Source organism: Heptranchias perlo, chromosome 14 (genome assembly GCF_035084215.1).
Source record: "Heptranchias perlo isolate sHepPer1 chromosome 14, sHepPer1.hap1, whole genome shotgun sequence".
NCBI lineage: Eukaryota > Metazoa > Chordata > Chondrichthyes > Hexanchiformes > Hexanchidae > Heptranchias > Heptranchias perlo.
Window position 1 is genome coordinate 35,699,130 of NC_090338.1, and position 567,778 is coordinate 36,266,907.

The window sequence follows — 567,778 nt, forward strand, 5'->3', positions numbered from 1 at the left end:
AAACTCAGGGCATGGATGGGTACATGGGACTGGGATGTTATAGCTATTACTGAAACATGGCTAAGGGAGGGGCAGGACTGGCAGCTCAATGTTCCAGGGTACAGATGCTATAGGAAAGATAGAGCAGGAGATAAGAGAGGAGGAGGAGTTGCGTTCTTGATTAGGGAGAACACCACGGCAGTAGTGAGAGGGGATATATCCGAGGGTTCGCCCACTGAGTCTATATGGGTAGAACTGAAAAATAAGAAGGGAGAGATCACATTGATAGGATTGTACTACAGACCCCCAAATAGTCAACGGGAAATTGAGGAGCAAATATGTAAGGAGATTACAGACAGCTGCAAGAAAAATAGGGTGGTAATAGTAGGGGACTTTAACTTTCCCAACATTGACTGGGACAGCCATAGCATTAGGGGCTTGGATGGAGAGAAATTTGTTGAGTGTATTCAGGAGGAATTTCTCATTCAGTATGTGAATGGCCCAACTAGAGAGGGGGCAAAACTTGACCTCCTCTTGGGAAATAAGGAAGGGCAGGTGACAGAAGTGTTAGTGAGGGATCACTTTGGGACCAGTGATCATAATTCCATTAGTTTTAAGATAGCTATGGAGAATGATAGGTCTGGCCCAAAAGTTAAAATTCTAAATTGGGGAAAGGCCAATTTTGATGGTATTAGACAGGAACTTTCAGAAGTTGATTGGGAGAGTCTGTTGGCAGGCAAAGGGACGTCTGGTAAGTGGGAGGCTTTCAAAAGTGTGTTAACCAGGGTTCAGGGTAAGCACATTCCTTATAAAGTGAAGGGCAAGGCTGGTAGAAGTAGGGAACCTTGGATGAATCGGGAGATTGAGGCCCTAGTCAGAAAGAAGAAGGAGGCATATGACATGCATAGGCAGCTGGGATCAAGTGGATCCCTTGAAGAGTATAGAGATTGCCGGAGTAGAGTTAAGAGAGAAATCAGGAAGGCAAAAAGGGGACATGAGATTGCTTTGGCAGATAAGGCAAAGGAGAATCCAAAGAGCTTCTACAAATACATAAAGGGCAAAAGAGTAACTAGGGAGAGAGTAGGGCCTCTTAAGGATCAACAAGGTCATCTATGTGCGGAACCACAAGAGATGGGTGAGATCCTGAATGAATATTTCACATCGGTATTTACGGTTGAGAAAGGCATGGATGTTAGGGAACTTGGGGAAATAAATAGTGATGTCTTGAGGAGTGTACATATTACAGAGAGGGAGGTGCTGGAAGTCTTAACGCGCATCAAGGTAGATAAATCTCCGGGACCTGATGAAATGTATCCCAGGACGTTATGGGAGGTTAGGGAGGAAATTGCGGGTCCCCTAGCAGAGATATTTGAATCATCAACAACTACAGGTGAGGTGCCTGAAGATTGGAGGGTAGCAAATGTTGTGCCTTTGTTTAAGAAGGGCGGCAGGGAAAAGCCTGGGAACTACAGACCGGTGAGCCTGACATTTGTAGAGGGTAAGTTGTTAGAGGGTATTCTGAGGGACAGGATCTACAGGCGTTTGGAGAGGCAGGGACTGATTAGGAACAGTCAGCATGGTTTAGTGAGAGGAAAATCATGTCTTACGAATTTGATTGAGTTTTTTGAAGGGGTAACCAAGAAGATAGATGAGGGCTGTGCAGTAGACGTGGTCTACATGGACTTCAGCAAAGCCTTTGACAAGGTACCGCATGGTAGGTTGTTACATAAGGTTAAATCTCACGGGATCCAGGGTGAGGTAGCCAATTGGATACAAAATTGGCTTGACGATAGAAGACAGAGGGTGGTTGTAGAGGGTTGTTTTTCAAACTGGAGGCCTGTGACCAGTGGTGTGCCTCAGGGATCGGTGCTGGGTCCGCTGTTATTTGTTATTTATATTAATGATTTGGATGAGAATTTAGGAGGCATGGTTAGTAAGTTTGCAGATGACACCAAGATTGGTGGCATTGTGGACAGTGAAGAAGGTTATCTAGGATTGCAACGGGATCTTGATAAATTGGGCCCGTGGGCCGATGAATGGCAGATGGAATTTAATTTAGATAAATGTGAGGTGATGCATTTTGGTAGATCGAATCAGGCCAGGACCTACTCCGTTAATGGTAGGGCGTTGGGGAGAGTTATAGAACAAAGAGATCTAGGAGTACAGGTTCATAGCTCCTTGAAAGTGGAGTCACAGGTGGATAGGGTGGTGAAGAAGGCATTCGGCATGCTTGGTTTCATTGGTCAGAACATTGAATACAGGAGTTGGGATGTCTTGTTGAAGTTGTACAAGACATTAGTAAGGCCACACTTGGAATACTGTGTACAGTTCTGGTCACCCTATTATAGAAAGGATATTATTAAACTAGAAAGAGTGCAGAAAAGATTTACTAGGATGCTACCGGGACTTGATGGTTTGACTTATAGGGAGAGGTTAGATAGACTGGGACTTTTTTCCCTGGAGAGTAGGAGGTTTCGGGGTGATCTTATAGAAGTCTATAAAATAATGAGGGGCATAGATAAGGTAGATAGTCAAAATCTTTTCCCAAAGGTAGGGGAGTCTATAACGAGGGGGCATAGATTTAAGGTAAGAGGGGAGAGATACAAAAGGGTCCAGAGGGGCAATTTTTTCACTCAAAGGGTGGTGAGTGTCTGGAACGAGCTGCCAGAGGCAGTAGTAGAGGCGGGTACAATTTTATCTTTTAAAAAGCATTTGGACAGTTACATGGGTAAGATGGGTATAGAGGAATATGGGCCAAGTGCAGGCAATTGGGACTAGCTTAGTGGTATAAACTGGGCGACATGGACATGTTGGGCCGAAGGGCCTGTTTCCATGTTGTAACTTCTATGATTCTATGATTCTATAAAATTTACCCCCAGTAGTCAAATGAAATATCCAATATATACACATTACCACAGGCACTTTTTCACGAACACTTACTTTGGTCAGATTGCAGGAGAATTGCATCTGATATTTACATTACTAAATCCACCTTCCTGATCACTGGCAGAAGCAGAGACCCAGCTCTGCTGCCAGGATAAAGGTGACAGATTTAGCAGTGTAAACACAGGGACCTGGCACATGGATGGCAAACAGTCTGACCTAAACAAACACCAGTATAAAAGCATGATAGGACGACTCACCCACCACAGATGGAACAACTACATCACTCCTTCAGTCTTTAGTTTTAGCTTATGACATTAGGGGCCCGATATTAGGAGGGAGGCGGGTTGGCAGCGGGGGGTTGACTGGATGCGTGGGTAACGCGCCCAGTGAAATCGGGGTGTTCCGCACGCGATTGCAGCTTGATTGAAGGTACTTACCTTGGCTTCCAGGTTTTGCGCTGGAAAGCTGCGTAGCGGGCGGACTGCGCATGCGCAGCATAGGCTGTCAGCTGGAGGAGCCCTATTTAAAGGGGCAGTCCCCCACTGACTGATGCTGCAGGAAATCGGCAAAATTACAGCATGGAGCAGCCCAGGGGGAAGGCTGCTCCCAGGTTTAATAATGCCTCACTCTAGGTATTATTGGATGGGGTGAAGAGGAGGGGGAGGACAGAGATCTTCTCCTCAGCGGGCAGGAGGAAGTGGCCTGCCTCTGTCACCAAGAAGGCCTAGCTCGAGGTAGCAGAGGAGCTCACCTGCACCACCAACATATCGCGCACCTGCATACAGTGCAGGAGGCGCTTCAATGACCTAAGTAGGTCAGCCGAAGTGAGTACACTTACTCATTCCCCTACACTCCGTCTGCCACATCACTGCCCCCACCCCACACCTCCTTCTGCACTGCCAACACTACTCTATCACATCACTCCTCACACCCACTCAAACCTCATCCTCATCTTACCTGCACTTACTCACCTCGCTAGTACTCATCCCACCACTACCACTCAACCCAATCCTCATACAATCTCATGGCTCTATCTCATACTCACCCTCTCATGCATCTCTTTCACGGTCAGCCTCACTCAACCTGCCACTACCTGTGCTGCAGCCACAGGGCATGCATCACATATGTGCAGTAGGAAGCGTAAGGCAAACGTGTCGTGAGCATGAAGGGGATGCACAAGGGTGTTTGAGGGTTTGTCATGGTTTTTACTTCTATTTGATTTCTGATCAACTCACATTACATATTAAATTGTCACCACTACTGCCACGTCTTTGCGAATCTTGTCTGGCTTGTGCAATAATGCCCTTTCCTGAGGATCACTATGAAGACCCACAACTGATGCCACCCATTGTGTCACTGCAGAGTGGGTGTAGGTGTATTTGCAGGGCTCTTTTGTGCAGATGACTGAGAGACGTCGGCGATGTCCCCGTTGGCACCTGGAAGGATGCGAAGGAGAAGTTGTTGAGGGCAGTGGTGACTTTGACAGCGACAGGTAAGAAGGTGGTGCTCGGGCCAGCTGGGAGCAGCTCGGCATGAAGGAGGCTGCAGATGTCCATGACTACATGTCGAGTGACTCTGAGCCTCCATGTACACTGCTGCTCAGAGAGGCCCAGGAAGCAGAACCTCGGTCTGTAGACCCTATGGCGAGAGTAGTGCCTTCTGCGACGCACCTCTCTCTGGATGTGTCACAGCACTGTGTTGTGGAGCTCCATGTGTCAGAGGTGGACGGCGTGGCCGGCGAGGCTAGTGATGCTGTTCGTCCTCCGAGGAGGTCATGACTGCAGCTATCCAGAAGATGTACATTTGAGGGGGTCCACAAGGTAGGTAAATGTGTCTGGACACCGGGGTAAGTGTGCAAGTTTGTGAATTTTATTGTTAGGAGGAAGGTGGTGGAGGCCATACTTTGTCCAAAGTGACAGAATGGCCTCCTGCAATGAGTGAGGGTCTCCCCACCGCCCCCCCGCCGACCTGTCAAATGGACCTTTGCAGATGCCACAAGCTGGTGGCTGCAACACGTCCATTTCAACTGGGAGTGTTTCCCCCAGTATGGGAAACAGTCCCAGTTGACTTGAAAATCCCACCCCTCCTAAAATATCAGGTCAATGAGGTCTGTAAACGACCTGAAGTACCTAGTTAATGACCTCAAGTGGCATCCGGCGGGAGTCCCACATGCGGGGGCTGCATGCGCATGTCAGCGCGTCACTGGGGAACCCGATTTTCGGAGCCCCCCCTCCGCCACGAACACACCCGCTCAGGGGGTGAAAATCGAGCCCTAGATGTCAGCTATGGCTCAGTAGTAGCACTCTTGCCTCTGAGTCAGAAGATCATGGGTTCAAGTCCCACTCAAGAAACTTGAGTGCAAAATCTAGGCTGACACTTCAGTGCAGTACTGAGTGAGTGCTGCACTCTTGGAGGTGCCATCTATTGGATGAGACGTTAAACCAAGGCCCCTGGTGGACCTTTAAATTAAAACTAGGCATCAATTCATTCAAATAACCAGAGCTTATAGACTTTCATCATTTTAAGAATTCATTGGACATAAAAGATCCCATAGCACAGGGAGGCTGTCACAGATTTGTCCTATCTACTGAAGTCTGACCTGCAGATTACACATCCAGCATAGGGTCACCCTATCTGTTGCTGTGAAGGCCACCACCATATTGAACTTTTATGCTGGGTCATTTCAAGCCACCACTGAAGACATTTGCCAGATCAGTCAGTCAACTGTACACCAATACGTCAAGTGATGGACGTGTGGTGAGAAATCCCATTTAGATGTATAAACAGGGTTTCCGCCACACTTCCAGCGAAGCTACAGCGGCTGATCGGGACCAACTTCAAGGACATTCCCAGCCGGAAATCTGTACTCAGGTCTCGGGTCACACAAAGTCTCCTAGTATATTTAAAAAAGAATGATCTACTGCTAATGTTTTATATTAAAACTTGGCATCAACTAATTCAAATAACCGGAGCTTATAGACTCATCTTTTTAAGAATTCATTGGAAAAACAGTTTTTTGATTCATTTCAGTTGGTTAATTTCCCTTTTCCTCTTCCCAATATTCAAATAGTATCTTATAACATCTCTGTAACAGAATAGTTGAGTGATATCTTGCTTCATGCCCTGGCTAAATACTTGCATAGTACCATTTTAGATGCCTAAATATGAGCAGAAGTCTTTGAACCACATTAAAAAGATTATGGAGCAGCAAATAGCTTTTTCTTCTTTGCCATCTTGAAATGGCCTTTTATTATAATGAAAATGTCAGATTTGAAATATTAAGGCAGCTAATAACAGTATTCAGAACTTCCAATGCTGACATTTTAAAAGTTCTGTAGCTTCACGGAAGCATTACATCTGATCCTTCGGTACTTCAGTTCAGAAAAAAAAACACTTCACTGATTTGTCAAAATTGATGGAGAAATCTCACTTCATTCAAAAGTTGAAACTATCCTGACTAAAGGTTATTCTTTTCAGTCTCAGTGCTGCACTTAAAAGCACTTAATTCAGTTGGTGGAATTTCACCAGTTCTTAGCCTGGACTTTAGATAACTTATAATAACAAATACAGCATATGTGGAGATGCCTGTCTTTGCCCTATTTTGAGACTGGAAGAATAATATGGCAGTGATAAACTGCCAAGGGGGGGAAAGGAAGGAAAGTGAAAATTAATCTATGAACAATTAACTTTCTCTATTAAAACAAATCTAATGTTTTAAACCTGATTGAATTTTTTGAAGAGGTGACTAAAGTAGTGGGCAGGGGAATGTCTATGGATGTTGTTTATATGGACTTCCAGAAGGCATTCAAAAAAGTCCCTAATAAGAGATTGTTAGCTAAAGTTGAAGCTCATGGAATTGAGGGCAAATTATTGACCTGGTTAGGAAATTGGCTGAGCGGCAGGAGACAGAGAGGAGGGATAATGGGTAGGTACTCAAATTGGCAGGATGTAACCAGTGGTTTCCTACAGGGATCTGTGTTGCGGCCTCAACTATTCACTGTATTTATTAACAACTTAGATGATGGGATAGAGAGCCACATATCCAAGTTTGCCGATGACACAAAGATAGGCAGCATTGTAAACAGTGTAGATGGAAGCATAAAATTACAGAGAGTTATTAATAGATTAAGTGAATGGGCAAAACTGTGACAAATGGATTTCAATGTAGGCAAGTGTGAGGTCATCCACATTGGACTGAAAAAGGATAGATCAAAGTACTTTCTAAATGGTGAAAATCTCGAAACAGTGGAGGTCCAAAGAGACTTAGGGGTCCATGTACATAGATCATTAAAATGTCAAGGACAGGTACAGAAAATAATCAAAAAGGCTAATGGAATGCTGGCCTTTATATCTCGAGGACTAGAATACAAGGGAATAGAAGTTATGCTACAGCTATACAAAGCCCTGGTTAGACCACACCTGGAGTACTGTGTTCAGTTCTGGGCATCGCACCTTAGGAAGGATAGATTGGCCTTGGTGGGAGTGCAAAGTAGATTTACTAGAATGATACCTGGACTCCAAGGGTTAAATTACAAGGAGAGATTGCACAAACTAGGGTTGTATTCCCTGGAATTAAGAAGGTTAAGGAGTGATTTGATCGAAGTTTTTAAGATATTAAGGGGAGCAGATAGGGTGTATAGAGAGAAATTATATCTGTTGGTTGGGGACTCTAGGACTAGGGGACATAGCCTAAAAATTACAGCCAGGACTTTCAAGAGAGAAGTCAAAACCACTTCTACACGCAAAGAGCGGTAGAAGTTTGGAACTCTCTTCCGCAAACAGCAGTTGATGATAGCTCAATTGTTAATCTTAAATCTGAGATTGATAGATTTTTGTTAACCAAGGGTATTAAGGGATATGGGGCTAAGGCGGGTGAATGGAGTTAGGTCACAGATCAGCCATGATCTCACTGAATGGCAGTACAGACTCGAGAGGCTAAATGGCCTACTCCTGTTTCTATGTTCCTAAACACCAATAGAAGTAAATTAAACAAAACTATTATTTGTATGACAATTATCTGCTTAAAATTATCAATTAAGTCACTAGAGGCTGACATTTTTCTGTTAATCTTACCAACAAAAGTAAGTGAGTAAAGAGTGGTGGAATGTTGGGAGAAAGTGCCAACGGTTGAATCGTTTGTTTTTATTGCCCAGAGAGGTTGTGTCAGAGATGTACAACCTTGCTAAAAGACATATACAAAGACAATCATCAACAATATATAAACTCGCATTTATATAGAGCCTTTAACATAGAAAAATGTTCCTAGGTGCTTTACCGAGATTTAAGGAAAAATTAGATACGGCGACAAAGAAGGTATTAGGAAGGGCGACCAAAAACTTGGTTAGAAAGATAGGTTTTAAGTAGGGTCTTAAAGGAGAAGCGGAAGGTGGCAAGACCGCGTGGTTTAGGGAGTGAATTCCAGAAGGTGGGGCCTAAGTGGCTGAAGGTATAGCCATCAATGGTGGGGTGGATGCACAGGAAGCTGGAGTCAAATAAATGGAGAGTCACTGGGGACTGTAGCACTGGAGGTGATTACAGAGAAAGGGAAAGGTGAAGCCATGTACGTATTTAAACACAAGATAAAAAATTTAATTATTATTTTTTGGACATAAATGATAGAGGATGTGTATTGTCAAGAGTGCATTGACTTACCTTAACTACCCTTGTGAGATCATTGAACCTTTCACGGCACTGTATGGCAGTTCCTGGGGTGCTGGAGATAGCATTGTTGATCTCTGCACCTCCCTCCAAACAACTGCACCATCCTCTTAAGAAGCTTTCTACCCTCAGTGCCCAAAAAGTTGTTCTTCTGGCCCTGAATTCTGCTATAAGAACCCCAGGGATGTGTCCACGGATCTGGGATCCCTTCCAGCTGCTGACACCCCCAAATAGCTGGCATAAAAGTGATGTTCCACTTTAACTGGCAGCAGCTACCTTATCAGTGATCTCTCCATTATAAGGCCAGGAGTGTGACTTACTGATGATTCCATGGTGTTCAGCTCCATTCCCAACTCCTCCAATAATGAAGCAGCCAATGCCATCCTACATCAGAACTTGGGTAACACAGGCTTGGACTGACATTGGCAAATAATATTTACAACACATAAGTGCCATGCAATAACCGTTTGGAACAACAGAAAACCCTGCCATCTCCTCTTGCCATCAACAGCACCAACATTATCGAGTATCCCACCATCAACATCTTGGGGATCACCATTGGCCAGAAGCTTAACTGGACCAGCAATATCAACACCATGCCTACAAGAGCAAGGTGAAGGATGGGTACTCTGCATTGAATGGCTCACCTCCTAACCTCTCAAATCATATCCATCATCTACAACACAACTCACCACTTGCCTGAATGGGTGCAGCTGCAACAACACTCAAAAAGCTCAACATCAACCAGGAGAGGACAGTGCCCATACCACTGAAATCAATATCAAACCCCTCCACCACCGGCACATTGTGCCTGCAGTATGTACTATCTACAGGAAGCACTGCAACAACTCACTAAGGTTACTTCGACAGCACCTCCTTCTCCTGTGACCAAGAAGGACAAGAGCAGAAATGTCATGGGAACTCCATCACCTCCATGATCCCCTCCAAATCACATACCATCCTGGCTTGGATATTCATGCCATTTCTTCATCGTTTCTGGATCAATATCCTGGAATTCCCTATGTAACACCATTGCGTCATTTCCACAAGGACTGCAATGGACAAAGGTGAAAGCCCACCACCATCGCATCGGGGCAAATAGGGATGGGCAATAAATGCAGCCTTGCCAGTGTCACCCACATTCTAAGAACAAATAAAAAAGATGCTAGACTTTTAATATATTATAGATAACTAAAGGGATACACAGTTAGTGTGAAGGCAAGAAAGAGATTAAAACACTCTTTCCAGTCCTAAACATGGACTTAAATGACAGGTTAGATGAGGAGATATTGTTATGATAATAGTCTAAACTGTCACTTAAACTACACATTGTATTAACAAGTTTTAAATACTTCATGTATATATTACCCATGTGTTCAAAAAATGTCCAATCTATAACTAGGTTTATAAACATGAGCCATTTCTATCTTTTCTTAACATTATTGGACCATTAACTAAAAGTTTCATTTTAGTTACCCTTCATTTCATATATACTGTGGGTTAGACAAACTAAAAACCAATGCATCATTGTACAGATGGCCCGGAGGCTCAGTTTTAATGCTTCTCTTATTTTTAGTATTTCTTGACTAAGTGAGTAAGGAGCAGCTGGTCCGTGGCCAAGAAACCTGAGATGAGCCTGAGATCACTTCCTAGTTTTATTCCTTAGAAACATACATGGCAAGCACTGGCTGGAGGATCAATCTGTAGAATTCTGAAGTTAACACTGTCCGTTGGACTATAATCTTTCTCTCCTCCCCGTCTAACTTCTGGTTTGAATTTTGCCAAATCTGAACATTGGCAGAAAAGAGGCGGCAATATTCTGCACCTTGATAAAGCAAGCTTACAAAGTACAGAAAACCAGAGCACAGAATTTGACAGGCGATTTCTACATACCCTTGTCTAATACTTACTGGTAAGAAAAAATTATGTCTAGCACTTTTATAAAATGGGATTTATGATAAGATATTTATGAATTGTGTGATTTAGGAACTAAGTGATTACTCTACTAACTAATTCAGCTGTGTGTTTCTTAATTTAGATGTGTTTACAGAATATATCAATAAAACATTATTTACACATATGAATTCAAATTCCATACTAAGCCATGTTTTCATGCAAAGAATATGAAAATGTCAATAGTTAGAAATTCTGAAGTGAAAAGCTGAGTATTTTCACAATAATAAAAAAAATATAATAAAGATATTTATTTTCAAAAATTAGAAGTCTGCAAGACCTCTAGTAAAATACATTTGTTCCACAAAAAGCTTGCATGGAGGTTCCGCTCCTCACTTATGTTTAGCATTCCAACAACAACTACTTTAGCGCCTTTTATGTACTAAAATGTCCCAAGGCACTTCACAGGAGCGTTAACAGACAAAATTTGACACCAAGCCACTTAAGAAGATATGAGGATAGGTGACCAAAAGCTTGGTCAAAGAGGTCGGTTTTAAGGAGCATCTTAAAGGAGGAGAGGTTTAGGGAGGGAATTCCAGAGCTTAGGGCCTAGACAGCTGAAGGCACGGCCACTGCAAGGGAAATCAGGGGTGCGCAAAAGGCCAGAATTGCAGGAACGCAGAGATCTCGAAGGGTAGTAGGGGTGGAGGAGGTGGAGTAAGTGGGATAGGGAAGGAGAAAACCATGGAAGGATTTGAACACAAGGATGAGAATTTTAAATTTGAGGCATTGTTGGACCGGGAGCCAATGTCGGTTGGCGAGCACAGGGGTGATGGATGAACAGGACTTGGTGCATGTTAGGATATGGGCAGCAGAGTTTTGGATGAGCTCAAGCTTACGGAGGGTGGAAGATGGGAGGCCATTCAGGGCAGCATTGGTCAGAGCATGTGGAGTCAGGGGACAAGTAACAGAATGCATAGCAAGTCGTCTACAAAACAGAAAAGAGAGTAGGGGTTAAGGGTAGCTACTCAGACTGGGAAAAGGTGGGAAGTGGTGTTCCACAAGGATCGGTGCTGGAATCACTGTTGTTCACAATTTACACATAAACGATTTGGACTCGGGAATCGGAAGTACAATTTCAAAATTTGTGGACAGCACCAAATTGGGGGGTATAGTAAATACAGAGGAAGATTGTGACAAAATACAAGAAGAGATCAATAAACTTGCAGAATAGGCGTGTAACTGGCAAATTAATTTCAATATAGATAAGTGTGAGGTGTTACATTTTGGTAGGAAGAATAAGGAGGCCACATGCTGCTTGGATAATAAGAGTCTAAAAGGGGTAGAGGAACAATAGGATCTAGGGGTACAGATACACAAACCACCAAAAGTAGCGACACATAAGGCCATAAAAAAGCAAACCAGGCTAGATTAATTTCCGGAGGGATAGAATTGCAAAAGCAGAGAAGTTATGTTAAACTTGTATTGAACCTTGGGTTGACCACACTTGGAGTACTGTGCACAGTTCTGGTCTTCATATTATAAAAAGGATATAGAGGCACTGGAGAAGGTGCAAAAAAGATTCACTAGGATGATACCAGAACTGAAAGGAAATACTTAACAGGAAAGGCTGAACAGGCTGGGTCTCTTTTCTCTAGAAAGGTGAAGGCTGAGGGGTAACCTGATAGAGGTCTTTAAGATTATGAAAGGATTTGATAGGGTAGACGTGGAGAAGATGTTTCCACTTGTGGGAGAGTCCAAAACTAGCCATAAATATAAGTTTGGCACCAATAAATCCAATAGGGAATTCAGGAGAAACTTCTTTACCTCAAGAGTGGTGAGAATGTGGAACTCGCTACCACAAGGAATAGTTGAGGCGAATAGCAAAGATGCATTTAAGGGGAAGCTAGATAAGCACATGAGGGAGAAAGGAATTGAAGGGTATGCTGATAAGCTTAGATGAAGAGGGATGGAAGGAGGTTCGTGTGGAGCATAAATGCCGACATAGACTAGTTAGGCCGAATGGCCTGTTTCTGTACTGTCGACTCTATGTAACTCTATTAATAGTCAAGTCTGGAGGTAAAAAAGCATGGATAAGGGTTTCAGCAGCTGATGGGATGAGGGGGGGCGGAGACGGGCTATATTACGGAGGTGGAAGTAGGCGGTCTTGGTGATGGAGAGGATAAGGGGTCGGAAGCTCAGCTCAGGGTTGAATAGCTCGCCGAAGTTGTTTAGCCTCAGGCAATGGCCAGGGAGAGGGATAGAATTGCTGGCTAAGGAACAGAGCTTGTGGCGGGGACCGAAGAAATGGCTTTAGTCTTCCAATATTTAATTGGAGGAAATTTCTGCTCATCCAGTACTAGATATCGGACAAGCAGCCTGACAAATCAGAGGCATTGATGGGATTGAGAGAGGTGGTGGTGTTAAGCTAGAACTGGGTGTCAGCGCCATACATGTGGAATCTGACTCCAGATTATGGATTCACAAGAAGTCTCCATTTTTATTCTAATTAGAATGGAAAGAGACAAGCATTGGTATTTTATGTGATTTAGTGGCACTACAATTCACAGACTAACAATAATATCTTCATACCAACCATTCATTAGCAAATGTCATAAGTTATTATTAGGTTATCATTCCATTTTGTTGAATAAATCAGCAGACCTAACTGCAGGCCACCAAGGAGAACTTGACGTTTGATTGTGAGCTTCTGAGGAAAAGGTGCTTAACTTTCTAACAAGGTCAAATAAAGTACAAAACAAGCACTGTGTTTCAACTATGTAATGCTTTAGTACTTCTGCAGTTGGATAGTAGGACTCGGCAATGCATCACATTAGATGTCAAGAAGTAATTCTTTTCCCAGAGACTTATTGCCCGCTGGAAGAGGTGACTGGTAGACATGGTAAACACAGGTATGCTACAGTTCTTTAAGAAGGGATTTGATAAATTGCTGAGTGGTGTTAGGGAAGTAGTTAAGTTCACCTCGTGACACTTTATGGCCAACCATGATTTTCTGAAGCCTGCTAAAGTTTTTGCTGATGTTGGCCACAGATGTTTTCTCTTTTTTTTGCATACCTCTGAAGTTAACATTATTAGTGGTTGGGGAGGTGGTGCATAAGTTTTCAGTCTAGTGGGTGAGACATGCATATCATTTGTCACCTTTTTCTATGTTCACAAGTAACCAACCCTTTCATGGACTAGCTAATATAAAATCCTCAACTTGCCAGCCTCTTATAATAGCCCACATGCTTAGGAATGTAGATGCTGCATTTTTATTATTGTCATATAATTAACATCAATTCCTACAGTGGTACTGAAATTCTATTCCCCAAGAACGATGAAACCTATAGTTTTTCACAACAAATGCAAAAGAATGCTTTGTCCTTGCCTGATAAGTTTTTCTTTGAAAATCATGATCTTAGCTCATATATTTATTACAATTTAGTGACAGTTACATGAGCAACAACTGAGCGATGACTCACAGGGCTGCTGCAGTAATGTTAAAATACTTTTGGCTTGCTAAGACATGTGATCAATAGGAAATTAAATATGCACTTAAAATTAATGGAAAATGCATCCATAATTTGCTTTAGTAGCAAATAACAATGACCTGTAGCTTGCAAATATCTGTTTTATTCACAAATGAATTGTTTATACCTTCAGCTTGCTGAAAGCCTAATAATATTAACCAGAATGTCAAAAATTCTCAGGGGAGAATTGGTCCCCATCACGCCTGATTTCTGGGCGAAAAATAAGAGTTGAGGGAACCAATATCTGGGTGCGATCTCCCATACTCAATCCCCCCCCGGAAATGCCTGCAGTGCCTGCCTGAAACAAGTGTAAGGACCCTTGAATCAGGTGCTTAATGCTTGGTTTAGAACCCCAATGCCAAATTCAGCAAAAATTGCCGCTGCACATGTTCCGCTCAGTTTTTCTGGGTCTATGGCGGCCTAACCAGTGGTCCTTAAAGGGACCACTGGAGGCCGCCAAATAATAGGTAAGTTTTTGCTTTTTTACTTACCTTAATGTGGACCCATGGAGGGCCGTTACCATCCCACGCTTGCCCCACTTCTGTTCGCCTCTCGCCCTCCCACAATCTACCTGTAGGCTGGCTGTGCTTCGGAACCAGACAAATTTACAGAGCTGTATCGCGTTGCGTCATCAGAGTCTGCAGCTCGCTGATATTATGTAGATGAGGCCCAATTTCCAGTGAACCTCGAGCCTTCACCTTCGAGCTCTGTTGCAGGCGTGCCACTCACTTCACGCTGGTTTTCAGCACAAGACCAATTACCCGGCCCTTACCTTTCAAATTTGCTTAAGAATAAACAACTAATGAGTACTTGTAACTTTCAGATATGGAACGTCTGGAATAATAATTAAGTGTGGCTAATTGGATATTTTCCACTGACTTATCTGTGATGAACTGGGCTATCTGCACATAAGTGTCTGCATATCAAAAACAGCATAGCTAGAAATTAGGAAAAGCCCAGCTCATGTTTCTTGGTGATTACATCCTTGACCTTGCACCACTCTCCAGAGGAAAGAGCCAAAACTAATAGTCAGCAAGTTTCAAGGCTAACAGGAGGGACAGGTTTGTCTGCAATTTTAGCAGCTAAAGGGATTCAAGCACAGAAAACCATCGGGACATTTACATTACTATTTCTGGACTCTTTAGAATTTCCAGATATCCAGTTTTGTTGAAGTTGCAAATTTCTAATGACACATAGGCCTAGAAGTTCGTGACAGCCTTGTGAGCTGTTTTGAGAATCAGCCTGTCATGGTGGAATAGTCCAGATGTCATTTGCAAGATGTGAGGTGTGGGAAAATGAGGGTTCCCCACCTCAACAGTGGTGAGAATTGGATAAGCAGCTGGAGAAAAATACGGTGCAGTGATTGTAGGAGAGTGAAGGGTGGCGAGAGAGGGAAGTGTAGTGTAGTGGGGCTGCAGGTGGTGCTAAGGAACATAGGAACAGGAGTAGGCCATACAGCCACTCTGCCTTTCAATTAGATCATGGCTGATTTGTTTATTAACTCCATCAATGCGCCTTGGTTCTGTGACCCTTAATACCCTTGCCTAACAAAAATCTATCCAACATTCCATTAGCTTTTAAAATTATTTTTTGTACCTGTCTACTAGCTTTTAGTGATTTCTGTTGTTGGACCCCTAAATGTCTCTGCTCCTTCTCAGTTCCTAGCTGTTCACCATTGTTTAGGTCCAAAGAAGATGAGCTCACATTTCCCCACTTTGAATTCCATCTGCCACAGTTTTGGTCACTCAATCTATCAATGTACCTTTGCAACTTTCTGACACAATTTACTGACAACTCTGCTGAAGTCATTAAACTTCTTTTGGCATTGCAGTCATGTCCTGGGAGCTAAGCTCCTCATGTTAATCTCCTCTGCAACCTCTTCCCACTGGAATTAGAGGTGTCACCTGGAGGACTTTCTGTCCCCCCAGGAGCAGGAACTCCCTCCTCCAGCCCACCACCTGGACCAGGGCCTCCAAAGCTGCACCTTAAAACCTTTGTGCCCTCTCTGGACCACTTGCAGCAATTTTGGACCTTTCAACATTTCCTGTTGTCTGCAGCCACAGTGCACCTTCCCTTTAAGAGGTGCTGGCTACCTTTAAGTGGCTTCAGGGATGCCCAATATCCCCCCCACAAACAGAGCGGGCAGCACTGGCTGCTTGCCTGAAACATGATAACAAGGTCCTAGCATGAATTTTGGGCGGTCCCAGCAGCCATGCGAACAGGGGTGTGTAGTGCACACCTGGCTATTTGCACACCCGTTTTGGTGCGATCGAGTTTCTAGGCCATGGAATTGCCTATATGTAGCACAATTATGTTGCTAATTGCTTCCAAATACTTGCATTCTTTTTCCAATATTGAGATAGTTGTTACTTTTCTAAATACATATTTCTGAACTTTTGTATTGAAAATAAACAAAATTGTTTTTATAAACAAAAAGACATTTGCTGTTATTCTTTAGTCATTTGTGAAAATGATTTAGGAGCAATAATATTAATTGTAAATGTTAAATATTTTCAAATGACACTTTTCCAGATTTGAACTACATTATACTCAAAGTATTTTTATTTATTTATAATGATGATCTAGATATCCTACGGTTTGTTTTATTCATTTCATGACAAGCAATACTTGAATGTTAATTAGTTTAAGTATTTAAAACATGTTTATTATTTTAATATATATATCATTAAAAATCTTACATCTGCACTCACTTCCTATCTACACAACTTGACTTCCTGTTGTCACGTTTTTGTGTCAACTTTTTCTCATTATAAATTCTTATGTCCACATTTATGTTGAGTTTTGCCTGTGTAAAGGTGTTATTCTGACTGTGCAATCTGGACACCAGGGGCCCGATTTTACCAGGGATGCAGGTTGGCAGCGGGTGATCAGTCGGGCTCGAGGAAAACGCGCCGTCCGAATTGAGTGCGTTGCGCGCGCGATCGCGGGATGATTGATGTAATTAGCCGGCAGTTACGGGTTCCGCGCTTCTCAGCTGCGTGCCGGCGGCCTGCGCATGCGCATTGACGTCTGAGCGATGTTGGAGCTCTATTTAAAGGGGCAGTCCACCAAAGCTCCTCCAGCCACAACCTACAGTCCATGAAGGATGGAGGAGCGCAGGGGTAAGGCTGCTCCCCGCTTCACGGACCACACCCTCCAGGTGCTGCTGGACGGGGTCCACATGAGGAGGGAGACGCTGTTCTCCACGGATGGAAGGAGGTGCCCTGGCAGCGCCACCAAGAGGGCATGGGAGGAGGTGGCCGCGGAGGTCACAAGCAGGGGCAACACCACCCGCACCTGGATGCAGTGCCGCAAGAGATTCAATGACCTCACCAGGTCCGGGAAAGTGAGTACACTAACGCACTCTGCCTCACTCCGTCTTCCACATCACCTCAAACACCTCACAACCCCATCTCCACTGACAGCACTGCGCTCCCGCACCAATCCTCACAGCCACCCAACTATCATCCTCACAGTGCCTGCACGTACCCACCGTCCCTGTCCCCACTCGACCACTACCACACACCCCAATGCCCATACAATGGGATGGCCATGTGGCACACGCATCCTCCCATCCATCTGCCACACGCTCAACCCACTCACACCAATGCTTGAAGCGTCTCACATTGTAATCATCACTCAATAACGTTTTTGTGTTTTGCCCTCACAGGAGAAGAGGTGCAGGAATGCACGCGATAGGGCACGCACCGGAGCGGGCCCGCCACACGAGGTGGCCCTGACAGACGCCGAGGTCAAGGCACTGGAGATCAGCCGCACGCTGCATGTCGGTGGCGGATGGCGAGTCTGGTTCTGTCGAAACGGCCGGTAAGGGAAAACTGGCACTCATCACTCATGAGCGCGAATGATCTTAGCATCACATGGCATATGCCGCACCGCCACATTTGGACACATGCCTGATATTGCCCTCTGTTCTCTTGCAGGGCCGTCTGCGATCGACGTTTCGGTTGAGGGGGATTCCTCAGAGGACATGCCCGTCTCTGAGGGTGCATCGTCACACATGAGCCTTGCATCCACCAGCGCAGATACACACACCTCGGTGGGTCCCCCCCTCAGTTAGTTGGGATTGCACATGGTGAGTCACCGCGCACACGTGAGCATGAGCAGACCCTGGTGGCAGGGTCAGCCTCGGTGGGAGCACTCTTCTCCAGGCTCTGCTCAGCCGGACCCAGATGCTGAACCCAGGGGGCCGCCAGTCAAAAGGAGAGTCGTCGAGGGGCACCAGCACATTGCTGAGGTACTGGGAGAGGTGCCACGTGCACTCTCCACAATCGCACGGAGGATGGAGGAGTCCAACTCCTGCATGAGGGGAATGGTGGCACAGGTGCAGGAGGGTATCACCAAGATAGTGTCGCAGGGACGTGAAGGCATCTCTGAGATAGTGGCACGGGTAGGTGTGGGAACGTCTGCGGTGGAGGACAGGCTAGCCTCCCTCGAGCGTCACGCACAGCTCACCAATGAGTCCATCCAGGCCTTCACAACGGCTGTTCGGATTCAGGGTGAGCAACATTCTGCTGCCATCAACAGGTTGACAGATACATTGGAGGTGGCCTTGCAAGGTCTCACCCACGTCATCCAAACTGCCGTCCAGCAGGGTGGAAGGGGTGATGTGGGCCTTGGCCATGAGAGGGAAGATGGTGAACGGGGAAATGGAAGTGTGGACGCTACTCAAGGCGCCCCCACGTCTCACCCGTTATCCCCTTCTCAACCAGTGCCCGCAATAGTCCATCCTCTCCAGGTGGCCGAGTCTGCCCCTGCACAGGTGCAGGAAGAGCAGTCTGTGGAGGTGCCCTCACGGGCACCGAAACCCAGGGGGCGTCGGCCCAAAGCATCTACCAGGTCAGGGCACGAACAGGAGCAACCTGCCACCACCTCTGCTGGAGCCACAGGGGTAGCACCACGTAGGGGTACCCGGAAACGAAAGCCTAAAGTTCCGTGAGCACACAGGGATTGCACCAGGGTGTTTGTCTATTTTTTTTTTATTTCCACTATTTGAATGTCAACACAAAATAAACTCACTTTTTCTCACCAATGCAGCCACCTCTTGTCCATAATTCTGCGGCTTGTGCAATATGTCCCTTCCGTGCGCCTCATCATGACGACGACCACCCCGTCCCACCCATTGGGCATAATACAGTGGGTGCAGGTGTACAGGCACCACTCTTCTGTGGAGGGAGCCTGTATGGACCCTCGTCTGTGCATGTTATGGCATGTGAACGCCTCACACAGTGTGATGTTAGGAGAACCGTTGGCATATGAGTGCCTTCCTGGCCTGACGAGCACGCAGGTGAGCCGGTGTTCGGCCCATGGGTCGTTCCTCCTCCTCCTCCTCTTCCTCCTCCTCCTCATTGTCGTCCTCAATGTGGGTGGCGGGTGTGCATGGGGCCTCCTCCAGCGGCACCCCTCTCTGTAGTGCCATGTTATGCAGGGCACAGCAGACAACTAGAATTCGTCCCACTCGGAGTGGCGTGTATTGGAGCGCTCCCCCGGAACGATCAAGGCACCTGAAGCGTATCTTGAGCAGCCCTATAGCCTGCTCAATTGTAGACCTGGTAGCAATATGGCTGTCATTATATCGACGCTGCGGCTTGGTAATGGGGTTCCTCAGAGGTGTCATAAGCCACGTGTACAGGGGATATCCCTTGTCGCCGAGAAGCCAGCCATTGCCGGTGTTGGGTGCGTGGAAGAGGGGCGGGACGGTGGACTCCCTGAGGACGAAGGCATCGTGGCAGCTGCCAGGGTATCTGGCGCACACGTGTAGGAATCTCTGGCATTGGTCACAAATGAGCTGGGCGTTCATGGAGTGATACCCCTTCCTGTTGATGAACAGCCCTGGCTCATGTGGAGGTGCCCGTATCGCTATGTGGGTGCAATCGATTACACCCTGCACCCGTGGGAAGCCAGCCACAGAATGGAATCCAACCGCCCTCTCCGTCTGGCTGCGCTCATCCATGGCGAAGTTGATGTAGTTCGAGGCCCTGCGGAACAACCCATCGGTGACCTGCCTTATGCACTTGTGTGCAGACGACTGACAGACCCCGGTGATGTCCCCTGTGGCACCCTGGAAGGATCCAGAGGCGAAGAAGTTGAGGGCAGTGGTGACTTTGACGGCGACGGGTAAGAAGATGCTGCTTGGTCCATCTGGGAGCAGCTCGTCATTAAGGAGGCTGCAGATGTCGGCAACTACCTGGCGAGTGACTCAGCCTACGTATGCACTGCTGCTCAGAGAGGTCTATGAAGTCTGTAGACCCTGTGCGGAGGGTAGTGCCTCCTGCGACGCATCTCTCTCTGCGGTTGCCCTCCATCCTGCTGTGCAGGTGGATGTGCCACAGCACCGTGTTGTGGGGTTGCACGTCTCTGAGGCGGACGGCGTGGACTGCGAGGCTGCTGAGGCTGGTCATGCTGTTCGTCCTCCGAGGATGTCAACGCAGCACCCATCTGGCAGGTATAGGTCTGCGGGGTTGTGCACGCTAGAAAAGTGTGTCCTCGCACTGGGGTTGCACTTCCATGCCGGTGAATCTTCTTGCTTGAAGGAGGGTGGTGGAGGGCAGGCGTTGCCCAATGTTACGGAATGTCCTCCTGCGTTGGTGAAGGCTCTCCCCCTCCCACCTGTGGAATGCACCTTGGCAGCTGCCACAGGCTGCTGGCTGCAACACGTCCGTTGGCAGTGTGAGTGTTTCCCCCAGTATGGGAAACAGTCTCATTTCACCGTAAAATCCCACACTTGTTAAATAAACAGCTCAATCAGGTCATTTAATGACCTGAAATACCTCGATAAATACACTCAAGTGGAACCCCGCTGGCTTTAATTGCCTGCGGGATTCCCACCAGCGGCGGCTACGCACGCACCCCCGCACGTCAGCGCGGAACCCGGAAGTGGGCGGGATCGAGGCGCGATCCGGTCCCGCTCCTCAATTTCGGGATTTTAGAGGCCCCCCTGCCGAGAACGCACCCGAGACCGGGTGCTAAAATCGGGCCCCAGGTTCCCACAAATTGATTAAAATACTTTCTGAATTTTGTTTTCATTTGCTATTTTTGTTCTTCAGTAACAGAAAATTTTAATGGCCAAAATAAGGGTTCAAATGCAATAAAACAAACAAAAATTACATATTTCATAATAACATGATTAAATGTAATATTTGATTGTCTTTTGAGCCTTTAGGTACCTTCATTAAAATTTTTGCTTGAATGCCTCAGCATTACCCAAAAGCCTGGGCCTGGACTTGATGGTTTTTGCCAAGAGCATTGACTCTGCGTTCTGAATTTGGATTGTGCAGCCTGAACAAATGTGATGTAGCTCATTACCCAGGGTGCATCAGTACCATTTAATTAGCTGATTGAATGCTTTTATTTTAGCTTCTAGCGCTTCCTGATAAGTAGCTTTTCTTTAAATAATTTTGAAAAACGAGGAGAAATTTCAAATGCTTTTTATTGAAGTAAAATTTACATTGAATTTTTTTTACATAATGAGGATGTCTCTGTGTGTGTGAGAGAGAGGGAGAGAAAATGGCAGTGCATTAATTACACACCTTTTTGTAGCTTTTGTTTTGGGTTCTATAAACTTCAGAAAATGTATTAAGCTGAAAGAAAGAGACAGAACAACAGAGGGAGGTGAGAGCTATAAAAAGAAAGGCAACCTAAGTGTGTTTTTTAATTTAATGCTAGTTCAATTTTCAAAAAAAAACAGTTGAATGCATAAGCGAACTAATTATCTCATCTATGTTTTGCTGACCATCAGATTTGGTCAATGCTAATTGCTTACACCTGTAAAACAAGATATTTTAATTTCTAGCACCTAGGAGAAAGAGAGAGGTGTTGAGAAAAAGGGGGGTTGACAGAGACAGAGAAAAACAAATAGAGAGAAAAGCAAACAGACAATTTCTTTAGTCATTTTAATTTGATCTTTTATTTTAAAATGTTGCATTTGGGGGACATGAGTGTGAGGGTGGGGGGAGAGATTGGAGGGTTAAGGGTGTGGTGAATGATAGGGGAGCAAGAGAGAGGGCAGGATATATGGGTAGAGCAGGTAATTAAAAAGGGAAAATGTAGGGATAGAGATCTGAATGAAGGGTGGTAGGAAGTGGAAGGGATAGTGGACACAAAGGGAGTGAGGGGATGGATGAAACACAAATTATTGAGGGAGATGGGAAGAGAGCTGCTGAAAGCCACATTTTACACAAATACCCCACCGAAATAGCTTGCAGCTGCTGGTGGCTCCTTTCCCTGTCATGCCACGTCATATCACTGACCACTTCCCACCCCAAAGGAAAGAAGAAATGAAGAAAAAGACAGAGAAGAACAGAAGAGGACAAAGAGAAGTAGCATGGAGAATTAATGAGACAGAAGCAGAAAACAAGAGAAAGAAGCAAAAGAAGAGATAAGGAGAGCAAAACAGTAGCACAAAGACAGCAGAAAGTGGTCATATTCTCCAACTTATCATGTGTAACACCACAGGAGATTAACAAATATCTGTCTTGTGCCTAGCATGCATTTATCATACTTCAGATATCACATTCTAAAGTGTTATAAGTAGAAAAAGGGAAAGAAAGCAATCACTTCATGCTGTTTTCTTCTGAGCTGGAAATTTAAAAGCATATGCCAGTAGCAAATTTCCCTCACCAACAATTAACCTCCAACTGACTTAAGGATATGCATATTTACAATTGCACATTCTAACCTTACAGGGGCAGACTGCAGTTCGTTGCACCTTAGCAACAGAATGTTACATTGTACACTAGGTGGTCTAATGTCCCTGTTGTTATGAAACTGAACATCATCTGACTTACCAAGGGATACTCACTAGGGAGATATTTGATAATTATAGATGTTCTGAAATTGAGAAGTAGTCCATAAAGAATTAAATATTTTACAAAAATGCAGATGCACATGACAAGACTGAGATGTTACGTTCGGAGTTGTTTATATTTATATACTGCCCTCTAAGCAAAGAGTCAACAACTTGCCTTCTACAGATATAAAAGAAAGAATGCTTCAGAAGCCTGGATCACAGAGTAATTAGCTTCTTGTAGTTCCTTCGGTCACACATAGATTGGAGTCAGTGGTTGGTAGGTATTCTCTCTGGCTCACATCCAAGAGCAGGACGCATAAGACCTTTGCAGCTGTTACAAATATCTGTTTCATCCTTGGCAAACTAAAAGACAAATTACAGCCAAACATCTAAAGAAAGTGTAGGGAGAAGCTGTTCTTTTATTTATCAAAAAGTATCTCAGGGTTATTTTCTATAATTTGCGCTATCCAGTTTAGGAATATAGCATAATTTATTTTGATTTCAAGAAACGCCGTAGAATTGTAATTCCAGGATACAGCTTTATTATCAGCAACTTTAACTATAGTAAAAATTTTCATAGAGTTGTTCTAAATTTAATATGATTAATTAAAGCATAAGAATAGTATAAGGGCCTACAGGGCAAGATCGTCACTTACTAAAGCTATCAAAACTGATTATGATAAATCAGGTATTTCAACTTCAGGAATGTTAGAGTTGGCATTCCAAATGTGAAACGCCTGTTCAAATTATTGACAAACATTTGATCATCTGAATTGTATATTGTAAACTTCAGTATTGTGCCATTATTTGTTGAAAGTGAAATAAATCGAAGGAAGGTGTGACAAAAATAAGTATTTTTGTTTATGAGGTATTGTATTATTGGTTTCATTTCTTTTATTATGGTACCTTCACAGTGACGCTAACCTCCAGGGGAATGTATTGCATAACAATCCAAATATGTAATGGGAAGCTTCTAACCTTCTGCAGGCTGATGATCAAATTATTACCACACATGATCAAGTATTCATTTGCCATAATCATAGTATGAGTAAATAGATCACAAGCCAAAATAAAGTCCATTGGATATTATTTCACAGATGCACAATTTTATATGTTACAACATACAAATGACATGCAGTACTCTGGAGTCTGACTAATCCCAGTTTAGCAAAGTGAGCACAAAACTCTAAGGCCCATGAAACATTAATAGAGGTTGATGTTAGCTTTGGCTCACACACAGATATTATTGATAATTACCCTGATGGATGCAATAATGTGTAATTAAAATACAAAATACCCAATTACCAGAGGTACAAGCCATTCAATTTAACATTAAAGTATTTTTGAGCTATAAAACAAAATGGCATGCAGTTGGTAAAATAATCTAAAATTGCACTTGTTTACTGGACTTTGGAATTTTTCAATACCATGATTTTTTTGTTAAAATTAACTAACATTTTTGTATTGATTTCTACTTTGTCATCTGTTTAACACGTCCAAAAATCCCATTGATTTAAACTGGTATCAAGTTACAAAGACTGTGCTCCCGGATACAGAGGGTCAAATTCTGACCCTTCCACAGGAGTTAATATTACATTTACAGAAGGTTGTCACTTGCGTACAACACATGTGACACAAGTAGAATAACTTAACTTCTGTGCTTGGTAGTATAATGGGATGCAAGCTAAAAAAAAACTGTTTAAAACATGCTACAAAAAAAAGAGAAAAATACTAGCTTTCTGCTACATGTAAAGAAGGCTTTTTTAAAAAAAGTAATTGTTAGAAGCAATAATTGTCTAAAGATTTCAATTTTACATTTTACTGGCTTTGTAGTGTTTTTAAAATGATTTACTAGGTAGCCTGATAAGAGCAGAACACGCTCTCAAATATAGGACTGGAAATTCAAATCCTAGCCTGGTGATATTTGAACTCCCCTGCTGTGACAGGGGGAGAGGGAGGAGATGGGGGGGGGGGGGGCGGTGAGGGGAGGGTTGGAGATGCATATCTTTGCCAGCCACTAAATGGACTGGAGGAGGAGGAACAGCGAAAGAGAAATCCTCTGCCTTGTATTAACTTAGTGTAGTGCATTGAACAGCACTGACAGTGGCAGTACCAACTGGAGAAGTTTGCAGTTTTAATTGTACAGTTAATGTTGGATTTACGATACTGAAAGGTTAGAATGGAAACCAAACAATTTATAAAAAGATCATTATTAAGTTTATTACCAGATGATGATCTGTTTTAAAAGTATGTTATATATTGTGGCTCAGTGAGGATGAACCTTGGAGTATCCAATGCATGTCACCATAGACTGAGGAGTTGCAGGTTAGATTCCTCCTTCCCCCATCCCATGCTGCTGAATTCCAATTTCAGCTGCATCAATGGAGAGGCACCTGGTCTCTGTTCAATAATCTCCATGAGGAAATGATAGAACTGGAGGTAATATTACCTCTTACAGGCAAATGCCTAGTCATTCATCCACTCTCTCAGGAGTTGCATGACCAGCGAAAGCTATAGACAGAGAAACACAGAAGCATTTTATGTCCTTGCAAAACAAAATTCACAGCTTAACCAGATAGAGCAGCCTTTTTAAATGTTAAAGAAAATAGATAGATGCAATGTTTTTTGATTAAGTTTGTATAGTCCATATCAAAATGTATAAAATATATATTAAATGAAAGTGAAAACTTCATTTCCAAAGCCAAACTACCTCTGGTAAAACAGATTAAATGTTTTGGTTTAAATCAGTTTGACAACCCATGTTTAAGCACCCGAGAGCAGAAAATAATTCTATAAAGTTCTAACATAATTTAATTCTATTCCATAGCAGTAGTTGATACAGATTCAGGAAAGGGAATCAACGTTTGAGATCTATGTACTACAGAAAGCATCATGCCACAGTAAGTATGGAAAAATTGGAAGATGTTACTGTATAATAAATAATGTTTTCTATTTACTTTTCAAACTTGGTGCACTAATCCAATGATGAAATTCCTCTTGTCAATTATTCTAAAAAAAAATCCAGTTAAAACCTTTGCTCTTGACCTACTGCTACAGTATAATTTGAAGTAATGTTCTGGTTTTACAATTTCTATATGTACCTCCATAAAGTCACCTTTAAAGGCTGAAAAGCCCAAGTTTATCCAGTCTTCTTTCATAACTGAGTCCTCTACTCTAGGGATAAATCTTATGACTCTTCTCCAAATTGCCTGCTTTGCTTGAATGTTTCCCTTGTGCCTTAGTGACCAGTACTTCACACACTACTTGAGATGTGGTCTAACCAGAGTACAGCATATGTTAAGCATAGCTTTGTCTGACTTGTACTCTACAGTTTTGGCTATATAGTTCAGCTTTCTATTTGCTTTGTTAATTGCTTCCCGGTCGTAATTGTTGAGTATCAAGTTTACTATAACTCCTAGATCTTTTTCAAATTCACCTTTTGGTATTTCAACACCATTCATGGATTACTTATGTCATTCATTTTTCTTCCAAGTGCAATATTTTATACCTCTTCATATTAAATTTCATCAGTCACCATTCTGACACTTACATATTTTGTCCAATTCATTTTGTAACTCCTGGACTGTCTCCTCAGATTTAACTGCCTCTCCTAGTTTAGTGGCAATTGTGATTTGGCCAGCTGCACTGGGCTTCTCAATCCAAGTTGTTAATGTAAACTAGAAACAGTGGTGGGTAAACTTTGAGACCTCCCACCCACTGGAAACGGGGCAGTAGCAACCCAAAAATGTTAGGGAATTACTTACTTCCCCGTTCCCGCTGTCATTGAGGCCACCACAACTTTCCCTGGGGTCAACCACTGGGTGGCCAGAGAACCTGCCTGCTTCAGGCAATAGACCCTTTTAATATGCAAATCAGGTTCCTATGATGTACATAGTAACCCAATTGCCAATTTAGGACAGTACTGGTGGACCGTGCGCTGCACACACTCCGCTAAGTATCAGCTGGCGGTTCAGTCGAAGAGGAGCGGACAGGTAGACAGGTAAGTCTGTCTTTATATTTGTAGGACCGGGAGAAGCAAGAATGCACCTCTGGGCTCCACAAAACCAGCCTGGGCCACTGCCGCTCTGGACCTCGTCCGCCCCCCCCACGCACCTACCTAATTCCAGCTTGGAGGCTAGACAGACCGTCTGATATTGTGGTGGCTCACTAATGAAAATAACTTATTTTTTCCAAAAACAAATGTGCTCATCAAGGTCAGGAATGTGAGATCTGAGCAATAGAAGAATTTACATTTCAGGCGCCCGATGTCTGCCTCAGGCACTCACTCCCAGGTCAGATATAACACAAATAAATGCAGCATAAACTTCCCTCCACTCTGCCCCAATACCTGTATATGATTCGATGATTCTATGATTTTAGGAGGGCTATTGCTTTATCTTCATGCAACGCATTAATACAATCTGGTAAAGGTGATATCACTGTGGACAACTTGTACTATAAAACTTTTTATATAATTTTGACTCATTTTAAAAACTAAACTGTTTCAGGTAAACCTGAGAAGTTTTATGGCAGTAAATGCTGACATTTCTATAAAACATCTTCTTTAATTTCCATTTCTGTAAAATGATTCTTCTCATCAGGGTACAGAGGAAAACAGCAACTGTGTCACTAACATTAGCCTCTTCGGGAATTGAAGGTTCTGCAAGCCCTAGGAATCCCCAAATGCGCTCCACACTTGTTCAGACTTTATCTGTCAACACCCAGCAGGTAGTGACCAGCAATGTATCTCAGTTAAATCAGAAATAGGTTTTATAATGCCTCATTAAATCTAGAAGTTTGGATCTCTTCCAAGATAATGATTTGAATGCGATGAAGTAACTTTTTTTTACAATAAATGTCAACTTTTAAGCCACACGAGACTGCACAGATACCAACAGCTGTCCAAAACCACAAACGTATAGCTAGAATATTTGCATGAATTACTTTTTATTGAATAATTAAAAGTAAAATCCTCATGTCAATTTTTCTGGATACAACTAACAAATTTAATTTAGCAAAACTGCCTTAACGAACCAGCATCTCCAGGAGAAGTATTTGCCAAATGTTCTTTTGCATATCTAGAAACAAATGATGCAACAATTTAAATTACTTTGGAACACATCACTGACACTTGCATGTTATGTCAATTGGAAGAAAATAATTCATGGCTCTTCTGGCTGTCACATCCTTCCAAATTATAAAAAAAAAGTTTGCTAAGCACCTTTTTGGGAAAGCATTCCCCCTTTAATAATGAACTGTTTAAACTTTGAATTTCCTTCTTTTTTACAGACTCAAAGTTCCCCATGTTCTACTCATTCAGGAGCTTCAACGGGAATCCCTCCAGTGTTTACAAAGGTAAATCAGAGAGGATTCATTCATCTAGACGTTAATGCTTTGCCATTCACACCATACTTTTCATGCCATTTCCCATTGCTGGGACATCTCATTAACTGATACAGAAATCTAATGCCTTACCAATATTCATCTGTCCCTTTTCATGTTTTGTCAGTATTTTGGATACACGTTATGACTATGTGGCCCTAAATTTCCTTGGTGATTGGGGTGAACTGGGGGCATTATCAGTGTGGATGGAGACTAGTGGGGTCGTAAATTGGGGCAGGATCTGGTTATCTGTGTCTCTGCCCCGTTTGTGCAGTGCTGGGGTTCCTGAGGGATTGGGTATAGATCTTACGGAAGGAGGCAGGACTGTCGAGCTAACATCACCTGTTGGAATTCTCGATAGTCCCTCCTCTGGTGTCCCCAACACACAGGAGAACTGCACGAAGCAGACATAAGGGGCCCACCAGATTCTGAAAGACTAACAGCAACCAATCGCAAAGTGGTCAGTTGCTGTAAGAAAAGTGGACTACTTTCATCCATCTTCAACCGGACCTGCCGGCACCGATTCCTGGCCAACTCCGGACCTGCCGGCACTGATTCCTGGCCAACTCCGGACCTGCCGGCACTGATTCCCGGCCAACTCCGGACCTGCCGGCACTGATTCCCGGCGAACACCGGACCTGCCGGCACTGATTCCCGGCCAACTCCGGACCTGCCGGCACTGATTCCCGGCCAACTCCGGACCTGCCGGCACCGATTCCTGGCCAACACCGGACCTGCCGGCACTGATTCCCGGCCAACTCCGGACCTGCCGGCACTGATTCCTGGCCAACACCGGACCTGCCGGCACCGATTCCCGGCCAACTCCGGACCTGCCGGCACTGATTCCCGGCCAACTCCGGACCTGCCGGCACTGATTCCCGGCCAACTCCGGACCTGCCGGCACTGATTCCCGGCCAACACCGGACCTGCCGGCACCGATTCCCGGCCAACTCCGGACCTGCCGGCACTGATTCCTGGCCAACTCCGGACCTGCCGGCACTGATTCCCGGCCAACTCCGGACCTGCCGGCACTGATTCCCGGCCAACACCGGACCTGCCGGCACCGATTCCCGGCCAACTCCGGACCTGCCGGCACTGATTCCCGGCCAACACCGGACCTGCCGGCACTGATTCCTGGCCAACACCGGACCTGCCGGCACTGATTCCTGGCCAACACCGGACCTGCCGGCACTGATTCCTGGCCAACTCCGGACCTGCCGGCACTGATTCCCGGCCAACACCGGACCTGCCGGCACTGATTCCCGGCCAACTCCGGACCTGCCGGCACTGATTCCCGGCCAACACCACTGTTTCCATTCCCCCACCGAGCAGACGCTACTGACCTAGGAATTCCAAAAGGGTCAGAAGTATAAATGTTTAGTACAGATAAAGTCCCGTTCTGCCATTGTTATGGGGCTGATCACGGATTTTATGCTCCCTTGGAGAGTTGGTGTAGGAGAGAGGGCTTTAGATTCCTGAGGCATTGGGACCAGTTCTGGGGGAGTTGGGACCTGTACAGGCCGGAAGGGTTGCACCCTCAACAGAGCTGGGCCCAGTGTCCTCACCGGGAGGTTCACTTGTGCTGTGGGGGTGGGGGGGAGTTTAAACTAATTTGGCAGAGGGTTGGGCACCAGGATGAGGCACTAGAAAGGCGAAACAAGGTACATAAAGGATTGGGAGAGAAAGATAGCACTAGAATAAGAAATAGTACGGTATTAGGTGTGATCAGACTAAAAGAGAGTACAAGAAAGTCTAAGATTGGTTCACAGTGCATGTGTGTAAACACACGAAGCGTGGTAAACAAGGTTGGTGAGCTGCAGGCGCAAATAGCCACATGGGAATACGATGTCGTGGCGATAACGGAGTCCTGGCTCAAAAAAGGGCAGGATTGGGTACTAAATATTCCTGGATACAAATTGTTCAGGAAAAATAGGGAAGGAAGGAAAGGAGAGGAGGGGTGGCAGTATTGATTCAGGATAATATTCCGTGCTGGAGAGAGAGGATGTCCTGGAGGGGTCAAGGACAGAATCTATTTGGTTAGAGTTAAGAAACAATAGAGGTGCCATTTCTCTACTGGGTGTATTCTATAGGCCACCAACTATTGGGAAGGGTAGGGAGGAGCAAATTTGCAGGGAAATTACAGAGAGGTGCAAAAGCCATAGAGTAGTGATAACAGGGGACTTCAACTATTCTAATATGGACTGGGATAGTAATAATATAAGGAGCAAAGAGGGGGAGGAATTTTTGAAGTGTGTTCAGGAGAACTTTCTTGACCAGTACGTTTCCAGCCCAATGAGGAAGAAGGTAGTGCTTGATTTGGTTCTGGGGAATGAGGCGGGCCAAGTGGAGCAAGTGTCAGTGGAGGAACATTTAGAGAACAGCGATCATAGTATCATAACGTTTAGAATAGCTATGGAAAAGGACTCTAAAGTAAAAATACTCAATTGGAGGAGGGCCAATTTCAGTGGGATGAGAACAGATCTGGCTCGGGTAAATTGGAATCAAAGATTGGCAGGCAAAACTGTAATTGAACAAGGAGGAGATGGTTTGGTACAGTCTAGATACATTCCCACGAGGGAGAAAGGTAGGGCAACTAAAGCCAGAGCTCCCTGGATGACAAAAGAGAAAGAGAGTAAGATGAAGAAGAAAAAAGGGGCATATGACAGATGTCAGGCTGATAACACAAGTGAGAACACAGGCTGAATATAGAAAATTCAGAGGGGAAGTGAAAAAGGAAATAAGAGGGGCAAAGAGAGAGTATGAGAATAGACTGGCAGCCAACATAAAAGGGAATCCAAAAGTCTTCTCTCGGCATGTAAACAGTAAACGAGTAGTAAGAGGAGGGGTTGGGCTGATTAGGGACCAAAAAGGAGATCTACTTATAGTGGCAGAGGACATGGCTGAGGTACTAAATGAGTACTTTGTATCTGTCTTTACCAAGGAATAAGATGCTGCCAGAGTCTCAGTAAAGGAAGATGTAGTTGAGACACTGGATGGGCTAAAAATTGATAAAAAGTAGGTACTAGAAAGGCTAGCTGTACTTAAAGTAGATAAGTCACCTGGTACGGAAGGGATGCATCCTAGGTTGCTGAGAGAAGTAAGGGTGGAAATTGCGGAGGTACTGGCCATAATCTTCCAAACATCCTTAGATATGGGGGTGGTGCCAGAGGACTAGAGAATTGCAAATTTTATACCATTGTTCAATAAAAGGGTGTAAGGACAAACCCAGCAACTATAGGCCAGTCAGTTTAACCTCGGTGGTGGGGAAACTTTTAGAAATGATAATCCGGGACAGAATTAGCAGTCACGTGGATAAGTATGGATTGATTAGGGAAAGCCAGCATGGATTTGTTAAAGCCAAATCATGTTTAACTAACTTGATAGAGTTTTTTGATGAGATAGCAGAGAGGGTAGATGAGAGCAATGCAGTTAATGTGTATATGAACTTTTACAAGGCATTTGATAAAGTGCTACATAATAGGCTTGTGATCAAGATTGAAACCCATGTAATAAAAGGGGCAGTAGCAGCATGGATACAGAACTGGCTAAGTAACAGGAAGCAGAGATTAGTGGTGAATGGTTGTTTTTCGGACTGGAAGGAGGTGTACAGTGGTGTTCCCCAGGGGTCGGTACTAGGACCACTGCTTTTCTTGATATGTATTAATGACTTGGACTTGGGTGTATAGGGCACAATTTCAAAATTTGCAGATGACACAAAACTTGGAAGTATAGTGAACAGTGAGGAGGATAGTGAGAGACTTCAAGAGGATATAGACAGGTTGGTAGCATGGGCGGACACGTTGCAGATGAAATTCAACGCAGAAAAATGCAAGGTGATATATTTCGGTAGGAAAAATGAGGAGAGGCAATATAAACAAAAGGGCACAATTCTAAAAGGGGTACAGGAACAGAGAGATCTGGGGGTATATGTACACAAATCGTTGAAGGTGGCAGGGCAGGTTGAGAAAGCAGTTAAAAAAGCATACAGGATCCTGGGCTTTATAAATAGAGGCATAGAGTACAAAAGCAAGGAAGTTATAAAGCACTGGTTTGGCCATGACTGGAGTATTGTGTCTAGTTCTGGGCACTGCAGTTTAGGAAAGATGTGAAGGTCTTAGAGTGAGTGCAGAAGAGATTTACTAGAATGATTCCAGGGATGAGGGACTTTAATTATGTGGATAGACTGGAGAAGCTGGGGTTGTTCTCCTTGGAACAGAGACGGTTGAGAGGAGATTTGATAGAGGTATTCAAAATCATGAAGGGTCTAGACAGAGTAGATAGAGAGAAACTGTTCCCACTGGCGGAAGGGTCAAGAACCAGAGGACATAGATTTAAGGTGATTGGCAAAAGAACCAAAGGTGACATGAGGAAAAACTTTTTTACACAGCGAGTGGTTAGAATTTGGAATGCATTGCCAAAGTGGGTGGTGGAGGCAGATTCAATTATGGCCTTCAAAAGGGAACTGGATAAGTACTTGAAAGGAAAAAAATTGCAGGGCTACGGGGATAGGGCGGGGGAGTGGGACTAGCTTGATTTCTCTTGCAAAGAGCCAACACGGACTCGATGGGCCGAATGGCCTCCTTCCATGCTGTAACCTTTCTATGATTCTTATCTTTGTTTCCATGGGGAGGAATTGATCTAGTCGCTATATGAGGCAAAATCACAAACAGATTCTTTTTAAATTAATTTATGATATCACTACGCATGGCAACCAGAATTATTCACCCATGTAAGTATTGCTGAATTCACACATTGCACCACGTAGTTTAAAGGGTAACTAACTCCAATGGTAGGGGCAAAGGTCAATATTTGCAGAATCTTATTAGCCCTAGGTTACCAAAATATAACTTGAGGGAGTAAAGTTTCCTATGTTACTATTTTAGTGGGCTTCTAATACTTTGCTGAATAGAGATTGTTATTCTTGTTACAACTGTTCTCATCAATGTCTACCTAAGAAAAATGTGCCGAAGAGGTCAAGTTTTACTATTAGATTAGATACGGAAAGCAAGAGGAATGATGGCTCTTGCAATCTTGTCTAAGGCTAAAAAAGAACGTTCGAATGACCACTGTCAAACACGGAGCAAAATCAGCAATATTGGCTATCTTATGCATATATGTGAATCACTTTAAAACAATACTTACAAATGAAAATCGAATAAATGTTTGTGAAGCCTACCGTTTAAAGGCATAAAAGACACACACATTCTCTCTCATTAGCTCCTCTATGTGAAAGTATTTCAGAAGTGGTTGGAAAATGACATGTGCAGCACAAGAGAGACCTTCAGGGGCTGAGGGCAATGGAAAGTAGCCATAGTTTCAAAGTTATTTTGTTACTTATGTTAATATCCAGTGCTGGCCGAATTATATCATCTATCAAACTGTCTTCAAAACAACTAATAGCTCAAACTGCAAATGCAGTCATACAATTCTAGAAACCATGGGCTTTGATTTATGAGCTTTAGTAAAAAAGTAGAGATTCATTTTGGTACTAAGAATGAGGAGAGACAATATAAGCTAAATGGTACAATTGTACAGGGGGTGTAAAACAGAGAGACCTGGGGGTGTACGTACACAAGTCTTTGAAGGTGACAGGACAAATTGAGAAGGCTGTTAAAAAGGCATATGGGATCCTTGGCTTTAAAATAAAAGGCAGAGTACAAAAGCAAGGAAGATATGCTAAACCTTTATAAAACATTGGTTAGGCCCCAGCTGGAGTATTGTGTCCAATTCTGGGCACCGCACTTTAGGAAAGATGTCAAGCCATGGAGAGAGTGCAGAGAAGCTTTACTAGAATGGTACCAGGGATGAAAGACTTCAGTTACGTGAGAGACTAGAGAAACTGGTGTTGTTCTCCTTACAGCAGAGAAGGTTAAGGGGAGATTTGATAGAGGTGTTCAAAATCATTAAGAATTTTGATAGAGTAAATAAGGAGAAACTGTTTCCAGTGGCAAAAGGGTTGTTAACCAAAGGACACAAATTTGAGGAAATTGGCAAAAGAACCAGAGGTGTCATGAGGAAAAAATGTTTTACGCAGCGAGTTGTTGTGATCAGGAATGCGCTGCCTGAAAGGGTGATAGATGCAGATTCAATAATAACTTTCAAAAGGGAATTGGATAAATACTTGAAATGGGAAAATTTGGACGGCTATGGGTAAAGTGCAGGGTAGAGGAACTAACTGGATAGTTCTTTCAAAGAGCTGTCACAGGCACAATGGGCCGAATGGCCTCTTTCTGTGCTGTATCATTCTATAATCCTATGATGTTTGGTAGAATGTCTGCATAAGGTGCCAACAAATTAGTTATCTGTCTTTAGCCCTGAACTGAGCACTCTTAACCCTCAAAAATGTTAGGAAGAGGGCCAATTTAACCGAAAAATCTTGTTAAAGAGCATTCATAAGCAATTCAGCAGCATTCCAGAACTACATAGGCACATCAAAAGGTGAGCATTGCATGCCACACTTGGCACAGGCACGACAGGCCAAATGGCTTCCTTCTGTGTAGTAAGATTCTATGATTCTAACGTCGTCATTAATAAAAATGGTGCATGGCTTTTCTGGATCTTTTGCTTCACCAAACAAAAAGATTTTCATGAAGTGTTTCTTTAAGGAACTGTTCTCTACATTTCATTGTTTTAGTTTATAATGTTAGTAAATAGAATAACGTGCTTTCTTCTTGTAGTGTGTGCAGGATGTTACGTCACCAAAGAGTCAGCTAGTTGTACTGGAGTGCAGAGTCCAGGGTTCCTCCCCTTTAAGCGTGCAGTGGTACAAGGAGGAAAGGCTAATCAAGGACTCTGCAGACTTTCGAATTTTAAGAAAGAGTAAGTGGAATCATATTGCACTTTCTAAGAAATCTATTTTTAAAATCAGTATAAAGTGATAACTGATTTTTTTTGAGGGTACGAATGTGTCCAGTGGAGCTCCATTTCCTCTTGGTAGCAAAGTGACTTGGACCACATACAGACTTCACCCTAAAGGGTCAACAGCTTTTCCCCCTCTCTTAAACCACCGTTACCTATTAATCCCCTACTTTAGGGGAAAACTAAATTCCTTCCCCAACTTCCCTGAAAAAAACTTAAGCTTTACCTTTATAATCCTCAATGCCATTTCTCAACAGATTTCACTCCAGCTCTATTTTAAAGATTACAATTGACCCAAATTAATTACTTTCTCTGCCAATCTATTCAGCATGTCCCTTATTCTACTTTGAAAATGCATTCAAAAAAAGTTTTTAAAAAAGAAACTCTACGTTACTTTTTGCAATGTAAGGACATTTCTTCCCCAGCACACAGACATAATTCTGGCTTGTTGATTCAAAAACTTGACTTAAGAACATTTAAATTAAAACATGAGTATTGTGAACTGTGTATCATGTTAACAAACAGAATCATGGAACAAAGGCCCATTTACCCACCCCACTGAGTTCCTAGTTTCAGTCTCATTGGTTTGGGTGGGCATCGAGCATGGGCCAAGGGAAGATGCTCTTATGAGATTCCCAACTGGAGTGAGAGCAATATTGGTGGACACTGGCCAACCACCCTCCTTTTCTGATGCTGAAGATGAGTGATTCAGAAAAACAGAAAGGGGAAGGAAGTGTATCCTTTCTTTAAAAAAAAAATTGACTTCAACAGAAAGGAAAATTGGATAGGAGGTATAATGGGCAACCAAACTGCAACCACCTGTTTACTGCCACGCCAAGAGTGAAGATTACCCCCACTGTCTTTTCAACTTGGAGCATGAAATCACAACAGTAAAATGTAGCCCATACAATTCTGCAATGAATTAATTGACTAAAGTCTATCGGTTATTATTCAGCTGTACTAACAATAGTTTACAGCTGCCTGACTTTCTGGGGACTTGCAGCATGGTAATGGCACATCTATGTCGTAGTGGCCCTTGAACGGTGCAAAATAAAGAGGAAATTATGGAAGACATCATTACTTATTTTCCTAGAACTTTTGTGCCGTTAACCTAATCAAATACAGTGAGAAGTTAATTATCATAGCTCCACCCCACCCCCGATAAAATCAATGCGATTTTTCTGGATCAAAGCCAGTTTTCACGCTGCTGCCACTCAGACTCAAAAATAATGTCGCTGATGGCCTGATAGCAACATGATTTATTGCTCCTAGGTTGGTTGCTTTAAACATATTTCCAATGCCCACAGAAAATTTACAACCAACTTTCGCAACAGCAGTTGGGCTGGAAGCATTGCATCCAGAAAACAGTGCCCAGTGAGAACAGGCTCTGTTTCCGATTTAGGATTGCCCTCGTATATCCAAGATATCTCTGTGTCGTGCTTGGAGCCCTCCAGCCACGTTCTCCCTCAGTTCCAGTTTGAATTGGGGTAGTGCTGAGTGCCAAGCCTTTAAATTGATAACGTTAGAACAAATGAACGGGACTCCAGGGAGGAGTAGAGGCGGAAGCTAAAACAAGTACAGAAAAGGCAGAAGAGGATTCAGAATTCCCACAAGCAAATGAAGGAACTGCATTTCAATAGGACTAATTATTTTAAAAAGACTTCGTAAATGGCCTGTTACAATCTCCCCGCATTTTATCAGACCCGTTCCGGTCCTTGGTGCTGATTTTTGGATGGCCGAGAAGGTGCGTTGGGGGCGGGGGGAGCTCCTAAAATGGCGGAATCCCGAACCGGGTTCAGAGCCCGGCTCCAACCCGCTGACTTCCAGGTTCCCCAGTGACACGGCAATTAAAGCCAGCGGGATGCTGCTTTAGATAGTTAGGTAGATAGTTGAGGTACTTGAGAGACCTCATTGAGTGGAGATTTTGGCAGAGGTGCAATTTGGAAGGATCCTCAGCATGTTTCCCGTGCTGTGGGAAACACTCCCTGTTGTCGCAGACATGTTTCAGCCGGCAGTCAGTGGGAGATGCAAGGATTATTTGACAGGCGGGAGGAAAACCTCATTTATTGCAGCAGGGCAATCTGTCACTTCAGACAAAGTTTTGGCTGCAACACCTTTGTCTTTCCACTCAAAATTCTTAACTTATACCGGAAACTCTGCTGTGCAAACACATTTACCTACTTTGCGGACCCCCTCAAATTCACGTCGTCAGGATGGAGGGCGCCATAGCTGCATGCATCACTTCATCCGAGGACGAGCAACATCACCAGCCTTGCCAGGCACTCCGTCCACCTCTGCCACGTGGAACTCCACAACATAGTGCTGCACCACACGCACCTGCACAGCAGCACGGAGGGCAACAACAGAGAGAGTGATGTCGCAGGAGGCACTACCCTCACCACAGGGTCTACAGACCAAGGCTCAGCTTCCTGGACCTCTCTGAGGAGCAGTGCATACTCAGAGTCAGTTCCCAGGTGGTCACGGACATCTGCAACCTCCTTCATGCCGAGCTGCTCCCGGCTGGGCCAAGCAGCATCTCCTTACCTGTCGCTGTCAAAGTCACTGTTGCCCTCAACATCTTCGCCTCTGAATCGTTCCAGGGTACCACCGGGGACATTGCCGGGGTCTCTCAGTCGTTTGCACACATGCATAAGGCAGGTCACCGACGGCTTGTTTCACAGGCCTCGCACTATGTCAACTTCCCCATGGATGACCTCAGCCAGACGGAGAGGGCAGTGGGATTCCACGCTGTGGCTGGCTTCTCACGGGTGCAGGGTGTAATCGATTGCACCCAAATAGCAATACGAGCACCTCCATACGAGCCAGGACTGTTCATCAACAGGAAGGGCTATCACTCCATCAACACTCAGCTCATCTGTGACCACCGCAAGAGATTCCTTCACGTGTGTGCCAGATACCCTGGCAGCTGCCACGATTCCTTCATCCTCCGGGAGTCCAACACGCCACCCCTCTTCCACGCACCAAATACCCGCAAGGGCTGGCTCCTCGGAGACAAGGGATACCCCCTGCACACGTGGCTCATGACACATCTGAGGAACCCCACCACCGAGCAACAGCGTTGATATAACGACAGCCACATCGCTACCAGGTCTATAATTGAGCATGCTATAGGGCTGCTCAAGATGCGCTTCAAGTGCCTTGATCATTCTGGGGAGCGCTTCAATATGCAGCACACAGAGTGGGACGCATTATAATCACCAACATGGCAGAACAGAGAGGGGTGCTGCTGGAGGAGGCCCCATCCACATCTACCACCCATATTGAGGAGGAGGAGGATGAGGAGGCAGAGGAGGAGGAGCAACCCATGGGCAGAACAGCAGCTCACCTGGCTGCTCATGAGGCCAGGGAGTCACTGATATGTGAACGGTTCTCCTAACGTCAGACGGTGTGAAGAGTCCAGTCCTCACCACCTGGACAGAGGAGTGGCCACACCAGCGGACCCCCCCCCACCCGCCCCCTGCACATAAGTCTTGCAACTACACATACACCCACTGTAGAGTGACCCAATGGGTGGCATCAAGTGTGGGCATTCATGGTGAACCTCATGAAAGGGCCTTATTACACAAGCCAGTCAAGAATGGCCAAGACGTGGCAATAGTGGTGACAATAATAATATTTAATGTGTGATTAACAAAAAGCAAATATAAATAAAAAACATGACAAACCGTCAAACACCCTTGTGCATCCCCTTTGTGCTCACAAAACCTTCGCCTTTCGCTTAACGAGTATTCCTACGTGGTGCATCCCCTGTGGCTGCAGCAGAGGTAGTGACAGGTTGCTCTTGTTCATGCCCTGACCGATTAGATGCTTTGGGCCTACGCCCTCTGGGTTTCGGCCCGTGAGAGCCCCTCCAAAGACTGCTCCACCTGCACCTGTGCAGTGGCAGACTCGACCACCTTGCGACACTATCTCAGAGATGCCCTCACGTCCCTGTGACAGTATCTTAGAGATTCCCTCCTGTACCACCATTCCACTCATGCAGGAGTTGGACTCCTCCATCCTCCGCGCGATTGTGGAGAGTGCGTGTGGCACCTGTTCCAGCACCTCGCAGATGTGCTGCTGCCCCTCGATCATTCTCCTTTTCATGGATGGCCCCCAGGGTTCAGCATCTGTGTCCAGCTGAGCAGAGCCTGGAGAAGAGTGCTCCCATCGACGCGGACTCTCCACAGCTGCCCCTGCCACCAGTGTCTGCTCATGCACACGTATGTGATGACTCACCATGTGTGACCCTAACTAATTGAGGACGGGGACCCACCGAGGTGTGTGTATCTGCGCTGGTGGATGGCTCGCTCAGATGTGACAGTGCCCCCTCAGAGGCCAGCAGGTCCTCTGAGGAATTGTCCTCAGCCATCACGGCGGTCGCTGAAGGCCCTGTAAGAGAACAGAAGGCAATATTAAGCATGATGACAGATGCTGAGGTGCTGAAGATGGCAAGGCATGTTAACATCAATTGCTATTGTGAATGCTGAATGTTAAGGTTCTTTCACCAGCCATTTGTTGGGTTGCAGTCTTGGCGTCCCCGACGGACAGGCGCTCGAGGGTGTGGCTCAGTTCCAGAGCCTCCTGCTCTGCGTCTGTGAGGACAACCAGATGTGGCGGCTCCCCTCCGGTCCTCACCCTCTCTCGTGCATTCTGGGCTCTCTTCTCCTATAAGGGGAGAAAGTAGAGAGGCGTGAGTGAGTGATAGTGACGTGGCCAACCGCTGAATGCATTGGTTTGGGTGAGGCTGAAGGTGAAAAAGATGCATCAGAGGGTTGCAGGAAAATCTGGGCCAATAAATTAATGCTAATACATTCCTGCTATCCTGTGGTGCATTAGAATTACAATCACGGACAAAGTAGATTCACATCGTAAGGGAAGTTTGAATGGATATTTATTCACTGGGCACAAAACAATGAAAATTGCTAACGCTACTCCAAATATACATCAGTGCTATCAGGGTCATGCATTTCGAAATTCTAACAACTACTGCCAAGATTGAAAACTTGATGCCAGTTTCAAAGTGGTTGGTATTAGTAGCACAAAGCCACAGTGCCACTAATTAAAAATAAACTATGACCCACCAGTAATGGGAAGAATCAAAATATGATGCATGGTTTACATAATTCAACACTTCATCAGTATGCAAATTGTCACAGTAATGCTGGTTAGGAGCAGAATATTAACAGAATTTACTGACACAAGTCAATACAATTTATAAATATTTTGTCACTTTTCTGTAGTTTTCTAGAATCTAACTTACAGACAATAACATTCTCTTGTTTTCCTTTCTCTGTTGCACGCTTGTGTCCAACCCGCAGAGGCATGTTTAACAGCAGTACCTGGTAAGTAGCATTTAACAGAAACAAGTAGAATGTACTTAAATTGAATATATTTGGGGATTTTTATTTCTAATACTAAACAGAATTATTAGCTAGTAAATTACTGTTGGCCTTACAATGACCACCTGGCTGATCATGGATTCGGCATCAGTAATTGAGAGTGCAGAGCAGCGCATAATTAATCCATTGTTACAACACGCTACCAAATTACTGTTGGGAGGAAGTGACTTGTGGAGCTATTGCAATGAAGTTGTGTGTTAATGTTGTTGAGCTCATTAGTAGTGGCATAATTGGTGTTTTAATGGAACTCCATCCAGTAGTGTTTAAAAATGGCAGTCGGCATCCCATGTTCATCATAGGACCCTGATTTGCATTTTAAAAGGGCTGTCTGGCGGAAGGCCCTTCCAAAGTTTACATCGTATGGATCGGGAGCGAAGCCCTGTTTCCACCCAGCAGCACCAGTGAAAATCTACCGCAGACTGTCTGTTTTCTCCACAGACACTGATTGAGCTGCTTAGTTTTTTCAGCTTTTTCTATTTTTGTTTCAGATTTACAGCATCTACAGTAATTAGCTATTTATGGGCACCATCCTGCTGGTTGACTTGTAGTTATTGAGTGAACGCCTTTTTGGAATGGTTGCTGGGCACACATTTGTACTTTGTAATTGTATCTTTCCCATATCAAAGTAATCCATTCATACTAAGCATTCCTTGCTCTGGTTCTTTTATGCTAGTGTTGTACCAGTTAACATCCTCTTACTGGTTTGCATGGGGAAGCAGGAAAAGGTGCAAAGTTTGGCAGAGCTGCCTTTCTTACATGTCCACTTATGGTCAGGCTTATTATTAGTGTGACTTACATAGGTTTCGTGAGATCTGCCATCTTTCTGACATCCTGGCAGGTTCTGCGAGTTCAAGAGACAGCACTGACCCACTCTGTGATTTCTTCCCATGTTTCCTACGCCAGCTGCTTCTAAAGGGGTGGCCATCTATTCCATACATTTGCTTCTTTCCTGCATCCTTGCAGCCTTGGTCATTGAAACAGCACTTGCTTTGCTTTCTATAGTCTATTGTGTTGAGAAATCATTGAGTAAAAGGTGGACTCAGTTCTCATGTACTACTTCAAGGGTTTAAAGGCTGTTTAGTGTAGTTAAAAAGGCAATGGCCATAATCAGTGAATCTCATGCTCCATCTGATAATCCGCTGTGCAGTCATTATGTTGCAAGCTGCATTGCAGGCAAGTAAAACACTAAAATTGTGGGTTCATAAGCACGCTTACTTTCACTGGAAAATCCTAGGCAATGCTCAGTTAATGGTTTAATACTGTACAACCATTTCTAACCTAGTAAGTATTTACTCAACTGCATAATATCTGTACTGACATAATGATAGACCATAAAAAAAGAGGAATGTAGATCCAACCATGATATTAGGATTTTGTGAAAATGGTAAATTGATGGATTGCACTAAATTGACCCTCATCAGAAGTCATTTTAACTTTCATCGCTGAGCGAAAAACGGACGATAGCGAATCCTTTATAATATTCATTCTTGAACCGTATTCTTGAAAATGTCACAAGATTGCAAACATGGACATCGTGGGAAAACTGTAAGGGATATTCAGTACTCAGCTGGTTAATGACAGAAGAGTTCAATGACATTAAAATGCCTGTAATTGAGACAGATGTACAATATGTGTTAAGTGGTTGACAGAGCAATTTTGTAGCTCCGTTTTCCATTTTACAACTGTAATTGTGTCCATTTAGATTCAAGTATTAAATATTCAGCAAAATCACTTTTTAAAAATTTATATTTATTATAGAAGAGGTTTGCACACTGGTAATTACAGAAGCTTTTCCAGAAGATTCGGGGTTGTACAATTGTGTTGCTACCAACCAGAATGGCGCAACTTCATGCTGTGGCCAGCTCACTGTCTATTCAGGTACAGTATGTACACTGCATTTAATGACTGTGGCCTGAACTCAAAACATTAAACAAAAATGCATGCCAGTTACACATGTATTGCCAAAGATTATGATTAAATCATTTTCTATAAAATTAACCCCACTTAAAGAGACTTACAAAAATATAATCTGTAATAAAAATATATCAATTTGTAACCAGTTTTAATTTATGATTAAGATACAAGATCACAAAATAAATAATAAACTTATTATATGGCAGAGTAACAAGAATGCAAATACTCTACGAAACCATATAAAGCTACTAATCCTAGGGAAGAACTGTGGTAATTGCTATGTGTAACAACATTGTAAATGCATTCAAAAGACTGTTTGCGATTCACAGCTCATTGTGACCAGAGCAACTCTTCCCAACAACCCCCCCCACCAACCCGCATTGTATTGTGTAGTTGCACTTTGTGAGACCAAGGTAATGTTTCACAGGACAGGATTAAAGCATATATATTATTTATTTTTTAAAAAACAGATGATTCATACAATATTTAGCATGTCCAATATTTTGTAACATTTAATGTACAGCAGCTGAAACATAAACAATTAAAGCATTATATTAGATGTAGAGTTGCCTACAAACCCTCTAGTTTTATAATAATTATGAAGGCAAAATTTTCCATCAAGATTTATTCACTGTGCTATCACTGATATTGTACATTTTCCTTATTTTTTCTCTTTTTACTTTATTTTTTTTCAAACACGGAACAAAATATTTATCAAGCTACAGTGGACATGTATCCTTCAATGCTAAAGCACAATTGAGGTCAAAGATGAATTCAATATGGCATTTTTAAAATCTCCAGTTGAATGCTGGGAAATTGAACATTTCTCCCCACCTTTCATATCCAGTGTTAGTATCAAGCACTTCCAGGTTTGGTTTAGCATAACCCAACAACGCAGTTTAAATCTACAAGTCTCTTTCCCACACCAGCACACTTCTGGCATCTAAGTGAGATTGTCAATGCAGTGCCAATTTATGGGAAGAGTTGATATACGGTCTCACACTCGCTTGGAACTAGATTGAGACTGTCTAAACTTAGGATCGTAAAACCAATCAAACAAACAAGACGTTCATGCATCAGTTTGGGGTGGACTCAAACCCAGGTCCCAGATGTGAAAGAAGAGTGGGGTAATGTAGTGTACCAGCCAATCCCCTGAAAATATTACCTGTTTAGCAGTATTAGATACTAAGAGAATAGTTTTCAAAATAAATATTTCCAATTTTAGTATATATTCTGCAATACAGGCACAAATATAAATCCTTAGATCTGTGCTCAGTTAGATGAGCATTTATTTCCACCTCAAATAAGAGATAGCTGGTGTTTTTCCAGACCTCTAAAAATGCAGCTTTATGGCTGGTCATTAGAAAGTGTGCAAAAGCCATTTAGATGCTGACTCTCCAGTTATCCCTTTCTTCTGGTGAGAGGAACCTAGCTTTCGCTTGGTGTTTGGCTCCCCATGATGGCATAACTCAGAACTGAAACCTGCTGCCTGTTGACTTGTGGAATCGAACCTATGTCTTACCATCACAACATTTACCGCCATTCCACTCCATCGGCTTAATTTTGGGGTTATTTTCTGAGTTCATGCAGCCAGCAGAGAGCCTTGCCACCTGTTACACATGACACTGACAGGCTGCAGCCCATGATTTTCTGCTCATTACTTTTAATGGACAGAAAATTGAAGGCATCACTCCCGTGATTGCCCGATATGAGCAGTCAATGGGTAATGCTGCCCAACAGTGCTGCAAACTTGGGAAATTGAACAAACAGCCCTGCTCATATAAGCCCTAGTTTTACTTTTTAAATTGTAAAATATAATTTAACAATTCATCAATTATTAATGACATATTACATTATTTACTATTTATTTTTGCAGAAAATCAGGAGACTCAGGAAGCTCAAGCTTTTCAGTCTAGCACAGGGATACGTCCAGATAGTTCCATGAGACATCCAACCTTTGTGAATGACAATGGGATAAAAACTACAATAAACCACAGTAAGCAGTGTGTATTGGAGAACACAAGGCAAACCACATATAAGCATGTCACACTTGGTCCGGATGCTCAGATCCTTGAAGCGTGCCCTAATGTAGACATCTTTCCATCAAAGAAGTTACAAGCGTTGAATCACAATCCTGAACTGTGAGTATACAGCTATAATGTGGAGATGCCGGTGATGGACTGGGGTTGACAATTGTAAACAATTTTACAACACCAAGTTATAGTCCAGCAATTTTATTTTAAATTCACAAGCTTTCGGAGGCTTCCTCCTTCCTCAGGTGAATGTTCCACAACATTTACCTGAGGAAGGAGGAAGCCTCCGAAAGCTTGTGAATTTAAAATAAAATTGCTGGACTATAACTTGGTGTTGTAAAATTGTTTACAATATACAGCTATAATCACAGCAAAGAGTTCTGTTTAGACATTGACTGGGACTTACAGTGGGACAATCTGTATGCACAAGGGAGTTTACTGAAGTACTTAAAGAATATTTTTCTTAAATAGGTGAGGGAACCCACAAGAAGGACAGCAAGATTGGATTTTGTTCTAACTAATGAAAAGAGAATAATAAGTCAAGTTGCACTAAGGAAGCAATTGTCCATTAACCATACAGTTGCTAATTTTAAGGTCAAAATTAGGCCAGAACAGATAATTAAAACTATTAAGAATCTGGACTTGGGGAGAGCAGACTGAAGGGATAAAATACTGCATGAAAGAAATAAAATGGGAAATACAATTTAAAGGGAATGATGTGGAGGGAAAACGAGAGTGCTTTAAGGAGATATTTTTTACATTATAGGGGCAGTTTGTTCCAGAAACAAGTCAAAGACAAAACAGAAGAATAAAACTGATATGGATGAAAAGGGAAGTCATGGTAGGCATTAGGGAGAAAGAAAGTGCATATAAATTCTGAAATGTACAGAGAAGGAGCAGGACAGGATGAACTATCAAATCAAGCAGGGAACTCCAAGAAACTGATAAAAGGAATCATGAGAGGAATAGTGGATTATATAAAAGGACAAATATTCTTTAAGTTTCTGAGAAGAAACAGAAGGGTGTAGAGGTACATGAGTCTGTTTATCAGTGGCAGTGATGGTGACTGAGGAAAGGAAATGGTAAAATTACTAAATCATTATTGTGTTACTGTTTTTAGCCATTAAAAGGTGGGGGGGAGGGGTGCCTGAGTTGAGAAACGTGTATAAAGGAAAGAGTGGGCTAAAAACCCTTAGTATCACAAAGGAAGGCACATTAGAAAGGTTTAGAAAGTGTAAGGTAAACAAGGCTCCAGGATCAGACAATTTCAATCCTAGTGTATTGGTGGAATTGGCTAAGGAGATTGCAAATGCCCTCCTCACAGCTCATTGGAATCAGAAAATAGAAAATGTTACCCCTTTCTTTAAAAAGGGATGACCCCATAAATTATAAATCTGTGAGCCTCACCTCAATTGGTGGGATCAGGTAGAAGAAGTGGGAATGTGGAGTACATGTTTTATGATATAATGCTTGAGGTAACTGACCTTGATCGATCAAGGATATATATCTGTTGCCAGTTCACCTACAGCATCAGAAGTTCCTGAGATTTCATCTATAGAGAAAAAGCTACCAAGGTGGGGGCATTGGCAGATAGGTTGTTAAAACCATTGTATTAAGTGCTCACAGGTGGTCAAGGAAGCAAATAAAATGTTGAGTTGAATATTAGGGATGTTATTTATAAGTCAAAGGTGATGTTGAAGTTGTATCTGGCCTTGGTGAGGCTGTATCTGGAGTACAGTGTTCAGCCTCAGGAAAGATGTAAGATTATTGGATGTAGGGCTACAGGGTTGATTCCAGGATTAAAAGGACTGAGTTATGAGAAAGGATTATTTATCCTGGGATTTTACTCTCTGGAAAGAAGGAAGATGAGGAGGGGACTTGTTAGAGGTCGTTAAGATTTTCACTGGTGTGGATAATTTGGATCCAGCAAGGTCCTTCTGTCAGTCACAGGATTCCAGGACTAGCGAACACAATTTCAAGTTAAGGGCATCAAAATTTATGCAACATTTTTTAAAATTCTGAGTTATAGGATTGTGGAACTGATTTATGGGACAGAAAATCATGCCAGGCTTTAAAATAGAGTGGATGAATTCCTGTTAGTAATTCCTGAAAAAGGGCTATTATTTCCAGAATCATGAGAAGGAACTGATGGATGGGTGGGCTAGGCTGGATGGACTAATGGTCTTCTCTAACCCATTGCATTATTAAGTTAACAATATAGCCTAAAACTGCTGTGCAAAATATTAGTGTCCAAATTCTTAATACCATTTATGTAACTTTGCTTTTTTAGTGGATGTGCTAATTTATTTTAAAATAATTAATGTCTCCATTAAAATATCTGACAAAATATCACACAAACATGTTTATTGCACACAGTAATTTCAAAGCTTATAAGCTCCGCTGTGCAAAGCCAATCCAGCAGAACATACAGAGATTCCCACAAGATGTCAAGAGATTTTAGAAATGAGATGCAAATGTTCACTGCAAAAAAAAACGTATTCATTAGAACGTGAAAGGAACTACTTTAACAACACATTTACAGATCACTGACAGACTAAAATGTTTTAGGTATGTTATTAGATAGATTAATATGAAGATACCTGATTGGCTAACAATGATGTTAATGAAAAGCAATACAATTCAAGTTCTTTAAATTAATAGATTTCAAGTTAATTTGTACTTCATGCTACAAAAACACCATGATGCACATTGTAACAGTTTTATTTGATTTTTAACTATTCCACATGACTGACTCGACAGTTTTAGAAAATGGTGCATGCCTCGTTCTTTGTATGCAAATGAAAAATGTTTGACGCTTTACATTGAACGTGTCCATGTAGCACTTCACAGATCCTTCCATTCAAAAAGGTAAGATTTATTGCAAAAATAGCCAGGTTTTCAAACATGGAGCACTAATGAATCTTGGCTAAAAGCAAAAGTTATCCATTAACCTCTTCTTACACCTAATGTGAAGAGTTTCCAGCAACGGTTTGAGTCAGGGACCCCACAGCTAGAAATACTTTCAAACATTTGTACACCGTCCCTCTTCACTATCCCTCCCCACAATGCTTACTAGCTAATTCTCTTCAAACCTTGTCCGTCCCTCACTCCTCCTTCTTTCATTTTCTTTTAATTTGCTGATTTTTGTTACTCTCTTTCTCTCAGTCTGCCTCCTTGTCACAGATCATATTTCCTCTATTGATTCTTTCACAAGGCCTCTCCTGCTCTCATGATTTCTATTCTCTGTCAATTTGGAGCACTTCACTGTATACACTGTCCAGCATTATACACTCTAAAAGCCTAAAGTGTTAGCCTTGGCTTAGTAGTAATGCTCTCACTTCTGAGTCATAAGGTTGTGGATTCAAACCCCACTCCAGAAACTTCAGCACATAATCTAGGCTGACACTTCAGTGCAGTACTGAGGGAGCCAGGTCTGCAATATTTGAAGAAGAGCAGGAAGTTCTCCTGATATCCTGGTCAACATTTATCCCTCAACCATCACCACCAAAACAGATTATCTGGTCATTTTTCTCATTGCTGTTTGTGGGTCCTTGTTGTGCACAAATGGGCTGTTGCGTTTCCCCACATCACAACAGTGACTACACTTCAAAAGTACTTCATTGGCTTTGAAGCGCTTTGGGACGTCCTGAGGTTGTGAAATGCGCTATATAAATGCAAGTTCTTTCTTTCTTCTTCTAATGTTCCATGAGCTGTGATGGACAACATCAGCAATATATTCAGCTACAAGCCATTCCACTTCTGTGAAATAACCAAATCAAAACTTTGAACTGTGGTACAAACTGATTACACATGTTGATGAGATACCTTATGCTAAACATATTCCATGTGGTTTATTTTACAAGTCCACGCATTGAGCATCATTGTTTTCTACTGTAGGTCACAAACTATTTGCATGTTTATAAAACAATATCCTTTCTAATTTTAGAATGCCTTTGGGTTGTTGGTAGGTGCACAAATGGCTACATGTAAACAGCCTGTACATTAGGGAAGCCAATTTGGAAACATTTGAGCTGGGTTTGTTGTTTCTGGTCACTGTTAAAATGTGGTGAATATATGATGATACTTAATGGAGTGCTGCATGGCAAATCACCTGGCATGTATTCTTGTGGATATCTGTAAGGACCCTGTGGCATAAAAATTGAGGACAATATTGACCTTCATTATCACTGATAGTGCAAGACGAAGGTAGGCTGTCTCTGCAGCTATTGTTCGGCCAGATGGGACTGCTCAGTCACAGCCTCCCTATTAAACCTGATGAAACTCATGCACTGCTGCTTTACTATGATGAGGATCCACTGCAGTTCGCCCACATGCATGAGTAGAACATAGTGTGAATCAAGCACTTTCTTTGTTCTTTGAATTTCCAACACATCCTCTCTTCATCATGCTGCACTATCAGATACCCAAAAATAGATGCTGCACCTATGCTCTGGGGCAGAAAAATCATTTGTATTATTCACTTCTGTTGTTATATTTCAAAACTTGGCATTACAAGGTTTCACAAAAGACAAGCGTGGTCTGGAGTAAAATGCTCATCTTTTGATTATCTCCTACAGTTGCATAATTCTGCATCAGTTTTTCATGATTGGCTGTGAACAAGACCTGAACAAGTGAATATTACCATTTTAATTTTTTTCTGTTTCCTTTTGGGCCAGTAGGAGCAGGAGTGGTCCTCCGGACCCCACAAGGAAACCTTGGGCCTCCCTTGCCTCAGGCTTCCTTCCCCCTATCAAGATCCCCCTCCCTGAGGCTTACCTGGCTGCCAGAGACCGATCCCGTGGGTACCCAGAGGTGGCCTCCTGCCACCTGAATTTCTGCTCCCCCCGCTGGCTAGGCAGTGATTCCTGTCGGGCTCAGGCGGGAGTCTGATTCTGAATATGGAAATGAAGCCCAGGAGTCAAAATCACCCCAACAGAGTCATTTTGCACCTTCTTTGTGGTCTAGAGCCTGTTACTAATCCTTGAATCCTGCAGAGAAGCACTTTTGCAGCTACAAAGGCAACTCTGTTTAATCTGATGATTTTAGCAGCCAAGCACCTCTGTCCTTTACATGTAGGTCTGGTTTTGTAATTACAACATTTCATACAATTAGCACAGTCCTGTTCTAATCCTTCTAATACTAAATTATATGTTACCTTCAGTCATAGTTCACAAAAAACTCTATATAACAATTCAAACAATCTCACTATCTTTTTCTGCTGCAATATTTATCCAGTTCTCCCTCAAATGATGGCTCAGTCAGCCCTAATACAACGTATTCCATGTTCCAACAATTATCTGTGTAAATAAATTTCTCCTAACCCCTCTCCTCACTCTCTTCATGACAATTTTAAATTGATGACCCATTCACCCCGACAAAACCCTAAGAAATTGAGGGGATTAAGCAGCTGCACATGGGGACTAGAAGATTGTGGTCACCTGACATCATTTGGAATCAGAGACCAGTTTAATGTGTTGGTACACCAAACACTGTCTACAATATAGTTCTAATAGGGAAAATTGTTTGGAGAAGAAAAACAAGGGGAAAATGACAGGAGAAATCACATAGCAGTAGTGGCACTGACCATTACCAACAGCTCACTTGAACGGATGGTTAGTTTGTGCACAACATGACAGGGCACTATAATTTTACAGATTGCAGGATTCCTGAATGTCCGTGTCATTGATTGAACCCATGTGGCCATGTGTGTTCTCTTGATAATGCCACCATCTTTTATCAAATAGAAGAGATTCCATTCTCTCATTGCGGCCAGCAGTACAGCATCATGCAAGACAGTGAAATCCTTCATCATCGCTGGGTCAAAATTATGGAGTTCCCTACCTAACACCATTGTGTACACACCAATGCTACAGGACAATAGCAGTTCAAGAAGATGACCCAAAACCATTTTCTCAGGACAACTATGGATGGGCACCTGATCAGTGCTTCTTACCACTGTACTTCCATTTTGCAGCAGTATCCATTAAATATTAACTTGACTCGACCAGTCATGGACTATGTCGTCAACCCTCGGCTTTCCTGTGACGTAGAAATACACAGGTTAGCTAGAAAATGCTTTAAGATATCAAGGTTTTACAATAACATATCAAAGTTAGATACAATACAATTTGAATTCTAGGGCCTGAGACCCACCAGATAAAACAATGGGCCGGATTTTGCTGTGAGCGAACAAATGGCACCAGCTGCTCATTAGACTTGCCCTTGCCCAGAGACTTTCCTCTAAAGAAGAGATCCAAAAAGCACGGCTCCCTCAAGAGGGCATCTGGGACCTGTGTGAACAGGGCAAGCAGCTATGTATCTCTTTAACCAATCAGATTAAAGCATTGTTAATGAGCAGCACAGAGTCTGAACCAGGAAGTGTAAGTTAGAATAGTGAATTCAAGGTCAAATCAGGTACAGAAAGCGAAATAAAAAGAGGCAAATAAATATTGGATTAAGAGACAAAGTTAAAGGAGGCAGAAAGAAAAAGTAAGAAAAAAAATTATTTCAATTTTTTAAATAATGTCCAACAATAATTAAAATCTGATGGAATGAGACTCCACACTTTTATAAAAGTTAATTTTCAGTGCCAGAGAGGTTGTTGGGCAGTAAATTAAGTCTTACCACGCCGTTAAAATGGTACTTCGACTTGAAATGACTTGACTTAACTTTTGTTGACGACTTTAGTCTGTATCTCGACGTCAATACAGGAATTTCACGCCATTCAGTACGTTTGAATGGGGAGCTAGACAGCGAGGTGCCATTTTTGCACAGCTACTGGAGGAGCAGGGCATCTGGCACAGCAACATCCGGATTTCTGCGTTTAACTGAATTCATTGAATATTTTTAAGGCTGAGTTAGATAGATTCCTGATTAACAAGGGAGTCAAAGATTATAGTAGATAGACGGGAAAGTAGGGTTGAGGTCACAATCAGATCAGCTATGATCTTATCAAATGGCAGAGCAGGCTTGTGGGGCCGAATGGCCTACTCCTGCTCTTAATTCATATGTTCGTATGTAACTGCACATGTGCGGTCACTGGAAATCACTGTCCGATTTGCACATAAACAATGGTGAGCACTGTTAGCCTCACTGGTATTTTTACAGCAAAATCCAGCCCAAAGTAATAAGATTTTCAATTAAAGTTCAATGTATGGTGACACCCCAAAGAATTGCAGCTGAATCACATTATATCTTGTTCTTTGCATATAAGATTAAAGAGCTGCCTTGAAATGTGCAATCAATCAAAAATGATTTAGTTTTTGCTGCCCTGGGGCCTGTCGGCCACACTGCCTTGTAGCAGGCACCACAGCCCTTTCTCTCTCCTCCCCTGCCCCCCTCCCCCAATCCAAGGCAGGCAAGCCAACAGCAGCAGAAATACTGCTGGGAGCTGTCTAAGAAATTTAAATCAGTCTGACTGGAGATCCATCAGTGTTGGTGCTCATGGAGAAGAATAGGCACAAAGTCTGCTTCACCACTGATCCAGCAGCAATCTTGTTAGATCAGAAAATCTAGGCAGGATTCGTCTCGGGTTCTCAAGCTGCACTACAATGTTACATTACTAGGCAGACAGAAGTTTTGTAGAAAAGTTGCCAGTGGTGTAAAACAGGGATGAACTATTTTTGAATTTCCACTCTACTGCCCTCCTTATTTGGGCAGTGAATTACCATTCTGACTTTGCATCTCCATTACTGTAGTAACCTTTCGCACATCAACTATGGTGCAGTTGGTCTTAATTCACAAGGTGCAGAAACAATGTTCATCCAGTGTTATTTCTGCTTGCATTGTAAAAAAGACAAGAGAGCTTTTATTCTAAATTGACCCATTTATAGATGCTGTGTGAAATATGATTCAACATGAATATTTTCTAATTAGCAGTAATATGACAGTAATTTGTTATAAAAATAATTTCCTTCAAGATACTCACAACAAATTCCAAGGATAATCATGCAATTAGATACAGATCATGTGCAGTTTGTTATTGTAATTGTATGGCCTTTAGTTGGGTTTCAGAATGCCAGCTTTTCAATGCCGCAGGAAATGGCCAGGATGTATTGTATGGAAAAAAGATTACTGAGAATGTTCCAACCTTCAGTGTGTCACCATGCCATTTATAACCGTGATCTTCTCTTGTCATCCCATTTATATCCATGTAGTTTACTGTCACATATGAGATCACTGCTAACATAATAGCAATGCTGTGATCACCCAGCACAGCACTGTAAAACCCTCATTCAACATTGTGCTCTCCGTGCATCTCTTGTTTCCATTGCTTCGGCAACCAACTGAAACCAAGTTTGCTTATTTATTGTGAGTTCAAGCCCCAGTCCAGGACTTGAGCGCATAATCTGGGATGACATTTCACGCAGTAATTAGCTATGAGCAGCAATGTCAGAGGTGCCATCCTTCAAATGTGATGTTAAAATGAGGACCCAATTGCTTGTTCAGGTAGAGGTTAAAGATTCTCTAGCACTGTTCAAAGAAGAGCAAGGAGTTTTCCTGTTACCTTGGCTAACATTCCTACCTCAAGCAACACCAAAAGTAAACATAATGGCCCAGAAATTTCTTGGAGAGGCGAATCAACAGTGCTCGCCGCTCCATAGATTTATACTAACCCACTAACTTACTGGGTGCAATTCCTCGAACAGGAAGCGGAGAAGAGCCCAGCGTTAGTTCTAGCGGTGCTAGGACCCATGGGAGAAGCGAGAGGATCACACCCTCACCTCGACCAATCCGATTGCAGCATTTTTGACCAGCTGCAAACAGTTTCTGCAAGCTTGGATCGTTAAATCCAGGAAGTGAAAGATACAACATTAAAATCATTGTAAAAATAGTTATAGACAGCAAAAAAAAAGAGGGTAAGAAATAAAAGAGACAGAAGGGAAAATAAAAAAAATTAATTTTTAATTTTTAAAAAACTTTTTTAAATGACCAAAAACTATTAAAATAAGGAGTAATGAGGCTCCACTTTTTAAAAGTTAATTTTTAGTTGTTTGGCAGTCATTAAGACTTACCGCGTTATTAAAACTTAGTTTAGACCTGGTATTTTTAAGCAAAACTATTTTGTAGCAATATTACTTACTTTCCAGCTGGGCAGATGAGCAAGTTGGCGCTTTTTCAATGATTTCACTGATTGCAGCCAACGATATCCCCAGTAGGAGCAAGTTCTGGATTTCTGCCTTTCGCTGCGCATGTGCGAATGGTGGAACTTGCTCCTCGATTTTGCCACTAACAATGGTGAGCGTAATCGAGCTCACCGTTCTTTTCCAAGCACAAATAAATAATGTAATGGGGATATTTTCCAAGGGGTGCTCACATCAAATTCCTTTAGTATTTTTCAAAGGAAGGCAACTGAATCCATGCCATGTTAAAATAAGACTGGCAGGAATTTGGTGTGAGGGGTGACCAAGCCTTTAGATTTATGGGCCACATATAAAGTTTAAATCCATGTTCCTATTTATATGCACATATTTCAAGTGGTGTTAGTAACAGACCTTGAATAAGAAATACAAGTGTAAATAGGACTGAGTTGCCTGAGCTATGATAGCTAGGTTTCACGGACTCTGGAGCAAGAAATAATCAAATTAAATAAAAGAGACAGAAATAAAAACATGGAGTCTCATACTCCTTATTTTAATTGTTTTTGGTCATTAAAAAAATGCTTTTATAAAAATTAAAAAATTAAGGACACAAATTGGACAGCCCTGCCATAAGGACATCAAATGGTTGCCCATCAGAAAATTTCCTCTAAACTATTTTAAAACAAATCAATTCACAACTTGTGTGACATCATCATGATGAAAATGATGGCTAGCTCTCCTTCCTCCATAAGCAAAAAAAGGCTTGTTATGATAGTGCTGCCTTCAAAACAACATTTTCTGTTGTAAAGCAGAAAATAGTGAAGAAGTGGCAATGATGAACTCCAAAGCATAGACAACAAGGTTTTATCATGCCAAATCAATCATTGGCATGGCTAAACCCTGTGTATACTTTGGAGTTCATTATTACTTAAGATTACAGTCATGCAGTATTTCACCCTTAAGCATGGTGAGAAAATTAAGAATCATACAGCAATTCTCCCTTTCTGTCAATGGTGAGAATTCAGCTTTCTTTAGGTCCAATGTTCAAATTCTAAGATCCAGTCTTCGGGTATTTGTGAATTGATCTAACTGAATTTGATCTAATACATACTAATATTCTGAACCATTTGCCACACATCTAAATACAGCTCGAGAATAAGCCTAAATCACTGCTACACGCCATCTAAACCATCAGGAACTGATACATGTGCCATTATCACAAACCCACCTGCTCTGTTAGACCACCAGGTGCTTTGCCTTGCTGTTTCTTTTATATCACCAGAGGTCATAGATCATAGAACGATATAGCAAAGAAGGAGGCCATTCGGCTCCTCATGCCTGTGCCAGCTCTTTGAAAGAGCTATCCAATTAGTCCCTCTCCCCTGCTCTTTCTCCATAATCCTGAAAATGTTTCCCCTTCACGTATTTATCCAATTCCCTTTTGAAAGTTATTACTGAACCTGCTTCCTCCACCCTTTCAGGCAGTGCATTCAAGATCATAACAACTTGCTGCATAAAAAAAATTCCCCTTTTCTCGCTTCTGGTTATTTTGCCAATTATCTTAAATCTGTGTCCTCTAGTTACCGAATCTTCTGCCACTGGAAACAGTTTTTCCTAAGTTTACTCTATCAATAATACCCTTCATGATTTTGAACACTTCCAATAAATCTCCCCTTAACCTTTTCTGCTCTAACAACAACCCCAGCTTCTCTGGTCTCTCCATGTAACTGAAGTCCCTCATACTGGTACCATTTTAGTAAATCTTCTCTGCACCATCTCTAAGGCCTTGACATCCTTCCTAAAGTGTGATGCCCAGAATTGGACACAATACTCCAGCTGAGACCTAAATAGTGATTTATAAAGGTTTAGTATAACATCCTTGTTTTTGTATTCTATGGCTCTGTTTATAAAAGCAAGGATCCTGTATGCTTTCTCAACAATCTTCTCAACTTGTCCTGCCACCTTCAAAGATTTATGTACATACACCCCCAGGTCTCTCTGTTCCTGCACCCCCTTTAAAATTGTACCATTTAGTTTACATTGCCTCTCCTCATTCTTTCTACCAAAATGCATCACAAGTCAGAGGCTGTATTTCTGAACAAGAACAATTTACTTTATTTAGAAGAACTTTTGTTGCTTTAGGCACTGCATGCAGCTCTCACAATGACTGATACTAAATCAACAGACTTCCAAAACATTGCTTATGGGAGTCTGGGGTCTGAAGCAAAATTGCTTAGCTGCAAAGTTAATTTATTCCTTTAATATCACTGCTCTAAATAGACAAATCCAGGTAATTGAAGCCCGATCCACTTCCAGGGCCAGGCACCATTAACATTTATGCGGTGAGCTGCACGGCCCAACTGGGCATCCCGTTGCAGCTCACTGGCTCTTGACTGGCACAATATCGGGTGGCCTGGAGGTTAACCCGGCCGGGCGAAAGATAGGTCTGTGGCGGGGAGGGAGAGCAGGACTGTGATCGCGGTGGGGGGGGCTTGCGATCATGGAAGGGGGAGCCCAGAGCAGCAGCGGCCCACACTATTCTTGTGGAGTCCCAAGGAGCACTCCTGCTCCTCCCGGCCCAACAAAAATAATTTTAGCATTTACCTTTTCCGGCCTCTTCTGCTGTACCACCAGGTTTGACCGAGCATCAGATGTTCCACCCGGTAGGCAGTTAGAATAGCATCAGAGTCATATGTATGTCAGAGGACTCCAATCAGCATAGATTAATGACGCTCCCACCTGATTCAGGTGGGTGCCTGGGCTGCGCAGTGGACGGCACTGGGGAAAAAAGCAGCAGAGCAAAAACAGGGCAGTAAGTCCACCACCTTCATTTTAGCTCCGCTGCTGCCTCGTTTCGATCGGGCGTAGAGAGTTAAAATCTCCCCCCAAAAGTTCAACACAACTAGGTCAAATTCCTTTGTCTTGCATGAATTACTATTCTCTTCTGAGATCTCTTAGCTTATGAATCAAAAAATAAGCTTTCAAATAATCAATTAACACCTAAGTAACAAAATATTTTAGGTGAACTGATCTCTATACAGTCCTTCCAGATCTTGTCACAACTATTTGTAATCTTGATTTATCATCAGTTTTACAGCAGATATCCTGTTCTCCCAATACTGGCACTTCACACTCAACTTGCTATGTTTGTGCTTATTGAGATGGAGGACATCTGTGTTCAATCTCATCATACCAATGAGGATAGTGAGGTAGGGATATTTTATCTTCCTCACATGGTGGTGAGCTCGTCAAACCCTTTCCACCTTTTGTAAGAACTTCATAGTATCTGATACAAACTTGCCTTCAGATCTCTGTTTTTTTCTGTTTTTCCTCATGGCCCATCAGCACCACATCTCCCACTCTCCAAGCTGAAAGATCTTTGGCACCTCTAATATAAAATTAAACTGTCAATGTTTACTCTCTCAGAACTTTCATTGCACATTTCAACCACCTTTGTTTGAGTAAACTGTGTGTTGTCAATAGCAGATTCTCAGTTCTAACGGTCATCAATGTCTGCACTGGACCACTTTTTATTCTTTGTGTAGATATATCCATGTAGTATAATATTGCTGAATAGGAGTCTGTGCTAGCTATTGCAATTTTCTTTTCAGAGATTTTGCTGCCTGGGGTGCTTGTTTCTGTTGCTCTGTGGATATCCTTTTTTTTATTATAGTCTTTTCCATGATGTTATCTTGGTGATCAATTTTTCATTAATTCAAATACTAATCAACAGTAATTAGATAGTGATTATGAAGTACAAACAAATCAGGTCCAAATTTTGACCATGGGCAATCAGGTACCTCAGGTAACACCTGCTGTCTAGTTTCTATTGTTCTAACAGTGTCATGTTTTTCAATGTAACCTATCAGTCCACAGTCATCCTGGGTTAATGGATTGATTTCCATGCTCTCCGGAAATAACCTACTTCAGTGTGGAATGAATAGAGTTAAATTACGAGGACAGATTACATAAACTTGGCTAGTATTCCCTTGCATTCAGAAGGCTCAAAGGGTTGAATGGCCTGCTCCTGTTCCTATGACATTGTTGGTCTTTTTTCGACTAGCAATTCCTATGTTCCTGTAATCCCTGCAAGCTGCTGATTGCCATGTAATTTTGTTTTCATGCTTGTTTCCACTGTTGTACTGGTTCTGGCAACTGGTGACACTGTATTAACATCTTAAAACAGTCTCATTTTGTCAGGCCAAAGCCTTGCATTCTGCTCAGTGCTATATGCGCCTAATGTGTTCTGCTGCTCTGTATATTTGCAGACATTTTGCCAAATCTCACTCTGTTTTTCTAAAGTGACTCCCTCTCAGGTGGGAGTCTCTAATCCATACATGATTGATTTAAATTTATACAATTGCAGGTAGCTGCTCAAATTTTCAGCTGCTCTCCTCCTTCTTTGGTGCAGGTAAAAAAAATTAAAGTGTCATTTTTCTTATGATTGTCAAATGCTTGAATTATCCTTGTGAGTCAGTGTTCTTCCAGAATTCTAGCAAACTTGTTAGAACTACATAACAAGGGCAACACCAAAATAAAATTGGTGAATTCAGTAATGGCGGTGGCCAGTAAGATCTGTTTTTACTGGGCCTTCTCAGCTGCCAGCCTTAGTCAATCTGGCAAATTTAGTTGGATGTTGCCTCTGTTTGCATGAAACCCATGCATCAGGGAATGATGGCACCACTCTAGTACACAATGTAAAAGCTGTCTGCCCTGACTGCTTATTAGGTACTACAGCATTTTAATTTGCATTTTCTCATTTCTATAAGTCATTGTAAGTTCCATACTTAACTGTAGTTCTTTCCAGTGCTTCCAAACCTGTAGTAAATTCTTTGCCTTGACATCTAATTATTCTGGAGGTATTAACTGCTCCATAGTTTCACTCTTCTTAATAACAGACCAATTTTTAAGTGTATCCAATTTCTACAGCATTGATGTTTAAGAGTCCTAAGCAATTTCTCACTACTTTATGCAGCTGAACTGAGGGGTAACAGGGATCATAGGAGTCTGTATTCCACATTATTGCGCCCATTTCTTAGGCATGAAACAGGCGCAACAATGATGAATTTAGCAATGTGATGGACCACGCCCAATTTTCACATGCGCCCAGAACACTGCTAAATTTGTCCTGAGATTTGTTCAGATGGCCTAGTGGCTGCCTGTAAAGAGCGCATTGATTTATGTCCCTCTAGTGGAAATAAATTTTATTGCAACTGGGACACAGGTTTATAAGGTTAAAGGAGTTGTCAATATTAAAATCAAAAACAATCTGAATAATTTGTTTTAACATTTATTTCTACTTACAATAGTGCTTTTGAGTTTGTGTAAGATACTTCTCCCTGAAATGTTAATAGCGTTGCCCCTTTGAGGTACGTTCGTGGATCAGTTGGTTGCACTCTCACCTCCTGAGTCAGAAGGTCGTGGATTGAAGCCCCCTCCAGAGACTGGAACACAAAATCTCGATTGACACTACTGAGGGAGTGCTGCACTGTCAGAGGTGCCATCTTTCAGATGAGACGTTAAACCGAGGCCCTGTCTGCCCTCACAGATGGACTTAAAAGAACCCACGGCACTATTTCAAAGAAGAGCAAATGTAAGGACTTGCACAACACCAGGTTATAGTCCAACAGTTTTATTTTAAATCACAAGCTTTCGGAGCTTACCTCCTTCGTCGCCTGACGAAGGAGGTAAGCTCCGAAAGCTTGTGATTTAAAATAAAGCTGTTGGACTATAACCTGGTGTTGTGCAAGTCCTTACATTTATCCACCCCAGTCCATCACCGGCATCTCCACATCAAAGAGCAGGGGAGTTCTCCCACTGTTTTGGCCAATATCTATCTCTCAACCAACATCACTAGAAGTGATTATCTGGTCATTATTATCTCACTGTTGTTTGTGGGACCTTACTGCGCGCAAATTGGCTTTCGTGTTTTCCTACATTGCAACAGTGACTACACTTCAAAAGTACTATGGAGAAATCACAGGGCAGTGGAATTAGTTTTGGATTTTGCCAGCAAAGAACCAGCACAGACATAATGGAAAAATTGCCTCCTTCTGTACTGTAAACTTCTATGATAATATTAGAGTAGCAAAGATAGTTTATTATCCATCTGTCCATCCGTTGTGTTCTGCCCCAGGGCAGGTCCTAACTTCAATCTCACATGAGATTCTTTAGCCAAGTACCCTGCTGGATGTCAACCCAGTATTTAGAGACCATATTCTAGTCTCCACTCACTAGGGCTGTCTGGAGTGGGACTTGAACCTTTCACCTGCTGACTCCAAGGCTAACACTAAGCCAAAGGCTCACTCTCATTATAATAATAGTGTTTATTTCAGCATCACAATGTGTGAACTGAAAAGGTAATAAATGTCCAGTCCAAGATGGCTGGAATTTCCCAGGGTCTACCAGCATATAAAATGTATAGTGATACTGATGCTACCTCACAAGAGAACTCTGGCTGGGTTCTCTGGTGAGGCAGGTGCACCTGTAGTTTGACCCCATGACAGGAAGTACGTGATACAATGATAAACATGACAGTCTCATTATTGTGTACGTTATAATCACCTGACTCAGAGATGAGGTATAGAGAGGCAGTGGTAGGGTGTCTGAGGAAGGTGTATTATAATCCTTTAAAAAATAAATTGAAGACATTGAATAAAAAATGTGATTTCAAGAGCAGTACATTTAAGGGGATAAGGAGGCATTAATGTATTTAAATTCTATTCAAGAAAATTAGTTGAAGTTCCCTTATGTTGAGTAATGTAATTAACTTGGGGAAGATTCTAAAATTATTTAAAATTCGTGCACTAAAATATTGAAAGCAGATGAAATTGAACTTGCCCCATACAAAAGATGTTGGGGCTGATTTTCAACTGTCACATGCCTGTTTCTTGCTGAAATAATGGGCGGCCGGCAGTGGTAATCGGGGGGAGGGACATCCAAGGCGCGGATGATGCAATTTTCAGGCAGACATATAAATAGATATATAGCACTCCTCCCAAAACAAGTGGGAGGCTGCTTCCATATGCAAATCAGGGTTCTACGTTGATTGCAGGACCCTGTTTGCAATTTTCAGCTACAAATGAATGGAGTGTGCACTACGCGTGTGGTGGTGAGTGGCCTAACCAGCGGTCCTGAAAGGGATTGCTTGAGGCTGCCTTAAAACGGCCCGGAATATTTGTTAAATCATTAATTAAAATGTTGAAAAAAATCAGACGATGGATGTTCCTGGAATGTTATAAGAAGGTGGTAATACCAGCCCGCATTCCCAAATCTTAATAACATCTCTGTTACAATACAGACTTTTTTTCCAACACTCTCAACTCGTGCTCACAGCAAACAGACGGTTTCCATAAATAAACTCTCATGTCTCCTATGAATTGAAACGTGCGACCTTATGCACAATGTGAATAGAATAGCATGACGCAGGACTAACAATGCCGATTTTTACCATAGTATTTTGCACCAGAGACTACATGGGATTCTTGCCACAGTCTCCAGTCCACCTATAAAGGAAGTAAATGTCACACCATATCTATCAGGTTAAACATATAATCAAAGTTACTTACAAATGAGATAGCTATACAGTACCAAAAAACACACTGCAAGTAACTGGTAGTAGAATACTTGACTTAACACAATATTTAAAAAATAATAGAGTCCAAAATCTTTGCATTTCCTTCTACAATATTTTAAATGAGCCTCTGATAAACTGTTAAATAGCAAAGACCCTTATGGAGTCCTATATCCCACTTCCACTGGAAAGAAGCAGTCAAAGCAAGGAACTGAAGTACATAGTGAAAACCTTCCACTCATACAACTTCTCACTGTTGCCATGTTATTCTATTCACATTGTACATAAGGTTGCTAGTTTCAATTCATAGGAGACATGTGAGTCTGTCCTACAGTCACATTAAAACCGGAGAGTGCAGAAATATTTCTGTTTGAGGCATGATGGAGTTCTCCTTGCATAAAAATTGCTGTCCTTTTTCAAAAAGAATGATCATTCTCTGAAGCACCACCAAATCTATCTGGTCTTGCCACCATCTGTTCACACATTTATCTACCTTGTTTTCAGTTCTATAATACCATCCTTTGAGCTAGTCGTACACCAGACTAGTAAAGCACTTTAAATACGATATGGCTTAAACTGGAGACAGACTTCTGAGGTTGAGCACAGGGGACTCTGGGAGAAAATCAACATTACAAATTAAGATGATCTGTTTGGTAACCTCTGCCCAAAAGTACAAGACATTAACCAGGTTCTTTCCTATCATCACCTGAATATGGAATGCTATTGTTGAGCTTTCATACAATGGCATAAGGGAGAGTACAACACCAGTTCACATTTTCATATTGTCGTATTAATTCTATAAGATATCTAGTGGACCACCTTTGCTGTAGAAAAATAAATGGGGAGGAAAAGTCTGATGGGGAAAATAGTCAGACATAGAGGGAGTCCAAAACTAGGGGCCATAAATATAAGATAGTCACTAATAAATCCAATAAGGAATTCAGAAGAAACTTCTTTACTCAGAGAGTGGTTAGAAAGTGGAACTCGCTATCACATGGAGTAGTTGAGGCAAATAGCATGGATGCATTTTAAGGGAAGCTAGATAAGTACATGAGGGAGAAAGGACTAGAAGTATATGTAATGACTCATTTTTTATATACATGAAATGTACCTTCACGCACACCGTGATTGCAATGACTCTGTGAGGAGCTCACATGACAACGCTAAGCTAATCAGTGTTAATACTAGCCCTTGCAACAAAGTTGGGCAACCCCAAACAGCATTTTTTTTTACTGGTAGCTGGACTTTCTTAGCGGACGGCCATGTTTTCAGCTACTCGTCATTTTGGATAACACCACGCGGTTTTTGTACTTCAGTATTTTATTGCGGGGACTTTTGAACAAGGTTCACAAATCTTGAGGCTTGGGCTCGCCGAGAGCCTAATTCAGCTTTTGGACATTCATCCATACGGCAGTCGTGCATTGCACACTTTGCGGACTTAATTCCAACGTGTACTACCAGCAAAGCGAAGCCACATTGGACTTTATCAAAGTAGTATCTGTAAACACGCGCAGTCGGTACTTTCTCCAGCGCCATCTTCTTTGTTTATGACACTGAGGAGTTAATAAGAACTAAAACTAATGTAAATAATCACTCACTCAAATATAAAGGTCCTTAGAAGAGATTTAAATGAAGATGGCATCGTAAACAATAAAATGTTGAAGTACATAAAAAAAAACGTGCGGTGTATACAAAAATGGCGAGTAGCTAAAAATGCGCCTTCTGCTCAAAATCCAGCTACCAGAGAGCCAAAAAAAGTCCGGGGTTTTCCCTACCTCGCCAATTGGCCCTGTATTGTCACGTGACCAACTACGGTATGTGTGAAGGTACACTCCATACAAAAAAAAGTCAAAATGAGCCACTACATGTAGCTCCATCCTAGATCGATGATCGTAGAGTGAAGATCGACAATGAAAGATTAATTAGTGTAGCTCAAAAATGCTATCGCAACAGTTAAATATTGCAAGGTATATAAAAAGTCACAAAAGTATACCAAAGTAACGCTTTAACCTTTGTCCAATACCTGTAGAAACTTCTTGGGCCAATGTACATGCTTGCTTGAACACGTCTTCCTCACTTCTAGTACTGATGTCAGTGGCAGAGATGGTGATGGAGAAGTGGACTGATTTGAAGGTTGCTGGCTAAGAGTAGTAGAGGTTGTCGTTGGCTGCCTCTGCGCTGCAGTAGCATGAGCAGATTGTGATGCCTCTGCTTCACTGTCCGTATAGGCAACCTTCAGTCTATCTAAGCTGACGGTGCCGGGCTTCCCGTTGATATCTAGGACAAAATACTTGTTCTTCCTGCTAATCACTCGAAAAGGACCACGGTAAGGAGATTGAAGTGGAGTTCTCACAGCGTTGTCCCATACGAAAACATGAGTGCACGACGAGAGGTCCTTGTGGACTTGTGTGGAGCGATGCTGAACTCTGATAGGAGTCGGGTGTAACTCACTCATCTTCGTCCTTAGCCTATCTACGTAATTTATTTTTTTTATTCGATCATGGGATGTGAGCGTCGCTGGCGAGGCCAGCATTTATTGCCCATCCCTAATTGCCCTTGAGAAGGTGGTGGTGAGCCGCTTTCTTGAACCGCTGCAGTCCATGTGGTGAAGGTTCTCCCACAGTGCTGTTAGGAAGGGAGTTCCAGGATTTTGACCCAGCGACGATGAAGGCACGGCGATATATTTCCAAGTCGGAATGGAGTGTGACTTGGAGGGGAACTTGCAGGTGGTGTTGTTTCCATGTGCATGCTGCTTTTGCCCTTCAAGGTGGTAGAGGTCGCAGGTTTGGGAGGTGCTGTCGAAGAAGCCTTGGCGAGTTGCTGCAGTGCATCCTGTGGATGGTACACACTGCAGCCACAGTGTGCCGGTGATGAAGGGAATGAATGTTTAGGGTGGTGGATGGGGTGCCTATCAAGTGGGCTGCTTTGTCCTGGATGGTGTCGAGCTTCTTGAGTGTTGTTGGAGCTGCACTCATCCAGGCAAGTGGAGAGTATTCCATCACACTCCTGACTTGTGCCTTGTAGATGGTGTAAAGGCTTTGGGGAGTCAGGAGGTGAGTCATTCGCCGCAGAATACCCAGCCTCTGACCTGCTCTTGTAGCCACAGTATTTATATGGCTGGTCCAGTTAAGTTTCTGGTCAATGGTGACTCCCAAGATGTTCATGGTGGGGGATTTGGCGATGGTAATGCCGTTGAATGTCAAGGGGAGGTGGTTAGACTCTCTTGTTAGAGATGGTCATTGCCTGGCACTTGTCTGGCGCGAATGTTACTTGCCACTTATCAGCCCAAGCCTGGATGTTGTCCAGGTCTTGCTGCATGCGGGCACAGACTGCTTCATTATCTGAGGGGTTGCAAATGGAGCTGAACACTGTGCAATCATCAGCGAACATCCCCATTTCTGACCTTATGATGGAGGGAAGGTCATTGATGAAGCAGCTGAAGATGTTTGGGCCTAGGACACTGCCCTGAGGAACTCCTGCAGCAATGTCCTGGGGCTGAGATGATTGGCCTCCAACAACCACTACCATCTTCCTTTGTGCTAGGTATGACTTCAGCCACTGGAGAATTTTCCCCCTGATTCCCATTGACTTTTACTAGGGCTCCTTGATGCCACACTCGGTCAAATGCTGCCTTGAAGTCAAGGGCAGTCACTCTCACCTCACCTCTGGAATTCAGCTCTTTTGTCCATGTTTGGACCAAGGCTGTAATGAGGTGTGGAGCCGAGTGGTCCTGGCGGAGCCCAAACTGAGCATCGGTGAGCAGGTTATTGGTGAGTAAGTGCCGCTTGATAGCACTGTCAACGACACCTTCCATTACTTTGCAGATGATTGAGAGTAGACTGATGGGGTGGTAATTGGCCGAATTGGATTTGTCCTGCTTTTTGTGGACAGGACATACCTGGGCAATTTTCTACATTGTCAGGTAGATGCCAGTGTTGTAGCTGTACTGGAACAGCTTGGCTGGAGGCGCAGCTTGTTCTGGAGCACAAGTCTTCAGCACGACAGTCGGGATGTTGTCGGGGCCCATAGCCTTTGCTGTATCCAATGCACTCAGCTGTTTCTTGATATCACGTGGAGTGAATCGAATTGGCTGAAGACTGGCTTCTGTAATGGTGAGGATATCAGGAGGAGGCCGAGATGGATCATCTACTCAGCACTTCTGGCTGAAGATGGTTGCAAACGCTTCAGCCTTGTCTTTTGCACTCACGTGCTGGACTCCACCATCATTGAGGATGGGGATATTTACAGAGCCGCCTCCTCCTCCCGTTAATTGTCTAATTGTCCACCACCATTCACGAATGGATGTGGCAGGACTGTAGTGCTTTGATCTGATCCGTTGGTTGTGGAATCGCTTAGCTCTGTCTATAGCATGTTGCTTCCACTGTTTAGTATACATGTAGTCCTGAGTTGTAGCTTCACCAGGTTGGCACCTCATTTTTAGGTACGCCTGGTGCTGCTCCTGGCATGCCACATCGTCAGGTAGATGCCAGTTCTACACTCGTAAACAATTTTACAACACCAAGTTATAGTCCAGCAATTTTATTTTAAATTCACAAGCTTTCGGAGATTTTCTCCTTCCTCAGGCAAATGTTTCAAGAGCTCCTTGAAGCCTACGCATTTATACATATTGAACAATACATGGTGTTTACAGACTGCCCCTGCAACTGCCCGTTGCCAAGGCAATCACCGTGTTCAGACAGAGAGGTGTCACCTGCAGAACCCCCGAATACACATTCAACAAAAAAACAAACAGGGAAAAAAAACAGAGAAAAAAAAACACAGAGAGAGGCAGAAACATCCGGAAGGCAGAGAGAGCCAGCAAATGACCCATTATATTAAAAACAGATAACATTTGTTCGCTGGTGGGGTAACGTGTAGCGTGACATGAACCCAAGATCCAGTTCTACACTCCTCATTGAACCAGGGTTGATCCCCTGGCTTGTTGGTAATGGTAGAGTGAGGAATATGCTGGGCCATGAGTTTACAGATTGTGCTGGAATACAATTCTGCTGCTGATGATGGCCCACAGCGCCTCATGGATGCCCAGTTTTGAGCTGCTAGATCTGTTCCGAATCTATCCCATTTAGCACAGTGTTAGTGTCACTCAACACGTTGGATGGTGTCCTCAGTGCGAAGACGGGACTTTGTCTCCACGAGGACTGTGCGGTGGTCACTCCTACCAATACGGTCATGGACAGATGCATTTGCGACAGGTAGATTGGTGAGGTTTTTCCCTCGTGTTGGTTCGCTCACCACCTGCTGCAGGCCCAGTCTGCCAGCTATGTCCTTTAGGACTCGGCCAGCTCGGTCAGTGGAGATGCTACCGAGCCACTCTTGGTGATGGACATTGAAGTCCCCCACCCAGAGTACATTCTGTGCCCTTGCTACCCTCAGTTCTTCCTCCAAGTGGTGTTCAACATGGAGGAGAACTGCTTCATCAGCTGAGGTAGGGTGGTAGGTGGTAATCAGCAGGAGGTTTCCTTGCCCATGTTTGACCTGATGCCAAGAGATTTCATGGGGTCCAGAGTCAATGTTGAGGACTCCCAGGGCCACGCCCTCCTGACTGTATATCACTTTACCGCCACTTCTGGTTGGTCTGTCCTGCTGGTGGGACATACCCCGGGATGGTGATGGAAGAGTCTGGGACGTTGGTTGAAAGGTATGATTCTGTGAGTATGGCTATATCAGGCTATTGCTTGACTAGTCTGTGGGACAGCTCTCCCAATTTTGGCACAAGTCTTCAGATGTTAGTGAGGAGGACTTTGCAGGGTTGACTGGGCTTGGTTTGCCTTTGTCGTGTCCAGTGCCTAGTGGTCCGTCCGGTTTTATTCTTATTATGACTTTTTTTAGCGAAATTGTACAAGTGAGTGGCTTGCTAGGCCATTTCAGAGGGCAATTAAGAATCAACCACATTGTTGTGGGTCTGGAGTCACATATAGGCCAGACCGGGTAAGGATGGCAGGTTTCCTTCCCTAAAGAACATTAGTGAACCAGATGGGTTTTTATGACAATCCAGTAGTTTCATGGCCACCATTACTGATACTAGTCTTTTAATTCCAGATTTTATTTAATTAATTGTATTTTAATTCCCCAGCTGCCGTGGTGGGATTTGAACTCATGATTATTAGTCCAGGCTTCTGGATTACTAGTCCAGTAATATAACCACTGTGCTACCGTACCCATACCTGCTGCGATCTAAACTGGTCTGGTTCTCTGCTGGTATGACAAACTGCCCTGGCAGGCGAAGCGTCGTTCCAAACACTAGCTCAGCTACGCTGCAACCCAGATCAGCTTTAATGGTGGAACAGATACCCAGAAGTATGAGTGGTAGTGTTTCCATCCAGCGCTGTGGATCTGCTTGCGCCTTCAACGAAGACTTGAGTTGTCGATGGAAACGTTCGACGAGCCTGTTTGCAGCTGGGTGATAGGCAGTCGTTCGGGTGCATTTACTCCCCATTAATTCTGAGTGCTTTGAAAAGTGCAGACTCAAACTGGCGGCCCCTGTCGGTGGTGATAGTGGATGGGGCACCAAACACAGCAACCCATCTGGAAACAAAAGCTCTGTCCACCGTCTCTGCCATGATGTCGGATATAGGTATAGCTTCAGGCCATCTAGTATAACGGTCAACACGTGAGGAGATATGTGTTACTGCCGGATGGAGGAAAAGGACCAACTAAGTCTATGTGCACATGGTTGAAACGGGCGTCAGGCGAAGCAAATGTACCCAAGAGTGTGCACCTTGGCTCGTTGACATTGTAGGCAGGCTCTGGACCAGTTCCTCACCTGAACCATGCTGGGACCAGTGTTCTGGCAAACCGAATAACTAGGGCGGTAGAGAAGGCCTTTAACTAGATGGGGGAAGGGCTCAGGTGGGGCGAAGTTTAGATTGATAAAGAGAAAAGACAAGGAAGTAATACAGGAAAGTGATGGGGTAATGATAAACAGGGTGTGTCAGGAAAGTACAGAGCATACGAACATAAGAGAGAGGTAAGAAATAGCAAGGGAAAAATTTCACTGGTGGGAGTAGTATATAGGCCCCCTAACAGTAGCTACACTGTGGGGCAAAATATTAATCAGGAAATAAGAGGGGCTTATAAAAAAGGTAATGCAATAAACATGGGCGATTTTAACTTTCACATAGATTGGACAAATCAAATTGGCAAAAATAGCCCTGAGGAGGACTTCATAGAGTGTATTAGGGACTGTTTCTTCGACCAATACATCGGGGAACCAACCAGGGAACAGGCCATTTTGGATCTGGTAATGGGTAACAAAACAGAATTAATTAATGATCTCAAAGTAAAGGATCCCTTGGGAAGCAGTGATCATAACATGATAGAATTTCACATCCAGTTTGAGAGCGAGGATCTTGGGTCTGAAACTACTGTATTAAACTTAAATAGGGGCAATTATAAAGGAATGAGGGCGGAATTGGCTAAAGTGGACTGGGTAAACAAATTAGATGGTATGATGGTGGATAAGCAGTGGCAAACATTTAAAAAGATATTTTATGACTCACAACAAAAAATATATCACTCTTAGGAGGAAAGACTCCACAAAAAGGGTGAACCAACCATGGCTAACTAAGGAAGTAAAGGATGGTATCAGGTTAAAAGAAAAAGCATACAACATGGCAAAGATTACTGGTAAGCCCGAAGATTGAGAAAGCTTTAAAAACCAGCTAAGGATGACTAAAAGAATAATAAAGAGGGAGAAAATAAATTATGAGAGTAAACTAGCAAGAAATATAAAAACTGACAGTAAAAACTTCTACATGAATATAAAAAGGAAGAGGGTAGCTAAAGTAAACATTGGTCCCTTAGAGGATGACACTGGGGAAATAATAATGGAAAACAAGGAAATGGCAGAGGAATTGAACAGATATTTTGTATCTGTCTTCACAGTAGAAGACACTGATAATATACCAATAATAGTAGAAAATCAAGGGGCAAAGGGGAGGGAGGAACTAAAAACAATCACTATCACTAGAGAAAAAGTACGAGGTAAACGAATGGGTCTAAAGGCTGACAAGTCCCCTGGACCTGCTAGCTTGCATCCGAGGGTCTTAAAGGAAGTGGCTACAGAGATAGTGGATGCATTGGTTGTAATCTTCCAGAATTCACTAGATTCTGGAAAGGTCCCAGCGGATTGGAAAACCGCAAACGTAACACCCCTATTCAAGAAGGGAGTGAGACAGAAAGCAGGTAACTATAGACCAGTTGGCCTAGCATCTGTCATTGGGAAAATGCTAGAATCCATTAAGGAAGTAGTGGCAGGACATTTGGAGACTCATAATAAAACCATGTTGACTCTCCTTGATTGTATGAAGGGGAAATCGTGTCTAACAAATTTATTAGAGTTCTTTGAGGAAGTAACGGGCAGGGTGGATAAAGGGGAACCAATGGATGCAGTATATCTGGATTTCCAAAAGGCATTCGATAAGGTGCCACATAAAAGATTACTGCACAAGATAAGAGCTCACGGTGTTGGGGGTAATATACTGGCATGGATAGAGGATTGGCTAACTAACAGAAAACAAAGAGTCGGGATAAAAGGGTCATTTTCAAAGTGGCAATCTGTAACTAGTGGGGTGCCGCAGGGATCAGTGCTGGGGCCTCAACTATTTACAATATATATCAACAACTTGGATGAAGGAACAGAGTGTCTTGTGGCCAAATTTGCTGATGATACAAAGATAGGTGGAAAAGCAAGTTGCGATGAGGACACAAAGTGTCTGCAAAGGGATATTGACAGGTTAAGTGAATGGGCAAAAATTTGGCAGATGGAATATAATGTGGGAAACTGTGAAGTCATCCACTTTGGGAGGAAAAATAAAAAAGCAAAATATTATTTGAATGGAGAAATACTACAAAATGCTGCGGTACAGAGGGATCTGGGTGTCCTCCTACATGAAACACAAAAAGTCAACATACAGGTGCAGCAGGTAATCCAGAAGGCAAACGGAATATTAGCCTTTATTTCTAGGGGGATGGAGTACAAAAGCATGGAAGTCATGCTACAACTGTACAGGGTGCTGGTGAGACCACACCTGGAGTACTGCATACAGAACTGGTGCCCTAATTTAAGGAAGGACATACTTGCATTGGAGGCAGTTCAGAGAAGGTTCACTAGGTTGATTCCGGGTATGGAAGGGTTGTCTTATGAGGAAAGATTGAACAGGTTGGGTCTATACTCATTGGAGTTTAGAAGAATGAGAGGAGACCTTATTGAAACAAACAAGTTTCTGAGGGGACTCAATAGGGTAGATGCTGAGAGGATGTTACCCCTCATGGGGGAATCTAAAACTTGGGGGCATAGTCTCAGAATAAGGGGTCGCCCATTTAAGACGGAAATGAGGAGGAATTTCTTCTCCCAGAGGGTCGTGAATCTTTGGAATTCTTTACCCCAAAAAGCTGTGGCGGCTGAGTCGTTGAATACATTCAAGGCTGAATTAGACAAATTTTTGATCAGCAAGGGAGTCAAAGGATATGGGGAAAAGGCAGGAAAGCGAGTTGAGGTAAAAATCAGATCAGCCATGATCTCATTGAATGGCGGAGCAGGCTCGAGGGGCCGAATGGCCTACTCCTGCTCCGATCTCTTATGGTCTTATGGTCTATGGGTCTACGTCACGGTTAACTCCATGCCAAACAAAACATTGAGTCACGAGATGCTGTGTAGCTCTGATACCAGGGTAGGATAAATTGTGTAAGGCATCAAACACAGCACGTCTGAACTCCACTGGAACGTAAGGGCAAGGCTTGCCTGTGGAAAGGTCACAAACAATCTTTCCGTCTGAAGCAGGGAGAGGCACCTCGCTGAACTGGAGTGATGTGGAGCTAGCTCCCAGCTGCTAAAATTCCTGGTTTTCCTGTTGTGCTTTGGCTAACTTGTCAAAGTCGATGGAGGGTGGTGTGTTCAAAGCATTGACAACCATACGTGAAACAGCATCAGCCACCATGTTCTTTTTACCACTAATATGGCGTATGTCAGTATACTAGGACACATAGTCAAGGTGATGGACTTCTCATGGTGAGTAACAATCAGGCTCACACTGGAAAGAGTGAGTCAGGGGCTTGTGATTGGTGTACACGCAGAACTGCCTACCCTCCATTGAGTGACGGAAGTTGCAGATTTCCAGGTAGATGGCCAACAGTTCGCAACCAAAGGTGCTATACCTCGTCTCTGCTGGTTGCAGCATCTTAAAGAAAAAGGAAATGAGCTCCCACCTTCCTTCTACACATTGTTGCAGTACACCACCCATGGCTACATCAGACCCATCTACCATGATGCAGAGTGGAGCATCTGGTTTGGGGTGTACCAGCATGGTAGCTTCTGCAAGGGCAGACTTTGCAGTGTTGAAAACTGTAGCACACTCGTCTGTCCAGGGTAAGGACTTGTTCAACTTCCTTCCTTGTCGTGTGAGGAAATCAGTGAGTGGACATAGGATGCCTGTGCAGCTCGGTATGAACCACCAGTAGAAGTTCACCATGCCAAGGAACGCACGCAGCTGATGTACTGAGGTAGGTGCCAGATAGTCTTGGATCGCCGTGTCTCCAGGTGCCGTATTCGGAACCATGTGCAGAGGTGAGGACCAGTTACTGCATGAATGTCGTATTATACCAAGCTCACGCATGTGGTCGAACTCTGCTTTCACAACATTGTAACGATCCGGTGCAAGACGTCGTGGCCGAGCTGCGACTGGTGATCCACAAGTGTCAATGTGGTGTGTAGTGGAGTGCTTGATTGACATTTCACTGTATATAGGTCGAGTAATCTCTGGATATTGTTGAAGGAGGGTGTCAAAACTTGCATGTTATCAAGCTTAAACAATGGGCTGACAGATGGAACACGTGAAGCGATACCTTGGACAGTCGGACTGGTCGTGGAATCAATGAGCTTTCGATGTTTGATATCCACTAACAGACTGAAATGCCTCAGGAAATCAGCTCCAATGATGGGTGTCTGGACGTCTGCAACAATAAAAACCCAATGGTAAACTCAGCGTAAACCAATATTCAGAGTTACTGACCTCTCTCCAAATATAGTGATAGACGACTTGTTAGCCGCCTGTAGTGAAAAAATGGTCGAAGTAAGGTGACGGCGTTCTTCTGGAGTTAGAGGAAGAACACTAACCTCCACACACGTGTCTATCAAAAAATGATTGCCAGAGTACTTGTCTGTGACATAAAAGAGGTGGCTACATTTGCTGCCTTCAGTTGCTGGCCTGGTCGTTTCTCTGACTCTGTCTCATCTGGTCTACATATGTGCAAGGAGGGGTGCACTTGCGGGCGTTTTTTTTATTCGTTCATGGGGTGTGGGCGTCGCTGGCGAGGCCAGCATTTATTGCCCATCCCTAATTGCCCTTGAGAAGGTGGTGGTGAGCTGCCTTCTTGAACCGCTGCAGTCCATGTGGTGAAGGTTCTCCCACAGTGCTGTTAGGAAGGGAGTTCCAGGATTTTGACCCAGCGACGATGAAGGAACGGCGATATATTTCCAAGTCGGGATGGTGTGTGACTTGGAGGGGAACGTGTAGGTGGAGTTGTTCCCATGTACCTGCGCCTCTTGTCCTTCTAGGTGGTAGAGGTCGCGGGTTTGGGAGGTGCTGTCGATGAAGCCTTGGTGAGTTGCTGCAGTGCATCCTGTGGATGGTACACACTGAAGCCACTGTGCGCCGGTGGTGAAGGGAGTGAATGTTTAGGGTGGTGGATGGGGTGCCAATCAAGCGGGCTGCTTTGTCCTGGATGGTGTCGAGCTTCTTGAGTGTTGGTGGAGCTGCACTCATCCAGGCAAGTGGAGAGTATTCCATCACACTCCTGACTTGTGCCTTGTAGATGGTGGAAAGGCTTTGGGGAGTTAGGAGGTGAGTCACTCACCGCAGAATACCCAGCCTCTACCTGCTCTTGTAGCCACAGTATTTATATGGCTGGTCCAGTTAAGTTTCTGGTCAATGGTGACCCCTGAGGATGTTGATGGTGGGGGATTCGGCAATAGCAATGCCGTTGAATGTCAAGGGGAGGTGGTTAGACTCTCTCTTGTTGGAGATGGTCATTGCCTGGCACTTGTCTGGCGCGAATGTTACTTGCCACTTATCAGCCCAAGCCTGGATGTTGTCCAGGTTTTGCTGCATGCGGGATCGGACTGCTTCATTATTTGAGGGGTTGCGAATGGAACTGAACACTGTGCAATCATCAGCGAACATCTCCATTTCTGACCTATGATGGAGGGAAGGTCATTGATGAAGCAGCTGAAGATGGTTGGGCCTAGGACACTGCCCTGAGGAACTCCTGCAGCAATGCCCTAGGGCTGAGATGATTGGCCTCCAACAACCACTACCATCTTCCTTTGTGCTAGGTATGACTCCAGCCACTGGAGAGCTCCCCCCTGATTCCCATTGACTTCAATTTTACTAGGGCTCCTTGGTGCCACACCCGGTCAAATGCTGCCTTGATGTCAAGGGCAGTCACTCTCACCTCACCTCTGGAATTCAGCTCTTTTGTCCATGTTTGGACCAAGGCTGTAATGAGGTCTGGAGCCGAGTGGTCCTGGCGGAACCCAAACTGAGCATCGGTGAGCAGGTTATTGGTGAGTAAGTGCCGCTTGATAGCACTGTCGACGACACCTTCCATCACTTTGCTGATGATTGAGAGTAGACTGATGGGGCGGTAATTGGCCGGATTGGATTTGTCCTGCTTTTTGTGGACAGGACATACCTGGGCAATTTTCCAAATTTCCAAACTGGTAGATATCAGTGTTGTAGCTGTACTGGAACAGCTTGGCTAGAGGCGCAGCTAGTTCTGGAGCACAAGTCTTCAGCACTACAGCTGGGATATTGTCGGGGTCCATAGCCTTTGCTGTATCCAGTGCCCTCAGCCGTTTCTTGATATCACATGGAGTGAATCGAATTGGCTGAAGACTGGCTTCTGTGATGGTGGCGATTTCGGGAGGAGGCCGAGATGGATCATCCACTCGGCACTTCTGGCTGAAGATGGTTGCAAACGCTTCAGCCTTGTCTTTTGCACTCAGGTGCTGGACTCTGCCATCATTGAGGATGGGGATGTTTACAGAGCCTCCTCCTCCCGTTAGTTGTTTAATTGTCCACCACCATTCATGACTGGATGTGGCAGGACTGCAGAGCTTTGATCTGATCCATTGGTTGTGGAATTGCTTAGCTCTGTCTATAGCATTTTGCTTCCGCTGTTTAGCATGCATGTAGTCCTGCGTCTCGCTCAAAACGCCAGTGGTACCAGCATGCTCCACTGGCATGCTGTTGAGCACTCGGGCTATGTGAAGACCAACCTTTATGTTCTTTCGAACTGTCTCGGTCGCGACCACGGCTCCAACGGTCTTCTTGCAGCTGGCAGGTTGAGGCTTGCATTTGAGCTGTGAGTCTGTCGACTTATGAGCTAAGTTGGTGCACCTCACTTCCAGCTGAAGTTGCTCCCACTACCGCTGCTGGAGTGGTCACTGTAGCGTTGGAGGATGGCGGCACAGGGACTTCCAAAATTTTATCAACGATACTGGCATGTTGTTCAATCTTGCCACTGTCATTGGTTGGCGCCAGGATGAGCTGGACGTGGTTGGGCAACCTCTGTAAGAAGAGCTGCTTTAAAATACTGTCCTCCAGGGTGTTCTGACCTAACAACTGCTTCACGCACCATAGGAGCTGTGAAGGCGTTCGATCCCCAAGATCCTCTGAGGTCAATAGTTGGTGAAAACGTTTCTGCTCCGAAACCAAAGTACATTTCACCATTGTTCCTTCAGTACTTCATAAGGACGCTCCGCCGGTGGGGGGGTCGATTAGTAGATCTCTAATCTCCTGGGCAATCTCAGGTTGTAGCGAGGCGATGACAGGTATATTTGGTTGCCTGAGCTGTTATACCTCGGGTCATGAACTGCGCCTCCACCTGGGCAAACCAGATTGTTGGATTGTTAGACCAAAAGGGCGGCAGTTTAAGGCTGACTGCTGCCACTGGACCTGTTGAGTGCTGGCAGTCTCTGCATCTATCGACATGATGAAAAAGTCAAAATGACTCAAGCTAGACCAAAAAGGTAGTCTAAGCAAAAATTTGTAAATAGCAAAAGCAAAAAAAAAGAGTCAAAATGAGCCACTACAACGCCATCTCCCTTCAAATCTCGTCTTTGGACCTTGGATTTGAGTGAGTGAATATTAACATTAGCTTAAGTTCATTATTCACCACAGATATGATAATAGGGTCAGATGAGGTAAGGGGGGGAGGAGGGCTGTGTGGAGCATAAACACCTGCAAAGACCTGTTAGGCCGAGTATGTGTGCACGTGCGTGTTTTCTCCACCCCAGCTTAGCAGAGGATGCCACACAGTTGAAGGTATTTATACTTTATTCATAAAATTTGCAACAATACATACAATACAGTTGTCATATCACAATCCAAACGTACACAATACAGATTATACAATTTACAAGATATATAAAGTACAGTTCAAATATGATTCCAACAATACAGTTACATATCGTACATAATTACAGTCATGACACACTAGGGTGCCTCATCACATCACAATCAATACAGATTATTGATTACAGATTCATTACATTTTATTACATAAATTTGCTGTATTTTACTTTAAAAAAAATCTTGATCCAATATAATTGCTAATTTAAAATATAAACAAACACAAACCATTTATAACTAAAGGTTGTTAACCTACTTCATTGTCAATTTGATTATAACAACTTTAAGAACATAAGAACATAAGAAATAGGAGCAGGAGTACGCCAATCGGCCCCTCGAGCCTGCTCCGCCATTCAATAAGATCATGGCTGTCTTTCAATTGAGTTTGACAGTGTGGATTAAGTCAAACTATTTTAGTTTAGCCTTACATCACTAAATTGATATCTATCCATAGGTAGCATACTGTTCATATTATAGGTCAGTAAATGACATACGCTACCCAGTCAGTTCATTGGCTGATCTGCTGAAATCTTCATTATTGCTAAAAAATAATGTGTGTAGAAAAGGCTGGAGATGTGGTTGAATATTTCTTTGGAACAGTAAAGATCCAGTGGGAACTTTCTGATAATAAACGGCAACATAACAATGATTGAAGCAACTGAAGTGAGAAAAGGTGGGAGGTGCTGTCACAAAGGAGCCAGGCGAATAGATTGATTGAATTACATTTGCTGCAAGAATTCAGCAGGCAGCCTAAAAAAAGGAAACATTTCAAAATACGAGTGTTTCTAGTCGCTGTAATATAGGTACTAGATATCACTGCAAACTTTAAAAATCTGCACATATTTTCTTTCCTATAATAGCTGCAGACATTTTCTAAACATTATGAAATAGAATCAGTGAAATGTGCAGCAACATAATATTACCTAATTCATAATATTACCTAATTCATAATATTCTGGTAATAAAACTAAAATTGTAATTCTGTTAATTCTAAGTGTGGTGTGAAAATTCTAGCTCATATTTATACTGTACTATCGATTCACAGAGTTATAGGGGGTGATTTTAGGAGACAAATGCGAGTGCGTTCGGGGCCGGAGGGGTCCGAAAATCGCACAAATCCCGTTCGGGTTCGGAAGCCGGCTCCAACCCGCCGGCTTCCGAGTTTCCCAGGGACCCACCTGTGTGCGCATGGGCAATCCAAAACCGGAAGTCAATGACAGTTAAAGAGCCAAGTGTACTTAAGGCACTTTATCTGTGACAGATGAAGTGATTAGAAAGATTTTTAACTTACCTGGGCGGCTTGCCCACTGCTTCTGATTCACGCCTGGTAAAACCAGGAATGAAGGGCCGGATCAGGGAGAAAGAAACTAAATAAATGAAATAAAAAAACATGCAATGAAGTGAAAACACTAAATGCACCTACCTTTGAAACCTGCTCCGATGTCCAATGTCTCTCACTCCGATGACCCCCTCTTCACCCTCCCGATGTCTTCCCGATCTCCCCCAGATGCCCCCCCGATCTCACCCTCCCGATCTTCCCCCGACGTCCCCCTGATCTTCCCCTCTCCCCCCAACCCTGGTCTTCCCCTCTCCCCCCCAACCCTGGTCTTCCCCTCTCCCCCCCAACCCTGGTCTTCCCCTCTCCCCCCCAACCCTGGTCTTCCCCCACCCTGGTCTTCCCCTCTCCCCCCCAACCCTGGTCTTCCCCCACCCTGGTCTTCCCCTCTCCCCCCCCCCAACCCTGGTCTTCCCCCACCCTGGTCTTCCCCTCTCCCCCCCCAACCCTGGTCTTCCCCTCTCCCCCCCCCGACCCTGGTCTTCCCCTCTCCCCCCCCGACCCTGGTCTTCCCCTCTCCCCCCCCCCCCCCAGCCCTGGTCTTCCCCTCTCCCCCCCCCCCCCCAGCCCTGGTCTTCCCCTCTCCCCCCCCCCCCCAGCCCTGGTCTTCCCCAACCCTGGTCTTCCCCTCTCCCCCCAAACCCTGGTCTTCCCCAACCCTGGTCTTCCCCTCTTCCCCCCCCCCAAACCCTGGTCTTCCCCTCTCCCCCCCCCAACCCTGGTCTTCCCCTCTCCCCCCCCCCCAACCCTGGTCTTCCCCTCTCCCCCCCCCCAACCCTGGTCTTCCCCTCTCCCCCCCCCCCAACCCTGGTCTTCCCCTCTCCCCCTCCAACCCTGGTCTTCCCCTCTCCCCCCACAAGCCTGGTCTTCCCCTCTCCCCCCCCCCCCCCAACCCTGGTCTTCCCCTCTCCCCAACCCTGGTCTTCCCCTCTCCCCCCCCAACCCTGGTCTTCCCCTCTCCCCCCCCCCAACCCTGGTCTTCCCCTCTCCCCCCCCCAACCCTGGTCTTCCCCTCTCTCCCCCCCCAACCCTGGTCTTCCCCTCTCTCCCCCCCAACCCTGGTCTTCCCCTCTCTCCCCCCCAACCCTGGTCTTCCCCTCTCTCCCCCCCAACCCTGGTCTTCCCCTCTCCCCCCCCAAACCTGGTCTTCCAGTCCAGCACTAGATGACGTCTAGCTCTCTCTCTCTCCCCCCCCCACCCCCCGCCCCCCGCATTGCAGCTCCTGATGGCAGCCAGCCTGTCAATTAGGCTAGCTGCCGGGCACAAAACCAGGAGGGGACGTTAACCACCATCAATCAACGTGCGATCGAGTCGGAAATGTAAGTTTGGTTCATGCGGGTTTGCCACGCACCCAATCGCCCCCCCCCCACCCCCCCCCCCCGCTGCCAACCCGCCTCCCGCCTCCCTGCTAATATCGGGGCCATACTGCGGGCTGCCCTGATTGTGAGTCTACATTTCCACTGCCTTGAGATCTCTGCACATGGTTACATGTATGTACCGAGCTTCACTCCTGGACAGTAAATTTTAAATGTTTTGAGATTGCAGGTGGGAGTGTCCATACTCTCAAAACAAAACCTTTTTTTAAAAACTCTGCCCAGGACCACTGAGAACTTTTAAAATCTGCCTTAACACCACACTCCATTTTCAATGGAGTGCCAAGCTCAAGCGGGATGAGATTAGATCATGACCTGTCCTTGAATTGCTGCAAAAAAGAAACCAGTTTGCTTTGATGCACAAGTGGCAGTATAACTACATGCCAAGAAAAAAATGACATTATAACTGCATGCACAGTAATATTCTTAAAGGTACAGCAATGGAATGTGTGCATTCAGGAAACTGTATGATCCACTGTTCATGTAAGATTTGTAAATAGCTTTCAGTCAGATCAGAATGCTATAACCATCAGTTTGTTTTAAAGAGGGTATCAGTTATGCAAATCTGCAAACCATAAATCCAGAACACGGGATGAAATGTGCCATCTAGCTTTACACAAATTGGTAATATTTTAAACCTATGCCACTATGGAGCATGTGGTTTTGGGAAAATTAATGGACCATGGTAAGTGCTGTCAACAAAAATATGTTTCTTTAGGAGTGCTTAAAAATGTACGCACAAATATACATTTTATATCCAGTCGCACAGTGCACTGAGATATTAGGAGAAAACTACAACATAGATTTCCACCAGCAGGTCCCCATGTAGTGAATTGTTAATCTCAACTGGTTTGCCTGAGTGGGGCTGATGTGCTTTCCAAAAAGGAGAGAGGAAAAGTCAGAAAGACTAGGACATTCTTCAACACCTTCACACCAGTCAGTGACAAAGAAGTATTAGCAGAAGCCTGGCAATGCAACAGACAAAGGGGAACCAGCGGAGTGGGAGAAAATAATGTACAAAACTGGGAGTAAATGCCAAAAAAAAAAATCAACATTATGAACTTTTGTAGCTATTAGGACTAGAGATCAAGATCTAGATGCCTATAAACTATATATATATTATAATGGAGATGCTAATATACCAAAAACCTTATAGTGAGGAGATCCTGTAAACTTAAAGAAAACACATTGAACACTTCACTGTACTACATAATGCTATTGGAGGTTATACAGTATATGCCGTTATTTGTAGAATGATTAGGGACTCTTACTTTGGTGAGGGAGTAAGTGATACAGTGCTGTACTGACAGATCAGTCATCACCAAACGTCATCCCCTCGCTGCCTGTACTATATACAAGGACACTAACTTCTAAGGTTTAACTTCTCAGTTAATAGCAGTACTAAAAGGGCTCTCATAGTGCAATTACCAGAGTACCTTGAATCCAACAGGAAACATTGATCAAGGTAAGCTTAATCAACTTATTTTTATTTGGTGGGAGGATGAGTATAAAGTAAAATGTTTATAAGGTAAAATTGGAATTATATTTTAATACACCCTATTTTTATCTTTAGGCATCAAAATATTAGAGCTTTATATAATGATTTAAAAATAAATTTAGAAATGTCATCATTTTTGATCTATCTCTTTATCTAGATATAATGTAGTAGCTTCCTATTAGATGACTTTGTAATTACATTTTTAAAATGATACCATTGCTGGGTTCAAGAGAATTAAAGCATATTTATATTTTCCATATGTACAGGTTTTTAGTGTTTGGTTTGTGACGGGCTGCTATTTAATCTTTTCTACAAAACCTTTAACATTCTGATTGGAACTAAAAACATAAAAAATATTAAAGACTTAAAGTTTAAAGTTAGTAAAATTCTTACAGACTTAGCAGGAAGCCTGTTTGCAGATTGATGTCGCAGTAAAAATATACTTGAATAAATTGTGGTAATGTACTGTGAGTTTAGAAAACCAATTCAGATATTATTACTGATTTACGTTGGATTAACCTATGTAATTGACATCTGGGAGCAAGACCCAAAAAGTTTTAATTAATTGAAAATACAGAATATATTTTAATAATATACCAGAAATCACGTGCTTGTTCATTGCTGTGCCTTTGTCCTAAAAGCTTCCTGGCCTCCTGCAGGTTTGGTGCTGCAGACTGAATGATGTTAAAATACTAGTCGTCACTCATTACTGGATGACTCCAGAGAATATTTACACTAGTAGTAGTAAAAATAAAAACTACAGTTTCCTATCCCAGAAATACAAAAAAGAATGGAATTGTCTTGTTCTGGATATTACTGGAACTAATGTGCACTGAGGTCATTAGTCATTAGTTCTGGCTTACTTCCAGCAAATTGTGGTACTTTGGAACAAATGATGTAATGGAAATGACAGGAACTTCCATTAAAATTCTTCCAAGCTTCTTTTCTCGGAAAAGAATTGTTTCCAGGAGAATATGACTTCAGGTGCTTCACTAACCCTAGAACAGAAAGTTTACATCATAGAACAAATAAAAACAGAAATAGGCGGGGGTCAAAATGGCCACCAGACAAAAGCCGCTGCATTCCTGCCCCCCACCATATTAATACGTGGATTTTTGGGTTCATGGTGGGGGCCTCAAAGATTGAAATGTTGGGGTTCGACAAAGTCATTTGGACCCCAACGTAATTTTAACTCAGAGATGTACGAATAACGCACTGCCTCCAAGCCATCAGTAAAAGCTATTAAATCATTTAATTTTTGAAATGTTCCTTGTGGCCAGGAGGAGCAGGAGTGCTCAAGAAAACCCTGGGCCTCTTCTGCCCCATGCTTCCTTCGCCCCCTTCTTCCGACCGCAGTCGGCCCAGAACCCCCTCTCCCCACCTGCATCACTTTTCTTTCGTGCCCGGCCGTGGCCTGCAGCTGTGCAATTTCCCACTCCTGCCCGCCAGCCTCCATATCATCCCTGCCAGCTTCAGGCACAAGTCAGCACAGGAAATTTAAATGAGGCCAGGGAGTTAAAATCTCCTGGGCCTCACACCCTGGGGGGGCTGGACAGATCGCTGTCCATTTCGAGTTAAAATTGGGGCCAGAAAGTAACTAACGAGAAATTATTTTTCATTGTCTCTTCAGACAAATAGTGGTTTAATTTCTTCTTTGTGCTATTTTAAAATTCTGGTCTATACTATTTTAATGCAGTTGTAAACCTATTAAAATAGCTCAGGCAGGAATTCATATTTGAACATGTTAGGCAAACCCCTAAAAATACCATACATAGGAAATTAAATCCCTTAGTTTTTAATTTTATTATAAATGCTGTCACCGACTAGGGTGAGAAGCCACCATCTTTTCTGATAACTGATGGGCTAATATCTGTACAAACTGTTGTTGCAGTTTCTTGCTCGCTGATTCACACAAACATTACCCAGCCATTGAGGAAAGTCTAGCAGACAGAAAGCAAAGCTATGAATTGTGATGTTCAAAGTTTGCTTGTTTGTCTGTTGCTTCAGCACTGTGGAATCTGCCCCTTATTGCAAATTTGTCTCATCGTGGGTAAAACTCCTTTATGATATTTTGCAATCAAGAAATGGTAAATCACTGCAAATTCTCCATCGTTGTGTTGATGTGTTTGGTCAGAACAGATTCAATTTCTTTAGGATAAATGTAGCTCTGAGTACCACTTTATATTGTATTCAAAGGCAAAAGTGAGGCCTGCTAACACCATTAAAGAAATGTCTGAACTGTGTTACCATAAACCTTTAGCTTGTTGAAGCAGGAACAGAGACAGCTCTGTGATGCCACTGGTAATCCCCCAGCAATCCACAAGAATCTCCATTGGCTCAGATTAAATACTGGAAAAATATGAGTTTCCTGAAATTTTTTTTTCCTTGTGCTGATTTCCCAAATTCCATTAGATCTGATCCATTAGGAGCAAAGTACAGTAGAATCTCCCTCCCTAGTCTTTAGGGGTCATACAAAATTGCATTACAAAAAACAATATATCATCATTTCGTACAAGTTCTTTATTACTGAAGGGACCCTGAAAGTATTTGCTACATCAAAGATCTGGTCGTATCAAAATGCACAATAACTGGAGTCTGTGCTAATATGAAAGTATATTATTCGAAGAACATGATCAGACCATCTCCTCTGTACATATAGTGAGCTTAATTTGCAGCCATTAGCATTCCACAATTTTTGTGACGGGGGTGGGTGGACTGGAGGTATGATGCAGCTAAATTTAAATGTATATACCTTTTCTATATTACACTGCCGTAGGTCATCTTAATTTTGGTCATTGTGTAGGAGCGGGGAAGAGACTCATTCTCAGTGAAGGGACTGGAGTAACAATTATTTAAATGTTACTCCTGTATTTTAAAACAGAACTATTTAGTCCCCTCTGCTCCCACTCCATAGTCCAGTGTTTTCGTATGATTTAAACAGAAGCAAAAAGATCTAATTTGACATATAACAGAAGACCTATGAAGGAACTTTCTCAGGAGAAAAAAAGTTCAAATCCAATGAGTAAAAAAACAAAAATCACACCAAAACTCCACCGAAATGCAAAAGTATTCTCCCTGTTGCTTACTAAAATGGTATCTTCTACATGAAAGAATACCACTGCATTTAAAATTAGCACTGCTTGTACTTACCATACCAATGAACATCTGAACTACACTCAAAATAGCAGCACCGCAGTAGCATAATTCTATTGAACTGTCAATAAAAATGCTACATTCAAAGGTGACGAATCAAGGTCATTAAATGAAAAACGTAATTATTTTATTTTCATAAAAATATGCTGGTATTAATTCTTTGTGGCAAATTATTTAAGCTTCAGTACCACGTGAATCATGAGGCATCTGAGCAAACACAGTTACCTCTGAAACGCAAATGTATTTGGCAAAAAGCGAAACCCTCTCTGATATGGTGAATACTTCAGGAGTATCCTGTGAAAAGCCGAGGTATTTTAATGAACATGGTACAAAGCGCTTCCAAAACCTTGATTTATGGATACATTCTTTTTGCAAAAGGCACTGGGCTGATGATGTAGCTGTAGTCACAGTCTAGTGTTCACAAGAATCAGGAGCTGAATAATAATATCTGCTATCCAACAAGAATTAATAGTTATGATTTTAACAGCAGCCTGTTCCACTACTTTTTAAATGCTATAACTCATTAGTTAATATCACATAATCAAAAAGGCATAGTGTAATCTTAAAATCTGTCTTTAAATGTCCACTAAAGATTGTAGCCCTTTGTGGCCTATTAGAAACACAATATATTTCTGTTCTGTAAAAGCAGAATTTTATTTGAATTGAAATGAAAACTCTGTTAAATAATATGGATATTTTTCAGAGGTGTAGTTCAGATATGATTTGCACACTAGCAAGTTCTTGGAAAAGGGTGGGTGGCTGGACAGCATAGATGATTAGTCAGCCTGACAAACGCCTCCTCTTGCGGTTCCCCTGCTGTCAGCACTCCCTGGGCATTTTCAGCCTTCTGCATGAGGGCAGACCGCAGGGATGCAGTGAAGTCACAGAAGCCCTGCATCATGATCCTGTCCAGATGATTACCCAGCATGGAGAATCCCATAAAAATGGAATCATAGAGATAGGAGCCCGAGGTCTCTGTTAGAGTGTTCCAGGGAGAGCCCACAGCTGTGCTTGGGCCCTCTGGTAGGGGAGAGGGTGCCCTGCAGATCCTCCTGGAGGTGATACAGTCTCCTGGATGGACTGTAGTTCTGTAATGCGGCTATAAATCATTGCTGATGCGGGTAGTGCACTCCTCCATACGGTGCTGTGCTCTTTGCACACTCTCATAGGACTCAATGTGCTCAGAAAGCACCTTCATTATGTGCAGGTCTTGGATGCACCAGTCCTGAAAAACAGTATCTGGGGCAGCATGGAGCTGGCCCTCCAGCCTACTTCAGACTGCCTCTTACACTTGTTCCTCCTGACTCGTGCTGTGTGCTTCATCCAGTGCTCTCTGTTGTAACTAACTCTAAAAATATATCTTCCCCTGAAGTGGATATTTCTGGGCTGATGCTTGCCGCAGGTGGGAGTGTGAAGTGGATGGTCCCTCTGACCCTGGCACTGTGAGCTGCTGCTTCTCAGGTGGCCCTAAAGAAATACAACGGAGAAAGCAAATATTGGAACCTGCAAGCCTTTTGTTGGAACACAGTTTCAGCAACCCGCAATGTGAGGTAGTGGTGCTGGGTAGGTTGCCCATTGACTTAAGTGAACAAACATTCCTTGTAGAAAAAGAAAAAGGGAAGAATGGGTATTAGCCTGAAGATTCAGGTTGGCCACCTGCATGAAACTCTCCAATGTGTCCCAGGGAGTGGCGGCCCACATTTCTGCCTCTCCCTTCTTTTGTATGTTTCCTTGACCTGCAATCATAAGACACGAATGAAATGCTGACTGTTTCCTAAGGCCTGCCAGTGATAGGCAAGTGGACACTGTGCTTCACTGAACAGGAGTGGAAGAACAGGCAGCATGCAAGTGGGTATTTGAGGAGTCCTTAAAGGCCTTATCCACCAACAAATAAAGGGTTTCAGGAAGAGTGAGGTGTGTCAGGCATGAATATAAGTTGCCTTGTGCTAGTGGTAGAGAGAGCAAAGGGGTATGTAAAGATAAGAAACCATCTCAATAAGTATCCAACTGTATAAAGGGAGTCTGTGTATGTGTTGCAGGCATGCAATTGCAAACCACTGTAGAGAGATAAGTACAAGATTCACTTATCTTGGCAAACTTCTTGAAGGTGTTAAATTTCCTGGGAGATGATCACTTCACTGCAGAAACTTCATGTGCCTGCTCAGACACCTCTTCCCAGGTGCCCTCTGTACAACTTGCTGAGGAAGGTGCCCCTTATGTCCAAAAATAGCGCAGTCCTTACCAGGACTGCCCTTAACAACACTTCCAGGGCTTTCTTGCTAAAGGGAGCTGTCCTCTTTCCTCTTGGGAATTGTTAGACTTTTGACTGATTTCATAAAGACTTTCAGCAAAAGCACAAAAATGGAAGTTGGTAGTGCAGACACAGCCTCAAGGTGCTACACCTGCACTTTTAAGATTCTGCAGATATTCCTGCACTGTGTTCTCAATGTGGGATGCAAATCGTGCTGGGCGTGCACCTGCCATATGTTAATGAGGGCACCTTGGAAAACCCATGAGGTTCCTTGTATGTCCTGACAGCATGGAACATGCCATACAAAATGTCCCTGCACTGGAAATTCTGCCCCTAAGTTGGCTGCAGTACAATTATGAAAATTGGCTTATTTATTGAAAACCTGATCAAGCATAACATTTCTTTAGCAAAGTAGTTCTGCATTTATCTGTATTAGCATTAATACTTTTAAATCTTCTTTAAAAATTCTTTTCCTTCTTCCGCCTAGTCAGCCAGTACAGCAGAATATCAAGCATCATTCTCCATCCAATCCGCAAGACTTTCACCCTCACCAAAAAGGCAACAGACAAAAGCAGAATACCCTATTTCTTGAGGCATTCCTACCAGTTTCTGTCCAACCAATATCTCCTCATCAAACCGTTCAGTATAAGAGTGAGACAAGGCAACAAATAACTGCTATGAGTGTGGCCAACCTTCCTTCACGACCAACGCATCGATCAAGTTTCAACTATGAGAGGCCAAGTGATTTCATTCAATCACAGACTAAGTGCCAACCAAAGTTCCAGTCTCCGACATCTGGGGTCTCTACAGCTCCATTTCCTCAGCATTCCCCTGCATTTCAAACAAAACCCTATAGAGTTCAGCAGTTGCCTATCTCCTTCCAGCAATCACAGAGCCAAAACGGCCAGCAAATACCTGCAGTATCATCAATATTGAGCTCTCCAGTTTCTACTACATTTTCATCATTTGGCTCTAATAGAGAGTCAACTCCAGCATCTCCACAATCACCTCTTAAACTTGAATCTTCCTTTTGTCCTCAACCTTCTCCTTACACTTCCTCAAAGCATATATTCTCCCCTTCTCTTACCCAGTCACCTACAGCCTTTCTCTGTTCTGTACTCCCAGCTCAATTTGTTTCAGTTCCAAAAAATGAAATGCAGCTGCCTACCAAAGAAATTAAGTAAGTATAAAATTCCCGAAAAATGATCAGTCTGGTAAGATGTAAATTTTCACCGTTCAAAATTTTCATTCCAATCTAATGTTTCACAATTCTTGATATTCAAATACTCAGTTATTGATAACAGAAATAAGAATTGATTTATCCCATAGTCATTGCTACTGAAATTTTCATTAGTTATAGATATCCCAACAATTTTGGAAAGAATATTGTCAAGTCACCAATGCCAACCAGTGATGAGCAGATACAAGGCTCAAAAGATGCTGTCATTCAAGACTTGGAAAGAAAACTGCGCTGCAAAAATGGGCTTCTGCACAATGGACAGCAGGTACAGGATTCTGCTGATAAATATTATTTTAAGATTGTTATAATTGAGTGCACATTTTGCTAATTTGTCACTATCACTATTTCTAAAACTATTTCTTATGTTCTTAAGACACTTTCACTGGAAGTGTAGGGCACACATATATTGGCAACTTAATAGGCCATTCCTCCGCTTCTGAGGGATTGAGATTAACATTTTGAGAGCAATTATGTATCATCAGCTTCTAACCTATGATTAACAGAGCCAGGCCACCTCATTGTATTACCTCAGAATTAGAGACCCATGCCACAATAACATCAGCTCTTGTAAGTCTTAATTTCACAGCTCAAATCCCAGTTCTGGCAGTAGTGCAGACACAAGTAACCACCTCTTAAGTTACAAGAGACAACATTATTTCACCAGGACACGTTATATTCAAGTTTGTTTTTTTTTGCTTAGTGTGAAAGAGCCATATTAACATGACAAGTTAATTGAAGTATGTTAATGATTGCATCTCTAATGACATTAGTTCACTTCACTTGCACTGGAGGGCTCAATAACTCTTTGCTTTGATTATATTATGAATATTAAACAACATCTTTCCCTGCAAATGAGCCAAAAGAACTTGTGTGACAGTGTTATCCGTAGCAGCCACACAGACAATTATGGACTGACTGTAACAAACGTGGAAAAATGTTGTTTTCAAAGTTTAGAGATCCCTGCAGCCTTATGCCTCTCTCATATGACAGCCTTTTGGCATTTTTTCATGTCCTATTGGCACATGCAGTTTATATGGAACACTAAGTTCAGCATTTCATATATTTCAAATGCCTCTCATCACTGCTTTATTGATTTTGTTAATTTTTCAGGACTTGGTAAAATGCATATTGTATACACTCACAATTAAAATAATTCCACACAGATGTGAAAATTCATCTTTCTCCGAGAATGCTGAAAATATCATCAACGTGGACTGAATGACTAGCATAATAGTTACACATTTTCGTGAATGGCCGCCTTTGTTACAATGCAAAATGTTTATCCCTGAGGATGAATTTCCTTGCCATTTTCAGTGAATAGCGTTGGAACAATTTTTAGTGAGGAAACTTGCGTTTAAGACATTTGCGCTGCTTGCACACCTTTAAATTGCTTCCTCTGAGTTCCTCGATCTTTTCGGCCCTTCCCACAATACGCCCAGTGAGTTCCCACTGGGCTCATTTGCATATATGTGCATGTCAGCCAGTGGCACTGTAGACATGAGTTTCTTGGATTTACCCCCTTAGTGCTGCTGACTGCACTATCACAGCAACAAACAAGTGAGTTGTCCATGTGTTGCATGGACTTGTCCTCAAAGGGGTGAGCAGTTGAAGGATGGGGTTGCCCCTCCAGTGGCCTGCCTATGGCATGCACTGTGTGTCAATTTTTCCTGCAGATAAGTAAATGAGGGTAAGACTAGTAGGTGAGTAGTGTGTCACAAGTGGCATGGGAGAGGTGAAGTAAGAGATGTGGGGGTTAAAGTGGAGGGAGGAATTTTAAGGTTGAGCAAGGCAGTTCTCATGTGATAAGGGAGCTATGTAGCGATAGTACAGAATAGAGTGTTAGAACCGCCCTTAACCAGAGTACAGTGTGAAAGATTAGTTGTATAAGTACTGCTTTTAGAGGATGAAGAGAGCATTGGTGTCCAGGTTGGGCAAGGAAAAAAGGGAGAGCATAGTCAATGTGTTACCCTGCCAGCCCTGGTCAGATCACTGTTCTGCGGTCCTGGGGGTGAGGGAGTTGGCACTCAGTGCCAGTGCCACCTTCCTCCATGCAGCATGAGTGCCAGTCCTGGCAAGTTTGGTGAAATGCACGCACAGGAGCCTGTGTCTTCAATCTCGTTGAGTAGGACTTGGTTCTGAGTTCTTCTCCTGGATGGAGCCCTGCCCTGCTGTCCTCTGAAGTGCTCCTAATTCTGTCCAAGTATAATGAACATTTGGTAACAATTTTACAACACCAAGTTATAGTCCAACAAATTTATTTTAAATTCCACAAGCTTTCGGAGGCTTCCTCCTTCCTCAGGTGAACGGTGTGGAAATGAAATTTTCGAATCCTTCGCATTTGAAAATCACAGAACAATGCCTGGTGATTACTGCCCATTGCCAAGGCAATCACAGTGAGCAGACAGAAAGGGGTCACCTAAAAGGCCACCGAATATACAAACCCCCAAAAAAAGAGAGAGAAGGAAGACAGTCAATGACCCGTTATATCAAAAACAGATAACATTTGTTCGCTGGTGGGGTTACGTGTAGTGTGACATGAACCCAAGATCCCGGTTGAGGCCGTCCTCATGGGTGCGGAACTTGGCTATCAATTTCTGCTCGACGATTTTGCGTTGTCGTGTGTCTCGAAGGCCGCCTTGGAGTACGCTTAACCGAAGGTCGGTGGCTGAATGTCCATGACTGCTGAAGTGTTCCCCGACAGGGAGAGAACCCTCCTGTTTGGCGATTGTTGCGCGGTGTCCGTTCATCCGTTGTCGCAGCGTCTGCATGGTCTCGCCAATGTACCATGCTCTGGGGCATCCTTTCCTGCAACGTATGAGGTAGACAACGTTGGCCGAGTCACAGGAGTATGAACCGTGCACCTGGTGGGTGGTGTCCTCTCGTGTGATGGTGGTATCTGTGTCGATGATCTGGCATGTCTTGCAGAGGTTACCGTGGCAGGGTTGTGTGGTGTCGTGGACGCTGTTCTCCTGAAAGCTGGGTAATTTGCTGCGAACGATGGTTTGTTTGAGGTTGGGTGGCTGTTTAAAGGCGAGTAGTGGAGGTGTGGGGATGGCCATAGCGAGGTGTTCGTCATCATTGATGACATGTTGAAGGCTGCGGAGAACATGGCGTAGTTTCTCCGCTCCGGGGAAGTACTCGACGACGAAGGGTACTCTGTTGGTTGCGTCCCGTGTTAGTCTTCTGAGGAGATCTACGTGATTTTTCGCTGTGGCCCGTCGGAACTGTCGATCGATGAGTCGAGCATCATATCCCGTTCTTACTAGGGCGTCTTTCAGCGTCTGTAGATGTCCATCGCGTTCCTCCTCGTCTGAGCAGACCCTGTGTATTCGCAGGGCCTGTCCATAGGGGATGGCCTCTTTGACGTGGTTAGGGTGGAAGCTGGAAAAGTGGAGCATCGTGAGGTTGTCCGTGGGCTTGCAGTAGAGTGAGGTGCTGAGGTGCCCGTCTTTGATGGAGATTCGTGTGTCCAAGAAAGAAACTGATTCTGAGGAGTAGTCCATGGTGAGCTTGATGATGGGATGGAACTTGTTGATGTTATCGTGTAGTCTCTTTAGTGATTCCTCACCGTGGGTCCATAGAAAGAAAATGTCGTCGATGTATCTGGTGTATAGTGTTGGTTGGAGGTCCTGTGCAGTGAAGAAGTCCTGCTCGAACTTGTGCATGAAAATGTTGGCGTATTGGGGTGCGAAGGGAAGTCTATCGTCAATTTGTCCGACCACACCCTTCAACCAGACGAAATCGAAGTTCTCAGCCGAGGGCTCAATTTCTGCCCCACTACCAAAATGGACCCCACTAGTCTCGCGGCAGACACAGAGGAATTCATCAGGAGAATGAGGCTCCGGGAATTCTACCACAAACCCCAAGATTTCAGCAGCGAACCCAATGAGACAATCAACGATCCGGAACAGCAGACAGAGGGATCCGCGGTACAGCAACCGAAGAGGAAAGAGTCTCACTGGACTCCTCCAGAGGGTTGCTGCCCTCAGCTTGACATGTATGCTCAAGCTGTCAGGAAATGCGTCTACGCCAGATTCATCAGCCGCACTCGGAAGACAGTCCAGAATGTCACCCGAGCACAACGCAACGCCATCAAAGCTCTCAAGACCAACCGCAACATCGTCATCAAACCAGCGGACAAAGGAGGAGCCATCGTCATACAGAACAGAATGGACTATTGCAAAGAAGCATACCGACAACTGGACAACCAGGAACACTACAGACGGTTACCCACAGACCCGACCAAAGAACACACCCATCAGCTCAACAAACTGATCAAGACCTTCGATCCAGACCTTCAAAGCATCCTACGCACTCTCATCCCACGTACTCCCCGCGTGGGAGACTTCTACTGCCTCCCAAAGATACACAAAGCCAACACACCCGGACGTCCTATCGTATCAGGCAACAGAACCCTGTGTGAGGACCTCTCTGGATACATCGAGGGCATCCTGAAACCCATCGTGCAGGGAACCCCCAGCTTCTGCCGCGTCACTACAGACTTTCTACAAAAACTCAGTACCCACGGACCTGTTGAACCAGGAACACGTCTCCCCACGATGGACGTCTCGGCACTCTACACCAGTATCCCCACGATGACGGCATCGCTGCAACAGCATCAATACTCAACACCAACAACAGCTAATCTCCAGACGCCATCCTACAACTCATCCGCTTCATCCTGGATCACAATGTCTTCACTAACCAGTTCTTTACCCAAACACACGGAACAGCCATGGGGACCAAATTCGCACCCCAATACGCCAACATTTTCATGCACAAGTTCGAGCAGGACTTCTTCACTGCACAGGACCTCCAACCAACACTATACACTAGATACATAGACGACATTTTCTTTCTATGGACCCACGGTGAGGAATCACTAAAGAGACTACACGATAACATCAACAAGTTCCATCCCATCATCAAGCTCACCATGGACTACTCCTCAGAATCAGTTTCTTTCTTGGACACTCGAATCTCCATCAAAGACGGGCACCTCAGCACCTCACTCTACCGCAAGCCCACGGACAACCTCACGATGCTCCACTTTTCCAGCTTCCACCCTAACCACGTCAAAGAGGCCATCCCCTATGGACAGGCCCTGCGAATACACAGGGTCTGCTCAGACGAGGAGGAACGCGATGGACATCTACAGACGCTGAAAGACGCCCTAGTAAGAACGGGATATGATGCTCGACTCATCGATCGACAGTTCCGACGGGCCAAAGCGAAAAATCACGTAGATCTCCTCAGAAGACTAACACGGGACGCAACCAACAGAGTACCCTTCGTCGTCGAGTACTTCCCCGGAGCGGAGAAACTACGCCATGTTCTCCGCAGCCTTCAACATGTCATCAATGATGACGAACACCTCGCTATGGCCATCCCCACACCTCCACTACTCGCCTTTAAACAGCCACCCAACCTCAAACAAACCATCGTTCGCAGCAAATTACCCAGCTTTCAGGAGAACAGCGTCCACGACACCACACAACCCTGCCACGGTAACCTCTGCAAGACATGCCAGATCATCGACACAGATACCACCATCACACGAGAGGACACCACCCACCAGGTGCACGGTTCATACTCCTGTGACTCGGCCAACGTTGTCTACCTCATACGTTGCAGGAAAGGATGCCCCAGAGCATGGTACATTGGCGAGACCATGCAGACGCTGCGACAACGGATGAACGGACACCGCGCAACAATCGCCAAACAGGAGGGTTCTCTCCCTGTCGGGGAACACTTCAGCAGTCATGGACATTCAGCCACCGACCTTCGGGTAAGCATAGTCCAAGGCGGCCTTCGAGACACACGACAACGCAAAATCGTCGAGCAGAAATTGACAGCCAAGTTCCACACCCATGAGGACGGCCTCAACCGGGATCTTGGGTTCATGTCACACTACACGTAACCCCACCAGCGAACAAATGTTATCTGTTTTTAATATAACGGGTCATTGACTGTCTTCCTTCTCTCTCTTTTTTTTTGGGATTTGTATATTCGGTGGCCTTTTAGGTGACACCTTTCTTTCTGCTCACTGTGATTGCCTTGGCAATGGGCAGTAATCACCAGGCATTGTTCTGTGATTTTCAAATGCAAAGGATTTGAAAATTTCATTTCCACACCGTTCACCTGAGGAAGGAGGAAGCCTCCGAAAGCTTGTGGAATTTAAAATAAATTTGTTGGACTATAACTTGGTGTTGTAAAATTGTTTACAATTGTCAACCAAATGTCCATCACCGGCATCTCCACAACATTTGGTAAGACATGCAGTAAACAGAGAGAAATGAAAGAATAAAGCACTGTTGTTATCTAACCTGCTTGTCCTGCAGAGTGCTGCTGAAGAGCTGAATAGTGCTTTTAAAAGGCTGCAGAGAGGTTTCCTGGTGATTCAGCAGCTTACACCCATTTTACTGGGGTTTTACAACCAATTCTTGCACCAATGAATATAGAAATGAACTTATCCCAGAAACATGCATGTAACTGCTGGAGACTGCTGGGCGCAGCGACTTTGTTAAAGAAGCAACAGCAGTGTAAATCACATTGAGAAAATTCCAGGCCCCCATATTTTACAGACAAGTTCAAAATGTTTTCAGAGAAAATACATTTTTCTTTTAACTGGTCAACTCGATTCTGAAAATTAAAGATAAGCCTCAATTTAGGAAGTTGTATTTCATTTCAGAATTTAGGAAAAGCAAGAATTCCTCTTAATGCTGAAATATAATGCAAACGTCTCTTCATTTCTAGCGATTAACATACGAGGAAAAGATGGCTCGTAGGTTACTGGGAGCAGAGAATGCTGCTTCTGTGCTTGATCTTCAAAAGATGGAAAATGAGCAGATTATCCAGGTAATGTAATTATTCTTTCTCCTTTCACGTGGGGTTTGATTTTGGTTAGAATGTAGAAAGATTTCTGGCTGATGGGATTATCAGAGGAATCTCTCCCAGTTTGTTGAGCTAAGAAGGCTGATTTGTACCAGTGCTGCATGCAGCATGCATGCTGCATGAGGGGCCTAGATAGAGTAGACAAGAAGTACCTGTTTCCCCTAGCGGAGAGTTCAAGAACTAGAGGACATAGATTTAAGCTGATTGGTGGAAGGATTAGAGGGGACATGAGGAAAAACTTTTTTACCCAGAGGGTGGTGGGTGTATGGAATTTGCTGCCCGAATTGGTGGTAGAGGTAAGGACCCTCAACTCTTTTTAAAAGTACCTGGACCTGCACCTGAAGCGCTGTAAGCTGCAGGGCTACGGACCGGGTGCTGGAAGGTGGGATTAGAGTGGGCACCCGGTTGTTCTTCTAGCTGGCGCGGACACGATGGGCCGAATGGCCCCCTTCTGTGCTGTATCTTTTCTTTGGTTCTATGGTTCTATGGTTTGTTTGTATTTTGGATGTTTAGTTAATACATTTACATTTTCTTAACTTTATACCAAAGTTGTAAATATTTTTAACATATTTTGGCTAATATATTGTCAAGCGTACTTGAAAATTATCAAACAACTATAAAGATCCTACAATAAAATATGCTTTAACTTTAAAATATATTTTCTTGTAGGATTGAGTGTGTGGTGTACGAGTGCATGCATGTAGTGTGTCATGTGCGAGTGCGTGTGTGTGTGTGTGTGTGTGTGTGTGTGTGCATACACGGTGTGAACAGTACGGTAGTGGCACGAAAATTGAAACAAAAAGCTTGCTCTGAAATCACACCAGAGGACCACCAGATATGATTTTTGAACAGGTCTCAAAATATGCAGCCAAAATTGGAGCAGCCCAATAAAAATATGCAAATCGGGTTCCTGCAATGGTTTAAGGACCCAAACCCCGTTTTGGTCACCATCTGCACGCTATCGACAGTTCTACAACCCGCCCACAATGGTTGGTACAAGTCGAGAGGTGCCATTTTCAGCAATATTTAAAGACCATTTGGTCTCCTAGCCTGTCCAAGCCGCCCTATATACGCCTAACATGAAAAATACTGTGTGTGTTTGGTGGGGGGGGGGGGGGGGGGGGGAAATTGGCTGTCCAGTTAATGAAATTAGAGGATTATGACTTGATCCCAAACTCAACTGAGATCCATATTCACCTCACTTCAGCTTCCATTACTTGATTTCTTGCTCATGTTGTTTGTTGGAGCACAGTGCAGCACAAAGTCTAACTCACTGGAGAAGGAAAAACTAGCAGGACAAGCCCCAGCCCACCCAAGTACACCACCCACCAGTCAATCATGCAGCAACATTGCCAGAGAAATGCAGAGATCAGGTCATACGATCTGAAGTAGGAAACGTGTTGTGAGGTTGCAAGGGTCGTACAAGAGTAGAAATTGATAACTAATAAAGCTCAATTTTCACTTTTTTTAAATCAATATCTTGTTGCAGCTTTAATAGATCTCAACTGAATCAGCAGAAAAAGGTACTTGTATTTTTGCACAGGTCAAACAAAATGATAGATATTTTTTAAAGATCTAAACTAACTCATGTTGTAGTTCAAAGAAGACGTAGGCCCCGATATTAGAGGGAAGGCTGGATGGCAGCAGTGGGGTGGGGGGGGCGATTGGGCACGTGGGTAACTCGCCCAATAAAATCTGTCCGTTTCCCTTGCGATCGTGGGTCAATTGGAGCCACTTTACGTGGCTTCTGGGTTTGCCGTCCGAAAGCTGCGCAGCGGGCGTACTGCGCACCCACATCACAGGCTGTCAGCTGGAGGAGCTCTATTTAAAGGGGCAGTCCTCCAATGACTTCTCCTGGAGCAAACACCCACACAACACAATGGAGCAGCACAGGGGAAAGGCTGCTCCTAGAATTAGCGATGCCTCACTCCAGGGTGCTATTGGATGGGGTGAGGAAGAGGAGAGATGTCTTCTACCCAGCGGAAGGGAGGAAGTGCCCTGCCTCTGCCACCAAGAAGGCCTGGCTCAAGGTGGCAGAGGAGGTCACCAGCAGCAGCAAAATCTCCCGCACCTGGATCCAGTGCAGGAAGCACTTCAATGACCCAACTAGGTCAGCCAAAATGAGTACACTTACTCATTCTCCTACATTCTGTCTTCCACATCACCGCCCCCACCCCCCAACTCATTCTGCATTGCCAAGACTACTCTATCACATCACTCCTCACACCCACTTAAGGCTCATGCTCAACTTACCTGCACCTCCTCAGCATTTCCTCACCTCCCCATTAGTCACCCCACCACTAGCACTCAACCCAAACCTCATCCAATGTCATGGCTCTGTCTCATACTCACCCTCTGAGGCATCTCTTTCACGGTCAGCCGCACCCAAACCAAAGCATTCAACGGTTGACGAGATCACCATCACTCACTCACACATCTATACTTTCTCTTCTGAAAGGAGAAGAGAGCCCAGAATGCACGGCAGAGGGCGAGGACCGGAGGGGGGCCGCAACAGACTGTCGTCCTCATAGGCGCAGAGCAGGAGGCACTGGAGCTGAGCTGCACCCTCGAGTGCCTGTCCGTCGGGGTCGCCGAGACTGGCACCCGACAAACGTCTGGTGACAGAACTTTAACATTCAGCACACACAATATGAATTGATGGTAACATGCCTCGCCATCTTCAGCACCTCAGTATGCTCATCGCAACATGACACATCTGTGATTATGCTTAATATTGCCTTCTGTTCTCTTACAGGACCTTCAGTGACCGCTGTGACGGCAGAGGGCGATTCCTCAGAGGACCTGCCGGCCTCTGAGGGTGCACCGTCACATCTGAGCGAGCCATCCAACAGCGCAGATACACACACCTCGGTGGGTCCCAATCTGTAGTTAGTTGGAGTCGCACATGGTGAGTTACTACACACGTGAGCACGAGCAGACACTGGTGGCAGGGGCAGCTGTGAAGAGTCCGCGTCGGTGGGAGCACTCTTCTCCAGGCTCTGCTCAGCTGGACACAGATGCTGAACCCTGGGGGCCATCCTTTAAAAGGAGAATGATCAAGGGGCAGCAGCACATTTGCGAGGTGCTGGAACAGGTGCCACGAACACTCTCCACAATAGCCCAGAGGATGGAGGAGTCCAACTCCTGCATGAGTGGAATGGTGGCACAGGTACGGGAGGGCATCGCTGACATACTGTTGCGGGTAAGTGCGGGAATGTCTGCGATGGAGGGATGGCTAGCCTCCATGGAGCTACAAGCACAGCTTACAAATGAGTCTATTCACGCCCTGACAATAGCCACTCGGACTCAGGGTGAATAACATTCTGCCGCCTTAAACAGGTAGGCAGAAACAATGGCACTGGCCTTACAAGTGTCCTCCAAACTGTCATCCAGCAGAGTGGTAGGAGTGATGTGGACCTAGCCCAGGGGAGGGATGATGGCGAAAGGGGACACGGTGTCAGCAAAGTGATGGAAGGTGTCATCGACAGTGCTATCAAGCGGCACTTACTCACCAATAACCTGCTCACCAATGTACAGTTTGGGTTCCGCCAGGACCACTCGGCTCCAGACCTCATTACAACCTTGGTCCAAATGTGGACAAAAGAGCTGAATTCCAGAGGTGAGGTGAGAGTGACTGCCCTTGACATCAAGGCACCAAGGAGCCCTAGTAAAATTGAAGTCAATGGGAATCAGGGGGATAACTCTCCAGTGGCTGGAGTCATACCTAGCACAAAGGAAGATGGTAGTGGTTGTTGGAGGCCAATCATCTCAGCCCCAGGACATTGCTGCAGGAGTTCCTCAGGGCAGAGTCCTAGGCCCAACTATCTTCAGCTTCTTTATCAATGACCTTCCCTCCATCATAAGGTCAGAAATGGGGATGTTTGCTGATGATTGCACAGTGTTCAGTTCCATTTGCAATCCCTCAGATAATGAAGCAGTCCGAGCCCACATGCAATAAGACCTGGACAACATCCAGGCTTGGGCTCATAAGTGGCAAGTAACATTCACGCCAGACAAGTGCCAGGCAATGACCATCTCCAAAAAGAGAGAGTCTAACCACCTCCCCATGACATTCAACTGTATTACCATCGCCGAATCCCCCATCATGAACATCCTGGGGGTCACCATTGACCAGAAACTTAACTGGACCAGCCATATAAATACTGTGGCTACAAAAGCAGGTCAGAGGCTGGGTATTATGTGGCGAGTGACTCACCTCCTGACTCCCCAAAGCATTTCCACCATCTACAAAGCACAGGTCAGGAGTGTGATGGAAAACTCTCCACTTGCCTGGATGAGTGCAGCTCCAACAACACTCAAGAAGCTAGACACCATCCAGGACAAAGCAGCCCACTTGATTGGCACCCCATCCACCACCCTAAACATTCACTCCCTTCACCACCAGTGCACCGTGGCTGCAGTGTGTACCATCCACAGGATGCACTGCAGCAACTCGCCAAGGCTTCTTCGACAGCACCTCCCAAACCCGCGACCTCTACCACTTAGAAAGTCAAGAGCAGCAGGCACATGGGAACACTACCTTCTGCACATTCCCCTCCAAGTCACACACCATCCCAACTTGGAAATATATCGCTGTTCCTTCATAGTCACTGGGTCGAAATCCTGGAACTCCCTTCCTAACAGCACTGTGGGAGAACCTTCACCACACGGACTGGAGCGGTTCAAGAAGGCGGCTCACCACCACCTTCTCAAGGGCAATTAGGGATGGGCAATAAATGCTGGCCTTGCCAGCAACGCCCACATTCCATGAACGAATAAAAAAAAAAGTGGGGACGCCACTAAAAGCACCCCCATGACTCACCCGTTGCCCCCCTCTCAACCAGTACCCACAATGCTGCCTCCTCTCCAGGTGACTGAGTCTGCCCCTGCACAGGTGCAGGTGGAGCAGTCTTTGGAGGGGCCCTCACGGGCACCAAAACCCAGAGGGCGTGGGCCCAAAGTATCTAATTGGTCAGGGCATGAACAAGCGCAACCTGCCACGACCTCTGCTGCAGTCACAGGGGATGCACCACGTAGAAGTAGTCGGAAGCGAAAGGTGAAGGTTTTGTAAGTACGAAGGGGATGCACAAGGGTGTTTGACAGTTGGTCATGTTTTTTGTTTATATTTGCTTTTTGTTAAACTCACATTAAATATTATTATTGTCATCACTACTGCCACGTCTTGGCCATGCTTGACTGGCTTCTGAAATAAGGCCCTTTCATGAGGTTCACCATGAACGCCGACACTTAATGCGACCCATTGGGTCACTCTACAGTGGGTGTATGTGTAGTTGCAGGACTGTTTTGTGCAGGGGGCGGTGCTGGTGTGGGTGCTACTCTATCCAAGTGAGGACTGGACTCTTCACACTATCTGATGTTAGGACAACCGTTCACATATCAGTGACTCCCTGGCTTCACGAGCAGCCAGGTGAACCGCTGTTCTGCTCGTGGGTTGCTCCTGCTCCTCCTCCTCCACCTCCACCTCCTCCTCCTCATCAATGTGGGTGGCAGATGTGGATGGGTCCTCCTCAAGCAGCACCCCTCTCTGTTGTACCATGGCACAACACACGACTATAATGCGTCCCACTTTGTCTGGTGCATATTGAAGCACTCCCCCAGAACGATCAAGGCGCCTTAAGTGCATCTTGAGCAGCCCTTTAGCATGCTCAATTGTAGACCTGGTAGCAATGTGGCTGTCGTTATATCGATGCTGTTGCTCGGTGGTGGGGTTCCTCAGAGGTGTCATGAGCCACCTGTGCAGAGGGTATCCCTTGTCCCCGAGGAACCAGCCCTTATGGGTGTTCGGTGCGTGGAAGAGGGGCAGGATGTTGGATTCCCAGAGGATGAAGGAATCATGGCAGCTGCCAGGGTATCTGGCGCACACGTGAAGGAATCTCTTGCGGTGGTCACAAACGAGCTGAGTGTTCATGAAGCGATAGCCCTTCCTGTTGATGAACAGTCCTGGCTCGTGCGGAGGTGCTCGTATTGCTATATGGGTGCAATCGATTATACCCTGCACCTGTGGGAAGCCAGCCACAGCGTGGAATCCCACTGCCCTCTCCGTTTGGCTGAGGTCGTCCATGGGGAGGTTGACATAGTGCGAAGCCCTGCGAAACAAGCCGTTGATGACCTGCCTTATGCACTTTTGTGCAGACGACTGAGACTCCGCGACATCCCCGGTGGCACCCTGGAATGATCCGGAGGCGAAGAAGTTGAGGGCAGTGGTGACTTTGACAGTGACAGGTAAGGAGATGCTGCTCGGCCCAGCCGGGAGCAGCTCGCCACGAAGGAGGCTGCAGATGTCTGCGACATCTAAGCCTCCTGACTCTAAGCCTCCTGATGCACTGCTCCTCAGAGAGGTCCAGGAAGCTGAGCCTCAGTCTGTAGACCCTGTTGCAAGGGTAGTGCCTCCTGCAATGTCGCTCTCTGTTGTTGCCCACCATGCTTTTGTGCAGGTGCCTGTGGCGCAGCACTGTGTTGTGGAGCTCCACGTGGCGGAGGTGGACGCCGTGCCTGGCGAGGCTGGTGATGTTGCTTGTCCTCGGATGTAGTGGTGAATGCAGCCACGGTGTCCCCCATCCTGACGGTGAGAGCTTGAGGGGGTCCGCAAAGTAGTTAAATATGTTTGAACAGCAGAGTTTTGGGTGGAAAGTAAGAATTTTGAGTGAAAACACAAAGGTCTTCCAGCCAAAACTTTGTCTGAAGTGACAGAGTGCCCTGCTGCAATAAATGATGTTTTCTCTCCACCTGTCAAATAAGCATTTGCATCTCCCAATGGCTGCTGGCTGAAACACGTCTGTTGCAATAGGGAGTGTTTTCAACAGCACGGCAAACACGCTGAGGATGCTTCAAAATCGCAACTCTGCCAAAACGTCGAGTCAATGAAGTACTTCAAGTACTTCAACTAGCTGACAAACTATGCAAAATATCATCCCGCCGGCTTTAATTGCCAGTGGGACTTCCGCATTCGGGAGGCGCGTGCGCACCCGGACGCGTCACTGAGGAACCCGGAAGTTGGCAGGTTGGAGCCAGGCTCCGAACCCGCTCAGCATTTCAGTGATTTTCGGAGCCCCCGCCCCCGATGCACCCGCTCCTTCACCCGAAAATCGGCCCCATTATGTGACAAGCTTGCAATCTAAAACAGTTCTTAAAGGGTTAGTTGCACCATTTGATGTGCTAAGCATATGGCGGTATATCTCTTGGGTTGACAACAAGCTTCTTCAACTTCTCCAGCACTCTTCCCACCAGCTTTCTCAGCTCCAACCTACACAAACTCCAAATCATTCAGATCTCCACCATCCACGTCCTATCCTGTGCTAAACCCTGCTCACACATCTCTCCTATTCTCACCAACATCTGCTGGCTCCCTGTTTCCCCGCATATTGATTTCAAAATTCTCATCTTCATTTAAAAATCCCTCCTTGGCTTTGCACTACCACACTTCTGTAACCTGCTGGAGCTCAATGCCCATCACATCTGCTTTTCTGACTGTGCGCACACCATCAGGAGCAGAGCGTTCACCCACCGTTCCCCTGCTCATGATTCTCTTCTTAAACCCTCGTGCTTTGCTGTATCTTTCCTCACTTTCAAGAGGCTCCTCAAAGTTCATCTGTTCAACAACACTTTCAGTCACCTCCTCTAACTTTTCTCCTTACTCCTGCTGAATGTCCAATTCTCCCTTCCCATTGGAGCAGCTTGGGGTGCTTTGACATATTAAAGGTGCTTTATAAATTCAAATTGTTGTTGAATTTACCATCTCATTAATCCTCGGTAGCAACAGTTCTCACATTTCTCATAGGGTTTAATGTTCCTCTAGTCATTTTGTGTAAAGTAGAGCTATCCTCTCTCAATTACCTGCACAATTAAAAAGTTAAGCCCAATTCAAAGCAGATTTTAATAATGCTTCAAGCAGGAGGAATTGACTAGAGTCTTGTCCCCTTGGGGAGGGTATCGAATTATTTACTAACTCTTCAATTGCGGAGAAATTTTCCTTACAAAAAATTAGACTCAAATTTTCTGTCTTCGGCCAAATATTTCTATTTACCTTCACTGTCAGTAGGAACCTTGCCAGGTGCAAATGCCTGATTTCCATCGTATTTAATTTAAACATGAGTCACATACTCTGAGAAATAGCCTTGGCGGAGATTCAGACTTATTTTTCTGTGTGATAAAGCTCAATGTCTAATTGGTGTTAAATAGGCTGCTTGGGGGCTCATTTTCATCTGTGCAAATGACAACCAGGGTAAATAAACCAGATCATCACTTACTTGATCTTCAGGTTAACTAATGTTCATAACTAATTCAAATAATTGCCATATGCATGGGAACATATTTAGCAGTCAGTCTTAACAATGCAAATGGAAGGAATGGATGTGCTGAGTCCTTCTCTGATAAGTCAGATTTTCCTCTCAATGGACTCAACAGGGAGGATACTACAGAGCTAAATCTGACCACTTTAAACTGAGAACCCTGTAAATGCAAGTTCTATCTAATTTACAGACGTTGCGTACATCTGAGGTTAAAACTGATTACAGGCATGAAAGGGGCCAATGCACCTCGACATCAGCCACATGGACAAATCAAAGTAACAGAAATATAGTATAGTGCATTGACAATATGCCTATGTGAACAGAACCAAAATCTGTATTGCGCATACAGACTTTAGAGTAGATTTTATCCAATGGGTGGCGGGAGGCCTGGTCCATTTTCAGGGCAAGGTCTCATCACCACGGGTGGCTCTGCTGCACAGGAGGGGAGGAAGAAGAGTGGCAGGGCTATAGTGATAGGGGATTCAATTGTAAGGGGAACAGATAGATGTTTCTGTGGCCACAAACGTCACTCCAGGATGTATGTAAAGGTATGTTGCCTCCCTGGTGCTGGGGTCAAGGATGTCGCGGAGCAGCTGCAGGACATTCTGGAGGGAGAGGGTGAACAGCCAGTAGTCGTGGTCCATATCGGTACCAACAACATAGGTAAAAAAAGGGATGAGGTCCTGCAAGGTGAATTTAAGGAGTTAGGAGATATATTAAAAAGCAGGACATCAAAGGTAGTGATCTCAGGATTACTGACAGAGCAATGTGCTAGTGAGTATAGGAACAGGAGAATAGACCGGATGAATGCGTGGCTGCAGGGATGGTGTAGGAGGGAGGGATTTAGATTCCTGGGACATTGGGACCGGTTCTGGGGAAGGTGGGACCTGTACAAGCGGGACGGATTATACCCGAGCAGGACTGGGACCAATGTCCTCGCGGGGGTGTTTGCTAGTGCTGTTGGGGAAGGTTTAAACTAGAGTGGCAGGGGGATGGGAACCTGAGCGAGGAGTCAGAAGGGAGTAAAGTTGAGGGCAGCAAGAGAGGGGAAGACCCAGGGGAAATTTACAATACAAATAGTACAAACAGTTGTTCAAGAACAAGTAAAAGGGAAAAGCGTAGAGCAGCAGAAAGAAAGTGTACTTAGGCACTAGATAAAGTGAAAACTAGAAGGCGCAAGGCGATTAACCAAGCATCAAAGCTGAAGGTCAGGCTAGAGTGTGTGGCCCAACTAAGAGTTCTATATACAAATGCACGGAGTATAAGGAATAAATTAAATAAACTACAGGCTCAAATTCAAATTGGAGGTTATGATATGATAGCTATCACTGAGACATGGCTGCAGGATGGTCAGGATTGGGAACTAAATATACCGGGTTATAAGGTCTACAGGAGAGATAGGGAAAATGGAAGAGGGGGAGAGTAGCCTTAGTGATTAGAGATGAAATCACTTCAATGATAAAGGAGGATATAACGAGAGGTAAGCAGCCAACAGAGACCTTATGGGTTGAATTGAGAAATAGGAAAGGATCTAAGACTACAGTGGGAGTTGTATATAGGACCCCTGGCAGCAGCTCTGAAGTGCTAGATTGTATAAATGCAGAGATTAGACAAGCGTGTAAGAAAGGCATAGTGGTCTTAATGGGGGACTTTAGCCTTCACATGGATTGGGAAAAGCAGACTAGCAACTGTCAGAAAGGTAGTGAATTTCTTGAGTGTGTCCAAGATAGTTTTCTACAGCAGTATGTCCTAGAGGCAACAAGGGGGCAAGCCATACTAGATTTAGCAATGAGTAATGAGCCAGATTTAGTTAACAGCTTAACTGTGCGTGAACATCTATCCAATAGCGATCATAACATGATCGAGTCAATGTAGTGTTTGAAAGGGAAAAAAGTGAATCAGCTGCTAAGATTCTAGATTTGGGTAAGGACGACTTCAATGGGATGAGACAGAGACTGTCCACAGTAAACTGGGCAAATCTGTTAATGGGTAAAACAACTGATGATCAGTGGGAAATGTTTAAAGAAACATTTAACATGATACAGAATCAGTTTATACCCCTGAGGGGCAAGAATTCTACTTGCCAAAAAAAACAGGCATGGACAACTAAAGAAGTAAGGGACAGTATAAGACATAAGGAAAGGGCATACAAAAAGGCAAAAAATGGCACAGATCCTGGCGAATGGGAAAGATACAAAGATCAACAAAGGGTCACAAAACAGATAGTAAGAGCTACAAAAAGAGAGTATGAAAAGAAACTTGCAAGGGGATATCAAAACCAATACGAAGAACTTTTATAGTTACATTAAGAAAAAGAGGGTGGTCAGGAGCAGTGTTGGCCCCTTAAAAACTGAAAGTGGGGATATGGTCATTGACAATGGGGAAATGGCAGGTATATGGAGTTAGATCACAGATCAGCCATGATCTTATCAAATGGCGGAGCAGGCACGAGGGACTGAATGGCCTACTCCTGTTCCTATGTTCCTACCATATCGCTGGCAAGCTGTGGGTGTCCCGCTGCAGCTCACGGCTCCGGGCCGCAGTAATATCACAAGGCCCAGAGGCCCACCCAGCCAGCAGGAAGGCAAGTCTAGGGGGAGGGGGCAATCACAGAGGAGGAACAGCCCAGAAAGCCAGTGGCCCACATTTTTCTTGTGGAGCCTGCAGGAGCATTCCTGCTGCTCCCCAAAAAATAATTCTAAATTTACCTTGCTGCTGCCTCGTCTGCTGTACTGCGCAGTAAAACTAAGCCGAGTGTCCACAGTGCATGCTCCACCCAATTGTCTGTCAAGATTGCAGTCAAGGTCCTACATACATGATAGGATCCCTATTTGCATGTTAAAAGGACCCCCACCTGAAACAGGCAGGCACTCTGGCCACCCAGCGGAAGGTTCTTGTGAGGATGATGGTGGTCAGGATGATGGCATATACGGAGCGGTAAGCCATTTTTGGGCTGCTACATTCCATTTATTCTTGGAGGCTTGAGTTAAAATCAATTCCATTGTGTTATAGACACGCTTGTACAAAACCAATTCTCTCCTAAGGCTATAAAAAAGAGCTGAAATTTTACTTTGCACGTTTCCTGATAATGCAACTAAATGGGGAACAATGATCAGTGAAGATAAAAAAAAAACAGGGCAACTGGCACCACCAACCAGATACGCTCAAGGACCTTGCTCTATTATTTTAGAGCAGCGTAGACTTAGATGCATTATTTCCCAGTAAAATTTTGCTTGGCAGTTTAATTGCAGGAGGGGCACACTAGAGCTGCATTGTGTTGTCAAAAAGTTGTAGGACACGTATTTGTGGCTGCAGTTTCCTGGTGTAGATAGTAAACTTCGGGTGTCAATCTCTCCATTGTTAGAAAGTGCCAAAAAAAGCAGCCAATGTCACATCAGGCTGCTCTTGTTCATCACCTAGCAACCGGTTTTACAGTAGTATTGACAAAGGCCTGGGCGCAGGCTGACTGCATGCCCCCTTTGCAATGGTACAATGCACGGCCCTTAGACACCTCGACTTTCATCACATAAAATTGCCAAAACTCTGTCCTTTGCATGCAAAAGTTCAGATGTAAATTTAACCATCACTTGCTGAACAGGACTTTAAGTTTATAGCATTTGTCACATGAAATTTACTATTAGCACCATGGTACAATTTCTCTAGATCTTTCTATGCTCTCAAAAATCATTATGGTCAATTTTGTGATAAATTGACCTTGTAACAATTGCCTCCAGCTGCTATACACTAAAGCAACAGCAAGAAATCTCCTAAACATGGTACGAACATATGAAAAGGAAAAGAGCACCTGGTCCATTAAGCCTGCACCACACCATGATGGCCAGACCATCATGGTAAACACTTCTGCACCCCACCCCCTCACCTTCCCACCCAACCCCGCAGCATGTAATCTCCTGGGAGATGCAAAAAAAGAGAAAAAACCCAAGGCCAATAAGGGAAAAATTTACTCTAAAATTCCTCTCCGACCCCCTCAGGTGATCAAAAACGGTCCAGGGAATCACATGGACCAAGTGTTATCTATAAAGACATTTAGCTTCTATATGATGCAATCTCTGCCTCAATCAGGAACCAGTCTAGTTCCCTCTTGAAGGCAGGCAGAGAGTCAGCACCCACCGTCACCAGTCGGCAACGTATTCCAGAGGCTCACAATTCTCTAGCAAAAGAAGAACCTCCTAACATCCAGTCTATTCCTACTCTTCCATAGTTTAAACTTGTGTTCCCTGGTCCTCTCCAATCTGTTAAACTGGAATAATCTATCAATAGGGACACTATCCATCCCGTTCATTATTTTATAGACCTCTATCAGGTCACTCTAAGTCTACGCTGCTCTAAAATAATAGACCAAGGTCCTTGAGCATATCTGAGTAACTGAGGTTCTTTAAGTTAGAAATCATTCTTGTAGCTTTCCTCAGGACCTTTTACAAGGCCACTATATCACCCACCATGTGGGGGGACCAAAACTGGGCACAGTACTCTAGATGCGGTCTGACTAGTGTCAAAATGGTGTCATTTGATTTATACTGAAGAGTTCTAATAATACAACCCAATACCTTGTTAGCTTTAGCTACAGTTTCTCTACGTTGGTCATAATGCTAACAACAGAACAATATTAAAAAGTGTACATTATTATATAAATTAAACATGATTAGGACAGAATTGTGGGCTGTAACAGATTTACTCATAAATCAGCTAAAGTTAGAAAAGTATACTTGACTGTAGGGATGCAATATGGAGAGCAGCATACTGTGAACTGCAAATTATTGGGATCTTCCACACAAACTTACAGGTTGTAATGAAATTTGACTTCACATGAATAATACAATTCTTGAACATAAAACAAAACACACTATCTTGTCCTTGTACAAGACCTTGGTTAGGCCTTATTTGGAATACTGCATCCTGTTTTGGTCCCCTCATATCATGGTTGATATAGAGTCTTTGCAAAAGGTTCAGAGAAGGGCCACAAGAATAATTCCCAGCTTAAAAAACCTTAGTTACCCAGAGTGGCTTAAAAAGCTGGGCCTATTCACTTTAGAGATGCATAGAATTAAGGTGATTTGATAGAGGTATCAATTATTTCAATTTAATAGATTGGGGAAGACCGGGGTCATGTGTATAAGTTACGCAAGAGTAGGGCTAGGTTAGATGTTAGGCAGTTCTTCTTTTCTCATAGGATAGAAGACCTTTGGAACAAGTTGCCAGCTTGTGCAATGAGTGCTGACTCTGCAAACCTTCAAAAGAGAGCTGGACCAGTTTCTGGCTGGGGCAGAGATTGCGTCATATAAAAGGTAGATGAAGTAGGAGTAATATAAGCATGGTCAATGTGGTCTCCTGGACTAGCTTTGATTGCCTAAGGGGGTTGGAGAGGAATTTTCCAGATTTTTCTCCCTAATTGGCCCTGGACTTTTGCCTGTTTTTTTGCTTCTTCCAGGAGATTACATGGCTGCTGGTGGGTAGGGGATTTTCTGATCATGATGCTTCACGCATCACGACTGTGGAGGCAGGCTCGATGAATCAGGCGGTCTTTTCCTGCAGTGTAATTTTCGTATGTTTGATAGTAACATTGGCCTGTGTCTATATGGTGTAATTCTTTGAACATTTATCTCCTATATTAAACATCAATAATGTGTCATTTTCCATAAATTCTTATTTCGAATGTAAAAGTTCTTACACTGTTAATATGCAGTTTATTAAAATTAATGTAAGAATGATAGGCAAGAATTAGGATCACAGTAAGTGTGATCTTGTGAGCTAACAGGCAGGGAAAGAGAGCAATCTTGGCTAATTTCCATTCTATCCCGTGGCCACCAGCTGACAAGACCCATCAGTGACACCAGTAAAGCACAAATGTTCTTGCAATGTGATTGATCTGCAGCCCTGAGGAGACAATGGGATAGATTTTCAACACATCATCTGGGTGACCATTTTTATACCCAGGAGGCAAGTTGAAAATCTACCCCAGTACTTTTCTGCAAAAAGAAAAATTCTTCCATTTTTCTCCCTTTTGCTGGGGTATGGATACCCAGCTCTGCTGCCCTCGAGTTTCTCACCCTGGTGTCTAGTCTTCGCAGTCTCTCCTCTCCTGACTTCCTCACATTTCACTTACCAGCAGATGTTACTGGATGTCAATTAGGAATGAATTATCTGGCTGATTTTTCCTTTCTGTAGAGATTAGTTAACTAAGCATAGCCTGGGTACCGATCCCCTAACTCAGTACAACATCAGCCAGTGCATTTATCCCCTGAACCATTGATGCTTGCTGCAAGATTTATCCTCGCAGATACAGCATCATTTGTTTTTCTTGCAGCACAGCTGAGAAGGACAAAGGATTTGCACGTTGGTGCACTCAGTATGCTGAATTCATGTTGCTGTGGTCAAACAAAAATCCATTCCTAGTTGACTATAGTATTCCAGTTAGCAAAAACAAGTGCTTGGAAAAACTATTCAAAGCCTAGATAAACATCAAATAAAAGATATGGTAATTCTTAAAGAACTGTCATATCATTTGTTGTGCTAACTACATGAGTTTAGCAGTGAAGAGATAATTACAGCTAGTTACGTGTAAATAGGATAGGACCTTGGGGTTTCTTTGGAAATAATCTAGACGAGCTCCAACCTGTTTTTTAATATTGCAAAATGGATTCTGAGAAGGTGTGTATACAAATTATTTTTTCATAATATAAATCAATGTAACCACACATAGTTAAGTCTGCTATAATAGCACAGAGTATGACTTCACAGACTATAATAGTCTCCATTCCAATGAGAAGCAAAATACTTGGCTATAATTTGTAATGTCAGTGCTGCATTAGGGAAATCTAACTATAGCCACAACATTTGTCAGTGACTGCTCTTACTATCAGTGATATGCTGTGGGGTTCCAGTTCAAAAGTGATAATTGCTGTTGTTGTAGTACAGTGGGAACACTATGTACACAATTTATTCCTGTTAAACAAAAACAGCATGAATATTAGGCTACTGTGGGAGGACTGCCATAGAATTCAGTTCTGCTCCTGGTTATCAAGCAAAGTGAACTTCCCTGTCAGTTTTCCATTATAGCAGATAGAATGCAGAAATGACAAGGATAATTCTATTTTTCTGCAAAATTTGGCCCATTTAATGTGATAGAGCCTGTTCAGGGTAATTATGTTTCCTTTGATGAATTAACTCTGTATTTTAAAATCCAGTTAGCTTGAGTCACCTAATACGCACCAAGCACCAAATTTAATTACTTTTGCAGTGATACAATAAGCAAACACCTTCCCAGAATGGAAGCATAGTATACTCAATATTTTTTAGCCATCAAGCAAAATATCTCTATTCCATTTCTTCTTTAATTGGTGCTGCATATAACACTCGGCTGGCCATAGAGGGTCAGGTACAATATGATCCATATGTTTGTGGTAATTCGAGCATCAGCAACACTATCTCACTCAAAATTCAGCAACAGATGAGTTTCAATCAGAGGCTGCTGAATAGGCCAACTTAGTGATGGCACTGTGGCTATATTTCATATTTAAAACTCACAACAGGATAAGAGTCCAGTTGGAACTTGTGTCTTTTATAAAGTCAAATTTTATTTATTAGGTAACTGTTACAAACTGAGTCTGCCTTGGATTATGGGTGGGAATTTCCTGGAAACTTGCGCCATTGGAATGCTGTTTCTATGTCATTGGGTCTGTTTTCCACCGCAAAAGTTCGAGGAAATGATGGCGTAAGTGAGTTATGCCACTATTCACGCTACGGCACAGTTTTGTGGGACTTTTGCCGAAATCTTTGCTGAAACTGTGAAAAGTTGATTATCGTAGCTCCGTCCCCATTCAAGACAATGGTGATCGCAGATTTCCTGGATTTATGCTATTATTCTCGCTGCATCCACTTAGACTGAGAAATCATAGCACAGGTGGGCCCTTGGTTACTTGATAACGATGTGATTTATGACTCTTACATGATTCTTAGCCGGGGAGGACCCTTAAAGCTGTGGAACTTCATCTCTACAATCTGGAATTGATCTCTCAGATTTTATTCTCTGCTTCTCTGTTACTGAGATCTTCGATTTTGCCAGTTCTGCCATCCAGAGTCCTGAAAGTGTCTGAAGGCAATATTTTAAGTACTGCTACCCCTCTCAACGTGTTCAGGAGGTCAAAGGATTGCAACGGCCTTTCATTATCATGGACGATGATGGAAGAGGAACAAAGGCAGGTGGTAGGAGAAACAGCACGTGAGGCACCATGGCTGGAGGCTGCCTCGAACTTGCTACTACCCCACTCCACAGAGTGTATAGGGAGCAAATGTCATACCAGAAAGTGTTGGAGGAGCTGTGTGCGCACAGACTGTGCCTCACCAGAGAAGTAATTGGCCACCTCTGTGAAATGCTGCAGGAAGATCTGAAGCTGCAGTCTATGGCTTGCAGGGCCTTATCTGTCGAAACAAAGGTGAACATGGCCCTCAATTTCTATGGCTCTGGTTCCTTACAGTCACCCATTGGAGATCTCTGTAACATTGGCTAGGGAGCTACGAGGACCTGCATTTGACAGGTGATAGTTGCAAGGTCAATGGGGCATCTGGGACCTTGGCAAACGACAGGAACAACAGTCTATCTCCTTAACCAATGAGATTTAAGGACTGAGAAAGAAACAGGGGAATGACGGAGAAGGCAATTGGGTGAATTAGAGTCAAATCAGCTACTGAAAGAGAAATAAAGAGAGGGAAAGAAAGATTGGATTGAGAGAGAGAAAAAAGAAACAAAGGAAAAGTAGGAAAAAATATTTAAATTTTAAAAACCTCTAAGAACAATTTACTACCTGCAGGAGTGAGACTCCACAGTTTCATTTGTTCCCTTTCAGGGCCGGAGTGGTTCAGTGGCATTGCAGGAACATAAATCTAATCATTAAAAGGGTCCTTCCCCTGTTAAGTACCAGCCCTAACTTCCTGCGGCGAGTTTAATTTGTATTTACTGCGCAAATGCAACAATTTATTAAAACTCACGGGGAGGTTGAGGGAGAGTTGCCATTTTTGCGAGGCTAACGGCGGAGTGACGCAAATCAACCATCAAGTTCTGGCAATTCGCAACCCACAGGGTATCTCTTCCTCACCGCAAATTGCTGTTCATTTACACACTAATAACGGCGTGCGCATTAAACTCAATGTTATTTTCCCAGCAACTTCAGTGCCATTAAGTTCACAAGATCATCTGCTACTTTTTTTGACAGTGAATCACGTAACTGGCACAAATAGTCAAGGGCACAATTCAAATTGAAGCAAACAAAAAAAATCTATCATGCTTTGAAAATAAAATTGCTCCAACAACCTCAAATCCATGCAGTGGGCTTTAAATATAGCGTCAATGCTATACGGCACCCAAAATTGCAGTCTACAGCTCACAGGGCCTTATCCGGCGAAACAAAGGTGACCATGGCCCTCAATTTCTGTGGCTCTGGTTCCTTACAGTCACCCATTGGAGATCTCTGTAACATTGGTTAGGGAGCTGTGAGGGCCAGCACCCATTTTTTAAATCACATTTGTCTATGGGAACATAAATTAAGATAGTAAGTGCATCAGATTAACATATATTAAAGCACATTTCATATGTAATCAAACTTTTACACTGTCCCAATTTCTTTGAATTCAGTCAGTTTTGTTGTATCCCATCTCAGCTATGTACAACTTGTTACCCATCAAACTATTTAATAGAAAAGGATTTCATAGTATTTTGATACTTAACGGAAGCATCTCAAATTTCTGGTACTATTCAAACTTTGTAAGAGCCTAATTCACAATATTTCATATGATGAATATCAATGATTTAAAGTTTACCATCTATTTCAGAACTATTTTCTAAATTCTGCTCAGGCAGTCAAGAAAAGATGCATATTAAATCTCAAAAAAATGATTTAATTTTTTTTTATTTCAGCAACAAAACTCTTCAGATAGCCAAAGAAGGCAGGTGTACCGATCACCAGCAGAAAGGTAAAGACCCAATCTGCTCTTATTGGGAATTTCTTTTTCCACTGTTATTGATTAAACACAAACTTGGTACATGACCATCAACTATTTGCGTCCATATTTTTTATAAAGTCAAAGGGAAATTGAGCGGGAGGGGGAGAATCCTATCGAACAGTTAATAATCCTAAATGTTACAAACAGAATTACCTGAACACTTATTAGCTTCTCTTAGTTACCCTGGTTACCTTATATTATCATAGAATCATAGAATGATTCAGCACAGAAGGAGGCCATTCGGCCCATTGTGCCTGTGCCGTCTCTTTGGTAGAGCTATCCAATTAGTCCCACTTTCCTGCTCTTTCCCCACAGCCCTGCAAATTTTTTCCCTTCAGGTATTTATCCAATTCCCTTTTGAAAGTTACTATTAAATTTGCTTCCACAACCCTTTTAGGCAGTGCATTCCAGATCACAACAACAACTCACTGCATAAAAATGTTTTTCCTCATGTCGCCTCTGGTTCTTTTGCCAAACACCTTAAATCTGTGTCCTCTAGTTACCAAACCTTTTGCCACTGTAAACAGTTTCTCCTTATTTACTCTATCAAAACCATTCATGATTTTGAACACCTTTATCAAATCTCCTCTTAACCTTCTCTGTTCTAAGGAGAATAACCCCAGCTTCTCCAGTCTCTCCACATAACTGAAGTCCCTCATTCCTGGCACCATTCTAATAAATCTCCTCTGCACCCTCTCTAAGGCCTGGACATTTTTCCTAAAGTATGGCACCCAGAATTGGACACAATACTCCAGCTGAGGCCTAACCAGTGTTTTATAAAGGTTTAGCATGACTTCCTTGCTTTTGTACTCAATGCCTCTATTTATAAAGCCAAGGATCCCATAGGCTTTTTTAACGGTTTTCTCAACTTGTCCTGCCATCTTCAAAGATTTGTGTACATACACCCCCAGGTCTCTCTGTTTCTGCACCCCCTTTAAAATTGTACTATTTAGTTTATATTGCTTCTCCTAATTTTTCCTACCAAAATGTATCACTTCTCTGCGTTAAATTTCACCAGCCTGTCTATGTCCTCCTGATGTCTGTTACTATTCTCCTTATTATGCTTTAGAACTGCTGGTTAGACACAGTCTGGAAGTATTGCAAACTTTTTTTTTTGTGTAGAACTCATGTAGCAGACAACCCGTGTGGGTAAAAGTTTAATCGTAAGAATATAAGAAACTGAACATGATGTTTGGCAAAAATTGAACCAGAACTAGATACTCAAATATGGCCACATAGGTACAATCTGCAGAGCAAAGTGGTATGAAGTATTTCCATATCAGTAGATGCAATCCTCCTGAAAAGTATTTCCTTATAAAAGGATTGTTCTGAAATGCACAATGCCATTTAAATGAAGGGGATAATCTATATATGCAGCAAAGCTTACGCAACAGCTTGCGGAACTATTTTTTGCATAGTAGCCATAATACAAAGATTCTAATCTTTCCATAGGCAAAAGTTCAGCTCCAGAGAGTTTGAAAATGAGAACGAATCAATCCAAGAAAAGCTCTTCCCTCCACGCTTTTTACAGAAACCAGATGAGAATATGCTTGTTCAACAGTATGGGCTCTGCAGAATCGACTGCAAGGTATATAATCCCAATTTAAAAACCTTCCGTTCCAACGTGTAAAAATAACTGCACAATGATCTTTGTTTCTGGCAAACCAATAGAGAAAACAGGTGCTTCAACATGTGCGTCTGTTGCACATTTATTGTGTAGTCAGCATGTAAATCTAGAACTGATAACTGCAAAATTGTTTGTCAGTGGTCAAAAAAAAATGTTGAAGATTCCTGTTTTAAATCTTACTCCCTAATCTTTTATTCCAGCCCCAGGATAAGAAACAGTATGCAATTTTTAAAAATTATATTTTTCTCTTGCAACATAATTTGGAGTTTAAATGAAAAACAAAAAAATAAATTGTAGATGCTGGAAATCTGAAACAAAAACGGAATACACTGGTAACACTCAGCAGGTCAGGTAGAATCTGTAGAGAGTACAGGCAAGTTGACGTTTTAGATGTAGATCCTTCATCAGAATGGTAGGATATTACAGATCAACATGCAACTTGTTTGTTCTCTCCACAGATGCTGCATAACATGCTGAGTGTTTCCAGTATTATCTGTTTTAATTTAAAAGTTTATCTGCAGTCTGTTTCTTATTGTTAATACAAAATAAAAAGTACACCTCAGCTTCTGTGAGATTAGTCGTCCTGGCTTCATGTTATTGTCGGTCAGAAACTGAAAAATCCACATTCATAATTCTAAGTTATGATGTGGAGATGCCGGTGGTGGACAAATGTAAGGAGTCTTACAACACCAGGTTATAGTCCAGCAGCTTTATTTGAGTACCTGACGAAGGAGGAAAGCTCCGAAAGCTTGTGATTCCAAATAAAGCTGTTGGACTATAACCTGGTGTTGTAAGACTCCTTATAATTCTAAGTGTTAGACATTCTATTAAGGCCTGCAACAGTAAAAAAAACACTTTTGTACAAACACAGTCCACTGTTTACACTTGGTGCCCTGCTGATTATTGTATTATAGTACTAAAATCTTTGTAAAGCATGTTTGAATATTTCAGAACCCTAATTAGCACATTTATTGTTGCACAAGCAGAGAGGGACTGGGTGACCGCCAGACAAACAAGATAGACCAGGCAGTTAGTGCAGGAGGCCCCTGAGGGCATCTTGCTCTCTAACCAGTATTCGGTTCTGAATACTGGTGGGGGAGAGGGTTCTGGGGAATGCAGCCAAAGCACCATGGGTGCTCAGCTGTACGGGGGGGGGGGGGGGGGAAGAGGAGAAAGGTCAGGAGAGTGATAGTGATAGGGGATTCTATAGTTAGGGGAAGAGATAGGCATTTCTGCGGCCGCAGACGAGATTCCAGGATGGTATGTTGCCTCCCTGGTGCCAGGGTCAAGGACGTTACTGAGTGGCTGCAGAACATTCTGGAGGGGGAGGGTGAACAGCCAGAGGTCGTGGTCCATATCGGTACCAATGAGATAGGTAGAAAGAGGGATGAGGTCCTGCAGGCAGATTTTAAGGAGTGAGGAAAGAGATTAATAAGCAGGATCTCAAAAGGTAGTAATCTCCGGATTACTCCCGGTGCCACACGCTAGCAAGTATAGAAATAGAAGGATAGAGAAGATGAATGTGTGGCTGGAGAGATGGTGCAGGAGGGAGGTCTTTAGATTCCTGGGGCATTGGGACCGGCTCTGGGGGAGATGGGACCTGTGCAAGCCAGACGGGTTGCACCTCAACAGGGCCGGGACCAATATCCTTGCAGGGAGGGTTTAAACTAGCTTGCCAGGGGGATGGGAGCCTGAGCGTAGATTCAGGAGGGAGAGAAGCAGAGCTTGAAATGAAAGGCAGAAAATTAGTAAGTGAGTTTGGAAGGCAGAGGAAACAAAGGTCAGAAACTAGACAACAAAAGAGTCTGGCGGTGCTTAATGGTACATGCCTCAATGCAAGGAGTAAAGTGAATAAGGCAGATGAGCTAAGGGCACAGATAGATACATGGAAGTACAATATCTTAGCTATTACAGAAACATGGCTTAAACAGGGGCAGGAATGGCAGCTCAACGTTCCTGGTTACAGGATTTTCAGACGAGATAGAGAAGGGGATATAAAAGGGGGAGGGGGTTAAAGAAACAATTACAGTTGTGAGGAGGGGTGATATGTTAGAAGGATCATCAAATGAGGCCATACGGGTTGAGCTAAGGAATGAAAAAGGGGCAGACACATTGCTGGGAGTGTACTATATACCCCCAAACAGTCAGAGGGAGATAGAAGAACAAATATGTAGGCAAATTTCTGAGAAAACAAAAGGGCAGTAATAGTAGGGGATTTCAACTACCCTAATATTAACTGGGATACAATCAGTGCAAAAGGTATAGAGGTCGCAGAATTCTTAAATTGCATTCAGGAGAACTTTTTTAGCCAGTACGTAGCAAGCCCAACAGGAGGGGAGGCAGTTCTGGATTTAGTTTTAGGGAACGAAGCTGGGCAGGTGGAAGGAGTATCAGTGAGAGAGCATTTTGGTGGTGATGATCATAATTCAGTTAGATTTAGTATAGTTATGGAAAAGGACAGAGATAGAACAGGAGTAAAAGTTCTAAACTGGGGAAATGCCAATTTTACTAAGCTGAGAAGTGATTTAGCAAAAGTGGACTGGAAACAGCTACTTGAAGGTAAATTGGTGTCAGAGCAGTGGGAGGTATTCAAGGGGGAGATTCAGGGGGTTCAGAGTAAACATGTTCCCACAACAAAAAAAGGACGGGACTGCCAAATCTAGAGCCCCCTGGATGACAAGGAGCATATAGGGTAAGATAAGGCAAAAAAGGGAAGATTATGTCAGACACCAAGAGCTCAATACTGCAGAAAGCCTAGAGGAATATAAAAAGTGCAGGGGTGAAATTAAAAAGGAAATTAGGAAAGCAAAGAGAGGGCATGAAAAATTACTGAAAAGTAAAATTAAGGAGAATCCAATAATGTTTTATTAATACATAAAGAGCAAGAGGATAACTAAGGAAAGATTAGGGCCTATTAGAAAACAAAGAGGTAACCTATGTGTGGAGGCAGAAGATGTGGGTATGGTTCTTAATGAATACTTTGCGTCTGTCTTCACAAAAGAGGGGGACGATGCAGAGATTGCAGCTAAGGAGGAGGAGTGTGAAATATTGGATGGGATAAACATAGTGAGAGAGGAAGTATTAAGGGGTTTAGCAACTTTGAAAGTAGATAAATCACCAGGCCCGGATGAAATGTATCCCAGGCTGCTAAGAGAAGCAAGGAAGGAAATAGTGGAGGCTCTGACCATCATTTTCCAATCCTCCCTGGCTACAGGTGTGGTGCCGAAGGATTGGAGGACTGCGAACGTTATACTGTTGTTTAAAAAGGGAGAAAGAGATAGACCGAGTAATTATAGGCCAGTCAGTCTAACCTCGGTGGTGGACAAATTATTGGAATCGATTCTGAGGGACAGCATAAATAGTCATTTAGAAAGGCACGAGTTAATCAAGGACAGTCAGCATGGATTTGTTAAGGGAAGGTCGTGTCTGACTAACTTGATTGAATTTTTTGAGCAGGTAACAAGGAGTGTCGATGAGGGTAATGCGTTTGATGTAGTGTACATGGATTTTAGCAAGGCTTTTGACAAGGTTCCACATGGCAGACTGGTCAAAAAAGTAAAAGCCCATGGGATCCAAGGGAAAGTGGCTAGTTGGATCCAAAATTAACTCAGTGGCAGGAAGCAAACGGTAATGGTTGACGGGTGTTTTTGTGACTAGGAGGCTGTTTCCAGTGGGATCCCGCAAGGCTCAGTACTTGGTCCCTTACTTTTTGTGGTATATATTAATGATTTGGACTTGAATGTGGGGGGCTTGGTCAAGAAATTTGCAGATGATACAAAAATTGGCCATATGGTTGATAGTGAGGAGGAAAGCTGTAGACTGCAGGAAGATATTAATGGACTGGTCAGGTGGACAGAAAAGTGGCAAATGGAATTCAATCCAGAGAAGTGTGAGGTAATGCATTTGGGGAGGGCAAACAAGGCAAGAGAGTACACAATAAATGGGAGGATACTGAGAGGTGTAGAGGAACAGGGGGACCTTGGAGTGCATGTCCACAGATCCCTGAAGATAGCAGGACAGGTAGATACGGTGGTTAAAAAGGCATACGGGATACTTACCTTTATTAGCTGAGGCACAGAATATAAGAGCAGAGAGGTTATGCTAGAACTGTATAAAACATTGGTTCGGCCACAGCTTGAGTACTGCGTACAGTTCTGGTCACCACATTACAGGAAAGATGTGATTGCACTAGAGAGGGTACAGAGGAGATTTACGAGGATGTTGCCAGGGCAGGAGAATTTTAGCTATGAGAAAAGATTGGTTAGGCTGGGTTGTTTTCTTTCGAACAAAGGAAGCTGAAGGGAGATTAAATTGAGGTGTATAAAATTAGGACGGGACTAGATAGAGTGGATAGGGAGGACCTATTTCCCTTCGCAGAGGGGTCAGTGACTAGGGGGCATAGATTTAAAGTAACTGGTAGAAGGATTAGACAGGAGCTGAGGAGAAAATTTTTCACCCAGAAGTTGGTGGGGGTCCGGAACTCGCTGCCTGAAAGAGTGGTAGAGGCAGAAACCCTCAACTCATTTGAAAAGTGTTTTGATGTGCACTTGAAGTACAGTAACCTACAGAGCTACAGACCAAGTGCTGGAACGTGGAATTAAGCTGGCTTGCTCTTTTTCAGCTGGCATGGACATGATGGGCTGAATGGCCTCCTTCTGTGCCGTAACTTTCTATGATTCTATGATTTATAGGTCAGTGGACTGCCACCTCCAGAACTTATGTGGTATTTAAACGGCCAACCTGTTCAACAAGATATTGGTCATAAGATGCTTGTGTCAGGAAATGGTGTACATTCACTCATCATTGATGCAATTACAGCAAGTGATGGTGGGCAGTATGAATGTGTAGCCGTCAATCGTGCTGGTCAGAGCAGGCTTACAGTATACCTTGAAGTCGAAGGTGAGAGTATTCTTTAATTACTTGAATTACACAAAAATCATTGTGTACAATCAGACTTGCATATAAGAAGAACAATAATCTTTATATTAAAGGAAGCATTCTCATGTTTGGGAAGTATGGCAGTATCCCAAAGTGTAATTTCAGGGCTTTTGTAAATGGACATTTGTTCAGGCATTCTCTCCAATAGAAAAAAAAATTCTTATGTATGTGGATGGCATTAAGAATCATTTAACATCCAGACCCTGAAATTACACTTTGGGATACTAACATAAGAATCTTAAAGCACCAGTGTGAAAGTCCTCACTTCATTATTTTAACAAAATGGGTTAACACCTCCACTGAACAAGAGAAAAGAGGAATTTCAAACAAATAGATTAAGTATTTGTACGCTAGTGTCCCATGGTGAAATTTCCCTTGTATTCAAAGACCCTTAATCGCAGCAACATTGACTGCGTGATGGTATTTATACCAACTTGTAGAAATTCATACCAGTTTCCTTGTCGCATGCTCGCATCCAGAGTACTGCGTTCAGTTCTGGGCACCACATCTAAGGAAGGCCTTGGAGGGGTGCAACACTGTTTCACCAGAATGATACCTGGTTAAAAGGGTTAAAGAGTCACACCATGCCTGATTTTACACACTACTGAAGTCAATGGAGAATAAAATGAGGCGGGGTTTAAAACGAACATTCGACATGATCCCACCAGTTTCCCGCCCAGTGAGTTAGGTTAAAATTACCCCCTTTAAATTAGTTCTGTTGGTGAATTAGTATCAGGTGTTACAATTCATTTACCAAATGCTGCCTAGGTCTCAGGAAGAAAATAAGTATTAGATCTCTGTTAGATACAACATTTATTCAACAAGGAGACTGTCCTGAGCAATGAAATTGGGAATGTGCTGTGATATCAGGTGCATTTATTTGTAAATTGATGCTGGAGGTAAAATTTCATAAAGACCAATCCAGTGGCTAAGTAATACATGTTGCAATTTTTCTTCTTAAAGCACAAGAGGCTAAAAGAGCGCCAGAATTTATTTACAAGCTCCAGAATTCCAGAGCTGTCGAAGGAGAAAAAGTCAAGTTGGAATGCCAGGTGACTGGAGAACCACAGCCAGTAATCTTCTGGAAAAAAGACCATGAAATGATAGAGCACAACACAAACAGAATCAGGTAATTACAAATTCCTGTAACGCCGGTGGGAGACCAGCAAAACCCACTCAGAAATAGCAGAGACTTATCCTGCATCTCCATCATTTCCCTGCCAAAAGGGGCAGTGCCTTCGTCCATCCCTCACAAAACAAATGTTGTAAAGGGGGTGCAATTGGAACAGGGACTCCTTACAGCGGGAGTTCCCACTTTCCTGGGTCATTCAGAACCTGAGGCATAGGGGGCCCCATGGGGATTGCAGCCCCTAACAACAACAGCCCCAATTTTTCAAGTCTTTCTTTGTATTTGTATTTCCTCATACCAGGCAGCATCCTAGTGAATCTGCGCTGTACCCCCTCTTATGCCTCAACTTTCTTCCCAAAGCATGGAGCTCAAAACTGCTCATAGTACTCTAACCGTGGTCTTATGAAGGTTTTATATACATTCACCATAACATCTTGACTTTCATATGTTATGCATCCTGCCATAAAACCCAGTATTCCATTAGCTTTTATTATGGCCTTATCCACTTGCCGTGCTGCTTTTAATGTCTTATGAACCTGAACCTCTGCTTTCCCTTATTCAATGTATAATTATTACTTCTTTTCTTTAACCTTACATTTACAGACATTGAATTCCATCTGTCATTGTTTTGCCCTTCCCACCCCCCCTTCTAAGCAGTTTTTAATCCAATTTGCTACCCTCTCCCTAATTCTATACCCTTTAATCTTAAATTAATTAAAAGTTCATGCCATTTCTCTTCGGTTTCTGCCGATTTGCTAAAATTATGGCAGGAGACTGGGAGAACCACCGCAGAAATTCCACATCAAGTTCTCTGGCAATAAATTTGCAACTGCATAGAGGCCACAAGGATGGTTGGTGTGGGAAATAAAAGTTTCACCTGTTAGGAAGCACTCTTCTGAGATTGAAGTTGAAGCATATCATTGGGCAAGCAGATGACACGAAGATGGCAGAGCCTCCCTATGCTTGGAGTTCCCACTCTAGCCATTCAGTGAGGAACTGACGTATCTGTGGAGGATGGTACGTCCAGTGAGATGAGGCACACTGGCTTCCACATGGGTGTATGTGGGGCCCCACTGGTGGGGTTCAGGCCAGGGAAGCAGATAGACTACGAAGAAATGTGACTTGTCTTAATTAATTTTTCAAGATTGGCACCTTTGCTCAGAAACATGGCTGGGATTGTGAGGTGGGGGTGGTGCTTGAGCAAATCCCCCCCTCCAAATGGTGCACAGAAACCAGGGTTTCCATCCACAGCGAGCAGGCAGGAGATGAGACATAGTGGTGTTTGCCTCCTCCAACTAATGAGGTGCCCTCCCACTGACTCCGCAAACTCTGGGGTCAGCATTGGAGGGCACCAATACCATTAATGCCAGGATCGTGTCTCGAGGAACTTTGGCCCCTTGGTGCCTAAAATGGAAGTGTGTTCCATTTCCCAGCACTAATATCCTTCGCTTTAATAAGCATCAAAAAAACTTTTTAAAATCAGGTCTTTCAACTTTTTGCTATTGGATTTTAATGTCTGAGAATTCAGTTAAACATTTTTCAAATGCTTTTGGTGGCAGTTTATATAAAGGTTTATTTTTTGTATTGGTAGTCTATACCACAGCAATGACGGTAAAGTGGGCCTTGAAATTTTCCCAGTCGATAAACATGATGCTGGATGGTATACTGTATCTGGCCAAAATGAAGCTGGGTCAACAATCTGCACAGCAAGACTGGATATTGCTGGTGAGTTGCCTTCAAAAATCACCACGCAAAGTGCTAGGAATTTAGACAAATCTGCACAACTGCTTTGCTCAAATATGGTTTGCTGAAAATTGCTTGAAAGTAATAATTTGTCAAATGCCAACTAGGCTTGTTGCCGGTCACGTTCAGGGCAAACCAATTTGGTAAAGGGGGCATCAAACTGGTGTTAGGCTCCTTATTTGCATATGCATATGCATACGAACAAGTCCATGAGCTCCTGGCACTTGTTATTAGAGGTGAGGGTTGAGGGAGCAGGGGAGAGGCAGCAAAGAAGACGGTGGCTATATTTGCTCTCCAGGATGATCTTAGGAATAGTGGATGGTTCTGGAAGAGGAGCATGAGGCCAGTTAATGCTTGAGGTGGTCCAGCCAGATCTGCTGATAGATGGCTAAACCAGTTCTGCCCAGGTCTTCACCCCTTAGACTTGATGGAGTGAAGGTGAGGGCCATCCTAGGGGATTGACTAGGATGAGAGAGATGGGGACAAGGGCTCAAAGATGCAGGAGAGAGAGTGGTTGAGCAAATCAACAGCTGCAGAAGTATTGTTGTGAATAGAATGCTAAAGTCTAGACAGTTGGGAGTTTGACAGTGCAGTTGTAAGTGACTTGGGAGACAGCTTTTCCAAAGATGAATGCAGAAGGAAGTGGGGTAGGAAGAGGGTAGAGGGATGTGGGTGGTGAAGGATACAAGAATGTGGTTGGAGATGGCCTTGTCACTGATCGAGTCCATGGGAGTAGAGAGGCCATGGGAGATCAAATTCTAACAAATATGTTTTCTATTTGCTCCCAACAGCTTGGCCAGTGAAACAAGTTCCAAACACCAGGCCACTGAAGGTACGGCCAACATTTACCCAATATACAGCACTTAATGGTCAAGGGCTCCTGCTGGAACCAGGCTCCCAATATACAGCATCGTACCCTGGTCTGTTTGAAAGCGATGAACTGTGAGGTCACTGTACTTCAACTCAATAGGCAGTGTTAGCTTTTCAGCTTATGGAATGTAGTATGTTTTACCTGCACCTTACTGTATACAAAACAATTGGTTTTGTATATAAATTTACATTTAGTTGTAAAAATGCAAGACTGCTGCAGTATAAATACCAAAGTGTTGCAAGTTAAGGCTTATAAATTCATGTACATACACTTATGACATACGTCATAGCACAGAACAATAGCTTTGCTACATGGCACATAATCAGTTGAGATAGATGAGAAAATAATTATATGAAAACAAATAAGCAGAATAAATGTGTTAAACTGATTTGATGGTGTTCTGCCTTGTGTAAGTGTGGCTGTGGGACTGGATTTGAGTAAAAAGTAAAACTCTGTTGTTTGTAAGTTATTTTAAACAGCAATGTGGAAATAACTTTAGTATAAGACTATCGTCTTACACTTTAATTTGCTGGTCTTCCATCCTAGCATAGAACCTGTGAGTTCCTAGATAGTGCAAAATTTGTTGATGAGCCTCATCCTATCTGCCCTAGAAAATAGCATTTCTATCAGCTAGAAGGGGAAAATGATCCATTCAACAGCCTTTTCAGTTCCACCCTTTAGATAATACAGTGACTGCTGGTAATAACTGTAAACATTTTTTTTAAAACTGGTTAAATTACAAAATACTAAAGTAGTGTACAGTTCTACAAAGATTTAGTCCTAGTGTTTTTGTTGATGCTTTGTTTGAAGAAGCTACAAATCATCCACTGTCTACAGCTGCAGTAACAGTAATTGCTCTTAACTCATTCACCACCCTGGTTTCTGGCTTTCCATGATGCAAGGCAGCATCACAATCGCAGCTTTGTAGATTAAGGGCACACAAAAGCAAGTTTCTTCACAATTTTATGTAAATTAAAAGAGATGGAATGTTTGATTTTTTTTGCAATTTTTAAACTTTATTGATCAATAAAATGACCTGATATTCAAAACTGCTTCTGAAACTGCTTCATATTAATGAAAGCAACCACATGTAAAAGCACACTACATACATACACACATATATATATATTTTACAGAAGTTCCTTTTTCAATAGATTTTCATCTATCAACAGATCCGTTTTTTGGCCTGATATTTAAAGGGATCCTTAGCTGCTCTCGGTAAAATGCTGAAAAGTTTTAGGAGACTATTGGCTTGTATTCGATAGTCACTTTTGGCTACTTAGACCATTTACAACTGATGGTTGTGTCTGTACAACATTCTCAACTGTTGTGAAGGGCTTTCTGGCAATGCACTTTTGCCATAATTGGGATCTGGAAATTCCATTATGGCTAGGGGAGGAGGAGGATCAGCTGAAAGGAATACACTGAGCTGCATCCGTACCCTGCCAGAGTTTATAAGCTCATGATAACATACCTGCACTTTTCAGAGAAGTGCCTTAGGAGGCTGCCCTTCTCCAGGCTGTGAGGCTGTGACAGAGTTGTGTTACCTCCTGCAAGACCTGCCGCAAGACCTGCAGCCAACTGCTTGAGCTAGCATGGCATTGCCTGTTGCAGTGAAAGTCACTTCTTTGCCTCCAACTGCAACAGAGGATATCAGCAACATCAGTCAGTCTGCATTACATCCTTGAATTAAGTGATGACTGATGCCATTTTTGTTAAAGCAAACTATTTCATTGTTTTACCCATGGAAAACAGGAAACAGCAGGATATGGCTCTGAGGTTTGTGCACGTTGCAAGCTTTCTCAAAGTCCAGGACATCATTGACTGCACACACACGTCCCAGAAGATCCCGCTGCCTTCATGAATAGCAAGGGTTTTCACTCTATTAATATCCAACCGATGTGTGATAACCAGCAGCGGGTCTCTGCAGCTATTCTGGCAGCTGTCATGCTGCCTTCATACTGTGCCAGACCTCCATCCCCCCTTTCTTTGACCCTTCACAGCAAGTCAGAGGCAGGCTGCTTGGGGATAAGGCGTATCCCCTGCAAACGTGGCTCACGACTGCTCTCAGTAACTCACGCTCACTGACCAACTGCTCTACAACTAGATCCATGCATCCACTACTCCCCTCATCAAGCAGACCATTGGACTGCTGAAGCAAAGATTCCACTGCCTGGGCGGATCTAGTGGCTTGCTGCAATATAACCCACAAAGAGTGTATCATAGCGGTGTGCTGTTACCTGCATAACTTAACATTGCCACTTGGATCCACCAGAGGAGAAGAACCTTCAGCATGACAAGGAAGATCACCCTGATGACATTGAGGATGGTGAGGAAGCAGAAAAACTCTAAAAAACTTACCTGCAGACAGGTCTCTTTGACAGCTGCTCATTGAATGTTGCTTCAGCTGAATAATCCCTGCTCCTCTGCATTAACAGTCATGTCCAGCATCTCTCTCAGTGCTTCCATCCTCCAACGAACTGCATCTGCCTAAGGAACAACATTGGTATTAATATCAACTAACATTGCAGGGTCTCCAGCTAGTTCAAGAACATCTGTGCACATAAAGATTTCATAGAGTAGAATGGTAGAAAGGTTACAGCATGGAAGAAGGCCAATCGGCCCATCGAGTCCACGCTGGCTCTATGCAAGAGCAATCCAGCTAGTCCCACTCACCCGCCCCATCCCCGTAGCCCTACAGTTTTTTTCCTTTCAAGTACTTATCCAGTTCCCTTTTGAAGGCCATAATTGAATCTGCCTCCACCACCCCCTCAGGCAGTGTATTCCAGATCCTAACCACTCGCTGTGTAAAAAAGTTTTTCCTCATGTCACCTTTGGTTCTTTTGCCAATCACCTTAAATCTATGTTCTCTGGTTCTTGACCCTTCCGCCAATGGGAACAGTTTCTCTCTAGACCCTTCATGATTTTGAATCCTTCTATCAAATCTCCTCGCAACCGTCTCTGTTCCAAGGACAACAACCCCAGCTTCTCCAGCCTATCCACGTAACTAAAGTCTCTCATCCCTGGAATCATCCTAGTAAATCTCTTCTGCACCCTCTCTAAGGCCTTTACATCTTTCCCAAACTGTGGTGCCCCGAACTGGACAATACTCCAGTTGTGGCCGATCCAGTGTTTTATAAAGGTTCATCATGACTTCCATACTTTTGTACTCTATGCCTCTATTTATGAAGCCCAGGATCCCGTATGCTTTTTTACACCGCTTTCTCAACCTTCAATGATTTGTGCACATATACCACCAGATCTCTCTGTTCCTGTACCCCTTTTAGAGTTGTGCCCTCTAGTTTATATTGTCTTTCCTCATTCTTCCTACCGAAATGTATCACTTCGCATATTTCTGCATTAAATTTTATCTGCCACGTGTCCGCCAATGCCACCAGCCTGTCTATATCCTCTTGAAGTCTATCACTATCCTCCTCACTGTTTATTACCCTTCCAAGTTTTGTGTCATCTGCAAATTTTGAAATTGTCCCCTGTACACACAAGCCCAAGCCATTAATACATATCAATAAAAGCAGTGGTCCCAGCACCGACTCCTGGGGAACACCACTGTACACCTCCCTCCAGTCCGAAAAACAACCGTTCATCAATACTCTCTGTTTCCTGTCCCTTAGCCAATTCTGTATCCATGTTGCTACTGCCCCCTTTATTCCATGGGCCCCAATCTTGATGATAAGCCTACCATGCGGCACTTTATCAAATGCCTTTTGAAAGTCCATATACACCACATCAACTGCATTGCCCTCATCTACCCTTTCTGTTACCTCATCAAAAAACTCTACCTGGTTAGTTGAACACAATTTGCCTTTAACAAGTCCATGCAGGTTTGCCCTAATCAATCCACACTCGTCCAAATGACTGTTAATTCTGTCCCAGATTATCGTTTCTAAAAGCTTCCCCACCACTGAATTTAAACTGACTGGCCTATAGTTGTTGGGTTTATCCTTACACCCTTTTTTGAACAAGGGTGTAACATTTGCAATTCTCCAGTCCCCTGACACCACCCCCATATCTACGGGTGATTGGAAGATTATGGCCAGTACCTCCGCAATTTCCATCCTTACTTCCCTCAGCAACCTAGGATGCATCCCATCCAGACTGGGTGACTTATCTACTTTTGGTACAGCTAGCCTTTCAAGTACCTCTTCTTTATCAATTTTTAGCCCATCCAGTATCTCAACTATATCTTCCTTTACTGAGACTCTGGCAGCATCTTCTTCCTTGGTAAAGACAGATGCAAAGTACTCATTTAGTACCTCAGCCATTTCAGAAAACATTATAATTATTCAAATTCTCCTAACCAGTCGTAATACTAATGATCAACCTGGTGAAAGCCCCGTAGCTATTCTAGTGTGCCTACAAGGTGCTAAACCAGTGACTGCAGCATGGGAGATTAAATACTGCTGTGTCTCAGATGAAGACTCTTCCCCTTCCACTTCTGTTCCTTTTCAAATGCAGTTCCTTTGTAATATCTTACAGTTCTGATGAAAGATCCACACCTGAAAGGTTAACTTGTTTGTGCTCTGACCTGCTGTGTGTTTCCAGCATTTGTGTTTCAGAATTTCAGCATCTGCATTATTTTTGTTGTTTTTTGTTCAAAATCAGTTAGTGCAGTGTCAGGATAATGGACTTGATCCCACTGCATGAAATTGTTCATAACTATCTGTCCCAATAGCTCTGTGGGTAAATGCATTGTTGATGTGGTATTGAGCTCAACAAACCACGAAAATCTCTGGTTCAATCCTTGGTCTGTTTTGAGTTAGCTGAAGTCAGTTCAAATAATGTAACAAGTGTAGTACTACAACCGGCATCAGTTTCCTGGAAATTTGAAATCTGCAAGAGTACAATTCCTTACCACAGGGCCACTAATAGATGGCAAGGATTTTCTCTCATTTCTTGCAGAGAAATTTTGGGTTACAGTGGATGAGTATCAGTATACTCTGCTGCTAAATGTGATTGCTAATTTATTTTAAAATTGTTTATTAAGTACCCCCTTCCCAGTTCACACAGCCACCACCTCCCCCACCTCAACAATGCCAGCACTCTTTATTCCCTTCCTCACCTTGTTTATTCCATGTATTTATGAAGCTGGTCTTCCCTAATCCACCACTCACCACTTTTCTCAACTACCACCTGATTATGCTGCTGCTGCTGCAGGGATAAAGCACTATAGTACACTGTTAGTAGTAATTCCTGATCTTGCAAAATCAGCTGCATCCAAACCACTGCAACTCCCCCTGCTGGCCAATATCCTCCCTCACAATCATAGTTACATCCTCTCTTACAAATAAAAAGTTACATCCACAGGTTTGTACCCAACCTGTCTTTATGGAATCTTGTGTAATCTTTAAACTCTACTTCTGATTCATCACTGTTTGTAACCAGTTTTCAGAGATACCACTTACATCTAAATTCCTTATTGAAGCACATGTCTGTAATTCCAGCAGAGTACTGTTGATGATTGACCTGCCGACTAGTCTAACTAATGGAACTTTAAGGGGTGGACCTGTCACAGGGGGCTGGGTTTTCTTCCTATTGGGCTTCAGATAACCCTGCAAGACAGTCCTCAGGCTGGATAAGCAGCAGGAAGTTCACCAATATCTGGTATACTGGTAAATGGCACAGTTTTGCTAGATAAACTGTAGCAGTACCCTGAGCACACTTGAGAATTGACAAGCCTTGACTCCATCAACCTGAGCCTTAGCTCGCTGGACTTAAATAACAGGGCTATGTCCCTTTGGGGAGAAAAATGTCCACTCTATCCAATCCAAAATTCTATACATGGCAAGGGGGGGGGGGGTTAAATTCGATAACCCCCAAATCTGGGCGGGGAGGGGGGGCGAACCCGCGCCTGGTCATTGAGATGCAGGCAGCACATGAGATTCGTGCTGCCTGGCCATTTACCTGATATCTGCGAGTAGCCAGGCCTAGCTGTGCTGTTGAGTGGCTGCTCACCAGCAGGGCACCACGATATCGCGCGAGTGGCTAGCACCGCGTAAAGACAGCCTGCACCTCTTATTTGCAAAATATAAGATACGGATCCTTAGCCCCATACCCCGAATACCTTTGGTTAACAAAAATCTATCACTCTCAATTTAAAATTAACTATTGAGTTACCATCAACTGCCATTTGCAGAACGGCGTTCCAAACATCTACCACTCTGTGTGTAGAAGCGTTTCCTAACTTCACTCCTGCAAGTCCTGGCTCTAATTTTTAGGCTATATCCCCTAGTCCCAGTATTCAAGTATAGGAGACCTCTGAAAACAGGTACAAATGCATCAGCAGCCAGAAGCAATAATGCAGCAACTAACCTGTAAATCTTGCACGATCCCTTTAAATAGCACTGGGGGGGGGGGGGGGGGGGTCCTCCATGCTGTTTATGACCTGTTCAGCTGTGCAAGGTTGGCTGGAGCATTGAGTTCCAAAATCGTATCTGTCCCTTTAAATCAGCATTGCACACTGATCTAACACATATTTTCGTTACTTTACATGCTGCCGGCGTTCGTTATCTGTGCACTGCCAAACACCTTTATCAAGATGGCGTCCGGCGAACGTCATGCTAAAAATGTGCATGTGCATTCCGGATGCCATTTTGGATCCTTAGGAGGCCACGTAGCGCCTACATAATGGGCACTATGCGGCCCAATTTATAACCCGTAGACTTCTTAGTAGCTTGGTTTGGAAACTCCTGAGGAGTCTCCACGTGTCAGACACTCAATTGACAAAAAAAAGTGAACATTTTGACAATGCGAGTGGAAGATGGAAACAGAATGAGACACAAGGTGCAATTTTTGCTCATTCTTGAGCAACTGACAGTGCAGCACAGCATCTTCCAGTTAACTCACAACATTTCTCTCGGGAGTCAGGTCGGGCTCTGACTCTAGATTTATATTGAAGCTTTACTGCTCGCTGTCTAGTGAAAATCACTATACAGTGATGCAAAAGTTACAGTGTAAACACACCCTTATTTTGTTTGATAACTGTGAAGCACCTTGAGATGTTTTACTACGTTAAAGATGTTATATAAATGCAAGTTGCTGTTGTTAAGGTGCATTTACACTGTAAATTTAGCATTGGTACAAAACAATTTTAGCTTCACACTGTGACATAGAAACATAAAAAAATAGGAGCCATTCGGCCCTTTGAGCCTGCTCCGCCATTCAATGTGATCATGGTTGATCCTCTATCTCAATACCATAGTCTCGCTGACATTAACCTTGTGAAGTATAAATCGGGTGTCAAAGTCCAAGGGAGACTCACTTCTCCAGGGAGTTTCGTTGTGTTTCGCTCCAGGAATTAAAAGGTTAAAGATTAATCTCCAGGGCACTGCTGCAAAAAAAACCCAGGAGAAAAATCATAGAGGCATTAAAAAAAGTGTTCTTTTTCATTTTCTTTGAACTCTTGTTTATTAGTCATAAAAATATTGGAGCTGGGATAAAGGCGGTTTGACTAACAGTCAAGTATCATCCAATCGGGTTACAAAGAGTCTGTTCCCTTTCTAATTGGTGTGGGAAGGCAGTGTGCCCTCAGGGTGGACGTGTCCAGCGACCAATGGTGGGAGTGTGGGGTCGGGGTGGTTGGATGAAGATCGTCATGTGATGAACCCACCTGAATAGTCCAACCAGAATTGGAAACCCTCTTCTACAGTTAGTTTGTATTTATGCCATAACTGAATATTGGTGCCAAACTAAGCTGCTTCATGTCCATGCTAAAGTTCTGGTGTGAATACATGGTTAGCGTATATTATTATACAATATAGGACACCAGTCTCCAAGGTCTCAATCTAGTTACAGTACTATCCGTATAATTTCATACTGCAGTATTTTTGATATGACTCCAGAAGCTAATACTTTTATATTAGAAGGATTTCATTGAAATGCAATTGTTACTACAATGAAAACATAATCATTACCTGTCGTTAGTTATATGTTACTATCGATCTGATGGATGATTCTGATCGACATGGAATTAATATCCCCCTTCTCGCCTGCAAATATTAATGCTGTAGTTAAGACTTTTGCAGGACACAGGCCTCGACATTCAACGATTTGCAGCACTATGCTGTGGTGTTTGCAACTGTTCAGCCTGTTCCCCAGCCACGTGCTGGAACAGTTCCAGATGGAACCCAGAGTCCGAACCTTGGTTTAAACCAGCAACAGCTGGATAAACGTTAACCGCATCTGCACGTGTACCGAGCGCGAGAGCTGGGCTGCTTGATGACCTCGGAGTGATCAATGTCTCCATAGATCAATAATATTGAAGACGATTATAATAAGCACAGACTCGAAACTCCGAGCTGGGACTTAATGGCGAAACATGCATTCAGGTTTCTGGCCAGTAAACCGCCCAAAAAGACCACGGCCATGAAAGGTCATGGTAAGGTTTCTAAATAGGAGTAGCAATTAGTCTTTCAATACACCTTTTTAACTATGCATAGAGTGGAAATTTAAACTACCAAATTGGTTGTTCTTATCCTCTTTTATCCCGCCCCGCCCCCCAAAAAAGTTCTCCTTCCTTGGCTTAGTTTTCTTAATGCCTTGAGATTTTTTTCTATGTTAAAGGTATATAAATGGAAGTTGTTATCTGTAGGGGCACTGTCTCCAGGAAAAATGATCCTTTTTCTGATGGTTTAAAAAATGTGATGGATTGACCTAAATCATATCAACACAACACACATCATCAGGTCATTTGCACGTGATGTCGTTATGGTAAAAATGATTTCTTCTGTCTTATTTGTTAACCAAAAAAATGTCAAAACAATTTTTCATGAACACAGTGCCCCTTTTTTGAGTGATTTTGGGTGAATTTCTTTTATACAGAAAGGTTAAAAATGTTAGTGTTGGGGAATGGACACTATTCTATTTCAAATGCCAAGTATCAGCATCAAGTGCATTTAGTTTAGATGTATAGCAGCAAAAACTTATATTTATATAGTGCCTTTAATGTAGAAAAACACTCCATGGCATTTAACAGAAATAAATGGATGCTGAGCCAAAGAAGGAGGTGTTAGGAGTGACCAAAACCTTGGTCAAAGAAGTGGGTTTTAAGGAGGGTATTAAAGGAGAGAGGTGGAGGGGCTGCAGCAGGAAATTCCAGAGTGCGGGGCATAGGCGGCTGAAGGCACGCTCACCAAAGGTGGGATGAAGCAAAAAAGGCTAGAATCAGAGGAATAGAGTGGGGGTGTTGTAAGGCTAGAAGAGTTTAGGGAGGGGCGAGATCATGAAGGGATTTAAACACGAGGATGAGAATTTCAAATTGGAGGCGTTGGGAGACTGGGAGTTAACATGGACATGGGTGATAGGTGAACGGGATTTAGTGCCGGATAGGATAGAGGCAGCAGAGTTTTGGATGAGCGTAAGTTTTCAGAGGATGGAGGATAGAGTACGGGAGGCTAGCCAGGAGAGCATTGGAATAATCGAGTCTGGAGGTGAAAAAGGCTTGGATGAGGGTTTCAGCGGTAGATGGGCTGAGATGGGGGCAGAGACGGGTGATGTTACAGAAGTGGAAGTAGGCGGCCTTTGTGATGGAGTGCATATAGGGTTGGAAGTTTAGCTCGGGGTCGAATAGGATCTTGAGGTTGCAAGTCTGGTTCAATGTGGGACAGTGGCTGGTGAGGGGATGGAATAGGTGGCAAGGGCACGGAGTTTGTGGCAGGGACTGAAGACGATGGCTTGAGTCTAAACTCATTTCATATAGGACCCTTAGGAACGAGCAGACAAAAGAGATTTTTGTCACATCAGTCTGGACTGGATTCAAACCCAGGTCACAAAAGTGAAAGGCCATGTATAGCCATTGCACCATCCATTAAGTGTCCCTCTGACATGGCACAAAGTGCTGAACCAGAGGCTGAGGGTTCATTGCAGTTCAATTGCTTTCACAATATGCACAACATTCCAATTCAATAAAATGTTAACAAAATGGAATACTTTTTCTTTCATCTTCCATCAGGTGTAGTTGGAAATAAGTACATTCATAACAAGGATATAAACATGAAATCAACACTGCAAGAGTTTATAGTCTATTTATTTTTTCTGTTGGATCTATCCATATGTAAGTATCTAAACACATTATATATTCTCATATTGTTATTCTGCTTAGGGCTTGATTTTATTTGAGATTTCTAACAGTTTGATGGTTATATGATTAGGTAAGATATATAGAAGTCAATAATATGATGCTTGATGCCCATAATGTAACTGTACATTGGACACCAGTGCCCTGCATCATTGGGCACTGAGGCCTGCTCAGCATCTGGAACACATGGTATGCCATAATATGATCATTGACAGCCTGTGCACTGTGCACTAGGTCAATTGATTTGTTTTCCTATGGAAAACAGGCAGCAATAAGAGAGAGCCTTTTGCTTTTACTAGGCTGCAGCTCCTGCCGTCTTCTAAGCTTTTCAGCCCCTTTAAATCAATTCCCACCCCTTGAGATGCTGAGTGGAATTTCCCTCGGGGCCAATGGCAGGCTCCCTCTTGACTGCGCGAATCCCAACAGGAGTCCAACATGCATTGGAAATGACTGTTGACACAGGAAAACAGATCGGGGTTGGGTCAGATTTGGATATCATGGGCAAAAGTCTCCGCCCTGCTGGAACTCTGCCCCAAAGTGGGTTAGGGGTGCTCCATCGCTGAAGGCTATAGAGACCAGGTAAGCACATTTTTATTAGTGTTACTTAAAGTAGATTTGAATCATTTTAAGTTTTATGATATTTGTAATTTTTTTTTAAGTATTCTTAAGATCTTCAAAACGTTATTTAACTTTCTTTTGAAGTATTTAAATGAATCTTGACAAGGAAAATAGGTCTGAAAAGTACAAAAATGTAATTATTGAAGGTAAGAATTGATCAGATCACTTCCACTAACCATGGATTTGAAATTCTCTTGCTGTTAATAAGTAAAACAGCAAAAAGATGCAATTTTAAATTCGATGAAATAATATTTACAAAAAAATGCACATGATGAGGAAATACACTCTCTTAATTACCATTCTAACATTTAATGTGGAAATTATCTGAAGTTTGAATTTCAAAGTATTGCAGAGAGCCTTAGGACAAAGGTATTATCAATATTATCATGTAGATTTTTAGGTATGAGTCACATGACAGGATCTATAATATTACTGTTTTTTGCTCCATATATTAGTGTGCTGGAATCCACTATCTGGTATGTATAGAGTCATCGATAATGTCTGATACACCTTCATAAATTCCTTTCTTTTGCAGTGACCTTTGGAATGGTAAATTCCAACATGTATTTCTTCACCAAGATTATGTCTAACCTCTTCCTAGAAACCACCTCCAATACCAATGGCATAAACTTCAAATCGATAAACAGCATAGTGGATTTCTGGGAGGTATCAAGATGTTTCTTAAACAAAATACATGCTTTGACTATGGTCTTCTAATTAGTGCATCAATAGCTGGAACAAACCAACTTTTGGTTGTTTTAGTTGAGAAAAACCGACTTGCTTAAAGGAAAGCTGAGTTTTAGGGGAGTACTTGTTGATCAAAGTACTCACCAATTTATATAGGGGAAAAAAAAATCCTCAAGAGTTTTCTTTTATATTTTTGTAATACTTTAGGTGCATGGAAATGCTTGAAATAGGTCTACCTCCTACCCTCCGTGAGGCCGTTCCAATATCAGCATCAGCAGGCTGTGTCCATATGCCTGAGCTGCTCCATGTGAAACAGCAGGAGTCCTTACTTCAGACCAGCCGGAGAGATTCTCAAGAGCTGCAGGTCCCTGGGAAACCACGTAATAGCCTTTGGGATGCAAAGTACCCTGTCTATAATGTAATTTCCTTGAATTAGTGGCTCCAGCAGCATTCAATCTGATTTCGTCCTGCCCCTGCAGTTTCCGATGAAACTACACTGGGATAGATGGAGACACCCCTTGGCTGTAACAGCACCAGAGTGGTATAGCAGGATGGGAGATCCAAGTTGAGGGTGTTTGTGCATGCAATAAAATGTTTTTACAAAACTTCAAAGAAAATTCTGGTATACTGTACATTTTTGTCTATAAAATGGGTAGCTTGAACATAAAGTACTCCCCCTAAACTTGGCTACTCTAAATAATCATCCAGGTCAGAATTTCTTTTGCAAAAAATAACAGAAGCAGCATGCAACTAAAAAATTTTGTTTCATTTTTAAGTTAGAAAGTTTTGCAAAATTCAAATTCAATAATTTTTAATGAAATAAACCCAAATACACCCACCGTATTATAATTTTAAATTATGCTGGCACCAAATGTCACATAAAATTTATTGGTGTTCAAATGTAGCAATTGTGCAGCTACAAGGCATAAAAGCATAAATGGACTTAGAAGCCCCATTTTTGTTTTTGTTTTTGTTTGACTATTTTCCTAATTTTTTCTCCCCTGCAAATAGACTCATGGAAAAATTTAGTGATATGAGCAGTTATTTTTGTCTTGTATGCAACTCATATAGATATAAATAACAATTTAGAGCCAATGCCTGTGCGTTTTATAGTTTTAGTGTTAAGATAAAGGGGGGAAAAAGAAGCTTGCATTTATATAATATCTTATCACATCTCTCAAAATGCTTCATTTAGGAATTACTTTGGAGTGCAGCGGCTATTGTCAGGGAAGATATAGCTAAGTGTCTAAATTGGTTGAGAAACCCATGTAAACTAATGGTCATAAAGAACATTAATTTCATGCCCTACTAAAGGAGATGTTCAAAATAGCAGAAAGTGGTGAGGGGGAACCATGACATAGGCAGCATTATAGAGCCCCCCTATTCTCACAGTAATCCCTATTAAAATTAAGGCTGTGCCTAATGAGCTTTTCTCGTTCCTGCTTTTTTGTGTAAATGAAAGTATAAACATATATAATTAAAAATGATAAATATACATCTGTCATTTAAATCATCCAGTAAGCCTCTCATTTCTGTTCGTTGAGGTCTAGGACAAAATAAGTATAAGGATATCACATAGTTTCAGGTGTGATATATTTATACAAGTAGGTTCAACCACTTATCATGCAAGCAACAAACCTACAAGTCTGATGTTTAGTTAGACCCATAATTTTTATAAATATTCATTATATTAAAACAGGAGATACATAGTTTGTCATATCTGTGCTGTGAAAATGTTAAGAAATGGCAGCATACTTACTGTATAAGAGCATTTTTGTGACTTTTTTTCATAAAGTTACATATTAGTGTGGGTACATGCTTCTGCAGACGTATAACGGTACTTAATGGATTCCAATGAAGGAATTGGTTGTGCGCTGTTGCTGTGGTCACTGCAGCTCTCAACTTCTTTGCCTCTGGCTTCTTCCATGCCATCACAGGGGATACCAGCACATCAGTCAGTTTGCAGATTATCCTTGCATTAAGCAGATGATTGATGCCATGTTTGCTAGAGTAAAAACTTCCATCACTTTCCCCATGATCGTGAGGAAACAGCAGGATAGAGCTTGCAGTTCTTATAGATTGTAAGCTTCTCCCAAGCCCTGGGCATTACGTAGCCCTTTGGGCTACTTTATACAACCCGACTGCCTTCATGAATTGCAAAGGCTTCCATTCCAGAGCTATCCAATTAGTCCCACTCCCCTGCCCTTTCCCCATAACCCAGCAAATTTTTCTCCTTCAGGTATTTATCCAATTCCCTTTTGAAAGTTATTATTGAATCTGCTTCTACCACCCTTTCAGGCAGTGCATTCCAGATCATAACAACTTGCTGTGTGTAAAAAAAAAAATTCTCCTCATCTTGCCTCTGGTATTTTTGCCAATTACCTTAAATCTGTGTCCTCTGGTTACTGACTCTTCTGCCACTGGAAACAGTTTCTCCCTATTTACTCTATCAAAACCCTTCATGATTTTGAACCCCTCTATTAAATCTCCCCTTAACCTTCTCTGCTCTAAGGAGAACAACCCCATCTAGTCTAGTTTCTCCATGTAACTGAAGTCCCACACCCTTGGTATCATTCTAGTAAATCTCCTCTGTGCCCTTTCCAGGGTCTTGACATCCTTCCTAAAGTGTGGTGCCCAGAATTGCCCATTCCCCCACTCTGCCTCTGCAGAGCAAATGAGAGGCTAGCTGTTTTGGGTGTAGGGAGCCTGATGTGGTTCAGTCAAGGGCTCTAGAGATTCTCATGGACAGCGACCTCCAGAAGCTTTGGCCTGAGAGGGCCCAGCTGCAGAGTGCAGCATCTCAGCAGCTGCTGGGGCAGTCTAGCCAAATTTGCTTTCTGGCACCAGCACTGTGGGAGAACCGTCACCACACGGACTGCAGCGGTTCAAGAAGGCAGCTCACCATCACCTTCTCAAGGGCAATTAGGGATGGGCAATAAATGCTGGCCTCGCCAGCGACGCCCACATCCCATGAACGAATAAAAAAAAAGTGGTCGAGGGTGTTGAGAGGGTCCAGACATATGTCATCCTAAGAGATAGCAACATATTCCATTCCCATTGCCCAACTGACCCTGCTATCAGGCTGCGGTTCAGCACTCTCACTAATCTGCAGGAGATCCGTGATCCATTAGCAGTTCCTATCCATTTGGTCTCCAAGCCTGTCCAAGGCAGAAGTAATTGAGAACAGAGACTGTATGGCCCCAATATGAACATCTCTAAGAGATGCTATTACTAGTGCTACAGACTCCTGCGGAGAGGGCCCAGCTGCAGCATCCATTGAGGTGACCACATGCTCCATGGTTGACTGCAGAGTGTCAACCCCATGCACCAGAACCCCATACAAGTTTGTAGTGGACTCCTCCGTGTACACTGACATGTTGCGAAGGCTCCCTGGCAAGCAGTCCAATGAATTTAGCAATTGCTGGTGTACAGAAACTATCTTTCTTTTAAAGACCAGGCCTTTAAAAGTAAGCAAGTTGCCACGAGCACGTTCCTGTATAATCCTTTACACATACAGCTGCTCCTGCTCACTTGTAATCAGTGAGTCACCCAGTGCAGTCCCCTATAACTCACTTAACCACAGAGAGTGTCGTTTTTGTGAGAGAGAGAGTGACAGTGCATCTTTGGGAGGGTTCTTCCCATCTGTCTGTGTGACTGCAAAGCCTGAGACATCTGATGGACATAGAAAATGGGGAGCAGGATAAGAGTTAGCACGTAGTGGCAAGGGTAAGCAGTAGCACATGAGTGTCAGCGCAATGCACCACCAGATTGTCATGCTGAGTGTGTGAGTGACCCAGTTAAGTAGAGAAAAGGAAGGAAAGATGCCCAAACATCCTGTGATGCCTGCCCTCTACCCTGGCCATCTCCGGTGCCATGAGCCATGAACCTGGCTGCATTCTCGTTGGTGTCAGCATGTTTGTAGAGGCAGAATGGCCTCCTGTTCTTTTATACTCCATTCTGTTGTGTGCCAACATCTGCAAGAGTAGAAGTGGGTTAGTTTGTAACCTGTTGAAGGGTTTTCAAGATATCTGAGGCAGCTTAATATACTGTGGATGATGAGAGGAAGAAGCAGCAAGTTTTCCAGGTTTGGGGGGGGTGGGGGCGCGCGCGAAGAGTAATTGTGAGTGTAGCAGTAGGATTTTAAGATATGAGTGAATGCAGAAGGAGAAGCATTTAAGTGTTTGGTTATGGTTGGAGGAGAGGCTTGGGAAGCAGAGGAGGGAAGGATTTATAGTGGTGGAGCTGAAGTAGGATGGTGCAGATCTGTAAGAGAGTAAGAGCAATGTGAAGTGAAGTCTTACCTTCGTAGTCCTGGTGAGATCATTACATTTTTTCCCGCACTGCAGTCAGGTCCTGGGAACAATGCTTATGGCATTTACCTGCTCTGCCACCTCTCTCCATTGCTGCTAAGAAATTTGTCTGAGCACCCCTCTATCGGAGGGGAAGACGACTTCCTGCTGCTGACTTTGAGTACCTGCACCACCGTATCACAGTGGTCCTGGTTGAAGCTATGCTGCCTGTGCTCCAGAAAATCACTTTCCACACTCCATCATGGAAAAGTGCTCCTTCCTTTAATGGCTGCAGTTTGCCTTTAAGTAGTAGCCGCCCTTCCAGATTCCTCTCCTTGACAATTGGCGAACTGCCTATAGGGAGCACGATTAGCACTGACAGCTCACCAATTGCATTTAAATTAGACCTGGCCACAAAAATGGCACGGGTCCCCTACTGCTTGTATCGGGCAGGTGGATGGAACAGATGCCCCATGCACCGTCCACTCGATCTACTCCAGAGAGGAAAATCAACCCCAAAGGTTCATCAGAATAGTACATTAGTTTTACTGCACCATCATGGTAACTATTGATCCTTACTTCAGGAGTAATTAAACCCTTGAAGACCAGTGGTGATCAGAATGTCTAACTAATTATGAGTCTACAGTATTTAAAGTGTTTTTTAAACTGGAACCAACTATACATAAAAATCTATGTAGCAAAGTAAGAGAAAAAATAAAATTGTATTTAAAGTGAAAATTATTTTTATACATTTCAGATTAACTATAAATTCCATAAAATTACTATTTACAGTTTGCAGAGGGGCCATTCCTGGATAGTCTTTACTGGAAAGAATGGTACAATGGCCAGCCTTTGTATCCAGGCCAGAACTACATATACTACGAGAATATCCTTCTAGGACGCCCTCAAATTCGTCAATTGAGGGTGCGCAACAATACTTGTTCTATTCATGAATATTTTAAGGAGATAATTAAAGACTGTTATGATGTGTATTCTTTTGGTACAGAGGATCAGTCACCATTTGGTCCTAAAACTGGAACAGAGTAAGTTTTTTTATATATACAGTTCTTTAATCTTTCAGACAAATTTCATTTTTGTAAGTAGAAAGCAAGAACCTGCATTTATATAGTGCCTTTAATGTAGAACAATGTTGCAATGTGCTTCACAGAGGCGTGATCAATAAAAAGAATACCGAGCCAAAGAAGGAACATAGGAATACCAGTGGGTCATTCAGCCCCTCGAGCCTTTTCCGCTGTTCAGTTGGATCATTGCTGACCTGTATCTCAACTCCAGTAACCTGCCTTTGATCCATATCACTTGATACCCTTACCTAACAAAATTCTACCAATCTCAGTCTTGAAAATTTTAATTGATCTAGCATCCATAACCTTTTGGGGGAATGAGTTCCAGATTTCCACTACCCTTTGTGTGAAAAAGTGCTTCCTGATTCCACTCCTAAATGGCCTTGCTCTAATTTTAAGATTGTACTCCTTTGTTTTGGATTTCCCCACCAGAGGAAATAGTTTCTCTGTATCTATCGAATCCCTTTAACATTTTAAAAACCTTGTTTAGATCATCCATCAGCCTTCTAAACTCAAGGGAATACAAGCAAAGTTTATGTAATCTGTCCTCACAATTTAACCTTTCAAGCCTCAATATCATTCTGGTGAAGCTGCGCTGTACCCCTTCCAAGGCCAATAAATCCTTTGAGGTGCCCAAAACAATGCACTTCTCCAGATGGGGTCTGACCAAGGGTTTGTACAATTGAAGCATCACTCCCTCACATATGAATTCAAACCCCTTCGAGATAAAGGCCAACTTTCCATTAGCCTTCTTGATTACTTTTTGTACACGCACATTAGCTTTTCTTGATTTACATACATGGGCACCTAATTCCCTTTACTCCCCGACAGCTCCTAGTCTCTCACCATTAAGAAAATATTCCGATTTGCCATTCTTTGATCCAAAGTAGATGACCTCACACTTCCCTACACTAAACTCTATCAGCCATAGTTTTGCCCACTCTGTCTATGTTCCTTTAGAACCTTCTGCTCCCACCTACACAACTTACTGTGCCTCTTAACTTAGTGCCATCTGCGAACTTGGATATGCAACTCTCTGTTCCTTCATCCAAGTCATTAATATATATGATGAAAAGCTGAGGCCCCCATACAGATCCTTGGATATGTTACATTCCACTAATCAGAGTACATTCCCTTTATCCCTATTGTCTCTCTCCTACCTCCCAATCAATTACCAATCCAAGTCACAATGTTACCTTTAATTCCATGTGCTTTCATTTTTGCTAATAATTTCTTGTGCAGAACCTAAACAAATGCTTTGTGGAAGTCCATATGGACACCATCCATAGATACGTCTCTATCCACCTTGCTAGTGACCGCCTCAAAAAATTCAACTAGGTTAGTCATACATGACCTATCCTTCACAAATCCATGCTGACTCTCCTTGATTAGCTCATAATTGTCCAAGTGCTCAGTTGCTTTCTCCCTGATGATAAATTGCAGTAACTTCCCCACAACTGATGTTAAACTGACAGGTCTGTAGTTTCCTGGTTTCTTCCATCTTTCTTTTTTTAAATAATGGAGTAACATTTTCAATTTTCCAAACCAAAGGCACCATTCCCAAGTCTAGAGTGCTTTGGAAAGTTAAGACTAATGCATCTGTAATTTCCTCACCTATTTCTTTTAATACCCTGAGTTGGAAACCATCACCTCCTGGAAATGTGCCTACCTTATGTCCCAATATATTCTCCATTATCATGTTTTAACTTATATTAAACCGACGAAGTTTCTCCCATTGACTTATTTTTAGATTCCATTATACTGCTGGTATTTTGTCCTCTTCCTTACTGTGACAATGGATACAAAGTATTCATTTGAAGTCTGCCATTTCCTTATTGTCCATTATAGTCTCGTCTTTAATGGGACCACTTACCCATTTACCACTCTCTTTCTCAATATATTTATACAAACTTCTACTTTCAGCTTTGATATTTCTTGCAAGTTTTTTTCATTTTTTTTGCACCTCTTAGTAATTTCTTTCGATACCTTTGTTGTTATTTATAGCTCTCTCAGTCCACTGGATTTCCACTTTTGTCTTTTCTTTTAGCTTGGTACTGTCTCTTATCTCTAAAACTAAAGTTTACTGTGGTTATATTATTTCTTATCCCTTCAAAGTTTGCCTTACTTAAAATTAAATTTGTGACTCTCCCTTCTCCCTCTCAAACCTAATATCAAATTCAATCATATTATGTTCACTATTCACAAGATGGTCCCTTACTGTGAGGTTGTTAACTAATTCTGGTTCATTACTCATCACTAAATCTATTAAGTCCTGTTCCCTGTTGGTTCCAAAACATGTTGTTCCAGAATACCGACAAAATAGGCCTACTTGTACACCAACTATTTAAAATTATCGTAGCTCAACACATTAAAAGCAATAAAGAAAGCAACAACTTGCATTCATATAAGGCCTTTCCCGATCTCAGAATGTCCCAAAGAGCTTCACAGCTGATGAAGTATGTTGAAGTCTAGTTGCTGTTGTAATGTAGGAAACATGGCAGCCAATTTGCACACAAAGCAAGGTCCCACAAACAGCAACGTGATAATGACGAGATAATCTATTTTTCATTGTGTTGGTTGAGGGCAGATGGGCTCTCAGTTTAACGTTTCATCCGAAAAATCGTATCTCCAAAAGTGCAACCTTCCTTCAGTACTGTACTGAAGTGTCAGCCTAGATTATATGCTTAAGTTTCTGGAGCAGGTCTTGAATCCATGCGACTACTGAGCCATGGCTGACACCTAAGAAAAGAGATCTTTCGATTTTCAGTATATTATATGAGATGCTTTACTATATTTGTTGTAGTATTCTGGCATTTATGCCAGAATCAAAGGCCTTTAGGCTTTTGGTCTCCACTTCTTCAATATCTGTTCTGTGCTGAATAAATATCATTGTCAACTAGTTAGGAGTCATATATGCTTCATATACAATTTTAGGCGTTTTGGTGCTCCTTACCTTTCTTCATCAGTACCAGTGTGATAGTTTCTCTCAGTGATCTAGCTAATCTGTCAGTGTGTAAACTTCTTATAAAATTCCACTGTAATGCGATGCAGACTTTCCCACCCTGCATGGAGGCAACAACCCTGTCAAATTTTATGTTCTCAAAATAGAATTGCAGCATCTATTTGTGGCTTTCATACTAAGTTCATCAAAAAGGTGGTCAAAATCTATTTTTGATTTTGCACAGTACTGTGTTTTTGTAAAAGGCCTGAATCTGTTTATTATTCCTGGCCTGAATTGCAAGAAAGAACGTACATGTATATAGTGTCGAATTACATCCTCAAGACATCCCAAAGTGCTTTTCGACCAATTAATCACTTTTTTCTGAAGTGCAGATACTGTTGTCGTACAGGCAAACATGGCAGCCAGCTTTGCACTCAGCAAGGTCCCACAAACAGCAAATGATATGAATGACTAGTTGGTTTGTTCTTGGTTGAGGAGGGAAGGTTCGGCATTGAACTTCCTGCTCTTTGATTAGTTTCATGGAATTTTTTTTTGTCCAGCAGAACAGGCACCCAGGACCTTGGTTTACCATCTTATCTGAAAGCTGGCACCTGCGGCAATGCAACATTGCACTGAAGTGCCAGTCCATAATATGCGCTCAAATCCTGCATGCAGCTTGAATCCACATACTATGAGTCAAAGTAAAACTGGTGCTGTACCTGATGCAGCTCTTATTGTAGGTTTTGAGGCAGCCTCCTCCAGCTTCTAGAGCTACCTGTTCAGGAAACTGACCATGCTATATCTCTTTAAAAATCTCAGATATATGTGGAACATAAATTCTGCTTGATCTGTGTGTCAAGCAATAAGCACATATTTCAATGTAATTAAATCTTACAAATGACTTCAGAGATGGATGCACACTGAACAGACTAGTCCTCTGAGACCCTGTCCTGGAAGATTGCCAACTTCAGAATATCTCTCTTTGTTAAGATGCAAGCTATAATTTGGCCCCTCTTAAATGCCTCAAAGGCTTGTTACTATTCTTAGTAAGGAGTAACAGTTTAAATGTTATCGGATACTAGAGACAGTTCACGTGAGACAATGAGGATAACAAGTACAGCGGTATCTCTAAGATATTTCCAAGATCATAAGAACAATATCAATTGTTTCTCATCTGACTGGTATGTTCACAGAAAGTCTTCCTAAAACAGATAGGAAATTTATAGAAATGAAGCAAATAAGAACTGATGGCATCAGTAAATCTGATATTATGTTGCAACCCATGTTCTTTTCTTTCACAGGTTCTGACATCCTAATCACACAAGTATTATAGCCTTGTGATATACTGCAAATTATCCTCTAGTTTGTCAGTACAATTATATAGATATTTCTGTTGCTTCATTGGATTTGATTCATGTCTTTTTTCTTCCCTTTTTAAAATACCAACAGATGGGAATACAGTATTTCTAATAGTGAGTTCGAGCTGTGGCACTGGGGTAGAATTGGTACATACAGCAATGGTGGTTATATTGTCGAGTTACAGAGAAATAAAGATGCCGGTGCTAAGAAGATTAAACGCCTTAAATCAAAACTTTGGCTTGATAGTGGGAGTAGAGCTGTCTTCATAGACTTTACAGTCTACAATGCAAATATTAACTTGTTTTGTGCCATCAGGTTTGTGAAAACATTTTGAATATTTTTATGAATGTGGTCCAAATTATATTTCCACAGTTCAATGTACAGTTATGTCACATTGAAATCAAATAGTATATATGTGTATTATTAAACTCACATCATGTGCAATTCATCTATAGTCACATTTTACAGTAGTTCATTGTTTTTGCATTTGTTCTGGCTCTTTTTCCCATTGATGACTTTGTGGATCTAGCACCATAACAAAGACAATTGTTTGTAAATCATATTTAATTAACTGTCGTCCCAGATCTCAAACTCAGCACACGAAAGCCTGGGTAAATTAGGTATATAAAAAAGTAAACCTCATTACTTAAGGAGTGCACAAGGCTTAGTTAAAATGATGTGGATTGTATTTGTACTCTAAAAATGTTATAAATTTAATTTTCAATTTAGTAAAAATTGTTTTCAGTTCTTCCAGAATGATTAAATCTTATAACCTGCTTGTATACCAGGCTACTGGTGGAATTTCCTGCAACTGGTGGAGCCATCCCTTCCTCTAAGTTTTTCACAGTCAAACTCCTACGATATGTTTCTAACTTCGACTACTTTCTGGCTGCCTGTGAAGTTATCTTTTGCGTCTTCATCTTCAACTATATGATCCAAGAAGCCATAGAGCTGTACACTTATAGGATACAATACTTCAAGAATTTTTGGAATTGTTTAGATTTTTTAATTGTTCTGGTCAGTACTATGTTTTAATATGAAAAAAATGTAGAATGTGTCTACTTTCATAATGTGCTTTATTAGTTTATCAGACCCAACAAAGTTAGTTCCTTTTACATAAGAATATCACTTGAAACAGAAATGCCTTTTGTTCCCACTATCTATCCTTTATACTTGCTCTCGAGACAGTACACAGAAGGTTCACTCGGCTAATCCCGGGGATGAGTGGGTGGACATATGAGGAGAGGTTGAGTAGATTGGGACTCTACTTATTGGAGTTCAGAAGAATGAGAGGCGATCTTATTGAAACATATAAGATTGTGAAGGGGCTTGATCGGGTGGATGCGGTAAGGATGTTCCCAAGGATGGGTGAAACTAGAACGAGGGGGCATAATCTTAGAATAAGGGGCTGCTCTTTCAAAACTGAGATGAGGAGAAACTTCTTCACTCAGAGGGTAGTAGGTCTGTGGAATTTGCTGCCCCAGGAAGCTGTGGAAGCTACATCATTAAATAAATTTAAAACAGAAATAGACAGTTTCCTAGAAGTAAAGGGAATTAGGGGTTACGGGGAGCGGGCAGGAAATTGGACATGAAGCTGAGTTCGGATTGGTCAAGGCCCTGTGGGTGGCGGAGCGGGCCCAGGGGCTGAGTGGCCGGGTCCTGCTCCTACTTCTTGTGTTCTTTAGATTTGAGGTTAGGATCAGATTAGCCATGATCTTATTGAATGGTCTACTTCTGCTCCTATTTCTTATGATAACTCTTAATATATTACAGGAATAATCAGTTTGGATTTTAAATGCATGAAACTAAGCAGAAAGAAAAAATGAGAAAGGGCCTAGCCATGTACAGCCCCAACTTGCACAGTCTGTTTCTACCTCCTTCTCCTCACGATACACAAACAGGACTTATTTCAGCTTGCTCCTGCCTTACCAAACTAATTTCCTCTTTCCTTGGCTCTATTATTTCCCCCTTGTCCAATATCTACTTTAGCACATCCATGACTCTTCTACTGCCTTCTGCTGCTTTGATTTTTTTTGATTCTGCAGCCCCATTTGTCTCCCACAACAACAATAACTTGCATTTATATAGCACCTTTAACCTGCTAAAATGTCCCAAGGCGCTTCACAGGAGTGATTATCAAACAAAATTTGACACCAAGTCTCCTGAGGAGTTTTTAGGACAGGTGACCAAAAGCTTGGTCAAAGAGGTAGGTTTTAAGGAGCGTCTTAAAGGAGAAGAGAGAGGCGGAGAGGTTTAGGTAGGGAATTCCAGAGCTTAGGGCCTAGACAGCTGAAGGCACGGCCACCAATGGTGGAGCTATGAAATTGGGGATGCACAAGAGGCAAGAATTGGAGGAGCGCAAAGATCTCGGAGGGTTGTAAGGCTGGAGGAGGTTACAGAGATAGAGAGGAGCAAGGCCATGGAGGGATTTGAAAACGAGGATGAGAATTTTAAAATCGTGGCATTGCTGGACCGGGAGCCAATGTAGGTCAGTGAGCACAGGGGTGATGGGTGAACAGAACTTGGTGCGAGTGAGGATATGGTCAGCAGTGTTTTGGATGAGCGCAAGTTTATGGAGGGTAGAAGATGGGAGGCTGGCCAGAAGAGCATTGAAATAGGCAAGTCTAGAGGTAACAAAGGCATGGATCAGGAGTTCAGCAGCAGATGAGCTGAAGCAGGGGCAGAGATCGGTGATGTTATGGAGGTGGAAGTAGATGGTCTTGGTGATGGAGGGGATATGTTGTCGGAAGCTCATCTCAGGGTCAAATAGGACGCCAAGGTTGCAAATGGTCTGGTTCAACCTCAGACAGTAGCCAGGGAGAGGGTTGGAGTTGGTGGCTAGAGAAGCAGTGGTGGGCACCGAAGACAATGGCTTTGGTCTTCCCAATATTTAGTTAGAGGAAATTTTTGCTCATCTCAGACAAGCAGCGTGACAAATCAGATACAGTGGAGGGGTTGAGGGAGATGGTGGTGAGGTAGAGTTGGGTGTCATCAGCATACATATGGAACCTGATGTTGTGTTCTCTGAAGATGTCGCTGAGGGACAGCATGTAGACGAGAAATAGAAGGAGACCAAGGATAGATCATTGGGGGACTCCAGAGGTAACAGTGCGGGAATGGGAAGAGAAGCCATTGAAGGTGATTCTCTGGCTACGACTGGATAGATAAGAATGGAACCAGGCGAGTGCAGTCCCACCCAGCTGAACAATGGAGGAGAGGCATTGGAGGAGGATGGAGTGGTTAACCGTGTGAAAGGCTGCAGACAGGTCGAGAAGGATGAGGAGGGATAGTTTGCCACGGTCACAGTCACGTACGATGTCATTTGTCACTTTGAAAAGGGCTGTTTCGTACTGTGGCAGGGGCGGAAATCTGATTGGAGGGATTCAAACATGGAGTTGCGGGAAAGATGGGCACGGATTTTGGAGACAACAACACGTTCAAGGACTTTGAAGAGGAGAGGGAGGTTGGAGATGGGCTGGTAGTTTGCAAGGACAGGGGTCGAGGGTGGGTTTTTTGAGGAGGGGGGTGATGATGGCAGATTTGAAGGGGAGGGGGACAGTAACTGAGGAGAGGGAACTGTTAACGGTATCAGCTAACATGGGGGCCAGGAAGGGAAGTTGGGCGGTCAGCAGTTTGGTGGGAATAGGGTCGAGGGAGCCGGAGGTGGGTCTTACGGTCAAGATGAGTTCAGAGAGGACATGAGGTGAGATAGGAGAGAAACTAGAGAAAGATGCAAGTTCAGGGCTAGGGCATGGGGGAACGGTAGGGGAAGTTTAGCTTGGTGGGCTAGGGGAAGGGAGGGAAGTGGCAGAAGCAGCTGAACAGATGGTTTCAATCTTAGTAACAAAGTAGTCCATGAGCTCCTCACATTTCTTGTTGGAGATGAGGGTGGAGGAGGCAGGGGAAAGGGGTTTATGAAGTCAATTTGTAATGAAGAGAAGCTGGGGGTTTTCTTTGCATTCCAGGATGATCCTGAAATAGTGAGCAGTTTTGGCAGAGGAGAGCAGGTCCCGATAGTGCTTTATGTGGTCCAGCCAGATCTGGCAATGAATGGCTAAACCAGTTGTCTGCTATAAATGTTCAAGTATGCATCCCTTGGACATAAGGGAGCGGAGATGAGGGCCATACCAGGGTGAGAGGGAGTAATGGTTTTAATGGGGACAAGGGTATCAAAGGTGGAGGCAAGAGTGTGATTGAGCAGATCGATAGCTGCAGAAGTGTTGTGGTGAAGGGAGGGCCAAAGGCTAGACAGTTGGGAATTTGAAAGTGCTGTTGTAAGTGACTTGGGGGAGAGTTTTTTCCAGTGGCGATCACAGAAGGAAGTGGGATTGGGAGGGGGAGGGGAATGTGGGTGGAGAGGGATACAAGGAAGTGATCAATGGGAGTAGAGAGGCCACGTGAGATGGTAAGGTCGAGGGGGTGGCCATGAATATGGGTAGGGGAGTTTATATGGAGGGAGAGATTAAAGGACGATAAGAGGGCAGTGAACTCAGAGGAGAGAGAGCATAATGAGTTGAGATGAAGGTTGAAGTCTCCTTTCCACCTCTATACCACCATCTGTCACTGGGGGAGGTTTCTTCCCAATCTGAAGCTGACACAAACAGCCCCCCCATACTCACCTGGCTGAACTCGTTCTCACTTTAAACAACTTCCTTTTTAACTCCATGCACTTCCTCCAGGTAAAAGATACCACTAAGGGAATATGCATGGGTTCTAGGTATGATTGTCCTTTTGAAAGATATGTGACCCTTCTTTGTTCCAATCCAACTAAAGTCTCTCCCTGACCTCATGCTCTGTTACATTGATGACTATTGGTGCTGCTTTCTGATCTTTAGAATTTCATTAGCTTTGCTTCCAAGCTCCACTTATCCCTCACCTTTCTGTAGTTCATTTCTGACCCTTTTAGTGTCAGCTTGGCTCACTCGCCTGTAAGTCAGAAGATTGTGGGTTTAAGTTCCACAGTGGACTTAAGCATATAATCTAGGCTGACATTTCAGTGCAAAACTGAGGGAGTGCAGGTATGCCAGAGGTGCCATCTTTCAGATGAGACTTTAAATCGAGGCCCATCTACCAGCACAGGTAAATGTAAAAGATCCCTTAGCACTTTTTGAAAAATAGCAAGGAGTTCTCTCACTGTCCTTGCCAACACTCCTCCCTCAACCAACATCACCAAAAACAGATTATCTGGTGATTCATTCATTTGATGTTTGTGCATAACATAACAGTAACTATATGTAAAAATGGCTGTAAAACACTTTGATATGTCCTGACGACATGATAAGATACAATATAAATACAAGTTCTTTCTCTTTCTTTCCTGAACTTCTGACTCTAATTCAAGCATTGGGCTTTCCACAGACATCTACTCCAAGCCCACTGATTCCCATAACTACCTAGAATATATTTCTTCCCACCCTTGTTCCTGTAAAGACTCCATCTCTTTTTCTCAGTTTATCCATTTCCATCACATCACCTCTGATGACTCCCGCTTCTGCACCAGAGCTTCTGAAATGTATTATCTAACAATGTATTACTTTTTTTAAAGCAGGTTGCAGTTCTTTCCACTACCTTTTGTGTGAAAAAGAGCTTCCTGACTTTATTCCTAAATGACCTAGCTCTAATTTTAAGATTATGACCTCTTGTTCCGAATTCCCCCACCAGAGGAAATAGTTTCTCTGTATCTATTGTATTGAATCCCTTTATCAGTTTAAAGACCTTGATTAGATCACCCCTCAACCCCTTATCCAATTCACTGTACTTATTTTCTGCCTACTGGTCCAGAATATTTTGAAACGCTACCGAAAGAATGAATTATAATTTTATATTTTTAAAAGCAACAAATGTGAAACCAGTTTCAATTTTGATTTCATTACATTTTTCTCTCCCTCAGTTTTCTTTACTTGCCATCTTTTACAACATCTATCGTACAATTAAAGTAACTTTATTACTTGGGAAACTTCTGGAAAATTCAGACTCATACCCAAACCTCTACTTCTTGGCTTACTGGCAGAACCGGTATAACATCATAATTGCATTTACTGTTTTCATCGCATGGATAAAGGTATTTTATCAGTACATTACTTTGCAAAAAAGATTTAAAAGTTACTAATTTATTTTCCGTGATGCTGTTTATGGATCGTCTAGAATCTAGAGCACAACTTTGATATTTAACTGCTATCCTGGCCTGTTCCTTTAAGACCACTGCTGGAGTACTCTCTGTGGGAATTCAGATAATTGTGCATGCTTAGAAGTTCCTTAATTCATTAAGAGGTCAAGTAACTTGCTTAGAAATTTCAGGCTCTGAAATGAATGACTTGCTTTATTTTAAGAGTATTGTGTATTAGTATTATTAGAAAGGAAGAACTTGCATTTATCTGGTGCATTTCATGACCTCAGGACGTCCTGAAGCATTTTACAGCCAATGAAGTACTTTTGAAGTGTAGTCATTGTTGTGATGTAGGGAAACATAGCAGCCACATTGCACACAGCAAGATCCCGTAAACCGAAATGATATTATGACCAGATAATTTGTTTTAGTAGTGTTATTTGAGGGATAAATATTGTCCAGGATACAAGGAAAACTCTTCTGCTGTTCTTCAAATAATGCTGTGGGATCTTTTATATCCACCTGAGAGAGCAGACAGGACCCCGGTTTAACGTCTCATTCGAAAGACAGCACTTCTGACAGTGCAGCATGCCCTCAGTACTGCACTGATTCGTCAGCCTAGATTATGGTGCGTAACCCTCTGGAGTGGAACTTAAACCCATGTCTTTTTGATGAGGTAACAGAGAGGGTCGAAGAGGCAGTGCAGTTGATGTGGTGTATCTGGACTTCCAAAAGGCGTTTGATAAAGTGCCGCAGAATAGGCTTGTCAACAAAGTTGAAGCCCATGGAATAAAGGGGGCAGTGGCAGCATGGATACGAAATTGTTTAAGTAATAGGAAACAGAGAGTAGTGGTGAACGGTTGTTTTTCAGACTGGAGGGAAGTATACAGTGGTGTTCCCCAGGGGTCAGTGCTGGGACCATTGCTTTTTTTGATATATATTAATAACTTGAACTTGGGTGTACAGGGCACAATTTAAAAATTTGCAGATGACACAAAACTTGGAAGTGTAGTGAACAGTGAGGAGGATAGTGATAGACTTCAAGAGGACATAGACAGGCTGATGGAATGGGCGGACACAAGACAGATGAAATTCAACACAGAAAAGTGTGAAGTGATACATTTCGGTAGGAAGAACGAGAAGAGGCAATATAAACTAAAGGGTACAATTCTAAAGGAACAGAGAAATCTGGCGGTATATGTGCACAAATCTTTGAAGGTGGTAGGGCTGGTTGAGAAAGCGGTTAAGAAAGCATGCGGGATCTTGGGCTTTATAAATAGAGGCGTAGAGTACAAAAGCAAGGAGGTTATGATGAATCTTTATAAAACACTGGTTTGACCACAACTGGAGTATTGTGTCCAGTTCTGGGCACCACACTTTAGGAAAGATGTAAAGGCCTTCGAGAAGGTGCAGAAGAGATTTACTAGAATGATTCCAGGGATGAGGGACTTTAGTTACGTGGATAGACTGGAGAAGCTGGGGTTGTTCTCCTTAGAGCAGAGAAGGTTGAGAGGAGATTTGATAGAGGTATTCAAAATCATGACTGGTCTGGAGAGAGTAGATAGAGAGAAACTGTTCCCATTGGCGGAGGGGTCAAGAACCAGAGGACATAGATTTAAGGTGTTTGGCAAAAGAACCAAAGGCAACATGAGAGAACATTTTTTACGCAGCGTGTGGTTGTGATCTGAAATGCACTGCCTGAGGGGGTGGTGGAGGCAGATTCAATCGTGGCTTTCAAAAGGGAATTGGATAAATACTTGAAGGGAAAAAAAATGCAGGGCTACATGGATAGGGTGGGGAAGCGGAACTAGCTGGATAGCTCTTGCAGAGAGCCGGCATGGACTCGACGGGATGAATGGCCTCCTTCCGTGCTGTAACCATTCTACGATTCTTTCTGACTCAGAGGCAAGAGTGCTACTACTGAGCCAAGGCTGACATGGCTATCAGTCAGGTGCCAGGGCAGAAAATCGCCCGGTAGAGTTTTCACTCCGGTGAACTTAGAATTCGCTAGTGCAAATTCCTACTTTTTAATAGGAATCACTTTATTACAAGTTACGTAGAAATAAAACAATTTTCTATTAATATAAACTCAATCGTTAAGATTTGGTTTGTGGTATTAATAAACTATTTAAATCCATAAGCTGTTAAAGATAATTGAATTTGGTTTATAAAAACCCCTTTGGTGTTATATAATGGTAATAAAGAGTATTTTAAGGATATGTTTTTGTAAATCCATTTCTCAGAAGATAAACAATAAAATCAACTTGAACATGGCAAATTCTGGATTGGAATTCTAAATATCTATTTTGTTTATTTTGTTTTAGATATTCAAATACATTAGTTTCAATATGACTATGACTCAGCTGTCTACAACCCTCTCTCGCTGCGCCAAAGGGATTGTTGGATTTGCCATAATGTTTTTTATAGTATTTTTTGGATATGCTCAGTTAGGCTACCTTATCTTTGGCACTCAGGTGGACAGTTTTCACACTTTTGGCAGCTGCATGTATGTATTAAAATTGCAATATCTGAATACTGAGTAGAATAGTTACAGAACCAAGCTTATAACATTCTGTTCCTGCATTCCTATGATTGAGTATTCAGAAGAATGCATACAGCTTAAATAGCTTATTTATTGATTAGTAGAAATATAAAGCAGTTAAGTTGTTTGCTTCACAGCATTCTAGCCGTTGATTTTGTTATACATGGAAACAGAAAAACAGATAATGTAGAAGTACACAGCAGGTTCTCTTAGCATCCTTGTTCAGTTCTGACGAAGGGTCCTCGCTCATTCGGCAACTTTTCACATGCTGATAGGCCTACTGTGTATTCGCTGTATTTTTTATTTTTATTTCAGATTCACAATTTTTCCTTTTATCTCATGGATTTTATTAATTTTATCAGCTAGTAATCTAGCTGAGATAAAGGGGGTAACGGGGCTATTCCATCAGAACAAAAAAATGACTGCAGTAATCCAAATTCTCCTGCCACAATAATTCTTGTAAAGAATCTTACAACACCAGGTTATAGTCCAACAATTTTATTTGAAAATAAAATTGTTGGACTATAACCTGGTGTTGTAAGATTCTTCACAATTGTCAACCCCAGTCCATCACCGGCATCTCCACAATAATTCTTGTTATCCAAAAGAGGATCCGGATGGAAAAAGTAACCTCACTCCATCGCTGTCAGCAGGGGCTGATAATCTGACAGCAGTTGTCCAAAGCACTAATGCAAATCAGACACCAGCTCCCTATATTATGGCATGCAGAACCTGAGGCCTATTATGCACCAAATGCTCATTGCATGACAAAATGCTGAAGAGCTTTGAGAATTTGAACTCTGCAAAGCAAATTACAGCCTACAATTTTATAAGATAAAGCAGTGCCTAATAGGCTGAACACCTTTATAAAACAGGTGCTGCAAAGGAGGCCTGTTGCTTTGTTTTTGAAAGCGCATTGCTGTATCTCTTAGTTTCTGTATTGTTATGATCTTGTTGGATGAAGAAAGCTATTGAAACTCGATGGATCCTTTATTCATGCTGCTCTAGTTGTACTCTTTATTACTGAAGGTTTGTTCCCCCCCCCCCAGCTTTTATCCCTAACCTTGTTCGGCAAGAAAAAAAAGTACATGTTTATGGACAGCCAGCAATTCTTTTAAGAGCTGCTGGTACAGGAAATTCCACCCCCTGACTTTGGCAAGCACAGTACTCTGGGGGTAGTGAGCTGACCTTGCCTCTTCAGGTGGAGGTGTCCACAGAACCGGGACTGCATTGTTGACCCCACAATATGTATGCAGGCTGCTCAGCAGCTCCCCCTCTTATGAAAAATCAGCAGAAGCATATGGTAAAACAATTGAAATAACAAATACACCAAGAATGAAATCAAATAGCAGGAAAGTTTTGTCGCATCATTTGTATCATAATACTTACAACCCCAGGAAATGTTTTCTTCTGAGCAGCAATGAAGTCCACTGAATCATCCACACACACACACACAATCTTGTAGCCTCGTGGAAAAGGGAATAGTGACAGGAACAAAATACTTGAGAGTTTCTGCATTAATAAATATATGGTTTACGAACACACAAAGTTGCCGGGCAGGAAAAGACCAGCTGGTCCATCAAGCCTGCCCCACACCGATGATGGCCAGACCATCATGGCTAAACACTTCTTCCCTCCCCGCCCCCCCCCCCCCCATCCCCACACGCACACACACATCCACAGCCATGTAATCTCCTGGGAGAGGCAAAAATACCAGAAAAACTCAGGGCCAATAATGGAAAATTCCTCTCCGACCCCCTCAGGCGATCAAAACCAGTCCAGGATATCACATGGATCAAGTGTTATCTGTAAAGACACTTACCTTATATGATGCAATCTCTGCCTCAGACAGGAATCAGTCCAGCTCCCTCTTGAAGGCAGGCAGAGAGTAAGCACCCACCACACCAGCTGGCAATATATTCCAGAGGCTCACAATTCTCTGGAAAAAGAACCTCCTAACATCCAGTCTATTCCTACTCTTCCATCGCTTAAACGGGTGTCCCCTGGTCCTCCCCAATCTGTTAAACTGGAATAATCTATCAATAGGGACACTATCCATCTCTTCCAGTATTTTATAGACCTCTATCTGGTCACCTCCAAGTCTACACTACTCTAAAGTAAATAATTGTAAACAATTTTACAACACCAAGTTATAGTCCAGCAATTTTATTTTAAATTCACAAGCTTTCGGAGGCTTCCTCCTTCCTCGTTCACCTGAGGAAGGAGGAAGCCTCCGAAAGCTTGTGAATTTCAAATAAAATTGCTGGACTATAACTTGGTGTTGTAAAATTGTTTACAATTGTCAACCCCAGTCCATCACCGGCATCTCCACATCATGGCTAAAGTAAATAGACCAAGGTCCTTGAGTGTATCTGAGTAGCTGAGGTTCTTTAAGCTAGGAATAATTCTTGTAGCTCTCCTCTGGACCTTTTCCAAGATCACTCTATCACCCATCAAGTGGGGGGACCAAAGCTGGGCACAGTACTCTAGATGCGGTCTGACCAGCGACCTGTATAGTGTCAAAATGGTGTCCTTTGATTTATACTGAATGGTTCCATTACTACTACCTAATTGGTCATAAACCTTTAGTGATCTGTGCGCAATAACACCAAGATTTTTTTCTCTCACCCTCTTTCAGTATTGCAAATGATACGTGTATTTTGTGTTGGCCCTACCAACAAGCATGACACTACATTTATCTAAATTAAATGCCATTTGCCAATGTGTGGCCCACTCTCCTAGCACATCTAAATCTTTTTGGATTTGATTGCATTCCTCTACCGTCTTAACCCTTGCACAGATTTTGGTATAATTTGCAAACTTATTTACCATACTCGCAACACCATTGTCCAGGTCATTAATAGAGACCGTGAAGAGTTGTGGGCCTAGGACCGATCCCTAGGGGACATCACTGGTAACAAAAGCTGAACCACATCCTTTAACTACAACTTTTTGGCTGTGGGATTGGAGCCAATTGATAATCCAGCTTTTCAAATTGCTACTGATACAACATTCTATCTTGTGAAGTAACCTAGTGTGAGGTACCTTATCAAAGGCTTTCTGAAAGTCCAGGTAGATAATGTCTACCGGATTACCTTCTTCCACTACCCTAGTGACTTCCTCTAAAAACTCTATCAAATTTGTTAGGCACCACCTATTTTTTTGGAAGCTGTTTTGTGCATTTCTAATAGCCTTTTCCCTTTCCCAGTGATCATAAAGGGTATCTCTTACAATCCCTTCCAGCATCGTCCCAATAACAGATGTCATGCTGATAGGCCTGATGTTCCCCAGCTCTGATTTGTCCCCATTTTTGAAAATAGGAACGACATGAGCTAGCTGCCAGTCTACGGGAACTATCCCTGACTCTATCGAACTAGTGAAGATACGGACAAAGGGCTCACAGAAGTACCTGTCCCATCTCTTTAATCGCCCTTGGATGGATATTATCCAGACCTGGGCCCTATCAATTTTGAGCTTTCCTAACCTATCCAAGATGACATTACTATTTATTTTAATTTTAATAATGCTATTCAATACTAAGCACCCTGCATCTAGAACATAAACATCATCTACAGGAGTGTAGACTGATGCAAAATAGTCATTTAACAGCTCTGCCATAACCTGAGAATCAATTTGAATCTGCCCTACAATATCCTTTACTGGCCTTATGCAGTCCTTTATGGTCTTCTGACTACTTACATAGCTAAAAAAGCTTTTGCTATTACTGCCACAATTATGCACCATCTTCTTTTGCAGAGATCTCTTGGCTAATCTTATGGCTGTTTTGTCTTCCTTAATTGCATGCAGTACTTTTTCCTATGAGTTAAATGTCTTAAGTGTGTAGAATAAGTGTGTTTGGAACCTGTATTTTTTCCTCTGTACTACATCCAATGCTCCTTTAATAGAACTGTATTTTAAACATTTTAAGATTCTGTCAACTTGTATTATGTTCACCAGGCGAAGTTTTTTTTAAAAAAAAATCTATAAACCTTTCTTTTCAGTTTTGCACAGTTTAGGATTATTCTGGGAGATTTTGATTTTGCTGAACTTGAAGAGGCAAACCAAATCCTTGGACCCATTTACTTCATCACATTTGTATTCTGTTTATTCTTTGTACTGCTGGTGAGTGATATAGTGTTAGTGATAAATATTAGTGACGTGTATCTTTAAAACAGAGTTTTAATGTGGAATTATGGTTTACATACTGATTTTACATTGAATACAGTTAATTGCTGCAATGGGCACACATTCATGAGCAACAATACAACACTGAATGTTCAGTATTGTCTGTTTATAGTAGCTTCAAAGTATATGTAACTGAAATATAATTATGCATTCTATAAATGTGGATTATCTATGTTGAATAATTAATTACTGAGCGATTTACATGCTGTAATCTAATCAAAGGGGTTCAGGTTATCAGACTCCTAAGATTGGAGTCACAGGGTAATCTTCAACATATGCCTGAAATGGGCACAATGTGGGCCGGGCGTCTGATTTGCCCACCCGAAGCATTTTGAGCTACGTGCCTCATTTCACAGGAAGGGCAAGCTGTCAGCGTGAGTCAGGCTTGTAATTGACAATACTGACTCTTTTTCAGAGTTCTGCACCAATTTCCCCGCCTGCACATCATCTCTGTCCACAATACCTCTCCCTCTTCCTCATTCTTCATTCTTCATAATGGTTACAACACAGATTCCCTAGGACTCTGCCTGGTATAAGGAAATACAAATACGCAGAAACACTTGAATTTTTTTTTTGGATCAATGAGGATTATGGGGTGATATGATAGAAGATATTTTTAAATAATAAAAGGTTGGGACAGGGTAGATAGAAGCAGACTGTTTCCAGTAGTTGAGAAGTCAAGAATACAGATATAAGGTTAAATGTAAGCGATTTAGAACAAAGGGTAGGACAAACTTCTTTACGCAGAGAGATGTAAAGCGGTGGAATTCATTTCCAGGGTTACTGGTTGAGGCAGAAACTATGTCAACATTAGATTGGATAGGTGAATGAAGGAAAAGGGGTTGAAGGAATATCACAAGGTGCGGAAATTTGAATGGAAGTATTTGCTCACATGGAGGGTAAACGCCGATACGACACGGATTGGACCAATGGCCCATTTCTGTGTTGTAACTTCTTTGTATCCTCCTTCTGTGGGCCTTGCTTTCTTTGGGCCTGCTCCTCATGCTACTGCATCTCTCTCCTCTTTGGATGGCAAAGTTATGCAGCATGCAACAGATAGTGTTGAATTTAGAGGACCCAGGCAGTACTCCAAACAACATGACGAGGAGAAATCTTTTTATGCAGCAAGTTGTTATGATCTGGAATGCACTGCCTGAAAGGGTGTTAGAAGCAGATTCAATAGTAACTTTCATAAGGGAATTGGATAAATACTTGAAAAGGAAAAATTTGCAGGGCTATGGGGAAAGAGCAAAGGAGCGGAATCGATTGGACAGCTTTCAAACAGCCGGCACAACCATGATGGGCTGAATGGCCTCCTTCAGTGCTGTATGATTCTATGAGCGGAATTGTTGCTTCAACGTCCTCATAATGTGCTCAAGAGAAAGTTGAATGGTGGCACTGTATCTGTGCTCTACTGCTGTTTGGAGGTTTCTAATTGGGGACATGAACCATGGCTGCAAAGGGCTCCCAACAGCCATTTGTTCATTCTCTGAAAACCATCAATAATGCTACAAAATGAAAACAGCAGGGTTGCTTCCCAGATAATGGGCATTAACATAAAGGTGTTTCCCCTGGCAAACATGGTGTCAGTCACTTGCTTTATGCAGGAATGAACAACAGACTGGTTATCTGGAAAATGTCACCTGCAGTGGTCTGGAAGGATCCTGCTGCATGCAAGCTTAATGTTGTAGTGACCTTCACAGAGTAAGGAAGAGCCATGACAATCCTTGAAATTGAATGTAAATCAGACTGCAGCACGTGGCACAACTCAGTTACTACTTCTGCGGTGAAGCAGAGGTGTCAAAGACAGGTCTTCTGTGACATATCCAGGTAGGAGTTGCTTGGTCTGTAAACATGAGTCTTTGGATATTGATGGCAGTGACCATGTTCTCTGAGGTGATGTTGGGTTTGAAGATGCTGTCCCTCATTAATTGGCCCTGCTCATCTAATTCATGTAACACAATGGGAACAGTGAAGGGATATCCAGCCTTCGAACTGTTAGCTGCAACTTGTACCGCAGCAGGAATTACCCAGAAACTTATCTTAGCCAAGTATACGGTTTTTGCAAAAAGGCAACAATACAGGTGTCAAATAAAGTGTACAATGCACAAACAGAGCAATGCTGACTGGCAAAAAAAACCTAGATTTCAAAACACTCAATATAACAGCAGCAAACTTGCTTTAAGAGACAATCCAAAGCACATCTCTTACTGTCATGCACCCATTTTATACGGAGAGGCAAGCTGCACATTCAGGGCTGGCCACACCCAACATCGTGAAGTTCGGTGTAAGACTTCATATGCCTGAATATACAATTTAAATGAGGTTCATGCCTGCCTGTAGTGCAGCCTCTGCTTTCCTTAAAAATGAAAGCAGAGGCTGCAGGGTTCCGTTGCCTATCGTATCAGGCAACAGAACCCTGTGTGAGAACCTCTCTGGATACATCGAGGGCATCCTGAAACCCATCGTACAGGGAACCCCCAGCTTCTGTCGCGACACTACAGACTTCCTACAAAAACTCAGTACCCACGGACCAGTTGAACCAGGAACACTTCTCACCACGATGGACGTCTCGGCACTATACACCAGTATCCCCCACGATGACGGCATCGCTGCGACAGCATCAATACTCAACACCAACAACAGCCAATCTCCGGAAGCCATCCTACAACTCATCCGCTTCATCCTGGATCACAATGCCTTCACCTTCGATAACCAGTTCTTTACCCAAACACACGGAACAGCCATGGGGACCAAATTCGCACCCCAATACGCCAACATTTTCATGCACAAGTTCAAGCAGAACTTCTTCACTGCACAAGACCTCCAACCAACACTATACACCAGATACATCGACGACATTTTCTTTCTATGCACCCACGGCAAGGAATCACTAAAGAGACTACACGATAACATCAACAAGTTCCATCCCACCATCAAGCTCACCATGGACTACTCCTCAGAATCAGTTTCTTTCTTGGACACACGAATCTCCATCAAAGACGGGCACCTCAGCACCTCACTCTACCGCAAGCCCACGGACAACCTCACGATGCTCCACTTTTCCAGCTTTCACCCTAACCACGTCAAAGAGGCCATCCTCTATGGACAGGCCCTGCGAATACACAGGGTCTGCTCAGATGAGGAGGAACGCGATGGACACCTACAGACGCTGAAAGACGCCCTAGTAAGAACGGGATATGACGCTCGACTCATCAATCGACAGTTCCGACGGGCCACAGCAAAAAATCGCATAGACCTCCTCAGGAGACTAACACGGGACGCAACCAACAGAGTACCCTTTGTCGTCCAGTACTTCCCCGGAGCGGAGAAACTACGCCATGTTCTCCGCAGCCTTCAACATGTCATCAATGAGGACAAACACCTCGCTATGGCCATCCCCACACCTCCACTACTCGCCTTTAAACAGCCACCCAACCTCAAACAGACCATCGTTCACAGCAAATTACCTAGCTTTCAAGAGAACAGCGTCCACGACACCACACAACCCTGCCACGGTAACCTCTGCAAGACATGCCAGATCATCGACACAGATACCACCATCACACGAGAGGACACCACCCACCAGGTGCATGGTTCATACTCCTGTGACTCGGCCAACGGTGTCTACCTCATACGTTGCAGGAAAGGATGCCCCAGAGCATGGTACATTGGCGAGACCATGCAGACGCTGCGACAACGGATGAATGGACACCGCGCAACAATCGCCAAACAGGAGGGTTCCCTCCCAGTCGGGGAACACTTCAGCAGTCATGGACATTCATCCACCGACCTTCGGGTAAGCGTACTCCAAGGCGGCCTTCGAGACACACGACAACGCAAAATCGTCGAGCAGAAATTGATAGCCAAGTTCCGCACCCATGAGGACGGCCTCAACCGGGATCTTGGGTTCATGTCACGCTACACGTTACCCCACCAGCGAACAAATGTTATCTGTTTTTAATATAACGGGTCAGTTGCTGTCTTTTCTATGTTTCTACCTCTCTATCTCTTTTTTTTTTGTTTGTTGTTTTTTTTTGGTGATTTGTATATTCTGTGAGACCTGGCAGGTAACACCTGTCTGTCTGCACACTGATTGCCTTGGCAACGGGCAGTTGAAAAAACTGTCTGTACTCACCAAGCATTGTTCTGTGAATTATAAATGCGATTTCATTTCGAGGATTTCATTTTCACATCGTTCACCTGACGAAGGAGGAAGCCTCCGAAAGCTTGTGAATTTAAAATAAAATTGCTGGACTATAACTTGGTGTTGTAAAATTGTTTACAATTCCTTAAAAATGCTCTTTCAAACATTAGGTGCACTGCAAATTGGATGCACTAGATGGGGGCCTAATCTTCCGATTCATGTTTGCCACAATGAGGTTTCATGCTACCAGCAAAGTCTCGAAAAATTGGGACTTAAACACTGATCTCCACTTAGGGTTGCCAGAATATGCAGGTTCAAGTTAGTTACTCAATGCTGCTTTATAAGAATTTCTTTATGTTGTGAACACAATTATATTTATACACATTCTCACTCCTGCTCGATTGTTTGATTAGTGCACAGTGCATTACACAATTGATGTTTCTTTACAGAATGTGTTTTTGGCTATCATTAATGACACCTATTCAGAAGTCAAGGATGACAAAACATTACAAGAAATAGAATTTGACATTTATGATGTGCTTAGAAAGGTAGGAAATTAATCATACCCTCAATTATTCCAAATAAAGGAAGATATTTATAATTTTGTTATTTATATTGTACTTTCTAGTATGAGTTTGTTTTGAGGGTTGTCATTGTTGAGAATAAAAAAATACTCTTTTTACATCTAGTTTCCGTATTGAACACTTTCCCATTAGATAAAGCCAACGTTAGATGCAGGATAAAGCTCCTCCTGATTATTCCAACAACTTGCCTCAAATTCTTCCTATATATTTTATAGGGAGGTGAGGTGCAACTTCCTTAAATGCTATTTGATGCTCCTTTGCTCCATCCTGTGCTGCTGCTGCTCTTCCTCCTCCATGATAATGGCATACAAAGGTATCCAATAGGGAATGCCACACCTGCTCCTGAGGAGCACTCACTGTGAGTAGACAGTGGGCTGTTGGGTGGGAATTAAAATCTCCTGGTGGTCTAATCCTATCAGAAGTCTTAAGGTCCAGGTCTGTCGGCAGAATGACATTACATTCACTGTAAAAAGTGTTTCTCAACTGCAGAAATTCCTAGTGAAACTCCACTCTTCAGACTCAAACTCTTCCACCTGTCTCAGTAGATCCTGGCAGCAGCATCATGATTCTCAGTCTTAGTTACCCCTAGTGCTTTGTGAGTGTAAAAGTAGAAAATGCAGAGCTGTAGTGCCACTGCCCCTCTTTATAATATATTTAAAAGAGGGCACTTGGAACTCAGTGGGTGGATTGTATGAAGGGCCAAAAAGTGAGAGAAAATTTGGAGGGTGGGGGGACGGACAGTGGGGGAAACAGATTCTGCTCCATTTTCCTGCCACAAAAATTTACTTGCCCTGATTTTACACTGGACTTATGCCAAAAACAGCAAGGAAATTCATCGCCATGGTGACTAACTGATTTCCTTGGTACATTCATTGTTCTAAGCCATTTGAAAGAAAAACTTTTAGAACCCATGGAGCAAATATAAACAATTTTAAACCATGACATAATAAATAGAAAGTTTTTTTCCCCTAGATATTATTTGGTATATCTTTCATTTATATGAGTGAACTTGTTAAAGCAAATAGGTTATATTCGTAGTGGAAATATATGCTAAAGCAGGAAACATTTGTCTTCTGGGATCACAATGTAAAGTTAATATAAATTTTAGGTTATTCTAAATGTGATGGATGCTTTCTAATGTAAAAAAAAAATAGAAATACAGTTTGGAAATTCACTTTAATAGATCAAGTGCTGAGGTTTAATTTATTATTTATGAAATGTGTATTACAGGGTTACAACAATATGCTTTTGAAATTCAATCTAAAAAAATCACCAACTGATGTCTATGAATCGGCTCAATACAGGGATGGCAAAGGAAGCCACACAGCTCTACAGGATGATTTTGAGAAGTATGATTCAAATTATGCATTTTGTCATTGGTACATTTCTATCCACCTGCACTATCACTTCTGATAGACTTAAGCAGACGGAAACATCAAAGGCACATATGGTCGGGAATTTCTTCGGAGTTGCTACCACTTCACCACTGTAACTTCGCCGGGTTTTTGCTGTACTTCTAGTGAAGTGGCAGTGGAGTGGGAGCAGCTCAGAGGAAAGGTCTAGACCATAATTTTAAATTGATTTCATAAATGAAACATAAATATTAAGGGGCAATATTAACCTGCTCGCTTGGTGGGAATGGGGTGGGAAGGTGGTTATAATCACTGTAGAGGAGTTACTGGTCCGTTCTCACAACCGCTATTTTAACCGTGCAGCTTTTTAGACAGTCGAAGCGGTCCTTTGATGCAATTAGGACCCTGATGCCATTTTAATGCAAAATCGTGGCAATCCCACCCAACCCCCAACCCGCCAGTAAAAATTAGCGGGTTTGATCTCTCTGAGCATGTTTAAAGGGGCACTCAGCTGCAGGTAACTGGATCAGAGGATTTGTGTGCCATTGTGCTGTTTGAATTGCCAGGAGAGGTTACAGCTTCCAGATCACTTCTTTCTGATATTTTTTGCATTACTTACCCTCAGTAAAGTCTATCTTTTTATTATGGGTGCTATAATATCCAGTTGCATTTAGATGGAGGAACAGCAGGAGGAAGAACAACAGCAGAAGCAACCTCAGCAACCAGCATGAGCAGCAGCTGAGCCAATTAGAAGAGCAGTGCATCAGGCACTGTGCTCCTCTAAGCAGGCTGTTGCAGACCTCTGATACCTTCTGCAACAGGATCATAAAGCCATGCTTTGCTAGTGGCTCTCAAAGTCACCAAGCCCTGGTTCCTTCCAGTCTGCTACAGGGGTCATCCCCCACATCTCCCAGTCTGCAGTGCACAGCTTTATTAAGCAGGTCACCAATGCACTGTTCGCCAGGGCTAACTGATACATAACATTCCCCATTGACCTCAACAGTCAATAGAAGAGAGCTCAGGGATTTGCAGCAGTGGCTGGCTTCCCTCACATCCAGGTCGTTGACATTGACTTCTTCTATGAGGCCCCGCTGCAGCATCCCTCGAGGTGGTCACACTCTCTAAGGTAGACTGCAGAGTGCTGATGCCATGCGAGATGACACTACACAGGCTGGAAGCGGGCTCCTCCACTTATAGCCATAGTGTTGAAACTCCTTGGCAGGTCTTCCAATACCTGGTATAACTGTGAGAGGCAAGAAGTTTTCTTTTTATGGCTGGGCCTCTGAAGTCCTCATCTCTGTCCTACACAGCAGAGCTGGGAGAGGACCTTGCCCTCTCTGGACTGTCCCTGCTACCAGTACCTCGTGCTGAGTGTTTCACCACATGCACTCCTGTAGCTCACTGTCTAACGCCAATGTCTGTACTGGTGCATGGGAGAAATGGAACATCTGACTGTGCATCCCCATTATTGTCCTCCTCTGAGGTATCTTCTTCAGGAAGCTCTTGCTGCTGAGAAGGACCTAAAGGAAAGAGAAAAGGTTCAAGAATCAGGATGGCAGAGAAGCTGGACATTAGCAGATGACAGTCTTCAGAATGCAGCATGAAGTTGTTACGCTTGCTGAATATTTGCTGAGGTGAATGAAGAATTACAAGTCATATGCAGTCACCCTGCTGAGCTAAGCTGCCAACCTCGCCTTCCCCAATGATCATGGCTTTTCCTGGGCCACTAATGTCCAGGGCTTCCTGCTCTGGGTGAGAGATATGATGTTAAGTACTCCTCTCCCAGAGTTGCTCCTCTCCCTGGCATTATGTGCTGTCTTGTCTTGCAGAAAGAGAGGGCGAGAGTTAGTGAGTGGCAGCTGAAAAGAGAAGTGGAGGTATGTACCACTTGTGCACATAGTGCAAGTGCTGAGAGCTGGAGAAGAAGCAAGATAAAATGAGGATGGGGAAGTGATGACTAGAAAGCAAAGTGTGCAGAATGCAACGTGAGAAAAGAATCCTGGAAGGAGTTGCTGGTTGTGCAAGTACTAGGATGTGAGAAGATTATGCTGTTAGTGTGTGATGTGAAGAGAGCAATGGAAGAGATGAGTTTGTTTGGAATTGTTGCAGTATGTCCTTCTGATTGTATGCATTAAGGATGTGATGGAGGGGATGTAAGGAATGTTGGCAGGTGAGAGAGATGGAGAGTGGAAGAGCTCTACTCATCCATTGTTGCTTTTGTGAGTTAATTGAACCTGTTCCTACACTGAACACAGGTCCTGGGGGTGATGCTACTGGCACCAACCCTCTCAGCTACCTCTGCCCAGGCCTCTTGGATAGTCACCCTGGCTATGCTCCCTTGCCCTAACCTCCTCCACGAGGTGCTCCAAAGAGGCATCTGAAAAGCTGGGGCAGCCCTGTGACTCATTCTCCTAATAGTCCTTCTTCCAGCAGTATTGCAGCGAAATCTGGCACCTGGGGGTGCCACCTTGCTTTAAGAGGTACATTTCCTCTAAATAGGCCTCAGGCGGCCGGCCATAAATTGCACCATGGGAATGGGATCGAGTAGGCAGCCCATCAGTCATATTAAAATGAGAGAAACAGAGTTAACATTTCAGGTCGATGACCACATCAACCTGAAATATTAACTCTGTTTCTCCTTCCACATCTGCTGCCTGACCTGCTAAGTGTTTCCAGCATTTTCAGTTTTTATTTCAGATTTCCAGCGTCCACAGTATTTTGCTTTTATATTAAAATGAGGCCTGGGCAATAAAATCGTCCGGCCTCATGCTGGTGACATCATGGGGGCTTGCCCCCTGCCTGCCTCATTCCCGCCTCAAGTTAAAATCAGGGCTTTAGAGTCAGTTGTAACAGAATATATTTAGGGCCCGCGTGGGTAACACGCCCAGTGAAATCGGGGTGCTTAATCGCATGCTAATTGCAGCCACTTACCTGTGCTTCCAGGTTTTGCGCTGGAAAGCTGCGCAGTGGGCGGGCTGTCAGCTGGAGGAGCCCTATTTAAAGGGGCAGTCCTCCACTGACTGATGCTGCTGAAAATAGGAAAACTTACAGCATGGAGCAGCCCAGGGGAAAGGCTGCTCCCAGGTTCAATGATGCCTCACTCCAGGTATTATTGGATGGGGTGAGGAAGAGGGGGAGGACAGAGATCTTCTCCCCGGTGGGTGGGAGGAAGCGGCCTGCCTCTGCCACCAAGAAGGCCTGGCTCGAGGTGGCAGAGGAGGTCACCTGCACCACCAACATATCACGCACCTGCATACAGTGCAGGAGGCGCTTCAATGACCTAAGTAGGTCAACCGAAGTGAGTACACTTACTTATTCCCCTACACTCCGTCTGCCACGTCACCGCTCCCACCCCACACCTCCTTCTGCACTGCCAACACTACTCTATCACATCACTCCTCACACCCACTCAAAGCTCATCCTCATCTTACCTTGCCAGTACTCATCCCGCCACTACCACTCAACCCAATCCTCATACAATGTTATGGCTCGATCTCATACTCACCCTCTCATGCATCTCTTTCATGGTCAGCCTCACTCAACCTGCCACTACCTGTGCTGCAGCCACAGGGCATGCATCACATATGTGCAGTAGGAAGAGTAAGGCAAACGTGTCATGAGCATGAAGGGGATGCACAAGGGTGTTTGAGGATTTGTCATGGTTTTTAAACTTATATTTAATTTCTGATCAACTCACATAACATATTATATTGTCACCACTACTGCCACGTCTTTGCGAATCTTGTCTGGTTTGTGCAATAATGCCCTTTCCTGAGGATCACTATGAAGACCCACAACTGATGCCACCCATTGTGTCACTGCAGAGCGGGTGTAGGTGTATTTGCAGGGCTCTTTTGTGCAGACGACTGAGAGACGTCGGCGATGTCCCCGGTGGCTCCCTGGAAGGATGCGGAGGAGAAGTTGTTGAGGGCAGTGGTGACTTTGACAGCGACAGGGAAGAAGATGGTGCTCGGGCCAGCCAGGAGAAGCTCGGCATGAAGGAGGCTGCAGATGTCCACGACTACATGTCGAGTGACTCTGAGCCTCCGTGTGCACTGCTGCTCCGAGAAGTCCAGGAAGCTGAGCCTCAGTCTGTAGACCCTGTGGCGAGGGTAGTGCCTTCTGCGATGTATCTCTCTCTGCCATTGCCCTCCCTCCTGCTGACTGTGTTGTGGAGCTCCACGTGTCAGAGGTGGACGGCGTGGCCGGCGAGGCTGGTGATGCTATTCGTCCTCAGAGGAGGTCATGACTGCAGCTACGGCGCCCCCCCATCCGGAAGATGTACTTTTGAGGGGGTCCACAAGGTAGGTAAATGTGTCTGGATACTGAGGTAAGTGTGCAAGTTTGTGAATTTTATTGTTAGGAGGAGGGTGGTGGAGGCCAAACTTTGTCCAAAGTGACAGAGTGGCCTCCTGCAATGAGTGAGGGTCTCTACTCCCCCGACCTGTCAAATGGACCGTTGCATCTGCCACAGGCTGATGGCTGCAACACGTCCATTTGAACTGGGAGCGTTTCCCCTAGTAGGGGAACAGTCCCAGTTGTTTGCAAAATCCCACCCCTCCTAAAATATCATGTTAATCAGGTCTGTAAACAACCTGAAATACCTAAATAATTACTTTAAGTGGCACCCCGCTGGCTTTAATTGCCGGCGGGAGTCCCACATGCGGGGGCTGCGCGGCATGTCAGTGCGTCACTGGGGAACCCGGAAGTGGGCGGGTTGGAGCCAGGCTCCGGACCCGCCCCGGGAATCCCCGATTTTCGCAGCCCTCCCGCCACGAACGCACCCGCTCAGGGGTGCAAAAATCGAGCCCTTAGTGTCTGAGAACCATGACTGTGCACTTCCTGGTCGTCAACTTAGAGTGATATTGGTGGAGGCCTGGAAGCAGTTCAATGCCTACTAAATTGTGATTGATTTATAGTCCATGGAGAGAAAAAAAAACTTACTAAAAAGGCTATTTTACGAGGTAAACTAGCATTTGGTTTTCAATATGTTAATGGACTTAATTAGTAGAAATATTTTAATTAATTGCATGACAAAATATTAGTCATAATCATAAGCTATTTACTTAATAAACTTTAAAATATAAAAATTACAATGAAGAAAACACTGATGTAGAAGCTGAATCATTCTTCTATAATGATTTTAGGGATGAAGATGATGAGCAGGATCTTACAGAGGCTAAAAAGGTGAGATATAACATTAATAAACATGAGGCAACATGAATTATTTAAACAATAAATCTTGAAGGTTAGTAATAGCTAAAAGATAATAATTAATCAGCAATAGGCACATGTATGAACGTAATGTTTGGGATATGTTGAGTGATGAAAGAATGAGAACTGTTCATAAATTTTTAGTCTTTTACCTATCTTTACCTTGTCAAGGTAATGCAAGATTAATGTTGTGTAACTTAACTCCTTTAAAAAGGGAGCTAAATAAATATGTGTTAGGAACAGAATTGAAGGTTATAAAGGATAAAGATGATCAAATGCTTTTCAAGAACAATGGAAATGTCATGTTATGGATGACTCGGGGATAAATTTTTGTAGAGATTAAATAATTTGGGTAGAATTCATATAGAGTAGATTGTACCTGGTTTATGAAAGGAACAGAGTTGATAGGTGAAGTGGAACATGGGCAGACCATTTCATCTACGGTCTTGCAAAATCAAAATCAGTATACCTACTCAGCAGACAAGGAATTTATAAATGAGAAAAGCTATTCAGGACTTTCATCTAGTCGAACATATTCTGCTTTCTCATTCAATTTAATACTTTTCATTGTTGCTGTCAAGATCTTAACCAAGACCTGGTTACAAATTTGATTTAGAGCTAAATTTATTTGCCTCAGTTTCCTCCCAATTAAGAAACCAATCCACACCTTTGTTTGAATGAGTTCACTTATTCTACTCTCACTGTTTATCTTCACCTTTTCCCTTGTCCCAGCAAAACTTTCACACTCTCTCATCCTGGTCATTCGCCCCGGTATCTCTGCGATTTTCACTGCCTAAAGGCCAAAGGGTGCAGGCTTGACTGACCACAACTTCCACTGATAATTTATCTGTCTATAGATTAAAAACCCATGTAAGAAAAAGTTTCTTCTGACTCTCATTTACTAACGTTTCCAAATTCTGACATCATACTTCTTGTATCTGTTATTCAAAATAATCCTGTTTCTCCCTTAATCATTTCCAAAAGGTACATCTAGGTTTATTACATTACACAAAATATCAGTGAATTTATAAATTGTGCTTATACTCTCTTCGTCAAGATCATTCCTAAGCATATCTGATTTATCACCGGCCTCCCTGCGATGTCTCGTTTTAAGTCCCTGCAAATAAACTCTCCCCAAATCACTTACAACTGTACTTTCAAACTCCCAACTACCTAACCTTTTGCCATCCATTCATCTCGGTACCTCTGCAACTGTTAATTTGCTCAACCATTCCTCATCTCCATCTTTTCCCTTGTCCCCGCAAAACCTTCATGGTCTCTCATCCTGCTTATTCGCCCCCGTATGACCACCATTTTCACTACTTCAAGGCCAAGGGGTGCAGGCTTGTCTGACATTCAGTCTTGGATAGGCCACAACTCCCACTGGCTAAACATTGGGAAGAATAAATCCATCGTCCACAAAATCCATGTCTTCACCATCGCCTCCATCCCCCTTCTGAGCCATTGTCTCAGATCAAAGGAGACAGTACGCAATCTCATAAAAACATAGAAAATAGGAGCAGGAGTAGGAGTAGGCCATTCAGCCCTTCGAGCCTGCTCCGCCATTCAATATGATCATGGCTGATCCTCCATATTCAATACCATATTCCCACTCTCTCCCCATATCCCTTGATGCCTTTTGTGTCTAGAAATCTATCTGGCGCCTTCTTAAATATATTCAGTAACTTGGCCTCCACAGCCTTCTGTGGTAGAGAATTCCACAGGTTCACCACCCTCTAAGTGAAGAAATTTCTCCTCATCTCAGTCCTAAATGTTCTACCCCGTATCCTGAGACTGTGACCCCTTCGTTCTGGACCCCCCAGCCAGTCTGTCTAGCCCTGTCAGAATTTTATATGTTTCAATGAGATAATCTCATTGTATTATTCAACACTGAGTTGAACTTCTGACCCCATATCCTCTCCATCACAAAAAACACCTATTTCCACCATTTTTTGATTCATTCTCGGGATATGGGCATCGCTAGCAAGGTTAGCATTTATTGCCCATCCCTAGTTGCCCTTGAGCAGGTGCTGGTGAACCGTCTTCTTGAACTGCTGCAGTCCATGTGGTGAAGGTACTACCACATTGCTGTTAGGTAGGGAGTTCCAGGATTTTGACACAGAGACATCGCCTTCCTCCAACTCTACCTCAGCCCATTTGCCACTGAAACTCTCATCTATGGCTTTGTCACCCCACGACTTGACTATTCCAATGCTCTCCTGGCTGGCCTCCCATCTCCCACCCTCTAAACTTCAGTTCTTCCAAAACTATGTTGCTCATATTATAGGAATAGGAGTAGGCCATTCAATCCCTTGAGTCTGTTCCACCATTCAATTAGATCATGGCTGATCTGACCCTCAACTCCATTTACCCGCCTTGATCCATATCCCTTCATATCTTACCTAATAAAAATCTGTCGATCTCAGTCTTGAAAATTGCAATTAACCCAGCATCCAAAGCCCTTTGGGGAAAGAGAATTCCAGATTTCCACAACCCTTTGTGAAAAAGTGCTTCCTGATTTCACTCCTAAATAGCCAGCTCTAGTTTTAAGATTGTGCCCCCTTGTTCTCCATACCCCCACTCACTCACCTGACGAAGGAGGTAAGCTCCGAAAGCTTGTGATTTTCAAATAAAACTGTTGGACTATACCTGGTGTTGTAAGATTCCTTACATTTACCTCCACTAGAGTTGATAGTTTCTCTCTATCTACCCTATTCAATTCCTTTATCATTTTATAAACCTTGATTAGATCACCCATCAACCTTCTAAACTCAAGTTTATGCAAACTGCCCTCATAATTTAACCCTTTAAGCCCTGGTATCATTATGGTGAATCTGCACTGTACCTCCTCCAAGGAACTTTCCTGAGGTTCGGTGTCCAAAGCTGGACACAATATTCCTGATGGGGTCTGACCAAGGCTCTGTACAACTGAAGCATCACTTCCTCACTTTTGAATATCAACCTTGAGATAAAGGCTAACATTTCATTAACCTTTTTGATTACTTTTTGTACCCATTCACTAGCTTTTACTGATGAGTACATGGACACCTAATCCTTTTGCTCCTCAACAGCTCCTAGTCTCTCACCGTTAAGAAAATATTCCAATTTATCTTTCTTCGATCCAAAGTAGATGACCTCACACTTCCCTACGTTGAACTCCATCTGACATAGTTTTGCCCACTCAGCCTGTCTATGACCCTGTGGAACGTTCTGCTCCTATCTACATAACTTACTGTGCCTCCTAACTTAAATATCATCTACAACTCTCTATTCCTTCATCCAAATCATTACTATATATGGTGAAAAGCAGAGGCCTCAGTACAGATCCCCTGGGAACACCAGTTGTCACATCCCTATCTCTTTATCTCTCCTCTGCTGCTTCTGTCTCTCTCTCTTCTACTGCATCTGCAGCTCTGTTTGCTCCTCCTCTTGTTGCTGCTGTTCTTCTGGCCACAGTAGAATTGCCAGAAGGATCCCCAAGACAAAAAAAGTGCATTGCTAGAAACCTCTTAAGAATTCAGAACGTTGTAAAGCCACAACAGCGCTTTTAAAAGGCCTACGTAGCAAAAAAAAACCATAATATAATAGAAGGAAAACGTCTCCCAAATCCAGCGTTTTAGCCGAGAGCAGGCGTGGATGGCTGCTTCCCAGCTTGTATTGCCCATGGTTTATGGGCAGGTTGTGGAACTGGTGGTAGCAATGGTGGTCTTAACTTCATCATTTACATATATTAATGAGGCACCTGCCTGTTTTCGTCGGGAGCTCTGGCCGCCTGAAATGAAGTCTGCCCGAAAATCAGAACGAGTGGACAACCATTGAGAAGTCGGCAATTCAGTCCTCCATGAGATTTTGCTCCCACTACTGCCCCGTTCTTAGCTGTAAATGGGTGGTAATAAGACGAAAATCATCTGCCGTGTCTCTTTTGAGTACTTGTCTGAGAAAAATTTAAATGGAAATAATAAAAAGTCAAAATGCTCACCCAGTTTAGAGAAATTTTTGACATGAAGTTTCTTCCTAGACATAGTATCATAGTAAGTACAAATAGGAGCAGGAGTAGGCCATTCGGCCCCTCAAACCTACTCCGCTATTCGCTAAGATTTTTGGCCTCAACTCCACTTTCCTGCCTGATCCTTATATCCTATTATTCCCTTAGAGTCCAAAAATCTATCTATCTCAGTCTTGAATATACTCAATGACTCAGCATCCACAGCCCTCTGGAGCAGAGAATTCCAAAGATTCACAACCCTCTGAGTGAAGAAATTCCTCATCTCATCTCAGTTTTAAATGGCCGATCCCTTATCCTGCGACGATTCCCTCTAGTTCTAGACTCACCAGCCAGGGGAAACAACCCCTCAGAATCTTATATGCTTCAATGAGATCACCTCTCATTCTTCTAAATTCCAGAAAGTATAGGCCCATTCTATTTAATCTCTCCTCATAGGACATAAGACCATCAGAGATAGGAGCAGGAGTAGGCCATTCGGCCCCTTGAGCCTGCTCCGCCATTCAATGAGATCATGGCTGATCTGATTTTTACCTCAACTCCACTTTCCTGCCTTTTCCCCATATCCTTTGACTCCCTTGCTGATCAAAAATTTGTCTAACTCAGCCTTGAATGTATTCAATGACTCAGCCTCCACAGCTTTTTGGGGTAAAGAATTCCAAAGATTCATGACCCTCTGGGAGAAGAAATTCCTCCTCATTTCCGTCTTAAACGGGCAACCCCTTATTCTGAGACTATGTCCCCTAGTTTTAGATTCCCCCATGAGGGGTAACATCCTCTCAGCATCTGTCTCCTCATCGAGGAGGACAACCCCCTCATCCCAGGAATCAATCTAGTGAACCTTTGTTGCACCGTCTCCAAGGCAAGTATATCCTTCCTTAGATAATGAGACCAAAACTGTACACAGTACTCCAGGTGTGGTCTCACCAAAGCCCTGTACAATTGGTGCAAGATCTCCTTACACTTGTACTCTAATTCCCTTACAATAAAGGCCAACATGTCATTTGCCTTCCTAATTGCTTGCTGTACCTGCATGCTAACTTTGTGTTTCTTGTACAAGGACACCCAAATCTCTCTGAACACCAACATATAATAGTTTTTCACCAATTAAAAAATATTCTGTTTTTCTATTCTTCCTACCAAAATGAATAACCTCACATTTCCCCACATTATACTCCATCTGCCACCTTGCCCTCTCACTTAATCTGTCTATATCCCTTTGCAGTCTTTTTGTGTCCTTCTCACAGCTTACTTTCCCACCTAGCTTTGTATAGTTTGCAAACTTGGACACATTACACTCAGTCCCTTCATTGAAGTCATTAATCTAAATTGTAAATAGCTGAGGCCCAAGCACTGATCCTAGCGGCACACCACTAGTTACAGCCTGCCAACCTGAGAATGACCCGTTTATCCATACTCTCTGTTTTCTATCTGTTAACCAATCTGCTATCCATGCTAATATATTACCCCCAACCCCATGAGCCCTTATCTTGTGTGGCACCTTATCGAATGCCTTTTGAAAATCTAAATATACTACATTCACTGGTCCTCCTTTATCTAATCTGCCAGTTACATCCTCAAAAAACTGTAATAAATTTGTCAAACGCAATTTCCCTTTCATAACATGATTAGGTAGAGTCAACATGGTTTTATGATGTTCTAAGTGCCCTGCTACCACTTCCTTAATAATGGATTCCAGCATTTTCCTGACGACTGATGTTAGGCTGACTGGCCTGTAGTTCCCTGTTTTCTCTCTCCCTCCTTTCTTGAACAGCAGTGTTACATTTGCTACCTTCCAATCTGCCGAGACAGTTCTAGAATCTGGGGAATTTTGGAAGATCACAACCAATGCATCCACTATCTCTGCAACCACCTCTTTTAGAACCCTGGGATGTAGGTCATCAGGTCCAGGGGATTTGTGGGCTTTTAGTCCCATTAGTTTCTCTAGTACTTTTTCTTTACTGAAATTAATTACTTTAAGTTGCTCACTTTCATGAGCCCCTTGGTTCCCCACTATTTCTGGTATGCTTTCTGCATCTTCTACTGTGAAGACAGATACAAAATATTTGTTTAATGTCTGCCATTTCTTTATTCCCCATTATAATTTCTCCTGTCTCAGCCTCTGAGGGACCCATGTTTATTTTCGCTACTCTCTTCCTTTTTACATACTTGTAGAAGCTCTTACAATCTGTTTTTATATTTCTTGCTAGTAGGAACATAGGAACAGGAGTAGGCCATTCAGCCCCTCGTGCCTGCTCCGCCATTTGATAAGATCATGGCTGATCTGTGATCTAGCTCCATATACCTGCCTTTGGCCCATATCCCTGCCTTTGGCCCATATCCCTTAATACCTTTGGTTGCCAAAAAGCTATCTATCTCACATTTAAATTTAGCAATTGAGCTAGTATCAATTGCCGTTTGCGGAAGAGAGTTCCAAACTTCAACCACCCTTTGTGTGTAGAAATGTTTTCTAATCTCACTCCTGAAAAGTCTGGCTCTAATTTTTAGACTGTGCCCCCTACTCCTAGAATCCCCAACCAGTGGAAATAGTTTCTCTCTATCCACCCTATCCGTTCCCCTTAATATCTTATAAACTTCGATCAGATCACCCCTTAACCTTCTAAACTCTAGAGAATACAACCCCAATTTGTGTAATCTCGCCTTGTAACTTAACCCTTGAAGTCCGGGTATCATTCTAGTAAACCTACGCTGCACTCCCTCCAAGGCCAATATATCCTTCCGAAGGTGCGGTGCCCAGAACTGCTCACAGTACTCCAGGTGCGGTCTAACCAGGGTTTTGTATAGCTGCAGCATAACTTCTGCCCCCTTGTACTCCAGTCCTCCAGATATAAAGGCCAGCATTCCATTAGCCTTCTTGATTATTTTCTGCACCTGTTCATGACACTTCAATGATCTATGTACCTGAACCCCTAAGTCCCTTTGGACATCCACTGTTTTTATCTTTTTACCATTTAGAAAGTACCCTGTTCTATCCTTTTTTGATCCAAAGTGGATGACCTCACATTTGTCTTCATTGAATTCTATTTGCTACAGTTTTGCCCATTCACCTAATCTATCAATATCCCTTTGTAATTTTATGTTTTCATCTGCACTGCTTACAATGCCACCAATCTTTGTAACATCGGCAAACTTAGTTTACTCTCATATTCTATTTTCTCCCCTTTTATCAATTTTTTGGTCATCCTTTATTAGTTTCTAAAACCCTCCCAAACCTTAGGCTTACTACTCTTCTTCACACCATTATAAGCCTCTTTTAAACTAATACTAACTATCCTTAATTTCTTTAGTTAGCCACGGATGGATCACTTTTTCCGTGGAGTTTTTATTTCTCAATGGAATGTATATTCATTGAGAATTTTGAAATATTTCTTTAAATGTTTGCTATTGCTTGACTACCGTCATACCTTTTAGTCTAATTCCCCAATCTCCCGGAGCAAACTTGCCCCTCATACCTATGTAATTGGCTTTATTTAAGATTAAGTCTCTAGTTTCAGACTTAAGTACTTCACTCTCAAACTCAAACGGCACATCGTGCCTGTGCCGGCTCTTTGAAGGAACTACCCAATTAGTCCTATTCCCCTGCTCTTTCCCCATAACCCTGTAAATTTTTTCCTTTCAAATATTTATCCAATTCCCTTTCGAAAATTACCATTGAATCTGCTTCCACCACCCTTTCAGGCAATGCATTCCAGATCATTACAACTTGCTGTATAAAAAAAAGTTTCCTCATGTCACCTCTGGCTCTTTTGCTGATCACCTTAAGCCCATGTCTTCCGGTTACCAACCCTTCTGCCACTGGAAACAGTTTCTCCTTATTTACTTCATCAAAACCGTTCATGATTTTGAACACCTCCATCAAATCTCCTCTCAATCTTCTGTGCTCTAAGGAGAACAACCCCAGCTTCTCCAGTCTCTCCACGTAACTGAAGTCCCTCATCCCTGGTACCATTCTAGAAAATCTCTTCTGCACCCTCTCGAAGGCCTTGACATCTTTCCTAAAGTGCGGTGCCGAGAATTGAACACAATACTCCAGCTGCAGCCTAGCCAGTGTTTTATATCGTTTTAGCATAACTTCCTTGCTTTTGTACTCCATGCCTCTATTAATAAAGCTCAGGATCCAATATGGTTTTTTTTTAATAGCCTTCTTACCTTGTCCTGCCAGCTATAAAGATTTGTGTACATATACCCCCAAGTCTCTCTGTTCCTGTCCTTTTAAAATTGTACCATTTTGTTTATATTGCCTTTCCTCATTCTTTCTACCAAAATGTATCACTTCACATTCCTCTGTGTTAAATTTCATCTGCCATGTGTCTGCCCATTTCACCAGTTTGTCTATGTCCTCCTGAAGTCTGTTACTATCCTCCACATTGTTTACTACATTTCTGAGTTTCCTGTAATCTGCAAACTTTGAAATGATACCCTCTATACCCAAGTCCAGGTCATTAATATATATCAAAAAGAGCAGTGGTCCCAATACTGACCCCTGGGGAGTACCACTGTGTACTTCCCTCCAGTCTGAAAAACATCCATTCACCACTACTCTCTGGTTTCTGTACCTTAGCCATTTTTGTATCCACGCTGCCACTATCCCTTTAATTCCATGGGTTTTAATTTTGCTAACAAGTCTATTATGTGATTATTTATCAAATGCCTTTTGAAAGTTCATATACACATCAACCACACTACCCTCATCAACCCTCTCCGTTACTTAATCAAAGAACTGAATCCTTTAACAAATCTGCGCAGACTTCCATTTATTAGTCCATACTTTTCTAAGTGCCAGTTAATTTTGTCCTGGATTATTGTCTCCAAAAGTTTCCCCACCACTGATGGCCTGTAATTGCCGGGTTTATCCTTCTCCCCTTTTTTTAAACAGGGTTGTAACATTTGCAATCCTCCAGTTCTCTGGTACTGACCCATATCTAAGGAGGATTGGAAGATTGTGGCCAAAGCCTCCACAATTTCCACCCTTCCCTCAGTAACCTGGGATGCGTCCCATCTGGACCGGGTGACTTTTCTACTTTTGAGTACTGCCAATCTTTTAAGTACCTTCTCTTTAATTATTTAATTCTGTTCTAATTTACCCTTTATACCACCTTTATGATATAGGAACTGTGCATTTTCAATTTGTAAGATGTTATTTTTAAAAAATTGTTGATACAGAAGCTATAGAGTATAGCAGCTACATCAAGGCAACTAACTATACTAATGAATTGGAAATGGTTTAGACAGCCTCATTCATCAAATCTTAATGGCTACACATAGCCCCAATTCATGATCTTGCCACTTAGTGTAGCTAACAAACAATTGAAGTTTCTACTTTAAATGGGCTTATTCTGTAATCCTGAATACTCAGTTTTTCATGTTTTTGAACAGAGAATACTACATCGACAAAAGCTTGCAAATAAATATTATTACATTGATCCTGTGGAAGAATCCAATGTCCATCACAATCCTGTGAAGAATTCAAATAGACAAATTACTGCTAAAGATCATCACCTGTGAGTCCTTTAATCATTTTCTGCACAAGTGCTGGATTAAGACTTCATTGGATACTGTGATCAAGTTTAGGAAATGGGTATTTCACAGTACAGCTAGAAATCAAAGGAACTGGGAAGAATGTCTCTAGGACATTGGAACATATTCTGGGGCAGTGGGAAGACTTCAAATCGGAAGGGCTTTGCCTAAATTCGACTGCTACCAATGCCCTTGCAGAGAGAGTAAATAAGCAGTGGGAAAGAATTTAAACTAATAAGGCAGGGTGAAGTAGGGCAAACAGTGCAGGCCTGGAAAGAGTGAAAATAAAGAATGATGAAGTTAAAAAAGATACAGGAGCTGGATATTATGGTACATGGTAAATGACAGTTCAAATGCAAACAATGATACAGCAAGTAAGTGCGCAGAGTATAAGGATATGACCACACAGGAAAATAATGACAAAATAAATAAACACATCAGTCCAAACAGCACAGGAAATTAATTCCTCAAAAGTTCTATATATGAATGATAAAAGTCTTAGGAATAAAATAGGAGATCCAGAGGTCATTGCTAGAGAGGGAGACTATGATATCATAGGCATTACAAGGAACTGTTTGATAATGACACAGGTTGGGTTAATGTACAGGGATATACATTACTTCACAGAGGTAGAAAAGATAAACTAGGAGGGGGTGTCGCCTTTCATGTGAAAGAGCTCGAGTGCAATTAAGATGAACCTATCGGGACCTGATGTGAATAGGTGGAAACACTGCAATTAGGGGTGAGACACATGAGAAGGAAACTAACTATGAGCATCTGCTATAGAGGGATTAGATCAAGAACGTTGTAGTCAAATAAGGTAAGTACATACAGGAACAAATGCAGCGGTTATGGGTGACTTCAAAGTACCAGAAATAAATTGTAAAATTTATGAAGAGTGCAATACGAGTGAAAACATGATCCTAGAAACAATATTGGATTGTTACATGGAACAATTCATCAAAAAATCCATAGGAGCAGAGATGCTTTTGGACCTGATATTAAGCAACAGCCAGGAGATGGCAGAGCAGGTCAGAGGCAGAGAGCAGCTTGGCAACAGTGACCACTGTTGGACTAGTCAGTAAATAGGAATCAAACTGAAAAAAACATCAGACTCAATCTACCACTATCTTTACTTTCACTGTAAATACATTGTTATTAGCAAAATCCTAATGTACAATAATCATATCTCAGACCATATGGACTGGTTTGAAATCTTGCTGGTTTACATCAAGTATATCGGTATGATTGTAAGCATTGCAATTAGAAAGTATCATGTCTTAAATACGCTTGTCATACTTTAAATATGACTGTTGCATGAAAAATCATCCGTCACATTTTTCTGATTGATGCAAGTAAGTGAAACATGCTGATTTACTCAAATATAGAGGGGCAGGAGAATCTACCAATCAGGAACCAACCAATAAAACCAGCCAATCAAATGGTTAGAATTTTTTTTTTAAGAAGTACCAATTCAGAATCAACTACTGCTGTAAAATGAACCCGTTAAACTGCTCAATTCTTTTCCTGTTCCTTTGAGCAGCCACGTTGTTTCCTCAGTCAACTGACCATATACAACTAAAGATAACGGGGGAGATTTTGAGACCTCTTGCCCGGTGGAAAAAGGGCGGTAGCACCCCGAAAATGGTGGGGAATAACTTACCGTCCCATTAACGCATTGTGGCTGTTCCTATCTTCCCCAGGACAGCCGCAGCACCTGAGTCAGGTGGTAGGCCCTATTACTATGAAAATCATGGCCCCTATTACTAGAAAATCATGGCTCTATTTTTTTTATTCGTTCATGGGATGTGGGCATTGCTGGCAGGGCCAGCATTTATTGCCCATCCCTAATTGCCCTTGAGAAGGTGGTGGTGAGTCGCTGCCTTGAACAACTAAGTGGCTTGTTCATTTGTGGCTTGCTAGGCCATTTCAGAGGGTGATTAAGAATCAACCACATTGCCGTGGATCTGGAGTCACATATAGGCAAGACCGGGTAAGGATGGCAGGTTTCCTTCCCTAAAGGACATTAGTGAACCAGATGGGTTTTTACGACAATTCGGTAGTTTCATGGCCACCATTACTGATACTAGTTTTTTTTATTCCAGATTTTTTATTTAATTAATTGAATTTAAATTCCCCTGCTGCTGTCGATTTGAACTCATGACTCTTGGAATATTAGTCCAGGTCTCTAGATTACTAGTCCAGTAACATAACCACTATGCTACCGTACCTGATGACATACATGGGTCCCTCGTTGCCATTTTAGGACAGAACTGGGTGGAGTGCATGCCATGCATGTTGCACACAGTTTCAGCTGATGGGCCAGCCAAAAATTTAATTTATTTTTGTGGGATTGGAAAGAGCTGGAGTGCTCCACCAGGGTCCACAGAAGTAACCTGGGCCACTGCCACACATGGTCCCCCATACCAAATCCAACATTGAGGCAGCCTGGAGCAATGAGGCCGCACTTTTCCCCCCACTCCCCGCGCAGCTCACCGACCCTATGCTATCAAATCCCGGCCCTCAAAATGTCTCAGGCCTTTCTTCGGAACTATCAGGCAGCTAGCAGGCTGCCTGAACACCATTTGGGCAGAGAGAAATCTACCCCATCATTTCTAAAATCATGTAAATTTAAATAATTCACAAAAAAGTCTTTAAATTTACCCATAAAATTGCCCATGTCATATTGAAAATCCATTCAATAAGTTTTGCCCTATTAGAGACCCATGGGCCTTTGCTCTTTTCCTGAAGCTTGCTTTGTTCCCCTGGAAGTTCCCTCCCAATCCTGTTCAGGTGCAGGACCAAAACTGAAGGAATTCCGATGTTGCTTTTACAGGTGACTTCCAGTGCACTTTTTGTCCAATTTCAAACTGTGAGATTGAAAATCTGAGTATTCCAAAATTACCAATTTTAACTTGATATGCATATTACAGCATGCAGTGAAGAGTTTGACAACACTTTGAGGGAATGTAAAAGTATGAGAGGCATATAGGGAGAGAGACAGTAAAAGTGTAAGAGAGAAAAAATTGGAGAATGAGAAATGAGGAAAAATGGAGTCACAACTGCAAAAAGAGGGAGAATTGTTCTGTGAGGAATGCCGTGGAAAGTCCATCATAATATAACATAATAGATTATATAATTCTCTGTCATTCTAAAACAGCATATCATCGACTCACCATGAGCAATTCCACAAAAGGTCTGCTATATTACACTATAGTATAACATTCTTGAAATATAAAACATTATATTCCAACTCACATGGGCAACATCATAGGAGATCCAATTTTATATAACTATTTTCTTAGTCTGATCATGCGGACAGGTCAACTGGAGGAGCGAATGAATGACATGTCATCTAAAATAGATTGGATTATGGAACAGCTTGATGAGAAGCAAAGATCTGCGCAAAGTGGAAAACAGACAACATCAGATATCACAGAGGTGAGTAGACATTGTTACAGTTTGGTGGTGTTTTTTTCTCTCAATGGTTTCACAGCAGCTCTTGTAAGCAGACCTGATCTCCTACAATCTGGAGCTGTATTTTTAAAATCAATAACCTGTCTTGCACAATCAGGGTGATCCTGAGGATTAACAATTACCCATATTTGTAGTAATACTTGAATAAGCAGAGTCCCATTACAATACCACTTTTTGAAATTGGCAGAATATTAAACTCATACCAGTTTTTACAGGTTTAAACTATACTTCTTTACAAATACATGAAAAAATTAAACAAACAAATTTGGCAATACTAAAATAGTACCATAATCACATATAGATATAATATGCAATAGGTTATTTTGTTTTTTTTCCAAAGAGTTCACCTCAAACTTTGAAAATTGCCTCTTCATTTCACTAAAATACTTGATAAAACAGTAAAAATATAGCTCCAGATTTTTCTGTTTCCACTATCCTCACCCACTGCATTACATCATCTGGATCTGATATGCAAATGTAAAGAAGGACCCCACTGGCTTTGGGTTGGTAACCCTGCCGCCTGCTCAGGAGAGGTTAAAATCGCGGATGGCAGGATGCTGAAGATTTCAGGGCAGGTAAGTAACTGGAGGCATTTTAACTGCCTACCTGCCCAGTGCCCAACTTACCAGATATCTGCTAGTAAACTGTATAAACTTTACCTTGAATTTACCTTGTTAACTGAAAAATAAATAAGCATTACAAGTAAATAACACAGTGAGGTGTTTCAATCAAGAACAAAACTGAAACAATCAATATCTGAACCTTGAGATAAATTACTTCTCTGAATTGAATTTTTACTCTACAGTGCATTTTTTTAAAGTTCCAGAAGAAATTTGGAAATGTATTAAGTAAAAATTGAGCAATAATGAAACACTAGAATATTCTATGACTTTAGTTGAACTGATATACCATGTGACTCAAATGGACACCACGTAAGGTTTTATTTTACTGTTTGAAATGAAGGCATAGAGTAATGATACAGCTTGATCCAATGGCAAAAGTTGAAAATAGTCTTATCAGGTCCTGTATATGGACCTAAATTATTATGGCAAGTTAGATGGACTGCATGGCCTTTTCATACCCTTACCTTTTGTTGCATTCCAGGAAATATCACACCTTGCATATGCATTAGAATATTATGAGAATAAAAATATAATTCACTTCTTTGAGGTTCTTAGAAAATAAATGTTACAGTAACAGGTGTAGTATAGAAATAGCATTTTTTATAACTTTGTTAGTAGGTGAACCATGTGTGTTCCATCTAGTGTATTGTAGGGAGGAATTATTTACTGTGTGTGTGTACAGAGGTTATACAATGCAAACAGCAGAATGCCCGGTTTCTCAGTGAGAAAGATCTGATGCCTAACATTCCAACAGTCCTCCACTTGTTTTTATAGAATCTATGAGAGAGAAAAAATGTAAGTGTCTAAATACAAAGAGCCTTTTAACACTTCTAATTGTATCACGTGAGCTGCCTCTCAGGTCTCCCTAGTTGTCACTGGACTGGCCTTAAGAACTGAAGAATGAAGTCTGTGCCGAGATTTACTCCTTTCACTAATGAGTCAGGGACCTATGTTGAATTCCTTGAATGGAATTAAGAAGATTTACTATTCCTTTCATAAGTCAGGGACCTAGGCGGAATATTTAGTGGATCAATAATGCAAATGAATTATACATGTTTTTATCATTTTTCATTTAATGTCAAGAGGCAGGTTATGTTATTTAAAGACTGTATAATCAAAGCCATTAATAGTAAAAATATTTTGCCTGATTCTCTAGTTATCAGAAGAGGTTTAGTCTCATAATTCAAAGCTTGATTCCAGAAGAGGAATGAAAGGACACAGTTTTGATGAGAGAAATAACAGCAACAGCCCTACTTTTGGAAGCAACGATTGCCCAGCTGGGCACAGAAAGATCAGAAACAGGAACCTGTTTAATAAGCTTCTTACTGTGTATATAATTTAAAAGTGTATTAGCAAGAATGAAATAAAAAACATTGCTGTAGATACCAGTTTTATTTACAAAGCAGAAACCAATGTCTACAATAATTTACAGACGAATAGCTTATAAGAGGGAACAGCATGAGGGAAAGAGGGTGGGGAGGAAGAAAATGATCACATACGCAAGGAAAAGAATGATCGGTAAAGTGATTAGGTGGAGAACTGAAACACATTAGCATATACTTGGTTTAAAAAAAAAATGACGCTAGTAGACTAGGAGCACACCATCACTTTTAACTTAAGCAAAATAGTAATAACAAATACTTTCCAGACGAAAGTCTAGAAATTTGGCTGCACACCGCCCGTTTTTCAGATGCTAGATGGCCTCCTTAGCCTAACGTGGCGGGCAGGAAGCATATGCTCATTACGAACTGAAAATGATAAAGGCCAAAAAAATCGGCATGCAGTGCCTCACGCCTAAAACAGGCATGAATCATAGAATGATTACAGCACAGGAAGCCGCCATTCGGCCTATCGAACCCGTGTCGGCTCTTTGTAAGAGCAATGCAGGTTAGTCCCATTCCCCCGTTCTTTCCCCACAGCCCTGCAAATTTTTTCCCTTCAAGTATTTACCCAATTCGTTTTTGAAAGCCATTTTTGAATCTGCTTCAAACACCCCTTCAGGCAACGCATTCCCGATCATAACTACTCACTGCGTAAAAAGGTTCTTCCTCACGTCGCCTTTGGTTCTTTTGCCAATCACCTTAATTCTGTGTCTTCTGGTTCCTGACCCACCCGCCAATGAGAACAGTTTCTCTTTATTTACTTGATCTAAACCCTTCATGATTTTGAACACTTCTATCAAATCTCCTTAACCTTCCCTGCTCTAAGCAGAACAAACCCAGCTTTTCCAGGCTATCCACGTAACTGAAGTCCTTCATCCCTCGAACCATTCGAGTATATATTTTCTGCACCCTCTCTAAGGCCTTCACATCCTTCCTAAAGTGTGGTTCCCAGAATCGGACACAATACTCCAGCTATGGCTGAACCAGTGTTTTATAAAGGTTCAAAATAAATTCCTTGCTTTTGTATTCTATGCCACTATTTATAAATGTGGAGATGCCGGTGATGGACTGGGGTTGACAATTGTAAACAATTTTACAACACCAAGTTATAGTCCAACGATTTTATTTGAAATCTGCAAGCTTTCGGAGGCTTCCTCCTTCCTCAGGTAAATTTACCTGAGGAAGGAGGAAGCCTCCGAAAGCTTGTAGATTTCAAATAAAATCGTTGGACTATAACTTGGTGTTGTAAAATTGTTTACAGCTATTTATAAAGCCCAGGATCCCCTATGCTTTTTGAACTGCTTTCTCAACCTGCCCTGCCACCTTCAAAAATTTGTGCACACATATCCCCAGGTCTCTCTGTTCCTGCACTCCCTTTAGAATTGTACCATGTAGTTTATATTGACTCTCCTCAGTCTTTCTGCCAAAATGTATCACTTCGCACTTCTCTGCGTTAAATTTCATCTGCCATGTGTCTGCTCATTCCACCAGCCTGTCTATGTCCTTTTGCAGTCTGTTACTATCCTCCTCACTGTTTACTACACTTCCAAGTTTTGTGTCATCTGCAAATTTTGAAGTTGTGCCCTGTACACCCATGTCCAAGTTATTAAGATATACCAAAAAAAGCAGTGGTCCTAGTACCTACCCCTGGGAACACCACTGCATACCTTCCTCCAAGTCCGAAACACAACCGTTCACCACTACTCTCTGTTTCCTGTCACTTAGCTAATTTCGTATCCATGATGTCACTGCCCCTATTATGGTACTTTATCAAATGCCTTTTGAAAGTCCACATACAGATCATCAACTGTATTGCCCTCATCAACCCTCTCTGTTACCTCATCAAAAAACTCAATCAAGTTAGTTAAACACAATTTGCCTGTAACAAATCTGTGCTGGCTTTCCTTTATTAATCCACACTTGTCCAAGTGACTACTATTTTTTTCTGGATTATCCTTTCTAAAAGCTTCCCCACCACAGAGGTTAAACTGACTGGCCTGTAGTTGCCAGGTTTCTCTGTACACCTTTTTTTAAACAAGGGTGTCACATTTGCAATTCTCCAGTCCTCTAGCACCACCCCATATCTAAGGAGGATTGGAAGATTATAGCCAGCACCTCTGCAATTTCCACCCTTACTTCCCTCAGCAACCTAGGATGCATCCCATCCGGACTGGGTGACTTACCTACTTTAAGTATAGTCAGCCTTTCTAGTACCTCCTCTATCAATTTTTAGCCCATCCAGTATCTCAACTACCTCCTCTTTTACTGTGACTTTGGCAGCATCTTTTTCCTTGGTAAAGACAGATTCAAAGTACGCATTCAGTACCTCAGCCATGCCTTCTGCCTCCATGCGTAGATCTCCATTTTAGTCCTAATCGCCCCTCCCCTCCTCTTAGTACCCGTTTACTATTTATATACCTTTGGAAAACTTTTGGATGCCCTTTTATGTTAGCCGCCAGTCTATACTCATACTCTCTGCCCCTCTTATTTCCTTTTTCACTTCTCCACTTCTATATTCAGCCTGGTTCTCACTTGTATTATCAACTTGATGTATCATATTGCCCCTTTTTGTGTTTCATCTCACTCTCTATTCTCTTTTGTCATCCAGAGAGCTCTGGCTTTGGTTGGCCAACTGCTCCCCCTCGTGGGAATGTACCTAGACTTTACCCGAACCATCACCTCTTTAAAGGCCGCCCATTGATCGATTACAATCTTGCCTGCCAATATTTGATTCTAAATTACCCGGGCCAAATCCGTTCTCCACCTACTGAAATTGACCCTCCTCCAATTAAATATTTTTACTCTAGATTGCTCCTTGTCCTTTTGCATATGCAAATAAGGGGTCCAATACCTGTTTGAAACCCCCACTGGCTTTGCTAGCGCTGGCTGCACTCGGGAAAACCAGGTTTACATCCGACTTAACAGGCGACCCGCAAGCAACAGGTAAGTTTTTTTAAAAATACCTGAATGTAGAGCCGGGAGGAGCAGTAGTGCACTTCTAGGCAATCGACATTTCGCCACAGATGCTGCCTGAATTGCTGAGTGTTTCCAGCATCTGCAGTATTTTACTTTTTGTTCTACAATAATTTGTCAGGTTTTAACAGACTGAATGAGCCCCAAAATAGACACTATCAAAAAAAGCAAGTATCAACCATGTTTTGTCAAGTTACATTTTGTGATGTGTATTATTCACAAGATTAATATAGATGAGGGGGGGACCATTTGGCCCATCCTAACTCAATTATTCAAAAAAACCTAATTCACACATTTAGTTATCCAGTGGTTTCTTAAATGTTTATGCTTCCATTACTCCATCCAAAAGTTCATTACACATGTTGTGCAAACTTTCTGACATCAGTCCTAGATTTGACTTTCACTAGTTTAAGCTTGTGCCCTATTGTCCTGCACTGTTTAATTTCAAGTAGTGTTCCACATTTACCTTTTTTTAATAGCATTAGTTAGTTTATGAAGACCTCCATGAGGTTCCATCTCAGACGCTTCCTTTCAAGATGAATAGCCCAGGTTCCTCCAGTCTTCGCTCATTAGATCAGTCTTCTGAAGCTAGGATTACACTTTCATCTTTTCTCTTCATTGAGCCCAGGGCTGGATTGGTCACTAGAACTGCACACAATACTTAAAATGTGATCCAGAGCACAGTATAGGTAAGCAGCACTTCCTACAAATTTTAATCTGTTTTCACTCTACAGTTCACCATTTTATTTGCCTTTATTGCTGCTCCACCGTGAATGGTCATTAAGTGCAGAGTCTACTAATACCTCGAGATCTCTTTCGATTTCACCCGTAGCTATTGACACCATTTATTTTCAAAACCAGATCACAAGGTCCAATGTAAAAAAAAGCAAAATTCTATTTGCCTTGATTGCCAGTGCCTAGTCGTATATGTTAGGTTATTTCATGCTTTCTCTGCACGTAGCAAGACCCAGACAGCATCTAGGTTTGCACTGATAAGTGGCAAGTAACATTCGCACCATATGTCAGGCAATGACCATCTCCAACAAGAGAGAACCCAACAACCTCCCCATGACATTTAATAGCATTACCATCGCCGAGACCCCACCATCAACATCCTGGGGGTTACCATTGACCAGAAACTCAACTGGACGAGCCACATATTATGGCTACTAAAGCGGGGAGAGGCTGGGTATTCTGTGGCAAATGGCTCACCTCCCGATGCCCCAAAGCCTCTCCACCATCTACAAGGCACAAGTCAGGATTGTGATGGAATACTCTATACCTGCCTGGATGGGTGCAACTGCAACATTCAAGAAGCTCAACATCACCCAGGACAAAGCAGCCTGCTTGTTCGGCACTTCATGCACTAGCCTAAACATTCACCCTCTCCATCACCAGCGTACCAGGTGCACTATTTACAGGATGCAGTGCAGTACTTCCCAAACCCATTCTCCACTCCCTAGAAGAACAATGGCAGCAAGTACATGGAAACACCATCACCACCAAGTCACACACCATCCTGACTTGGGTATATATCGCCATTCATAAGAACATAAGAAATAGGAGCAGGAGTAGGCCAATCGGCCCTTCGAGCCTGCTCCGCCATTTAATAAGATCATGGCTGATCTGATCCTAACCTCAAATCTAAATTCATGTCCAATTTCCTGCCCGCTCCCCGTAACCCCTAATTCCCTTTACTTCCAGGAAACTGTCTATTTCTGCTTTGAATTTATTCAATGATGTAGCTTCCACAGCTTCCTGGGGCAGCAAATTCCACAGACATACCACCCTCTGAGTGAAGAAGTTTCCCCTCATCTCAGTTTTGAAAGAGCAGCCCCTTATTCTAAGATTATGCCCCCTAGTTCTAGTTTCACCCGTCCTTGGGAACATCCTCACCGCATCCACCCGATCAAGCCCCCTCACAATCTTATATGTTTCAATAAGATCGCCTCTCATTCTTCTGAACTCCAATGAGTAGAGTCCCAATCTACTCAACCTCTCCTCATATGTCCACCCCCTCATCCCCGGGATTAACCGAGTGAACCTTCTTTGTACTGCCTCGAGAGCAAGTATGTCTTTTCTTAAGTATGGAGACCAAAACTGTACGCAGTATTCCAGGTGCGGTCTCACCAATACCTTATATAACTGCAGCAATACCTCCCTGTTTTTATATTCTATCCCCCTAGCAATAAAAGCCAACATTCCGTTGGCCTTCTTGATCACCTGCTGCACCTGCATACTAACTTTTTGATTTTCTTGCATTAGGACCCCCAGATCCCTTTGTACTGGAGCACTTTCCAGTCTCTTGCCATCAAGATAATAACTTGCTCTCTGATTTTTCCTGCCAAAGTGCATAACCTCACATTTTCCAACATTGTACTGCATCTGCCAAATCGCTGCCCACTCACCCAGCCTGTCTATATCCCCCTGCAGGTTTTTCATGTCCTCCTCACTCTCTACTTTCCCTCCCATCTTTGTATCATCTGCAAACTTTGATATGTTACACTCAGTCCCCTCCTCCAAATCGTTAATATAGATTGTATAGAGTTGGGGACCCAGCACCGACCCATGCGGAACACCACTGGCCACTGGTTGCCAGTCCGAGAATGAACCATTTATCCCAACTCTCTGCTTCCTGTTAGATAACCAATCCTCCACCCATGCCAGAATATTACCCCCAATCCAGTGATTCTTTATCTTGAGCAATAATCTTTTATGTGGCACCTTGTCGAATGCCTTCTGGAAGTCCAAATACACCACGTCCACTGGTTCCCCTTTATCTGCCCTGTACGTTATGTCCTCAAAGAACTCAAGCAAATTTGTCAGACATGACTTCCCCTTCGTAATGCCTTGCTGACTTTGTCCTATTAAATTATGTTTATCCAAATGTTCTGCTACTGTCTCCTTAATAATAGACTCCAAAATTTTACCCACCACAGATGTTAGGCTAACTGGTCTATAATTTCCAGCCTTCTGCCTACTACCCTTTTTAAATAAGGGAGTTACATTAGCAGTTTTCCAATCTGCCGGGACCTTTGCCGAGTCCAGAGAATTTTGGAAAATTATTACCAAAGCATCCACAATCCCCACTGCCACTTCCCTCAAGACCCTAGGATGTAAGCCATCAGATATAGGGGATTTATCCGCCTTGAGTCCCATTAATTTACTAAGTACCAATTCCTTAGTAATTTTAATCGTATTTAGCTCCTCCCCCCCTAGAGCCCCCTGTTTGTCCAGTGTTGGGATATTCTTAGTGTCCTCTATCGTAAAGACTGAAACAAAATATTTGTTCAGCATTTTTGCCATCTCCATGTTTCCCACCATTAATTTCCCGGTCTCATCCTCTAAGGGACCTACGTTTGCCTTAGCCACCCTTTTTCTTTTTATAGAACGATAGAAACTCTTGCTATCCGTTTTTATATTTTTTGCTAATTTATTTTCATAATCTTCCCTTTCTTAATCAATCCTTTCGTTACTTTTTGCTGTCTTTTGAAGACTTCCCAATCTTCTATCCTCCCACTAAGTTTGGCTACCATATATGTCCTTGTTTTTAGTCGGATACTATCCTTAATTTCATTACTTAGCCACGGATGGCTGTCATTTCTTTTACACCCTTTTTTCCCCTCAGTGGAATATATTTGTTTTGAAAGTTGTAAAATAACTCCTTAAATGAACACCACTGATCATGTACCGTCTTACCCTTTAATCTATTTTCCCAGTCCACTTTAATTAATTCCACCCTCATACCATCATAGTCTCCTTTATTCAAGCTCAGTACGCTTGTTTGAGAACCAACCTTCTCACCCTCTAATTGGATATGGAATGTGACCATGTTATGGTCACTCATTCCAAGGGGATCCTTAACTAGGACATTAATTAATTAATCCTGGCTCATTACACAGGACCGGTTCAAGGTTGCTTGCCCCCTTGTAGGATCAGTTACATACTGCTCAAGAAATCCATCCCTAATACACTCAATAAACTCTTCCTCAAGGCTGCCCTGCCCAATTTGATTTGTCCAGTTAATATGATAGTTAAAATCCCCCATAATTATAGCTGTTCCCTTATTACATGCCCCGACTATTTCCTGATTAATACTTCTTCCAGCAGAGTTGCAACTATTAGGAGGCCTATATACTACGCCCACTAGTGTTTTTTCCCCTTATTATTCCTTATCTCTATCCAAACTGTTTCATTATCCTGATCCTTTGTCCCAATATCATTTCTCTGTATTACAGTGATTCCTTCCTTTATTAACATAGCCAGCCCACCTCCCCTTCCTTCCTGCCTGTCTTTCCTGATTGTTAAATACCCTGGCATATTTAATTCCCAGTCGTTGTCACCCTGCAGCCATGTTTCTGTAATGGCCACAAGATCATACTCATACGTAGTTATTTGTGCCGTTAACTCGTCCATTTTGTTACGAATGCTACGTGCATTCAGATAAAGAACTTTCAAATATGTTTTGTGACACTTAGTTCCTGCTTTTTCCTTCTTGTCCCGATGTTTGTCCTGGATCTCCTTCATCTCCTCGGCGTACTTGCTGAAGGCGCTGCCGAACTTGGACCAGGCTTTATAGGGGATGTTGATGGAGTTCCTGTAAGGGGGCTTCACCTCACTCACTCGCATGAACACGCCGTACTTGTTGGAGCCCACGTCGAAGAAGAAGCGCTTGCTGTCCACGGTGATGGACGTGCCCTCAGGCAACTCAGACTGGCTGCACGGCTCGTCGTCCACGCTGTAGTCGTCGATCAGCTTCGCCAGCGCGTCCCTGAACTCGATGAGCCCTTGGGCCTTGCGTCCCCCCCAAGCCGGGGCCTCGATTTAAGGCCTGGCGGATGCGCAGGAAGCGACCTCGCTGGTTCTCCTTCAGGTCCATGTAGTACTTGCGGTTCTCCCGCACCAGGAACTCGCTCTTCAGCGCACGGCGGGGCTCGTCGGAGCTCAGGCCGGCGTCAGAGTCCGAGAAGCCCAGCTGCGCGTAGTGCTCGATGAAATCCCCGAGGCAGTCGCGGAACTCGGCCGCCACCGCCATGGAGAGGGTCAGCCGGCTCTTGTTGCCGCCCGCGCCCACCTCGGCGATCTTGATGAAGCAGCCCTTGGCGTTCTGCTTCACGTCCAGGTAGAAGCGCTTGTTCTGGATGTCCACCCGCTTGGAGGCCAGCTCCTGGGTCTGCTGCTGCTGGAGGTCGGCCATCGTCACTGGGTCTAAATCCTGGAACTCCTAACCTAACAGCACTGTGGGTGCACCTTCGCCACAAGGACTGCAGCAGTTCAAGAAGACCCACCACCACCTTCTCAAGGTCAAGTAGGGATGGACAATAAATACCAGCCTTGCTAGTGATGCCTACATCCTCAGAATGAATATGAATTAAAAAAGAAATTAAAAACTGTAAAAAATGTATTCCTTTAAAAAAAAACATAATACTATAGTTACCTTTTTCCCAGTATCTTCACAGACCTTCCCAATCTAGAAATCACATTAGTTTTAAATGGTTGTAAACTGGCAACAAAGGCCAGTTTTTCAGTTAATAAAACACAGGACTGGTTTGTCACATTTAGATGACCAGGTCAATCTGGTAAGTTTTCTCGGTGACATGAGGCACTCTGCAGCATCAATTAAATAACTCGTCAATGGTCCAGTGAAATATACACCACCAAAATAAGTTTTTTTTGGCACCCTAGGGATTAAAATGATTAAATTGATGAATTAGATTTATTGGAAAAAGTCAGCACAACACCTACACCAGCTATCTCAATCCCATAACTATACATTCACAATAGCTCACCAAGAACTTGCTAAATTCATACATAGAAGATTCTAATTTATCTGGTCCTTCAGAGTCCTTGGCACATTGGTTTAGTGTTACTAGGATATCAGTACACATTTCCCAAATATTACATCAGTCACATCTCTGCTACATAACCAGTTTCTCTTACTGCCTTCAGTGATCACTCATCTGGATATTCTGGTTTCCCATAGTACAGTGCAGAACAGAAAATGCATTAATGCTGTGAGTTACACTGGGAAAATGTTATTCTGAGTAGCTGGGCAAGAATGGCTAAGTGTAGCTAAGAATGCAGGCCTGAAGATCGATTCCAGTTCAGTCAATAAACTTAGCACCAGAATCTAAAACCAACAGATTTCAAAACAGACTAAGACAGTTCACCTGTGACGAACAAAATTTCAGCCAGGAATAAGTTAAAGCAACCAAGTGGCTTATTTTTTAAACTTATGAAAGTTACTGACAACCTTATGTGTATGTTGCTTATTTATTGCTGGGAAATTGAACTGTACAAATACGGAGAACATTTCCAGTAAAAATAAGTCCATGTAATTTTATATTTTAATTTAAATATGCAGCTGAACATAACCAATTGAGCTCCACATATTATTGTAAAAGATTCCTATTTTGCTTTGAGAAAGGAAGAGCCAACTTGTATCTATATAACTTAAGTGCTCAGGACATCTCAAATAATTTCACATCCAATAATTTACTTTTGAACTGTTGTCACTTATGTAAGCAAACTCAACAGCTAATTTGCACATGGCAAAATCTCACAAATAGTAAGTCAGATGAATAACCAGTTAATCTGTTTTTGGTGGTGGTTGGGGAGCAATGATAGCCAGGGCACCATGAAAACTCCCTGCTCTTCTTCAAATAGTACCAATGAATCTTTGCCATCCACCTGAATAGACAGATGAAGCTTTGGTTTAACGTCTCATCCGAAAGACTGCCCTCCCTCGGTACTGTATTGAACTGTCAGATTATGTGCTAAAAGTTTTGGAGTGGTGCTTGAATCAAGAACATTCTGACTTAAGAGGCAAGAGTACTACTGAGCCAAGCTGACACATATGAGGATATTTAAAGCTATAACCATTTCAAAGTTATAACATCATTCCAGTTAGTAAAACAGACACCATTGGACATTAAAAGCTATTGACAGGGTCTTCACATTTATTTCAAAAAAGCACTAGCGCCATTTTTTGCTGCTCAGGGTTTCTTCATTTAATACCATACAAAAGAAGAATCATTTATATCACACCATAACCCAGCTGCCTGATTGGATATTGTAATATCCAATCTGTGATATATATCATACAACACACTAGCCCAAATATACCAATTTTAGTGTTACACTATTAGGGCAAAGTTTGCTAATATGAGCTGTGGCTGAATGTTGTATGTACTGCTATGGTGAAAGTCAGTTATGAAATAAAATATTAATTCATTCAAGTAAATGCCAGACTAATATGGGAAATATTTTATTAAAGTAAATGACACAGCAAATATATTAGGAAAACTAATTGATATATTAAACTTCCAAAATAAATAATCTACATGTAACATGCACTGTGGTAAATCCTACAGTTCACCATAACATGAAACCACTTTCTTTAAAGTCCCAGGTTGGCAAAAATGATGGCACGTTAAGAAGTTCTTGCCATGCATAGTTATGTTACATGAAATTTGTTTATCCCAAGCAAAAAACTGCTTCAAACATCTAGCACTTATCAGAATGTTATTCCACAGTTCAAATTTTTAATTTTATTGCTCTTATGATTTTTTTTCTACATATTCCATTAAAATCTAATTTATCTTTAAATTTTCAAGCAATTTCAATATGTGGATCAAGCAAGTTATCACTATGCAAGAGTGAATAAGACTGGTTAAACATTTCAACACACCGAAATATACAGATAAATACAGGTTTTTAAAAAAACATTAAAACAGAAGTGTAGAAATTATACATTACTATAAAAGTACCACCATACAGCTATATATGCACACAAGACAACGCCTGAAAGTGCTGAGACCATGCATTTATTAAAGTCTTCATATTGTAATGCAGTAATATTGTAATTTTCAACAATGAAATGTCAACATACATTTTTGCTGCAATTTGCTGCATTGTTTTGTTACACAAAAACAAACCCAATCATGTACAAAAATGTACACATTCTATCTCTTTCAATGCATATTTCTAATTAAGATGCAACATTGTATTCAATCTTAACAAATCTCTGCTTTCAATACAGGGTCCTTGTGCTGTTTACATTCAGAAGTTTTGCAAGTACTATTTATTAAAATCATGCAAAAAATAAAAGGTAGCTGCTTAAATTACACATATACAGTAGGTGCATGCAATGATCTCACAGTTACAAACAGTATTATAAAGCATCACCCATCTTATTTCTTTGAATGACAAGAAGACTCAAAAACAGTTTTCATATTGTTTCCAAAAGTGTTTCTTTTTAAAAAAACACAAGATCGCTGCACAATAAATCTAACACCTCATACTGCAATTGAGCAGTCTTCAGCAGTAGAAAGTGGCACAAGATAAGAAGTTATACTGAAAGCAGGTATTTTGCATTAAAAACACATTCATAAATCAAACTCTGCCAAATATTTCACTCAGCAGAAAAAAATCTCAAAATGTTAATACACTTAGTAAAAGTAACAGCAATTTAGTAAACATTTACTGTATGTTAGTGCTTTCTGTACCACTGTGGACAGCAAACTACAGTAACAGCAACTTCAATCTATTATATACAGCAAGTGTAACAGGTGTAATACCTCCACTTTCTGGCTCAGACTCTGCCCACTTCACAAAATGGGTGACTGGTGGTTTAAGAGGAATTCTACTGAAAATCACTGCTCCACCTTTCCGCTCTGAACAGAGTAGCAATTGTATGACAAATGCTTTGGAAAACTGAAGTTCGAACTAAAAAATTTGATGCTGGATGCTGAAATGAACAAATCAGCTATGTGATGCAGCAAACACAGATGGAAACAAAATAAACACATTATCGTCCCACTTTTTGTAATCAGTCTTGAAATCTAGAAGATGGATTATGGACAAGTGTATGATTCTTCGCATTCTACACTGTATTTCATCAACAGATAACTCAAAAAACATTAAGTACCCACAGTAAATATATTACTACCATCCATTTCAGAACAAGATGCATCAACCTTGCAAAACATTAGTCAGTTCTGATTTAGTCTGTCATCCTCGTTACTCTGGAGCCATCTACCATTCATAGCATCCTTGGGGTACAACCTTACCCTTTGCTCATTACAGTGTAAGAAGCACCAGAGTAAAGTGCACAAATTGGCTTTAGGCAAGGGTATGTTACAAAAGAGGTAAGCACCAGTTCCATAAGATAAAGTGTTCAACACATTGCTCATGATAAAGATAGTACTGATTAACATCAAACTAACTTAAATTGATTTTGCAGAATCTTGCTTGCTAATAAGAGCTTCCAAAAGCCTGACTCTGGCTTTTATGCGTTTATATTCTCTGTACTCTTCAATCATTGGAGCACGATCTTCTTTCTGTACATTCCTACAACATTCAACCAAATGAGATTCAACTGTAATTTGGGAAAAACTATAGATTTTCCTATGCCAATTTTAATTTCCAGTACTAATCAATTAAGCTAATACACAATCATTTGTGTCCAGAAAGTGAAATAGGTTACAATTAACTTAGTATAAAAATGTATAAAATCTGGATAATGGAAAACAATGTATAAAAGCTAAAAGGTATATCTATGTGACTAGTCTAAATTTATACTGCAGTCAAGAGAGTTAAGCAGGTTGCAAATTAATGTGCTGGAAAGTCACTTAATATTGTAACCAGTGTATGTCAGTGACCAATTGGACACTGATGTTGGTGCTAAAAAAGCACACAGTCCGTCCATCTTATCCAAAATCACAATGATACTACAATCCTCGCTGGAATGCTAATCACGTAGCTGACAACAGCAAGTTCCTGTAGTAAGCGGCGAGAGCGCGGGCGGGCCAGGCGGCGAGAGTGAGAAATAGGCGCGGCGAGATAGAAACAGAAACGGCGAGCGGGACAGAGACACACAGCAAACGAGAGAGAGACGCGGTGAGCAAGAGACACATCCTGGATAGAGCCTGTGCAGCACTGGATAATGACAGTTATCAGAAAATGTCCATCATTATGCTCTATCAAAATCCTGGCAACTTCTCGTGCACAAGCCAATCACTGCTAGCAATCATAAGCCTGGACTAAATGTTAGTTTAAGGTTACATACAAAAACGTTAAAGTTGCAGAATGCTAATCATTTAGTTGGCAACTACCGGATCACATTATAAAATTTACTGACACCAACCTATGTGGTCAGCTGAGAAACATAAAGGAGATAAACATCATTCACTAAGATCTACATCAATAGATTTTAACATAAATATAAAATGTAGGTAAGGTGGGAGGAGGCTCGTGTGGAGCATAAATCTGTTGTACTGAATGGCCTGTTTCTGCGCTGTAAAATTCCATGTAAGGTAATTCACACTGAAACAGAAACTGGCAACGTCTACAATGAACGGGTCGATTTTGAAAGAAAAAAAATCTGTATGTGACTATTGATGATTCACTAACAATTTCCAATGTGAATCTGGTATCAACAAAATTAATCAGAAAACTTATTCCATCCAGTGTGGTGAGGAATGTTGTATGCAATTTTGGGGACTGTACCTACAAAAGTGCATTGTGGTTGAGAGGTTTCAAAGAGTGACAAAAAAATTTCCGGAACTTGCTTCCATTAAAGATGATTGATGGGAGACATTATCCAGGTTTTTAAAATATGGAAAGGCATGGAATTATAAGCAGATTATTTGTTTTAGACTAAGCACAGAACTAGAGGGCAAGGATTTTAAATTAACAAATCTCAAGAGATTAGAGATTAATAGAACACAATCTCCTAGCCCCAAGTAGCTGTTATCCGGAACAAATTCCCAGCAAAAACAATTGAAGAAAAGTTAATTAATTCCTTCAAAAAGGAACCCGATAAATATTTAATTGGTAATGGCATAGGACGTTACAGACATAGGTATATATTGTGATAACTAAATAATTCTTGAGCAGGGGAAGGAATTGGAGACTATGTTGTCTGTGGAGGGCAGATCAGAACTTTCCTTCAAGAAATGAAATGAATAGCAAAGGGTATATGATGGGGTGTGCTGTATGTGGAAGCAGTTATTGGTGAGCAAAATTACCTTTTCTAGATCCATGTTCTTATGATTAAATAAAGAAAGGCTAACAAACAAACCTTCCATTTTTTTGATAGAACTCCTCTTCAAACTCACGCAGTGTCTTGCGTAATTTCTTCCTGTCATCTCTTGCTTTCCAGAGTTGTTCAAGCAGTTCTGGCCTAAAAATTATAAAAATGATAAAGTTAAGAAGCTGCAATTTAATTCTGGAAGCCAGCAGAAAAGGCAGGTTCAAGTATAACTTTACCAACGCTGAATGTGTCAGCTATCCTCCTTAATAACTGATTCATCTTTTTGAAAAGAATACATACCTGTTTCATAAAAATAAAATAATTTTGTGATAGAGATATGAAATAATCTATAGATACTGTCTTCACTATTTCAATGTAGTCCATTCTTCCTTTACAACATCCAATATGCCATCTTCATGGAGGAAATTAACAAGGAAAACTATCCTGTTAAGAATTTCATGCAATGTTCATCTGGTGACTTCCTCTTATTCAGCAGTAGACGTCTCATCTTTATTTCTTTCAACTGAAGGCAGGAGCAACAACAGCCTCCAATGTTCCACATGAGCAATAAAACAAGTTTGATTAGTTTCAGCACCAAGTTCAACAGAAACTGGGTGGGAGCAGTATACATTGTAAAGAATGCACAATGAGGAAGATTAGACTCTCAGCAGGTAGTCCAGCATATTAAGCCATTTTCAATGTACAAACAGGTGCATTTCAAGTACTGCTAAAAATAGAGGCAGTACTCTAATGATTTGAATCCACTGGCTAGACAAGGGCAATACCTCAACGAAAGAATATTGTTTCACTAAGTTGCCCTATGTATAATATACAAAGATTGCACATTAATCCCACAGGAAGGCTACAGCACGTATAAAATGGACAAAATTTAACATATGCAGCTAAGTAACTGCTTTGCACTGGAAGTACCTCCGTACCCTTCCCCCTTACACACAATTCTTTTAGATTATTTAAGAGATAATGATTTAAAACATTAGTTTCCAAAATTGAGGTCCGTAAGGACACCAGATTCGTTTCCATTTGGGATGCAGTGTTTTGACAATTTTGTGTATTTCTCTGGGAGGGGGAAGGGAGACAAGATGGAAGAATAGAGGGCGCAGCCGGAGCGAGCGTTAGGAGGGCGCAGCCGGAGCGAGCGTTAGGAGGGCGCAGCCGGAGCGAGCGTTAGGAGGGCGCAGCCGGAGCGAGCGTTAGGAGGGCGCAGCCGGAGCGAGCGTTAGGAGGGCGCAGCCGGAGCGAGCGTTAGGAGGGCATAGTTGCAGCAAGAGTAAGGAGGGGGCCATATTGAAGATATTACATCTACGTACACTTCTCATCTAAAAAACCTTACTTCCTGTTACCACGTTTAGTCACACTTGTGTGTCAACTTTGTCATTATAAATTACCAGCATTTGAAGAAACGTGAGTTAATCAGGAACTTTTAAGCACAGATTTCTAAAAGGTAGGCTATACTTGACCAATGTTATAGAACTCTTTGAACAAACAACAGAATAGATAAAGGAAATGCACTGAATGTAGATTTTATAGATTATTCCATTCTTTCCAGTTTGCAGCTTAGTTTCTGCTAATGCTAGTAAATCTAGATCTTCCTGTAAAATAATTGCTTCCAGTTCTCCCAGCTTATTTATGTGCACTGCAATACATTCAAACACTACTCTTTTTCCCATTTGTTTTTTGTCTAAGCTACTCCAAAAAGATAGCATATGCAGTTCAATGTAGAAAAATGTGGGTAATAAATTCTGGAAGAATGGAAAAAGAAAATACACCTTAAATTATAAGGTTTTGGAACACAGGAACAGGAGTAGGCCATTCAGCCCCTCAAGACTTGACAGAGGGTGGTTGTAGAGGGTTGTTTTTCAAACTGGAGGCCTGTGACCAGCGGTGTGCCTCAGGGATTGGTGCTGGGTCCACTGTTATTTGTTATTTATATTAATGATTTGGATGAGAATTTAGGAGGCATGGTTAGTAAGTTTGCAGATGACACCAAAATTGGTGGCATTGTGGACAGCGAAGAAGGTTATCTAGGATTGCAACGGGATCTTGATAAATTGGGCCAGTGGGCCGATGAATGGCAGATGGAGTTTAATTTAGATAAATGCGAGGTGATGCATTTTGGTATCGAATCGGGCCAGGACCTACTCCGTTAATGGTAGGGCGTTGGGGAGAGTTATGGAACAAAGAGATCTAGGAGTACAGGTTCATAGCTCCTTGAAAGTGGAATCACAGGTGGATAGGGTGGTGAAGAAGGCATTCGGCATGCTTGGTTTCATTGGTCAGAACATTGAATACAGGAGTTGGGATGTCTTGTTGAAGTTGTACAAGACATTAGTTAGGCCACACTTGGAATACTGTGTAAAGTTCTGGTCACCCTATTATAGAAAGGATATTATTAAACTAGAAAGAGTGCAGAAAAGATTTACTCGGATGCTACCGGGACTTGATGATTTGACTTATAGGGAGAGGTTGGATAGACTGAGACTATTTTCCCCTGGAGAGTAGGAGGTTTAGGGGTGATCTTATAGAAGTCTATAAAATAATGAGGGGCATAGATAAGGTAGATAGTCAAAATCTTTTCCCAAAGGTAGGGGAGTCTATAACGAGGGGGCATAGATTTAAGGTGAGAGGGGAGAGATACAAAAGGGTCCAGAGGAGCAATTTTTTCACTCAAAGGGTGGTGAGTGTCTGGAACGAGCTGCCAGAGGCAGTAGTAGAGGCGGGTACAATTTTGTCTTTTAAAAAGCATTTGGACAGTTACATGGGTAAGATGGGTATAGAGGGATATGGGCCAAGTGCAGGCAATTGGGACTAGATTAGTGGTATAAACTGGGCGACATGGACAAGTTGGGCTGAAGGGCCTGTTTCCCTGTTGTAAACTTCTATGATTCTAAGGCTGTTTTGCCATACAATTAGATCATGGCTAATTTGTACCTCAACCCCATTTACCCGCCTTTGGTCCACATCCCTTTACCTAACAAAAATCTATCAACCTCAGTCCTGAAAGTTTCAACTGACCCAGCATCCACAGTCTTTTGAGGGGAGAGAATTGCAGATTTCTACTACCTTGTGTGTGAAGAAGTGCTTCCTTACATGGTGGTGCTAGAGGACTGCAGAATTGCAAATGTTACACCCTTGTTCAAAAAAGGGTGTAAGGATAAACCCAGCAACTATAGGCCAGTCAGTTTATCGGTGGGGGTGGGGGGGACTTTTTGAAACGATAATCCGGGACAGAATTAACAGTCACTTGGACGAGGGTGGATTGATTAGGGAAAGCCAGCACAGATTTGTTAAAGGCAAATCGTGTTTAACTAACCTGATAGAGTTTTTTATGATGAGCTAACAGAGAGGGGCGATGAGGGCAATGCAGTTGATGTGGTGTATATGGACTTTCAAAAGATGTTTGATAAAGTGCCGTATGGTAGGCTTATCATCAAGATTGCAGCCCATGGAATAAAGGGGGCGGTAGCAACATGGATACAGAATTGGCTAAGGGACAGGAAACAGAGAGTGATGGTGAACAGTTCTTTTTCGGACTGGCGTCGGTGCTGGGACTACTGCTTTTCTTGATATATATTAATGACTTGGACTTGGGTGTACAGGGTACAATTTCAAAATCTGCAGATGACACAAATCTTGGAAGGGTAGTAACCAGTGAGGAGGATAGTGATAGACTTCAAGAGGATATCGACAGACTGGTGGCATGGATGGACACATGGAAGATGAAATTTAACGCAGAAAAATGCAAAGTGATACATTTCAGTAGGAAGAATGAGGAGAGGCAATATAAACTAAAGGGCATAACTCTAAAAGGAGTACAGGAACAGAGAGATCTGGCGGTATATGTGCACAAATCGTTGAAGGTGGCAGGGCAGGTTGAGAAAGTGGTTAAAAAAGCTTACAGCATCCTGGGCTTTATAAATAGAGGCACAGGGTACAAAAATATGGAAGTCATGATGAACCTTTAGAAAACACTGGTTCGGCCACAACTGGAGTATTGTGTCCAGTTCTGGGCACCGCACTTTACGAAAGATGTGAAGGCCTTAGAGAGGGTGCAGAAGAGATTTACTAGAATGATTCCAGCGATGAGGGACTTTAGTTACGTGGATAGACTGGAGAAGCTGGGGTTGTTTTCCTCGGAACAGAGACGGTTGAGAGGAGATTTGATAGAGGTATTCAAAATCATGAAGGGTCTAGACGGAGTAGATAGAAAGAAACTGTTCCCATTGGCAGAAGGGTCAAGAACCAGAGGACATAGATTTAAGGTGATTGTCAAAAGAACCAAAGGTGACATGAGGAAAAACTTGTGGTTAGGATCTGGAATGCACTGCCCGATGGGATGGTGGAGGCAGATTCAATCATGGCCTTCAAAAGGGAACTGGATAAGTACTTGAAAGGAAACAAATTGCAAGGCTATGGGGATAGAGCAGGGGAGTGGGACTAGCTGGACTGCTCTTGCATAAAGCCGGCATGGACTGGATGGGCCGAATGGCCTCTCTTCCATGCTGTAACCTTTCTATGATTCCTGGTTTCATACCTGAATGGTCTGGCTCTAATTTTAAGATTATGTCCCTCCTGTTCTGGATCCACTCACCAGTGGAAATAGTTTCTTTTTACCTACCCTATAGAATCCTTTTATCATTTTAAACACCATGATTAGATCACTCCTCACTCTTCCACACTCAAGGGAATACAACCCAAGTTTATGCAACCTGACCTCGTAATTTAACTCTTTAACCTCTGGTATCATTCCGGTGAATCTGTGCTGCGCCCGCTCCAAGGCCAATATAGCCTTCCTGTGGTACAGTGCCCAGAACTGAACGCAATACTCCAAATGGGGTCTGACCAAAGCTCTATACAACTGAAGCATCACTTCCTCCCCTCTGTATTACAGCCCCCTTGACAGAAAGGCCAACATTCCATTAGCAATTTTTGATTGCTTTTTTGTACCTCACTAGCTTTTAGTAATGTGTACATGGACACCTAACTCTCTTTGCTTCTCCACAGTTCCTGGTTTCTCACCATTTAGAAAATGCTCCAATTTTTCTTTCTTGGATCCAAAGTCGATGACCCCACATTGAACTTAATTTGCCACAGTTTTGCCCACTAACTTAATCTGTCTATGTCCCTTTGTAACTTCCTGCTCCCATCTGCACTACTTACTGTGCCTCCCAACTTATTGGAGAAGAACCACCTCTGTGCAGCTACACAGGTCTTTAAATGTAGTAACTCAAGGAGTTAAAAGCCATAAAAAGGCAATTTTTGGTTCTGAATACAACACACAAAGGTGATATGGCACTAGTACAAGGCCTTAGTTAAGTCACAGTTGGTGCAGTGTGCAGTTTTGGGATCCCATAAGAAGGAAAAGGTGCAATGCAGATTCACTAACACGTTACCAGGGATAGCAGGTTAGAGGTCTGAAGAGAGACTTGAGAAGTTAGGACTTTTTTTCATTAGAGGTGAAAGAGTAAGTCAATGGAGGTCTTCTGGATTGTGAAGATAAATATGGATTGATTGTTTCCATTGGTCAGCATGATGGTAACAAAAGTGCATAAATTTAAGTTAATCATAAAAAGACCTAAAGCAGAGATTAGAAAAAACAATCTTCATACAGACGGTGGTTAGAATGTGGAATTTTCTGTCACAACCTGTTGCTGATGTGTGCCCATAAATTCTTTTAAAAGGGAATTATAGTTGCTTTAAAAATAACAAGGAATGGGAATAACACCAGGACAGACTTGATGGGTCAAATGGTCTATTTCTGTGTTGTAACATCCCATTATTCTATCATTGATCACACCCTGAAAGCATCTGGTTAGTGTGAAGCAGTTATGGATAAGTCAAATCCGATGGAATGGGAGGTACTGGATAAGTTGTCTGACATTCTATAGATCAATGGTGAGGAAGCAGTGCTGGATCTAGTTCTAGGTAATGAAGTAGGGCAAGAGGAGTGTGTTTCAGTGGGAGAACATCTGGGGTAACAGTGATCATAATATAATTAGGTTTAAAGTAGTTACGGAAAGAAAAATCGAAGGTGAAAATATCCAACTGGAAGAGAGCCAATTTCAATGATTTGAGATCTAGCACAAATGGATTGGAAACAAAGATTGGTCAAGAAAACAGTAAATGAGCAATGGCAGGCCTTCAAGGTGGAGATAGTTTGGGTACAAACCAAGCATATTCCCAGAAGGAAAGATGGGACCTCCATACCCAGAGTTCCCTGGGTGACAAAGGAAATGGAAGTTAAAATAAAACAGAAAAAGGTTTACGACAAATGTCAGGCATAGAATGCAGTAGAAAACCAGGTAGAATAGAGAGAATGCAGGGGGAAATCGAAATACAATATAGGAAGGCCAAAGAGAGAATGAGAAAAGATTAGTGGGTAACATAAAAGGGAACCCAAAAATCTTTTATAAACATATAAAAGGATAGTTAAAGGAATGGTGGGGTCGATTAAAGACAAAAAAAGAAATCTGAGGTACACCTGTCTTTACAAAAGAAGGGGATGAAGTTAATGTTGCAGTAGAGGAGGAGGGAGTAGAGATATTGAATAGGACAAAAATAGATGGAAAGGAGCTGCTAAATAGTTTGCACCATTCAAAGTTAACAAGTCACCCAGATGGGATGCATTCTAGGTTGCTGAGGGAAGCAAGCGTGGAGATAGCAGAAGTTCTGACCACAATCTTTCAATCCTTCTTGTATATGGGAGTGGTTCCAGAGGAATGGAGGATTGCAAATGTTACACCCCTATTCAAAAAAGGGGAAGTGATAGACTGACTGGCCTTTATTTAGTTATCAGGTTTAACGTCAGTGGCGGGAAAACTACTAGAGACCATTGTCAAGGACAAATTAATTCTCACTTGGAGATGTATGGTTAATTAGGGACAGCCAGCATGAATTTGAATGGGCAAATCGTGTCTGACTCACCTGATTGAGGTCTTTGATGAAGTAACAGAGAGGGTTGATGGAGGTAGTGCAGTAGATGTTGTACATATGGACTTCCAAAAGGCATTTGATAAAGTACCACACAACAGACTTATTTGGAAAATAGAAGCACAAGGGATTAAAGGGAGGGTGGCAATTTAGGTATGTAATTGGCTAAGGGATAGGAGGCAGAGAATAATGGTGAACAGATGTTTTTCTGACTGGAGGGAAGATGTAACTAGTAGAATAGATAAAGGGGGAACCAGTGGATGTGGTGTACTTGGATTTTCAAAAGGCTTTCGATAAGGTCCCAACACAGGAGGTTGGTGAACAAAGTTAGAGCACATGGAATTGGGGGTAATATACTGGCATGGATTGAGAATTGGTTAACAGACAGACAACAGAGTGTAGGAATAAACGGATCTTTTTCAAGTTGACAGACTGTTACTAATGGGGTACCGCAGAGATCGGTGCTCGGGCCCCAGCTAGTCACAATTTATATCAATGATTTAGATGAGGGGACCAAATGCAATATTTCCAAGTTTGCTGATGACACAAAACTAGGTGGGAATGTGAGGTGTGAGGAGGATGCAAAGAGACTTCAAGGGGATATAGACAAGCTAAATGAGTGGGGCAAGAATATGGTGGATGGAATATAATGTGGAAAAATGTGAAGTTATCCACTTTAGTAGGAAAAACAGAAATGCCGTGTATTTTTTAAATGGTAAGAGATTGGGAAATGTTGATGTTCAAAGGAACCTGGACGTCCCTGTACATGAGTCACTGAAAGCTAACATGCAAGTGCAGCAAGCAATTAGGAAGGCAAATGGTATGTTGGCCTTTATTACAAGAGGATTTGAGTACAGGAGTAAAGATGTCTTACTGCAATTATATAGGGCCTTGGTGAGATCGCACCTGGAGTAGTGTGTACAATTTTGGTCTCCTTACCTAAGGAAGGATATACTTGCCATAAAGGGAGTGCAACGAAGGTTCACCAGACTGATTCCTGGGATGGCGGGATTGTCGTATGAGGAGAGATTGAGTAGACTAGGCCTGTATTCTCTAGAGTTTAGAAGAATGAGAGGTGATCTCATTGAAACTGACAAAATTCTTACAGGGCTCGACGGTAGATGCAAGGGGGATGTTTCCCCGGCTGGGAATCCAGAACCAAGGGTCACAGTCTCAGAATAAGAGGTAGGCCATTTAGGACTGAGATGAGGAGAAATTTCTTCACTCAGAGGATGGTGAATCTTTGGAATTCTCTACCCCAGAGGGCTGTGGAGGCTCTGTCATTGAGTACATTCAAAACAGAGATCAATAGATTTCTAGATATTAAAGGCATCAAAGGATATGGGGATGGTGCAGGAAAATGGCGTTGAGGTAGAAGATCAGCCATGATCTTGTTGAATGGTGGAACAGACTCGAGGGGCCGGATGGCCTACTCCTGCTCCTATTTCTTATGTTCTTAAGTATGCAGTGGGGTTCCCCGGGGGTTGGTATTAAGACCATTGCTTTTCTTGTTGTATATAAATGACCTGGACTTAGCTATAGGGAGTACAATTTCGAAGTTTGGAGCCTATACAAAACTTGGCAATGTAGTAAACAGCGAGGAGGATAGTAGCAGACTACAGGAAGACATAGACAGACTGGTGAAATGGGCAGACTCATGGCAGATGCAATTTAATGTGGATAAGTGTGAAGTGATGCACTTTGGGAGGAACAACATGGAGAGGCAGTATAATCTAAATGGTACTATTTTGAGGGGGGTGCAAGAACAGAGGGACCTGGGGGTGCATATTCACAAATCTTTGAAGGTGGCAGGGCAAGTTGAAAAGGCAGTTAAGAAAGCATATGGGATACTTGGCTTTGTAAATAGTGGCAGTGAGTATAAAAACAAGGAAGTCATACTGAACCTTTATAAATCACTGGTTAGACCTCAGCTGGAGTATTGTGTACAATTCTGGGCACCACACTTTAGGAAGAATGTCAAGGCCTTCGAGAGGGTGCAGAGGAGGTTTACTAGGATGTTACCAGGGATGAGAAACTTCAGTTATGTGGAGAGATTGGAGAAGCTGGGATTGTTCTCATTGGAGCAGAAAAGGTGAGGGGGAGACCTGATAAGAGGTATTCAAAATAATATGGGGTTTTGATGGAACAAGTAGGGAGAAACTGTTTCCTCTGGCAAGTGGGTCGATAGCCAGAGGTCATAGACTTAAAATAATTGGCAAAAGAACTAGAGGGGAAATGAGGAGAATTTTTTCCACAGAGTGTTGTTAAGATCTGGAACACACTACCTGCAAGGATGGTGGAATCAGATTCCATAGGAACTTTCAAAAGGCAACTGGACATGTACTTGAAGAGGACTAATTTGCAGGGTTATAGGAAAAAGGTAGGGTATGGGAGTAGATTGGACAGCTCTTTCAAAGAACCAGCACAGGCATGTTTGGCCGAATGTCCTCCTTCTGTGCTCCAAGATTCTATGAATTTCTGGAATATAACATGCAGTTTGGGTCAACCTACACCAAAAAGGATAGTGCTCATTAGAAGAGTTCAAAAAAGATTAAAGGACTTTAAAATAATGAAATGTATAAATAAGGTTGAAGCAACTAGGACAATGAGCGTAGGAGTAGAAAACACAAGTACAAAATTCAAAAGCCTGAGCAAGGTTTGAGATTAGAAAAATACATCCCACTGAGGATAATCAACATGTAGACCAGGTTCTCAGAGAAACTAAAGGAGTCAATTGAAACCACTGAGACAGACCTGGACTGATACCCTTAATCACCTGTCTCAACAGGTATGAAAGATATTAATAGCACTGCTTGATTCCCAAGGGAAAGAACTTTATATTCCTTAAACTAAGGATAAGCAGATGGTGATGGTGAGTTGGTGAGATCATAATCAGACATGGTTTCTGGATACAATAAGCTGAATGGCCTTTTCTCACATCAGACTTAATGTTCATATTTTATTTCCACTACTAGCACTCAAAAGTCTCTAATCCTCAGGCGATGGGTGATGGTGAAACTCAAGTTTGGACATCTGCGTAATCACATAGGGCTCGATTTTACCGGCGGGTTTCCTGTGCGTTTCCAGCGGGGGGGGGGGGGCCCGAAAATCCCGATATCCAGGCACGTGACCGGATCGCGCCACGATCCCGCCCACTTCCGGGTTCCCCGATGACGTGCGGGGGTGCGTGCGTAGCCCCCGCTGGTGGGAATCCCGCAGGCAATTAAAGCCAGTGGGATGCCACTTGAATGTATTTATTTTGCTTGTTCAGGTCATTAACTGACCTGATTAAGGGACTGTGTGTGATTTTGGAGAAACATGGGACTGTTTCACACGCTGGGGGAAACAGTCCTAGTTGAACTGGACGTGTTGCAGCCGTCAGCCTGTGGCAGCTGCAAAGGTCCATTTGACAGGTGTCGGGGCGGGGTGGGGGGGAGGGAGACCCTCACCCATTGCAGGAGGCCGCTCTGTCACTTGGGACAAAGTGTGGCCTCCACCACCCCCCTCCTGACGGTCAAAGTCACCAACCTGCACACTTACCCCGGGGTCCGGAGACATGTGCCTACCTTGCGGACCCCCTCAGATGTACATATTACGGATGGGGGCCACCGTAGCTGCAGTCATGACCTCCTCGGAGGGCGCACAACATCGCCAGCCTCGCCATCCACGCCGTCCACCTCTGACACGTGGAGCTCCACAACAGAGTGCTGTGACACATCCACCTGCACAGCAGGAGGGAGGGCTACCACAGAGAGAAGCGTTGCAGAGGGCACTACCCTCGCCACAGGGTCCACAGACCGAGGCGCAGCTCCCCGGACCTCTCCGAGCAGCAGTGCACACGGAGGCGCAGATTCACTCGACATGTAGTCGTGGACATCTGCAGCCTCTTTCATGCCGAGCCAGCACCATCTGCTTACCTGTCGCTGCCAGTCACCACTGCCCTCCACAACTTCTCCACCGCATCCTTCCAGGATGCAGCCGGGTACACCGCCGATGTCTCTTCAGTCGTCTGCGCGGAAGAGCCCTGCAAATACACCTGCACCTACTCTGCAGTAACACAATGGGTGGCATCAGTGGTGGGTCCTCATAGTGATACCCAGGAGCGGGCATTATTGCACAAAACAGACAGGATTCGCGGAGACATGGCAGTGGTGGTGCCAATATAATGTATGATGTGAGTTGTTCTGAAATTCAATATAGGTAACACCCATGACAAACCCTCAAACACCCTTGTGCATCCCCTTCATGCTCACGACACGTTTGCCTTACGCTGCCTACTGCACATATGTGATGCATGCCCTGTGGCTGCAGCACAGGTGGTGGCAGGTTGAGTGAGGCTGGCCGTGAGAGAGATGCACGAGAGGGTGAGTATGGGATAGAGCCATGAGATTAGATGAGGATTGGGTTGCGTGTTAGTGGCGGGGTGAGTACTCGCGAGGTGAGTAGGTGCAGGTAAGATAAGGACGGGGTTTGAGTGGGTATGAGGGGTGATGTGACAGAGTAGTGTTGGTGGTGCCGAAGGAGATGTGGGGTGGGGGCAGTGTTGTGGCAGACGGAGTGTAGGGGAAAGACTACGTGTTCTCACTGTGGCTGACCTACTGCGGTCATTGGAGCGCCTCCTGCACTGTATGCAGGTGGGCGATATGTTGGTGGTGCAGGTGACCTCCTCTGCCACCTCGAGCCAGGCCTTCTTGGTGGCAGAGGCAGGCCGCTTCTTCCCGCCCGCCGGGTGGAAGAGCTCTGTCCTCCCCCTCCTCCTCACCCCATCTGATGATACCTGGGGTGAGGCATCATTAAACTGGGAGCAGCCTTCCCCCTGGGCTGCTCCATGCTGTAATTTGTTCTATTGGTTGCAGCATCTGTCAGTGGAGGACTGCCCCTTTAACTAGAGAGCCTCCAGCTGACAGATCGTACTGCGCATGCGCAGCCCGCCTGACGCGCAGACCAGCAACGCGGAGCCCAGAAGAGCAGGTAAGTGGCTCCAATTAGTGGTTTGCCTGCTACGATCGCGCGGGCAACCCACTAATTTCACCGAGCATGTTGACCACGCTCCCGAAACCCAACCCGCCGGAAACCCGCAGGCCTGGTAAAATCGAGCCCATAATCTTCCATGAAAAAGATGGAATTACTTTTCTTCACATCTCAAAATGGAAATCAAGAGGATAAGCAGGTATAATCATTCACAAAAAGGATCCATGACATTCAGCATAAATGATAGAACTGGGAGATGACATTGACTAGAACAACCAGGTCTCAGTGGGCCAAAGACTGCAAAAGGAGCAAGATAGCAGTGGAACTCTCATTCCACTTCACATATTCTTTGCCCTTACATTTGTAGCCCTGATCTTTTGGAGAATATGAATTTAGAGTACTAGGCCAGATCACCGATCCATTCTACTCCAGTATTTCATGGTCTTGGGGACTTGTGCATTTGCGTTCTGGGGGTGGGGAAAAAGTTCACTTGCATCATCATTTTTGTTCTTTTCTCAACTTGCAGGTGGTTTTGTTGCTTGATGCAATTTTTAACAATTCTGTCTTTTGTAATGTGTTTGCTGTCAAATTATTACACCTAGTGTGGAGCTTTTCTCATTTTACTGCTGAAATATTTGTTAATACTGTATAACGGAGCTGCATTTAAAACATTTGAAATATTATGTTTAAAATGTCTGGAGCTTGTGATGGGATGTCTTTAAAAACTTAAATACATCATATACTGCAATTGAGATGTTGACAAATAAGTTTTTGAAACTTGAACTTTCCACTGTGTGACCAACAACCAAGCAAGTAGCTGGCAGAGAGAAAGAGAACAAAATCATGTCATAAAAAGGCCAGGTGCACAAAATGCTTTAAAGCTCTTTTATCTCAAAGGCCAAATCATGCAAACACAATGCACTCAGGTAAAAGAGAGTGAAGGTGACCCAAGTCATGAAAAATTGAGGGCAGTAGTTGAGCCAAAAAAATAGCACATCATGCCATTAGCACAAAATTCTAGTTGCTGATGTTACTGCTGCAAATTACACTGCTATCAGAACAGTGTGATTACTAGGGCTAGAAAGACTAGTGGCAGCAAGAAAAACTATGGGTCCTTCAGGCCATCTGTCTCAACTGCCACTGCTAGAGATTTGCACATCAGGGGTCAATGGCACAAGAGTAATATAAAAGCAGCTAAATTTTTACTGGACTGTTTCCCTAGATGACTTTCCCCTTGACAATAAAAAGCATTAAAATTATACATAACCAAAAATGTTTTCGTAGATTAAAAGAATATAATTCAAAGGAAAATAAAGACAAGTACTATGCACAATTAAAAGAAACAAAAGTTGCCCTTAGAGCAGGGGGGGGGGGGGGGGGGGGGAAGAGAGGAGCAGTGGGTGCAGAGAAAACTGAGGGGTGACTTGATAGAGGTCTTTAAGGTTACGAAAGGGTTTGATAGGGTAGACATAGAGAAGATGTTTCCACTTGCGGGGGAGACCAGAACTATAAGATAGTCACTAATAAATCCAATCGGGAATTCAGGAGAAACTTCTTTACCCAAAGAGTGGTTAGAATGTGGAACTTGCTACCACAAACTAGCATAGATGCATTTAAGAGGAAGCAAGATAAACATGAGGGAGAAAGGAATAAGGATATGCTGATAGGGTTAGATAAAACACGGAGGGAGGAGGCTCGTGTGGAGCATAAACACCCGCATGTACCTGTTGGGCCGAATGGCCTGTTTCTGTGCTGTACATTCTATATCAGCGTGATGACGCACTTTGGTAGGAAGAATGAAGAGTCAATATAAACTAAATGGTACAATTTTAAAGAGAGTGCAGGAACGGAGAGGCCTGGGGGTGTATGTACACATCTTTAAGGTGGCAGGACAAGTTGATAAGGCTATTTAGAAGGGCTCCTTGCTTTATAAACAAAGGCAGAGTACAAAAGCAAGGAAGTTATGCTAAACCTCTTTAAAACACTGGTTAGGCCCCAGCTGGAGTATTGTGTCCAATTCTGGGCACCGCACTTTAGGAAGGACGTCAAGGCCTTGGAGAGGGTGCAGAGGAGATTGACTGGAATGGTACCGCGGATGTGGGACTTCAGTTACGTGGAAAGACTATAGAAGCTGGGATTGTTCTCCTTAGAACAGAGAAGGTTAGGGGAGATTTAATAGAGGTGTTCAAAATCATGTGGGGTATTGATAGAGTAAATAAGGAGAAACTGTTTCCACTGGCAGGAGGGTTGGTAACCAAGGACACAGATTTGAAATAATTGGCAAAAGAACCAGAGGCGAGATGAGGAGAATTTTTTTTATGCAGCGAGTTGTTATGATCAGGAATGCACTGCGTGAAAGGGTGGTGGAACCAGATATAATAGCCGCTTTCAAAAGGGAATTCATAAATACTTCAAGAGGAGAAAAATTGCAGAGCTATGGGGAAAGAGCAGGGGAGTGGGACTAATTGGATAGCTCTTTCAAAGAACTGGCATGGGCACGATGGGCCGTATGGCCTCCTTCTGTGCTGTAAAATTCTATGAATGGAGAAGAGAATAGTGGGTAATTGCAGTATAAATGGTAAAAGCTTTTTTAGATACATTTGGAGTCAGAGAACCATTAAAGACTGTATAGGGCCACTGAAAGATTCCCTGGGACAGACACAAGTGGACTCATGTATGGCAGAGGTACTAAATGATTACTTCACATTAGTCTTCACTCATGAAGATGACGCTCAACAATCAGCACTAAGTTGCGTTGCACTGTTAACATTAAGATTGTGAATATTAAAATAGTTGAGGATACCATCTTAGATAAAATGAAGAACCTCAAAATAGATCAGGCTTAAAAGAGATGGGACATGTGGTTTGTGATCCCCTTCCCTAGATCTTTAGCAGCTTGCTAGAGTCTGGGGACTGTTGCCTCGGATTGGAAACATGCTGATGTAGTTCCAATTTTATAAAAGGGTGACAAAGCAGAACCATGGAGCTATAGACCCATTAGTTTGATTTCAGTAATAGGTAAGATGCTTGAAGGGATCATAAGAGTTGCTGATCACCTAGATAGAGAAGGGGTCACAGGAAGACTCAATACCGCTTCTGGGAAAGAAGTTTATGTCTTACTAGTTTGAGCAAATTTTTTGAAGTCGTCACTAGGTTAGTGGATGAGGGTAACCCAGTAGATGTTGTCTACTTGGATTTTCAGAAAGCCTGTGATAAGGTACCTCACAATAGGTTACTCTACAAGATAGAATTTTGTGGAATTAGTAGAAAGCTATTACAATAGATTAAGAATTGGCTTTTGATCTGCTTGGAGACAGGTCATCAGTGGTGTTCCACAGGGATCTGTGTTAGGGCCTTTGCTGTTTGTTATCTTTATTAAAATGACTATGATGTAGGTATTAGGGAAACGATCCGCAAGTTTGAGGATGATACCAAGATATGTGCGAGTGATAGGACTGGAGGAGACCAAACTACTGCAAGCAAAGCTAGATATGGTGGGAGTACGGGCCCACGTATGGCAAATGATATTCAACTTAGGTAAGTGTATTGTGATACATGTGGACAGGACTAGCACTAAACATACATACACACTACAGAGAACAGAAATGAAGCAAGTGGTAAAAGAAAAAGACCTAGGTGTCATAGTTCAGAACCCTTTAAAGATTCACGACCAATGCTGTAAAGCTATATCTAAATCAAATAGGGCACTAGGCTGCATCCACAGGACTATTCAATATATTCCACAGGACTATTCAGTATAAGACATACCATGTTCTCCTTTTGTAAAACCTTGGTGGAGCCTCATTCAGAATACTGTGTCTAGTTTTGGTCCCTTCACATGATGGGTAATATTGAGGGGCCACAAGATTGATTACCAGCTTAAAACCCCTTAGTTATGCAGATTGGCTTAAAAAGCTGGATCTATATACTTTAGAGAAACGCAAACTCGGGCAATTTGATTGAAGTCCATAAAATAATGAAGGGCTAGATTATGTCCATCCTTATTTCAATTATTTAAGTGTCCCAGTACAATAAAATACACTAGCATACAGCTATACATTAATATTTGAAGAGTGGTAAAAGTAAATTCAGCTTTCCTCAAAGAAATCACTGATGCTTTTGAAATTTAACTGGAACCTAACAAGTGATTATGGAAGTGTTCCTCAGCTGGATGTGTACATTTGAAGCATCTCTGCACACTGAGCATGTATTAGGAAATGGTCCTTCGAACTAATCACAGCACTGATGATTTATATCAGTCATAATATTTAGTAAATCAAAATCAATTGAAGAAGACTGTCCAGATAACCACACCAAAATGATATTGAAATTTAGAATAAAATACAACAAACAGAGGTACGATGATCTTGTCATCAAGACTTTTGACGCAAGACTAATTCTGTTTCTCTCCTCTCCCCACCACTGAAACTTTTTACAAATAGATAGATTTGGGTGGATCAGGGGTCACACTTGTAAGTTACACAAGATCTAGGTTAGATGTTAGACGATTCATCTTTTCCCAGGGAATGGTGGACCCACAGAACAGGTTGCTGACTTGTGTGGTGAATGCTGATTTGCTCTATACCTTCAAGAGAGCTGAATCGGTTCCTAGCCGGGGCAGAAATCATGTCACACAAGAGGTGGGTCCCAAGGAAATTTTTAAAAATTCATTCATGGTATGTGGGTGTTACTGGCAAGGCCAGCATTTATTGACCATCCCTAATTGCCCTTGAGAAGATGGTGGTGAGCCACCTTCTTGAACCGCTCCAGTCCGTGTGGTGAAGGTACTCCCACAGTGCTGTTAGGTAGGGAGTTCCAGGATTTTGACCCAGCGACGATGAAGGAACGGCAATATATTTCCAAGTCGGGATGGTGTATGACTTGGAGGGGAACGTACAGGCGGTGGTGTTCCCATGCGCCTGCTGCCCTTGTCCTTCTAGGTGGTAGAGGTCGCAGGTTTGGGAGATGCTGTTGAAGAAGCCATGGCGAGTTGCTGCAGTGCATCTTGTAAATGGTACACACTGCAGCCACGGTGCGCCGGTGACGGAGGGAGTAAATGTTTGAGGTGGTGGATAGGGTGCCATTCAAGCAGGCTGCTTTGTCCTGGATGGTGTCAAGCTTCTTGAGTGTTGTTGGAGCTGCACTCATCCAGGCAAGTGCAGAGTATTCCATCACACTCCTGACTTGTGCCTTGTAGATGGTGGAAAGGCTTTGGGAAGTCAGCAGGTGAGTCACTCGCCGCAGAATACCCAGCCTCTGACCTGCTCTTGTAGCCACAGTATTTATGTGGCTGGTCCAGTTAAGTTTCTGGTCAATGGTGACACCCCCAGGATGTTGTTGATGGGGGATTCAGCAATGGTAATGCCATTGAATGTCATGGGGAGGTGGTTAGACTCTCTCTTGTTGGAGATGGTCATTGCCTGGCACTTATCTGGCACGAATGTTACTTGCCACTTATCAACCCAAGCCTGAAAATGTTGTCCAGGTCTTGCTGCATGCGGGCACGGACTGCTTCATTATCTGAGGGGGGTTGCGAATGGAGTTGAACACTGTGCAATCATCAGCAAACATCCCCACTTGTGATCTTATGATGGAGGGAAGATCATTGATAAAGCAGCTGAGGAACTCCCACAACCACTACCATCTTCCTTTGTGCTAGGTATGACTCTTGCCAATGGAGAGTTATCCCCTGATTCCCATTGACTTCAATTTCACTAGGGCTCCTGATGCTACACTTGGTCAAACGCTGCCTTGATGTCAAAGACAGTCATTCTCACCACACCTCTGGAATTCAGCTCTTTTGTCCATGTTTTGTCCAATGTAAGTCATGGTCAATGCAGTCTCCTTGACTAGTTTTGATTGTCTTGGGGATCAGATTTTATTCCCCCTAATTGGCCTTGGGTTTTTGGCCTCTCCCAGGAGATTGTATGGACCCGGTGAGTAGAAAATGTCTTAATCATGAAGCACAAGGCATCACGAGCTAGATGGACCAGCTGGTCTCTCCCTGTGCAGCATTTTCATATATTCATATCCCGTTCATATGCAGAGACTAATAAATGAAGAATATGTGTACTCAGAAAAAAGGCGCCTATAGCTAATTACGTACAGTTTTCTTATGAAAGATCTGACAACAAACCATGGATCATTTAACAAAGTTTGGAGTGAAGGCAGCTTTATGATCAAACTTTTTCACAGCAAGACATCATCTATCATCACTTCCATTCGTTTCTCTCAATGGTTCAATAAACAGGACACTAGTGTTCATACTGAAAATACCTTTTCTATTCTTTCCCACAACCTAAAAGAGGTTAGAAAAGGTTTTTTGTGCTTATGTAGTTAAGATGAGAGATGTCATCAACTGCAGGTTAGGCACAGTTCAAATATAGATTGACACTTTCTCTATTCAATGCCAATGTTGTGCCTTAGTCCCCAATCTTAATTGCTTACCCTGCTACACCAATGTAATTTTTCTACTATTCATTTCAGCCATCCTTGTGGCCTCTTAGACTAAAAATTGTGCAGAATCGTGGTCAGCGAAGGCTACCCAAACTTACTTCACTTGGGCCCCTTGAACTACAGACAGAAAACTTTTATTCCATCAGTCCAGGCTGATTTCAGCCCAAATACCAGAAGAAAAATAACCATCCAGTCTGTCCCCCAACTAAGCAATTCTAAAACACAGGAGGATGCATATCCTCAACATGGAAATTAAGTGCCCTAGCACAATAAAATATACTAACATACTGCTGTACATTAATATTTGAAGAGTGGAAAACGCAAATTCAGTTATCAAAGTGATCGTTGATGCTTTTGAAATTTAACTAGAACCTAACAAGTGATTATAGAAGCATTGCTCAGCTGGATTTGTACATTTGAAGCATCTCTCTACACACTGAGCATGTATTAGGAAATGATGCTTCTACCTGATCACAACTCTGATGATGTATATCAGTCATAATATTTAGTAAATCAAAATCAATTGAATAAGACTGTCCAGATGACCACACCAAAATGATATTGAAATTTGGAATAATACAACAGACAATATGATCTTGTCATCAAGACTTTTGAAGCAAGACTAATTCTCTTTCCTCACCCCACCACTAAAACCAAAAAAATTGTAATACTACATATCAAAGTGTGATACTTCAATATTTTATCATATACTCACATTGATGCAGCATGCATGCTTGATACCCCTAGGTCAAGGCTCAGCTTCATTGAAGTCTCTTCTACTGTCGATGCAATTATGTTGTGGTCATTATCCAACTGATCTAAAAAATTTCTTGCGTGTAAGCCTGGCCTTAGGGTAACAGTGAAGTCTGCTGTCATATTACAATCATCCTCCTCCTCCTCCTCTTCCTAAAAAACAAACACAAAAGAAAGCTGTAAACTTCTACTCGATGACCAGCATACAGGGATAAATACCACAAGTGCTATTAAATTCTCAGCTAAAATCCATACCATGAGTGAGATAACTGGTCACAAAGACCATCCTTTTCTATGTACTGTAAGACCACTTATTCAAGTATCCAGCTGGTTCTATTAACTAGCTTGGCACAGGCTGAAGGGGACGAAAGTCATCAAAAGAAATTTGCACAGGAAGTTCCAATGTATGAATAGCAGAAGACAGCAGACTCCTAAAGGAATATCTTCTGAGAAAAATTAAAGACCATCAAGTAAATAGGTTTATTAGGACCAGAACACAAGAATAACCAACATGAAGAAATGTATCTGACTGGTTTAAGCAGCTGTGCGGAAACTTCCTTGCAACAGCTCCTTCCATAACAATGGGGATGCATGTGTTTTTTTTTGGGGGGGGGGAGGGAAGAGAGAGTAATCTTCACTCGAAGATTTCCAAGAACAAATTCCAACTCTTCACTTTGGGAGCTGCACCTGAAAAGTGAACTGGAGATGGTGGATTCAAGACCACCGTCAACCTCTAAGAATGCTGCAAGCCCAGCTCTGCCAGAAAACAGGTGTTTGCGTTTGGAGCCATGAGCATCACTTGGAGGAACAGCTACTCCCAGGTTGTAGGTCCTTTTATTACCAAACACGTCTTAACCAAGATTCTGAATACAGCCCAAGATAACACCTGCGCCATTTCCCACAGAACTATACAGCAGATGCTTAGGCATGGAAGGGCAAATTTCTGCCAATAGATACACAAATATTTTATGTGCCTCCCAATCATCATAATGCTACCTTATATACCAGACATATTTTCAGAAAATCAAAAGCAGAGTTGTGAACAGCCTATTCCTTATTTGTTACTATACTCTACTACAATTGTAGTTCGTTATTAACAGACTTGAACATTTATAGCAGACAACTGGTTTAGCAATTCATCGCCAGATCTGGCTGGACCACGTAAAGCACTATTGGGTCCTGTTCGCCTCTGCCAAAACTGTTCATTATTCTAGGATTATCCTGGAATGCAAAGATAACTCCCGGCTTTTCTTCTCCACTACAAACTGTCTTCTTAAACCCCTCTTCCCTGCCTCCTCCACCCTCACCTCCAACAAGTGCAAGGAGCTCAAGAACTATTTTGTCACTAAGATTGAGACCATCTGTTCAGCTGTCTCTGCTGCTTCTCTCCCTTTCCCTAGCCCAACAAGCCAAACTTCCCCTAAGGTTCTCAACTGCCCTAACCCTGGACTCGCATCTTTCTATCGTTTCTCTCCCATCTCCCCTCATGTCCTCTCCAAGCTCATCTCGACTATGAGACCCACCTCCTGCTCCCTTGACCCTATTCTCACCAAACTGCTGACCACCCAACTTCCCTGCCTGGCCCCCAAATTAGCTGATATTGTTAACAGACGCCTCTCCTCAGGTACTGTCCCCTTCCCCTTCAAATCTGCCTTCATCACACCCCTCCTCAAAAAAAACCATCCTTGACCCCTCTGTCCTTGTAAACTACTGCCAAATCTCCAACCTCCCTCTCCTCTCCAAAGTCCCTGAACATGTTGTCACCTCCCAAATCTGTGCCCATCTTTCCAGCAACTCCATGTTTGAATCCCTCCAATCAGGTTTCTGTCCCTGCCACAGTACTGAAATGGCCCTTATCAAAGTCACAAATGACATCCTATGTGACTGTGACCGTGGTAAACTATCCTTCCTCATCCTTCTCGACCTGTTTGCAGCCTTTGACACGGTTAACCACACCATCCTCCTCCAACCCCTCCCCTCTGACGTCCAACTGGGTGGTTCTGCGCTCGCATGGTTCCATTTTTGTTTATCCAGTCGTAGCCAGAGAATCACCTGCAATGGCTTCTCTTCCCGCTCATGCACCGTTTACTCTGGAGTCCCCCAAGGATCTATCCTTGGCCACCTCCCATTTCTCATCTACATGCTGCCCCTCGGCGACATCATCCGAAAACACAAAGGCAGGTTCCACATGTACGCTGATGATACCCAGCTCTACCGCACCACCACCGCCCTCGACCCCTCCACTGTCTCTCATTTGTCACACAAAAATTTCCTCCAACTAAATATTGGGAAGACCGATGCCATTGTCTTTGGTTCCCACTACAAACTCCACTCCCTAGCCACCGACTCCAACCCTCTTCCTGGCCACTGTTTGAGGCTGAACCCGACTGACCGCAACCTTGGCATCCTATATGACCCATAATGAACTTCCGACCACATAGCCATTCAATCAACAAGACGGCCTACTTCCACCTCAGTGACATCGCCTGTCTCTGCCCCGCAGCTCGTCTGCTGCTGAAACCCTCATCTATGCCTCTTACCTCTTGAGTTGACTATTCCAATGCTCTCCAGGCCGGCCACCCATTTTCCACCCTCCATGAACTTGAGCTCATCCAAAACTCTGCTGCCCATATTCTTACTCACACCAAGTCCCGGTCACCCATCACCCCTGTGCACGCCTGGCTCCCAGTCTGGGAACGCATCAATTTTAAAATTCTCATGCTTGTTTTCAAATCCCTCCATGGCCTCACCCCACCCTATCTCTGTAACCTTGTCCAGCCCTACAACCCTCAAAGATCTCTGTGCTCCTCCAATTCTGGTCTCTTGCGCATCCCCGATTTTAATTGCTCCACCACTGGCGGCCGTGCCTTCAGCTGCCTAGGCCCTAAGCTCTGGAATTCTCTCCCTAAACCTCTCCGCCTCTCTCTCCTCCTTTGAGATGCTCCTTAAAACCTATTTCTTTGACCAAGCTTTTAGTCACCTATCCTAAGATCTCCTTATGTGGCTCAGTGTCAAATTTTGGTTGAAAATCACTCCTGGGAAGCGCCCTAGGACGTTTTACTACATTAAAGGTGTTATATAAATGCAAGTTGTTGTTGTAACAATCTTCCCATACAACTACTGGTTGTGCCAACTAGCAATGCTACTAACACGGAAATTAAGTTACAATTCTCTCAGTATTCATTTTCATTATTTATGTACCCTCTTCAAACAATTCTAAACTGAACTACAATAGGTATTATTGCACTGTCAACAGAATGTTCAATGGGATTTCATAAACTGCCGACAATCAAAACAATTTGAAAGGCTGTGTAACTAAACAAGCTACAAGTAATGTTTCCATGTGATTAATGCGATATATTATGAATACAAATGAAACCTAACCTTTATTTCCTCAAAGAAGTGAGCAGTTTCACCTTCAATGATTGGCTGCAATGTCTGGCCACGACGTTTGGTTGATGGAGAACCCTGGAAGAAATTGATGAAAGATAAATGTTATCCTGCCTTTTTGAAGATTTGACAGTAATACAAGGCCAATGTGGCAGTTTGGTCTCCTTCCCATATTGACATTACCAACGTAAAAACTGATCTCATTCTTAAAACACTTAGCTTTGATAATTCAGTAAATTATGCAGTGTGGCATTATGTGTTAATATATCATATAGCTGTAATCAATAACATGTGACAAGAAATCAATTTGAGCACCAACTGGCTTTTTTTCTGCAATCCTCTTATATGAAAAACAAAATGTTGGATTACTAACTGCAGGGAGGGGGAACTCATCCAGGGATAATGCCTGAGAAATTCACACAACTGCACTGTTGTTTAATCAAAACAGAAAATGCTGGCGAAGCTCAGCAAGTCAAAACACAAATTAACTTGCTGAGCTTCTCCAGCATTTTCTGTTTTTATTTCAGATTTCCACCATCCACGGTATTTTGCTTTTGATTTGTTGTTTAATCAGGTGATCTTTCCTCACTTCACACAAGGCATTTCTCCGAATTCATAGAACCATAGAATGATACAGCACAGAAGGAGGCCATTTGGCCCATCGTGCCTGTGATCACATCTCATCCTTTCACCTTAAGATCAAGAGCAACACATCACAAACCAAAGCAGCTGCAAACAGCATCCCCTCAAAGACAGAACCAAAGGTTAAGGTTGGAAAGGAGCTTGTACATAGGGACTGAACTCCTTTCAAAACAATGAGAAGGACTAGACTGACGGTAAGTAATCTAATAACTTTCCTCATCCATTCAACCGCAATGTACAAATAAATGAATAATATTACATGGAACCTTCGGTGGCACTACGGTTGGCTTGGAGTGCTTCTCCGTATAGATTTTCCAAATTTGTCCCATTTCACAGGTATAAAGTCAGGAAAATCCAATAGGAAAATTGAGTGAAGATCAATTTTCACGCTGCAAAATTTCACACTGAATGGTGGTAGATGTTTGTTAAGCAAATACACGTTAAGTACATTTACTCGTATCCCGTAAGGTTGTTGTCTACAAAAATTAGTGCATGTGGCTAGAACGGTGTCACCGTAGCCATGCCTGTGGCTAGACAGTGATTTCTACTGGACAACACTGTTCTATGCCCACCCATTAGTATCCACACGAACAAGACTTCGATAGAGGGTTTAGTGCATGCAGATGTTCCTATTCCCAAAGAAAGCTAGGACAGCAGACAAAATGGCATGAAAATGATGTGAATGCCTGACTAAGCATAATGTTCAATTCTTTCTCAAAAGCATTCCAATCACAGTATGTCAGACATATATTAGGCAGCCAATCTAATCCTCTGAACTCTTTAAAAAAAAAATTGCTGCGAAAGACAGACAGGTGGACTGGGGGTGTAGGGATAGGGTCTTTTCCATCGACTGCTGGAAAGGTGCCATGGAAAAGGGTAAGGTAAATATTGTGCTCCTGCTTGTCTACTCGTTAAAAGTCATGGCAGTAGCTGGGAAGGTGACCTGGCCAACTACTCTGTTATGCAATTTGTTTAATTTACTGTCTAGCTCCGGTGAACTGTTCTGTTCTGAGGCTCATGGGTGTGCAATGGGCTCTGCAATCTTGTGTTGTTCGGTCTTCTGGGGATTTATGTAGGGAACCTCTGGACTAGCTGCCTATGGGTTGAAGGTGGGCTCTGCTGCATCCTGTTTACAGCTTTCCTGGCTCCACATGCTGCTGTCTGCCTGTGGCTCATTTAAGAGCCAGGCCTACCTTCTTTCTTCATCCAATGCCCTAGACTCCTTAACAATCATGGTATTATTGCTTTTTGTACTCCCAGTCTCTGTTGTCTTGCTCAAGTTGTTCTTTTCTTTCTTCTGCCCAACTGATTGTCAGTTTAGTTAAGGAGCAGCCAGATGGTTAACAGGCCTCTTGAGATAGTGCTTTATCCTGGATTTTCCAGGTTTTTTTGGGGGCGGGCGAGGAAAAAGAGAGGGGGCATCTATCTTCTGACATGTGGCATCTATGGTGCAATCCTTTAAGAAGTCAGAGAAAGAAGCAGCCGAGACAAAGAAATCTGATCCATCAAGCCTAAAGGCCATATGTTCAGTCTGACTCGGGCTCTCCTGAACAATTTTTGTGGCTGTTTGCAAGAGAAGGGGACTGAAACAGTGGAAACATCTGGCTTGCAGGTACACCCATCCACGCCTGGATTCCCAAGATGCAAACGGGCAACTCAACACATATGAGTGAAGTCAGAAGTACAGGAACACTGCAGTCTAATTTCCTGCATCATTAGTGCCCACTAGAAGAGTTTACACTTTTGGTTTCCTTTCTTCTTCCTCTTCTTCATAATCTAAAAGAATTGGATACTCCATGTGTTGCAGTGCAGTGTCTGCCAGTCTTAAGACAGGTCAATTGGGCAATGTCACAGTCAAGAGACAATTCTGAAGCCAGCCATATGCTGAAATATGTTCTGTGCCAGAAGAACTAGATATGAAGGAATTCTTCAGATGATCTCAGAGCAGTTGCCCTCAGAGCAGTTGCCTGAATCTAACTATTTATTTCGTAAGAGGTTTTGTGGCACTTCCTCTTTTACACCAATGCCAGCAATAAAACTGCTTTGAACAGTGCAAAAGGTTGTGATAAAACTACCTTTGCTTCCTCAAAGATTGATGCATATCAAACTCTGAAGTTAATCAGGTTTGCAATTCTGCACTATCTCGTGCAGCCAGGAAGAAAGCACATTTGCTGGACAACTCCCTGCTTAAAACTAGCTTTCCTTTCTAACCCAAGGGTGGAGATTTGTTTCTTGGCAGAACAACCCAAGGTCTCTATACGACTTAGTGGAAGCAAGCTTGAATAATCTTGTGTCCAGGATATCCTTCTAACAAACAAGATAGTTATTGAGGTTCCTTTTGCTAAGTTTGGAGTAAGTTTAGAAATGAGGCAACATTAGAAGACAGTGAAGTGAAGTTGTTATTATCAATCACTGTGAAGGGTCTAGGACATTTAACACAAATCCTATAATTGGTTGTGCTGCTGAGTAGAGGCTGAGAATGAGTTGATGGGACTAGAAAGGACTGATACTTACAAGTCAAGTATCAGCTGGAAAAAATGGCATTGGCAATTAAGCAAAAGTGAAACCCTAGAGTTTCTTTTAAAAAAAAGGGACCATCAACTGACGACCCTTTTAGAAATTCATGACTCAAGGCTGCCAGTTTTGTTTGGTGACAGCAACCAGAGTTCTTTGAGAAGCCAGCAGCCTTGGCTGTTGTGTTAGAAAATGTTTTTCACACTTTTCATTCTAAATTAGTGTTGTATGGTAGGATACAATATAAGCAAAGAACCAAATAATACAGATAATCTGGGACAAAATTAACAGTCACTTGGAGAAGTGTGGATTAATTAAGGAAAGCCAGCACGAATTTGTTAAAGGCAAATCGTGTTTAACTAACTTGATTGAGTTTTTTGATGAGGTAACAGATGGGGTCAATGAAGGCAATGCAGTTGATGTAGTGTATATGGACTTTTTTTTTATTCGTTCACGGGATGTGGGCGTCGCTGGCGAGGCCAGCATTTATTGCCCATCCCTAATTGCCCTCGAGAAGGTGGTGGTGAGCCGCCTTCTTGAACCGCTGCAGTCCGTGTGGTGACGGTTCTCCCACAGTGCTGTTAGGAAGGGAGTTCCAGGATTTTGACCCAGCGACGATGAAGGAATGGCGATATATTTCCAAGTCGGGATGGTGTGTGACTTAGAGGGGAACGTGCAGGTGGTGTTGTTCCCATGTGCCTGCTGCTCTTGTCCTTCTAGGTGGTAGAGGTCGCGGGTTTGGGAGGTGCTGTCGAAGAAGCCTTGGCGAGTTGCTGCAGTGCATCCTGTGGATCGTACACACTGCAGCCACAGTGCGCCGGTGGTGAAGGGAGTGAATGTTTAGGGTGATGGATGGGGTGCCAATCAAGCGGGCTGCTTTATCTTGGATGGTGTCGAGCTTCTTGAGTGTTGTTGGAGCTGCACTCATCCAGGCAAGTGGAGAGTATTCCATCACACTCCTGACTTGTGCCTTGTAGATGGTGGAAAGGCTTTGGGGAGTCAGGAGGTGAGTCACTCGCCGCAGAACACCCAGCCTCTGACCTGCTCTCGTAGCCACAGTATTTATATGGCTGGTCCAGTTCAGTTTCTGGTCAATGGTGACCCCCAGGATGTTGATGGTGGGGGATTCGGCGATGGTAATGCCGTTGAATGTCAAGGGGAGGTGGTTAGACTTTCTCTTGTTGGAGATGGTCATTGCCTGGCACTTATCTGGTGCGAATGTTACTTGCCACTTATGAGCCCAAGCCTGGATGTTGTCCAAAAGGCGTTTGATAAAGTGCCACATAATAGGCTTGTCACCAAAGTTGAAGCCCATGGAATAAAAGGGGCAGTGGCAGCATGTATACAATATTGGCTAAGTAACAGGAACGGTTGTTTTTCGGACTGGAGGGAGGTGTACAGTGGTGTTCCCCAGGGGTCAGTGCTAGGACCACTGCTTTTCTTCATATATATTAATGACTTGGACTTGGGTGTACAAGGCACAATTTCAAAATTTGCAGATGACACAAAACTTGGAAGTGTAGTGAATAGTGAGGAGGATAGTGACAGACTTCAAGAGGACATAGATAGGCTGGAGAAATGGGCGGACACGTGGCAGATGAAATTTAACGCAGAGAAGTGCAAAGTGATACGTTTTGGTAGGAAGAACGAGGAGAGGCAATATAAACTAAAGGGTACAATTCTAAAAGGGGTGCAGGAACAGAGAGATCTGGGGGTATATGTGCACAAATCGTTGCAGGTGGCAGGGCAGAGATTTACTAGAATGGTTCCAAGGATTAAGGACTTCAGTTATGTGGATAGACTGGAGAAGCTGGGGTTGTTCTCAGAGCAGAGAAGGTTGACAGAAGATTTGATAGAGATATTCAATATCACAAAGGGTCTAGACAGAGTAGATAGAGAGAAACTGTTCCCATTGGCGGAAGGGTCAAGAACTAGAGGACATGGATTCAAGGGGTGATTGGCAGAAGAACCAAAAGCGACACGAGGAAAAACTTTTTTTTACACAGCGAGTGGTTATGATCTGGAATTCGCTGCCTGAGGGGGTGGTGGAGGCAGGTTCAATCATGGCTTTCAAAAGGGAATTAGATAAGTACTTGAAGGGAAAAAATTTGCAGGGCTATGGGGAAAGGGCGGGGGAGTGGGACTAGCTAGACTGCTCTTGCAGAGAGCCGGCACAAACTCGATGGGCCAAATGGCCTCCTTCCATGCTGTAACCATTCTATGATTCTATGAAAAGTGAAAACAATCTGCGTGTCAGCTATTACAGCACTATTGGTAATTCTGTTTCCTACCAAACAACACTGTCTCAGGCTGAACCAGACTGTTCCCAAACTCAGTGTCCTATTTGACAATGAACTGAGCTTCTGAACCCATAATCTCTCCATCACCAAGACCGCCTAATTCCACCTCCACAATATCACCCGTCTCTGCCCTGCCTCAGCCCATCTGCTGTTGAAACCCTCATCTATGCTTTTGTTACCTTCAGACTCGACTATTCTGATGTCCTCTTGGCTGGCCTCCCATCATTGCGCCCTCCATAACCTTGAGCTCACCCTAAACTCTGCTGTCCATATCCTAACTGGCGCCAAGTCCTGTTCACCCATCACCCTTGTGCTCGCTGATCTACATTGGCTCTCGGTCCCCAACACCCCCATTTTAAAATTCTCATCCTCTTGTTCAAATCCTTCCATGGCCTTGCCCCTCCCTATCTCCATAACCTCCTCCAGCCCTACATTCCTCCAACTCTGGTCTCTTTTCCATGCCCTACTTCCTTCAACCCAACAGTGGCGGCCGTGCCTTTAGCTTGTGGGGCCCTTCGCTCTGGAATTCCCTCTTTAAACTCTCCACCTCTCTCTCCTCCTTTAAGGCCTTCCTTAAAGCCTGCCTCTTTGGCCAACCTTTGGTCACCTGCCCTAATGTCTCCTTCTTTGGCTCGGTTTCAAGTTTTATTTGATTACGCTGCTGTGAAGCGCCGTAGGACTTTTTACTACGTTGAAGGCACCATATTGTTAATTTTGTTATTTTTAGGGAAGCTTCACACTTACAATAACTGGTGTTGCGTTTGCCTTGGCCAGCATCTGTTTCACAAGTCGGTATCTATCATATAAAGGCTTCACTAGCTGTCTTTCTTCCCTAGTAACCTAGAAAATTAGATAGGTCTCATTAAATATTGAACACTAAGCAGGACTGCAAACTAGTAAGTACATTAATATATACTTTTACAGGATAATTGATGAAGTGGATATAGTGACATGACTTTTCATAAATGGTACTTTTATCTCACAATGTCTATATTAAACAGTCAATACACTGATCATTCAATTATTATACTAATTTTACTCTTAAAAATAATTTGGAATGTTATTTTATTTATGACTTTTTTCATTCATTCACATAACTTAATTGATACCAAGCAGTATGATCAAGACTGCGGTCTAATCCCAGGTTTCAGTTTCAGATACCATTTACAAACCATTCTAGTTTCACTCAGGCAGTTTGTGATGTCATCTGAACCCCTGGTTCTCAAAGGGATTGACTTTCAAGTATTCAATTTTTATTTGTCAATATTAAGTTGCTTTCACCCCAAAGACGATAACTGTATACCACGATAAAATTATTTCACATGAACACAGTTCGTATTTATAGAATTAGCAGCTTAAAAATATAAATTCTTAGTGTACTTGACCTAACAATAACACTCGTTTCCTCCAGATATGTACTCCATTTTGTATACCTCTCTAGTAAGCTCTCAAATATTTTACTTTTTAACTGCACCAATTTTTTTCTTTGCTTTTATTGATAAAGATTTATATTTTATATTGAAGTACATAACACACTTAAATGAATGCAATGCCTGACATTTAAGTTTAGATTTAAAAAGTGCCAATAATCAGCAAGTCCTAAAAACAGGCAAAAGTAAAAATACCGGACGTCCATGAATGCTCTCAAAATATAATAGACTCTTCTGTAGGGCTATCTTCTCTGCTGTTAAATGGTTTTGTCTCATTTCCTGTTAGAGAGGGTAATTAAATACATTTTAAATTAAACCAAATGAAATTGCAACGGTAACACTCAATATACCAAATGTTGTAAAGCAATTTGTCAGCTACAAGCTTGTGCAGCAGTTCTATTTGCATTTTAAGTGGTCAATCTGGTTCAATTCTGATTTTTCCTTTCTGGCAAACTAAATTAATGATATTTTTCATAATACACCAGTGTGTTGTGCAGCATTGTTTTGTCCTCAGTCCTCCACATGAGGCAGGAAGAAACTATCGACCTGTCCAGGAAACATTTAAAGTACTATATTCAACAAAGCCTTAAATCGCAACAATTGTTTCAAGAGCATGCTCAGTCCAAAGTGCTCAGTCACAACTGTGCAGCTTGTCCTCAACATTTAATCTATCTAATGTTATCAAAACAGTACAATTGTCAAATTAGATAAATAAAGCAGGTAAAATGATTACATATGAAATGGGAACAAGTGAGATTAAATACTTGTTGTTCTACTGGCTCAACCAAATTCAGCAGTCAAAAGGCTACTGTCCAAGCAATACCTTAATATCCTCTGGCCAGTCTTCCTCAGCTCGTTTTTCTTTAAGTCTTTTTAGGATTGTTTCTAATGTTGCTTCCATAGATGGCTTTTTCTCCTTCTCGGATGTTTCTTTATATACATCTCTTTGCTCATGTTCCAGACAAGAACCAAAGCTCTTTGGAAGAGTATTGCTGCGTGGGCGTATTACAGGCAAAATTTCTACATCGTTTTCTGAAGTTTTATATCTTGCCTCTGTTATGAAAGTACAAACAAAAACATATTGGTGCATATCTGCTCATTTATTTACACTGTTTACATATATGCATTCGGTCATTCAAATCACATTAAGTTCCAGTTTATAGTGACTGCTATATTATCTTGAACAAGGTGCACGAAGAATTTTGTACTTTTAGAGTATTAACAATCACAGCAATTAGTGAATTATTTTTCCTGGGTTTAATCATGCAACTTATGCTGTGGATGAGATAGCTCAACAAGTTGTCGTAATCCAAGATGGACTATTTAGCTGCATTGTCGATGTGGCCATGTTGATCTTATAAAACTTCAGGCTTTGTTCAATAAATGCAACTTTGTCCAATGGTTCTCACCTCATGAAGGGGGACCCAAGATTCAGAGAAAGATGGATAATACATTAAACTAGCAAAGACTAAAATAGGGTGGTATTAGTTAGAAATAACAGTTATTTCAATGAAAGTGGAACCGAATAGGAAAAGCAGCAGGGAAAACAGGAAGTTAAGTGCTATAATTATATCCATCGATATAATTATATATTCTCAAGCCTGGTAATCAGGTGGATGGGAGGGATGGGCATTCAGGGTGGAAGCTGCAAAATGTGGTAGAAAAGTACAGGATGGGTGCTTGGCTGGTGGGAAGGGGGAGGGGGGAGCAGTAGATGGGACTTGTGGGATGGTTTGGATGTTTAAGGTAAGCGGGGAAAGGCATATGCACTCAAGACAGTTGAGGAGTAAGAGATGAAGGGGAATGGAGTGCTTAAGTCTACAATATATAACAATATATTATAGTATTAAAAAGTCTTGCGTATTTGCATACTTCCTTTAAGTGCAACATTTCCTGTGCCCATCTTTTGCATAGAGTCAGCCTTCCCTCTCAGCCCCACCCGACCTGGCCCAACCACACAGAACCGGAGGTGGTCTTTTCCTCCCACCCAATACATGCTCTTCAAAAACCTGGGATTATGGTTCTAACTGGGTACTGGCTTTTCTTGACTCTGGAGAACTCTGTTATTTAAATTCCAAACATTTTAAGCAAAGCTTACGCATTTCATTCCCCTTCGCCTCTTTTACCCCTCTACAGTCCAGAGTACCCATGCCTTTCCCACTCACCTTAAACATCCATGCCTCCCCACCAGTCCCCGTTAATTCCCTACACAAGCACCCATCCTGTGCTCTCATACCACATTCTGCAGCTTCCACCATGAATACCTATCCCTCCCCTCCACATTATTACCAGACTCCAAAACCCCTCCCGGTCCCACCACATACAACACCCATCCCCCGAGCAATACCTAAACCAAGGACTTTCCCATAAATGCTAAACCCCTTGAATTGTCTCCCCAACTCTTCACTATTGCTGTACACCTGTTACTGACCTGGATTTGTGAACATCCTCCCACTATCTTCCCATGTATCCTGAGCTTTAAGGAAGGTAGGAGCTGAAAATTTAATATATAAGTAAAGGACATATAATTATGGATTTTACAGGAACAGAGCTTTTGAATTTGATTTCCAAAGCACCGCTATAAATCCCAGAATATCTCACAATAAAAATTGGATATTTGATCTCCATGAATCAATGACCCTGATGATATATTGTGCATTACACGGCATAATGATACTGTAATAAAATATCCTCTGATGCACCATGAGCAATGCCATGGGAGAAATTAGTTGTATAAAAATGCTCATCTCTTGACACACATCACACACTAAATGTCACACCACATTAGATGCAGAGCAGGAGACAATCATTAACAAAATTTACAAAGCACCTTCCGATCTGCAAAATTCCCTCACCCACAATTGAAGTCTGATCATTTCCTTGTATCCCTCACCACCCATATTTGCCTACCCGCTTCTAACCCAACTTCATTCTATATTCATCCCTGGAAAAAATCTCCCCCAAATTACTTACAACTGCACTTTCTAAATACAAACTCCCTAGCCTTTGGCCCTCCCTTCTCCACATCACTTCTGCAGCTGTCGATTTGTTTAACCATTCACTCATGTCCACCTTTGGTGCTCTTGTCCCCAGCAAAACTTTGTTCTCTCATCCCAGCAATTCTAATCTTTGGCCCTCCATTGAACACACTACATCTGTAGCAATCGATTGGCTCAACCACTCCCTCACCGTGGTCATTTCCCCTGATGCGGCCGCCATCTTCGCTTCCTCAAAACCGTCGGGGGGCGGGGGGGGGAAATTGAGGGTAGCTGGCAAACAACTGGTTTAGCCGTCAATCACCAGCTCTGGCTGGACCATCACGTCGCACTCTCCTCTCCTCTGCCAAAACCGTACACGACTCCAGAATCATCCTGGAATAACATCCGGTTTCATTTCTCCATTACTGTCTCATTAAATCACTCGACTCCGCCCCTTCCATTTTCACCTCCAATGTGTGAGCAGCACATAGACTTCTTTGTTACTAAGATTCAGACCATCCATTCAGCTGCCTCTTCCTCATCTACATGCTGCTCCTTGGCGACATTATCCGCAGACATGGGTCAGCTTCCATATGTACACCGATGACACCCAGCTCTAACTCTCCACCACCTAGCTCAAGCTCTCCACTGCTTCTATTTTGTCAGACAGCTTGCCTAATATCCAGTCTTGGGTGAACCACAATATCCTCCAGTTAAACACTGGGAAGACTGAGGTAATCGTCTTCAGCCGACACCACAAACTCCATACCCACACCACCAATTCCATCCCCGTCCCTGGCCAATATTTCAGGCCGAACCAGTCCTCATAATCTCAAAGTCCTATTCGACCCTGAGTTAAACTTCCGATCCTATACTCTATCACAAAGTCCGTCTGCTTCTATCTCCATAACATTGTACGCCTCCGCCTCTCCCTCAGCCTGTCTGCTGTTGAGACTGTCATCCAGGCTTCTTTCACCTCCAGGTGCAACTATACCAATTGCTCTCCTGGCCAGCCTCCCATTCAACATACTCTGTAAACTTCAGTTCATCAAAAACTCTGCTGCCTGTATCCTATCCTGCACCAAGTCCCACTCACTCATCACCTCTACACTTGCTGACCTAGCAGTCCCCCAACGCCTCAAATTTTAAATTCTCATCCCGTGTTTCAATCCGTTCATAGCCTTTCCACTCCCTAGCTCTATATAACCTCCTCCAGCCCGACAGCACCTCCCAAACTCTCCAATCTTCTGACTCTAGCCTTTTGTGCACCCTCCTCTCCCTTTGCCCCACTATTGCTAGTTGTACCTTCAGCCATCTAGACCGCCATGCTCTGGAATTCCCTTCACAATCGTTCTGCCTCTCCACCTCCCTCTCTTCCTTTGAGGTCCTCCTTTAAACCCACTTCTTTGACCAAGCTTTCGGTCACCCTCTTAATATCTCCTTCTTTGACTCAGTGATGATTTTTGCCTGATTACATCGCTGTGAAGGCCTCGAGATATTTCCTACGTCAAAGGTGCTATATCACAGTAGGTACAGCACAGGAGGCGGCCATTCAGCCCATCGTGCGTGTGCTAGCTCTTTGAAGGAGCCTTCCATTTAGTCCCATTACCCTCTTTCCCCATTGCCCTGTAAATTTTTTCCCTTCAAGTATTTATCCAATTCCCTTTTGAAAGTTACTATTGAATCAGCCTTTCAGGCAGTGCATTCCAGATCATTACAACTCGCTGCGTAAAAAAATGTTTCTTCATGTCGTCTCTGGCTCTTTTGCCAATCACCTCAAATCTGTGTCCTCTGGTAACCGACCCTTCTGCCACTGGAAACAGTTTCTCCTTATTTACTGTTCATGATTTTGAACATCTCTATCAAATCTCCCTTTATCCTTCTCTCTCCTAAGGAGAACAACCCCAGCTTCTCCAGTCTCTCCACATAACTGAAGTCCCTCATCCCTGGCACCATTCTAATGAATCTCTTCTGCACCCTCTCTAAGGCTTTGACATCCTTCCTAAAGTGTGATGCCCAGAATTGAACACAACATTTCAGCTAAGGCCTAACCTGTGTTTTATAAAGGTTTAACATAACTTCCTTGCTTTTGAACTCTATGCCTCTATTAATAAAGCTCAGGATCCCATATGCTTTTTTTAAAAAAAAACAGATGTCTCAATTTGTCCTGCCACCTTCAAAGATTTGTGTATGTGCATCCCCAGGTCTCTCTGTTCCTGCACCCCCTCTAAAATTGTACCATTTAGTTTATATTGCCTCTCCTCATTCTTTCTACCAAAATGCATCACCTCACACTTCTCTGCATTAAATTTCATCTGCCATGAGTCTGCCCATTTCACCAGTCTATGTCCTCCTGAAGTCTGTTACTATCCTCCACATATAAATGCAAACGGTTGTGGTTGTTGATTTACCAGGGCTGCATTTAATTAACAATTAGATTTTGTGGACTTAAAGACACAGTCTAGCAGCAGAATTCTATGGCATGCGTTACAATGCATTACACTGCTTTCCTTACAAAAGTTTATCACCTGACTTACCTTGAGCAACACCAAAAGAGGTCCACTATTAATAGAAAAAGAAAGCTGCTCCTGACAGCAGAGTATCTTAAAACTATTAGGGTTTGCTTTACTATCATATGAACTAAAGGCAAAACTAGCTAGCTGAGAGAGTTGAAGTACTCAGATCTAAGGGTTATGTTACATCTTTCAGAAACTTAAAAAAGGTATTTTCTTCATAGCAATGTATTTGAAAAACTTTTATGGAAAGGAATGAGCCAAAAGAGTCTTGTGTCATTTTGTCATAGTGACATCACAAGTGACCTGATAATGAACTTTGACAATTTATGTGTCCCATTATGTGCTTATAATTAAAAAAAGATTTGTCAAACACGTTTTCGTGAAGATGGTCTGCCTTTCAATTATCCTGCTAATAGTTTTCAACATCTCTCTAATGGAGATATTAACTTGCAAAATTACAAACACGTACAAGGCAAGATTCACTGCATTATGTGCAACCATGAAAAAAATAAATAGGGTATTTACCTTTTAACTGCTTGCGTAACTTGACCAGTTCATTCATCCATTTCAAAACCTTTGGATTTGCTACTTTGTCACTCTGGGATGGCTAAACAAAACAATGCCACATTTTGACATTTATTGCAACATTACGACATAAATTGTAATATGTCATTTCAAAAATTATGACAAACAAAACTGTTGAAAGTCTTCAAATAGTTAACTGGTTATTTTGCCTTTTATGACTTAGTTATTACAACAGCAAAAACTTGCATTTATATAGCGTCTTTAACGTAGTAAACTGTCCCAGGGCGCTTCACCTGAGCAACACAAACAAAATTTGATACCGAGCCACATAAGGAGATATTAGGACAGGTCACCAAAAGCTTGGTTGAAGAGATAGGTTTTAAGGAGCTTCTTAAAGGAGGAGAGGGAGGTAGAGAGGCAGAGAGGTTTAAGGAGGCTATTCCAGAGCTTGGAGCCTAGGCAGCTGAAGGCACGGCTGCCAATGGTGGAGTGATTAAAATCGGGGATGCGCAAGAGACAAGAATTGGAGGAGCGCAGAGATCTTGGAGGGTTGTAGGGCTGGAGGAGGTTACAGAGATAGGGTGGGCGAGGCCAAGAAGGGATTTGAAGACAGGGATGAGAATTTTAAAACAGTGGCATTGCCAGGACAGGAGCCAACGTAGGCAAGCACAGGGGTGATGGGTGAACGGGACTTGCTGCGAGTGAGGATACGGGCCGCAGAGTTTTGGATAAGCTCAAGTTTATGGAGGGTGGAAGATGGGAGGTCAGCCAGGAGAGCATTGGAATAGTCAAGTCTAGAGGTATCAAGGCATGGATAAGGGTTTCAGCAGCAGATAAGCTGAGGCAGGGGCAGAGACGGGCGATGCTATGGAGGTGGAAGTACACAGTCTTCGCAATGGAGCGCATATGTGGTCGGAAGTTCATCTCAAGGTCAAATAGGATGCCAAGGTTGCAAACGGTCTGGTTCAGCCTCAGACACTGGCCAAGGAGAGGGATGGAGTCAGTGGCTAGGGAACGGAGTTTGCAGCGGGGACTAAAGGCAATGGCTTCGGTCTTCCCAATATTTAGTTGGAGGAAATTTTTGCTTATCCAGTACTGGATGTCGGACAAGCAGTGTGACAAATGAGAGACAGTGGAGGGGTTGAGAGAGGTGATGGTGAGGTAGAGCTGGGTGTCGTCAGCCTACACGTAGAATCTGATATTGTGCTTTCAGATGTCGTTGTCGAGGGGCAGCACGGAGATGAAAAATAGGAGGGGGCCAAGGATAGTTCCTTGGGGGACTCCAGAGGTAATGGTGCAGGAGCAGGAAGAGAAGCCATTGCAGGTGATTCTCTGGCTATGACTGGATAGATAAGAATGGAACCAGGCAAACGCAGTCCCAAGCTGGACAACAGAAGCTTTGGAGGAGGATGGTGTGGTCAACTGTGTCAAAGGCTGCAGACAGGTCGAGAAGGATGAGGAGGGATAGTTTACCATGGTCATAGTTACATAGGATGTTGTTTGTGACTTTGATAAGGGCTGCTTCAGTACTGTGGCAGGGGCAAAAATCTGATTGGAGGGATTCAAACGTGGAGTTCCAGGAAAGATGGGCACAGATTTGGGAGGTGACAACCCGTTCAAGGACTTTGGAGAGGAAAGGGAGGTTACAGATGGGGATGGGGCAGTAGTTTGCAAGGACAGAGGGGTCAGGGGAGGGTTTTTTGAGGAGGGGGGTGATGAAGGCAGATTTGAAGGGGAAGGGGACAGTACCTGAGGAGAGGAAACCGTTAACAATATCGGCTAACATGGGGACCAGGAAGGGAGGTTAGGTGGTCAGCAGTTTGATGGGAATAGGATCAAGGGAGCAGGAGGTGGGTCTCTTGGTCAAGATGAGCTCGAAGAGGGCATGAGTGGAGATAGGACAGAAACTAGAGAAAGATGCAAGTTCAGGGCTAGGGCAGTGGGAACTTTGGGGGAAGTTTGGCTTGGTGGGCTAGGGGAAGAGAGGGAAGCAGCAGAGGCAGCTGAACAGATGGTCTCAATCAGTGACAAAGAAGTCCATGAGTTTCTTGCACTTTTCGTTGGAGGGGGAAGGGGAGAGAGGTTTAAGACAGTTTGTAGTCGAGAGGCAAAGCCGGGGGTTATCTTTGCATTCAGAGATGATCCTGGAACAGTGAGCAGTTTTGGCAGATGACAGCAGGACCCAACAGTGCTTTATGTGATCCAGCCAGATCTGGCGACGAATGGCTAAACCAGTTGTCCGCCACAAATGTTCAAGTCTGTGTCCTTCGGACTTAAGGGAGCGGAGATAAGGGCCGTACTAGGGGGAGCAACCAGGGTGAGAAAGGGTAATGGTTTTAATGGGGACAAGGGCATCAAATATGGAGCTGAGGGTGTGAGTGAGCAGATCAGTAGCTGTAAAAATGTTGTGGTGAATGAAGGGCCATTGGCGAGACAGTTGGAAATTTGAAACTGCAGTTGTATGTGACTTGGGGGGGGGAGAGCTTTTCCAGGGGCCAACATAGAAGGAAGTGGGTTTGGGAGGAGGAAGTGGGATGTGGTTGGAGAGGGATACAAGGAAGTGATCAGAGATGGTCTTATCTGTGATTGACACGATGGGAGTAGAGACCACGTGAGATGGCAAGGTCAAGAGGGTGACCGTGAATATGGGTAGGGGAGTTTATATGAAGGTTGAGATTAAGGGAGGATAGGAGGGCAGTGAACTCAGAGAAGAGAGTGCAATATCACTAAGTGTAAGGTGATGCATTTTGGTAAAAAAAAAATTAACAGCAGTAATTATATTCTGAATGGAAGTACGCTCGGTGCTGTGGAAGAGCAGAGAGATTTGGGGGTACAGGTTCACAGAACATTAAAAGCAGCACCTCAGGGTGATGAGGTTTTGGGAAAAAGTTAATCGTATTCTAGGTTTTATCTCAAGAGGTAATGATGAGCCTATATAAAACTTCCATAAGAACTCAATTCGAGTGCTGTGTGCAGTATAGGGCTCCATGCTATAGGAAGGATATTGAGGCTTTGCCGAGGGTACAGCGCAGATTCACTAGGAAGTTGCCTGATATGAGGAAATACAAATACAAAGGAAGATTTAAAAATTGGGTCTTTTTTCATTAGAAAATTGCAGATTTCAGGGCAATTTTAATAGAAGTGTTTAAAATTATGGAAGGATGGACAGGGTAGATAAAGCAGACTATTTCCAGTAGTGGATTTTTCAAGAATGAGGGGCCATAGGTACAAGATTAATGTAAGAGATCTACAAGAAAGGGCAGAAGAAACTTATTTAAACAAAGAGTTGTGAGGCTGTGGAATTCACTTCCAGAGTTAGTGGTTGAGGCAGAAACCACGTCAACACTCAAGATTAGATTAGATTAGATTAGATAGGTGGATGAAGGCAAAGGAGTTGAAGGGATATGGGAACTCTTATGGAGGGTAAACACCGACAAACTGATTTGACAAAATGGCCTGTTTGTGTTGGAACCTCTATGTAGTCCAAGGGGGCAGAGATGATGAGCAGGACAGGAAGGAGGATAACATAAGAATATAAGAAATAGGAGCAGGAGCAGGCCATACGGCCCTTCGATCCTGGTCTGCATTCAGTAAGATCATGGCTTATCTTTTACCTCAACTCCACTTTCCTGTCCCATCCCCATATCTCCTGATTCCCTTAGTGTCCAAATATACATCGATTTCAGTCTTGAATATACTCAACAACTGAGCATCCATAGCCCTCTGGGGTAGAGAATTCCAAAGATTCACAACCCTCAATGAAGAATTTTTTCCTCATCTCGGTCCTAAATGGCCTACCTCTTATCTTGAGACTGTGACCTCTAGTTCTGGACTCTCCAGCCAGGAAAAACAGCCTCTCAGCATCTACCCTGTCAAGCTCTCTAAGAACTTTATATGTTCCAATGAGATCACCTCATTCTTTTAAACTCCAGAGAATATAGGCCCGTTCTACTCAATCTCTTCTCAGAAATTGAACTAGTGAAACTTCGTTGTACCGTCTCCAAGGCAAGTATATCCTTCCTTAGTCCAAAACTGTACACAGTACTCCAGGTGTGGTCTCACCAGAGCCCTGTATAATTGCAGCAAGACCTCTTTACTCTTATACTCCAATCTCCTTGCAATAAAGGCTAACATACCATTTGCCTTCCTAATTGCTTGCTGTACCTGCATGTTAACTTTCTGTGATTTATGTACAAGGACACCCAAATCCCTCTAAATACCAACATTTCTTAGTCTCTCATCTTTTTAAAAGATATTCTGCTTTTCTATTCTTCCTACCAAAGTAGATAATTTCACATTTACCCACGTTATACCCCATCTGCCACCTTCTCACTTAACTTGTCTATATCCCTTTGCAGTCTCTTTGCGTCCTCCTCACAGCTTACTTTCTACTAGTAACACCCTCAAAATTTTTTTATAGATTTGTCAAACACGATTTCTCTTTCATAAAACCTTGTTGACTCTGCCTAATCATATTATGATTTAAGTGCCCTGTTACTACGTCCTTAATAAAAGATTCTAGCATTTTCTGATGTCAGGCCTATAGTTCCCTGTTTTCTCTCTCCCTCCTTTCTTGAATAGCGGGGTTACATTTGCTACCTTCCAATCCATGGGGACTGTTCTAGAATCTAGGAAATTCTGGAAGATCAAAACCAATGCATCCATTATCCCTGAAGCCACATCTTTTAATACCCTAGGATGTAGGCCATCAGGTCCAGGGGATTTATTAGCTTTTAGTCCCATTAATTTCTCCAGTACTTTTTCTTTATTAATCTTAATTGCTTCAAATTCTTCACTCTCATTAGACCCTTGGTTCCTCACTAGTTCCAGTATGTTTTTTGTGTCTTCTACTGTGAAGACAAATACAAAATATTTGTTTAACTTCTCTGCCATTTCCTTATTCCCCATTATAATTTCTCCTGTCTCAGCCTCTAAGGGACCCACGTTTACTTTCGCTAATCTCTTCCTTTTTACATTCTTGTAGAAGCTCTTACAATTTGTTTTTATATTTCCTGCTAGTTTACTCGCATATTCAATTTTCTCCCTTTTCATCTATTTCTTGGTCATCCTTTGTTGATTTCTAAAACCCTCCTAATCCTCAGGCTTACTACTCTTTTTGGCAACATTGTAAGCCTCTTCTTATAATCCAATACTATCCTTAACTTCTCTAGTTAGCCACGGTTGGATTATTTTTCCCATGGAGTTTTTATTCCTCAAGGGAATGTATATTCGTTGAGTTATGAATTTGTCCTAGAATCTAGACAATTCTGGAAGATCAAAACCAATGCATCCACTATCTCTGCAGCCATCTCTTTTAAAACCCTGGGATGTAGGTCATCAGGTCCAGGGGATTTGTCAGCTTTTAGTCCCATTAATTTCTCCAGTACTTTTTCTTTACTTATCTTAATTACTTTAAGTTCCTCATTCCTATTAGACCCTTGGTTCCCCACTATTTCCAGTATGGTTCACCATTGCTTATCTACCATCATATCTTTTAATCTAATTTTCCAACCTATCGTAGCCAACTTGCCCCTCATACCTACATAATTAGCTTTGTTTAAATTTAAGACCCTAGTTTCGGACTGGACTACATCACTCTAAGACGCCATATGAAATTCTATCATATTTTGATCACTCTGCCCTAGTGAATCCTTAACTATAAGATTATTAACCCTTTCTCATTACACAATACTAGATCTAAAATAGCCTGTTCCCTAGTAGGTTCCTCGACAAATTGTTCTAGAAAACTGTCTTGAATGCATTCCATGACCTCATCCTCCAAACCAACTGAGGTAGTCCTCCGCAGGAGGGTTGCAAGAGGAGGATGGGGCAGTTGCTTATTAGGAGGCAGCGATGGGTGCCTTGATGCAACCTTCAGAGAATGTCAAGAGAGCCTAGCTATGTGTTCATTCATGAGAGATTCAACCTGGGACAGCTGCAGGAGATTAGGAACGCAGAGGAGTAGTGAAGGGTGAAGAAAAGGATCGGGGGGGCAAAGAACCTGAGAGGGGTGAAATGAGAGATGCCGTGACTGGATGACAGTTGGGAGAGTGCAGTTTCCCGTGTCCACTTGCTATAGTGTAATCATAACTTGAGCCTAAGGAAACCATCACCTGAAGCAGAAAACATGGGAGCTTCTGAGGAACACCTATATCAGAAATGCAAAGTGGCCTGAAAAATATCAGGTCCCAAAGCCCAGGTGAAGGATCGAAACTCTGGGAATGGAGTAGAAAGGAAGCCCGAGACTAACAAAAGAGGGGAGGCTTATATGGGAAAATATTGTTTGAGGAATTTGTAAGATAGGATAAGTAAATTGGTGGGAAAGATTAGTGGTTCTTTCAACCTTAATTTATAGCCCCAATTTTAACTCGGGGCAAGAATGCAGCATGGGTGTTGGGGGGGGGGGGGAAAGGAGGTGCAGTTGCCACAAGCTCGCACAGCTGTGGTGGCATGAGGCCCAGGCCATTTTAACCCGAGCCTCATAGCCATTCATGTGACGGGCTGCTCCCCTGATCGCGTCAGAAATCAGGCAACCCATCCACCCGCCGCATGCAATTTCTAGTGTGGCTATCTAGGCGTATTTAAAAAGGGGATGCACCTCTTAAAGCAAAGTTGCATATCCTGCTTGGATTTCTGATTGTTCAGTTCTGAAGGATTTGATTGTTGCTGATATGGGTAGAAGGTCTGCCCCCAACTTTTCTGATGCTTCTGAGAAAGTGTGGGCAAGGACAAGCCGCAAGAACATCCCCAAGGCCACAGTTGTGCGAGACTAGACAGAGATGGCTGACAGGATCAGTGCCACCAGCATCATCACCAAGACATGGCTTCAGTGTAGAAAGAAGTTCAATGACCTCAAGAGCAGCATGGCTAAGTACAGTTCTTCATCTCTCCATTTCTCTCTGCTGCACCTCAATTTCACTCCCTCCCCCACCACTCTTAACAATCATCTCACCTTCATCACATCCTTCAACACAATTACAAAGGCACAATGCGCTCATTCCAAACAAACTCATCTCATCACACTACACACCAACAGCATTCTCTTCTCACATCCTACCACTTGCACAACCCTCAAATCCTCCCACCACTCCTTCCTCATTTTATATTAGACAGTTCCCTTTATGTTCATCACCTCCCCATCCAAATTCCACCTGGATTCTTCAGCATTCAACACATTCACTATATGCACAAGCCCCGCTTACCTTTTCAACAGTTATTCACTAACCCTCATTCTCTCTTTCTGCAGGGCAAAACGACAATTATGTGAAGCAGAGGAACAAGACAGGGATGGGGGGTTGGGGGAAGCAACGAGTAACAAATATCACAACCATCAGCCACACATAGCAGATAGTCCTTGATATCACATGTCCAGTTTCTCCATGCCATCATAACTTTTGACCCTTTTCTCTTTCCCTTTGGTCCTTCTCAGTGTCAAGAGCCTCATGAAAGAAAGACCTCAGAGGAGCAGAATCCTCCTGAAGATGCACCACCACGTGCTCCATTCCTCCCAAGCACCAGCTCAGACATTGGCACAATGTGCCTGTTGGAGAATGAGGTAGAGGGGTCTGCACGTGGTGAAACACCGAGCACGAGTGGGCAGCAGCAGATGCTGGTGGCACGCACAGCTCGGGAGAGGTCGCTGAAGGACGATCTCCCAGCTCTGCTGATGAGGATAGAAATGAGGACTTCTAGGGCCCAGCCATTAAAAGAAAACTGCTTGCCTCACATGAACGGCTGAACTAAGTATTGGAAGGCCTGCCAATCAGTTTCAGCACTATGGCTGAGTCCGGTGTGTGGAGGAGTCTGCTTCCAGCCTGCATGTCATCTTGCATGGCATCAGCTCTCTGCAGTCGACGCTGGAGAGTCTACCTAATGCAAAATAATGTTGTGCTTTTTAGCCTTGTATTTATGCGTGTGAAATTTATACTCCTTGCCATGCCTTACTCGCTTGACTTGTAACTTCCACACACTTCAACTTGTCCAAAGTTGCCACCCATGTCCTGCCCCACAGTAAATCTTGCTTGGCCCATACCTTTATCCTCATTGATCTGCACTGGCTTCCTGTCTCTCCCTCCCCCCCCCTCCGATGTGTAAGATTTAAAATCCTTGTCCACATCTACAAAACTCTGCACTCCACATCTACAGAGTTCTCCAACCTTCTATATGCTTCAGTTTCATCTAATTTATTCCTTCCGTGCATCTGCCCCTCCACTCCACCAGTTTTGCCCCTGCACTCTGGAAATTCCTCTATAATTGTTAACTGCCTCTCTAGCTTTCTACCCTCTGCATTTAAAAGCTTCCTTAAAAAGTCATCTTTTCAACCAAGCCTTCGGTCATCTTTCACAACTTCCCATGAGGGCTTTCCCTTTCTTCCTCTGTGAAACACTGAGACACTTAGCAATGTTAAAAATACCATGTAATGCAAATTGTTCTTGGGGATGTGTCTGTGATGATGAAGGCCTGTCTTGAGCATGAGCAACTCCTTAGGATGCTGTTTGGGTCATAATGCAGGAGCTTACAGTTCTCTTTCCTTCTGTCTCAAGTAGCCAATTTCACTTCTTTGGGTCACACTGATTTTTCACATCAGCATAATATTTTTCTATTTAGTCTATATAATATTAAAAATAGTGAGAGCACTACGGCACCACCTTTGGCAGGCGGGTATAATTACCGCATGCCAAGTTTATATAGGCAGTTTCCATTATAAATGTGAACTTAGTAATTTATAATGAAAATATTAAACTAAGGACAGCATGTACATTTTAAAATGGGGACTGAATTAAATCTGCGTGGCCTGGTCAAATTTTCCTTTGTTCTCTAACTTCACTTCATCTGAGGACTGCACTTAGTCTTGACTTTTCGTGTACATTAAAAGTCTCGAGTCTAGTGCGTATATCCCATTTTTCACATTTGTGCCATCAAACTTTGTGGTTTGGCTCAAAGTAAAAGAGCAGCAAATCAGAACTAAAGAGGAAGGGAACATACAAATCATAAGCAAGAAAAGCAGTTGGAAAATATACAAGTAAAAAGCTACTAAGGACTTATGAAAACAGCAAATCCTGAATGACCAGTTAGGGGAATCTACAATTTTTTTTTAAAAATGGAAGGTGAATCAGTTAGAGCTTTTTGATCATTTGAGACCACCATTTTTCCTGAGTAACATGATATGTAATATTCATAATGTTTTAAACAAAATAAAATATAAAATTACATAATTCACAATAACATGATTACACTTTATCCTTTGAATTGTTTTCTGTGTCTTTTAATACTCTATTAAAGTTTTTATTTTAAGGCCTTAGCCTGTCTCTAAAGTCAATGTTTCAACTGGATATATTTTCCCTAGGACAGTTGAAGGGAGTTAGTTACCAACCACATCTGTGGATTCCGAACATATTTCGTTTGAAGAATTTCCTAACATGCATGATTAGGTTTCTCTGGTTTGAAGCCCAGAGGTATATTCACTCATTCTGTGATGGTTGTGAGCTTTGCTTTTTACAAAAGACTTCAAAGCAAACTGAAGAATTAATTCTTAAAGCGTTATTTCCAGCAATTTTCACATTTACAATATTAACAGCTCTTTTTCCATTATGAACTGCTCACAGACAGATTAACAGCACCTGTGGATTCTTTAACATTTAGGAAGCAAAACAAAGATTAAACACAATGAATGGATTTATTTTCCTTTGTGAAAGTTGAATAGTATTTTATTTATTTTCCAAGTGATTCAAAATTAACCAGAAGCCTCGAATTACAGTGTTTATCTTCAGCTTCAACCTAAAATGCCAACTAATACAAAAAGTTTTCATCTGATACCTAGTTTCAAATAGCTCACCTTATACTTCCTCTCCTTTTCAAACTGTTCTTCAAATAACTTTATTTTCTTTTTGATGTTCTGAATTTTTTTAGTCAGCTGCAGTTGAGTCTGCTCTTCCTTTTCATCGTCTTTGGAATCAAATGATGACCTTCGAGGTCTTGAAATATAATTACAACAGTTACTAAGGAAAGAAAATAAAACTAGAGAAAGGTATAATTTTTAAAAATCTCTTATTGATGACTTATAAGGAGTTTACCATCAAATAATAATCACGCTTTTAAAGAATTAGAGCAAAAAATGTAGATTGCTGCTAAAAAAGTTAATTTATGGTTTACAAAACATATCTTCTAATGCATCACATTTACCAAAGATCGCTGTCAAAAAATGGACAAAGAATTAAAAATAAAGATAGGGCTAGTGAGTTTGTCCAGTCAACAGCTGAGCCAATCAGACCAGGTAATTCCCAAGTGAGCTAATTTCGCTCTGGGTGCCAATAGGGATATTACAATTGGCCTCAGTGCACCTGGAGGTGGAACTGGCCAGGATACCCACCCCTGATTTCTATTCAGTTGAAGTGCACGTCTAGACATCCATGTATAGATAAGGACCCCCACAATTAAACAGCCAATCAAAACTTACTGCCTTGGTTCTCACATAAATAACAGTCACTTCAGAAAAATACAGAAGGAGTGACTACCATCCATGGAACTGTAGCCCATGTCTCTGTTCTATTCCTGGTCAGTGCTCAATTATCTGATCTCAGGTGAATCAGCAGTGGGCCCACTACAAATGGACTCAATGGGGGCAATTTTAACCCTCAAGAATGGGTGGGTGGGAGGTTAAAATAACAACTTTTTGAAGCGGGACCGCATCCCGGCTCCAACGTGCCCACTTCTGGGTTTAACCCAGGCAGGTTTGTGTGCATGTGGACAACAGACACCAGGAAGTCCCGTCCCTACTTAAAGCCAGTGGGCCGATACTTAAACGGGCAACGTACCTCATTGAAATAATTGAGATATTTAATATTTTGTGTTTTGGAAAACTTAAATGAATTCAATCTTACCTGTTCGGGTTTCCCATCGTTTCTGATTCATGTCAGGTGAAACCAGGCGGAAAGGGCCGGATCCATGAGGTGCGTGCCTTTATTGCACTGCTTGTGGGCTTGGAGGCGCAAGGGTGCTTCATCAAGGCCCAATAAGATCACCTGGCCGACAGGGCCCCTGCGATCGGCCAACCCCCCACCCTGGTGGTGAACCCTCCCCAGATGCTGGACCCTCCCCCACCCCAGATCCCGGCTGATCGACCCCACCCAATCCACGATGCTGGCTGACCACCACCCCACCCCACCCCCACTCTCTCTCCCGCCCCCCTCTCTGATTTGTAGCTCTTTTCACTGCCGGCAGGCAGCTGGTTTGTTAATTTGGCTGCTTGGTGCATGGAAAACCCAGAAGCTCTAAAGTCACCTTCAATTGAGTTGCAACTGCAGATTGCAATGCACTCAATTCACTTCCAGGTTCCCCACGCAAATATCTAAAGACGGTCTGGGTTCCCCGCTCCAAGTGAAAATCATGCCCAATGTCTCTGAGCTTGAATGAGGGAGTAGGGGAAGGGGGAAAAAAAAAGGCAAATGGAATTGTCTAATTCAGATGGTGATCCAGTGATTTGTACTGGAAAATGTGCAAATCAAGAACAGAATCACTCAGTTGTGATTAACACACTTGAATGAGACACTGAAAAATGCAAGGTACCAAAAAACTGGAACCATACTACAGCAGAGTTGGCACCATGAAAGAGGGGAGAAATGGGGAAATTAGAAAAAACAAGGAAGCCTCACTAGCACACTACAACTTATCATACCTAAAAGCGGAAAGCCCTTTCAATGAGTTTAATGAATCAGACTCGTGTAGAAAGCGTTGACTGTGACCAAAATTAAGGTAACGACGGCATAACAAAGGTTGTGGGTCCTCTTCAAGGGGATGGCTAATCAGTCTGGCTGCCTGTGGTGAGAGCTGCGCCTCTCCCAATTCATGTTCATATTCATCCTGCCATGATTTAAATGCAGGAACGGGATCTACAGGAAACAAAAGAAAGTAAGTTGTCAGATAATGATTAAACAAATTCAAATTTAATTAAACACAACTGTAGCACTATAGTAGAAACCGAATCAACAGCTGTCATGTCACAAAAATTAGATGTTGCAACGAAGACATCACTTCTCTATTTTCATTAGAGGACAACTAAACAGTAATCACACTAGTTGATTTTTTTTCTAAATATCAGCATTTTTAAAAAATGGTTATTCTATCTGATCTATAACAGCCTATGGGAAGGGTGGGGGGGGTGGTCAGGGTAAGGCACATACCCTTCAAAATAAAATGCAATTCTTATTAAAGCCGGTTGCCAATCTACAATGCTTGCTCTTAAAAAAAACCCCAAAAGCATTCATAAAAAGGTTGCCATGATTATTTTGTTCCTCCCACAGATTTCTCAGAAGAAATCTAGAAGGAGATCAGGGAGAAAGCAGAAGGAACCATACCATCACAATAAAATGTTTGCTTCAATTTCAACCATGGAAACGTTTTACACATCACCTCAAAAACTAAATGAATTTTTTTTTTATATATAAAACCAGTAGTCATCAACACATGCTATTTTTTATTTAATAACCATTGTAACCACATCTGCAATGTCTGCAACTCGAGGAACTTCAGCTCAGAGTCGTTGAGCTGTTGTCCAAGGTGCAGACGCGGCGATACATCAGGGAGCGGGAGTTATCTGGACACTTTGAGCCAGGAGGCAGTCAAATCCCTTGGGTTAGTTGGTGGTTTAGATTTGGTTAGTGGTCAGGGACAGGAGGATGTGACTGCGAGTCAAGCAGGTAAGGAGAACCCAGATGCAATGGTGGAGCAGCCTCAGTATTTGCCCTTGTCTAAAGGTACGAGGTATTTGCTACCTGTATGGATGTGAACAAAGACGGCAGGGAGGATGGGCAAATTGACCACGGCGCCGTGGTACAGGAGCCATTCAAGTGGGGGGAGTGAGAAGGAATGTGGTAGCGTTAGGGGATAGTATAGTCGGGGGGTTATACTGTTCGCTGCAGCCGCGACCGGGAGTCCCGAAGGCAATGTTGCCTGCCCGGTGCCAGGGCTAAGGATATCCCCTCGCAGCTAGACAAGAACTTTAAGCAGGAGAGGGAGGATCCAGTTGTCGTGGTCCACATAGGAACCAATGACATAGGTAGAGAATGAGGTTCTGCTGAGGGGGTTTAAGGAGCTGGGTCCAAATGAAAAAGCAGAACCTCAAAAAGGTAATAATTTTTGGATTACTACCTGAACCACTGCAAATTGGCATAGGGACAAAGAGATTAGATGGTTAAATGCGTGGCTGAAAGAGTGGTGTGGGAAGCAGGAGTTTCAATACATGGGGCACTGGCACCAGTACTGGGGAAGGAGGGAGCTGTTCTGTTGGGACGGGCTCCACTGAAACTGGGCTGGGACCAGTATCCTGGTGAATCAAGTAACTAGGGCGGTAGATAGGACTTTAAACTAAAAAGGTGGGGGGAGGGGGAGGGTTCAGGTAAGGGTGAATTTATAAGTCTAAAGAGAAAAGTCAAGGCTATAGAGCAGAGTAGCGATTTGGGTAAAAACAAGCAGAGTGTGTCAGGAAGGGACAGAGAGTTTAATAAAGATAATAGGGCATTAGTGACTCCAGTCACATCAGGGAAAAATAGTAAAAAGTTAAAATTAAAAGGTGCTGTATCTGAATGCACGAAGCATTTGTAACAAGATGGATGGATTAATGGCACAAATAGAGATAAATGGGTTTAATCTAGTAGCCATTGCTGACACGTGATTGCAGGGTGACCAAGGTTAAGAACTAAATATTCCAGGGTACTTGACTTTTAGAAAAGATAGGCAAAATGGAAAAGACAGGGGGGGCGGGGGTGCCTGGTAATAAAGAATGAGATAAAAGCAGTCGTGAGAAAATCAGGATGTAGAGTTAGTATGGGTGGAGCTAAGAAATAACAAGGGGTTAAAAAAACACAGGGGGCCTGCAAGCTACTCCCACCAAATAGAAGTTATAGTGCTGGATAGAGTATAGATCAGGAAATTAGAGCATGTAGCAAGGGTAATGCAATAATCGTAGGAGACTTTAATCTTCATATAGGCTGGCATACAAAATTGGCAAAAGTAGTTTGGAGGACGAGTTCATGGAATATATTCGAGACAGTTTTCAAGATCAATCTGTCAAGGAACCAACTAGGGAACAGGCTATTTTAGATCTAGTATTGTGTAATGAGAAAGGGTTAATTAGTAATCTTATAGTTAAGGATCCTCTGCGGCAGAGTGATCATAATATGATAGAATTTCATATGAAGTCAAAGTGATGGAGTCAAGTCCAAAACTAGGGTCTTAAATTTAAACAAAGCCAATTATGTAGTTTTGAGGGGCGAGTTGGCTAAGGTTGATTGGGAAATTAGATTAAAAGATATGATGGTAGATAAGCAATGACGAACCTTACCGGAAAGGGTCTAATGAGAATGAGGAACTTAAAGTAATTAAGATTAGTAAAGAAAAAGTACTGGAGAAATTAATGGGACCAAAAGCTGACAAATCCCTTGGACCTGATGGCCTACATCCTAGGGTTTTAGAAGAGGTGGCTACAGAGATAGTGGATGCATTGGTTTTGATCTTCCAGAATTGTCTAGATTCTAGAACGGTCCCCGTGGATTGGCAGGTAGCAAAAGTAACCCCACTATTCAAGATAGGAGGGAGAGAGAAAACAGGGAACTATATAGGCCAGTTAGCCTGACATCAGTAGTACGGAAAATGCAAGAATCTATTAAGGACTTAGTAACAGGGCACTTAGAAAATCATAATATGATTAGGCAGAGTCTACACAGATTTAGGAAAGGGAAATCGTGTTTGACAAATCTATTAGAACTTTTTGAGGGTGTAACTAGCAGGGTAGATAAGGGGGAACCAGTAAATGTAGTATGTATGGATTTTCAAAAGGCATTCGATAAGGTGTCACACAAAAGGTTGTTACACAAGATTAGGGCTCATGAGATTGGGGACAATATATTAGCATGGATTGAGGATTGGTTAACTGACAGTGAACAGAGAGTAGGAATAAACGGGTCATTTTTGCATTGGCAGGTTGTAACTAGTGGGATGCTGCAAGGATCAGTGCTTGGGCCTCAGCTGTTTGCAATCTATATTGATGACACCACCATCATGGTGGCGGCTCACCACCGCCTTCTCAAGGGCGATTATGAATGGGCAATAAATGCCGGCCTTACCAGCGACGCCCACATTCCATGAACGAATAAAAAAAAGATGAGGGGACCGAGTGTAATGTACCCAAGTTTGCTGACGATACAAAGCTAGGTGGGAAAGTAAATTATGAGGACGCAAAGGGATACAGACAGGTTAAGTGAGTGGGCGAGATGGCGGCAGATGGAGTGTAATGTGGGGAAGGGCAGAATATTTTTATTAAAAGGTGAGAGACTAAGAAATGTTAGTGCAACGAAGGTTCACTAGATTGATTCCTAGGATGAGAGGGTTGTCCTACGAGAAGAGATTGAGTAGAATGGGCCTATGTTCTCTGGAGTTTCGAAGAATGAGAGGAGATCTCATTGAAACGTATAAAATTCTTAGAGGGCTTGACAGCGCAGATGCTGAGAGGTTGTCTCCCTTGGCTGGAGTGTCTAGAACTAGGGGTCATAGTCTCAGGATAGAGGGATCGGCCATTTAGGACAAAAGTGAGGAAAAATTTCTTCAGAGGGTTGTGAATCTTTGGAATTCTCTACCCTAGAGGGCTGTGGATACTCAATCATTGAGTATATTCAAGACTGAGATCGATGGATATTTGGACACGAAGGGAATAAGGGATATGGGGAAAGTGGAGTTGAGGTAGAAGATCAGCCATGATCTTACTAAATGGCGGAGCAGGCTCGAGGTTCCGCGCGGTCTACTCCTTCTCCTGCTCCTATTTCTTATGTTCTTATGCAATGTTTGTGAGTACCTAAAAAAAAAACTATTTTGATCTTATAATATTTTAAGCAGTGAATTCCTTTATATTTTATATAATGCATTAACTTTCTATGAATTTTTTTTTGTATTAAAATTACAGAAATATAAACTTTTCTGAATAATTTTATTACTGGGCACTTGACAAAAAATTTACATCCCTATGAGTGGGGGGGAATCTCTTCCCTCCAGTTTCCCTCCTGGTGAGTAGTTGAATCAAAGACAGTGAAAACAGCACTGCATTTAAGGGGAAGAAAGCACAAGGGAGAAAGGAATAGAAGCGTATGCTGATAGGGTTAGATGAAGAAGGGTGGGAGGAGGCTCATAAGGAACATAAACACCGACATTGACAAGTTGGGCCAAATGGCCTGTTTCTGTGCTGTAGACTCTATGTAATATTGTAAGAACACATTCCTATCAGTTTTTTTTCCCACTCCAATCCTCCAGTGTTGGTATTTAAATGGAAAGTCTCCCTCCTGACTTCAGTCCTGGCTGCCACTACAGATTTTGAATCTCCTCTCTCTATATTAATCATGCCTGGCTATTTGGAATTTCAAACCAGCAGCATGAACCAGGATTCTGGAGTTGGGAAGAAACCCCTGGCATTTGAAGAGAGTTGGAGGAGTGGGCCAAAAGTTGACAGCATCAATGAATAGGAATGAGCTCTGCTCCTCCAGTGATGTGATATTTAATAACTTAAAAATATCTTTATTAGCAGTGGGAAAGCTAAAACTTACAATAGAAAATATTAAAAGGATTATGTAAACAGCAGTGCAGAAACAGAATAAAGGGACAGTACTGGAGGAGTGGAGCAATAACTGACTGGAATGCACTACACTCCTCCAGGACTGTAATATTTAAATGGAAACTCTCCTTCAGATTCCAGTCCAGACTTCTCCAAGAGTCTTGAACACAAAATCCAGACTGACACTTCAACACAGTACTGAGGGAGTGCTACATTGTCAGCGGTGCCATCTTTCGGATGAGACATTAGACAAATGTCCCGTGTGCCCTCTCAGGTGCACGTAAAAGATGCCATGCCACTTTTCAAAGAAGAGCAATGGGAGCTTTCCCGTTGCCCTGCCCAACATTTATCCCTCCATCAACATCACTCAAATTGATGATCTGGTCATTTATCTCACTGCTGTTTACAGGACCTTGCTGTGTACAAATTAGCTGCCGCGTTTCCCTAGATTACAACAGTGACTACATTTCAAAAAGTACTTCATTGGCTGTATAGTATCTTGGGATATCCTGAAATCATGAAAGGCACAATATAAATGCAAATTCTTTCTTTCTTTCTGCTCCTGACTTAAAAATCGGAGACCACTGAGCAAGGTAAATACAAGGAGAGGTTTAAATTCAGCAACGGGAGTACCCCAGGACTGAAGTCGGCAGGAAGTTTCTATTTAAATACATATAAAATATCTCTCAGCATTTTACAGATGGAGGGGTGAACCAAAAGCACAGTCAAAGGTTTTGAACAAATAAAATGTGACGAATTGGAAATGGGTCATGCTTCAAGTCACAGGGGACTCTATTTTAATATTTCTTTGAGTCTTCTCTCTGCAATTTGTTCTCTATACATCTTCAGTGCACTGAATGTGTAGGAACTTAGCATTTCAAACTGTAAGTGAAATATAGCATGAGTATGTTCACAACTAATTTTGGTAAAAATCCAATAAATCCAATTTTCATGTTACTGAAGTAAAAAACATTAACAGTGCAAACAATATTCCCAATTTTTGTCTTCCGATACACAAGTGATACCCTCTTTTGGAACTAGTCTGATTAAAAACTTAATTTAACCTAATGAAAATTCAAAAATAAATATTAAATAGGTGTTCAGACAGGTGACAAAGACAGAAAGTCAAAACAATGATATTCCCTATTGGTACTAACCCTTCGACTGTTGATTGGTTCAGAGAAATGACATCTCCCTGAGCTGGCCAGTTTTGCAAGTTCAGTTTATGTACTGCAATCAAGTTACTCCAATGTCAAGAGTATTACTGACCATAAAGAACTAAAAATAATTTAATATTAAACCTTTCAATTCTGTGTGCCATTATTATCCCTCTTTTTGCTTTTTATCCCCCATTCTCCTTTTTAGCAACATTAATTTTTGAAGCTTTTTCTGCCCATTGAAAGCTACTTGATTTGACACTTGAAAATAAAAAGATTTTGTCAACAAGCAAAATTGTCCATGGAGCACCAACAAAGGTAATAAAAGCTACAAAAAAGTTAGCTTTGGTTTTGATGGCAGACTATTTTTTTTGGTATCTTTCACTTCTAGCAATATTTTCCTCAGAGCAGGCATTAGCAATTTTGACTCAATCATGTGTATGATACATACACTCTGCAAACTGAACATCCATTTATCTGTGTGCACCATACTAAAAGCCAAAATCCTGATCTTAAAACTTCAGAGAATTGATGGTTAAATCAAAGGCAATATTTTTATTAAACTTAATCTGAAAATTCATGTGAATAAACCAATTGTTAAGTATACACCAAGAAACATTTTCTCCATTTGCGAGATATAGTATAATTTATACTAATTCAAAATGCTAACATTAACTGAGTATTGAATATTTTGCAGTTTTCAATTCAAAAATTAAGTCTAACATTAATATTAAAACCTGAAAATCCCAGGTGCCAAAAAGCAGAGTAATTAAAAACTGACATCAGTTTGCTCCTTGTGGTCTTTAGCTCTTCAACGTCTACCATCCAGGCCTTTTTCACTTCCTCTGCTCAAGGCATTAATTCCTTAGTAGAGTACTTCCATGGGTGCTGGTCACCCTTCAGTACCTCATCCACATGGCCATTCTTCATAAATAAGGCTAGATAATGAGCACCAGACTATTTAACTGTGGGGTCAGCATAGTCAGTCAGATCCTGTCCTCACATAATGTCACTTTCAGTAGGTGTCAATGGATAGTAATCAGAAGTGGGAACCTTTCTATAATCTAAAGATACTGAGGCCAACTTCAGCATCTTATTGCCAGGGTGGCCTGGATCAACAAACTCAGCATTGACCAGGATCAGACCTGGCATATTCCTGATTTGTGTGGCTCAATTATTTATTACCTTTATAAGATGAGCCACCATGAAAGCAGAACCACTGATTTATATGTGCACAATCCACTGGTACAGGTTACAACTAATATATTAAAAGATGTTAGGCTTGCATAAATCAAAAAATAATTTGATGCATAAAAAGAAAATCAAAATAATCAAACCTATACTTAAATTATAAACAATTTTTAATCTAACTATGTGACAATATAACTGGCTACTCCAAGAAGCGTATAATTTTAGAAATGTTAAAATGTTAATTCAGTGCTAGTAAAGATCACTGAACACCTTTAATTGTGGTACTTCCAGAATGAATTATTCAGCTCACTGGTTTTCAAAGGGTTAAAATTTAGTTTTCACTTAGCTTCCATTTCCCATGATTAAGTTTAAAAAAAAAAGCCAAATCAATAACATTTCCTTTCACACGTAACCTGAAACTTTTATTCTTGTTATTTCTAAATGCTGGTTGGCTGAATACAGATCGATGGCAAAGCATACTTACCATCCCCATCTCCTTGAAGATGCATTGTTTTGAAATCAATGAAGGGAAAAGTGATTGTACATGGCGCTAATAGAATGAAAAAATGGCAAAAATACCAGTGTGAGCAGCAAGCACAGTCACAAACACCCCATAAACACAAAGTAAATCAGAAAACACAATTAAAACTATTTCACTACTAATGTCAAAAACAGCATTTGCTTTTATGGTAAACATGTTGCACAAATTAAAATATTCAAAAGAGCTATAGCAGTTTTATTGGAGATATGAAACTACATTAATATGATGCACTCCAGATTGATTCCAAACAATTTGCATTTGTTTAACTTTACTTTGTTCAGACAACATCTGTTTTCTGGCACAATGGACCACATGAATGTAAAATGGTGCATAATTGGTAATTAATTTTTTCCTTTTTGAAAGGCATAAGGCCCTCCAAAAAAGTTTCCCACTTTCACCCCTGGAATTGCCCTTCTGTCAAGAAAGCAGATGTCCCACTCACACGCCTCTGCCAATGTTGCTTGAACTGGTTGCTAGCTGTCTCATATCATTTCAGCAATGACCAGCTCCAAATCTCTACAGGAGGACATTAGGACCTCCTCAGAATAGTATCAAAAACTCAGAAGTGGGGTATAATTAACCTCCGTCCTACCACTTCACTGTGTTTCTCACTGAAGCACAAATGCATGGCATCACTGTGCTGCATCAAGCAATTCTTTAAAAAGAATTAAATGTAGAAGAGTAAACTGGTATTATCGAATTCTGAATAAATTTGCAACTTGTAAAATTTTCGTTTCATTTTTTTTCAAGAATATTTTAATTTGCTCGTGGTTAGTTTGTTCATTGCTTATTTACAAACAAAGTAAGTTTCTACATTATTTAATGCCTTATGAGGACTGTTTAAAAAAAAATTAGCCGTCATTTGTCTCACTTGCAAGTTTTCTCCTGGCTAGGTTTCTCCTCTTTTGATCATAGATCAAGAGACAGTGTAAAGCTTAAATTAAATTAATCATAAATGAAGGCATAACAGACAAACATTCAGTTAAAACAAAAATCAGGGGGAAAAAAGGCTCTAGTATAGGGACGGGCTCATTCATAGAATGACACAGCAAAGGAGGGGGCCATTCGGCCCATCGTGCCTGTGCCGGCTCTTTGCAAGAGCTATTCAATTAGTCGCACTCCCCTGCTCTTTCCCCATAGCCCTGCAAATTTTTCCCTTCAAGTATTTAACCAATTCCCTTTAGAAAGTTATTATTGAATCTGCCTCCACCACCCTTTCAGGCATTGCATTCCAGATCACCACAACACGATGCATAAAAATATTTCTCCTCGCCTCTGGTTATTTTGCCAATTACTTTAAATCTGTGTTCTTTGGTTACCGACCCTTCTGCCACTAGAAACAGTTTCTCTTTATTTACTCTATCAAAACCCTTCATGATTTTGAACACCTCTATCAAATCTCCCCTCAATCTTCTCTGTTCTAAGGAGAACAACCCCAGCTTCTCTAGTCTCTCTACATAACTTGAAGTCCTGCATCCCTAGTACCATTCTAGTAAATCTCCTCTGCATGCTCTCGAAGGCCTCAACATCCATCCTCAAGTGTGATGCCCAGAATTGGACACAATATTACAGCTGAGGCCTAACCAAGGATTTATATAGGTTTAGCATAACTCCTTGCTTTTGTACTTTATGCCTTTGTTTATGAAGCCAAGGATCCTGTATGATTTTTTAAAACAGCATTCTCAACTTGTCTTGCCACCCACAAAGATTCATTTATGTATGCCCCCAGTTCACTCTATTCCTGCACCCCCTTTAAAATTGTACCATTTAGATTATATTGTCTCTCCTTATTCTTCCTACCAAAATGCATCACTTAACACTTCTCTGTGTTAAATTGCATCTGCCACGTTTCTGCCCATTTCACCATTCTGTCTATGTCCTCCTGAAGTCTGTTACTCTCCTCCTCACGGTTTACTATATTTCAGTTTCTTGTCATCTGCAAATTTTGAAATTATGCCCTGTATACCTGGTCCAGATCATTAATATATATCAAAAAGAGCAGGGGTCCTAATACCAACCTCTGGGAGACACCGCTGTACACTTCCCTCCAGTCTAAAAAATAACTGTTCACCACTACTCTCTGCTTTCTGTCTCAGCCAATTTCATATCCATGCTGCCACTGCCCCTTTAATCCTATGGATTTCAACTTTGCTTATATGGTACTTTATCAAACGCCTTTTGATAGTCCATATACACAACATCAACCGTACTACCATCATCAACCCTCTCCGTTACTTCATCAGAGAACTTAACACAAAGTGCTTCAAATCGATTGGTCTGACCTAGCACAGATGGGCTGGGAACACTTATTTGTGTGAATGAATGCAAGGCATTAAAACATTAGCAAACTACATTGAGACATAATGGTTAAAAACAAATGGGCCAGAAACAAATCTCAGTTGTGAAGTCAAAAAAAACTTAATCAGAACGTACAGGCGTGACTAAGTGGGGGGGGTAATTTAAAATTACTTCAGCTCATAGGAAATGTGCATCTTGGATAGAGAAAGTTTTAACCATCACAATATTGACATCACTGCAGCAGAAAAAAAGTTTGTTCAATACTGCAATCTTTTTCATTTTCTATCAACAATATAGCACAATTCAAGTTAGGAGCATTTTTAAAATATAAATGCAAGTCTTTTTTAAAAAACCCTCCCACCTGATAAGAGATTGTAACTTTAATTTTTCCAATTCCATGTAGATCAGTCATATCAGGTTTCCACAGTCTGCAAGGAGCTGCTCAGCTCATACAAGCTATGGGGACTTGTTGATGAGTGGCTACATAGTAAGTCACACCGATTAGCCTCCTTTCCTACTCTGGATCATTTTCTATGGATCCATTTGTTGGTGTTTCTCATTTCTTACATCTGCGGAATAACTCCCTGCTGAGTGTGGAGACCCAATAAGACAAATATCAACAAGAAAATAAAAACTAAAAATTAAAACATAAAAGTTGCCTAGATTTTTTGAAAGCGGAGGAATAACAGCAGTAAACTAAAATCAAGGACTTATCTTCAATGCTGTATATGTAAATTGAGTTTTAATCACATTTTCAAAAAACAATTTTGACAAGTGAACTTACTGGTTCAAAATTAATTTATTTTCAATTTATACTGCTTCAATGATGAATTTCCAAGATTGACCCTTCAGCCCATTTGATCTCATCCAACCACCATTTTCCCATTACAGCATCTAGCTGTTTCGTAAATGAATCCAGTGTCCGGACTTCAGTTACCCTTTCCCTGCCACCAGCTCCAGCTGTTGACTAACATTCTGTGTAAATAAATATTTGCTGGTATCTGTACTAAAATTGCCTTTTACAACCCTAAACCTTTGTTCTATTGTTCTACTGCCTTGACACATCCGATAGTAATGATGGAGGATTATTTTCTTTCTCCCATCAAGTATCTAATAAATCTCAGCATGGTCTTCACTGGGGCATCTCTTTTCGGAGGTGAAGAGCAATGGCTTATCTAGGCAGTCCTCAAAACTTCTAGGGATTAGCTTTATTCTGCTTCTCTGCACTGCCTCTAGAACCTTATGTCACAATGACCAGAACTGTATATAGTACTCCAGCGTAGCCTGATAAAAGAACTCTAAATCTTCAGAATAACTTCTAGGGTTTTAAATGAAACTGACATCACATTATACTTCAATATCTGTTTGCTTTATTGTTGCCTGCAGCAAGTCAACTGATAACTTTGGTCCTCTTTCAACTTCCCCCTTGGCAAGTTTTATACCATGCATGGATTACATGCAACTTCTATTTCCACCTCCAACATTCAATATTTTGCTCTTAATCAGTTCAGGTACATACTCTGTTGAGCACTCTTGGCTGCGCCTCTGAGTTGGTCAACCACTCAACTCTGCGACTCAAGTTTTGGATTTGTTCATTTAACGTTTCAATTTTAGAGGTAAAATAAAAAGGTAGAAATATAGGATTACTTCTATAATCTGATTCGAATCTTAAAAATACTCAAAAATATTCTTGTAAGCATGGAACTAAGAGTCATATTTGCATATTTATTACACCAGTCAGCACTTTCCATAACTAAAACATAGTTGCATAGTGCCTTCTGTCCAAACATCTCAAAACAATTCACACAATGAATTACTTTTTTGGAGTGAGTGATTTTCATGTGGGGAAATGTCATCCATCTTGTACTGGTAATGTCACACAAACAGCAGTGAAATGAATGAACGGTTAATTGGATTTTTGGTGACATTGATTGTGGGAGGAATGTTCGTTAGGACATCTGAAGAACTTCTTGCTCTTCTTCGAATAGTACCGTGGGATGTTTAAGGTCCATCTGAACTACCAGAACAAGCAGCTAATACCTCAGCAACCCAGAATATAGACAACTGCTATTCTAATGATTCAGCAGTAATAGCACACTTATAGCATGCTCAATGGAATTAAATGGTATAAGCACTTTTTCTTTTCATCAGATGACAAATATGAAACATTTTTTTGCCATAAACTACAAATTCATAAAGCTCGTTGACTCAAGAAAAACGAGCAGCATTTCGAATTGAAAGAGTTTTGTGATTTTATCACTTAACCTGAGTTGTGTCATTTGTGCAAAAATGATTATTTGTGTTACTTGAAAGCGCTGAGACCCATTTCCCTCTCCTCTGGCTTATAATACTTAAAACAAAATTTTATATTTTTAAGACCACAGGAATGTTAAATAGAACACAATATGAAGAGTTTCTCTTATATAAAAAAAACCTATGAGAAAGACTGAAACTAACTTTAGATTTGTAAATCATGACTAACCTTGTTTAGCAAACCTTAGAAAATCATTTCAATGCTTTTAAGTAGTTAGTTTTTGTGCTCAAAACAATAAGAAATTTTAACATTTGGAAACAGGAATATTTTCCTATTGCAGTGTCAACATTGAGCACACACAAGTCAGGTACAGCATGGGTTAGATGCAAGCACAGCTTCTCTATTCTGCCTTCGTGTGCCTTAATTCCGACAGCAGAAGAGCACCCCTAGCTGACTCAGTACCACATTTCAACATCAACCATCCTTATGCCCTGAATGAAATTGCCAATTTAGTGGCAATTGGTGCCAGACATGCAACAGTTTTGTGCAATGGGCCCCATGTTCACTAGGAACTGGTTTGAAATTACCCAAGTTTATTTCATACAGCCCATTACAGCCAGTAGACGTTCATCTCATTAGTAAGTTAGTATCATAGTAGGAACAGCACAGGAGCCCATTCCTCTGCACTTTTTCCAGAGCCCTGTAAATTTTTCCCTTCAAATATTTATCTAATTCCCTTTTGAAAGTTACTATTGAATCTGCTTCCACCACCCTTTCAGGCAGTGCATTCCAGATCATTACAACTGGCGGCGTAAAAAATGTTTCCTCATGTCGCCTTTGGCTTTTTTGCCAATCACCTTAACTCTGTGTCCTCTGGTTACCGACCCACAATAAAGTTAAATTTTGGCCTTTCACCTCTGGCATAATCCAGCCCATATTGATTGGATGAAAGTCTCCTCCGACTGCTGGCTGAAAGTATGCTATGTGAAATTAGATTAGGCAATCTTAATCCAGTTTCTCATTGTATGGACCATAGCAAGAAATTGCACTCCCCAGTACTGAAGTAGCTCAGAGAGACTTTTGTGGGAAATGGAGGAAAAATTATCACATTAGGAGATTTTTCAAGGTTGGAGTAGTGCCAAATTTGGGGCACTTAACTCTGGATCTATCACTGCGTCTGAACTGAGAATGCTTCATATGGACACCAAATGCCTGAAATGCAGTGTGTTCAATTCGGGAGCTGTAACATACCTCATAAGCACAATAAAGTTAATACTGACTATACTGTGAGGGCTATAACTTCTAAACTACTCTCCCTTCATTTATAGAAGTAATTTCAGCATATAATTATGTCTATAATTTTCATTTTCTGCATCACAATACATTCTTGAATTCTGCAAATCCTCATGAATTCATCAGGATATTGGTGTCAATAATTATTTTAATATTTATTACTCTTCAGTAATCCATTATATATATATATATAGCAAAATTTAAACCCCACTTACAGATCAAATTTCATATTTTGGGACCAGACGACCAAAAATTAGTTACAATTTTTAAAATTTGGAAGCAATAATTTTTGTGCAAGGATCTTCATCACTGGCACTTGTTATGTCTAAAGATTGTAGCTGAACCTCTATTATGAAACACAAGTAGATCAGTTGGCTTCCATCTCATTTCAGTTAGTTTCAGTTCGTATACCGCACAACACAGGAAAGTTAGGTCATATGGCATATTAGACCTCAAAGAAAATCTCAAAGAACAAGATGATCTGCATAATCAAGCACCTGCCAGCTTTTTGAAAAAAAAGATTACTTTAATGCATTGTGCACTTAATGTTAATTATTCTTAAATTTTCCGAATGCTGCAATTACCTTCCCAGTCACCTGTCTCAGTCACCCTCTTCAGATCAAGGTGAGCAATTTCTGGTCGTACTCTGACATCCTGACTAGAAACTTCTTGACTTTTTGGCACATCAGACTCTTTATTAGCATTTAAATCATAAATTCCAATAGACGAATTCTAAAAGATAGAAAGATTCATTTTGTCATCAATCTGTTACCAATCTATTAGATCCATATGTTTGCCAGCCCAAGTGAAAGAATTTTCCTAGGAAAAACATATTAAGAGGAAGACTCCAGGACCGTAACAGATTTGTACGTAAAACATCAAATGTACCTCCAATATCTAGTTTTGAGTACTGATTGAAGCTTTTACTTAATTTGAAGATTGTTAAAATTGTTACTATGACAAAACTGATTTTCCAACCAAATTTATATTTACTTTGCAAGCTGATCAATTGGCCTAAACAAACAGCTGAAAGGCTTCAATGTTAAATTAATATATTTAGATTGCTTTGTTTCCTTACTTAATTTCATCATTTACTCACCTTCAGGTGCAGGACTCTTCATTCATTGAAAGAACATCATTGTCAACATTAGTTTTTTTCAAAAAAAAGGGAAATCACAAGTAACATCTGTCTTTTTAAGGCATTTTGTTTTGCTTCATCTGTTTCTCCTTTCTCACACCCTTTAAACAAGATTCTCAGTTCTGACTAAACATATGGCTTTCAACTCTTTTCAACCACTAATAGTTGGAAATGTATACCATATTCAGAATGTCTAGTGATATAATTGGCACCAATACTTCATTTCTCTTATCTGTAGTCTGAAATCACATACCTGACCATTGCCATTAACTGGTTGCTGTTGTGAAGAGATCAGTTTCCAAAGGAAATAAATGCATTAACAAAAATAAATTATTTGCCTCTACTTTCACTGCAATAGAGTTAAGAACTCACACAGTATATCCTTTGCTGAGCCCACCACCTATAGGTCTGACCTCAACTTCAAGTTTCTGAACAGCTAAAACAGATGTCCTGTTTTATGAAAAAAAAGCATTGATTTTCATATTATTTAGGACTAAATTAATTAAACTGAAAAGATGGGAAAGAGACTTAAAATAATAAACAATGAGTGTTGATTTGACATTCATCTTAATGGTAGCACAGAAGACAATGAAGAGGAATGGTTCTTTGCCAAGATTTTGACGAGTTTGAGAAGACTACTGAGTCAAAAAGGCCAGCTTTCTCTAACAGAACTAGCAAATTAATTATTCAAATGCAAGAGTGGTCAAAAGGAGGATTCACAAAAGTTTTACAAAAGATAGCTTTGGCAAAGTACCAGAAAGAACAGCTGCTAGGAGAAGCATCAAGGATCACTTTATTCAGCAGCTCAAACAGTGGAATTTTTTTTATTATTCGTTCATGGGATGTGGGCGTCGCTGGCAAGGCCAGCATTTATTGCCCATCCCTAATTGCCCTGGAGAAGGTGGTGGTGAGCCGCCTTCTTGAACCGCTGCAGTCCGTGGATTCACCTAAATCACAACCAAAAATAAAGTTGGCTGTGGAAGTTTTAATCTGATCAAAATCGTAGGTATGATGGGCTGTTCTTCTTTTATAAAAAATTGCCCAAGTCTGGCAGGCAATCACATATCTGATAGAAGGGAGAGAGTGAGGGTTGCAACCACCCATGCCAGCTAGAATATCAGTTATTTCACTGTCACAAGCATTAAGAACCAGGAGAATAAAAACAGCAGTCAGACTAGGGAAAAACAGCAACACCATCTTCAAGATTATCCCTGATGGTCAATGCACTGGCCCAGTCATTCAGCTTGTTAGCTCAATCAGAGATTCATAGGCTGATTGAACTCAAGCAGTTAATTTGGAGTGACCACCGCACAGTCCTCATGGAGACAAAGTCCCGTCTTCGCACTGAGGACACCATCCATCGGGTTGTGTGGCACTACCACCGTGCTAAATGGGATAGATTCAGAACAGATCTAGCAGCTCAAAACTGGGCATCCATGAGGCGCTGTGTGCCATCAGCAGCAGCAGAATTGTATTCCAGCATAATCTGTAACCTCATGGCCCGGCATGTTCCTCATTCTATCATTACCAACAAGCCAGGGGATCAACCCTAGTTCAATAAGGAGTGTAGAAGAGCATGCCAGGAGCAGCACCAGGCATACCTAAAAATGAGGTGCCAATCTGGTGAAGCTACAACTCAGGACTACATGCATGCTAAACAGCGGAAGCAACATGCTATAAGACAGAGCTAAGCAATTCCACAACCAACAGATCAGATCCAAGCTCTGCAGTCCTGCCACATCCAGTCGTGAATGGTGGTGGACAATTAAACAACTAACGGAAGGAGAAGGCTCTGTAAACATCCCCATCCTCAATGATGGCGGAGTCCATTACGTGAGTGCAAAAGACAAGGCTGAAGCGTTTGCAACCATCTTCAGCCAGAAGTGCCGAGTAGATGATCCATCTCGGCCTCCTCCCGATATCCTCACCATCACAGAAGCCAGTCTTCAGCCAATTCGATTCACTCCACGTGATATCAAGAAACGGCTGAGTGCACTGGATACAGCAAAGGCCAAGGGCCCCGACAACATCCCAGCTGTACTGCTGAAGACTTGTGCTCCAGAACCAGCTGCGCCTCCAGCCAAGCTGTTCCAGTACAGCTACAACACTGGCATCTACCCAACAATGTGGAAAATTGCCCAGGTATGTCCTGTCCACAAAAAGCAGGATAAATCGAATCCGGCCAATTAGCGCCCCATCAGTCTACTCTCAATCATCAGCAAAGTCATGGAGGGTGTCATCGACAATGCTATCAAGCAGCACTTACTCACCAATGCTCAGTTTGGGTTCTGCCAGGACCACTCTGTTCCAGACCTCATTACAGCCTTGGACCAAACATGGACAAAAGAGCTGAATTCCAGAGGTGAGGTGAGAGTGACTGCCCTTGACATCAAGGCAACATTTGACCGAGTGTGGCACCAAGGAGCCCTAGTAAAATTGAAGTCAATGGGAATCAGGGGGAAAACTCTCCAGTGGCTGGAGTCATACCTAGCACAAAGGAAGATGGTAGTGGATGTTGGAGTCCAATCATCTCAGCCCCAGGGCATTGCTGCAGGAGTTCCTCAGGGCAGTGTCCTAGGCCCAACCATCTTCACCTGCTTCATCAATGACCTTCCCTCCATCATAAGGTCAGAAATGGGGATGTTCGCTGATGATTGCACAGTGTTCAGTTCCATTTGCAACCCCTCAAATAATGAAGCAGTCCGAGCCCACATGCAGCAAGACCTGGACAACATCCAGGCTTGGGCTCGTAAGTGGCAAGTAACATTCACACTAAACAAGTGCCAGGCAAAGACCATCTCCAACAAGAGAGTCTAATCACCTCCCCTTGACATTCAATGGCATTACCATCACCAAATCCCCCACCATCAACATCCTGGGGGTCACCATTGACCAGAAACTGAACTGGACCAGCCATATAAATACTGTGGCTACAACAGCAGGTCAGAGGCTGGGTATTCTGCGGCGAGTGACTCACCTCCTGACTCCCCAAAGCCTTTCCACCATCTACAAGGCACAAGACAGGAGTGTGATGGAATGCTCTCCACTTGGAACACTCAAGAAGCTCGACACCATCCAGGACTAAGCAGCCCGCTTGATTGGCACCCCATCCACCACCCGCGCACAGTGGCTGCAGTGTGTACCATCCACAGGTTGCACTGCAGCAACTTGCCAAGGCTTCTTTGATAGCACCTCCCAAACCCGTGACTTCTACCACCTAGAAGGACAAGAGCAGCAGGTACATGGGAACAACACCACCTGCACGTTCCCCTCCAAGTCACACACCATCCCAACTTGGAAATATATCGCCGTTCCTTCATCATTGCTGAGTCAAAATCCTGGAACTCCCTTCCTAACAGCACTGTGGGAGAACCTTCACCACACAGACTGCAGCGGTTCAAGGCGGCGGCTCACCACCACCTCCTCAAGAGCAATTAGGGATGGGCAATAAATGCTGGCCTCGCCAGCGACGCCCACATCCCATGAACGAATAAAAAAAAAAGCAATTTATTTTTCAAGATAGAAAAGGACTCAGCATTAAAGGCTGGCCACATCAGTAAAAGATGAGTAGAACTACTGCTGATGGTGAATCGTGAAGTTGCCAAGAATCGCATCAGTATGTCCAAGTGGTAGCACACTCACCCATGTAAGAAGTTGTGGGTTCAAGACCCATTCCAGGACTTAAGTCAATAGTCTAGGCTATGTGCAATACTGAGTGAGTGCTGCATTGACAGAGATGCCATCTTTCAGATGAGACATTGAACTGACTCTAATCTGCCTATTCAAGTGGATGTAAAAGATCCTATGCCACTATTTGAAAGGGGAATTCTCCTGATGTCCAAACTAATATTCCTCCCTCAAACACCACCAAAAATAAATAAACTGGTCATTCACCTTATTTGCTGCTTGTGGGACCATGTTCTGTGCAAAACTGGCTGCTTCATTTTGCCTACATTAATAGTGACTGAATTTCTAAAAGTAATTCATTGGACGTCAAGAGCTTTAGGGCCTTTTGAAGATGCAAGAAGGCACCATATAAATGTAAATTCTTAATGGTGGCTTTAGCAGTGGAGAAGACAATATATCATTGTGTGACAACAACTTTAAAAGTTCCATACAGTTGTAGATTAGAAGAACTGTGGATACAGAAAATAAATTTAATGAGGTAGGCAAGATATTTTTAGGTATTTAAAGTTAGGCGATTCAAGGGACTCCACTGAGAAGCAATGTGCGAGAACAAATAAGAACACATACCTCCTCTGGGTCAGAAGTCAGAATATAAAGTGAGACAGAAAGAGGGTCAGAAAGAGGTTGAACTTAAAACAGCAAATAAGAGCAAGATGACCGAAGTTGGAGATATGAAGAATATTACAGGAGGCACAAGATAACGTAAGTAGCAGTAAAGAGTGTAGTCTCAGACAATGCTGTTCATTACAATCTTTAGGTTATACTTGCATATTGTTTGTGATATCTTTGGGGGGGGGATAAAAAGGAAGAAGAATGGGTCATTCCTAATATAAGGCAAGTGAAGACTGACAGATTCCACACTGCATGTTGTGTGGACCTCAGGCTCTCACCATAACTATCTCACTTCCCTGCATTCTTCTCTCCTGGACATGGACTTTCTGCTTTCTCAGCAACAGTTGCCTGGGCTCATGTTGGTAGCTTCAGTTCAACAGCAGTTATTTGAAGCTAGATGTATGCAATGATATACATATTGCAATGTGGTTCCTTTGTACATTTTTGTGTACAGAAATTAGCTATATGATATTAACATCAGCCATTTCACAAAGAAATGAAGGCTATTGACAGATAATGGCAGTGTCCCAGATAAGTGATATCTAACCTTGGAGATGCCTATTTACCTTTAGAAATGTAACAGTAACCTACTAGCTATACATTTTCTTACAGAATACTTTTATTTATTTTATTTGAGCAAATCAAAGCAGGGTTACGAGAAACACCTATTAAAATAACCCAGCTCCACCACAATAAATACACGGACAGACCACCTGACAGTCTGTGTACAGCACAAGCCCACCAAATATGGGCTCCCAACCCTGCAGCCCCATATGTATTAGATTAATAGAAGAGGTTTATAATGTTGCCAAGAAGAGTAGTAAGCCTGAGAGTCGGGAGAGTTTTAGAAACTAGCAAAGGATGACTAAAAAATTGATAAAGGCAGCAAAAATGGAATGAGAGTAAGATAGCAAGAAATATATAAGTAGATTGTAGGAGCTTCTACAAGTATGTAAAAAGGAAGAAAGTAGCGAAAGTAAACGTGGTCCCTTAGAGGCTGAGACAGGAGAAATTATAATGGGCAATAAGGAAATGTCAGAGATCTTAAACAAATATTTTGTATCCATCTTCACAGTAGAAGACACAAAAAACATACCGGAAATAGTGGGGAACCAAGAGTCTAATGAGAGTGAGGAATTTAAAGTAATTAATATCAGTAACAATAAAATACTGGAGAAATTAGAGGGACTAAAAAGCCCACAAATCCCCTGGACCTGATGGCCTATATCCTAGGGTTCTAAAAGGGGTGGCTGCAGAGACAGTGGATACATTGGCTGTGATCTTCTAGAATCTAGGGAATTTTGGAACGGTCCCAATGGTTTGGAAGGTAGCAAATGTAACATCACTATTCAAGGAGGGAGAAAGAAAACAGGGAACTACAGGCCAATTAGCCTGATATCAGTCGTCGGGAAAATGCTGGCATCTATTAAGAACGTGGTAACGGCAATTAGAAAATCATAATATGATTAGGCAGTGGTTTTATGAAAGGGAAATCATGTTTGACAAATTTATTAAGAGTTTTTTTTAAAGGATGTAACTAGCAGGGTAAATAAAGGGGAACCAATGGATGTAGTATGTTTGGATTTTCAAAAGGCATTCGATAAGGAGCCACACAAAAGTTGTTACACAGGGGCTCATGAGGTTGGGGGTAATATATTATCATGGATACAGCATTGGTTAATGGACAGAAAATAGAGAGTAGGGATAAATGGATCATTTTCAGGTTGGCAGGCTGTTACTAGTGGGGTGCCAAGGATCAGTGCTGGGGCCTCATATTTACAATCTACATTAATATCTTAGATGAAGGGACCGAGTGTAATGTATCCAAGTTTGCTGACGATACAAAGATAGGTGGAAAAGTAAGCTGTGAGGAGGACACGAAGAGTCTGCAAAGGGATACAGGCAGGTTAAGTGAGTGGGCAAGAAGGTGGCAGATGGAGTATAATGTGGGAAATGTGAGGTTATTCACTTTGGTAGGAAGAATAGACAAACTGAGTATTTTTTAAATGGTGAGAAACTATCAAATGTTAGTGTTCAGAGGGATTTAGGTGTCCTTGTACACGAAACACAAAGTTAACACGCAGGTACAGCAAGCAATTAGGAAGGCAAATGGTATGTAGGCCTTTATTGCAAAGGGATTGGAGTACAAGAGTAAGGAAGTCTTGCATGTACAATTGTAATTGTACAGGGCTTTGGTGAGACCACACCTGGAGTACTGTGTACAGTTTTGGTTTCCTTATCTAAGGAATGATATACTTGCCTCGGAGACGGTGCAACGAAGATTCACTACATTGATTTCTGGGACGAGCGGGTTGTCCTATGTGGAGAGATTGTAGAATGGGCCTATACACTCCGAATTTCAGATGAGAGGTGATCTCATTGAAACATATAAGATTCTGAGAGGGCTTGTCGGGGTAGATGCTGAGAGATTGTTTCCCCTAGCTGGAGAGTCTCGAACTAGGGGGCAAAGTCTCAGGATAAAGGGATCTACCATTTAGGACTGAGATGAGGAGAAATTTCTTCACTCAGAGGGTTGAGAATCTTTGGAATTCTCCACCCCAGAGGGCTGTGGAAGCTCAGTTGTTGAGTATATTCAAGGCTGAGATCGATAGATTTTTGGATTCTAGGGGAATCAAGCGATTTGGGGATCGGGCAGGAAAGTGGAGTTGAGGTCGAAGATCAGCCATGATTTTATTGAATGCTGGGGCAGGCTCTAAGGGCCGTACAGCCAAATCTTGCTCCTATTTCTTAAGTTCTTATATCTCCACTATATATTTAAAAATAACTGCTGCTCTATTTACAAAGAAGCATCCATTCCCTGTCTATGTACAGTCTATATTCCTCTTTGTTTGTATATGTAGACGACATGCAACTCCTCACCTGCCACATGCACTCAGTAAACAAAACACCCTTCCCTCTTCTGTAACAACGTATACTTCTTTATTTATTTGTGAGTGTCATGTGAGGTTAGGTGTATCATGACATGTAAAGTTCCTACAAGGGGTATTTTGAAAATACGTTCATAATTACACAAACAATACTAATCTATACATGAACCAGTTTGTGTCATAACCTTTTCTATGGTAAAATCAGCAGTCAATTTGAATGGCTGCAAGCATGAAATGGATAATGTAAAACTAACATTTTCTACAGTGTAGTTCTACACTGTATGATGTATGACAAATTCACAAATATTTTAATTGAAACTTTTTAATAGAAGAAACCATTAATAGTTTAATGTCTCATCAGAAAGACAGCAGCACTCCCCCAGGACTGCACTAGAGTGTCAGCCTGGATTATGTGCTCCGTTCTCTTACTCAGAAGCACCACAGTTAAAAGAGAAAGCGGCATTTCATAGAACATGTTAAGCACTCAAATATAGTATTCCACAAAGTAATTTCAAGGCCAAAATGAAAATTTCTAAAACATACTAAATGAAAATGTATTGCTTTTGGTCACAAAATGATAAAGCAATCATGAAAACTCACTTCCTGTTTTTAAAATACTCAATTCCTACTTAATTCAGAAGCGATTAACACCTGAACCAACTGTGCACTCCCAGTTTCCCATGTCTCCTATTACATATTTTACTGAGTACGTTAGGAACATAGGAACAGGAGTAGGCCATTCAGCCCCTCGAGCCTGCTCCGCCATTTGATATGATCATGGCTTATCTGTGATCTAACTCCATATACCCGCCTTTGGCCCATATCCCTTAATACCTTTGATTGCCAAAAAGCTATCTATCTCAGATTTAAATTTAGCAATTGAGCTAGTATCAATTGCCGTTTGCGGAAGAGAGTTCCAAACTTCTACCACCCTTTGTGTGTAGAAATGTTTTCTAATCTCGCTCCTGAAAGGTCTGGCTCTAATTTTTAGACTGTGCCCCCTACTCCTAGAAACCCCAACCAGCAGAAATAGTTTCTCTCTAACCACCCTATCCGTTCCCCTTAATATCTTATAAACTTCGATCAGATCACCCCTTAACCTTCGAAACTCCAGAGAATACAACCCCAATTAAGTTCTACATTTGAGATTACTGGAGAAGATAGAGAGGCTAGATGGCAGGGGGTGGGGGGGGCTGGAGGAGAGTGCATCACCTCACACTTACTCAATGTCAGTAAGTGTGAGGTGATGCATTTTGGTAAAAAAAACATAACAACAGTAATTATACTCTTGAATGGAAGTAGGCTAGGTGCTGTGGACGAGCAGAAGTTCAGGGATACAGGTTCACAGAACGTTAAACTTCAGGTTGATGAGGCCATAAGAAAAACTAACAGAATTCTAGATTTTATCTCAAGAGGTACAGAGTATAAAAGCCAAAAAGTGATAGGCTCATTATATAAAACCTTCATAAGACCTCAGTTAGTGTACTGTGTGCAATAATGGGCTCCACACTAGAGGAAGGATATTGAGGCTTTGGAGGGGGCACAATGCAGATATACTAGGATGCTTGGCATGAGGAAATACAAATATGAAGAAAGATTTTTAAAAATGGGTCTTTTTTTCATTAGAGCAACACAATTTGCGGGGCAATACAATAGAAGTGTTAAAAATTATGAAATGATAGTCTGCTTCTATCTATGCTGTCCTATTTTCAACATCTGAGGGGTCAAAAACAAGGAGCCATAGATACAAGATTAAATGCAAGAGATTTAGAAGAGGGCAGGAGAAACCTCTTCAGAGGGAGTTGTGAAGCTGTGGAATTCACTTACTGGGTCAGTGGTTGAGGCAGAAGTTATGTCAACATTCAAGATCAAGGGTAGGGAATTGGTTAGGAGGTAGGAGACAGAGTCGGGATAACGGGTACGTACTCAAATTGGCAGGATGTAACTAATGGTGTCCCCCAGGGATCTGTCTTGGAGCCTCAGTTTTCACTATATTTATAAATGACTTAGATGAAGGAATAGAGTGCTGCATATCCAAGTTTGCTGATGACACCAAGTTAGCTGGCACAGTAAATAGTGTAGATGGGAGCAGAACGTTGCAATGGCACATTGATAGATGAAGTGAGTGGGCAAAACTGTGGCAGACGGAGTTCAATGTGGGAAAGTGTGAGGTCAGCCACTTTGGACCCAAGGAAGGAAGATCAGAGTATTTTCTAAATGGTGAGAAGCTAGGAACTGTGGAGGAGCAAAGAGATTTAGGGGTCCAAGTACTGAAAACACAAAGCTAGTGGACAGGTAGAAAATAATAATTAAAAAGGCTAATGGAATGTTGGCCTTTATCTCAAGGGGTTTGGAATACAAAGGAGTAATAGTTATTTAACAATTATATAAAGCTCTGATTACACCCCATCTGAAGTGCTGGGTTCAGTTCTGGGCACCAGACCTCAGGAAGGATATATTGGCCGTGGAGGGGATGCAGCGCAGATTCACCAGAATGATACTTGGGCTAAAAGGGTTAAATTATGAGGACAGGTTGCATAGACTGGGCTTGTATTCCCTTGCGTATAGAAGATTATGGGGTGATTATTAGGTCATTGACATGTTTAAGATGGTTAAAGGATTTGATAGGGTGGAGAGAGAAACTACTTTCTCTGATGGGGGTGGCTAGAACAAGCGGACATAACCTTAAAATTAGAGGGAGGCAGTTCAGGTGTGATGTCCAGAAGCACTTCTTCAGACAAAGAGTAGTGGAAATCTGGAACTCTTTCCCCCAAAAAGCTGTTGAGGCTAGGTCAATTGAAAATTTCAAAACTGAGATTGATAGATTTTTGCTAGGCAAGGGTATTAGGGGTTATGGAGCCAAGGCGGGAAGGTGAAGTTAAGATACAGATCAGCCATGAGCTAACTGAATGACGGAACAGGCTCGAGGAGCTGAATGGCCTTCTCCTGTTCCTATGTTCCAGACTGAATAGGTGGGTGAAGGAATATAGGAACTGGGTGGGTAAATGTGATTAGAACTATTTGCTCACATGGAGGGTAAATGCAAACACGGACTGGGTGGATCGAATAGCCTGTTTCTATTTGTAACTTCTATGTATTTCTATAAGTTCAAAAACTTTCCGAGCAATTCATTCGAAGAGTAGAGTTCACAGCTTTACCTGATCTTGTTTCCATATCAATGAGAAAAATTCCAGTTTCTTGCTATTCCCCGCGTTGATCACATATTCCAATTTTGTTTAACCAGTCATGATTTTATTCTGCAGCTTGATACAATCAGTATTAGCCTTGTCATGTGATACCTGATAGCAGCCCTATTATATTTTATGTCCTACAATTTCTTGCAATGTGATTTACTGACCACCTCATAGGTTTCTCACTACCAACTTCATGCTATCACTCTAATCCTACAATTATCTTATTAAACAATAACTCACTAATGGTCTCAAATCAGATGATGAGAGAAATCATCATCATGGTGCTAGCAGAAAAACGGTCAGATGAGAACAATTAGCACCTAATTGGCAGCAAGAAACTGTACTGGGGAGAAAATAAAACGTATAAATCAAAAAACAGAAATGGCTTTAAAAAGGGGATGAAAATATGAGTTTCAGTTCAGGTAAAGTACTGATTAGAGAAACATAGGAGGCACAAGCAGCACTCAGTTGGTCTGGCACGAATTGTTGGATTTTAATCCTCCTTATTTTACTAACTTTTATGTTAAAAAAATGAATTATTTGAAATCTTACAATGTTGAGTTCTTTATGCCTCTTTCAATTGCATATAGCAATGGCATGAGATCTATGTGGTTTTTCCAATGGTCCATTGCATCCCATCAACCTCTATGATTAGCTCATCAAAGGTAGTGCTCTTCAGAGTCCCAAGTTCAAATCATTCATCACTACTATTCGGAATTTTTCTTAAAGAAAACAACCATTTGTTCACTCCCTTTACGTTAGAGCTTATTTTCTTTAATTTGGAGCTATTTAAAATAATTAGTACTTTAAAAAGATCTATAAACCAAGAGAATAGCTTATTTTGCAAAAAGACTTTTGAGTTTTTTTTATATATATATGACTATCACAGAACAAATATTTCACATGCAGTTACATAAACCTTCTAAAATGTTCTTACTCACCGAAGTTAATTTTAAAGAATTATCTATGTCAATTTCAGAAACAGAGGTACTTTCTTGCCTGCAAAAAACACAGTACAGGACACTTAACATTTTGCTTTTGACTTGTTTTCAAACACAAGTTCCTAAATAATGAGGAGCTTTTTTGTAACTTCAAAAAGGCAAGCAATATAGGTCACCACAGGTACTGTTATTTGAAATTCAATACATTTCAATATATTAGTTTGAAAACTAATTATAGACTCCTTCATTTTCATAGCCCTTAAAATGTACCATTATAGATCACTAACTTGACTATAGCTTTTACAAACAGCAGCACTACTAAGTTGCTAGCAATGGTATTTTAGCTGAATTACTCAAAGTCCTAGTTCTCATCAGCAGGAAATGTGTACCATAAAGCCCATTAACATTTTGAATGCTGCAATTTTGACAACTTTGCTAAACAGATCTTCCAAACATCTGTAACTAGTAAGGCAACAGTTAGCAATGCCCAAGAAACAATTTTTTCTTTTCCAATTTTCTCCCCTGCTCTCCTGAAAACCTTGACTCCTGCTTCAGTATGCTTCCACAGGAATCAGCAGCACTCCAGCTGATCTGGACATTTTTCATGTTTGAGCCTAGACATTGGCTATCAACCAGCTTTGTGACTGTGCGGTGGCATTAAGGCCAAACCAGATAGTGAACATGTGCACTTTCTACCAAGAGATCCTGAATAGTAATCAGAAGCAGGAATCCTGGTGGAATTCCATTCTGTAGCCCAGGTTAAGGAGACAAATTGTACAACATTTTTCCCATTCTTTGCCCAGAGTGGTAAGAATGTGGAACATGCTACCACAAGGAGTAGTTGAGGCAAATAGCATTGATGCATTTAAGGGGAAGTTAGATAAGCACAAGAGGGAGAAAGGAATAGAAGGGTATCCTGACAGGGTTAGAGGAAGTAGGCAGGGAGGAGGCTTGCGTGGAACATACACCACTGGCACAGACCTGTGGAGGCGAATGGCCTGTTTCTGTGCTGTAGTTTCGATGTAATTCGATGTAGCATTATTGCCACTCCAGCTTAAGATAATTCAGCATAGACCAGGGATCAAATCTAGTATCTTTCATGTCTTTATGGGTCAGAATCATTAGGCAATGCATTTGCTCATAGAACTAATCAAGCAGAAAATATATTACGGGAATTTGTTTATTCATTAGCTCAATGCACAATTAGTAACACGTCACTCAAAAAACTAACATAACATTCCCAGTCTTTGCTTTAATTCTGGTCAGATTCAAGATTTTTACTAATATGGTACCACAATGGATTACTCATTTTCCATTCTACACCAGAATTATTAAGTCACTGGGTGAATAACTACTTGACTGAAACTTAAGAGTTTTTTAAAAAAAATTGGTGACTGTATTAAAGGCAACAAATAGCTTATTGAACAGTTTCCACACCAGCATTAGCATCCTAGGTATTGTACAGATTATACAGAAAATAAAGCTCCTTCTATTCTCCCACTTAAAATGAAACAAAAAAATGTGCATGTCTCTTTCTACTGCACCAGTGTTACATTTCATTTACCACACCTGCCACCCTTTTCGCCTAAATAACTTGGAGTATGGGCAATTTTGTGCAGTGGCACTGTACCCACAAGGAACTGGGATGAGACTCCAAATGCATTTTAAACAAGACCTTTACTGCTAACAGAAAGAAGAAATGTTCATCCCATTAGTCTGAGCAAGGTTCAAATTCAAGCCCAGAGTTGAAAAAATGTAAGGAGTCTTACAACACCAGGTTATAGTCCAACAGCTTTATTTGAAATCACAAGCTTTCGGAGCTTGTGATTTCAAATAAAGCTGTTGGACTATAACCTGGTGTTGTAAGACTCCTTACATTTGTCCACCCCCAGTCCATCACCGGCATCTCCACATCAGAGTTGAAAAGACAGGGCTCTAACCAAATGCACTCTCCAAACCACTCAAACCTTTCCTTGTACTTTTAAGTGGAAATTTTCATCCTGTTACTTTGGTCAAACTTTTCTCTCAATGCATCATCTTAGGAACAAAAAACAAAATTGAGACAGAGAACACTAAGCTTTCAGTTTATTGTTCTCTGCCGCAATATTTTTCTTGCCAATTTTCTCCCTTCCTCTATTAAAAGCTAGAGTACAGTTCAACAGGTGCCAGTAAACCTCAGGTACCTCAGCAAAGTGGCCATTATTCACGTGTGAGCTCTAAAAATGAATTTTGGTAGGCTACTCAGGAACAGGCTGCCAGCTTGTGCGGTGGATGCCGATTCGCTGAATTCCTTCAAGCGAGAGCTGGATCTGTTTCTGGTTGGAGTGTTTTCTGCCCCTTGTTATTTCTAATTTCCACCCATATTGATTCTACTTCCTGATCTTCTGAGCCAAGATCCTTTCTCACCATTGTCCTTATATCATCCTTTATTATTAGGGCTACACCCCCTCCTGCCTGTCTTTTCTAAATGTCATGTACCCTGGAATATTTAGTTCCCAAATCTCACCAATGGTTTGATATTTGTACTGTGTGGGTAATATTCCAACTTTGCACTATGGGAAGGGAGTCTCTGCCATCAGGACACATACTTTGTATGATTTTTAAAACATCAATTTAAATAGCCGGAAAATCATGCGCAGCAAGTGGCAGATTTCTGATATGTGCTGGTGGACAAGGCTCCCCACCCAGCAACACAAAGTTGGAAAATTATCCCTGTAAACTGGTCACAACTAACAATTCTAACTGAATTACTCACTTAGGTTCACTGGTTACATAAATATAAAATTACTGGTGAAATCTGTGCTCATTTACTCTATTTGAATAAATATTTAGTTAATCCATGCTACACAATAGTAGCTGATCTCTTGACAAATGTCTAATAACATTACAATGGTGCACCCTATTTGTCAGTCCGATGACCACTTAATCGCTGAAAGTTGCCATGATCTCCACATAGATGCCATCTGAAAGCTTTGTGATTCTCTGCAAATAAGTTGGCAAAATTGATAAGCAAAGATACATTTCACAGAACACCTTTTGCACAGGTAGCACATTTGAAAGGAGCTCATATGTTTTTATTCCACTCGTGAACTGGATTGAGATAATTCACTCGCAATTTCAATTATGCAGGCCTCCCACTGAGCATTCTCTATTTTACTACTGTAGAATGATTGTATATTAAAATCCAACACACTGGATATACATAGAAGGCTAAGAGTATAGATTTATTTGTATTTCCAATGTACTTTGGACAAAGAATATTATTTCTATACTTTGCTTACCTGAATTTAAATGAAAATATTTTAAAATGTCAAGCAGTTCCACCACTACTTACCTTTCTGCTTTAATATTGTTTTCTTCATCTATAATTGGTTCATTGTCCAAGTTTTCTTCAGGCATATCCAGGAGCGGATCTTTGGGAAGAGACAAGTTTTCCACAACCTACAAATTTCCAAAAAACAGAAGTTATCCAAGTCTAATCAGAAAATGACTGATGAGGATATAGTTTGTATCCCAAGAGTCATGTATATCATTTTAAAGTTGTGGAAAGCTTATAAAAAAGGGGTTCCTTGGAAAAGTAGAATGACTGCTGTGAGATTGTCTGTTTTAGAGCTCCTGTAGGTTTTGATCCATAATGAATCAATTTATATTCTTTGAAGGAGAAGGGATATATCTTATATGCCAGATCATGAGAAGAGATAAAAGTATTATTTGCAACTATGTTTGTGTTCCAGAATTGCTAAACCATCATGAAACCCATTATAAAGATTGACTTAGGATTGGTGAGCAGAGTCACAGATAAGATACAACTGTTGCTTTGATGCTAGTTCAAACAAAATGGAGTATTCTAAACAGTTGTACTTATACCTCCAAGAAGGAACACACATGTAACATGAATTACCTATTGGCTTTGCCAGTAATATTTGCCATTACAGGCTTAATGAGGAATCATCCTGTGCCATTTACTATCCCATGCCATTTACCATGAGTCTGGGTTCGACTGCATGGATTTTTGACTGCTTTTGAATTTTAATCGCGAAGACCAGTTTATACATGAAATAAGTTTGGTTATTTACACATTATTAGTATCTTGCTAGGCGTTTTTGTTTCATTATAACATTTTACCTGTAAATAAATCAGAAAATGTATCATAGTGGTAGTATGATATAGCACAGGAGGCCATTCGGCCCATCATGCCTGTGCTGGCTCTTTGGTAGAGCTATCCAATTAGAATGGTCTATCCCGGTAGCCCTGTAATTTTTTTACCTTCAAGTATCTATCCAATTCCCTTTTGAAAGTTATTATTGAAGCTGTTTCCACCACCCTTTCAGGCAGTGCATTCCAGATCATTACAACTCGCTGTGTAAAAAAAATGTTTCCTCATGTCGCCTCTGGTACTTTTGCCAATCACCTTAAATCTGTGTCCTCTGGTTATGACTCTTCTGCCACTGGAAACAGATTCTCCTTATTTACTGTGTCAAAACCATTCATGATTTTGAACACCTCTATCAAATCATCCCTTAACCTTCTCTGTTCTAAGGAGGACAATCCGAATTTCTCCAGTCTCTCCACGTAACTGAAGTCCCTCATCCCTGGTACGATTCTAGTAATCTCTTCTGCACCCTCGCTAAGGCCTTGACATCCTTCCTAAAGTGTGGTGCCTAGAATTGAACACAATACTCCAGCTGAGGCCCAACCAGTGTTTTATAAAGGTTTGCATAACTTCCTTGCTTTTGTACTCTATGCCCTATTAATAAAGCCCAGCAACCTGTTTGCTTTTTTTGTTAAAACAGCCTTCTCAACTTGTCCTGCCACCTTCAAAGATTTGTGTACAAACATCCTCGAGGTGTCTCTGTTCCTGTATCCCTTTTAAAATTGTACCATTTAGTTTATATTGCCTCTCCTCATTCTTCCTACCAAAATAAATCATTAACACTTCTCTACGTTAAATTTCATCTACCATGTTTCTGCCCATTTCACCAATCTATCTACGTCCTCCTGAAGTTTGTTACTATCCTCCTCACTGTTTACTACATTTCCTAGTTTCGTGTCATCTGCAAACTTGAAAATTATACCCTGTATACCCAAGTCCAGGTCATTAATCTATATAATTGCATTTATATAGCACTTTTAACGTAGTCAAATGTCCCAAGGCACTTCACAGGTGTGTAATCAGACAAAAATTGACAGACCCAATGGAGGAGACATTAGCACAGGTGACCAAATGTTTGGTCAGAAGTAGGTTTTAAGCAGCATCTTAAAGGAGGAGAGGAGAAGCAAAGAAGTTTGGGGAGGAAATTCCAGAGTTTAGGGTCCAGACAGCTGATGGTAAGGTCAAATAAAGAGGCTGAATGAGAGGCGAATGAAGTGGGAGATGCACAAGAGGCCAGAGTTGGAGGATCACAGATTTCTCGGATGGTTGTAGGGCTGGAGGAGCTTACAGATAGAGAGGGATGATGCCATGAAGGGATTTGAACATGAGGACGAGAATTTTAAAATCGAGGCCAGGCGCACCGGGAGCCAATGTAAGTCAGCGAGCATAGGGGTGATGGGTGAACGGGAGTTGGTGCGAGTTAGGATACTGGCAGCATAGTTTTGGATGAGTTCAAGTTTATGAAGAGTGGAAGATGGGAGGCCGGCCAGGGGAGCATTGGAATAGTCGAGTCTGGAGGTACAAAACGCACGTATGATGGTTTCAGCAGCAGATAAGCTGAGGTGGGATGGAGACGAGCAATCTTAGAGGTGGAAGTCTTTGCGATGGAGAGGATATGGGGTCGAAAGCTCAGCTCAGGGTCAAGCAGGACACTGAGGTTGCAAACAGTCTGGTTCAGCCAGAGACAGTGGCCAGGAAGAGGGGATGGAATCAGTGGCGAGGGAATTAAGTTTGTGGCAGGGCTGAAGACAATTGCTTTGGTCTTCCCAATGGTTAATTGTATGAAATTGCAGCTCATCCAGGATTGAACGTTAGATTGGCAGTCGGACAACAGAGATAGTGATGGGTCGAGAGAGGTGGTGATGAGGTAGACAAGTGGTGTTGTCAGCATATGTGCAAAACCTGATGTCATGTCTTCGGATGATATCACCGATGGGCAGCAGGTAGATGACAAATTGGACAGGACGAAGGATAGATCTTTGAGGGACTACCTGCTGCCCATCGACATCATCCGAAAACATGACATCAGGTTCTACACATATGCCAACGACATCGCTTGTCTATTTCGCCACCACCTCTCTCAACCCATCCACTGCCTCTGTTGTCCGGCTGCCTGTCCAACATTCAATCCTGGATGAGCTGCAATTTCATACAATTAAACAATGGGCAGGACGGCAGTTTTGAAAGGCAGTGGGATAGTATCTGAGGAGAAGGAACCGTTCACAATAACAGCTAGCGTGGATGCCAGGAAGGGAAGTTGGATGATCAGCAGTTTAGTGGGAATAGGGTTGAGAGAGCAGGAGATGGGTCTCTCATGTACAAGATGAGCTCGGAGAGGACATGGGGGGAGATAGGAGAGAAACTAGAGAAATATGTGACTGCAGGGCTACGGCAAGGGGGAAACCTTGGATCTTGAGCAAAGAGAAAGGCAGCTGAACAGATGGTCTCAATCTAATGACAAAGAAGTCCATGTGCTCCTCACACGTCGTGTTGAAGATGAGGGTGGAAGAGGCAAGGAAGAGGGGTTTAAGGAGATGGTTGGTTGTGGAACAAAGTAGCCAGGGGTTATATTTGCATTCCAGGATGATCAGGGAATAGTGAGCAGGGCTCGACAGTGCTTGTTATGGTCCAACTCAATCTGGCGATAAATGGCTAACCAAGTTGTGCGCCATATACGTTCAACTCTGCAGCCCATGGACTCAATGGAGTGAAGATGGGGGCCATACCAGGTTGGGAGAGAGTAAAAGTTTTGCTGCGAACAAAGGCATCAATGGTGGATGTGAGGGTGTGATTCAGCAGAACAGCAGCAGCAGAAGTATTGTGGCGAACTACACGTGAATACCTACCTCATGAGTCATCTCCACTCACCAAATGGGCACATTTTCAATATGAAATAATGATGAAGCTCAGCACAACGGCAGGGTTAGTTATAATTCCCCCACAAGACATTTTCATCAATGATGCGAGGGCACCATTTCAATTCCCTCTTTTCTTGCATTATAAAGTGAATCCTTAATCAGCATTATAGTTTTTTCTTTCCACAAGGGAAGCAAAGGCCATTTGAAATACAACCGCAGTAGTTACAATGGTAATGATCCAAAATGTTTTACAAATCATAATCTTTTGCTTCCTTGTATCAAAGATGTAGATGGAGAGGATGTACATAGCTAAAAAAAATCTTACCGGTAAACAAGCAAAACAGCTGGCAAGGCAACATAAACAGCACCAGTATTTTTAATGGTCCTATCAGAATAGCACATTATATTTGGATTTTACTGGGAATCGCAATCGCGACTATACCTTTGCAGCTCAACAAGTGAAATCAGATGTTTGAAATGGTGTCCAATGTCTGCACAAGCTAAAACTGAAATCACCCTGATTAAACATTCAAAGTTACGCAATATGCAAGTTACGCTCCAGAACCAGCCGTGCCTCTAGCCAAACTGTTCCAGCACAGCTACAACACTGGCATCTACCCGACAATGTGCAAAATTGCCCAGGTATGTCCTGTTCACAAAAGCAGGACAAATCCAATCCAGCCAATTATCGTTCCTTCATCGTCGCTGGGTCAAAATCCTGGAACTCCCTACCTAACAGCACAGACTGCAACAGTTCACCACCACCTTCTCAAGGGCAACAAATGCTGGCTTTGCCAGCAACGCCCACATCCCATGAACGAATAAAAAAAATTCAGAAATTACAAGTCTACTCTCAATCATCAGCAAAGTGATGGAAGATGACATCAACAGTGTTATCAAGCGGCACTTACTCACCAATCACCTGCTCACCGATTCTCAGTTTGGGTTCCGCCAGGACCACTCGGCTCCAGACCTCATTACAGCCTCGGTCCAAATATGGACAAAAGAGCTGAATTCCAGAGGTGAGGTGAGAGTGACTGCCCTTGACATCATAGCAGCATTTGACTGAGTGTGGCACCAAGGAACCCGAGTAAAATTGAAGTCAATGGGAATCAGGGGGAAAACTCTCCAGTGGCTGGAGTCATACCTAGCACAAAGGAAGATGGTTGTGGTTGTTGGAGGCCAATCATCTCAGCCCCAGGACATTGCTGCAGGAGTTCCTCAGGGCAATGTCCTAGGCCCAACCATCTTCAGCTGCTTCATCAATGACCTTCCCTCCATCATAAGGTCAGAAATGGGGATGTTCACTGATGATTGCACAGTGTTAAGTTCCATGCGCAACCCCTCAGATAATGAAGCAGTCCGTGCTCGCTTGCAACAAGACCTGGACAACATCCAGGCTTGGGCCGATAAGTGGCAAGTAACATTTGCGCCAGACAAGTGCCAGGCAATGACCATTTCCAACAAGAGAGTCTAACCACCTCCCATTGACATTCAGCGGCATTACCATAGTTGAATCCCCCACCATCAATATCCTGGGGGTCACCATTGACCAGAAACTTAACTGGACCAGCTACATAAATACTGTGGCTACAAAAGCAGGTCAGAGGCTGGGTATTCTGCAGCGAGTGACTCACTTCCTGGCTCCCCAAAGCCTTTCCACCATCTACAAGTCAGGAGTATGATGGAATACTCTCCACTTGCCTGGATGAGCGCAGCTCCAACAACACTCAAGAAGCTCGACACCATCCAGGACAAAGCAGCCCACTTGATTGGCACCCCATCCACCACCCTAAACATTCACTCCCTTCACCACCCGCGCATCGTGGCTGCAGTGTGTATCATCCACAGGATGCACTGCAGCAACTCGCCAAGGCTTCTTCGACAGCACCTCCTAAACCCACAACTTCTACCACCTAGAAGGACAAGGGCAGGAGGCACATGGGAACACCACCACCTGCACGTTCCCCTCCAAGTCATACACCATCCTGACTTGGAAATATAGCGCCGTTCCTTCATCGTCGCTGGGTCAAAATCCTGGAACTCTCTACCTAACAGCACAGACTGCAACAGTTCACCACCACCTTCTCAAGGGCAACAAATGCTGGCTTTGCCAGCAACGCCCACATCCCATGAACGAATAAAAAAAATTCAGAAATTACAAGTGTGTACAAAAACAAAGGAGTTATGCTAAACCTTTATAAAGCATTCATTAGCCCTCAGCTAGAGTATAGTGTTCAATTCTGGGCACCACATTTCAGGAAGGATGTCAAGGCCTTAGAGAGGGTGCAGCAGAGATTTACTGGAATGGTACCTGGGATGAGGGACTTCACTTATGTTGAGAGACCGGAGAAGCTGGGTTGTTTTCCTTAGAGCAGAGATGGTTAAGAGGAGATTTAATGGAAGTGTTCAAAATCATGAACAGTTTTGATAAGAGTAAATAAGGAGAAACTGTTTCCAGCGGCAGAAGAGTCAGTAACCAGAGGACAAAGATTTAAGGTGAGTGGCAAAAGTACCAGAGACAACATGAGGAAACTTTTTTTTTAAAAATGCAGAGCGTTGTTATGATCTGGAATAGGTGGTGGAAGTAGATTCAATAATAATTTTCAAAAGGGAATTGGATAGCTACACTTGAAGGGAAAAAATTTACAAGGCTGTGGGGAAAGAGCAGGGAAGTGGGATGAATTGGGTAGCTCTTTCAAAGAATCGGCCACAGGCACGATGGGCTGAATGGCCTCTTCTGTGCTGTAACATACAATGATACTACGATATTGTAAAGCCTTAATTTTCTATCCTAAAACAGCAGTTTTTAAAATCACATTAAGAGGTCATTAAGTCTTATGCTACAATAAAAGTTAATTCCTCTACCAGACTGAAGAATTTTGCTTCATTTTCTGTGTCTTTCTAAATCACGTATAAAATACAATTATATTTCATTGATATTACATATTACGGAGCTACTCCCAATTGAAGGAAATCCATAATATAACCCAATCCCTGGTGTGAGTGACGTTATCCAGTTTATACTGCCAGTGGATACAAGCACACATGTACAACTACTGTGTATATCTAAGACTACAAAAATCAGGTTTGCATTCTGGTGTGAACCTTCCCACATGTTAGAATAAAGTTTGCACAAGTCAGTAATGTGGAAATATTAATGCTGGGCCTGAGCTCTCAGCCTGTCCATAGCCAGAATAAAATAGCAGCCATTTACCTTTGGTGCTAGCACACTTTGCCTCCAAAGGCAGTAAATCAGCTCCTAAGGTTGATCTCTGCCTTTGGAAGCATTTACAAGATCTTTGTTATATTGAGTTGCTGTTTCTAAAGGCTGGGTGTTGACAATATAAACAGGGTATTTAATGTGATCTCAAACCTCAGATCCTTTCTACTCATTTCATCAGAGACATATGTTGTTTTACTTACATTTTCAACATCCTGGTGCGAATGAGTTTTCCGTACTTCCAAGGTACAATCGTGTAGTGAAAGCTGCTGATCTTTGTCTTCCAAACTATCTGCATGCAGCAAAGTTTCTGAAAGGGCTGTTTTACTAACTTCAGTGTTGTGACTATTCTCTTCAGTGAGATCTTCTCTAGAATTTGGAGAAAGAAAATCAGATACTGCAAACCAGTTCAGAGAAAATAGTTACGAGAACTTTTTCTTTAAATTAGGTGCTCAATTTCTTTTCATAAGAACTGCAGCGTACCACTACAACGTTGGAGATCTAAAGATATATTGCACCAGTATAACAAGTTTAAGATTGAAGTCATTCTTTTCTAGACTCTTCTCAATTTTATGTTTAATCCACAGTTCCTTGCAAACAGTAAGGGGTGAGATCAAAGACAGGGAGAATTGCATTATTAGGGTGAGAAATGGAAGGTAGAACAGAGTTGTGTCATATTCCTAGTCTGACCAATACAAACCTCAGGTTTTGTTGATGAATACATCACTAAACATTTACTATTTTCTATTATTGTACATAAATGATGCACTGCAAAAATCCAATTGTTTCATTTAAAAGCTGAAGTAGAAAAGAACAGGCATCATTTACGATTATACAAATCAAAAAGAGTGCAACTGTGAATTTAAATTAAACTGCACAATCTTCAAACGTGCACAAATTAAAAAGTAAACTACAAGACTTGATGGAATTTCTACATATAAATTATATAAAATCGTATTTTTTATGTTTGTAAGTGCTAGACTTTTAGAACTATTTCACACAATTTACTGGACCTGTTATCTCATCTCCTACTGCATGTGTCAATCATTTTTGATGTTTTGAATGCTAACTGCTTAAAGTTCTGATCTATATTATCATACAAAGGAATTGCCCCCACAGCTACAATAACTGTCCTTTCCAAAATCTTGATTCATTTACAGTCTGTTAGCAGCCAGAAGCCCTCTGGTATATCATAGGAACACGAGTAGGCCATTCAGCCACTCAAGCCTGATCTGACATTCAATGAGATCGTGGCTGCTCTGCACCCGAACTCCATCCACCCGCCTTGGTTCTGCATCCCTTAATATCCACGGCTAACAAAAATCTGTTGATTTCAGATTTTAAATTATTAATTGACCTAGCATCTACTGCTTTTTGTGGAAGAGTGTTCCAGTCTTCTACCACCCTTTGCGTGAAGAAGTGTTTCCGGGCGAAACAGAGAGACGGGGGGGGGGGGGGGGGGGGGGAAACAGGGAGACGGGGGGGGGGGGGGAAACAGAGAGACGGGGGGGGGGGGAAACAGAGAGACGGGGGGGGGGAAACAGAGAGACGGGGGGGGGGAAACAGAGAGACGGGGGGGGGGAAACAGAGAGACGGGGGGGGGGAAACAGAGAGACGGGGGGGGGGGGAAACAGAGAGACGGGGGGGGGGAAACAGAGAGACGGGGGGGGGGAAACAGAGAGACGGGGGGGGGGAAACAGAGAGACGGGGGGGGGGAAACAGAGAGACGGGGGGGGGGAAACAGAGAGACGGGGGGGGGGAAACAGAGAGACGGGGGGGGGGGGGGAAACACAGGAGAGAAGGGGCAGAGGGAGCGAGAGAAAGAAAAGGAGACGAGAGGAAAGGGTGAAGCAAGAGGGGACGAACTGTTGGGCCAGCGGGAGTGAAAGAGGTCAAGGGAGAAATAGAAAAAGTGTGCAAAAGCAGTGGAATACTACAGAGACATTACAGAGACACAGTTAGAGGAAATGAAAATATAAAATTGTTATTTTTATTTCTCAACAATACCACATTCTATCAACAGGCATTGAAAACAGCTTTGGTAGTCAGGTTTCAAAACTCTTTTAAAGGCATACAGCTTGCAAGTTGTTCATGTACATCTGTGTAACTTTTGTTTAGTGAGCGGATATAGATATTAATCTGCCAGGCTAGGCATTCATTTTGCCTTTTGCCTCTGTAGTACCTTGTGATATTTTTCTATGTTAAAGGCAGTATATAAATACAAGTTGCTGTTGTTGCTGCCTGCTATGAAAACAGGGAATTATTTTAGATTTTAGCAACATTTTAGGCATTTTTCAAATGGAGTAAAGTGGCCTATTGATCTGAATTGTAATACAATCTACTCCTAATAATTCAGTCACTTTTCATGCTAAGAAAATTCAAATTTTGCAATAATTCAAATTAAGCAACATGAACACAAACAGTAATTTAGTGCTGAAAAATATTCAAATCATCAAATATTTTCATCACAGAAATCTAATTTAGTGACTTCAAATCAAGTGTAAACTGCAACTTCCTCAGTTATCTTCATCCTCTCCATTATCCTCATCCCCAAGGTGCCCATGACAGGCATATTTCAGGGAAATGGGGGTTGGAACCAAAGGCAAGCAAAAGTCTTCGGCGCAAGCACAGAATTCACCAAGAGGAAAATAAAAGGGAAACTAACATTAAAAATCTAGAATAAATAAGTTTTGAGAACTGTACTGCCAATATATTTTATACAGACAAAAGAAACTAGCAAGTCACCTCTACTAAACAACTATACGTAGATTGCAAAAAGTTTAAAGATACCCAAATGCAGGCATGATTTTTGGTTCATAGGCGAACCAAACCAATTTAAGAATAGCAATTTGTAACCAAGGTTATTTAATCATGGCAATTGTGTCAGATTTTTGAGTTTTTCACTAAATCGTCTTTCGAGCTCATACATCCTAGTACAATATAAATCTGTAAACAATTTTACAACACCAAGTTATAGTCCAGCAATTTTATTTTAAATTCACAAGCTTTCGGAGATTTTCTCCTTCCTCAGGCAAATGTTTCCACATCAATATAAATCTGGTTAAGCACACTATTTATTAAAAATACCTTCTGTTCCTTGACTGAAATGCAATTGCAGAACTACCAGGTTATAAAACAATTATTTTTCTTGGAAGTTATTTCATATTCAAGATGAACAAATGATAGTCACATAATATTCTTCTTGGCTCCCACAATGGCTCAGCAAGTTTAACCTGTAAGCAGCTAAATGATACCAATCAGAAATATCACAGGTTCAGTCACTGCACATGCACAGTTAGGTGATTTCAGTTAGGGTGACAAGAGGAACAGTAAAATTGGCTCCAACATTTCTGGGTTAGAGAGGGGGAAATCAGCCGTTTCTGCTCCTGATCATTCTTCAGAAGAGAGAAAAAAAACTGTCAAGAAAGGGTGATGTCAAAAAGCACTTCTTCGCACAAAGGGTAGTGGGAATCTGGAATTCTCTCCCCCAAAAGGTTGTTGAGGCTAGGTCAATTGAAAATTTCAAAACTGAGATTGATAGATTTTTGTTGGTCAAGGGTATTAAGGATTACGGAACCAAGGTAGGTGGATGGAGATAAGATACAGATCAGCCATGATCTAATTGAATGACAAACAGGTTTGATGGGCTGAATGGCCTACTCTTGTTCCTATGTAAAAATAATTCCTATGTAAAAATAATTCTTGATACAATTGTGGATGCTTAATTTACATACAACTAGCTACATAAATCCAAATAGTTAAATTGTGATGAAAACGATCAGTACTTACTCTGCAGATACAGGCACTCGGTTGAAAGGGGAGCCATGAGTACTGCAACAGAAAAATACATAATGTACATTTAGTCTGAATTTCACTTTTACAAAGGGCAGTTTGGAAACAGTGCAAGAGTGCTAACAACACTCAAGTTGCAGTTTATGAAGACGCGATGCCTCTTATTCTAGCAGAACACAAAGATTTAATCCTTTAACTTGAGACCAGAAACAGCCCTAAAATTAGATACCAATAGCTGGATTGGCATCAGAAGGGTGACTAAGCAATATGTAATAACAAGGTTATTTTGGAAAAAACAAATGAACAAACTTGCATTTATATAGTGGCTTTCACAGCCTCAGGACCTCCCAAATTGCTTTACAGCCAATGAAGTACCTATTTCTTTTTTGAAGTGTCGCTGTTGTAATGTAGGAAATGCAGCAGCAAGATTCCACTAACAGCAATGAAATAAGTGACGAGGTTATCTGTTTTTAGGTGTCGGTTGAGGGATAAACGTTGACTAAGACACCAGGAGAATTCCCCTGTTCAGTTTCGAATAGTGTCATGGGATCTTTTACATCTACCTGTGTGGGCCTTGCTTTAATGTCTCATCCAACAGTACCGCACTCGCTCAATACTGCACTGGGGTGCGAGCCTAGATTATGTGCTCAAGTCTCTGGAGTGGGACTTGAATCCACAATCTGCTTTTCATTTTTATCACGCTGATATCATTACAATTTGTAAATATTGCCATTTAAAAAAAACACAAAATGATGTCAAAACACATTGACTGCTTTAAGAACAATCTGTGCCTGCAAACACTAACATTAATTTGGTAGAATTTCAGAACTAAACAATGAATTCAAAAGTTCTGGTAGTGGCCAAGTCTCAACTAGCCATGAACTTTGGATTTACACCCTGTGTAACAAGGTCACCTGGGAGCAGGAAAAATCCAGGTGACCACTCATCTGAGTGACTACTGATCAGACACTGACCTGGGTAGGTCATTCCATATGGGTCTTTTCCACCTGGAAGACCCAGGATGGCAAGTGTTGACAAGCAAAGAGAGGGCATGAAAAATTATTGCCAAGTAAAATCAAGGAAAACCCAAAGATGTTCTGTAAATACATAAAGAGCAAGTGGATAACTAAGAAAAGGGTAGAGTCTATTAGAGACCAAAAACGTAACCTGTATGTGGAGGCGGAAGACGTGGTGGGTATGGTTCTTAATGAATACTTTGCAACTGTCTTCACAATAAGGGGGAACGATGCAGAGATTGTAGTTAAGGAGTGTGAAATATTGGATGGGATAAACAGAGAGAGAAAATATTAAGGGGTTTAGCATCTTTCAAAGTAGATAAATCGCCAGGCCCGGATGAAATGTATCCCAGGCTGCTAAAAGAAGCAAACTTAGAAATAGCAGAGGCTCTGACCATCATTTTCCAATCCACTCTGGCTACAGGCATGGTGTCGGAGGGCTGGAGGACTGCTAACGTTGTGCCGTTGTTTAAAAAGGGAGAAAGGGATAGATCGAGTAATTACAGGCCAGTTGGCCCAACCTCGGTGGTGGGCAAGTTAGTGGAAGAAATCCTGAGGGACAGTATTAATCGTCATTTAGAAAGGCACGGATTAATCAAGGACAGTCAACATGGATTTCACACTCCTCCTCCTTAACTACAATCTCTGCATCGTTCCCCCTTATTGTGAAGACAGATGCAAAGTATTCATTAAGAACCATACCCACGTCTTCCGCCTCCACACACAGGTTACCTTTTTGGACTCTAATCAACCCTACCCTTTCCTTAGTTATCCACTTGCTCTTTATGTGTCTGACGAAAGGCCTTCGACCTGAATCGTTAACTCTGTTTCTTTCTCCACAGATGCTGCTTCACTTGCTGAGCTTTTCCAGCATTTTCTGTTTTTATTTCGTTTCTGACTAACTTGATTGAATTTTTTGAGGAGGCAACAAGGAGGGCTAATGAGGGTAGCACATTTTAATCACATTCTACATGGATTTTAGCAAGGCTTTTGACAAGATTGCACATGGCAGACTGGTCAGAAAAGTAAAAGCCCATGGGATCCAAGGAAAAGTGGCAAGTTGGATCCAAAATTGGCTCAGTGGAAGGAAGCAAAGGGTAATGGTCGACGAGTGTTTTTGTGACCGGAAGGCTGTTTCCAGTGGGCTTCCGCAGGGCTCATTACTAAGTACCTTGCTTTTCGTGGTATATATCAATGATTTAGACTTAAATCTACGGGGCATGATTAAGAAGTTTGCAGATGTTACACAAATTGGCTGCGTGGTTGATAGTGAGGAAGAAAGCTGTAGACTGCAGGAAGATATCAATGGACTCGTCAGATGGGCAGAAAAGTGGCAAATGGAATTCAATCCGGATAAGTGCGAGGTAGTGCATTTGGGGAGGGCAAACAAGGCAAGGCAAGGGAATACATAATAAATGGTAGGATACTGAGAAGCATAGAGGAACAGAGAGACCTTGGAGTACATGTCCACAGATCCCTGAAAGGTAGCAGGACAGGTAGATAAGATGGTTAGGAAAGCATTCAGGATACTTTCCTTTATTAGCTGAGGCTTAGAATATAAGAGCAGGCAGGTTATGCTAGAACTGTATAAAACACTAGTTAGGCTACAGCTTGAGTACTGCGTACAATTCTGGTCGCCACATTACAGGAAAGATGTGATTGCATTAGAGAAGGTACAGAGGAGATTTACGAGGATTTTGCCAAGACTGGAGAATTTTAGCTATAAGGAAAGATTCGATGGGCTGGGGTTTTTTCTTTGGAACAGAGGAGGCTGAGGGGAGATTTAAATGAGATGTATAAAATTATGAGGAGCTTAGGTAGAGTGGATAAGAAGGACCTATTTCCCTTAGCAGAAAGGTCAATAACCAGGGGGCATAGATTTAAAGTAATTGGCAGAAATAGAGGGGAGTTGGGAATTTTTTTTCACACAGAGGGTGGTGGGGGTCTGGAACTCACTGCCTGAAAGGGCAGTAGAGGCAGAAACCCTCATCGCATTTAAAAAGTACTTGGATATGCACTTGAAGTGCCATAACCTACAAAGCTACAGACCAAGAGCTAGAAAGTGGGATTAGGCTGGATAGCTCTTATTCGGCCAGCACAGGCACAGTGGGCCGAATGGCCTCCTCCTGCGCCATAAATTTCAATGATTCTAAGTCTGCTTTTTAGTGAGAGCATATCCTCTTAGAGAACAAACACATTGAATCATGTCTCTCATACCTAACCACCCTACCCAAGTCTTTATTGGTGACTTCCTTGCATTTAAAATACTTTCGCTCCTCTGAGCAGCTGCTCCTTTAACAATGATCAGAGACAAAAAAAACTCAAGTATTTTTGACTGGATGAAAAAAATTCTGTAATAGCAGAATGGCGCAAATCTAATACAAGCATCTCATGATCGATCAACAGATATCTGAACTTAGGTTCCATTTAAGGACACAGCATCCAAAAACCAAACTCACAGCTACTGAAAACACAACTGACTGAAGCTTCAGGTGTATTATCATCACTTACGTAAGAGCTTTTGACACAACTCAATGTGGTAGATTCCCTTCTGACCAAGGAGTTAATTGAAGATCCCTTGGGGAGACATCTGCAGCATTAACTCAAAGTTTTGAGCGAGATGCTGCAGTACTAAAGGTTCTAAAGCAACTTAAAAAGTTGCATAAAAATTAAATTAAAAATACAAAGATTCTGATAAAGGATCCAAACTTTAATATATACTTCAGTTTCACATAGGATAGTAAAATTTCAAGAATGATCCCTGTGAAAGGAAAATTACACATTTTTGAATCATATTAAATGGACAGAAAATTTGAAGAATGTGACATTGGCAAGTCAAGAGGACTATTTATTCTCAAATGTTTCAGTTTCACAAAACTGTCTGCTTAAAAGATGTCAATTTTTATAAAAAATACTTAAGATAGTTGTTCTAATGCGAGCTTTTGCTCCATTTTAATCTATCAGTCCATTGCAGAGAAACAACGGGCAATGGTCAGAGAAAAATTACTATAGTTCTGCCTAAAGATTGTCATGCAAGGACAAAAACCGTGAGTGGGGAAGTATCATAGTAGGTACAACACAGGAGGAGGCCAATCGGCCCATCATATCTGTGCTGACTCTTTGAAAGAGCTATCCAATTAGTCCCACTGCCCTGCTCTTTCCTCAGACCCCTGTAGATTTTTTCCCTTCAAGTATTTATCCAATTCCCTTTTGAAATTTACTATTGAATCTACTTCCACCACCCTTTCAGGCAGTGCATTCCAGATCATTACAACTCGCTGCATAAAAAATGTTTCCTCATGTTGCCTTTGGCTCTTTTGCTGATCACCTTAAATCTGTGCCATCTGCTTACTGACCCTTCTGCCACTGGAAACTGTTTCTTCTTATTTATTCTATCAAAACCATTCATGATTTTGAACTCCCCTACCAAATCTTCCCTTAACCTTCTCTGTTCTAAGGAGAACAACCCCAGCTTCTCCAGTCTCTCCACCAAACAGAAGTCCCTCATTCCTGGTACCATTCTAGTACATCTTTTCTGCACCCTCTCTAAGGCCTTGGCATCCTTCCGAAAGTGTGGTGCCCAGAATTGAACACAATACTCCAGCTGAGGCCTAACCAGTATTTTATAAAGGTTTAGCATAACTTCCTCACTTTTGTACTCTATGCCTCTATTAAAGCTCAGGATCCGATATGCTTTTTTTTTTAAAAACAGCCTTCTCAACTTGTCCTGCCACCTTCAAAGATTTATGTATGTGCACCCCCAGGTCTCTCTGTTCCTGTACCGTCTTTAAAATTGTACCATTTAATTTATATTGCCTCGCCTCAATTTTCCTATCAAAATGTATCACTTCACAGTTCTCTGCTTTAAATTTCATCTGTCACGTGCCTGCCCATTTCACCAGTCAATCTATGTCCTCCTGAAGTCTGTTACTGTCCTCCACATTGTTTACTACATTTCCGAGTTTCGTGTCATCTGCAAACTTTGAAATTATATTCTCTATACCCAAGTCCAGGTCATTAATATATATCAAAAAGAGCAGTGGTCCTAATACTTCCCTCCAGTCTGAAAAACAACCGTTCACCACTACTCTCTGCTTTCTGTCCCCTAGTCAATTTTGTATCAATGCTGCCACTGTCCCTGAATGGAAGAAATACTTCTTATATAAAACTATCTCCATTTTCCATTCAATCAATAGCGAACGGGAACACGAGTACCCACACTCTAGCATTGCAGCACAGTTCAAAAAATCTTGCTCCTAAATGTTCCAGCCCGATAATCATTACCTGATAATTATTATTAAAGAATCTAGATTTAATTTTGGTGTCATTTTTATGCCGCATTAATCTGTTTGAAATAAATAGTTTAACATCTGTGTTGAATAATGCCAATCATAAAATCTAAAGAGAGGGAAGAAACTTGCATTTACATAGCGCCTTTCATGTTCTCAGGATATTCCAAAGCGCTTCACAACCAATTAATTACTTTTTGTAGCGGAGTCACTGTTGTAATCAGGAAATGCAGCAGCCAATTAGCGTACAGCAAGATCCCACAAACAGGAATGAGACAACTGACAAGCTAATCCATTTTTGATAGTGTTGGTTGAGGGATAAATGTTGGCAAGGACAGCGAGAGAACTCCTCTGCTCTTCTTTGAATAGTGCCATGGGATCCCTTATGTCCACCTGAACAGACAGATGGGACTTCGCTTTAATGTTTCATCTAAAAGACAGCACCTCCAAAATGCACCACTCCCTCAGTACTGTATTGAAGTGCCAGCCTAGATCATATCCATTCAAGCCATCTTGTTTAAAAAAAAATGCCCCGTAACCCGCTTTACTTATAGGCCAATAAAAGTTAATGGTTTATAATAAATAGGCAGATTCAACGTTTTCAATTCAACTGATGTTCTAGATGCCAAAAAATAAATTTCAAAAATAAAAGGAATCTGTTGTGAACAATGTGTAAGAAACAATATATTGTATACTATTCCCAAACCAGGTAACTATTCAAAACTTCTAATACTTAATTAGGAAAAGCTCTTTAACAAAGGGAGGCAAGATTATTTAACGACTTCAAATTTCATCCAGAAGCTGGTCTGCTACCCCCATCCTAAATCAACAAGCAGCTCCAGAAGGAACCAATGCTGATCGGCATCCATATGCTGAAAACTGACTGGAAAGTGTCGAAGCTTCAAACTTCACTACTAACCAGATGTTGCTGGGTACATTCTTCTTCTCACCCCATTACACAACCACATTTACCACCTTTAAATGTTTCCAGCGGTATTCCATTCTGTGAAATGCTTGGGTCATCAATAAACATTAGTTACTTAAAGGTTTTACAACTGAATGAATAATCTGTACATAATGATGATAAACATGGTCATGCTCATTATGGAAACTGATGCAACTTTGCATCTAAGTAACCCACCCCTGCCTTTAGCGGAGAATGGAGACTGTGCTATATTTAGGAATCATATAGTTTCACCTTAAATTGGTATCAAAAATGTTTCAAGTTTAGTAACCTTCTAAACCTATAGCCATTTTTTTTGAAATCCTTGCAAAGCACTTGTAAAAATACCTGAAAGAAATATTTACTGAGTTCAGATCGCGCTTATTTGAGCTGCATTAAACCATTTTCTTCACTCTATATTGCAGTCTTTACAGAAGTAAACATTGAGAGTGAACCAAATATTTTATAAAATGTCCTAGCCTCATTACCAAATACAGAAATAGTATCTTATTATACATTTTCAAAATGTAGCTAATATATAAACCACATTGGTAGATTGAGGATTATATTACACCACTGTATCTTGAGCAGCAGTATAAAAATTCTGAGAATTTGAAAATGTCACTATTTTGGCTTATTATGCCATTTCAGAGGCACATACTGTACATAAAACCCTCCACGTTGTTGAGATATGAGTATACCAATTCCAAAACTGAGGTGGTGAAAAGAGCAAAAGCACAAAACATGGTGTCAATGTGCATATTTATCAAAATTTTCAATTTATAAGCAGTTAATATTTTACCTTGCTGACAAAACAATATTGTCAGGTTCAGTTATATTCTTAGTTATCATCAAGTGCTCACTATTCATCATCAACAACATCCTCTCAGATTCTTCAGGAAGTAAATCAGTTTGTTCTATTTTATCACCTTCTTCACATGATTCAGTAACCTGAAATCAGAAGCATTTCAACATTAGTGCCATGGGCAAAACAAAGCCTACATAAAACATACAATAGTGACATCCAGAACATGTTCTTTTGCTGAAACAAAAAAATGATAAGGTTACCAAAAATATCCTGCCTGTCCCGAAATCTCCCACAACCTTCAAAGGAAGAAAACAGACACACAAAACTATTCTACAACTAGTTTGATAATTGAAAACAATAAAACGTTAATGAACAGTAGGCTTGATGTTTGAGACCCCAGGCAGGTCATGGAAGGACCTTACATTAAAGTCTCATACATGTCAACTTAGAAAACAAACCGCTTCAGAAAAGCTACACATGCCAAAAAGCTGACAACTCAACAATGATGCCAATTATAAGCCCATGAGATGTGAAATCAAGTAATTACACATGGTTTGTAACAAACTACATGAATAGCCACAATTCTTTCAACTGTATTGGAGTAAAAACATAAGTACATGACAGCCTGATACAAATATTGAAGGAACAAGAGAGGTGGTGAATTTCTCATGGGGTCCAGCATAGGCTCTTTGCCCCCAGTAAATTTTGAATTTTTACTGTAACAACTAACATTGTATAATGGTGTTAATGTTAAAAAAAATGCCCCATGGTGCTATACAAATAGGCACAAGGAAAACAGACACAGAGTCAAGATGACAAAGATTAGGAGGGAAAACAGTTGGGTTTTAAGGAGGTTTTTAAAAAAGAGAGGTGGAGAAGTTTGGGGAATAAGGTCCAAAGAAAAGGACTAGGATTGGTGAAAGTTCTGCCAATGATGGGGCAAAGTGATGAAAGGGGTAAAATGCATTTTGCATCCTTAGGAATCCCTACTCCTCCACATCTTTCAGCATTTTTACATTGAATGTATACTCCAACTCCTTGTTTTTCTTCCAAATACTTATCACCTCACACTTCTCCACATGAAATTGTATTGGCCGCCTGTCTACCCATTCCGGTAACCTGCCAATAACTTTCTGAAGTCTTATACATTCCTCCTCCCTGTATGCCAAACCCCTCACTTCTGTGTCATCTGCTAACTTTGATATTATGCTCCCTACGGTCATCAGCACATTGTCAATCGGGCATCCAGAGTAAGCTCGTCAATTTGATGAGGATGAAGGTAGACTGCCTGCCTCGCTGGCCGTGGCCGTCCGGTAGGTTCTGAAAGGCCAGGGTGGGGGAAGAGAATTGGAGAGCACCTCTGCTCCACCCAACTCCACATAAAGGGAAGAGGCTGCATTAGAAACAAAAAGACTGAACAGGGCAGGCCCAATGTCTGTTCTGGTCAGCGCCAACCAATTTCACTGATAGGTCCCTTGAAAACGTTAATGGGGGGCCTAACACCTGAAGATCAATTTCTACCGCTAAAAGTTTGCCCACAACCAACATCAGACCAACCTCATTTATCCACCTCTCCCTTCTTGAAACTGCACCTCCTGGGGAGGATGAAACAACATGACAAGTTTATATAGACAGGTTTCATTGTAAATGCAGTCATAGGAATTTACAATAGAAAAAGTTGACAGGAAATGCATGTAATCGCAATTTGTTTTTACTTATTTATATATATATATAAAAATAATCTACAGATAATATATCTCCACCATATCTTCATCCTTCACAACTAGTTTTTCCATCCCCCGCCCCATCCCCAACTGGACTTTACTATTTTCCTTTAAAATGCTTATAAAAGCATTTACTATATCCTTTTATATAGTGTTAGCTTTTTTCAAATTCCCTTTTAGCCATTCTAGGAACAGGAGTAGGCCATTCAGTCCCTCGTGCCTGCTCCGCCATTTGATAAGATCATGGCTGATCTGTGATCTAACTCCATATACCTGCCTTTGGCCCATATCCCTTAATACCTTTGGTTGCCAAAAAGCTATCTATCTCACATTTAAATTTAGCAATTGATCTAGTATCAATTGCCGCTTACGGAAGAGAGTTCCAAAACTTCTGCCACCCTTTGTGTGTAGAAATGTTTTCTAATCTCACTCCTGAAAGGTCTGGCTCTAATTTTTAGACTGTGCCCCCTACTCCTAGAATCTCCAACCAGCAGAAATAGTTTCTCTCTATCCACCCTATCTGTTCCCCATAATATTTTATAAACTTCGATCAGATCACCCCTAACCTTCGAAACTCTGGAGAATACAACCCCAATTTCTGTAATCTCTCCTCGTAACTTAACCCTTGAAGTCCGGGTATCATTCTAGTAAACCTATGCTGCACTCCCTCCAAGGTCAATATGTCCTTCCGAAGGTGCGGTGCCCACAACTGCTCACAGTACTCCAGGTGCGGTCTAACCAGGGTTTTGTATAGCTGCAGCATAACTTCTGCCCCCTTGTACTCTAGTCCTCTAGATATAAAGGCCAGCATTCCATTAGCCTTCTTGATTATTTTCTGCACCTGTTCATGACACTTCAATGATCTATGTACCTGAACCCCTAAGTCCCTTTGGACATCCACTGTTTTTAACTTTTTACCATTTAGAAAGTACCCTGTTCTATCCTTTTTTGATCCAAAGTGGATGACCTCACATTTGTCTACGTTGAATTCCATTTGCCACAGTTTTGCCCATTCACCTAATCTAGCAACATTGCTTTGTAATTTTATGTTTTCATCTACACTGCTTACAATGCCACCAATCTTTGTGTCATCGGCATCTAAGTCGTTAATAAATATTGTGAATAATTGAGGCCCCAAGACAGATCCCTGCGGGACTCCACGAGTCACATCCTACCAATGTGAGTACCTACCCATTATCCCTACTCTCTGTCGCCTTTCGCTCAGCCAACTTCCTAACCCAGTCCATACTTTTCACTCGATTCCATGGGCTGCTATCTTAGCTAACAGTCTCTTATGTGGGACCTTTTCAAATGCCTTCTGGAAGTCCATATAAATAACATCCATTGACATTCCCCGATCCACTACTTTAGTCACCTCTTCAAAAAATTCAATCAGGTTTGTCAGGCACGACCTACCTTTCACAAATCCATGCTGGCTCTCTCTGATTAACTGAAAATTCTCGAGGTGTTCAGTCACCCGATCCTTAATTATAGACTCCAGCATTTTCCCCACAACAGATGTTAGGCTAACTGGTCTATAATTCCCTGGTTTCCCTCTCTCTCCTTTCTTAAAAAGCAGAGTGACATGTGCAATTTTCCAATCCAGAGGGACAGTTCCTGAATCTAGAGAACTTTGAAAGATTATAGTTAGGGCATCTGCAACCTGCTCACCTACTTCCTTTAAAACTCTGGGATGGAAACCATCTGGTCCTGGGGATTTGTCACTCTTTAGTGCTATTATTTTCTTCATTACTGTTGCTTTACTTATGTTAATTTTATCGAGTCCCTGTCCCTGATTCAATATTAGTTTTCTTGGGATTTCCGGCATGCTATCCTCTTTTTCTACTTAAATACTGACGCAAAGTAATTGTTCAACATGTCCGCCATTTCCCCATTATCAATGACAATATCCCCACTTTCAGTTTTTAAGGGGCCAACACTGCTCCTGACCACTCTCTTTTTCCTAACGTAACTAGAAAAGTTCTTCGTATTGGTTTTGATATCCCTTGCAAGTTTCTTTTCATACTCCCTTTTTGTAGCTCTTACTATCTGTTTTGTGACCCTTTGTTGATCTTTGTATCTTTCCCATTCGCCAGGATCTGTGCCATTTTTTGCCTTTTTGTATGCCCTTTCCTTACGTCTTATACTGTCCCTTACCTCTTTAGTTGTCCATGCCTGTTTTTTTTGGCAAGTAGAGTTCTTGCCCCTTGGGTATAAACCGATTCTGTATCACATTAAATGTTTCTTGAAACATTTCCCACTGATCATCAGTCGTTTTACCCATTAACAGATATGCTAATCTCCCTTTTCAGCTCACTTGTTCTGTATTCATGGAATTCCTGTTCATTTCAGGTTAAAATGTTACATTATGCCTTCTGTAATATTTTTCAGTTTTTTTTAAATTGAGAGACCACAGTGAACAGCCATGGTAGATAGTGCAGCGCACCACAGGTGGGAAAAAAAGCAAAAAATGAGGTAAAACACCAAACTTTCAAACAGTACTTGCAACATTACTGCTGCATAAGCTTCCCTTTCATTTATAAAAAGCTCCTTGGTTGACAATTTATTTTTAAATGCAACTATTCTAAAGAAAAAAATTGCACTTTATATAGTGACTTTTATAACCTCAGGATGTCCCAAAATACCTCACAGCCAATTAAATACTTTTTTTTTAAAGTGTAGTCACTGTTGTAATGTAGGCAAATCAGGCAACCAAGTTGCGCACAGCAAGGTCCAACAAACAGATTTTTATCGAGGGATAAACGTTGGCCATGACACTTAAAGAACTCCCCTGCTCTTTTTCAAATAACACTATTGGATATTTTACCTCCACCTGAGAGGAGATGCAGCCTCAGTTTAAGGTCTTCATCCAAAAGACAGCACCTCCAAAAGTGCACCACTCCCTCAGTACTGCAATGATGTGTCAGCCTAGATCAATGTTGTTCAACAAAAATTGTTGACTAGCCACAGATGTGACTATGGCAACACCGTTTTAGCCACATGCACTAATTTTAGTAGAAAATACCGTACATACATTCACAATACAGATAAATGTACTTCATGTAGATTTACTTACAAACATCTACAACCATTGAATACCCAAACACTTACAATGGTCAAAAAACACTCACACACTGCTTTTCGTCTCACCAGAGACATAGAAACTTACTGCACAGAAGTAGGCCTGGGCTGGCTCTTTGAAAGAGCTGTCCAATTTAGTCCCACATCCCAGCTTTTACCCCATAACAATGCAAATGAATCCTCTTCAAATACATGTCCAATTGTCTTTTGAAAGTTCCTATGGAATCTGCTTCCATCACTCTTTCAGGTAGTGCATTCCAGATCTTAACAATCCTCTGAAAAAAATTCTCATTTCCTCTCTAGTTCTTTTGCCAATTATTTTAAATCTGTGACCTCTGGTTACCGACCCACTTGCCAGAGGAAACAGTTTCTCCCTACTTTCTCTATCAAAACCCCTTATAATTTTGAATGGCTTCCTTGTTTTTGTATTCAATGTCCCTATTTACAAAGCCAAGTATCCCAAAAGCTTTCTTAATGACTTATCAACTTGCCCTGCCACCTTCAAAGATTTATGAATATGCACCCCAGGTCCCTCTGTTCTTGCACTCCCCTCAAAATAGTACCACTTAGATTATACTGCCTCTCAATGTTGTTCCTCCCAAAGTTCATCACTTCACACCTATCCACATTAAATTGCATCTGCCATCTGTCTGCCCATTTCACCAGTCCGTCTATGCCCTCCTGAAGTCTGCTGCTATCCTGCTCCTGCTCACTACGTTGCCAAGTTTTGTATCATCTGCAAACTTCAAAACTGTACTCCCTATACACAAGTGCAGGTCATTTATATACAAGAAAAACAACGGTCCTAATACCGATCCCTGGGGAACGCCACTGCATACTTCTCTCCAGTCAGAAAAACATCCATTCACCACTACTCTCTGCCTCCTATCCCTTGGCCAATTACGTACCCAAGTTACCACCATCCCTTTAGTCCCATGTGTTTCTATTTTTCGACTAGGTCTTGTGGTATTTTATTGAATGCCTTTTGAAAGTGCATATATACATCTACTGCACTACCTTCATCAACATTCTCTGTTACTTCGAAGAACTCAATCAGATTAGTCATTCATTTTACCACCAAACAGACAAAAAGGTTAACACACATGCATAAGTTGTGCGAATAAGAGTAATGAGATCACATACCCAACGAGTCCATATTTATTTTTTTTAATCTACGAATCAGAAATGCAATTAGCCACAGCTAGATCCCCAATTAGCCACGTGTAAGCCAAGGCTGACACCCAAGGACAAAGCAAATAAGGTTCTACAACATCCTTAAGTTAAAGCCAAGTTGTGCTTTTAGAGCAGCAAGCTGGCAGCATGGAGTTGTACGATTATGCTCCAATTGAAAAGCAAATCAAGTAAATGCAAATACATGACAATCTAAGACCTGCTTTTCTTAAAAGCATTCACAGGGCTCAGTTCACTGGTGCCAAAGTTATTGGTGATATTTTGAATAATGGGAAGATGTTGACTTTGTCAGCTTTTTACAAACATTAAAACTATAAAAGTGGTCCAGTGCTCATCAACTTCATCATGTAGTTTTTAAAAGCTCTACTGATTTCAGTAAAATCGTAACCAGCAAGTAGACAAAACTGTATTAAAACAATCTTCTCACACTCACACATAAAGCCAAAACCAATATTATAGAAGGCAATACATGTTTTATTACATTTTAGGTCAAATCATTGCTGTTCTTAAGAAGTGAATTTTAGAACTCTGATACTGTGTCCACATTTAGTTTTTCCTTTTCACTTTCCTTTCGCTACCTTATTTTTTCCTCTTCCATTTCTTATTCCTATTTGTCCAACAGTATTGCTTTATAGGCTTTTGTTACTCTATTTTACCTTCCTAACATTCACAAATCTAGCTTTTTTGATATCTTGGCTATTTAATCAATCTTCTGCTCTAGTTCTTCTCCATGTTCCAATATTCACTAATCAGAAATCTTGGGTCATTTTATCCTGCAAATGCATGCGTGACATCACAACAGCGTCTATAACTTGCCACTAGAAACAGGAGAGCTTACAATCTATCCCAGAAATGACAGAGAATTAGAAAAAACAATAATGAACATTTTGTTTTATGTTATCTATACGAAAGCAAGATTTCAAGGCAACTGTGATAAGAATTACATTATCAATTCCAAGTTTGGGATTACTCTTATACATACTAAAATACTAAGTTTCTGAATAAAATTCAGTATTATCTGATCAAAATATCAGACATGTATTCTGCAGACACAGAACATTCAAATTTCAAAGTATTGTATACTTCCTCCGAATCTCTAGACTTACAGACCCCATAATTTTACACAGCCACATTAAATATTTTTAATATTTAAATATTTTAATTAAACATTTTTATAGATCTGGTATTAGACAAAACCACACTGGGGGTCAGAATAGCAGAGGAGGCTGGGTCTCTGTTAGAAAGGAGGTCAGAAGTTGAGATCGGGTAGTGGGGCAGGAGCAGTCATCCGTGGTGCGCTCCAACAGTTATTCTCCTCTAGAGAGAGAAGATGTGGAGACTCAAGAGATGCTGGGACAGGCAAGAATGTACCATGCACGGAGGCAATCCAGCAGCCTGTTAGGGAAGGAGAGATAAAAAGAGAGTAGCAGATGAGTTGTGTAATTGGGGGATTCAATTACTCGGTTTATAGATAGAATTTTGAGCAAACCAGACCCAAAAAAATGAATGATATGTTGCCTCCCAGGTGCACGGGTCGAGATTCTGACATCCCGGGTTGACAGAATGCTGCAGAGCAGATGAGGAATCAAATGTTGTTGTCTATATGGGGAATGAATAATAGATTGAAGTGACCATGCAAAATTTAGGGAATTAGGAAGGAAGCCTAAAGAAAGGACCTCAAGTGCAGTATTTTCTGAAATACTACCTGTGTCACATGCTAGTGAAGAGAGACGGAAGGTAATTGGGCAGACAAATATGTGGCTGAAGCTTTGGTGTAGGTAAACAGGATTTTGGAATAGGTGGAGACTACACAGACCTAGATGGGCTCCAACTAAACAAAAAGGCGACGGGCGGGGGTAGAGGTGTTGGCAGGCAGGATAGATAGAATGGTGGTGGTATTGTGGTAGGCAGAGGAGAGCATCTGTACCGATTGGAGCAAACCTTAAGGTGTATCAGTGAAATACAAATCAAAGTTTAAGAAGTCCAATTCCAATGGTGGGAGAAAAAAAGTAAAAATGTTAAGGTGGGTGAGGCTTTAAGTGCCAGTGATCATATTCGACATTACAAAGATTGATGAGGTTATAAATACCCAAATAAAATTGCCAAATTTTGAGGACCAACTTTATTCATTTGAGAAGTCTTGTCAGAGTGGGCCTGGCAGGTTTGAATATGGCTAGGAGAGTGAAAGAACTACAGAGTTTCTTAAAGGTGGTGATTTGGAATGCAATGGACCAATGTGTACCCATGCAAAGCAAATGCACCAAGCTTAAAGGCACTCCTGCCTGGTTGAACAGAACTACTAAGCAACTCGAAGGAAAAAAGGCATTTACGGCCATGAAGGAAAATGGCACAGAATTAAGGCAGATTCAATGCCAAAACGCATGCCAGGATTGTAAAAAAAGGCATCAGAATAGCAAGGAAAAATTTTGAATTGTATATGGCAAGAGAAGTGAAGGATAATAAAAAGATTTTTATTTTATATTAAGAAAAACAAGGAATGGAGAGGGATTGCTGAAAGTGGGATCGGGTGAGGACATGACAACTGTGTTAATTAAGTTTTTTAATTCCATTTTTACCAAGGAAATTTGGGTAACTTATTTGATCTGGAAAGAGAACTGGAGGATGTTGCAGAGATTAAAATGCGACATTATTCATATTACTGCCAGCATGATTGCTGAACAGCTGTGCAAATAGGTGAATATATCTCAGGGGCCAGATAAAACGCATCCAAGGATCCTTAAGGAACTAATGGAGGAAATTGCAGGAACTCTGGCACCAATCTTCTGGAAATCACCAAATACTGGCGAGATGCCTGGAAACTGGAGAAAGGCAGATGCTACTCCTACTTTTAAAAAAGGTAGCAATTGACCCAGGAAACTACAGACCAGTGAGTTTGATGTCCACTGTGGGTAAAGTTATGGAAACTCTTATTAAAAAGACCATAGAGCTTCTGGATAGAAATAAATTCATAAAAGATAGCCAATACAGGCTCGTGAAGGGGAGGTCTTGCCAATCTAATTTGCTGGTTTTCTTTGATGGTGTGACAAAAGGAGCATGATAAGGGTATAGCAGTGGATGTGGTATACTTGGATTTCACTAAGGTCTTTGATACAGTTAATCTGGAAAGGCTGGTATTGAAAATAAAGAAAGCGGGAATCAACGGGTGATGATACAGGGATTGTCATCAGCCTGGGAGAAATGCTACCAGTCCCACAGGGGTCTGTTTTGGGACTTTCGTTTAATATCTTCATAAATGATCTGGAGCTAGGGATCACAAGCGCAGTGGCTAAATTTGCAGATGATACAAAGCTAATAAAGGTAGTAAACTGCAAAGTTAAACAGGATAAGCTACAGGAGCATTTAAATATACTTGGGAATTGGGCAGACAGGTGTCAGATAAAATTCAATGTAAAGAAATGTGAAGTGCTTGACATCAGGACAGAAAATCCTGCAAGGGACTATTAATTAAATGGAAAGAAAATAATATGCATGAAAAAAGAGAGAAATCTGGAAGTCCTGATTGACAATAAATTGAAGCTATCGCAACAATGCTCGGTGGCAACGAGTAAAGCAAGTTAGATGGTGGGATGCACAAAACAATCAATTTTGAGCCAAAATAGTGGAGTAATAACCCTGCCATTTTATAAACCATTGGTGCGACTGCACTTAGAATACTGTGTACAGTTCTGGTTGCCACAGTACAAAAGGCATATTGAAGCGATTGAAAGGATACAGAAGAGGGTAACCAGAATGATTATGGGGATTGAGGGACTGAATTATGAGAAGCAATTACATAAATTAGGCACATTCTCACTGGAAAAGAAATGGTTGTGAGGTGATAAGATTGCTATTTTTTAGGATTCTAAAGGGACTAGATCATGACAAGCTGTTTACCCTTGTCCAGAACCAGAATTAGAGGACATAGTCTGAGCTTGAAGGAAGGTAAATCCATGGAACGGGCTCTCTAGGGAGATGGTGAAAGCAAAAAGTGTTGATTCATTCAAATGTAAATTCTTTCAGAAAATAATATTTTGGAATACAGTGTATGAGTAATGTGAGACATGACATATGGTAAGTGTGGCATGCTTGGGAGGAACAGGTGACTTTGGACCTGTTTTCCACCAAAGCTTTCCACCAATGGCAGGTTTTCCTCACCTCATGTCTGGGTCTGTTGTAGGCTAACTGATAGTGATTGATTGCCATGATTAGTGAACAACTCCATCATTGTTGTATTATGTGACTACCAGGATGGTAGAAGGCAGACTAGATGGTCTTTTATTGTCTAGCAATTCCTATGTTCCTATATCCAAATTTAGCTGAAAATTTCATTTAACTTTTCTGTCCCCAGGAAACATAAAGTTTCATTTCAAGTAAATAAATTTAACAAATCAAGTTACCTCAACACAAAATGAATTTGAAATATCTGTGGGCAGAAACTCTTCAGTACCAAAGAAATCACTGTAATTTTCCAGAAGTTCAGACATTATATTGCTAGCTGCTTCTTGTTCTTTCATATCTTCCACATCTGTGTAAATACTGTAAAATAAATATTTAACAAAGTTTACTAAATCTTAAACCTGCTTTAACATTGTTGGGCACCTGGAGTACCAAAAGTTTCAGTTATATGTTCAGCTAAAACAATGCTGAAAATTGAGACATTTTCTTTTCCAGTAAATAGTTTCTAATGCTTTCTCTTCTATTTAGAAAAAAAATTAAATGTTAGTGAATGTTATATATACTACTAGGTGTTACTGAATTTTGAAAGCTCCGTAGTTATTGTGAGAATTCTGTATTGGACTTCCCAGTCAATATATAGTATAATAGCATTCAAAAAATTAAACCTCAAAAAAAATTAAGTTTTGCAAAATCATATGCCATAATGGCAGCACAGAGTTGTAGGTTCTCAATGCTATTCCCCACAGCATTTACAGCAAGTAGCATTTACTTGCATACAGCAAGTAACAAGAAACTGAGAACAGGTCTTTGCCTCGTTCTCAGCCAGAGAACCACCACGGTAGAGAGCAATACTAAGGGAAATAGATGAGAATGGTTAAAAAGCACAAATTGTCAAAACAAATTAGTAATATGAAAAATGTCCACAAAAATGTCCTGCATAAAGTTACTTCAGAAGATTGTAGAATTTATTCTAAATGCAGTTAAAATAGTGACACACACAAATGTCATTAAAAACAATCTTTTTTTAAGAAAGGTATTTGACTAATGCAAAATATGTTTTTGTGTAAAATAACTTCAGCACCTTACCACCATGTAGAATATTTAAATGCTCAAAAGTTTAGCCATTCTGTTATCTTTCATAATGAAAAATACTTTATTACCTTGTAATTTCTTTCCTCTGTCCAATTCTCTTCCCTCTCTTCCTGAAAGTCTTAATCCCTTATAGGGGTCCCACACACAACAGTCAAAGTAGCTTGCCTAAGTGACCATTATCCATGCATGAGCAAGACAGTGAGTACTTGCAGGCTGTTCAACTGTGGAAAATATCGCAGCCAAGACCAACCCTGTTCTCATCTGACCGTTACCCATTGAAATCCATCAGAGGTTCCAGGATAGCAAATCTAGCAGGAAATCCATGGATAATAGTCAAGAGCAAGAACTCTTGTCAATTTTTGCTTCTATAATCAAACAGTAGCATTCCAAGATGCTGCCTCAGCTGAGATTAGCTTATTCAGCAAAGGCAAAGAATCAAACCTGGGACCTTCCTGGTCTGTATGGCTCAGGGATTGTCTTTATATCTGAGGAATGTTTTTCTTCATTTATAATAAGTTATTTTAAAAAACTGTTCAGGGCAAACATTCCCAGAATAATTCATGTTCCCAAGCCTTTATTTAAAGAAACTAAGTGTCAGCGGATGTTGGAGAGGAAGTAGTTTGAATCAAAACAAATTCTTCTTTTAAACCAATTATAACACTGCTTTTCAGCACAGCAAGGATTTCAATTAAACATGTTTATTTTGCAAAAACAAAAATCTATCATACATTGAGCAATTCAGATTCTAGGCAGATGTGACATTTTTGGTACAGCACAAGTTCAGTATAAAGTGAGTGAAACTATTAAAGGGATTCAATTCTTCAACTGCGCTGACCTGAAACGATTATTTGCAAAAAAAAATTGCCCAGTCATTTGGATAAAGTATGTCAATACTCCTACTTTGGACACTGTTTGCCTATGTAACAGAGACTTTTTAAAAATTCGTTCATGGGATGTGGGCGTCACCAGCAAGACCAGCATTTATTGCCCATCCCTAATTGCCCTCGAGGTGGTGGTGGTGAGCTGCCTTCTTGAACCGCTGCAGTCCATGTGGTGAAGGTTCTCCCACAGTGCTGTTAGGTAGGGAGTTCCAGGATTTTGACCCAGCGACGATGGAGGAACGGCGATATATTTCCAAGTCGGGATGGTGTGTGACTTGGAGGGGAACGTGCAGGTGGTGTTGTTCCCATGTGCCTGCCGCCCTTGTCCTTCTAGGTGGTAGAGGTCGTAGGTTTGGGAGGTGCTGTCAAAGAAGCCTTGGCAAGTTGCTGCAGTGCACCTTGTGGATGGTACACATTGCACGGTGGTGGAGGGAGTGAATGTTTAGGGTGGTGGATGGGGTGCCAATCAAGCTGGCTGCTTTGTCCTGGATGGTGTCGAGCTTCTTGAGTGTTGTTGGAGCTGCACACATCCAGGCAAGTGGACAGTATTCCATCACACTCCTGACTTGTGCCTTGTAGATGGTGGAAAGGCTTTGGGGAGTTAGGAAGTGACTTACTCACCGCAGAATACCCAGCCTCTGACCTGCTTTTGCAGCATTTCAAAAAGCAATTCTTTGTACTTGAAACATCCGACAGATGTGATAAGGCACTTTATAAATGCAAGTTCTTATTTCTTTCTTTGATACCCAGGATCAGTAGGTCCCAGGTAAAGTTTATTCACATGAACCACATCCAGAATCAAGTCCCCTTTTCTTCACTCTAGCCTATCATAACTTTGCCTCAATTCCAATCTAAAAAGAAAACCTTCTACTTTTTTTTTTCCTTCATTCAACCTTTTCACATCAACTTGATCAAGACTGCTGTTTGGTGTTGTGGATTTGTGCCATTAAGAACTGGATCATGAGACACAAGGACCCCGAAGGTGACGCAGTGAAGAGCCATGATGAGAACTGAGTTACAAGGAAAGAATGAAGAAACTTGAATTCATCGGCCATGAAAGGAAGCAAGTGATAGGTGATCTCATTGTGGAAACAAGATAGTAAACTGTGTAGAAAATAAATAAAAAAGCTACCTGCCCCTTTAACTCGTGACTAAATGACCTCTCTCCTCTGTATTGATCTTGTAATTTCTATAAGGAGCTTTAAAACCAGCACCAAGAATTTCATTATGTTGTTGTGAGCTAGATGTCACCGCCAACATGCAACAAGCATTTATATAGTGCCTTTAATGTGGAAAAGCAGCCCAAATCCCAAAAGTGAAACAACCATGTTCTAATCCAATGCAACTTTCGATGGATTTAACATTTAACCCAACATTGAGTTACTAATAAAAGTTACCACAAAGCATTGGGTTTAGTGGCACAATTTATTATAACATTGGTCAGGGTTCCGGTTTTATTAACTTCCATTGTTAAATATCATTCAAATATGATTAAATGCAGACATAAAGAACTCAGTCTTACAATATATCAACAGTGATGCCAAAATTCCAGATTTTTATATTAAAATCTAAACAGTCCACATTTAAATCACAAAATTTCTTTACATCAAGTTCTCACAATGTTAATTTTTGTTCAGCAAATGCAGTTAAAAAAAATCTAACTTAATGAGACTGCACCAGTGTATGAATGCACAAATATATTCACACAGTTTTCTGTTCATCTAATATCAACAGAAATCAAGTCAGATGTGAAATTCCTTCCTTTTTGGTTCTAACAGATATATTCTGATATGAAAACTGATTTCGCTGTGACAAAGAAACCCAAACATTCTTGCAAAAACATTCAAAAATGTGAAGAATTGAATAAAATCCTGTACATAGGATACATATTCAAAAAACCAATATTAAAAACCAAGTATAGAGTCTACAAATAAAAGTGTTACACTTACTGGAAAACATCCAGGCCAAATACAGCAGCAAGATTCCTTGAAGTCCACTTTTCTTCCTTTTGGAATGCGACCTTGACCAGGAATCTACAGAGGAACTTCAGGAGATTGTAGTTAACAGCTGGAAGCTCATCTAAGAAGCATTTCAACTTCCCTCCAAGTTCATCCTCAATATTGTCTGAAAAATATATATACAGCTAAAAATTAAAAAGTTTTAATAAATATACTGCATACATAAAACACTGCCATCTTGAGTTTGTATAAAAAGCTACGTTTTCTGAAAAGGAACATTTCTGATCTTTTTCTTTTTAAAAAGTATAATTTCTATGAAGCTGATTTTTGGTGCTTTCAAACCAAATTCCAATTCTTTGTGCACACACAAAACAATCTATTATACTTGGCTCCTCAGTATTCTCAATTACGGAAATTTCCTGCTAACCAGACTAATTTTAAGAAACTAACTATAGCTATAAGCTGGCTTGCATGTAAAAATTTACAACAGATTTAGAACAAAGTCCAAGTAATTTTCACCCCTGCACCCACCAATAAAAATGTTTGCCACAATAATTCTAGCATTGCCATCAAAGGACTGAGCAAATGTTGTCCTTATTCAACAAACAATAATTAGAACAAGAGTAAGACTAGTTTTAGTGGAGTCATTGTAATTTAAAATTATAACCTGTAGGAATTTTGCCATCCACTTGGGGGTGGGGGTGGGGGGGGGGGGGGGGGGAACTAAAGGCGTCTCCTTCATTCATTCACATTGTTGTTCAGAGACCTACATGTTCATTGAAAACTCGTGGGAAGTACTTACCCTCAGCTGTCAATAATGTTTTAGTAATATATAACTATAATCTTTCACAGTTCTCTAGATTCACGAACTGTCCCTCTAGATTGGAAAATTGCACATGTCACTCTGCTTTTTAAGAAAGGAGAGAGAGGAAAACCAGGGAATTATAGACCAGTTAGCTTAACATCTGTTGTGGGGAAAATGCTGGAGTCTATAAATAAGGATCGGGTGACTGAACACCTCGAGAATTTTCAGTTAATCAGAGAGAACCAGCATGGATTTGTGAAAGGTAGGTCGTGCCTGACAAACCTGATTGAATTTTTTGAAGAGGTGACTAAAGTAGTGAACAGGGGAATGTCAATGGGTGTTATTTATATGGACTTCCAGAAGGCATTTGATAAGGTCCCACATAAGAGACGGTTAGCTCAGATAGAAGCCCATGGAATCGAGGGAAAAGTATGGACTGGGTTAGGAAGTTGGCTGAGCGAAAGGCGACAGAGTAGGGATAATGGGTAGGTACTCACATTGGTAGGATGTGACTCGTGGAGTCCCGCAGGGATGTGTCTTGGGGCCTCAATTATTCACAATATTTATTAACGACTTAGATGAAGGCATAGAAAGTCTCATATCTAAGTTTGCCGATGACACAAAGATTGGTGGCATTGTAAGCAGTGTAGATGAACACATAAAATTACAAAGCGATATTGATAGATTAGGTGAATGGGCAAAACTGTGGCAAATGGAATTCAATGTAGACAAATGTGAGGACATCCACTTTGGATCAAAAAAGCATAGAACAGGGTACTTTCTAAGTGGTAAAAAGTTAAAAACAGTGGATGTCCAAAGGGACTTAGGGGTACAGGTACATAGATCATTACTGGTCATGAACAGGTGCAGAAAATAATCAATAAGGCTAATGAAACGCTGGCCTTTATATCGAGAGGACTAGAGTACAAGGGGGCAGAGGTTATGCTGCAGCTATACAAAACCCTGGTTAGACCGCACCTGGAGTACTGTGAGCAGTTGTGGGCACCGCACCTTCGGAAGGACATATTGACCTTGGAGGGAGTGCTGCGTAGGTTTACTAGAATGATACCCGGACTTCAAGGGTTAAGTTACGAGGAGAGATTACACAAATTGGGGTTGGATTCTCTAGGGTTTCGAAGGCTAAGGGGTGATCTGATCGAAGTTTATAAGATATTAAGGGGAACGGATAGGGTGGATAGAGAGAAACTATTTCCGCTGGTTGGGGATTTTAGGAGTAGGGGGCACAGTCTAAAAATTAGAGCCAGTCCTTTCAGGAGCGAGATTAGAAAACATTTCTACACACAAAGGGTGGTAGAAGTTTGGAACTCTCTTCTGCAAACGGCAACTGATACTAGCTCAATTGCTAAATTTAAATCTGATAGAGATAGCTTTTTGGCAACCAAAGGTATTAAGGGATATGGGCCAAAGGCAGGTATATGGAGTTAGATCACAGATCAGCCATGATCTTATCAAATGGCGGAGCAGGCACGAGAGGCTGAATGGCCTACTCCTGTTCCTATGTTCCTAAGCATAAGAATTGCTTCAGTAAAATGTCTAGTATTTAGGGTCAATTGGAACCCTTCACATGCTGCTCCAAGAAGTGGTTGTTGAACAAGATTAACATATCATAAGGTTTAGAATAGCTGTGGAAAAGGACACGGACCACTCTAAAGCAAAAATACTCAATTGGAGGAAGGTCAATTTCAATGGGATAAGAACAGATCTGGCCCGGGTAAATTGAAATTAAAAATAGGCAGGCGAAACTGTAATTGAACAGTGAGTGGCCTTTAAAAAGAGATCGCTCAGGTACAGTCTAGGCACATTCCCACGAGGCAGAAAGATAGGGCAACTAAAGCCAGAACTCACTGGATGACATAAGAGATAGTGAGTAAGATGAAGTGGAAAAAGGAAATAAGAGGGACAAAGAGAGAGTACGAGAATAGACTGGTGGCCAACATAAAAAGGGAATCCAAAAGTCTTCTACAGACATGTAAACAGTAAATGGGTAGTAAGAAGGGGTGGGGCCGATTAGGGACCATAAAGGAGATCTACTCATGGAGGCAGAGGGGATGGCTGAGGTACTAAATGAGTACTTTGCATCTGTCTTTACCAAGGAAGATGCTGCCAGAGTCTCAGTAACGGAAGATATAGTTGAGATACTGGATGGGCTAAATATTCATAAAGAGGTACTTGAAAGGCTAGCTGTACTTAAAGTATTGTAAACAATTTTACAACACCAAGTTATAGTCCAACAATTTTATTTTAAATTCACAAGCTTTCGGAGGCTTCCCCCTTCGTCAGGGTTGACAATTGTAAAATTGTTTACAATTGTCAACCCCAGTCCATCACCGGCATCTCCACATCGTACTTAAAGTAGATAAGTCACCCAATCTAGATGGGATGTATCCTAGGTCGCTGAAGGAAGTAAGGGTGGAAATTGCGGAGGTACTGGCCATAATCTTCCAAACATCCGTAGATACAGGGGTGGTGCCGGAGAAGTAGAGAATTGCAAATTTTACACCCTTGTCCAAAAAAGGCTGCAAGGATAAACACCGCAACCAAAGGCCAGTCAGTTTGACCTCAGTGGTGGGGAAACTTTTAGAAACAATAATCCGGGACAAAATTAACAGTCACTTGGACAGGTGTGGATGGATTAGGGAAAGCCAGCACGGATTTGTTAAAGGCAAATCGTATTTAACTAACCTGATAAGAGTTTTTTGATAAGGTAACAGAGAGGGTAGATGAAGGCAATGCAGTTAATGTAGTATCTCTGGACTTTCAAAAGGTGTTTGATAAAGTGCCGCATGGTAGGCTTTATCATCAAGATTGCGGCACATGGAATAAAGGGGGGCAGTAGCAACGTGGATACAGAATTGACTATTTGACAGGAAACAAAGAGTAGTGATGAATGGTTGTTTTTCAGACTGGAGGGAGGTGTACAATGGTGTTCCCCAGGGGTCGGTGCTGGGACCGCTGCTTTTCTTGGTATGTATTAAGGACTTGGACTTGGGTGTACAGGGCACAATTTCAAAATTTGCAAATGACACAGAACTTGGAAGGGTAGTAAACAGTGAGGAGGATAGTGACAGACTTCAAGAGGATATAGACAGGCTGGTGGCATAGGCAGATACGTGGAAGATGAAATTTAATGCAGAAAAATGCGAAGTGACACATTTCGATAGGAAGAACGAGGAGAGGCAATATAAACTAGAGGACACAACTCTAAAAGGGGTTCAGGAACAGAGAGATCTGGCGGTATATGTGCACAAATCGTTGATGGTGGCAGGGCAGGTTGAGAAAGCGGTTAAAAAAGCATACGGGATCCTGGGCTTTATAAATAGAGGCACAGAGTACAAAAATATGGAAGTCATGATGAACCTTTATAAAACACTGGTTCGGCCACAACTAAAGCATTGTGTCCAGTTCTGGGCACTGCACTTTAGGAAAGATGTGAAGGCCTTGGAAAGGGTGCAGAAGAGATTTACCAGAATGACTCCAGGGATGAGCGGCTTTAGTTACGTGGATAGACTGGAGAAGCTGGGTTTGTTTTCCTTGGACCAGAGACGGTTGCGAGGAGATTTTGATAGAGGTATTCAAAATCATGAAGTGTCTGGACAGAGTAGAGATAAACTATTCCCATTGACAGAAAGGTCAAGAACCAGAGGACATAGATTTAAGGTGATTGGCAAAAGAACCAAAGGTGACAGGAGAAAAAACTTTTTGTTTTTACACAGCGAGTAGTTAGGATCTGGAATGCACTGCCTGAGGGGGTGGTGAAGACAGATTCAATCATGGCCTTCAAAAGGGAACTGGATAAGTACTTGAAAGGAAAAAATTTGCAGGTCTATGGGAAAAGGGCAGGGGAGTGGGACTAGCTGGATTGCTCTTGCATAGAGCCGGTGCAGACTCTATGGGCCGAATGGCCTCCTTCTATGCTGTAACCATTCTATGGTTCTAAGATAAGCTCAGACTTTGCCTTCTGGGCCTTAACCTGCCAAACATTTAACACGAGGAATTGTTCCCATAAGCCAGTTTCCCAACCTTTGGCATGAACTGCAGGCCCCTACAAATGGTGGATCTTGTGCTGCATGCAACTGGAATTTCTCCTAATGACAAGCTCCAGCAAGGCTCCAATTAGCTAGAATGTGCTGCCCATTAAAAGGTGCTGTACCAACCAGTCTAGGTATTGGTAAACATGTCAACCCTAAAAAGCTTACAAGTTGTATCACACTACTACAAACAAGAATAAGAATAAAACCAGATGGACCACTCAGCTGCAACCTAGACATCGAATGCAGACACGATGAAGGCACACCCAGCCCAGCCGACTCGGCAAAGTCCTCTTCACTAACATCTGGGAAGTGGTACCAAAGTTGGGACAGCTGTCCCACAGGCTAGTCAAGCAACAGCCTGAAAGGTATGATTCTGTAAGTATGCCTATCACTCAACGTCCCAGACTCCTTCACCACCACTGCTGGGTATGTCCTGTCCCACTGGCAGGGCAGACCCACCAGAGATGGGGACACAGTGGTAGACAGTCAGGTGGGAGTGGCCCTGGGAGTCCTCAACATTGACACCAGACCCCTTGAAGTTTCATGAGTTCAGGTCAAACATGGGCAAGGAAACCTCCTGCTGATTACCACCTACTGCCCTCCCTCAGCAGATGAATCAGTACTTCTCCATTTTGAGCACCATTTGGAGGAAGCACTGAAGGTAGCAAGGGCACAGAATATACTCTGGGTGATGGACTTCAAGGTCCATCACAAAGAGTGGCTCGGTAGTACCACCACTATCCAAGCTAGCAGGACAAATCCAACCCGGCCAATTACCGTCATATCAACCTATTCTCAAACATCAGCATAGTGACAGAAGGAGTCATCAACAATGCTATCAAGCGGCATTTGCTCACCAACAACCTGTTCACCGATGCTCAGTTTGGGTTCTGCCAGGATCACTCGGCTCCAGACCTCATTACAGCCTTGATCAAAATATGGACAAAAGAGCTGAATTCCAGAGGTGAGGTGAAAGTGGCTGCCCTTGTCATCAAGGCAGCATTTGACGGAGTGTGGCATCAAGGAGCCCTCGTAACACTGAAGTCAATGGGGATCGGGGGGAAACTCTCCAGTGGTTGGAGTCATACCCGGCTCAAAGGAAGATGGTTGTGCTTGTTGGAGGTCAATCATCTCAGCCCCAGGACATTGCTGCAGGAGTTCCTCAGGGCAGCATCCTAGGTCCAACTATCTTCAGCTGCTTCATCAATGACGTTCCCTCCATCATAAGGTCAGAAGTGGGGTTGTTCTCTAATGATTGCACTGTGTTCAGCTCCATTAGCAATTCCTCAGATGATGAAGCAGTCCATGCCGCATGCAGCAAAGCCTGGACAACATCCAATCTTGGGCTGATAAATGGCAAGTAACATTCGCGTAACACAAGTGCCAGGCAATGGTAATTTCCAACAAGAGAAGGACAAGGGCAGCGGGTGCATAGGAACACCATCACCTTCAAATTACATACCATCCTGACCATGACATACATTGCTGTTCCTTTATCATCGCTGGGTCAAAATCTACTAACAGCGGGGAGTACCTTCACCACATGGACTGCAATGGTTCAAGAAGGCAGCACACCACCATCTTCTCAAGGGCGTCTAGGGATGGAAAAGAAACGGTGGCCTTGCCAGATAAGCCCATATCCAGAGAATGAATTTTAAAAAACTAGTCAGGCAGTGTAAATAAGTTGTGGAGAGTGGGTTTCTATGTATGGATGTGTGGGGAAGGGATATTTTAGAGAAAAGTACAGAAATAGTTTCTGTATTTTTGTACCAATGTGAACTCTAGCAATTTTTATTAAACATCAGACCTCATATTTCTTGATCTTCAATAAGCATGCACCTTGAGACAAAGCCAGTCCCCTTTCTGTAATGCTTGAATTATGAAATGTCTTTCAGAGTGGAGCTGTTTAAATTAGATGAACTCCTGGATCAAACAGATCTGTTCTCCCATCCTCACTATTCTGTAGAGTACAAAATAATGGAACCAAAACCCTTAAGTTCCTATCCTGATTAAACATTTTCTACAGGATTTCTGAAGTACAAAAATACAGAAGCTATTTCTGTACTTTTCTCTAAAAGATCCCTTCCCCACACATCCGTACATAGAAACCCACTCTCCACAACTTATTAGGAGGGTGGGAAAAGCTGGCTGATCCAGCTCAGGATTTTAAGCGATTCTATTCTAATAAAAGTTTAATGATAACTTCATGCAATAATCCCCAGAACTATCCCACTCCATGCTCCCCCTTACTCATCCGACAGATTTTACATAGAAAGTGATGAATATATGGAATGCTCATGGAGGCAGACAGTCAGTAAATTAAGAGAAATGCATTTGAGAGATAGTGTAATATTTTGCAAAATCAAGGATCAGGGTGGTGCACCATTATGGTTTTTTTATGCACCTGTAAATTCTTATGCATTATTACATGCTGTTCCACCATGGAGTCCCCTGCTAATATTGTTGAGGGAGATGCTGAAATCACAGAAGGGTTACAGAAGCAGCAAGGTAGGGGCTTTTATTTTCAGCTTCCTGTTCCCCACCCTTTCTGGGATGCTCGGTATCTCAAGTGGATCCTCCTTTGGTTTTAGAAGAGGACTGCTTCTTTGTTGAGGAGGCTTTCATCAGATGTTATGCCTAACCAGGTTAAGGATCATACTTAGACTTCCTTGTAAGCTCTGCAGATGCTTTGTGGAGCACTATCTACCTGGTCATGAAAAAAACCCTTGCTCAAGAGCAACACGATGATCGCAGACACGATGGGCCGAATGGCCTCCTTCTGTGCCATAAATTTTCTGATTCTAACAGATTTAAAATCAGTTGCTGGCCTCAACTGTGACCAAACTAATTGGCCTCAGTAGCCCATACAAGTCACGATAAATTAAACCTGAAGGCACAATAGGAGAAAAAAAGGACTGACTGAAAAAAATGACCTTAGATACTGCAAGAGTGTAAAAGGGCACCTGACCCATGCAGGTGTGAAGTTCTTAAATGATGATATTCTTGGGTGGTTCTGCTCCATCACCCCTACTTAAAAATTAGATGAAGTTCCAATTTGTATACAATAGTTGAATAAATGAACAAGAATTCTGTTTGTTCTTCTGTAGAAAGCTAAAATAATGCATGAGGTAATAGTTCAGGAAATGGTGTCAAACTATGTTAACCCAAGGTACAATTTATAGCAAAAAAGTGGGTGTGATTTCGTAGTTAACCTATTGATATCTGAAACAAGATGCAATCGGTCACCAAAGTCACCATTAACACTTTCTGCCAAAATAAAAATATTACTTCACTTAGTCTATGGTGCATAAAAACAACAAACGCTGAGTTCAAGAACTTTTTACGCCAATTTGCCTAAAACCAGATTAGAATCTCAAGGAGTTAACTAGTGAATGAAGTCCAGAAGATATTTTCATGAACTGGACATCCATATTGATACACCAAACACAGAAGATAAACCAGCTGCAACAAGAACCCTAAGCGAGCGAGAGAAAACCCCCCGATGCAGCAATATCTGCAGATAAAATGCAATGGTTGCAATATCACATCTTTGCAAAGTATAGCTCTGGTCCCACCACCAGTACAAGTAAATCTTTCCCATTTAATGCTGTAAGCTTTCAGAATTTCATAGATGCCAGGAGTGTTTCAACAACTAAAGGAGAGAAGCCTTGTTTGGTCAGACTAGTCTTCTCAAAGAGGAGCTTCTGTGGGTTAATGTATAGTATCTGGCCCTCCATCCACAATAATGTCTGTGCAGAATGAGTTTGAGAATCAGGTTTTCTTTAGCCAATAGAGATCACCAAAATGATGACAATTTCTTATTTGAATATTGTGATTGATCCTACCCTGGTTATGGGAGTAAATAAAGAATAAATACAATAAAACTTTCCATTTCATGCATTCCATGAGCTGTGGAGAGCTACTGCTTAGCTCCCAAAATTGAACTCCAGCAATCTTGTGTTTTAGAAGGTCACCTCAAATTTAGTCTCTGGAAAGTGCCATCTGTTAAAAATGATCTGAGCTGATTTATGGTGGAAAGAAACCCTCACGAAGCTAGACCTTGTCCCTTCAAAGGCATCTGCTATGATGTTCTGTAAGGTGTTGAGCAAAAAGGTTTCAACATCAATGCCATAATGTACAGGTAGAGAAGCTTCTTTGTTTGTTTGTTTCTATGCATCATATAACGTTATCCTTCCAGACCTCTAAAGTGTTATTGCACAGATGTTCCCTGAAGAGTTGGGCTAATCAAACTGCTCACAGCTCATGCCTATTTGCACATCAGAACTTTGTAATTGGGTTCACATTCCTTTGTCCCATTGTACCAGTCACCAGAGTGGGAAATACGTGCAAACTGCAGCTGGAATTTGCAGAACATATGTCTTTTGCGAGAAATATTTCAGAACCTCAGCCAAATCCCTGGATCATCTTAACCTCAATCTCTCAGGCCATAGGAACATAGGAACAGGAGTAGGCCATTCAGCCCCTCGTGCCTGCTCCGTCATTTGATAAGATCATGGCTGATCTGTGATCTAGCTCCATATACCTGCCTTTGGCCCATATCCCTTAATACCTTTGGTTGCCAAAAAGCTATCTATCTCACAATTAAATTTAACAATTGAGCTAGTATCAATTGCCGTTTGCGGAAGAGAGTTCCAAACTTCTACAACCCTTTGTGTGTAGAAATGTTTTCTAATCTCACTCCTGAAAGGTCTAGCTCCAATTTTTAGACACTGCCCCCTACTCCTAGAATCCCCAACCAGCGGAAATAGTTTCTCTCTATCCACCCTATCCGTTCCCCTTAATATCTTATAAACTTCGATCAGATCACCCCTTAACCTACGAAACTCTAGAGAATACAAACCCAATTTGTGTAATCTCTCCTCGTAACTTAACCCTTGAAGTCCGGGTATCATTCTAGTAAACCTACGCTGCACTCCCTCCAAGGCCAATATGTCCTTCCGAAGGTGCGGTGCCCACAACTGCTCACAGTACTCCAGGTGCGGTCTAACCAGGGTTTTGTATAGCTGCAGCATAACTTCTGCCCCCTTGTACTCCAGTCCTCTAGATATAAAGGCCAGCATTTCATTAGCCTTATTGATTATTTTCTGCACCTGTTCATGACACTTCAATGATCTATGTACCTGAACCCCTAAGTCCCTTTGGACATCCACTGTTTTTAACTTTTTACCATTTAGAAAGTACCCTGTTCTATGCTTTTTTGATCCAAAGTGGATGACCTCACATTTGTCTACATTGAATTCCATTTGCCACAGTTTTGCCCATTCACCTAATCTATCAACATCACTTTGTAATTTTATGTTTTCATCTACACTGCTTACAATGCCACCAATCTTTGTGTCATCGGCAAACTTAGATATGAGACTTTCTATGCCTTCATCTAAGTCGTTAATAAATATTGTGAATAATTTGAGGCCCCAAGACAGATCCCTGCGGGACTCCAATAGTCACATCCTACCAATGTGAATACTTACCCATTATCCCTATTCTCTGTCGCCTTTCGCTCGGCCAATTTCCTAACCAAGTCGGTACTTTTCCCTCGATTCCATGGGCTGCTATCTTAGCTAACAGTCTCTTATGTGGGACCTTTTCAAATGCCTTCTGGAAGTCCATATAAATAACATCCATTGACATTCCCCTGTCCACTACTTTAGTCACCTCTTCAAAAAATTCAATCAGGTTTGTCAGGCACGACCTACCTTTCACAAATCCATGCTGGCTCTCTCTGATTAACTGAAAATTCTCGAGGTGTTCAGTCACCCGATCCTTAATTATAGACTCCAGCATTTTCCCCACAACAGATGTTAAGCTAACTGGTCTATAATTCCCTGGTTTCCCTCTCTCTCCTTTCTTAAAAAGCAGAGTGACATGTGCAATTTTCCAATCTAGAGGGACAGTTCGTGAATCTAGAGAACTTTGAAAGATTAGAGTTAGGGCATCTGCAATCTGCTCACCTACTTCCTTTAAAACCCTGGGATGGAAACCATCTGGTCCTGGGGATTGGTCACTCTTTAGTGCTATTATTTTCATTACTGTTGCTTTACTTATGTTAATTTTATCGAGTCCTTGTCCCCGATTCAATATTAGTTTTCTTGGGATTTCCGGCATGCTATCCTCTTTTTCTACTGTAAATACTGACACAAAGTAATTATTCAACATGTCCGCCATTTCCCCATTGTCAATGACAATATCCCCACTTTCAGTTTTTAAGGGGCCAACGCTGCTCCTGACCACCCTCTTTTTCCTAATATAACTATAAAAGTTCTTTGTATTGGTTTTGATATCCCTTGCAAGTTTCTTTTCATACTCTCTTTTTGTAGCTCTTACTATCTGTTTTGTGACCCTTTGTATCTTTCCCATTCGCCAGGATCTGTGCCATTTTTTGCCTTTTTGTATGCCCTTTCCTTACGTCTTATACTGTCCCTTACTTCTTTAGTTGTCCATGCCTGTTTTTTTTTGGCAAGTAGAGTTCTTGCCCCTCAGGGGTATAAACCGGTTCTGTATCACGTTAAATGTTTCTTTAAACATTTCCCACTGATCATCAGTCGTTTTACCCATTAACAGATTTGCCCAGTTTACTGTGGACAGTCTCTGTCTCATCCCAATGAAGTCGGCCTTACCCAAGTCTAGAATCTTAGCAGCTGACTCACTTTTTTCCCTTTCAAACACTACATTGAACTCGATCATGTTATGATGGCTATTGGATAGATGTTCACGCACAGTTAAGCTGTTAATTAAATCTGGTTCATTACTCATTGCTTAATCAAGTATGGCTTGCCCCCTTGTTGCCTCTAGGACATACTGCTGTAGAAAACTATCCCGGACACACTCAAGAAATTCACTACCTTTCTGACAGTTGCTAGTCTGCTTTCCCCAATCTATGTGAAGGTTAAAGTCCCCCATTAAGACCACTATGCCTTTCTTACACGCTTGTCTAATCTCTGCATTTATACAATCTAGCACTTCAGAGCTGCTGCCAGGGGTTCTATATACAACTCCCACTACCGTCTTAGATCCTTTCCTATTTCTCAATTCAACCCATAAGGTCTCTGTTGGCTGCTTACTTCTCGTTATATCCTCCTTTATCATTGAAGTGATTTCATCTCTAATCACTAAGGCTACTCCTCCCCCTCTTCCATTTTCCCTATCTCTCCTGTAGACTTTATAACCCGGTATATTTAGTTCCCAATCCTGACCATCCTGCAGCCATGTCTCAGGAATAGCTATCATGTCATACCCTCCAATTTGAATTTGAACCTGTAGTTCATTTAATTTATTCCTTATACTCCGTGCATTTGTATATAGAACTCTTAGTTGGGCCACACACCCTAGCCTGACCTTCAGCTCTGATGCTGGGTTAATCGCCTTACGCCTTCTAGTTTTCACTTTATCTGTAGTGTCCAAAGTACACTTTCTCTCTGCTGCTCTACGCTTTTCCCTTTTACTTGTTCTTGAACAACTGTTTGTACTATTTGTATTGTAAATTTCCCCTGGGTCTTCCCCTCTCTTGCGGCTCTCAACTTTACTCCCTTCTGACTCCCCGCTAAGGTCCCCCTGCCACTCTAGTTTAAACCTTCCCCAACAGCACTAGCAAACACCCCAGCGAGGACATTAGTCCCGGTCCTGCTCGGGTGTAACCCGTCTCCCTTGTACAGGTCCCACCTTCCCCAGAACTGGTCCCAATGTCCCAGGAATCTAAATCCCTCCCTCCTACACCATCCCTGCAGCCATGCATTTATCCTGTCTATTCTCCTGTTCCTATAGTCACTAGCACGTGGCACTGGTAGTAATCCTGAGATCACTACCTTTGAGGTCCTGCTTTTTAATTTATCTCCTAACTCCTTGAATTCACCTTGCAGGACATGCGACAATTGTACAAGTTAGTTGAGTGGTGATGGAATTAAGGAGAGCGCTGCATTAAATACTACAAACATGTTTGCTGCCATAGTACCAAGATTTACCAAAAAATAAAGCTGAAATTTTGCTTTCCATTTTGAAGGACGGAATATTCTCGTTCTGAACACTCTTTTGAAAATATACATCCATACCTTAAACAGTTCCCCAAAAAGTAACTCGTATACAAGACGGCTCCACCTCATGTCATCACTTTGCACCAACACAATCAGGGAGTAGGAGAACAGTAGCCAGAGAAAATCGAGCAGGAAACCGTTGCAGCATGGTCCAGGACAGGAGAATGTGCTCCTCCAGAGTGAGTTACAATAATATCTACCACAGTGATTTTCAACCCTCAAACAGTAACTGGAAATATTCATGTTACACATGAGTATATACAGTAGTTTAAAACTAAACTCCTACAATAATGGGACTCGTCTCAATTTACAATAAAATTTAGATTCCCAGAAGACTTTAGGATGGATACTAGTTTGAAGTCTTGGGAAATAAGTTCTCATTGTCAAGATACAAGCATGTTTGCACATGCTGCTGTTGTCTCAAAAATGGCACAGCTACTTGAAAGGTATTTATTGAACACTAAAGCCATAGTGCAAGTCAAATAGCAGTTTTTTGAACCAACAATGAATCCCTTCTCAATTATTTCCTGTGGGAATCTTAAATTGTTTGTGGAAATGCGCATCCTAGCGGTCCATCTGGACTCCAACTGCAGTTACATTACCATTTTTAACTTCTCCCTTAATACAAGGAGGATCAGAAATCTTTGGTCTTGCACAAACTGGAATCCTCCACAGAACCTCAAGTTTTCTCAACTTAATGGTTCTTCAGAAAGTAGCAACATTGCTCTTCTCATCAGTACAGTACCTTGAAAATAAAATTGCTTTTTTCCTGCCTCCTCCAGGTTATCCAGCGTTTTAACTGAGGAAACTGCACTTCCCTCCGCACTAAACATTTTCAACATTTATCTTGTACCTGTAAAGCCAACTGACGAGTCTTGCTTACATTGGAAATTTTACATAGCCTGTCTAGAAGTGATCACAAACTGTCCAAGAATCTCCATCGTCATTTGGCTAGTCAACCACATTAGAGTGGGTACTGGAATGTTGAACAGTAAATAATTCAGTCAATTCAAAATTACAATCCCTGTGATGTCAGGCTTCTCTGGGATTTGAAATACCACTTTTTTTTTTGGGGGGGGGGGGGGGGGGGGGAAGGGGGGAATAGCAGCTATGCAGGAGTTCTGCTCACCTAAAAGTAACTAAACTTTAGAATGAAGGAATGCTGAGGAAGGGTACATTTTCTTCATATTACTCATTAAAGGCATACTTCTACCCCCTTGCCATCTTCTCATTATCCTCTATGGATATTTTGAGTCATTCGCAATTGTCTAGACCACACTATTTTCAGCCAAGTTGGTCCCAATTGTGTTATCACCTAGGCAGGAGGCATGCTATTGTGCCCATCTGCACAAAGCCCAAATATTGCAAGTGGTTTACAACAACACACTACTGAAGGAATCTTTCAGAAAGATTGTCCGGTTGAGGGGAGAGGGCAGATGAGGGGAGCAGAGAGGAGATCCCTCAGTCAATCAATGATTTGCTCTTGCACCAAGAGTTGTTTTTGTGGAACGTTTTACAAGCTAAAATACCATGTCACGGTTCAGTCAATATTAACTGAGATGGGAATTTCACATCTGTTCTGAGCTGAAGGCAGTTTCATTAGGTAGTGCCAATGACCATCAAAGCAGTGATAATATTGTCCATCCACATAGAGCTTCTAACCAGTCAGTCACTGTCAAGAAGGACCAAAGCAAGTGCTGAATCCTGAGGTTTAGCAACACTGTGACAAGCACCGGAAGAGGCATGCAAGCCCCGAAGGACTTTTGACATCTAATCCACAGCTATGAGCCAGATTTATACTTTGTTAGGCAGGTACTCCTTTCCTGAAACCCCGAGGACATTCTCTATAAAGCCCCAGATTCTTTTTGTGACCTCCAGTTTCATCTGTCTAAAGTGATCATGAAATGGTGTCAATTTAACTTTCCCCATGGATGACAGCAATTCCTATTTCTACATGATTAAACAAATGAAAAACATTTATAATTTGTAGTTCTACAAAGCAATGTGGTACCAAATTTTAATTTAAAAGCAACCTTTATTCACTCCCTTGAATGGCCTCAAACATGTTACAAGTGTACGGTGTATTTCATCTTGAGTTTGAGCATGATTCTCCTCTAAATTGGAGTATTACTCACATAAACAATAAAGATCCTTGCGTGGAAATCCAAGTGAAACTGATGCAACAGGGGTTGCTCTTCTAAAGTTGGGACTAATGGACATTGTTGGGGCAGAACTGATGTTTTTATTTTGCATGTGGCCGTGCTATACCTAACATGAGTGCTCGATACAAACACTGGATATCCACGGCAGAAATCAGTTCATTTCCTAGACATGCTTCACCTTGACAAGCAAAAAGATTCAGTAAAAATAAAAATGATGCTATAATTTAAGCATTTCCCTGATGCTCTCATTTCTTATAAATTACTCTTCCTGAATTAGAGAAAGGTACAGGACCACTAAATGTTTTTAATACCAGAGGCTTTCAAAAGTTTATACAACAGTAAGGAGTAAGCAATAAAATTACCCTGATAGAGCTGCATTAAGTGAGAGTGCAGGCTAGCAGGGATGACAGCTTCTGGAAGTTCCTGTAGGAACAGTCGAAGGAGGCTCACAGCTGAAGATACATCTGCTTCTTTAACCAAGTCCACCTCTTCGCCACTGTCATACTTCTGTCGAAGCCATTCCACCATCTCTGCGCTTCCATTTACTTTGAAAAGTCCTTCCTGTTCCAGACCTCCCAATTTATTATTTTAAAAAAAAGTTTTGTGAAATTGCAGACACAACGGAGCTAAAGAAATCAATTTTGCCAAACAAAAAGTTGATTTCAAAGCGGATTTGATCTAATTTTGATATGGATTATTATGGGGTTCAGATAAAAAAAAATTTTAATTGCTCTTTTTAGCACACCAGCTTAATACTATAATAATTACATACTACTTTTATGAAGTGACAACTAAAGGTCTTGTTGCCAAATGTTCAATTTCATAAATGTCATTTATACTTAGATAGTTGATGAATCATATTAATTTCAATATTATTGCTATAAATGATTGAAATCAAATATGAATCTTAAAGGCAGATTCTCTAAGGAATTTCATAACTGTTGTTTCTTTTTGCAAACAATTAATTGCACAACACATTCAGTTTTTATTTTGGGATCACTCATCATGATTGACGAGATGGTGTTTGAAGTGAGATCCCCCAACACAAACTGTACTGATCGATCACCTCAAGTTCCAATTTAAAGATGGGATGATTTTGTATTAGGACAACATACAAATCCGTAACAGTGTTTTTTGCCCCAAATATTCAAAACTATATTTTGTTTTGCCATTTTTCCATTCCCCACCCAGTTAATGACAATCCTCAAATTTAAAGCTGCATCTCCATAATTTTTAGTAAGTACCTCTTAAAAAAAAATTGGAATTACAAATGAAGTGAATATACTGTACAATACTATAAATGAGAAATGCATCACTACAGAATCATAACTCTTACATTTACTGGTGTCTCAGTTTTTCTGTGATTTAGGTTTCAAAAGTGTTAGAGGCATCCTGACTTATAGCAATTGCACACAATTCCCCCAGACTGAAATCCTCAAGTTTTACTTCAAGGCATCCCCAGAATGTACCATCTCCATTTCATTGTAGATGAGGGAGTTCTACACAAAATGTCTTTTCCAAACTTTTCAGTTGGTTCAGGGAGCATGATACTGGACCACCCAGAACAGGCAGTCCTAGGTTTGATCTCAGGTGTGCTCAGAGTTTATCTCAGGGCAGTCAAGGAGAACTAAAGTTGGTCTCAGGGCTCCCAATATAAAGAAGACAAAGAGCCAGGATTCCTACTTCCAACTGTTATTCGGTCATGCCTTGCCAGAAAGTGTGAATATTCAAATGCAGCTTGTTTGCAAAGTCACCTGTGTGAAAAGCCTGCCAACATTTACTATCGAGAACTTCAAGAAAACATGGCCACTTGGGTAAGATACTGGAGATTTGCTAGAATCAAGTGAACCAAGCTCCAGCATCAGTCACCATTTTGGAGTGAGAAGCATAAAAAAAAAGAAAAAAGTCTGTCTCTATCCAGTAATTTTGAAGTGTGGAAGATATGAACCAGGGTCAACTGAGAGACACTAGTAACTGTAAATACATTCCTCCTTAATGTCTATGATTAAGTGGCCTGAGAAATATTGTTTCCCTTCAATTTGCCTGATTAGATTTGATTATGTTTTGGTTTCAACTTCATGGATTTCCTCTCCCACAAGAAGTCAGCTTAATTAAAAAATATCCCACCAACGTTGATAGATGGTTTAACATAATTTGTTCCCAACATCACATGGGTACCATGTTATGCAATTTGTACAAGTGTCACAGTCACAAATGGGTTTGACATGGGGTTCATGAACTAAATACTGATACCTAATGGGTGGCAATATCTTTATAACTCATGAACCTGTTGTCATTACACAATACACCATTTATAACCTAGTAGGGAAAGTGTCAGTGGTTCATTGCATTTCCAATTTTAAAACCACCTAGAACAAAGGCTTTTGCAGTGATGCAGCAGCCAGCAGTCTAACAATGCAATCTGATGTACATGTTTGCTATAGCACATTGCTATCAATTCTTTGTAACCCTGAGATCTCCAATGGGAACACACTAAACATAGGGTCGCTCATATTCATTTTGCACTATACCTTTGGTTGCTATTAAACCAAAAGTTAATACAATAGTCACCTTAGGCAGGTATCAGTTTAATATTAAAAGTTGTATTTTTATAGTATTTAGCAACTTGATTGCTCATGGAGAAATTGGCAACCAGTTATTTAATATATATATATATATATATATATATATATATACACCATACCTTTCAAAATTTGCATATTTTACATGTGTCGAAGTTACAAAGCAAGTTTAATGTGCAAAATGCCATATTATAAACTAATTCACAGTATTTCACAAAATCAAATCACTGCAATTTTGTCTTTTTTTTTAAAAAAAGAGAAAACATTATTCTAATAGCAGTAACACGAAAAGTTGTCGGATCCTTTTCCCAAAGTATAGGCCTAGATTTACCCTTTTATTTAAAAAAAATCTCAATGTCATCAAGTTAAACTAAATGCTTCAGTGTATTGCTGATAATACTATATATATTGCATTTGTTTTGCACTTCATTCACCAAATGCCACATATGTTTATAATTCCAAACAGAATTGCAGATTTAAATAGTGTAGTGGTGTAGGTCAGTGAAGTGTGTAAAAAAAAGCAAATTAACATTAATAAACTTACAATTTCTTTAATGATTTTAAGAGCTTTTCTTTTAGGTACTACTGCTTTAAGCAAATTAGACTGGCTTGAATTTGCCTTAAGTAGGCACCTTCATTTTAACATACAAATTGGAATGTAAATTGTTGAAAAGGACAATATTCCAACTTTAAATTGCTGCCACCTTCAATGCGCTGTATGTAATGAAAAATAAATGACAGCCAAAGAAAATAGATAAATCAATTTTCCCAATATGCTGTGAATTTACCTTTTCTGTTTCAAATATTGTACAAAAGACTAGTTAAAAATTAGAACACTGAAAAATTGTCAAATTTCTCAAACTAAGGATATTTCCAAAAACTATCTGTCCATTTCACTGCACTGAAACCATTTAAAGTTACTATGCCAAAAATGGAAAAACAAGTTTCCTTGTATAGTTTTAAATACATTTATATTGATAAAACTTTACCTACCATATTCCTCCAGATACTCCACAATGTGCTTTACTATAAATGGAACTCCATTCCCTGGATGATGTCCTTGTTGCTGTAGCTCATTAAGAGGAACTCCAAAAATTTTGTTAGTAGTTAATGAGTTGCTGTTACTCGGTGAAGGAGAGAAGCTCTTCCTCATATCTTCCCTCAGCCAAAAAGCAAAGCCGTTTTGTCTATACAAAAAATTTAAAGTATGTCAACACACAGATCTTCCTTTATTCTAATTTCACTTTACAACAGTTTAAACATTTAAGACAAGTGACCTTTGCCTTCACTGTATCTTTCAGAAATAGAAAAATTCCCATTTTATGAACAACCTCTTTTATAATAAAGCAGAACTGCAAATATGAAACACTTGTGCATGAAAATTCAAAAGGAAAATAAGTACAATTAGACAAGCCCAACAATATTGTAAACTTTGTTAGATCTGAATGATTTCCATAACGTATCCAAAGATGGAAAATAGAAATATAAACAGATCACATTTTTTCTAAAATTGTGAAGTTCTTTGTTCCTGATAAAGACTTCAACTAAAATCAAAATTATTCCAAATCAGATATCTTAGACATATGGGGCTTCCCCAATAATTCAGCTGTTTAGTACCTCAGATTTATTGACAAGGGAGGTCCCAGGTCCCATATGCCAAATTTGCTGTTGTCAGCCAGAACAATTGTAGGGGCACTAAAAATGGTGGTATTCCCGTGGATTAGGAAGAGGGATTTTTTTTATTAAAGTCTATTAGGGTTTCATCTACTGATCGCTATCCGCCAATGAAGTGCTCATGTGTATGTCGGGTGAGAACAAAATCAGGCTAGATAGCGATTTTACCCATGAATTAATAGCTAGGTTCACATGTGAAGAACGGCCACTTGATAATAGGCTGGCTAAATCCTTATGTGCGTGGAGTCTATGCCTTCAGGAAAGGAAGGAAAATTTTTAAAATACAGGTGTTGTACAGAGTGGTAGCAGTTTCAAATGTGGAAAACCCTCACAAAGCAAGCTCTCAATCTGTTGAACAAAAACATGAAGCAGAGTATTTTCCCTTGGAGATTTTGAGGACCAAAACATGTAAGAACTAGGAGCAAAAAGAAATAGGAGGCCTGCACTGCCATTCATTCAGATCATGGCTGATCTTCGACCTCAACTCCACTTTCCCGCCCTATCCCCATACCCCTTGATTCCCTTAGTGTCCAAAAATCTATCAATCTCAGTCTTGAATATACTCAATGACTGAGCATCCACAGCGCTCTGATGTAAAGAATTCCAAACATACACAACCCTCTGAGCGAAGAAATTTTTCTTGGGGAAAAATTTGACTGGAGAAAACTTTGCACGAAACGTGACCGTGGCCAATAAAAGTTACTTAAGACCAGATCTTCAGTTGAGTTGCTCATGGGCAGTCTGGAGTTTGAAACATAGCTGTGATATTGAACTGTTAACTTGGTCTGTCCCTTTAAAAAGATCACAAGGGAGTTCTGTTACAACCCCTGAATTAGGCGATTGTATAATTAGATATCAGGTAGTATGGGCCCTTTGCAGCACACAAAATGTTCAGACTACTTACAGGAATAACCAGAACCCCTGTATCCGAGAGAATATCTAAACAGGACTGAAATTTGTAACACTTGTCAATGACTGTCTCTCTTTTCTAAGAGATAGCTTTGAATGTATGGCAAAGCATGACATGGGTCTCCAATGCCATTACTCACAGAAAGCTGGATCATATGCTTTTCAGGACAGGCGCACTATGTCATGTAATGCACGATGTATTATTCTGCTGCCAAGGTAAAACTGGATTTGTTTAAGTTCACCAAATCTGATTGTGTTTAACACATAAGGTTGAGTTCATTGAGTTTAATTGCTCTTCAGACTGCAGGTCAGGACCCTGAGTTACTTTGTTTTTCTTTTTAAGTGCGATTGATTAAATCATTTGAGAGGCTACAGGCATTCTGTTCCTGCAGTTTCTCCCTTTGTTTCTTTAACATTCTTAGGTGTGACACAAACTTGAGTGCAACACTTGAAGTATGACCAACAGGAAAGCACAATGGACACCACACTTTTTTTATAATGGCAAATCTACAATGATGCTACTCATGGCAAGTCAAAGGATGTGCTGTTTTACAAGGTCAGGAATGTTATGCCATTAAAGTGTAGGTGTATACTCTAAGATGACACAATCCAATTGCCGTTAAACACTTGCATTATATGCAGGTCAATTAAAAGTCTGCTATTAACTAAACATAAGGCAAGCTCACACAGGTATCAATTACGACACTAGACATTTTTTAAAAATGTATTTTCAGGATATGGAAAACATCCACATTTATTGGCCACCCCCTTGTTGCCCCGTGAAGGTTGTGGTGTGCTTTCCCCTTGAACCATTGCAGTTCTTGTGATGACTTTCTCCAAATGGTGTTAGATGAAGACTTCCAGGATTTTGACTCGAATGAATTAGTAGTAGTAGTATATGTACAAGTCAAGATGGTGTATGACTTGGAGGGGAACTTCGATGTGATGGCATTGTCATGATATTGTTGCTTATGCTCCTCAGTGGTAAAGGTTACAGGCTAGAAGGTGCTGTCGAAGTAAGCTTCGCAAGTTTTATTTTTTTAAAACTCGTTCGTGGGCGTCGCTGGTGAGGCCAGCATTTATTGACCATCCCTAATTGCCCTTGAGAATGTGGTGGTGAGCCGCTTTCTTGAACCGCTGCAGTCCGTGTGGTGAAGGTTCTCCCACAGTGCTGTTAGGAAGGGAGTTCCAGGATTTTGACCCAGCAACGATGAAGGAACTGCGATATATTTCCAAGTGGGGATGGTGTGAGACTTGGAGGGGAACGTGCAGGTGGTGTTGTTCCAACGGTAGATAATGCATATTGCAGCTGCAGTGTACGAAGGGTGGATACAGAGCTCAATAGCAGGGGCACCAATTAAGCGGATTGCTTTGTCCTGAATGTCATTGAGCTTCTTAAGTGTTGTTGCAGCTGCACCGAGCCAGGCAAGCAGTCAGTAAATATTTCATCACACTCCTGACTTGAGCCTTGTAGGTGTGGAGATAGTTTCCAGGGTCAGAAGATAAGCCACTCATAATAGGAGTGGGCTATTCAGCCATTCAATTAGATCATGGCTGATCTGTATCTTAACTCCATACACCCACCTTGGTTTTGTAACCCTTGATACCCTTGCCTAACAAAAATCTATCAATCTCAGTTTTGAAATTTTCAATTGACCCAGTCTCAATAGCATTTTGGGGGAAGAATGTTCCAGATTTCCACTACACTTTGTGTGAAGTGCTTTCTGACATTATCCCTGAACAGCCTAGCTCTAATTTTATTATGTCCCCTTGTTCTGGACACTCCCACCAGAGGAAATAGTTTTTCTCTCTGCCCTATCAATTCCTTTGATCATCTTAAAACACCTCAATTAGATCACCCCTTAATTTTCTATATTCAAGGGAGTACAACATTCATCTATGCAACCATTTTTGCCCCAGTATCATTCTGGTGAAATTGCATTGCACCCCCTCCAAGGCCAATATATCCTTCCTGAGGTCCAGTGCCCAGAAATGAATGCAGTACTCCAGATGGGGTCTAACCAGAGCTCTGTACAGCTGTAACAAAACTTCCACCACTCTGTATTCCAGCCCTCGTGTGAGAAAGGCCAACACTCCATTAGCCTTTTTAATTATTTGTTGTACCTGTCCACATCAGAGTACCCTGCCTCTGCCCTGTACTTGTAACCACAGTGTTGATGTAGCTGGGTCTGTTAAGCTTCTCGTCAATTGTGATCCCCAGGACATTGGTAGAGGAGTCAGTGATGGTGGTGCCATAGAAAATTATGGGGAAGCAGTTGTGCCTGGTCCTGTTAAAGATAGTCAATGTCTGACATTTAGGTGGCACAAATGGGGTCTTGTTGTGGGTTAGTATACCAGCTTTAGTAACTTGTGTTCCTGGGAGTTACTTTGTTTATGCTTTTCTTTGAAGTGTGATACAAAGTTAAGTGCAACATTTGTGAGGCAGAATATGCACTCTAGAAGTACCATTTTTATATTTCTCATTGATCTCATGGCATTGCTCACAGGAAATGAGGATCTGCAGGTTGGGGGAGGGGTGCTGGATTTGTATATATTCAGGAGGGGATGTGGAAACAGTTAAGGCAGCTGGAGTAATTCAAAAAGTTGCAAGTAGTTATGGGGAGAAGAGTATTTGGGGAGTTAGTGATCACTTTGGATTGAGTAGTGCTTGGGGTTAGCCATATGGTGATAAGAATTCAGGTTGGCAACCAATTAGTTGGGAATTTAACAATGCGGGGGGGGGGGGTGGGGGGGAAAGAGGAAGAAGAGAGAAACAGTGTACCTTGGGCAAGTAGGCAATGGAGAATGGGGATGGCAGAATTTTTTGCTCAAAAAATCCTTATGCTTCATATCGATACATAACTAGCATAGATGTGATTAGTTACAATGCTTATATTTCCCACAATATAACAAAGGCTTTGATTACCCATCACCTGTATGTATACAAGAAAAGCTTTTAAAATTCAATTGGTTTGGTTTTTATTTAAGAAAAAGCTATTTGACAGTGCATGTGGGAGTATGTGTGGATGTGCGAGTTTGGGTGTATATGTGCGTGTGGTGTGTGCACACATCCGTGAGTGTGTGTATATAGCTGTCTGACTTATGCTGTCTCTCTAAACTTACAAGTTAGAACAGCTGATAATAGGAAACTTTTGCTAAAAAATTTATTCTGCAGTTTGTCTACAAATTACGTGGAAAAACTTGAAGAAAAATGAAAATCTTTTCCACCATGAAAAGTGACATCCATTAAGTTTCAAAACAACCCAACAATCTCAGAATCTTACTGGTGCATAATAAGAAATTGTGCAACATCTCCCTGAATCTAACAGTGATAGCCCTGGGTCAGAATATCAACTGTAAGCTATGCTTTTGGAGAGAGGCTGAGGCCTTTACATAAAGGTATTAACAAAGCTACTCAAACACAGACAACTTTATAGGCAATCTTTAATCATGTTACTATGAAATATGCTATGTTACAAGTCTTATTTTTAAGCCCATACTCTGCAAATTCAGGGTAAAAATGGTGCACAAACTTTTCTTTCCTAAAAAGTGATTTGACTGGTTTACCTTTTCTTCTAAATACTACAAAGATTTATGTTGTTCTTCCCAGCTTTGGTGATTGTCAATGTTTTGAATGTGACCAAAATGCACAATAAATCATGAAACTAAAACATCACAGCAATGCAGGGCCCTTCCAGACCCTGGTTTTACTCAATCAATTGCAATGTCAAAAATGCAACCATTCAACACTGCCCTATTGATGAGAACGGGATTCAAACTCCAAGCCTGCCCAGCACAATCGATTACATCGCCTTAACCACTTGAGGAAAAAAACATAACTGAACTGATTTTACTCAAATAGACGCAATGTCTCAATGCAAGCATTCAATACTTGCCTTCCAGGACACAGGTTTTCCTGACTGGCTATTCTGGATTTTTTTTTTAAATGTCATTAGCAGTTTCGCATTGGTATTTTTTCAACCACTTTCCTCACTTTAGATTCATACGTACAAAGCCACAAGAGGTCAGCTTATATGAGTGAACATGAGAGAGAAACAAACTAGTAGTTTTACTGCTGAATCTCCTCTGGCATTACTCAGAGTCCGATGACATACTTTTGCAACAATAGAGATGTCATGGCATGTAATAGGGCCATTGATTTACAGCAGCCAAGTCAGACTGCATTTTTATTATATAATATTCTGGAAATTTCTTTAATTGAATCCCCAAATCCTGTCCATTTTTCTATTAGAAATGTAAATTAATGGCTATTATTACATATTCCTTTACCCAAATACCAAATCTTAACTTGCTTGGTATCCTGGATTTTAAAAAGAGCAAGACTGTAGGCAAGATGTACAGATTGGAGGTAGGTACCCTGTGCTTTAGCAGCATTCGGGGGGGGGGGGGGGGGGGGGGGGGGGAAGGAAGATAGGGGAGGGTCCTATACTTCCATAGCACTAGTGGAGGTGGGTCTACAGATTGCACAATGCTGGGGAAGGGTCTGGCAGCATTCAAGGAGGGAGAAATTTCACATTTAAAGAGCGTACGAACATCATGATTTGGTTCATTTGAAGAGGCCTTGATTTTTTGAAACATTTACCAGCTCCTATTTTTCACTTTTCTGTAGTGCTCTGAATTTTTCAACATTTTACTGCTCATTTTTTTCCAGGTTTTGCTGCTCCCAGCTTCTCAACTGCTACTGGCCCATTCTCCTCAGAGATATGGAATTAGGCTAATCACGCAACATCAGCTCATAAGCAAAACATGACAGCACCACCTACAGGCACAATTTGTGTCAGGCAGATGAGAGATATTATATATGTTAAATGTTGTGACCTAACTACCAATATATGTATATACTAGCTGATTTCCATGATTCTGCATATGGGGAGTCACGAACAAGAGAAGTCTTTGGGTGAAGCAGAGTTATAGGACAGCAGGCAATTGGACCAGGGCACAAATGTAATTCGTTCCACATTTTAAAGTCATACATTTTTATATTTCCATTATAAATTGCCATGTCCACATTTTTAATGAAAACGCCTATATAAACTACGCCCTCCTGCCAGTGTTAATTCTGCAGTGCGTCCGCTGGCAGGAGGGTGGAAATACAGAACATGTTTACACAGGCAGTTTCCATTTTAAATGTATGGAGAAAGTTGACTGGAAGTCTGCAGATAGGTTTTTATTAGTCAATCTCCTGTGGCTTTGCATGTGATAAGCCAATGTCCTCTTGTACCTGTCTCCAATGTGTTAAGTGTTGCTGTGTGTCTCGTCTCTTCTAATTTTATCTCTCTCTTCTCTGCTGCTTCTCTCCCCTCAACTCTTTTTGCTTCGCTCTGTCCTCATCTGCTTCTCGCTTTTTATTCTTCCTTTTTGGGTTAGAGGTGGTGGATGGAATGGCATGGTGGGGCAGAGAAAGAAGCCATCAATGGCCTCATACAATAGGGTTGGAGACAAGGGCAAAACATGGCCCTGGGCAGCTCTCTAGCTTTGCCCCCCTCATGGGGGTTAAGGGTAGCTACTCAGACTGACAAAAGGTGGGAAGTGATGTACCCCAGGGATCGGTACTGGGACCATTGTTGTTCAATTTACATTAACAATTTGGATTCACGAATCGGAAATACAATTTCAAAATTTGCAGCCACCAAATTGGGGGGTGTAGTTAACACAAAGGAAGAATGCTTCACAATGCAAGAGGGTATTAATAAACTTGCAGAATGGGCATATAATTAGCAAATAAATTTCAATATAGATAAGTGTGAGGTGGTGCATTTTGGTCGGAAGAATAAGGAGGCCACTTACTGCTTGGATAATAAGAGTCTAAACAGGAGAGAGGAGCAAAAAGTACAAATATACAAATCACTAAAAGTAGCGACGCAGGTTAATAAGGCCATTAAAAAAGGCAAATCAAGCACTGGGGTTCATTTCTAGAGGGGTAGAACTGAAAAGCAAAGAAGTTATGTTAAACTTATATAGAACCTTGGTTAGACCGCATTTGGAGTATCGTGCACAGTTCTGGTCTCCATATTATAGAAAGGATGTAGAGACATTGGAGAAGGTGCAAAAAAGATTCACAAGGATACCACCAGAACTGAGAGGATATCCTTCTCAGGAAAGGCTGAACAGGCTGGGGCTCTTGTCTATAGAAAAGAAGGCTGAGGGGTGACCTGACAGAGGTCTTTAAGATAGGGTTTGATAGAAAATGTTTCCACTTGTGGGGGAGTCCAAAACTAGAGGTCATAAATATAAAATAGTCCCCAATAAATCCAATAGGGAATTCAGGAGAAACTTCTTTACCCAAAGAGTGATAAGAATGTGGAATGTGCTACCATAAGGAGTAGTGGAGGCAAATAGCATTGATGCATTTAAGGGGAAGCTACATAAACACGAGGGAGAAAGGAATAGAATGGTATCCCAATAGGTTTAGATGAAACAGGGAGGAAGGCGGCTCGTGTGGAGCATAAACACCGGCATAGACCAGTTGGGCCAAATGGCCTGTTTCTGTGCTGTAGTTTCGATGCAACAGGTACGAGGTACTTGCTACTTATGAGGATAAGAATGAAGGCTGCAGGGAGGATGGCCAGATTGCTAACCATGGCACCATGGAGCAGGGGCAGTCCAAAGAGGGAAGGAGCAGAATAGAGAGGCTGTAATCATAGGGGATTCGATAATTAGGGGGATAGAAAGAGTCTTCTGCAGTCATGACCAAGAATCCAGGAGGGTGCGTGGCCTACCTGGTGCAAGGGTGAAGGACATCTCAGAGCAACTGGAGAGGAACTTGGAAAGGAAGGGCGAACATCCAGATGTCGTGGTCCATGTTGGGACTAATGAAATAGGGAAGAAAAAGGAGGTCCTGCTAGGAGAATATCAGGAGTTAGGAACTAAAATAAAAAACAGGACCTCACAGGTGATAAACTCAGTATTACTAACTGAGCCACATGCTAATTGACATAAGGATAGACAGATCAGGAAGGTGAATGGGTGGCTCAAAGACTGGTGTGGGAAGGAGAGGTTGCCACTTCATGGGACACCTGCACCAGCACTGGGACAGGAAGGAGCTGTACTGCTGGGACTGGCTCCACCTGAACCAGAATGGGACCAGTGTCCTAGGGGAAAGGATAAATAGGGCTGTGGATAGGACTTAAACTAGTAAGACGGGGGTGGGGGGAGGGATCTGGTCAAAATAACATAAGCTTGAAGATAAAAGAAATGAGATGAGAAAAAAGGTCAGACCAAGGTAAAGAATAAGGGTAACAGTCAGGGAACACAAAGTTATAGAACATTAGTATAAAATGACTTAAAAAAAGAGTGGGACAATTAATAAAAACAAATTAAATTGGCTGTAGAGCAATGCACACAGCATCCAAAACAAAATGGGGGAAAAATGGAAGCAATAATTCGTAGCGAGGAGCCAGATGAAGTAGGGATAACTGAAACGTGACTGGCAGTTAAATATTGCAAGATATAACTTATTTCGAAAGGAAGGGGGAGTGGGGTAGTTGTACTAATTAGAGATAACATAATGGCAGTAGAAAAAAGGAACATAACAAAGGATAGAAACAGAATCCATATGCATTGAGACTTAGGATAAGAAGGGATCAATCATGTTAATAGGGGTATTCTACAGACCAATAGTGGAAGGGAAGGAGAAAGAAATATGTAGGCAAATCCATGAAATGAGTATAAGACATTGAATAATAATCAAGGGAGATATCAACTACCCCCAAATAAACTGGCAAGTAAGGAAAGGGACAAGGGAAAGAGTTTTTACAGTGTGTTCAGGACTCACTTCTTACCCAGTACTTAAGAAGCCCAAGAGAGGAATCACTGCTGGATCTAGTAATGGAAAATGAACCAAAGCAGACAAGAGAAGTAAATGTTGGGGAACATCTAGGTAACAGCAATAACATAGTACTGTTTAAAATAATGATTGAGAAAGACATAAGTAAGACAAAGACAAAAGTAATAGATTTGAAAAAAGCTAATTTTATGGGGATGAGAATGGAACTAGGGAAGGTAAACTGGGAAAAAAATTGACAGAAAGAGACAGAACAGCAGTGAGAAATATTTAAAAACAGTGATCAAGAGAGTTCAGGACAAGTATATTCCACTAAAAAAGAGCAAACTACCCAATAATGAAACACCATGGATGAATAAAGAGATAAGGGTAAAATTGAAACTAAACAAAGGCATACACTAAGTACATAGACAATAAAGGAGAGGATGACAAAGGAGAATACAAAGAGGTTAGGAAAGAAGTCAAAAATGCAACTAGGAAAGCAAAGAGGAACTACAAAATTAAATTATCGAGGAATATAAAAAAAGTAAAGTATTGTACAAACACAAATAACAAAAGAAAAATCAGGACGGGGTGCACAAGATAAAGTCACAGGTAAGGACAGCGAAATGGCAGAAATATTGAATAGTTGCTTTGCCTCAGTATTTACCAGGAAGACTAACAAGATGAGTATGACATTAGAAGAGATCAAAAAAGATATAAAGGCACTTAAAATAGAAAGGGGGAGATAATTGATAAACTAATCAAGCTTAGAGAGAGGATAAAACCCCATGTCCGGATGGATTGCATCCATGCATATTAAAAAAGTTAGGGAAGAGATAGCAGGGGCTCTATTACATATATATAAAAATTCATAAGAAGGAATAGTGCCAGAGGACTGGCATTCAGCTAATGTTCTACCTCCCTGTTTAAATACAGAAACTACAAGTCTAGGGAACTATAGACCAGTCAGCTTAACATCAGTGGTAGGAAAGATAATGGAATCTTTAATCAAAGATGTAATAGAAAAACATCTCGAAAACAAAAATATAATAAAGAGTAGTCAGCACGGATTTCAAAAGGGATCATTCATGCTTGACCAACTTTAATGATTTCTTTCAAGTAGTAACAGGAACTGTAGTCAAGGATAATGCAGTAGATGTAATATATTTGGATTTTCAAAAGGCCTTCGATAAGATATTGCATAGCAGACTCATGACTAAAATCAGAACATGTGGAATCAGGGGACAGGTAGCAGCATGGATAGCAAGCTGGCTACAAAACAGAAAACAAGACTAGGGTTCAAGGGTAGCTACTCAGACTGGCAAAAGGTGAGAAGTGGCATTCCACAGGGATTGATGCTGGGACCATTGTTGCTCACATTTTACATTAATGATTTTGACTTGGGAATCGGAAGTACAATTTCAAAATTTGGGGACGACACCAAATTGGGAGGTGTACTTAATACAAAAGGAAGAATGCAACAAAATATAGGAAGACTTGCAGAATGGGCATGTAATTGGCAAATGAATTTCGATATAGTAAGTGCGAAGTGATGCATTTCGGTGGAGGGTTGACAGAGGGTTGTGAATCTTTGGACTTCTCTACCCCAGAGGGCTGTGGATGCTGAATCTATGAATATGTTCAAGGCTGAGATAGATAAGATTTTTGGACTCTCGGGGAATCAAGGCATATGGGTATCGGACAGGAAAGTGGAGTTGAGGTCAAAGATCAGCCATGATCTTATGGAATAGCGGAGCAGGCTCGAGGGGCCATGTGGCCAACTCCAGCTCCCATTTCTTATGTTCTTATGGTAGGAAGAATAAGGAGGCCACATATTGCTTGGACAGTAAATATAAGTGGGATAGAGGAGCAAAGCGATCTGGGGATACAGATGCACAAATCACTAAAAGTAGCGACACATGTTAATAAGGCCATAAAAATGCAAACAAAGCACCGGAGTTCATTTCTAGAGTGATAGAATAGAAAAGCAAAGAAGTTATGTTACACTTGTATACAACCTTGGTTTGACCACTTGGAATACTGTGCACAGTTCTGGTCTTCAGATTATAAAAATATAAGAGAAATTGGAGAAGGTGCAAACAAGATTCACAAGGATGATACCAGAACCAAGGATATACTTATCAGGAAAGGCTGAACATCCTGGGGCAAGGCCGCGGGGTGACCCGATAAAGATCTTTAGGATAATGTAAAGGTTTGATATGGTAGACGTAGAGAAAATGTTTCCACTACTGGGAGTGTCCAAAACTAGAGGTCATAAATGTAAGATAGTTGCTAAAAAATCCAATAGGGAAATCAGGAGAAACTTCTTTACCCAAAGAGTGATTAGAATGTGGAATGCAATTCCACAAGGAATAGTTGAGGCAAATAGCAAAGATGCATTTGGGGGAATCTAAATAAAGCACGAGAGAGAAAAGAATAGAAGGATATGCTGAGAGGGTTTGATGAAATGGGGTGGGAGGAGGCTCGTGTGCAGCATAAACGCCAGCAGAGACAAGTTGGGCCGAATGGCCTGTTTCTGTGCTGCAGACTCTAAGAATGTAAGATAACATTGCTCTAACTCCAGAAACTTACCTCTGAGCACAGACACCCACTTAAAAAATAACTTATACACCAATCACCCTTAGTGAATAAGCATTTTTTAGCCAGCTATGGTTGCTTGAGATTGTGGCAGAAGATCAACCTGTAGTTCCTCATTGAAGAAACACAGAATTCGTCCAATCTTTCTTGGCAATCAACCTAGAGGGAAAAACAAATAATGTTTTTAATATACAGTGCAAGATATATCAAAAGATACTGAATGGGCAATAAAAACAAATGAAATCAAAGGTTCTTTTTTAAAGCATTTTATCCCTTTTCTCTAGTTTCCCCATACCATGCCAAGTTGAAAGGACAGGCCGACCACTAAGCGCCAAGGCCTTTACCAATGGCATACTAAAACTAGCCATTAAACGAGCAAACTCATTTTAGACAATGCCCCATTCAATCTTCCCCTCACTTTGAGAAGGTGCTTGGTCTTCCTCAAAGCACAGCTGAGATCATTAGCATGTTTTGGATCAGTTTATTTAACCTATTACTAATAAGTAATAAAGAATCTTAAAAAGCCAATACATTTTAACGTTGTGGCAGTACCTTTGTGTTATGCTCTTAACTCATCACCTCAAATTGATCCCACTACTAGTGAAAGACCTATAAATATTAGTACCTTAGAGTTAGAGTAAAATGCACTCTCCCACCCAAGTTTGGAAGGGTGGAATCCATAAACTATACTGCTGTTCTTCTCTCCCCACCCCAATACACACACTTGTTCAAGCTGACAAAGAAAATTTCACACACCAATTATTATGCTTCACTGATCATCTTAACGAAAATGCTGATTAATTCATGCAGGATTTTGGATACATCTTACCACCAGTTAGCTGGACTCATCTGGAGAAAAATTTTGGGCTTAAATTTCAAACATAGCTTTGGCTCACCATTAACATTTTAGTCCAACTGCTGCTAATATCAAAGACTAAGACAAATCTCCCACCATGTTAAATATAAAAAGTTACACACAATAAAGAAACTACTCTTCAAATTTCTCTGTGGAACGCCCAAAAATTTGGGGCAGACATTTCAAAATCAATAATTTTGGCCAATAAATAAACACTTTTGTGATCTGTAAATTTTGGGGCGAGGGGGCAAGAGTTGTACATCTAGCATCTGGAGACTAAAAATGATAAAGAACAATAGTGTTCAATTCAAGAAACTGTTGTAACATTGTAATTCTGTGTACAATATTGTAATACAATATGTAGTACAGTGGAATGACCTCAGTTGTTTCAGTGACAGGAAATATTAGCAAAACAAAGTCAAGAAATGAGAGAAGAAATGAACCACAAAAAATTCTGGCTTGAGCTTTGCTTCATGAATAGGAAAGATATGGATCTCTGTGATCTTGTATTTTGCCAATATTGATTCCTCTAGTTGAGTATCAATTCTTTTCAAATGCTTTCATCTCAAGATGAGGAGGGCTTCAAGTGAACCACCATGGTGGGTGGTTATACTATTTACCAGAAGCTATCCTACAATCTGCAGCGATCATTTTTCTAACAGAGAAAAACTTGTAGGTGCATACATGGTGCAAGAAAAACAAGCAGTTCAACATTTTCCCAAGCCAACATAGCTATTTCAAAATTAACCATTATGCAATCCAAGTATCTTAACAAAACTGGCTTGCTGAAAGTCTTCAAAATAAACCAAAACACACTGAGCCAACATGTCAAACTTTCCATATCCAGAAAGAGGATTACCTCAAGCAACATCTTCATAATATTCTATAACTATGAATATCTTCCAGGTTTACCTTTGATAAGCCCATCTTTAAGGAATTCTACCTACTCCCCATAGATCAAGGGGAGAGATAAGCACCTGCAGCCCCAGACATGTGGCCAAATTTATAGATAAGTCAACTTTTATCAACTAATTAGATCCAACATTTCGCACCTTCTGGACTTTTTCTCTATTATATAACTGTCTGCAATTGCTTTTTCCCCTCCTCCTCCACCCCTCAATTCCTACTACCTTTCTTGAAGACAGAGACTCATGAAAAGGTGCAGTTTCCATATGTGGCAGAAGCCTTCAATTATTTAACTCAAGTGACCATGCATCTACCTGCAAAATGTCACCATGAAGCCAAAACCCAAAATGTAGCATCTGGTTGTATGCGCACTCACTTTCAGCACCGATCATTCTACAGCATTCAGGAGTGGGATCTTTGATCCATATTTTCCACTTAATAGCCCCAAAACATTTATGCCAGTTCTAATGTCCACTGCAATCCACGTTGAGATCAGCAAACATAGTGCAAACGTGGAATTTCTGGTTTGTGTCGCTCAGTACAATGCCACGCAGTGCATAATTAGCCATCAAGATATTTGCCGTTTACATCAGTTTGTTAAGTGCAAGAATTCCTCTTTCAAAATATCTCAAACCTATTTCAAAATTTAGCTACTATATTTTGCCATCAATTACCACTAAGAAATGTAGGTATTGGAATCAGTAAAGAAAATTTGCTGAATTTCAAAATGTCATCTGGTAACATTTTTGCCTCAGAATTATAAGATTATGGTTTCAAGCCCCATTCCAGAATTTGATCATACAATCTAGATTGATATTTCTGTACTGTGGGAGAGGTGCATTGTGAGCAGTGCCATATTTCAGATGACACAATAAACCAAGGGTCAACTGAAAAGATCCCATGTCACTATTCCAAGAGAATCAGTGTTCTCCCAGTGTCCTGGTTAGCATTTTAATCTCAAATAAAAACACCAAAAACAGAATAACTGGTCATACATTTAATTTGTCTTGTCAGAACACACAGTCTTGTTTGCTTATATAACAGTGACAGTATTTAAAAAGTAACTCATTGGTTATGAAGTGCTTTAGGGTGCCCCAACATATGATAAGATGCTATATGAATGCAAGATGTCCAATGTTAAATGTCCACTTATAAAACTCCACACTTCACTATCAAATATGGCTCCTGCAAACAGTGGCCCTAGTTTTAGTCTCTCTTCACACCATTTTGTGATTTGAAACACTGGTGTACCAGTTTCTTAATATCCCCAGTACCTTAACATCCCAAACAAGAGAACGGAGTAAATTGAAACGGTAAGTATCAGCAAGACACCAAAATTAAACTGTCAATTACAGGATAGAAATAACATGGAAAATATTAGCCCTGGGACAGGTACCAAGAAACCACAACTTGGCTTAATTCAACTATCGGTCCCATTGCCATGTTCAACTAAAGTCATGCTGCAGAATATTAGAAGTTCTAATCCAGAGCTTATCTAGCATAATGGCACCAATAGGTTTGAAAAAAAATTATATGTTAGCCAATATGCATTACATGTTGTGGGATACTCTTAGTTCATCACCTGAAGTTGTTGCTGCCACCAGTACTTCACCCTGGTGTTCTACAGCTAAAAATGCTGCCTCACCAGACACCAACCCTGGTTTGGATTGACAAAATCTGTAGCTGCATTGCTCAATATTTTTCAGTTGAAGTGGGCACAAAATGAAAATTTCACACACCCATTGCAGTTTATTGAAATCCTGATGCTATCACTGCAGTACTGCCAAATAGCTTGGTTATGTTCTTTGTCCCACACAATATAGCTAATTTTTCTAGTCAAATGTAACTCATCACAGAGCATTTTATTTGTTATGGACAAGGGGCTGCAGAGGTTATTTCAACCCCTTCAATGCAGTTAGATTTATTGGGTTCTTGTGTGGAGTTCGGTGAATCAACTTAGCTGATTTTAATATCGCCATAATTAACTTGAGTCTTCTGCTTCCAGATGAGGAAATTAAAATCAGTTATCAGAGACCTTATTGTTCATCTTCACTCCACTCAACTACATAAGGGTTCAGTTCATACCTAACTGCTAATGAAAAATGCTTTTTGTTGTGAACACAATTTAAAAGTATCAAGACTGTACAGAATTCTTCCAGGACTTTTTTTTAAAAAACAGAATAAAAGGTGTATAACGTTGGAGAAATTCAAATATAACCAAGACTTAAGACAACAATTAGCTCTAAGGGAACTGTACTGTACCTGTGCTACAGAATCATGGAGACCAGGAAGATCCCAGGTTTGATCCCCAGTTTGCAAAGAATTAGCTGATCTCAGTTAGGGTGGCAGGACAGGTGCAGCAAGCAGTTAGGAAGGCAAATAGTATGTTGGTCTTCATTGCAAGAGGATTTGAGTATAGGAACAAGGATGTCTTACTGCAGTTCTACAGGGCCTTGGTGAGACCACACCTGGAGTATTGTGCGTAATTTTGGTCTCCTTACCTAAGAAAGCATATACTTGCCATAGAGGGAATGCAGCAAAGGTTCACTAGACATTCCTGGGATGGCAGAACTGTTGCATGAGGAGAGATTGGGTCGACTCGGCCTGTATTCACTCGAGTTTAGAAAACAGAGGGGATCTCATTGAAACATATAAAATTCTGACAGGGCTGGACAGACTGGATGCAGGGAGGATGTTTCCCCTGGCTGGGGTGTCCAGGACGAGGGGGTCACGGTCTCAGGGTACGGGGTAGGACATTTAGGACTGAGGTGAGGAGAAATCTTTTCACTCAGGAGGGTGGTGAACCTGTGGAATTCTCTACCACAGAAGGCTGTGGAGGCCAAGTCACTGAATACATTTAAGAAGGAGCTAGATAGATTTCTAGACACAAAAGGCATCAAGGGGTATGGGGAGAGAGCAGGAATATGGTATTGAGATAGAGAATCAGCCATGATCATATTGAATGGCGGAGCAGGCGCGAATGGCCTACTCCTGCTCCTATTTTATATGTTTCTATGACACAAACGGCCTCAGCAACCTTGGGCTAGCAAGAGTAAAAGTCAGCCACAGTCCTTGCTACTGATCATTATCCAGTGCCACCCAACTTCGTGAAAAGAACAAATGCAGTATTGAAGTTCCCATAGTAGAATGGCCTGATCATAGTCAGGTATACTAATGAGAAATAGCTACTTGGGCGAAGTGCTGGAAGATTACTGACTCCAAAGGAGCCCTGTGCCAGCATGGCATTAACACTTTCAGCAGAGGTGGGGAAAAGGAAAAGAAAATTCAGGAGGGAGGGGTTGAGATTACTGAGTAATCTACAGTCACAGATGCCTATAATTCAACTTTCACAATAGTTTACATTTATATCTCATATGTTTTTAATAATAACCTATGCAAGTTTTTGTAAAGGATTGTCCACCACAGCATATTTTTGTATTAAGTACTGTACTTTGAAGTGACGTTCAGGAAATAAAATCACTTAACAGAATATTTGTCTACAAAGTTAAATACAAATCCATCCAAAACTAAACACACGCAAGAGCGGAATTGGGGGAAGGGAATAATAACCTTTACTCTATTATACGACGTATAAATTAATTTCCAGCATCCGTAGTATTTTGCTTTTGGTATAAATTAATGCACTATAGGACAAAACAGAAGCGTTTCCAAATTACAGATTGGCCATCGGTAGAATCGTATTTTTTTTTTAAATTCAGCAGTAAACGCGACATCCAGTTCCGTAAAGTTGTGTAAAAAGTAAAACGTTCAATCCAAATCTTCCTCTAACCATATTCACGATTTGATTATTAGGCGTAGTGTAAAGTTACGATTAGATGCAGCGAAATATTAAGCGTCCCTCGCCTAGCCACTGAAACGGTCAAGATGCCAAATCCTGCTCAGTCAGCCCAGCCGCAAATTATGCAGAAACTTCCTCAAACAGTGCAATGCACACAGCGTGTTTCGACGCTCTTATATGGCAAGTAGCTCCACTGAAAACATCTCACTGACCTTCTAGAATGGTCTACGAACCCCACCCCCAAAAAAATCAAATGCGCGTAAACACGCCGATAAAAGTGAAGCCCGGCGCAGCAACCGAAAAACTGTCCAGAATATTCTAGAGACGTTCGTACCTGGTGCACACTAAAAAAAACATGCAGCTGCACGAAGACGCCCGTTACTAACCTATTTCTTACAAAAACAATGTTTTTTTTAAAGCTTTTGGCGGCTGGCTACTTAATTTTCCTTTTTTGGTACAAAGCACTTGTACATCGTTTCCTATAAGTAAAATGACACTGCAGCCACTTGTAAACAAGGCACTTGTCCTTGTTTTTTGAAAAAAAAACTAAATTGGGTTAATTTCCCGTTATGTGTATGAGGATGTTTGCATAGTACATTAATTATAAAATGGGTATATTTAAAAATAGTCTCTCATTTTTTTAAAAAAGTGATAAAAGTCGCGCCCAAGCCTCCCAACAATTCCCCGCAACAGATCGAGTTCCTCCGTCGTCTCACAATTCCTAGCTGACTAGCGCATGCGCATCTTATGCTGGCCCTGCAACCGAGCGCGTGCTCAGTGCAGCCCGTCGCTGGGACAAAATTTCGCGGCTGCTCGAAGAAGTCGAACTCAGGCTGATTCCACACTTACCTGTCCGGGCCCAAGCAACGGAGCTCGGCACAGACCACTCCGGACTCGTTTATTTCCAGCCGTCACGTCGGAAAATACTGCTGTAACTTGCTTAAACAGTACAACAGTCTCCTGGAATTGCTTTCTTTTTCTTTCGACTTTTTTTTCCCCCGTATATTTTCTTCGCTAATGATCAGACAACATCTGCGTCACCAACCGAATCTGCTACAGGAAGTTACATCACCTGATTGACTATGCTAGCCATTGACAGACAAGCGGTGCGATTACGTCACTTGTCAAACAAGCAGCTGCTGGAAGGCCGCGCGTTACCATGGAGACGGGAATGGGCGTGGCAGCTCACGGCGTTTCGGGGTCAGTGCGGATCAGGAAAAACACCTCTCAACAAATAAAGCATAGATATATAAACAAATTGCTATATATTCAATATTAATTGGAACGCTAAACAGTGTTTAATTTAGTATATTACGTATTAAAATGCCATAGTGACAGTTCAATTAAATATTTTTATGTAGTTATGTAATGGTTCATTAATCATAATGAAAGAGTGATATGTGCTGCGGTCAGAGTAGCTACTAATGCTGCAGTCAGAACTGGCACTGTAATGCTGCAGGGTGCTGGAGTAAAGCTTGCACTGCAATACTGCAGTACTGCAGGCAAAACTGGCACTGTAATGTTACAGCATGCTGCAAAGAGCTGGTACTGTAATGCTACAAAATACAACAGGCCATTAAGTACCTTACCCAAGTGGCAATTCTTTATTGTGAGGCTGTGAAGGCAGTGGGCTATTTGAAAGCAGGGACCATCACAGCTGACCCTCACCTTGTCTTCTTCACACTTCCACACACATGGAATTTACAGCACAGATCATGAACAGGAGCAGGAACTCCAATTGATTTTTTTTCCCCATCGTTAGTACAGTGGCACTAAGGTTAATTGTAGCACTAAGGGAATCTAGGGATACGGGGATAGGGCAGGCAAGTGAAGTTGAGATAGAAGATCAGCCATGATCTTATTGAATGGCGGAGCAGTCTCAAGGAGCCGTATGGCCTATTCCTGCTACTGTTTCTTATGTTCACCCGCATTACTTCCCTGCAGAGATCAGCAAAGACCAAGGAGCAAACCTTGGAATTCCCTGGTTCACATGTTTCAGTACTTCATATCACAGTGCACTGAGCCATCAAGGTACTGCAAGAACTTGCAGGGGCTGATATTCAAACAAGTAAGTCATCAGAACCTGATGAAGTCAGACTCTCCGTGCAGCATAGGAGATAGCACAAAAGAGGAATATTTGTATGAAAGAGTACAATTATTTTAATTTACAGATTAGAAGAATTGGCTGTTACGATCTGAATCAAATATGTATGTAGATTGCTGTGTTAATCAGTTGGAACACTGACATTGGTATTTAAGCTTGACAAATTCCAGAAATGAGATAGAAAGGTACAAAAGATGAGAGAGTTTAGATAAATAGAATTATAGAAAGGTTACAGCACGGAAGGAGGCCATTGGGCCCATCAAGTCCGCGTCGGTTCTATGCAAGAGCAATCCAGCTAGTCCCACTCCCTGCCCTTTCCCCATAGCCCTACAAATTTTTTATTTTCAATTACATATCCAGTTCCCTTTTGAAGGCAATGATTGAATCTGCCTCCACCACCCCCTCGGGCAGTGCATTCTAGATCCTAACCACTCGCTCTGTAAAAAGTTTTTCCTAATGTCACCTTTCGTTCTTTGGCCAATCACCTTAAATCTATGTCCTCTGGTTCTTGACCTTTCCGCCAATGGGAAGAGTTTCTCTCTATCTACTCTGTCTAGACCCTTCATGATTTTGAATACCTCTATCAAATCTCCTCGCAATCGTCTCTGTTCGAAGGAAAACAACTCCAGCTTCTCCAGTCTATCCACATAACTAAAATCTCTCATCCCTGGAATCATTCTAGTAAATCTCTTCTGCACCCTCTCTAGGCCTTCACATCTTTCCTAAAGTGTGGTGCCCAGAACTGGACACAATACTCCAGCTGTGGCCAAACCAGTGTTTTATAAAGGTTCATCATGGCTTTTTTTTAATGCGTTTATGGGATGTGGGCGTCGCTGGCGAGGCCGGCATTTATTGCCCATCCCTAATTGCCCTTGAGAAGGTGGTGGTGAGCCGCCTTCTTGAACCGCTGCAGTCCATGTGGTGAAGGTTCTCCCACAGTGCTGTTAGGAAGGGAGTTCCAGGATTTTGGTCCAGCCATATATTTCCAAGTCGGGATGGTGTGTGACTTGGAGGGGAACGTGCAGGTGGTGTTGTTCCCATGTACCTGCTGCTCTTGTCCTTCTAGGTGGTAGAAGTCACAGGTTTGGGAGGTGCTGTCGAAGAAGCCTTGGCGAGTTGCTGCAGTGCATCCTGTGGATGGTACACACTGCAGCCACTGTGCGCCAGTGGAGTAAATGTTTAGGGTGGTGCGTGGGGTGCCAATCAAGTGGGCTGCTTTGTCCTGGATGGTGTCGAGCTTCTTGAGTGTTGTTGGAGCTGCACTCATCCAGGCAAGTGGAGAGTATTCCATCACACTCCTGACTTGTGCCTTGTAGATGGTGGAAAGGCTTTGGGGAGTCAGGAGGTGAGTCACTCGCCGCAGGATACCGAGCCTCTGACCTGCTCTTGTAGCCACAGTATTTATATGGCTGGCCCAGTTAAGTTTCTAGTCAACGGTGACTTCCATACTTTTGTACTCTATGCCTCTATTTATAAAGCACAGGATCCCATATGCTTTTTAACTGCTTTCTCAACCTGCCCTGCTACTTTCAATGATTTGACAACATATACCCCCAGATCGCTCTGTACCCTTTTTAGATTTGTGCCCTCTAGTTTATATTGCCAGGAACGAATGCTAAAATGAGGTTGCAAGCTGACTGATGGAAAAGAAGTCAAAGCCATTGGAATAGTTGGAGAGCAACCTAGGGGGATGGTGAGGTACAGTCAATCAAGGAAGTTTTTTAATAGATCAGCTTTAGAAAATAAGCTGGTGGAAGGGAAATACAGGAACACTGCATTTAAAATAAAAATCTGCAAACCTGTAGAGAGAAGAGACAGGGACCCTGTAAGTACAGCACTCTCTTGACCATCATTTTAATGTTACATACAATGGCTGGGAAATATTTATTTCAAAAAAGGTGTAATTTGCTCTTTTACTAATTTACAGAAGTTTGCCTTTGTGTTGTTCATAATTTTACGGCATCAATTTTAGTGAGGCACTGACTGAGTTTGGGTTGAGAGAAGGTAAGAAAGGGTTTTTGACCAGAGCAGGAATTGACAGTGACGTCAATGAACTGACCAGTAAGTGTGCTAATCTAACTGGAAGTTCATTCATTCTCGGGATGTGAGGGTCACTGGCATGGCCAGCATTTATTACCCATCCTTAGTTGCCCTTGAAAAGGTGGTGGTGGGCTGCCTTCTTGAACTGCTGCAGTCCACAATGCTGTTAGGTAGGGAGTTACAGGAAATTGACCCAGCGACGATGAAGGAACAGTGATATATGTCCAAGTCGGGATGGTGTGTGACTTGGAGGGAAACTTGGAACTGTTGCTGTTCCCATGCACCTGCTGCCCTTATCCTTTTAGAATCAAAGAAAGCTACGGCACAGAAGGAGGCCGTTCAGCCCATCGTGTCCATACTGACCAAACAAGAGCTATCCAGCTTAATCCCACTTTCCAGCACTTGGTCTGTAGCCCTGTAGGTTTTGGCACTTCAAGTGCGCATCCAAGTACTTTTTAAATGATTTAGGGGTTTCTGCCTCTACCACCCTTTCAGGTAATGAGTTCCAGACCCCCACCACTGTCTGAGTAAAAAACATTTCTCCTCAGCTCCCCTCTAATCCTTCTACCAGTTACTTTAAATCTATGCTACCTGGTCACCGACCCTTCTGCTAAGGGAAATAGGTCCTTCCTATCCACCAATCTAGGCCCCACATAATTTTATATACCTCAATTAAACCTCCCCTCAGCCTCCTTTGTTTCAAAGAAAACAACCCCAGCCTATCCAATCTTTTCTCATAGCTAAAATTCTCCAGCCCTGGCAACATCCTCGTAAATCTCCTCCATACCTTCTCGAATGCAATCACATCTTTCCTGTAATGGTGACCAGAACTGTACGCAGTACTCAAGCTGTGGCCGAACCAATGTTTTTTACAGTTCTAGCATAACCTCCCTGCTCTTATATTCTATGCCTCGGCTAATAAAGGAAAATATCCTGTATAGCTTTTTAACCACCTTACCTACCTTGTTGGACTATAATTTGGTGTTGTAAAATTGTTTACCTTTCTAAATGACGATTTATGCTGTCCCTCAGAATTGATTCCAATAATTTGCCCACCACCGAGATCAGACCGACTGCCCTATAATTACCCGGTCTATCTCGTTCTCCCTTTTTAAACAACAGTACAACGTTCGCAGTCCTCCAATCCTCCGGCACCACGCCTGTAGCCAGGGAGGATTGGAAAATGATGGTCAGAGCCTCCGCTATTTCCTCTCTTGCATCTCTTAAAAGCCTGGGAAACATTTCACCCTGGTTTGGCGATTTATCTACTTTCAAAGATGCTGAACCCTTTAATACTTCCTCTCTCATTATGTTCATCCCATCCAATATTTCACATTCCTCCTCCTTAACTACAATGTCTGCATCGTCCCCCTCTTTTGTGAAGACAGACGCAAAGTATTAATTTAGAACCGTACCCACATCTTCTGCCTCCACACGTAGGTTACCTCTTTGGTTTCTAATAGGCCGTTCTCTTTCCTTAGTTATTCTCTTGCTCTTTATGTATTTATAAAACATCTTTGGGTTCTAGGTGGTGAAATTATGGGTTTGACAAATTGCTGCAGTGCATCCTGTAGATAGTACACACTACAGCCACAGTGTGCCGGTGGTGTGGAAAGTTGTTTGTTTTTAAATGGTGGATGGGGTGCTGATCAAGCGATCACGTTTTGTGAGGATTGTGTTGATTGAGCTGTTAAATTAAGCAGATTAGCTGTAAAATAAATTAGCTAGATTGTGATATCTGAATTTTTTTAAATAAAAAAAACACTAATTGGAACCAAAATAAACAAAGTCAAATAATAATTCCATTTTCCCAATCGAGGATACATTCCAGGCCCAGCGGTGCCCACCGGTCACGGAAAGCCTCAAGCGTACCGGCAGACACCACATGCTCCCTCTCCAGGGCCACCCGGGCGCGGAGAATGCTGCATGATATCTGAATTGAAGATATGGCCAAGAGAGCTGAGTAAATGCCTGAATGTGTCATTAGGTAAAGTTCTATAAGTATAATAAAAGTCAATGTTGCAAGAGGCTGATTGATTGAGACGCTGACCAGAGTGAGCGTGTGGTAACAGAAGGCAAAAGAGGGAGTTTTGTCTGAATAGGAGTTCAGTGCTGAGATGGATGAGGCCTGGTTCAGCAAGACCAGGCCAGGTAAGTGAGAAACTTAGTTCAAGTGTTGGTAACTGTAAATAGCACAGCAGGTAGTAATATAGAAATGGCAATATCGAGCTAGATTAGAGATGTGTGCAGCATGCATGATGTGGGATATCCTGGTTCTGCAAGTATCCAGGAGTACACATACATGAAGGATCAGAGGATTGAGTTGAAAGAGGGAAATCCTATGCTGGAAGTCCAGCTGGCTACAGTGGCCCAACACACATAGGGAGGAAATATTCTGAAGGACACATTGCAGAAGATGGTCACCCTATAAATAATCACCCTATAAATAGGACTAATGACAGAGGGGAGGAAGTGGGTGACCGCCAACAGGATGAAGCAGTACAACAAAACTTGTTGGTCTGGACTTGTCCAATATTGCTACTCAGTATTTTACAATCTTGGGGCTCAAGAGGCTCACATTGCTTGAGTGCACAAACCTCATTGCTGCTTGATTGTGCAAACACCAGTTATTGTTGTGTCCAAGGAGCTCTGTCTTTGCTACTTATTCTGCACCAGGGAGGCATTTGGAACTTCAGTCAGACCTCCAAATCTCATTCACAATTCTGCACATGACAGTGAATGTCACTACTGCCTTGAACTTCTATGCCAATGGCTCTTTTCAAGCTGCCTCAAGTGACATTTGTCAGATCAGCCAGTCTGCGGTGTATTGCTTCTTACAAAAGGTCACAGTTTGTTTTCCAGGGTGGATGATTTCATCAATTTTCCTAAGGCCAACAACCAACAATAAGAGAGAGTGGCTGGCTTCCCGGGGTGCAGGACCTTATTGAAGAAGCCCATATGACCATATAGGTTCCTTCCACAATTTCAGTGCCATTTATAAATAGCGAGGGCTTCCATTCAATTAAAATCTGGGTTGTATGTGGACCATCAGAACTACATCATCCAGATGGGTGCCAGGTACCCTGGAAACTGCCACTGTGCATTTATTCTATACGAGCCAACAGTTTCACCATTGTTTCATAGCATTTCCACCCTAAATGAATGGATCCTAGGCAACCAGGGATACCCTTGTGGCTGATGACACCGCTAAGTAATCTATGAACATCAAAAGAAAGAAAATATAATGATTTACATGTCTCAACAAGGATACAAATAGAGCAAGTAATAAACTTGCTAAATCAGAGATTCTGCTGTCAAGATAGGTCCAGGGTTATACAGCTGTACAGCCCGAGAAAGGTCTCCAAAATATATGCTGAACAATTATGCTATCAGGAGAGTTGTCATTCAGCAGGTGCAAGAGGAGATGATTGGATGTGCATGCATGCAACTTGAGGTTTAGTACAGAGTCATGATGTTATTTGGGTTGAGACGGAAATAATGATGCTAAGGCTTAGGACTAACCAGCTCCACTGGAGCTGCAGCAAGTATGCCATATCTAATAACCTTAACAGAACAAACATGTCATTTAAACTTGGAAGTACCATGCATGCACATCTGTTCATCTTCTGTTGCAGAAAATTGGCTCAGGACAAGTGAACTCTTTGCTCAAAGTCCAAATCCAGCAAAAAAGTATTCGTGGAATAGTGCTTGTTGTGCTGACAGTATCTCTGAAATTGGTGATTCCCCTTTATAACTTTGTGGAGAAATGTAGCTTACTGCTTATTCTAGTGTTCCTCCAAGATGCTACCCTTGTAGGAGATGGAAGTTGGCTAGCTACTGGATGTCAGTGAGCAACTCGGGATGGTAGGGGCTCGGTACCTCCTTCTTCAAAATCATAAGATGGCCCTACAATTGCTGATGCCACATCTGTTACTTTGATGGCTGCCTGGGCCTGACTGCTTTCTTGCTCTGCTCGGATCATTTGAATGGGGCAACTTGGTGGTATGGGCAGAGAGTTGCTCTGAGAAACTGCTTTCTCTTCTGCCATGTCCCTGCCACTGGGCATCCCTCAACATGTCCGGCCATCTGTGTAACAGCTCTTCTCTTTTGCTTCTCTCTCCTTAACTCTTATTTTTGCTTCTCTTTCTGTCTTTTTCAGGTGGGAGATGGAGGGGGTATTGGTGTTATGACATAGTGTGATGGAGAAAGGAGCTATCAATTACCTCAGGGTAGGGGTTGCAGGGAAAATGTAGTCCTCAGCAGATTTCTTCCCTTGCTGTCCCCCGATCACTTGAGCTTCCCCCTTATTCCCTCACACCCACTGTGTCTCCTACTCCTTCATCTTCCCACTACCCATTCCCCTTCATACCACCCAACCCTATCAATACCCCTACCTCTTCCTCTTTGAATGACCCACTCAATCCCTGTACCCTCTCCTCCCTCTTGCTCCATCATCACTCACCTCACCCTTAATCTTCCATCCACATTCCCGCTCACTTCCCCCAATGGTGGGTGCTGAAAGGCCAGAGACCACCCCACCCTCAAGCAGTTTCCCTCATCCCCTTCAGCCCTTAACTGGAATGGGACTTGAACCCACGACCTTCTGACTCGGAGGCGTGAGCACTACCACTCAGACACAACTGACACCTTCTGACAGATCACCTTCATCCATTTCCACTATTTCCAATACAATCCCACCACCAAAAACATCATCCCCTCCCTTCCTTGCTTTCTGGAGGGACCATTCGCTTCGTAACACCCTGGTTCACTCTTCCGCTGCCCCTAACACCTGCTTTCCTTCCTCTGGCACCTTCCTGTGCAAATAGAGGAGATGCATCACTGCCTATTCGCCTCCTCCCACTCCACTGTCCAGGACCCCAAACACTCCTTTCAGGTAAGACAGCAATTTAAGTGTGCTTCCTCCAACTTTCTATTCTGTATTTGCTGCTCATGGTGCGGTCTCATCTATAATGGGGAGACCAAATGAAGATTAAATGACCGCTTTGCTGACTACCTGCATTCTGTCCACAAGTAAAACCCTGAGCTCCCTATCACCTGCCACTTCAATTCCTCATCCCACTCACTCTCTTTTTTGTCTTTGGCTTTCTACACTGTTCCAATGAAGTTCAACGCAAGCTCAAGGAGCAGCTGCGTATCTTTCTACTAGGCACTTTGCAGCCCTCTGGCCTTAATAAAGACTTTAATTCCATCAGCCCTGAACTGTAATAGCTGGACAGTCTGCACCCTTAGTGTTAACCTTCATTTTTCTTCTCCCAGGCTCCTGGGCCACTAGAATGTGCTCCGCTTTGCCAGTTTTTCAGGCTTCCATTCCATTAAAACTGCTTTACCCATCTCCTCAGCTATTCATACATTCTCTGTGTCTCTCAAATGTCTTTAATTTCTCTCATCGTGCCTTCTATTGTTTCATGGTAATACCACTTCTGGCATTTAGACAACCATTTTCCACTTAAGCAGATCATTTTATTTCTTCTCGCTTGTATGTTTGTGTTCTCTCATCTTTTAAGATGCTCATTAAAACCTACCTCTTTGACCCAGCGCTTGGTCACCTGTCCTAATATCTCCTTATGTGGCTTGGTGTCAAATTTTGTTTTGATAATGCTCCTGTGAAGCGCCTTGGGAAATTTTACTATGTTAAAGGTGCTATATAAATGCAAGTTGTTGTTGTTTGGTTTTCCCTCCCCTTTCACTTTGTTCTGCTCCTTTTAAATGCTGTTCACCTGTAATATCTTGCCATTCCGACAAAGCGTCCACACCTGAAATAAGAACATTAGAAATAGGAGCAGGAGTCGGCCATCCGGCCCCTCGAGCCTGCTGCGCTATTCAACAAGATCATGGCTGATCTTCTACCTCAGCGCCATTTTCCTGCACCATCCCCATATCCCTTGATGCCTTTAATATCTAGAAATCTATCAATCTCTGTTTTGAATGTACTCAATGACTGAGCCTCCACAGCCCTCTGGGGTAGAGAATTCCAAAGATTCGCCACCCTCTGAGTGAAGAAATTTCTCCTCATCTCAGTCCTAAATGGCCTACCTTATTCTGAGACTGTGACCCCTGGATCTAGACTCCCCAGCCAGGGGAAACATCCTCCCTGCATCTAGCCTGTCGAGCCCTGTAAGAATTTTGTATATTTCAATGAGATCACCTCTTGTTCTTCCAAACTCTAGAAAATACAGGCCTAGTCTACTCAATCGCTCCTCGTACGACAATCCTGCCATCCCAGGAATCAGTCTGGTGAACCTTCGTTGCACTCCGTCTATGGCAAGTATATCCTTTCTTAGGTAATGTTAATTTTGTCTTTTCTCTCTACAGATGCTGACTGACCTGCTGTGCATTTTTATTTCAGATTTCCAGCATCTGCGACTTTGACTTTATGACTTTTTATTTATATCTCCAAGGCTGAAGCCCTGTGAATTCAAACAGGTAGAACCAGTTCAACCAGCAAGAGTGGAAGAGGAGTCAAAAGTTCAAAATTACACCTTTCACAATAACATAATTAAGTGTATCCATTAAATTATTTTTTGATACTTTCATTAAAATTTTACTTTAAGTCTTCAGCCTCTCCCTTGATATTTTTGTCTCGAGTTCAGATTCTTGAAGCTAAATTTGGATTGTGCAGTCTGAGCACATGTAGTGTACATATTGGCCAGAATGCATCAATATTGTGCAGTCAATTGTACAGGTGAGATATTTTTCTTTATCTCCTGGCACGCCGTCCAGTACCTAATTTTGAAAAACAAGAAGACAAATTTCAAAAGCTTTACTGAAGTAAAGCTAATATTGAGTGTTTTTGTAAAAAAAAGAGGGATTGTGTGAGAGAGAAAAAAATGACAGTGTTCTGATTACACACCTGCTGTAGCTTTTGTATTGCATTGTATAAACTTTAAAAGTGCATTAAACTGAGAGAGAGAGAGACAGAAAGGAATGGAGTCCTTACAGGAAGCTAGGTAGAAAGAAATAAGATCCAGCTAGTTGTAGGAGCCATTGAGCTTATACAGATGTCAGTGGAAAGCTCGTCCTCGGAAGTAGAGCGAAGGAAAGGAAAGGGAAGAGTCAGAGATGAACCACGTAAAGGTAAGAGATGGGTGGAAATGTGACATAATTAATGACATTTCCTGGATCAGAACGACAGCAGGAAGCAACACCAACACAGTCATCAATGTAAATGGAAAAATAGAATCATAGAAGTTTACAACATGGAAACAGGCCCTTCGGCCCAACATGTCCGTGTCGCCCAGTTTATACCACTAAGCTAGTCCCAATTGCCTGCACTTGGCCCATATCCCTCTATACCCATCTTACCCATGTAACTGTCCAAATGCTTTTTAAAAGATAAAATTGTACCCGCCTCTACTACTGCCTCTGGCAGCTCGTTCCAGACACTCACCACCCTTTGAGTGAAAAAATTGCCCCTCTGGACCCTTTTGTATCTCTCACCTTAAATCTATGCCCCCTCGTTATGGGCTCCCCTACCTTTGGGAAAAGATTTTGACTATCGACCTTATCTATGCCCCTCATTATTTTATAGACTTCTATAAGATCACCCCGAAACCTCCTACTCTCCAGGGAAAAAAGTCTCAGCCTATCCAACCTCTCCCTATAAGTCAAACCATCAAGTCCCGGTAGCATCCTAGTAAATCTTTTCTGCACTCTTTCTAGTTTAATAATATCCTTTCTATAATAGGGTGACCAGAACTGTACACAGTATTCCAAGTGTGGCCTAACTAATGTCTTGTACAGCTTCAACAAGACATCCCAACTCCTGTATTCAATGTTCTGACCAATGAAACCAAGCATGCTGAATGCCTTCTTCACCACCCTATCCACCTGTGACTCCACTTTCAAGGAGCTATGAACCTGTACTCCTAGATCTCTTTGTTCTATAACTCTCCCCAACACCCTACCATTAACGGAGTAGGTCCTGGCCCGATTTGATCTACCAAAATGCATAGGTCAAGGAGGGGGCCTAAATAGGACTGGAACAAAGAGTTTCCCATAGCAACACCTGTTATCTAGAGGAAGTGAGTGGAATTAAAGGAAAAGTTGTTCAATGTGGGAACAAGTTCAGCCAGATGGAGGAGGTCGATGGTGGATGGGAACTGTTGGGCCACTGTTCGAGGAAGAAGCGGTGGGTGCTCAGGCTGTCTTGGCAAAGGATGGAGATGTAGAAAGATTCTACGACCATAGTGAAAGGGAGACAATTTGGGCCAGAAAACTGACATTTGTTAAAGTGGTAGAAGGCATCATGGATGTAGGTAGATGAAGATTGTGCAAGGGGAAGAAAAATAGGGACAAGATAAGAAGAATTTCATTCAATGGGGCAGGATCAGATTGATACGATTGGTCTACTGGGAACCTTCTGTTTTCGTACTTTGGGGAGGAAGTAGAAGCGGGCAGTACAGAGTTAGGGAACTATGAGGTTGGAGGACATGGAGGGAAGATATCCAGAGGAGATGAGGTGGGTAACGGTTTGGGAAATGATGTCTTGGTGTTCTGTTATGGGGGTTGTGGTCCATGGGAAGATAGGATGAATTGTCAGAGAGTTGACGTTCAGCCTCGGCAAGCTGGAGGTCTTTCCAGTGGTTTTGATAATGAGAGAGAGATTGGACCTGAAAGAATGGAGCACAGCACGTTTAGAGGGATATAGATTAGAGTGAGTTAGTGAGGTGGAGAAATTGTCACAGCCAATAGCATGCTGGCAGCTTTCAATAAAAATATCAAGAGAGGGTAGGCGCCAAGAGGGAGTTTCCAGGTGCATCGGAAATGCTGAAGACAAGCGTAAGGGTCAGATATACAGGGGGAAGCCTCCTGGCAAAAAAAAAATGGGTGTGGAGGCAAATGTGGCAAGTTCAGCATCATGTGCAGTTTGAAATTTGTTGAGGTGGGGACGTAGCACCTCTACTTTAGCACCCTCACATCCTCACATTTATCACTTCACCTCTCCCATGCCACTTGCCACACATTCCTTAACTGCCAGCCTTACTCTCATTTACTTATCTCTTTGCAGGAAGATTTGGTACACCTTGCCTGCCAAAGGCAGGCCACTGGAAGGAGTTTTCCTACCCTCAAGAACAAGGCCAGGCAATTCGTGGGGAGGCACAAAGCTCTTGACATGGAAGGTGTTGAGGTTCGTTGGGGGGGGGGGGGAGGGGTGCGGTTCGGTGGTCGGGAATGGCGGCCAGAGCGGCAATCTGGGGTCGGGAAAGGAGGCGAGTGAGTGCGATCAGGGGTCAGGAGCAGTGGCGATTGGGAGGGGGAGGATCAGAGTTCAGGATGAGCAGGAGTGCTTATATGCAGGTAAGTTATTTATCTTTGTTGCAAGCAAACCCTAGGGCTAGTTTCCCTGAGCGCAGCCCACGATGGTGCTGGCTGCCTCAGGGCAAACCAATCCTGGAGAGGAGACCATAATCAGGAATTAGGCCCCTTATTCGCAGAGGCCTAACGCCTGCTTCAGGCATAGGTAAAGGGCACCTCTTGTTATCCTTACTCAATATGCACGCGCTTCATGCCCACCATTTTGGGTGTTTAGGTGTCCGTGCAGCATCTTAAAACCAGGCATTGCGCATTGCAACTTCTGGGCCAAGGTGTAGACAGAACTGATCGTAGTGGACAAATGTGGTAGTCAGGAAAATATCTCCCATCTCAAATTGACATGAATGTCTCTTACAACTAGCAATGGGTTATCCTCTATATCTTTCTCAAGCTGCTGATGCTGCTCCTGTTGATATATTTGCTCCCCATAGGTGCCTTTGTCCTGTGGGGCCTTTATGAGGAGGCCTTTTTGTGAAACAAAATTGTGCAGTATTCAGCACATTATCTTTGAGACCAGTCCTCTGCCTATGAGTAACTTAATTTAAACTAATGGAAAATGACTCAAAAAAATTATGCTGAAGCATTTCCTACTTTCATTGGTGTACACTAGTCAGTTTCTTAGTAAATTTATATTTTTTAATATTTAAAAACTCATTTTGAGAGGGGGTGGCCAGTTTTGTGGGCGGGGCTAGTTTCAGCGATTTTTTTTTTTAGCCAGCGCAAAAAGTTGCGAAATTCGAATTATGCTGAGCGCAAATTACGCCCATCGTAATTTGGAATTCTGTGATGTTTTGTGCTGATTTGGCAGGATTGCGCTGAAAAAGCCAGTGCAATCTAGCGGAATCTCTGGACCAATGTACTTACCCATCATTACTCTGGGTCTTCTACTGATCTCCCTCTGAAGTTACAGCAGGTTATCAAGAAACTCCCATGGAGTTTCCAGACCCAAATGTTTTAAAAAGAGAGCAGATGTAAACATAGCTCAATAATATCACTGACTTCAAAAAAATATATTTTGAAGGTATGTTATTTCTATTTTCATATCTTATCCTGAGTTTCCTTGATCTACACTACAGATTCCAATAAAATGCTGGGTAGAGGGTTCTGAAATCAGATGTTAGGTACATGAGAATGGCTGAGGTAACTCGCCTACAGTTTTCCCTCCCTTTCTGTGGCAAAAAGCCTTTCCTCAACTCCTTGCCTCCTCTAACAGCAACATGGCTGTGATTAGAAATTGGCAAGAGGAATTATGGGGATGAACTGGTATTCTATCACTCTGATAGAATGCATTTATGGTACAGCGCTGAAGTGGCAATATCCCTCAATTATCAATTAGCAGTCGGCTATGTATCATCTTTATAGACAGTAATTTCATCTTTTTGCCCTCCCTAATTTACACAGCAGCAGTAGAGGCCTCAGTTAAATACAACAAACCACTTGGAGATGTATGTATACAATGAATAGGATGTGCACGGGAGAGAATCCATTATAATTTTCACTTTGGAGATGAATTATGTATTGTAGGTTGTAAAAGTCAACTCTCTGACCACAGATTTCAGACAAGTTCAGTTGCACTGTACTGTTTTTCCCGCTACCTCTGCAGCAGTGGTGCAACCACCACACAGGACAGTCGGGAAAGTCCTGGCCAGCTTTTAGCACAAGGGTTAAACTGAGCCAGGAGAGTCCAGTAAACGGTTCTGACTCTCACATTTTAGCACTGGTTCCAAGCAGCAGCAGTTGTGCGTGTCTTTTAGTGCAGACAAAGCAAGCATTTATATATAGATTGATCAACTCAGCAATATCCATACTGTTCAGTAACAGATGACAGTGAATTGTTCCTTTTCACCCTGTGTAATGTAAATGTACATTCTTTAAGGGAAGAGTAGATTAAAGATTCGAAGCAGAGGCAAATGAAAGAGGAGAGTGCTGGGAAGTGGGATTGCTCTAGCATATAGCTGACACAGACACGATGGGCCAAATGGCCTCCTTCAGTGCTGTAAATTTCTATTGATCTAAGAGAAAACACAAGCATCTGTAGAGAATGGGGGAGAGAGGAGTGTGGGAATCAACTGGGTCGGGTAGAGACAGCTGGTGCACATGTACTGGAGCACGGGAAGTCATCATAGAAAATAATAAAAGAAGCAGCATCAAGAGAGGAGAGAGGAAAAATGTAATGGCAAAGAGTTTCCAGGAGACATTCTGGCAAGAAATACCAAGCTGAGTGCAGAAGAGTGGACATCAAGGGACAGAGATGGCATAATGGAGGCTAGGAGGCAGAACTAAGGTAGGGAACAGAGAGAACCCTAGGTTTAGGCAAGATAGCAATGCCGATATCCCTGAGCACCCTGAGTGCGGTAGAGCACAGAGTGATCATCAGCAGAGTGCACAGAGAGAGCTGCAGTGAGACTGACGAAGCGAGCCTGAATTGAAATTCAGCTCCAGAAAGCTGTTGTAGAGGCAAAAAGCAGAAGGAGGTAAGAAAAAAGAGAAAAACAGAAAGTTAAAAGTAAGAGGAGAAAGTGGGCGAGAGAGAGGGACAAAACTGAGGGAGACAGCAAAACAGAAGTTGAGGAGGAGAGGAACAAAAGTGAAGGAGAGATTTTTTTTCTAGATTTACCACTACCAGCATTCTTAGTTGGATAGGTGAGAAGCTGAGAGTTTGTTTGAGGACCACTGAATCATTTCTTCAGATTTATTTTCAAGAATGACTGTTAACTTAAGTGAAGGTATGTGGGCAGGGAATGCATGTAGACAGGGCATTTATGTGGGAAGACCTTCAGTGTCCCTATCTTCATATCATGGGCTCTGCAGAATCACAGGTCCTATTTGACCATAAACTGAGCTTCCAACCCCATATCCTTTCCATCTCCATAGTATCACCCATCTCCATAGTATCACCCATCATCACCCCTGCCTCAGCCCACCTGTTGTTGAAACCCTCATCCATGCGTTTGCTCCAGACTCAACTATTTCATTGCTCTCCTGGCCGACCTCCCACCTTCCACCCTCCATAAACTTCAGCTCATCCAAAACTCTGCTGGCCGTATCCTAACTCACACCAAGTCTGGTTCATCCATCACCCCTGTGCTCGCTGTCCTACATTGGCTGCCAGTCTGGCAATGCCTCAAATTTAAAATTCTTATCCTTGGGTTCAAATCCCTCCATGGCCTTGCCCCTCCCTATCTCTGTAACCTCCTCCAGCCCTACAACCCTCTGAGATCTCAGTGCTCCTTCAATTCTGACCTCTTGTGCATCCCCGATTTCCATCGCCCTGCCATTGACGGCTGTGACTTCAGCTGCATAGGCCCTAAGCTCTGGAGTTCCCTCCCTAAATCTCTCCGCCTCTCACTCCTCTTTTAAGATGCTCCTTAAAACCTACTTCTTTGACCAAGCTTTTAGTCATCTGTCCTAATATCTCTTTATGTGGCTCTGTGTCCCATTTTGTCTGATAACACTCCTGTGAACTGCCTAGGGACGTTTTACTATATATAAATGCAAGTTATTGTTGTTATTGTTGAATGGGAAATTGTGAACATTTTTTTCATAATAATGCCCCTTTAGAACAAGTCTGTTCGTTCAGATGAAATCAGGTATGAATTCAAATAAAGCCCAGAAATAGGAAACAATGCATCCAATATTGATTCATACCCTACAATGCTAACCAATGTGTAAGCATTGGTGACACAAAAGCAAAACTGTGTCACTTTTTCACAACTTTGTATTTTGTGATAGGTGAAGATTAAAGGCGAAGCAAGTTTACTTTGTTTTCAAGCTGAGGTAGGGAATTGCTAAAATTATTTTTTCTTAAGGTAACCATACCTAACATTGTATTGGTTGGTCCAAAAGTCTGAAAGTCTGTTTCACTAAAACACTATTTTTTTTACATTATGTTCATGAATGACAAAAATGTGTTGTCAGACCTCCCAGTTCCTGATTTATCTTTTATTTAAAAAATCCCTGCTCAGCTTTAAGCGTCTTCTTGCGTCGTTTCGAAAGCAAAAAAAGTACGGAAATATTACAATCATGGTGTTATTTTGCTAATAAATACCCTCCATTCCATAGCTCGCTTTTAATTTATACTGGAAAAAATCCTTCCGGAACGTGCACAGCCATTCTTGCTGAGTAGGAATGTGTACATTTATCGAGAGAGGACTTGATCTTTTGAAAAATGAAACCAAGCGTTTGGTTTCATTTTGTAACTCCTCCATTAGTGACACTGGCCACTATACTTTCTCGGAGCTGGGCGTTTGAAAGTCTGGGCCATTGTGATGAGTGCCTTTCTGACAGCAACCAGCATAGCGTTCGAATAGCACTTTATAAATTAAGGCAGCATTGATTATTTTTCAAAAAGTGCTCTGGAAACCTTTATTGTGTGCTTCCCAATAATATCAACAAGACGATGCAAATGAAAATGTTTGGAAAAATATCATTGTGTTGTGTGTGCCTGACATTGCATCGAAAATTATGTGCGGTTCTTCTGTCTCCCCAGGCATAAAGATAATTTACTATAGTACTGGTTCGTTATAGTGTATTATTCACGGCTGATTGTCATTCCGCGAATATGTTGGATGTTGGGGTTGGTCTAAGCTATTACTATGCAAAGGCACCGATCTTCCCATCCCTGGGAGAGGACAATGCCCCATTCACTTGTTCACTCCGGTAAGAATCGCCAATAACTGTATTTCGGTTGCGTCCTGAATCCTGAGAAATGGCTTCTCCCTACCTCCGCTTTGCATCAGTTTTCTGCTGATGCTGATAGCCAGTTCCAGGAACACTGCAATGCTATTTGCTACACGGTTGATTTCCGGTAAGGCGGTCCCTGTTGTGTCAGATATTTATGCTAATCACGCGGAGCTCTGCGCCTTTTAATCCACGCCCAGGCAGTGCAGATAGAGGATAGTATCTGAATCTTTGGTAGAGCGGGACAAAGATAACGGTAAGTAATACACCCGCGCTCTCTTTTGACCATATTCCTGTAATTAACATTTGGATATTATAGTATCCAAACATTTATTGATTTCGCATTTATTTAGGTTTAAGATCCGTTTGTGTTCGCAATTTTAGCAGTTTTGCTGAGCTACCACTTCCTTTATTAAAATTAGTAATCAACAAACGGATAAAGGTGTTAGTTTATTTAGATAAAGATATGTATAAATCTTCCGGGCGAATTGTTGAACGGTTTAAAATTAAATGGGATTGTAAATTTTGGAAATTTGCGGTCCTTGGAACAAAACGAGGGTATTGGAAGGTTTTCTTTTGTTAAACTGTTTCATTTCAAATTCCGAGTTATGTGAAATTCAACCGTGCAAATTCCTTACATTTTATTTTGTAAACTATAACACCAAAAATCTGAGCCTGAATTAATGCCCTTCAGTAGGGCGGCTCCCTTTGACAACAATGCTAAACAGAGGAATGTAAGATTAGTGTAACTGTAATACAATCTTCGGGAGGAAAAAAATCTGCGGAACTAAATGGTAGGACTTTAGCAAAGCATAATGCTAAAATCTATGTTTTCCTGTAAGGCTGATAATCGTTTGTAGTTTTCGATGCATTTTCATGTCGTGCATCGTTTGGCATTCATATGACTCGTTTTTATTTGTGAAACTTCTGGTTAATCCAGTTTGCACACAAAAAGGCCATATTTGAAATGTTATTCAAGGATTTAAATTTATAAATGCTACTTACTGCTTTCTAGTGTGTGCTTTGTTCTCATACTAAGTGACTTTACTTGCCGCATTGCACTGTACAAGTCTTGGGTTGTGATTTTATTTTGCAGCAGACGCCATGTCAGACAAACCAAATCTTTGCGAAATCATACAATTTGATAAGAAAAAACTGAAGAAGATAGAAACCAAAGAGAAAAACCCTTTGCCAACAAAAGAGAGTAAGTATGCCAAAGCTCGAGACAGCCTTCAGACTGCTGACCACACCTGTACGATACTATTGTGAAGGATCATTATAAATTGCTATCACTTTGGCATGAAATAGTGTAAAATGTACATAATTAATTTTTAATGCTGCAGAGTATTTTAATATTTGATATGATAAATTATGGGATGTGTCCAAATGCATATGTGTAATTTTGTTTTACTCCGAAGGTTAATGTTGGAGAAAACCTTGTTTAGGCAGTTGAAATTAGATTGCACAGGTTTCGCTAAAACGTTGGTTTCTTTATGTTTCAGCAATTGAAGAGGAAAAGAGACAAGAATCAGCTTCATGAACGTGAAATGGAGGAGATGCAACTTTTAATTGTTTTTAAGTTGACTGGTTTTCGTTTCAAAACCCTTACTGCTAACTGACTCGCGGATGGGACTCTGATGTAGCATCCACTCCACTCCCAAGATAGGGACTACTCCCTCTATTGCACCAAGGGACCAACTTCTCAATATAATGGTGTTTGGACCATACAGTGATAGGAAACAATGTATCTGCCCACTAAATATGTGAATTCAGTTTTATTTTATTTGTGTATTTAAACTCCATCTTTCCATGGACACTTCTATGCTTAACATGTTACAAAACAAATAAAAACCAATGAAATAACTGAATGTGTGGAATACTTCAGATTTTTTTCTTGCCCTTCCCCACCCCCAAAAAATCTTTGCAGGAAATTGGCAAAATCCATTTGATTTTCTTTTCGTTAAAGTTTCCCAATTGAAATGATGCATCGGAAAAATGTTCCCCCATCTTTGAAACACTAATTGAATGAACATTTTAGGTGCTTATTTGCATATATTTTGAGGCATCTTGTACTAAAAATGTATGTTCAAGAGGTATGGCAACAGTCAAGTGGCTGGGAAAAGTTATTTTTGCCTGTCTGACAGCCTATTTGCAATTACTTAATTTGCATATTTACACATAATACCTATAATGAAAATGATGCACATCATCAGTAATGATTCTCCTTTAAATGTATTGAAAAGTTCTGTCTAGGCTCCTAAAGGATCTGCAGTTGATTTAAATAATCACCATGCACACATAATACATAAATATGTGTGCCTTTTGGGAATCTCTTTTGTCCAATACAAAACATAAATGATGCTGTGGTTTAATTTATTTAATATTGACGTGTGTCACCACTGAATTGTTCTAATCAAATAGCCTTTAAAAGGCTATTGCAACAGAAAGTGTGACTGTTATACGATATATGGATTTTGTTTCCAATTTATAAAGGAACATTTGAAATTTCATTCTTTCAGAAAACACCTTTTTAAAAAAATTCTACTTTCTGTTTTTCTAGTAAACCATGTCATTTTGAAAGATTACAATAAATGGAAGATTAGTTAGAAGCCTAATTTTTTAATTTTTGTCCTATTTATAATTCATTTTTGTCCCCAACTCTGTGATGCTACCATTATCCCCAAGCTGAGGACAGGCAATCTGTTCCCAGCCATCTGCAATACAACTCTTGACTAATGATTTTTCCCCTCCTCCCTCCCATAGGCAAAACCTCAAACTATATAGTGAAGATTAAGTACTATGGGTACAAGTTTGTGTCCTGTTTTCATACTGCAGTGTTACAGCTCCAATGTGTTATGGTGTTTAATGTAGTTATCCTTTCATGTAATAAAACTGTAACAAACAATGCTTCAGTTCTTGCTGGTCTGTGAATAAATGCACATTGTATGGTACTGAATGACTGCAGAGGTGCTACAAATGGTCTCAACATTCCCAGGCTAGGGAGGAAATATAAATCTCCTGCTGGAAATATACATAAATGTACATAAGCTAAAAGCATGTTTGGGCTTGACTGGGATGACCCATCTCTTCTCCCCCACCCCCTTCTCACATGGACAAATGTCCAGGCTCATACATAAATATTAGTTGGATGACTGCTTCTGCTGCAACCTGCGAAAGTTATGCTGACTTGCATCATCACTTTCAGGAGAAAGGTAAAAGGAAAATTTGTGGAGAAAAGGACAAGCTCAATAATAATTCATAAAATACAAAATACCCTATTTAGATTGCTTAATTTTATTACAGTACTCATTTAAATAAGAATTTAAGCTTTTATTCCATTAAATTATGTTGTTAATTTTCCATAATATATCCTTCAGTTCATGATTTAATTTTTCATCACTAATGCTATTAAACAAAAATACTAGAAGACATGTCACTTATTGAAAACTACAGAAGAAATTTTGTTTCATATTTTATTCCGGCTCTTTGGTTTTGTTACAGTAAAATGCTGATATATTTAATTAGTGGAATGACAATGGTTATGTTTGAACAAAACAGATGATTATACAGTGGAATTAGAACCATATCATAAGGTCAAATTCTGTTTTAAAGATATATTTTCATCATGACTTTCCATATTCAAACCATGCACAGTTTTCAAAAATAAGAGACACAAGTCTGCTGCAGTTTTTAAAATGAAGATACATAAGAGTTTCAAACAAACAATGATTTTAGAATAAATAAAAGCTAAATGAAGTTCACAGCTTTGACAATCATAAAAAAAATCCTATTTGATTTTCGAATCCACTGCTGTGTTTGTACACAATGTTCGTTGAAGGTAAAATGTTTCCAAATATCTGAAACACTACTTAAATGCTATGCATAGTTTTACTGATATAAAAAATGTCAAAGTGCAGAGCCTCCAACCTAAGCTAAGAGATGTGGAACAAGATGTCTCAAGGTCTCCACAGGGAACAATAGCAACTTTATGACAAAAAAAGTGGTTTGGGACGAAAGGGAAGTCTATAAGCATATGCAGTATTTTTCATATCGGGTATCACATCTATTATGTGTATAGAAAAGGTCCCGATTTAGACAATGTGAGCCAGCTAACAGATGGGCAATTGATTTTGGAACATTCTGAGCTTGGAACAGCTGGCACCACAGTGGAACAGACGAGGCAATTCTTAAGTCTTTGTTGAAAGGTACAGACACATTTGTAAAGAAATCAGACTGACATAATGCCAACTTATAACCATTCTGCTGCTGGGCATTACTCATGAAAATATTGATATTTCCCTCTTGCATGCAATTAAAGAAAACTCCATTAAATGTAAACCCACATTTTAAAAAAATCATGCTATTTCGTGTCTTGTATAATTTTAGGTGGTTTTCAGTTATGCACAGAGACTACTTGTACATTGCACACAGTGATCTGTTTCCGTGCCGTGCACGATGTGCTTGCTGTTACATTGTGTCTGGAAAAAGCAGTCAGCTGATGGCATCGATGTCTGCACCAAACAGACAGCACATTTAGCTGGTCCAGGCGTAATCAGCAGTGCTGAATTAGTTCCCAGGTGGAAGATAATAAACAACAACAGAAGGTGCAAGTTGGAATCGGGAGCACTATGTTATTTTAAAGGATGGTTTACAAGATATTTTTGTTCATTGATATCTACAGTTCCTTACTGAATAAAGCTCTTAATTCTGTATTGTACTTCTATCAGATTAAGCTTTTGGATTTCACTAAAATACACCTTTGCTTGTTTACTGTTACAATAGGTACTTTATTATTTTTGTGATTTTAGATTTTGGATTTTTATGCATAATCTGACAGTAGAAGGTAGATATACATTTGCAAACAGCTCTTTCAAAATTTGAATTTCACTACCTCAATTCCAAGGGGCAGAGATCTGAATGTGCTCGCCGACCTACATTGGCTCCCAGTCCTGCAACGCCTCTATTTTAAAATTTTCATCCTTGTTTTCAAATCCTCCATGGCCTTGCCCCTCCCTGTCTCTGTGGCTTCCTCCAGCCCGACAACCCTCCGAGATCCCTGCGCTCCTCCAATTTTGGCCTCTTGCGCATCCCCGATTTTAATCGCTCCACCATTGGCGGCCATGCCTTCAGCTGCCGAGGCCCTAAGCAGTGGAATTCCCTCCCTAAATCTCTCTGCCTCTCTACCTCGCTCTCCTCCTTTAAGACACTCCATAAAAACTACTTCTTTGACCAAGCTTTTGGTCACTTGTCCTAATATAACACAGCTGTCAGACTGGGCCTGTGGCAGGTGGTGAGCGAACCAACACGAGGGGAAAACCTACTTGACTGCGTCCTCACCAATCTACCTGTCGCAGATGCATCTGTCCATGAGTGACCACCGCACAGTCCTTGTGGAGACAAAGTCCCGTCTTCACACTGTGGACACCGTCCAACGTGTTGTGTGGCACTACCACCGGGCTAAATGGGATAGATTAAGAACAGATCTGGCAGCTCAAAACTGGATGTCCATGAGGCGCTGTGGGCCATAAGCAGCAGCAGAATTGTATTCCACCATAATCTGTAACCTCATGGCCCGGCATATCCCTCACTCTACCATTACCAACAAGCTAGAGGATCAACCCTGGTTCAATGAAGAGTGTAGAAGAGCATGCCAGGAGCAACACCAGGTGTACTCAAAAATGAGGTGCCAACCTGGTGAAGCTACAACACAGGACTACACGCATGCTAAACAGCGGAAGCAGCATGCTATAGACAGAGCTAAGCAATCCCACAACCAACAGATCAGATCAAAGCTCTGCAGTCCTGCCACATCCAGTCGTGAATGATGGTGGACAATTAAACAAGTAACAAGAGAAGGAGGCTCCTCAATGATGGCAGAGCTCAGCACTTGAGTGCAAAAGACAAGGCTGAAGTGTTTGCAACCATCTTCAGCTAGAAGTGCTGGGTGGGTGATCCATCTTGGCCTCCTCCTGAGATTCCCACCATCACAGAACCCAGACTTCAGCCAATTCAATTCACTCCATGTGGTATCAAGAAATGGCTGAGTGCACCGGATACAGCAAAGGCTATGGGTCCCGACAACATCCCAGCTGTAGTGCGGAAGATTTGTGCTCCAGAACCAGCCACGCCTCTAGCCAAGCTGTTCCAGTAAAGTTACAACACTGGTATCTACCCAACAAAGTGGAAAATTGCCCAGGTATGTCCTGTCCACAAAAAGCAGGACAGATCCAATTCGGCCAATTACCGCCCCATCAGTTTACTCTCAATCATCAGCAAAGTGATGGAAGGTGTCGTCGACAGTGCTATCAAGCGGCACTTACTCACCAATAACTTGCTCACCAATGCTCACTTTGGGATCCACCAGGACCACTCGGCTCCAGATCTCATTACAGCTTTGGTCCAAACATGAACAAAAGAGCTGAATTCCAGAGGTGAGGTGAGAGTGACTGCCCTTCATCAAGGCAGCATTTGACCGAGTGTGGCATCAAGGAGCCCTAGCAAAATTGAAGTCAATGGGAATCAGGGGGAAAACTTTTCATTGGCTGGAGTCATAATTAGCACAAAGGAAGATGGTATTGGTTGTTGGAGGCCAATCATCTCAAGCCCAGGACATTGCTGCAGGAGTTCCTCAGGGCAGTTCTTAGGCTCAATCATCTTCAGCTGCTTCATCAACGACCTTCCCTCCATCATAAGGTCAGAAGTGGGAATATTCGCTGATGATTGCACAGTGTTCAGTTCCATTCGCAACCCCTCAGATAATGAAGCAGTCCGTGCCCGCAAGCAGCAAGATCTGGACAACATCCAGGCTTGTGCTGATAAGTGGCAAGTAACATTTGTGCCAGACAAGTGCCAGGCAATGACCATCTCCAACAAGAGAGAGTCTAACCACCTCCCTTTGACATTCAACGGCATTACCATCGCCGAATCCCCCGCCATCAACATCCTGGGGGTCACCATTGATCAAAAACTAAACTGGACCAGCCACATAAATACTGTGGCTACAAGAGCAGGTCAGAGGCTGGGTATTCTGCGGCAAGTGACTCACCTCCTGACTCCCCAAGGCCTTTCCACCGTCTACAAGTCACAAGTCAGGAGTGTGACGGAATATTCTCCACTTGCCTGGATGAGTGCAGCTCCTACAACACTCAAGAAGCTTGACACCATCCAGGACAAAGCATCCGCTTGATTGGCACCCCATCCACCACCTTAAACATTCACTCCCTCCACCACCGGCGACCATGGCCGTAGTGTGTACCATCTACAAGATGCACTGCAACAACTAACCAAGGCTTCTTCGACAGCACCTCCCAAACTCACAACCTCTACCACCTAGAAAGACAAGGGCAGCAGGCGCATGGGAACACCACTACCTGCACGTTCCCCTTCAAGTCGCACACTATCCTGACTTGGAAATATATCGCCACTCGTTCATTGTCGCTGAGTCAAAATCCTGGAACTCATTACCTAACGGTACTGTGGGAGAACCTTCACCACACGGACTGCAGCAGTTCAAGAAGGTGGCTCACCACCACCTTCTCAAGGGCAATTAGTGATGAGTAATAAATGTTGACCTTGCCAGTGACGCCCACATCTCATGAATGAATAATAATAAAAAAATCTCCTTATTGGCTCAGAATCAAATTTTGTTTAATAACACTCCAGTGAAGTGCCTTGGGATGTTTAACTACGTTAAAGGCGCTATATAAATGCAAGTTGTTGTTGTGTATCTGGCGCACAACTGGTTTAGCCATTCATCGCCAGATCTGCTTGGACCACATCAAGTATTACTGGGCTCTGCTCTCCTCTGCCAAAACTGATTATTACTCCAGAATCATTCTGGAATGCAAAGATGACCCCTGGCTTCCTTTTTCTACTACCAGCAATCTTCTTAAACCCCTCTCCCCTGCCCCTACTCCTTCCCCTTAAACAACGTACGAGGAGTTCGTGCACTTCTTTGTCACTTAGATTCAGACCATCTGTTCAGCTGCCTGTGCCTTACCCTCCCCTTCCACTCACCCACCAAGCCAAGGGTTCCTCCCTTCCCTAGCCCTGAACCTGCATCTTTCTCTAGATTCTTTCCTATCTATCCTTGGCCCCCTCCTATTTCTCATATACATGCTACCCCCCGGTGACATCATCCAAAAACATGTCAAGTTCCACGTATACGCTGACCACACCCAGCTCTACCACATCACCACCTCTCTTGAACCCTCCACTGTCTCTCATTTGTCACACTGCTTGTCCGACATCCAGTATTGGATGAGCAAAAATTTCCTCCAACTAAATATTGGGAAGACTGAAGCCATTGTCTTTGGTCCCCGCCACAAACTCCATTCCTTAACGACCAGCTCCATCCCTCTCTCTGGCCACTGCCAGAGGCTGAACCAAACCGTTTGCAAAGTTGATGTTCTATTTGACCTTAAATGAGCTTCTGACCACATATCCACTCCATCACCGAGACCGCCTACTTCCACCTCTGTAACATCGCCCGTATCCCCCCCGCCTCAGCTCATCTGCTGCTGAAACCCTCATCCATGCCTTTGTTACCACTAGACTTGACTATTCCAATGCTCTCCTGGCCGGCCTCCCATTTTCCACCCCCTCCATAAACTTGAGCTCACCCAAAACTCTGCTGCCCGTATCCCAACTTGCACCAAGTCCCATTCACCCATCACTCCTTGCTGACCTATATTGGCTCACGGTCTGGCAACGCCTCAATTTTAAAATTCTCATCCTTGTTTTCAAATCCCTCTATGGCCTCACCCTGCCTTATCTCTGTAACCTCCTCCAGCCCTACAACCTTCTGAGATCTCTGTGCTCCTCCAATTCTTGCCTCTTGTGCAACCCCGATTTTAATTGCTCCACCATTGGAGGCCGTGCCGTCAGCTGCCTAGGCTCTAAGCTCTGGAATTCACCCCCGAAACATCTCCGCCTCCCTACCTCTCTCTCCTCCTTTAAACCTACCGCTTTGGCCAAGCTTTTGGTCACCTGTGCTAATATCTCCTTATGTGGCTCGATGTCAAATTTACTTTGATAACACTCCTGTGAAGCACCTTGGGATGTTTTATTACGTTAAAGGCGTCATATGAATGCAAGTAGTTATTGTTGTTATCTCCTCTTGTCCTCTCCGAGCTCACCTTGTACATGAGACCCACCTCTTACTCTCTCAACCCCATGCTATCTGACATTACAAATGATTCCCTGTCCTCAGGTACTGTCCCCCTCCCTTTCAAAATTGTCATCAATTCCCCTTAAAAAAACCACCCTTGCCCTCTCTGTCCTTGCAAACTACCACCCCATGTCCAACCTTCCTCTCCTCTCCAAAGTCCTTGAACGTGTTGTCGCCAAGCAAATCCGTGCCCACCTTTCCCGCAACTCTATGTTTGAATCTCTCCAATCAGCTTCTGCCCATGCCACAGCACTGAACGACCCTAAACAAAGTTACAAATGAGATCCTCTGTGACTGTGACCAGGATGGACTATACCACCTCATCTGTCTCAACCTCTCTGCAGCCTTTGACATGCACGAGCAAGCCATCCTCCTCAAACGCCTCTCCTCCATTGTCCAGCTGAGTGGGACTGACCTTGCATGAACATAAGAACATAAGAAATAGGAGCAGGAGTAGGCTATATGGCCCCTCGAGCCTGCTCCGCCATTCAATCAGATCATAGCTGATCTTTGACCTCAACTCCACTTGCCCGCCCGATCCCCATATTTCTTGATTCCCCTCGAGTCCAAAAATCTATCCATCTCAGCCTTGAATATATTCAATGACTCAGCATCCACAGCCCTGTGGGGTAGAGAATTCAAAGATTCACAACCCTCTGCATGAAGAAATTCCTCCTCATCTCAGTTTTGAATGGCCGACCCCGTATCCTGCAATTATGCCCCCTGGTTCTAAACTCTCTAGCCAGGGGAAACAATCTCTCAACATCTACCCTGTCAAGCCTCCTCATAATCTTACATGTTTCAATGAGATCACCTCTCATTCTTCTAAACTCCAGAGAGTATAGGCCCATTCTACTCAACCTCTCTTCATAGGACAACCCTCTCATCCCAGAAATTAATCTAGTGAACCTAGCATGGTTCCATTCTTACCTATCCAGAGAATTTCCCTCAATAACTTCTCTTTCCACCCCACACCGTTACCTCTGGAGTCCCCCAAGGATCGGTTCAGACTACAAAGTGAATGACACCTCAGACTTGCAATTACAGAAATAACATTTTCTGAGTGCTATGATCACAGGAGATCTCAGCAAAATTACAACTTGTTTCATTTTGCATTGTTTATGTTTACGCTTGTTGCAATAATTCAGTAGAATCTACACAATACAGCTTGTATTTTTAAATTAAATGAGTTATTAAATTAATGTCATTCACTTTGTAGTCTGAACTGATCCTTGGGGGACTCCAGAGGTAACAGTGTGAGGCGGAAAGAGAAGTCATTGCAGGAAATTCTCTGGAGAGAATGGAACCATGCAAGGTCAGTAATTATCTCTGTAACTTCCTCTAGCCCTACAAACCATCGAGATCTCTGCACTCCTCCAAATCTGGCCTCTTATGCGTCCCCGATTTTCATCACTCCACCTTTGGTGGCCATGCTTTCAGCTGCCTATGCCCTAAGCTCTGGAATTTCCTCCCTAAACCTCTCTACCCCTCTTTCCTCCTTTAAGACGCTCCTTAAAACTTGACCGCCTGTCCTAATATCTCCTTATGTGGCTCGGTGTCAAATTTTGTTTGGTAATGCTCCTGCAAAGCATCTTACTACGTTAAAGGCACTATAGAAATGTAAGCTGTTGCTGTTGTCTTACCCCAAAGTAAACACTTTGCACGAATCAGTTTAATGCTGTATTCTATCACCAAAAAGTTATTCCAGGAGTTAAAAATAACTTCAAGTTTTAGTTGTAATATGTATATTTTTAACATTTTACATAACTACATTATAATTCAGCAGATGAATTAGATTTTCATGATCAATTTGGTGATGGACTATATGCTTCAATTCAATTATTATTATTCACTTCTATGAATAAGTACTGAATTGGAAGTAAACATTCTTGTTTTGTTTCTCTTCTCCCTCCATTCTTATCTGGTCCCCTGAAGAAATCGCCTCCCCTTGCAGTATGGTTTCATGGCATCCAGTCAGCCATCATACTTCTCCCAAGTAGTAATTTTCATGTGTGAGCCTTGAAAATTAATGTTAGCAGGTTATTTGACTATGGGGAACAGAATCAAATTTGGTTACTGTTACAAATGCCATCCCCAGGCTGGAGAAAATACACCATACTGTCTGGTATGCAAAAGTTCACTTCAAAAGTATTATTCTTATGTAAATATGTTTTTATTGCAAAGCAAATAGAAATCACTTAACACAGACTGCTTTGTCCTGGAATCAATTAAGATAAACTATTTGGTAAGATGTGCAAATGGGCTGAGGGGAGTTTACAAAATTATCATATTACTTTGATAAATGTGGTACAACAATGCGAGATATCTTTTGTTCTTCTGTATCCCAATTTTCAATTTCAAAGGGTAGAAGAGGTGTAAACTAAGCAGCTTGTGCTCAGTTCGACAGTTATACCTTGCATCACAATTCACATGGAGGTGTTTCTTGTAGTGTTCTGTGGACCATTACAATTATCCACATATAAGAGTTACCACGCAGATGCTAGCCCAGGTTTAGTAACATCAGTAGACTATCATAACTTCTGTTTATTTTGCACCCAAGGAAGGAGTTTGAGTTAAATGTTCTGTAAAACCAGTGGGAGTTGCCATATTGTCTATTGCTATTGTTTATCTCTTAAACCTGTTATGTAGTTAATAGCTTATATCATGGTCTGATAGAGTATATATTCTTTCACTTTTCAAAGTCTAGAAGATCACGAGTGTCCTGTAAGCTAAAAACAATGCCGAGTCTCTGTTTCACCACTGAACATCACTACATTATCAGATACTGTGCATATAAAGTCACACCAGTTCAGGGAGCAAGCACTCAATTATGTGAGTACTCTTTGGCACAGAGTATGAGAGAAATATCTAGGTAAAGCCCAAAGATGTAATATCACAAACACAGCGAGAGTAATTTTAACTTTCAGTGATGGTGTAAAATGGGTGCTATTGCATCATTCACCATTATACACCCCACCCGATTTTAATTTCTGTTAAAACCAATGGAAAGGAAAACTGGGTGTGGCGTATAATGGGCGGCCCATCCAATTATCACCCATTATAGACCATTATCAAAAGTTAAAATTACCCCCAGCACATTCTATATCTATATAGCTCAGTTTTTCACTGAATCAACTTCCAAGCTTCCTTATTTATGACCAGGACAATTTGTTGTTCTCTGGTGCTCCGTCTCACCTTCTTGAATGACATTGGGGGTAATTTTAACTTTCGGGCCACCAAACTAGCTGACATTGTGAATGGCTCTGTCTTCTCAGGTACTGTTCCCCTCTCTTTCATAACTGCTGTCATCACCCCCTCTTCAAAAAAACCACCCTTGATCATGCTATCTTTGCAAACTACAGCCCCATTTCCAACCTCCTTTCCCCTCCAAAGGCCTTGAACATGTTGTCACCTCCCAAATCCATGCCCATTTTCCCTGTAACTCTATGTTTGAATCACCCTAATCAGCTTTTCACCCCTACCACAGCACTGAAAAGGCAATAATCAAAGTCACAATTGACGTCTCTGTGTCTGTGAATATGGTGCACTATCTGTCCTCGTCCTTCTCGACCTCTGTACGGCCTTTGACATGGTCGACCACACCATCCTCCTCCAGCCTCCCCTCCATTTGTCCAGCTGAGTGGTACTGCCCTCATTTGGTTCCACTCTTACTTATCCAATTGTAGCCAGAGCATTTCCAGCAATGGCTTCTCCTCCCACCCCTGCATTGTTACCTCTGGAATCCCCATAAGATCGATCCTTGGCTCCCAGCTCCTCCTCACCTACATGCTACCCTTTGGCGACATTATCCAAAGATATGGCGTTAGGTTCCACATACATTCATGACACCCAGCTCAACCTCATCACCACCACTTTTCTTGAGCCTTCTGAACTGCTCTGTTTTTAGCCTGCTTGTCCAACATCCAGTCCTGGATGAATCGTAATTTCCTCTAGTTAAAATTTGGGAAGACCAAAGCCATTGTCTTTGGTTCTCACCACAAACTCTGTACCCTCGCCACCAAGTCCATTCTCCTCCCCAGCCACTGTCTCAGGTTGAAACCGACTATTTTCAACCTAGGCATATTATTTGACAGAGAGCTGAGCTTCCAATTTCAAATCCTCTCCACCACAAAGACCGCCTACTTTCACCTCCGTAACATTGCCCAAATCAGCCGCGGCCTCAACCCACCTGCTGCCGAAACCCTCATCCATGTCTTTGTCACCTCCAGACTTGACAATTCCAATGTGCTCTTGGCCATCCTCCCATTCTCCACCCTCCATAATCTTCAGCTTATTCAGCTCTGCTGCCCGTATCCTAACCCTCACCAAATCCACTCACCCATCACCCCTGTGCTCGCTGACCTACATTGGCTCCTCGACCCCCAACAACTCAAATTTAAAATTCCCATTTTGGTGTTCAAATCTCTTCAATGCCTCATCCTTCCTCATCTTTGCAACCTCCTCCAGCCCTACAATCTTCCGAGAACTCTGCATTCTTCCAACTCTGGCCTCGTGAATCTCCCACTGCCTTCGCCACACCATTGGCAGCCATGCCTTCAACCACTTGCAGACTCTGGGCTCAAACCTTTGCTCCAACTTGGAGAGGCAGAAGTCTGCCTTGCAGAGACAAATGTCCACTTTAAAGAGACTGGTAGTGCAAATAGATGGGGACTTTCAAGGAGTCAATCATCTTCTGCAGTTTGTTCTCCTGCAGATGAGTGGAAGTGTTGAGTCCCATTAACTGTTTTTTAATATAATTTCCTTTTGAATATTTATTTCCAGTAGTGGTTCTTGCACATTCTCAAGTACTCCTACAATCCCAATTTCACCATCCTTTTAAAAACTGAGGAAAAATACTTTTCAAATGCCTCTGCCATTCCTTCACTCTCAAGCACATATGCCCTCCCCCTTCATCTCTAAGTGGTCCAAATCCTTCTTTGACTTCTTATGTGCTTGTAAAAGCATTTGATATTTCCCTTTCTGATGGCCAATCAAACATTATTATTTCTGAAAATGCCTGAAGATTATGGGGGCAATTTTGTGATTACATGTTACCAGCGCGAGCTTTGCCCACCACGTGCACGTATCAGACAATTGCAGGCACATAGCCAAAATTTTCCTTCCCTACATTGTAATGAACAGAAAATTGTGGGCAGTGCCGTCAATTTCTCGATATGTGGGCTGATGGGCGAAGCTCCCCACCAGTATTTCATTCATTAAATCAGCCCTTACATTGTTTAAGAGACAACTGAAAAACCCATTAAAAAAATGCTCCACAAATCACACCAATAAATATAGGCCCTGATATTCCTTGGGGTGCAATCATGGTGGTTATGCCAGGATTGTACCTACTGGTACCCTCCAGTACTGACCCCGTCAGAGTTTACGGGGTTAGTGGGAGGGCACCTAATTTGTATAGGACAGATGGGCACAAGCCCCTTCTGGGCACATCTCCAACCCCCACTTGCCATTAGGGGAGAGCATTTGCCTCCCCCCTCAACCCCAGCCCTGTACCCCTCAAACCCCTTTTAAATGGGGCTGGCCAGGAATTATTTTTTACAGCCGTTTTTTGGCTTTCCAGGCCACTACCCTAGCTTGGATCCCACTGGTGAGCCCCTTCTCATCCCTCTGGAGGCTGGTATGCTTCAATTTACCCAGCGTACCAGCCTCCAGAGATACTCTGGGTCCCATGTGAGCCAGGCCAGTGGAAACTGTTGGCATAGGGAGCCCCTCCCCTTGGCTTCATGCCCCCAATGACATTTACCTCATACAAGGCATGTCTGAAATTCCCAGAAACCGTGCTTTTTTGGGGTGGTATGGGGTTCCCCCAATCTTCTGCAGAGCTACAGCTGGAGATCATTGAAACTCCTTTGGATTTTCAGGCCCATAGTCTCAAACAATTTAACAGTTACGTTCTACCTGATACTTCTCCCTCCCATACTTTAGTTGAGATGTTAATGCTCTGCACAATGGTGGGAATCCTTTTGTCAGATACAGTACTTCCTTGTACTGAATACCAGAAAGGACTTTGATTGTACACAATATAATAGCAAACATCACATTGGACTACCTTGACTAGAAAAACAGGATACATGAATTACAGGTGCCAAGCCAAACCCAACATGTCATTTGCCAAATTGTTGGCAGGTTTTAGTTGCAAAACAGTTTCCTTTCAGTTAGCCAACTTTTTAAAAATAGATTTATTTAACTTTACAATCATGGATGCAGCATTTGTTAGGCAGTTGCTTCATTCCAAATGAAGATCATTGTTCTTCATGCCCTCAATGGCTTACTGGGTAAATGCACGATCTGGTGTGACATTTAGCTGTACAGATTAGAAAAGTTTCAATTTTAATCTTGTACCTTCACACATTAAAGGGCCTGTACCTGAGAAGGTTTGACAAGACAGTCAGTTATTTTCAATCATTAAAATAAAAGCCAGTACAAAAGGCCACCAATATTTAAGTTCAAAAGCTTACTTTTTTGACAAAGCTTTGTACCAGCTGCTTTTATACAAGGGCTGATGTGCATCCTTACTGGTGCAAATCAGCCTCTTTCAGACAGGATGACCTCCCATCTGGTTTTCAGCTGGACAGTCCAGTTTTGGAGTGAGCTGCTCAGTAAGCAGTCCATTTTAAAATCAGATATTAAAAGGCTAATTCTTGAAACAGAGAAGCAGTACAAAAAGAAAATACAAAATAGGAAAAGACAAACCAAATATAGAGGGATCTGGATAGGTTGGTAAGTTGGTCTGATGAGTGGCAAATTATATTTAATATGGACAAATGCAAGGTAATAAGCCTAGGGAAGGGAAATAAGCAGTGGGAACATAATAACAGCTCTAGGCTGTGCAACACGAGAGGGATCTGGGGATACCGAAAGATATTTGCTCCAGGTATGACAGCCATCTGCACATTTGTAGTTGCAAAAGTATAACTCAATTAAAGGGAACTGTTTCTGGTGCCAGAAATTAATACTGCAAACTCACTTAAACCTTTTCAAACCGTGTATACTGTGCATGCTCAGAATTATTTATTTTTCAAATAATGAGCCAACTAATAAGAATCCTATTTATTTATCATGTAATTATAGTGGGTATTCTTTAGGAAATGAGATTGGTACAGAGAATAGTAAAATAACCATGATGAGACCAAAGAGGGACATAGTGTTGACCGTGGGAACTACAGGCCAGTGAGCCTAACCTTTCTTGTGGATGTGGTATTAAAAAGCATTCCGAAAGAAGGGATAATTAAATACTTAGATCGGTATAGTCTGGCAGGAGGGGGATCAACATAGAGTTATGGGAGAGAGGTCTTGTCTAACAAATTTACTGCAGTTCTTTGAGGAAATGACATACTTTGTTGCCAACAGAAGCTCTGTGGGTAAGATATTTAGATTTCAACAAGGCTTTTGATACTGTGCGAGACAAACGATTAGTCTGTAAGATAGGATGGCATGGAATTGGAGGCATGTTTCTGAAGCGGATTGAAAATTGGCTAAATCAGAGAAAGCAAATGGTGGTTGGGAATGGAGCTGAATCAGCATGGCAAGAGGCCACTAGCAGGCTGCCACAGGGATTAGTGCTGAGTCATTGCTGTTTACTGTATACATAAATAATTTGGAGCTGGAGACAGAAACTATGCTAAGATTGCAGATGACATCAAATTTAGCAGTTTCAAATTATAGGGAAGAGGAAAACAAATTGGTTGATAAGTGTCAAATGGAATTTAATGCAGACAAATGCAAGGTAACTAGAATATGAAAGGGAAATAAAGAGTGGGAATGTATATTAAATGGCCCGAGGCTGCAAAGCACATGGGGGGAATCTGGGCTATTAGTAAATAACTCGCTGAAACCAATGTGTGGCAGCAGTAAAGGAAAGCTAACCAGATCTTAGGATGTATAGCCACTGGTATGATCACACGTGGAGTATAGTATGCAATTCTGGTCACTAACAATATTCAGACATTGCAGGCTATGTAGAAAAGGCAACTTAACTGACACCTACTTAAGGCATCTGAGCTACGAGGAGAGGGTTGAAGAGATTGGTTTATTTACTTTAGAGAAGAGAAGTCCCAGAGGAGGTATTATTAAAGTATTCAAGCACCTTAAGTGAATAGTTAAATTAAACCTTGTTAATATGTGATTGCTAAAAACTCTGGAACAAAGGATACAGGCTCAAGTTTAAAGAGGTTCACAGATAGTTTAATTTGAACTTTTATACAAAAGGTGGTGAATGAGCGAATAGAATGTTCTGGGAGGCAATGGAAGAAGATGGTTGGGGTGTCTAGGACTAAGGGACATAGCCTAAAAATTAGAGCCAGGACTTTCAGGAGTGAAGTTAGGAAGTACTTCAACATGCAAAGGGTGGTAGAAGTTTGGAACTCTTTTCTGCAAACAGCAGTTGACTCCAGCTCAATTGTTAATTTTAAATCTGAGATTGATCGATTTTCGTTAACCAAAGCTTTTAAGAGACATGGGGCCAAGGCGGGCATAGGGAGTTAGGTCACAGATCAGTCTTGATCTCATTGAATGGCGGAACAGGCTCGAGGGGCTAAATGGCCTACTCCTGTTCCTATGTTCCTAAGATAGCATGGAAAATTTTAAGGGAGAATTGGTTAAATATTTGAAGAGTTGCACAATTGAAAGGTATTAACTTTTGGGACTGGACAGATAAATCACAGAATCTTTTCTGACCCTATACTTTCCCATGCTCCTATGTATATACAGTACTTTAATCCACACGAAGCACAGAAAAGGTTGGGCAAAATGCATCTTACAATGTGATATGCAAGCTTGTTTATCAGACATCAAGGTGCAGAAGGATCAGGAGTCACTGCCATGCACGGGATTGGGAAAAGAAGCTGAATATATAATCCAGGAATTACAGATATAGCACTCAAGAATTCAGCAATGAATTTTATATGTCATTTCTTGTCTATTGAAAGATTTTTTTTAAAAAAAACAGCTACAGTTTATATTTTTTCTGATTAAAAACTGTTAAAAAGATAAAGTTTAATTTCTGGTATCATAATTTATTTACAGTATTTTAACGGAAAGTGAAAAGCTTAATATCGATAGCAGACAAGTAGATCGTGGCACAGGTGTAGTGCAAAAACAGAAAATTGTTAAAATATACAGCAGCCTTTTCAGAGATGCATTAACTTTTCAGAGACCTTTCAACAATAACTTATAGGCATTTCATAGTATGATATAGCACAGAAGGAGGCCATTTGGCCCATTATGCCTGTGCCTGCTCTTTGAAAGAGCTATCCAGTTAGTCACACTCCCCTGCTCCTTCCCCATAGCCCTACAAAGTATTCAAGTTGAAAGTTATTATTAAATCTGCTTCCATCACCCTTTCAGGCAATGCATTCGAGATCATAACAACTCGCTGCGTAAAAATGTTTCCTCATGTTGCCTCTGGTTCTTTTGCCAATCACCTTAAATCTGTTTCCTCTGGTTACCGACCCTTCTGCCACTGGTAAGTTTCTTCTTATTTACTCTATCAAATCCGTTGATGATATTGAATGCCTTTATGAAATCTCCTTTTAACCTTCTCTGCTCTAAGGAGAACAACTTGTTCAACCTAAGGAGAACTTCTCTAGTCTCTCCACATAACTGAAGTCCCTCAGCCCTGGTAGCATTCTAGTAAATCTCTTCTGAACCCTTTCTAAGGTCTTGACATCCTTCCTAGTGTGGTGCCCAAAATTGAACACAATACTCCAGCTGAGGCCTAACCAGTGTTTTATAAAGGTTTAGCATAATTTCCTTGCTTTTGTACTCTATGCCTCTATTAATAAAATCCAGGATTCCATATGTTTTTTTAACAGCCTTCTCAACTTGTCCTGCCATCTTTGAAGATTTGTGTACATAGACCCCCAGGTTCTGTTCCTGTATTTATATAAACTTATATTTATTTGGTGCCATTAAGTTAGAAAAGCATCCAAGGTGCTTCACAGAGGCGTAGAGAAAATGTGGTGAAAGCTGTTAATACAGGTATGTAATTTTCCGTTCAGTTATATTCATCAAGATATTTTATAGGCATCAACGCTATTCTTTAACTCTCCAGTCCTCTGCGTGTTCGGTCACCTACTTCCAAGTGATTTCTGATGGGTGGTTGGTTCAAAGTGCTATCTTGCCACTGTTATCAGGCGATACAACTCGGGTGGAAAGATAACTGAAGAAAATGGACAGCTCGGTGCAGGAGCATCAGTGGTAACAAGACGACAAACTCGGGTTAAGTGTGGACAAGCCAGCCCCTATGATAGACCCTTCATTCAAGTTTATGTTTTACCACAAACATTTAACCGGTATTTGGAAATCTCACGCTAAGATTTGCGGCTCCATGTTACGTTGTGGAAAGTCGACATTCTCACGGAGGCAATGAGTGGTCTCCATGGCGACTGGCCATCTTGAAACATTACCCAGTGTTCTTTGCGTCTTCAACGTCATATCCGCGCGTGGCGTGAGTGCTTCCTCTTTCTCTGTGGCTGTGGAGAAGCGCGGTCTGGGTTAGGCCGAGTCCTCGCCGCAATCCGCTTCCATCGGACTCGAGGACGCCCGATTTCCAGTCAGAATGACGGAGCAGATGACCCTTCGCGGGACCCTGAAGGGCCACAATGGCTGGGTCACACAAATCGCTACGACTCCACAGTTTCCCGACATGATTCTGTCAGCGTCCCGAGGTACCGGGGGGGAGGGGACGGGCAGGAATCCAGCCCGCGGGTGTTGCCGCTATGCCCGAGACAGAGCAGTCTCTTCCCGGCGCTCCGCTGACTTTGTCCTCTTTCCCCCCCCTTCCTCCTCCTTCTCTTCAATCGGATCTTCTTTAACTTTTGAGTAGATGTGGGTTACACGTATACAGCGTACTGACATTCACGGGTGCCCTATTACGGGGGCATAAGCCGGGCTCTGTGTCGGCAAACAGCAGCTGCGAATTGTTACAGAACTGAAAACGGATTCTCTGAGAATGCTGCAAAACTGCGTTGTGGATAAAACAGGGCAGCCAAATAAAATATAAAGATGATCATCAGTTTAGGCTTGATACCATGCAATTTTTTTTTTGGAAAGCAAGAACTTGCATTTATCTAGCTCATTTCATGACATCAGGACGTCCCAAAGCATTTCACAGCCAATTTTTAATCGCTTTTTTTTGGGAAGTGTTGTGATGTAGGAAATGTGGCAGCTAATTTGAAGTTCTTTATTACTTTGGAGCTAAAGGAAACTGCAGATGCTGGAAATCTGAAACAAACAGAAAATGCTGGAAACAGTCGAGGCAGCATCTGTGGAGAGAGCAGACGTTTAGGGTGCAGATCCTTCCAGAGATAGTTTATTTCAATCCCACTTGAATGGTGAAACAGCTACTGTATCTGTTTATTAGTAAATTTGCTAGCTTTTGGATAAAAGATGAGCATTTTAATACATTCTCTAGTAAACTACATTAGTACTGGGTGGACTCACAACTTGTGGATGGGAAGCTGTAGATAGGTGATTGCAGCTTCAGTCAATCCAAATTTACTGTGTTCTAAAGACTTCATTTCTGTTTTTCAGATAAAACGATCATCATGTGGAAGCTAACCAGGGATGAGACGAGCTATGGTGTCCCTCAGCGTTCCCTCTGTGGCCACTCTCACTTTATTAGTGATGTAGTCATTTCTTCTGATGGTCAGTTTGCCCTTTCCGGCTCCTGGGATGCAACCCTGCGACTTTGGGATTTGACAACGTAAGAATGCAGATAATTCACTATTTTAAGATAGAGATTTGTAAGTAATAGCAACTTAATCTGTTAGAATGATAGAAATTTACAGTGCAGGAGGAAGCTATCTGGCCCTGTTCTGAATACATTTTAAATGCCATGAATGTTAATTTAAAAATGTTGGTCCCAAAACATTTATGAGATTATTGAATATTCTTTGCAATAAATGACAGTGTATGTTTTTCCACAACTTGCTGGATTAATTGATGAGAGGTCAACTTTATTACTCTTCCAGAGGTTCAACTACCCGCCGATTTGTGGGTCACACCAAGGATGTACTGAGTGTTGCCTTTTCAGCAGATAATCGCCAAATTGTGTCTGGTTCCCGTGACAAGACTGTAAAATTGTGGAACACCCTGGGAGTTTGCAAATACACAATCCAGGTAACTTTTTCCTGAGGCTGTGAATTTTATGATTCCTAGTATGACTACTGTGCTATGAAGGAAAAATAGTTACTCACTTTATAGCTAAAATATCAAATTCTGTGGTGACACAGCTTTCAGGCAGTAGGAACAGAAACTGATAAACTGCCAACAAAAAATTCTGCCTGTTTTTAATGTAACCTTAAAAAGAACCTGTTTGAGAATAATCCTCTGCATTGGATTACTATATATTTCAGTGCATTCCTAGTCTTGTGCTGGAAAGTAAATTAATTTGAGCCTGCTTTCATGAGCATTGTTTTACCAAGGAGTTGATAAAGGCTAATGGCATGTGTGAACTTTTCATACTATATATGCCCACCTGAATTGAAAACACTTATCAGTACAATTATTTTATCCTTGGGTTGTGTCTGGAGAGAGTGTTATATTGTAACCGGGTGGAATACCAATAGTCAGTGATTGAGGTGCAGTAATTTGGATTCACTGCATTGGCACAATGTTGATACCAATATGCTAAAGAGGCCTACTGAGAGCACAGTTTATTATAGAAGCAGGTGTGGAATATAAATGGATATAAGTTTACTTGCAAATAACATGGGTGTCATCCATGTTGCAATTCATATTTTTGAGTCAAAATTAACTGTCCAATGTACTTGCTACTGACTGGGTAGTGGCATCTAGTTGACACTTGAAATTATGGAGACATCTGAATTATTGATGTAGTTTCTGGTGGGATGATATGGGGGAAGTGAGAATGGTAAATCTAAATTGTTGTATTAATGTGCCTTTGTTAAATTCTGCATAACTTTATCCACGTCGATTTTTTTTTGTAGGATGAATGCCACACTGAGTGGGTTTCTTGTGTTCGCTTTTCGCCAAATAGCAGCAACCCAATCATCGTCTCCTGTGGCTGGGATAAACTAGTTAAGGTAAGGTGTAGATTAGAATTGGTGGGCGGGGTGTGGGAACAGAACATGCTGGAAATATCAGCAACTGAAAAGTTGGGTTGATGGTTGGATGTAGACTCTTGTCCGAACTAGGACTCCTGCAGAAGCAAATCAGATGTGCTGATCTGTTGGAGGCAGTTAATAGACTTAACGGTTAATGAACTGGTGTTTCAGATCTGAGCAACCTGCTTCCTCCTGTGCCTCACTGTGGTCCACCTTTGACTCTTCCTTTCTACCTGGATAATATTTCTTCACACCTCTATCTGAAATACTCCTTTTTTATCAGCAGAGGCTTTTCCTCACCTGTGATCAACAAGGCTGTTCACTACCTGCTCCATTTCCACATGCAGACCACAGGGTCCCCCTGCTTCTTACCGTCTGTGCCACTAGCTTCTGCTAGTTCATCTTTCATAATTGGACATTGGCATTGCCCGCCACAGCAATCAGTAATGGTGACCATGAAACTCAGATTGTCGTAAAAACCCCCCTGGTTCACTAATGTCCTTTTAGGGAAGGGAACCTGCAGTCCTTACCCAGTCTGGCCTATATGTGACTCCAGACCCACAGAAATGTAGTTGATTCTTAACTGCCCTCTGAAATGGTCTATTAAGCCACTCAGTTGTACAATCCCACTACAAAAAGACATGGTAAGAATTAAATCGCGTGGACCACCTGGCATCGGACATGACAAAGGCAAACCAAGCCCACTTGACCCTGCGAGTCCTTCTCGCTAACATCTGGCGACTTGTGCCAAAATTGGGAGAGCTGTCCCACAGACGAGTCAAGCAACAGCCTGACACAGCCATACTCCCAGACTCTACAATCCTTGGGTATGTCCTGTCCCATCAGCAGGTCAGACCCACCAGAGGTGGCTGTACAGTGATATACAGTCAGGAGAGAGTGGCCCTGGGAGTCTTCAACATTGACTCTGGACCCCATAAAGTCTCATGACATCAGGTCAAATATGGGCAAGGAAACCTCCTCCTGATTACCACCTACTGTCCTCCCTCAGCTGATGAATCAGTCCTCCTCCATGTTGAGCACCACTTGGAAGCACTGAGGGTAGCAAGAGCACAGAATGTACTCTGGGTGGAAGACTTCAATGCCCATTACTAAAAGTGGCTCGGTAGCACCACTACTGACCGAGCTGGCCGGGTCTTGCAGGACATAGCTGCCAGACCGGGCCTGCGGCAGGTGGAGAGAGAACCAACACGAGGGGAAAAACCTACTTGACCTCGTACTCACCAACCTACCTGTTGCAGATGCATCTGTCCGTGATGGTAGGAATGACCACCATGTAGTCCTTGGGACAAAGTCCTGTCTTCACACTGAGGACACCGTCCATCGTGTTGTGTGACCCTATCACCGTGCTTATTGGGATCAATTCAGAAGAGATCTATCAACTCAAAACTGGGCATCAATGAGGCGCTGTGGGCCATCAGCAGCAGCAGCACAATCTGGAACCTTATGGCCCAGCATATCCCTCACTCTACCATTAACATCAAGCCAGGGAATCAACCTTGGTTCAATGAGGAGTGTAGAAGAGCATGCCAGGAGCAACACCAGGCGTACCTAAAAATGAGGTGCCAACCTGGTGAAGCTACAACACAGGGCGACCTGCATGCTAAACAGCAGAAGCAGTATGCTATAGACAGCTAAGCGATCCCACAACCAATGGATCAGATCAAAGCTCTGCAGACCTGCCACATCCAGTCGTGAATGGTGGTGGACAGTTAGATAACTAACTGGAGGAGGAGGCTCTGCAAACATTCCCATCCTCAATGATGGCAGAGCCCAGCACGTGAGTGCAAAAGACAAGGCTTGAGGCATTTGCAAACATCTTCAGCCAGAAGTGCCGAGTGGATGATCCATCTCGGCCTCCTCCCGAGATCCCCACCATCACAGGAGCCAGTCTTCAGCCAATTCGATTCACTCCATGTGATATCAAGAAACAGCTGAGTGCACTGAATACAGCAAAGGCTATGGGCCTCGACAACATCCCGGCTATAGTGCTGAAGACTTGTGCTCCAGAACTAGCCGCACCTCTAGCCAAGCTGTTCCAGTACAGCTACAACACTGGCATCTACCCAACAAAGTGGAAAATTGCCCAGGTATGTCCTGTCCACAAAAAGTAGGACAGATCCAATTTGGCCAATTACTGCCCCATCAGTCTACTCTCAATCATCAGCAAAGTGATAGACGGTGTCTTCGACAGTGCTATCAAGCGGCACTTACTCAGCAATAACCTGCTCTTTGATGCTCAGTTTGGTTTCTTCCAGGACCACTCTGCTCCAGACCTCATTACAGCCTTGGTCCAAACATGGACAAAAGAGCTGAATTCCAGAGGTGAGAGTGACTGCCCTTCATCAAGGCAGCATTTGACCGAGTGTGGCATCAAGGAGCCCTAGTAAAGTTGAAGTCAATGGGAATCGGGGAAATCTCTCCATTGGCTGGAGTCATACCAAGCACAAAGGAAGATGGTCGTGGTTGTTGGAGGCCAATCATCTCAGCACCAGGACATTGCTGCAGGAGTTCCTCAGGGCAATGTCCTAGGCCCGATCATCTTCAGCTGCTTCATCAATGACCTTCCCTCCATCGTAAGGTCAGAAGTGGGGATGATTGCAGTGTTCAGTTCCTTTCGCAACCCCTCAGATAATGAAGCACTCTGTGCCCGCATGTAGCAAGACCTGGACAACATCCAGGCTTGGGCTGATTAGTGGCAAGTAACATTTGTGCTACACAAGTGCCAGGCAATGACCATTTCCAACAAGAGAGAGTCTAACCACCTCCCGTTCAAGGGCATTACCATTGCCAAATCCCCCACCATCAATGTCCTGGGGGGGTCACCATTGACCAGAAATTAAACAGGATCAGCCACACAAATACTGCGACTACAAGAGCAGGTCAGAGGCTGGGTATTCTGTGGCGAGTGACTCACCTCCTGACTCCCCAAAGCCTTTCCACCATCTACAAGGCACAAGTCAGAAGTGTGATGGAATACTTTCCACTTGCTTGGACGAGTGCAGCTCCAACAATACTCCAGGACAAAGCAGCCCGCTTGATTGGCACCCCATCCACCACCCTAAACATTCACTCCCTTCACCACCGGCGCACAGTGGCTGCAGTGTGTACCATCCACAGGATGCACTGCAGCAACTCGCCAAGGCTTCTTCGGCAGCACCTCCCAAACCCACGACCTCTTCCACCTAGAAGGAGAAGTGCAGCAGGCACATGGGAACACCACCACCTGCATGTTCCCCTTGGAAATATATCGCCGTTTCTTCGTCGTTGGGTCAAAATCCTGGAACTCCCTTCCTAACAGCACTGTGGGAGAACCGTCACCACACAGACTGCAGCGGTTCAAGAAGGCGGCTCACCACCACCTTCTCGAGCAATTAGGGATGGGCAATAAATGCCGGCCTCGCCAGTGACGCCCACATCCCGTTACCGAATATAAAAAAAATTGTTGTGATTAAGGACCTACACCTGAAAGGTGACCTATGTTTTCTGTTCCCAGATGCTGATAGACATGCTGAGTTTTCTCAGCTTTTCATTTTTACTTTTTATCCAGACTGGGATTTGGGTCTTTTGAATGTATCTGCTTTGAGTTTTCATGTTACTTTAAAATCGGCACTTGATAGTTGATTAACAAAATGTATAATTTTGAAACTAATTGTATTAAATGTTTACATATTCTCTCATCACTGATCCAGGTTTGGAACCTAGCCAACTGCAAACTGAAAACAAATCACATTGGGCATCCTGGCTATCTGAACACTGTTACTGTTTCCCCCGATGGATCCCTATGTGCTTCTGGAGGCAAGGTAGCTCACCATGGCTTTACATGCTTGCTATTAACGGAGAAAGTAGATGTTTTTCATCTGCTGGATTAGATGGCTAATGTCCCTTCAGGAAAGGGACATGATCAAAGAGTTCTAATTGAACCATCTATGCATATGAAGTCTGATTTCTGTCATTTATATTCTACTGTTGTCCCAGTATTTTCAGGCTGCTCTTGTGGCTTTTGGTTGAAAAGGTGAAATATTTTAAAAACCGAAGCAAGTAGCAGTTCTTCCGTGTAATGTTTTTTATGGAGAACAGAAGTAAGGAATCAGCTGAATTGTCTGTCAAGCTTCCCTCAGTGGTAAGGTAATGGTATTTTCTGTTGTGTAGGATGGCCAGGCGATGTTGTGGGACCTCAATGAGGGTAAACATCTCTACACCTTGGATGGCGGTGACATCATCAATGCCTTGTGCTTCAGCCCCAACAGATATTGGCTCTGCGCTGCCACTGGTCCAAGCATTAAGATCTGGGTAAGCACACTTGCATTTTTGGGTTGAGGTTTTTTTTTACCAAACTCTGGAAGCTGAAGCAGTTAGTGATGGAACAATTTTCACACTTCACTGATTTAGAACAAAACCTTGAGCGTAGGATGTTTTTAGAAGTACAGATTGACACTGCAGATTCAAGCATTTGTTTAAAAAGTCCTGTTGCCTATAATGCCATTTCTATCTCTGACATATCAGACAGTGGTCCATGTGGATATGTGGCTCATGAATTCAGCCAGCTCAGTTATATCTTAGATGCTATTTCTGCCTGTTTGTGGTCTGGAGATTTGAACAGAACCATACATAGTATTGTCTCATTGGGGGATACAGTCTACTCCTGATAATTGTCATTTTTTTTGCACTTAATGAGAACTTCAGTTTATAATTTTTTTAAGATTGGAAGCTAGCCAGGAGCAAAGCCACGGCAAGTGACTCTGTTGTAGAGTGGCACTTGTTCTTTTTATTTCTTCTCCAATCACCCTTTGCCTGAAAGATCAGGGTGGGGATAGACTCCCTTGTTGTAACTGCCCACTGGTTGATCACTGCTTTTGCATATCTGGGAAGATTGGGTGTCAATTCATTTTTTTTTGTAAGAATACTAATGTTAAACAGAAATTACATTTGCTTAAAACCACATTCACCTTTAACTAGAAGCCTTTCCCAATATGTGAATTACAAAGAATGTACAGCATAGAAACAGGCCATCCGGCCCAACAGGTCCATGCCGGTGTTTATGTTCCACGTGAGCCTCCTCCCACCCTTCATCTAACCCTATCAACATTCCCTTCTCCCTCGTGTGTTTATCTAGCTTGAATACTTATATTTTCTTGAATGGTTTTGTATTGTTGTGAGTACTAGTAGAGAATTTTAGAATTTGTGTATTTATGAATTGTTCACAGGACCTGGAAGGAAAAATCATAGTGGATGAACTGCGACAGGAAGTAATTAGCACCAGCAGTAAGGCAGAGCCTCCACAGTGTACATGCCTGGCTTGGTCTGCAGATGGACAGGTACCTTTTTTAATTTGGAGTATTACTTCAAATATGACCAGTATCCCGATGATTATATTCATTCACACAAGTATCTGACCCATATGGGGATGATTACAAGTCCTGCAAATATGATGGGATAATGGACTAAAAATGTTGTAATGGTAATTGTAAAATGTATGTGGCTGTTGTAAATTAGTGCTGTGCATCCAAGAGTTACACAAGTAAAGAGTATTAATGTCTAAAGAACAGTAATTTAAGTAATTTTGGTAGCTGTGCCTCGTTTTAGCTACCAGTTTGCAAATCTGGAATCCCAGTGGTGGCTGGATTGAAGACTGCTTAAACTAGTTTGCCATTTGAAACAAATACTGCCATATTAGTGCTACTAATTGTTGACCTCTTGTATTTTCCCCCAGACGTTGTTTGCTGGCTACACGGATAACCTCATCAGAGTCTGGCAGGTCACCATTGGAACAAGATGAAGTGTTTCTTGCAAGAATATACAGAGAATCTTTACTTGTTCGGGCTGATCTGAAATAAAATATCGCTGTTTTCAACTTAATCTGTGTAGAGATCTTGTTTGGATTCATGATTTCCAAAGTTAATAACTGCTCTAAACACACCATTGTGCTATATGGGGTGACTTTACCAGTTGTATTCTACAAAATTGTGTGTAAACACATGAACCTTGACTTATTGCATTATTTAATTATGCAATGGTTGTACAGATTGCTAAATTGTATTTCCGATTTGGGATGGGTTAGGGCATTGTTCTTTCACTTTGGATCTGAGTGGGTAGATTGTTTGACTGCAACCTGCCATGATGGGATGAAGGTTTTCTGTTTGTTAAATTAATTGGATGGTTTCATCCTGGTTCTGTATGGCTTGGCTTATTCTGACAGTTGTGTTCAAGCCCCATCTTAGAGCACATTATCCATGCTCACACTTTCGGAGGAGACGTTAGTCTTAGGTTATATCTGCCCTCTTAGTGGATGTAAAAGATCCCTTGGCACTATTCGAAGAGCAGTGGAGTTCTCCAGGTGTTCTGGACAATATTTATCCCTCAACCAACATCATAAACAGATTATCTAGTCATATATCTCATTGCTGTTTTGTGGGACCTTGCTGTATGTAAATTGACTGCTGCATTCCCTACACAGATATCCCTACACTAAGTCTTTTCCTTTATGGGTTTATAACACAAAGTTTTCACTAAGTTGCATGGACGCCTTGTGGGATGGGCTGGCTTTGTCACACTGAGGTCTGGATGTAGAACAGGGGTAGAACAGAATGAGCTCTATTCTGTTGCTGATTGGGCCCTATCGAGCTCATGTTTTAGGCCACTGGTGTCAGAAATTGTTCTGTGCCCCGGTAATGATATTCCTGGCTTTCATGGGCACAAAAAACTATTTTTAAAAAGTTGGTTTTGAAGTGCTGCTGGATCTGTTCTTGCTCATGAACTGAGTGGAGTAGTATGTGACAAACTGACCAGGAGACATGCTATCTAGTGAATGGAGTAGAGTAAATTGACGTGAAAAGTAAAAGGCTGTGCCTGCTGGAAATCTTAAAAAAAAACAGAAAATGCTAGAAATACATAACTGGTTAGTCAGCATCTGGAGAGAACAGACGAGTTATTGCTACAGTTGCAGACTTTTTTAAAAACTCAGTTTTGAAGAAGGGACTGGCTGTGTTTCCATTGTTCTGTTTGTAGTAAGTTGACCTGTTGGTTTTATATCTCTTCAGGAAATTTTCCCTTTTTGTCTTAGGATGGAATTTGTACTTTAAATCCATTATTTATGAAAATTGCCTTTAGTTGTACATGAAAGGCTGCACAGTAAAATGTTTTGTTTTTAGGCCTGTGGATGCTACATTCGCTAACCTGCTTTATAGCAGTTGTGGTGTTGAGAACTGGGATGTTATGTTAGTGTGAAGGACTGTGAATTTGACACTTCAACATTATTGCTACTGCTTATACTTGCCCTACAAGAGAACTGTATCCCTTGGACTGAATATGACTCACTTGGGCACCATGTGGCAGCATGCAGTTCAATATACTCTGCCCCTTGCCTCATGTACTGATTTTGGGCATAGTGTGTGCTGACTAGTAACCTGTAATTTTTGCAGGGAGAGAAAGCAGAATGATGCAGTAAATGACCCCAGCTATGTTACTGCATTCACAGAAACGTGGGTAAACTGAAGTCTGTCTAATTTTCTATTTACAATCCCCTCTGCTCTGAATCATGAATTTGAGAGCACTATCTGAAAGTTTACTGAGCAGCTGTTGACACATGTTGATATTTTCCACAGCTGCTCTTACAATGGCCAATCTATGGGGAAAAGGAATGAAAAACAAATGCCACTGCCAACATTTGTAATTTTACTTGTAAGGTTTTAATTTAAATACTTGCAATTCAATTGGTTCTTGATGTCCTGTAGATGGGAGGATGAAAAATTAACTCCTTTCTCGCCCTCCACCTGAAGGTATCAAATCACAATAGAGTATAGTTAGGGTATATTTCCAAAGTAGAGGGTGAGTTGCCAAGCTTATTGAGCCATCAGCATTAGGCTTGGTTATAATGGTCCTGATCTCACTTGCACATTTTCCAGCAGGAGCGTAAGTTTGATTGTTTTTCCCCCTCCCTCACACCAGCCATTGAGGCCACTGCTCCTCTGGCTGAGATTAGCTTACTTAAGATAGCCTAAGAGTCAAACCTGTGATGTTTCTGATCTATAGGGCCCAACCCCAAACCTTGTGGCTTAATTTATACAGTAGGAGGCATTTCCTCAGACCCTATATAGGTTGCTTTTTTTTTGCAACATATTTTCTTCCATAACAGCTTGATCACCATTTCTGGAAATGGACCACACTTTCCTGTGAACTGAACCCTGTGTCTTTATTGTTTACTGTGGGTTAGTGTAGCCCAGGTCTAATGCCCACTATTTCATACCATTTTATACAGGATAAACTATTATGGAATTGTTTCCAGATAAAATGCACAGAAGGAAAATGTATGGACAAAATGCTAAACAATACAATGTGCCTAACATTTTAGCATTCTCGTCTGTTAGAAGGGTCTGGGTTCAAGACCCACTCCAGCATTTGAACTCATAATCTAGACTGGTACTTCAGCTAAATGCTGTAGTGTCAAGAAATGTTGTTTTTCAAAAAGGATGTTCAACCAAGTCCCTGCTTCACTGTATAGGTGGGTGTGAAATGCCACTGTTCAGAGAAGCAGGTAGTTCTCTACTGGCCAATATTCATTTATAAATCAACACCATCAATATTGCCTTTTTCTGGTAAATAGTTCATGTATGTGTCCATACCCATCTCATTACCTTCAGTTTCTTCTGGGATCCTGTTTCCTGCCTGCCCCCCACCTATCTAAATGATTCTGGATTGCTGCCTCACTGTTGCTTGCTAGCCTACTTGTTTTAGGTGTAACCAGTCCTGAGATGTTGTTTATGAAAGTTCATATTTATGTCATCACTTTTTTGTTGATCCTCCATGAACATATTTAAACCTGTTATCTACAATCTTCAGGTTTTTAAAACCAAACATGGTATCACCTAATTGCTACTCTCCTACTTACAACAACTTGCATTTAACGTAAAACATCCCAAAGTGCCTCTCAGGAGCATTATCAAACAAAATTTGACACTGGCCACATCAGGAGATGTTAGGTCAGGTGACTAAAAGCTTGGTCAAAGAGGTAGATTTTAAGGAGTGTCTTAAAGGAGGAGAGATTTAGGGAGTGAGTTTTAGGGCTTAGGGCCTAGGCAGCTGAAGGCATAGCTGCCAATGGTGGGGCAATGCAAATTGGGGATGTGCAAGAAGCCAGATTTGGAGGAGTGCAGAGACCTGAGAGTTGTAGGGCTGGAGGAGGTTAGAGAGACAGAAATAGAGATAGCGAGGCCATGAAGTGATTTGAAAACATCAGAATTTTAAAATTGAGGTGTTGCAGGACCGGGAGCCAATGTAGGTCAGTGAGCACAGGGGTGATGGGTAAACGGGACTTGGTGAGATTTAAGATACTGGCAGTAGAGTTTTGGATGAGTTCAAGTTTATGGAGGGTGGAAGATGGGAGGCTGGCCAGGAGAGCATTGGAATAGTCAAGCCTAGAGGTAGCAAAGGCATGGATGAGGGTTTCAGCAGCAGATGAGCTGAGGCAGAGACAGAGATGGGAGTGAAAGTAGGCGGTCTTGGTGATGGAGCTGACAATGGGGTCGGAAGCTCATCTCAGGATCAAATAGGATGCCACGGTTGCGAACTGTCTAATTCAGCCTCAGACAGTGGCCAGGGAGAGGGACGGAGTCGGTGGCGGGCACCGAAGATAATGGCTTCGGTCTTCCTGATACTTAGTTGGAGGAAATTTCTGCTCATCCAGTACTGGATGTCAGACAAGCATCATGACAAATCAGAGACGGTGGTGGTGAGGTAGAGCTGGGAGTTGTCAGCGTGCATGTGGAACCTGACGTGTTTTCACTTGTATTCTTTCAACTGTGGTGCTGTGCTGTACTATGGACTTGGTTTCTCAATCTGTAATTAAAAGTTTTGTGTTTGACTATATGTGAAACAGAAGTAGGATCTTTCAGTTAGGCATCTCCTGCAAATGATTTTTGTTATTCCATGCTTGCATAACCTCAGTGATTCAGCACCCATTTCTTTGTTTATTTCTGCATGCCTGAATCACATTTTCTTGCAGTCAAATCTTTGTTAGGGCTATACACGTGACCTCAGTGCTGGTCACCATCAGTCATTCATGTGAACCTTGAGCCTCACTTCAGAGAAAGTAAATGAGATGGAATCAGAAAGAGGAGAGAGAAAAAGTTAAGAGATTGGGAAAGTAAAAATGAAGGGGTAGACAAAGAGAAGTGGAGATTTTTAAAAATGAGATGTGGTGGGAAAGATGAAAGATACAGAAATTAATGAAGGGGTGAAAAAAAATTTGACTGCAAGAAAATGTGATTCAGCATGCCAAAATAAACAAAGAAATGGGTGCAGAAAAACAGGATAGCAGATGCGATATTTAAAAATCCTGGCACTTAGACTTACTTAACACTGGGGAGGTTCTGATAGACTGGAATCAGACAGGTACAGTTACCACATTCAAGAAAGGCAGCTGAATCACATCTGGTAACTACAACAATCTGCAAACTAAAGGAATCAAAAAGCAGAAACAAAGGAACAGTATCTGTAAGAAACCAAGCTAATAAGTGACCATCCATCAAGGCTGCATTTATTGCCGATCACTAGTTGCCCTGAAAACGTGGTGGTGTGGTAGGCTTCTCCTGGAACCACTGCAGTCCCACCGTTGTGTTAGATCGGGAATTCCAGGATTCTGACCCAGGAATGATGATTATATGACCAAGTCAAGATAGTGTGTGACTTGGCGGGGAACATGGAGGTAATGGTGTCCCCACATTTATGCATCAACAAAGCAACTGCTAAAAACAGCCCGCAGAGTTAAAATTGTATGAACAAGCTAATGTAAGTACGTCCTTGTGCTCCACTATTTTAGCTAGCTACCATTTAATTATCTAATTCAAGTTATCTTACTTGAATAGTATAGAAGCTACTACTGCAAACAACTCACAGTGCTTTGCAGAGTTAGAGGCTTAAGCATAGTAAACTGATTTTAAGCTGTTTAAATGTTTGATTTGTCCAAATAAGCATTATTTATACAGTATTTCAAAACATTATATTGAGGGGAATATTTTAAAGTAAGTATTGGTATTTCAATCAATCCCGAACAGACTGGCAGCAGAATCTACATTCTTATGCTGGAGAATTTGGTTGAGCTAGTTGTTGAAATCGGCCTTTGAGTGTAGAGGAAATCTAGGGGCCCTGACTATAACATTATTCATCTAGAGGAGACGCTCGAGAGTTGCCCAGTGACAACTCCCTGTGAGTTTTCGTACCCTCATTATGGTTTAATTATAAAACAGATGAATGAATAAGGTGTTTCATGCCAGTGGGATATGCATTCTAAAATAATCTGCATACTAAATATAAGTTGTTACCAGAGATTGGTTGCTTCTGAAAAGTCTCTTGGGAAAAGCACATAAGCACTAAGTGTTCCTTAGCAACAGCCTCGACAACACCAGAAGAAAAATCCTAAAGATTCGTGCCGTTCTTTAAAAACTTACTGTACTAGTGAACGCAAATAACAAGTGTGAAATTCACTTTACTCTAATATTTTAATTTTCTTGTTACCGCTGCAGTGCTCAATTTGCAGTATTTTTTTTTAGGAAAGGTACGGTATTTCGATCAGAGGTGAGCGAGTGAATTATGGAGGAAGCACGGTCTGCATCAGAGGTGTACGTGGAGAGGACACTGGCCCTGATCAAACCGGACGCCATCGACAGCGCGGACGAAATCGAAGAGATCGTTCTCCGATCCGGGTTCACCATAATTCAAGTACGCTGCAAATGTCTTTAGAATGAAACATGAAAACCCTTGCAGAGGTGTGCTGTGTGGCTTGTTCTAGGCAACATTCAGCTTTGTTCCTCCTGCCAGTCGGTGCGATTTTATAGCTCGACACAAAAACTGGCCAGTTACAATTTCCGAGTTTTAATACTTTACAGCGATGTAAGTTTTATTTATGGGGTGTTTTTTTTTAACCTCTTCTGTCGTTAAACTGAACGCCGCTTTCTTTTTTTTAATCAGGCTCGCAATTTTGATACATTGATTTCCTTGTAGGTGCTGTTAACAAAAATATAGGGGGAAAAGTACTTCTATAAATCAAAACATGTAACAGTTTTGCTGGAGCTTGGGAGTATTTTTTTCCCTCAAACTTTTGACTAAGATAGAAAGCAATGAGTAGTGCTGAACAGTTATTTATCAGACTGGAAGGAAGTATACAGTGGTGTCCCCCATGGGTCGATATTAAGACCATTTTTTTCTATATATATCTGGACTTGGCCATAGAAGGTGTAATTTCAAAGTTTGCAGATGACACGAAACTCGGAAATGTAGTAAATAGTGGGGAGGATAGTAACAGGCTTCAGGAGGACATAGACTGGTGAAATGGGCAGACACATGGCAGATGAAATTTAATGCAGAGAAGTGTGAAGTAATGCATTTTCGAAGGAAAAATGAGGAGAGGCAATATAAATTAAATGGTACAATTGTAAAGGGGGTGCAGGAACAGAGAGACATGGGGGTTTGTATACACAATTTTTGAAGTTGTCAAGACAAGTTGATAAGGCTGTTTCTTAAAAAAAGCATTTGGGATCCTTTGCTTTATAAATAGAGGCATAGAGTACAAAAGCAAGGAAGTTATGGTAAACCTTTATAAATCACCTGTAAGGCCTCAGCTAAGAGTATTGTGTCCAATTCTGGGCATCAGACTTTAGGAAGGATGTCAAGGCCTTGGAGAGGGTGCGGAGGAGATTTACCAGAATGGTACCAGAGATGAGGGACTTCATTTATGGGACAGATGAGAGAAGCTTGGATTATTCTCCTTAGAGCAGAAAAGTTAAAAGGTGATTTAATAGAGGTATTCAAAATATGAGGGAGAGAAACTGTTTCCTCTCGCAGGAGGGTTGGTAACCAGAGGACACAGATTTAAGATAATTGGCAAAAAATTCCAGGGGGAAGGAGGAAATTTTTTTTATGCAGCAAGTTGTTACAATCTGAAATGCACTGCCTGAAAGATTGGTGGAAGAAGATTCAATAGAAACATTTAGAAGGGAGTTGGATATATACTTGAAAAGAAGAAATTTGCAGGGCGATGGGGAAATAGGAGGGGAGTGAGACTAATTGGATAGCTCTTTCAAAGAGCTGGCACAGACATGATGGGCCGAATGGCCTCCTGTGTTGCATGATTTTATGATTCTTTTCCTTCTGATTGCCCCCTCCCCCACCCAGGGGCTGTATTTGTCTGTGGGGGCCACGTGCAAAGGTTCAGTTTGGGGGCCCTATATTTTATCAGACAATTATATTAGATGCTGCCTATTTAATCTGGTGTCAAATCAGTTGTCTGAGCTTTGGCACCTGTTTATTTTCCAACTTGTTTAAAATTATAAAATAAAGACAATCGGATGAGCTAAAAGAATACATAGAGGTAAAAGGAAATGAATGACAGCTGGGTCAGGGTCTGTTTCATGGATTCAACTTAATTTGTAATTCTATGGGTTACACTGCTGTTATCTTTAGAATTTATATTGTACAGTTAAACTTTATCTGCGCTCTTACTCAGCACCTGGGAAATGTGATTGTAATTTCCCAGTATGTAGAATCACTTGGCCTTTTTATATGGATATATTAGTTAACAGGTTGGAGGAGACAGTAAGTACACCTTTGGGGGAGGAGTGGCATTAGAGAAAGGACCTCCTCTATCCAAAAAGCGTGCTGGACAACAGGGTTAAATGTAAGAATATTAAGATCAGAAATATGTGGTCAGAGCATGCATTATCTATGATTGAGAGTCAGGCTGGAATGCAGAGGGTGTGAGAGGGAGATGGACACAGAATTGTTGAAACCCCAGCAGAACTTTAAGCACAATTAATAGGGAACAGCTATTGTTAGGAGCAGTCAGCGATTCCACCATTATGACATACAATGAAAGGCATCAGTTCGCTCAAGAGAAAATTTACTGACTGTGGGATATAATTAGGCACAAACCTACTTTATTATCAGACGGGATGAGTACCAATGATGAATTCATTTTTTATTTGTTCTAAGTAGCATGTTATCATTGTTTTGAGGTGAGGAAAATTATTATTTTCATTTACAAAAATGACTTTATGTTTGAAATCGAGCAGAGTTAGGGAAAAGGAGACAGTTTACGCATATTTTCCAGATTTCAAACCCATCTCAAATTGTAAATCCCACAGGAAGTATGAATGAAAATAAAATTATTCATATTTTGATATGTATTTTAAAAATGTTAATGAAAGTTTTGAGATTTGTGCATATTTTATTATATTTATTAATAAGCACACTAACATAGAAACATAGAAAATAGGAGCAAGATTAGGCCATTCAGCCCTTCGGGCCTGCTCTGCCATTCAAAATGATCATGGCTGATCGTCTAACTTAGTACCCTGTTCCCGCTTTTTCCCCATATCCCTTGATCCCTTTAGCATTAAGAAATATATCTATTTCCTTCTTGAATACATCTAATGACTTGGCCTCCGCTGCTTTCTGTGGTAGAGAATTCCACAGGTTCACCACCCTCTGAGTGAAGAAATTTCTCCTCATCTCGGTTCTAAATGGCATACCCCGTATCCTGAGACTGTGACCCCTGGTTCTGGACTCCCCAGCCATCGGGAACATCCTTCCTGCATCTAGTCTGTCTAGTCCTGTTAGAATTTTATATGTTTCGATGAGATCACCTCTCATTCTTCTAAACTCTAGTGAATATAGGCCTAGTCGACCCAATCTCTTCTCATACGTCAGTCCTGCCATCCCAGGAATCAGTCTGGTAAACCTTCGTTGCACTCCCTCCATGGCAAGGACATCCTTCCTCAGATAAGGAGACCAAAACTGCACACAATACTCCAGATGTGGTATCATCAAGGCCCTGTATAACTGCAGTAAGACATCCCTGCTCCTGTACTCAAATCCTCTTGCAATGAAGGCCAACATACCATTCGCCTTCCTAACTGGACTCGTTGCACCTCCCCTTTTCCCAATCTATCATCATTCAGATAATAATCTGCCTTTCTGTTTTTACAACCAAAGTGGATAACCTCACATTTATCCACATTATACTGCATCTGCCATGTTCTTGCCCACTCACCCAGCTTGTCTAAATCACATTGGAGCCTCTTTGCATCCTCCTCACAGCTCACATTCCACCCCAGCTTTGTGTTGTCTGCAAACTTAGAAATGTTACATTTAGTTCCCTCATCCAAATCACTAGATCTGTTCAGGCCCCTGACTCAGGCATCCTTACAATCGCATGGATTGTGCGGTCCTAGTGCCACCCCCGATCCTGACTCTCTGTCCTGTTCTGCCTTTTCCCTTCTTCCGCCCTCTCTCCCTGCTCCCCCCCCCCCTCTTCCTTTCCATAAGAACATAAGAAATAGGATCAGGAGTAGGCCATAGGACCTCTCGAGCCTGCTCTGCCATTCAAGACAATCCTGGCTGATCTTCGATCTCAACTACACTTTCCCGCCCTTTCCTCATATCCTTTGATTCCCCTAGAATCCAAAAATCTATCTCAGCCTTGAATATACTCAATGACTGAGCATCCACAGCCCTCGGGGTAGAGAATTCCAAAGATTCATAACCCTCTGAGTGAAGAAATTTCTCCTCCATCTAAGACCCCTTATCCTGAGACTATGCCCCCTAGTTCTAGACTCTCCAGCCAGGGGAAACAACCTCTCAGCTCTATCCCATCAAGCCCCCTCAGAATCTTATATGTTTCTATGAGATCACCTCTCATACTTCTAAACTCCAGAGAGTATAGGCCCATTCTACTCAATCTCGCCTCATAGGACAACCCTCTCAACCCAGGAATCAATCTCGTGAACCTTCATTGCACCGCCTCTAAAAGTATATCCTTCCTTAGATAAGGAGACTAAAACTGTACACAGTACTCCAGGTGTGGTCTCACCAAAGCCGTGTACAATTGTAGCAAGACTTCCTTAGTCTTGTACTCCAACCCCCTTGCAATAAAGGCCAACATGCCACTTGCCTTCCTAATTGCTTGCTGTACCTGCATGCTAACGTTCTGTGTTTCTTGTACGAGGATACCCAAATCTCTCTGAACGTCAACATTTAATAGTTTCTCACCGTTTAAAAAATATTCTGTTTTTCTATTCTTTCTACCAAAGTGAATAACCTCACATTTACCCACATTATACTCCACCTGCCACCTCTTGCCCACTCATTTAACCTGTCTATATCCCTTTGCAGACTCTTTGCATCCTCCTCACAGCTTACTTTCCCACCTAGCTTTGTATCATCAGCAAACTTGGATACATTACATTTGATCCCTTCATCTAAGTCATTAAAATAGATTGTAAATAGCTGAGGCTCAAGCACTGATCCTTGCAACACTCCACTAGTAACAGCCTGCCAACCTGAAAATGACCCATTTATCCCAATTCTCTGCTTTCTGGCCATTAACCAATCCTCTATCCATGCTAATATATTACCCCCAACCCCATGAGCCCTTGTATAACAACCTTTTATGTGGCACCTTATCGAATGCCTTTTGAAAATCCAAATATACTACATCCACTGGATCCCTTTATCTACCCTGCTAGTTACATCCTCAAAAAACTGTAATAAATTTGTCAAACACTATTTCCGTCTCATAAATCCATGTTGACTCTGCCTAATCATATTATGATTTTCTAAGTGCCCTGTTACCATTTCCTTAATAATGGATTCCAGCACTTTCCCGACGACTGATGTCAGGCTAACTGGCCTGTAGTTCCCTGTTTTCTCTCTCCCTCCATTCTTGAATAGTGGTGTTACCTTTGCTACCTTCCAATCCGCTGGCACCATTCTAGAATCTAGGCAATTTTGGAAGCTCACAACCAATGCATCCACTATCTTTGCAGCCACCTTTATCACCTTTATCTCCCTTTTAATCAATTTTTTGGTTTTTAAAACTCTCCCAATCCTTAGGCTTACTAGACTTCTTCGCAACATTATAAGCCTCTTCTTTTAATCTAATACTATCCTTAACTTCTTCAGCTAGCCACGGATGGTTCATTTTTCCCATGGAGTTTTTATTTTTCAATAGAATGTATATTCATTGAGAATTTTGAAATATTTCTTTAAATGTTTGCCATTGCTTATTTGCCATCATACCTTTTAATCTAATTTCCCAATCTACCTTAGCCAACTCGCCCCTCATACCTATGTAATTGGCTTTATTTAAGTTTAAGACTCTAGTTTCAGACTTATGTATGTCACGCTCAAACGTAAAATTCTACCATATTATGAATACTCTTCTCCAGAAGACGCTTTACTTTGAGATTACTAATTAACCCTGTCTCATTACACAATACAAAATCTAAAATAGCCTGTTCCCTGGTTGGCTTCACGGTGTATTGTTCTAGGAAACTGTCTCGAATGCATTCCATGATTTCGTCCTCCAGACTACCTTTGCCAATTTGATTTGTCCAATCTATATGAAGATTAAAGACCCCCATGATCATTGCATTACCTTTGTTACTCCAATTACTTCTTGATTAATACTCTGTCCAACAGTATAGCTACCATTAGGGGGCCTGTAAACTAGAACAGAGTTTTCTGCCCCTTATTATTTTTTATCTCCACCCATACTGATTCTACCTCCTGATCTTCCGAGCTAAGATACTTTCTCACTACTGTCCTTACGTCATCCTTTATTATCAGGGCTACCCCCTCTACTTTTCCATTCTGCCAGTCTTTTCGTAACGTCAAGTACCCTGAAATATTTAGTTGCCAAGCTTGGTCACCTTGCAATCACGTCTCTGTAATAGCTAGTAGATCAAACCATTTATCTCTATTTGTTCCACTAATTCGTCTATCTTGTTCCGAATGCTTTGTTTAACTTGTTACCATTTTTCCCTGCTATGACCTTATTCGCTGGTGCTCTATTACCGTTAAACTTTCTGTCCCTTCCTGTCACACTCTGCTTATCTTTACTCAAATCGATATCGTGCTCTATTGCCTTGTCTTTTCTCTTTAGATTTCTAAATTTCCCCTCACCTGAACCCTCCCACCCACCTTTTTAGTTTAAAGCCCCATCTACAGCCCTAGTCATTCCATTTGCCAGGGCACTGGTCCCAGCCCGGTTTAAGTGGAGCGCCCAATGGAACAGCTCCCTCTTTCCCCAGTACTGGTACCAGTTCCTTATGAATTGAAACCCCTGTCTCCCATACCAATCTTTGAGCCACGCATTTAACTCTCTGATCTGTTTGACCCTATGCCAACTTGTGCTTGGCTCAGGTAGTAATCCAGAGATTATTACCTTTGAGGTTCTGCTTTTTAATTTGGTCCCTAGCTCCTCAAAGTCCCTCAGCAAAACCTCATTCTTAGTTCTTTCTATGTTGTTGGTTCCTACGTGGACCACGACAACTGGAGCGTCCCCCTCATGCTCCAAGTTCTTTTCCAGCCGCGAGGAGATGTCCTTTAACCCTGGCACTGGGTAGGCAACACAGCCTTCGGGCCTCCCACTCGCAGCTGCAAAGAACAGTGTCTACCCTCCTGACTATACTATCCCCTAACACTACCACATTACATTTTACTCCCCCCACTTGAATGGCCCCCTGTACCATGGTGCTGTCGTCAGTTTACCCATCCTCCCTGCAGTCCTTGTTCTCATCCATACAGATAGCAAGTACCTTGTACCTGTTGGACAAGGTCAAGGGCTGAGGATCCTCCATCACTACATCCTGGGTCCCATACCTGCCTGTCTCGGAGTCACATCCTCCTGTCCCTGACTATTGACCAAATCTAAACTACTACCTAACCTAAGGCGTGTGACTGCCTCCTGGATCAAAGCGTCCAGATAACTCTTCCCCTCCCTGATGCATCGCAATGTTTGCAGCTCGGACTCCAGCTCAACAACTCTGTGTAATAAACTGGATAGCCAGGTGGTGAAGGATAGAATACTAGAGCCTGGTCTTCAGTTGCTTCCAAGCCTTTATTCACAGAGATCCACGTTACACCCACACCACACCCTAGATAAGTTCTTATATAAATGAATGCAAGAGAGTTCCCAATTGATACGCACCACCTGAATACAATTAACATTAATTAATATAAATCACATGGATACAGTTAACATTCTGAGCCGAAGTTCCTTGAGTTGCAGACACTTACTGCAAATGTGGTTGCTCGGGATCTCGCTGGTCTCCCCCAACTCCCACATGATGCAGTTAAGACATACCACCTGCCCTGCCATCCCAATCTAACCTTGTTTTATATATTTAATTAGTTAAAGTTTTTATTCAATCGTTTATTTTTTAGTTTTATTGACTAATTAGTTTATCTAGTTTAAGTTATTAATTTAATAAGGAAATAGCAAGTTACAGTTTCCCAGCTCTTAGTTTAAACCATTGCCCTAGCATAGAGAGCAAAGAAACTAATACTCACCAACCAATCACCTACCTGCCGTCCTGTGACGTCACTCCTTGATTATCTTTGTTGTTGTTGTTTTTGATTTCATTGAATACTCGAGGCCTCCTCCTCCCCCGCTCGGTGGGCCCGGGGCCTCCTCCCCTCCTCCTCCCCCGCTCGGTGGGCTCGGGGCCTCCTCCTCCCCCGCTCGGTGGGCCTGGGGGCCTCCTCCTCCCCCGCTCGGTGGGCCCGGGGCCTCCTCCCCTCCTCCTCCCCCGCTCGGTGGGCCCGGGGCCTCCTCCCCTCCTCCTCCCCCGCTCGGTGGGCCCGGGGCCTCCTCCTCCCCCGCTCGGTGGGCACGGGGCCTCCTCCTCCCCCGCTCGGTGGGCCCGGGGCCTCCTCCTCCCCCGCTCGGTGGGCCCGGGGCCTCCTCCTCCCCCGCTCGGTGGGCCCGGGGCCTCCTCCTCCCCCGCTCGGTGGGCCCGGGGCCTCCTCCTCCCCCGCTCGGTGGGCCTGGGGGCCTCCTCCTCCCCCGCTCGGTGGGCCCGGGGCCTCCTCCCCTCCTCCTCCCCCGCTCGGTGGGCCCGGGGCCTCCTCCCCTCCTCCTCCCCCGCTCGGTGGGCCCCGGGGCCTCCTCCTCCCCCGCTCGGTGGGCCCGGGGCCTCTTCCTTCCCCGCTCGGTGGGCCCTGGGCCTCCTCCTCCCCCGCTCGGTGGGCCCTGGGCCTCCTCCTCCCCCGCTCGGTGGGCCCTGGGCCTCCTCCTCCCCCGCTCGGTGGGCCCGGGGCCTCCTCCTCCCCCGCTCGGTGGGCCCCAGGGCCTCCTCCCCTCCTCCTCCCCCGCTTGGTGGGCCCCGGGGCCTCCTCCTCCCCCGCTCGGTGGCCCCCGGGGCCTCCTCCCCCCCCGCTCGGTGGGCCCCGGGGCCTCCTCCCCCCCCGCTCGGTGGGCCCCGGGGCCTCCTCCCCCCCCCGCTCGGTGGGCCCCGGGGCCTCCTCCTCCCCCCCCGCTCGGTGGGCCCCGGGGCCTCCTCCCCCCCCCCGCTCGGTGGGCCCCGGGGCCTCCTCCCCCCCCCGCTCGGTGGGCCCCGGGGCCTCCTCCCCCCCCCCGCTCGGTGGGCCCCGGGGCCTCCTCCCCCCCACCGCTCGGTGGGCCCCGGGGCCTCCTCCCACCCCGCTCGGTGGGCCCCGGGGCCTCCTCCCCCCCCCCCCCGCTCGGTGGGCCCCGGGGCCTCCTCCCCCCCCCCCCCCGCTCGGTGGGCCCCGGGGCCTCCTCCCCCCCCCGCTCGGTGGGCCCCGGGGCCTCCTCCCCCCCCCGCTCGGTGGGCCCCGGGGCCTCCTCCCCCCCCCCCCGCTCGGTGGGCCCCGGGGCCTCCTCCCCCCCCCCGCTCGGTGGGCCCCAGGGGGTCCTCCTCTCAGGTCCACCGCCGCTGGTGCCTCTTTCCTTGCCCCCTTCCGCTCTCGCTCCCTCTCCCTTCCCCCCCCACCTCCTCGCTCCCTTCCCCCCACCTCCTCGCTCCCTTCCCCCCCACCTCCTCGCTCCCTTCCCCCCCACCTCCTCGCTCCCTTCCCCCCCACCTCCTCGCTCCCTTCCCCCCCACCTCCTCGCTCCCTTCCCCCCCACCTCCTCGCTCCCTTCCCCCCCACCTCCTCGCTCCCTTCCACCCCCCACCTCCTCCTTCTGCCTCATCCTTTGCCTTCCCTTCCCGTATGCCTGCTAATCTGGAATACTATATTGAACCGAACTGTTTTTCCCATTGCAGAAACGGAAAGTGTATTTAAGTCCAGAGCAGTGCAGTGATATTTATGCTGCACATTATGGAAAAATGTTCTTTCCCAGTTTAACAGCATTCATGAGTTCTGGACCAACTATTGCCATGGTCATTGCCAGAGATCAAGCAATAGCATACTGGAAGAAGATGATTGGACCTGCAAATAGCATAAAAGCAAAACAAACTCATCCAGGCAGGTGAGTGATCTTAAAAATTAGGGTGTGTGGGGCAAATTTGCATCCCACTATGGTGGCAGCACCCTATCAACAGTTTTATCTGTCACTATGGTGGAACACCTTGGGGGTAATTTTTATCTAACCTTACGGTCAGTGGAAAATAAAACGGGTGGCCAATCCGATCCTGTCAGTTTCCCACCGGGTGGGATAGGTTAAAATTACCTCTCCACCCCCCCCGCCCCCCCCGCCATTTCTGAAACTAGCCCTGGTGGGCTGAATGCAGACATCATTTTCTTTATTGTTGCAGACTAGGTTTGGGTAACCCTAATGACAAATTCTATGAATTTTAATTCCACAGATTTTGTCATGAGGAGATGAAAGCTCTTTCATAACAATTGAGCAGCTTTGGTGTATTCTTTATCAAGTAATAATATGCTTAATATATTTTATATTTAAAAAGTAATGTAAAAAGTTCTGCAGTTTTACATATAAAAAGCCAGTAAAAATATATGATCCATTTAACCTGCTTTACCATTGTCTGCCTGTTCCAGTTTAAGGGCGCTATATGGGACGGATGACCTTAGGAATGCTGTACATGGTAGTGAAACCGCTTCTGCAGCAGAGAGGGAAATTCGGTTTATGTTTCCTGGTGGTAAGTCTTTAATCTGAAAAGGTTATAACTGTTTGAATTTTTAAATGACTTTGATTTGAGCAAAATGTTATGTGACAGCTGTGAAGATCAGCCTCTGATTAAAAGTCATACAAAAACTGATCATACTTGTACAGAATTATGGCCTTAAAGCACTATTCATGCCCAGAGGGTAGCAGGGTAGTGCCCCATCCAGGAGAAGAATGTAAAACTTCAGTGAAGCAGAAGCAATTTTCTTGAGGAGATGGAAGGCAGGAGGCACAGATTCCTGGGAGTGGGTGCCACCAAGCCTGCCAGAGATTTAACACTTGTGCTGCCTGGAGGGTGTTAGCACTGGCACAGTGTCAACTTCTGCATCTCCAAGATTGCAGACCAGTGTCGCAAAAAGTTCAACAACCTCAGCAGGGCTGGCAAGGTAACATACTGGGCACTCCTTTTCTTCCTTTCCCATCCTGAGCACACTCTTCACCCTCTTTGCCTTGACATGGCTGTGCCAATAATCATTACCTAAGTGAATAAGTCAGCATCCTCTTAAAGCAACACTTGCGCAATAAATGCTTCATACTGTTGGTTAAAGGTGGCTCTAACTCTGTGACGTGCACTATGCCTACACAGCTCCCCTAACACCAATAACTGGCATACACAACCCAAAAACCCCTTCCACCACTTTAACAACTTCATGCCCCCTACTTAACGTACTTCACCTCTCCCATGCCACTTGGCACACTCCTTGAGTGCTAGCCTCATTCACTCTGTTTTCTTGCAGGACAAATTGGCACTGCCAAAGGTAGGCCACCAGTGGGAGCATCCCCACCTTTAAACCCCTCAACCCCTTCAAGGAGAAGGCCATGCAGCTTGCGGGCATTCACTTGGGTCTCCTTGGAGATGGCGAGGTCGGTGGCAGGGTAGTGATTGAGCACCTATACTGTTGCCCTGGCATCCCAATGAAGCACCATGCGGTCATAACCTTCCACCCCCTTCCTCTTTTTCCTTAATCCCAAGGGGGTAATGCTCACAGATTCTTAGCTTCTATAATCCTTTCCTCCAGACCCACCACAGTAACGGGGGTGGGGACAGGAGAAGGAAGGTGATGATCAGGAAGAGGAGAATCATGGTAGATATTTCTTCCTTGTTGAAGAGGAGTATTAGTGCTGGGACCCCTTCCCCGTGCAGCTGCTTCATCCTGCCTAAATCGCTCTGCCCTAATCCTTGCCAACTCATCACCTGCAGCACTTGCTTGCTCACTCCCAGGCACCAGCTCAGGTTATTTCACCCGAGGAGAATTAGATAGTGATAGTGAGGATATTGTACCCGGTGCTCCACAGAGCATAAGGGAACCAGAGGAATGGGGAATGGGTGAGGATGTGCCATCTTCCCAGCAGCTGCTGAGGAAAAGGCTGCCATTGGCTTCGGATTGGTACCAAGAACTCGTGAGGTAGGACCCGTTTCAAAAGAAGGATGTTTGAGGAACATCATAGCTACGTGCATGCTCTGAGGTCAATACCCAAGGTTGTGCGGCAACTGACAGGTGTGACTCTCCAGTCTATAGCTGTCCTTTGCGGCAACATCACGGAAGCTTTGTCTTTGTTGCAGGCACCAATGAAATGAGTGGCAGCTTTATTGAAATCTGTAGCAGATCCCCAGCTAAGAAGCAGCCAGGGACCAGTTGGTGCCTCCACCTCCATGGAACCACAGACTGCAGCTTTGGAGGCAATGGGCCGCAATTTGGTGAAAAAATAACGGCGTGTGATTAATGTGCAAATTGACCAGCAACTTGTGGTGACAATTTGCGCCGCTCTGCCGTTAGCTTCGCAAAAATGGCATCTCGACGTTAACCTCCCCATGAGTTTCATGAAGTTACTGCATTTTCACATTAATTGCCCATTAAACTCACCTCAACATCAACAACTTGCATTTATATAGCACCTTTAACTTAGTAAAAGGTCCCATGGCGCTTCACAGGAGCATTATCAAACAAAATTTGACACCGAGCCACATAAGACAGGTAACCAAAACTTGGTCAAAGTGGTACGCTTTAAGGAGCATCTTAAAGGAGGAGAGAGGGGTAGAGAGGCAGAGAGGATTAGGGAGGGAATTCCAGAGCTTAGGGCCTAGGTAGCTGAAGGCACGGCCGCCAATGGTGGAGGGATTAAAATCGGGGATGCGCAAGGCCAGAATTGGAGAAGTGCAGAGATCTCGGAGGGTTGTAGGGCTGGAGGAGGCTACAGAGATAGGGAGGGGCAAGTCCATGGAGGGATTTGAAAACAAGGATGAGAATCCTTGAAGTATTTTGATAGACTGAATAAGGAGAAATTGTTTCCGGTGGCAGAAGGATCGGTAACCAGAGGACACAGATTTAAGGTAATTGGAAAAAGAACCAGAGGTGAGATGAGGAAAAAAAAATTTCTGCGTGAGTTGTTATGATCTGGAATGCATTGCCTGAAAGGATGGTGGAAGCAAATACAATAATAACTTTCAAAAGGGAATTGGATAAATACTTGAAGGGAGAAAATTTACAGGGCTATGGGGAAAGACAGGGGAGTGGGACTAATTGGATAGCTCTTTCAAAGAGCCAGCACAGTCACGATGGGCCAAATGGACTCCTTCTGTGCTGTATCAGTTTATGATTCTATGAACTTGAAGGTAGAAGAGCAAAACGTTGCTTGTCTCAAAAAGCCACAAAATCCTATGATTTAGAGTGACCTAATCTGTGGTGCCCTTGTAGATGGCAAATCTGTGGTGCCCTGATAGCAAATTACAAAACATCATTGGCATAAGTCTGGGAGTAGGTCACCAGCAGTTGAGGGACTGGTGTATGGCACAAGGAAGAGAAATTTAAATAATTTACCAAAAGAGACGCAGAATGTCAGGAAAGACCTAGATAGTGATTAAAGCGCAATTAGTAATTTTGAAAAATTACCATTAAACAGTGTTTTCCTAACAATTGTATTATAATAGTTGGAAACATTGATAGATACAATCAGACATATCCAAGTCATATTATAACCAAGATTGTATTTGTGTTTTGTTATTTTACATCAGTAAAAACACTAAGTTGTAAAGGACACGAGAGAAAGCATTTTAACCTCCCTCCCCTACCCAAAAAATAGCTTAAAAAAAAACTTGTAAGCCACTTACATCGTTACAAACATTCATTAGGATGGTATATAAACCTAAAAGTAAGTGATTGAAATTAATACACTTGTATATAATTCGTCTATCTACTATTTTAACAGTTGTTAACTTATTTATTTTAAATGGGTTGATGCCTATATTAAAATAACAGAAGAATTTGATACTAAATGTTCATATGATAACAACTAAGTCATTGCCAGTCTATAAAAACATGAGAATTCAAAATATTGATTTGGAACAATTGGAGTGATTATGGAGGACTTTACACACGTCAGCAAATTCACCCACAATCCCAAAGTTACATCTCTAGCAAACTATTACTGGAACAAAAACGAGGGCAGAAAATTAACAAGTTAAAATCTGATATAATTAAATTAAAGAATGCTTCTTTTAAAATAAATTTTGATCCTGTACATAACTGCATCACAGTAGGGATCTTAAGTGGGTTGTATTGTAATTTGTTGATACTCAGAAGAAAACACGCCAAGTGATGACCCTGAGTAGCAGTCAACAATGTAGATCAGAGCAGAGAACATCATATTTTCTCTGCTTTGAGAACTAATCTTCTTATGAAGTTTAAATATGTTTAGCTGCAGAGTCTCAATTAGTCAAAATTTAAAAATGAATTGGAGATTGTGGCTAATGACCAGACATAAAATATAATTTGTTTCAATAATTTGATATTTTGTAGCAAACCAAATTCAATTGAATATGTTATAGCCAATTTTTCCTTAGACTAAACTTTTGTTTAATTTTAAAATCATCAATTGCTGTGTCTATTTTTTTCTGACTGTCAGTAGACTGCAATGAATTACAATACAGCCTATTAATGGCATTAATACAGACTATTAATGGCACTATGTAGTGGAATTCCCATTATCAATGTGGCTGTCCTGTAACTTCAGCTAATGATCACATGCTCACACACAAGTTCCAGTTTAAATCCCTGATTTGAGCAAAGCTAGCTGGGGGAAGGTGCGATGAAGGTGCTCAGTATTTGTAGGCTAAAACTACACTCCTGATCAGAAGCCAATGACTCCCATGTGAGCATTGTTGCCAAGTGAAGAGAGGATCTAGGCCTAGTTGTGATGGCCTCAACAGTTGAAAGGCTTGCTGATGCTCACTGATCAAGCCTACATTTGAATTGTTACTTGGATGAGCTACTGAAGGAGATGTCTGTGGAACTTGATGCCTTCGTGAGAGGTTAAGGGAAGAAACTCTGAGGGAGAAAATCTTTTTTTAAATCTCCACATTAAACGTTGTTAGCAGAACGATAAACCTTAAGTACTATATACTAGCTATAATTTATCTTATTAAGCAGCATTATGTCTGTAAAACAATAAACTAAAGAAATTCTGTGGAGTTTCTTAGTAGCTTCTTATAATGTTTCCCCGTTCCCCCTACTACTAACAAGATTTTTTTAGAAAACCTTGCTCTACATTAAAAAAAATCTTGAGGTAAATGACTGATTATTCAATGTTTACAGGTACTGCAGACCCAATTCCAGTTGGATGGGCTGCAACGGATTACCTGAGCAGATTTGTAAATCCTACAATGTTGTCTGGACTGACTGAACTCTGCAAGCAGAAACCCACAGACCCTATTGTAAGTACTCTTCAGTCAGTGAATCGTGAACATTAATGTATATGTTACATGCTCATTAACTCATTCCAGTTTACCAAGGACATTTTTTTCTACTATTCTTAAAGTGGACATAAAGAATACATTTCAGTAATTTTGTACCATGTACTGCTGTGCTCTGCTGAAGTCAGGCTTGTAACATCAGATTTTTTTCATTATTGGAGGGTTTGCATTACTTCTTGCTGTTGTAAATTGTTGCAAGCATGCTTTATGGTTTTGCTATATATTAAATTCCTGGATGGTGCTCCAGCCTGCTATGTGATGCATGGCCGGCAACTCCACACAATGAGTTCCTGTTGTCAGCTGTACAGTCGGTTTGGCACCAAGCTGAGGGAGGGAAAATTTGCAGAGTATCACATTGCATGTGTCTCTCAGGCACTTCCTTATGACTGGATTAAAAAAATTACATTGGAAAAGGGCTGAGAGCAGATTGTTAGTCCTCAATACCAGAAAATTGTGCACAGTGAGGGGAGAAAAAGGGGCCTTATAATTGGCCTCAATCCTCAATCAACTAATGGGAAAAGTAAGCCACTTTTGATTGTTGTCCAGTGACTCCTGTTGGAAAGTGAGTGTGTGGATTTCAAGTAAGGACAGGATCAAGTTCAGCAATGATGCCACACTTCAGTGGTTGAATGGCCTGCTTACATTTATTCTCTCTGCTCGCACTTGAAGGATGACCAGTTGGTTGAGGTAACTGAGGATGGGTGATCCTCAAATTTTAAAAAAAATCTAGTTTTTTTTAAACGGATGGACACATGAATTGACAGCAAATGGTACATTTAAGTGTACAGTGCCTAACACTTGTTTTGTACAGTTGCAATATGCAACCTCTTGGTGTAATCTGAATTTATTTTTATTGAAGCAAGTCTAAATAAAAAGCCACGGTAAGTTATTTTGCACGCTAGACAGAAGAGTGCTTTATACAAAAAAATTGAATGAGTTATATGTTGGAATTGATGTTTCTCTTTTCTCTCTATGGCTTGCTTATCATTTGCAATCACTGTATTTTATATTTACTTGCTGCTGTGGGCATTCTTTTTTAAATCACTGCTGCATTGTTATAAATTTCATGCAATTGAGTATCAGTATATTTAGTAACCCCATCATTTTAAAGATTAAGATTAATAGGAAACTCCTGTAAATATGATGTATATTAGGAATTTGTTCTCATGTTTTTGTGGTGCATATCCTGTATTGTACTGTGGGGAGCACTTGAATAAATGGAAGTACTGTTGTCCATGATTAGGGTGTGTTTATTCTTTGAGACAAGAGGCATTGAGACGATGTTTGCACACTGTTCTTTATCCCTGATGGAATGAAAGCCTCCTCTCTCTGCTGACTGCAAGGGCTTATGTGAAATGTGTTTTGGGCACTTTCACATAATTACTAGTTCTATGGGCCTAAAGCACCAAATTGACACAACTTCCCAATAAATAGACAATCTCACGTAGAGAAGCCATTGGGATGGCTAGTACACAAGATGCAGTAGGAGGTGCTGTTCTGAGATTGGACTGAATTAAGTTGTTGGGGAATAGCAGAGGAAGATTTACTCTGATCTAACCTGAAACGGAAAAGCTGGATGCTAAAACTGGGTGGCTGGAATGGAAATGGCTCCATTTCCTAGCACTAATATTCATCGCATAGATGTGCATAAATAGTCACTAAAAACTATCTTCAAATTTTTGGTTTCCAATAAAAAATCAGCAAAATGTTTTGTTTTTAAAATTACTCATTTTAATATAATTTTATAACGTCTTCTCTTTCAGACCTGGCTTGCAGACTGGCTCATTGCAAACAATCCCAACAAACCAAACATTCATGAGGGTCTGTTAGAAGAACCATAAAAATGTCCGTTCTGACAGCCACGAGTATTCTAACTTGTTGGAAAGGTGAAAACCAGCTACAACTTTCAGGAAATATGCATTGCAACTGGAATTTGACCAATGAAAACAATGGATTGCTTTGAATTTTAATACGTTCAACATATTTGAGGTTGTTATTGTTTAATATAAAATTGGAAATAAAGTTATGGACAATTTTTGGTGGTGTTAATGGATGGCAAAAGCAGAAAAATACTGTACTCTATCCCAAGCATTAATATCCCACACCTTAATGACCAAAGAAAATATGCAAAAAAAATTAAATTATAATTTTCTATATGTTAAATGTGGATGCTCCCAATATCGTGACTTCATTGGAAGGGTCAAAGGTTACCAAGCTGGCAATGATTAGGATTTAATGTGCTAGACCCAGCTTTTTAATCGGTGAACTGTATGGTCCTATGAAGATTTACAAGAATTATAACACATTGATATATAAGCTGTGTTAATCACACTGTTCGAAAGACTTGAAAAACATTATTAGATGCTGCAAAACACGCTACTTGACAACATAATTATTTAATATGTTTTTCAAGTGTTTACCAAATTCTCTCGAACAGTGTGATTAACACAGCTTATATATCAATGTGTTATAATTCATTCCATATTCTAATGATCCTTTGCTTGAAATAAAATTCTTCTAATTTCCCTCTTTATGCTTCTGGTACTAATCCAAAGTTAATGCTCGCTTGTTAACAATTCATCAAATATTGGAAATAATTTGTCACTATTTACTCTTTCAAAGTTTTGAATACTTCTATTAGATTTTCCCCTTAATCATCTTTTCTCCAATGAATACATTAATAGTTTTTCAAGTTTTTCATCAGAACTATGTCCTCTCATCTCTAGTATAATCCTACTGAGTGTACATTACATCATTTTTGTGACTCCAATATCCTTTCAATTATGGGGTGCCCAAACTCCGTGCAGTCCTCTATCTACGGCCTAATATTTTATTTATTTAATCATGGGATGTGGGCATCGCTGGCAAGGCCAGCATTTAATGGCCAATCCCTAATTGCCCTTTAGAAGCTGGTGCTGAGCCACCTTCTTGAACCGCTGCTGTCCGTGTGGTGACGGTTCTCCCACAGTGCTGTTACGTAGGGAGTTCCAGGATTTTGACCCAGCAACAATGAAGGAATGGCAGTATATTTCCAAGTCAGGATGGTGTGTGACTTGGAGGGGAACGTGCAGGTGGTGGTGTTCCCATGTGCTTGGGAATCTTGTATAGATTCATCATCACCTCCTTGCTTTTGCATTCAGGGCCCCAATATGAAAAACCCAGAATTGCATTGGCCTTTTTTATGGCTTTTTTCATGTACGATCTTGCTTTTAACAATCTGTATACCTGTATACATTTGCTATCCTTTGGTACAATTCCTGCTTCCAAAATCTGCTATTTTATTACTAACCTCCCTCCATTATGGATATAGACCATCTGGGCCTGGTGATTTATCTACTTTAAGTCCCTGTAACTCTTGCAATACCATTTCTTTTTTTAATATTTATATTTATTAATTACCCCACCCCGCATAATCTCCTCTGGTACTCCTGCAGGCCTTCCTTCACCCTCCTCTGGGTGCGTTCAGGATTGTATGTTGGACAAGCAGTCTGACAACATAAAGGCTGTGGAGGTGTTGAAAAACTGGGAACACCAAAGGCGTCTTCATCCTCCCACCACAAATTCTGTATCTATGCCACCGATTCCACTCCTTCCCCGGCCACTGTCTCAGGTTGAACCAGACTGTTCGCAACCTCGGTGTCCTATTTGACTCTGACCTAAGCTTCCAACCCCAAATCCTCTCCCATCACAAAGACTGCCTACATCCACTTCCATAACTTTGCCTGTGTCCACCCAGGATCCCATATGCTTTTTTAACTGCCTTCTCAACTTGTTCTGCCACCTTCAAAGATTTGTGTACATACACCCTCAGGTCTCTCTGTTCCTGCACCCCTTTAAAATTGTACCGTTTAGTTTACATTGCCTTTCCTCATTCTACCAAAATGTATCACTTCACACTTCACAGCATTAAATTTCATCTGCCATGTGTCCAACATTTCACCAGACTGTCTGTCCTCCTGAAGTCCTCCACAACCATGGTTACACTTGTGTGAAGCACTTTGGGATGTTTTTCTATATTAAAGGCACTATAGAAATGCAAGTTGTTGGTAATGTACCTGTCTCAATATATTTTTATTCACCACTAGATAATTTTAAAAATTTGGGTGATGTTTTCTAAGGGTATATGTTATATTTATAGCTATTTTAGGATTTTGCCTTGAATAATTAAGTCAAAATGTAAAAATGAACTACATAGGTTTCTCAAATAAATAAAAAATAAAGTTTACAAACACTAGGTATATATGAGTGAGGAGAATGTACTTCAAATAAAAACATTTTAGCTCTGATATCCCTTGAATGCAATGGACATGTACAATACCAAAGTAGCTGCCTGGAAAAAGAATTAGATTCAAGGATGAGAACTTATGAAATCCAGCCCTAATCATCCACTCTCCAATTACGCAGTTGAGTATATGGATTTTCAAAAGGTGCTTGATAAGGTATCACATAGGAAGACAGTTTTGGGATAATTACTTTCTTCAGTGTATATATATATATATATAAATGACCTGGATTCAGGTCTGGGGGCACAATATCAAATTTGCAGATGACACAAACATAGGGAACATAGTGAACTGTGAAGAGGACTGACTGTAAGTGGCATTAAGTGGACAGACAGGTTAGTAAATTGGGCAGATAGATTTTGTATGAAAATTAATGCAGAGAAATGTGAGCTTATGTAATTTGGAATGAAGAATAAGAAATAACATACACTAAATAGTAAAATCTTAAGAGGAGCAGAGAAACGCAGGGGTCCAGATACACAAATCCTTAAAAGTGGAAGGAGACGTTGATAAAGCCGTAAAAAATCGACTATCTCCTGGAGTCAGTTTAAAGAGGACATCTGCAGTTCTCAAGATGAATGGGGGTCATTCTGGCTAATGGGGCTGTGATGAGACAATTGACCCTCGTTGTATCCAGGTCTTGCTACTGGGCAGGGAGAGCATACCAACAGTTTTGGAAGTTGAGCTCAGTCTCTTAAGCATACTTGTGGAAGCTGAGCTCATACTTCCTGATGATGTCGCCAAGAGGTAGAATCATAGAATCTTACAGCACAGAAGAAGGCCATTCAGCCCGTTGCCAGCTCTTTGAAAGATCTATCCAATTTAGTCCCATATCCCTGCTTTTTCCCCATAATCCTGCAAATTAGTCTTCTTCAAGTACGTGTCCAATTGCCTTTTGAAAGTTCCTATGGAATCTGCTTCTACCATCCTTTCAGGTAGTGCGTTCGAGATCTTAACAACCCTCTATGAAAAAATTCTTTTAATTTCCCCTCTAGTTCTTTTGCCAATTATTTTAAATTTATGACCTCTGGTTATCGACCCTCTTGCCAGTGGAAACAGTTTCTCCCTACTTGCTCTATCAAAACCCCTCGTCATTTTGAACACCTCTACTGAATCACCCCATAACCTTCTCTGCTCTAAGGAGAACAACCCCAGCTTCTCCATGTAACTGAAGTCCCGCATCCCTGGTACCATTCTAGTAAATCTCCTCTACACCTGCTCTAAGGCCTTGACATCCTTCCTGAAGTGTTGTGCCCAGAACTGTACACAATACTCCAGCTGAGGCCTAACCAGTGATTTGTAAAGGTTTAGCATAACTTCCCTGTTTTTGTATTCAATGCCCTTATTCACAAAGCCAAGTATCCCAAACGCTTTCTTAACCGCTTTATCAACTTGCCCTGCCATCTTCAAAGATTTGTGAATTTGCACCCCCAGGTCTTTCTGCGGTTGCACCCCCCTCAAAATAGTAGCATTTAGATTACACTGCTTCTCCATGTTGTTCCTCCCAAAGTGCATCACTTCACACATATCCACATTAAATTGTATCTGCCATGAGTCTGCCCATTTCACCAGCCTATCTAAGTCCTTCTGAAGTCTGCGACTGACTTCCTCACTACTACATTGCCAAGTTTTGTATCATCCGCAAACTTCTAAATTGTACTCCCTATACCCAAGTCCAGGTCATTTATATATAAGAAAAGCAATGGTCCTAATACCAACCCCTGGGAGACCTCACTGCATACTTCTCCCCAGTCAGAAAAACATCCGTTCACCACTACTCCCTGCCTCCCATCGCTTAGCCAATTACATACCCGAGTTACCACCGTCCCTTTAATCCCATGCGCTTCTATTTCCCGAATAAGCCTGTTACGTGGCACTTTATCAAATGCCTTTTGAAAGTCCATATATAAATATACTACACTAGCTTCATCAACCCTCTCTGTTACCTCATCAAAGAACTCAATCAGGTTAGTCAGACACGATTTTCCTTTAACAAATCCATGCTGGCTGTCCTTTATTAGCCCATGTTTCTCCAAGTGAGAATTAGTTTTGTCCTTAACAGTGGTCTCTAGTAGATTTTCCACCACTGATGTTAGACTGACTAGCCTGTAGTTACCAGGTTTATCCCTCTCCCCTTTTTTGAACAGGGATGTAACATTTGCAATCCTCCAGTCCTCTGGTACCACTCCCATATCCAAGGAGGATTGAAAGATTGTGGTCAGAACTTCTGCTATCTCCACACTTGCTTCCGTCAGCAACCTAGGATGCATCCCACCTGGACCGGGTCACTTGTTAGCTTTGAGTGATGCCAACCTCCTTTCTATCTATTTTTATCCTGTCCAATGTCTATATTCCCTCCTCCTCTACTGCGACATTAACTTCATCCTCTTTGTTTGTGAAGACAGATGCGAAGTACAAGGTAGCTTGCAGTTGTTGAAGAGAAGGAACAATTTATTGTTATTTTCCAATGTTTGGGACAGTATGATGTAAATAGAATGGGCAAACATGTAAATATAAAATTATACAGAACAATGGAGTGTGGTGGGCAGACAATCTGTTCCCTGGAAAGTTGCCTTTGGCACATACTCTCAGGTGGAAGTTTTTCCTGAATGCATATCTTTCTGAAGCATTTCAAATTCTGCAGTATACCATCTCTGAGTGGCATTCATGTTCACAACGCTTTTTCGAAGTTGCAGGAAGCAATTTTTCTGTAAAAACTTGGGAGCTAGTGAAATGTAATTTTCTAAACAAGATCACGTTATTCAGAAACAAGTTACTATGGGGCTGTACTGTACATCAAATAGCAGCGAGTGTACTGTTCTATGCAATACTCTCCCAGAGACCTGACCCCCAAGCACGATGGGCCGAAAGGCCTCCTGTGCTGTACCCACTATAATGCAACTATGATACACTATTTCTATAATGATTTGTAAATTTAAGGATGACAAGGAGGCTGAGGTCTGATGTGCATTGTTGCTGCGCCACCTATCGTTCTATAAAAGCCCTGAAAGATGTGAGCCGTCATTGTTACCCTGACACGGGTTGAGGCTTTTGTTCTAATGCTGTAAACTGGTGGAGTCGCTATCCTTCCAAAGTAGACTCGGTACACCGTTATTATAGACATTTGGGTGGAATTTTGAGGGTAGCATCATGTCAAGGCTAGACTGTATACCAGTCGCCGAGCATTTCAAAATCTATTTCAGATCTCCAACATTTAATTTTTTTTGCTTTTTATTTTTAAAACGTAATAAATACGAGTTGCTGATGGATTTGTATGGATCGGATTTCTACCTTTGGCTTGGTACTGGTGGTTTGTTTTGTGAGACGGTGGTGTGACAGCGGAGTCATACTGTGGAGCTGGGGTTGGAAAAGAGACATTGGGGTTTGTGGTGCGAGGGAGTGGGGTGTGGAGCGAGGGAGTGGAGTATGGGTTGAAACGAGGGCGGTGTAGATCGCTGGTAGACTGGAGTATGGGCGGTGTGGATCGCTGGTAGACTGGAGTATGGGCGGTGTGGATCGCTGGTAGACTGGAGTGTGGATCGCTGGTAGACTGGAGTATGGGTTGAAACGAGGGCGGTGTGGACCGCTGGTAGACTGGAGTGTGGGTCGCTGGTAGACTGGAGTGTAGACTGGAGTGTGGGTCGCTGGTAGACTGGAGTGTGGGTCGCTGGTAGACTGGAGTGTGGGTCGCTGGTAGACTGGAGTGTGGGTCGCTGGTAGACTGGAGTGTGGGTCGCTGGTAGACTGGAGTGTGGGTCGCTGGTAGACTGGAGTGTGGGTCGCTGGTAGACTGGAGTGTGGGTCGCTGGTAGACTGGAGTGTAGACTGGAGTGTGGATCGCTGGTAGACTGGAGTGTGGATCGCTGGTAGACTGGAGTGTGGGTCGCTGGTAGACTGGAGTGTAGACTGGAGTGTGGATCGCTGGTAGACTGGAGTGTGGGTCGCTGGTAGACTGGAGTGTGGATCGCTGGTAGACTGGAGTGTGGGTCGCTGGTAGACTGGAGTGTGGACCGCTGGTAGACTGGAGTGTGGGTCGCTGGTAGACTGGAGTGTGGGTCGCTGGTAGACTGGAGTGTGGGTCGCTGGTAGACTGGAGTGTGGGCGGTGTGGATCGCTGGTAGACTGGAGTGTGGGTCGCTGGTAGACTGGAGTGTAGACTGGAGTGTGGGTCGCTGGTAGACTGGAGTGTGGGTCGCTGGTAGACTGGAGTGTAGACTGGAGTGTGGGTCGCTGGTAGACTGGAGTGTGGGTCGCTGGTAGACTGGAGTGTGGGTCGCTGGTAGACTGGAGTGTAGACTGGAGTGTGGGTCGCTGGTAGACTGGAGTGTAGACTGGAGTGTGGGTCGCTGGTAGACTGGAGTGTAGACTGGAGTGTGGGTCGCTGGTAGACTGGAGTGTGGGTCGCTGGTAGACTGGAGTGTAGACTGGAGTGTGGGTCGCTGGTAGACTGGAGTGTGGGTCGCTGGTAGACTGGAGTGTGGGTCGCTGGTAGACTGGAGTGTGGGTCGCTGGTAGACTGGAGTGTAGACTGGAGTGTGGGTCGCTGGTAGACTGGAGTGTGGGTCGCTGGTAGACTGGAGTGTGGGTCGCTGGTAGACTGGAGTGTAGACTGGAGTGTGGGTCGCTGGTAGACTGGAGTGTGGGTCGCTGGTAGACTGGAGTGTGGGTCGCTGGTAGACTGGAGTGTGGGTCGCTGGTAGACTGGAGTGTAGACTGGAGTGTGGGTCGCTGGTAGACTGGAGTGTGGGTCGCTGGTAGACTGGAGTGTAGGTCGCTGGTAGAAGGCGAGGGCAGAAACGCACTCGAGCTTGTAAGAAATAAATTGCAACAACAGATCGCCTTCCCGGCTCTCTGCGCCGCCATTGGTCTAGAGCCCAGCAAATAAATCCTGTAACAATCAGGTTGGTCACATGCTTTTCCAGGAGCCAATGAGATTGACGGAGAGCTCTACAAGCAGAATGGTCACATGACAACCGAATTACCAATAAGATTACGCCAAGGGGCTCAATTCTTTGTTGGGTTAGAGGGTGAATAAATAGAATCTGACTGATATGTAATGCCTTAATTTTGTGTATATTTTGTTCAGTATATTTGAGAACAAAATTATAACATTTTAAGAGACTGAATTGTAAAATAATGTTACTGCAATAAAGTAGAACAATATGTTTCCGCCCGGTTTCGAACCGGGGACCTTTCGCGTGTGAGGCGAACGTGATAACCACTACACTACGGAAACTGTCATGGCCAAACCGTTGCTGGCAGTCTCTTTGTCATATTCAGATCAAGGTTATTCTGATTTTTTTTATTATTGGTTTAAGTTTTTAAATACCGTAATCTCGACCGATTTCAGCAAAAATGAAATGGCACATTTTACCCAAAACTCTACGATAACCGTAGTGTCGCAATTATTGAACAAGGATTCGGGACAGAACGGACTTTTTAGTGAATAGTGAGAGTCCGAGATTTTTTTATGCGTTATTTCTCCTCCGGCCTTTCAAATAGGTTTTATAATTGCTGCACTTTATATTTTGTCACCTTTGGTCTGGCACGCGTCTTTGTTATTCAATTATTAAAGCTTCCATAAGCTGTAGGTGGACTCTACCTGTGATTTATCTCGCCATTTTACTCGCTCATGTTTGAAATGCTTTCAACCGAATTTGTATCAAAATACTAAATCATATAATTAAAATTATACAAAATAAACTGTTTCCGCCCGGTTTCGAACCGGGGACCTTTCGCGTGTTAGGCGAACGTGATAACCACTACACTACGGAAACCGCCATAGAAAAGACACTCAAAGACATTCAATTCAAGGTACAGCCCGTGACTGCTGCGCCTCTTTGTCGCTGTCACTCCGTGATCCGAACGCACGGCTCGAGCCTACAGCGCCCCGCCCCCTCCCAACGGCCGCCAGTTACCCCGGTGATGGCGCTCAACCGGACCAGAGCATCGTTGCAGCATCAAGCTGGCATTCCGATCGAGACTTTATCTCTATGGTTAATCTGTCGCTCCCCCGGTATGATTTTACTACATTTTAAAAATTCTCCCTCCCTCCCTCCCTCCCTCCCCACCCCCCGATTTTATTCCCATGAATTATCCCTCTTTTCAGATGACACCACAGACTTACCTTTCGGGGCTGCAGTTTATGCTGAGTGGTCTCCAATATCATTACTCAGTTTTCTATTTTATGTGTAAATGACATATTTCATATTTATTCGTTAGCAAATCCAACAATTATCTCACATCTCCCCCCACCTGCCTCACTCTCAGCACATACTTTCCGTCAACTCGGGCTATGTGATTTTTCTCGGGAGTTTCTCACGTGAGGAGGTCTGCAGCAAATGTTCCCCGAGCGCAATAGCCACTTCCCCCTGAGGAATAACAAAGTAAAAGCCAGGGCAGAGTGTCCAGAGCCAGCGGCAGAGATGGATGCTATCAGAGGACGAAAACATTTATAGTTGCAACAGACGAGTTGGATCAAGGATGGCCAAATGGCTGCAGATATGTCACATTAGGGAAGGGGAGGCCGAGATGCAATTTTGAACAAGGAAGCCATTGTACCTTTTATGGAGGAAGCCGAGTCAAGTAGACCACTTGTTTTAGAAACAGGAGAGAATTTTTTTTAAATTTCGAAAATATACTCTATTCATAAAATCTGCAAGGTACATACAGTACAATCCAAATGTCACAATTCAAACAGGTCATACATGATAAATATAGTCCATGACACTTTAGGATGCCTCATTGCACTTACAATCAGTACAGTCTCTGGTACCGATTACATTAGACATTTTCCTTACACGTTCAGCCTGTAGGGCGTCTTTCATGGAGTTGACGATCTTCCAGCAGCATTTGATGTTTATCTCGGTGTGTGTCCCAGGGAACAGTCCGTAGAGCACAGATTCCTGTGTTACGGAGCTGCTTGGGATGAACCTCAACAAAAACCACTGCATCTCTCTGCAGACCTTCTTTGCAAAGGCACATTCCAGAAGGAGGTGGGTGACGGTCTTGTCCCTACCACAGCCTCCTTGAGGACAGCATGCGATGGCGCTGAGACACCGGGTATGCATGAAGGATTTGACGGGAAGTGCACTTTTCACCATCATTCAAGCCAGGTCTTGGTGCTTGTTTGCAAGTTCCGGCTACGAGACATTTTGCCAAATGACTTTGACAGTCTGCTCGGGGAACTATCCCACAGGATCCACCATCTCCTTTTGCCGCAGGGTCTCGAGGACATTACGTGCAGACCACTGCCTACTCAACTTGTGGTCAAAGGTGTTTTCCCGCACAAACGTTTCTACGAGAGACAGGTGGAGCGGAATGGTACAACTGGATGGAACGTTCCATGGCATCATGGCCAGACCCATCTTTCGCAACACCGGGGACAGATAGAACCTTAGCACGTAGTGGCATTTGGTGTTTGCACACAGCTTGATGCAGCCGCACACAAAGGTGGCCTTCAGGATGAGGGCGATGTTTGATACGTTTATCCCCCCCCTTTCCCTGGAGATTTATACATCGTGTCCCTGCGGATGCAGTCATTTTTGATCTCCAGACAAAGTGGAAGATGGCTGGGCTGACTGTCACAGAGCATAAACAATGTATGGTCCAGACCTGTATCTCATACAGCAATTCCAAGAGCACCTCTCATCTGATGATCAGATTCTTACCCACGATTGAGGGGGAGTCGATCCAATAGTCCCAGGTTCTGCTTCACTTTAGCAATACGCTCCTCCCAGTTCTTGGTGCACGTCCTGGCCCCTCCGAAACAGATGCCCAGCACCTTCAGGTAATCTGACCTGACGGTGAAGGGGACATAGGATAAGTCGGTCCAGTTCCCAAAGAACATGGCCTCGCTTTTGCTGCAATTTACTCTGGCCCCCGTGAGGAGTTTGAACTGGTAGCAGATGCTCATCAATATGCGGACTGACAGCTGATCTGAACAGAAAACGGCGATGTCGTCCATGTACAGGGAGGCCTTGATCTGAGTGCCTCCGCTGCCAGGGATCGTCATCCCTCTTATACCCATATCCTTCCTGATGAACTCGGCAAAGTGTTCGATACAACACACAAACAAGAGGACAGCTTTTTGATTCCCAATCATTGATTGAAACTGCGCTACTGATGTCTGTGTAGAGCAGTTGGATCCAATTGCAGATTCCCTCCCCAAACCCCACTTTAGAGAGCACGTCCATCATGTGCATGTGCAATATTCTGTCAAAGGCCATCTCCTGGTCCAAGCTGATGAGGCAGGTATTCACCTCCTGTCCCGTACATAGGCGATTGTATCCCTGAGTAGCGCCAGGCTGTCAGAGATCTTCCTGCCAGGTATGGCGCGGGTCTGATCCAGGTGGATCACTGGCTCTAGAGCAGACTTGTCCCAATTGGTGATGACCTAGGATAGAATTTTGTAGTCCACGTTAAGCAGTGAAATGGGCCACCAATTTCTGATCTCTTCCCCCATTCCCTTCTGCTTGTAGATAAGGGTGATGATGCCTTTCTTCATGGACATGAAGCCGGCCAGAAGCATACCTCTGTACACTTCCAGCAGGTCTGGGCCTATCCAGTCCCACAGAGCCGAATACAACTCGACTGGTAACCTGTTGCTCTCGGGAGCTTTACTTGTCTTGAAAGACCAGCCCCTCGAGCCTGTTCCGCCATTCAATAAGATCATGGCTGATCTTCGACCTCAAGTCTACTTTCCCGCCCAATCCCCATATCCTTTGATTCCCTTAGAGTCCAAAAATCCATCGATTTCAGCCTTGAATTTACTCAATGACTGAGCATTCACAGCCCACTGGGATAGAGAATTCCAAAGATTCACCACTCTCTGAGTGAAGAAATTCTTCCTCATCTCAGTCCTAAATGGCTACGCTCTTATCCTGAGACTACGCCCCCCTAGTCCTAGACTCTCCAGCCAGGGGAAACAGCCTCTCAACATCTACCCTGTCAAGCCCTCTTAAGAATTTTATATGTTTCAATGAGATCACCTCTCATTCTTCTAAACTCCAGAGAATATAAGCCCATTTACTCAATCTCTTCGTAGAGGACAATCCTCTCATCCCAGGAATCAATCTAGTGAACCTTCGTTGCATCGCCTCTAAGGCAAGTATATCCTTCCTTGGGTAAGGAGACCAAAACTGTACACAGTACTCCAGCTGTGGTCTCACCAAGGCTCTGTACAATTGTAGCAAGACTTCCTTACTCTTGTACTCCAACACCCTTGCAATAAAGGCCAACATACCATTTGCCTTCCAAATTGCTTGCTGTACCTGCATGTTAACTTTCTGTGTTTTGTGTACAAGGACACCCAAATTGCTTTGAACACCAACATTTAATAGTTCCTCACCGTTTAAAAAATATTGTTTTTCTATTCTCTCTACCAAAGTGAAAAACCTCACATTTCCCCACATAATACTCCATCTGCCACCTACTTGCCCACTCACCTAACCTGTTTATATCCCTTTCCAGATTCTTTGTGTCCTCCTCACAGCTTACTTTCCCACCTAGCTTTGTATCGTCAGCAAATTGGATACGTTACACTCGATCCCTCCATCTAAGTCATTCATATAGATTGTAAATAGCTGAGGCCCAAGCACTGATCCTAGCGGCATCCCACTGGTTGCAGCCTGCCAACCTGAAAATGTCCCATTTATTTCTACTCTCTGTTTTCTGTTGGTTAACCAATCCCAATATATTACCCCCAGAGATCCATACTCTCCTGCGTCTAAAACCTCCGAGATAAAGGACAGGAAGGACTGGGAGGCCGTGCTGTCTGTGGGCTTCGCATCGTACAGTCAGGCATGCTTAAGAATTATGTTATTCTTTACAGCTTGAATATTCTATTCCCAATACTTCATAAATTGGAAGAAGAATAAAAATAATGAAAAAACCTGGCATAATTGAGGAAGATACTGAATCTGTAGAATCTGTGCCAAAAGTACCAGAGGCAAAAGGAGAGTATGTCCCAAGAAAAGTAATCTGGGAATTGGTTTATGACACAGATGGATCAGAGAATAAGGTACAAGTCCATGTTGAAACAGTCAAGAATAAGAATCCAATGTTAGTGCACCAGTGCACCCGGAACAGGATGGTAATCCAATCGAAAATGGGGAGCAAGATTTTTAACAGAATCCATGAGGCACATTGAGGATTGATGAAGTGCCAGGAAAGAGCAAACAGATCTGTGTAGTGGCTAAGCATCAGCAATGCTTTCGTGTGAGCTTAATAAACTCAAAGGAAAGAACATTTGATGACAACACCATCACTGGAACACCCTTGGCAGAAGATTGCAGCTGACTTCTGTAAGTTCAGAGGACAAAGGTATCATAGTTATTGATTATTATTCCAGATTTCTTGAAATAGCACTTAAAATGTGATTTGGGAATGCCTATAGTCTGCTCTACCACACTTCCTTTACGGGCATTGGCCTCATTATATCTGTTGTCTTCCTTTCTCTTCGGATGCCTTACTGAGTCATCAGCCATGCCTGCATCATCCTGATACATGGCTCCAAGTCATGAGGGCTGATATGGTGCATTGTCGCATGTTGAAGCATCATGGTAGCTCCCTAGGCATCTAGCATTCATGTGCAGGATATGGTGATTAGCATTGTACACAAACTGGACATTAACAGAAGGAAAGTACTTCCTATTCATAAATTTAAATAGGTTGGTCATATGGCGTTTTGAGTGGCACGTGCGATCCATCAATTGCTCTTTGCACTCCTATCTTTCTTTCTTTCTTTCTTTCTTTCTTTCTCTCTCTCTCTCATATGAATTCTGTTCTCAATGTAGTGGTGAGCAACTGCCTGACTAATGTAGCAAACTTACTTGACCTCGTCCTCACCAATCTACCTGTTGCAAATGCATCTGTCCATGTCTGTATTGGTAGGAGTGACCACCGCACAGCCCTCGTGGAGACTAAGTCCCGTCTTCGCACCATCCAACGTGTTGTGTGGCACTATCACCGTGCTAAATGGGATAGATTCGGAACAGATCTGGCAGCTCAAAACTGGGCATCCATGAGGCATTGTGGGCCATCAGCAGCAGTAGAATTGTATTCCAGCACAATCTGTAAACTCATGGCCCGGCATATTCCTCACTCTACCATTACCAACAAGCCAGGGGATCAACCCTGGTTCAATGAGGAGTGTAGAAGAGCATGCCAGGAGCAGCACCAGGCATACCTAAAAATGAGGTGCCAACCTGGTGAAGCTACAACTCAGGACTACCTGCATGCTATACAGCGGAAGCAACATGCTATAGACAGAGCTAAGCGATTCCACAACCAACGGATCAGATCAAAGCTCTGCAGTCCTGCCACATCCAGTCGTGAATGGTGGTGGACAATTAAACAACTAACAGGAGGAGGAGGCTCTGTAAACATCCCCATCCTCAATGATGGCGGAGTCCAGCACGTGAGTACAAAAGACAAGGCTGAAGCGTTTGCAACCATCTTCAGCCAGACGTGCCGAGTGGAAGATCTATCTCGGCCTCCTCCCGATATCCCCACCATCACAGAAGCCAGTCTTCAACCAATTCTATTCACTCCATGTGATATCAAGAAATGGCTGAGTGCACTGGATACAGTAAAGGCTATGGGCCCCGACAACATCCCGGCTGTAGTGCTGAAGACTTATGCTCCAGAACTAGCTGCGCCTCTAGCCAAGCTATTCCAGTACAGCTACAACACTGGCATCTACCCGAAAATGTGGAAAATTGCCCAGGTATGTCCTGGCCACAAAAAACAGGACAAATCCAATCCGGCCAATTACCGCCCCATCAGTCTACTCTCAATCATCAGCAGGGTGATGGAAGGTGTCGTCGACAGTGCTATCAAGCGGCACTTACTCACCAATAACCTGCTCACTGATGCTCAGTTTGGGTTCCGCCAGGACCACTCGGCTCCAGACCTTATTACAGCCTCGGTCCACACATGGACAAAAGAGCTGAATTCCAGAGGTGAGGTGAGAGTGACTGCCCTTGACATCAAGGCAGCATTTGACCGTGTGTGGCACCAAGGAGCCCTGGGAATCAGGGGGAAAACTCTCCAGTGGCTGGAGTCATACCTAGCACAAAGGAAGATGGTAGTGGTCGTTGGAGGCCAATCATCTCAGCCCCAGGACATTGCTGCAGGAGTTCCTCAGGGCAGTGTCCTAGGCCCAAACATCTTCAGCAGCTTCATCAATGACCTTCCCTCCATCATAAGGTCAGAAATGGGGTTGTTTGCTGATGATTGCACAGTGTTCAGTTCCATTCGCAACCCCTCAGATAATGAAGCAGTCCATGCCCGCATGCAGCAAGATCTGGACAACATCCAGGCTTGGGCTGATAAGTGGCAAGTAACATTTGCGCCAGACAAGTGCCAGGCAAAGACCATCTCCAACAAGAGAGAGTCTAACCACCTCCCCTTGACATTCAACGGCATTACTATCGCCAAATCCCCCACCATCAACATCCTGGGGGTCACCATTGACCAGAAACTTAACTGGACTAGCCACATAAATACTGTAGCTACAAGAGCAGGTCAGAGGCTGGGTATTCTGCGGCGAGTGACTCACCTGACTCCCCAAAGCCTTTCCACCATCTACAAGGCACAAGTCAGGAGTGTGATGGAATACTCTCCACTTGCCTGGATGAGTGCAGCTCCAACAACACTCAAGCTCGACACCATCCAGGACAAAGCAGCCCGCTTGATTGGCACCCCATCCACCACCCTAAACATTCACTTCCTTCACCACCGGCGCACTGTGGCTGCAGTGTGTACGATCCACAGGATGCACTGCAGCAACTCGCCAAGGCTTCTTCGACAGCACCTACCAAACCCGCGACCTCTACCACCTAGAAGGACAAGAGCAGCAGGCACATGGGAACAACACCACCTGCACGTTCCCCTCCAAGTCACACACCATCCCGACTTGGAAATATATCGCCGTTCCTTCATCGTCGCTGGGTCAAGATCCTGGAACTCCCTTCCTAACAGCACTGTGGGAGAACCTTCACGTGGACTGCAGCGGTTCAAGAAGGTGGCTCACCACCACCTTCTCAAGGGCAATTAGGGATGGGCAATAAATGTTGGCCTCGCCAGCGATGCCCACATCCCATGAACGAATAAAAAAAAGGTCACCTGACGCTGCCTGGAAGGATCCAATTGCAAGGACCTTGACTAGGAGCGGCGGAGACAGCAGGAGCGGACCTAGAGGGGCAGAGGGACTCAAATAAAGGTCCAGGCTCGAAGGCCAGAACTCACTTGGAGCGGTGGGAGCGGACCTAGAGGAGCACTGGAGGTACAACTTGCGGAGACAGTCGGTAGGAATCGAGAAAAAAAAAGGAATGACATCGTAGGACAGCAGGTTGGTGATTGGATTGTAAGTGTTACAGCTTCTTTTTTCCCTCTGAGTTAGGGAAGTGGGTGAAATTAAATTAAAAGCTGGGAGCGTAAAATTGTTGTTAGTTTATTAAATTTAATAACTTGAACTAGTTTATTAATTAGACTAATAAAACTAATTAAACAGGGAAAGGAGCTGATTGGCTGGTAGCTGGTGCGCGTTTCTTTTTCTGTTGAGGGCTTTTCTTTAAGGCTTAACTTATTTTTGTAAACAATTTTACAACACCAAGTTATAGTCCAGCAATTTTATTTTAAATTCACAAGCTTTCGGAGATTTTCTCCTTCCTCAGGTAAATGTTTCAAGATCTCCTTGAAGCCTACGCATTTATACATATTGAATAATACATGGTGTTTACAGAATGCCCCTGCAACTGCCCGTTGCCAAGGCAATCACCGTGTTCAGACAGAGAGGTGTCATCTGCAGAACCCCCGAATACACATTCAACAAAAAAACAAACAGGGAAAAAAAACAGAGAAAAAAAAAACACAGAGAGAGGCAGAAACATCCGGAAGGCAGAGAGAGCCAGCAAATGACCCATTATATTAAAAACAGATAACATTTGTTCGCTGGTGGGGTAACGTGTAGCGTGACATGCATGTCACGCTACACGTTACCCCACCAGCGAACAAATGTTATCTGTTTTTAATATAATGGGTCATTTGCTGGCTCTCTCTGCCTTCCGGATGTTTCTGCCTCTCTCTGTGTTTTTTTTTTCTCTGTTTTTTTTCCCTGTTTGTTTTTTTGTTGAATGTGTATTCGGGGGTTCTGCAGATGACACCTCTCTGTCTGAACACGGTGATTGCCTTGGCAACGGGCAGTTGCAGGGGCATTCTGTAAACACCATGTATTATTCAATATGTATAAATGCGTAGGCTTCAAGGAGATCTTGAAACATTTACCTGAGGAAGGAGAAAATCTCCGAAAGCTTGTGAATTTAAAATAAAATTGCTGGACTATAACTTGGTGTTGTAAAATTGTTTACAATTGTCAACCCCAGTCCATCACCGGCATCTCCACATCATAACTTATTTTTGTTAAGGTTAGTAAACAATCTAATAAATTGAGGCATGGCAGGGCAGCTCACACCCGTCAAATGCACGGCCTGTGCCATGTGGGAACTCCAGGATGCTTCCCGTGTCCTGGACAACCACAGGTGCAGGAAGTGTCGTCAGCTGGAGGAGCTTGAGCTCTGGATTTCGGAGCTTGAGCAGCAGCTGGTGTCACTACGGTGCATCGCGAGGTTGAGAGCTATGTGGATAGCACGTTTCAGGAGCAGCTTAAGAGAGTGCAGGCAGAGAGGGACTGGGTGACCGCCAGACAGACAAGGAGGACCGGGCAGGTAGTGCAGGAGCCCCCTGACGCATCCCACTCTCTAACCAGTATTCAGTTCTGAATACTGATGGGGGAGAGGGTTCCTCTGCGGAGTGCAGCCAGAGCCAAGCTCACAGTACCATGGCTCAGCTGTACAGGTGGGGAAGAGAAAGGTCAGGAGAGCAATAGTGATAGGGGATTCTATAGTTAGGGGAGCAGACAGACGTTTCTGTGGCCGCAGACGTGATTCCAGGGTGGTATGTTGCCTCCCTGGTGCTAGGGTCAAGGATATCACTGAGCGGCTGCAGAACATTCTGGGGGGAGAGGGTGAACAGCCAGAGGTCGTGGTCCATATTGGTACCAACATCATAAGTAGAAAGAGGGATGAGGTCCTGCAGGCAGATTTTAAGGAGTTAGGAAAGAGATTAAGAAGCAGGACCTCAAAGGTAGTAATCTCCGGATTACTCCTGGTGCCACGCGCTAGTATGCCTAGAAATAGGAGGATAGAGCAGATGAATGTGTGTCTAGAGAGATGGTGCAGGAGGGAGGGCTTCAGATTCCTGGGGCATTGGGACCAGTTCTGGGGAAGGTGGGACTTGTACAGGGTTGCACCTCAACGGAGCCAGGACCAATGTCCTAATGACTAATTTGGCAGGGGGATGGGCACCAGGATGTAGCAATGGAAAGGAGAAACAAAGGGCACAAAGGAATGGGGGAGAAAAATAGCACTAAAACAAGTAATAGTATAATATCAGACTAAGAGAGAGTACAAGAAAGTGTAAGACTGGTTTGCAGTGCATGTGTGTAATCGCACGAAGCGTGGTAAACAAGGTTGGTGAGCTGCAGGCGCAAATAGCCACATGGGAATACGATGCCGTGGCGATAATGGAGTCCTGGCTCAATAATGGGCAGGATTGGGTACTAAATATTCCTGGATACAAGGTGTTCAGGAAAGATAGGGAAGGAAAGAAAGGAGGGGGGCGGTGGCAGTATTGATTAAGGAGAATATTGCAGTACTGGAGAGAGAGGATGTCCTGGAGGGGTCAAGGACAGAATCTATTTGGTTAGAGTTAAGAAATAAAAGAGGTGCCATTACACTACTTGGTATATTCTATAGGCCACCAGCTAGTGGGAAGGATATAGAGGAGCAAATTTGCAGGGAAATTACAGAGAGGTGCAAAAGCCATATGGGGACTTCAACTATCCTAATATAGACTGGGATAACAATAATAATATAAGGGGCACAGATAAGGAGGAATTTTTGAAATGTGTACAGGTTAACTTTCTTAACCAGTATGTTTCCGGCCCAACAAGGAAGGAGGCATTACTGGACTTGGCTCTAGGGAATGAGGTGGGCCAAGTGGAGCAAGTGTCAGTGGGAGAGCATTTAGGGAGCAGCGATCATAGTATCATAAGGTTTAAATAGCTATGGAAAAGTTCACGGTCAACTCTAAAGTAAAAATACTCAACTGGAGGAGGGCCAATTTCAATGGGATGAGAACAGATCTGGCCTGGTAAATTGGAATCAAAGATTGGCAGGAAAAACTGTAATTGAACAGTGGGCGGCCTTTAAGGAGGAGATGGTTCGGGTACAGTCTAGGCACATTCCCACGAGGCAGAAAGGTAGGGCAACTAAAGCCAGAGCTCCCTGGATGACAAAAGAGATAGTGAGTAAGATGAAGCGGAAAAAAGGGTCGTATGACAGATGTCAGGTTGATAATACAAGTGAGAACCAGGCAGAACATAGAAGGTTCAGAGGGGAAGTGAAAAAGGAACTAAGAGGGGCAAAGAGAGAGTATGAGAATAGACTGGCGGCCAACATAAAAGGGAATCCAAAAGTCTTCTACAGGCAAGTAAACAGTAAATGGGTAGTAAAAGGAGGGGTGAGGCTGATTAGGGACCATAAAGGAGATCTACTCATGGAGGCAGAGGGGATGGCTGAGGTACTAAATGAGTACTTTGCATCTGTCTTTACCAAGGAAGAAGACACTGCCACGATCTCAGTAAAGGAAGATATAGTTGAGATACTGGATGGGCTAAAAATTGATAAAGAAGAGGTACTTGATAGGCTAGCTGTACTTAAAGTACATAAGTCACCCGGTCTGGATGGGATGCATCCTAGGTTGCTGATGGAAGTAAGGGTGGAAATTGCGGAGGTATTGGCCATAATCTTCCAAACATCTGTAGATATGGAGATGGTGCCAGAGGACTGGAGAATTGCAAATGTTATACCCTTGTTCAAAAAAGTGTGTAAAGATAAACCCAGCAACTATAGGCCAGTCAGTTTAATCTCAGTGGTGGGTAAACTTTTAGAAACGATAATCCAGGACAGAACTAACAGTCACTTGGACGAAGATGGATTGATTAGGGAAAGCCAGTACGGATTTGTTAAAGGCAAATCATGTTTGAGGTAACAGAGAGGGTAGATGAGGGCAATGCAGTGATGTGGTGTATATGGACTTTCAAAAGGCGTTTGATAAAGTGCCGCATGGTAGGCATATCATCAAGATTGCGGCCCATGGGATAAAGGGGACAGTAGCAACATAGATACAGAATTGGCTAAAGGACAGGAAACAGAGAGTAATGGTGAACGGTTGTTTTTCGGACTGGAGGGAAGTGTGCAGTGGTGTTTCCCACGGGTCAGTGCTGGGACCACTGCTTTTCTTGATATATATTAATGACTTGGACTTGGATGTACAGGGCACAATTTCAAAATTTGCAGATGACACAAAAGTTGGAAGGGTAGTAAGCAGTGAGGAGGATAGTGATAGACTTCAAGAGGATATAGACAGGCTGGTGGCATGGCCCGACATGTGGCAGATAAAATTTAACGCAGAAAAATGCGAAGTGATACATTTTGGTAGGAAGAACGAGGAGAGGCAATATAAACTAGAGGACACAACTCTAAAAGATGTATAGGAACAGAGAGATCTGGGGGTATATGTGCACAAATTGTTGAAGGTGGCAGAGCAGGTTGAGAAAGTGGTTAAAAAAGCATATGGGATCCTGGGCTTTATAAATAGAGGCATAGAATGCAAAAGTATGGAAATTATGATGAACCTTTATAAAACACTGGATCGGCCACAACTGGAGCATTGTTTCCAGTTCTGGACACCGCACTTCAGGAAAGATGTGAAGGCCTTAGAAAGGGTGCAGAAGGGATTCACTGGAATGATTCCAGGGATGAGGGACTTTAATTATGTGGATAGACTGGAGAAGCTAGGGTTGTTCTCCTTGGAACAGAGATGGTTGTGAGGAGATTTGATAGAGGTATCCAAAATCATGAAGGGTCTAGACAGAGTAGATAGAGAGAAACTGTTCCCACTGGCGGAAGGGTCAAGAACCAGAGGACATAGATTTAAGGTGATTGGCAAAAGAACCAAAGGTGACACGAGGAAAAAATGTTTACACAGCGAGTGGTTAGGATCTGGAATGCACTGCCTGAGGGGGTGGTGGAGGCAGATTCAATCATGGCCTTCAAAAGGGAACTGGATAACTACTTGAAAGGAAAAAATTTGCAGGGCTTCAGGGAAAGGGCAGGGGAATGGGACTAGCTGGATTGCTCTTGCATAGAGCCAGTGCAGACTCGATGGGCCGAATGGCCTCCTTTTGAGCTGTAACCTTTCTATGATTCTAGTACAAACAATGCTGTTCTGGATACATTTCCCCAATAGCCTCTGGGAGGAAGCACAGCCTTCTGAGGCATTGATGGACTTGGTCTTTCTTGGTCTCTAGACCCTGGTGAGTGGGTATATGTGTGTAAGGGAGAGAAACTTTCTGTAATGAATCACTCTAAGAGTCTCCAATCCATCCTCTTCCATGTCGTCATGCTCCTCCTCTTCATTACACAAGAATAGAGGGATTGATTCCCTTTGGGAAATCCATATCCCCAGTGTAAAGCAGTACTTTGAGCAGAACTTACTAAAACCAGCAGCAAAAGTCCTGACTAAATCTCCAAAGTACTAAGGAGATTGACATGCAGGCAAAGTAACATCAACTTTCTATTACAGCACATAAAATGACATCCTAAATGTGGAATCCAACTCAGAGTTACCTTGCTGAATTCATACCATTGCTTGTATCGTGGTAGTAATTATTTAGGACAGGTTTAGGGCAGAGGTTGGGGAAAACAGTCAGAGAGGTTAACCATGGGCCTCAGGCCTCTTTACATGTGGTGGATCTCCCAGCAGGTCTTCAAAAGGAATGATAGTTTTTTTGGAAAGATAATTCTGGTACAGTTTCTTAGTGGCAGTTTTGAGGTGGTAGCCTTTAAGAACTCATTCCAGTATGTTTTACGTCCCAATCTGACACAAAATGGGTATAATTCAGAGGAGAATCCAGCTCACGTTTGCAGTGAGACATGATTTTTTTTCAGTTATGTTTTCTTTCACAGAAGCTGTTACTAGTGCAGAGGAAATGCACCTGCATGGTACAAACTGGAGGAACAGTACAAGCTTTCTTTTAGTGGGAGGGCCGTGAAAAGTCCTGTGTGCAAGACAAGAGGTTTAAGATGTGGTTTCACTTTGATCTGGGTGATCAGTTCAATTTCCCTGGAGGATCTTTAGCCTGTATTGTTGAATTGCTAGACACCCAGGGCTGGATATTCCCCCATAATGAGTTTGCCATCACAAATGCATTGGAGCTTCACCTCTGCCGCTTTAAACCTGTTGCATTTTTCTCTGTCAGTTTTATTTTAATATTGTGGATCGGCTCCCAGTGCAATTGGCAGCTTGCCTCTGTGGGGAGAGAAATCTGGCACTGCTATAGCATTTCTGTAGCTGCAACAGCTTAAAGAGGCAGGTTAGCCATTATGTGGGTGCAAGAAATTGGAGTACTGACAGGTTAGGAAGGATGTCCGAGGCCGCTTCCTCAATCAATGCCTCAATTTCCTGCTGACCATGCTACCCTTGGTTTCCTACCTCTCCCTCCTCCGGAGCATTAATTAGCAATCCTTTGCAGACGGCAAAATTGTGCAGCAAACAGCAAATTACAGTGATGCTAGAGTTCAGACCATTTGGCAATAAAAGTCAACAACAACAATTTGCAGTTATATAATGCCTTTCATTTGGAAAAATATCCCAAGGCATTTCACATAGCATAAGGAAAATAGTGGACACTGAGCCAAGGAAGGAGAGAATGGGGGGGTGACCAAATTGGTTAGAGAGTGGATTTTAAGTAGGGTCTTAAAAGAGGCGAGGGGTTTGAAGAGGGGGAGGGATTGAGGAAGGGAATTTCAGAGTATTGGGCCTAGGTAGCTGAAAGCATGGCCACCAAAGTGGGAGCTGATAGGAAGGGGAATACACAAGAGACTGGAGTGAGAGGATCAGCGATGTTGGGGCAGTTATAGCGTTGGAGAAGCTATAGTGATAGAAAAGGTTGATGTCATGGATTGACTTAAACACAAGGATGAACATTTTAAGATTGAGGCTATGGGGGACTAGTAGCCAATGTAGGTCAGCAAGGACAGGGGTGATGGGCGAACACGACTTGGCATGAGATAGGATACAAGTAGCAATAACAATAACTGTTTTATAATTACTGGTGGAAATGTCATGATTTCAAAGGTAGGTGATAAAGAACTTTAAAAGATTTTAGGTGAAACTATTGCAGAAATTCATACAAGGGATAGTGAACAATGTATAGATTACAATATAGATTTACACAAAACCTGTAAGACCAAGAAACACAGTGAAGTATGATTTCACTCTTTATCTACCAGTATTGGAGAATTGTATGGGACCCCAGACTCACTGTTAACATTTGCAATAAAATTTGACAAAAATTGCACTGTTTCTCACTTTGCATTTCCCAAAGTGTAGAATCTTGCCCAGTGTACACTGCTGATATAATTCTTCTAAAGGACTGAAAATTCTGGTCTGTGTCAGAGTACAAATAGTTTCATAAAACAGCCGATTCACAAATAAAGCTAATAAGGAATTTCATTTTTGTCTATGTTTCATTGGAACCAGGAAGGAATATTTTTAACTAAATAATTTGGCTCAAAATGTTATTTACATATCGTGACTAAGCAGCCATCAGCAACGCACAAGTGAAATAGAAGTAATTTTCTGTGTTACAATTGTTTTCAGATTTGTATTTGTAATGAAATATTTCTGAAATGTTGACTGTTTCATATTATTGGATTTATTGTTAGTGGTCCAGTAGAGTACTGAAAATTTGCGAATGTTTGAGAGCTATCTAAAAGCTTGATTGATTGTTTAGTATTTATTTATTTGTTTGGTTTTGAGGGAATATTCCCACTTAAAAAAGAACATGCATCATTTTTCCTGTTTTTGTCCTCTATATACACAAGTATTCTGCTTGATTTACCTGGGAAGAGAGAGAAGCTTTGCAAAGCTTTTCCTTAGGAGATTAAATGGTTTAGGTAAAGTCCATGATAGAGTGAATCCTAAAATATCTATGAAAAGAATGGAGTTGATGAGGCAAATGGTCTTTTCCCATTTGATGAGGCAAATGGTCTTTTCTCATTCCAAGCTTTCTTTTCCTCTCAGTTTTATCCCCTTTTCTCCACTCCTGTCCTCGAGACATGGACTCCTGGTGGGGTTCAATTGCACAAAGACCAGCAGTGCTCTGGTACATTACTCAAGTGCTGATTCTTAATAAAAATGGAGTGTTGGCAGGCTATTCGATTGTGGAGGGCATCACTGCTCTTCGTGTATATGATTTATTCTAATATGTTTAACTTCACATTTATTTACATTGCTATTGACCTGCCATTCCTTAGCCCAAAAGGAAAAAAATTGCAGGGCTATGGGGAAAGAGCAGGGTGGTGTGACTAATTGGATAACTCTTTCAAAGAGCCGGCATAGGCATGGTGGGCCAAGTGGCCTCCTTATGTGCTGCAAGATTCTATGTTTAAGAAAAGATTACGGGCTATACGTTGGGATGTGTTGTACCTGTTTTGTAGGCACTACGCGGCTTCCTAAGGACCCAAAATGATGTTTGGAATGCGCATGCACGCTTCTAGCATGACGTGCACCGGATGCCATCTTGGTAACGGCGTTTGCACACGCGCAGATAACGAACGCCAGCAGCATGTGAAGTAAGGAGAATATGTGTTAGATCAGTATGCAACGCTGATTTAAAGGGACAGATACGATTTTGGAACTCAACCCTCCAGCCAACGCACTGTCTTAACCTCACACAACTGAACAGGTCAAAAACAGTATGGAGGACCCCCCACCAGTGCTATTTAGAGGGATCATGCAGGATTTACAGATTAGTTGCTGGATTATTATTACTTCTGGCTGTTGATGCATTTGTACCTGTTTTTGGAGGTTTCCTATACTTGAATACTAGGACTAGGGGACATAGCCTAAAAATTAGAGCCAGGACTTGCAGGAGTGAAGTTAGGAAACACTTCTACACGCAAAGGGTGGTAGAGATTTGGAACTCTGTTCCGCAAACGGCAGTTGATGCTAGCTCAATAGTTAATTTTAAATCTGAGATTGATAGATTTTTGTTAACTAAAGGTATTAAGGGATATGGGGCTAAGGCAGGTATATGGAGTTAGGTCACAGGTCAACCATGATCTCATTGAATGGCGGAACAGGCTCAAAGGGCTAAATGGCCCACTCCTGTTCCTATCTTCCTATGTTCCTATAATGAGTGGCAGGGGTGGAACAGGAATGCTGTCATCCTGAGACCAGCAGGTTCGTGTTCCATGGAGCCACTGCTGCCATTTGCTGCCTCCTGTTATGCGCCACCTTCTCCTGCAAGAAAGCGGGACGTGTGTCGGTGAGTGTCCTGCAGGATGTTTGGTTGATGTGCCTGTCATGGTTGAATAGCTGCCAGTGTGTGTGACCTGTGAGTTGTGGGTGCACAGCTTGCCAGTGTGAGGGTGAGAGGAAGCATCTGATTGGAAGAGTTGAGTGCTGATTGAAAGAGTTTGTTGGTATGTGGGTGATGAGGAGTATAGTGCGTGGAGCAGTGGATGCTGCTATTGGTGCAGTTGGTAGGAGATGCCACTTGACAATTGAACTCACTCACCTTGACCACTCGTGTCAAAGCATTGATATTCTTCCTGTGCTGCATCCATGTTTGTGGTGCTATGTGCCTAGCAGTGACCTCGTCCCCTACTGCCTCCCACTACCTCTTAAGCATATGTCTGAAGGGCCTCTTGCTCTCCTGTGGATGTAGGATGCCCCTCCTGTCCACCTCTTGCACCAAGGCCTCTAGTGCATCAGCAGAGAATCTTGGCGCACGCTCTCTCACAGGCTTGGTACAAACTCAGATCGGCAGATTGGTGAGGTCCAGCGTGCAGATTGGAGGATGTGGGATTTAGTAGTGCGCAACCTTTATTGCATGTTTTAACATAACTCAACAGTTTGTAAACATAGGGATGGGACCTCCATCTGTGTTTTATGTGTGCGATGTCTGATCTCCGTTCAGATTCCGTAAGGACCCGTATCTTATATTTTGCAAATAAGAAGTGCAGGCTGCCTTTAAGAGGTGCAGGTTGCCTTTACGTGGTGCTAGCCACTCACGCGATATGGGGTCCCCTGCTGGTGAGCAGCCACTCAACAGCGCAGCTAGGCCTGGCTGCTCGCAGATATCAGATAAATGACCAGGCAGCACGAATCTCACGTACTGCCTGCATCTCAACGACCGGACGCGGGTTAATCGCGCACCGCAACCCCCATGCCCGGATTTGGGGGTTATCGAAATTAACCACCTACATTTTCATATATATGTGTTGGATAATCGAGGTGAGTAATGCACTAACATTAGAGTGAGCTTTAGTCCAGAATGGTTAAGTAAGAGTTTTGTTCTCTGAATCATTTGAATTGTACCAGTGATGATGTTTGGATTGGATCAACCAATAAATCAGCATCAAATCTAGATTTAATCTAAATTTGAAACCCTGTGAACAGGGTTTAAGAATAGTGTATATCTGAAAAGCTATTGAGAGTTAGATTAAAAGCTACTGAGATTAAATGGTAAATAAATTATATTCTTCAATTCCATGTAAAATAATAGAATCGATTATCAGGAGTAAACGTGAAGATTGTCTGTATAATCTAGTAAACAGCAGTCAACACAGCTTTGAAGGGGAAGATCCTGCCTGATTAATGTCCTTGACTTCTTTAAGGAAGTGACAATCCAAGTGGACTGTGGTAAACCTATGATATTGTGTTTTTAGTTTTCGAAAAGGCATTTGATAAAGTTTCACGCAAAAGGCTACTAGTTCAGCTCAAAGCTGTGGCAATTCATGGTAAAACTTGAGAATGGATAAGAAATTTGCTGATAGAAAAAAATAACAGATACTTGTCAGTCAGGTCAGGGTGGGGGGCAGTACTGAGTGGGGTGCCTCAGGATTGTTGTTGGGACCACTACTGTTTCCAATTTACATTAATGACTTGGATTCAGAAACTCAGTTGTCTATAATTTGCTGTAGTCGGGCATCTAACAACATCTGCCGTTAGTTAGACTTGCCGTTGCACGTTTAGGTTTTAAAATTTTTTGTGTGACAAGTTGCTGAAAGTGCGAGCTGATAACGTCGCAGCGAGGGACGCGGCATCTGGGACCTGAGTGAATAGGGCAAGTAACTGTGTATCTCCTTAACCAATCAGATTGAAGGATTGTGAAATTAACAAGGACTGAGAAGGAAGTGTAAATTAGAGTGGGTGAATTCAATGTCAAATCAGGTACAGAAAGAGAAATAAAGAGATGGAGAGAAAGATTGGATTAAGAGAGAGAGAAAAAAGAGACAGAAAGGAAATTTTTTTTAAAAGGCTCTCCACCTCCTTCTCAAGGGCAACTAAGGATGGGCAATAAATGCTGACCTTGCTAGCGATGCCCATATCCTGAAAATCAAATTTTAAAAAAAATGGGCCATACATGTACTCCGTGAATGGTACTGAAATAGATAAAAGATGAAGTTGAAAGAGGCCTAGGAGTCTTAGTATATTTGACACTTAATATGTCCAACCAATGGAGAGCAGCAATCAAAAAAAACATTAGAATGTTGAACTACATAGTCAATTACAGTAGAATAAAGTTAGAGGAAGTTGTGATCAAACTGTATAGTGCTCTGCTCAGACCACACCTTGAATAATGTTTCTAGTTCTGGTCGCAGGGAGACATTCAAGCGCTGGAATCAGTGCAGAGCAGAGCCTGAGGCTGATACCTAGTGTCAGGGGTCTGAGTTATGAGGAAAGACTGGGGAAAATATGGCTTTTCAGCCTGGACAGGAGGCATTTAAAAGAGGTGCTCTTATAGAGGTATATAAGATAGTTAAGAAAATGGAAAATGTAAACACGAACTACTACTTTAAATTAAATTGTGAGAGTAGGACAAGGAGACACAGGTTCAAACTAGTAAAAGATAAATTTAGGACTGAAACCAGGATGTTTTCTTCACACAAAGAGTGATCAACACTTGGAATGGACTCCTAGATAGAGTAGTGGAGGCAGAAATACTGGAATCATTTAAGAAACAATTAAATGTGGCAATGAAGGGGACTGTAGCGTCCTTCTGGATGGAGGAATTAAGATGGGCCAAATGGCCTTCCTTATCTATAGGTGTCTTGCGATCTGATTTAATTATATTATGCAGAATTGCCTTGATTCTGTAGTTGTTCAGCATTGCTTGTCTTAGGGGAGCAATGTATTTCCATAGCATGAGCCTGTTCTAGTGGGTGGTAAGGCTTGAGTGACGGCAGTATTTGGGATTTATTTAGTGACTGTGGCAGTACTGCCTTCTCTGTGTGAGAAAGTCCCCGGGGCCTTTGACATACGCATGTGGTTGCACCTCCCACATGGAATTTGAAGCACATCGTATTACCCCACTTTAAACCTTGTGAAAGTAGATATCACAGGATAATGTCACTAACTTGTTAAAACTTCTTGGAATCATTCATGACTTTAACGGTCATTGTAATTGTTCTACTACAGCTATATAAGAAAAAGAAAGCCCATAGTACTTTCCTGCATTATTATGGTATATAGTACTACTTGTTCTGGGTGGTCCTGTGCTATATATCCAAGTTAATGTTCAGATTTTGCTGAATTTTCTCTGATAGTTTCTCAGATTTTAAAATTATTCCTAATCACCAAAAAAACTTCCAGACTTGCTAACTTCTGTGATTTTCTAAATTTTTGGATTTGTGTAGGCCTCAGCAGATGTGGTTCTATGCATCTCTTTCAGTTGCATATGGAAATTATATCTAGCGTGGTCTGTAGCACGTTTTCTTCTCTGAGGTGCACTATCAAAAAGTAAGTCACACGAGTGATTATTAAATTATTCCTTAGCCTACTGATTTCTACTGTGTATTCAAATTGTATTGTGTTTTCAGCAGGCTTAGGGTTAATTAAACAAGATGTTTGGAACTTGTGTCTTTCCAAATCAAGAAGCAATCAATGTGTAATTCCAGCTGACTCAGAAAGTGACCGTTGGTGCCAGTTGTAGTGCCCATACTGATGGTACAAAACTAGTCTTACTACTACTTACTAAGTCAACCAACTCTGAAAAAATATGATGTGAATTTGTGCCATATTTAAAAAATGGCTTATTTTTTTGGAACATGTGCATATTTGTGGTGAAATAGATTGTTTATAATATTTAGCAGAAGGTGAAAGCTATAATACAGATAAATATTACTTAGATATATTGATTTATCTGAAACTGTTGTCCAGAATATTGTATTACATTAATATTGTCAGCTCAGATCACATTTCTGTAGGCAACAGTATTGGTGGTTGGTTCTGATCCATTGTAAACAGGAAACTTTATTCTGCTCTGCACTATTTGTAATTATTTACTATCAGTACTGCAGGATTTTGTATTGGCTGCTCCTGTTGGATCTGCTTTCAAAATTTCAAATGGAGTCATCAGTTTTTAGGCAGACCGATCTGGGCTCCATTTCAATCTAGTACAGGTCTTAATAAGCATTCTTAATATAGAAATGAATTGGGCCGATACAAAACTAGAGTTGCAAGAACTGTTCCCTTCACTGAGGAGAGAGAGCCTGGAGGTTCTCCTGGAATATGTGGTGCTCAGGAAAAATCTTATTTTGGGGGCAGGGGCGACATTGGCCAGGAAGGGGATGGAATCGGTGGCAAGGGTGCAGAGGAAATTGTGGCTCAACCAACACTGCGAGTCAGACAAGCAGTCTGACAAGAGAGAGGTAGAGGCGGGGTCGAGATAGGTGGTGGAAAGGTGGAGCTGCGTGACATCAGCATACATGTGGAAGCTCACGTCATGACTTCAGATGATATTGCCAAGCATGTAGAGAAGGAAAAGGAGGTGGCCAATGTCTCAGGTTGAACCAGACTGATCGGAACCTCAACATCCTATTTAACTCTGAGCTGAGCTTCCAATCCCATATCCTCTCCATCACAAAGAGTGCCTACTTCCACTTGGGGAACTCCAAAGGTAATGATGCGGGGGCATTGGATAGGTAAGAGTGGGACCAAGCAAGGGCAGTCTTATTAAACTGCGCAACAGAAGAGTATGGTGTGGTCAACCGTATCAAAGGCTGCAGAGAGGTCGAGGAAGAATAATGCACCACGGTCACAGACACAGAGGATGTCATTTGTGACTTTGACTAGGGCCATTTCAGTGCTGTGGCAGGGGCAGAAAACTGTTTGGAGAGATTTTTGTGGGAAAGTTAGGCTTGGATTTGGAAGATGACAACACTGAGTTTAGCACTTTTGAGACTTCGGGCTCCATGTTACATGAGGCTCTCACATAGTCTACAGAGGCTAGGGAATCAGCTTGAGAAGACCTTGCTGACAGGCTTCACACTACTTATTGGTGGCCAAGGGTCTGTCCCCACATAGGTCCCTTATAGTCTACAAGGTACAGCCAATGGCTGGGCATGGCAAGAGAAGTACGGGGACTTGACCTCTCAAGCCAATGAAGCATCTGCCTCTCAGTGGACCCCTCAGAAAATTGCAAAAGAGGCATATAAAGAACAGGAGCAGCCAGACATACTGAGATGCTGACAGCATGGACATCTCATGACCTAACAGAAATGTTTTTTTTTGCAATAGGCAAGTCAGAAGGACCCCATTGAGGAACCCACAGAGAAGGCACTTAGTAGAGAACACGTACCCTACTCTATCACCAAGGGCAAGCACCGGGGAAGCCAACTTTGATGCAGAGACAAACATGAAGTAGGAAAATAAACTATTTGCCCCTACTTTGGATTGTTTGATTATGATTAGTTGGCCAGAAGGGACGTATGATTGTTGTTGTTGGGTACAAACATGTTGGGATGGGGTGGTAGTGAAGGCAGAGGGTATTTGGCCCCATTTGTTAGTATTGGGTGAATGTAGTACAGAGAAGACCATAGAACTATTCTTGTAGGAGCTCAAGGTGTGCTTTTAACTGAAAATGTTAATCACATTATGATGAATCAGCCTGCCTGACCAGCTATCAGCATTGGCCAATTCTTCCTTCTCTTAATCTTCTTTCTTTCTGCAGACAAAGCTACAGGCTTGCCATCCTATCTTCTGCTGCATGGGTTTTCATTTACAAATGGTGAAGTTGTGCAGCACACTGTAGATTCTGATGACCTTTGACACTTTCTCAGGACTGTAGAGCAGAACCCCACCTGATCTATCCAGACATCGGAAGCACTGCTTTAACATACCGATTGCATGTTCCACCAGAATTCAGGTGGAGGTGGGAGCCTCATTATGTTTCTTTTATAAAAAATATTTTTTATATTTTTTTCACCACCTTGGTGTGGGGTTCTGGACTGGTGTTAATAGCCTGGGCAGCAAGAGGTAGCCCCAGTCATCCAGCAGCCAACCATTTATTCTGCCTGCTTTTTCAAATAGTTGTGCCGTTGTAGACTGTCACAAGATGAAAGCATCATAGCTTCTGCTGGGGTATCTTGCAGTCAACTGCATTGTTGTATGAGATTGTTGTATTGTGTATGAGACTACCTGGATATTGATCAAATGGAATTGTTAATGCAAGTTGTTGTGGTTGTTATTACAAGTTTTTGGTCTGTCTTAGACACTCTCTTGGGTACGATGGTGCTGATCATTTCCATAAGCGGTCTGAGCGTCTTACATCCAGGAATATGTCCATGCACATAATATCTAATCCAGAGGTATAACAATAGGATCCCCCTTGTGATCTGAACTGGATATCGTGGCCACAATTTTATCTTCGAAGTCTGGGTGTGTTGGGGGCAAACAAAATTGGGGATTTCTGGAGTGGGAGGAAATCCCAGCTCCAACCCACTGAAAAACGTGCACGACCCAGACCCATTTGGGCGCGCGCACTTCAGGAAGCCAGAATTGCCAGCGGGACGATATTTAAAGCAGGAATTAAGCTATTTAAACTTGTTGAAATGGTGATTAATCTTGTTATTAATGCAGGGAAACAATTTCAACGCTGGCTCAACGTGTTTCCCGTGCTGTGTGAAACACGCCATGGGAAACTAAACAGGTTGCAGCTGGCAGCCATTTGGCCATTTAAATCCCTGTTTGACAGATGGGGATAAGAGGTGAGTTATTGTAGCAGGGCACTCAGTTCTCTCAGACAAACTTTTGGCTGGGAGTTCTTTGTGTTTAGACTGAGAATTCTTGGTTCACACTCAGAATTATTCTGTTTACACATATTTACCAACTTTTTGGACCCCCTCAAACTGACAACATCAGGATGGTGGGGGGTGGGGGGTGCGCAATGACTGCATTCACCAGTACATCTGAGGAGGAGGCACATCACCATACGCGGCAGGCGCAGCGTGCAGTTCCATCACTTGCAGCTCCACAACACGGAGGTGCGCCACAGGGATCTGCACAAGAGCAAAGAGGGGAACAACAGAGGGCCCGACATCGCAGGAGGCACTACCCACGTGAGGGGGTCTACAGACTGAGACTGAGCTTCCTGAACCTCTCTGAGGAGCAGTGTCTATGAAGGCTCAGAGTGAGTCGTCAGGTGATCGCAGACATCTGAGAGCTGCTCCGGGCTGGGCTTGATGGCATCGCATTGCCTGTGGCAGTTAAAGTTACCACTGCATTCAACTTCTTCACCTCTGGACCTTCCAGGGCACCACCAGTGATATCGCCGGGGTCTCTCAGTCGTCTGCCCACAAGGGCATATGACAGGTCACTGATGCTGTGTTTTGCAGGGCGTTCCACGACATCAACTTCCCCATGGACGACCTCAGCCAGATGGAGAGGGCAGTGGGTTTCCACTCTCTGCTTGGCTTCCCACGGGTACAGGGTGCAATTGATTGCACACATGTAGCAACTCCAAACAAGCCAGGACTGTTGATCAACAGAAAGGGATATAATGCGCAGCTCGTTTGTGACCACCGGAAAAGATTTCTTCACGTGTGTGCCAGATTAGAAACATAGGAACATAGAAAATAGGAGCAGGAGCAGGCCATTCGGCCCTTCGAGCCTGCTCCACCATTCAATATGATCATGGCTGATCTTCTATCTCAATACCATATTCACGCTCTCTCCCCTTACCCCTTGATGCCTTTTGTGTCTAGAAATCTATCTAGCTCCTTCTTAAATATATTTAGTGACTTAGTCTCCACAGCCTTCTGTGGTAGAGAATTCCACAGGTTCACCACCCTCTGAGTGAAGAAATTTCGCCTCATCTCAGTCCTAAATGTCCTACCCCGTATCCTGAGACTGTGACCCCTCGTTCTGGTCCCCCCCAGCCAGGGGAAACATCCTCCCTGCATCCAGTCTGTCTAGCCCTGTCAGAATTTTAAACGTTTCAATGAGATCCCCTCTCATTCTTCTAAACTCGAGTGAACACAGGCCGAGTCGACCCAATCCCTCCTCATACGATTGTCATGATTCCTTCATTCTGCGGGAATCCAACATCCCGGCCCTCTTCCACGCACCAAACAGACTTACGGGCTGGCTCCTCAGAGACAAGGGACACCCCCTGCAGACGTGGCTCGTGACACCTGTGAGAAACCCCATTAGCGAGGCACAACGTTGATACAATGGCAGTCACAGCGCCACCAGGTCTGTCATTGAACATGCAATAGGACTGCTCAAGATGCGATTTTGGTGCCTGGATCGGTCTGGGGTATCGTACCAGCGAGAGTGGGTAGAATTATAGTCGTCTGTTGCGTCCTAAACAACATTGCGCAATAGAGAGGGTTACTGGTGAATGGGGCCCCATGCCCTCATCTAGCATCCGCATCTGCCATCAACACTGAAGAGGAGGAGGAGGAGGAGGAGGAAGAAGAAGAGGATGGGCAACCCATCGGCAGAGCAGAGGCTCACCTAGCTGCCCGTGAGGCCAGGGAGTCACTAATATTTGACCTATTCTCATAAGGACATCTGCAAAATGAGGATTGTCCAGTCCTCAGACCGCCTGGAACGAGCACCACCAACACCAGCCACCCCCCCCCCACCACCCCTGCACATAACAGTCCTACAACTACACATATACCCACCGTAAACGTACCCACTGGGTGGCATCAAGTCTCTCTGTTCATGATGAAGCACATGAAAGGGCGCTATCACAAAAGGCACTCGAGAATGGGCAAGATGTGGCTGTAGTGGTGAGAATGCTAACATTTAATGTGAATTTAACAAAAAACAAATATAAATGAAAAACACGACAGTCTGTCAGACACCCTTGTGCATACCCTTTGTAATCACAAAACCTTAGCCTTTCGCTTCCTGCTACTTCTACGTGGTGCATCCCCTGTGGCTGTAGCAGAGGTAGCGGCAGGTTGCTCATGTTCATGCCCTGACTGTTGAGATGCTCTTGGTTTTGGAGCCTGTGAGGGCCCTGCCAAAGACTGCTCCACCTGCACCTGTGCAGGGGCAGCCTCGGCCACCTGGAGAGGAGGCAGCATTGTGGGTACAGGTTGGGGAGGGGAAATGGGTGAGGCGTGGGAGAGCTTTGAGTGATGTTCCCACTTCCATGTCCTCTTTCGCCATCATCCCTTTCCTGGGCCACATCACTCCTACCACCCTGCTGGACAGCAGTTTGGAGGACATGTGTGATGCCTTGTAAGCCCACTTGTAATGTATCTGTCTGCCTGTTTAAGGCAGCAGAATGTTGTTCACCCTGAGTCCACATGGCTATTGTCAGGGCCTGAATGGGCTCATTTGTGAACCGTGCTTGAAGCTCAATGGAGGCTAGCCTTCTCTCCATTGCAGACGTTCCCGCACTTACCTGTGCCACCAGTCCACTAATGCAGGAGGTGGATTCCTCCATCCTCGCCGCTATTGTGGAGTGTGCGTGGCACCTGTTCCAGTACTTCATAAATGTGCTGCTGTCCCTCGATCATTCTCCTTTTAAAGGATGGCCCCCGGGGTTCAGCATCTGTGTCCAGCTGAGCAGAACCTGGAGAGGAGTGCTCCCACCAACGTGGACTCTCTACAGCTGCCCCTGCCATCAGTGTCTGCTCATGCTCACTTGTGTGTGGTGACTCACCAGGTGCCAACCCAACTAACTGACTACTAGGACCCACGAGGTGTGAGTATCTGCGCTGGTGGATGGCTCGCTAAGATGTGACGGTGCGCCCTCAGAGGCCGGGATCTCCTTTGAGGAATTGCCCTCTCCTGTCACTGCGGCCGTTGATGGGCCTGTAAGAGAACATAAGCAACATTAAGCATCATCACAGATGTGTCATGTTGCGATGAGCATACTGAGGTGTCCAAAGTGCCAAGCATTGTTAACATCAATTCATGTTGTGTGTAATGAATGTTAAAGTTGTGTCACCAGACGCTTCTGGGATGCCAATCTCGGCATCCCTGATGGACAGGCACTCGACGGTGCGGCTGATCTACAGGGCCTCCTCCTCCGCTTCTGTGAGGACCACTATGGTTGTGGCCCCCCTCCAGTCCTTGCCCTCTCCTGTGCATTTTGTGCTCTCCTCCTACAAGGGGAGAAAGTACCAACGTGTGAGTGAGTGAGGGTGAAGTGGTCAGCCGATGAATGCATTGCTTTGGGTGAGGCTGACCATGAAAGAGATGCATCAGAGGATGACTATCAGACAGAGACATCACATTGGATCAGGATTGGGGTGAGAGGTAGTGGTGGTTTCGCAAATGTGGAGGTGAGGAAATGCTTAGGAAGTAAAGGTAAGTTGACGATGAGCCTTAAGTGTATTTGAGGATTGATATGATGGAGTAGGCTTGGCAGTGCAGAATATGAGGGGGGGTGGGGGGGAGGGTTTGATATGGGCCACGGATGTCAGGAGTATCAGTAAGTGTGCTCACTTTTGCTGATCTAGTTAGGTCATTGAAGCGCTTCCTGCAGTGCACCCAAGTGTGGGAGATGTTGATACTGCTGTTGACCTCCTCAGCCACCTCGAGCCAGGCCTTCTTGGTGGCAGAGGCAGAGTGCTTCCTCCTGTCCGCCGGGTACAATATTTCCCTCCTCCTCCTCACCCCGGCCAGCAGCACCTCAAGTGAGGCATCACTAAATCGTGGAGCTTCCTTGCCTCTCTGTGGTCCATTCTGTGTCCTTGCTCCTTTGTGTAGCAAAAGCCATTGATACAATGGCCCTTTAATTACAAACACACCAGCTGACAGCAGGTCATGCAGGTGCGCAGTCCGCCTGCTGTGCAGCTTTCAGACAGCAAACCCGGAACCAACGTTAACGGCCATCAATTAAGTCGCAATCGCGTGGGGAAAGGTAGGGATTTATTTTTCGGGTTTCCCGCGCGCCCATTGACCCCCCCCACCGCTGCCATCCCGCTGGCATATTAAAATCATGCCCCATATCTTTCATGTGTGCCCTCATGTACACTTCTCCAATCTTTCCAAAGATGAGCTGAAACACTTGGTGAGATAAGGTGGTATACAAATTGTTAAGCTGCTTTATTTTACAGATAACAAATGAATGTACAGAGTAACAGTCAAAGCAAATTCTGTTTACTTTACTCAATCTCACTTCTCTCCTTGAAAAATGGAAAAAAATAATATATCACATGCCCTGTCTTTTTTATAGATCAACATACTTGTCTTTGGCTCTATCTTCTGTCTAAACTACCTCTAACTACAAAACTGATCTCCTGCATTTTGGCTCCCAGCTGCAGGCCCGAGGCCTACACCTCATAGTCTCATGTTTAAAATCTACCTGCCTCTTAATTCTTTTGTGCTATTTTTTGTATGTCCTCAACCTGAGGGCGGGCTGTGATGCTGGCTTTCTGTGGTCAGTGACTTACCAGTATAAGTGGCAAGTAACATTCGCACCACACAAGTGCCAGGCAATGACCATCTCCAATAAGAGAGAGTGTATCCACCTCCCCTTGACATTCAGTGGAATTACTATCACCGAATCCCCCACCATCAATATCCTGGGGGTCACCATTGATCAGAAACGTAACTGAACCAGCCGCATAAATACTGTGGCTACAAGAGGACAGTTACATGGGTAAGATGGGTATAGAGGGATATGGGCCAAGTGCAGGCAATTGGGACTAGCTTAGTGGTATAAACTGGGCGACATGGACATGTTGGGCTGAAGGGCCTGTTTCCATGTTGTAAACTTCTATGATTCTATGATTCTAAGAGCAGATCAGAGGTTGGGTATGCTGTGGTGAGTGACTCACCTCTTGACTCCCCAAAGCCTTTCCACCATCTACAAGGCACAAGTCAGGAGTGTGATGGAATACTCTCCACTTGCTTGGATGAGTGCAGCTCCAACAACACTCAAGAAGCTCGACACCATCCAGGACAAAGCAACCCACTTGATTGGCACCCCATCCACCACCTTACACATTCACTCCCTCCACCACTGGCGCATCATGGCTGCAGTGTGTACCATCTACAAGATGCACTGCAGCAACTCGCCAAGGCTTCTTCGACAGCACCTCCCAAATCCATGACCTCTACCACCTAGAAGGACAAGGGCAGCAGGCGCATGGGAACAACACCACCTGCACATTCCCCTCCAAGTCACACACCATCCTGACTTGGAAATATATCGCAGTTCCTTCATCGTCGCTGGGTTAAAATCCTGGAACTCCCTACCTAACAGTATTGTGGGAGTACCTTCACCACACGGATTGCAGCGGTTCAAGAAGGCAGCTCACTACCACCTTCTCAAGGGCAATTAGGGATGGGCAATAATTGCTGGCCTTGCCAGCGATGCCCACATCCCATGAATGAATAAAAAAAAAGTAGGCCTGCCGATAAAACCGGCTACCTCTCCTCTCGGGTTGTGGTGTTAAAGAGAACATCTCCTGCTATTTTTAAAATGAATGGGGGTTATTCTGACTAATGGACATTGGATGAGACAACTGACCTTCATTGTATCAGTTGTGACACGCCACAAACTGGCCTGTTTGGCTCAAATATATATTTTCAATGGCTTCAGCCTTTGGCTTTTTTTTAAACCATTGAGAATTCACCTTGTTTTAAAACACAGCATTTAAACGTAACTCAATCCCAAAATCCTTTCTGTGAAGAAAAAAATTATCAAAAATTCTGAAACATGTAGTGAATCTTTTACAATTCATATATGCCAATAATTTGTCATTATATGTCCTGGTGGTTACATGGGTGTCATCAATTGGGCTCCTCACTTTTGGGAATCCAGTCACTTGTAGAAGTGCTGCATGTTCTCAAGTTGGTCTCTCCTTTGTTTGGGGAAAGTGACATACATGTTGTCCTGGCAAACAAGATTTCAATGATCTGCTTGATGTATTGGTGTACACATGATTGACTGATCTGCCAAATGTCATTAGTGGTGATTTGAAATGAGCTGGTGGCATAAAAGTTCAATACTGTGGTGACTTGGTCAATGGGTAAGGATTTCCTCTAAAGTTCATGCTCCAGTAGACGGCTCAACTTGACTGCCCCCTGCTGAATCGTAGATAGAAAAGGCAGGTCTCTTCCAGCATGCAAATGATTCCTGGGCCACCTGTCAGTGGACACCAGATATCTGAGGTGCCATCACAGCTGCTTGCCCCCCACCCCGCAGAAATTCCTCCTCCTGCAAATCCAGCGCATATATTGACTGAGGATTGTGCTTGTAGCTGCAGAATCAACTGGTGGCAGCAAGAGTACTGCTTTGAAGATGTGTACCCAGGGAATTCTGAACTACAGAAACCAGCAGCAAGCAGCAGAAAAAAAGAAAGTCTTGAATTTATATAGCGCCTTTCACAACCTCAGGACATCCGGAAGTGTATTATAGCTAATGAAGTACTTTTGAAGTGTAGTCACTGTTGTAATGTAGGAAATGCATTAGCACTAGCAATAAATGTACAACATTTAGTTTGGCAAGTGAAAAGCAGCTGTCAAAAAATGTAATTCTCATAAATATGACCAAACCCCAGCATGGTTCACCTTCTGTTAGCGTGGATTTTGGACTGCTGGGTTAAAGGCAATGATGAAGTGACTATTGGGTACATGGCGGTGGTCTTTACCCTAAAACCACACTGAAATGCGCTTTGTGTAGATTGGACTAACCTTAATTAAAGGCTTAAATATAACGCTTGACTACTAACAAAATGGACACTATTAAACAAAATGGACACTATTAAATAAAATGGATTCTGTGACTGTGGGAAAGACAGTTAAAAGTGTTGAGTTTGTACATTCCAAAACTGGCTTACAGTCTGGGAATACAAAAGACATTTCACAACGAACTGATAAAACTATAGAACCAGACTGCGTGAAACAAAGGCACACTGTCTTAAGGCGATAATAGTTGTTCGGACTTAATTGGTTAATGTGTAAGCAGTCCGTTGTTGCCATGCGGGCTTAATTGGCTGGCGTAGTCGGCAGGATCTCACTACTGGTGAGCTGATCGGTTGGCCTCGATCAGCGAACTGGAGTAGAGATCATTGAACTGTGGGAGTCAGACTAAGCCAACAGTGCAGTTAACACGGGGGGGTAAGTTAAGAGAATTTATGGGACTGTTGGGTATAACTAAGAGCTGGTTGCTTGTGCTGATCGACTAATTGTGAAGCATGAGTAACCAGAACCATCCGGTACCAAACTCTGTAGTGGCGAACAAACGCAGAGATTAGAGCATAAGTTAAAGCATAAGTTAATTTACGATGTGTATTGTCTGATCATACAACCTAGAACCGAACCCCATGGGAGGAAGCACATTACCAAACTGGTAATTGTGGCCGTGAGTATATAGTTGCAACTGAAAGTAAAATCTGGAGTGGAGTTCGGGCTGGGATTTCAGAAAGTTTAGAAAGTTTGGGACTGCATGTGGAATCTTTAAGTCTGACTCCGAGTGGTGATTTTTCCCACAACACCTCCTAAGTAGTGAAGTTCTTCATTGAGGTTGCAGGTCTCCCAGTGCTTGTTTTATATGGGGTCTCAGTAAATCAAGAGCTGAGCTACAGGACAGCATGGGAGATCATTGTGAGGCCATGCATTTATATCATTTCTCAGTCGCTAATGAGCCCAGTGCACCCAATAGCATGGCCTCCAAAATAGGGAAATGTTTGCTCATGTAGAATTAGGATTTCAGTGCCCATTGCACGGAGGTCTACCTGCTCAATTCTGTGGATCCTGTGTAGTGCTAGATAGAGGCCGCTCTCCAAATGCTGCATTAAGGAATCAGCCCCACGTCTGGAAGACTTTTGTACTGTGTAATAATTCTAGGTGCTGAGACCCAGAGCTCCATTCGGTCAACCTTAGCCTACTTAAAAAACATAATGCAAACATGCTTGGTATAATTACTGCTTCCTGTATACATAGCACGTTTGCTTGTTATTGCAGCTGTTTGTTCCCACTATGTGTTTCTAGATTCATTCTTTTAGAAGGTTTCCACAAGAATATAAGATGAGTTTTGACAGAACAACTGAATTTTGACCGTGACTGTCTTTGTTTTGCAAATGTCATTAGTAAACAGACACCATGCTGACCTGCTGAATGGTACTGTCAGTCAAATTCAATAAAGACAACAAAAGCTAAGGAAATGAAACTTTTTTGGGTTTCCCATTCATGTTTATCACACTGCTTATGATGCCGGAGCAGCAAAGCAGATTTTGCTAATATTTCCTCAAGTTTTTTGATATCTAATAAACATTGTTGCAATTGTAAAGCTATTATGCCATCAGTATGGTAAATGACATAAAAGGAAAAAGAAAGTAAAATAAAATTGTGAAGTGGAACCTCCCAACTTCTTAGAATTCTGCTGGAATATCTAATATTTCAGACCTTCTCCAGTTTTCCAGCATTCAAGACAAATCTCTTGGATTTTTAAAATGTTACCTATAGTAATAAATATAAACAAGTGAAGGAGAATAACAAATACAATATATAAACAAGTTGGCAGAAAGATTTTTTAACAGAAAATTTAAGGGGTATAAATAATTGTTGTAAAATAAATTACCCTGCCTCTGCTGTAGAAGATGAAATATACAGGCATATGATCCAACAAGTATAGCAACAACCCCGTGGTACCTCACCCAAGCAGTCGTTCTTTATATGTGAGTCTGGGCAGAGACTATATTTAGGCATTAAGCTATTTTTTGTAGGGATCAGTCCTGTACTCATTCAACTTCACATCCATGCTTGCATGTTTTCTGGATAGTGACCATCAGTCAAAATCATTGCTGTTCCTTCTCCCCCCAGCTTGGGAATGTTGAAAGAACAAACCTGGAAACTGAAACATCCTGGTTGAATAGCTCAGTAGCAACCAGGTAGTTCATATACCTACTGAGGCACTGGAGGGGGTGAATAAAACAGTTTTACAGTTAAATAATTAACCAATAAAAATAGTTAACCAATAAACTCAAACCCAAAATTTATATCCTTATTACAAAATTAATTTTGAAGTAAATCCAATATAGAGTAAGCTTTACAACATGAACCTCTCACTGCAGTTATACCAGTATAAAAAGATGAGTCTATGGCATTGGCTTTCATGCAGGTGTCATAAATGTGATTGCATTGTGTGACGCTGAACTCTAGTTTTGTCTTATCCCACTTTTCCCCAGACAACAAGGAATACGTCAGTTGTGATGTGATATAACTTTTACGGGATGGATGCCATTTTGAGTAACTGGCTGTAAGGGGCCAAAATTCCTAGATGGTGATGGGAGAGCACAAAGCAGGCGGATTATCTGCGGGGGGGGTGGGGAGGAGAATTCGGGGTGGAACGCAGATCTGCTGGATGCAAACCTGCATCCCAAATGCAGGCGGGGAGAGGAGAGGGGTAACGGGTGAATCTACTGTCTGCTGTTCCAATGTCCACAGCCAGCTTTCGCGGGGCACGTCTGGGGATGTTCCTGGGTTACCCTGGGCAATTTCGGCCAACATACTCTACATTGGCCGAATGAAAGCCAATTCTGCTGAGAGCAAGTGTTGGTTCCACTGTGGGCCTAGTAGAGGCCCCAGAAATGGAAAAAGGCAAAGGTAATCAGTCCCAGAGGACATACAACCTAGCTGCATAATGCATGGTCACTTAATTACAGCCAGGATGAGCTGCAGCTTCAGCATATATCTGTCACTGTACTTTCTGCGAAAGTATTAAATTCAATAAACGATAATGAATAAGTCATACACCATCTTGATTTAGACTATCGCCACCATTCCTTCATCATCGCAGGGATAAAATCCTGAAATTCCCTATCCAACACCATTATGGGAGCACCATCACCACAAGGACTGCACTGGTTCAAGGAGAAGGCCCATTTCCACCTTCTTAGGGCAACTAGGGATGGATAATAAATTTAGCCTTGCCAGTGATCCCTGTATCCCAAGAACAAATAAAAATTGTCCCAACAGCTAAAATAATAATTTATGACTGTATAAGGAAACCCTGTCAAAGCACAATGCAATCCAAAGTGCTTATTCTATTTAAAAACTAAAAACATGCACTTGTACTATATGAGTATTATCATCACTCATCTGTATGTTATGTTTGTGTCTCAGAGCCCAATCTTTCCAGGATTTACACTGCAGGGATCTTTAGTCTAAATCTTACCACCATCTATCTTGTAATAAGTCCTGGTGATAGGCCCCATTTCCACCAGGAGCTACACTGCAGGGAACTTAAATATGATCCTTCCCACTCCCGACCTTTGCTCACTGCTAGTCCCAGTTCATTTGTATGTCATGATTCACACCACAGGGAGCCTAACTACAGATTCCACCTATCACTGTCTGTCTGCAAAATCTACAGCCTTGTTTATACTCACAAAAAGTGGTTGGGTTAGACCTAACATTTGTGGAAATCTAACCTCCAACTGGCAATTGTATGTAGCAAATTCTATGCTCTGAATCAATCCTAAACTCAAGTAAACTGACATTTTGATAGGATTCACACCGGGAGAAATACCGAGACAGTACAATATGAATGGTAATCAGACTTGCAGCTTTATTCCTTTTTCCTCATTCTTGCATTCTCTCCCTTTAGTCAACTGTTTGTTCTGTCAGCTGCTTTCCAGTTCTTCATATGTGATGCACACACACACACACAAACACTTTACAGCAAGCATCATTGGACAGAAATTAGAAGAAAAAGTCCAGCTGATTTTTCCCTATCCTATCCCAAGGGCACTGAAGCCAAATGTAATGCCCCAACTGAGATCAGCTAATTCAGCACAGACCAGAAATTGAGACTGAGATCTGGTCTGTATGTGTTCAATCCTACCAGTGGTGCCTTTATCTATTAAGCCATTAGAACAACCCACATATACTTAATATATACAGAGCACACAATTCCCTGAAAGCTGCAATAATAAAAACTCCAATATCAAACAAATAAACTTGCGTTTACTTAGCATTTTTCATTACCAGAGCACTTCACGGCCAATGAAGTACTTTACAAGCAGATGGGGTCTTGGTCTAACTCTTCATCGGGAAGCAGATTTTCTAAGCCTCAGTGCTCGAGGAGTTTGAACTGCTCAGCACACAAACAGAATTTTGTAACTTACTGTCTGGGCTCATACATAAAAAATGGCTACTTGGGGAAAATTGGGGTGGAAGAAAAAATTCTACTTTGAAAACAGTTTAACTTTTTTAAGATGATAAAAAAGAATTAGAGAAAGGAACAAATTGCATTTATATGGTGTTTTATCAAGATTCTCAGAAATATCTCAAAACACTTCCCATACAATGATTTACTTTGAAGTGCATTGGCCATTGCTATACAGTGATAAGAAGATATGGGATGAAAGTTCTTTGTATTTAAGGTGATCAGGTACCTGAGCACTTGACGACGTCGCCGTCTTTTGCTCGGATCAGCTGTCGGTCCGCAGATTGATGAGCATCTGTGACCAGTTCGAACTGGCCTCAGGGGCCAGGGTAAATCGTACCAAGAGCAAGGCCATGTTCTTCGGGAACTGGACCGACCGATCCTTTGTCCCCTTCACCGTCAGGTCGGATTACCTGAAGGTGCTGGGGATCTGGTTCGGGAGGGCCGGGGCGTGCATCAAGAACTGGAAGGAACGTATCTCTAAAGTGAAGCAGAAACTGGGACTGTGGGATCGACGATCCCTCTCGATCGTGGGCAAAAACCTGGTCATCAGGTGCGAGATGCTCTCGGTGTTGCTGTACGTGGCACAGGTCTGGCCCATACCTTGCTCCTACGCCGCGACAGTCACCCGAGCCATCTTCCACTTTATCTGGAGATCAAAAATGGACCGTATCCGCAGGGACAAGATGTACAAATCTCCAGAGAAAGGGAGGAAAGGCGTGCCCAATGTGGCCCTCATCCTGATGGCCACTTTCGTGTGTGGCTGCATCAAGCTTTGCGTGGACCCTTGGTACGCAAACACAAAGTATCACTACGTGCTAAGGTTCTACCTATCTCCGGTGTTACGAAGGATGGGCCTGGCCACGCTGCCACGGAACGTTCCGTCCAGTTGGACCGTTCCGCCCCTCCTGTCCTTCGTCGAAACGTTTATGCAAAAAACACCTTCGACCACAAGGCGATCAGTAAGTGGTCGAGACCCTGCAGGAAAAGGAGATGATGGATCCTGTCGGTTGGTTCCCCGAGCTGACTGTCAATGTCATTTGGCAGAACGCCTCATCACCAGAGCTTTCAACCAAGCACCAAGACATAGCTTGGCTGGTGGTGAGAAGGGCCCTTCCCGTCAGATCCTTCATGCACTTCCGGACTCAGCGCCATCGCGCGCTGTCCCCGAAGAGGCTGCGGTGGAGACGAGACCGTCACCCATCTCCTTCTGGAATGTGCCTTTGCAAGGAAGGTCTGGAGAGAGATGCAGTGTCCAGGTTCGTCCCGAGCAGTTCCATAACACAGGACTCTGTGCTCTACGGGGACGCATACCGAGACGGACATCAACTGCTGCTGGAAGACCATCAACTCGGTGAAAGATGCCCTTTGGTCTGTCCGAAACTTGCTGGTTTTCCAGTGCAAGGAGCTGTCCTCGACCAAGTGTTGCAGACTGGCACATTCCACGGTCCAGGACTACGTGCTCAGGGATGCACTGAGGCTGGGTGCGGCCGCCGCAAAGGCTCTGTGGGGAAAGGCAACCATTTAGAGCCTTCCCACCATTGTATACCGAGGGGCTGCAATCAGGGAAAAATCCCCCTGGGCAGAATGTAAAATTCAAATTGATGTAATGTACCTGTAATGAATCTGTAATGTACCTGTAATGAATCTGTAATCAATAATCTGTATTGAGTGTAATGCAATGAGGCACCCTAGAGTGTCATGAACTGTAATTATGTACAATGTGTTCATTGAACTGCACTTGATGTAACCTGCAAATTGTATAATCTGTATTGTGTACATTTGGAATATGATATGACAACTGTATTGTATGTATTGCTGCAAATTTTATGAATAAATTATATTTTATGAAAAAAAACTTACTGTCATGCTGTCTTTCTACCCTATTTACTTTGCTGCTGAAGTCAACAGGAAAGTAAGCAAGGTACCACAGTGCTGCTGAAGGCAGTATATGCCACCACAATAGCCAGTGTTGTCTCATGCCTTTGAGAGCACTGTCATTTCTGATGACAGTATAACAGCTTGCTGTCAGAGGCAGTCATGTTTTTTGTCTGAGTGGATAGAGCAGCTGAAGAGATCACACCTACCACATAAAGGTCAATGAAACAGTTTCCATACAGACTTTTGTCATCAAGCAAAAAAAATCACTGTGTGCAACTTTAAAACAAATGTGCATGCACAAACTTGCAGTTGTTTAAATGTAGATCTGGTGCTATAGAAGCCACCAATATAAATGGGGTAGTTTCAACAGTAGTATCACATCTTCTCTCAATCTTTTTCCAGTTTCTCCAATTAAAACAAATCCAGTGATGTCAGACTGATCTCAGAACTTCATCTTAAGGCCCAGAATCATTCTTGCTGTTCTCTGAACCTGTTTTAGTGCGTACTGACATAATTCACAGCTCTTTGAGTCACAGCAGTTTATGACACTATACTGTAGATATATTAGACCGGAATAATTTAAAAGCATTAATGATAAATATGAAATTGATTTCTAATTGAAAATGCTATACTGGTTTTTTGAAGTGTAAATTAAGAATCGGAAACAAAGTTAGAATTATTCAAAACAGGAAGGTTTAGTTAAAATGTTACACTTTATGACTCATTATCATGAGAATGTGATGCTGACAAATGTGGGAGAAAGTGGCTTATTTCACTTGGCAAACTAGCAACAGAGATTTTGTTTAATCAATTTAGAATTTTGCATTTCCTTTACGACTTGTAAAACCAGGCATTGTATAGGGATGGCCATTAAGTTGGAGACAGAAAAGACAATAATAGCAATGGCACTTAATTGTGAAAAAAAACAAAACTGTGTGAAATTTCCACTTGAATAGCAAATAATCTGTGAAATTCAGTGTCAAACCCCCGAACAGTGTGATATTTGGCATGTAATGTTGCAGGAGGTCCTTTGGTGCAGCCACTCTGGTTGTCATCTTAATAATATCTATAAAGTCCTGACTAATTTTTCAAGTAGCCATTTACATCAAGAATTGTATTGGAAATCTGCAATACAAAACTACACTTACTGACACCAGAGACCAAAAACTAAAGATTCCAAAATGATTTGAAAGAAGAGTCTGTTGATTAATAAGATAAATGTGACTTGTAATCTGTTGTGCTTCAAACTATCACTTTATCTCTTCATTTAATAAGATGACATAGATGTTTGATTTGTTACATGGAATATTCAAACACTAAACAGTTCACTGGAATTTGCAAATTTGATTACATTTATTTTTGCTCAATAATTATCCTAATTTAAGTCCAGTTATTGAGCAGTAGTACAGAACACACACACACTTATTTTCACCTTTATAGAATTCTGAAAGGTAAAGTTGTTGAACTACAATTTGAAAATGTGTTTTAATTCAGAATGTTCATAGTATCATAGTATGGTACAGCAAAGGAGGACATTCGACCCCATTGTGCTTGTGCTGGCTCTTTGAAAGAGCTATCCAATTAGTCCCACTCTCTTGCTCTTTCCCCATAGCCCTGTAAATTTTTTACCTTCAAGTATTTATCCAGTTCTCTTTTGAAAGATACTATTGAATCTGTTTCCACCACCCTTTCAGGCAGTGCATTCCAGACCATAACAACTCGCTGTGAAAAAATGTTTCCTCGTGTCGCCTCTGGTTCTTTTGCCAATCACCTTAAATCTGTGTCCTCTGGTTTCCACCCCTTCTGCCACTGGAAACAATTTTTCCTTATTTATTCTATCAAAACCGTTCATGATTTTGAACACCTCTCTCAAATCTCCTCTTAACCTTCTTTGCTGTAAGGAGAACAAACCTAGGTTCTCCAGTCTCTCCACATAATTGATGTCCCTCATCCCTGGTACCATTCTAGTAAATCTCTTCTGCACTCTCTCTAAGGCCTTGACATCCTTCCTAAAATGTAGTGCCCAGAGTTGAACACAATACTTTGGCTGAGGCCTAACCAATGTTTTATAAAGGCTTAGCATAACTTCCTTGCTTTTGTACTCTATGCCTCTATTAATAAAGCCCAGGATCCCATATGCTTTTTTAACAGCCTTCTCAACTTGTCCTGCCACCTTCAAAGATTTGTGTATGTGCACCCCCAGGCCTCTCTGTTCCTGCACCCACTTTAAAATTGTTTCATTTAGTTTATATTGCCACTCCTCATTCTTCCTACCAAAACATATCTTTGCACACTTCTCTGCATTAAATTTCATCTGCCATGTGTCTGCCCACTTCACCAGTCTGTCTATGTCCTCCTGAAGTCTGTTAGTATCCTCTACATTGTTTACTACATTTCCGAATTTTGTGTCATCTGCAAACTTTGAAATTATGCCCTTTATACCCAAGTCCAGATCATTAATATATATCAAAAGAGCAGTGGTCCTAATACCGACCCCTGGGGAACACCATTGTATACTTCCCTCCAGTCTGAAAAACAACCGTTCACCACTACTCTCTGTTTTCTGTGCCTTAGCCAGTTTTGTACCATGCTGCCACTGTCCCTTTAATCACATGGGTTTTAATTTTGTTAACAAGTTAACTACCTATGTTATTAGCCCATATTTTCCCACAACGGCGGGATGGTTAATGTGGACTGTAAATTTTGCCACCTCACACACCAATCTTGCCCTTGATACTCCATATTTTCCTACCTTTCTAATTAGAATGTGCCACAGCAAGCATAGCAGCGAATCAGAAGTAGCACAGTCAATGTCCAATTAACAATATTTGCTATTAATTCCAATTTCGAACACTTGAATAATATCACCATTATTCATCCATTTAATGTTAATATTTTATCCTGGTTTATAAAAGCGGGTATTGGACTGTGAGTTCCATTTTTGCGAAGTTTCCGTAAATCTTTTAGGTTATTTATTTTGTTTTCTAAAATTTTGGAAATATAATTCCTGGGTGTAATATTGTCAGCACATGTGGCCACAGGTACCTGAGCTAATTGAAGGCTTCTAAATTGTAATAGTTTTCAGATGTTGTTGGGCAAATTCATTTCAAAGCACACGTCCTGTGTTTTGAAGGGGAAAAATTAAAAACTCAATGCAAGATCTATAAGAAGTAATTATTTAATAATTCATTTCTAAAATATACCTGCATTTAAATTCAGAGCAGCAGCAGCTGCATGGCATCTAATAGTCGTCTTAACTCTTTAAATAGACAAATTTAACATTTATTCCCTCAACAAAATATTTGGTACATTACAACAGTGACTACACTTCAAAAGTATTTAATTGGCTGTAAAGAGCTTTGGGACATCCTGAGGTCAAGAAAGGCAGTACAGTATATAAATGCAAGTTCTTTCTTCCTCTACTGATGCAGTATCCCACTGATGTAGAATTGAATGTATTTATCAATATGAATTCTGAAAGAAACACATATTTGGATAGATAATCTATGTTAAAATTAGCGATTGACACTTGTAAGGGATGGCAGATCATTGAATCATAATTAGCAGGTCAGAGGCTGAGTATTCTGTGGCGAGTGACTCACCTGACTCCCCAAAGTCTTTCCACCATCTACAAGGCACAAGTCAGGAGTGTGATGGAATACCCTCCACTTTCCTGGATGAATGCAGCTCCAACAATACTCAAGAAGGTTAACACCATCCAGGTCAAAGCAGTCTGCTTAATTGGTACCCCATCCAACACCCTAAACATTCACTCCCTTCACCACTGGCGCACCATGGCTGCAGGGTGTACCATCTACAGGATGCACTGCAGCAACCCGTCAAGGCTTCTTCGACAACACCTCCCAAACCTGCAACCTCTAGAAGGACAAGGGAACGACACCACCTGCACGTTCCCCTCCAAGTCACACACCATTGCTACTTGGAAATATATTGCCGTTCCTTCGCTGGGTCAAAATCCTAGAACTCCCTACCTAGCAGCACTGTGGGAGAACCTTCACCACACAGACTGCAGCGGTTCAAGAAGGCGGCTCACCACCACCTTCTTAAGGGCAATTAGGGATGGGGAATAAATGCTGACCTTGCCAGCGACGCCCACATCCCATGAACGAATAAAAAAAATGCTATTTTTCTGCAGTTCTCATTTGTGTGAGCCAAAATATAGATCATTTAATGAATGCGCATGTGTTTTGCCGTGGCTATCACCATTGCTTTACAGTACTTAGGAAGCCCACCAGTGCCATTTGTTCAGTGGTCTAAGTGGCAAAACACGGCAAAAATTGAAAGCCAAAGTTGAAATTGTGGTAATCAGTATAGGAAAACTTGAATGGAAAACCAACAATGAACAGATATCTGTGGGAGCTGGAAGAGAGGAGAACATGGTATTGAGGTATTTTATCTTCTATAGCCTATTTATGATAATTGACTGATGGACTTAAGTCCTTAAACGTTCTGTTGTAACTTCTTTACTGGGATCCTCTGCATATTACTCATACAATCACATCATCATAATCAAGTTTTCATTGAGTAACAATTTCATTACACAATATAATAAGAAGTTATTTTTAAGAGAAACCACTTCTAGAGCATTTAAACATACCATTTGCTCCAAGTGTTTCAATTGGTCCTGATCCACATTTGAGTAAAATGGTTAATGTTACTGGAGTTTCAGAGAACAAGTATAACTGTTAGGTTTAACACCATGCACAAAAGTGTTGATTAATGTCCTCTTGTTATTGTTATTTAAAGGAAGAGTTTTTACAAATCAAAGGAAATGTGCTCTTTGTTTCAGTTCAAAAGGAGCAGCTAAAGTTAAACTCAGTTAAAAATTGTGTCAAGTGGAATACTGTGTGACCGATTGATTGGGATACATATGAAAAGCCCTCATGTCACTTGTATAAAAGGTAATGTGCCATTTGTTGTTTTCTGTGATTGATAATCCTTATTCCTGTTAACAAGTAGTGAGTATAAAAAAACTTCAGGGTGACAGGAGACACTATTTGTTTTAAAAAAATTTTTACATTACTCTTTAATAGTAGAGAGAAGAACGTGTATTAAATCTACAAAGAAAAATTTAAGATTTTCAACTTTTCTATCTAATATAAAGTAACTTAATTATAACTGTCGCTTTCCAATGACCTAATAGGTAAAGGCACTGCTCAGTGTAGCCACTTTCATTTTGCGCAAGGTCCATGCTAGTGCCGCCAGCTCCTAGCAAGTAGGCCTCACACGACCAAGAGTAATGCTGAGGTAAGCTTTGCAGTTTCACTAAAGCTGGTGGCTGGGAAGACCCAGTAGGAAGTGAAGAGGGAAAATTGGTGGGATTTTTTTTAAACACTAGTGCACCTCCCATTACATTGCCAGTGGGAAGTCCAAGGAAATAATGTTTTATAAGAAAGTGGATTTCATAGAATCATAGAATCATAGAAGTTACAACATGGAAACAGGCCCTTCGGCCCAACATGTCCATGTCGCCCAGTTTATACCACTAAGCTAGTCCCAATTGCCTGCACTTGGCCCATATCCCTCTATACCCATCTTACCCATGTAACTGTCCAAATGCTTTTTAAAAGACAAAATTGTACCCGCCTCTACTACTGCCTCTGGCAGCTCGTTCCAGACACTCACCACCCTTTGGTGTGGTCGTGGTGACAGGGACTGAGACAATTAATTAATTCATTTTTGGTTGTCCTACTGTCCCTGAAGCCTGATTGCATCTATTCAATTTTTTAAAAAATGATTGATTTGCAGTTGGCCCACTCCTTCCAAAGCCAGATTGCAGGTTTTAAAGGCACAATTATTGAAGTAATGAATTAGAGCTGGCATGATACCTTTCAAATTGCTATTGGATGTATTTAGGGCAAATTTACTCAATTTATTAATTAATGGCTGTCCCACTGAAGCATGATTGCATTTATTTAGAGTAGATTTATTTATTTGCCAACAGGCCTGCTTCCCCTCTAGTTTCATTGGATTTGTTGAAGTTACATTTATTTATTTGTTAGATTCCCTGGTGGCCCACTGCTCTTGAAGACCGAGTCCATGTATTCAGGATGAGTTCATTTATTTATTAATTTGTGGTTGGCTCCATTAATTAATAGAACTAATTGCCAGCTAATCGCACAGCTCCCAAGACCAATAAAATTTGACAGGCTGCTCGCAAAACACAATTCCATCCTGGCCTGCTCCCTGCAAAGACCAATAAAATTTATAGGGGACGGATTTGTTAATGTAATTAATTGCCATCTGGCCCAGTACCCCCAAAACATGATTCGATATTTAGGAAGGAGAGGCAAAAAGGAAAAGGAGGAGGGGTGGTGTTGTTAGTAAAGGATGAAATCAGAACAATAGTGAGAAAGGATATTGGCTCAGAAAATCAAGATGTAGGATCAGTCTGGGTGGAGTTAAGAAACACCAAGGGGCAGAAAACACTGGTGGCAGTTGTCTATAGGCCTCCAAACAGTAGTGGTAATGTAGGGGACGGCATCAAACAGGAAATTAGAGATGCATGAAACAAGGGTACTACAGTAATCATGGGTGACTTTAATCTACATATAGACTGGCCAAACCAAATTAGCAATAATACTGTGGAGGATGAATTCCTGGAGTGTGTACTAGATTTTTTTTTAGACCAGTACGTTGAGGAGCCAACCAGGGAACAGGCTATCCTACATTGGGTATTGTGCAATGAGAAGGGGTTAATTAATAATCTTGTTGTGCAGGGTCCTTTAGGGAAGAGTGACCATAACATGATAGAATTCTTCATTAAGGTGGAAAGTGAAGCAGTCCAATCCGAAACTAGGGTCCTAAATCCAAAGAAAGGAGACTACGAAGGTATGACGAGTGAGTTAGCTATGATAGATTGGGAAGCTTCATTAAAAGGCATGACGGTGGATAGGCAATGGCTAACATTTAAGGAACGAATGCATGAATTGCAACAATTAAACATTCCTTTCTGGCGCAAAAACACAAAAGGAAAAATGGCCGAACCATGGCTAACAAAAGAAATTAAGGATAGTATTAGATCCAAAGAGGAGTCATATAAAGTTGCCAGAAAAAGTAGCAAGCCTGAGGATTGGCAGCAGTTTAGAATTCAGCAAAAAGGGACCAAAAGATTGATTAAGAAGGGAAAAATAGAGTATGAGAGTAAACTTGCAAGGAACATGAAAGTGGACTGTAAAAGCTTCTACAAGTATGTAAAAAGAAAAAGGTTAGTGAAGACAAATGTAGGTCCCTTACAGTCAGAAATGGGAGAATTTATAATCGGGAACAAGGAAATGGCAGAGCAATTAAATAAATACTTTGGTTCTGTCTTCACGGAAGAGGACACAAATAACTTCCCAGAAATGCTAGGGAACCAAGGGACTAGTGAGAAGGAGGAATTAAAGGAAATTAGTATTAGTAAAAAAGTAGTGCTGGAGAAATTAATGGCACTGAAAGGGGTATGGGGAGAGAGCAGGAATATGGTATTGAGATAGAGGATCAGCAGTGATCATATTGAATGGCGGAGCAGCCTCGAAGGGCCAAATGGCCTACTCGTGCTCCTACTTTCTATGTTTCTGTGTTTCTATTCCATCTGTTAACACCACAGTTATCGAAAATTAAAAGTTCTGGTCAGAAAAGCAAAAGCCCATGGGATCCAAGGGAAAGTGGCAAGTTGAATTCAAAATTGGCTCAGTTGCAGGAAGCAAAAGGTAATAATCGACAGGTGTTTTTGTGACTGGAAGGCTGTTTCCTGTGGGGTCCCTTGCTTTTTGTGGTATATATCAGTGATTTAGACTTAAATGTAGGGGGCATGATTAAGAACTTTGCAGATGATACAAAAATTGGCTGTGTGGTGGATAGTGAAGAAGAAAATTTTAGACTGCAGAAAGATATCAGTGGACTGGTCAGGTGGACAGAAAAGAGGCAAATGGAATCCAATCCAGAGAAGTGTGAGGTAATGCATTTGGGGAGGTCAAACAAGGCAAGGGAATGCACAATAAATGGTAGGACACTGAGAAGTGTAGAGGAACAGAGGGACCTTGGAGTGCATGTCCAGAGATCCCTGAAGGTAGCAGGACAGGTAGATAAGGTGGTTAAGAAGGCATAGGGTATACTTTCCTTTATTAGCCGAGGCATAGAATATAAGAGCAGAGAGGTTATGTTAGAACTGCATAAAACACCTAGTTAGGCCACAGCTGGAGTACTGCGTACAGTTCTGGTCACCACATTACAGGAAAGATGTAATTGCACTAGAGAGGCTGCAGAGGAGATTTACGAGGATGTTTCCAGGACTGGAGAATTTTAGCTATGAGGAACAATTGGATACCCTGGTTGTTTTCTTTGGAACAAAGAAGGCTGAGGGGAGATTTAATTGAAGTGTATAAAATAATGAGGGGCCCAGATAGAGTGGATAGGAAGGACCTATTTCCTTTAGCAGAGAGGTCAATAACCAGGGGGCGTAGATTTAAAGTAATTGGTAGAAGGATTAGAGGGGAATTGAGGAGAATTTTTTTCACCCAGAGGGTGGGGTGGGGTCTGGAACTCACTGCCTGAAAGGGTAGTAGACGCAGAAACCCTCATCACATTGAAAAAGTAATTGGATATGCATTTGAAGTGCCGAAGAGCTGGAAAGTAGGATTAGGCTGGATAGCTCTTTTTTGGCCAGCACAGACATGATGGGCCGAATGGCCTCCTTCTGTGCTGTAAATTTCTATGATTCCTTCATTTTTGAAAGATTATGAAATTACAAAGCTATCTTACCCTCAGTAGCAGGAGAGCTAGTTGCAGACATAGCTGGAAAATAGAGTTTGGGCGTGCCAGTTATGAAACAGGAAATAAGTGCAGTTTTTAATATATTATAGATTGTAAATTAAAAGTGATACATTATTAAATGAAATAATTACATGTGGATGAGTTTGATAATACAACATAGAAGGATATGCTGATAGAATTAGATGAAGTAGGGTGAGAGGAGGCTCGTGTGGAGCATAAACATGGGCACAGACTAGTTGGGCCAAATGGCCTGTTTCTGCTGGAAATTCTATGTAATATCTCTAAGTAAAAAGTATATATATTAATCATTGTCATAATTTGATTTTGTCTAAATTTTTTGATTTTATAATTGCCTTGAAATTCTTTTAAAATGTGGGTAATTTTCCAAATATGTGCTGATAGCAGGGATCCTTGGCTACTGCCAGCGCGTATCAGAAAATCGCGGACAAAACGCCTGCAATTTTCCATTATGTGCTGACAGCAGGTGGGGTTCCCTGCCACCAGTGCTTTCATGGAAAAGTCAGGTTATTGTTTCTCTAATATGCATTAGATACTTGATTCCCCTCTTCTTTTATTGAGTACTCTCAAAATGTCCATGAATCTCAGACAGTCTATAGCGAGTATAAAGCGACCGTAACTGATTGAAACAGGGCCAAAGATACATCATGCCAGATCTAACACCCGCAGTTTGCTGCTTATAATTTTAAAATGAGGCCAGAATAGTGCCCTTCATGCAATTTCCCAGATTTCGCACAGATATTATTGATTCATACACCTATTTATATAAAATAGGTGTTCACAGTTTCCAGGAATGAGCTGTTTTCTTAGGTGGATTTAAATAGCATTTTATGAAGATTTATGGCAGCATGAGAGCTGTGAAATGGAGCACAATTCCCAAAGGTCCAGGAGGTTATAGATTGCACCATGTGGCCCTCTGTGCGCCATTGCATTATGCAACTACCTCCATGAATCAGAAAAGATTCCACTCTATGAATGTTCAGCTTGTTTGCAATTATCAGTACTGAATTATGTAAGTCATTGCTTTCTTCCAGGCAACTGTCATGATGCCTTCACTCCACCAATATTTCACCCACAAAAATAAGTGTCGGAGTGCTCCTGAACAATTAAGGTTTCCTTCTGTAGTCATTGCTCATGCCACCTTTGTGGCATTCAAAGGCACTAGCTAAAAATAGCTATAATGAGGTGGCATGTTGAAGCAGTACTTCAGGTGTTTGGATAGGTCTGGGGTTGTCCTGTAGTACAGCATGGCTAAGGTATCAAGAATCATAGTAATCTACTGCATATTGCACAATTTTGTCTTGCAAAGAGGCATTATCATGGAGGCACCAGCAGAAATTGACACCCAGCTGCATTAAGGCGACCAGCAAGATGAACAGTACAAAGAGGCTTTAGAAGAGAATCTATTCCCAGCATCAAGAGTCATTCTGTGATCTCGCATAGAGGAGATTTTCTTGTAACATGAAAACCTGCCCATTTCGTCAAAAATTCTGTCTACATCTTCCCGGTGAACAGCACTAATCTGCTTTCACCTACAGTGCCTTAACTCCCATTCAACTCCCAAACCCCATTCCTGCCAGCTGCTGAAACATGATGCAAAACCTTAGAAATAATATTCTCTGCACACGGTCCAACTGCAATGCAACCAACATTTCAATAACCCTATAAAGGATATGTGTGAGTTCCTACTGTTTGGTTCTTCACTGTTGCCTCGTGGTGACTGTGTGTCGTATATCTATTCCACCTAATCTAGTAGTGGATGTTTTCTCTGGGACAGGAGTATGTGAGACGGCTGGCTGCTGTGTGACCATAAGAACCTCTTGGTTATTGAAATGACCCTCGTCTCTGGCAGCTGGGGCCTGAAGTAGACCTGCTGTAGGCGCCACCGCTTCTGAAACTGCAAGTGCTTTCTGGAACATATCTGGGCATTGTAGGATTCTGGTGGAAGTGCAGTTGTGTGGCCATCAAAGAGACCACCAGTCATGCTCTTTGCAGCCATGATCCTACTGCTGGGCACTGTCTCACTATGGTCACTGATCAGTGTGACATTGGACCCAATAGCAACAATGATGCCTCATGCTTCACTCTAATTGATGCCCAAGCCTAAAGAAAGAGAAAAGATAGCCCATTCAATGCTAGACCACCATGCCACTATGGCAGCAGTCTGAGCACCCTAGGGAGAAGCAATGACTGCCTTTTCGGCCTGTGGCATGGAGGAATCTGCTGCAAACATCTCTGAACTTGCCACATGTTCACTGGTGGACTGCAATGTTGTGAAACTGTCATGCAAGACTATGCACTTGTGGCTAATGGACTCTACCACCTGAGCTGCTGTCTGAAAGCACTGCTTGGCATGCTCCCCAATGACTGCACCAATGGTGAATCCTCAGAACACATCTTTGTTTTATTGCATATTCACATAGCAGAATGCATTCCTCCCAAGTTTGCTTCAAGTTTGGAGCCTCCAGTCACACTGGCACTTTCAAAACCTGATCTGAATTTGTGGAAATTCCTTTGGTGGTGGTATCATGATACCATGTTGTCAAGACAAAATGCACACTAACTTTTCCTTTATTGTATTTATAATTTGAGGGACAGAGCATACAAACAAAAGAGTGCACTAACAAATAGGGTCCAGGTAAGAAAAAAAGGTAATAAGACAAATAGGGCCATAGTACAAAAAAATGTTAAGATGTCTAAGAATGTTTAAAAGACAAATCTAAAGGTGCTGTATCTGAATGCACGAAGCATTTGTAATAAGGTAGACAAATTAACAGTGCAAATAGATGTAAACGGATACGATATAATTGCGATTACGGAGACATGGCTGCAGGTGACCAAGGCTGGGAGCTGAATATCCAAGGGTACTCGATATTTAGGAGGGACAGGCAAAAAGGAAAAGGAGGTGGAGTAGCATTGTTAGTAAAGGATGAAATCGGAGCTGCTTCATCAATTACCTTCCCTCCATCATAAGGTCAGAAATGGGGATGTTTGCTGATGATTGCACAGTGTTCAGTTCCATTCGCAACCCCTCAGATAATGAAGCAGTCCATGCCCGCATGCAGCAAGACCTGGACAACATCCAGGCTTGGGCTGATAAGTGGCAAGTAACATTTGCTCCAGACAAGTGCCAGGCAATGACCATCTCCAACAAGAGAGAGTCTAACCACCTCCCCTTGACATTCAACAGCATTACCATCGCCGAATCCCTAACATCAACATCCTGGGAGTCACCATTGATCAGAAACTTAACTGGATCAGCCACATAAATACTGTGGCTACAAGAGCAGGTCAGAGGCTGGGTATTCTGTGGCAAGTGACTCACCTCCTGACTCCCCAAAGCCTTTCCACCATCTACAAGGCACAAGTCAGGAGTGTGATGGAATACTCTCCACTTGCCTGGATGAGTGCAGCTCCAACAACACTCAAGAAGCTCGACACCATCCAGGACAAAGCAGCCCGCTTGATTGGCACCCCATCCACCACCCTAAACATTCATTCCCTTCACCACCACGCACAGTGGCTTCAGTGTGTACCATCCTCAGGATGCACTGCAGCAACTTGCCAAGGCTTTTTCGACAGCACCTCCCAAACCCGCGACCTCTACCACCTAGAAGGACACAGGGAACAACACTATTTGCATGTTCCCCTCCAAGTCACACACCATCCCGACTTGGAAATATATCGCCGTTCCTTCATCGTCGATAGGTAAAAATCCTGGAACTCCCTACCTAACTTTCTCCCTCTCTCTCTCTGTCTTGTGTTCTGGCCATTTGTATATTCGGTGGTCCTATAGGTAACACCTCTCTGTCTGAACACTTTGATTGCCTTGACAACGGGCAGTTGGAAAGATTATCTGTAATCACCAGGTATTGTTCTCTGACTATAAATGCGAAACGTTCAAGGAGTCCCACGCTCACCTGTCGAAGGAGATAATTTCCGAAAGCTTGTGATTTTCAAATAAAATTGTTGGACTATAACCTGGTGTTGTAAGATTCTTGACATTTCCCTACCTAACAGCACTGTGGAAGAACCTTCACCACACGGACTGCAGCAGTTCAAGAAGACGGCTCACCATCACCTTCTCAAGGGCAATTAGGGATGGACAATAAATACTGGCCTTGCCAGCGATGCCCATATCCCAAGAACGAATAAAAAAAAATATTGGCTCAGAAAATCAAGGTGTAGAATTAGTCTGGGTGGAGTTAAGAAGTTCCAAGGGGCAGAAAACACTGGTGGGAGTTGTCTATAGGCCTCCAAACAGTAGTGGTAATGTAGGGGATGGCATCAAACAGGAAATTAGAGATGCATGTAACAAGGGTACTACAGTAATCATGGGTGACTTTAATTTACATATAGACTGGCCAAACCAAATTAGCAATAATACTGTGGAGGATGAATTCCTGGAGTGTGTACGAGATGGTTTTTTAGACCAGTAAGTTGAGGAGCCAACCAGGGAACAGGCTATCCTACATTGGGTATTGTGCAATGAGAAGGGGTTAATTAATAATCTTGTTTTGCAGGGTCCTTTAGGGAAGAGTGACCATAACATGATAGAATTCTTCATTAAGATGGAAAGTGAAGCAGTCCAATCCAAAACTAGGGTCCTAAATCTAAAGAAAGGAAACTACGAAGGTATGAGGAGTGAGTTGGCCATGATAGATTGTAAGCTTCATTAAAAGGCATGACGGTGGATAGGCAATGGCTAACATTTAAGGAACGAGTGCATGAATTGCAACAATTATACATTCCTTTCTGATGCAAAAACACAAAAGGAAAAATGGCCGAACCATGGCTAACAAAAGAAATTAAGGATAGCATTAGATCCAAAGAGGAGTCATATAAAGTTGCCAGTAAAAGTAGCAAGCCTGAGGATTGGCAGCAGTTTAGAATTCAGCAAAAAAGGACCAAGAGATTGATCAAGAGGGGAAAAATAGAGTATGAGAGTAAACTTGCAAGGAACATGAAAGTGGATTGTAAAAGCTTCTACAAGTATGGAAAAGAAAAAGGTTAGTAAAGACAAATGTAGGTCCCTTACAGTCAGAAATGGGAGAATTTATAATCGGGAACAAGGAAATAGCAGAGCAATTAAACAAATACTTTAGCTCTGTCTTCACGGAAGAGGACACAAATAACTTCCCAGAAATGCTAAGGAACCAAAGGACCAGTGAGAAGGAGGAATTAAAGGAAATTAGTATTAGTAAAAAAAATAGTGCTGGAGAAATTAATGGGACTGAAAGCCGATAAATCCCCAGGGCCTGATAATCTGCATCCCAGAGTAATAAAAGATGTAGCCATAGAAATAGTGGATACATTAGTTGTCATCTTCCAAAATTCTATAGATTATGGAACAGTTCCTGCAGATTGGAGGGTGGCAAATGTAACCCCACTATTTAAAAAAGGAGCGAGAGAGAAAACAGGGAAGTACCGACCAGTTAGCCTAATATCAGTAGGGAAAATGCTAGAGTCTATTATAAAGGATATGATAACAGGACACTTAGAAAATATCAACAGGATTAGACAAAGTCAACACGGATTTATGAAAGAGAAATCATGTTTGACAACCCTACTGAAGTTTTTTGAGGATGTAATTGGTAGAATAGATAAGGGAGAACCAGTGGATATGGTTTATTTGGATTTTCAGAAGGCCTTTGATAAAGTCCCAAATAAGAGGTTAGTGTGCAAAATTAAAGCACATAGGATTGGGGTAATATACTGGCATGGATTGAAAATTGGTTAACAGACAGAAAGCAGAGAGTATCAATGATTTGGATGAGGGAACCAAATGTAATATTTCCAAGTTTGCTGATGACACAAAACTAGATGGGATCGTGAGTTGTGAGGAGGATGCAAAGAAGCTTCAAGGTGATTTAGACAAGTTGAGTGAGTGGGCCAATACATGGCAGATGCAGTATAATGTGGATAAATGTGAAGTTATCCATTTCGGAAGGAAAAACAGAAAGGCAGAGTATTATTTAAATGGTGATAGATTGGGAAATGTTGATGTACAAAGGGACCTGGGTGTCCTTGTACACCAGTCACTGAAAGCAAACATGCAGGTGCAGCAAGCCGTTAGGAAGGCAAATGGTATGTTGGCCTTCATTGCAAGAGGATTTGAGTACAGGAGCATGGATATCTTACTGCAGTTATACAGGGCCTTGGTGAGACCACACCTGGAGTATTGTGTGCAGTTTTGGTCTCCTTACCTAAGAAAGGATATACTTGTCATAGAGGGAGTGCAGCGAAGGTTCACCAGAGTGATTCCTGGGATGGCAGATTGTGTCGACTCGGCCAGTATTCACTCGAGTTTAGAAGAATGAGAGGGGATCTCACTGAAACATATAAAATTCTTACAAGGCCAGACAGACTGGATGCAGGGAGGATGTTTTCCCTGGCTGGGGGTCCAGTACAAGGGGTCACTGTCTCAGGATATGGGGTAGGACATTTAGGACTGAGATGAGGAGAAATTTCTTCACTCAGAGGTTGGTGAACCTGTGGAATTCTCTACCTGCATTAATAATGGACCCGACTCCGGCGAGTAATTTACTCACACGCATTGAAACGCGTCTCTGTTAAACACGGAAGTAAACGCGTAGGAGCCGGGTTGCCGTCGCATTAGAAAAATCTATTATTTTAACTTGCCACCCGCCCCAACCCACCTGTTCTTGGGGGTTAAATTTCCCCCCATGAGTCTGAAACCGCCAGGTGCTGGAGATTGAATTGATCTGCCGTGATCCCTATTTAGCACTGTTGTGAAGTGGGAACTGCTTCACCATGACACTCAAGATGGTATATAAATGCATGCTTAAATACAAGTCCTGTGAGATCTACGTTCTTGGCTCATCAGCTGAAGTGGAATGCAAGCTGGTTGTCTGTATAGCACATTCCTGCTCCTCCTTTGCCACCACCACCAACATCAGCTCATGGTCATTTAGGCTATATGTCTTACCTAGTGCACTCCACTCTAACTCTCCAACGCCTCCAGGGTGAATGTACCAGGGCTGATGCTTGTGAGATCTGCAGTGTGGTACTGGCATGGCCGGATGCACAGGGTCCAGATTCTCCTTCCTGTGGGATACCTAGAGAACCAGAAGAGGAACAGAGGTTACAACGGTGTCTTCACCAGCAGCCTTGACATATAGCTTTGAGTAAAAGGAGTGACATAATAAAGTGATTGCTATTATCGTGATGATATACAGTGATAACCAAACATCAGCTTTCAGGCCATAATGGCTGCATGTCATGCAAATGCACATTAAGGGGAGGATTATTTTGGGCTGAATGCATGTATGAATATGAGTAACAGAATACTTCCAGGTGAAGGCTGAATAATGGTCATGCATGGTAAGTACTGAAAGTACTTTAATGTATTGTGAAGAGGGCAGTAATTGTAAATGCCATATATACTGAGGTCAACTTCCTGGAAAAATGGGCATGGAGGACTGAGGGCTAATGAGGTCAGCACTCAACATGCACCAATGCATAAGTTGTGTGCTGACCTCATTAGGACTCAAGTTCTATTTAAATGAGGTGCCTGTCCCATAGTGCTACAAGTTTAATGACTATACCAAGTCAACAAAGGTAGGAGTATACACTATTACCTTCCATTAATACAGTGTACAAATTAGGGCTGATAATGTTGCCTGAGTGCATGCCAAACAGCACCAGTGCTACATGCATCTGTACACAAATCGCCTGTCCTCACTGATTAAAATGAGGTCAATCCATGTGAATAATTTAATAGTGCTCCATTTGTGTCTCTCGTGATGTGCTAAGAGTGCCAGGGCTATATTGTTGCGTGCCAGCGTCCAATGAAAGACTGCTGGCTACTCACAGTGCGATGGGCATTTTCACAAAGAGTGGGGCAAAGGCTCCATCTGCACAGCCCCCATTTGGAACAGGCGCTGAAGAACTGAAGGGTAGACCACCACAAATTTTTTTTAAATGCAGCCATGTCTGCCCTTTGTCCCCAGCCCCTGGCACCAATTCCCGCTTACCCAGGGCCCCATTGTGAAAATGCCTACCACACAAGTAGCCAGCAGTCCTTTATTGGATGCTGACACCCAACAATGTGGCAGACACTCCCAGAACATAATGAGGCACATGCCTGGAGTGCCAGTAAATTATGAGACTGTTTTAGCCTTCTTATCTGGTGAGACCATGCCAATTGTGCACAGGTGCATGTAGCACCCATGCAGCACTGGTCCCGGTGGCATGGTGCTTAGGCTGCATTATTGCCCCACTTAGTACACTGTATTAATGGAGGGTAATAGTGCATACTCCTACCGTGGTTGACTTGGTAAGTTCATTAAATTTCTTGTGGCATTGCTTCTGCATGCATGGACTGGTGAAGGTGGCATTGACACTAATTGCACCATCTCGTATTCTTCTTGCGGCCCTGCAGTGCTCATTGCCGAAGAGAGTGCCCCTCCACTGTGTGACATCCTGCTTGAGGACTTCCATTAGAGAAATACACCGTTCTCTGCCTTCCTGCAATTTACTGTTTTGCAAAGTACAAAATTACTACACCTGCCCCTTTTATTTATCACAGGCCTTTAACTGATCAATAGGTAAACTCCCAGTCACAGGGGGTTTCTCTGCTGGGAGCTTGCCCAAATATGATAATGAGACTGACCATAGAAATGCATGCAGATCAGCACACTTTAGGTGAGACAGGTGCTGTTGAAACTCCCAGTTAAGCAATTACCCAATTGGAAAATCTAGACCTTCGATTCATCTTCTCAGTTTCATTCAAGATTATGCTGAACAATTCCACAGTAATCAACAGTTTGCTGTCTGGGCAAGGTTCATCTGCAAAACACAGGTTCTGGAATTCAGAGCCAGATTCACTGATCAGTGGAATAGTGCATGAAAGCATTACATCACCAAATTGCTTTCATTTTCTAAAACCTGTATAGTTTTTTTGTCAACTTTTTGCCCTTCCCTTTCCTTCTCTCCTTGCAGGGGTAAAGATCCACAGTAGCCAGAAAGCCTCTAATACCTTACCATTATGTAAAATAGAAAGAAAAGACTGAAAATCTGAAACAAGAACAGAAAATGCTGCATATACACAGATCAGTCAATGTCTGTAAAAAAGAAAGATAGATTGGTGTTTCGGGTATGTACCGTTGATGAGAACTATGACCATTTTATTGTAAGCCTGAAGATCATCAGCAGGCTTTTCAACTATGGAGGATATCCCAGACAAACTTGATTCTGTCTTCATCCAATATCCACATACATCCTGTTCTATCAAGTCTCTGAATAGCTTTAAGCAACAGGGGTCATGGATAATTTTCTCATGTCTAGCCCAGAGGTACTGAGGCTAATTATAGCACCCTAATTGCTGCCTGGCTGAGACCAGCTAATTCAACAACATTATGTGCTATATATTGTGCCATGATGTATAATAATGTGCCTGTAATTCCATGCCTGCAACAGATGACTTCTATGGTGTTGTTGCACATGTGTAGTACACGTTCACTGTTTTCCATTCGTGATGGCTTCTTCACTATGACCTGGTACTAATCCTTTTCCCATGAGGGGAATCCCAATGCATTGAATGGTAGCAAATGTAACATCACTATTCAAGAAAGGAGGGAGAGAGAAAACAGGGAACTACAGGCCAGTTAGCCTGACATCAGTAGATGGGAAAATGCTGGAATCCATTTTAAGGGAAGTGGTAACAGGGCACTTAGAAAATCATAATATGATTAGGCAGAGTCAACATGGTTTTATGAAAGGGAAATCGTGTTTGACAAATCTATTAGTGTTTTTGAGGATGTAACTAGCAGGGTAGATAAAGGGGAACCAGTGGATGTAGTATATTTGGATTTTCAAAAGGTGTTCGGTAAGGTACCACACAAAAGGTTGTTACACAAGATAAGGGCTCATGGGATTGGGAGTAATGTATCGGCATGGATAGAGGATTGGTTAACCAACAGAAAGTAGGAATAAATGGGCCATTTTCAGGTTGGCAGGCTGTAACTAGTGGGGTGCCACAAGGATCAATGCTTGGGCCTCAACTATTTACAATCTATATTAATGACTTAGATGAAGGAACCGAGTGTAATGTATCCAAGTTTACTGATGATACAAAGCTTGGTGGGAAAGTAAGCTGTGAGGAGGACACAAAGAGTCTGGAAAGGGATATAGACAGGGTAAGTGAGTGGGCAAGGTGGCAGATGGAGTATAATGTGGGGAAATGTGAGGTTATTCACTTTGGTAGGAATAGAAATACAGAATATTTTTTAAATGGTGAGAAACTATCAAATGTTGGTGTTCAGTATGATTTGGGTGTACTTGTACACTAAATACAGAAAGTTAACATGCAGGTACAGCAAGCAACTGGGAAGGCAAATGGTATGTTGGCCTTTATTGCAAAGGGATTGGAGTACAAGAGTAAGGAAGTCTTGCTACAATTGTACAGGGCTTTGGTTAGACCACACCTGGAGTACTGTGTACAGTTTTGGTCTCCTTACCTAAGGAAGGATATACTTGCCTTAGAGGTAGTGCAACGAAGGTTCACAAGATTGATTCCTGGGATGAGAAGGTTGTCCTATGAAGAGAGATTAAGTAAAATGGGCCTTTATTCTCTGGAGTTTAGAAGAATGAAAGATGATCGCATTGAAACATATAAAATTGTTATGGGGCTTGACAGTAGATGATGAGAGGCTGTTTCCCCTGGCTGGAGAGTCTAGAACTAGGGGACATAGTCTCAGGATAAGGGGTCATTTAGGACAGAGATGAAAAGGAATTTCTTCACTCAGAGGGTTGTGACTCTTTGGAATTCTCTACCCCAGAGAGCTGTGGAAGCTCCATCGTTAAGTATATTCAAGGCTGAAAAAATCGATAGATTTTTGGACTCTAAGGGATTTTTTTGTCAAAAACTATACTTTATTCATAAAATTTGTAGCAAAACATACAATACAGTTGTCATATCACATTCCAAACGTACACAATACAGATTATACAATTTGCAGGTTAAATCAAGTACAGTTCAATGAACACATTGTACATAATTACAGTTCATGACACTCTGGGGTGTCTCATTGCATTATACTCAATACAGATTATTGATTACAGATTCATTACAGGTACATTACAGATTCATTACAGGTACATTACAGCAATTTGAATTTTACATTCTGCCCGGGGTGGGGGGGGGGGGGTTTCCCTGATTGCAGCCCCTCGGTATACAAGGGCGGGAAGGCTCTAAATGGTTGCCTTTCCCCACAGAGCCTTTGCGGCGGCTGCACCTAGCTTCAGTGCGTCCCTGAGCACGTAGCCCTGGACCTTGGAATGTGCCAGTCTGCAACACTCGGTCGAGGACAGCTCCGTGCACTGGAAGACCAGCAGGTTTCGGGCAGACCAAAGGGCGTCTTTCACCGAGTTATATTGGAGTTGAGGTCGAAAATCAGCCATGATCTAATTGAATAGTGGAGCATGCTTGAGGGACTGTATGGCCTGCACCTATTTCTGAATGTTCTTAAATGCATATTATGGTTAAGAAAACTGATTATAGATAAATAGGTGTAAACATTGTGGGCATGATTCCCTGTGTGAAAAAAATCTAAACGATGTTTTAATCAATCCTTTTCTATCCCCAAATAAATCTAAAGAGGCCAGCATTTATTGCCCATCCCTAGTTGCCCTTGAGAAGGTGGTGGTGAGCCGCCTTCTTAAACCGCTGCAGTCCGTGTGGTGAAGGTTCTCCCACAGTGCTGTTAGGTAGTGAGTTCCAGGATTTTGACCCAGCGACGATGAAGGAAAGGCGATATATTTCCAAGTCAGGATGGTGTGTGACTTGGAGGGGAACGCGCAGGTGGTGTTGTTCCCATGTGCCTGCTGCCCTTGTCCTTCTAGGTGGTAGAGGTCGTGGGTTTGGGAGATGCTGTCGAAGAAGCCTTGCTGAGTTGCTGCAGTGCATCCTGTGGATGGTACACACTGCAGCCACAGTGCGCCGGTGGTGAAGGGAGTGAATGTTTAGGGTGCTGGATGGGGTGCCAATCAAGGGGGCTGCTTTGTCCTGGATGGTGTCGAGCTTCTTGAGTGTTGTTGGAGTTGCACTCATCCAAGCAAGTGGAGAGTATTCCATCACACTCCTGACTTGTGCCTTGTAGATGGTGGAAAGGCTTTGGGGAGTCAGGAGGTGAGTTACTAGCCGCAGAATACCCAGCCTCTGACCTGCTCTTGTAGCCACAGTTTTCATATGGCTGGTCCAGTTAAGTTTTTGGTCAATGGTAACCCCCCAGGATGTTTATGGTGGGGGATTCGGTGATGGTAATGCTGTTGAATGTCAAGGGTAGGCGGTTAGACCCTCTCTTGTTGGAGATGGTCATTGCCTGGCACTTGTCTGTCGTGAATATTACTTGCCACTTATGAGCCCAAGCCTGGATGTTGTCCAGGTCTTGCTGCATGCAGGCACGGACTGCTTCATTATCTGAGGGGTTGCGAATGGAACTGAACACTGTGCAATCATCAGCGAACATTCCCATTTGTGACCTTATGATGGAGGGAAGGTCATTGATGAAGCAGCTGAAGATGGTTGGGCCTAGGACACTGCCCTGAGGAACTCCTGCAGCAATGTCCTGGGGCTGAGATGATTGGCCTCCAACAACCACTACCATCTTCCTTTGTGCTAGGTATGACTCCAGCCACTGGAGAGTTTTCCCCCTGATTCCCATTGACTTCAATTTTACTAGGCCTCCTTGGTGCCACACTCGGTCAAATGCTGCCTTGATGTCAAGGGCAGTCACTCTCACCTCACCTCTGGAATTCAGCTCTTTTGTCCATGTTTGGACTGAGGCTGTAATGAGGTCTGGAGCCGAGTGGTCCTGGCAGAACCCAAACTGAGCATCGGTGAGCAGGTTATTGGTGAGTAAGTGCCACTTGATAGCACTGTCGACGACACCTTCCATCACTTTGCTGATGATTGAGAGTAGACTGATGGGGCGGTAATTGGCCGGATTGGATTTGTCCTGCTTTTTGTTGTCAGGACATACCTGGGCAATTTTCTACATTGTTGGTTAGATGCCAGTGTTGTAGCTGTACTGGAACAGTTTGGTTAGAGGCGCGGCTAGTTCTGGAGCACAAGTCTTCAGCACTACAGCCGGGATGTTGTCAGGGCCCAAAGCCTTTTCTGTATCCAGTGTACTCAGCCGTTTGTTGATATCATGTGGAGTGAATTGAATTGGCTGAAGTCTGGCTTCTGTGATGTTGGGGATATCGGGAGGAGGCCAAGATGGATCATCTACTCGGCACTTCTGGCTGAAGATGGTTGTCTTTTGTACTCACGTGCTGGACTCCGTCATCATTGAGGATGGGGATGTTTGCAGAGCCTCCTCCTCCCGTTAGTTATTTAATTGTCCACCACCATTCACGACTGGATGTGGCAGGACTGCAGAGCTTGGATCTGATCCGTTGGTTGTGGAATCGCTTAGCTCTGTCTATAGCATGTTGCTTCCGCTGTTTAGCATGCATGTAGTCCTGAGTTGTAGCTTCACCAGGTTGGCACCTCATTTTTAGGTATGCCTGGTACTGCTCCTGGCATGCTCTTCTACACTCCTCATTAAGCCAGGGTTGATCCCCTGGCTTGTTGGTAATGGTAGAGTGAGGAATATGCCGGGCCATGAGGTTACAGATTATGCTGGAATACAATTCTGCTGCTGCTGATGGCCCACAGTGCCTCATGGATGCCCAGTTTTGAGCTGCTAGATCTGTTCTGAATCTGTCCCATTTAGCATGTTGGTAGTGGCTCACAACACGTTGGATGGTATCCTCAGTGCGAAGACAGGACTTCATCTCCACGAGGACTGTGCAGTGGTCACTCCTACCAATGCTATCATGGACAGATGCATCTGCGACAGGTAGATTGGTGAGGACGAGGTCACGTAAGTTTTTCCCCTCGTGTCGGTTCACTCACCACCTGCCGCAGGCCCAGTCTGGCAGCTATGTCCTTCAGGACTCGGCCTGCTCGGTCAGTATTGGTGCTACCGAGCCACTCTTGGTGATGGATATTGAAGTCCCCCACCCAAGTGGTACTCAACATGGAGGAGGACTGATTCATCAGCTGAAGGAGGGCGGTAGGTCGTAATCAGCAGGAGGTTTCCTTTCCTATGTTTGACCTGATGTTCTGAGATTTCATGGGGTCTGGAGTCACTGTTGAGGACTCCCAGGGCCACTCCCTCCTGACTGTATATCACTGTACTGCCACCTCTGGTGGGTCTGTCCTGCCCGTGGGATGGTGATAGAGATGGAAGAGTCTAGGACGTTGGCTGAAAGGTATGATTCTGTGAGTATGGCTATGTCAAGCTGTTGCTTGACTAGTCTGTGGGACAGCTCTCCTAATTTTGGCACAAATCCCCAGATGTTAATGAGGAGGACTTTGCAGGGTCGACTGGGCTTGGTTTGCCTGTTGTGTCCGGTGCCTAGTGGTCCGATGCCGGGTGGTCCATCCGTTTTATTCTTATGACTTTTTTTTTTAAAAGAGAGATTGTACAACTGAGTGGCTTGCTAGTTAGGATATGGGCAGCAGATTTTTGGATGAGCTCAAGTTTATGGAGGGTGGAAGATGGGAGGCCAGCCAGGAGAGCATTGGAATAGTCCAGTGTGGAAGTAACAGAGGCGGGTTTCAGCAGCAGATGAGCTAAGGCAGGGGCAGAGATGGGCAATGTTACGGAGGTGGAAGTAGGTAGTCTTGGTGATGGAGCAGATATGTGGTCAGAAGCTTATCTCAGGGTCAAATAGGACGCCAAGCATTAAATGCTGAAAACGGTGAAAGGATAATTTAAATCCAATTGTTAAGATTAGAGTTACTTTTATATATCATGCTGAAGTTGAACACAATTCAAGACAACAGGTCACGATAACTAGTTTGTTTTGCTAATCATTTTACACTCAAAAGATAAACCCTTTAATTGTCTTAAAAACCAATAAAAAGTTTGAAATTGAAGTTAAGAGTGGCCGTTAATTATACACAACATCCACCATGTTTCCGTGGCAATGAGAAACTCAGCACAATAAACCTCCGAAGTATGCAAAGCTAGTGGTGGAGTCTTGTGGTTATTCAGAGCGCCTGGTTTTCGTGCGCGTTAAAAATTGTGGCGAAAACAGCAAACAAGTTCACATGCATAAAGGGTAACACTTTTTGTTGTTCTGTTTTACTGTTCAAGTTCAAAGGGACTAACAGTATCCTTAGAATAATGAAAATGAATGACTGAGTAATGCTTTGAAATGGAAAGCAGCACAAGAGAAATAGATTTGCCAGCAAGTGCATGCATTTAAAACGAATTTAAACGTTGCCACTACTGTAACTTGCTTTTACAGTCGTAGAAGGAAGCGATCAGCTGCTTGCTTGAAAGAGGAAAAGTAAACTGTATAGGGAGCGAGCAGGGTTAGACTAGGTGTCTTATGGGTGGGCACCAGCGTAGTAGAGTTGGAGGCGAATAGCTTGGTTCTGTGCATTAACATTTCATGATGCTGTGATGTACATTGGCGCTAACTAAAGCCGTTAACTAGAAAGAACACATGCTTGATCATAGGTTTGTATTATTGGTATACGAGCTTTGCATTTGTTTTCAAAAAGGTTCTATGAGACGCTATTCTAGTATAGGATGACAGCACTCCTTTTCAGATTGGTACATAAACGAACACCCACCTTTACCCGTCCACTAAAAATGAAGCGTTTAAGGGAGGAAATGCATGAAATTTACGTTTCTTTAATACCGAAGTGTGGAACGGGATTGAAATCACACACTGGTCTACCATGTACTACGCCCAATTAGTGAAAATTGCAAATGAAAGTCATTTCGTTTAGTTCAGGAACTCGAGAAAACGCATCAAACTCGATAACGGTAGATTAATTGAAACAAATTTATTGGAAAATGCGAACCAATGTTGTAGTTCTGTAAACAAACATAAATGTAATCGCAACTACAGCTCTGAATGGTCTACAATTTTCAAAGTGGTTGCCTTGTTGGCCACAGATCATTAAGGCCAAACTAGTAAATTGAAGTGAAAAAACAACTTCTGATGCTACGTTACTTCATCTAAACTTCTACTATAATAAGTGTTCATGTGCAGTTTCCGTGACAGTGCGAACGCTTCTGAACTGGTGCAAAAAATCAATGTTACAGAAAAATAAGTGCATAAGAAAAATTAGTTGTGCAGAAACAAATGTCGAATAAAATCCCACATCCACTTTCATAGAAAGAAACATCTGCATTCGTATAAACACACAAGTATACAACTAAATATTAACTAACCATGCAGAAGATTAATAAAGAAATATTCCTTATCGCTTACTTGCAGACTAGAACAATTTAAATACTCCCAGCGTTTTAAAAAGTACGTATGTAATGTCTTAAAACTAGTTTAAAAAAAGCTTCTAAAATGTAACTGGAGGAGCACTGTACAAGAATCTGCAAACTGATCACATGATTTAAGAACGTAGACTATAGCAACTTAATAATGTTCATAACAAGTCTGTTTAGTTAACAAAACGAATGCGGTGAGTAGTCGTTATTTTGAAGTCTTATGTCGATTGTAAAAACAAATCTTAATTTGGAAGCGTTCCATTGGCCTCTTTCACCAACTCTGGCCCCGATTTTTACGTTGCTTATTGTTAAAAGATCTGTTCTTCTCTCGCTGAGAGCAATAATGTTTGGTTACAATTTGTTTGCATTGTTCACATTTGACAGTACAACACCAATGGAACTTGCAATTGCAACTGGTGACGGTCTCAGTCTTTTTCTCCTCTGGCTTGAGCCCGCACTCTCCGCACAACCGTCTGCAACTCCTTTTCTCCCATTGGGAGAGGTTCTTACTACTTTGGAGACATTCCCTTCCTTCTGTTCCCTGCAATCCCAGTGTGACGTTACGCACGCAGTAATCTGGAGAGTCCTCCAAGTAGACAAGTTCTGTCCGTAGCACTGCGCTAAACGCCTCGGCGATCGCAGCACGGTTATCCGCGCTATTGCCTCCTTTCATACGCCGCTTCTCTAGATCGATCTTCACAGCTTGTTCGTGTTTCACCTTCAGGAAGTTCCCAATGTCTCGAAAATCAGCTAACTGGAGCCAGCAAGTCTGGATACTGCAGCTCCCCGACACCCCATGACACTTGCAGGTTCGCTTCATGGTCTCTTTGACAGCCTATGGAATCAACAACGAAATTAATCCTATAATGTAATTTACACAAACGACTGGATATAATCAGTGCTCACATTCGATCAGAAGCTATTGTAGAATGCTCGTGTTAAAGTTGCAAGTTTTATATAAAAAGTGGAACTGACTATTACCAATTCTGAAAGTTGGTAACCCTTTTGGAAGGAATTTGCCTTATCACCGTCGCGCGTACCTAGATTTGATGGGAGTATTTTGTATTAGACGAAATATTGCGTCACCTATGGATGCGTATTCTTGAATTTAAAAAAAACTTAAAAGACTTGTTAATTTATGCCATTACACACAACACATATTCCAGGTTCGCATCCCTAACACTAGATTTTACAGTTATTACTGATTGGAATAGGACAATGCTTGAAGAAATGGAACGTTCTCCCCACTTTCGGCACTACATCTTGTTAGATACATGTCTCCATCCAGCCACCGCCTCCAATGTGCCTTTATCCAAAACTCAAGATAAATATCCTGCACAACTGCGTAACGTTCAAAGAATAGATACACCAATGATCTGGGACGTAACTGAGCTGCGTACCCAAGAGATTCCGTTTTCTATCCTAGTCAATGCAGAACTAGTTGATCTCAATCAAGGCAGTGCTGGAGAACTCCACAATGGTTAGGGAGAACAAAAATAACCAAAAACCCCTTCCCCATCCAGTGATCCTTATCGGAAAGTACAGGTATGAATATCAAAGACAAGATTGGTGCAGCTACACACTCCTCTCCCCCAAAATAGATGTTTGCTCAGATCTAAAGCATACACTTGGGTGAAGTACCAGAGGACCGCCGACAGCCGGTGTGTACTGCAGCATAAGCCTGTCGTCAGGGAGGAAGGGAGACATTGGAAGAAAAGTACCCCTTCTACAGCCATCATTTATTTTGAGTTCGAGGAAACTGGAGCACTACTGTGACCCAGAAAGTGAGAATGAGTCAATATCATTTCATACCAATTCAGAGCAGGGGGTTGTCCCTTACTTTCCAAATGGAAGTATAAAAAGCAATAGTGAAATTGCCATTTTTTTGTACCATGGGCCAAAACCCGTTGCGAACTGTATTGGTACTGTCTAAGGGCGCCTGAAAAAAGTCTCGCCAGAGGAGATTCAAACCCATGGGTGAAACGACAGTATAGTACATCATCCAGTCCTCAAGGAAGTTTATTTGCCCTTATCCTCAGCTACATATCTTGCTTAATAGTTACACATCACACCTTATACAGGGAAAAGATCATCCGTGGAACTATATTACGATGTGATTTATTGATCATGTTGTACTGGATAAAATGTAGTATTGTCCAACAATTTTAATAAAGTGAAAGTGTAGGAACAGGAGTAGGCCATTTAGCCCCTCGAGCCTGTTCCGCCATTCAGTGGGATCATGGCTGATCTGTGACCTAACTCCACTTACTTAGCCTCAGCCCTATATCTATCAATACCTTTAATGAACAAAAATCTTATCAATCTCCGATTTAAAATTAACAATTGAGCAAGCATCAACTGCCCATTACTGAAGAGTTCCAAACTTTTACCGCCCTTTGCGAGAATTGTTTCCTAACTTCACCCCTGAAAGTCCTGGCTCTAATTTTTAGGCTATGTCCCCCTAGTCCTAAACTCCCCAATCGCAGACTTAGTTTCTCTCTATCTACCCTATCAATTCCCTTTAACATCTTGAAAACTTCGATCAAACATTTGAATAATCTGAAGTCTTCAATATTGCATGGTATTTAGAACAAGTGAACTCGAAATAATGTAATACGATTTAGAAGCGATTTCTTTATTTACCATAATGCAACATTTAAGTGATGTGAATCAGCAACTTACACTTCTTCCGGCTTCGTTATTGTGGAGATTCATGGCAGCTCTGGAATCCTGTCCCGTCTCTAGAGCATCGACAAACTGTTTGGAAACTCTTTCCCCAAATTCAACATTATCACTACATCCTCCCCAAACCCAGCCTCGTCCTCCTGCAAAACAGATGTTCAGACAATCTACGCAGAAATTTGTACAAAATGTACTTAAAGCAAACCGTTCGTGCAATCTCAACTGACAAGTGGATAAAGGCCCTTTTCCTTAAAATGAGCTACTATAGGTATAAACAACGGAAAGGGCCCTTGACAAGGATCTCCAACCTACCAGCTTGACCACTTCTTGACTCATCGCATCCGCAGTTGTCGAAGTCCCCCATACTGCAGTTTCTTGTCAGGGTGTACATGACACCTGCAGAACTTATTGCATGCACGAAGGATGTTTCTCTCGTTGCTAATAAAAGCACATTAAAATGCATTAAGAATTCATAAAAACCAACCATATCAGAGTAAAATTTTACCCGAGAAGTATTGCTTCTATGGGGCGGGTTCTTACCGCTCCGAAGACCATTATGCGTTGAGAGTTGCAGCGCGCTCTCTGGACAGTTCCAGCGGTCCCAAGCGAACTGGTGTTTGCATTCATCAATCCCGGACTCAGCCCCAGCAGCAACACTGCTGGAATAGGTCAGGAACGCCTGCAAAAAAAAAGCCACAACCCGTTCGTCAAATGCATCAACAGCACCTGTATACTTTTTATAAAGCGAAGTGAAATTAGAGCGAGAGTGCCGCTTCTGCGGTTGTTGGTATTGATCCAGGTTTTAAGTTTTATACCTGCAGTTTTCAGAAATGTAATGTTTTTAATACAATGTGTGTTATAATAGTCAAATCTTAAAATTCGTTTTACCAACGTAAAATCGAAGCGCTAAGTTATGGGACGCATTAGAAAGGGAGATTCGAGATAAGTTCGCAAATAGTCTCTGCGATCTTTCAGTAATTCGAAACTTTCGTCAGTTGCTAATGGGATGCGGGCAATCTGTGAATCCAAAGCATCTAACGGGACAACATGTGTTTTAATATGTATGGAATAAGTGTAAACATTAACTTTCAAAGTCCATAAACAGACAGATCTTAAAAATGAGTTCCACAAGAATCCAAGCAAACAAAGTTTGTTAAAAAATATTAAGAGGACTTCAGCTTACCTTTGGTCCGGTCATCAAAAAGTTGTTTACGGACCTGTAACAAGAATATAGTAACTGTATAATTTGAATATTCCACTTTTCCCACACATTGGAATAAAATTGTTAAGTGTATGACGAAATAAGCTTACCACAATGCAACTGGAGTAATGCTACTGTAAACGAACACAAAGCAAGCAGTGACTTGGCCGAGTTTCATGGCAGCGGTGTCTCATTCGCTGGAATTGTTTCAGCAATTGTTGCAATAGCTCTGGACCCAAAAGGAGTTGAGCGCTGAGAAAGTTGCTCCGCTATTTATATGGGCTGCACAGCGGTCAGGGAAAATACTTCTTTTGTTGTAAATTAACCAGTTCGGAGCTGGGCAATGAGTAAACAGACAGCAACCAATGGCAGACTAGAAACGCCTAATAATGAATTTCAAAAGGATTGTTAACACTTATCGCCAATAGCTATTTATTGAATACTTCCACAATTAGGTTAGCCGTGTGCATACCTCATTGAACATTTAGCACTTAATTACCCATCTCGAGACCCTTATATTTATTTCAACCCTAAAAACTGTAGCTCTGTCCGTAGAATTATTAAAATCAAATATCTTAAAAAGTTATTCTATTGTTTGCGATTGTGGTTACAATAATTTGCACTTAAATGTGTGGTTCGTTACTTTCTCCCAATTATCTTTACTAGAAATACCTGTTAATTGGGAATAATCTAGTATTGAATAGATGTTTCCTTTAACTTGTTTCTGGCAAGCGATTGAAGTTGTGAATTGCAGGTTTTCCAGTTTCGATTGCATTTCAGAACCTTTGTCCTACCGAACAGGATTTGGGTATCAATACCATTTAAAAATACACTGTCTGTCTAAAGAAACACAAATGTTCGAATTCTGTTTATTCTCACGGTTAGTTTTAGTTCATTTATGGATATTAAAAGTGTTGTCGTCTATTTTAAATTGAAATGTTAGTATTTAGAATTCTATTTGTTTTAAAGTGAACTTTACGCGCATCAAGCTATATCCCTCTACACCAAATCTATCACTAAAAAGAGACACATAGATGACCCATTTAGGATACCAGGTCGGGGGTTCAAGTCCCACTGCAGAATTTAGGCATAAAATTTAAGCTGACACCTCTGATGTTCTTGGAATTAGGTATTAAATCAAATCCCCTGCTGTCTGTTAGCGATGTCATGGCACTATTAAAAAAAGTTCTCCCATGTTCTGACCAATACGTCGCTCATCCAACACCAACAAACACAGAATAATTGGCCATTCATTTCAAGTTAAAAGATTCTGTAAAAAGTACAAGTTGCAAAATGTCTGGCCATTTATCTACATAATATCATTGCACCTCAATAATTCATTGGATGTGAAAGTTTTGGGACTTAGAGACCTGATAATGTGCTACATAAATATAAAATTTGTCGCCCCAACACTGTCCAGGACAAAACACAGAAATATGCGATTTTAAGAATGCGAGAGCATATTGTAAACTATTTGATAGGGTGTTTATACTAGTTTCTGTATGGATGCAACACGGTTTTTGCATCACATCGATAACTATGGCATAATGCTTATCTGAGGTCATCAATCCAAGTGTGATCTGAATTTTGGCAAGGGGTGAGAGACTATTCCAGGAGGTAGTCTCACACTATTTGACTTCACGCTGGCTACAGCATAACTGCAACCCATTGAAAGCCATTTTTAAACGCTAAATAAGATTACAGACCATCATTACATTTTTACTATTGTCCGAGAGTAGCTAGCACGATGGGCTTTTGAGTAAAATTAGAAAAAAGTTACCAGGATCCCAGCACTAGTATGTGGAGTTTTGTACACGTTTAGGAACGCAGTGCAGTGTCTTAAGGAACTAGCAGGACTCTAAAGTGTGTACCTATGTCAAACCGCTACCTGCGGTATAAGTGGAATTTAAACTGCAATTCATTTACGATGGAAATTTCCTCGGGGGTTCTCCCGATCGGTGGTCGTAATCGGCGTAGAATCGACGGAAACCCAAAATGATGGCGGCCGATCGAGAGAACCATCGACGAATGTTTAAAGTAACAGATTATGTAACCATAGTTATTTAGATTTGAGTGCCGTTTGTAAATACCCGGACTTTATTTTCTAGTGAAGTGAATGACTGTTAAAAAAGGGCTTTACGTTAGTAGTGATACGCAGCCTCAGGCTGGTTTGGCAACTTAGTACACTTGTCAACGGGGTTCCAGCCGTTCTGGAGCCAGGGAGAAGGTATCTAAGTACGTTCTAATGAACTCGCTTCCAACGCCAGAGAAACGTGCTAACTTGTGATAAAGGTCCACACTTTTCATATAACCTTCGCATTTAAGTCATTTTCTAACAAATTACAGAAAAATGAACTCCAATTTAGGCAGTTAACAACCAACGATCTCAAGCTCGGCTAGTGCCAGCGATCTTTACGCATTAATACACATTGTAAAATGATAAGCAACCAAGGACAATACGATGATTGAAAGGTTTGGTTTTCGACTGGAGTGCAACGTGCGCACAAAACTCTAGCAACTAGTTCATAATTATTCTGGTAAATTCAGGATAAGCGACGAAAATATTCAGGGTTTCCATCAATGGTAAATGTACACTTGGAAACTATTACTATAGGTAAGCGGCTATTTCAAGGTTTTGCTCCAGTAATAAACTTCGACGTTTTGTTTTTAAATGGGAGGTATGGAAATCATACTTTCTCATTCCAAGTATTAGAATAACACATTTACCAACCATAGCACTTTCAAGCGATAGCTAACTTTAATATTGCTAAAATGTGGCTTAATTTAAAAGGTTACTTCGGTTATGCATTTCAATATGAAACATTTAAATGTTGTGTATCACGTAGTGAAGTTAAACCCTTAGGTGAAAAAGAATGATCTGAAAACCAAAAATTTCTTATTCCTTAAAGAGTCTGCCATATATTTGTTCCACTCGTATCTACCCCAATGAAGTTAACTCATCTGAAATATCCGCTCCTCCCCCAAAGCGTGCCTCAAATCTTCATTGTTAACGCTCTTCTTTTCCTCGTCTTCATGCTGTCCTTTGGTTACCTAATATGTAGGCATAGGATCAGCTTTCATACCTATGCCAATGACATCCTGATTTCTCTCAGCCAGCAGCCTCCACTCTGGACCACCTCTGTGCTGTGTGACTGCTTAGCTAACCTCAGGCCCTGGATGAGCAATAACTTTCAACTCAATATCAAGACTGAAGCCATCGTCCTTATCTCCTGCCAAAAACTCCACATCCTAGTCCATTGCTGCGAATTTCCTCAGGGTGTCTCCTGGTTGGTGGCCTTCGGCAGAAACCCTCTTAAAAAAAACTGTATCGGGATTTCTGCCGAAGTTAACACGGCAGATCGGGAGAACCCGGAGAAAACCCCTCCCCCTCTGCTCGCTTTTACTGGAGCCCAACAGGGCACAATTTGCGCAGTTTGACCCTAAATTGACCTTCAAACCTCACATCCTAGCCAATTCTACCCCACAATTTTGGCCTTTACCTGCTCCATCTCATCCAACCTGCTGCTAAAGCCTTCATCCATACTTGTGCTCTCTCCAGAATCAAACGCTGGTCTTCTGAATTCCACTCTTGACAAGCACCACCTCCTGCAGCCTATTTCATTACGCATCACCCCTAACCTCATGAACCTTCATTGGTTCCCCAGCATAAGTGTCAAAATCCTTGTCCTGATCTACAGCGCTCCGACTTTTCCCCTCTCTATCAGCCTTCGAGGCCCACGTTTCAGCCGACACACTCTGCTTTTCAGACTCTGGCCTCCTTCGCACCATTCCGCTCCATCCTTCGAGAACAGAGCCTTCAACTATCTCGATCGTACTCGCTGGAGTGCTTTCCCCTAAGCCCCCTCCATCTTACTACTCCTCCTCCACTCCTTCAAAAAGCCTATCTCCTTGATCTGATTATCAATTATTGTTACTAACCCTTCTACCACTGTTTGGTGTCTGGTTGTTTTTGCCTCTCGTTTGCTTGGAGACGTTTTACTACATTAAAAGCGATATATTAATGTAAGTTCTAGTTAAATCTTTGTATTTGAACTGTGACAAGAATAATTCAGCAACAGAGGTGTTGGTGCTATCAAATAACTATAAAATTAAACTTTCACCCCACCCTAGAAGGCTTTAGCTCAATTTCAGAGAAAATGTAACGGTTTTACAAACTTACAATATAGCCAGAGCACCCCGCATACTTGTAACAACCTACTGCCGCACAGATTGCTTATATTTGCAAGTCGTAACTCTACTATTGGTAAAACTTGATTTTTCATTGAAATATCCGGGAGTCTGACTAAGCATCTGAACCTTATTCAGATGCAATGCCTTCCACCTGTTGAGGGTAATTGCGGGAGGATCATTAACTCTTTCCTCGACTTAAAAGGTGTTCTTCAAATAACATTTGACACGATTACAGAACTCAGAACCCCGGAACCTCCCTCGGAGGGCCGCGCCTCACAACTTGAGCCGTCTCTCGGAAATTCCCTCCGTGCCGTTTCACACCGCGCGGAGGGATTTCCTGTACGGGCTGCTCCTGCACACCATCCACTTCCTCGCCCTCGTCTCTCGCCCGGACACGCCCTGGCGTGCCATCCTGCCGTCCGGCGGAGACGGGGGTCCCCAGTGGGAGGCTCTCTATACGGGGGTCCTCCCGTGTTACTTTGGGGATCTGGGGTGGAGGGTGTTGCACGGAGCAGTCCCGTGCAACAGGCGTTTACGCCATTTTACGGACACCCAGGCCGCTTGCATTTTCTGCGGCCTGGAGGAGTCCGTTTTTCATTTGTACACTGGGTGTGCGAGACTGCAGCCCCTGTTCCATTATTTGGAGGGGCTGCTCCTCAAGTTCTGGCTGCACTTCAGTCCCATGCTCCTGATCTTTGGCCGCCCGGTGAGGAGGGGGGCGGGCAGGTCGGTGGACGTCCTCGTGGGCCTGCTCCTGGGCCTGTCCAAGGTGGCTATCCACAGGTCCAGGATGCTCGCGGTCCGCGGGGGTGGGCGCTCGGCCTGTCTGCCTCTCTTTCGCGGGTTGCTCCGCGCCCGGGTGGCCCTGGAGATGGAGCACGCGGTGTCTGCCGGTACGCTTGAGGCTTTCCGCGACCGGTGGGCACCGCAGGGGCTGGAGTGCATCCTGAACGAGGATAATAAAATTTTGATTTGAACTCTTGGTTTTGGTTTGTTTGGTTTTTAGTTGTTAAGCACACCCCACACCCCCCCTTCTTATAAAAGGGGGGCCTAATTAGAAAAAAGAACAAAAAAAAAAGTTCTGGAACTATTAAAAGAAAAAAAAAAAAAATCCGGAAAAAAAAAAGAGAAAAGAAAAGAAAGAAAAAAAAGAAAGAAAAAAAAGAAAAAAAAAAAAAAGAAAAAAAAAAAAAAAAAACAACCTTTTGATGATCTTTTCCGTGCCTTCTCAAAAAAAAAAAAAAAAAAAAAAGAAAAAAAAAACCTTCATTGGTTCCCCAGCATAAGTGTCAAAATCCTTGTCCTGATCTACAGCGCTCCGACTTTTCCCCTCTCTATCAGCCTTCGAGGCCCACGTTTCAGCCGACACACTCTGCTTTTCAGACTCTGGCCTCCTTCGCACCATTCCGCTCCATCCTTCGAGAACAGAGCCTTCAACTATCTCGATCGTACTCGCTGGAGTGCTTTCCCCTAAGCCCCCTCCATCTTACTACTCCTCCTCCACTCCTTCAAAAAGCCTATCTCCTTGATCTGATTATCAATTATTGTTACTAACCCTTCTACCACTGTTTGGTGTCTGGTTGTTTTTGCCTCTCGTTTGCTTGGAGACGTTTTACTACATTAAAAGCGATATATTAATGTAAGTTCTAGTTAAATCTTTGTATTTGAACTGTGACAAGAATAATTCAGCAACAGAGGTGTTGGTGCTATCAAATAACTATAAAATTAAACTTTCACCCCACCCTAGAAGGCTTTAGCTCAATTTCAGAGAAAATGTAACGGTTTTACAAACTTACAATATAGCCAGAGCACCCCGCATACTTGTAACAACCTACTGCCGCACAGATTGCTTATATTTGCAAGTCGTAACTCTACTATTGGTAAAACTTGATTTTTCATTGAAATATCCGGGAGTCTGACTAAGCATCTGAACCTTATTCAGATGCAATGCCTTCCACCTGTTGAGGGTAATTGCGGGAGGATCATTAACTCTTTCCTCGACTTAAAAGGTGTTCTTCAAATAACATTTGACACGATTACAGAACTCAGAACCCCGGAACCTCCCTCGGAGGGCCGCGCCTCACAACTTGAGCCGTCTCTCGGAAATTCCCTCCGTGCCGTTTCACACCGCGCGGAGGGATTTCCTGTACGGGCTGCTCCTGCACACCATCCACTTCCTCGCCCTCGTCTCTCGCCCGGACACGCCCTGGCGTGCCATCCTGCCGTCCGGCGGAGACGGGGGTCCCCAGTGGGAGGCTCTCTATACGGGGGTCCTCCCGTGTTACTTTGGGGATCTGGGGTGGAGGGTGTTGCACGGAGCAGTCCCGTGCAACAGGCGTTTACGCCATTTTACGGACACCCAGGCCGCTTGCATTTTCTGCGGCCTGGAGGAGTCCGTTTTTCATTTGTACACTGGGTGTGCGAGACTGCAGCCCCTGTTCCATTATTTGGAGGGGCTGCTCCTCAAGTTCTGGCTGCACTTCAGTCCCACACTCCTGATCTTTGGCCGCCCGGTGAGGAGGGGGGCGGGCAGGTCGGTGGACGTCCTCGTGGGCCTGCTCCTGGGCCTGTCCAAGGTGGCTATCCACAGGTCCAGGATGCTCGCGGTCCGCGGGGGTGGGCGCTCGGCCTGTCTGCCTCTCTTTCGCGGGTTGCTCCGCGCCCGGGTGGCCCTGGAGATGGAGCACGCGGTGTCTGCCGGTACGCTTGAGGCTTTCCGCGACCGGTGGGCACCGCAGGGGCTGGAGTGCATCCTGAACGAGGATAATAAAATTTTGATTTGAACTCTTGGTTTTGGTTTGTTTGGTTTTTAGTTGTTAAGCACACCCCACACCCCCCCTTCTTATAAAAGGGGGGCCTAATTAGAAAAAGAAAAAAAAGAGAAAAAAAAAAAATAAAAAAAATAAAAAAAGAAAAAAAAAAGAAAAAAAAAAAAGGATCATTAACTCTTTCCTCGACTTAAAAGGTGTTCTTCAAATAACATTTGACACGATTACAGAACTCAGAACCCCGGAACCTCCCTCGGAGGGCCGCGCCTCACAACTTGAGCCGTCTCTCGGAAATTCCCTCCGTGCCGTTTCACACCGCGCGGAGGGATTTCCTGTACGGGCTGCTCCTGCACACCATCCACTTCCTCGCCCTCGTCTCTCGCCCGGACACGCCCTGGCGTGCCATCCTGCCGTCCGGCGGAGACGGGGGTCCCCAGTGGGAGGCTCTCTATACGGGGGTCCTCCCGTGTTACTTTGGGGATCTGGGGTGGAGGGTGTTGCACGGAGCAGTCCCGTGCAACAGGCGTTTACGCCATTTTACGGACACCCAGGCCGCTTGCATTTTCTGCGGCCTGGAGGAGTCCGTTTTTCATTTGTACACTGGGTGTGCGAGACTGCAGCCCCTGTTCCATTATTTGGAGGGGCTGCTCCTCAAGTTCTGGCTGCACTTCAGTCCCACACTCCTGATCTTTGGCCGCCCGGTGAGGAGGGGGGCGGGCAGGTCGGTGGACGTCCTCGTGGGCCTGCTCCTGGGCCTGTCCAAGGTGGCTATCCACAGGTCCAGGATGCTCGCGGTCCGCGGGGGTGGGCGCTCGGCCTGTCTGCCTCTCTTTCGCGGGTTGCTCCGCGCCCGGGTGGCCCTGGAGATGGAGCACGCGGTGTCTGCCGGTACGCTTGAGGCTTTCCGCGACCGGTGGGCACCGCAGGGGCTGGAGTGCATCCTGAACGAGGATAATAAAATTTTGATTTGAACTCTTGGTTTTGGTTTGTTTGGTTTTTAGTTGTTAAGCACACCCCACACCCCCCCTTCTTATAAAAGGGGGGCCTAATTAGAAAAAGAAAAAAAAGAGAAAAAAAAAAAATAAAAAAAATAAAAAAAGAAAAAAAAAAGAAAAAAAAAAAAGGATCATTAACTCTTTCCTCGACTTAAAAGGTGTTCTTCAAATAACATTTGACACGATTACAGAACTCAGAACCCCGGAACCTCCCTCGGAGGGCCGCGCCTCACAACTTGAGCCGTCTCTCGGAAATTCCCTCCGTGCCGTTTCACACCGCGCGGAGGGATTTCCTGTACGGGCTGCTCCTGCACACCATCCACTTCCTCGCCCTCGTCTCTCGCCCGGACACGCCCTGGCGTGCCATCCTGCCGTCCGGCGGAGACGGGGGTCCCCAGTGGGAGGCTCTCTATACGGGGGTCCTCCCGTGTTACTTTGGGGATCTGGGGTGGAGGGTGTTGCACGGAGCAGTCCCGTGCAACAGGCGTTTACGCCATTTTACGGACACCCAGGCCGCTTGCATTTTCTGCGGCCTGGAGGAGTCCGTTTTTCATTTGTACACTGGGTGTGCGAGACTGCAGCCCCTGTTCCATTATTTGGAGGGGCTGCTCCTCAAGTTCTGGCTGCACTTCAGTCCCACACTCCTGATCTTTGGCCGCCCGGTGAGGAGGGGGGCGGGCAGGTCGGTGGACGTCCTCGTGGGCCTGCTCCTGGGCCTGTCCAAGGTGGCTATCCACAGGTCCAGGATGCTCGCGGTCCGCGGGGGTGGGCGCTCGGCCTGTCTGCCTCTCTTTCGCGGGTTGCTCCGCGCCCGGGTGGCCCTGGAGATGGAGCACGCGGTGTCTGCCGGTACGCTTGAGGCTTTCCGCGACCGGTGGGCACCGCAGGGGCTGGAGTGCATCCTGAACGAGGATAATAAAATTTTGATTTGAACTCTTGGTTTTGGTTTGTTTGGTTTTTAGTTGTTAAGCACACCCCACACCCCCCCTTCTTATAAAAGGGGGGCCTAATTAGAAAAAGAAAAAAAAGAGAAAAAAAAAAAATAAAAAAAATAAAAAAAGAAAAAAAAAAGAAAAAAAAAAAAGGATCATTAACTCTTTCCTCGACTTAAAAGGTGTTCTTCAAATAACATTTGACACGATTACAGAACTCAGAACCCCGGAACCTCCCTCGGAGGGCCGCGCCTCACAACTTGAGCCGTCTCTCGGAAATTCCCTCCGTGCCGTTTCACACCGCGCGGAGGGATTTCCTGTACGGGCTGCTCCTGCACACCATCCACTTCCTCGCCCTCGTCTCTCGCCCGGACACGCCCTGGCGTGCCATCCTGCCGTCCGGCGGAGACGGGGGTCCCCAGTGGGAGGCTCTCTATACGGGGGTCCTCCCGTGTTACTTTGGGGATCTGGGGTGGAGGGTGTTGCACGGAGCAGTCCCGTGCAACAGGCGTTTACGCCATTTTACGGACACCCAGGCCGCTTGCATTTTCTGCGGCCTGGAGGAGTCCGTTTTTCATTTGTACACTGGGTGTGCGAGACTGCAGCCCCTGTTCCATTATTTGGAGGGGCTGCTCCTCAAGTTCTGGCTGCACTTCAGTCCCACGCTCCTGATCTTTGGCCGCCCGGTGAGGAGGGGGGCGGGCAGGTCGGTGGACGTCCTCGTGGGCCTGCTCCTGGGCCTGTCCAAGGTGGCTATCCACAGGTCCAGGATGCTCGCGGTCCGCGGGGGTGGGCGCTCGGCCTGTCTGCCTCTCTTTCGCGGGTTGCTCCGCGCCCGGGTGGCCCTGGAGATGGAGCACGCGGTGTCTGCCGGTACGCTTGAGGCTTTCCACGACCGGTGGGCACCGCAGGGGCTGGAGTGCATCCTGAACGAGGATAATAAAATTTTGATTTGAACTCTTGGTTTTGGTTTGTTTAGTTTTTAGTTGTTAAGCACACCCCACACCCCCCTTCTTATAAAAGGGGGGCCTAATTAGAAAAAGAAGAAAAAAAAAAGGAAAAAAAAAGGAAAAAAAGAGAAAAAAAAAAAGATGTCTTTCAGAAAAAAAAAGAAAAAAAACCTTTTGATTATCTTTTCCGTGCCTTCTCGTGGATATTCACAAAAAAAAAAAAAAAAAAAAAAACCCCGGAACCTCCCTCGGAGGGCCGCGCCTCACAACTTGAGCCGTCTCTCGGAAATTCCCTCCGTGCCGTTTCACACCGCGCGGAGGGATTTCCTGTACGGGCTGCTCCTGCACACCATCCACTTCCTCGCCCTCGTCTCTCGCCTGGACACGCCCTGGCGTGCCATCCTGCCTTCCAGCGGAGGCGGGGGTCCCCAGTGGGAGGCTCTCTATATGGGGGTCCTCCCGTGTTACTTTGGGGATCTGGGGTGGAGGGTGTTGCACGGAGCAGTCCCGTGCAACAGGCGTTTACGCCATTTTACGGACACCCAGGCCGCTTGCATTTTCTGCGGCCTGGAGGGGTCCGTTTTTCATTTGTACACTGGGTGTGCGAGACTGCAGCCCCTGTTCCATTATTTGGAGGGGCTACTCCTCAAGTTCTGGCTGCATTTCAGTCCCACGCTCCTGATCTTTGGCCGCCCGGTGAGGAGGGGGGCGGGCAGGTCGGTGGACGTCCTCGTGGGCCTGCTCCTTTTTTTTTTCTTTTTCAAATAATTCAAAGTTATGATCCCGAGAGATTGAAACAAAGAGTCACTTTCAGATTTTTTTTTTTTTCTTTTTTTTTTGTGTATTAGGCCCCCCTTTTATAAGAAGGGGGGGTGTGGGGTGTGCTTAAATACTAAAACCAAACAAACCAAAACCAAGTGTTCAAATTAAAATTTTATTCTCCTCATCCAGGATGCACTCCAGCCCCTGCGGTGCCCACCGGTCGCGGAAAGCCTCGAGCGTACCGGCAGACACCGCGTGCTCCATCTCCAGGGCCACCCGGGCGCGGAGCATTCCGCGGAAGAGAGGCAGACAGGCCGAGCGACCGCCCCCACGGACCACGATCATCCTAGACCTGTGGATGGCCACCTTGGACAGGCCCAGGAGCAGGCCCACGAGAACGTCCACCGACCTGCCCGCCCCCCTCCTCACCGGGCGGCCAAAGATCAGGAGCGTGGGACTGAAATGCAGCCAGAACTTGAGGAGCAGCCCCTTCAAATAATGGAACAGGGGCTGCAGTCTCACACACCCGGTGTACAGATGGAACACGGACTCCTCCAGGCCGCAGAAATCACAAGCGGCCTGGGTGTCCGTGAAATGGCCTAACCGCCGGTTGCACGCGACTGCTCCGTGCGCCACCCTCCACCCCAGATCCCCAAAGTAACACGAGAGGACCCCTGTATAGAGAGCCTCCCACTGGGGACCCCCGTCTCCGCCGGACGGCAGGATGGCGCGCCAGGGCGTGTCCGGCCGAGAGACGAGGGCGAGGAAGTGGATGGTGTGCAGGAGCAGCCCGTACAGGAAATCCCTCCGCGCGGTGTGAAACGGCACGGAGTGTGGGCCTGCTCCTGGGCCTGTCCAAGGTGGCTATCCACAGGTCCAGGATGCTCGCGGTCCGTGGGGGCGGGCGCTCGGCCTGTCTGCCTCTCTTTCGCGGGTTGCTCCGCGCCCGGGTGGCCCTGGAGATGGAGCACGCGGTGTCTGCCGGTACGCTTGAGGCTTTCCGCGACCGTTGGGCACCGCAGGGGCTGGAGTGCATCCTGAACGAGGATAATAAAATTTTGATTTTTTTTTTTAAATCCCCAATGATACCAAACAACTCAACGATCACTTTATCCACCAACCAGCACCTTTTTTTTTTGTGTTCTTTTTTTTTCTTTTTTTTCTTTTCTTCTTTTTTTTTTCTTTTTTTTCTTTTTTTTCACAATAAAAACCGCTCGTTCTCAACCGAAAAAACGGAAAGTTTTTTTTTGTTTTTTTTTGTGTTCTTAGGCCCCCCTTTTATAAGAAGGGGGGGTGTAGGGTGTGCTTAAATACTAAAAACCAAATAAAACGAAACCAGGTATCAAATTAAAATTTTATTTTCCCCGTTCAGGATGCACTCCAGCCCCTGCGGTGCCCACCGGTCGCGGAAAGCCTCAAGCGTACCGGCAGACACCCCGTGCTCCATCTCCAGGGCCACCCGGGCGCGGAGCATCCCGCGGAAGAGAGGCAGACAGTCCGAGCGACCGCCCCCACCGGCCGCACGCAACCTGGACCTGTGGATAGCCACCTTGGACAGGCCCAGGAGCAGGCCCACGAGGACGTCCACCGACCTGCCCGCTCCCCTCCTCACCGGGCGGCCAAAGATCAGGAGCGTGGGAATGAAGTGCAGCCAGAACCTGAGGAGCAGCCCCTCCAAATAATCAAACAGGGGCTGCAGTCTCCCACACCCCGTGAACAAATGAAACACGGACTCCTCCAGGCCGCAGAAATTGCAGGCGGCCTGGGAGTCCGTAGAATGGCGTAAACGCCTGTTGCACGCCACTGCTCCGTGCAACACTCTCCACCCCAGATCCTCGATGGAACACGGGAGGATCCCTGAGTAGAGAGCCCCCCACTGGGGACCCCCGTCTCCGCCGGACGGCAGGATGGTACGCCAGGGCGTGTCCGGGCGAGAGACGAGGGCGAGGAAGTGGAGAGTGTGCAGGAGCAGCCCGTACAGGAAATCCCTCCGCGCGGTGTGAAACGGCACGGAGTGTGGGCCTGCTCCTGGGCCTGTCCAAGGTGGCTATCCACAGGTCCAGGATGCTCGCGGTCCGTGGGGGCGGGCACTCGGCCTGTCTGCCTCTCTTTCGCGGGTTGCTCCGCGCCCGGGTGGCCCTGGAGATGGAGCACGCGGTGTCTGCCGGTACGCTTGAGGCTTTCCGCGACCGTTGGGCACCGCAGGGGCTGGAGTGCATCCTGAACGAGGATAATAAAATTTTGATTTGAACACTTGGTTTTGGTTTGTTTGGTTTTTAGTTGTTAAGCACACCCCACACCCCCCCTTCTTATAAAAGGGGGGCCTAATTTAGAAAAAAAAAAGAAAAAAAAAATTAACCCCTTTCACTCAAGCAATAAAAAAAGAAAAGAAAAAAAAAGGAGCAGCTGCAACCACTCAAATAAAAAAAGAAAAAGAGAAAAATTACAGAACTCAGGAAAGTGTTTTTTTTTGGAAATGTGAAAAGGTAAAGGTTTTTTTAAAATCCAAGATGGAGCCAGAAAACAGTTACGACAGACCCTCTTTCCACTGAAGTCGAGTTTTCCAAGAAATTGTAAAGGTTTGCTTGAAAGGTATGAAATCTCTGTACCTAACAAATACTTGCAAAGCCTACCTGGAACTGGTAGTGGAGAATGATGCGAATTTTTGGATCATTGTTACGATGTCTTACACCACGCCGTTTCGTGGCAAACTATTGTCATTCTCCCTGTTCTTCAATTATATGTTTTACAGTAACTGTTAGTTTTTTTTTTGTGTATTAGGCCCCCCTTTTATAAGAAGGGGGGGTGTGGGGTGTGCTTAAATACTAAAACCAAACAAACCAAAACCAAGTGTTCAAATTAAAATTTTATTCTCCTCGTCCAGGATGCACTCCAGCCCCTGCGGTGCCCACCGGTCGCGGAAAGCCTCGAGCGTACCGGCAGACACCGCGTGCTCCATCTCCAGGGCCACCCGGGCGCGGAGCAACCCGCGGAAGAGAGGCAGACAGGCCGAGCGACCGCCCCCACGGACCACGATCATCCTAGACCTGTGGATGGCCACCTTGGACAGGCCCAGGAGCAGGCCCACGAGGACGTCCACCGACCTGCCCGCTCCCCTCCTCACCGGGCGGCCAAAGATCAGGAGCGTGGGACTGAAGTGCAGCCAGAACTTGAGGAGCAGCCCCTTCAAATAATCAAACAGGGGCTGCAGTCTCGCACACCCGGTGTACAGATGGAACACGGACTCCTCCAGGCCGCAGAAATCACAAGCGGCCTGGGTGTCCGTGAAATGGCGTAACCGCCGGTTGCACGCGACTGCTCCGTGCGCCACCCTCCACCCCAGATCCCCAAAGTAACACGGGAGGACCCCTGTATAGAGAGCCTCCCACTGGGGACCCCCGTCTCCGCCGGACGGCAGGATGGCACGCCAGGGCGAGTCCGGCCGAGAGACGAGGGCGAGGAAGTGGATGGTGTGCAGGAGCAGCCCGTACAGGAAATCCCTCCGCGCGGTGGACTGTTAGTTTTTTTTTATTAGGCCCCCCTTTTATCAGAAGGGGGGGTGTGGGGTGTGCTTAAATACTAAAAAACCAAATAAACCAAAACCAAGTGTTCAAATTAAAATTTTATTATCCTCGTCCAGGATGCACTCCAGCCCCTGCGGTGCCCACCGGCCGCGGAAAGCCTCGAGCGTACCGGCAGACACCGCGTGCTCCATCTCCAGGGCCACCCGGGCGCGGAGCAACCCGCGGAAGAGAGGCAGACAGGCCGAGCGACCGCCCCCACGGACCACGATCATCCTAGACCTGTGGATGGCCACCTTGGACAGGCCCAGGAGCAGGCCCACGAGAACGTCCACCGACCTGCCCGCCCCCCTCCTCACCGGGCGGCCAAAGATCAGGAGCGTGGGACTGAAGTGCAGCCAGAACTTGAGGAGCAGCCCCTCCAAATAATGGAACAGGGGCTGCAGTCTCGCACACCCAGTGTACAAATGAAAAACGGACTCCTCCAGGCCGCAGAAAATGCAAGCGGCCTGGGTGTCCGTAAAATGGCGTAAACGCCTGTTGCACGGGACTGCTCCGTGCAACACCCTCCACCCCAGATCCCCAAAGTAACACGGGAGGACCCCCGTATAGAGAGCCTCCCACTGGGGACCCCCGTCTCCGCCGGACGGCAGGCTGGCACGCCAGGGCGTGTCCGGCCGAGAGACGAGGGCGAGGAAGTGGATGGTGTGCAGGAGCAGCCCGTACAGGAAATCCCTCCGCGCGGTGGACTGTTAGTTTTATGTAAACGAGTAATCCAAATTCTGTTCAAAAACACGACAGGTGTTCATAATCAACATAATGGGCATTTGATTTAAACGGAAAGGTTTTTTTTTACCTCAATGTCTAACCATTTCTCTTTTAAATGAGCTGATAAAGCTCCAGTAGCTGTGAAGTGTAATCGAAACTCTTTTAGTCCAAGTTGTACATTTTTAAACTTTTATTCCACCAAATTATTTGCCATAGTCAGGCACGTATTTTGCAAGAGTTAAGTTTATACCAAATTAATTGTTAACATGATTTTTTTACGCATCTTTCTGAATGAGGCAGAACAACTACTTTGATAATGATGGTTAATAACAATTCGGCAGGGAGCTGTTTGAAGCTGACTGAGCCTGTAAGACTTCGTGAGTTGCAGAACTTGAGAGTTGCGAATGTGCCCCAAATCGCACTATTTTTTAAAAAAATAAGTGTTAACTTCTGATCTAATCCTGTTAATGGAAAAAAATATCCTGCCGACGTTAACTCACTGTTCAAGGCAGACCGACTCAAATGTGTAGATTTCAAACTTACATAAAACTGGCTCAATATAATGGAGAGGTTCTATAACAGGCGCTGGATCCACAAAGCCAGTTTTAAGTACGGGAGACAAATTGAACTATTACCTCCGTCTTTCTAGCTGGATTATGTGGGCTAGGATTTTAATGTAGATTTGTTTCCACAAAAGTACATGGAAGAATCGTGTTCTATTTTAAGCTATGCTACTATGCGTCTACGATCAAAAGCAGGTCAAGGAACAATCAAATTGTCACGTAATGTACGCTGCTCTGCCCCAAGACTGGGATTTTAAAAAATACATAAATTTAACTTTGTAACGATGTTTATGGTAAATCGAAGAGATGCAGAAATAAGCTAACGTCAATATTTATATTTTGTATGTTAACTCAACTTCGAACAGATTGATTATGCGAAAGTGCAGCATTTTGTACAATTTAATGGATAATAATTCAGTAAGTAGTTTCTTGGTGAGTGTCTGGAACGAGCTGCCAGAGGCAATAGTAGAGGCGGGTACAATTCTGTCTTTGAAAAAGCATTTGGACAATTACATGGGTAAGATGGGTATAGAGGGATATGGGCCAAGTGCAGGCAATTGGGACTAGCTTAGTGGTATAAACTGGGCGACATGGACATGTTGGGCCGAAGGGCCTGTTTCCATGTTGTAAACTTCTATGATTCTAAGAGTGGTCCGTGTTACTGTTCGTTCATATGCAAAAATATTAACCACTGTTTCAGAGTACTTTTGCGGAGACATTGATTTTGTAGTATAGAAATAAATATTTTGTTATCCTCTGGAGATAGCGGTGTACTTTAGGTTACAATTCTATAGGTGCCAGCAACCCTCCAGTATCTCATCCAAGTGACAGTGTGACAGCAATGGGTTGGGGATTCCAGCCAAGCCCATATCTAACTATACCTGTGCTTTGTTTTAATTTTATACAAGAAATGTTCATGCTCTCAGGTCATATTTCATAAGTACATGCTATAGTACATATTTCTCAATACTTGCAAGTAAATGCAGTGCAGGTCATATATAGTTATACAGTTCTATACACTAGAGTGAGGGGTAGTTGGTAATGGGGTCACTGTCATACCTGGTGCTGGTGAGGATGAGGTGCTACAAAGGTTACAGCAGCAATAGGTTCTTGTCAGCATTGAGGATCCTGTCTGCACCTAAGTAGCCCTGGGACTGGCCTGGTTGTGGGAGCTTGGAGAAGGGCCCATAGGCAAGGGCTCCATATTTTCTGGTGTTTCTTCAGCTTCCTGTGCAGCCCCTCCATTACTCATACTGACTGGCAGATGTAGTGTTAGCCTTGGCTCAGTAGTAGCACTCTCCTGAGTCAGAAGGCCAAAGGTTTAAGTCCCACTCCAGACATTTGAATGCATTATCTAGGCTGTGGAGTGCTGCACTGTTGGAGGTGCTGTCTTTTGGATGAGATGTTAAACAGAGACTCCATCTGCCCTCAGGTGGATATAAAAGATTCCAGGGTACTATTTGAAGAAAAGCAGGGGAGTTCTGTTTGTGTCCTGGCTTACATTTATCTCTCAACCAATATCACTATAATAGGGTTATATGCTCATTTATATCATTGTGGGATTTTGCTGTGAACAATTTGGCTGCTACATTTCCCTACATTATAACAATGATTACACTTGAAAAAATACTTAATTGGCTGTAAAGCATTTTGGAATGTTCTGAGGCCATAAAAGGTACTATATAAATACAAGTTTGTTCTTTTTATCATATGCTTAGACTACATGTTTGTTGGGAATGTTGGATTGTGCCACAGCACGGGGATGGATCATCTTGCTGCCAGGAATGAGATACTTGTGAGTTTGCAGTTGGTTGGGGCTTCCTGCCCTGTTGATAGTAGACTAAGTATGCATGGGCTTGGAGTTACGGAAGATGGTCTGTGGTCTCCAGCAGTTCTATTCAGAAGGGCTGGAGGTGGGACAGGATTGGAACATGGGCTAGGCTGTACCCTTGTGACCACCATTTCGCCAGCACTTGTTGGGTGAAAGTTTGTGTGGGGTAAACTTTGTGCATTGGAAGGTCCCGAGTTAGCCTTCTTGGGTTCTGTTGCAGGTAGAGCCAATTTTAGCACCTTTTGCAGTGAGAGTGGATGTCCCAATTAGCAGTCCCAGGAACTGCTGTGGGGAACAGTGGTTGGGGGAGGGGCAGCGGTTGATTTTGGAGGGGGTGTGTGAGGTGAGGTGGCTCTATTGGGATGGAGTTTACAAAGCATACTAGAGTCAGTAAAGATCTCAGAGGAACACCACTTATCACCTCCCGCTGCTCACAATGTTCCCTTTATTCCTGCTTTGTCTCCTACCTCCCAACCAATTACCAACCCAGGTTGCAACTTTACCTCCAGTTATGTGTGCTTTCATTTTTGATAGTCTCTTGCACAGACCCATATCAAATGCCTTCTGAAATTCCATATAGACAACATCCTTAGACACTTTCCTATCGATCATACCAGTGACTTTTTTTTAAATTCTGGTAGTCAGAAATGACTTACCTTCACCAATCCATACTGACTCTCTTTATTTAACTCATTCTTGTTCAAGTGCTCAGTCACTCTGTCCTTGATAAATTTCTATAAACTCATCTGCAATTTTGTCCCCTATTTCTTTTGAAATTCCTTGACTGTGTTGTTGCTTCCCAAATTCTTGCCCATCTTTCCCACAGTTTCATGTTTGAATCCCTCCAATCAGGTTTCTGCCACAGCTCTGAAACAGCCCTTATCAAAATCAGAGCACATCCTGTGTGACTGTGATAAACTATCCCTCCTCATCCTTCTCGACCCACCTGCAACTTTTGACATGGTTGACCATACCGTCCTCCTCCAATGTCTTCTCCATTAGTCCAGCTGGTTGGGATTGCCCTCGTCTGGTTCCATTCCTATCTATCTGGTCATAGCCAGAGAATCACCTGCAATGGCTTCTGTTCCCGCTCCTGCACCATTACCTCGAGTCTCAAGGATCCGTCCTTGGGGCCCCTCCTATTTATCATCTGCATGTTGCCCCTCGGCGACATGATCTGAAAATACAACATCAACTTCCACACATACGCTGACAACACCCAGCTTTACTTCACCACTGCCTTTGCCTTTGATTTGTCACGCTGCTTGTCTGACATCCAGTACTGGATGAGCAGAAATTTCCTCTAACTAAATATTGGGAAGACCGAATCAATTGTCTTCAGTCCCTGCCACAAACACTGTTCCATAGCCACTGACTCCATCTCTCTTCCCTGGCCACTGTCTGAGGCTGAACCAGACCGTTTGCAACCTTGGTGTCCTATTTGACCCTGAGATGAGCTTCCGACCCCAAATCCAATCCATCACCAAGACCACGTACTTCCACCTCTATAACATCGCTCATCTGCTGAAACCTTCATCCGTGCCTTTGTTACTTCCAGATTTGACTTCTAATGCTTTCCTGGCCAGCCTCCCATCTTCCACCTTCTGTGAACTTGAGCTCCTTCAAAACTTTGTTGTCCATTTTCTAGCTCATACCAAGTCTTGTTCACCCATCATCCCTGTGCTCACTGACCTACATTGGCTTCTGGTCTGGCAATGCTTCTTTAAAATTCTCACCTTGTTTTCAAATCCCTCCATAGCCTTGTCCCTCCCTATCTCTAACTTCTTCCAGTCCAACAACCCTCCGAGTTCTCTGCGCTCCTCCAATTCTGGCCTCTTGCGCATCCCTGATTTTAATCGCTCCACCATTGAAGGCTGTGCCTATAGCTGCCTAGGCCCTAAGTTCTGGAATTCCCTCCCTAAACCCCTCCACACCCCTCTCCTTTTTAAGACGCTACTTAAAACCTACTTCTTTGACCAAGCTTTTGGCCACCTGTCTTAATATCTCCTGATGTGGCTCGGTGTCAAATTTTGTTTGCTAACACTCCTTGAAGTGCCTTGGGACGTTTTACTACATTAAAGGCGCTATGTAAATGCATCTTGTTGGAATTTCTCCATGATCGTTTTTTTAAACTTGTATTAAATGCACCAAGTTCCTCTTGACTAATTTTTAGGTTCCCTTGTACCACTGGTATTTTGTCCTCTTTCTCCATTGTGGAAACGGATACGAAGTACTAATTTAACATGTCTGCCATAGCTTATGATAGTCTTGCCTGCATCTGAATTTAATGGATCCACATTTCTCTTTACCACTGAATGGAGGTAATTTTGACTTTGTGCGATAATGTAAAACGAGCGATAGCATATCGGCACCTCATTTAAAAATCGGATATATAAAAGCAATGGTTACAAAGAAATTAATCTCTCTCTCTCTCTCTCTCTCTCACACACACACTTTTGTTTTATTAATTTCTTTGTAACCCTTGCTTTTTACAGCTTTCCACTTCTTGCATTTGTGTAAGCCTTTTCAAGCTGGATACTGTCTCTTACCTCCTTTGTTAACCATGGTTTCTTAAGTACACATGAAGCCTTTGCCTTTTAGAGAAATGCACGGATTTTTGTGTTGCGCCAAATACTTCTTTGAACACTTTCCACTCTTTGTAGGTTTACCCATTAACAGTTCAACCCAGTTTACTGTTGTCAATTTATTTCTCATCCCTTCAAAGTTTGCCTTACTTAAATTTAAAACCTTGGTTTGTGATTCTCCCTCTCAAACCTAATATCAAATTCAATCATATTATGCGCACTACTCCCAAGATGTTCCCTTACCGTCAGATTGCTAACTAATTCTAGTTCCTTACATTACTAAATCCAGTATAGCCTGTTGCTTTGTCGGTTCTAAAACATATTGTTCTAGAAAACTGTCCTGAATATATTCTAGAAATTCATTGCCTTTACTGCTTAAGCTGTTCTGCTTCTCCTAGTCTGTGAAAATTAAAATCTTCCATTATAGCCACGTTGTTTTTGCTACATGCTTCCCTGATCTAAATATTTATACATCTCCTATCTCTTCTCTTTCCCCCTCCCCCACCTCTGCATCACTACTATCAGGAGGTCTGTAGACTACTCTTTGCACTCTTGATGTTCCGTTAATTCTACCCATAGGTTTCCACTGCCTGATTATTGGGGACAGAGTGACTGAACATTTGGACAAATATGAGCTGATCAGAGAGAGACGGCATGGATTTGTAAAAGGCAAGTCATGTCGCACAACCCTAATTGAATTTTTTGAGGCGGTAACAAACATAAATAAGGGAATGTCTATTGATGTTGTTTATATGGACTGCCAGAAGGCATTCGACAAGGTTCCATGTAAGAGACTGTTAACAAAAATGAGAGCACATAGAATTGGAGGCAACCTATTGGTTTCGATAGGGAATTAGTTAGGAGTCAAGAGTCAGAGAGTAGGGATAATGGGTATGTACTCAAATTGGCAGGAAGTAACTAGTGGTGTCCCCTAGGATCTGTACTGGGGCCTCAGCTTTTCACCTATATTTATAAATGACTTGGATGAAGAAATAGAAAGCCGTATATCCAAATTTGCTGATGACACTAAGTGTGGTGGCACAGTGAAGAGTGTAGATGGGAGCAGAAAATTGCAATGGAACATTGACAGACTAAGTGAGTGGGCAAAACTGTGGCAGATGGAGTTCAATGTAGGAAAGTGTGAGGACATCCACTTTTGACCCAAGAAAGATAGATCAGAGTATTTTCTAAATGGTGAGAAGCTGGGAACTGTGGATGAGCAAAGAGATTTAGGTGACCAAGTACAGAAATCACTAAAAAGCTAGTGGACAGGTACAAAAAATAATTTTAAAAGGCTAATGGAATGTTGGTCTTTATCTCAAGAGGTTTGGAATACAAAGGGGTGGCAGTTATGTTACAGCTGTAGAGAGCTCTGGTTAGACCCCATCTGGAGAACTGCATTCAGTTCTGGGCACCACACTTCAGGAAGGATATATAAACTTTGGAGGGGGTGCAGTGCAGATGCACCAGAATGATACTGGTGCTAAAAGAGTTAAATTATGAGGACAGGTCCATAGACTAGGCTTGTATTCCCTTTTAATATAGATTAGGGGGTGATCTAATTGAGGTGTTTAAGGTGATCAAAGTAGTTGATTGGCTAGATAGAGAGAAATTATTTCCAGTGGTAGGGGAATCCAGAACAAGGGGACATAACCTTAAAATTAGAGCTAGGCTGTTCAGGGAAAATGTCAGGAAGCACTTCATCACACAAAGGGTAGTGGAAATCTGGGACACTCTTCCCCCCCAAAAAGCTGTTGAAGCTGGGTCAATTTAAAATTTCAAAACTGAGATTGATAGATTTTTTTTAGGCAAGCGTATTAAGGGTCACGGAACCAAGGCATGTAGATGGAGTTAAGATACAGATCAGTCATGATCTAATTGAATGGCCTACTCCTGTTCCTATGATCATACTGAAATCTTTTCCCAACTTCCCTGTCCTTTCTAAAGATCCTATAGCTGGGAGTTAAATATTCCAAATCATGCGAAGCTTGTAGCCAGATCTCTGAAATGGCTACTACATCATAGCCTTTAAGATGAATTTGTGCTTCTAACTCACTTATTTTTTCTGCTATGTGCATTTTGTACACCGCCTGGAGACATTCTAGTTCTCAATATGCACTCTAACTGCTGTATGTTAATGTAGAGATAGTGTCCATTTAGGATCTTGTGACAATTCAGATGAATACACTTGACCTTTAAAACAAGGAACTGATTATGCTATGGGACAAAGATGGCACCTCAACCATTATTGTGGAAACTTCCCAGAGTAAGCCCTTTTGGATATAGTTGGCATCCAGGATCTGCCTCCACAAGGCTTATTTCCCATACTGCTCTTTGCATACTGAGTAACTATCCTGATCCCAAAAGCATAATTGGTCTTAGCGGGACTCCTGGTGGCCAGAACAATTATAGCATCATCCTCAAAAGAACCTCACCCTAAAATTTATGTTTGGTATAAAAACATAAGAAATAGGAGCAGGAGTAGGCCATACAGCCCCTTGAGCCTGCTTCAATAAGATCCGTGTGGTGAAGGTGCTCCCACAAAGCTGTTAGGTTGGGAGTTCCAGGTTTTTGACCCAGCGACAATGAAGGAATGGCGATTATATGTTCAAGTCAGGATGGTGTGTGACTTGGAGACAATGGTGTTTCCAGGAACCTGCTACCCTGCCCTTCTTGGTGGTGGAAGTCGCAGGTTTGAGAGGTGCTGCCAAAGAAGCCTTGGCGAGTTTTTGCAGTGCATCCTGTAGGTTGTACATAATACAGACTGCAACCATGGTGCACCAATGGTGGAAGGAGTGGATGTTTAACCCAGTGGATGGGGTGCCAATCAAGCAGACTGCATTGTCCTGCATAGTGCCAAACTTTGTGTGGTGTTGGGGCTGCACCCATCCAGACAAGTGGAGATTATTCCATCACTCTTCTGACTTGCGCCTAGTAGGTGGTAATGAGGCATTGGTGAGTCAGGAGATGAGCCACTCGCTGCAGAATAGCCAGCCTCTGACATACTCTAGTAGCCATAGCATTTATGTGGCTGGTCCAGTTCAGGTTCTGGTCAATGGTGACCCCCTCCCCCCCCCCCACCCCCACCCCAGGATGTTGATGGTGAGAGACTCAGCGATAGTAATTCCATTGAATGTCAAGGATAGGTGGTTATGCACAATCTTATTGGAGATAGTCATTGCCAGACACTCAAGTGGCAAGTAACATTCTCACCACATATCAGCCCAAGTCTGGATGTTGTCCATGTCTTGCTACATGCGGGCATGCACTGTCTTATTATCTGAGGAACTGAACACTGCAATCATCAGCGAACAGCATGACTGCTGACCTTGTGATGGAGGGAAGGTCATTGATGAAGCGGCTGAAGATAGTTGGGTATAGGATGCTGCCCTGAGGAACTCCTGCAGTCATGTCCTGGGACTGAGATGATTGGCCTCCAACAAGCACAACTATCTTTCTTTGAGCCAGGTATGACTCCAGCCACTGGAGAGTTTTCCTCATGATCCCCATTGACTTCAATGTCCTTGGTGCCATACTCTGTCAAATTCTGCCTTGATGACAAGGGTAGTCACTCTCAGCTAACATCTTGGACTGGAACTTGCTCTGATCAGCATGGCAAGGCTCTCTGCACCTCCTGCGGAGGTCCACAAAGTAAATTTCTGAGATCTTCCGCAGTGGTGCATTCCGATATCAGCGCAGGCCATGTGCGCATGGAAACACTGTGGGACTGCAAGCCCTGCCCTCAAGCAGGCAAGTTAAACTCATAAATTTAAAGTACATTTCCCTATGTTAGTCTAAATAAAAATTTAACTTATAAAAATTCAAGGAAATGATTTAATTTACCTAAATATACAGAAGTTTTAAAAAAATATTTTTAATCATATTAAAATAACTATAATTAGATATTACACTTTGCAAAACAACAAAAAATTAAATTTTTAGTCATTTTAAGTCATCGTGCTTTTAAAAAGTAGTGTCGGGCTGGTATTTTCAAACGTACCTTTTCATGGCGTAAGTATCTTCGTTCCAGCTGGGCAGATGGGTAAGTTTATGATTGTTTGGTGATTGTATTTGATTGTGGCATAGTTGGCCCTTTAATTTGGGACTGTCAAAACACCGTTGAACCAATCAGAGCAAGTTTGCAATTTCCGGGTTTTATTGCCCAATTGCGCATTTGTGAACTTGCTCCGATGGATTTGACGGCGGTTGGGATGGACGCCATTGTGGAGCGGCATCCAAGGTAAGTAAGTTCTGAGTCCTTGAATTCAGCTCTCGTGTCCATGTTTGGACCAAGGCTGTAATGAGGTCTGGAGCCGAGTGGTTCTGGTGGAACCCAAACTGAGCATTGTTAAGCAGGTTATTGATAAGTGCCGCTTGATAGCACTGTTGACGACTCCTTCATCACTTTGCTGTTGATTGGGAAGAGGCTGATGTGTCATCTGCAAATTTTGAAATTGAGCCCTATACACAAAGTCCAAATCATTTAATATGTATCAAAAAAAGCAATGGTCCTAGTACTAGGGAACACCACTGTATACCTTCCTCCACTCCGAAAAACAACCGTTCACCACTAGGTCCCTGTTTCCTGTTATTCAGCCAATTTCATATTCATGCTGCCACTGCCCCTTTTATTCCATGGGCTTCAATTTTGCTGACAAGCCTATTATGTGGCACTTTATCAAACGTCTTTTGAAAGTCCATGTACATGTCAACCGCATTGCCCTCATCAATCCTCTCTGTTACCTCATCAAAAAACTCAATCAAGTTAGTTAAACACGATTTGTCTTTAACAAATCTGTGCTGGCTTTCCTTTATTAATCCACTCTTGTCCAAGTGACTGTTTAATTTTGTCTTTGATTATCGTTTCTAAAAGCTTCCCCACCACCGAGGTTAAACTGACTAGCCTGTAGTTGCCGGGTTTATCCTTGCACCCTTTTTGAACAGGGCTGTAACAGTTGCAATTCTCCAATCCTCTGGCACCACCCCCATATCTAAGGAGGACTGGATGATTATGGCCAGCACCTCTGCAGTTTCCACCGGACCAGGTGACTTATCTACTGTGAGTATAGCCAGCCTTTCTAGTACCTCCTTTATTAACTTTTAGCCCATCCAGTATCTCAATTACCTCCTCATTTACTGTGACTTTGATTCCAATTTACTGGGCCAGATCCATTCTCAACCTTGAAATTGGCCCTCCTCCAATTAAGTTTTTTTTAACTCTAGATTGCTCCTTGTCCTTTTCCATAACTAATCTAAACCTTATGATACTATGATCACTGTTCCCTAAATGTGTTCTCACTTCATTCCCCAAAACTAGATCCAGAAATGCCTCCTTCCTCGTTGGGCCGGAAACCTGCTGATCAAGGAAGTTCTCCCGAACACACTTCAGAAATTCCTCCCCAGCTTTGCCTTTACACTATAATCCCAGTCTATATTAGGATAGTTGAAGTCCCCCATTATCACTACTCTATAGTTCTTGCACCACTCTGTAATTTCCCTGCAAATTTGCTCCTCTATATCTTTCCCACTAGTTGGTGGCCAATAGAGTACACCCAATAGTGTAATGGCACCTCTGTTGTTTAACTCTAACCAAATAGATTCTGTCCTTGACCCCTCAAGGACATCTTCTCTCCAGCACTGCAGCATTCTCCTTAATCAATACCCCCTCCCCTCCTTTTTTTCCTTCCCTATCTTTTCTATCATGCATGTAGTCCTGTGTTATAGTTTCACTGGGTTGGCACTTCATGTTTAGGTAGGCTTGATGTATGGAACAGGAGTAGGCCATTCACCCCCTTGAGCCTGTTCTGCCATTCAATTAGATCATGGCCAATCTCTATCTTGAACTCCTTTTACCTGCCTTGGTTCCGTAACCCATAATACCCTTGCCTAACAATTTTATCAATCTCTGTTTTGAAATTTTGAACTGACCTAGTGTCAACAGTTTTTTGGCAGGGGGGGAGGGAAGAAGAGAAAAGTTCCAGATTTCCACTACACTTTCTGTGAAGAAATGCTTCCTGACCTCACCCCTGAACAGCCTAGCTCTAATTTTAAGGTTATGCCCCCTTGTTCTGGACTCCCCCACCAGAGGAAATAGGGTAGGTAGAGAGAAACTATCAGCTCCTTTTAATCATCTTAAACTCCTCAATTAGATCATCCTTTAATCTTCTATATTCAAGGGAATACAAGCCTAGTCTATGCAACCTGTGCTCATGATTTAACCCTTTTAGCCCTGGTATCATTCTGCTGAAGCTGCGCTGCAACCTCTCCAAGGCCAGTATATGCTTCTTGAGGTGCAGTGCCCAGAACTGAATGCAGTACTCTGGGGTCTTACCAGAGCTCTGTACAGCTGTAACATAACTTCCACCTCTTTGAATTCCAGCCTTGAGATAAAGGCCAACGTTCCATTTAGCCTTTTAAATTACCTGTTCACTAGCTTTTAGTGATTTCTGCACTTGGGTTCCTCAGTCTCTTTGCTCCTTCACAGTTCCTAGCTTCTCACCATTTAGAAAATGCTCTGATCTATCTTTCTTAGGTCCAAAGTGGATGACCTTGCACTTCCCCACACTGAACTCCACCTGACTGTTTTGTCCACTCACTTAATCTATTAATGTCCCTTTGCAACTTTCAGCTCCCATCTACACTCTTCACTGTGCCACCTAACTTGGTGTCATCAGCAAACTTGGATATACAGTTCTCTATTCCTTCATCTAAGTCACTTTTATATAGTGAAAAGCCGAGGCCCCAGTACAGATCCTGGGGGTTACCACTGGTCACATGCCAATTTGAGTACATACCCATTGTCCCTACTCTCTGTCTCCTACCTCCTAACCAATTCCCTACCCAATACAATAGGTTGCCTCCAATTTCATAGACTGTCAACAAAAATGAGAGCATCTTATGTGGTACCTTACCACCTCAAAAAAAAAAAAAATTCAACTAGGTTTGTTAGACACTCTCTGGTCAGTTGATATTTGTCCAAGTGCTCAGTCAATCTGACCCTGATAACAGATTCTAGTAAATGTCCCAACTCAGATGTTAGACTATTAGGCCTATAATTCCCTTCTTAAATAATGGAGTGATATTGGAGATTTTCCAATCCAAGGGTACAATTCCTGAATTGAGAGTTTCTGAACAAGCTGTCAGCTTTATGGCCCTCAACTCGCATGGGAGTCCCCATGTTTGCAGTTTAGGGTATTTTAAAATTCGCTCACAATGCTCTAAATTATCTCTTCTGTGTGCATCATGTTAAAATATCGCACATGGACAGGAGATCATGCAATGCATTGTGGGACTTTAATTGGCACCTGGGGATCCCGCGCAAACATATGGACTGCTTCATTGTGGATCTGAGGTTGGGCTTGTTGATCCTTTCGCTACATGTAGATTTATGAGAAACATTTATATATCAGCTCTTGGTAAGGTTTTATCTAATTATACCATAAATAGAACATTGTATAGACCCATTGGATTTAATTATTTAATAATAGAATAATTTGCAAATTATTCTAACATTGTTCATTCACTTAATACATATTTCAATCATGGGTCCTTGCTGCATTTTCTGTTTATATCATAGGTATCAGATACCTTTTTTAGAGTAGAGATGCTATTAAAATAAACTCATGCCAATGAATACAATAGTGGAAGCCCTATTAGAGGATTGCTTTGAAATGTGGAGCAGAGATACTCAGCACTTCTGCATCTCATACCATTGAATTGACAGCAGTTTGAGTATAAGCATGAGCAAAAATTACACTTTTGTATACTTTAGGTTTCCCCTCTATAATACAACTGATGGAATTTTAGGTATAGCTGCAGCTTAACTCAAGAATAGTTTGTGTCCCACTGTACTTCCGTTATAACTAATTCCTTTCATACGTCACATGAGGTCGTTTGGTTTCAGTTTTCACGGAAAACCTAGCTGAATACAATCTCAAAGCATGAATAAAAACCCTGAAACCAGTTATGTATATTTTGTACCTGCACAAATGCTGGTATTATGAATATTTAAAAATCTGATACAACAGCCTTCCACTGATCCAATGGACATCAGGTTAATGCAAAATCTCAAAGCTTTTTGAAATTCTTATGGTCGCAGCTGGCTATTTCCCCTTTATTCACCCTGATGCAATGTTAAAATAAGTGTGATCTGAAACTAAGTTGAATAGATTTTGAAAATCCTCTGCCTCTGTATTCTGATCCTATGTAATGGTAAAGGAATATGAGTAGGCCATTCTGCCATTCAGTTAGTTCATGGTTGATCTGCACCTCAACCCCATTTACCTGCCTTTGGTCCATATCCCCTCATACCCTTACCTAACACAAATCTATCAGTCTCAGTCTTGGAAGTTTCAATAGGCCCTGCAAACACAGATTGGGGGAGAGAGTTCCAGATTTCTACTATCCTTCGTGCGAAGTAGTTTTTCTTGATTTCACTCCTGAATGGCTTGGCTCTAACTTTAAAATGATGCCCCCTTGTTCTGGATTCCCCTACCAGAGGAAATAGTTTCTTTATCTACCCTATTGAATCCTTTTATCATCTTAAACACATTGATTGGATCACCCCTCAATCTTCTAAACTTGAGGGAATATGTCCAGTTTATGCAACCTGGCCTCATAATTTAACCCTTTAAACCCTGGAGTTATTCTGTTGAATCTGTACTGCACCCTCTCCCAAGGCCAATATATCCTTCCTGAAGTGTGATGCTGAATGGATTACAAGTCCTGGCATCCTGGACTTGACATTCTTAATCAACTGGTTTTACTATCTGTGTACCCTCTTCTCACAGCAGTATTTTTATGCGTGCATGGTGTTGCTACTGGACCCTCTTTCTACTCTGCCAGAAGTGAAAAAGAATAGTTGGCTTGAATTTTTGTTTGCATTCCTCTGGTGGTTCAGTGGATAAATGCCCTGTATTGTGGTAATGTGCTAGCTGTTCTTAGCCAGTGCAATGGTGGAGATCCTGATTGCATTCTGTATTCTCCAGGTCAGGGAGAGGGGGAAAATTGGGTAACATTCCCGTTTCTAATAACCTCTACTGGAAATGCATTTGTAGCCATCAGGACCCCCATGATCGCAGTCACTGAAACGGTCATTGAGGAACTAGCACTGGCATAGGTACGATGAGCTGTGTGGCATCCTCTTAATAGAATCATATAAATTACAGCACAGAATAACTTGGGGAAACTACTGGACGGCTGCTAATGGATGTGGAACCGTTGTCGATGGAGGAAGGGACAATGGGAAAAAAAATAAAGCATTACAGATGCCTTAAAATCACTGTTGTAATCAGGATTTTCACCAGATGTACTAAATCAATGTTACTCCAAGAAATTTTTATACCTGGAATTTCTGCAGGGGATAGCTGGTAGCTGATTGGTAGAACCCAAGAGAAACCCTTTATAAGACCTCTATCGTGTCTCCTCTTTGTCTTTTCCATAGAAATGAGCCAGAGCTTCCTCAATCTTTCCTAATAGCTGCATCATCTCATTCCTAGTAATATCCTTGTAAATGTTTTCTGCACTTTCTTCAATGCTTCAATATCCTTTTTGTAGTATAGAGATCAGAACTGTAGACGGTACTCCAAGTGTGGTCGAAGCAAGGTTCTACATAAATTTAACATTACCCCCTGCTTTTGTAGTCTATTCCTCTAGAAATGAACCCCAATATCTTGTTTGCACACTTTATGGCTGTATCAACTTGTGTTCTTACTTTTAATGATTTATGTATCTATATTTTGCTTGGAGACGCACAACACCAGGTTATAGTCCAACAGCTTTATTTGAAATCACAAGCTTTCGGAGCTTTGCTCCTTCGTCAGGTGAAGTTTTTTACCTTCCAAGGATTAAGTAACCTCCTTATTCTTTCTACCAAATTGAATCATCTTACATTTTGCTGAATTGAATTTAATTTGCCATTTATCTGGCAACTCTGTGAGCCTATTTATCTTCCTGTATTTTGGTGCAGTCCTCCACATTATTAGCTTACTATCTCTCTTTCTCTCTCTTCTTCCTGCCCCCAACACACAATTTGTTATCAACATCATACCTCCAATTTCTGAGTCCAAGCCATTTATGTATATGGGAACAACAATGGTCCTAGTATGGATCCTTACAGGATTCCACTTTCTGCCAGTCCAAGAAATTTCCCTAAACTCCTACTGCATGGAAAATGAAATAAGAGAAAAGGATGGAGTTTTTACAGTACCTAAAAAGACTCTGTTCTGTCCCAATATATAGGAAACCCAAGACGGGAAGAAGAACTGCTAGACCTAGTAATGGGAAATTAATTGGAACAATTGAGAAGTGAACGCGGCAGAATATCTAGGGAATAGTGATCACAATATAAGGTTTAAGAAAATGATTGAGCGAGATATAAATAGTAGAAAGACTTGAGTTTATATAGCACCTTTCACAACCTCTGGACGTCCCAAAGCGCTTTACAGTCAATGAACTATTTTTAATGAAGTGTAGTCACTGTTGTAATGGAGGAAACACGGTAGCCAATTTGCACACAGCAAGGTCCCACAAACCGCAATGTGATGACCAGATAATTTCTTTTAAGTGATGTTGGTTGAGGGTTAAATGTTGGCTAGGGCACTTGGAAAAAAAAACTCCATGGGATCTTTTATAGCCAGCGGAGAGGGTGGATGGGTCCTCAGTTTAACGTCTCATCCGAAAGACGGCACCTGGCAGTGCGGCACTCCTTCACTGGACTGTCAACCTGGATTAGGACTTGAAACTGCACCTTCTGATTCAGAGGGGAGAGTGCTACCCACTGAGCCACAGCTGATACCAGGAACAGATTAACAGAGAGACTGCAGTGTATGGTTGATTAGGAAAATAAAATTATTTGACTCTTGTTATTGATTTGTATTTTTTTAAAAAAGGAATAGATTAAATAAAAACCAATTATGAAGGAATAAGAATGGAGCTAGAGAAAAATATTGACAGAAATAGACTAGTGGCCAATATCTGACGAAGGAGGAAGCCTCCGAAAGCTTGTGAATTTAAAATAAAATTGCTGGACTATAACTTGGTGTTGTAAAATTGTTTACAATTGTCAACCCCAGTCCATCACCGGCATCTCCATATCAATATTTAAGAGTGAGCGACAGAGCTCAAGAACAATATATCCCATAAGATTGATCTAGTCAAGAATGAGAATTTTGCAATAGAATTCGTAACAGAAAATTTGGGTAGCGAAAAGATCTGTGCAATACAAATGCCCTGTTCCTGTGAGCGAGCTCTCTGCACCACCTAGTCACTGACAGAATTGGCTTCAAACAGGGGGAAAACTTCGCGAAGTAACCTGGAACGTCCAGCCAGTGAGGGGGCGGGGCGGCACAATCCTTTGGCGAATGAGAGGCAGGGATATTGAACTACCGACAGGTAGAGCCAATGAGAGGCGCGGTTAGTGGGTGGTGCCGCTCGCCGGCCGCTATATAAAAGGCCACAAGCTGGCGCTAAGCGGAAGCCATAGTCCGAAGCCGCGCCGCTGGGAGGGTCGATCCCTTTTTAAAAATAGGGGGCACCATTTTTATAAAAAAAATCTCACTCCGTTTTAATTCCGACGCACACGAAACTCAAAATGGCCGACGCGGAGCAGCAGTACGTGGAGGGGTCCGAGAACGGTCACTACGAAGGAGAAGGCCAGGCTGCCGGCGAGGAAATGGTGCCGGATGGAGCAGAGCCTCAGCCGGGCGCCGAGAGCGAGGGCTCGAAAATCAACGCCAGTAAAAACGAAGAAGACGCTGGGTAAGATGCTAAGGCCAGCCGCCGCCTCCTCCCCCCCACCCCCCTTCCCGGCCCGAGAGTCTCCTCCTGCCGGTAGGCCCTAACCCAACATCGTGGCAATAAAACGCGGGAGTTCGTTCGACCGACCGACCGCAGCCCCACGATCCGTAGGCGGCCCTGAGTAGCGGAGCTCGCTTGGAGCGATTCCCGTAAATGTTGGATTCGGCTCGCCTTCCCGCCCGCCACCTTTCCCATTCCAGCCCACGGCGCAGGTTTAGTGCGGTGTTCGCTCGATCGCCTCTCCTGCCTTAATGACACGCAACTTTTCTTTCGGGGAAAAAAAACGTCCGGGGAAAAGCCTCAGTTTCCGCCTTTGTGTAAAAACCGTCGGCACGATTAGAGAGCAGGCCTCGCACCGCCGATCGTTGGCTGCTTGGCCCCGGGTTTCTTTGTTCACATGTTGCCGAATCTTTGTTGGCGCCATGTGCTTTCTTGGGCTGGGGGAGGGGAGCAAGCCTGGGTAACAAAAGGTCGTCTTTTCTCTCTCCGACAGGAAAATGTTCGTAGGAGGATTGAGCTGGGATACAAGCAAAAAGGACCTGAAAGATTATTTTTCCAAATTTGGCGAAGTTGTGGATTGTACAATTAAGATGGATCCTGCAACCGGAAGGTCGAGGGGCTTTGGATTTATCCTCTTCAGAGATTCTTCATGCGCCGATAGGGTGAGGTTGAGAAGTGTTTTTGGCGGTAGCCTGTGTTTACTCAAACTACCTAAACATTTCAAAGAGGGGGAATGGGATTGGCTGTAATTCTGACTTTGAAAGTGCTTGGACTTGGGCGGCAGAAGAAAGCTACATAGGGGGTGGTAGAGGAGACGGAGGAGGTATTGAGCCGCAATCCGGTTTTGTATCAGTGGCGAATATTGGAAGTAACAATAGGAGGTATGGTTGGGATACAAGTTACCGAGGGGAAGCTGACGGGCAATTTACTAGTCAGTATGAGGTGGCAATAAACAAGTAGAATGCTGTGTTGCTTCGACAAATCGGTTGTGTTCAAATCTCCAGAAGTCATCCTGGTAGTGTACAGTTGCAGGGTCAGGCTGCAGTTGCATAGTATTCGAATAGCGATGGCCTAAATCGAAGTTTTCACCTTACGAACAGGAGTAGGCTGTTCAATTAGAGCATGGCTGATCTGTACCTCGGCTCCATTTACCCACCTTTTGTTCCATATTCCTTGATATAGAAATCGTTCTATCAATATCTTAAATTTCAATTACCACATCACCCGCAGATTTCTACTACGTTTTGTGTGGGGAAAAATGCTTCCTGATTTCACTCCTAAAATGGTCTAAATCTAATTTTAAGATTGTTTGTATGATTCACTGATATTGACACTAAATTACTGCCATAACTTTACCCAATGGGGAGGAAAAACAAATGGGCAGATTAAAGCAAAAGGGGTGATTGTTTGGAGGATGAATAGGAAGACTGCTGCACATTTGAAGCCCTGGAATGAAAAGGACGTTCCAGACACTGTGTTCATAAACCTCTAGTTTTTTTTTACAAAGTTGCCCAAACATATTTTAAAAGAGGAATTCGGTGTAGAACTGTGATGCAGCAAATTTTAACTGCAAAGAATCCGAGTAAACTGCTTGAGTAATTCAAAATGTCTCTTTTGGGTTTTTAACGTCTGATAATTTTCCGGGATTCAGTGTCACTGGCCTCTCTTGGATATCCAGGAAGGTACTGCTGAGTCCCAGGCATCAATAGTGACAAAGAAGCTGTTATCTGAGCACAAGCTACTGGAATATATTACTTGGTGCCACGTGACTGAATAAGAACATAAGAAATGGGAGCAGGAGTAGGCCATATGGCCCCTCGAGCCTGCTCCGCCATTCAGTAAGATCATGGCTGATTTTCGACCTGAACTCCACTTTCTCGCCCGATCCCCATATCGTACAATAATCTATCGATCTCTGTCTTGAATATACTCATGATGTGGAGATGCCGGTGATGGACTGGGGTTGACAATTGTAAACAATTTTACAACACCAAGTTATAGTCCAACGATTTTATTTGAAATCTACAAGCTTTCGGAGGCTTCCTCCTTCCTCAGGTAAATGTGGTGAGGAAGGAGGAAGCCTCCGAAAGCTTGTAGATTTCAAATAAAATCGTTGGACTATAACTTGGTGTTGTAAAATTGTTTACAATTGAATATACTCAACAACTGGGCATCCACAGCCCTTTGGGGCAGAGAATTCCAAAGATTCACAACCCCCTGAAGAAATTTTTCCCCACCTCGGTCCTAAATGGCCAACCTGTTATCCTGAGACTATGCCCCTTAGTTTTAGACTCTTCAGCCAGGGGAAACGACCTCTTAGCATCTATCCTGTCAAGCCCTCTCAGAATCTTATGTTTCAATTAGATCAAATCTCATTCTTCTAAACTCCAGAGAGTATAGGCCCATTCTACTCAATCTCTCCTCATAGGACAACCTAGGAATCAATCTAGTGAATCTTCGTTGCACCACCTCTAAGGCAAGTATATCCTTCCTTAGATAAGGAGACCAAAACTGTACACAGTACTTCAGGTGTGGTCTCGCCAAAGCCCTGTGCAATTGCGGCAAGGCTTCCTTACTCTTGTACTCCAGCCCCCTTGCAATAAAGGCCAACATACCATTTGTCTTCCTAACTGCTGTACCTGCATGTTAACCTTATGTTTTGTGTACAAGGACACCCAAGTCTCTCTGAACACCAACATTTAATAGTTTCTCACCATTTAAAAAAAAATTCTTTTTTCTATTCTTCCTACCAAAGTGAATAACCTCACATTATACTCCATCTGCCATCTTGCCCACTCACTTAACTTGTCCATATCCCTTTGCAGAGTCTGTGTCCTCGCAGCTTACTTTCCCACCTAGCTTTGTATCGTCAGCAAACTTGGATACATTACACTCAGTCCCTGCATCTAAACCTTTAATATAGATTGTAAATAGCTGCGGCACCCTAGTTACAGCCTGCCAACCTGAAAATGACCCGTTTATTCCTACTCTGTTTTCTGTCTGTTAACCATGCTAATATATTTCCCCCAACCCCATGAGCCCTTTTCTTGTGTGGCACCTTTTATGGAATACCTTTTGAAAATCCAAACATACTACATCGACTGGTTTCCCTATTTTCGACCCTGCTAGTTACATCCTCAAAATTTGTCAAACACTATTTCCTTTTCCTAATTCTGTGTTGACTCTGCCTAATCATATTATAATTTTCTAAGTGCCCTGTTACCATGTCCTTCATAATGGATTCCAGCATTTTCGTGACGACTGATGTCAGACTAACTGGCTTGTAATTCCCTGTTTTCTCTCTTCCCTCCTGTCTTGAATTGTGATGTTAAATTTGCTACCTTCCAATCCACTGGGACTGTTCTAGAATTCAGGGAATTTTGTTAGATCACAACCAATGCATTCACTATCTCTGTAGCCACCTCTTTTAGAACCCTAGGATGTAGGCCGTAGGGTCCTGGGGATTTGCTAGCTTTTAGTCCCATTAATTTCTCTAGTACTTTTTCTTTTTAATTACTTTTAAGTTCCTCACTCTCATTACACCCTTGGTTCCCCACTTTCTGGTATTTTTTTGTGCCTAATACTGTGAAGACAGATGAAAAATACTTGTTTAGTGTCTCTGTGATACTCTGAATATATACCACGAAACTGAGACTCGTACTTTTGAGCTAAAGTATAGTTTTACTTGCATAAGAGGTGACGTAACAGTGAACCACGCTCTCTGCTAGCCTCCTCGATACAGAAGATGCCAGTTTCTCTAAATGTAGACTTTAAACTGAAGTTTACTTGCTGTAGCTTCAATGTGGCCTGGCTTCCTTGCTAAACTGAACATCTCTCCTTTTTTAACCAGTCTTTGATTAGACTACTGGTAAGATTGGCTTCCATTACAATATTAACTCCTTTCAAATTATACAAAAATAAAAGGCAATAGATGACTGTACCTCATTAGAAATACCCACAGACTGTTTGATTTATCATCAGTATCAAATGGGTAACCGATTACATGGATGTTTTGATTCAATTCGATGGCTTTGTTTATTTACATAATTCATACCCATTAAATGTACCATTGTAATATCCTTAGTGTGCATCTTGTGAAACATCTGCAGCCAGTGATTTGAGCTTCTGTAATAATTTTCTTTGAGCATCAGTTAAAACAGTCACTAAATCTACACCATTTTGCAATGAATCTCTCTTCCATTGTTAACGCAGGTTTTTTTTTCTGTAGGTGTTGGAACAAAAAGAACATAAATTAGATGGTAGAGTGGTTGATCCTAAAAGAGCAATGGCCATGAAGAAAGAACCTGTAAAGAAAATCTTTGTTGGAGGCCTTCATCCAGATACCCCAGAGGACAAGATCAGAGAGTACTTTGGAGCCTTTGGTGAGGTTGGTATTTTCTGAAAGCACGTGAAGTATATTAAAAGACTTAACATTATTTGATAGTCTTAAGGGAAAAAGGATTTGACTGGGTGAGGTGGTGGGGTAATGTTCAGTGGGCACCTTGCCCATGTGGCTCAAAAGTTTAGTGAGTGGTGATGGGCTATTAGTTGGGGCTTTACAGCTATTCCAAGTCTTGGCCTTGGAATAATTGAGAGTTATGAATTTCCCAGGCCCCTCTCCTGTAAGCCAGGACTGTGAAGGATAACTACCTGTTGTGGTGCTATGATGTGGAGATGCCGGTGATGGACTGGGGTTGACTATTGTAAACAATTTTACAACACCAAGTTATAGTCCAGCAATTTTATTTGAAATTCACAAGCTTTCGGAGGCTTCCTCCTTCCTCAGGTGAATGTGAGGAAGGAGAATTCACCTGAGGAAGGAGGAAGCCTCTGAAAGCTTGTGAATTTCAAATAAAATTGCTGGACTATAACTTGGTGTTGTAAAATTGTTTACAATTGTTGTGGTGTTGTGAGACTGGTTAACCTGGTGGAGTGTAAATCTAACCATGGACCTTCAGGACAGCTTTCAGGAGAGCACCACAATGAATTCTGAACTTTGTAATTAGTATTTGTGGCATTTTCCGATTCCAATGAATAATTTGATGTCATGGTAAATATTGCAATTGTGTAAATTGCATCTTGGAGATCTGGGTTTGAATGGAATGGACTCTTGTACACAAGCACTGTCTGTGCAACTGTCTGAACTTGGGCCTAGCTGTCAAGCCTCAACTGGAATTAAAGATGTGTGTGTATGTGTGTGTGTGTATATTTTCAATAGTTGACTATACTAAAAGCAGTCAAATTTCAATATTAGAGAGGAATACTGGCTGCAGTGACCTACAGGCCCTTCATCACCTGAAGTCTAGGGTCTGTGAATTAAGAGACTGTTGTGGTGAGATTAATTGCAGATCATGTACCTTCTATATGTACACATTCACTTTTTTTTCCCATATTTGTGGGGGGGTGTTCAGATGGGTTCAGTGAAGCATCAGCTTGGCCCTCATAGCAAGCTTCATTTGAATTTTTTTATCTAGGTGGAATCAATTGAACTTCCAATGGATAGCAAGACCAACAAGAGGAGAGGTTTTTGTTTCATCTCATTTAAAGAGGAAGAGCCAGTGAAAAAGATCTTGGAGAAGAAGTACCATGATGTTGGAAGCAGCAAGGTAGTGGACAGAAACAACTTGGTTTCTTTACAAGAAAGTGGTGTATGAAATTTTGTACACTGATGTTTTTCTTTTTTTAAAAAACAGTGTGAAATCAAAGTGGCTCAGCCTAAAGAAGTTTATCAACAGCAACAGCAGTGGGGAGGCAGAGGTAGCTTTACAGGAAGGGGCAGAGGTGGTGGCCGTGGAGGTGGTGAGTTGCGTGTTTACAGCTCTACAATAAGGAAGAAAAACCATCTGTGGAATGGTTTTTTAGTGCTTACCTGTATGTCTTGCTAAATTTAAGGTCAAAGTCAGAACTGGAGTCAAGGATACAGCAATAATTACTGGAATCCAAGCTATGGCAGCAGTTATGGTTACAGCGGGCAAAGTGGCTATGGTGCATATGGAGGCTATGATTATACTGGCTATAACTACAATAGTGGTTACTATGGTGGATATGGACAAGGATATGACTACAGTAAGTATATTCATTGCTGTACTGAAGCAAGGCTTGTGGGGATTGAGGCTTAAGCATTGCAAAAATTGGTGCAATTTTAACATTAGTTACTTAATGGCTGGCAACAGCCTCATTAAATACCAAGTTAATTATTCACTCTCTAGCACTAACAGATTTCATCTCACAGTGACATTCTGGAAGTGGCCTCAATTTTGTTACTGGTCTCGTTTCAGTAGAAAGACAGCATTTTGTGTATCAAACTTTAGAGAGCAGCAATTTAACTATAAGCTTGTTTTCATCCAGATCAGAGTAATGGTAACTATGGGAAAGCACCAAGACGTGGGGCAGCTCACCAAGGTGGTTACAAACCGTATTAAAATGGAATGTGAATGCAGGTATGTTGATACCAGTAAAGGAATGTAATGAGACTAGGTATTGAAAATGTGTATCCTTCAGATGACAAAGCACAGACTGTAGTAAGATCAGAACTAGGGTAGTATGTTTTTCTTGAGTGCATTTTTAAAAAAAATTGTGGGTTCTTGAATCTCATTTGAAGTTGGAGAAGGGGAGCGAGGAGAGACTCTGTATTTCACAGAAGCGTTCTAGTGTTTAGAACACCTCCTGATGCATTGGGTGCCTCTACAGAACATCGGATGGGGGGGCGGGGGAAGGGAGGAAAAAGGAAAATAATGTATAGACCTAATCAAAGTTAGTTGAGATGTGCAATTCTTTCTAATGTAAATTGTCCTGAAAGTCTAATCCTGTTGGGGCAAAAATCATAGCTGCTATAAAATAAGGCAGTAACTAGTGTTTAGTGGTAGCCCATACTTAGTGGAATGTTCTTTTAGAAAGCTACATCACCATACACTGTCAATTGTATACCATAAATATTTTTAAAATGCTGCTAAATTCACTTTTACTTTACACTCTTATTGAATAGAATCTTACAACACAGAAGGAGGCCATTCGGCCCGTCATGCCTGAGCCAGCCTCTTTGAAAGAGCTGTGTAATTTCGTCCCATATCCCAGTTTTTGCCCCGTAACCCTGCAAATTAGTCCTCTTCTATTCATGTAAATTGCCTTTTGAAAGTTCCTATGGAATCTGATTCCACCACTCTTCCCGATAGCACGTTCTAGACCTTAATGCCCCCCTGTGAAAAAAATTCTCGTTTCAACTATAGTTTGTTTGCGAATGGTTTTAAATCTATGACCTCTGGTTACTGACCCACTTACCAGGGGAAACTGTTTCTGTCAAAATCCCTCATAATTTTGAATACCTCTATTGGGTCTCCCTTTAATCTCTGCTGTAAGAAGAACAATCCCAGCTTCTCCAATCTCCCCACATAACTGAAGTTTCTCATCCCTGGTATCCTAGTAAACGTGCTCTGTACCCTCTCCAAGGCCTTGACATCCTTCCTAGTGATTTGTGATGGTTTAGCATAACTTCCTTCCTTTTGTATTCACTGCCCCTATTTACAATGGCAAATATCCTGTACGTTCTTTTTGTCAACTTCCCCTGCCACCTTCAAAGATTTCTGAATATGCACCCCCAGGTCCCTCTGCTTTTGCACCCCCCTCAAAATGGCACCATTTAGAATATACTGTCTCTCTCTCTATGTTGTTCCTCACCACACTTATCTGCATTACATTTCAGCTGCCATGTGTCTGCCCATTTCACCAGTCTGTCTGTCCTCCTGAAGTCTACTATCCTGCTCACCATTTACTACGTTGCCAAGTTTTGTAATAACTGCAAGTTTCAAAATTTTACCCCTATACCCAAACCCAGGTCATTCTATAAAATTAACAAGAAAAGCAATAGCCCTAATAACGATCCCTGGGGGATCCCAATGCATACTTCTCTCTAGTCAGAAAAACATGCATTCACCACTACTCTCTGCCTCTTATCCCTCAGCCAATTACATACCCAAGTTACCACAGTCCCTTTAAGACCATGTGCTATTTTCCAAATAAGTCTGTTGTGTGGTACTTTATCAAATGCCTTTTGAAAGTCCATGTATACAATATCTACTGCACTGCCTTCGTCAACCCTCTGTCAAAGAACTCATCAGGTTAGTCAGACACGATTTGCCTTTAACAAATTCATGCTGGCTGTCCCTTATTAATCCATGTTTCAACTGAGAATTAATTTTGCCTGCGACAATGGTCTCTAGTAGCTTTTCTTAGCATTGATGTTAGACTGATTAATCTGTAGTTACCAGGTTTATCCCTTTTCTCCTTTTTTGAACAGGGATGCGACACTTACAGTCCTCTGGCACCTCTTTCCTTTGGCACCCAGGCAACTCTAACTTCCAGTGCCACATCTTTCCTCCTTTATGGGAATATGCTTGGTTTGAACTCTAACTATCTGCCTTGAAGGCCTGCCATTGCTCATTTACGATTTTCCTGGCCAATCTTTGTTTGCAGTCCACCTGTGCTGGATCCCTTCTCAAATCACTGAAATTGGCTCTCTTCCAATTGGATATTTTCACTTTTTTTGTTCCTTTCCATAACTACTTTTAAACCTAATTATATTATGATCACTATTACCCAGGTGTTCTCCCACTCTACTTGTCCAACTTCATTCCCCAGAACTAGATCCAGCACTGCTTCCTTCCTTGTTGGGCTAGAAACATACTGATTAAGAAAGTTCTCCTGTACACATTTTAGGAATTCTTCACCCTCCTTTCCCTTTACTCTTTTTTTTCCCCCCCCGGTCTATATTAGGGTAATTGAATGCCATTTTGCTGCATGGTTATTTTTACATTTCTCTGAAATTTGCCTACAGATTTGTTCCTCTATCTCCTCACTATTTGGAGATCTATAGTAAACACCCATCAATGCAACAGCTCCTTTTCTGTTGCCTAACTCTAACCAAATCGATTCATTCTTTGAACCCTCTAGTATATCATCCCTCCGTAGACCCCTTGATCAATAATGCCGCTGCTGCCCCACCCCCACCCAAATCTCCTGTCTTTTCCTTCCCTATCCTTCCTGAATATATTGTAGCCAGGAATGTTTAGTTCCCACTCCTGCCCATGTTTAAGCCAGGTCTATGTTATAGCCATTATATCATAGTCCTGTGCGGCAACTTGCACCTGTAGCTCGTCAACCTTATTTGTAACACTTCTCACGTTAACACACTATGCTAGTTGGCTTTGCTTTTTTCCCCTCCATCCAATTCCTGTTTTTTCTAACTATTCTTTGTCCCTCCTAGTTTTCTACGCGCTTTGTCTCTCCTCTTTGCTGCTGTGTCCTGGTGCCCCTCCCCCTACCAAATTAGTTTTAAACCCCCTCTCCCCAACAGCACTAGTTAACTTCCCCATGAGGACATTGGTCCCAGCCCTGTTCAGGTGCAACCTGTCTGGCTTGTACAGGTCCCTCCTTCCCCAGAACTGGTCCCAATGCCCCAGGAATCTGAAGCCCTCCCTCCTGTACCACTTCTCCAGCCGTGCATTCACCTGCACTATCTTCCTGTTTCTGTACTCAACAGCATGTGACACTGGGAGTAATTTAGAGAATACCACCTTTTGAGGTCCTATTTTTCCTAGCTCCTGAAACTTTGCTTGTAGGACCTCAATCCTTTTGCTAAAACATTTTGATTTGGGATGCTATGAACTAAATGCTATGTCTCAGCATTCATGCCTTGTATTTGCCCGGTTTCATGGTCTAGCCAGTGTTCAGTTGCATGTGCTGGCTTGCTTATTTCTTTGCATAAAAAAAGCAAAGAAAACTTGCATGAGGCAGTTTAACACTGCCCAGTAGCACCCTCCAGTAGTAATATTTGAGTATTTTGATGGCCAAAACACATGACTGTCTAAACACATGATTGCTGTGTTCCTGTAAATTGCATTAATGTGCATTGAATTAAATAACATGAGTTTGAACCCAATTTTCTGTGGAAATCATGCCACATCTGCAGCAACTTTTAGATGGGCTCGCTCCATCCCACCTGTTCTGTACAATAAAGTTTATGCTTTAGATAGTAGCCATTTTGGAAACCGAAGTCCATAGTTTGAGGAGTCTTGTCTCATTTGGAGGAATTTATAACTGGATGAAGAGCCCTGTAAAATTTGGAGAATGTCACATGAAGATTAACATTAAATAAACCACATAAAAGTAATTGGATTTGTGATTTCCTGAGCAATGAAAAAAAAGCTACCGTCAGCTGTTAGGCAATACAAAATACAATATAAATGGACTTCTTACATAGACATTGTTGTAGGGTTAGGGGCCATATCAACTATTTCATCCACAGGAAGGTAAAGGAGGGGAAAAATCTGTTGAACCAGACTGCAAGTAGGTAATACAGAAAAGCAAATAACAGACAGTAACACTGGCCACTTCAAGTGTTTGTACTTTTTGTGCCAATGTTGATATATAGATGTTTCCCCCCACAATTTGTTTTTTCCTCCCCCTTGGGTAACTTCCGGATGTTTTCTGAAACCCAGGTCATTATTGGGGATGTGCTTTGATTGATAAACAATTGCAGATGTTTTGAGATTAGCGTACGCCAGCGAATTCAGTATTAGTAATAAAAGCAGCATTATAAATAACATTTCAGGTTGAACTTGACTAGACTTCTGAATGTGAAACAGTTGATAGTCTGGAGAATGTATACATACAATAAATTTTTACCTAAGAGTTGAACTACTTAATGTTGCTGCCTACATAAATTTATTCTCCAAGTAGTCCTATTATATTTTAGAACTCTACTGATTTTTGAGGTACTAATAAAGGACATGCATGTTGAAATCTGAATTCCTTATCCATGCCACCTGGCAGGAATGTCATGCAGGTCATATCTCCTGACTACACTTGGGTCCACACATTACACACAAGATGGTTGTGCTCTCTGGCATGCTGCACTGTGGCATGATGTCTTCCAACGTGGTGTCAAAAAGTAATGCAAATATGCTAAATATTTTAGCAGGTTCTGTAATGGTTAATTTAGACCAAGTTACATTATTTGCTATTTACTGTGCTGTTAATTGTGTGCTTGCAGTTTAGAAACTTGGAACAGCTCATGTATTGTCAGCATTAAAATATTCAATACTTTTCATAGCTTTTAGGAATGTATAAGGGGATAATATACTGATGGGTTAGTATTTCATTTTAGATATAGTAATTATGTTTGTGACTTTAAGGGAAAATTAACTATCTAGTTCACTTTCATTACGCTGAAGCCCAGCGAGTGACCAAAGCAAATGTGGCTACAAACTTTGATGCACTCCATATGTAGCTCAACATATGTTGCATATATGTTTCTAGTAAAAGAAAGCTTTTGTTATTTGAGGACACTAATGGATTTTTTTTGGTACTTTTTCAGGTCATCAGCTTGGCAAAAACTTAAACGGGTCCTCTAAACGCAGCTGTGTTGCACTTAGGGACTAATTTCTTTGAACTGTTTTCACTCGATGACTCCCCAAATGTACAGAATGGATTGTTTTAGGGAAGCCTATGTCACTTTCCAACTTTTTATTTTGTAGTCTGTCTTCGTGTCGTACATTTCCTGTGATGGAAGTGGTTTTTACTGTACTTTTTGGTACCTAATGGACGCTGATAATGTATTATGTAAGTTTGTATTTTACATATAAAATTACTGGATTTGCCAATGACTTGGTTATTGGAGCAGTCCAAGTTCTTGAAATAAAAGTTCCTTTTGTGTATTTTGTGTTGAATGAATTCTGTTTGTATTCAGATTTCAGTTTACTTCTGGTTTTGTAATGAGACCAAAATGGGTTGTCACTGCCAATGTATGTAAATTAAAAAAAGAATCAAAGGCATTAAGTTTTCTGAGTTAGTACTTTTATATGTCACTATTTAATGGGGATGCACTGTGAAAGCATTATTTAGTGTCTGCTTGTACATGCTTATTCTTAAAAATGAGCACTGTACATCTGTGGACCAAGTAATATTTTTATAAAAATTTTTTGCACATTACTGTTAAATGTTATTTAAATAGGGCTTGTCTGAGGATCTATGAATTTGTTTTCAACCACATGCCCAAACTAATTGAGTTACTTTAACAAAAGCAAAATATGGCAGATGCTGGAAATCTGAAATAAAAACAGAAAATGCTGGAAACACACAGCAGGGTTAGGTCATTGACCTGAACCATTAACTTCTCTTTCCACAGATGCTGCCTGAACTGCTGAGTTACTTTGAGGCAGCTGCTGTTTTAATACTTCAAAAATCTGGGATATTTTTGTTTTCTTTACCCTGGTACTACAGAATCAAATCTACGTGGTCAGAAATGTTTGAATTTTGAGTAGGAATGTTTTGCTGCCATTTTGACTGCATTTATTTTCTACTAGTTGATTACACTCTTCCCTTAGGCATGCAGATATAATAAACTATTTCTATAGGTGTAAAAAAACTGCAATAGTTTCCATCTGGAATGTTTAAACTATTTGGTGCATTAACCCCTGGTGTCAAAATCTGTCTACTGCTCTTTGAGTCGGTCAGTGAAGACTAGTCTATTAGAGGCAAACCATAGACTCCTGTTTGGCAATTAAATGTTTTTTATTCCAGAGGTACAGTACAATTGCATAAATATCCATTTTTGATCTGATATGCCAATTTCAGCACAGCAAAATCCTACAACCATCTCGGGTCACAGGGATGGAACTTTTGGCCAGGATACTAGAGCCATCTGCTCTAAATCATACTAATGGTTCTTTTAATGTTTACATGTACTGTCAGAACAGGAATGACATTGCAGGAATCACACTTGTTAACCTAGCTGTGTTCAGGTACTGGAGTGAATTCAGAATATTCAGATGCAGGTAAGAGTACTAAAAGTAAAACTGGATTGTAGAAATGAGACAAAATCACCTGTTCCTGTGTTGCAAATTCTATATATGCTTCAGGAGCAGAGGTATAGTTTTGTTTTGACTCCATACCTTCAGTTGCTCGAATTCACTCCAGCAAAGTCTTGCGCATATCAGCCATTTTCATCTCCATTTCTAAAGATAAAAATATTCAGAAATCTTAACTTTAAATATAGCTTAATGTTGTGCTGCAAGGCAAAAGGGATGGGACTGTTTACTGCAACAACTACTTGGTTCCAAATATAGCTTCTTGCATGCCCAGTGGGGGACAAATTTGGGGAGAGGTAGAAGCAATGTTGCCATTCAGAGTTTGAATGCAAAGTCATCGACTTGAACCGTTAACTCACTCTCTCCACAGATGCTATCTGACTCCAGCATATTCTGTTTTTATTTCAGATTTCCAGCATCTGCAGTATTTTGCTTTTGTTGCCATTCAGGAATGGTCTATCTGGTTACCAAAAGAAGCCCTGTCACATTGACAGGGGGTGGAATGGGGTACTTGCATTTATATAGAACCTTTCACTTCTGAAGGATGTTCGAAAGCCCTTCTCAGCCAATTAATTACCTTTGGAGTGTAGTTGATGCTGTTTTTGTAGGTAAATGCAATAGCCAGTTTTGCATACAGCAAAGTCCCACAAATAACAGGAGATGAATAACCAGTTAAATGTTTTTGGTGGTGGTTGAGGGATGAATGTTGGTTAGGGCACCTCCTGGCTCTTTGAATGAGAGTCATGGGTTCTTTAACATCCACCTTCAGGGCCTCAGTTTAATATTTCATCTGAAAGATGGCACCCCCTACAATGCAGCACTTCACTGCTGCACTAAAGTGTCTAGATTATATGCTTGAGTCCTGGTGTGGGGCTTGTCCAAAATTTGAACATATTTTAATCCAGGATATTCCCAAAGTAAGAACTGTATCTGTAGACTAAGAAGCAAATACCATTCGGAAAATCTTGTCCTAAAGAAAATCTGGGACATACTTCAAGATGAATTTTTTCAAACTTCAAATTATTTTCTGATCAAAGGGACTCTGAGGAAGATTTCATCGCGCTCTTTTTACAACAAAGTTCCTGCTCTCCTGTTACTGTACACTAGTTGGTAGATAGATTTGCAGCTGTAAACCTATGTAAGTTACTAGATCTGTTACCAAAACAAACCATCAAACGTGATGCAATTCTTCAAAGTGATGTCTGATTTTTTTTTGAACTGTAAACTCATACAAGCTGAATACTGCACTTTTTATTTTAAGTAATCCTAACCTTTTTAAATTAGTCGTTTTTTGTTTGAAGATTTTCTGATATAAAGGTAACAGCAATTGCAAAATATTGAACGGGCAGTTGTCTAAATGCCACGGCCTCAATTTTTAAAAAAATGGTCAACGAGCAGTGCTATGAAAATGTAACTAGTTATCTTTTAATCAGTTTGTTCAAACACTTACCATTAAGTATTCCGTCAACTTTTTCAACAACAAATTGAGCATTCTCCATGGTGAAGCACATTGGGGGTTTGAATTTGACGACATTTCTATCTGGTCCATCAGTGCTAAGTAAGATAAATTCTTTCTTCAACCTGACAAGTGAAAAGTGCAAAATTAGATCACAGGTGGAAGAATGAAAAGTGGTTAAAGGGATATGGGAACAGGATGGGTAAATGTGATTAGAACTATTTGCTTGTGACTAGGTTAAATGGCCTGTTTCCATGTTGGCACTGCTATGTATGTATTTCTAAAAGTTTAGTCGAGTATAATATATAGTAGTTTGGGTCGTCAATGCAACTATCACTGCTAAAGTTTTGTCCCAGAAATTCTAATACACTGCTAATGTATCTGACCATTTTAAAATAACTTGTTTTATTTGAAATTGGAAGCCCATATGCTATATTAGTCAATTACCCATGGAAATTTCTTGGAGCTGCTTCTGCTCTGCTGGAAGTGTGGGGAAACCCTGTTTACGCATGTAAAGCAACTCCCAAGAAATTTCCCTGCCTAAGTACAGGCTTCGGTGGTTGGAGATTACTAGTGCAGGGTGCACTTCAGTCCCTGTTTTAAAGTCAATTTTTTTAATCCATATTTATAATAGAAACTACCACTGGAAACTTATCACATTGTAATTATGTACTCCTGCCAGTAGATGTGGTACAGGGCTACCACTGGCAGTGGGGTATCATTTCAATGTCACAAGTTTACATAGGGAGTTTCCATTATAAATGTGAACATAATTTATAATGAGAAAAGTTAACAAAGGAAGTGTATGCAAACATAAGATTTTTAATATAAAATGTACATAGATGATCTGGTGGATAGTATTGAGGTGTAAATTAAGTTTGATTTGAATGGGAAACAATGATCAAGTTTCAAACAATGGTTGTTGAGAAAGGCAAGTCTGGTGGGTTGAAAACAGGGTTGTAAATAGGTTTGCAAGGATATTCTGTCAGAATCACCAGTTCAAATAGCGTTTATTGCAGAAAAAAATGACTGCACACCTAGGCAACAGTTCAGTTCATTCAATATACACTGATAAATATAGTCAAGTAGCTCAGCAACTAGTGCAGTAGATACCATATATTACACCCAGCAAAACCATGTTCTGTTAATGAGTTGCCTTTAATTTGACTTGCTATATTCATTTATAAAAACTGAAGAAAATATCCTACATTAGTTACAGTAAAGTAAAATTTCTACAGTGAGAAAAGATATACTAGCCCTCAGGGTGATGCTGGACTGGTGGGCTCACTAGCGAGTTACTTCATTAAATAGCAGCAGTTTTCAGAAGATGTGAAAAATAAAGAGTGGGATAGCGAGAAAAAGAACAAACAGAAGTGACGTTTCTTTTTAAACGGTGAGTGCTGGGAAATGGACTGCACTCATTTCAGGCACTCAAGCATTCCCAGGGCAGGTGTAACAACAGCAACTTGCATTTATATTGCACCTTTAACACAGAACACGTACCAGGTGCTTTACAGAGGCATAATCAGACAAAAATTGACACCATGCCAAAGAAGAAGCAGTTAAGAGGGTGACTAAAAGCTTGGTCAAAGAGATAGGATTTAAGGATGATCTTAAATGAGAGGTATAGGGAGTGAATTGCAGAGCTTAGGTCCTAGATGGCTGAAAGCACAATTGCCAATGGAGGGGTGAGGGATGCATAAGAGACCAGAGTTGGAGGAACACACAGTTGTCTAAGGGTTGTAGGGCTAGAGAAGGTTACAAGGATAGGGAGGGGTAAGGCCATGAAGCGAATTGAACACGAGGATGAGAATGTTAAATCGAAGATAACGACATAAGAAATAGGAGTAGCCCATACGGCCCTCGAGCTTGCTCCGCCATTCAATAAGATCATGGCTGATCTTCGACCTCAACTCCGCTTTCCCGCCCGATCCCTATATCCCTTGATTCCCCATGAGTCCAAAAATCTATCTATCTATCTCAGCCCTGAATATACTCAGCAACGACAGCACTCTGGGGTAGAGAATTCTGAAGATTCACAATCCTCAGTGAAGGAATTCCTCATCTCAGTCTTAAATGGCCAACTCCCTATCCTGAGACTATGCCCCCTAATGCTAGACTCTCCAGCCAGGGGAAACAACATCTCAGCATCTACCCTGTCAAGCCCCCTCAGAATCTTACATGTTTCAATGAGATCACCTCTCATTCTTCTAAACTCCAGGGAGTATAGGCCCATTCTACTCAATCTCTCCTCATAGGATAACACACTCATCCCAGGAATCTAGTGAACTTTCATTGCACTGCCTCTAAGGCACGTGTATCTTTCCTTAGATAAGGAGATCAGTACTCCAGGTGTGGTCTCACTAAAGCCCTGTGCAATTGTCACAAGACCTCCTTACTCTTATACTGCAACTCACTTGCAATAAAGGTCAACATGCCATTTGCCTTCCTAATTGCTTGCTGCACCTGCATGCTAACTGTGTTTCTTAAGGACACCCAAATCCCTCTGAATACCAACATTTAATAGTTTCTCACCATTTAAAAATTTTTCTATTGTTTTACAAAAGTGAATAACCTCACATTTACCCACATTATACTCCATCTGCCACCTTCTTGCCCACTCACTTGTCTATATTCCTTTGCAGCCTCTGTCCTCCTCACAGCTTACTTTCCTACTTAGCTTTGTATCGTCAGCAAACTTGGATACATTACACTCGGTCCCTTCATCTAAGTCATTAATAAAAGATTGTAAATAGTGGAGGTCCAAGCACTGATCCTTGCGGCACCCCACTAGTTACAGCCTGCCAACCTGAAAATTACCAGTGTATCCCTACTCTCTGTTTTCTGTCCATTAACCAATCCTCTATCCATGCTAATATGTTACCCCCCAACCCCATGAGCCCTTATCTTGCCTTACAACCTTTTATGTGGCACCTTATCGAATGCCTTTTGAAAATCTAAATATACCACATCCACTGATTTCCCCTTTATCTACCCTGCTAGTTACATCCTCAAAGAACTCTAATAAATTTATCAAACGATTTCCCTTTCATAAAACCATGTTGACTCTGCCTAATCATATTATGATTTTCTAAGTGCCCCTGTTATCACTTCCTTAATAATGGATTCCAGTATTTTCCCAATAACTAATGTCAGGCTAACTGGCAATTTCCTGTTTTCTCTCTCCCTCCTTTCTTGAATAGAGGGGTTACATTTGCTACCTTTCAATCTTCTGGGACCGTTCTAGAATCTAGGGAATTTTGGAAGATCACAACCATTGCATCCGTGAGCCAGTGTTGGTCAGCAAACGCATGGGTGATGATGACAGTTTTGAAAGGGAGGGGAACAATACCCGAGGAGAGGGAACCAGTTACAATGTCAGCTAGCATGGCGGCCAGGAAGGGGAGTTGAGTGGCCAGAAGCTTAGTGGGAATTGTGTCGAGAGCAACTGAACGAACTGCCTCAATCTTAGTGATAAGGAAGTCTGTGAGCTTGCACTTGAAAATGGAGATGCCGAGTCCGGGAAAAGGGGTTTAAGGAGATGGTTTGTAGTGGAGAAAAGCAGCTGAGTGGGTTATCTGCATTCCAGGATCATCCTGGAGTAGTGAGTGGTTTTCTCAGAGGAGAGCTTGCTCGTGCTTTATATGGTCCAGCCAGATCTAGTGATGGATGGCTAAACCAACTGTGTGCCAGACAAGTCTGCGTCTCTTGGATTTGAGGTGCTAAGCTGGGAGCCATACCAAGGGGGACGACCATTGTGGGAGAGTAAGGCTGAGGTGAGGCAGTGATTGAGCAGATCGATAACTACATAAGTATTGTGGCGAATGGAGGGCCAAAGGTCAGACATTTGGGAGCTTGAAAGTGCAGCTGTATGTGACTTGGGGGGGTGGGGAGGTTTTTTCCAGGGCAGTGCGGAAGGAAGTGGGATATGAGTGGTGAGGGATACAAGGAAGTGATCAGAGATGACAAGGTTGAGGGGGTGGCCATCAATGTGGGTAGGTGAGTTTATATCGACGGAGAGGTTAAGGGAGGACAGGATGGCAGTGAAATCATAGAAGAGAGGCCAAGGTGAGTTAAGATGGAGATTGAAATCACCGAGGATGAGGCACTGCTCAGTGCAGAGGCTGAGGGAGGAATGGGGTGAGGAGACCTTGGTGAGAAACTCTGGGTGCCATACCAAGGGGGACAATCATTGTGGGAGAGTAAGGCTGAGGTGAGGCAGTCTGGGTGGATGGTAGAGAACAAAGAGTTTAAAAAGGAGAGGAGAGAAGGGTGGAAGAAGGTGAGGCACTCGGAGGAGGAGAAAGTGCCAGAAAAGTAGGGAAAAAGAGAACAAAGTATGATTTGGTAATAAAGGTTACAACGCCACCGTGGCAGTTTAGGAGCGGCAGGCAGTGGAAAGTACAGTCAGAGGGGAGGCTTCATTGAGTGGCAAGGTGTTGCCACCCATGAGCTAAGTTTCTGTCAAAGCCAGGACATCAATACAATCATCCACAATAAGGTTATATTGTGGAGGGCGATGCGGAGAGAAGCTCTGATTGTTGAACCACTGGCAGAGTCCAAGAGGACAGTGGTGGGTGAGGTGAGCGGGATGAGAAGGAACAAGATTAGTCCCCAGCAGGCGCACTGGGCAGGAAGTTTGGCGAGAGGAGGATGGGGCCGTTGGAGTTGCGGCTCAAAGATGTAGCAACAGGTGCCTTGATGGGCCTTTTGGAGAATGCCAAGAGAAGGACAGAAGGTAGTTGTGTGCTTATCGAAGGGGGATTCAAGCCTGGGACGATGGAGTAGGAAGACAGACGAATAGTGAAGGGTTGGGCTAGGGATGGAAGGGGTGGTGGTGGAGCACACGAGAGAGGAAAATGAAAGGGGGCATGACTGGGTGACAGGAAGGGGAGGAGACAGGAGAGAAGGGCCCAAGAGTGGTGAAGAGAAAACAAATAGCGGGGTCGGTTCTGGAGCTGCAGCCAAAATGCAAATGTGAGTGGATAGGGAATTCAGATTACATACGGAAGATTAGGGATAGCTATGTCCTGGTTGTAAACTAGGGATGGGGATGATGTGAGAGTTCATAAAGTCAGAGGTTCTTTGGTGAGATGGAGTTGACATGTAGACAAGGTGGAGTCAGCTTGGAGCACAAACGAACCAATGTCCAGGTTTGGAGACAGTTGACACCGTTAGATAGCATTGTTAAATACAGAATAAAGTTCCCCCTACAGGGTGCCTAAATGCTAGAATGTCCAGCCTTTTGAGGCAGAGGTTCAGATCCATGCAACATAACTAGCAAGTACATGAAAATGACATTTTTAAATTTTCTGCATGACAAGCACTTAAACAAAATGCTTCCAAACATCATGGGAATCACAGGAATTGTGAATATTGGCAATATTGTTTGTGCTGCTCCCCACTGACACTCAAAATAAAATAAAAATCAAACACCAATGGCCCAGAAATCAGATCATGCCCAATAACAGGCGCGGGAGCAAGTACGGACTACCTGCGCCAGTTAACACCAATACAGACAGCACACAATATCTATGTTGTCTGCTGATTAGAATGATTCATACATGCAGCCAGTGCTACCCATGCTATTCGTTGCCTGCACATTTATCGGGAGCTCAGGATGCTATTTAAAGGCAGCCAGCATGCCTTAAAGGGGAGGTGCATTCTGGCTGCAAAAACTGCAACAAGTCCTGGAAAAAATGGCTGAAGGAGGGAGCGAGCGGGCACCAAGGTTCCCTAATGCTGGACAGGAGGCCTTGATATAGGCCCACCAAGCATCAACTCATGAGGCAGTGGGAGGAGATAGTGGAGGACATCAATACCAGCAGCACTGCTCCAAGAACGTGGCTGCAATGCTGGAAAAAATTCAATGATCTAACTGGAGCTGTTAAGGCAAGACGACTGCTGAAATACTTTCTGATCACCGCTGCATCACTCACAGCCTCATTAATTATAATACCCACACAGCACTTTCAACACTGCCCCACCTACTACTCTGCATTGTCCTGCAATCACTGCACCATACTTCACTGAACATCATTTCCCTCATGCTTACACACTCAACCACTATTACAACCCTCACTTACCTACAACTCACATCTGACACACACGCACACACAGTTAGCTATTTCACCATAGTAGCCACATTCACCAAACTCCTCACAAGACTCTCACTAACACACTTCACTCTTGCAGGAGAAAGTCATTAATATTGGCCAGTTTGTTACCGGTCAAAGAAACAGTTCCTGTTTGGAGCTTATAGCAAGTTAATGGGAGTGCCTGATCACCAGTGCAGGGTAAATTTAAAGATCACAGCTCCAGAGGAACACTAGCTTTCAGCTAAATTCCACCGACGTTTTGAAAAAGGGATTTTGAATTTTATTCTAATTGTATTTTTGTAGATAGAAATTATTTCATTTTTCCCATGAATACGACATTCACAATACCTTGTAATTAAATACTGGGCTTCCTCTGTAGCAGGTGTTCTCTGCTGTCGATCTTTTACCAGCTCTACTCCGATAAATAAGCCAATGCCCCTTTGGGTACAAAAGTGAAATACATTTTACTAAATTAAAATCAAAAATATTTGGAAATGATGGTTTAATTGGCAGATTCAATACCTGACATCACCAATGATTGGATGTTTGGCTTTTTGCTCATTTAGCAGATTCAGCAGGTAAGTGCCCACTCGTATAGCATTCCCACGTAGATCTTCCTTTTCAATTACTTCTAAAACCGCAAGTCCTATTGCACAGGATACTGGACTTCCTCCAAACTGTAATCACATCAACGACAATATGGTAAAAGGGTATGTGTGAAAATTTTATATCCTAGTATACATCCCTTTTACTGCAATAATGTAACTTAACAGCTCTTCAAACATGTATGTTAATTTTAATACAAAATGGAACAATCATGTTTATTTTTGTAAATTGAATGACATTTCAATGTTGGTTGAGTTTCAACAATTCAATTTTTGGTTTCAGGTCCTTTTTAACCCCTTTCATAAAATTTGTTTCCCCTTGTCTCCTCTCTCTCTTGCCTACAATGCTGGGGTAGTGTTTCACTTTCTAGTATCTCACCCAAATGTCCTCTTCTGGATATGTATAGACACATAAAAATGTACATATAATAGTGACAAAAATTGAGTATTTTTGTCCATTGTTTATGGGTTCTCTGTATGTACTGGATTTCTTAGCTTGAAAATAAGGGGTTAGAGAATTTAATGGCTTAATAGTACAATCATACAATCTGAGTGAGGGGGAGGGAGCAATTTGGGGTGGGACCCTTTGACATTGGGTCTCTGTCCCTTTCTGCCTCCTGTTCAAAGTTCCAACTTGGAGTATGGGATTGGGCATATTTCCCTGCCCTGTAGTCGCCTGCCAGAAATTTCAGTGGTTTTTGTTTAAAAAGAAAGCTACCCTCTTCTGCAAATCCATGCTGAGAGAATGTATTCTATTTTTAAAGGTCTGCATGAAGTACATAAAAACAGTTGATTACTATTAGACATGTATCTAGGGAAACAATATTTGTATATAATTACAAAAACCCTTAATAAAAATCAATCTGTATTGCCTTTGCTCAAGTTATCAGTTTGATTTAAAGCTGTATTTCAGTGATCTTTTGATTTTGCAAAGCAGCTATAGTTACAGTTAGTGGTGCTTAACTTACTGTGTTAAAATGCTCCACTCCAGTTGCAGCAAATGCATCTGCAATTTCTTTGGTTGTAGCCACACAGGCTAGCGGGTGCCCATTTCCAATAGGTTTTCCCATAGTTACGATGTCTGGTAAAAAGTCATCTCCTTGTAGTTGGAATGCCCAGAAGTGTTTGCCAACTCTTCCAAATCCAACTTGGATTTCATCAACAACAAACAATCCCCCTGCATTCCGAATATGTCTGAAGGAGAGGATGGAATATAAGTTACTAGCATTTGATTATCTCTCTTCTCCTCGCTCCACCGCACCGCCCCTGCCCCCCCCCCGACTTGTTTGTGAAAAATATCTTGTAGTATTTGGGTCTGGTTGTATGAATTAAGTTTATTTAAGTTAAAAAGACATTGTAATTGTAACTTTTGTTAGAATTTCACTGAAATGTGTAGCATGTAAAGGATTTAGATGATGTAATTCACTTATGGAATAAGCTGAGTAAACTGGACAGAATAAATAGTCCACTTCACTTCCATGCGAATGTTGTTTGTATAACACCATGCTGCCCTCTTTTTCCCCCTGAATGTTCATCAGATTTGCATTTCTCACACACAAAGGGGCAACGGTCATGGCCAATGTCACTGTTATCAAGCTGTTGGGAAACATGAGAGATTTACTGTCTTCCATTCGGATAGTCCTCTTCTCACTTCAATTCCATTCAGCAGACATAAATAAGGCAGCACTTTTATAATTTTCCTTCCCTTTCTGTAGGAAGGTTTTGCCTCACGTATCAAAAGGCGTTTGATAAAGTGCTACATAATAGGCTTGTCAACAAAATTGAAGCCCATGAAATAACAAGGGCAGTGGCAGCACAGATACAAAATTGGCTAAGTGACAGGAAACAGAGTAGTGGTGAACGGTTGTTTTTGGACTGGAGGAAGGTATACCCAGGGGTGTTCCCAGGGGTCGGTTATAAGAACACTTTGCTTTTTTTTAATATATATTAATGACTTGGACTTAGGTGTACAGGGCACAATTTCAAAATTTGCAGATGACACAAAACTTGGAAGTGTAGTAAACAGTGAGGAGGCTAGGTGATAGACTCCAAGAGGACATAGACAGGCTGGTGGAATGGGCGGACACATGGTAGATGAAATTTAACGCAGAGAAGTGCAAAGTGATACATTTTGGCAGGAAGCATGAGGAGAGGCAATATAAACGAAATGGTACAATTCTAAAGGGGGTGCAGGAACAGAGACCTGGGGATATATGTGCACAAATCGTTGAAGGTGGCAGGACAGGTTGAGAAAGTGGTTAAAAACGCATATGGGATCCTGGGCTTTATAAATAGAGGCACAGAGTACAAAAGCAAGGAATTTATGTTGAACCTTTATAAAACACTGGTTCGGCCACAACTGGAGTATTGTGTCCAATTCTGGGCACCGCACTTTAGGAAGGATGTGAAGGCCTTAGAGAGGGTGCAGAAAAGATTTACTAGAATGGTTCCAGGGATGAGGGACTTCAGTTACCTGAATAGACTGGAGAAGCTGGAATTGTTCTCCTTAGAGCAAAGAAGGTTAAGAGGAGATTTGATAGAAGTGTTCAAAATCATGAAGGGTTTAGATAAAGTAAATAAAAGAGAAACTGTTCCCATTGGCAAATGGGTCGAGAACCAGAGAACACAGATTTAAGGTGATTGGCAAGAGAACCACAAAGGAAAAACTTTTTTACCCAGCAAGTAGTTATTAAATTGTGGCTTTCAAAAAGGAATTGGATAGATACTTGGAGAAAAAAATTGCAGGGCTACAGGAAAAAGCGGGGCAATGGTACTAACTGGATTGCTCTTACAAAGAGCCAGCATGGGCTCGATGGGTCGAATGGTCTCCTTCTGTGCTGGTAACCATTCTATGATTGCACATACAGCAGCAACCTCAACATAAACCTACCTGATTTGTTAAGGCCAGAAGCTGGGAAGATCTGGTGGGGGGGTGGGGGGAGGGGGGAAGGAGGAGGGCGGTACGGTATTTCCACAGAGCTGCTCCAGCTCCACTACTGTAACTTTAACAGAAACCCCAATCACACGTCTAAAAGGAGTTTCCACTGAAGTTACAGTGGCAGAACAGGAGAAACTCTGAGGAAATTCATCGTCCTGGTTTCCACCGAGTCTTCCCAATCTTCAGGCCTCTGGTAAAAGCACTTATTCAGCGCATGTGGTCCCTCACTGTGACATTGTGATGCTCTGGAGTATCAGATCAGCACAGAGATGCATGTGGCAGTGCAGCATATACCCTGACAACATGATATATTGTTTTCTGGCCTGCGCTGGACTTCAGATTAGCTGGATCAGCATTGGTTGCCTTCACGCCCCCCTTTAACTTAAAGGCCAGGTTGTGAAAGAGCAGCCCACTCTGCTGTGTTTATGCCCCTATAATAGGCAGAAGTGAGCAACGATCTGTCTGGTCCCCCAGAGTATGAGGCCCGGTAACTTTAACTCCCAGACCTCAATTGCATTTCCTGCCGCAGACTTCTGCCTGAAGTCGGCAGGAATGACATGGATGCTGGGGTCGGAAGTGGGAAACCGCACAGCAGCAGGTCACCGCCTGGGACCCACAGTAACAGTCCCCGGCAAGGTAAGTTAGGAAGCATGGCTGGGGGGGGGGGGGGGGTGGGGGGAGTTGAGAACCATTGCGGTTGGGGGAGGGAAGGGGAAGCTTGGGGCAGGGAAGGCCCATGGTCTTCTCGTGAGGCCAGAGGCGCACTCCTACTAAACAAAACTTACCTAGGCCTCTCCTGGCTACGATGCTGCCCGCTTTCACTGGTGAGTCCAAGATTGTGCGGCACCTAGTCGGCCCGCAATTAAAATGGCACTTGTGTTTTCACCAGGAGAGCGGGGTTAAAATCGACCCTGAAGTGTTAGGTAGATATCTACTGTAAATGTTATTAAATTATATGACTGTTACTTAATTTCTGGTAAAGTAAAATTGCTTGATATTATAAGCTTACAATAAAATCATTACAATTATGGGCTCCTGCTTGTGAAGACTGGAATGGGCTCTTATGGATGCATAAGATCTGTCCAGTAGTTGAAAGCAATTACCAGACAGGGTGTGCTGTCCATTGGCTGGGTTTGTTGTTGAAAGTTTACCTACATCTCAAAGGGCAGACACTTTCCAAAGTATGGAACCATCCATCAGATTGCTCTCCGATATGAGGACCAGAATAATCTAGAGTAAGAAAGCTAGAAACCCTTCCCCAAAAAATGTAACTGACCAAAAAAAAAGATTTCATTTTAATATTTTTAAGCAAGAAATATGTGATACCCACATTTAGGCAAAGTAATATGTAATACATACTCTGCAACCTTCTGGAAATATCCTGTAGGTGGAATTATGTGACCTGCAACACTTGGCAATGATTCAGCAAAAAATGCAGCAATCTGGATAGAGGAAGATGAAAAAAAAACTAGAAACTAGTATGGAATTACGATGCATGAAAAATGTAAACCAGACATCTGAATTCAAGGAGATGTGGTGAAATCAAAACGTTAATGAGTTAGCTGCACGTGGATAGAAATTCACAGGTTTGCCAACTTCCCCAGTGGCTCACTGTCTGGTGTGAGCCGAGCCAATGAGACCACAAAAGTCCCAAGTTCGAGGTCTAATATTTACTGAATTACCTCATCTCATCCAGGGTAGTATGGAGCACTACCAATAACCTCACTGTCTCTGGACTAGAGAAAAATTGGCCAGAGTTTCCATGACAGATCACTATTCACTGACCTCTGCTGGAAAATGTGTGTGGACATCGTTGATGAGGACAGAATCATTCTCAGCTGTAATGCCTCAAGCTTGTGAATGCTCACTGTGTGGCTACTTAGATGTGGGCACTATTACAGTGAATTTGTCTTCATCCTTATCCAGCAAATACAACAGGACCTGCTCAATAGCAATCAAGAGCAGGAATCATTCAATCATAGGCCTAGAAATTTGGAGGCGCAGCGCCCATATTTCAGGTGCTAACTGGCCTCCTAAGCCTCTAATACGGCGGGCAGGAAACACCCTCAGGAAAATCAGGTCTACATGTGGCCTAACAGGCGGTCCCTTTATTAGCCGATCCCTCCCCCCCCCCCCCCCGCCGCACCCCGATCCCTCCCCCCCCGCCGCACCCCGATCCCTCCCCCCCCGCCGCACCCCGATCCCTCCCCCCCCCCGCCGCACCCCGATCCCTCCCCCCCCCCCCGCCGCACCCCGATCCCTCCCCCCCCCGCCGCACCCCGATCCCTCCCCCCGCCGCCGCACCCCAATCTCTCCCCCCGCCGCCGCACCCCGATCCCTCCCCCCCCGCCGCACCCCGATCCCTCCCCCCCGCCGCACCCCGATCCCTCCCCCCCCGCCACCGCACCCCGATCCCTCCCCCCCCCCGCCGCACCCCGATCCCTCCCCCCCGCCGCACCCCGATCCCTCCCCCCCCCGCCGCACCCCGATCCCTCCCCCCCCCGCCGCACCCCGATCCCTCCCCCCCGCCGCACCCCGATCCCTCCCCCCCGCCGCACCCCGATCCCTCCCCCCCGCCGCACCCCGATCCCTCCCCCCCCCGCCGCCGCACCCCGATCCCTCCCCCCCCGCCGCCGCACCCCGATCCCTCCCCCCCCCGCCGCCGCACCCCGATCCCTCCCCCCCCCCGCCGCACCCCGATCCCCCCCCCCCGCCGCCCTGACAGCCACCGATACCTCCCCCCTATTCCGACAGCCACTGATACCTTCCCCCCCTCCCGATACCTCACTCCCTCGCGATCGCCACCGATACCTCACCCCCCCATTCCCTGTTTGCCACTGATACCTCACCCCTGCCCCTCACCCGATCGCCACCACTAGCTCCCACTCCACCGAACACCGCTTCCTTCCTGACCTGATCACCACCTTTTCTCATTTACCTGAGGGCCACTTCTGTCGACACTGCAGCCTAATCTTCAATGTTGCTTTGCCAGCGTGCTGCCGGTTACTGTCCACAGCTCGATGGATAGGAGACCCGAGGCCCAATATCAGGTGTGCTCGGGCCTCACCATTCAGGGAATAATCCCTGCGCCCCCCCCAAGACTAGGTGTGCTCGAAATTCTAGACCATAGTGTCAATTTGACTCAGTAGTAGCATACTTGCTTCTGAGTCAAAAGGTCTTAGGTTCAAGTCCTATTTTAGGATTTGATCATATAATCTAGGCTGTTGCTTCAGTGCAGTACTGAGGGAGTGCTGCATTGTTTGAAATGATGACTGTTCAGGGAAACATGAAAGATCACATGGTACTATTTTACGAAAATAAGGAGTTCTCTGGTGTCCTGGCCAACATTCTTCCCTCCGTCAACACAAATAAAACCGATGAACTGGTAGTTTCTCTTATTTACCATTTGTGGGACCTTGCTGGGTGCAAACTGATTGCTGCGTTTACGTACAAGACAATAGTTCATTGACTGTGAAGCATTTTCTACCATGTCTTGAGGACTTAAAAGGCCCTCTATCAATGCAAATTATGTTTTCTTCCTTTCATTGCCAATTGTCCATTTCTCCACCCAGCTCCGAAATGTTGAGAAGTGTCCCCACTGCAACCTCAGCCAAGACTGGCTAACTCACCAAAAAGGAAACTTTTCTGGCCTGTACTGCTCAGTGCCATACTACGCAATGTTCAGCCACTAAGCATATTGAACTTAATAAAACAATTATTAAGTCCTAATAAATAATTCTACAATAATTTATAGTCTATAAAAATATGTAATCTGTTCAGAGATCACAAATTATAATTTAAATCAACGAAAAAGAAACTGTCATTGCTTTTTGTCTGTCCCTTTAAAATATCAATTTCGAATATTGGATTCTGGAAAAATAGCATAAATGTGTTCGCCAAGCTTATATAATATTTAGATATGAAGTTGATAACGTGACATCAGGTTTTTTACCCTCCCTTAATTCCTGCTTTCCTGAATATGATAGTTTATGTTTGGTGTTAATTTCACACGTGGTGTCAGCAACCTGCCAATATTTCACTGTCTATAAGTCTAGACAGTAAGCATAAATGGACATTTTGATGGGGGTTATCACACCAAAGCCTGCCACTTGTTTACGTCCACTTCCAGAAGGGCCATTTGAGTGTGATTGGAAGTCTGAACTTACAACCAATATATTTTTCCTACTGTGCACAGTGAAATGGAGCAGCAGTTTTCAACAGCAGGAAAATTTCTGTAGCATCCACAGCAACAAGGAGATAAAATAATGGGAGCTTTAAGGCCCAAAACACACAAGAGACTACGGAAAAAATGAGTGACAGACCCACTACCAGTTTTCCCTAACTGCATATATACAAATACATAGAAGTTACAACACAGAAACAGGCCATTCGGCCAAACCAGCCCGTGTCGGTGTTCATGCAAGCAAATAGTTCTAATCACATTTACCACCCTGTTTCCATAACCCTTCAACCCCTTTTCCTTCATCCAACTATCCAATCTAATCTTGAATGTTGCTCAGTTTGGGTTCCACCAGGACCACTCGGCTCCAGACCTCATTACAACCTTGGTTCAAACATGGACAAAAGAGCTGAATTCCAGAGGTGAGGTGAGAGTGACTGCCCTTGACATCAAGGCAGCATTTGACCGAGTGTGGCACCAAGGAGCCCTAGTAAAATTGAAGTCAATGGGAATCAGGGTGAAAACTCTCCAGTGGCTGGAGTCATACCTAGCACAAAGGAAGATGGCAGTGGTTGTTGGAGGCCAATCATCTCAGCCCCAGGACATTGCTGCAGGAGTTCCTCAGGGCAATGTCCTAGGCCCACCATCTTCAGCTGCTTCATCAATGACCTTCCCTCCATCATAAGGTCAGAAATGGGGATGTTTGCTGATGATTGCACAGTGTTCAGTTCCATTCGCAACCCTTCAGATAATGAAGCAGTCCATGCCTGCATGCAGCAAGACCTGGACAACATCCAGGCTTGGGCTGATAAGTGGCAAGTAACTTTCGCACCAGACAAGTGCCAGGCAATGAACATCTCCAACAAGAGAGAATCCAACCACCTCCCCATGACATTCAACGGCATTACCACCGCCGAATCCTCCACCATCAACATCCTGGGAGTCACCATTGACCAGAAACTTAACTGGACCAGCCACATAAATACTGTGGCTACAAGAGCAGGTCAGAGGCTGGGTATTCTCCGGCGAATGACTCACCTCCTCACTCCCCAAAGGCTTTCCACCATCTACAAGGCACAAGTCAGGAGTGTGATGGAATACTCTCCACTTGCCTGGATGAATGCAGCTCTAACAACACTCAAGAAGCTCAACACCATCCAGGACAAAGCAGCCCCCTCGATTGGCACCCCCCTTCCATCACCCTAAACATTCACTCCCTCCACCACCGGCGCACTGTGGCTGCAGTGTGTACCATCCACAGGATGCACTGCAGCAACTCGCCAAGGCTTCTTCGACAGCACCTCCCAAACCCACGACCTCTACCACCTAGAAGGACAAGGGCAGCAGGCACATGGAAACAACACCACCTGCACATTCCCCTCCAAGTCACACACCATCCCGACTTGGAAATTTATCACCGTTCTTTCATCGTCGCTGGCTCAAAATCCTGGAACTCCCTACCTAACAGCACTGTGGGAGAACCTTCACCACATGGACTGCAGTGATTCAAGAAGGCGGCTCACCACCACCTTCTCAAGGGCACTTAGGGATGAGCAATAAATGTTGGCCTTGCCAGCGACGCCCACAACCCATGAACGAATAAAAAAAAAAACTTAGTTTCTGCCTCAACCACTAATGCTGGACGTGAATTCCACCGCCTCACAACTCTGTGTAAAGAAGTCTCTCCTGCCTCCTGTTTTAAATCTCTTAAATTTATTTTTGTAACTACAGACCCTTGTTCCTGACCCCTCAACTACTGGAAGCAGTCTGCTTCTATCTAGCCTGTTCCATCCTTTCATAATTTTAAACACTGCTATCATATTGCCCCGTTATCTGCATTGTTCTAAGGAAAAAATAACAAATTTTTCAAGTCTTCCTTCGTATTTCCTCATACTAAGCAGCATCCCAATGAATCTGTGTCATTCCCTCTCTAAAGCCTCAAAATCTTTCCTATAGTGAAGCCCATTACTCTTCACTTTACTCTAAATGAGGTCTTATTAAGATTTTACATATGCTTATCATTACCTCTTGGCTTTTATATTCTATCCCTCTTATAGCTAAGGATCCTTTTCAATGCAACTGGAAATGGCCGCCTCCCGACTTATACTGCCCATGGTTTGTGGGTGGGCTAAGGAACTAGAATTAGCAAAGCAGATGAAAATGAAAATGTTGGGATCTTAACTGTGCCACTTGATCCCTATTTACTTAAATTAATGTGGCCCCGGCTGTTTCCAACAGGAGCGCTGGCTGCCTAAATTAAAGTCCGCTCGGAAATCAGAACAGGCGAACCTCCAGCGATAATTCAGCGGCATATTTTCTCCCCCAGTTTTCGTCCTGCCAATGAGGCAAGAATCAGAGAATCTGCCCCCTAGAATTCCCTCCCTAGATACTTTCAACTAGTTATATGACACAATATTGTTTTTTACCATGGTATTGTACCTTATGATTTTTCTTTTCTACTTCATCAATGACAGATTTCACTTCATTTGCATAGGCTAAGGCTGGATCAGGATGATCTTCCCTGAACATTCCTCGGTAGGTATCTGGAATAGGCACCTGTCCAGAAAGTAAAGTTTATTGTAGCTGAAAGGAAGTTCACAAAGTAAATGTTCTGACAAGTATTACAGTTTAACTACTAGACCAACATACCACATGAACCCAATCCTTTTGTGGTCTTAGACTCCTGAACTTATAAGGACTGATATCTATCAACGAATTAAGGTGTCCATGGTAAGCACTTTGAATACAAAAAGTAATAATTACTTGGTCAGTCACATACACATTACATCCGGGTAGAAATGTAGTTCAATGCAGTATGGTCTTCAATATTGCAATGCAATATAATTATCACCATCTTAAATGTAATACTACTTAAGGCCTTGCAAAACAAACCTGGTATCACTACAATGAGAAAAAGTCAAGAGAATCTATATATGTTACCAGTAATAACCAATACTAATTGATTAAACCACCTTAAATTTATCTATCATAAAATGCTTGACTTTTGATCTTGCAATTTGATTTTGCAATTTGATTTCATCTAAATCACTTGACTATATTACTGTCTTGTGATTCATAGAAGAATCGCTCATTATTATTTTCAAATACAGTAGATATGGATTGCAATGCTTTTGTGAATTAAGATGTAGGTATGTGAAAAGAACTAGCATTTATATAGTACCTTATTATTCTGAAAGCAATTCACAACTAAAAGAATGACTTTTGAAGTGCAGTTAGTTACTTATGTAGGCAGACAATCCGTGCACAGTAAGGTTGCATAAACAGCAAATGAAATGATTTACCAGAAAATCAGTTTTTTGGCATTGTTGGTTGAGGGAAGAATATTGGGCAGGGTACCAGGTGAACTTGCTGTTCTTCTGAGAGTAGCACCATGGGATTTTTGCATTAACTTAAATTACAGTAACAGTAAGAGAGAATCTCGATTTAATGTCTCATCTAAAAGATGGCATCTTGGAAAACACAGTACCGCACTGAAGTTTCAGTGTAGATTATGTGCTCATGACTTAGAATGAAAATTGAACCTCATAACCTTCTGATTCAGAGGCAATATTTACTATCATTCTTTTTGTCCTAACTTCTCAGGTACGGGTTACCATGGAAAAATGGTTGCAAAAATACCTTTCTATCCCTATCTTATTGATTCCCTCATCTTAAAAACTCCCCTCCCACCCCTTATCTTGCCCCCAGCATTAAGAAGAATATATTTAACTGATATTTTTTAACTTCACTGTCTAATTCAATATTTTCAGGGTTTCATTAGGTACACACCAGATCAAATTCATTTCATATGGGTTCCATTAGCCATATGTAGATTGAAGTACAATTGGAACAAATGTGTAATTTTTGCTAAACAATCTAAATATGCCTTGGATGAAGCACAATCCTAATATGGCTGATTAGGGTTCAATACTTTCTCAAATTATTCAATTCATGCTATTATGGAAAATTATTGGCTGACACATTCCATTCAATTTATATAGTAAAATGCCAAAGATAGCAGCTGGCTGTCAGTTCTGACTCCTGCAGCACAATTGGAGCTGAAATTCCTCCTGTCGATAATTTTACTGAAGACATCAATGTGAGTAAAAAACAGGAAATCCTTGCCTGATTTTTTTCAGTAAAGTTATCAACAGGAGAAATTTCACCCCTTTGTAACGTGATATTAAATTAAGTACTCCTCACAGTAAATCATGTTTTGCTTTCTAAAAACCAAATTATTTAACTTAATGTTTGTGTACTGGTAAGGACAAATGGTTAAAATTGAAAACTTACTGAAGAAAACATAAATCTAGACTTACATATCGATTCACTTAAACTTATAAAAGCTAACTTACTTGTCTAGGACAACAATATCTTCATGCTGGGTGTATTGTTGAGCTAGCCTGAGAGCAAGATCATTTGCCTCTGAACTGTAATGACATTAAGAAAAATCACATTTAGTTCATATTAACCTTTCTGCATAGCCAAATCAAAACTTACATTTATGTTCCAGTTACATAATAGGAGAGGCACGACAAATCAACATTTCAACAGTCATAATACTGAGAGTTGATAGAAAATGTTCATTGTGGGATCCTTTCTATAATATAACCTTTTTTCATTTCACAATCCTTCTAGTTAGTGTGTTACATTATGTTCAGTATACAAATTGATCCCAAATTTCCACGCCGGATTTGGCATTTTTCCTGAGAAAATTAGGGAATCTTTCGTTTTGGGTAGGAAAATTGGGCGGAAGCCATTTCCACTGGTTTGCCGCTTCAAAATCAGTTCCAAGTTTCCTAACACCACTTGCACCTGCCTGTCCACCGAGTCCCACCGGAGACTGTATGGTCTAGGTGGGTGGGCAACTAGTTGCTGATGTGATCGGCCAGCCAGTCTGCCAATCATATTATAATGAGGCCCAGTCGTTAAAATCAGGAGGTAGAGTTAGAGGAAGTAGTGTTGGCCAGAGGCTGCAAAAACCTACTGAGCTTAATTCGAAGTGCGAACAAAGACACTGACCTTTTGAACTGAGGTGACCTGGAGTTCAGTCACTGGTCTGAACTGGCCAGAAACGGTTTGAATTCGTTCCGCTTCTTAGAGAGACAAAGGAACGGTGATGCTACCTGGGCCCTTGGAACAGAGCCAATCAGGGGATGACATCGATCACTCCAGCAACTTTGAGCCAACCGGAGAAGACAGCATCGTTCGAAAAGACAGACTTAGGGAATAAAACTGAAGAATTGCTGGTTTGGTCCCAGTGTGTGTCTTTGTTTGTTTGTGAGCAAGAGAGAGAGTCAGTGTGTGTTTTTGTTGGTGTGTGTTTGTGAGGGAGACTCTGGAGACTAACCCTCGTGGAAGTGAATAACTTACGTCAGGGACGTAAAGACTGCGTCAGGGACGTGGAGACGACGTCGGGAGTAAGAGGGAGAATTGCCTGGCCAGCAGCGTCTCTCCTTTCCGGGTAATATAATATCCTTTCTATTCTGGGACCACTCTGGGAGTGTTGTCAGGAAAACCTAGTGGGTGTGCGTTTAAAGCCTAATACTCGGGGAGTATTACTAGAGAAACCTAGTGGGTGTGTGTTTAAATCCTAGTTTGAGTATAAACCTGTATAACCTGCTGTAAACGACATGCCTATACCTAACTAGACGTATAAGCGGTATGTACATGATCTAATAACGTTAATAAAGCAAATTGAGAATTAAGAGAGAATTGACTCTTCCTCTGTGTACTAAGCTAAAACTGTTAACCGGTGACTTCCGGTCAACAGTAGGCTCCCTTTCTTTTAGGACATTGTTGAACCATTTAGGTTTTTATGAAAATCTGGAAGGTTTCATGGTTAGTTTTCTGGTCCTACCATAAAAATGAGCAGATTCATTCAAACCTACAACCTCTTGCTTGCTAGTCCAGTACAATAACCACTGGGCTACCATGCCCCTAGGGAACAAAGGACAAGTGATCACATGGTCTGGGGCAGAATGTGTGTTCAATCTGGTAAGAGACACACTGGGGGTGAGCAGATCCTCCTTTTATGATATTGCTGACCAGACTGAGAGGAAACACTGGTCATAAAGGTTATATTTGGCCTGCTAATGGGGACAGTGTGGCATACTTATTATTTTCTATATTACCTGGAATAATAGGTTGTTAAGTTGAATAAGGTGAGAGACATTCTATAACTGCTACTCTGTATGTTTATTTTGTGATTGTTAATAAATCAGCTCACTGATCTATTTTTGGTCTCGTCTCTCACTGAAGTGTTAATCAGTTTCCCTTTTTGGAAGTTATGAGAAGTGCACATGGTAGTATATGCAGGATTAGAGTGTCCAGTTCTTATTGCAATAGAGTTTCATTGTTACAGGTCCCTGGGAGACGCCATCTTATGACTTGATATCGGGCAGGAAAGATAAATGCCTTGTTCAAAGGGATACAGGATCTGCTTACAAGAGAAACCAGTGATACTGTACCCAAGAGGATATTTAGAGTAGACCAAAATTTGTAGCATCTCCCTTGAGCTGACCGTCTATTTTTCCAGGTTATAATCAAAAAATGAGTGACAAATCACCATAGGCAATCTAACTTTACACGATATTCACAATGTTACAGGGTTGCAGAAATATTCTCCTTGATGTAGGTAGGTTGTTTGCCAGTGTGTGTGTGGCAGGAAGGGCTTGCAGCTAAATGTGGTCACTGAATATGGAAAATACAATTTAGCTTGAAATTATAAAGGTAGGTCTGATTTGTTCCTTTTTGGATAATCTTACTGAACTGGTAAATTCCATGGAAATAATTAAAAACAATGAATTCCACAGTTCCTCCAGTGAACAGATAATTCAAATAAACCAAGAGGCCTGAGGTTTGATTCCCAGTCAATGGCTGGTTAGTTGATCTCAAATGGGGTGATGCTATGGCACTACAATTCATCTGAACATCTTGCATTAGGGAGAAAGAAAATAGACCAAAGTTCACACTTTTGGTCACTATGCAGTGGACAATGCTGGAAGTGCACACAGTGGACATAGGGAGAGGACAGGCATAGGCTCAGCTATGATATGCTTCCCTCAAACCACAATCGAATAAAACTCACAGCCAAGGCACACAAATGAATAATGGTTACCTGGCTAAGGTACCAAACAGCAAACAACTATGAAACTATACTCCCGTAAGGAGTTAGTGCCTTCAGGAAAGAATGAAAATTGATAAAACTGAATTTCAAGCCACCCAGAAGTCATAAGAATTTAATACAATTATTATTTGAAATGATTGATTTCTAGTAATGTTTTCATGGAAAATGTACACATTTAGGAAAGTAAAAGAGATAAAATTTTACCCAGAGTTCACAAAATAGAAAACTGATAGTTTCTGCGGCAGTGTCTCCGATAATTTCTTTGCATAGTGGACCATATTGTCATGTAGAAAACGTGCATTTGTGTTCAATATTGCCATTTGTGTTAATCCAGCTTTCACAACATCTGGGTGACAATGTCCAACTATAAAAGGGAAAACAAATTTAAAGGCAGGCAAACTGTTTTGCATGTGGCTTCATAATATTTTAAGATAACAGACAATGCCTCATCTAATTTAAACTAACATTCATTAAATCCAATTAAACTCAGCTGGTAATCCATAGTTATTTTAGTAAGTTTAAATTGGACTTGCGTTCAAATTTGGCACCAGGCCTCATTTATATTTAACTGCCGACAGCAGCCCTGTTAGGTTCTGTGAAGGGGGGGGGGGGGTGCAGGCGATGCTGATAGGGGGGCAAACTCAGGCTGCCAGTGACCCACGGTTGTTTTGTGGAGCCAGGAGGAGAACGCCCACTCTTCCGACTCCACAAAATACAGACATTTTCAAAGTTTTTGGGGCTTTTCTCAGTGGCCTCCAGCGGTGCCATAAAGCCACTCTGAACCCAGGAGAATTAGTCGGAGCTTGTGCGATGTACACTCCACCTAGTTGATGTCCAATTTCACATACTGGTGTCCTGCAACTGGCATAGGACCCTGATCTGAATAACTAAATCAGCCTGCTGCCTGCTTCAGGTGGGCTTCCTGGGCGACTAAATGTCACTCACTTCCGGGCTTAATTGGATGTGGGAGATTGTCATCCCATTTTGGAGCCAGTTTCAACTATTTCATACCCGGAAAACAAGTATGTCGATGTCCAATTTCTCCCTCAGTTACTTTTTGAGTTTGTCAGGTAGTTTAACATTCCATATAGAATTACTACTAAATTCCTTTCGCAACCTTATTAATTCAGCTTCTTTATATCGTCCTCTACCGATCATCATTCTTTGGCTTTGTGGATAGATAAGTAATGTGCTCTCAGTGACCGCTTGGAGCAGGCTATTAAGGTGCATAAAAGTGTTCAGAATTCATTCAACCACTGATCTTTCCTCACTCCCCCAATGAGTAATTCATATTCATTTTATGGCTAATGCTAATAATACCCAGTGATTATTTTTTAAATATATTGAAAATTGCCATAACAAAATTCAAAACCTGATTAAATTTAAAGCTGATAAAAATGAGATAGAAATGCTCTTCATCATTTATTATATTCTTGGCTTGGCAGATTACATTTCCATCTGATGGAAATCAGAACAATGTCGGTCCCCTAAAAGGGCACTATAGCTCACTGGTTTTGGGCAACTTTAAAAGAAATCATCCACATGCTAAGCAGCAATTCAATTTAAATCAATCAATCAATCTAAAATGAAAGTCACTTGTGGTTCTTCTAGATGCTTCCCCTCCCCAAAATAGCACAATTCCTCTTAAAATGTTTTGGGTAGAAGCACATAATTATCAGAAAACTGTTAGAATCATGCACATTGCCCAAGATGTTTTTTTAAATCAGATCTTGTGGCACTAAGTTCTCATGAGTTCTTAATATAGCAAGTTTAAATTTCAGTGTTGACTGCAGAAAATAATTAGAATCATGCTCCTTGCCTAAGATGTCTTCTTATCAACATACCGCCCTGAAAGAGATCGCTGCTTCCAAAAGGACGAAACTAAAATGTCTCCAGCACCCTTTGTTGCAGCATAGGTGGCTAATAAGGCTGATTTATACTGCACTAATGATCACTGTAGTCAGTGGTTTGCAGCCAGCAGCACCATATTTATACTGCTGCTGATGAGAGCTCTGCACATGCATACTTGCATCTATAGACAGAGCTCTGATTCCAGCCGTTAAGTACATTTTAAAATATTTTGAGAACATATTCTGCTTAAGTTTAGAAAGTGCTCAGGAAGTCCATTTTTAAACCCCCTTAATACTTGACTGGAATTATATATGTGGTGTCAAATAAAAGCTTCAGACTGCCTCCCCAAGGCATTTTGCACTGCTCCATTCTGGAGTCAGATTGGTTTCCACTTTACAATGACACAAAAGTGACAATATGATTACATTCTTAGTGATTGTTTAAGTATCTGGTCAGATCATCCATATTTTGGAACTGAGAAGGCTTACACTATGTAGTGGTGCTCTCAAATCTACTTCAGGACAAGCAGAAGTCAGATAAAGTGATGCTACTAGAAGTATGGGATGGTGCAGTGGGTTGGCATGGTGTCCTTTCACCCCTAGGACCTGGCTTGAAAGTCACCTATCTCTGCAGCTGTAAAAGTCTTAAGTGAAATTCAGTTTTAATTTAATTGCCAGTCGTACCCACAACACAAAACTGCCTGTAGTTCACAAAATGGGGACAAATCTTAAGACCGTTACTTCAGACAGGATAGCTGCTACGTGCAAGATGACCATCTTTTCTTCATTGGCAGCAATACCAAAAAGTTTTTTTTTTGAAGGAACAGCACCTTTATGACTTTTACTGGAATAGCCAATGAGCCCAGGATATATGAAGCTCACTCTCAGTCAAAGATGATTATATTTTTCTTTGATTTTCTATTCGATCATCAGATAGGTGGGGGCATTATACCAAGCTCAATGCTGTCTATACCTGATGTCCATTCAAGTCACTATCATTGGATAACCTGTAGCAGAGGTGCAGGGGGCAATTGTGGTCACCTCTCCCCTCCACTCCACTCCACTCCACTCCACTCCAGCTAAGAACAGCTAACTCAGCACAGACCAGAGATCGAACCTAGGACTTTCTTGGCCTGTGACTCAATACTACCCTGAGTTGTGTATTTGCCCACTGGGTCAATAGGGAAGCTACATGTAACTTTTTAAAGTTGTGCAACATTTGCCATCTGTTTTAATGATTTTCTTACCATGAGCAACATTATTAATACAGTCCAAATATTTTCTTTCCTTCTCATCAAACATATATTGGCCCTGAGCTCTGACAATCTTGATAGGATCATCTGGGAAAAAGAGTTTGCAAGAAGACCTACAAATAAAAGCGCAGAGAACACAATGTGACAAAAATGTTATACATTCTTAATACTTATATTCTTTTAACCTTTAATTTCCCAATGTTATACTTCTCTGTACTACATTATATACATTTATAATACATTGCTTTCTTTTGAAACAAAGGAGTGAAATCAAATATAAAGAATAAACCAAGTCTATTTAACTGTCCACAGTACATGATTACTAATTTATGTTGGCTGTTTCCATCGACTGTATAATACACCAAGACCCTCCACAGGCCCATATTTGAGGAGAATGGGGCATTTATTTATGGAGCTCAGATACACCTCAGTAACCACAGAAAGTAGAATGCAACACTGCCAATTTGTGGGATTATAATATTTTCTGTAATGCAGTTTGCAGGGGGTTTAAAAAAACTCTGCTCAGATCTCTCATTTAAACAAAAGGCAATTTAAAAAATCCTGATCACTTGCAAGGTTAAACAAACATACACCGAACTTTAAACTTGCTATATCTAAAGTATATAGAAGTTCATTTTCTGCAAGGGGGTGGGGATTTAATAAGTTTTAAAAGAGGAAATAAGCATTGATGGTGCAATGGCACAGGTACAGGGGGCCAAATGGCATCCCCCTGTGCTGTAATTTCTATCGATCTATGAAAACTCTCCTTTATTGTTGGCACTGAGCTGAGTTTAGGACAATGCACCTGGTGAGAAGTGCCCCAAACACAAAGCCCGCTGCCCTTCAATCAACATTTGCAGACGTCACGTGGCCGGAATATCACATGACCAGACCTCCAGGAATGCTTCCAACCAGCGTTTGGCAACCCTATTAATATTTGGTCTATTTCCACACAGAGCGATATTATTCTCAACTCTTCATGATCATGTCAGCACAAACCGTGGTATTATTTCTACAAGGCATTGCACTTGCGCACTACTGAGGAACCGAAATAAACCTCACCATATTTTGTGGCAAAATTAGAATAAAAGATCTCCGACTCGATTCCAATCGCACCGATTGGAATCTTCAATACTTACGCAATTAACTTCTTTCGAAGAGCCAGGGTTTGCCCTTTGTTGTAGAGTTCAAAAGCCATGTTCTGACGCACAGTTTGTTACAGAGCTGTGTTATCTCTCGCACCGCTCACATTCCCACAGCTGCTTCACCCTCAGTCATTGCCCAGAACACGTCACTGGATACTTCAGTCCTTCAGTGCGCATGTCAGGCACCACCCCCTGGTAATGCTGATGTGCAACAAGTGGGGAGGAGCGGGGCTCGAACCTGAGCTCCAGGTACACGAGGGGGCTCGAACCCGAGCTCTCCAGGTACACGAGGGGGCTCGAACCCGAGCTCTCCAGGTACACGAGGGGGCTCGAACCCGAGCTCTCCAGGTACACGAGGGGGCTCGAACCCGAGCTCTCCAGGTACACGAGGGGGCTCGAACCCGAGCTCTCCAGGTACACGAGGGGGCTCGAACCCGAGCTCTCCAGGTACACGAGGGGGCTCGAACCCGAGCTCTCCAGGTACACGAGGGGGCTCGAACCCGAGCTCTCCAGGTACACGAGGGGGCTCGAACCCGAGCTCTCCAGGTACACGAGGGGGCTCGAACCCGAGCTCTCCAGGTACACGAGGGGGCTCGAACCCGAGCTCTCCAGGTACACGAGGGGGCTCGAACCCGAGCTCTCCAGGTACACGAGGGGGCTCGAACCCGAGCTCTCCAGGTACACGAGGGGGCTCGAACCCGAGCTCTCCAGGTACACGAGGGGGTTTGAACCCGAGCTTTCCAGGTACACGAGGGGGTTTGAACCCGAGCTCTCCAGGTACACGAGGGGGTTTGAACCCGAGCTCCCCAGGTACAGGAGGGGGTTTGAACCCGAGCTCTCCAGGTACATGAGGGGGTTTGAACCCGAGCTCCCCAAGTACAGGAGGGGGTTAGAACCCGAGCTCCCCAAGTACAGGAGGGGGTTAGAACCCGAGCTCTCCAGGTACATGAGGGGGCTCGAACCCGAGCTCCCCATTTAAATGAGGGGGCTCGAACCTGAGCTATCCAGGTAGACAAGCTGGGCTCACTACCCGCTTTTTCGCGCAGACCCTTTTTCGAGACTGGTGGTGGGTGGACAGTAACAAAAAAAAGGGATGATACTCAAAATGTCTTCCCTTATCCAATACATTCACTGCTAAGAATAATGAGCTGCAGAAACTGCAGGTGTGATAATGGGAAAGGTGGAAACACTGAATGAAGTTTGTAAAGATGTATTTACCTTGACGTGAGCGGCATTCAGTGGCTGAGCTAGGGTCGAAGGATTGAGGCTGGGAATTGAACTCCTGACCTAGCCCCCAGATTTGGGTGACATTGTGGTGAATTGCGATCCTAGCCCCTTGGGGACTATCCCAGGTCAGGTGTACTTCTCAGGCGTTCACTCTCAAACTAAGGTTGAGATAGCCAAATCCTAAAGACACTGAAAGAGTCTGAAGGTCTGGTCTATCTCTTCCCCAAGGGAAAGTGGCAACCCGAGAATATTACTGTCCTCCAGATAGCGTTTCTAGCAAGTTCCAGCCAGATTGTAATATCCCGGATATTGTGAGGGTCTGGGGGTCTCTCCTCAGTAATGTACCTCTTCACCAAAAGAGTGTTCGGAGATGGGGTTCACGAGTTAATGATACAGAAAACTATGAGAGAAAATATAAAAACTTTACAGAGGCTTATTGATTAAACAATTTGCAATCTACAGCTGGTGAGACTGGCAATTGCAACATTAACAGTTCCTTAAAAAGGTAAAAAATTATAATCTTCCTTCTAGCAGAGAATTTAACCTTTGAATGTAAATTTTGTTACATTAGATCAGTTCTCAAAATTATTTAGACAGGATATCCATCAATTATCAAGGTAGCTTTTAACTTAAAACCTTGAGTAGTAGAAGACTATAGAGCTGACGAGAAGTCTCCTTCCTTTTTAAGGTGAGGATTCAACTCACTTCACTCTGATAGCCGAGAAACGCTCCTGCCCATCTAAGCGAATCTAAAAAAACCTAATCTGAGCTCTCAGTATTTATACTGTACTTTCCCGGTTGCTTCATTTTGGCTGTGAGCGTTCTTGTTGATCAGCTGGTCACAATTCTTGTTGATCAAATTAATCAAAATTAGTCATGTTTCAGCTGACTGCTATTTTTCAGTTCATTGTAAAGGGTTATCAAGCAATGGTCACAGGTAGATACCCTTGATCAAATCAGCCATGACTCAGGTGACTGCTGTCGTATGTCTGTTGTAAAAGGTCATCAAATGATTATCAAGGGCAGGTACCCCTTGACCCCAAATTCCTTCACAACATTGCCTATATGAAGTGTGAGCAGCTCTGCTTCCTCCTTCCAATGTAGCTCTGCCTCTGATCTAAGGGGATAGAACTCAGAATGCTCAGGGCCAGAAATAAAGCGGGGCGTACTTGGAGACCAAGGTCTCAGCGGGGAGCTTTGCAAGAAGGGGACCAAGAGGGGAACTGGGGATTGCCAACTTAACCTAGTCTGAAGGCCGAGGCAGGAACTGCACAGATTTGCAGGCTGACTCTGGAGCCGAGAATGGGCAACACATGTTCCTGGGAGCAAAACGGAGGAGGTCCCCTAATGCTGCGCTGGCCGACCTCAAAGTGATTGGGAAGCGCAATGACCGTCCGTGCCCTTATTGGTTCCGCCACTGCCGATCTGCATGTTGTGTGGATGAACACTCAAATCATCTAGCTTCTGATGGCTTGTTTATGAATAGTGAGCCTTAGGAAGATCCAGGGTTACCCCTGTCACCATTACTTATTTAGGTTGTTAGTATAAATGAATGTCTAAATGGTTCCTCATTCGTTTATACCCCAGATGTATCAGAAAAAAAATTACAGTGTCCTTTTTAAAAGCTGTTGCTCAACTATTCCCAAAGGCAACAATTCGTAAAACTACCATGTAAATTGAACCATATGGATCAGAAAGTCTCACTGTTGGGGCTAGGGAAGGGAAAATCAGCTGCGATTTCTGATCCTGATTGTGATCCAGTAATTGCTGTGGGAAAGTATGCCCTTATGGCTATTCCTTCTGTGTTTGCCCCTGGAAAAAACTCTGAGTACAGGAGCAAGGATGTCTTACTGCAGTTATACAGGGCCTTGGTGACACCACACCTGGAGTATTGCGTGCAGTTTTGGTCTCCTTACCTAAGAAAGGATATACTTGCCATTGAGGGAGCGCAGTGAAGGTTCACCAGACTGATTCCTGGGATGGCAGGACTGTCGTATGAGGAAAGATTGGGTCGACTCGGCTTGTATTCACTTGAGTTTAGAAGAATGAGAGGGGATCTTATTGAAACATATAAAGTTCTGACAAGGCCAGACAGACTGGATGCAGAGGGATGTTTCCTCTGGCAGGGGGGTCCGGAACGAGGGGTCACAGTCTCACATTTAGGACTGAGATAAGGAGAAATTTCTTCACTCAGAGGGTGGTGAACCTGTGGAATTCTCTACCACAGAAGGCTGCGGAGGCCAAGTCACTGAATATATTTAAGAAGGAGCTAGATAGATTTCTAGATACAAAAGGCATCAAGGGGTATGGGGACAGACCGGGAATATGGTATTGAGATAGAGGATCAGCCATGATCATACTGAATGGTGGAGCAGGCTCAAAAGGGCCAAATGGCCTACTCCTGCTCCTATTTTCTATGTTTCTGTTTTTTCCAAGTCACTTACAGTGGCACTTTCAAATTCCCAACTAACTAGCCTTTGTCCCTCCATTCGCCATGATACTTCTGCAGCTACTGATCTGCTCAACAATACCCTCACTTCCATCTTTGATACCCTTGCCCCCACTAAAATCCTTACTGACTCAGCCTGGTAGTTTCCTCTGGTACGGCCCCCACCTTTGCTCCCTTAGGTCCAAGGGACGCAGACTTGAACGTTTATGGCGGACAACTGGTTTAGCAATTCATCGCCAGATCTGGCTAGACCACATAAAGCACTATCGAGTCCTGCTCTCCTCTCCCAAAACTGCATCCTGGAATGTAAAGATAACTCCCAGCTTCTTTTCTCCATTAGAAACCATCTTCTTAAACCCCTCTCTCCTACCACCACTCTCACATCCAACAAGTGCGAGGAGTTCATGGACTTCTTTGTCATTAAGACTGAGACCATCTGTTCAGCTGCCTCTGCCGCTTCCCTCCCTTCCCCTAGCTCACCAAGCCAAACTTCACCCAAGGTGCCCCCCTGCCTTATCCCTGAACTCGCATCTTTTTCTAGTTTCTCTTCTATCTCCCCTCATGCCCTCTCTGAGCTCAACTTGCCCATGAGACCCATCTCCTGTTCTCTCGACCCTATTTCCATTAAACTGCTGATCACCCAACTTCCCTTCCTAGCCTCCATGGTAGTTGATATTGTAAATGGTTCCCTCTCTTCAGATACTGTCCTCCCTCCTTTTCAAAATTGCCATTACCACTCCCCTCCTCATAAAACCCACCTTTGAGCCCTTTGTCCTTGCAAACTATCAGCCCATCTTCAATCTCCCTTTCCTTGAACAGGTTCTAACCTACAAAATCTGTGCCCATCTTTCTCGCAACTCAATGTTTGAATCTCTTCCATCAGGTTTCCGACCTTGCCACAGCACTGAAACGGCTCTAATGAAAGTCAGAAATGACATCCCCTGTGACCGTGGTGCACTATCCCTCCTCATCCTTCTTGACCTTTTTTCAGCCTCTGCGATGGCCTACCACTCCAATCTCCTCCAATGCCTCTCCTCTGTTGTCCAGTTGACTGGGACTGCCCTCGTTTGGATCCATTCTTACCTAACCAATTGCAACCAGGACAACTCCAGCAATGGCTTCTCTTCCTACCCCCGCACCGTTACCTCTGGAGCCCCCAGGGATCTATCCTTGGTCCCTCCTATTGATCATCTATGTGCTGCCCTACAATGACATTATCTGAAGACATGCTGTCAGGTTCCCTGCGTATGCTGATGACACACTTTACCCCTCCAGCACCTCTCTTGACTCTTCCTCTGTATTGTCAGTGTGCTCGTCAGACATCCAGTCCTGGATAAGCTGCAATTTCCTCCAGTTAAACATTGAGAAAACTGAAATCATCGTCGTCAGCCCCCACCACAAACTCTGTACCATTGCCACTGATTTCATCCTCCTCCCCGGCCACCGCCTCAGGTTGAAGCTGACTGTTCGCAACCTCAGTGTCCTATTTGACCTCGAGCTGAGCTTCCGACTCCATATCTTTTCCATCACAATGACTGCCTATTCCACCTCTGCAATGCCTTAGCCCATCTGTTGCTGAAACACTCATCCATGCCTTTGTCGCCTCCAGAATTGACTATTCTAATACGCTTGTGGCCGCCTTCCATCTTCCACCCTCCATAAACTTCAGCTTATCCAAACTCTGCTGTTCGTATCGTAACCGGCACCAAGTCCCATTCACCCATTACCCTTTCCTTTTTCTGTAACCTTTTCCAGTCTTACAACCCGCTAAGAACTCTGAGTTCCTCCAGCTCTGACCTTTTGTGCATCCTCCACTCCTTTTGCCCCTCGATTAGTGGCCATGCCTTCAGCCTTCTCAGCCCTAAGCTCTGGAATTCCTCCCCTAAACCTTTCTGCCTCTTGACCTATCTCTCTCTCTCCTCTTTTAAGGCTCTCCTTAAAACTTACCTCTTTGACCAAACTTTAAGTCATCCCTCCTAATATTTCTCACTTTGGCTTGATGTTGATTTTTGTCTGATTATGTTTTTGTGAGGCATCTTCAGTGTTTTTCTACATTAAAGGTGCCACATAAATGCAGGGTGTTGTCATTCTGCATGAAAAAGCACAGTGCATTCTTGTGCAACTATAAATTCTTGATCTACAATGGGGTAGGTTAAAAGAAATCTTTACATACAAAGTGCTAATAGAATATATAGGCATTACCGCAAGTGGCTATGGAAATCTAGTCAATCATAATACACAAATACTTGAAGAAAAATATTATGGTGCACAGGGAAAGAGGAGGGAAATGGGATAGCACTGGTCGGGGAGTTAGAACTGGTTCAGATACAGTGGACCACCAACCTTCCTTTTGTGCTGAAGATTCTATGATTTCCTTAGAGTGTTTCATACCATTTTAAAGTCCTAACCATATTTTCTTTTAATTAAAATATTGTGCAGTAAGTGTACACTGAGTGTAAATGCAACATGTTGAGAGTGACATTTGCCAGATTGAAGGCTGCACAAGAATGAATGTAACACGCAAATATGGATTACTCATTTTGATGTATCCACTATTCAGAAAACATTCACAATAGTATCTGTGGTGATACGATCATTCCATACATTAAAGTATTTATCCAATTGCTTCTTTGCATAACTTGATTCAGATTAAAGTAATTTCATAAGGTTATCATACATAATTTAAAAAACCTCTGTCTTTGGAAAACATTAATTTACAGTGAAGTGAGACCTACGATATAAGCAGATTCCACTCAGATGCAATCATTTCTCAGTGTAGGAAATTACTCAGCACAAGTATAAAAGTGCAGAAGTTGAATATAGGCAGCACTTCAAATCAGAGGTGTGAAGGAAAGTATAATGTACTAAACATTGGTGCATCTTTGAGGTATAAATAGATACTGAGAGATTGAAACATCACTGCAGTAATAAACAAATCTGTAATCATAACATTTTACAGTATTAAAATTTAATAACTGGCTTTAGAAAGCACAGGTAATAGTTTTAGTGTACAACTTTTAACTAAAAAAATCATGGCATTCTGTAGGAAACTGAATAGATAAATCTGTAAAGGAATACATTTTGGAAATACATCAACATACATATGCAGTTTATCATGTTTTAAAGGGATGTCTATTCATTACAGGATTAAAGCTAAAATTCTATTCTGTTTCCATTGTGTGTATGCCAGTATGATAGTTCCTGAAATACGCATATAAATATAATTTTGAATGCCTTTTTATTTTTCTGAAGGAAAATTTTGAACATGAAATCACAGTGGTTTCCATACTACTAATAGCCATGGGTTGAAAGCAAATTAAATTTGCTTCAATTTTCAGTTTCTCAATTATGGGGTCAAAAATCTGTAGTGGCTGTATCTTGGAGTAATTGCTGGGATGCCCCAGGCTACACACCTTTGCTGCTGACCCTAACAGATTTTCCAGGGATTTGCCGAAGAAGCCCGGGGATCCCAGCATAAGTGTGCTGGTTGAGGATGGGGGTGCACTCTACCCACCTCAGAAGTTAAAGTTTGTAAGGGGACCGAAATTTAACCCAAAAAAACTCCTTGTTATTCCGGACACCCAAGTGGTTCCCACATGTGCTGTTCGATATCATGGTATACCTGGTCTCACTCATGATCCCTTAGGCCTCTGTCAGACTGGGACAGGAGAACTCTTGGCGTTGGAAGCCCCCACCCTGGCACATCAATGGTCTTGTTTGTGCAGGCGGAGGCTCCGCGCTCCCAAGGCTCGATAGAAACTCCTGGGCAAGGCTGGGGGTCGCAACTATTAACAACGCGGCTGCTAGCAGTGACTGCCGAAAATCACAAGCTGCCCGATATTGAGTTCGCATGTGCGCGGTGTCATTGTCAGCGGGGCCTCCGTTAAAGATATTAACGTACTAGTGAAATGTGCACAAAATCTGTTGTTATTCGTTAGCAAAAAACATGTACATGCAAACAAACTGCAATGAACAGTAATACTCAGGGTGGCTTATCGTGTGCTTTGTGATGCTCCTTAAAACGGTAAGACTGAGCAAACAAAATACCACATAGAAACTTAACGAAAAGTTTTAATGGGCCAGTGGACTTCAGTATAGAGTGTCTGAGGTAATATCCCTGATTGGACTAATTTACACCTTTAGCTTAGTTTTAATGAGCAGTGCAGTTTCCTGCAGAAAGTGCTTCATTTAACAAGACCTCTGCAATGAGATCATATACTACTGTAATGTATTTGTGTTTCAAAAACTCATAATGGAAAGCTGCATCATGAATGCTAAAATCAAAGATCTATTTACCACCAAAGTTTAAAAACAAAGTGGTTTTATGAAAGGATTATGCAATCCTGAACAGGTTGAAAGATCACAACTTGTAATTACTAATTACCAAGCGCCTGTTCAGGGTAATGAAAACAAAGACAATTGTGTTCACGAGAATCAATTTCTATGGGCACGAGTTAATTATTTGTAGTTGCAATTCAGATGAACAGCATATGGATAAAAGCTCGGTTCTATTTTCGCCATTTTATTGAGGTTACAATTTAAGCACAACAGTGATCAAATTTGAAAATGAATACTTTGCATTTTTAAAAACATTCAAATATATAAAATGCTAAGATAAACAATATTTTTTATTTTCAATGCAGATAGCTAAAAAGGTATTAATTGTAACAAAAAAACGGGCTGTACAGCATGTCAATACTGACATGTTTGTATACTGTAATACCTGTGTGGCTAATGTAAACCTGTTGTGATTGTGCACTATAACATCCCGGAAATTGTTGAAGGAACAGTCATATTGTTTGCAAGAATGCCTTTTAACAAGACTTGAAGTAATATTCTAGATAGGTGGCACATTGGGAGTAATTTTCTGAGTATGTGGTGATGACAGGGAATTTCTCTCACACCACCGCATTTTGGTAAATTGTGCCCAGTGGCTGAAAGGTTCCCTGCCACCGGCATGTACAAAGAAGGTTACCCCTATTTTGTCAGATATATAATACCCACTCGTAATTACCACTCATTGTTCGTCCTTGCGTACTGAAGAAGACAGTTCAAATATCATTGCATTTTTTTGCAGTGAGTTCTTTGTTAACTGATGAGACCTATTTTTGCTCGGAATGAGTGTCCGCAGATTGAACAGTGGATCCCAGTTACACCAGATTGGGGATCTTGATTTTTCAGACGAGATTTCCTCAGCTGGTGTTTACATTCAGCATCAGCAATTCGAGGGGCCTCTTAGTAGGAGGTGCCTTTATGGATGGTTTATTGCAATGCTTTCTTATCTTGAAAAGTTGTTCCCACTTATGGACATCTACTTTACACTATTTCAGAGTCACTTTAGAGCAATCTTTATATCTCTTTTGCGGATTCCATTCTTATCTATCCAGTCGTAACCAGAGAATCACCTCCAATGACTTCTCTTCCCGCTCCCGCACCATTACCTCTGGAGTCCCCCAATGATCTATCCTTGGCCCCCTCCTATTTCTCATCTACATGCTGTCCCTCGATGACATCATCTGAAAATACGTCAGGTTCCACAAGTACGTTGGCGACACCCAACTCTACCTCACTACCAACTGGATGTTGGACAAAAAATTTCCACCAACTAAAGACTGGGAAGACTGAAGCCATTGTCTTCTGGCCACCGACTCCATCCCTCTCCCTGGCCACAGTCTGAGGTTGAACCAGACCATTCACAACCTTGGCGTCCTGTTTGACCCTGAGGTGAGCTTCCGACCACATATCCGCTCCATAGAAACGTAGAAAATTTATGGCACAGAAGGAGGCCATTCGGCCCATCGTGTCTGTGCCGGTCAAAATAGAGCTACCCAGCCTAATCCCATTTTCCAGCAGTTGGTCCGTAGCCTTGTAGGTTATGACACTTCAAGTGCATATCCAAGTACTTTTTAAATGTGATGAGGGTTTCTGCCTCTACCACCCTTTCAGGTAGTGAGTTCCAGACCCCTACCACCCTCTGGGTGTAAAAAATATTTCCTCAACAACCCTCTAATCCATCTACCAATTACTTTAAATCTATGCCCACTGGTTATTGACCTCTCTGCTAAGGGAAATAAGTCCTTCCTGTCCACTCTATCTAGGCCCCTCAATTTTATACACCTCAATTATATCACCCCTCAGCCTCCTCTGTTCCAAAGAAAACAACCCCAGCCTATCCAATCTTTCCTCATAGCTAAAATTCTCCAGTCATGGTAACATCCTTGTAAATCTCTTCTGTACCCTCTCTAGTGCAATCGCATCTTTCCTGTAATGTGGTGACCAGAACTGTATGCAGTACTCAAGCTGTGGCCTAACTAGTGTTTTATACAGTTATATTCTATGCCTTGGCTAATAAAGGAAAGTATCCCGCAAGACTTATAACCATCTTATCTACCTGTCCTGCTACCGTCAGGGATCTGTGGACATGCACTCCAAGGTTCCTCTCTTCCTCTACACCTCTCTGTATTATCCCATTTATTGTGTATTCCTTTGCCTTGTTTGCCCTCCCCAAATGCATTACCTCACACTTCTCCGGATTGAATTCCATTTGCCACTTTTCTGCCCGCTTGACCAGTCCATTAATATCTTCCTGCAGTCTACAGCTTTCCTCCTAATTAGCAACCACACAGCCAATTTTTGTATCATCTGCAAACTTCTTAATCATGCCCCCTACATTTAAGTCTAAATCATTGATATATACCCCAAAAAGCAAGGGTCGGAGTACCTGAGCCCTGCGGAACCCCACTGGAAACAGCCTACAAGTCACAAAAACACCCGTCAACCATTGCCCTTTGCTTCCTGCCACTGAGCCAATTTTGGATCCAATTTGCCACTTTCCCTTGGATCCCATGGGCTTTTACTCTTTTGACCAGTCTGCCATGTGGGACTTTGTCAAAAGCCTTGCTAAAATCCATGTAGACTACATTAAATGTGTTACCCCCATCAATCCTCCTTGTTACCTCCTCAAAAAATTCAATCAAGTTAGTCAGACACGACTTTCCCATGACAAATCTATGCTGACTGTCCTTGATTAATCGGTGCCTTTCTAAATGACGGTTTATACCGTTCCTCAGAATTGATTCGAATAATTTGCCTACCACCGAGGTTAGACTGACTGGCCTGTAATTAGCAGGTCTTTGCTTTTCTCCCTTTTTAAATAACAGTACAACGTTAGCAGCCCTCCTATTCTCTGGCACCATGCCTGTAGCCAGGGAGGTTCGGAAAATAATGGTCAGAGCCTCCGCTATTTCCTCCTTTGCTTCTTTTAACAGCCTGGGATACATTTCATCTGGGCCTGGCGATTTATCTACTTTCAAAGATGCTAAACCCCTTAATACTTCCTCTCTCACTATGTTTATCCCATCCAATATTTGACACTCCTCCTCCTTAACTACAATCTCTGCATTGTCCCCCTCATTTGTGATGACAGACACAAAGTATTCATTAAGAACCATACCCATATCTTCAACCTCCACACATAGGTTACCTTTTTGGTCTCTAATAGGCCCTACTCTTTCCTTAATTATCCTCTTGCTCTTTATGTATTTATAAAACATTTTTCGGTTTTCCTTAATTTTACTTGCCAGTATTTTTTCATGCCTTCTCTTTGCTTTCCTAATTTCCTTTTTAATTTCATCCCTGCACTTTATACTCCTCTAGGTTTTCTGCAGTATTGAGCTCTCAGAATCTGACATAAGCTTCCCTTTTTTGCCTTATTTTATCCTGTATGCTCCTTGTCATCCAGGGGGCTGTAGATTTGGCAGTCCCACCCTTTTTCTTTGTGCGAACATGTTTACTTTGAACCCCTTGAATCTCCCCCTTCAATGCCTCCCAATGCTCTGACATTGATTTACCTTCAAGTAGCTGTTCCCAGTCCACTTCTGCTAAATCACTTCTCAGTTTAGTAAAATCCAAGTGTGGATTAATTAGGGAAAGCCAGCACGGATTTGTTAAAGGCAAATCATGTTTAACTAACTTGAGAGAGTTTTTTTGATGAGGTAACAGAGAGGGTTGATGTGGTGCATATGGACTTTCAAAAGGCGTTTGATAAAGTGCCGCATAATAGGCTTGTCATCAAGATTGAAGCCCATGGAATAAAGGGGGCAGTAATAGCATGGATACAAAATTGGCTAAGTAACAGGAAGCAGAGAGTAGTGGTGAACGGTTGTTTTTTGGATTGGAGGGAGGTATGCAGTGGTGTTCCCAGGGGTCGGTACTAGGACCACTGCTTTTCTTGATATATATTAATGACTTGGACTTGTGTGTACAGGGCACAATTTCAAAATTTGCAGATGACACAAAACTTGGAAGTGTAGTGAACAGTGAGGAGGATAGTGATAGACTTCAAGAGGATATAGACAGGCTGGCAGAATGGACAGACACATGGCAGATGAAATTTAACGTAGAAAAATACAAAGTGATACATTTCAGTAGGAAGAACGAGGAGAAGCAATATAAACTAGAGAGCACAATTCTAAAAGGGGTACAGGAGCAAAGAGATCTGGGGGTTTATGTGCACAAATCGTTGAAAGTGGCAGGGCAGTTCGAGAAAGCAGTTAAAAAAGCATGTGGGATCCTGGGCTTTATAAATAGAGGCATAGAGTACAAAAGCAAGGAAGTCATGTTGAACCTTTATAAAACACTGGTTCGACCACAACTGGAGTATCGTGTCCTTTAGGAAAGATGTGAAGGCCTTAGAGAGGGTGCAGAAAAGATTTACTAGAATGATTCCAGGGATGAGGGACTTTAGTCACGTGGATAGACTGGAGAAGCTGGGGTTGTTCTTCTTGGAACAGAGAAGGTTGAGAGGAGATTTGATAGAGGTATTTAAAATCATGAAGGGTCTAGACAGGGTAGTTGGAGAGAAACTGTTCCTATTGGCGGAAGGGTCAAGAACCAGAGGACATAGTTTTAAGGTGATTGGCAAAAGAACCAATTTGTGAAAGGTAGGTCGTGCCTGACAAACCTGATTGAATTTTTTGAAGAGGTGACTAAAGTAGTGGACAGGGGAATGTCAATGGATGTTATTTATATGGACTTCCAGAAGGCATTTGATAAGGTCCCACATAAGAGACTGTTAGCTAAGTTAGAAGCCCAAGGAATCGAGGGAAAAGTACGGACTTGGTTAGGAAATTGGCTGAGCGAAAGGCGACAGAGAGTAGGGATAATGGGTAAGTATTCACATTGGCAGGATGTGATTAGTGGAGTCCCGCAGGGATCTGTCTTGGGGCCTCAATTATTCACAATATTTATTAACGACTAAGATGAAGGCATAGAAAGTCTCATATCTAAGTTTGCCGATGACACAAAGATTGGTGGCATTGTAAGCAGTGTAGATGAAAACATAAAATTACAAAGGGATATTGATAGATTAGGTGAAATTCAATGTAGATAAATGTGAGGTCATCCACTTTGAATCAAAAAAGGATAGAACAGGGTACTTTCTAAATGGTAAAAAGTTAAAAACTGTGGAAGTCCAAAGGGACCTA

At 42.6% G+C, this 567,778-nt stretch overlaps 9 protein-coding genes, 2 non-coding genes and 1 pseudogene across 29 annotated transcripts; 6 read left to right on the top strand and 6 right to left on the bottom strand.

Moving 5' to 3' along the window:
- The first annotated feature begins 10,193 nt into the window (after positions 1-10,193).
- LOC137332430 (myotilin-like) lies at positions 10,194-122,854 on the top strand. Of its 8 annotated transcripts, none has more exons than XM_067996258.1 (15): positions 10,194-10,435; positions 25,580-25,652; positions 28,042-28,107; positions 34,812-34,953; positions 40,314-40,337; positions 42,153-42,272; positions 44,185-44,449; positions 86,392-86,542; positions 93,034-93,135; positions 111,412-111,467; positions 112,950-113,085; positions 117,816-118,023; positions 119,026-119,191; positions 120,783-120,916; positions 121,726-122,854. In XM_067996258.1, exons 2-15 carry the CDS (start codon positions 25,626-25,628, stop codon positions 121,878-121,880), a joined length of 1,752 nt encoding a protein of 583 aa, XP_067852359.1. In that variant the 5' UTR covers positions 10,194-10,435; positions 25,580-25,625; the 3' UTR covers positions 121,881-122,854. The 8 variants fall into 8 exon arrangements, with proteins under 8 accessions (XP_067852359.1, XP_067852361.1, XP_067852360.1 ...); XM_067996260.1 differs by having other exon boundaries at positions 25,583-25,652; XM_067996259.1 differs by lacking the exon at positions 10,194-10,435 and adding an exon at positions 24,798-24,925.
- A 7,276-nt stretch (positions 122,855-130,130) lies between these two features.
- On the top strand, positions 130,131-161,851 carry LOC137332204 (polycystin-2-like protein 1). Its single transcript, XM_067995900.1, has 11 exons — positions 130,131-130,200; positions 131,773-131,874; positions 133,052-133,182; positions 138,285-138,535; positions 142,965-143,189; positions 143,663-143,891; positions 148,765-148,935; positions 151,305-151,486; positions 155,524-155,644; positions 160,304-160,402; positions 161,669-161,851. The coding sequence occupies exons 1-11, from the start codon at positions 130,131-130,133 to the stop codon at positions 161,849-161,851; spliced, it is 1,764 nt and encodes a 587-aa protein (XP_067852001.1).
- Positions 161,852-163,188: 1,337 nt separating this feature from the next.
- On the bottom strand, positions 163,189-190,197 carry LOC137332205 (transcriptional activator protein Pur-alpha-like; annotated as a pseudogene).
- Positions 190,198-192,251: 2,054 nt separating this feature from the next.
- fam13b (family with sequence similarity 13 member B) lies at positions 192,252-341,670 on the bottom strand. 7 transcript variants are annotated; one of them, XM_067996265.1, is made up of 24 exons: positions 341,458-341,670; positions 335,042-335,206; positions 323,074-323,267; positions 319,861-320,070; positions 304,423-304,597; positions 300,722-300,860; positions 290,323-290,471; positions 283,270-283,311; positions 279,684-279,849; positions 272,581-272,687; positions 269,247-269,304; positions 257,371-257,518; positions 250,885-250,950; positions 243,133-243,346; positions 241,294-241,432; positions 231,459-231,540; positions 227,871-227,933; positions 226,263-226,492; positions 225,635-225,718; positions 224,754-224,849; positions 218,548-218,631; positions 215,126-215,316; positions 196,084-196,185; positions 192,252-194,351 (listed from the first exon to the last, which is right to left on the bottom strand). In XM_067996265.1, the coding sequence occupies exons 3-24, from the start codon at positions 323,231-323,233 to the stop codon at positions 194,228-194,230; spliced, it is 2,829 nt and encodes a 942-aa protein (XP_067852366.1). In that variant the 5' UTR covers positions 323,234-323,267; positions 335,042-335,206; positions 341,458-341,670; the 3' UTR covers positions 192,252-194,227. The 7 variants fall into 7 exon arrangements, with proteins under 7 accessions (XP_067852366.1, XP_067852371.1, XP_067852368.1 ...); XM_067996270.1 differs by lacking the exon at positions 319,861-320,070; XM_067996267.1 differs by lacking the exon at positions 250,885-250,950.
- Positions 341,389-361,670, top strand: LOC137332433 (thymosin beta-11-like). 3 transcript variants are annotated; one of them, XM_067996272.1, is made up of 3 exons: positions 341,389-341,808; positions 359,862-359,969; positions 360,268-361,670. In XM_067996272.1, exons 1-3 carry the CDS (start codon positions 341,691-341,693, stop codon positions 360,303-360,305), a joined length of 264 nt encoding a protein of 87 aa, XP_067852373.1. In that variant the 5' UTR covers positions 341,389-341,690; the 3' UTR covers positions 360,306-361,670. The 3 variants fall into 3 exon arrangements, with proteins under 3 accessions (XP_067852373.1, XP_067852374.1, XP_067852375.1); XM_067996273.1 differs by lacking the exon at positions 341,389-341,808 and adding an exon at positions 358,622-358,744; XM_067996274.1 differs by lacking the exon at positions 341,389-341,808 and adding an exon at positions 358,928-359,021.
- Positions 361,671-378,398: 16,728 nt separating this feature from the next.
- LOC137332435 (small ribosomal subunit protein RACK1) lies at positions 378,399-386,899 on the top strand. Its single transcript, XM_067996275.1, has 8 exons — positions 378,399-378,622; positions 379,488-379,659; positions 379,928-380,075; positions 380,906-381,001; positions 384,733-384,843; positions 385,193-385,333; positions 386,248-386,358; positions 386,754-386,899. The coding sequence occupies exons 1-8, from the start codon at positions 378,514-378,516 to the stop codon at positions 386,817-386,819; spliced, it is 954 nt and encodes a 317-aa protein (XP_067852376.1). The 5' UTR covers positions 378,399-378,513; the 3' UTR covers positions 386,820-386,899.
- Positions 386,900-391,654: 4,755 nt separating this feature from the next.
- Positions 391,655-410,091, top strand: nme5 (NME/NM23 family member 5). Of its 3 annotated transcripts, none has more exons than XM_067995824.1 (6): positions 391,655-391,825; positions 392,587-392,755; positions 402,106-402,311; positions 402,842-402,942; positions 407,561-407,679; positions 409,482-410,091. In XM_067995824.1, exons 2-6 carry the CDS (start codon positions 392,627-392,629, stop codon positions 409,557-409,559), a joined length of 633 nt encoding a protein of 210 aa, XP_067851925.1. In that variant the 5' UTR covers positions 391,655-391,825; positions 392,587-392,626; the 3' UTR covers positions 409,560-410,091. The 3 variants fall into 3 exon arrangements, with proteins under 3 accessions (XP_067851925.1, XP_067851924.1, XP_067851926.1); XM_067995823.1 differs by lacking the exon at positions 391,655-391,825 and adding an exon at positions 392,424-392,508; XM_067995825.1 differs by lacking the exon at positions 391,655-391,825 and adding an exon at positions 392,433-392,485.
- A 7,073-nt stretch (positions 410,092-417,164) lies between these two features.
- trnav-cac (transfer RNA valine (anticodon CAC)) lies at positions 417,165-417,237 on the bottom strand. Its single transcript has one exon. It is a non-coding gene; the product is annotated as a tRNA-Val (tRNA).
- A 468-nt stretch (positions 417,238-417,705) lies between these two features.
- Positions 417,706-417,778, bottom strand: trnav-aac (transfer RNA valine (anticodon AAC)). The gene has a single exon. It is a non-coding gene; the product is annotated as a tRNA-Val (tRNA).
- Positions 417,779-479,131: 61,353 nt separating this feature from the next.
- On the bottom strand, positions 479,132-483,815 carry LOC137332114 (protein Wnt-8-like). Its single transcript, XM_067995826.1, has 6 exons — positions 483,549-483,815; positions 483,421-483,454; positions 482,778-482,916; positions 482,550-482,675; positions 482,238-482,380; positions 479,132-480,390 (listed from the first exon to the last, which is right to left on the bottom strand). Exons 1-6 carry the CDS (start codon positions 483,614-483,616, stop codon positions 479,827-479,829), a joined length of 1,074 nt encoding a protein of 357 aa, XP_067851927.1. The 5' UTR covers positions 483,617-483,815; the 3' UTR covers positions 479,132-479,826.
- Positions 483,816-514,767: 30,952 nt separating this feature from the next.
- On the top strand, positions 514,768-526,811 carry LOC137332436 (heterogeneous nuclear ribonucleoprotein A/B-like). 2 transcript variants are annotated; one of them, XM_067996276.1, is made up of 8 exons: positions 514,769-515,061; positions 515,594-515,762; positions 519,329-519,487; positions 520,575-520,706; positions 520,794-520,899; positions 520,993-521,166; positions 521,449-521,540; positions 526,472-526,811. In XM_067996276.1, the coding sequence occupies exons 1-7, from the start codon at positions 514,895-514,897 to the stop codon at positions 521,520-521,522; spliced, it is 981 nt and encodes a 326-aa protein (XP_067852377.1). In that variant the 5' UTR covers positions 514,769-514,894; the 3' UTR covers positions 521,523-521,540; positions 526,472-526,811. The 2 variants fall into 2 exon arrangements, with proteins under 2 accessions (XP_067852379.1, XP_067852377.1); XM_067996278.1 differs by lacking the exon at positions 520,993-521,166 and having other exon boundaries at positions 514,768-515,061.
- An 837-nt stretch (positions 526,812-527,648) lies between these two features.
- On the bottom strand, positions 527,649-554,774 carry LOC137332437 (5-phosphohydroxy-L-lysine phospho-lyase-like). The gene is made up of 12 exons (XM_067996279.1): positions 554,612-554,774; positions 553,467-553,585; positions 550,574-550,733; positions 547,596-547,670; positions 545,890-545,977; positions 545,680-545,796; positions 540,420-540,502; positions 537,091-537,316; positions 536,040-536,194; positions 535,866-535,955; positions 529,414-529,544; positions 527,649-528,110 (listed from the first exon to the last, which is right to left on the bottom strand). Exons 1-12 carry the CDS (start codon positions 554,668-554,670, stop codon positions 528,064-528,066), a joined length of 1,350 nt encoding a protein of 449 aa, XP_067852380.1. The 5' UTR covers positions 554,671-554,774; the 3' UTR covers positions 527,649-528,063.
- Between the last annotated feature and the right edge of the window lie 13,004 nt (positions 554,775-567,778).

Bases quoted from the DNA above. Each gene is read 5' to 3' on its own strand.
- LOC137332437 (XM_067996279.1), bottom strand. From the start codon at position 554,670: ATGGCTTTTGAACTCTACAACAAAGGGCAAACCCTGGCTCTTCGAAAG. The intron at 550,734-553,466 runs GTAAGAAAATCA...TCCCTTTTATAG, and splicing joins TATTAATAATGTTGCTCATG to TTGGACATTGTCACCCAGAT. The intron at 528,111-529,413 runs GTAAGTGTTTGA...TTTTATCTTTAG, and splicing joins AGTTGACGGAATACTTAATG to AAATGGAGATGAAAATGGCT.
- LOC137332435 (XM_067996275.1), top strand. From the start codon at position 378,514: ATGACGGAGCAGATGACCCTTCGCGGGACCCTGAAGGGCCACAATGGC. The intron at 384,844-385,192 runs GTAGCTCACCAT...TCTGTTGTGTAG, and splicing joins TATGTGCTTCTGGAGGCAAG to GATGGCCAGGCGATGTTGTG. The intron at 385,334-386,247 runs GTAAGCACACTT...AATTGTTCACAG, and splicing joins GTCCAAGCATTAAGATCTGG to GACCTGGAAGGAAAAATCAT.
- LOC137332114 (XM_067995826.1), bottom strand. From the start codon at position 483,616: ATGAAACTCGGCCAAGTCACTGCTTGCTTTGTGTTCGTTTACAGTAGC. The intron at 482,917-483,420 runs GTAAGCTGAAGT...TTTTTTTTGCAG, and splicing joins TTTTGATGACCGGACCAAAG to GCGTTCCTGACCTATTCCAG. The intron at 482,676-482,777 runs GTAAGAACCCGC...TGCTTTTATTAG, and splicing joins GCATAATGGTCTTCGGAGCG to CAACGAGAGAAACATCCTTC.
- nme5 (XM_067995824.1), top strand. From the start codon at position 392,627: ATGGAGGAAGCACGGTCTGCATCAGAGGTGTACGTGGAGAGGACACTG. The intron at 402,312-402,841 runs GTGAGTGATCTT...TGCCTGTTCCAG, and splicing joins AAACAAACTCATCCAGGCAG to TTTAAGGGCGCTATATGGGA. The intron at 407,680-409,481 runs GTAAGTACTCTT...CTTCTCTTTCAG, and splicing joins AGAAACCCACAGACCCTATT to ACCTGGCTTGCAGACTGGCT.
- fam13b (XM_067996265.1), bottom strand. From the start codon at position 323,233: ATGAGGAAGAGCTTCTCTCCTTCACCGAGTAACAGCAACTCATTAACT. The intron at 320,071-323,073 runs GTAGGTAAAGTT...ATAAATTGGGAG, and splicing joins GGAGTATCTGGAGGAATATG to GTCTGGAACAGGAAGGACTT. The intron at 218,632-224,753 runs GTAAGTGTGAAG...AATTTCTTCCAG, and splicing joins CAAACGCAACACCAGTTATT to GGTTCTCCATCAACCAAACG.
- LOC137332436 (XM_067996276.1), top strand. From the start codon at position 514,895: ATGGCCGACGCGGAGCAGCAGTACGTGGAGGGGTCCGAGAACGGTCAC. The intron at 520,707-520,793 runs GTAGTGGACAGA...TTTAAAAAACAG, and splicing joins ATGATGTTGGAAGCAGCAAG to TGTGAAATCAAAGTGGCTCA. The intron at 521,167-521,448 runs GTAAGTATATTC...GTTTTCATCCAG, and splicing joins TGGACAAGGATATGACTACA to ATCAGAGTAATGGTAACTAT.
- LOC137332204 (XM_067995900.1), top strand. From the start codon at position 130,131: ATGGCGAAACATGCATTCAGGTTTCTGGCCAGTAAACCGCCCAAAAAG. The intron at 130,201-131,772 runs GTAAGGTTTCTA...ATCTTCCATCAG, and splicing joins CACGGCCATGAAAGGTCATG to GTGTAGTTGGAAATAAGTAC. The intron at 160,403-161,668 runs GTAGGAAATTAA...TGTGTATTACAG, and splicing joins TTTATGATGTGCTTAGAAAG to GGTTACAACAATATGCTTTT.
- LOC137332430 (XM_067996256.1), top strand. The intron at 28,108-34,811 runs GTAAATCAGAGA...TTCTTCTTGTAG, and splicing joins TCCCTCCAGTGTTTACAAAG to TGTGTGCAGGATGTTACGTC. The intron at 44,450-86,391 runs GTGAGTATACAG...AATTTTCATTAG, and splicing joins TTGAATCACAATCCTGAACT to TTATAGATATCCCAACAATT.
- LOC137332433 (XM_067996272.1), top strand. From the start codon at position 341,691: ATGCTAGCCATTGACAGACAAGCGGTGCGATTACGTCACTTGTCAAAC. The intron at 341,809-359,861 runs GTCAGTGCGGAT...TTTATTTTGCAG, and splicing joins GCAGCTCACGGCGTTTCGGG to CAGACGCCATGTCAGACAAA. The intron at 359,970-360,267 runs GTAAGTATGCCA...TTTATGTTTCAG, and splicing joins CCCTTTGCCAACAAAAGAGA to CAATTGAAGAGGAAAAGAGA.